The sequence below is a fragment of the Homo sapiens genome, chromosome 12 (assembly GCF_000001405.40).
Source record: "Homo sapiens chromosome 12, GRCh38.p14 Primary Assembly".
NCBI classification, from domain to species: domain Eukaryota; kingdom Metazoa; phylum Chordata; class Mammalia; order Primates; family Hominidae; genus Homo; species Homo sapiens.
Window position 1 is genome coordinate 76,222,590 of NC_000012.12, and position 525,059 is coordinate 76,747,648.

A 525,059-nucleotide genomic window follows, 5' to 3' on the forward strand; every position below is an offset into this window, starting at 1 on the left:
TATTGACCCTGACTGAAGCCTTTCTTGGATAGTGTGGACACTCTAAGGGAAAGGTGACTGGAGAAGAAGAAAATAAACCAGAGAGAAAAACATTATGTAAAAAGCAATGTTCAAGTGCTTTGACATGCCATATCTTTCATTGTTTCCTGTATTTCCTAAAAATGGTTTCAAGTGCTAATAGATTAGCCTGTTTATATATAGAAATGTTTTATTTTAGGCCATATTATCTTCTGATATTTAACTATTTATAGCTTTAAAATAAAACAAATAATTTGAAGTTGATAATCTTTAAGGATATAAGATTTTGTTTGAAAAGACCTTTTAACTTATTTTCTTATTTTCTTGCAGTCTTATAAATACTCAAAGGTGTCAACGTTTCCAATGGACTCTTGGATTCAAATAAAAATATATTGGAGGCTGGGCCCAGTGGCTCACACCTGTAATCTCAGCACTTTGGGAGGCCGAGGCAGGTGGATCACTTGAGATCAGGAGTTCGAGACCAGCCTGACCAACATGGCGAAACCCCATCTCTACTAAAAATACAAAAATTAGCTGGGTGTGGTGGCAGACACCTGTAATCTCAGCTACTCAGGAGGCTGAGGCAGGAGAATCGCTTGAACCCAGAAGGCAGAGGTTGCAGTGAGCAGGGATCGTGCCATTGCACTCCAGCCTGGGCGACAGAGCGAGATTCCATCTCAAAATAAATGAATAAATAAAAATATAGGTTGGGCACGGTGGCTCACTCCTGTAATCCCAGCACTTTGAGAGGCCAAGGCAGGTGTATCATTTGAGGTCAGAAGTTCGAGACCAGCCTGACCAACATGGTGAAACCCTGTCTCTACTAAAAATACAAAAAAAAAGTAGTTGGGCATGGTGGCTAATGCCTGTAGTCCCAGCTACTTGGGAGGCTGAGGCAAGAGAATCACTTGAACCCAGGAGGCAGAGGTTGCAGTGAGCTGAGATCATGCCCCTGTACTCCAGCCTGAGCAGCAGAGCAAAACTCCTTATTTTATATATATATATATGTGTGTGTGTGTGTGTGTGTGTGTGTATATGCGTATATATATATGTGTGTATATATATGTATGTGTATATATAGATGTGTGTATATGTGTGTGTGTGTGTGTGTGTGTGTATATACATATGACCTCCCCAAATGAATATCTAGGAATATTGATTACTAACACCCAAAGTTCATCTGTTTCATGTGTTTCCTGTGAAGAACATTCTTTTTATTTTTATTTTATTTTAGTTTTTGTTCATTTTGCTTTTTTGTTAGTCAATAATCTTAAATATGTGTAGAACACTATAATGGGCACCTGGGAAGATAAAAAATATATAGAAGACATAGTCTATAATGAGATTTTAAAAACCATTTACTTATCTGCATATCTTTTTATTCTTGAATAAACTTTTACAAGACAGATATAGCCCTATGATTATAACATTATAGTATGTTGGCACACACAAAAAATTGAGCTAACAGGAAATGATTGAGTTTTCACAAACATCAATGTTTTACTGTGCACACAAAGACACTGAGAAAGAAATATCTGGCCAAGAGAGAGGTGAGAAAAATCAGTGTTTAACATTGCAAAGGATTTGCAAATGTGCAAAAGTTTAAATTTTTGCAAATTAAAAACATGAGAACACAACCTGCTTAAAGTTTTCCTTACAAAAATTCCCTCATTTGAAATTCCCTTTCTTCATCTAAATTTTAGGCCAAAGGTAAAGTCATAATAGAAGACTATGGAAAGAAAAGCAGATACATATCATTTAGGAATAACAATATGGAGGGAAAAAAGTATAAAATGAAGCTTGAAGGTGGTTGGCATTTATTTTCCCTCATCTCTTAAAATGTTGAAGACATTGCATTCTATTTCAATATAATATATTTAGTGTATTAACATCTTCACCAATTACACTAAGCTATCTGACCTGACCTCTACTTAAGATAAATGCTTTTTTGGTGATTTCCTAATGTCATTACTATTATATACAACACAAAAAACAAATGTGGTAGTTATTCTTGATTGGATCCTAGATTTAAAAAACAGAACACAAAAAAAAAAACCTCAACAGGGCATTTTAAAGACAATGGAGAAGATTTGAACATTGGGTAGATATTAGATAATTTTATTATGTTAACGTAAAACTTCTTTGGTGTGATAATAGAATAGTGATTATAAAAAAGAATGTCCTTTCTCTTAGAAAACAATGGTGAAGTACTTGGAGATGGAGTCTCATGATGTCTGCAATACACTTTCAAGTGGCTCAGTTTTATTTATTTATTTACTTAGAGACAGGGTCTCGCTCTGTCACTCAGGCTGGAGTGCAGTGGCCCAACCATGGCTCACTGCAGCCTAGACCTCCCAAACTCAAGTGATCCTCCTGCCTCAGCCTCCTGAGTAGCTGGGACCACAGATGTGTGCCACCACACCCAGCTAATTTTTCAATTTTTTGTGGAGACAAGGTCTCACTATGTTGCCTAGGTTGGTCTCCAACTCCTAGGCTCAAGTGATCCTCCCACCTTGGGTCCCCACAGTGTTGAGATTATAGGCATGAGCCACTGCACCTGGCTAGGCTCAGCTTTAAAAAGAGGCACATTGCTGCACAGGCAGATAGGACGTAGATAGACAGATAGACAGACAGACAGAGAGAGAAAGCAAATGTGGCAAATGCTGACAATTATTGTATGCAATTAGCGTATCCAAGCCATCCTGTCCTAACTCTTGCCATGGTTGGGACACAAATGCAAATGAAGACTATTCAGCCACGTGCCTAAATACTTAAAGTTTTATAAGGCAAGTTAACAAAATAAAAAAAGATGTACTAACTGTTACTTTGACCGCATATCTTCATAATAACTTAGAAGCCAAGATCACATTTAAAATTTGCAAACTCCTATAAGATTTATGCTAGCACACAGCAATGCAAGGAGAGCCAGCCTCCAGTCATCTGGCCAGGAGCTGGGTTTCCCTTCTCCTCCTAGCCCTCGGTCCATCCTGCACATATGTGTGGACACCCCAGTTCATATGTTCAAACACCATCCATGCTACAGTTATCCACTCCCACTCCCACTCCCACAGTTGGTCCTTGGCCACCTTTTGGTCTAGGAGTGTGCATAGTGAATATGGTCTAACCTCAAGTAAGCAGACTCCAAAAAGATGAAAGTAGCAGGGATTCTGTACTCTAGGATATCTGAATCATGAAATAAAAATAATAAGGAGAGGTGGGAGATAGGCCCCAGATGGACATGCCCGTCAGCCAGAATATTCCCCAGCCCTTGGGGATGGGCAAGGCTGAGGACAAGCAAAGGAGATCTGTAAAGTGTGGGGCAGTACTGGATTTAGGTGAAGTGATATGGATTTTTGTTGAACGTATTCTTTCAATTTTTTTCCAGGTTTATTGAGGTATAATTGACAAATAAAAATTGTATATATTTAAGCATACAGTGTAATATTTTGATATATGTATATATTGTAAATGAGTACCACAATCAAGCTAATTACCTCACATTGTGTGTGTGTGTGTGTGTGTGTGTGTGTGTGTGTGTGGTGAGAACACTTAAGATCTACTCTTGAGGGCGTGGTGGCTCACGCCTGTAATTCTAGCACTTTGGGAGGCCAAGGCAGGTGGGTCCCTTGAGCCCAGGAGTTCCAAACCAGCTGGGCAACATGATGAAATCCTCTCTCTACAAAAATTAGCCACGTGGCATGTCTGTAGTCCTAGCTACTCAGGAGGCTGAGGTAGGAGGATCGCCTGAGCCGGGGTGGTCATAGCTGCAGCGAGCTGTGATGGCACCACTGCGCTATAGCCTGAGCGACAGAGCAGGACCCTGTCTAAAAAAAAAAGCATACAATGCAATATTATTTGCCATAGTCATCATGCTGTACATTAGAACTCCAGAACTTACTCATCTTAGAGCTGAAACTCTGTACTCTTTCACCAGCATCTCCCCATTTCCCCATCCCTCAGTGCCTGGCAACCACCATTCTGCTCTGCTTTTGTAAGTTTGATATTTTTAGATTCCATATATAAGTGAGATTACGCAGTATTTATTTTTCTTTCTGTGCCTGGTTTATTTCACTTAACGAAATGTCCTCCACATTCACCCATGTTGTCCTAAATGACAGGATTTCCTTCCTTTTTAAGGCTGACTCATATTTCATTGTATTATACACACACACACACACACACACACACACACACACACACACACACACATATATATATGCCACATTTTCTTCATTCATTCACAGATGGATGCTTAGCTTGATTTCAAATCTTGGTTATTGTAAATAATGCTGCAATAAACATAGAAGTGCAGATATCTCTTCAACACACTGATTTCATTTCCTTTGGATATGTACCCAGAAGTGAGATTGCTAGCTCATATGGTAATTCTATTTTAATTTTTTTGAGGAACTCCTGTACTATTTTCTATAATAGCTATACCAGTTTACATTTCCACTAACTGTATACAAGTATTCCCTTTTCTTCACATCCTTGCCAACACTTGTTATTTGATAATAGCCATTCTAACAGGTGTGAGGTAATATCTCATTGTGGTTTCGATTTGCATTCTCCTGATGATTAGTGATGATGAGCAGTTTTTCATATTCCCCTTGGCTATTTGTATGTCTTCTTTGGAGAAATCCCTATTCAGGTCTTTTGCCCATTTTTTAAACTAGTCATTTGTTTTCTTGCTTGTGGAGTTGTTTGAATGCCTTATATATTTTGGATATTAGCCCATTATCAGATATAGGGTTTGCAAATATTTTCTCCTATTTCATAGGTTATCTCTATTTTCTGTTGATTGCTTCCTTTGCTGTGCAGAAGCTTCTAAGTTTGATGCAATTTCATTTACCTAAAAATAGGTAAATTTACCTATTTTTGTTGTCTAGGATTTTGAGGTCATATCTGTATGGTTTTGTTCATATCATTGTCCAAACCAATATTCATATGCTTTTGTTCATATCATTGTCCAAACCAGTGTCAGCTTTCCACTCATGTTTTCTTCTAGTGGTTTTACCGTTTCAGGTCTTATGTTTAACTCTTTAATATATTTTGAGTTAATTTTTGCATGTGGTGTGAGATAAGTGTTCAATTTTATTTTTCTGCATGTAGATATTCAGTTTTCCCATGATCATTTATTGAAGAAGCTCTCTTTACCCCATTGTGTGTTCTTGGCACCTTCGTCAAAGATCAATTGACCACAAATATATGGATTTACTTCTGGGCTTTTTATTCTGTTTCATTGGTCTGGGTGTCTGTTTTTATTCCAGTACCATACTATTTTGATTGCTATAGCCTTGTAGTCTATTTTGAAATCAGGTGCTGTAATGTCTCTTGCTTCATTCTTCTTCCTCAAAATTCCTTTGACTATGAATTTTAGGATTGTTTTTTATATTTCTTTGGAAAATGCCATTAGAATTTTTATAGAGATTGGATTGAATCTGTATTATTTTAGGTAGAATGGATTTTTTAACAATATTAATTTTTCCAATCCATGATCATGGAATAGTCTTTCATTTATTTATGTCTTCTTCATTTTCATACATATTTTATAGTTTTCAGTGTACTGTCTTTCATTTTGGTTAAATTTATTTCTAAATGGTTTTGTTTGGTTGGTTGGATTTTGTCTTGAGACAGTCTTGTTCTGTCACCCAGGCTAGAGTGTAGTGGTGTGATCATAGCTCACTGCAGCCTTGAACTCCTAGCCTCAAGTAATCTTTTTGCCTCAGCCTTCCAATTAGCTGGGACTACAGGCAGGGTCTCTCTCTGTTGCCCAGGCTAGAGTGTAGTGGCACAAACATGGTTCGCTGCAGCCTGAACCTCCCAGGTTCAGGCAATCTTCCCTCCTCAGCTTCCTGAGTAGATGGGACTACAGGTGTGCACCACCATGCCCAGCAAATTTATTTTTATTTTTTGTAGAGATGAGGGTTTTACTATGTTGCCCAGGCTGGTCTTGAACTCCCAGACTCAAGCAATCCTCCCACTTCAGCCTTCCAAAGTGCTGGGATTATAGGCCTGGGGATTGTTTTCTTAATTTCTTTTTTGAATAGCTCTGGTTAGTGTACAGAAATGCAACTACTTTCTGTATGTTGATTTTGTATCCTGTAACTTTACTGATTTTGTTTATTCTAACAGGTTTTTTGATGGAGGAGTTTTCAGGGCTTTTTCTATATATATTATCAGGTTGTCAGCAAACAAAGACCATTTTGTTCTTTATTTCCAATTTGGATGTCTTTTTTTTTTTTTAATTGAATGGAAGTGCTGAAAGTGAACATCCTTGTCTTGTACCAGATCATAAAGAAAAGCTTCTAGATTTTTAACATTGGGTACAATATTAGTTGTGTGCTTGTCATATATGGTCTTTATTATGTTGAGGTATGTTCCTGCTACACCTAATTTGTTGATTTTTGTAATTTTTAAAAATTTTTATATAGAGACGGGGTTTCCCCATGTTGCCCAGGTTGGTCACGAACTCCCAGGCTCAAGTGATCCACCCACCTTGGCCTCCCAAAGTGCTAGGACTATAGGCGTGAGCCACCGCGCCCAGCCCCATAATTTGCTGAGATACTTTTATCACGAAAAGATGTTGAGTGCTCTCCAGTGGTTCTTCTCTATTGAGATGATAATAGGATTTTTATGCTTCATTCTGTTAACGTGGTATATCACATTTATTGATTTGTATCTTTGCATCCCAGGGATAAATCCCACTTGATTATGGTGTATGATGCTTTTTAATGTGCTGTTGAATTTGGTTTGCTAGTATTTTGTTGAGACTGTTCATCAGGGTTATTGATGTGTAATTTTCTTTTCTTGTATCTTTTTCTAGCTTTGGTATCAGGGTAATTCTGGCCTCATAACTTGACTGAAGTAATTCCTCATTTTCAATTTTTTGGAAAAGTTTGATAAAGAGTGGTGGTAACTGTTCTTTAAATGCTTGGTAGGGCCAGGCATAGTGGCTCGCACCTATAATTTCAGCTCTTTGGGAGGCCAAGGCAGGAGGATGGCTTGAGGCCAGGAGTTTCAACCCAGCCTGGGCAACATAGTAAGACCCTGTCTCTATAAAAATACATATATATATCTACTTTAAATTAATTAATTAATTAATTTTATTTATTTATTTATTTTTGAGATGGAGTCATGCTCTGTTGCCCAGGCTGGAGTGCAGTGATGGGATCTCGGCTCACTGCAAGCTCCACCTCCCTGGTTCAGGCCATTCTCCTGCCTCAGCCTCCTGAGTAGCTGGGACTACAGGTGCCCACCACCATGCCCGGCTAATTTTGTTTTATTTTTTTATTTTTAGTAGAGACGGGTTTTCACTGTGTTAGCCAGGATGGTTTCGATCTCTTGACCTCGTGATCTGCCCGCCTCGGCCTCCCAAAGTGCTGGGATTACAGGCGTGAGCCACTGTGCCCAGCCAAAAAATTAAGAAAATTGTTAAATACTTGATAGAATTAATCAGTGAAGCTATCAGGACCTGAGATTTTCTTTGTTGTGAGGGTTTTTGATTACTGATTCAATCTCGTTACTCGTTACTGGTCTGTTCAGATTTTTACTTTTTCATGATTTAGTCTTGGTAGGTTGTATGTTTCTAGGAATTTATTCAGTTCTCCTAGGTTATCCAATTTGTTCAAATATAATTGTTCAGAGTAGTTGCTTATGATCCTTTGTTTTTCAGGGGTATCAGTTGCAATGTTTTCTTTTATTTTTAATTTATTTGAGTCTTCTCTCTTTTTAATTAGTCTAGTGAAAGGTTTATTTATTTTATCTTCAAAGAAAACCAACTCTTAGTTATGTTTATCTTTTCTATTGTTTTCTAGTTTCTCATTTATTTCTGCTCTAATCTTTATTATTTCCTCCTTTCTGCTAACTTTGGTCTTAGTTTGTTCTTTTTTTAGTTTCTCTTGAGGTGTAAAGTTAGGTTGCTAATCTTAATGTAAGCATTAATTGTTATAAACTTCCTTCTTCAAAATACTTCTGTTGCATTCTTGGTATACAACTTTTGGTATGTTTTGTTTCTTTCATTTTTGTTTGCCTCAAGATTTGTTTGTTGTTGTTGTTGTTATTGTTTTGCTGTTGTTGTTGTTTGAGACAGGATCTCACTCTATCCCCCAGGCTGGAGATTAGTGCAGCCTTGACCTCCTAGGCTCAAGTGATCCTCCCACCTCAGCTTCCCTAGTAGCTGGAACTATAGGTGCACACCCCACAACACCCAGCTCATTTTTTTTCTTATTTTTTGTAGAGATGGAGTCTCAGTATGTTGCCAGGCTGGTCTGGAACTCCTGGGCTCGAGTGATCCTTCCACCTTGACCTCCCAAAGTGCTGGGATTACAGGAGTGAGCCATCGAGCCTGGCCTCAAGATAAATATTTTAATTTCTTCTTTTACTCACTGGATGTTCAAGAGTGTGTAGTTTAATTTCCATATATTTGTAAATTTTCAAATTTTCCTCCTGTTACTGATTTCTGGTTTTATACCATTGTGGTCAGAAATGATACTTAATATGATTTCAATCTTCTTAAAATTTGTTAAGATTTGTTTTGTGGCCTAACATATGATCTATCTTGGAGGATATTTCATTGTGCTTCAAAAGAATGTATATTCTGCTGCTGTTGGGTAGAACATTCTGTATATGTCTTTTAGGTCCATTTCGTCTACGTTGTTGTTCAAGTCTGCTGTTTCTTTACTGAGTTTCAGTCTGGATGATCTACCCATTGTTAAAAGTGGGGTATTAAAGTCCTCTACTATTATTGTATTTCTGTCTATTTCTCCCCTCCATTCTGTTAATATTTGCTTTCTATATTTAGGTGCTCCAATATTGAGTGTATACACCTTTATAATTATTTTATCTTCTTGATGAATTGACCACTTTATCATCGTATCATAACCGTCTTTCTCTGTTGTAATAGTTCTTGACTTAAAATCTATTTTGTTTAATATAAGCATAACAACCCTGCTATCTTTTGGTTACCATTTACATAGAATACCTTTTTCCATCCTTTCACTTTCACCCTATGTGTGTCCTTAAAGTTAAAGTGAGTCTGTTGTAGGCGTTATATCATTGAGTCTTGGTTTTTTATGTATTCATCCACCCTCTCTATCTTTTGCTTGAAGAATTTACTCCATTTACATTTAAAATAATTATTGATAGGTAAGGGCCTACTACCACTTTGTTAATTGATTTCTGCTATTTTGTTAATTGTTTTATAGTTCCTTTGCTCCTTTCTTCCTCTTGTGCTGTCTTCCTTTGTGATTTTTTTGAGTTTTTGCTGGAGTCCTTGGCTGGACTGGCCTGGTGCTTGGAGCTTGAGTCCTCTGAAGCGGGACTGGAGCTTGAATCCATGTGGTTGATCAGTGTGGAGCTTGGCACTACTGGTGCTAGTCTGGTGCCTAAGGCCTTGGGATCAGCATGGAGCCTGGGGCCATGGGGGCTGGCCTGGCACTGGGGCAGCTTGAAACCTGGGTATGCAGGGGCAGGCCTGAAGCCTGGGTTTGAGGGCCCAAGCATGGAATCTGGGGATACAGGGGCTGGGCTGGACAGTCAGGCTATGGCAGCCAGCATGGTGCATGGGGCCATGGGGACCTAGAGCCTTGGTTCAAGGACAAAGCTGGTGCTGGGACAGGCTTATACCCTGGGTCCATGTCGAGGGGGCGGTCACTTAGTGACAGGGTTCATGAGGGCAGGCCTGGTGCTGGGGTCCATGGCAAAGATGAGTGCTCACTTCACTCTCCTTCCCCCACACAGAAGGTATCTCCCTTCACTCTGTGAGCATGGGCTTAGGGAAGGGGTAATGTGAGAAACTGTCTTTCCTACTCTCTTCAGAGCATGTTTTCTTATTTCTGTGCTCTGCTCTGGTGCTGTGGTCTGTCACCTGCATTCCTTAGCTCTTGTGAAGGTGTTTCTGAGCATGAATAGTTGTTTGAATTTACCTTTCTATGAGGGTTGAGCATTGGAAACTCCTATTCCATCATCCTGCTGATGTTACTCTGGAACCTGTCTATTCTTTCCATTTTTAACCTTAACATTTTGGGATATTTTTTCTAGTCTTTTTTCTACTTTTCTAAAAACCCATTTTGGATTACTTAAAATTAAAAAAAAATTGTATTATGTTTTTTTCACTTAGTTTAACAATAATCACTTACCACATGATTGAAATCTCTTTGCAAGTGTTATTTTTCATATTCATAATATCCACTGCTGTTAGAGTACCAGTATATGTTTTTAATTTCTACCAAGATATTGTTTCTAATTTTTTGCTTCAATTATTAATGCCATAATAAATATGTTTCTATTGTTTACTTCCAAAAATCGAGCCTTTCACATGCAAGCATGTCAAGGCTCTTGACATATAATGACAAAGTGCTTTCCAGAAATCTGTTTATGATATTTACATAATGTTTAAAAGCATCTGTTTCAGAAAGTATTATGGCAATCACTGTGGATGGTCTTACTTAACAACCATCTTAACTACTCAGTGGTATGCTGGCTCCTTCTCCTCTTCCTCCCAAAATCCTTGCTTTGTAGATTTTGCCGATACCTGCAGTATAAAAGCTCCCACTATGGCTGATTTCAAACTACTAAAGTGGACACCACTAAACATGGATTTGAGGACAGAGACTAACATTTGGCTTTTGAGAGCTGATAGAAGCTGGCTGTAGCAGGCCACTGAACTTCTTTTTCTAAAAACCCACATATCATATCTCACACTCCATCGAAGCTACAGTTCCACCAATCATTTCCATGTAGATGAGACTTCAGCGGAGAACCGTTAGATGCCATCTACTTGACAGCACAGATGGTGGCAGAACAGGGTGGTTCTGCAGCCAGTGATGTCCTGATCTGGCATCTTACTATACCTGTATTGAGGACAACAGGAGTGGTAAAATTGTTTCTGCAGTCAGCAGTACCAACAGCAGCTTCCTGATTTAACATTTGTGGAGGCTGCAGCAGTGGCTTTCCCGTTCAGGCATAGGGAGCTTCTGGGGCCTGGATTTTGCTCCTGCCTGCTCAGCCTAAGGACCAGTGACTACTTTACAGGATTTCCTAGAACCCAATCCCCTATGTTAAATTCTTTCATATAGAGTGAGTTCTACTGTGTGCAATTGAATCCTGTTCAATACAAGTCCCAGTCTATGCATGTTTTACCACTTCCAGATGTCCAAAATTGTACTCGGGTTACAATAGCCTAGAAAAACTTTCTGTAGGAGAAAGCTTATAATATCTAAATAATAACTTGAATTTTTAATTTCAATTAAAAATTAATTGGTCCCAAGGCCCTAGGCACTAGACTAGCACCAGTAGTGCCAAGCTCCACACTGTCCAACTACATGGATTCAAGCTCCAGGCCTGCTTCAGAGGACTCAAGCTCCAAGCACCAGGCCAGTCCAGCCAAGGACTCCAGCAAAAACTCAAAACATCACAAAGGAAGATAGCACAAGAGGAAGAAAGGAACAAAGGAACTATAAAACAATTAACAAAATGGCAGAAATCGATTAACAAAGTGGTAGTAGGCCTTTACCTATCAATAATTATTTTATTTTTGTAGAGACAGGGTCTCTTTATTAGTCTGTTCTCATCTGAGACTGGGTAATTTATAAAGGAAAGAGATTTAATGGACTCACAGTTCCACATGGCTGGGGACGCCTCACAATCAGGGTGGAAAATGAAGAAAGAGCAAAGGGACTTCTTACATGGCAGAGGGCAAGAGAGAGCTTGTGCAGGGGACCTCCCATTTATAATACCATCAGATCTCGTGAGACTTACATTCACTACAACGAGAACAGCGCCAGAAAGACCCGCCCCTGTCATTCAATTACTTCCCACTGGGACCCTCCTATGACATGTGGGAATTATAGTAGCTACAATTCAAGATGAGATTTGGGTAGGATCACAGCCAAACCATATCGGTCTCATTGTCTTATCCAGGCTGGTCTTGAACTCCTGGCCTCAAGTTATCCTCCCACCTGGGCCTCCCAAAGTGCTGGGATCACAGGCATAAGCCACCATGCCCAGCCACAACTTGAATTTTTTTAAGTAATATTATATTGAATAATAATACTTAAGATTTTTGCCTTCTTTTTAAAGAATACCATGAAATATAGATGGTAATAAATATGAATTTTTAATGTACAAAAGTCTTCAGAGATAACAGTCCAACATATTTCAAAGTGTATTCTTTAAATTGTCTAATTTAGAATTACTGAGGCTTTTGTCCAATGAATCCAAATCTCTAGAGGTGGAGTCCAGGAATATCAATTCTTATAACACTCACAGATGTGCATCTGAAAGTTTGAGACCCATTAATCTAGTCTAATTTTTATCCTAGTCAGAAAATGTATCAGCAACATCTTCCAACAGATATCCCAAGCGAACCATCCCAACCCAGCATCCCGGAGCAAGCCAGTTTCTACTTAAACACTTCAGTAAGGCAGATCATGAGAGAATACTCATTCTATTTTCAGATGGCTCTAAATTCTGGAAAGTTCTTTCTTAATATCCTGTACCCCCAAACAGAATATTGGAGCCCTGAGTCCCTGGCCAAGTGTCATCTCTCATACTTTTTCACACAATACCCCTCCAACCTCTATCAGCGCCTTCACCATCTGAAAGACCAAGAACTACAAGCCTTGGGAACCCACCTTCCTCCTCATCAGGCCTAAGCCTGAGATGGAATGGCTGCTGGGCTCAGCTGCTGCCTCTGGTTCTGCTTTAGAGAAGCTGATATTTCTACAGCCTATGTTCAGGCTGACTTTGGAGACCAAAAATTTTATTCCAGGAGATTTTTGTTAATCCAAGCAGCTAGCAAGAACAACTCCTAGCCTGGGCAACATGGTGAAACCCCGTCTCTACAAAAAAATACAAAAATTAGCCAGGCGTGGAGATGTGTGCCTGTAGTCCCAGCTATTTGGGAGGCTGAGGCAGAAGGATTGCTTAAGCCAGGGAAGTGGAGGCTGCAGTGAACTGAAGTCACACCACTGCACTCCAGCCTGGGTGACAGCAAGAATTTATCTCAAAAAAAAAAAAAAAAAAAAGCAAGAATAACTTGTAATCCCAGCACTTTTGGAGGCTAAGGCAGGAGGATCGCTTGAGACCAAACTGGGCAACAAAGCAAAACCCTATCTCAACAAAAAATAAAAATAAAAAATTAGCAGGGCATACTGGCATGCACCTGTAGTCCCAGCTACTTGGGAGGCTGAGGCAGGAGGATTGCTCAGCCCAGGAGTTTGAGGCTGCAGTGTGCCGTGATTTCATTCCAGCCTATGTGACAGGGCAAGACCCTGTCTCAAAAGACACACAAACACACACACACACACACACACACACACACACACAGACACACACGTGCAAGTGCTCCCTTATCAAACTAGGCTAATAAACCTCTCTAGGTGAGAAGCTGAACATTTAACACAGAGGCAGAAACCACAGGCCCACTTTTTTTGAGAGCTTAAATGGGGAAGGATCTGCCATAAAATCATTTCGTTCCAGCCATATCCTCAGTTTTGGGGAAAAACAGAAGAGGGGTGTAATTCTGAGTGTTCTGAGGTAGTTCTAGATGCAGTTACTTCTGCTACTGTAATAAATAAATCCCCAAATTTCAGTGACTTAACAATAGTAACTCTCACCTTCATGCAGAGCAATGGCTGCCGGGGTGGGGCGTAGTCACTCGGGGACTCAGGCTAACAGAGGCCCCACTCTCTGAAAACACATTGCTTCCAAGGTCACCATGAATATTCGCGTTCAGCTAGCAGATAGAATGAGCCAGGGGTAGACAATTTTTAGGTTCATCCCCGAACATGCAGTATACTCATGCATCACTTAATGATGGGGATATGTTCTGAGAAATGTGTCCTTAGGTGATTTCGTCTTTGTGCTTACACAAACCTAGGTGGCATAGCCTACTACACACCTAGGCTAGATGGTATGGCCTGTTGCTCCTAGGCTACAAAACTGTACAGCATTTGACTGTACTGAATACTATAGGCATTGTAACACAGTGGTAAGCATTTGTGTATCTAAACACAGAAAAGGTACAGTAAAAATACAGTATTATCATCTGATGAAACCACTGTTGTATATGCATCCGCCCATTGACTGAAACGTCGTTATGCAGTGCGTGGTGGTACATCACTTTTGCCTCTGTACAATTCACAGAACTCAGGCATGTGGCCACACCTGGCTTCTAGAAGAGCTGGGAAATGCAGTCTGTTTGCCAAGGAGGAAAGGAAAATAATGTGACTCAACCTATCCAAGCTTCCGTCTACTATCAGACAGGCATCTGCAGGTTGTGTGAGTAATTATGGTGTCAGCCCGTCAGTAGATAAAAGCAAGAGGCCTCTAGGGTCTTTATTTCCTGGAGCGCTCTATGAAACTCTATTCTGCCAAATGTGCCCATGGATCTCTTAGAATCTTCCTTTGGTCTTCAACCTCCACAAATTCCTAAGACAAACTGAACACTTTTTTGAGGAATTGGTATTGCTACCAATTCCTTTCAAAAGTACTTCATGACATCAATTGTTATTGTTAGACCCTGTGTTTAAGCCAGTTTTATGGTGTTCGCTGTGTATGTCTCTCGGACTGTCAGATACACATTTTCCTGAATCCCAAGACACGAGGAAGGAGTCCCTTACTGTCTTCGTAAGAGAAGCCTTAGTGAAATCAGGTGTCTGATTCCCTCTGTCTAGGAAAGCCCTGGGGTAAGGTACCAGACCTTCCGCATTTCCTCAGCACTTAGCACTGTCACTTAGCAGGCACCCAATATAAGTATGTTATGTTGAATTCTATTAAACTGCTTCTAGGTTTAACAAGAGTCATTTAATTTTGTAACTCTCTCCAAGTGAGACAGGTTCTCACTCTGTCACCAAGGCTTAAGTATAGTGGTGCAATCACAGCTCACAGCAGCCTAAACCTCCCAGGCCCAAGCGATCCTCCCACCTCCACCTCCTGAGTAGCTGGGACTACAGATGTGTCACCCCACCTGACTAGTTTTAAAATTTTTTGTAGGGGCTGGGTCTTGCTATGTTTCTCAGGCTGGTTTCAAACTCCTGGCCTCAAGCAGTCGTCCCACCTTAGCCTCCCAAAGTGCTGGGATTACAGGTATGAGCCACCATGCTTAGCCTCTCTCCAATTTTTAATTGAAATTTTTATTGAGATAGTTGTAGGTTCACATGCAGAAATAATGTAGAAAATCCCCTGTGTATTTGCTTTGTTTCCTCCAATGGTAACATTTTGCAAAACTATAGTATACAGACAATCAGGATACTGACATAGACACAATCTACCAGTCTTATTCATATTCCTCTCGTTTTACCTGTACGTGTATGTGTGAAAGTGCTATGCAATTTTATCACCTGTGTAGGTTTGCACATCCATCACAACCAAGATGCAAAACAGTTTCAATGCCATAAGGATCTCTAGCGTTGTCCTTTTTTTTCTTTTTCTCTTTATTTATTTATTTTTTGAGCTGGAGTCTCGCTCTGTTGCCCAGGCTGGAGTGCAGTGGTGCGATCTCTGCTCACTACAACTTCCGTCTCCCGGGTTCAAGCAATTTTCCTGCCTCAGCCTCCTGAGTAGCTGGGACTACAGGTGTCTGCCACCAAGCTCGGCTAATTTTTTTTTTTTTTTTTGTATTTTTAGTAGAGACAGAGTTTCACCACGTTGGTCAGGCCGATCTCCAACTCCAGACCTCAAATGATCTGCCCACCTTGGCCTCCCAAAGTGCTGGGATTACAGGCATGAGCCATCTTGCCCAGCCCATTGCCGTTTTCTAACCACACTCACCTCCCTCCCACGCTTTCACCCTGAGTCCTTAACTCCTGGCAAACACTAATTCGCCCACCATCTGTAACATGTTACCTTTTAAAAATGTTGTATAAATAGAATTACACAGTATGTAACCTTTTGGAATTTTTTTTTTACTCAGTAATTCCCTGGTGAGTCAACCAAGTTGTTTTGTATACTAATAGTTGGCTCTTTTTCTTCTATTGCTGAGTATGCTATGCTATGTATGTACCACAGTTGGTTTAACCACTCACCTGTTGAAAGACATCTGGGCTGATTATAGTTTTGAACTATTACAAATAAAGCTATATATTCATGTACAGGTTTCTTCTATTTTTTATAGTTCTAGTTTTTAGGGAAATATTGTGACTGAAACTATCCATCAACCCTCATAGTCTGAAAAGTCCCGGTGCCCTCAGTAATAGCTATCTCTCCTTCCCTTTGCCACCGCCCCACCTCCTTTTTTTTGGCAGCACCCTCACTCCACCCCAGCATAGAGTTTAACCTCTCTGGCTTTATCTTCTTCATATGTCTTTTGTTGTGAAACGTTTATTTAGTAGTCCAGTTTTACTTTGTACCTAATAGACTTGGATTTGAACCTTGAATCTCCTTTCTCTTACTCACTGCTTTTTTTCTGGATCCTGAAACTTTTTTGCCCCACTCACTCTCACACTGAGCTCCCTGTGGGCCCCCGAGGTCCTCACTCTGGGCTAGGCCTCACCAAGGGAAAGAAGGTCAGATACATTCTTGCCTTTACCTCATATTTACTACGCAGAAACTCCTACTTTAGCCTGTTCATGGACACTCAGGAGATACCACTTTACATAAGCCACTAACTAGGTCAAGATTTATTCAGTTTACCAATATTATTTTGTACCTGTACTTATGGAATATCATAGTTTGCTTTGGAAGTAGAGCTGAATTCTGCATGTGCACAAAAAGACCATGATAGAGCAAATATTACCTGTCTTAGTTCACTGGGGCTACTGTGGCAAAATACCATAAACTGAATAGCTTATAAACAACTTAAATTTACTTCTCATAGTTCTGGGGTTTGGGAAGTCCAAGATTAAAGTGCCAGCAGATTTGATGTCTAGTGAGGCCTTATTTCCTGGTTCCATAGACTGTGTCTTCTTGGTGTATCTTCAAATCGTGGAAGAGCAAAGGAGCTCCCTGGGGTGTCTTTTGTCAGGGCACTCATTTCATTCATGAAGACCTTGCTCTCATGACTTAATCATCTCCCAAGAGGCCCCAGTTCCTAAAACCATTACGCTGGGGGTCGGGTTTCAACATATGAATCTGCGGGGAGGGTGGGGGTCGGGGGGGCAGGTAGGGAGGGAGACACAAACTTTCACACCATAGCAATACCCAAAGTATATAATTAATACTAATATAGACTGGGCTCAGTGGCTCACACCTGTAATCCCAGCACTTTGGGAGGCCAAGGTAGGGGACTTGCTTGAGCCCAGGAGTTTGTGACCAGCCTGGGCCACACATGGCAAAACGCTGTCTATACTAAAAATACAAAAAAATTAACCAGGTGTTAGTTGTGGCATGCACCTGTATTCCCAGCTACTTGGGAGGCTGAGGTGGGAGGATCACCTAAGTCTGTTAGTCAGAGGCTGCAGTAATCCATGATGGTACCACTGCACTCCAGCCTGAGCAACAGAGTGAGACCCTGTCTCCAAAAAAAAATTTTTTCTAGTACTAATGTAAAGGAAGGCTCTAGGGATGTTCCTTAGTCTCTATTCTTGTTTTTATACAGGATATAATTCACTTAGTTGCCTATATGAAGACCTAGAAGGTAAGGTCACTGAGGGACACCCTGATAGGACAAGATTGTTCTTAGCACCAAAATAACTCAGGGATCTGATATCCAAGCTATGGTAAGAGCCCTGCTCATGTGTCTGCCTGCCTAGTGCATACCTCCAGTCCTTATTGCTGGCCTTCATGTATATATGCTTGTTGGTAGAAGAACTAAGGCAGAACTGGCTTGTCTGTCATAATATAAAAGAGTCTTGGAAAATGTCCAGGGTCCAGGGTCTAAAACTCCTCGTGGCCTTTGGAACACCAAGCTCTGTGCCAAAGGGTGGAAGGCTGCCCTGCCGCACCACAAATCTAAGCCCAGAGCATAAAACCTCTCGTGGCTTTGATGGAATCCAGGGCTCATGACATAAAGCCCCTCGTGGCCTCTGGAATGTGCACAGACTTGCTGGTTGCTCTCCCAGGCTCATAAACATGTTCTCCATTGTTTCCAGCAGCAGAGCATATTCTATATGCGTCAAAGAAAACGCTAAACCGTCACAGCTACATTTGATGCACTACTACCTTTCTACCCCCGCATCCTCACGTCCTCACCACCTGCTTCTTTGTTTGATCACCAATAAATAGTGTGGGCTCCCAGAGCTCGAGGCCTTTGCAGCTTCCATACCAGCGTTGGCCCCCTGGACCCAACTTATGTACTCTTAACCTGTCTTTTCTCATTCCTTTGACTCCGCCAGACTTCGAAGCCCCCATGGCCTGGTGTTGGGTCTGATCACCCCAACATATGCTAGCTTTAGCTTACCTAAGAAATATTATAATTGTTCCAGATGGCCCCTGCATTACACGAGGAGGTAGGGCAAGAAAGAATACTGTGTACCTACTTTCCCTAAACTACCTCCAATGATTCACTCAACACCCAGCAGTAGAATTCTCTCCTTCAGGATAGATGTGAAGGCTGGATGCAGTAGTAATAACCCAGCTGGCTCCAGCTTCAGTTGCTTGTTCAAGGGGAAAGACCAAGGCATGAAGGTGGCCTCACAGTATCAAGCAGGACGTGCACCCCAGCAGCCCAGCCTGTGGCCAGGGCCATGTCCTGCTGATCAAGTGGAGAGATGGATATAATATTCTAAAGATCTGAAGACAGAGATAGCTGAAATTTAAGAATAAAAAATGTGAAAGTACAGAACAGGAGTCTTGTGGCTTAAGAGCAATTCACATGAAAAAGATCCACGGCTTTTTGTTAACAAAAAGTCCAACATGAACAAATAAAAATTTAAAATTATAATAGTTCCAAATAGAAATGAATTCTCTTGGTCCAGGATGGAAGGCTTCAGCTCAGTCTTGAAGGAAAAATAACATAAGACTTAAAAATCTAGACAAAAAGGAACAGAGAGAGCACTCCCAGTGGAGGGAATGACATGACTAAGCTGTGGTGGGATGCCTCTGACATAGACAGGAGAACATAAGAGACACACTTGACCAGTTAGGGAAATATCTTTTGGCTATTACCTCCCCCTGTAACAGATAAAATGAAAATAAACTATTCTCACTGCTATGGTCTGAATGTTTGAATATCCCCCTGTTCCATGCCTCCTCCCCCAAATTCATATGTTGAAACTTTATCCTCAATGGAATAATATTAAGGGTGGAGTCTTTGGGAGGTGATTAGGTCATGATGGCTCTGCCCCCATAAATGCATTTACTGCCCTTTTAAAAGGGGCACGAGGCTGGGCATGGTGGCTCACACCTGTAATCCTAGCACTATATATATATATACACATATATATATATACACACACATATATATACTATATATATATATATACACATATATATACACACATATATATACTATATATACACATATATACTATATATACACACATATACTATATATACATATATACTATATATACACATATATACTATATATATACATATATATACTATATATACACATATATATACTATATATATCCTAGCACTATATATATACACATATATATGTGTGTATATATGTATATGTATGTATATATATGTGTATATATACATATATAGTGCTAGGGTATATATTTTTTATATATATAATATATGTATATATAAAATATATATTTTTTAAACAAAACAAAAAGAGGCACAAGGGAGCTTGTTCCCTATCTTCTACTATGTAAGGACACATAGGAGGCACCATCTGTGAGGAAGGGGTCCTCACCAGACACTCAATCTTTTGGCACCTTGGTCTTGAACTTCCCAGCCTCCAGAACTGTGAGTAGTAAATTTCTATTGTTTATAAATTACCCAGTATAAGCTATTTTGTTTAAAAAAGCCCAAATAGATTGAGACATTCACTACTGAAGGGTCCCTAAACTTGTAGAAATTATTTCCCAATAGTTTTTCTGCATTTTAAAAAATAATGAAATTCTTACAAAAGAGATCCAAGTTGCTTATTTTAGTTTAAACTCACAGTGTTATTTTTATGGCTACAGCAGAGTGACTGTGTGCTTATTCATTAAAATTCCCAGAAAACCTTAAGCCTTGATAAATTTATACTTCAGGCCTTTGGACTTCTCTTTTCTTGCCTTGATTTTAGGTATTGACTGAATGTCAATATCTAAATGTCAAGTTGAATATCAGTCAGAGTTGGGGAACATTAAGTTGCTGTTATGCTAAAGGCCTTAGGCTGGGAGAGAGGGGATTAAAAGATGATTTTAGATTATAGGATAGGGGTTCATGAAAGCATCTCTGAAAAAAAGTCCAAATCACCAAAAGCTGGATTATCCGTAAGGAAATCTCATTAGAAATGATTTTAGCTGGTGAGTCTACCAGTCAGGATAGTTGCCAAGTTATTTGCTTCCATGAGCAAGGAGTCTGAAAAATTGACTTTAGATGGTTAGTCAGTCACTGATGCTCATACGGAGATCTGCCAAAGAATCTTTGAGGCACAGAGAGCCACATGGCTGCAGAAGGCCTCAATCCAAATTCTCAAAATATTAGGAAAATACATGAATAGGACTAGTAAATATACTGTTTATATTCCTTAGAGGTAACATTAACTATTTTTTTTCTGTTGCTTTAGGCAAAGATTTTTGCTTAAGGCAAAAATAAAAGAGATGCCAGAAATGTATTACTGTAAATAAACACCACTGCTATGTGTGAAAAGATCAATCATTCACTCAACAAGCATTTATTAAGCATGAGTGTTAAGTTCTGGAGACACAAAGATGAATAAACCAAAGTTTTTGCCCTCAAACAGCTCATAGCTTAGAGCAGAAGTCAATAATTGCAAAACTTTTATAGGGCAACAGCCCCCAACCTTGTTGGCACTAGGAACTGGTTTCCTGGAAGACAATTTCTACATGAAAGAATTAGAGGGGAAGGGGTTTTGGGATGAAACTGTTCCACCTTAGATCATCAGGCATTGGATTCTCATAAAGAGAATGCAACCAGCTGGGTGTGGTGGCTCATGCCTGTAATCCCAGCACTTTGGGAGGCCAAGGCAGGTGGATCGCCTGAAGTCAGGAGTTCGAGACCAGCCTGGCCAACATGGTGAAACACCGTCTCTACTAAAAATACAAAAATTAGCTGGACGTGGTGGCCTATGCCTGTAATCCCAGCTACCCAGGAGGCTGAGGCAGGAGAATCGCTGGAACCCGGGAGGCAAAGGCTGCAGTGAGCTGAGGTCTCGCCACTGCACTCCAACCTGGGCGACAGAGCAAGACTCTATCTCAAAAAAAAAAGAGAGAATGCAACCTAGATCCCTTACATGCACAGTTCACAATAGGGTTCCCACTCCTATGAGAATCTAATGCCACTGCTTATCTGACAGGAGGCAGAGCTCAGGCGGTAATGCTCACTTCTGTGACCCTCACCTCCTGCTGCACAGCCCAGCTCCTAACAGGCCATGGACCTGTGCCCAGCTGCAGCCTGGATGTTGGGCACCCCTGTAATATAGGGGCTATAATGGAGGCAAGCATAAAGCATGGAGAAGGCACAGAGAAGGAAGCAAGTTTGGAGAGGATAGTCAGGGAAGGACTGATGGAAAAGACCTTTGGACTGCATCTCAGAAGATGAAGAGGAGTCACCCCATGCAAGCACTGCATTCTGAACAGGGGAAAAGCATCCCGAAGCATCCCAGAGCATGAAGGTGTGCAACCAATTTCACATCAATTCAGTTAGTAAGCTCTTCATAGCATAACTTTAGCATAACTTCTTTTATTTAGATGTTTCCTTTTTAAATTCACTTTTTTTAATGTTTCAGAGAAAGTATGTGGGAGTAGGGTTGGGGTGTTACTCGATGGACAGCCAAAGCAATCTACCATTATGGAGTCTAAAGTACTCGCGATGAGATCTTCTGAATGTAATCTGCCAACCTTGTTTCCCTAAGGGAATCTTTGGCAGAACTATATAAATGAGATCATGACCATTAGAAAAATAGTATTTTAAACTCTGGTCTTTATCTCAAAGAAGAAAAATATTCTTTTTGAAAATCACATAGTCAGCTTTTGACTATTCAGAGAAATCAGGCTGAAAATTAGGATAATGAAACCAGGAAAAATAGGGAAAAGGAAAAAGGAAACAACAGATAACTTAAATTTAAAAAAAAAAATTAGAATAAAGTAGAAGAATTAAAATCAAGCATATTTTTTACATTAACTGTGAATGGACTGAATTTGCCAATTAAAGTCAGAACTGGGTGATTGAATTTAAGCAATTAAAACTGACCTGGCCAGGCACGGTGGCTCATACCTGTAATCCCAGCACTTTGGGAGGCCGAGGTTGGCGGATCATGAGGTCATGAGATTGAGACCATCCTGGCTAATACCGTGAAACCCCATCTCTACTAAAAAGAAAAAAAAATACAAAAAATTAGCTGGGCATGGTGGCACGCTCCTGTAGTCGCAGCTACTCAGGAGGCTAAGGCAGGAGAACCATTTGAACCCGGGAGGCGGAGGTGGAAGTGAGCAGAGATCGTGCCACTGCACTCCAGCCTGGGCAACAGAGCAAGACTCCATCTCAAAACAACAACAACAACAACAACAACAAAAACTGACCTAAATGCTATTCCTAAGAAATACTTGAAACACAAGGACACAAAGGAAGTTGGATGTTAATTGAAATGTGTAAGTTATCTCAGAATGCACATTTGCTCATAATTTTAACTTCTTTCCTCCATCAAACTTCTTGCTTAAAATGAAGTTATAAAAATCAAAGTAGCAGTTATAAGTACTACTAATACTCATCTACAACAAAATTGTCTAACAGAAATATAAAGACTATGTCTTATATTTAGGGTCTTATATAATAGGGTTTATTGAGGAATATAGAAATTACATTTGATACTTCTACAGAGAAAATTTAATACAAGAAATGGGTTACACAGGTGTTGGAGGGATGAAAGAACAATAAGAGATCAATGAAGTGACGGAGATAATAATGGCAGGAAACAGCTGCCACTGCTATGGTTGGTGAAGCAAGAGAAAAGTTGGGGATCTCAGAATCTACATGTTTGGAAAAGACGTCATGGCCTTGGGTCTTGGAAAGGGGGTGCTGCCCAGCTGGTGCTGATGTCTCAGAAGGAGTGAAAGGTAGTTGATTCTGGGCATACCAGAAAAAAGCTAGAGTCTGTAACCAGCTGTCCCTGCTGGGATTAAGGGCTGTTTCTGGAGTGATACTGATGAATAGAGCAAACCTAACAGGAAGAAAGAATTCCCTTTTCCTTGTTTTAGTTCATTTGCACTATTATAACAAAATACCCAAGGCTGGGTAATTGATAAAGCACAGAACTTTATTTTCTCGCAGTTCTGGAGGCTGGGACATCCAAGTTCAAGGCACAAGCAGGTTCAGTGTCCAGTGAGAGCCCTGTCTATGCTTCCAGAATGGTACTTTCTTGCTGCATCCTCTGGAGAGACGAATGCTGTGTCCCTACATGGCAGAAAGTGGAAGAGCAAAGCATGAAGCCTCTTTTATAAGGTCCTTAGCCCATTCACAAAGCAGGGTAGCCCTCATGACCTAATCTCCTCTTAAAGGATCCATCTCTTAATTCTATCATGTTGAACATTAAGTTTCGACACCTGTATTTGGAGGGGCACATTCAAATCATAGCACCCCTCTTTCTGCCCTTTTAATAACATCTTCTCTTGGCAGAGTCCAACAAGAAGCCAGCTGGTAAAGAAGGGTGGATTTGGAGTTGAGTTATTATAGGTAAATTACCAGTACTGTCCATCCCTATACGTGTTCACACATGAAAACAAGACACTCCTCTGTATATGTTTGAACTTCCAAATCTCGCCACTAACATCTTTATGCTTCTGCCTGACAAGATGCAAGTACCCTTAGTATAAATGAAGACACTCCAACACCCGTCTCCTCCCCAAAAAAGAAGGCACGAAGTTACAGGAGTCATGATATTCACTTATGGCAGAGGACCACAGTATTTCTGAAGGATGTTAATTCTTCTACTTCAGTCATAATCCCGCCTGTCTGTAGAGTATAATACAAAGACTGTATTATAAAGTTACCCAGTAAGAGGAAAAAAGGAGGAATAAACAAATAAATTAGCCAGGAAGAAAATGTACAGAGCTGTGACAATCTTTCACCCCTTCTGAGGCATCAGCACCAGCTGGGCAGCATCCCCTTTCCAAGACCCAAGGCCATGACCTCTTTCCCAACGTGTAGATTCTGAGAGCCCCAACTTTTCTCTTGCTTCCCCAACCACAGCAGTGGCAGCTGTTTCCTGCCATTATTATCTCCTTCACTTCATTGATCTCTTATTGTTCTTTCATCCCTCCAACACTTGTGTGACCAATTTCTTGTATTAAATTTTCTCTGTAGAAGTATCAAATGTAATTTCTATATTCCTCAATGAATATAGGAATGTGTCTTCTCCAAATTCATCGTTGATATTTTTACCTTATGAAATGGCCCACATTTACTCTCAAAGATCTGAATCCTCAATTGTCCTTTCTTTATTTGATTGCAGCTGTGTTTTTCATCAGCTTTTACTATTGGATAAGTTCTAAGGGGTGCCCCTAGAGACTCCTCTGGCTTCCAGACATAGTTGTCTCTGCCTCACTGCATGGCAGCAACCCAATTTCTCCTGCATAGTTAGGATCCATCTCCCCAGCCAGTTAGGTAACTTCTTTGCCTGTTTACCTAAGATTTTTGAACACTTAATCCGCTGCTAGTCCAGAATTAAATATGTGAAATTTTACTCTATTTATAAGCTAACAAGTTAGCTTATCACAGTTTTGTGGATACTAGCAGAATAAAAGTCTCCTGGATCAGACACAAAGGATTGTAATAAGCAAAGGATTGTTTATTACTCAGAGGAATATCAGTAGCCAGAGAATCCAGCATTTTTCACCAGTTCTCTGAGCCCTAATTCCCACAGAACAGCATGAAGAAGGCCAGATGACACACGCAAACAAAGTGGGTTTCGTTACAGGAGAGGAACCCTGCATTTAGGTAATTTGAATCTTTTCTAATAGCCAGTGAGCATACTCTTTGTTCTGAAGAAAGACACTATCTCTGCTTTCCAAAGCTGTAAAAAAACGTGATGCTTAGGCCAGGTGCAGCGGCTCACGCCTGTAATCCCAGCACATTAGGAGGCCAAGGTGGGTGGATCACCTGAGGTCAGGAGTTCGAGACCAGCCTGACCAACATGGTGAAACTCTGTCTCTACTAAAAATACAAAATTAGCCAGGCATGGTGACAGGCGCCTGTAATCCCGGGTACTCGGGAGGCTGAGGCAGCAGAATCACTTGAACCCGGGAGATGGAGGTTGCAGTGAGCTGAGACTGTACCACTGCACTCCAGTCTGGACAACAAGAGCGAAACTCCATCTCAGAAAAAAAAAAAGAAAAAAAAAGTGATTTTTCTTCAAAGGCAGAAACTATATCTTCCAACTGTTCACTATATAATCATACTTGAGAAGATGGTCTGGAGCAAAGGGCACTCAGTGCCTAACTTGCAATACCTGCAGAAACCAAGAGAACTTTGGAGAATTGTGGCTCAGTGCTGCTTACTTTATGTCACTGTTTGGCTCAGGACGAACCACCCTAGAATGTCCTCTTTGGCATATTGATTATTAGCTGTTTATTTTGAGAAACTGCAGACAGCAGAGTAACTCTGAAAAGCTGCCTTTCTGTAAAAGAAATTTACATCTATAAAGGAAATTTCTATGAGTCAAGGTATCTCTATCAGGAAGAGATTATTTAACCCAAGCTTGTCCAACCCACAGCCCAGGATGGCTTTGAATCCAGCTCAACACAAATTCATAAACTTTCTTAAAACATTATGAGATTTTTTTGCAATTTTTTTTTAGCTCATTAGCTATTTTTACTGTTAGCGTATTTTATGTGTGGCCCAAGACAATTCTTTTTCTTCCAATGTGGCCCAGGAAAGCCAAAAGATTAGACACCCCTGATGCAACCTATATCAGGTTACTCTGGAGACAACCTTTATTACCTGAGATTTTTTTCTGTATAACAAGGCAAGCCTTATTCGCCATGCATTTCTTACCCTCACTCTCCTGTAACCTATTTCCACCACCCCATAGAAATCCCAAGCTCCTGTTCCTTTCTGTAGGTCAGATTGTTTTATTATATAAGCTTCAATTATCTAATCCTTTGAGTCTCATATTTCTGTGTGATTCTCATGCATACATAATATAATTGAAATTGTTTTTCTCCTATTAATCTGTCTTATGTCAATTTAATTTGTAGCCCAAAGAACCTGGAAGGGTAGGGAGACGCCATTCTCCCAACACCAGCTACATTAGGAAACAGATACATAATAGACTTGCTCCAAGAAAATTCACTCTGTTCATTACCATAGGTTTATCCTTAACCCTAATTGTTTCCGGGTGAAGAGGATGGACCACATGGAACTACAGGGTCTTCTTTATCCTAGAGAAGGTGTCTCTAAGTCTTACAACACTAAAACTTGGCCAAGTAGCCTTCTTTGCACCATCCCTTTAGGACCACACCAAAATTGTAGGTATGGCAAATAGGATGAGGCAAAAACAAAACAAAACAAAACAAAGTCCCCCAAAAATCTAACCCAACAAAGAAAAGAAAGGAATGGAGTAGACCTGCCCAGAGCCAAATCAAAGCCACTTCTCATCACTCCTTAGAAATCAACAACCATAACCTTCTAGTTGGCCATCAGCACTATCTCCTCCCTAGAGAAGACATTTGTGGTTTCTGTGCCACTTTTCCTAAACCCCAGATATTAGAAAATAATCTCCATTTACCCAAATCAGGAAGGGGAAAACATCACCTTATAGAAGAATAAAAGCTTCTTCTATCAGTCATTTTTCACCTTGTAGTTCAAGGACCTTCACTGAAAATAGGACTTCTATCATGTTGCTGAGAGAACATCTGGAGAGATAATTTAAAACTGGGATTGTCAGGATAACACCACCCATGCGTGTACCCTTTTGGACAGGGTTTTAATTCATTGTGGTTGGTCTGAGCCCGCTGGGAGCTGAGTTCTGCACTGAAAGGCATAATAAGATTGCCTGACTTTCTATGTGCCTGTGTCATCTATCAACTCTGTGGTTGATGAAATGACATAAAATAATCAGATAAGCTTCTGATGCAAAGATCACAGTGACAAAAAGTAGTGAGATGAAACAGAGCTAGAACAAATTCATTCCTTTGTTTAAAACTTTAAGCCAGAGAGCTTGTGAACCCAGGGCATTGTCATTCAATATCAGGATTTAACATTTATAACCAAACACTGGATTATAGCCATGCTAAAAGGTAAATATTCCAAGAGTCTCACAACTTAGAGTCACCTTAAACATGATTAGTTTCAGGGGTCACAAACTGACCATGGGCCATGTAGTGTGTAGACACATTGTGGGGCCTGCAGTTTGGATTCTTTTTTCAAATGGAATTTGATAGCACGTTTAAGAATCAGAAGGTTTTAGGGGGATGGGGGAGGGATAGCATTAGGAGAAATACCTAATATAAATGATGAGTTAATGGGTGCAGCAAACCAACATGGCACATGTATACATATGTAACAAACCTGCACATTGTGCACATGTACCCTAGAACCTAAAGTATAATTAAAAAAAAGAAAAATAAATAAACTTACATACATACATACAAAAAAAATCAGAAGGTTTTACATAAAAAATGAAGATTTCTGGCTTCTCTTGAAAAATCAAAAGATTTTTCAACACAGGACTCACATTCCCGCATAAAAACTGTCTATTGGTCTGAGTAACAATGCTGCTCTTTAGAAGAAATATGCACAGACGCCCCTCCTCCCTCTTGTGTCTCCAATGCAGAGGCCGAATGCCAGCCACTATTTGTCATGATACTGTCACTATTTTCCTAGAGCTAAGGGGGAAATGAAGAGCTTCTTACACTTGGCTTCTCTCATTCATATTTTTTTGCCTTGCCTCTGTAGGCATCTGAGTGTAGGGCCTAATTTGGTTGATAGTACCCCATCTTGATGTGTGGGTCCCCATATAACATCTCCAAGTACCACATCTTGATGTGTGCATCCCCATATAACATCTCCAGTCTATGCTTAATGACAGGCACTTCGCCCTTCCTGAGGCAGCCACCTGCATCTTTAGTCAGCTGTGAACATTAGAGAGTTCTTCATATTGAACTCAAACGTGTCTTCCTTTAGTTTCCCCTGGTCCTAGTACTCTTCCTGGAGCCATACACCATAGAGAGCACTAACAAATAACAAATACTGTACTAAAGTTTGTAAAGGACCTAGCTCAGTGCCTGGCATGCCATAGGTGCTCCATGAATGTTGTTGCCTTCCCTCTTCTTTTTTTTTTTCCCCATTTCACAACTTTTCAATGAACATTTGTTGAGTGCCTATTATGTGCAAGACATTGTACTGGGAGCTACAAATAAAAAAAGATTAATAAAACACAGTCCCTGAATCCTAGACATTTATAATCTAGTAGACTGAGACTGATCAGGGTGCATTCTCCTACAATGCTGGGCAAAATAGATGCACAGGACAGGACTCCCAAACTAGGATGGGACATGCTACTCGATTTTTAGAACTTATTTAGTTACATTTATTGTGGGGAAGCAGGGGAGTCCAGGTGTGCAGTATGAATACAGTCTAGTACCTAAAGACTGGTGTGTCCTTTGGGAACAGAATCACACTGCCCATGGCTCAGTGAAGATATATAATAAATTTGGCTTTGTATTAGGGGATTAAGACCTAAAGAGACTTGGTATCAGTTGGAATACACCTTCTCTAATACTTTCATTTGGAAATCTTAGGAATGTGATACATTCTGAGATAGTAGCAAGCATAGTGAGAAAAAGGACAAAGAGAAAGGGCCCCGACCCTTTTTTAGTTTTGGTAGATTACAAATAACATGGAAGACGGTTTCGAGGGTAGAGAGGCACCAGAGGCAGAGGCCGAACTTGGGACCAGAGGTCAATGTGCCCGCTGAGTGGGGTCCACGTTGCCCCTCCCTCACCCCAGGCGACCTTGTTTCCTATTAGTTGTGGCCTGGAGGATGACCTCAGTTTGTGACCTGGGCAACTAGAGAATGTTTAAGGTAAGATAATTTACTTTAAAAGGAGGAATTCTGAGAAGTGGAGGGGATACGAGGGTTTTTGTGGGGGTGTTTACGTCTGTTTGGTCTTTTGTTTTTGTTTTATTTTGTTTTTGAAATGGAGTCTTGCTCTATCACCCAGGTTGGAGTGCAGTGGCGCGATCTTGGCTCACTGCAGCCTCTGCCTCCCGAGTTCAAGTGATTCTCCTGCCTCAGCCTCCTGAGTAGCTGGGATTACAGGCATGTCCCACCACCCCTGGCTAATTTTTGTATTTTTAGTAGAGACGGGGTTTTGCCTGACATCAGGTGATCCACCCATTTTGGCCTACCAAAGTGCTGGGATTACAGGCGTGAGCCACCATGTCTGGCTTTGTGGGTTTTTGTTTTTGCTTTTGTTTTTTAACATAAGTCTGTAGAGAGTGCTTCTGCTCCACTTTACAGGAGGAGAGGAGGAAGCCTCTTGTTTTACTCTGCCCCAATTGCCCTTGCCAAAGATTTCTGGCAAAGGACGCAAAAGAGTGCAAGAGCATAGCCAATCTGAGGAGCGGCACTAGGCAGACGAGCTTCCTGGCGTTGCAGAGGGAGAACCCAGACCAGGCCAGGCGCCACAGCCACACGCTGCCCCCAAGGCTGTTTCCCAAAGTGGCACCTGCAAGGCTACGGGTCCTGGACTGCTGGGCTGTTGAAGTACATTCGTGCACTGATAGAATGACGCCTGCAAAGGAACAGAGTCGAGGATTCAGGCAGGGGTAGATTGTGTGCGTGTGCACACTCTGTCTCCCGCACTCCACGTTTCCATCCTGGATACCTATACTGCATAAAATGGGTAAGTTTTTGAATTTAAAAGTCAAGGTCACAGACTTGCCTAGTCCTAAATATTTTATTCTGTATGTTTTCAGGGTGGATAAACTGCCCAACCTTTGTATTTGAACCATTAAGAAAAATGCATCTCAGGTCTTTTTAGAAATATATATAATTTCAAGTCAGGATTAAACTATGAAAAAGATTGATGCCCACAAAGTGAACACAAATCTTAGTCATCTCTAAATAAACTAGATTCTACGTTTGGATCTAGAACAGGGAAAGCGAGGAGTCTGGTTACCTGCATCCTCTCCAAACTCCTCCAGAAGCTTATGTTCAAGTGCTACACTTGAAGAGGCATTTTAACTATTATTATTTTTCTTATATTTCTTCCTTTTCCAAATAGGAAAATTTAAGTTACTAATCAAACTGAAACTTGTTTCAAAGCTGGTAAACAGAATAGTGAATTTGCCCAAAACATGTCATGTGGAAAAGGAATGGAAATTTGTTGGTCTTTGTCCTAGGCAGCATATCCTATAAATCTCTCTCACACAACTAAAAGCACGAGCACAAGAAGATATATGTACTAGGATATTTTCTGAAGAATTATTTTTCTCTTCTGTTAAAATTGTTAGGCCCGTTGTGGTGGCTCATGCCTGTAATCCTAGCACTTTAGGAGGCCAAGGCAGGCGGATCACCTGAGGTCAGGAGTTCAAGACCAGCCTGGCCAACATGGTGAAACTCCATCTGTACTAAAAATACAAAAATTAGCCAGGTGTGGTGGCGTGTACCTGTAATCCCAGCTACTTGGGAGGCTGAGGCAGGAGAATCACTTGAACCCAGGAGGTGGCAGTTGCAGTGAGTTGACATTGCGCCACTGCACTCCAGCCTGGGTGACAGAGCAAGACATCTCAAAAAAAAAATTATTACATATGTACATTTCCATAATCAATATATAGTATTGTTTTATATGCTTAATTTTCATATAGTATATAATTTTATTCTGTATATTTTTCACTCAAGATTTTTAATATTGAAACATGTTACATATACATCTAGCCTGTCAGTTTAATGATGGTATTCCATTATATGACATCACAGTTTACTGATTGATTCTTATAGCATGAAGCATTGTCTTTAATAGCAAAGAACTGAAAAAAGCATGTCTGCAAACAAAGATTAATGAATAAATAATGATATATCTATATCAGAATATATGCAGCTATTATAAAGAATGAGGGAAAGGCATTAACTTGGAAAGATGTCCATAATAAATTGCTAAGTATATATTTTTTTGTTAAAAAATCTAAAAAACAGAACCTATATTATATACTGTATATGCATATGAGTTCATATAAACATGGAAAAACATTCCCAATGGACAGCCAGTAAAGTGAATACTAACAGATTTACATGGCAGTGGATCTGGATGTGAGAGGAGGAGACCATACCGTGTTACTCTGTATACTTCTCTATCAGCAGTCCCCAACCTTTTTGGCACTAGGGACCAGTTTCGTGGAAGACAGTTTTTCCATGGGGAGGGGGCAGTTTGGGGATGAAACTTCCACCTCAGATCTTCAGGCATTGGTTAGATTCTCATAAGGAAAAGTACAAAAATTAGCCGGGTGTGGTGGTAGGTGCCTGTAATCCCAGCTACACAGGAGGCTGAGGCAGGAGAATCACTTAAACCCAGGTGGCAGAGGTTGCAGCGAGCCGAGATCGTGCCATTGCGTCCAGCCTGGGAGACAAGAGTGAGACTCCATCTCAAAAAACAAAAAAGGTTCTCATAAGGAGCGCAACCTAGATCACTCATATGCACAGTTCACAACAAGGCTTGTGCTCCTATGAGAATTAAATGCCACTGCTGATCTGACAGGAGGTGGAGCTCAGAAGGTAATGCTTGCTTGCCTACTGCTCACCTCTTGCTGTTCACTTCCTGCTGTGTGGCTGGTTCCTAACAGGCCATGCACTGGTACCAGTCCATAGCCTGGGGGTTGGGGACCCCGTTCTATATTGTTCAATTTAACATGTATTACTTTTATAGTTTAAAACAGCAATAATAATAAAGCATTAAATTAAAAAAATCGTGAACAATTTTTGCTTCAGATTCTTCTTTGTAGATGATTGGTCTTAACACAGCATCTCCCAAACATTCCTTCCTTCCCATGCCCACAAAAGTTCCAAGCTAATTCCCCATTCTTGTGCCAGATAATAAACTAATTTACACGAATGTGCGAATGGTTGATGTCATCTTCACTGTTACTCTTCACAGGGACATTTGAATATTTTGAACTGCTGTTGACAGGATGTAAGCTGTAACTTCCTTCATCTGAATCCTTCTCTAATTTCAGACAGAGTTGAGAGACTGTGGGAGCAGCTTTAGGGAAAGGAGTCCTTCTGGTAGCCCTCACTCTTGGACACATCACTGAACGCATACTCCAAGTACATGTGTCCAGCATCCATCAGGGGAAAGAGTCCCTGTACAGTTCCTTATGATTACAATTTCAGGGGTCCCTGTTTCTTTCCATGTTGAAAAATTAAAAGGAGTTTCTACAGGTGCATCATCCTGTTCCAATGGAATCATCCAAACAGATTCTAGGAGGACATATTTCATTTTCTGGGCAGCAAAGGCGGGAAGAGGATTTCATTTCTGTTTTCTTCCCCCTCACTACACATAAAGTTCCTGAATCTACAGAGAAATCGATGATTGCATTTTTACATTTCTCCTAGTGGACGGGCCACCCGGATTTATTCTGTGAAAATAGAACTGCTTGGACCATTCTCAACAAGCTGGGGCAAAGTGTCTATTAATAATGTTGGCAATATCTCCTAAGCTGATGTTCATGTCAGTGCTAATCCCCCTGAAAAGGCCCTGACATCCCAGGTCCTGCTTCTGATGGTAATAGTAGTTACAGGCATGCATTGAGGCAATTGCACATTCACAATGCCCAAGAACTGCTCCTGGAAATGTTTCTGTTGATAGGTTGGTGTTTTTCAGCAGACTCATTTGGGTACTTTGAGTTGTGGTGAAGATGTGTGAAAATGATTTCATCTACATTTCAGGGTTACTTTAAATTCTGGGGGGAAGTGCCGCCAGCAAGATTCTCGTCCCCACCTCACCCTACTGAGACCCTCACTTAAGGTCAAGAAGGCATCTGGTTGGCCCGAGCTGGATCCAGGGATTTGTTCTTATTTCTCTTGAGCTCAGTGCTGTCTTTGGCTCCTCACTGAATGTTGCTGCTTCGTGGATGTCCCCACAACAGAAACCCATTTAACAAAAAGAGAGAGCCAAGAATATGAGGGTCATCACAGCACTCTTCACCTATATCCTTTAGAACAGTGTTCTCATCTAGAGCCAATTTTGTCCCCCAGAGAACATTTCGCAATGTCTGGAGACATTTTTGGTCATCAGCACTGGGAGGTGGAGGAGCAGATGCTGCTGATATTTAGTAAATAGAGGTCAGGAATGCTGCTAAACATCCTACAATGTGAGGACAGCTCCCCACAACCAAGAACTATCCAGCCCCAAATATCAATGATGACAAAATCAAGACACTCTGCTTTGAATCAGTCTATTGCTGGGGTGTAAGTCAAGTCTCCAGGGGGACTAGAGATTTTCATGTACTTTACTCTCCATTCCAGAAACTAAATGGGACTGAGTGTCTCTTGAGTTCTGTGATACCAAATTAGCATTAGAATAAAATCTTTCACAAGCATTAGATACATCACCTTCAGAGAATATAAATGAGACATTTCTGAATCTGAATAAAGACATCTCTTTTGGTGTTATTGCAGCATTGGACTAAACAAGGTAGAACCGTGTCACAACTCCTCTCAAGGGTTATTACCTCCTTTCAAGGAGTAATCTGTGGGCCACTTGAATTAGAGTCGCCTGGAAAGCTTATTAAAAATGCTGACTCCTGAGCCCCATCCTCTGCCTACTATATCAGAATCTGAGAGTTCTACATTCTCTCCGCCCTCACCTCATCAGCCTCCACCACATAGGAATGACCAAATGCCTATGTGGTTCTTAGAACACTGCCTGACATCCAACAAATGTTAATGATTAATATTATTTACCATGATCATTGTTGGAGTATAACAAAAAATAAATATGTGGTCTTTATTCCTTCCTAAAACCCTTGGCATTTACTGTTGCTTGTATGCTACTTAGATGACTGTGGAGGCAACCTAGTTAGCTTCAGTATTGGGGCTGGTTGCCAGAAAAACTTTCTGATTAGAAGGTTAGAACTTTTAGCCCCATCCCCTGTCACACCTCTACACACAGGAAAGGGGTTGGAAATTGAGTGCAATTATCAACAGTCAATGATTTAATCAACTATGCCTACATGATGTGTGGTGGACATGGAAGGTATGAGCCTGCCCAGAAAAGACATGGACTCTCAGCATCCCAAGCCTCTATACCTTGCCCTAATGATCATCTCTCTCATTTGGCTTTTCCTGAATTGTACCCTTTATAAGTAAAGCATTTTCCTGAGTTCTCTGAGTCACTCTAGCGAATTATCAAACCCCAGTTGGTGGGGGGGAGTGTCATAGGAATCCCCAAACCAGTAGTCAGTTGGCCAGAAGTGTGGGTAGCCCTGGGACTTCATTTGTGGCTGACATCTAAAATGGGAGTAGGCTTGTGGTCCTGAGCCCTCAACCTATGAGGTCTGTGCTAACTCTGGGCAGTTAGTGTTAGAACTGGATTGAATTGTTGGGCACCAAGTTGGTGCTGGAGAATTGGAGAATTTGTTGTGTTGAAATGACATATTTGTTGTCATAAACACACACACACACACACACACACACATAACTATCTTAGCCTAAGTTACAAAGAAACCATGGGAAGAGAGAATGAATCAGATACCAAGATAATAATACAATAAAATATTTAATAATTTATAATATTAATAAAATCTTAATAGGATAACTTTTCAATAATATCTTCAGCAAGTTAGCATCTGTGTGGTGGCTCACATCTATAATCCCAGCACTTTGGGAGGTCAAGTTGGAAGGACTACTTGAGCCCAGGATTTCAAGACTAGCCTGAGTAGCATAGTAAGATATGCTATCGCGACAAAAAATTAAAAAATAAGCTGTGCATGGTGGTAGATGCCTGTGGACCCAGGCTGAGATCCCAGGTTGAGGATGCAGTGACACTGTCTCAGAAAAAGAAAGAAAAAGAAAGAATTTTCTTTTTTTTTTTTTTTTTTTTTTTGATGGAGTCTTGTTCTGTCATCCAGGCTGGAGTACAGTGGCGCAATCTCGGCTCACTGCAAGCTCCGCCTCCCAGGTTCATGCCATTCTCCCGCCCCGGCCTCCCGAGTAGCTGGGACTACAGGCGCCCACCACCACGCCAGCTAACTTTTTTGTATTTTTAGTAGAGACGGGGTTTCACCGTGTTAGCCAAGACTGTCTCGATCTCCTGACCTCATGATCCGCCCGCCTTGGCCTCCCAAAGTGCTAGGATTACAGGCATGAGACACCGCATCTGGCCCTTTTTTTTTTTCTTTCTAATGAGGTCTCACTATGTTGGCCAGGCTGATCTCAAACTCCTGGGCTCAAGTGATCCTCCCACCTTGGCCTCCCAAAGTGCTGAGATTACAGGTATGAGCCACCATACCCAGCTCACTTTTATTCTAATTTCTGATTCCATATTGATATTGTGCTTAGATATATCAACTGTAGAGACCCTATATTCAAAGCAAGATATTTTTAAAATGTCAGCCTCCCCCAGAATGTTCCAAGATATTAAAAGAGACATTAACTCAGAATCTTTATTTCATCAGGAAAAATTTCTTCTATAAACAGTTAGTAACTCCCAAGGGCTGTCACTGGTACAATACTAAGAATATTGCCTCTGCAGAAATAAATGAATAACACATTTTTAGATGTTGGAATGATGTTATCTGCACATTATCTGTGGGAGGACAGAAGAGTCTCCATAGTCTCTACACATCATTTGCTGCTGCTTCTTTTTTTTTTTCTTTTTTGAGATAGAGTTTCCCTCTTGTCACCCAGGCTGGAGTGCAGCGGCACGATTTCAGCTCACTGCAACCTCCGCCCCCCTGGGTTCAAGTGATTCTCCTGCCTCAGACTCCCAAGTAGCTGGGATTACAGGTTCCCACCACTATACCCAGCTAATTTTTGTATTTTTAGTAGAGATGGGGTTTCACTATGCTGGCCAGGCCGGTCTTGAACTCCTGATCCACCCGCCTCAGCCTCCCAAAGTTCTGGGATTACAGGTGTGAGCCACCGCACCTGGCCATCATTTGCTTCTCAATGGCAGAACAACAATATGTGAACAGCAAGAGAGAAAATGTAAGACTAATTGCTTCAGGAAAGATAACTTTGGTACTGCAATTTAGCCATGAGGGACAAGTCTTAGTGGACAGCTGGTTCTTCATCCATCGGAAGACTGTGGTCATCTGTTCATTCTACTCTTTCTTCTCTGTGGATGAAGTTTTCCGTCATTGTCTTCACACTACCTTGACTTTCTCTGGATTCTATTGACTTAGACAGATTACTGGCTCCTAGTGGACTACTGCATCTGAGCAAATGCTTACTCCCTATTTAATTGTACCTGTCTTTACCTATTTATTCAGAGGAGCCAGCTGCCCTGGACCCCATCCCAATCTCTGTCAAAGGTCACTCTACTTCCCAACCCAATGTATCCCACATTCCTAGAAGACAGAGGCTAGGGAGAGATTAGAAGAGAGAGGTTAGAATGCCAGGATTAAAAGGCAGCTTGTTTTCTTCTTTTTCACATGTCAAACTGTTAAATGCCATTAGGCCAACTCACTTCCCAGCATGTGACAAGGACACTGCTGGCAGGGAACATCTCCTTTCTCTGACCCTCTTTTGCTCTTCTTAATCCTCAAATATTGAAGTTTTTATCTTCAGCAAATGAAGAGGTAATTTAAACTGCTTACAGAGAGAAACCGAATGGGGGAAAGGGTATATGTTGTTAGTAACCCCCCACAGTTTAAGTGTTTTTAATTGTACATATAGGTTTTCTGTTAGAAAATGACTAGAATTTTCTAAGGCAGCACTGCCTAATAGAAATATAGTGTGAGCCACACAATATAATTTTTAAGTTTTTAGTAGTCATTAAAACAAGTAGAAAGATACCAGTGGAATTTTAATAACTGTATTTCTATACTGCTGCTCCTTCTATTGAATCTAACTTAAAATTCCATGTAACCCTCACATGTGGGTATGAAAAACATTAACAGGAAATGCTAATATAGGGAGTCAGTGAAGCTGGGGTAGGAAATTGATGATGTGATACCGGAAGTGATCTGGCAGGGCTTTAAAGTAATGCCAGAGGTCCTTCCAGGCAGTTCTCAACTTGCTCCTTGGCTGTTCTCCTGACACTTAAGTCAGAGCATTCTGTAGCTGTATTTTACAGAACTGTAATTGCACAGATTGTTCCTCTTACAAGAGAAATATCCAGAGCTCTAAGAAAACAACTGATGAAAACGGTATGTACCCATTTAAGAAAATCTGCCCTCGAGATATGATGTTATGATTTATTTGAATCTTACTGTGAATTAAAGCACTATCTCAGAAGGGTTTGCATTTAGATAATGACTGTGATTGTCATTTGGCTGGCTTGAAGAAATTCAAGAAATTTAAGCCATTTTTGAGCAGAGGAGGAATTAATATGGGGGGAAGAGTATCTTTCTGTTTCTCTGTTTGCTCTGATAGGGGCCACACAGGTCGTTGCATAAGGTAAACACTAACTGTGGGGCCCATGTGATTTGTTCAGCTTTAGAAAAATAATAAAGGGGCACAGTGAAGCAGAGGTGTGGTGCTGAGCACAGGTGATGGGGTAGAGGATGACAGAGAACAATATTTCAACAAATTGAATTTAAAGATCTCATTAGCTTTTATTAGCAATTATGAGTTGGTCAGCATCCCATTCATAAAATGGAAAGACATTCCTCCAGGGTTGGCAGAACAGTTGATTTCTGTAAGGTAGCTTAAGCAAGAAGGAAATGGTGTCATGCCAAAAGTGGGTTGGTTAACATCAGATGGCTTCAGTTAACTTTCCTTGTATGGGTTAAAGCAGAGGGCCTTTCATGTTATGTCAGCTCAGGTTGACTTGGTGGCTTTGGATTGGTTGCTGAGAATCTCCTAGATTTTTTTTTTTAACTGGCCCATTTCTAAATTCAGTTTAATTATGTGGAAGCTAGAATTTATTTCATTTTGATTTGGTCCCGGCTGATGGAGCCTAGTGCAGGAATCAGTCCAAAACAGTGGCCTCCCATATTTTTTTTTTTCCTTTTTTTTAGACTGAGTCTCACTCTGTTACCCAGGCTAGAGTGCAGTGGCATGATCTTGGCTCACTGCAATCTTCACCTCCCGGGTTCAAGCAATTCTCCTGCCTCAGCCTCCCAAGTAGCTGGGACTACAGGTTTATACCACCATGCCTGGCTAATTTTTGTATTTTTAGTAGAGATGGGGTTTCACCATGTTGGCCAGGATGGTCTTGAACTTCCCAGCCTCCAGAACTGTGAGCAACAACTTTCCATTGTTTATAAATTACCCAGTATATACTATTTTGTTATAACAGCCCAAATAGACTGAGTCATTCACTATTTTTTTTTTTTTTTGAGACGGAGTCTCGCTCTGCTGCCCAGGCTGGAGTGCAGTGGTGCAATCTTGGCTCACTGCAACTCTGCCTCCTGGGTTCAAGTGATCCTCCTGCCTCAGCCTCATGAGTAGTTGGGACTACAGGTGCCTGCCACCACGTCTGGCTAATTTTTGTATTTTTAGTAGAGATGGGGTTTCACCATGTTGGCCAGGCTGGTCTTGAACTCCTGACCTCAAATGAGCCACCCACCTCAGCCTCCCAAAGTGCTGGGATTACAGGCGTGAGCCAATGTGCTCATCCAGCTTCAATTTCCAACCCCTTTCCCTTGCATAGTGATAGGAGTGGTGGATGGGGCTGAAAGTTCTAACATTCTAATCAAAAAGTGCTGGGATTACAGGCACTTTTTGATTAGAAGTGCCCGGACCCATAAATAGTATTTAACAATGGTAACTATGGTAGGCAAACATCAAAGCACACTGTTGCATTTTTTGGAGATTCTCTAGGTAGGCATCCAACTCTGGGAAAACAGAGGAAGACCATCATCATCAGAAAATAAATGTTCTAAAAAACTGTCTCTGAAAAGTGTTGCTCTTTAGTCCCTTGCTCTCCATGCTGGAGTTAATGAGTGTGAAGTCCTTTGAGAGTTACCTGTGCAGTGGAAATGGAAGGAGGAAAGTGCTCATTTACCTTTAAGGGGACAAAAGTGGAGCTCCACAAACAGATGCAAAGCAGCTGGAAGAGGGGTAGGGAGGAGGACTTTTGTTTAGAGAGTTTCCTTTTTCCAGATCTACTTTAAGTCTTTAATCCATTTGGAGTTGATATTTGTATATGGTATGAGATAAGGATCTAATTTCATTCTTCTGCATGTGGATATGCAGTTTTTCCAGCACTATTTATTGAAGAGACTCTTCTTTCCCTATTGTGTATTCTTGGCACCATTGTTAAAGATCAGTTGACTGTAAATACATGGATTTACTTCTGGGATCTCTGTTTCACTGGTCTACATGTCTGTATTTGTGCCAATACCATGCTATTTGGATTACTATAGCTTTGTAGTGTATTTTGATATCAAATAGTATGATGCTTCCAGCTTTTTTTTTTTTTTCTCTCAATATTGCTTTGGCTACTCAGGGTCATTAAGGATCCCATATGAATTTTAGAATTATTTTTTCTATTTCTGTAAAAAACACTGGAGTTTTGATAGAGATTGCATTGAATCTGTAGATTGCTTTATGTAGATAGTATAAACATTTTAACAATTCTTCCAATCTGTAAACATAGGGTATCTTTCCATTATTGGTGTCTTCGATTTCTTTCATCAGTGTTTTATAATTTTAACTGTACAGATCTTTCATGTCAGTTAAATTTATTCCTAAGTGTTTATTTATATTTTTATTTTTATTTTTATTTTTTTGAGACAGGATCTTGCTCTGTTGCCCAGGCTGGAATGAAGTGGTGCAATCACAGCTCACTGCAGCCTCAATTTCTTGGGCTCAAGCAATCCTCCCACCTCAGCTCCCCAAGAAGCTGTATCTACAAGTGTACACCATCACACCTGGCCAAATTTTAAAATTTTTGTAGAGACAAGGTCTCACTATGTTGCCCAGGCTGGTCTCCTGGGCTCAAGCAATCCTCCTACCTCAGCCTCCCAAAGTGCTGAGATTACAGGTGTGACCCACTCCACCCAGTACTAAGTTTTTTTTTTTTTTTTTTTTTTTTTAATTAAAGCTATTGTAAACGGGATTGTTTTCTTGATTTCATTTTCAGATAGGCTGTTAGTGTATAGAAATGCAGCTAATTTCTTTATGTTGATTTTGTGTCCTGCAACTTTACTAAATTTATGTATTAGTTCTTATAGATTTTTGGTGGAGTCTTTAGGGTTTTCCATATATAAGATCATGTTATCTGCAGAGGCAATTTCACCTTAATGGAAAAGACCAAAGTAATTTTTACTCTTCCTAACCTTTCATAGTAATAAATGACATTTATCGAGAGCCCACCACACAGCAGGCACTGTTCTAAGCACTTCACAGGGATCATCACATCAAATCCCCACAATAACCCTTGCGGTTAGCACTGCCATTATTATCATTTTGGAGATGAGGATTGCCCACCACTCTACCAGCAAGTGGCAGATCTAGAGTAGATAGGAGTGCTGTATTTGGAAGAGCACGTTCCTGGGGTAAGAGTCACAGTCCTGCCTTGTTCCTGACTAGTAAATGAGACTCTGAGGACCTGGATGGCTTCACACAAAAGTACAGAGTAGGCTGAGGGCTGAAATGAAATCATGGTTGAGATATTCTAGACCCCTTTCATCAAGTTCTTAAAAGCCCGTACTCTCCTTAGAATAAAAGGAGTTTAAAGGGAGAAACAAGCAATAGAACTATTTTCTTCCATTTTTCTAAAATTTTATTATTTTCTAGATCAATAGTCTTATACTCTCAACTCTTTTAAGGAAAGAGGTTATAGGATATTTTGTATAGGTCAACAATCTCTTGTCAGAAATGGTTTTGGCTGGATAATTCATAATTTAGAATTTTAGAGATTTTTAGAAAGGTTATACATTCATATATTATATTTTACATAATACCAGCAGTGGAGTCTGCGGATGATATGGACTGAATTGTATCCCCTCAAAATTCATATGTTGAAGCCCTCAACTCCTGTAATGGTTAATTTTATGGGTCAAACTGACTAGGCTACGGGGTGCCCAGATTAAACATTACTTCTGGGTGTGTCTGTGAGAGTGTTTTCAGATGAGATTAGCATTTGAATTGGTGGACTCAGGAAAGTAGATTGCCCTTGTCAATATGGGGAGGCCTCATTCAACCCGTTGAAAGCTTGATAGAACAAAAGCAGAGGAAGGGATTTGTCCCCTTCCTGCCTGCATGCTGGAGCGGGAACGTCGGTCTTCTCCTGCCTTTGGACTGGGATTCACAGGATCATAAGAAATGATACGGATTAAAAATTATTTTTTTTATAAAATTAAATAAAAACCAAACTTTCTCCTGTCATTCGTTTTATTAACATGGATTTTTGTCTAAACAATTTCTGTTTGAGTAAATGTCAACAATCTTTCCATCATCATTGAAAGCATATTACTCCAGGCTAGCTATAAACTACCTCACATTAAGTAACATCACCAGATCATCTGTGGTGTTTTTTTCACCTATATTTATAATATCATCATCATTATCTTCTGTAATCCTCACACTTACTATATTTGCAACATTTCAGCAATCTCCCCATCACTGAAAATATACAACTGCATCACTACCAATGATCAGTATTTCTTTACTATCAGCTTCTTCTAACAACTTCAGCCAATAAAAACTTAGTGTAATAATAAAGATAGACATAATTGTTTTTTCATCAATGGCCCCACATATTTCTAAGTTTGTGTTGGTGGTTTTATTTTCCAACATTGGAGTAGCAAAATTCTGTTCCTAGCATTTGTTGATGTTGACTTAATAATATCATTCTGAGCATTGGCAGCTCTGTAAATGGTATCCTTGAGTATAACCTCTTTAAGGAAGTCTTAGATTCCTGGCTTCTGTTCACTGAAGCAAACATACAGTTTGGAAAGAAGTGCTCAGACTTGCTTTTCAGTCTCTAAAGCTCTTTGGCTCCAAGGCTACACTCCTGATGTCATGTTGCAAGGAAAAGAAAAACTGAAAACATTATGCAAGAAGTTCAAGAGGAGGGTTTGTAAAGCCATGGTCCAGAAGTAATAGAACTTTACATTTTTCTTCTACATCAGCTTGCTGGTAATAAGCCCATATTGCTGGTACAAAGTGGCCATTGAATCATCATAAAGTAGTTCTCTAATTACTCATACTTTCTTGTTTGCACAGGTAATTTGCATATACCTTTCAAATTTCTTGGATGTAGGCTTTCCTCAGGTACTGTCAATTTTATCTTGTTTTAAAAACACAGTGCTGGCCAGGCACAGTGGCTCATGCCTGTAATCCCAGCACTTTGGGAGGCCAAGGTGGGTGGATCCCAAGGTCAGGAGTTCAAGACCAGCCTGACCAACATGGTGAAACCCCATCTCAACTAAAAATACAAAAATTAGCTGGGTGTGGTGGCACGTGCCTGTAGTCCCAGCTGCTTGGGAGGCTGAGGCAGGAGAATCACTTGAACCTGGGAGGCAGGGGTTGCAGTGAGCGGAGATCATGCCACTGCACTCCAGCCTGGGTGACAGAGTGAGACTCTGTCTCAAAAAAAACAAAACACAGTGCTGCATGCCAAGCACAGTCCATCTGAGTTTAGTGTTATTAAAACCTATAGAAGCTTTCTCATGAGTCAGTACCATGGGAAAACAGTACCAATATAGAGCTTTAATATCAAATTTAATATCAAAATTATAAATAGGTTCAGGACTAAGGTTTACATCAGACAGTATTTTAACAAGTTTATCAAGATTTTGGCTGTTTCTAAGATATGTTAGTTCTGAATAAAAAAGAACTATTATTTGAATTATCAAATAATTAATAAATTATTATTAAATAATTAATATTTGAATTATTAAAATTAATCAAATTATTATTTATTAATAAATTTAATTCAATAAATTTAAGTTAGTATTTAATAATTTATTACATAAATACTAAATTTATTTAATACATTTGATAAATTTATTTATTTAAATAATTAAAATTATTTAATTTTAATAATTTAATAATTTTAAAAATATCTTTAATTTGTTTCAACATCATCAGGAGTGATTTTATTACATATTTGTAAGGCATTTTACACCATGATGCTCTTAAATTCTGTGTCTTTTTTTCTATTTTACTCTATTAGCATTAAAGCTCTTAAATTCCGTAGGCAGCTGTGATGGTTAAATTTTTGTGTGTCAGATTGGCTAGACCATGACCATGACCACGATCATTGGCATGACCATTTGTTTGGACAAATACCAGTCTAGACGTTGATGTGAAGTATTTTGTAGATGCAGTTAAGATATACCACCAGTTGACTTTAAGTAAAGGAGATTACCCTTGATATTGTTGGTGGACCTCATACAATTAGTTGAGGGCCTTAATAGCAAAAACAGATTGTTTTGGGGAAGAATTTCTACCTTAAGACTGTAACATAGAAACCCTGCCTGAATTTCCAACCTATGGAATTGCCCTACAGATTTCAGATTTACCAGCCCCCCACCACCACAGCCTTCTAAATATTCACATTATTTTCAGTGTTCAATTTTTGCAGTGTATAGTAGCTTGCTTCATAACAAACTAGTAGTATATGTTCGCTTCATTGTCAAATCCACTTAATTAACATATCATCATGATTTGCATTCTTTGCCCTTTAAAGTGTTTTCCTATTTTTCATTAGTTCTTAGTCATTGTTGCACAGGAAATCTTCTACAACTTGCCGTTCTGTTTTTTAAGTCATATATTGTTTTGATTCTGATACTGTATTTTTCAAGACAGATAGCAGGATCTATCTTCTGTAATAACTTTACTTATAATATTATTGATTTCAACAGGCACTTCCTTTTCTTCCTTTCCCTCTCTTCATTGTTACCTATAAGGGCAGCTTTAACTCTTCTCAAAGAGTGAAATTAACCCCAAATTTCAAAATAACAAAAATGTACACAGTAGACATGATAGTGCTGGGTAGGGGCTCTGAGACATAACCAATGGTCAAAAAGGTTTTTGCCACTATGTGAGGTTTTTTCCCACACTGGCAAAAGAGCTTCTGTTTTTCAGAGCCTTTTAAATTTTATAATTGTGGAGAAAGGATTATGAATCTGTACCTGTCTCCTGCTAAAATGTCACACATTTTGAAATGTACTTGTCCTTGTTTGACTAAGCATTAAGACAAAGTGTTCTCTGCAACGAGAGCTCTTCTTGCCACCCACTTGTGTTACACATAGTACATTAATGAGGTGACTGTGATCTCATCCTCCTGGCTTGCCTTCCTTGGCTCAGATTCCAGAGAAGCAGCCGTCAGGTCCTCCAGATCCTTTGGGCTGAGCTGACTGATGACCTTACCATGGGACTCACAGCTCCTTGCTGCTCCAACATTTTAAGTTCTGGATAAGCTAGTACCCAAAAGGAGTCCTTTTTACTACCAATACCAAATCCTCCAAGAGCTTCCCTCACTCTCTTAGGGCCTCTACTGCCCAAATGCTGGTCCCCAGTGAATATGCCTTCTCAGTCCCCAACTCTATGCCATCTGGTAGGAATATAGGGAGCTGGAGGGATTTATGGCTAAGGGATCCTGCACACTTGAATTCCATCTGTCCTGCAGTAAACGATATACACAGAAAAGGATGGTGGGCAAAGAGGCACGTTCTATTTAGCTGGGCTCTGGCTCAAGCCCCAGTGTAGAGTCTTGTGAACTGGAGTAGACCACATGCAACTTGGTGAACGTATTTTGCCTAGACGAGGCTGAGCTCTTAGGCTTTTGTCTCAGGCTCTGGCCCTGCAAAAGAAAAGGCATCCTGAAGCCTACAGCATGGCCACACCCTTCCCCGTTGGGAGTGAAATGAGAGGAAGTGGAGGGAGCACGAGGAGCTGCTAAAATCTAGTCAACTGCATCTCTGTTTTTTATCTTTGACCCATTGTTCAATAGGCTTAACATCCAGGCCCATCTTCTCTGATCTCTTAGGATAAAAAGTGCCCAAAGAGTCAGTGTCAGCAGAACATTTTTGCACGAACTGACTGGTTTAATGTTTTCCACTAAGACTGTAAACCCCAAGAAGGGTTCAGTGACCCTTCTTGCCCTTGATGGTGTTCTTGAGGGAAGAGCAAAGGTAGCAGGAATGTGGAACTCTGAGCTGCTTATGGCCAACCTAGGGGATGCTTTATGAAGTGATGGTTGAATAAATTAAAATGGAACAAGACTTCCTATAATCACAATCATCGTCTATCTCAGAATGTAGCACAAAAGATACCACTGAAGTTATTTGCTTCCTTGCTACCTTGGAGGAGAAACAAAAATCTCTCTAGCTTTGAGCTATGGCTAACTGAGGCAGTAAGAGGTGTAAATGCTGTCTTTGGAAACCTGGGATCCAAATAAATCCCAACTTCCTTTTCACTTGTGTTCCCTTCTCTACTTTGGGAAGCAAATCAGAGACATTGAAGATGGTGGCACTGCCAAATATATCAGACCTCAACATGTACTCTGTAGTAAAGTCTACCCTTCAACAAAAAAGAGCACTACCACAAGATATTTATTCTTATCTTACTCTCTGAATTAAAATCCTGACCTGAGGCACTTCTCTGTCTGCATTATTTTCAGAAGAGTCTAGATCTGAAATCTAATTATATTGCATATTAAAACACCAATATTGATGTTATTCCATCAAGCCCTGTCATACTTTGCAGGCTACATCCTTTTGGCCCCGATTTGTCTTCATTCATGTTACTTGAATCATCTTGATGAAATGCTCTGAATCTGTCTGGGAGAAAGTTTATTTTGATATCTGATCTGATCCAGACCTATTCTCAAGTCCCTTTGAAAACTCACTGGTAATATGCAGTCATTTGCTAATTGAAATTTGACCAATAATTAGCCAAGGATATTCTTTTGTTCAATTATCTTATGATAGCTGGCCAGATGCAATGGCTCACGCCTGTAATCCCAGCACTCTGGGAGGCCAAGGCAGGCGGATCACGTGAGCCCAGAAGTTCAAGACCAGCCTAGGCAACACGGCAAGACCCTGTCTCAAAACCCCCCAAAAAACAAAAACTTGTGATAGTAGTCTGAAAAGCCACCTCTATGTTATTAATACAAAATCTATTTTTGGTATTGGTGTAAGTAAAGGTTTAATACCTTCCGTGAATTACAAGTTCAAGCAAGAGATGCTTTAATTTCAGCTCTTTACCTGGATGCCAAGAAATTGCCAGAATTTTCTCAAGTCTAATTTGATATTATTAATCCCATTTTACAGATGAAGAAACTAAGGCACAAATAGGCACAACACAAGGCTCAAATTTATGTAAATATTAAAGCTAGTATTTGAACTTATAGAACTCACTGGTGGAAACTATGTTCTTAACCACTGTGCAAAACTGCTTCTCACTAAAACCCTACCTTGCCAAGGGCCCTGAGGCCTTCCACAATCTGACCCCTCACATTTCTCTGGTCTCATTTTCTTCTAAGCTCACTCTTTTCCAGTTGAACTGGACTCCTTGCAGTTACTTGAATATTTCCAATACACCCCCACTCCAGGCCTCTGAAACTACTGTCCTCTCCTTATCACCAGATATCCTCACGACATCTTCCTCACCTCTTCTGATGTCTAATCAAATGTCACCCCCACAAAGTGGGCTTCCCTGACCTCTCCATCCATAAACGAATCCTTTTTTCCCCTGCTTCCTCACCCGCTACTCTTTTAACCTGCATTATTTACCTTCATAGCACTTATTAAATATTACGTACTTACTGATTTATTTGTTTATTGTATAGACCAGACAATGAACCCATAGTGAAATTTGGTTTGGGTGGAGAAGTTGACTGTTGTTTTCACTGCTGTGTTACCAGCTCCTAGAACAGACCTAGCACATAGTAAGCACTCAATAAGTATTTCCTTGATGAAAGAGGGGAGGAAGAAAGGAAGGGAAGAATAGAGTGAGAGTAAGGAGAATTAATTAATTAATGAAGATTATAATATTGGTTGGGTAATCAGTAAGTATTTCCAACCCCAATCACATTAGCATGCAACTTTCATGATTTTCTTACCTGTACCTTGAAAGATTTCCTATGTCATTTCCTGAAGTGGCTATGGATTCTAGCTCTTCCAAAGTGCCTGGGGATGGGGACAATATGGATTAGTTATTTGTTGCTACACTCACAAACTTTAGTATTTATTAAGCACTTAACAGGGCCCATGCACTGGGCTAAGCACTTTTCCCGGCTTATCTCACTTTACTGCCACCTTAGGGCTTTTGAATTTTAATAGGAAAGAAGTAAGGACAGTGTCTACATATGTAAGCCCTGGGATCAGCCTGCCCAAACTTAAATCCTGGATGCACCATTGGGTAACTGTATGGCTCCTCTCTGTTTATCATCTATAAAGAAGATATATTAACTATTCATATGTAACAGAGTGGTTCCGAGATTTAAATGAGATTGTGCAGGATTGGCATAGAGTCTGGCACATGGCAAACAGTAAAACATCTCAGCTACCATTATGACCACTTTCCAGAGCAGAAACCAAGGCTGAAAGCCAGTATATGCCTTGTCCTAGGTCACAAAAAACTGAAAAATAGAACTGGGATTTAAACCTGCTGTTGTTTAATACCAAAGTTTTTTTTGTTTTGTTTTTTGACTAGACTGCTTTTCTGTCTTTTTTAGTCTAGCTCTTTGTTCAAAAGGCCTCCAGGGAAGTTAGTACAGTGTAGAAAATTATATCTCTCACCCAGGCAAACACATGAGTAATGTGAAGCAAACACAGCTCACTGGTGCAGCCTCAACCTCCCGGGCTCAAGTGATCTTTGCGCCTCAGCCTCCCGAGTAGCTAGGACTACAGATGTACCACCATGCCCGACTAATTTTTTATTTTTGTAGAGACAGGGTCTCTCCACGTTGCCTAGGCTGGTCTTGAACTCCTAGCCTCAAGCAATCCACCTGCCTCAGTCTCCCAAAGTGCTGAGGTTACAGGCATGAGCCACCATGTCTGGCCAACTTTCTTGACTAGTATTCTCTTTTAAGATATTAGAGGCAAGTGTTAAGAGGTTACACAAGGGATTGTTATAGATTTGTAAAACGAGGCTGGATGATGGTAACTTTGAGATCTGTAAATATTTACACAGCTGTCTCAAAAAAAATCACTTTTTCTCACATGATGAATTGATTATCTAAATGTGAAAGGGAAAATAATTCTAGAAGAAAATTTAGGAGAACAACTTTATGATTTGGAGCTAGGCAAAGATTTCTTAGGACACAAAGAACATAAGCCATAAATAAAATAAGTTGGACTTTATAAAATTAAGAGCTTGTTTTCACCAAAAGATATCATTAAGAGAATGAAAAGGGAAGCCACAGAATAGGAAAAGATATCTGTGGCCAGCAGCGGTGACTCATGCCTGTATTCCCAGCACTTTGGGAGGCTGAGGTGGGCAAATCACTTGAGGCCAGGAGTTCAAGACTAGCCTTGTCAACATGATGAAATCCTATCTCTACTAAAAAAAAAAAAAAAAAAAAAAAATTGGCCATGCATGGGTGGTACATGCCTGTGATCCCAGCTACACAGGAGGCTGAGGCATGAGAATTGCTTGAACCCAGGTGGCAGAGGCTGCAATGAGCCAAGATCATGCCACTGCACTCTAGCCTAGGCAACAGAGCAAGATCCTGTCTTAAAAAAAAAAAAAAAAAAAAAAAGGAAAAGATATTTGCAACACTCACAACCAACAAAGATGTCTTAGCCACAATCTCTAAAGAAAGCTACAAGTCAATAAGAAAAAGCCAGGTGACTCAATAGAAAAGTAGACAAAAGACAGACATATACTTCACAAAAGAGCTCATTAAGATGACCAATAAACACAATGGTTATTTGTTTTTATTTCCATCAAGCATGTAGAATTCTCAACTAACATCCAAGTTTCAAAAAATCCAGAAAAGTCAATACTGTGCTGATGCTGTCAGATAATCAACTGTAGACGAGACAGTATTCGTGCCTGCAAGGATCAGCCTATTGAAAGATAATGCAATAAAGTGCAAGGCATTAGCGTAAAGACAAGGTTTAAAGCACATGGTAGTAACATAGCTTAATTCAGAATAAAGGAACAAGGAGTCCGCAGAGGAGGTGACAAATGAGCTGTGCCCTGATGGATGGGCATGAGTGGGCTGACAATGTGTACCTCCCGACATGAGGGGCCTTGCAGGTGGTGGAAGTGGAAGGAGGACAATAGGAGCAAGTCTGACGATCCTCCCAAAGTGGCACCTTCTCAATGATTGGTAAGATGTGGGGCTAGAAACATCAGGGGGTCACTCTGACAGCACTCAAGGAGAAAAGAGATGGAAAGATATTTCCCCTGTCATGAACTTACTCCATCCCCCAGTGGGAACAGACCCCACCCCTGTTCTGACTCTTGCTCTCCCGTCTCTTCTCCCTCCCCTCAGTTTCCAGCTGAAATAGAGACCCCTCTCAATTGTTGTGCATTTTCTTCAGGGGTCGGGGTTGAGCTGCTATTATTAAAACTTGTATGAGTTTCCTTCTTACTTCTTCAGCGAATTCACCTCTGTAGGTCATCAGCCTTTAGCCCCTGGGAACCTCAGGACAGGTAGAATATGCACAATTTCAGCTAATTTATCCTGCCAGTGAGACACAACTGCAGCTTCATTAAAAGATCTGTGTCAGGCTTCACAGAAATAATGAAAATACTGTCAACCAGTTGGCAAGAATTTCAAAGCAGCCCTTTTATGTCTGGCGGCGAGGGCACCCGAGGTTGGCCTCCTTTGCTGTCAGCCTTTCAGTTCAAGACAAAGAGCATGACTGTTCTTCTCTAGAAATCAGCAAAACTCTCCTGGAGCCATTTAGTAACAGGATTTCTTTAAAAAACATTATGTGATTTTCCAGTAGAAATAAATATTTTCCTAGCAAGTCTTAAATGGAATTGCAGGGATACTCAACACAGAACCAAGCACAGGTATGAGACACTCACTAATGTGTCTTGTTCCAGTTCATCTTGGACTGTAAGGATTTGGGTGGGCCAATTTTTTTTCTATTATTATTTCCTTTCTTTCTTTTTCTTTCTTTATAACTTATTTTCTGAATCATTATAAATTGTAAATAACAGAAACTTCCTTTTCTAAAATTTCATTATGGTCTTACAGAGAGTAGTGGGTAACAGGGGAGAACTACAAATAATTAATAAAAATTTGTATTGGATTTTTGAGGAAAAAAACTGAAAAAGTTCAAGAAAGTGGTCTAAGTTCTTCAACAAACAACAAACTTTATTTTTTTTAGACGGAGTCTCACTCTATCACCCAGGATGGAGTGCAGTGGCCCACAACCACACCGGCTAATTTTTGTACTTTTAGTAGAATTGAGGGGTTTCACCATGTTGGCCAGGCTGGTCTCAAACTCCTGGCCTCAAGTGATCTGCCTGCCTCAGCCTCCCAAAATGCTGGGATTACAGGCATGAGCCACTGCACCTGGCCAACAAACTTTCAAAGCAGGTTACACTATACCATATGGGAAATATTAGTGGATATCTGCAATATTAATATTTGCATGAATGATAATTTAGCCTTCATTTTTGCCTCTAGCCTGTGTGCACATTCTTTAGATGCATAGCTTCAGGCTGTGTTCTATGGGTCCCTAAGGTTTTCCTGGGATTTCATGGAGACAGAGGTGTGCTGTGGTACTGAACTCAGGCCATCAGCTAGGCTCTGAACTCTTATCTTCCACTTCAACCACAACACCTGTGCTAGTATCTGCTTTAATATTGGTGTTTACAGTAAGATATATTTTTAAAATATATTTAAGTCAGAGAGAGAGAGAGGTTGGACATCTTTATTATGGATTATTTCCCTAAACATCTTCACAGAGTCTCTCAAATGAACCTGCGGCTTTTGAACTCACTGCTCCTTCAAACTGCTAGTACCACTCTTAGACTGGGGCAAGTAGGGCGCCTATCTAAGGCCTGAAGCAAAGGGAGCCTTGTGTTTCAGAGTGCTTTCCTCAACATTTTCTTTCTTTCTTTTTTTTTTGTTTTTTTTTGAGATAAGGTCTTACTCTGTCACCCAGGCTGGAGTGGAGTGGTACAATTATAGCCCACTGCAGCCACACCTCCTGGGCTCAAGTGATCCTTCTGCCCCAGCCTCTCAGGTAGCTGGGACTACAGCACGTGCCATCATGCCCCGCTAATTTTTGATTTCTTGTAGAGACAAGGTCTCACTAGGTTGCCTGGGCTGGTCTCAAACTCCTGAGCTCAAGTGACCCCCCTGCCTCAACCTCCCAAAGTGCTGGGATTACAGGCATGAGCCCCTACATTTGGCCCACTCCTCGACATTTTCTAAGTTCTCTCCAGTGTCTGGGACTGGCTGGTCTTTCAGTAGCATCCAGACAGGCCACTCCAGCCCACATGGTTCCTGGTCCTTTTTTCGCTTCTTCAGAGCGTTCCCTGAAACTCTACCTGACATATGTGGTCAACCAGTTGCCCCAAGGAACTCTGAACCATGCTTCTGTGGGGTTGTTCTGGGGTCCTGTGGCTGGGCCCCTGTTCCAGGAGGGAAGCAGATTGCTCCTACTGGCCTGTGTGACATACATGGGCCTGTGCATTGGCACTTGTTACCTTGCAATCCTATCTCTGGTCTCTAGCACCCAAGGGTAAGGAGAGTGTTAACAGAATCTTTTACTACCAGTCCCACCACACCTTTTACAGGCTAGGATAACACATGTCAGGAAGTCCTCTGGGGTGACCCCAGGTCTGTTTCTTCTGAGAGCTTCTGAGGCTGTTGCTGCACAGTGTTGCCTCTGATTGATGGATATGGTGATGCTGTGCTCTCCCAGGTTGGTCTTAAGGTCTGACAGATGATAGATATTCCTTGGATGAATGGGATTGTACTTTTCCTGCCAAGCCTAGAGGTTCCTTTCCTCTCTTCCCTACAGAAAGCAGTGTGGGAGGCAGAAGTGTGTCCAAAATTAAAAGAGATGACATTCTAGGAATGCAATGATTATGGCCTCAAGAGTTCAAAAGAAAACATGATTGGAATATGTGTTAATTTACATTTGTGGTATAAAAGTCTGAACAATAAATTTAACGTGAGCAGAAAATCAGATTATTGCTCACATTTTCCTGCACGCCCTGGGTAACAGGCGCATTTGTGGTCATCATCAAGGAAGCACCATAACAACCTCTGAGAGAGTCACTGGAAATCAGCATTCACAGTCAACATGATGGATGATGTCATGTCATGAGTAAGAATGTAACCAGCACAAAATAACTGGTACTAGGAAACTGGAAGAGGAAAAAGATCTACATTGTTTCTATACAAATAGCTTGCAAAGAACCATGCCATTGTGAGTAATAACTACAGTGCTACTTTTTTCTTTCAGTGGGAGATATAAATTAGCCAGGAACAGCATATTTAACAATAAAGAGTATGAGGAGATAGTTCCGAGACCTGAACAGGAGCTGATGGGGCCTGGACATTACGAAGAATTTTTCAATGCACTGATTGGATAGAAAATGGCTATGTGTACCCTCTACCCATTTTCTAAATCTTTATCAGTTAATCACCTTTCATAGGTTCATAAATTTTATAATACATTTCAAATCAAATTGATTATACAGACATGCCTCCCCCACCAGACTCCAAATTTGCCCATAGACTCACACACCCTAGGGGTGTGGGGCATGCTGAGCTAAGACCTTCACCATGTCTTGCTTAATGTTTGGTCCTAACTGGTCTACCTCCTTCTTAATCTCTTCACTTTCTAGTGTATTTCCCAAACTGCCAGAGTGTTCTTTCTAAAATGCAAATCTGATCAAGTTTTCCCTGTTTATAACCCTTCAATGTCTAGGAAACCAAACTGAAATTCCTTAGGTTGGAATGTAATTTTCTTCATGACCTGGCCCCTCCTTGTCTGTTTTGCCTGACCTTACACAATACCCCAGTAGTTACTCTATGTTCTAACCCTAACAGGATTAGAACTACAACAGGAAGTTTTCCACATCCTCAGTGTTCTTAAACATTCTTCCCTCTCTTAGATTCCCTTAACATTACTAGTCTTCCTAAATGATTCCTATGTGTCGGGGAATACTCAGGTTCCCAGCACCACCTCCCTGAATGCCTTCTTCCAGCCCACAAAAGGAAAGCAGAAGTCAGTATTGCCAGAGAGAGGGGAGGGAGGAAGGGAAGGTGGAGTTGAGGTCAGAGGGTGTGGGGTGCAGTTCACAGAATCCCTGAAAGGATTATATTCTGCGTGAGGTAGTAACACATTTGGTGTCTGCAATGAATTGAGCCTCCCCAAATCCACATGGTTACGTAGTCTTTTCCTAACTCCCGATCGAGGCTGGTTCTATGATCCACTTAACCAACAGAACAACACAGAATTGGCGGAGATGTGCCTGTCTGGGGCCTAAGTCATCAGAAGCCATGACAGTTTCTGCTTTTGTGCTTTGGAGATCCCTGGGTGCCGTGTAAGATGTTCAGCTACCCTGCTAGGGAGACCCTGTGAGGAGGCCATATGGAAGAGGAGAGGCCATGAGACTACATAGTGAGAGCAAGAGACTCAGTCATCAGCAGCCCAGCTGAGCACAGCTTCCAGCTCTCTTTGCCAAGGGCCAGATATAGGAATGAAGCATCTTGGATGTTCCAGACCCATCCACAGCTGCATAAGAGTCCTGTGAGACATCCATCTGAGCCCAGTCAACCCATGGAATCATGAAAAATAATAAAGTTTGTATCAAGCTACTAAGCTAACTGATGATAACAGAACCAGGACTCAACAGGTGAGACAGGGTCTTGGCATCAAGCATCTACAAGAAAATATTAGGTGGAGGATATGCAGGAACTACTATTTGCAAACTCCAGTCTGGCATCATAAAGCAGGACTCAGAAACTGGATGGACAGGCAGAGTGCACCACTACCAGGCATCCGGCATGGCATTACACACGCTTCTCTGTTGACCTAGCCAAACTCTCCCACTCCCTGATCCATTCTCACCCTTGACTGAGAGAGATGAGAAGACAGCTGAAAGATGAACACGTTCAGTGTGACATCTACCCATAGCTGGGACAGGCAGTAAGGCAAGGTGACCATCCAGCTGGCAAGAAGGCTGAGGACAGGAAGCCAATATCTGATTAGATGTTACAGCAGAAATGGCCGAAACTGATTACCAGTTAGTCCTTTGCTCTTTTGGTCAAGGGCACAGATTCCATCCCAGTTAATTTGGCTTTAGTCCATGGCCACAGACTGAACCTTTAACCCAGCCAGCTGTCCTAATTGGATGTCCTCCCTTGGATGTCTGGGAAAGATAGGACAAGACACAATGTCTTTTGTCTGGGAAAGGCTGTGTGTGAGTGGGTTTGTCTGTAACAGTGGCATCATCAAAAAATAACTGGGTTCTAAAATGCATCCACTCATCTCCTTCCTCCCCACCTCCCCACAGGCCAGTCTAAATTTGTTCATTTATTTGAATTCCCTATTTCTGTTCATAGGACCAGCAGTCTTTCCCCAGTCCCTTAGGTTTAAAACTTTGACATCACTTTTGAAGTCTCTCTTCTCTCTCCCCTACACCCAAGCTAAACTAATATGGCTCACTTCTGCAACATCTCTTAGCTCTTTCCCTCTTTTCTATTTTCACAGTTCTAGTCAAGGTATGTATGACTCTTAAATGGAGATTTTCAATGCTTCTTAACTAGTATTGCAGCTTCTACCCTTTTTTCTCCTTTCTTCAATCCAACTTTCACATCCCTGCCTAGAATACCTTCTGATAATGTCATTTTCCAACACTCAGTTCATCAGTGTTTTTCTAATACCTGCAGCAGGCTTGCAAACTGGAAGACCGTCAGGTGATTTAAATGTGAGACACGACTGAGCGTAAGACACTAGGGTGCTGCATAGCTCCTCCGGCAGGTGCAGAGTGTGAATCCTGCTGAAGGCATTTCCTGTCTTTATTTTTATAGCTAGTGTTCTGACCAGACAAACCACAAAATTCCACAAAATAAAGGCCAAATTCTTCAGTCTAACATTTAAAGCTTTCCATGATTAGATTCCAACTTACTTTTCCAGACACAGAGCTTTTAATGTCAGTATGTAGCTCAGAGATGGTATGTATAGGGTACATGTGCCACCACACTTCCATCCCTGGTCCATGGAAGATATTCCCACTAATCGTAGGACCACTAATCATGGTCCTCTTTCCTGTTGGGCTCAGATACAGCCTCCAGATCGTCCCCAAGAGAGCATCTATGAGCCAGAGGTGCTTAATGTATCCATTAAAACCTATTTGCCATTGTGTACAAGCTCACATCTGATCACTTTCAGCCCATGCCGAATCCCCTCGGTCCACTGTACTGTGCTTGTCATGCAGACCAGAGGACTTCAGCATTTTGAAATAAACACCTTGGTTAGCTGGTTCTCTCTGACCCACTCTCAGCTACCACACAGGCTGCTCCGCTGTAGGCTCAGTCCCGTTTTAGGTGAGTTGCCCCCTGGTCGCTTCAGGTCATGGCAGGAGACTGATCCTGATCCTGGTAGTTTGCTCCAGAGAGAGAGGCTTGGATGAGGGTCTTATCTTAGCTAAAGCAGATTTCATGACAAGCCTCCCATCCCTGTACCCCTCTTCCAACCCCTGTAGTGGCAAATGCTGAGGGCTGATCTCAGGGAGACCCTACCCCACTGACGCTACTGTTTTAGATGAACCAACTCACAAAACAACTGGTGCACAACATCCAGTCTGTTCATGACCATTGGTGAACGTCATCTGTTTGTGTGTTCAAGCTCCCTAAAAGCCTCATAATCTAGGTTGCTGCTTGGGCTTGGCATGGTAGTGTGTGTGGCTGTGGGAGATGTTCATGCTATACAAAATGCCCAAATGCCCATGCCACACAGAGTGGGTGGCAGGATTTCCCTTTGAGGAGCTCTATGTGCATTCCTTCAATGACTGGGGGTCTACTTCACTTTTTCATATTCCATTGGGGCCTGCACATTCCAGAGAGCCCAGTTTTCCTCTCTGTTTGGCAAGACTTATTCTTTCTCCTAAAGTAACTGACTGTCGTATTTGTTTTAAAAGAGCGAGTAAGACAGATGCTAATAATATCACATAGACTAACTCAAAAACTCAAGGGAGGGGAAGCGGGGGAAAGAACCATTTATTTTATGGTCGATGGAGTCAGTTTGTCTTATGATCTTATCAAGAGTTCTGCAGCCTGGTACCTGCCACGTTGGCTATCACACCTGCTTTGTGTGGATATCATGCCTTAAAGACAGGCTTGAATATGGCAATTTAATATGATGGAGGTCTCCTTTATGTGCCATCCTAAGTGCCACTCTGATTGCCTACATAGGTTAACATGCCTCTTGCAAAGCCTTAGAATGATTGAGTCACTGGAGCAACAATGGCTAGTCATGCAGCAGGTGTGATAGTTAATTTTTGGTGTTATCAAATGCTGCACCACAGCTGGCAGCCCTGATCTCACAGACCTCTATGGTCTTAGCCTACTGAGTATCTTTCATCTTTTCAGAATTTCTGGGGTTGATTTTTTTTTTAACTTAGGAATAAATTCTGCTATGGACTGAATGTTTTCCCCCTCCCCCGCCAAATTCATACATTGAAGCCCTAATCGCCAGTGAGATGGTATCTGGAGGTAGAGCCTTTGGAACATAATTAGATCATGAGCGTGGATCCCTCATGAATGGGATCAGTGCTCAATAAGCAACATGAGAGAAATGACCTCTGTCTCCATCATGTGAGGATACAGCAAGAAGGTGGCCATCTGCAAATCAGGAAGAGAACCCTCATCAGACCCCACATCTGCCAGAACTTTGATCTTGAACTTCCAGCTTCCAAAACTGTGAGAAATAAATTGAGTATAAGCCACCCAGTCCATAGTAATTTGTTATAGCAGGCCAAAACTGACTAGAAGTTTCACACAAGAATTAGTTACATTTGAAGAGAAGGAAAGAGATAAAACCTCTGTTAAGGACTGGTTTTCCAGGAAGAGTGATTATTTCCATCCATACAGAGGTGGAGGGAGGGCATTATATGCATGACAATTCCCCCTCAGAATGAGGTGTTACTGTTGATGTTTATCTTTAACAAAGACAAAGACATTAGTGAGATGGTGTTTACAACTGAGGTGGCTTCATGGAAAAGGCAGAACTTAGTGGGAATGAACCTCTTTTCACTACAAGCTTGTTCGTCATTGAGGATTCACCTCAACTGAAATTGTAGGGTCAATTCCAGCCTCAGGTGGCCAAGGCCTCCCATCTGATTCCTGCCCGGGCTCAGGACACATGCACTTTCCCCTGGGCTAGGGCCAGGTGGAAGGTGCTCATTTGCCTTGATGTCCCTAGAGTGCAGAGGATTGCATTTTATAAAACTAATGAAGGATTTAAACTAATATACTAATAAACTAATGGAGGATATATAACTAATGAAGGATCTGATCCCTGCCCTGGTTCAGGACACATGCACTTTCCCCTGGGCTAGGGCCAGGTGGAAGGTGCTCGTTAGCCTTGATGTCCCCAGAGTGCAAAGGATTGCATTTTATAAAACTAATAAAGGATTTAAAGGTAATTTTTCATTATTTTTCTCTATTTAATTGATATAATCACTTTTTTGTGAGGAAAATACAGTTTAACCAAGGCAGATACTATGTCACCCCTACACCTCTACAACTGTTTGATCACCCATAGGGTAACTCAATTAATGTAACACAGCAGCAGGAAGGAGTCATGCCTGAAACAGCCTCCCAGCCGAGGCTCTGTGGGCTAAAGGAGGGGGACAATGGCTGGTGAGGGGGAGACAGATTTGTGCTATTTAACAAAATGTTTGCAAAACAATGATCTAGTAAATACACTGGAAACTTACAAAATTATGTTCCTCTCCTGATCATTGTAGGGATTTTAGGGGTTTTTTTTAATAGTTAAAATTTTATTAGGAAACAGGAATATTCAGAAAAGACTGAAAAAAATCACAAGATATTATGAAGAATTAATTAGGAAAAAGCCTAGCGAGAAGGCTGTAACATAACAGACATACAGTGGACCCGGGAACAACTTGGGTTTGAATGTGTGGGACCACTTAGACGCAGATTTTCTGCCACCTCTGCCACTCCTGGAACAAGACCAACTCCTTCCTCCTCCTCCTCCTCCTCCTTAGCCTGCTCAACATGAAGACAAGGATGAAGATCTTTCTGATGATTTCTTCCATTTAATAAATAGTAAATATATTCCCTTTTTCTGATTTTTTAAATAATATTTTCTTTCTCTTGCTTATCTTATTGTAAGAATTCAGTATATACTACTTATAGCATACAAAATGTGTGTTGTTTATGTTATCAGTAAGACTTCCCGTCAACAGTAGGCTATTAGTAGTCAAGTTTTGGGGGAGTCAAGTTATCTGTGGATTTTCAAGGGCTCAGGGGGTCAGTGCCCCGAATCCCCATGTTGTTAAAGGCTCAATTATGATTTATTTCATGGCATCAGGAGTCAATCTCTTGATACTTCTAGTTTTCTCAAAGCCACCTTTTATGTTCATCATTGTTCAATTTATTTCCCAGCAAATATGTAAGTTTTTTATTGCCATATATAAAGTTACAGTGCATCTCCTGTGTTCTGTCTTATCCTTCATCCCCCTAAATGCTGCTTTAAATGGCAGGCCAGGGTGTAGGGTGTTTGATGTTCTCTGAGTTAGCATGAGTTCTGAGCTGTAAGTAAATCATACATGTACTACGTAATTCATGAATTATTTATTTTTGCTTGTGCTTTCTATAGAACACTATGTATCAAAATCAAATTCAAAGTACTTTAATCTTAGGTGATTTCAGATCATTAAAATAACTGGCTATCCAGCCTTGCAGGAAAGGTTTTTTTTTTTTTTTTAATCTATGTCTCCATAAAGGTTCTGACCAGCTAGAAGAAGTAGCAGTCTTCCCCACATTTACTTATGCCACAGAGGTGATGGATCAGCCACAGAGAACACAAGGAGCTTAAAGAAATCGAGTCCTGGTCAGGCGTAGTGGCTCACGTCTATAATCCCAGCACTTTGGGAGGCCGAGGCAGGCGGATCACCTGAGGTCAGGAGTTCAAGACCAGCCTGGACATCATGGTGAAACCTCGTCTCTACTAAAAATACAAAAATTAGCTGGGTGTGGTGGCACACACGTGTAATCCCAGCTACTTGGGAGGCTGAGGCAGGAGAATCGCTTGAACCCAGGAGTCAGAGGTTGCAGTGAGCCGAGATCACATCACTGCACTCCAGCCTGTGTGACAGAGCGAGATTCCTTCTAAAAAATAAAAATAAGGGAAAATGTTCTCCTGCTCTCTGGGTTCCATTAACACCTGACTTTTTTAAACTTTAATTTCAAAAAATTGACATAAAATGTTATGTACTTATATACAGCTTTAAATCAGTTTCTCTCTTCTCTGATACCCTAGGAAACAATAACTCCTGCTGTGGTAGCATTTTCTAATAGACCTTGCTGCGTGTCAAGAAGTGAAAGTTGACCCAGAATTAAAGACTCCTGTTTTCTTTACCACCTTCTCTTTCTCTCTTGCTTTCTAAGTTGTTTCTAAAGGTAAAGATCCTAGAGAGGCCTGATAAACAGAGAACTCCAGTAAGACCCACCTATGCTTTATAGGAACAGGTTCTCATATCCTCTCTGATGTTTGTCCCTTGGTGGGTTTGTGTTGCAATGTACCTGCTGTTCTGTAGGTGGGAGTCTGTGGGTAGGGGGTACCCTAAGGTCTGGAGGATCAGGAAAATGTGGAGGTGAGATAGGAGTTACCCCAGGCAGCCTGGATTAACGCTGCAGACACAGAGACCTCAAACTTTTCATTCATTCATTTATTCGTTCTGTTTACTGATGGACCACCTGTTACATGCTGAGAATTGTGCTCAGCTCTGAGGGGTACAAAAAAGAAAGACCTGGTCCTCTGCTTTAAGGACCAATATTGTCGGAAAATGGACATGCAAATGAACAATCACACATTAAATGCATTTTTATAAAGGAAATCTATACATGAAAGCAAGGATCTAGAAATCCTTCATTCTGTTCAGTCATTGTTTTTGTATCATGGGGAAGGGGAGGAATTGGTATGAAATTTTATTTTCAGAGGAGGCAAATTGTAGCCAGAAACACACCAGGATTCTAGTCCCAGGGCAAGATACTCTACTCTTTGCTCTCCAATTTCCTCATCCTAACATGATGGCATTGACCAACACACTTCTGGGGTCATGGTCAGGAAGGAGGGAAGTTAGCCAAACTGACTGAGTCCTTGGCCTGAGTCCTAACCCTGGCCTTTTATTGGGCCTCAGTTTGTCCATCTTTCCTGGACCACCATTCTCTGACTGTTAAATGGGAAGAATATCTACCTCTCAGGATTGATGGGGGATAAAGAAGGAATGTATGTTCTCTTTCCTCCTTCTCCTTTTCATTCTTACCTATGATTCTATGCATATGCTACTCCATCATTACGTTTCATGACTCAGAATTGTATACATTTCAGAACAGTAACGTGGTGCACATACTGCATTTAAAATAGCATACCCAACTGTGTCTACACCCCATAATCAAAACTTTTATATTTTAGTATCAAAGCATATAAATATTCAATTAGATGGGATAAGTAAATGTCTTAGGTAACCTCATATCATTTTAGGTAAGATTTTGCCACCACGTGTTTTTTTGCAAACTCATAAGAAATTTTTTTTTGACAGCTCTTTTGATTTTGATAAAGAATTATGGACTTCTAATAACAATTTGGTTCATAAAATAATTTTGCGGGAGAAATAACTCTTTCATTTATGTTTACTTCCAAATGGATGGCTTCCGGTTAATCACTCTTGGCCCTCCCTTTGTAGCCCTGCACACAGCCTGTGAGAAGGGCATGAGGAGGACGGCGATTACCCAGATTGGCAACCTTGACAAAAAATAAACCAGGCATGTTCCCCTCAGCTTCACCGACTTTACTCTTGGAAGGAAATTGGTCATTGGCTCTGCTGTGACTCTCTGCCTAATTTAGTTACAAATCCCTATTCGTGCCTCAGATTTTATTATTACTGGTAATAACAATCATTATATTTATGTCTCCTTCGGTCACCCTTTGTTTTATTTCTCAGTTAAGAACTCAGATGAGAAGAGGCCTGACTCCTCAGAAAATAATTTGGTCCTTGAGCAATTTCATTGTCCACTCAGCATTTAACTGAGCAAATAAAACAGTGGAATTTTGATTGAAAGAAATATTGTATACCTGTAGAGAGGATTTTGGTGACTTTGGGGCTCGGACTTGGGTGTGTGAGCAGGGCCTTCAATTGTGGCCCTTTGTAATGGTTTGTGTTAGGCCAGGCAAGATAGTACAGCTGTGCATTTCACCATGGCAGGCAGGACAAGGAGGGAAAGAAGGAGGGAAGGAAGGAAAAGAGGAAGGGAGGAAGAAGGGAAGGGAGGGAGGAAGGGAGGGAGAGAAGAAGGGATATAATTCATATAGTACCTAGTATTAGAATAGGAGTTTTCTCATTATCAGAAGTAAAAACTTTCAAAATAATATAAAACAACCACTACCTCATAAAGGGTAAACAAATGAACATCCTCAGCTGTCTTTAGATACAGCCAACTGATCTCAACCTGGAAGTTGTGGTGTTGATATATAGTTGGTCTACTGGCAGTCTCACCCTTAGAGCTGGACCAACAGGGCCTTGACTCAAAGGGTCCTAGAATTTGGAACTTCTTCCTTGAATTTTTAGTTTACCTCTGGTGATTGGGGCCAGCCAGAGCTGGCAGTGACATCTGGACGGGGTACAGCGAACCTGGACTAGACTCATACCTATGGGGGCATGTGGAACGCTCTTGCCTGGCCTGTATGCCAGAAGGGCAGCTTGGCCAGCAGATGTTTCTTTAACAGGATCACATGAGATTGGTCCACCAGAATGATGCTGACATGCTGATTTGGAGTGGCTCCAATTGTTAATATAGACAAGAGCTCTGCAAAAAAAAAAAATATTTCTGTAGTTCCACACACAATTACGGTCACCTGCCTACTGGTTCTGTTCTTCCATGATTCTATTATTCCCAAGAAAGAAGACACAGGAAAGTCTACACATTCAGCCAAGGAAGGAATTATTGAAATAAAGGTACCACATTTCACAGAGGACATTAAAGGACTGAAAGTATATCTCAAATTTGGAGCAAAAAGAATTCTGAAATTTCACAGGGAAAGTATTACTGGAGTTGTAGAGTACATCTGAGATCAATCTTGGCCAGACTGTGACTGATTCGGAGAGCAACTTGAGAGACAAATTGCAAAATTTCCCTAAAAATGGAAACTTAGGACTCTGGTTGACTGAATAAAACCATGGTCTCAATGAGTAGGAAGTGGGAGAAATAGAAGACAGAATAAAGAAAAAAGAGTTTAAAAATCAGTAACTAGTAGGGAACAAAAATATGTCATTGTTCTGGGAAGATGTGCTATCAGGAAGGGTAGGAAGTGGAAACTGGGGGCTTCAGTGGTTTTGTTACAAGTAGACGAACAGCCCTGGACCCAAGACCTCTCCATAGCGTCTCTGCCTGTGAGGAGAGCACAGCCTACAGGAGCTCCCAAGTTTCAGAGGCGGGCGGCTTGTTGGAAACAGAAATGCCAGGGTCCCAGTGCCTCAGTCCTGATTGATAGAATTCTCAGGGGCCCAGTAACCTGCCTTTAAACAAGCTCTCCAGCTGATTCTGATACAGATAGTCTATGGACAGCATGCAGAGAACACAGGCATAAAGTCAGGATTCTTTTGTAATGATTACAATAAACACATGTTGCAAATGCAAACACAAGCACTTTCTCTGGTCACAAGGTTAAATTCCAGGCCCCTGCAGAGTCTGCCTTTGGGCCCCACCCACCACTCTCTGCCCAGGCCTGCCACCTAAAGTCTCAACCCTCCTCTTTGATGGGTCCCCAACACCTCAAGCTGCCTGGTTGGTAACAAAGCCTGTGTTTGGGTGGAAAGGCTATTTTTTCTCATGCTTTTCTAGAACACTATGGTTTGTTTTTTTTTTTCCACCAAGGAAGCGTAGGAAATACATGAAATGTCTTGGTTCACAAAGGCAGAAAATACCAGAAAGTTGACCAGCACTTGAGTATAAGCAGCAGCTTCATTTTTGTACATACACTACAAAAGATGTTTTAAAAATACCTCCCCCAAGCAGTCAAAATGTCATTCCTTATATACCAGTGTTTGCCTATAACAAACTAAAATGATTATGAAAAGTCCTATAATAATTTTCCTATCATCCTTCCTTTCATCCCTTGTCTTGAATGTGGAGGCATCCCAGGAAAAGGGAACGGTAGTATCAACTGCTCCATGGAGATGGAAAAGCTTTGAGATGGAAGAGTCGGGGGAAATAATGGTATAGAAGCAGTTTACTGTTGTCATCCATAGAAGATGCTATAGGGATACTGGAGATGAGAAATGAAATTGGGTGAGGCTTGAACATGAGTCAAGCTTTGTATTTACCTTGGTAGTGACAGGAAAACACTGGCAGTTTTTAAGGAGTCATATGACATGATCAGGGCTGAGCTTTCAAAAAAATTAACCTGGCAAGATATGGAAATGGGATGGATAGAATGAGAGAGTGATTGAGATGGGACAGGAAAGCAAGAGGTCATCGCAGTAATCCAGGTGAGGGGCTATGAAGTCTGTGATGGAGAATTGGTGGTGGCTGTGGATGGTAGGAAAGACTGTGAAGGAAATTAGGGAGTGGCTCCTACAGGGCTTAGACCTGCAACGATGTGAGACAAGAGAGATTTCTGAGGGTCAAGCCTCGCTGACTGGGGAGATCATAATGCCATTGCAGAAATGGGAAATAGTGGAAGAGGAGCTAGTTGAAGATTGACACATTGTAAACTTGAAGTTCAACTTGATATCTGGATTTGCAACTAGATAGCCGTGTCAGGATAGAGGAAGGACCTAGAGATAAAGGGCAAAGTTGCCTATTTCCATTGCTTAGACTGTCCCTTAGTGGAGATCTCAGAAGGTTAGGGGAGGAGAGAGGGGCTGGGCTGTGCCAGTAGAGACAGAGAACTGGAGAGTAGAGGGAGGCAGATAATGTGGTTCAGGCCAGATACAAAATCTGAAAAGAACTGGGTTTGAAGAATTTTCTGGTTTACCTGGGACTTTTACCATTTTCTCTAGTACTCTCTTGAGCACTAGGCCACCATATTTTTCCCAGGACCTTTCAAGGTTCCCATCCCATGAACTTTTCTCAAAAACAGGAAGGTGTGCACCTGAGAGCCATGTAAATATCCTGAAATATTCTAGATTTGGAGAGACACTTTAGACTTGGCTGACTTGGGCAGCATTTCTTAATCCTTGATGGTCTCAGTTTTGTAGAAAGAAAGAAAGGGAAGGAAGGGAGGGAGGGAGGGATGGAGGAGGAAAGAAGAAAAAGAGGAAGAAGGAGAGAGAAAGAAAGGAAATTAAGAGCCACTTCATAGGGTTTTGTGTGGGTGTGTGTGCACACATGTGTGTGCGTGTGTGTGCAGAGGAGAAAGGAGATAATACATAATAAAGCATCCATACAGTGACTTGTAAATATTAAGCCTTCAACAATTATTAGTTTCCTTTTCCTCTGCCCTGCATGTGTCAATAGCAATTCCCAGTAGAAATGGGAAACTCTCGGTAGACCAGCACCGAGCTAGAGTGTGAGGGTCTGCTTTCCAGCCCTGTGCCAGCTATTGAGTAGGTTATGACCTTGGGCTAGTTCCTCAGCTAGGGCCTTCTGTCTCAGTTTGCACACCACTAAAATAAGAGAGCTGGCCTAGATTAGTGTTTGCTAATTTCTACCACCAAGTAATTTAAAAAAAAAAATAGTATATATTTAAGGTGTACAACATGATGTCTTGACAAACATACATAATGAAATGGTCACTACAGTCAAGAAGCAAATTAGCATATTCATCATCTCACATAGTTACTTTTTTAGTGTGGGTGGCAAAAGTACATAAGGTCTACTTTCAGTGAATTTTCAGTATAAAATACAATTCTATTAACTATAGGATAGTTATGTTATACACTAGATCTCCAGATTTCTTCATCCTACATAACTAACTTTTTACCCTTTGACTTCTGTCTCTTCATCTCCCCACCCCTGTTCTATTCTGTTTCTATGCATTTGAGCTTTGTTTTTCTTTTTAGATTGCACATAAATGAGATCATATAGTACTCTTCTTTCCATGTCTGGCTTATTTCACTTAGCATAACGTCCTCTAGGTTCAACCATGTCACAAATGGCAAGATCTCTCTTTTTTAAGGCTGAATCATATTCCATTGTAGACATGTACCATAAATTCTTTATCTATTCATTCATCAATGGACACTTAGGTTGTTTCCATATCTTGGTTATTGTTTCTAGATCTTGGATATTGTGAATTATGCTGCAATAAATTATGCTGCATAATTATAATGCATAAACATGGGGGTGGTAATTTCATTTCCTTTGGTTATGCACCCATAGATAGATTGCTGGATATATGGTATTTCTATTTTTAGCTTTGAGGAGCCTCTGTTCTGTTTTCCATATTGATTATACTAATTTACATTCCCACCAACCATGTACAAAGGTCTCCTTTTCTCCACACTCTTGCCAAAAATTGCCTCATCTTTTTGATAATAGCCATTTTAAACAGGTGTGAAATGATATTGCACTGTGGTTTTGATTTGTATATCCTTGATGATTAGTGATGTTACCACCAAGGAATGCTTTTATCCTTTCTCATACTTGCTATCTTTTGAAAGAATTTTTTTTAATCAACCAGAAGTTGTTAAGTAACTGATTCATTTCTTATGTGATCCCCAGTGTTACTAAACTGGATTAATATAACTATTGCCCAAAGAAGCTTGCACAGACTTTATATAAGAAAATATGCAACAGCTATTAGAGGCTTAAACTAAGAAAAACAGCATGCGGACACTATTATAACCATATTGGAATGTGAAATTCTAGGTTGAACACCACTAGACAAGTTAGTCTTAAGGTTCCGTCTAACCCTCTCTGAACCCATAAGGTAGTATAGAGTTTCTACTGTATACCTTTTGGAGGATTCAGTAATTTATTTTGCCTTTAAAGGTAGCAATTCAATGTAGTTAGGAAGATAAAGCTATGACAGGAAGTAATTAGAGACCTATTAAGCACTAAACTGAGCATCAGAATATTTAATACAATAAGCAATCAGAAAAGAGATTTAGTGTGGGCTGGGGTAGTCAGACTCCATCAATGTTGAGAAGAGATAGACTTTCTCTGGTTCTTTAATGATAATTACATTTTAAATAACCTGAAAGGGCAAATGAGGGCATTTAAGGATTGGCTAAGAGAAGGACTTTATCATAGGATGCAAAGAAGAGAAGCCAACAGAAGAGAATGAATGCTCTACTTTTTCCTATCTTTTTTTCCCGAGAAAAAAAAGTGTCCATTTCTTCGCCCTTACTTCTGGACTCAGGGGATAAAGCCCAAAGTGTTTTGTGATTTAAGTCATTCTTTCCTCTCTAGTTTCATTTCCAGCCACACCCTCTCCCAAACTCCATACTCCAGTCATCTCAGAAGATGGTACCTGATCCACCAAGTTTCTCAAGCCCCAAACCCTAAGCGTCTTCTTGATTCCTTCCTTCCCCTCCCTCTCCTCTCCTCACCAGCCAATCTTCCAAAGACACCTGTAGAGTACATCTCTAAATTTCCACATTGTCTTTATACAGTGCAAATCCTATTGCCACTTCTCTGCTTAAAATATTTAATGGCTCTTCATAAGCTACAGAATAAAGTCAAAACCTCTTATGGTGCCATAGCAGACTCTTGATTATCTAGTCCCTGATTACTTTTCTAATCTCATCTCCATTGGTTTCCTTCCTCCAAGGCTTGATGGAATGTGTACGAATTCAACTGCTAGAGAAATCATCGGAGGCAGCAAGACTAAGTATTAGAGGATAAGAGCTTAAATTAAGGCAATAGGAATGGGGATAGTAATAAGGATATGGATTTGAGAAATATTGAGTAGAACAGAGACAACTTAGTGACTAGTTAAATGTAAGGATAAAAAGAGGCAAAGCAGGGATGATGATGATGACAACGATGATGGCAATAAGTAAATGACACCAAACATTTTTCTGTGCAGTTACAACATATAAAGCTTTGTTTTTGAGTGTTTAGGTGTGTTAACACGTTAAAATTTCAAAACGATCCTATGGGATAGAAGCTGTATTTATCCACATTTTACATATAGGAAAACTGAGGCACATAAGTTTAATAGCTCGTCGAAATGCACACTGGGTACTTTCATACAGTCTAGCTTTAAAACCATGCATGATTAAGCACAAAACAGCCTCCTTTGCCTTGTCAAACTGATTGCCATCTCCTGAACATGCCATACTCCTTTGAAACCGTTGTCTTCCCATTCCTTCTGTGTGAAATGCCCTTATCCCTTCCTTTGAATGGAAACCTTCTTTACGACACATCAAATGTTACCTCCTCTGGGAAGTCCTCTCTGTGCCTTCCTCCAGCAGAGTTCTTTACCCCCTATTCTGTTTATATTATGCCATTTGCATGGCTCTATTGGGGAATATATTATACTATGTGCAGATTGGGGACATATAATACACTATGTGCCCATTACTTCTTAGCACATCTATTCCCACCCATGAACTAGACTATGAGCTCTAAAAAGGACAGAATCTGTGTCTCATTTATCTCTCAAGCCCCAGGATCTAGCATATTTCCTGAGCTATAGGAGGTACTCAATGCTTATTGAATGAATGAATGAGTGAATAAATGAATAAAAATATGGCCGGGCACAGTGGTTTAGACTTGTAATCCCAGCACTTTGGGAGGCCAAAGAGGGTGGATCACTTGTGGACAGGAGTTCAAGACCAGCCTGACCAACATAGTGAAACTCCATCTCTACTAAAAATACAAAAAAATTAGCCAGGCGTGGTGGTGCACACCTGTAGTCCCAGCTACTCAGGAGGCTGAGGCATGAGAATTGCTTGAACCCAGGAAGTGGAGGTTGCAGTGAGCCAAGATCGCACCACTGCACTCCAGCCTGTAGAGCAACAGAGCAAGACTGTCTCAAAAAAATGAATAAAAATATGGAGGTGGGAATTATCCACTCTGCTGTGTTACTAATGGTGATGATGTGAGCTCTTAATGCAGGATTGAGACAGATGAACATCAGTGGAGGGACCAGAAGAATCAAGTGGACAGGTTAGAGATAAACTTGAGACTGGCATGACTGAAGAGGTTAGCAAAATGACACCCAGAATAGCCAAGTAGGGGATGTCAAAAGTCTGAGGATGTAACTGTGGAAGATAGATGCAACAGGAACGTCTTAAGATCAGACCTGAAAGGAGTAACAAACAGATGTTACTCTTATTTCTGGGCACTGGTTTCAACAATTCCCCTGCCATTAAATTCCTGGAATATGGCTGCTGTTGACTTATTCCCCTTTTCCTAGAATTTCAGAAAGTATGTGAATTGCAGAATAGACACCATTACCAAAGAGTTTTCTGGAAAAGAAAACAACATTTGCAAGTAGCATGCAACAAAGATCAAGTCAATGTTTTTGTAGAAGCCAAAATTGCTTGAACCCCAAAATGTTATCTGAATACTTATCCCATTCACATGGCTGATCTTTACCCTCCATGTCTCCTCACCCACCATTTATGGAGGGACCTCCCCTGTGTGCTTGGTTGCTGGACTTATTTTGTAATCTGCTTCTTAGAGATCCCAGCCTTCTAATAAAGGGAATGGGTTGGTTTCTTTTCTCTCCATGTGTCAATATAATCTTCCTTTGTCTTTACACATTTTTACGTGCTGGCTGGAGAGCCACTTTGGTTTTTTGTTTTTTCTTTTGGTTTGTTTTTTGTTTGTTTTCTGAGACAGGGTCTAGCTCTGTCACCCAAGCTGGAATGCAGTGGTGCAATCATGGCTTACTGCGGCCTCAACCTCATGGGTGTCAGGCCTCTGAGCCCAAGCCTGCACATATACATCCAGAGGGCCTGAAGCAAGTGAAGAATCACAAAAGAAGTGAAAATGGCTGGTTCCTGCCTTAACTGATGACATTCCACCATTGTGATTTGTTCCTGCCCCACCTTAACTGAGTGATTAACCTTGTGAAATTCCTTCTCCTGGCTCAGAAGCTCCCCCACTGAGCACCTTGTGACCCCCGCCCCTGCCAATAAGAGAACAACCCCCTTTGACTGTAATTTTCCACTACCCACCCAAATCCTGTAAAACAGCCCCACCCCTATCTCCCCTCACTCTCTTTTTGGACTCAGCCCACCTGCACCCAGGTGAAATAAACAGCCTTGTTGCTCACACAAAGCCTGTTTGGTGGTCTTTTCACACAGACATGCGTGACATTTGGTGCTGAAGACCCAGGTCAGAGAGACTCCTTTGGGGGACCAGTCCGCTGTCCTTGCCCTCACTCTGTGAGGAGACCCACCTACGACCTCGGGTCCTCAGACCAACCAGCTCAAGGAACATCTCACCAATTTCAAATCGGGTAAGCGGTCTTTTCACTTTTCTCCAGCCTCTCTCACTACCCTTCAATCTTCCTCTCTTGCTACCCTTCAATCTCCCTGTCCTTCCAATTCCAGTTCTTTTTCTTCTCTAGTAGAGAAAAGGAGACACATTTTATCCGTGGACCCAAAACTCTGGCGCCAGTCATGGACTTGGGAAGACAGTCTTCCCTTGGTGTTTAATCACTGTGGGGACGCCTGCCTGATTATTCACCCACATTCCATTGGTGTCTGATCACCACAGGGACGCCTGCCTTGGTCATTCACCCACATTCCCTTGGTGGCAAGTCAATCGCGGGGACGCCTGCTTTGGCTGCTCACCCACATTGCAGCCCAGGGCTGCTCCCCACCCCCCTTCTCTGTGTCTCTACCCTTCTTTTTAAACTTGCCTTCTTCACTGTGGGCACGCTTCCACCCTCCATTCCTCTTTCTTCTCCCTTATCCTGTGTTCTCAAGAACTTAAAACCTCTTCAACTCTTGCCTGACCTAAAATCTAAGTGTCTTATTTTCTTCTGCAACACCGCTTGGCCCCAATACAAACTTGACAATGGTTCTAAATGGCCAGAAAATGACCCTTTTGATTTCTCCATCCTACGAGACCTAGATAATTTTTGCCAAAAAATGGGCAAATGGTCTGAGGTGCCTGACATCCAGGCATTCTTTTACACATTGGTCCCTCCCTAGTCTCTGCTCCCAATGCAACTCGTCCCAAATCTTTCTTCTTTCTCTCCTGTCAGTTCCTTCAGTCTCCACCCCAAGCTCTGAGTCATGTGAATCCTCGTTTTCTACAGACCCATCTGACCTTTCCCCTCCTCCCCAGGCTGCTCCTTGCCAGGCCAATCCAGGTCCCAACTCTTCTTCAGCCTCCACTCCCCCACCCTATAACCCTTCTATTACCTTCCTTCATCACGCCTGGTCTGGCTTACAGCTTCATTCGGCGACTAGCCCTCCCCCCCTGCCCAACAATTTCCTCTTAGAGAGGTGGCTGGAGCTGAAGGCATAGCCAAAGTTAATGCTCCTTTTTCTTTATCCAACCTCTCCCAAATCAGTTAGCGTTTAGGCTCTTTTTCACCAAGTATGAAAACCCAGTGCATGGCCCGTTTGGCAAGAACCCTTAGACACTTTACTGCCCTAGACCCAGAGGGGCCAGAAGGCTGTCTTATTCTCAATATGCATTTTATTACCCAATCCCCTCCTGACAGTAGAAAAAGCTCCAAAAATTAGATTCTAGCCCTCAAAACCCACAACAGGACCTAATTAACCTCGCCTTCAAGGTGTACAATAATAGAGTAGAGGCAGCCAAGTAGCAACTATTTCTGAGTTGCAATTACTTGCCTCTACTGTGAGAGAAACTCTAGCCACATCTCCATCACACAAGAACTTCAAAACGTCTGAACTGCAGTGGCCAGGTGTTCCTCCAGGACCTCCTCCCCAAGGAGCTTGCTTCAAGTGCCAGAAATCTGGCCACTGGGCCAAGGAATGCCCGCAGCCTCGGATTCCTCCTAAGCCATGTCCCATCTGTGCAGGACCCCACTGGAAAATGGACTGTCCAACTCACCCGGCAGCCACTCCCAGAGCCCCTGGAACTCTGGCCCAAGGCTCTCTGACTGACTCCTTCCCAGATCTTCTCGGCTCAGCAGCTGAAGACTGACACTGCTTGATTGCCTGGGAAGCCTATAGGACCATCACAGACACTTTGGATAACTCTTACAGTGAAGGGTAAGTCCGTCCCCTTCATAATCAATACAGAGGCTACCAACTCCACATTACCCTCTTTTCAAGGGCGTGTTTCCCCTGCCTCCATAACTGTTGTGGGTATTGATGGCCAGGCTTCTAAGTTCTCTTAAAACTCCCCAACTCTGGTGCCAACTTGGACAACATTCTTTTATGCTCTCCTTTTTAGTTATCCCCACCTGCCCAGCTCCCTTATTAGGTTGAGACATTTTAACTAAATTGTCTGCTTTCCTGACTATTCCTGGGCTACAGCCACACCTCATTGCCGCCTTTCCCCCCAATTCAAAGCCTCCTTCACATCCTGTCCTTGCATCTCCCCACCTTAATCCACAAGTATAGGACACCTCTACTCCCTCCTTGGCGATGGATGATGCACCCCTTACCATCACATTAAAACCTTATCACCCTTACCCCGCTCAACGCCAATATCCCATCCCACAGCACGCTTTAAAAGGATTAAAGCCTGTTATCACTCGCCTGTTACCACATGGACTTTTAAAGCCTATAAACTCTCCTTACAATTCTCCCATTTTACCTGTTCAAAAACCAGACAAGTCTTACAGGTTAGTTCAGGATCTGTGCCTTATCAACCAAATTGTTTTGCCTATCCACCCTGTGGTGCCCAACCTGTACACTCTTTTGTCTTCAATACCTTCCTCCACAACTCGCTATTCCATTCTTGATGTTAAAGATGCTTTTTTTCACTATTCCCCTACACCCCTTGTCCTAGCCTCTCTTTGCTTTTACCTGGACTGACTCTGACATCCATCAGTCCCAGCAGCTTACCTGGGCTATGCTGCTGCAAGCCTTCAGGGACAGCCCTCGTTACTTCAGCCAAGCTCTTTCTCATGATTTACTTTCTTTCCACCCCTCCACTTCTCACCTTATTCAATATATTGATGACCTTCTACTTTGTAGCGCCTCCTTTGAATCTTCTCAACAAGACACCCTCCTGCTCCTTCAACATTTATTCTCCAAAGGATATCAGGTATCCTCCAAAGCTCAAATCACTTCTCCATCTGTTACCTACCTCAGCATAATTCTTCATAAAAACACACGTGCTCTCCCTGCCAATCATGTCTGACTGATCTCTCAAACCCCAATCCCTTCTACAAAATAACAACTCCTTTCCTTCCTAAGCATGGTTGGATACTTTCGCCTTTGGATACCTGGTTTTGCCTCCTAATGAAACCATTATATAAACTCACAAAAGGAAACCTAGTTGACCCCATAGATCCTAAATCCTTTCCCCACTCCTCTTTCCATTCCTTGAAGACAGCTTTAGAGACTGCTCCCACACTAGCTCTCCCTGCATCCCAAACCTTTTCATTACACACAGCCAAAGTGCAGGGCTGTGCAGTCGGAATTGTTACACAAGGACCAGGACCGTGCCCTGTAGCCTTTTTGTCCAAACAACTTGACTTTACCGTTTAGGCTGGCCATCATGTCTCTGTGCAGTGGCTGCCACCACCCTAATACTTTTAGAGGCCCTAAAAATCACAAACTATGCTCAACTCACTCTCTACAGTTCTCACAACTTCCAAAATCTATTTTCTTCCTCCCACCTGATGCATATACTTTCTGCTCCCCAGCTCCTTCAGCTGTACTCACTCTTTGTTGAGTCTCCCACAATTACCATTGTTCCTGGCCGGACTTCAATCCAGCCTCCCACATTATTCCTGATACCACACCTGACCCCCATGACTGTATCTCTGATCCACCTGACATTCACTCCATTTCCCATATTTCCTCCTTTTCTGTTCCTCATCCTGATCACACTTGGTTTATTGATGGCAGTTCCAGCAGGCCTAATAGCCACTCACCAACAAACGCAGGCTATGCTATAGTGTCTTCCACATCTATCATTGAGGCTACTGCTCTGCTCCCTCCACTACTTCTCAGTAAGCTGAACTCATTGCCTTAACTCAGGCCCTCACTCTTGCAAAGGGACTACACGTCAATATTTATACTTACTCTAAATATGTCTTCCATATCCTACACCACCATGCTGTTATATGGGCTGAAAGAGGTTTCCTCACTACTCAAGGGTCCTCCATCATTAATGCCTCCTTAATAAAAACTCTTCTCAAGGCTGCTTTACTTCCAAAGGAAGCTGGATTCATTCACTGCAAAGGCCATCAAAAGGCATCAGATCCCATTGCTCAAGGTAACACTTATGCTGATAAGGTAGCTAAAGAAGCAGCTAGCATTCCAACTTCTGTCCCTCACGGCCAGTTTTTCTCCCTCTCATCAGTCACTCCCACCTACTCCCCCACTGAAACTTCCACCTATCAATCTCTTCCCACACAAGGCAAATGGTTCTTGGACTAAGAAAAATATCTCCTTCCAGCCTCACAGGCCCATTCTATTCTATCATCATTTCATAATCTCTTCCATGTAGGTTACAAGTTGCTAGCCCGCCTCTTAGAACCTCTCATTTCCTTTCCATCTTGGAAATCTGTCCTTAAGGAAATCACTTCTCAGTGTTCCATCTGCTATTCTACTACTCCTCAGGGATTGTTCAGGCCCCCTCCCTTCCCTACACATCAAGCTCAGGGATTTGCCCCGGCCCAGGACTGGCAAATTGAATTTTCTCACATGCCTCAAGTCAGGAAACTAAAATAACCTCTTGGTCTGGGTAGACACTTTCACTGGATGGGTAGAGGCCTTTCCTACAGGGTCTGAAAAGGCCACCGCGGTCATAATTTCTTGGTTTGGCCTTCCCACCTCAATACAGTCCGATAACGGACCGGCCTTTACTAGTCATATCACCCAAGCAGTTTCTCAGGCTCTTGGTATTCAGTGAAACCTTCATACCACTTACCGTCCTCAATCTTCACGAAAGGTAGAACAGGCTAATGGTCTTTTAAAAACACACCTCACCAAGCTCAGCCTCCAACTTAACAAAAAGGACTCTGTCAAGAATAGAGCCCAAAAACTCACCAACCAAACAAGTAATTACGCTGAACCCCCTTGGACACTCTCTAATTGGATGTCCTGGGTCCTCCCAATTCTTAGTCCTTTAATACCTGTTTTTCCCCTTCTCTTATTCAGACCTTGCGTCTTCTGTTCAGTTTCTCAATTCATACAAAACTGCATCCAGGCCATCACGAATCTTTGTATATGACAAATGCTCTTTTTAACAACCCCACAATATCGCCCCTTACCACAAAATCTTCCTTCAGCTTAATCTCTCCTACTGTAGGTTCCCACGCCGCACCTAATCCCACTCGAAGCAGCCCTAAGAAACATCACCCATTATCTCTCCATACCACCCCCAAAAAATTTTCACCGCCCCAACATTTCAACACTATTTTGTTTTATTTTTCTTATTAATATAAGAAGACGGGAATGTCAGGCCTCTGAGCCCAAGCCTGCACATATACATCCAGATGGCCTGAAGCAAGTGAAGAATCACAAAAGAAGTGAAAATGGCTGGTTCCTGCCTTAACTGATGACATTCCACCATTGTGATTTGTTCCTGCCCCACCTTAACTGAGTGATTAACCTTGTGAAATTCCTTTCCTGGCTCAGAAGCTCCCCCACTGAGCACCTTGTGACCCCCGCCCCTGCCCATAAGAGAGCAAACCCCTTTGACTGTAATTGTCCACTACCCACCCAAATCCTGTAAAACAGCCCCACCCCTATCTCCCTTCCCTGACTCTCTTTTTGGACTCAGCCCACCTGCAACCAGGTGAAATAAACAGCCTTGTTGCTCACACAAAGCCTGTTTGGTCGTCTCTTCACGCGGACGTGCGTGACAATGGGCTCAAGTCGTCCTCCCACCTCAGCCTCCTGAATAGCTAGGGACTACAGGCATGCACCACCATGCCTGGCTAATTTTTGTATTTTTTGTAGAGAAAGAGTTTCACCATGTTTCCCAGGCTGGTCTTGAACTCTTGAGCTCAAGCGATCTGTCTGCCTTGGTCTCCCAAAGTGCTGGGATTACAGGGATGAGCCACCATGCCCGGCCTTGAATAGCCACTTTGGATCCCCATTTGAAACTCCCTTCTGTTGGAATTCCAAAAACTTTTCTGCACAGTCCTCTACCCAAATGCCCTTGTGTAATATACACCTCTGTGTTACAGTCTTGTTGCAGACAAAGTGCAAATACTAGGGTTCAGGTGAGGCCATTCCAAATTATTTTCAAGGAATGAGGTTTGCTTCTAAAGATGCCTGTTTGAGATGTTTCAGAGCCCACCTTCCTGAAGATGTATATTGGTATCTGATACAATGAACTTTGATGTATACTCATTGATCCAGTACTTAAAGATGGACTATTATTGAATGTTCTTGACAAGAGAAATGACATTATAGAAGTCTAGAGTTCACCTAGTATGCCAACATGACTATAGCAGTTGTTAGAATTTTGACATACAGCTGACCCTTGAACAAGGCAGGGGTTAGGGGTGCTGAGCCTCATGTAGTCAAAAATATGCATGTAACTTTTGATTATCCCAAATCTTAATAGCCTGCTGTTAACCAAAAGTCTCACTGATAACACAGTAATATGTGGTAATAATAATTTTTTTTTTTTTGAGATGGAGTCTCGCTCTGTCACCCAGGCTGGTGTGCAGTGGTGCAATCTGCGCTCACTGCAACCTCCACCTCCCAGATAAAAGTGACTCTCGTCCTTCAGCCTCCCAAGTAGCTGGGATTATAGGCACTCGCCACCACGTCTAGCTAATCTTTGTATTTTTAGTAGAGATGGGGTTTCACCATGTTGGCCAGGCTGGTTTTGAACCCCTGACCTCCGGTGATCCGCCTGCCTTGGCCTTTCAAAATGTTGGGATTACAGGTGTGAGCCAACATGCCAGGCCTGTGTTAATAATAATTAAGACATTTTATATGTTATATAGATCATATACTGTATTATTACAATAAAGTAAACTAGAGAAAATAAAGTATTATTAAGAAAATTATGGGCCAGACACAGTGGCTCACATACCAGTTGTTGCCATACCAGTTGTTGGTTTTTTTGAATGTCATTCCTGTAGACGTGTGCTTTGGGAAAATTTTGCTGGCAACAGTGTCTAAGGGGTTAGAGAAGGGAAGACCCCAGAGCCAAATAATTCAGCAACAAGTCTGTTGTCTTAATCAGGAGGTCAGGTGGTAAGCGCTTGGTCTAATGTGACAGAGGAGAGAACTAATCTGAGCTGCCTGTCATCTTAAGAGGAACAAAGCCTCCTCCAGCGTGTTTAGGACTCAACCTCTGGAAAGTATGGACAGGTAGAAACCTAGTCCCACTCCCAGGGTAACAAGGCCAGAACAGGACCACCAGCAACATCAGCTTATTACTAAGTTAGAAAATTTATAAATTCAGAAAATTTGTAAATTGTCTAGTTCAGTTCAGTCTGGGATGAATTTGAGCCAACAAGTGAGCCCTTACAGGGCAAAAGGGATACGAGATCACAGAATGAAGAGGGTGCAAGGAAAGGGACCAGCAGGGGAAAGTGTGGGGGATCAAACCAGAAAAGGACAGTCATCAGGCAAATTATGATAGAATGTCATCAAGAAGAATGAAGACTGGAAATAATTATACATTTTTTGATTGGGGGTGACTAGAAGTGTCACTGTAGGGATTAAGATGGGAATGGATGAAGAAGAAAATGCATAGTATGCACTGTGGACTACTGACTCCAAATGACCAGGACTGGGAAACATTAACCCATGAGCTGGCTCAAAAACAGCAGAAACCTATGCTGTGGTTTGGTGGCCGTGGTTCTGTGCAAATGAAAACTCAAGAGAACCCACACTGGGCTGTGACCAGACCTTCTGTTTTATACCTATGTTCTTGATGGTCATCTTTTATAATTATTGACAGCTGGAGGGCAGGGAGAGCATTCTTGCTTTTGTGTCAGAAAACATTCAACATGGAATAGGAGCAGCACTTCATCTGGACGTTAAACCTCTGGTTAAGGATTCCATGCAATAACTGGGCTCAACTCTGAATATATCCTGGATATATTAAATATATGTTAAAATATATTAAAAATATATATTTAATATATATCAGGATCTCAGCCTCCTCCTGAGTGAGGCATCGGAAATGTCTGATCCAGTAAGCAGGCATTGTGTCACACCAGCTGTCACACCGGGACTTCCCCAGCAGGGACAGAATTCCTAAGGGATTATCTCAGAATCACAGAAGTTTCAATTATGTAGGACCTGAAGTTACTCTCCCTCGTTCCTGGAAAATTTTAGGTCCAGGTTTACTAGTTCTATCTCTACAGCTCTAGTCATGATTCTTGGGGGGTTTAGTGTCCATGAAGATGATTCTTCTAGTTCCCTGGCCTTTAAAATTTCCTCAACTTCTTCACCTTTAATGATTTTGTCCTCCACTTCTTAGCCACCCGCTTACTCCCTTAGTCATATACACGTCTAGACTTCATGAATGGCAAGAATTGTATCTACTCCATAGTCTTTAAAATTTTTTTAAGAGACAACAGGGTCTCGTTCTGTCATCCAGGCTGGAGTGCTGTGGTACAGTCATAGCTCATTGCAGCCTTGAACTCCTGGGCGAAAGCAATATTCCTGCCTTAGCCTCCCGAGTAGCTAGGACTACAGGCATGAGCCACTGTGTCCAGCTAATTTTTTATTTTTTATACAGATTTCATTATGTTGCTCACGTTTACTCCATAGTCTTACACTCAAACATCTAAATCTTAAACTGTCTCATATTTTTGAGTCACTTCCTCTAGTACCCCAATTTTAATAATTCTTCAACCCAATGAGGATCTCTAAACTACTGATCCTATTACCTATTTACTCCCCCAAATGCCCTATGTCCTCACTTCCATAGCCAGGACTAGAGGGAGACAAGGGAGAGCCTAGGGTGCAACATCTAAGGAAACACACACTCTCAGGGTCCTGCGAGAGCAGGTGGGCACTTGCAAATTTTGTCTCTTTAAATGGTGCACCCTAGGCACCTGGCCTGTGCCTCACACTAGCCCCAGTCTAACTTACTTCTTACCTAAGCTAGACAGCATAATCCATTATAATAAATACCCAGTGCCTCTCTCCTGTTTATCTGGCAAAACACCACTCTGGTTAAATCCATGCCAGCATCTGAGACATTGCACATGGCTGGAGAAAAACACCCACCCTTGCTCACAGTTCTCATGGACACTAACCTCACAAGGACTTCTCATGCTCCTCAGGAATCTCTCCACATTTCCTAGTCCAGCGGTTCTCGAAGTGAGGTTCCTGGCCCAGCAGCATCAATATCGCCATGTATTAGTCTATTTCCACACTGCTATAATGAATACTACCTGAGACTGGGTCATTTATAAAGAAAGGAGGTTTAGTTGACTCACAGTTTCAAATGGCTGGGAAGGCCTCAGGAAACTTACAATTATGGTGGAAGGCAAAAGAGAAGCAGGCACTTTCTTCACAAGGCAGCAGGAGGAAAGTGAGAAGAACCGAACCATATCACACCAGGAACTTGTTAGAAAAGCAAATTCTCAGGCTCCACCTCAGACCTCCTGAATTAAAAACTCAGAAGGCGGGGCCTGTCAGTCTGCTTTGTCAAGTCCTCCAGGTGATGCTGATGTGCCGTCAAGTTTGAGAGCCACTTCCCTAGTCAACTTATTCTCCCCATCTTGAGACAATTTCATACTTCTCCCCTCTCCTCCAAATTCAGATGGCCCTTCCCCTGTGACACCCACAACCTCCTATCTGAATTTTTTTTTTTTTTTTTTTTTTAGATAGGGTCTTGCTCTGTCACCCAGGCTGGAGTGCAACGGTAAAGCTCACTGCAGCCTCCACCTTCCAGGCTCAAGTGATCCTCCCACCTCAGCCTTCTGAGTAGCTGAGACTATAGACACGCACCACCACACTTGGTTAATTTTGTTTTTTTACATTTTTTGCAGACAGGGGCTTGCTATGTTGCTTAGTTTGGTCTTGAACTTCTGGCCTCAAGCGATTCTCTTGCCTTGGCCTCCCCAAAGTGCTGGGATTACAGGTGTGAGCCACTGTGCCTAACCTCAAATTCTTAATTTACTGAGAAAATCAGAAGATAACCTTCACCTGCTTCCACCACGGATTCTCCTGAGGAGGCTGTGCCTGTGCCTCACACCTGGCCTTCAACCTTCCTGCTACCATCAACCACTTGGGCTGTCCTTAAAGTCCTGTGAAGTGGGTCCCAGCCCCTCTCACCTACTCAAGCACTCAGCTCCTGCAGTTGTGCCCTCTTCCTTCCTACTGGGTAATTCCCATCAGTATTTCATATCTCTTAATCTTTTTTTAAAAAGAAAGAAAAAAAAGAGAAATATTCCCTTAAATCCACATCTTCTTCAAGCTACCACCCAATTTCCCTGATCTCCTTTAAGCCAAAATTCACAAGCCATATCTTTAGTTTCTGTCTCCAGCTCCTCTCATGGGTCATTGTCTCATGGATCTACTCCAGCCAGGCCATGATGCCCACAACTTCACTGACAATGCTATTACCATGTGCTTCCAATTGCTGAGCCCTATGGTCAATTCCCAGCACTCATCTCACCTCCTTGGGGCCCTTTCTGCAATTTCCCTTTGGGTCGTTGACATGCTTTGGCTACACTCACTTCCAAATCTCATCTCGAATTGTAATCGCCACATGTCAAGGGAGAGACCTGGTGGGAGGTGATTGGATCATAGGGGCTGTTTCCCCCATGCTATCCTCATGATAGTGAAGGAGTTCTCACGAGATGTGTTTTTTTTTTTTGTTTTTTGTTTTGTTTTGTTTTTGTTTGTTTTTTTTTAAGTGTCTGGAGTTTCCCCTATGGACGCTCTCTCCTGCCACCATGTAAGTCTTGCCTCTCTTTTCGTTTGCCTTCCACCATGATTGTAAGTTTCCTGAGGCCTCCCCAGCTATGTGGAACTGTGAGTCAATTGAACCTCTTTTGTTTATAAATGATCCAGTCTTAGGTAGTATCTTTATCACAGTGTGAAAGTGGACTGATACAGATGTCATGCCACTTTGAGTTCCCTTCTTACTTCATTGGCTGCTTCCTCTCAAACTCTTTTGGTCTGCATCTTCCTGCCATCTGAATATTGGAGCTCCCAGAGCTCCAGCCTTGGCCACTCTCCCTTTCTGGCTATACTCACTTCCTAGGGGTCTCATACAAGCCCATGGCTTTAAATGCTATTTATATACTAATGACTTAGCCCTCCCATGAGTTGTATAGTCAGTCACTCTGCAACATGGCATTGCCAATATATCTACAAATGAGCTCAATATTCCTTGCCCCACCACCTCAACCCATTCATTCTCCAGCCCTATGCAGCTCTGTCAGTGGCAATGCCAGCCTTTTAGTGGCTCAGGACAAATCTCTGAAGTCATCTTGGATTCCTCTACTTCTCTCACATCCTACATGCATTCCTTTAAGTCCTTTTGGCTCCATCGAAAAAAATGTGTCTGGAGCCTGACCACTTGTCCCCACCTCCACAACACCTCCACACCCAAGCCACCAGTGTCTCTGTCCTAGATTATTTCAGTAGCCTCCGAATGAGCCTGTCAGTCTTCACTCTTACCCCCACAGGCTATTTTTCACACAGCAGCTGAAATAATCCTTATAAAGTATAAACCAGATCATATTACTTTTCTGCTTGGAGCCCTCCAGTGACACATCATCTCAGAATCAATCCAACTGCTTGGCTATGGCTGACAATGGGCATCACTTCCTTTCACTCTCTGAGACCTCTGGCACCTTGCATTGTCTGGATGGGCTTGGTACTTGTATTACCAGAAAGAGGTCCTGATCTAGACCCCAAGAGAGGGCTGTTGGATCTCATGCAAGAAAGAATTCAGGGCAAGTCCATAAAGTGAAAGCAAGTTTATTAAGAAAGTAAAGAAATAAAAGAATGGCTATTCCATAGGCAGAGCAGTGGCCTGGACTGCTCAACTGAGCATACTTATAGTTATTTCTTGATTATATGCTACACAAGGGGTGGATTAATCATGAATTTTCTGGGAAAGGGGTGGGCAATTCCTGGAACTGAGGGTTCCTCTCCCTTTTAGACCATAGGGTTAACTTCTTGACGTTGCCATGGCATTTGTAAACTGTCGTGGTGCTGGTGAGAATATCTTTCAGCATGCTAATGCCTTATAATTAGAGTATAGTAAGCAGTGAGGATGACCAGAAGTCACTTTCATCACCATCTTGGTTATGGTGGGTTTTAGCCAGCTTCTTTACCACATCCTGTTTTATCAGCAAGGTCTTTATGACTTGCACCTTGTGGCCAACCTCCTATCTCATCCCATAACTAAGAAAGCCTGACCTCCTGAGAATGCAGCCCAGTAGGTCTCAGCCTTATTTTACCCAGCCACTTTTCAAGATGGAGTCTGTTTGGTTTAAATGCCTCTGACGCTTGTCGTTCCCTGTGCTGGAATGTTCTTACTCAGATACCCACGCAGCTGCCTTCAAGTCTCTGTTTAAATCGTATTTCATGAGAAAAGCCTTTCACTTCCTTTTAGACAAAAAAGCGCCACTGCAGGGAGGAATGCCAGGGTCCCATAGAGGGAGACCGACAGTGAAGTGGAGCCTGCCATGAATTCACCAAAGGCCATTCTCCCTTTCTTCCAGAAGAACAGCATTTAGCTGGGCCTATGGCTACCTACCTAAAGACTGCACCTCTTAGTCACCCTTGTGGCCAGGTGTGGCCACGTGACAGTGGAATGTAAGTGGAAGTGATGTATGCACTTGGGTTCATTGGTTTAAAAAAAAATATGACCGCCCTCCATTTCCACTCTTTGTCTTATCTGTGAATGGGAACATGGCTGTGTCTGCAGCCCGACTTTGTGCAGCAAAGGACAAGGCCCTAGGGGAAGGTGGAGAAACAAGATGGAACAACTTGGACCCAACAACTTGGATCCCTATGTGGCCATGTGGAGTCATCTCACCCACCTGGGCCACTCACCCCGAAGACTGTTGTGTGAGGGTGAAATAAACTTCTGTATCACTAGCCCCTGCATTTCAGAAATTCTTTGTTATGGCAGTTTTGCCTTTATCCTAACACAGACAGCAAAGTATCTTCTGTGGCCCCATGACTAATTTCGTTGTTTAAACTCATTATAAAAACTATATAAATAAAATATTAAAAATCAAATAAAATAGCAAGATAACACTGTGTAACTATCCAGTTTTAGATGTTATTACCTTTTTGGCATATTTACCTCATCTATTTTCTCCAGGGGTTTTTAAAGAAGAGTCATGCTTGTTATTTTAAATTATCTGCAGTGCTCCTTGGTCTTATAAAACTATGGGTTATTTCAAACTTCGGTAAATGTCTGATACACATGAACTTCTTGCATTGTTGAGGAAATCAGAGAAAAATGATGCTGTTTTTCCCTTGTAAGTTGACAATGGATGGAGATGAAACCACCTTTGCAAAATTATGGCAATAAGAGAAATTGGACATGGCAGACTCCATCTTGCTTTTAGCCTCACAGGTTGGCTGTCTTGGCTCATTCCTGGGCATAAGCCAAGCTAACTTTGGCAGAAATTGAGTTTATAGTGTAAACGATAATAGCCTTTCCCCAAAACTAAACTACCCTTGTAAAATTAATGAAAGGCCACCAAGTTAGGAGGATGAGAAGGGCCTGAATGCCTGAATTCAGCCATTATTCTGGAAGTCACAAGATGTGCAACCTCCCCAGTTACTCCTGTAAATAACTTCAGTATTGTAGAACCTAAGATTGGCCTTTTGACAGCCTTTTGCATTTCTGACAACTAGATGGCCCCACGCAGACCCGTGACTCAACCAGTCCTATAGCCTTCATCCAAAAATGGACTCAGTGCATGAGGACTGTTTTCCACACCCTTATGATTGCATCCCAAACCAATCAGCAGCACCCATACCCTATCCCCTGCACACCAAACTATCTTTGAGAAACTCCTAACCTCTGATTCTTTGGTGAGATTGATTTAAGTAATAACTCTGTCTCCCACATGGCGTGGCTGGCGTCGTGTCAATTAAACTCTTTCTTTACTGCAATGCCATGGTCTCTATGAATTGATTTTGTTTTGCAGTGGGCAGGAAGAACCTGTTGGACAGTAACAGAGAGAAGAGAAGAACCATAAGAAGTGGAATGTGAGGTGGATTGAGAGTTTAGTGGGACCAGGAAATCTAAGCAGGAGTGACCCCAGCAACAGAGGCACCTTAGGGTTTGCAGAAATCATGGGAAAGGCACTGAACTTTCCACAGTATGTAGGATAAGGACTTGAGTCTTTTTTTTTTTTTTTTTTTGAGACATTGAGACAAGGTCTCTTTGTCACTCAGGCTGGAGTGCAGTGGCATAATCATGGTTCACTGCAGCCTCGACTTCCTGTGCTCAAGTGATCTTCCTGCTTCAGCCTCCCAAGTAGCTGGGACGACAGGCAGGTACTACTATTCCCGGCTGGGTTTTTTTGTTTTTTGTTTTTTTTTTGTTTTTGAGACGGAGTCTTGCTCTTTTGCCCAGGCTGCAGTACAGTGGCATGATCTTGGCTCACTTCAACCTCTGCCTCTTGGGTTCAAGCGATTCTCCTGCCTCAGCCCCCCAAGTAGCTGGGATTACATGCACCTGCCACCACGCCTGGCTAAATTTTTGTATTTTTAGTAGAGAAGGTGTTTTGCCATGTTGGCCAGGCTGGTCTCAAACTCCTGACCTCAAGTGATCCACCTGCCTTAGCCTCCCAAAGTGCTGGGATTACAAGGGTGAACCACCACACCCAGCCCATGCCCAGCTAATCAAAAACAAATTTTTTTTTGGTAGAGATGGAGTCTAACTATGTTGCCAAGGCTGGTCTCAAATTCTTGGGCTCAAATGATCCTCCTGCCTCAGTCTTCCAAAGTGCTGAGATTACAAGCATGAGCCACCACACCTGGCTGCCATTTTTATTTTAACATTAAATGTATACATATACTACCCAAGGCTGGAAGACATAGGGACACCAAGATGACAGTTAGTGTGTGCTTTGTATATGTAGGTATGCCTCAGAGATATTATGGGTTTGGGTCCAGACTACTGCAATAAAGCAGATATCACAATAACGTGAGTCACAAGAATATTTTTGTTTCCTTGTGCACATAAAATTGTGTTATTCTACACTGTAGTCTATTAAGTGTGCAATAGCATTATGTCTTAAGAAAGCAATGTATATACCTTAATTTAAAAAATGGTTTATTGCTGAAAAATTTTCATGATCATCTGAGCCTTCAATGACTTCCGTAATCTTTTTGTGGGTAGAGTCTTGCCTTGATGTTGATGGTTGCTGACTAATCAGGGTGGTGGTTGCCAAAGGATGGGGTAGGTGTGGCAATTCTTAAAATAAGGCAGCAATGAAGTTCTCTGCATCAATTGACTCTCCCTTTTATGAAAGATCTCTCCATAGAATGGAATGCTGTTTGATAGCATTTTATCCACCATAGAAGTTCTTTCAAAATTGGAGACAATCCTCTCAAACCTGCTACTGCTTTCTGCTTTATCAACTAAGTTGATGTTATCTTCTAAATCTTCTGTTGTCATTTCAACATTGTACATGGCATCGTCACCAGGACTAGATACCCTCTCCAGAAAGCACTTTCTTTGCTCATCCATAAGAAGCAACTCCTTGTCCATTCAGGTTTTACCTTGAGATGGCAGCATTCAGTCACATCTTCAGACTCTACTTTTGATTCTAATTTTATTGCTATTTCCACCTCATCTGCTGTGACTTTCTCCAGTGAAGTCTTGAACCTCTGCAAGTCATCCATGAGGGTTGGAACCAACTTATTCCAAACTCCTGCTCATGTTGGTATTTTGACCTCTTCCCATGAATCACAAATATTCTTAGTGGCAACCAGAATGGTAAATTCTTTCCAGAATGTTTTCAATATACATTGCCCAGATTCATCAGAGGAATCCTTACGTGTGGCAGTTATAGCCTTAAGAAACGTTTTTCTTAAGAATAAGTCTTTAAAGTTGAAACTACTCCTTGATCCATGTGCTACAGAATGGATATTATGTTAGCAAGCATGAAACAACATTAATCTCTTAGTACATCTCCATCAGAACTCTTGGGTGATCAGAGGCATTGTTAATGAGCAGAAATATTTTGAAAGAAACCTTTTTTTCTGAGCAATAGGTCTTAAAGGGTGGGCTTGACCAGGCATGGTGGCTCATACTTGTAACCCAATTATTTCAGGAGGCTGAGGCGAGAGGATCACTTGAGCTCGGGAGTTCAAGATCAGCCTGGACAACATAGGGAGACCCCATCTCTACAAAAAACTAAAAAGTAATAAAAATTTTTTAAATTAAAAAAAGAGTGGGCTTAAAATATTCAGTAAAAGATGCTATAAACAGATGTGCTGTCACGCAGGCTCTGTTGTTTCATTTAGAGCACACAGGTAGAGTAGATTTAGCATCATTCTGAAGGACCCTAGGATTTTTTGAATGTTCAATGAGCATTGGCTTCAACTTCAAATCCCCAGCAGCATTATCCCCTAACAAGAGAGCCCATCCTTTAAAACCTGGAAACCAGGCATTAACTTCTCTCCAGCTATGGAAGTTCTAGGTGGCATGTTCTTCCAATAGAAGGCTGTTTCATCAGCATTGAAAACCTGTTGTTTAAAGCAGCCACCTTCATCAATGATCTTAGCTAGATCTTTTGGATAACTTGCTGCAGCTTCTGCTTTTGGAGAAAGTGCTTCACCTTGCACTTTGATGTTATAGAGATGGCTTCTTTCCTTAAACCTCATGAACCAACCTTTGCTGGCTTCAAACCTTTCTTCTGCAGCTTCCTCACCTCTCCCAGCCTTCATGGAATGGAAGAGAGTTAGGGCCTTGCTCTGAATTAGGCTTTGGCTTAAGGGAGTGTTGTGGCAGGTTTGAAATTTTATCCTACCACTAAAACTTTCTCCATATCAGCAAGAAGGCTGTTTTGCTTTCTTATCATTTGTGTGTTCACTGGAGTAGCACTTTTAATTTCCTTCCAGAACTTTTTCTTTGCATTCACAACTTCACCGACCCGTGCAAGAGGCCTAGCTTTTGGCCTATCTCAGCTTTAGACATGCCTTCCTCACTAAGCTTAATCATTTCCACCTTTTGTTTAAAGTGAAAGACAAGTAACTATTCCTTTCAGTTGAAAACTTGGAGGCCTTTGTAGGGTCATTAATTGACCTAACTTCAACACTGCTGTGTCTCAGAATAGGAGACCCAAGATCAGGGAGAGAGACAGGGAAACAGCCAGTCGGCAGAACAGTCAGAACACATATGACATTTATAAATTAAGTTCACTATCTTCTACGGGCATGGATCATGGCACCCCAAAACAATTACAATAGTTACATCAAAAATCATTGATCAAAGTCTGGACATAGTGGCTCATACCTGTAATCCCAGCACTTTGGGAGGCTGAGGCAAGAGGATTACCTAAGCCCAGGAGTTCAAGATCAGCCTGGGCAATAAGGTGAGACCCCATCTCTACAAAAACAGCTAAAAAATTAGCCGGGCATGTTGATGTGCACCTGTGGTCCTAGCTATTCGGGAGGCTGAGGGGAGGCTCTCCTGAGCCCAGGAAGTCAAGGCTGCAATGAGCTGTGTTCATGTCACTACACTCCAGCCTGGATGACAGAGTAAGACCTTGTCTCAAAAATAAATAAATAAATAAATACATAAATAAATAACTGATCACAGATCTCCATGTATATATAATAATAATGAAAAAGTTAAAAATACTGTGCGAATCACCAAAATGTGACACAGAGACACGAAGTGAGCACGTGCTGTTGAAAATGGAACTGGTAGGCTTGCTTAACACAGAGCTACCACAAACTTTCCTTGTTTTTGTTTTTTGTTTTTTGTTTTTTTGAGATGGAGTTTTGCTCTTGTTGCCCAGGCTGGAGTGCAATTGCACAATCTCAGCTCACCACAACCTCCACCTCCCGGGTTCAATCAGTTCTCCTACCTCACCCTCCTGAGTAGCTGAGATTACAGGTATGCACCACCAAGCCCAGCTAATTTTGTATTTTTAGTAGAGACGGAGTTTCTCCATGCTAGGCAGGCTGGTCTTGAACTCCCGACCTCAGGTGATCCACCCGCCTTGGCCTCCCAAACTGCTGGGATTACAGGCGTGAGCCACCGTGCCCAGCCAAACCTTCCATGTTTTAAAAATGCAGTATCTGAGAAGTGCAATAAAGTGAAAAACAGTAAAACAAGGTATGCCTGTGTGTGAATGAAGAAATGGATAAAAGAATGAACCTAGACTGTACTACCAGGTACAATACCAACTCTGGTATTTAAACCATAGGGGAGCATCCCAAACCATGCCAGATAAATGAGTCATGCTCTATCAACAACAGTAAGAGTCTTTAGACTTGCTCCAGAATTGTAAGTCTACAGTGGCACTCCCTCACTTGGGCCTGTGCTGATCCTTCCTTTGGCTTTGTCTTTGCAGTTACTGACTCTCAGGCTCTGTGTCCACCTCTTTCACAGCTATGAATGGGGAAACTATCCAAGGCTGATTCTCCACTTGCTTGTGAGGTGTTCAATTTGCTTTATTTGACCATTTTTTTCTCCTAGTAAGAAGCAAGAAAATCCACCATAAGCTCTGAGGAACAATCACACCAGACTGAGCATTTTTATTTCTTGAGCCTTTGCCTAAGAAAGAGTGTGGATCATACTTTCTAATACAGTCAGGATGGAATATCAAAATGTGAGTATATCATGTCCAAGCAGCAGGTGGGGGCCCCATAAGAGAGGTGCTGGTTTAAAAGTCTTTCCCTCATGATTTTCAGATTTTCCTAATTGGGGCTACAAGTTCATATTCAGATGTTGTGTTTCTTCTGATTTTGGAATCTGTAAACCTTCCCCCTCTCCCTACGGAAGCCCTAGTTTTTGCAACAGCTCTCCATCTGCACATGCATCTCATTGTGGGGTGCAAAGGGCTGGTGGCGAGATTTTCCAGTGTGCCTGGCTAACCTGTCATAACTAAAATTTATGGAGCAAAATAGAAATGTAGGTGGTTGCTGTGTTGTCACAATGACCGTGAATTGAGTTTGGGGACTGTATGAAAATAGAGGAATATTCTTGGTTTGATGGAAATGTATAGTGTATTTTCCGGCAATTTCTCAAATTCAGTTATTCAAATCTCACATCTATTTAAGCCGGTCTATGGATCCTGTGTAGGGGATCAAATTACACAGATTGAATTCTTGACAAAATTTCTGGAAACAGGACCCTTTCAGGTTTATCAAATTCTACGTGGGTCTGTGTCTTTCATTGTCCTTGACTATTTTGCAAATCTGTAGAAATTGAAGTTAAGTGGTGGAAGGTTGGTGGTGATGTACATGATTCCTGTTCTTAGAAATAAGAATGACTTTTGTCCAATGAAGGTGTATTGATTTCCACTCTATGGAAGAGGCTAGTTTTGCATCTATAGGCAAAATTAATTCAATATTTCTGATTGCCTATATATGTGTTTTGTCCTTGAATTCTCCTTTCAACCAATTTTTACTTCTTACTGGTTTCCTTATTAAATAATAAGTGAAATAGACTGGGCGCGGTGGCTCACGCCTGTAATCCCAGCACTTTGGGAGGCCGAGGCAGGCAGATCACGAGGTCAGGAGATCGAGACCATCCTGGCTAACATGGTGAAACCCCGTCTCTACTAAAAATAGAAAAAATTAGCTGGGCGTGGTGGTGGGCACCTGTAGTCCCAGCTACTTGGGAGGCTGAGGCAAGAGAATGGCGTGAACCCGGGAGGGAGAACTTGCTGTGAGCCGAGATTGTGCCACTGCACTCCAGCCTGGGCGACAGAACGAGACTCCGTCTCAAAAAAAATAAATAAGTAAAAATAAATAAATAATAAGTGAAACAAGATTTTTGGCATTGTGTAATTGCATGGGTTTTTTAAAAATTACTCTTCAACATCCTGATTCTCCAGCAACTTATTCATTCCCAGAAGTGAGGGTGGCATTGAATGAGAGAAGAATCCTGTGTTTCTGACTCATCATTTACCCAGAAGAGAGTGAGCTGACAGAGCTATGTGAAAGGACAAGATAATGTTTACCCTTATTCCTGGACACCGAGGCTCTAAATTCGAATTTCTTTCAGTATACAGTTATAACATTACGTTTGCACAGCCACATGTGAAGATGTTGTGGTGCTCCTTTTTTTAATCTTACATTTTTAACTAATTTACTTACATAACCAAAAATGAGAAGAACAGGGAAGAATCCTGGTCTTAGAGAAGCAAGATGGAAAATTAAACGCGAGGGGATCTCTCTGTCTCTCCCTCTACCACTTATTTCTTAACCTGTTTGCACGTTAATTTCCTTCTCCCAGACTGGCTTCTCCACAAGCTGTAGACCTGCTGCTAGCATCTCAACATCTCTTAACTTATATCCTCTGTGGAAAAAACCAAGAACACCATTAGCATAAGCCTTTCAGTAATGCCGGCGTGAAAAGGAGCGTTCTAACTTGGGAAGGAGGGTGGAATTTTTTATAGGGCTTCAGCAGGCAGGGTCAGCTCAAGTTCACTTTGTTTTAAGAACAAAGATGGTTCCTAGAAAAGGAAGGAATTTTCTTTAGCAATTAGCGGTCACTGTTTGGACAACTTGGATTTTACCAAGAGGAGTGGGAGGAACAGTCCGGTCATGTGTGAGCGGCGGGGGTGGGGAGGAACAGCTACAGTGGACAAGGACATGGAGGCCTACAGTGGAAAATTTTCATTTCTTCAGAGTCTCTTACATCTTACAGTCTCAGGACCTTTGAGAGCCTTCTCCCCACTTCAGTCAATCTGACTTGCTTATCCCTGGACCACTCACTGTGGTCAAGGAGGCAGAGTCAAAGAAGAGACTGTTTCTGGTCAGACCTGAAAGCTAGAACAGGGGGAGGAGCCACTCTTTAAAAAGAGGGAGCAGCGGGCTGGGCGCGGTGGCTCACGCCTGTAATCCCAGCACTTTGGGAGGCCGAGGCGGGAGGATCACAAGGTCAGGAGATCGAGACCATTCTGGCTAACACGGTGAAACCCCGTCTCTACTAAAAATACAAAAAATTCTCCGGGCGTGGTGGCAGGCCCTGTAGTCCCAGCTACTCCGGAGGCTGAGGCAGGAGAATGGTGTGAACCCGGGAGGCGGAGCTTGCAGTGAGCCGAGATCGCGCCACTGCACTCCAGCCTGGGCGACAGAGTGAGACTCAGTCTCAAAAAAAAAAAAAAAGGGAGCAGCCCAGACTTGGCTGATGAGGGCATCGCAGTAACAGGGCAGCCCTCGCCTTCCTCCCCATTTGTGTCTACGAAACCCTTCTTTTCCTCCTTCCAGGTGAAAGGCTCAGTGCTGCCTGTCGGGAGCACTGCTTCGAGGAGACCGATCCAGAGAACTTTCAGCCTAGGGAGTACGGCGCGCAAACCCAGCTGAGGTGAAAGTCTCATTGGGGAGCAGCTCCCAGCACAAACTGCTGAAAGGCTGGCCGCAGCCCTGCTGCCCAGATTTCTTCTTCAGCACTCTCTAACTCCCTAGAGCTTTTAAAATGTCCCCTGTGGTCACTCTGTATACCAGGGAAGACAAACGGGTTTGGCTTCATGCCTGCATTGGCAGTGCTGGGTGCCTCTTCATCCTTCTCTCTCTCCTCTTTTTGGCAGAAAAACCCTTTTCAAATATCCAAGCCCCTTCTTCTCTATAAAAAATAAGACAGATGTGAGCTATGAACATCGTTACTGGTGAAAAAATTAAGATTTAGGAAAGGAAATATCTGTCCTCATCATTTTGCCAGAAGAGCAGAGTAGTTACAGTCATGGACTTTAACTCAAAATCCACAGAATTTGAGTCCTGGCTTCCCACTTACTGATTCCGTGACCTTGGGCAAATACTTAACCTCAGTAAGCCCCAGCTTCTTATTTAGGAAATGGGGAATAACATGTACCTCAAAATTTAGGGGAATAATGCATGTAAAGAATATGCCATTGTGTCTGACATATATTAAAATCCAAAATTACAGTAATTTTTGTGATTATAAAAATGATGGTGATAACATGAAAGTAACTAATTAAATAAAATTATGTATATTAAAAATATAAAAATATGATTTTACCACCATCACCACTCCCAATATTAGCATTTTTAAAATAGAATTTTACAATTAAGACCTCAGATGATCTCACGTGGTGGTCAAGCTGTCACTTCTCTAAAGTGGCCTCAATTGCTCCAGGGCCAGAAAGTAGGAAAATTGGAACACAGGAGCGCTGGGCATGACGTCTCATGCCTGTGATCCCAGCAATTTGGGAGGCTGAGGTGGGCAGATCACTTGAGGTCAGGAGTTCAAGACCAGCCTGGCTAACACGGTGAAACCCTGTCTCTACTAAAAATACAAAAATTAGCCAGGGCGTGGTGGCAGGTGCCTGTAATCCCAGCTACTTGGGAGGCTGAAGAAGGAGAATTGCTTGAACCTGGGAGGCAGAGGTTGCAGTGAGCTGAGATGGCACCACTGCACTCCAGCCTGGGCAACAGAGTGAGACTCTGTCAAAAAGAAAGATGAAAGAAAGAAGAAAGAAAAGAAAAGAAAGAAAGAAAGAAGAAGGAAAGAACAGAAAGAAAGAAAGAAAAAGAAAAGAAAGAAAGAAAAAGAAAGAAAGAAAAAAGAAAGAAAGAAAGAAAGAAAGAAAGAAAGAAAGAAAGAAAGAAAGAAAGAAAGAAAGAAAGGGAGGGAGGGAGGGAGGGAGGGAGGGAGGGAAGGAGGGAGGGAGGAAGGAAGGAAGGAAGAAAGAGAGAAAAAAAGAAACACAGGAAACCTCTGCCCTGAAGAATGGGGTACGTAGACCAGGGACCAGGTCCCCTCATTTCAGTGTTACCTCCAGGCTCTGTGTGTGTGTGTGTGTGTGTGTGTGTGTGTGTGTGTGTGTGTGTGTGAAGGCAGGGGTGGGGTGAGCATGTGTGCACGTGGGGATGTGTATGTGTGTGCATCCATGTGCATCTTTGTGCCTGGATCTGTGTATGTTCATGGGATGTGATGATTAAACAGTATGTGACATCAGAAATTATCAACATTGACACTGATTACAGATGCTGGAAAATTAGCAATGTAGAAAGGGGAAATGAAATTTGGCTTAGCTGTGAAAAAGTAATACTAATTACAGTCATTTACATGAGCCCCTCACCATTTATGCTTAATTACCATGCAGCACAATCATAATCATGTGTATCATTAAATACGTGCCCAGTTAACTTTCATGTACGTTGTCTTGATTAGAATGATGGGCTCTGCTCTACTTAGACGTTCTGCTCAGACTTTATAGTACGTGGAGTGTGCAGCTTGGACACTCATTCACGGAGACATTGCTTAAAGTCCCTGCTACTTCAGGGGCTATCAAGAGGGACCTGACTCCCCAGATTCCAGAACTGCTTGCCAGGCTGTATTGACAGGTACTGTAGTTTGAGAAAGCCCTCTCAACCGCATCCCAATGCAGGGAAGAAGAAAGTATTGGACTCTCTCCCTTTTCTTCCTCTCCCATCCCCACAGGATATCAGAGGGCCCAGGGAGCTCACCTCCCACAGCTAAGGGGACATACATAGCTAAAAGGACAGGACACATCTGTACACAATCACTGTCCCCTCCCCCAACCCCCCACACACATCATAAGATAGTATCAGAGAGATACAGAGAGAAATAGAAAGACATGCAAGCCAAGAGACATGGAGAGAGCAAAAAAGAGATGTAAGAGGCACCAAGAGAGGCAGACAGAAGCAGAGACAAGTAGAGAGGCACGCGGACAGAGAGAGAGATATAAAAAGTGGGAGATATGAGAGTGATCTGGCTGTGACATCTGTCACCCCATTGACTGCCAGGGTTGAATTGGCTGATCTGGCAGTCTGGGTGGGTGTCCCCTTCCTCCCTCATGGCTCCATGTGTGTCTCTCCTGAAGCTGTGCGCTCCCTGGAAGAGGACGACCATCCCTGATAGACCGGTCTTCCGTCAAGGCCAAGAGTAACTGCGCTCCCCTGCTAGAACCTCCAAACAAGCTCCCCAAAAGTGGGATAGAGACACAGCCACAGAGGGAGCCAGTTTAGACGCCTTGACAGGCCTGGTTGTTTTTCTCTGATGCTCCATTAGATAAAATAATTCCCACAAGCCAACCCAGTGAATTGTAGGGTCCCTCCTTATCCTGAATACTGAGGAAAAAGAAAGAGGGGGATGAAAAGACAAGGGGAGGAAGGAGAAGATAAGGAGCTAGAATAACAGAAAGACAGAGACAGAGACAAAGAGAGGTCAGGAACAGAGAAGAGCGTCTTAGGCAGGTGAGTGGATCTGCAGGACCCTTGGTCAGGACCCACCTAGTTAAAGGTTGTGGAAACAGAAAAGAAATGTGGTGATATATCCATGTTCCCTCTTTGTTATGATAAAATGTCCAAGTCCTTTATGGGTTGTGTAGATATGAAACTTTATTGGGCACTTACCATGTACCTGGACCCAGGTTAAATGCTTTCACATATTTGACTCATTCAATTCTCAAAACGACCCTGTCTTGCAGGTACTATCATGATGCTCATTTTATGGGGGGGAGAAAAAAAACTAGGTGGTAACTTGCAAGTAACTTGCCCAAAGTCACCTAGGCGGTAAATGAGATCAAAATCCTGCAATCTGGCTCCAGAGCCTGTGTTCTCCACTACAACACAATACGCTATAACTGTAGCAAAGCTGGTTACGTAATAACTGATAGTTCAGGGATCCATGATTTCAAAGCATTCTTGTTTAATTATAGTGTATTTCAAATTAATGTAATATGCAATTTAATCAACATTCCCAGGATAAATAATTTTCATTTCAATCAAGACTACCTTGTCAGCTCAGCAAGGGCAGCGGGGCAGGATTCTCGTGTTGTGGTTAGCAAGAGAGAAATGGACACCCCGTGGGGTTTAGTTACTCTTTATGACTGTCACACAGTGTGGCTGGGCAGACTCCAGTCTTCCACCTCTGTGGTCCCACTTGCTGCCATGAGTTTGGGTTCTGTTACTTTTCAGCTGAAAGACCTTGAAGAGATTGGGATTTGGTTCTTCAGTAACTCCAATTTCCCCTATGGAAGCTTATGCAAAACTCTCCATCAGCTTTCTAATCTATTAATAAATAATGATAGTTTTTAAAAGAAATCACTTGGTTACCATCCTTGGAGATTAATTACGTGATTAATTTAGGTAAGTGCTTATGAAATATAAAGTGCTTCATAAGTCCTAGGGATTTATGCTCCAGCATTCTCATTAGGCCTAGAGGACAAAAATTCTCTGCTGCCTTTCCTTCTCCTCCTCCTCCTCCTATCTTTTTCTCCTTTAATAAAAATAGATTTCACAAACATTGCTCAAATTGGATCACAGACTTAAATACAAAATGCAACACTATAAAACTTCTGAAAGAAAACATAAGAGAAAATCTGTGTCCTTGGGTATGGTGATGAGTTTTTAGATACAACATCAAAAACACCATCAAGAAAAAAATAATAAATTAGAGTTTATTAATAAAAACTTTAGCTCTGCAAAAGACATTATTAAGAGAATCAAAACACAAGCTACAGATTGGGAAAAATATTTGCAAAACACATATCATATAAAATACTTTATCCAAAATATAAAAAGACCTTTTAAAACTCAAAAATCAGAAAGCAAAGAACCCAATTAAAAAAATAGAAGTAGTGCGTACACATGTTACTCAGGGCTTAACATTTCTCCAAGGTTTCTGGGCTTTCTCAGTCAACCCAATCCCTCTACTTTCTCTCCTCCAGCTCTTCCTTACATGTTTGGCCCTCTGAAGACCTTTTCCTAGTCTTCTTTTCCTAGTCTCCAATGAGTTTTCAATGCTATTTATTTATCACTTTAAAATTATTTCTGTCTTTTCAATGGGATCTTGGGAGGGAAAGCAGTTGATGTATTCCCTGTCTGACATCTTGAACATCTTCAACTTGAAACCTGTTGTATTTATGTTATATTTACAATTCAAAAGAGCTGTGAGTTTATGACTTAAGAACTATAGAAGCAACTTTACAAGAGCCTGAGAGCACCTGCCCATGTATAAACAAGGTCACAGAATATAAAATCTACAAAGAAAATTGACTACACCAGGAGGTAGTCATTCTATTGCAAGTTTTGCAGGTGCAGTTCCAGGGACTTTTATTTAACCAGTATAGTTCCTGGGCTCCTGGCTACTAAATTTTAAAGCTGCCAATTTAAGACTGGGAGAGGACATACATTTGTGGTTATACATCTGCAGATATACATTTGAGGTATACATCTGCGGTTTCTTCAACTGCAGGCTAGCTAAAACATATCTGGTGCTAACACAGGTGAAGGGAAGGGATCACTAAGATAAGAGATGACAAGATCTGGTGATGAGCCTTTGGAGGAGAAAACTCCATCCACCAGCACATTGCCTGTCCCTTGCCCATCAGAAATAATGTTCCTCTGTGCTTGTACTTCTCTGTGAGAGAAACACCCATGCACTGGCAGGACATCCCAGGAATGGAAAGTGAGATCCCATACCCTTGCAAGTGTGGTACTGACATGAAATGAGGGCTCTTATACCTATCTAAGTTGGAACTGGGCAAAATAAGCTCAGGGTCTCCTGTGGAAGAATGAGCTGTGGCTATTCCGAATGGAACATCACCACTTGTTACATGGCATTGTGCCCAGAACTCAATGTATATCACCTCCTTTCATCACCCCAAGAATGTATGAAACAACGGCAATTATTATCACCATTGTACAGGTAAGGGAGGTTAAGCAACTCTCCTAGGATCACTGAGCTGGCATTAGAGCCAGGACTGTCTGATATCAGGTCCTCTGCTTCCACCTCCTTTCTCCTGCATCATTGTTCTTTCAGCAAAATGAGAAGCTGAATATCAATGCCTCTTGTCAGTGCTGACTCTCATCATACTGCACCAACTACCCCTTAGAGAACTCACTGGGAACACAGATGATCGTCATGGACATTTTTACTCCCCAGACTGGAACTCAGGGCACTGAACTGAAAATCCAAAGGAACTGGCAAGGAAAGGAATTCAGTTCTCTGGTTACTGAGTCATAGGTCATCCATGCACCACATTAATTTTCAGTAGGGGGAGGCTTTTGGGGGCAATGAGGGTGCAAAGGGCTTCTTATGGTCCATGGAACCCTTGCCAGCCCAAGAGTCTAGTGGATATTGGTGAGACTTAAGCCTATGCTTCCTTTCTACAGCTACTGATTTTTGAACATATTTAGTAATGTTAAAAAGGGTAGATGACAGTACAAGTTAGTGATTAAGTGCATGACTTTGGAGTCCTACAGTCTGGGTTTGAATCTGGCATAGCTGTTCATACATAGCTACATGTATGACATCAGGCAAATCACTTCCTCTTGCTGAGCCTGGGTTTCCTATAAAATAATTCCACTAGTATCTCATTCATTGGGCCTATTCCTTGCTTAAATGAGATAATGTTTGATAAGTGCCTGCCACATAGATGCACAATAGATTCAATCTATGTACCTATGTATCTATCTTTCTATCTAATCTATTTATCTATCTCCCCACATCATCTCTCTCTCTTTCTCTGTGAGTGTGTGTGTGTGTGTCAGTCTTAATCTGTCATTATCATCAAGATCATTATCATCATCAACATTTTTGTTGCTGGTTAAATTTTTTTGGGGGTGGGGGAGGAGCCAAGATGGCCGAATAGGAACAGCTCCGGTCTACAGCTCCCAGCATGAGCGATGCAGAAGACGGGTGATTTCTGCATTTCCATCTGAGGTACCAGGTTCATCTCACTAGGGAGAGCCAGACAGTGGGCGCAGGTCAGTGGGTGCACGCACCGTGCGCGAGCCGAAGCAGGGCGAGGCATTGCCTCACTCGGGAAGTGCAAGGGGTCAGGGAGTTCCCTTTCCTAGTCAAAGAAAGTGGTGACAGACGGCACCTGGAAAATCGGGTCACTCCCACCCGAATACTGCGCTTTTCCGATGGGCTTAAAAAATGTCGCACCACGAGATTATATCCCGCACCTGGCTTGGAGGGTCCTACGCCCACGGAGTCTCGCTGATTGCTAGCACAGCAGTCTCAGATCAAACTGCAAGGCGGCAGCGAGGCTGGGGGAGGGGCGCCCGCCATTGCCCAGGCTCGCTTAGGTAAACAAAGCAGCCGGGAAGCTCGAACTGGGTGGAGCCCACAACAGCTCAAGGAGGCCTGCCTGCCTGCCTCTGTAGGCTCCACCTCTGGGGGCAGGGCACAGACAAACAAAAAGACAGCAGTAACCTCTGCAGACTTAAATGTCCCTGTCTGACAGCTTTGAAGAGAGCAGTGGTTCTCCCAGCACGCAGCTGGAGATCTGAGAACGGGCAGACTGCCTCCTCAAGTGGGTCCCTGACCCCTGACCCCCGAGCAGCCTAACTGGGAGGCACCCCCCAGCAGGGGCACACTGACACCTCACACGGTACTCCAACAGACCTGCAGCTGAGGGTCCTGTCTATTAGAAGGAAAACTAACAAACAGAAAGGACATCCACACCGAAAACCCATTTGGACATCACCATCATCAAAGACCAAAAGTAGATAAAACCACAAAGATGGGGAAAAAACAGAGCAGAAAAACTGGAAACTCTAAAAAGCAGAGCGCCTCTCCTCCTCCAAAGGAATGCAGCTCCTCACCAGCAACGGAACAAAGCTGGACGGAGAATGACTTTGACGAGCTGAGAGAAGAAGACTTCAGATGATCAAATTACTCCGAGCTATGGGAGGACATTCAAACCAAAGGCAAAGAAGTTGAAAACTTTGAAAAAATTTAGAAGAATGTATAACTAGAATAACCAATACAGAGAAGTGCTTAAAGGAGCTGATGGAGCTGAAAACCAAGGCACGAGAACTATGTGAAGAATGCAGAAGCCTCAGGAGCCAATGCCATCAACTGGAAGAAAGGGTATCAGCGATGGAAGATGAAATGAATGAAATGAAGCGAGAAGGGAAGTTTAGAGAAAAAAGAATAAAAAGAAACGAGCAAAGCCTCCAAGAAATATGGGACTATGTGAAAAGACCAAATCGACGTCTGATTGGTGTACCTGAAAGTGACGGGGAGAATGGAACCAAGTTGGAAAACACTCTGCAGAATATTATCCAGGAGAACTTCCCCAATCTAGCAAGGCAGGCCAACATTCAGATTCAGGAAATACAGAGAACGCCACAAAGATACTCCTTGAGAAGAGCAACACCAAGACACATAATTGTCAGATTCACCAAAGTTGAAATGAAGGAAAAAATGTTAAGGGGAGCCAGAGAGAAAAGTCAGGTTACCCTCAAAGGGAAGCCCATCAGACTAACAGCAGATCTCTCGGCAGAAACTCTACAAGCCAGAAGAGAGTGGGGGCCAATATTCAACATTCTTAAAGAAAAGAATTTTCAACCCAGAATTTCATATCCAGCCAAACTAAGCTTCATAAATAAAGGAGAAATAAAATACTTTACAGACAAGCAAATGCTGAGAGATTTTGTCACCACCAGGCCTGCCCTAAAAGAGCTCCTGAGGGAAGCGCTAAACATGAAAAGGAACAACCAGTACCAGCTGCTGCAAAGTCATGCCAAAATGTAAAGACCATCGAGACTAGGAAGAAACTGCATCAACTAACGAGCAAAATAACCAGCTAACATCATAATGACAGGATCAAATTCACACATAACAATATTAACTTTAAATGTAAATGGACTAAATGCTCCAATTAAAAGACACAGACTGGCAAATTGGATAAAGAGTCAAGACCCATCAGTGTGCTGTATTCAGGAAACACATCTCACGGGCAGAGACACACATAGGCTCAAAATAAAAGGATGGAGGAAGATCTACCAAGCAAATGGAAAACAAAAAAAAGGCAGGGGTTGCAATCCTAGTCTCTGATAAAACAGACTTTAAACCAACAAAGATCAAAAGAGACAAAGAAGGCCATTACATAATGGTAAAGGGATCAATTCAACAAGAAGAGCTAACTATCCTAAATATATATGCACCCAATACAGGAGCACCCAGATTCATAAAGCAAGTCCTGAGTGACCTACAAAGAGACTTAGACTCCCACACATTAATAATGGGAGAATTTAACACCCCACTGTCAACATTAGACAGATCAATGAGACAGAAAGTCAACAAGGATACCCAGGAATTGAACTCAGCTCTGCACCAAGCGGACCTAATAGACATCTACAGAACTCTCCACCCCAAATCAACAGAATATACATTTTTTTCAGCACCACACCACACCTATTCCAAAATTGACCACATACTTGGAAGTAAAGCTCTCCTCAGCAAATGTAAAAGAACAGAAATTATAACAAAGTATCTCTCAGACCACAGTGCAATCAAATTAGAACTCAGGATTAGGAATCTCACTCAAAACCACTCAAATTAGAACTCAGGATTAAGAATCTCACTCAAAACCGCTCAACTACATGGAAACTGAACAACCTGCTCCTGAATGACTACTGGGTACATAATGAAATGAACGCAGAAATAAAGATGTTCTTTGAAACCAACTAGAACAAAGACACAACATACCAGAATCTCTGGGACACATTCAAAGCAGTGTGTAGAGGGAAATTTATAGCACTAAATGCCCACAAGAGAAAGCAGGAAAGATCCAAAATTGACACCCTAACATCACAATTAAAAGAACTAGAAAAGCAAGAGCAAACACATTCAAAAGCTAGCAGAAGGCAAGAAATAACTAAAATCAGAGCAGAACTGAAGGAAATAGAGACACAAAAAACCCTTCAAAAAATTAACGAATCCAGGAGCTGGTTTTTTGAAAGGATCAACAAAATTGATAGACCGGTAGCAAGACTAATAAAGAAAAAAAGAGAGAAGAATCAAATAGACACAATAAAAAATGATAAAGGGAATATCACCACCGATCCCACAGATATACAAACTACCATCAGAGAATACTACAAACACCTCTACGCAAATAAACTTGAAAATCTAGAAGAAATGGATAAATTCCTCGACACATACACTCTCCCAAAAATAAACCAGGAAGAAGTTGAATCTCTGAATAGACCAATAACAGGAGCTGAAATTGTGGCAATAATCCATAGCTTACCAATGAAAAAGAGTCCAGGACCAGATGGATTCACAGCCGAATTCTACCAGAGGTACAAGGAGAAACTGGTACCATTCCTTCTGAAACTATTCTAATCAATAGAAAAAGAGGGAATCCTCCCTAACTCATTTTATGAGGCCAGTATCATCCTGATACCAAAGCCGGGCAGAGACACAACCAAAAAAGAGAATTTTAGACCAATATCCTTGATGAACATTGATGCAAAAATCCTCAATAAAATACTGGGAAACCGAATCCAGCAGCACATCAAAAAGCTTATCCACCATGATCAAGTGGGCTTCATCCCTGGGATGCAAGGCTGGTTCAATATACGCAAAGCAATAAATGTAATCCAGCATATAAACAGAACGAAAGACAAAAACCACATGATTATCTCACTAGATGCAGAAAAGGCCTTTGACAAAATTCAACAACCCTTCATGCTAAAAACTCTCAATAAATTAGGTATTGATGGGATGTATCTCAAAATAATAAGAGCTATCTATGACAAACCCACAGCCAATATCATACTGAATGGGCAAAAACTGGAAGCGTTCCCTTTGAAAACTGGCACAAGACAGGGATGCCCTCTCTCACCACTCCTATTCAACATAGTGTTGGAAGTTCTGGCCAGGGCAATTAGGCAGGAGAAGGAAATAAAGGGTATTCAATTAGGAAAAGAGGAAGTCAAATTGTCCCTGTTTGCAGATGACATGATTGTATATCTAGAAAACCCCATTGTCTCAGCCTAAAATCTCCTTAAGCTGATAAGCAACTTCAGCAAAGTCTCAGGATACAAAATCAATGGACAAAAATCACAAGCATTCTTATACACTAACAACAGACAAACAGAGAGCCAAATCATGAGTGAACTCCCATTCACAATTGCTTCAAAGAGAATAAAATACCTAGGAATCCAACTTACAAGGGATGTGAAGGACCTCTTCAAGGAGAACTACAAACCACTGCTCAAGGAAATAAAAGAGGACACAAAGAAATGGAAGAACATTCCATGCTCATGGGTAGGAAGAATCAATATTGTGAAAATGGCCATACTGCCCAAGGTAATTTACAGATTCAGTGCCATCCCCATCAAGCTACCAATGACTTTCTTCACAGAATTGGAAAAAACTACTTTAAAGTTCATGTGGAACCAAAAAAAGAGCCTGCATCGCCAAGTCAATCCTGAGCCAAAAGAACAAAGCTGGAGGCATCACACTACCTGACTTCAAACTATACTACAAGGCTACAGTAACCAAAACAGCATGGTACTGGTACCAAAACAGAGATATAGATCAATGGAACAGAACGGAGCCCTCAGAAATAACGCCACATATCTACAACTATCTGATCTTTGACAAACCTGAGAAAAACAAGCAATGGGGAAAGGATTCCCTATTTAATAAATGGTGCTGGGAAAACTGGCTAGCCATACGTAGAAAGCTGAAACTGGATCCCTTCCTTACACCTTATACAAAAATCAATTCAAGATGGATTAAAGACTTAAATGTTAGACCTAAAACCATAAAAACCCTAGAAGAAAACCTAGGCATTACCATTCAGGACATAGGCATGGGCAAGGACTTCACGTCTAAAACACCAAAAGCAATGGCAACAAAAGCCAAAATTGAGAGATGGGATCTAATTAAACTAAAGAGCTTCTGCACAGCAAAAGAAACTACCATCAGAGTGAACAGGCAACCTACAAAATGGGAGAAAATTTTCACAACCTACTCATCTGACAAAGGGCTAATATCCAGAATCTACAATGAACTCAAACAAATTTACAAGAAAAGAACAAACAACCCCATCAAAAAGTGGGCAAAGGACATGAACAGACACTTCTCAAAAGAAGACATTTATGCAGCTAAAAAAAACATGAAAAAATGCTCACCATCACTGGCCATCAGAGAAATGCAAATCAAAACCACAATGAGATACCATTTCACACCAGTAAGAATGGCAATCGTTAAAAAGTCAGGAAACAACAGGTGCTGGAGAGGATGTGGAGAAATAGGAACACTTTTACACTGTTGGTGGTACTGTAAACTAGTTCAACCATTGTGGAAGTCAGTGTGGCAATTCCTCAGGGATCTAGAACTAGAAATACCATTTGACCCAGCCATCCCATTACTGGGTATATACCCGAAGGACTATAAATCATGCTGCTATAAAGACACATGCACACGTATGTTTATTGCAGCATTATTCACAATAGCAAAGACTTGGAACCAACACAAATGTCCAACAATGATAGACTGGATTAAGAAAATGTGGCACATATACACCATGGAATACTATGCAGCCATAAAAAATGATGAGTTCATGTCCTTTGTAGGGACATGGATGAAATTGGAAATCAGCATTCTCAGTAAACTATTGCAAGAACAAAAAACCAAACACCGCATATTCTCACTCATAGGTGGGAATTGAACAATGAGAACACATGGACACAGGAAGGGGAACATCATACTCTGGGGACTGTTGTGGGGTGGGGGGAGGGGGAGGGATAGCATTGGGAGATATACCTAATGCTAGATGACGAGTTAGTGGGTGCAGCACACCAGCATGGCACATGTATACATATGTAACTAACCTGCACATTGTGCACATGTACCCTAAAACTTGAAGTATAATACTAATAAATAAATAAATAAATAAATAAATAAATAAATAAATTTTTTTTTTTTGAGACAGAGTCTCGCTCTGTTGCCCAGGCTGGAGTGCAGTGGTGTGATCTCGGCTCACTGCAACCTCCGCCTCCCGGGTTCAAGCGATTGTCCTGCCTCAGCCTCCCGAGTAGCTGGGACTACAGGCACATGCCACCAAACCTGGCTAATGTTTTGTATTTTTAGTAGAGACGGGGTTTCACTGTGTTAGCCAGGATGGTCTCGATCTCCTGACCTCGTGATCTGTCCACCTCGGCCTCCCAAAGTGCTGGGATTACAAGTGTGAGCTCAGCCTTTTGTTGCTGTTTTTAATATCAGGTATAGTTTTTGATGTCCAGTCTCCAATTTGATCACTCCTGAGAATACTTAAGTTCCATTCAACAAGTGTCAGGACCTTCAAGGTTCTTGCCCTCTCCATCTAATTGACCACCGTCAAGTCATTTAACATCGTCCACAGCCTACTCTGATCTCTTACGCCAGTGTCCAGGCCTCACCTCACAGATGCTGTCTTCAGTGTCTGCCTTGTTTCCCACCTGGTCCCTGCTGTCCGTCCAGCCTTGCCTTGTTCCTCTCCCCACCCCACTCCAACTCTGCATACTTCTGCTTGTCCAAGTCTCCTTCCACACAGACTCCTAAGAGCCTGCCTGCAAGAAGTCGCTGTGCCAAGCAGTTATTTCCAGATAGACCCAGACGCTGGGCCGTGTGTGTTCCACATCTGGCCTGTCCTTCACCTAAGCCACAAGCATTTTTTTGAGAATTTCTCATGCCCCAATTCCTGTAGAAAATCCACATTTACTCCACACTCACTCACCTCACATATTGGACAAATGCATTGAGGGGCCACCATGTCTCCAGAGGTAGGCTGCTGAATTGTGAGTGATACAGTAGAAAAATGATGGATTTTTTTTCTTCATTCAGATCTGGATCTGAATCCTGACTGTGTCACTTATTACCAGAATGATTTCAAAAATTCCTTGCCTTCTGTGAACCGGAGTTTCATCTTGTATAAAATGGAAATAAAATACTTCCTTTATAGGAATTGTGGGATTATTTTTATTTTTATTTTATTTATTTATTAAAAAACAGAGATGGGTCTCATTATGTTGCCCAGGCTGGTCTCAAACTCCTGGACTCAAGCCATCCTCCCATCTCGGCCTCCCAAAGTGTGAGAATTAACAGGCATGAGCCACCTCGCCTGGTCGTGATTATTTTTTAAAAAATTTATAAGAGGGTCAGGCGCAGTGGCTCACACCTGTAATCCTAGCACTTTGGGAGGCCAAGGTGGGCGCATCATGAGGTCAGGAGTTCGAGACCAGCCTGACCAACATGGTGAAACCCCGTCTCTACTAAAAATACAAAAATTAGCTAGGCATGGTGGTGCGTGGCTGTGTCCCAGCTACTTAGGAGGCTGGGGCAGGAGAATCGCTTAAACCCAGGAGGCGGAGGTGCAGAGAGCCGAGATCACGTCACTCCACTCCAGCCTGGGCAACAGAGCTAGACTCCGTCTCAAAAAAAAAAAAAAAAAATTATATAAGAACACCAAGCTCCAAGCTCCATAAAGAATAGTTCCTTCTTTTCTCCTTCCTGAAGTGAGACTCATCTATTTTCATAGCTTTAACTATTATCTCTATGCAGCTAACTCCTAAATTCAATGGATATTTATTGCATTAAAAATGACTATGCCAGAGAGTTTAGAGAACTTGGTGGCTGCAGTCAACTGAAGGGTGGCCCCCAAAAATATGTCCACACCCGAATCTTTAGAACCTGTGATTATTACCTTATATGGCAAAACATGTGATTAAATTAAGGATTTTTGAGAGGATGATCTTAGCCTGGATTATCCAGGTAGGCTCTAAATCCAGTGATAAGCATCCTCATAAGGGTGAGGTCAAGGGAGATTTGACAGGAGAGGAGGACGAGGCAATGTCACCATAGAGACAGAGCTGGACATGATATGACGACAAACTAAGCTGCTCCTGGAGCTCCCAGAAGCTGGGAGAGGTAAGAAACAGATTTTCCTCAAGAGCCTTCTGAGGGAGAACAGCCCTCCAATGCCTTCAGTGAGATTTCTGGCCTTCAGAACTGTGAGAGAATAAGTTTATGTTGTTTTAAGCCATCCAGTTTGTGATCATTTGCTTTTTCATTTTTTTGGCAGGTGATGGGGTCTCACTATGTTGCCCAGGGTGGTCTTGAACTCCTGGGCTCAAGCAATTCTCCTGCCTCAGCCTCCCACATAGCTGAAATTACAGGCATGTGCCATCATGCCTGGCCTGATTTGTTAAGCAGTCACAGGAAACAAATAAAGTGATAGGGAGGACCCTGAGATAACTGCTAATTTGGGGTTTGAGTGATTACAATAGGAGATGGCGCCCTTTTCCAAGTGTGGAAATAGAAGAGCAGGTTGAAGGAAGAAGCTGGTGAATTCAGTTTTGGACATGCTGAGTGTTGGAACAATCTTCCATGGGTCTCTTGTGATCCTTTACATCTGAATATGCTAAGAATGTAAGGCCTTGACAACTCTTTTGTTTCATTTTTGAGGCAGGGTCTCACTCTGCCACACAGGCTGGAGTGCAGTGGTACGATCTCAGCTCACTGCAACATCCGCCCTCTGTGTTCAAGTGATTCTTGCACCTCAGCCTCCTGAGAAGCTGGGATTACAGTTGCCCGCCCCCATGCCTGGCTAATTTTTGCATTTTTAATAGAGATGGGGTTTCACCATGTTGGCCAGTCTGGGCTCAAACTCCTGACCTCAAATGATCCGCCTGCCTTGGCCTCCCAAAGTGCTGGGATTACAGGCGTGAGCCACTGTGCCCAGCTGGCCTTGACCACTCTTTACCTGGGCCATATCTCAGCCTTCTTTTTGCAGTGAGCAACCTTGAAGGACTCCTTCCAGAACAGGCAGCAAGCTTGCTCATTGCCTGCTATAAAATAGTAGGTTCCTCAAGCTTCCTGTCCTTTCTTGTAACACAATCAACTGCATGTGCAGGCCTCCATCGGGCCCCCCAATTCATCTTCATGGGATTTGGGGTGCAAGGGTAATTGATGCCAGCATGCTAATGCTCATGCTGCTTGCTGTGCTGTGAGTAAAAAGGACCTTTGTCTCTGACTCAGTTTCTTCTGTCTGCATCCATAAAATAGTAACAGGCTAACTTATTTGCTTGAAAGTAGTATAAAATCAAAAGTCAACTGGACCCTGAGTTGAGGGGCCTTGGGGTCTTCCTGTTTCCTGGAAACACCAACTAGGGAGTTGAATAAATAGGTCTGCAGCTCACCAGAGACATTTGGGCTAGAGATAACAGATTTGGAAATTATCAGCTGAGCAGTCATAGTCAAAGCCAAGAATTTAAATCCTGCTACCCAGGAAAATTTTATTAAGTGAAAAGAGGAGAAGAAGAGAAGAAGAGAAGAGGAGAGAAGAGAAGAGAAAGCTAAAGAAACCTGAGGAACACTAACATTTGCGGGTCAAAAAGAAGAACTCAAAAATTAGACAAAAATGATTCAAATATTTTCCTACTGACTCAGCTTTTGTATCTCAGGAATCCTCCACTTACTGACTTTGACTCCTTCCCCTGCATCTAATCAGTGTCAATTCCAGCTAATCTTTGAGTCACACTTTGTCCCACGCCCATCCCTTCTTCCCATTCCTATCTGACATTCTAGTTTATACTCCACATCTATTGCATCAGTTCTTTGCCATAACCTCTTAATAGGTCTCTTTGCTTCCTGCTAATACCCACTAAAATCCATCCCACACAGTGCTGCCAGGTTAATTTTCTTAAAATATTCCTTGGGTTGACTCACTCTTCCTTGTTAGAAATGGTCAATATTTCCCTGGTATGTCATGATTCCTATTCTGTTTTTCTCTACCCATTGATCCTGATTCTTAATGAAAAACAGGAACTGGCATCATAGGGAATAAAATTTAACTGTGAGAGACAAGAAAAAGGACAGGGGAAGGATAAAAAAGAAAAGGAGAACTTAGGTTGTGAGGAGAGGTTGACTTTGCTGGGGGTATTGGAAATAAGTCTTGTTCGGGGATATGCAAACTATGGCCTGCGGGCCAAATGCAGCCTGCCACCTATTATTGCTAATAAAGTTTTATTGAAACACAGCCATATCCATCATTAACATATTGTCTATGGCTGCTTTTGTGGCTACAGCTGCAGAGTGAAATAATTACAACAGATCCTATCCGGCCCGCAAAGACTAAAATATTTACTATCTGGTTCTTTACAGAAAAAATTCGCCAACCCTTGGTCTAGTTATAGCTGCAATATGTGAGAGATATTAGACCTCAAGAAATGTAGAAAAGGATATTATAGGAAATTATGCTTGGGATTACCAATTGGATAGATCCCTGTGGACAGCCTTTGAAAGATTCCAGCAAAGATTTGAATTACTTTTAATTGCTGGACTGTTTCTTTGAATATATTTTCTCAGACTCTGCGCCATGAGGCAATCCCAATTAAATGTCCTTTGTGTATTGATCCCTTAGCATCTTTATTTACATTATTTCTCTCTCTTGAAATTTCCCCTCTAGCTTACTTTCATGTCTGGCTTATTCCTTTACATCCTTTCCTTCAAATTCCGACTCAAGTTTACTTTCCTTTGATAAGCTTTCTCTGTCCTTTATTGCCCACAGTAAGCTCTCACCTCACATGATAAAAGCTGCATTTAATCAGCACTCCCCCATTCAACCTTTACATACCGCTATGTATTTTTGGTTAATCTTTTCATGGTGTGAGGCTTTCTCCCTATGAAATCACAAGCTTATTGAAGTCAAGAACTGTGTCTTACGTATCTTTTCATCCCCCACAGCTTCTGGCAAAGGGAATTGCATAAAATTGTGCTTGATAAATTTGCTTATAATTAGTGAAAGCAGGAGAAATACAAGAAAACAGATTTTCCAACTTCCAAGCCCTATAGAAGTGCTATGCCCCAACACTGTGACATATTAATGTCTGGCTCAGTTTTTAAGCAACTGAATTTGTTAGGTAAAAGTCCCAAATCTTTTAATGAGAACATGAAGGTGATTGGGCTATGATGTCTGTCACCTTGTTGGCTGCTAGGCTTGATTTTGTGCTCCCTTGCTCCTGAACCTCTCCTGAAGCTGCCTGCCCAAAGAGAGGGGTAGGGGGTCTTCCATACAAGTGGCTAACAGGTATATCTAAAAGTGCTGCACATCACTAATCATCAAGGAAATGCAAATTAAAACTATAAGGATATATCACTTCTCACCTGTTAGAATGGCTACTATCAAAAAGACAAACGTTAACAAGCATTGACAAGAATATGGAAAAAAAGACAACTTTTGTACACAATTGGTGGGAATGTAGATTAGTACAGCCATTATGAAAAACAGTGTGGAGATGTTTCAAAAAATTAAAAATAGAACTACCATGTTTCAGTAATCCCACTACTGGGTACATATGCAAAGGAAATGAAATCAACATGTTGAGGGGATAGCAGCACTTCCATGTTTACTGCAGCACTATTCACAATCGCCGGGATTCGGAATCCACCTAAGTGTACATCAATACATGAATGAATGAAGAGAAATGTGGTATACATACACAACGGAGTACTATTCAGCCATAAAAAAGAAGAAATCCTGACATTTGTGACAACATGGATGAACCTGAAAGACATGATGTTAAATGAAATAAGCCAGCCAGAGGAAGACAAATACTGCATGGTCTCATTTAGACACAGAGTCTACTTCTATGTAATCTCATAGAAGTAGCCAGTAGAATGATGGTTACCAGGGAATAAGGTGGTTGGGAATAAGTTGAAAGCATCTACTGTACAACTGGACGACTATAGTTCATTACATATTGTATTCTTGAAAAATGCCGAGAGTGGATGTCAAGTGTTATCCCAAAAATAGCTCTGCAAGGTAATGCATACGTTAATTAGCTAAATTCAATCATTTCACAATGTATATATACTTCACATCATGTAGTACACAGTAAATACATACAATTTTATCTGTTAATTTAAAAAATTTAAAAAATAACCAAAGAGGGGCATCTGCTCAGATAGGACAGTTCTGTTGTCAAGTGTATAGTAGCCTTTTGTTAGAGCAATCGGTGATCATGAGAAGTGTAGGCTAATGTCCTAATTTTCTGTTTTACGACACGGTCTTCTGCTATTGTGCCATATATTTCTTTTTTATTTTAAAAAAACCTTTTTATTGAAGTATAGCATATATATAAATGCAAATAAGTGTATAGCTTGATGAATAACAAACTGAACACGTTTATGTAACCAGATCCCAGATAAATAGAACATTATCCATACCAAGAAATCCACAACATGCTCTCTTTCAGTCACTAGATCCCCTTGCTGCCCTGCAAGGGGACTGTTGCACTGGCCTGCAATAGCATTGACTAGCTTTTCCAGGTTTGATGCTTTACATAGGTGAAATCATACAGTATATACTTTTGTACCTGCCTTCTTTTATTTATGAGGTCAATTCACAGTATTGTGTGTAGTTGTGGGCTGTCATTCCCATTGCTTTGTAATGAATAAATCAATGGTAGCATATTTATATAGTGGAATACTATACATTTCATTTTCATTAACAACATCTTACATTGAAAACCTTGAGAGCTCAGCTGTTGAAGTCCAATGCTGCAATGATCAATGTTCTTCTCAAATCTTTAATTTCACAAAAGCTTAATGGCATCAGTGTCGTGCCTAAGGATAATATCTCAAGTACTATATCAGCTTCTGAGTTAGGAAAACCTGTTTTGCTTTATATCTGTTAAAGGTTTTGTAACAAAATAATAGTCTTTTAAATTCCATTGTTAAGCATCACTGTTATCTTAGAATCGTATTTATACAACAAACTTTTCAGAATAAAAACAGAGCAATCAAAAAAGAGCATTTATATTACATAGTCACTTGATTCATTACCTCTAAAATGTTCCTTCCCTTTGTGTTTTGCAAAGTTATGAAAATTTGTTACTTTAATACCAAAAACTCTACTAAATTTAATTTACTTTGAAATGTGTTTATCTCTCCCACCAAAACACACACACACACACACACAGCTCACTATCATTGACTGGGAGGTTTTACTTACAGATAACCACTGGACAGCTTAAGCCTCGTGATGACAGTCTTCTTTTGATGTGACAGGAATTACACCTGTTTGGATGAAATCCAAAACCCATATCATAGAAAAATTCACTATGTTATGGTACCCCTCTGTTAAAGTGCCTGCATAAAAGTGTCTTTTTTTTTTAAAAAAAAAAAGGTCCAGTTTATTGAGGCATAATTTACTTATAGTAAAATTCATCCTGTTCAGTCCACAGTTCTATAAGTTCTGATGAGCACATACAGTTTTGTAGCCATCACCACAGTCAAGATACACAACAGCCCATCATCCCCAAAAGTCCATTCATTCCCCTTCATAGTTAATCCTTACCCCAGACTCTATTCCCTGGCAACCACTGATTTCACATAAGCATATAAAATGTTTTCTTCTCTTCCTTTATTAGAGACAGATGAGTAGGGTGAGGTCTGACTCCTTGTTCCCTCTTGATAGGGTTTGACTGTGTCCTCACCCAAATCTCAACTTGAATTGTATCTCCCAGAATTCCCACTTGTTGTGGGAGGGACCCAGGGAGAGGTAATTGAATCATGGGGGCCAGTTTTTCCTGTGTTATTCTCCTGGTAGTGAATAAGCCTCATGAGATTTGATGGGTTTATCAGGGGATTTCTGCCTTTGCTTCTTCTTCATTTTTCTCTTGCTGCCACCATGTTAGAAGCTCCTTTTTCCTCCCGCCATGCTTCTGAGGCCTCCCCAGGCATATGGAACTGTAAGTCCAATTAAACCTCTTTTTCTTCCTAGTCTTGGTATATCTTTATCAGCAGCGTGAAAATGGACTAATACACCTCTCCTGCATCCAAGTGCAGCCTCCCCTGCCCCAGCCATGCTGGCCTCCTCAGTGCCTTGTCCTCTCCACACCTCCGCCCACAAGTCTCATGTCTGTTGAATACTTCACCTAGAACTCTCTTCTCTTCCTTCTGCACCTCATCAACTCTTACTCAACCCTGAGATCTCAGTGTCAACATAATTTCCTCAGAGAAACTTTCCTGATTAGATCAAATCCCTCTACTGTGCACCATGCATATATTGAGGCAGCAATTTTACATTTGTTTATGTAACATTTGATTCATGTCAATCTTCCCCATTTTTAAACTGTGAGCTTCATGAGGGCAGGAATTCTATGAGTTTTGCTCATTGTTTAATCCTGAGTGTGCAGCCCAGGAGGGTACTCAATGAAGACTCAGTAAATGCATATATGTTTCCAAGCCAGCATGGTTCTTGATGTTTACCTTTGACCCTTTAAAGTGTAAGATAAGGTCGATCTTATTGTTTCTGTTTTACTGACTTAATGATTTTAAACCACATCCATAAATTCTTTGACACTCCTCCCTCTAATAAAGAGTGGAGACTAATTCCCCTCACCTAGAGTGTGAGCTGACTCTGTGACTCACTTCTCATGAATTGAATGCAGCAGGAGTGATGTTAAAAGTCACTGTTCTTATCCGGGCTCGGTGGCTCACGCCTGCAATCCTAGCACTTTGGGAGGCCAAGGCGGGCGCATCACCTGAGGTCAGGAGTTCGAGGCCACCCTGGCCAACATGGTAAAATCCTGTCTCTAATAAAAATACAAAAATTAGCTGGGACTGGTGGCACGTGCCTGTAATCACAGCTGTTCCAGGAGGCCGAGGCGGGAGAATTGTTTGAACCCAGGAGGTGGAGGTTGCAGTGAGCCGATATTGTGCCACTGCACTCCAGCCTGGGCAATAGAACTATACTCCATCTCAAAAAATAAAAAAATAAAAAAATGCACTGTTCTCAGCCAGGCACGGTGGCTCACGCCTGTAATCCCAGCACTTTGGGAGGCTGAGGCGGGCGGATCGACTGAGGCCAGGAGTTTAAGACCACCCTGGCCAACGTGGTGAAACCTCGTCTCTACTACAAATACAAAAATTAGCTGCGCGTGGTCGCGGGTGCCTGTAATCCCAGTTACTCGGGAGGCTGAGGCAGGAGAATCGCTTGAACCTGGGAGGCGGAGGTTGCAGTGAGCCGAGATTGCCCCACTGCACTTCAGCCTAGGCGACAGTAAACTCTGTCTAAAAAGCAAAACAAAACAGGCATTGTTCTCTCTTGGGTCAGTCACTGTGGGGAAAGCCGGCTGTCATTTGAACACATCAAGCAGTCCTATGGAGACGCCCACAGAGCGAGGGACTGAAGCTTCCTGCCAGCAGCTATGTGAATGAGTGAAGTGGATCCTTCAGCCTCTCAGGTCTTCAGTATTTTGACTGCAACCTTATGAAAATCCCTGAGCCAGAACCACCCGGTGAAGTTATTTTCAGATTCCTGACCCATAGAAACTATGTGAGAGAATAAACGTTTGCTATTTCAAGCCACTAAATTTGGGGATAATTTGTTACACAATATAGAACTGAAAGAACCAATGAGGGAAGTATGGCAAATTTGAGAAACTTGTTTAAGGTCCCACAACTAGTAAATGGCAAATCTAGGATGCAAACACCAAGTCAGTGTGTCTCTAAAGCCCATGTTCTCTGTACCATGCCATACTTATGTTTTACTTAGTATGGAAGTACTAAGTATGGCATACTAAAGATGCTTAGTACGGCAAATGTAAAAGTCATTTCACTGTGCTATTATAAAATCTTTGCAGATTGGTTCATGTTACAGTGCCAGGAGGTTGCTTTCTGTATTTCCAAAGAAGCTGCTGACTGGAGGAATTTCTGAGAGAATGGTGAGTAAACCGGCAATTCTAATGAAGCATTTTAATTGTGCTTTACTATTTAAAGCATTTCCATGAAGATGTTTTGTTGGAAGAATAGATCAAATCAAGTTTGTTATGAGTTAGAAAAGAGATAACTTGAAAGTGACTTTTTTCTTCAGTTCATCATTATGGCATTGTAAGATAGTTTTCATAGTGTGAATTGATTATACTAGATTTCTCAGTTTTACATATATTTAATATTTATATGCATTAATATTATATATTATTTTAAAATATATTTAAATACTTATATTTTGCATTTATGCAGAAATTGCCAAAATTCAGTATTTTTCTTAGATTTCTTAGTTACCATTTCAAAGGCCCAAACTTTGGAGTAGTCAAAGATTTCTTAAACAAAACACAAGACACACCAAACTTAAAACTTGTATTCTCTACCACTACTCTGATCATACATGCCCTTTTTTGGACATATTCAATCATAATGGAACCTGGCAGCTTTTAACTAATGAGTGTTTTGATGTAGCTTCCAGTCATACCTAATGAGCCATTGTAAGCTATTTATATGTTTGGTGCTTAGTGGTTTTCTAATCTACCCTAATTAGACCTAATATCTTCATCCCATCACCCTGGAATAACTCATTTCCACTTTCTTCCCCTCTGTTTACCTAATCAAATTCATAAAATATTCCTTCCATCTAATCTTTCCATCTTTTTACTTTCTTTATTAAAGCATTTTCACTGGTTTCCTTTCTTACAAGTATTAGACTCTTTGAGATAACTTAAGTAGAGGAATTTCATGGCACACAAAAGTAGGAATATTGCTGGTCCTTGACAAGCTTTGGGATTGCAACCTGAAGAGATTGTCTCTGATTTCATCTTTCTATGTGTGCAGTAGGTTTAATCAAGGAGTTTTTATTCAGTGGCACAGAACATGGAACACTGGTTCTTTCAATAATTTGGCTTTTTTAGAGTCTCAACTCATCCTGGAGCTGGAAAAAAATTAATATTATGCCAAATAACAGCATTTGGGTCTCTTTGGCTAAATTAAGCCCATGCCAGTGACTGCTTTTAAAACTGGATTGTTGGCTGGGTGCAGCTCACACTTGAGGCCAGGAGTTTGAGGCCAGGATAGAAAACATGGTGAGACCCTCATCTCTACAAAGAATTAAAACATTAGCTAGGCATGGTGGTGTGCACTGAGGTGGAGGATCACTTGAGCCCAGAAGTTCAGCCTGCAGTTCAGCCGTGTTTGCGCTCCACTGCAATACAGGCTAGGTGACAGAGTCAGACCCTGTCTCAAAATTAAGGCTGGTGATATCTGTTGATTATGGGATTTTAGAGGAACCAATAAATAACTCTACTCCCATTGGGAGGCAGACAGGGGAGTCAAGCTGAGGGAGTTGGAAAAACTACAGTAACTCTGGATAATGCTTATGCTGAATAGCAGGCCTTAGAGTGCTAAATCGAACAGGCTGGTCCATGCTCCATCTCTAAGTCAGACCAAATGCAGTCATGGTCCTCAACAGCACTGACTCCTGTTCCAGGCCTATGACAGTAAAGCTGACCATGCTTCCCTTCTTTAACTAAGAGAAAGAAAGTGAATGTTGAGCCAAGCATGTGCTGTTCCTCCACCCAACCCAACAAGTAAGTCCCTTTGCCTTCCCTGGGGGGCAGCGAGTGTGACAAGAAGCAAAGAGGAATCTCAACCAAGTAGGACAAAATCAATCCAAATAAACATATATGAATATGTACGCACATGCTTGTATATGATTTTATAAGCAGCATAGTGAAATGTATAGAACAACACCAGGTAGGTATTTCACAAGATTACTTGGGTTAGGGGGTGGTGGCTGGGGCCCAACGTGAAGGGAGGAGCAGAAAAGAGTGGGGAGATAAGCAGAAAGGCAAAAGAAAACAAAGCACTGAAAAGTAGTATGTGTAGCATGATCACATAAATGTATGTATTATACACATACACATGTGTGTGCACACACACGCACACCATATTAAGGAATGATACTCCAAATCCTTAAACCAGTATGGAATGTCTAATACTTTATCAGAGTGGACACCAAAGAACTGAGGCAGAATCCCTGGAAGACCCTCTATTGAGCCAGGCATTAACCTGAATTGTGGGGTAGCCCAAAGGATATGGGGAGAGGAGCTGTAAGGCCAGGATGGCAGGAAAAGATGTGGGAAAGGATGGTGGCACTTGGGAGGCTCAAGACAGTAGCTATTTACAAAACCAATTCGGAAGTATGTCAATGTTTTCACAACATGTGCCGCTTTATCTGTGCATTCCAGCTGAATAACATACTTGCTGACTTACTCATAAGATCAAATTCTTAAAATATAACAGGAAAGTTTTCTTCTTGTACTAATATAATTATTTTAGTGTGGGACGACAGGCAGAACTCACATGAAGAAAACCTATAAATCCTGGGTGTTGGAGGAGCCACTTCAAAGACTCACTCAAATGACTAGAAAGTTGGTGCTTGGATATTGGTTGGAAATGTTGCCAGGACTGTGAATTGGGACCTTGGTTCCTCTCTACATGGGCCTCTCCTTGGGCTGCTTGAGCTTGCTTACAGCATGGTGGTTGGGTTCCAAAAGTAAGAGGTCAAGAGATGCAGGAGGTTCAATATTCCCATTCATAATCTAAATTACACAGTGTCACTTTCATTATAGTCTAATTGGGCAAGACTGTCTCAAGGGCTCGTTCAGGTTTAACAGAAGGGGACATAGACTCCACTGCTCTATGGGAGGAGTGTCTAGGTCATACTGTTAAGAAGACCGTGGTGGCAAGGGAAATATGGAGGAAAATAGTCTGCCAAAACACATTTCTGCGGCAACTGCAACATCCATAGTCCATGCTGGCATGGATCTCAAAGGTTTCTACTATTCCCATGATGCCACACTTAGGGCACAGACTAGCTAGTGTAACAAAGACTGGAGGAAGGGGGGTAAAGTTAAAAAAGTATAGTCAACCAAAGGAAGAAATAAAGCTAATATTAAGCTCTTAATAATGTGGCAGGCATTGTGCGAGGCACTTTGTATTAGAGTTCTCTAAGAGGGACAGAACTAATAGGAGATTATATATATATATATATATATATATATATATATATATATGAATAGATATAAATATAAAGGGGAGTTTTATATATATACATACACACATATATATATATAAAGGGGAATTTATTAAATATTGACTTACATGATCACAAGGTCCCACAATAGGCTGTCTGCAAGCTGAGGAGCAAGAAGAGCCAGTCTGAGTCCCAAAACTGAAGAACTTGGAGTCTGAGGCTCAAGGGTAGGAAGCATCCAGCATGTGAGAAAGATGTAGGCTGGGAGGCTGGGCCCGTCTGTCCTTTTCACATTTTTCTGCCTGCTTTACATTTGCTGGGAGCTGATTAGATTGTGTCCACCAGATTAAGAGTGGATCTGCCTTCCCCAGCCCACTGATTCAGATGTTAATCTCTTGGCAACACCCACACAGACACACCCAGGATTAATACTTTGTATCCTTCAATCCAATCAAATTGATACTCAGTATTAACCGTCATACACTTCTTACAAGATATCTTCATTAAATCTTCACCACAGGTATGTAAGGTAGGTACTATCATTGCCATTTCACAGATGAGGAAATAAAGGCAGAAGTATTTAGTAACTTGTCCAAAGCTACAAAACTGGTAACTGGTAGAGCCAGGATGGCAACACTGATCTGTTTGACTTCAAAGACTGTTTTTTTTCACTACACCGTGCTTCAAAGTGTAGAAGATAAACAGAATCTGTAAAATGTCCCTCTTTTAACTATGCACTTCATTCTATTTCGTCTGATACGTATATAAAAGATCTCTCTCTCTCTCTCTCATTTCTCAAAAGGGTTACAGTAAAATATTGCAAATAATAGAAATTTATTCCCCCAAATAACCAACAAAGTCTTCTCAAGGAGCACATTAGACAACTCCTTTCTCAATTCATGCCCAAGTTATCACTGGTTAATGCTCACATAGGAATTACTATCTGGAAGATTGGTAAGAACCTCAAAATAATTATTAAGACTAACATTGCAAATTAAATTGTAAGACGTATAATACAAATTAGAGGAATTGAGTATGGGAGTTTATTAAGTATAAAAAAGATTGGTAAATTGTGAAGAAAAAACAAGTGAACTCTCAAGAAGTTTGCATAAATATACTCTTCAGAAATGTATGATGATTAAATATACCATGGGAGTTCCCTGCTTAAAGAAAATAGACATTTCTCTTGTCGCAGCCAAGATTTCCCTATATTATAACACAGACAATGTAGTTCATAATGAGAAACCCCCATGAGTAGCTCATAGAGCACACCCAATCGGTAAGTAGGTGTATTTAGTTGAGGCACAAGAACGGTGGCTGCAGTGATCAGGGAGGTTCTCACCCAGATATCTCTTTATAATAAGATCTGCAATTGGTGATGGCAGGGATGAGGATCCCCCACCTCTTTTCCTTGTTGCTAAATACAAGCTTCCAAAAAAATGGTTGTGAATGACAGAGACTGTAAGAATTATGCCTATTTTACCATAGCATTAACCTAAGCAAAGCGTGATTCAACCACAATATGCCATCCATACATGGGACTACAGTGACGCTTTTAGCAAACATTTGGAAATAAAATTTCTTACTGAGAGATACTTTTCAAAATTAACAAATAATTGTTTAGCAACAGAGACATGCTAAGTCACCTGTAGAAGACAGAATGGTTTCAAAGCTGGTGGGACTCTGCAGTGATCTGGTATTTTAAAAAGTTGTGTCCTTCAGAATTTAAGTAGCATTGGAAGTATATATAAATGGAGTCACTGAGGCAAATGTTGGTTGGATCCATCCAATTACTGCTCAGAGAAAGGCAGCTTTAGTCAGGTTTTTCAACTGGTCTAGACCTATTAATTCCTTCATTTACTCACTGAACTTTATTGAGTCCTTACTACATCAGGCATTAGCCTACATGCTAGAGATACAGAGGCGAATAAGTCAAAATCCTCATGTTTATATTCTGGTGGGGAAGGCAGTCAATTAAAAAATAAACCATACACCAATAACATCAGGTTTGTGCTTCAAAAAATGCTTAACAAGGTAGGAAGATACAGTGAAGGAGGGAGGTCTTGGGGAGGAAATAAGGTATTATTTTAGATTGGGTGTCAAGGAAGGCACTGCTAAGAATATGATACTTAAGCAGAGATAGCTGCCTAAATTGAGGAAGAGAGCCATACGAAGATCAGAGTTAAAAAAGAGTTCTAAGCTGACAGAACAGGAAGTGGCAAGTTCAGAGGCTGGAATAAACTTGTGTGTTCAGGGAACAGAAAGGCCAGTTTGGCGTTTGTGTGTGTTGTTTGCCAAATGTTCTGGTTCTCCGTCCTTCTGGGCACAAGATAGGATTGCACCACTGGTTCTTCTGTGGATATATATAGGACAATGTGACTAGTTCTGGACAGAGTCATAAGCAAAAATAATATGTTCCATTTACAGACAGAGCCAATGTAAGACGTTCTAGAGCTCTTTTTCCCTCTCTGGTACAATCGATGATTGCTAATGCGTGATAGTAGCTGCTCCATCAGCCTAGATCTAGCAGTAAGGAAGGAAACAGAATCACCAGTTGCCTTCTAGTAGGCATGTAATTTGAGTAAGAACTATTTATATTGTGGTTGCTTTTGTTTTGTTTTGTTTGGAAATGGGCTCTCGCTTTATTGCCTAGGTTGGACTCAAAACTCCTGGGCTCAAGAGATCCTCCTGCTTCAGCCTCTTGAGTAGCTGCGACTACCGGCACACACCACCATACCTGACTGTATTGTTTTAAGCCTGTGAGATTTGGGGATATTTCAGTATGGTGTAACCTATCCAGACAGAAACAGTAAGTGTAACTGGTGGAATGTAAGATAGAGGGACTGGTAGACTATGAGATCTAAGGAATAGGTGGGGGTCAGGTCATGCTAAGCCTTGTAGACTATGACAAATTTGGATTGCATTCTGTATGAGGAAAAATCATTGGAGGACTTTGAGCAGGGGAACATGACATGATTTGCCTTTCAAAAGAATCAGTCACGTAGGGAAAACTTCTTATTCATAGGAAACACATACTGAGGTATTGAAAGATAAAGTATAATGCTTTCTACAACTTACTTTCAATTGGTTCAGTAAAATGTGTGCACAAACGGGCTAAAATCTAGATTACTTGGTGAATCTAGATGAAGGTTTCATTGTACTCTTTCACTTTTTTGTGGGTTTACATTTTTAAATAAAGTCAGGGTGAATCACTCTAGAGAACTATAAGACCATTATGAGCTAGTGCAGGTGAGATGAAGTGGTTTGGGCTGGAGTGGCAACGGTGGCAGTGGTGAGAAACGGGTGGATCTGAAACCCGTTTTGTATTTGAAGCCAGCAGGATTTGCTGATAGATTGGTTGTGGAGCATGAAGACAAGTCAATGTGTTTCTTAGGTTTTTGTCCTGAGCAGGTGGGAGGTGGGTGGTACCATTAACTGACATGGGGCGACAGTGGGAGGGCTAGGGTTAGGAAATGGGAAATAGCAATTCTATTTTGGGCACGTTAAGGGTGAGCATCCAAGTGGAGACTGGGTTGGCAGGTGGATAAATGAGTTGAGAATTCAAAGAGGTCTAGGCTGGAAATATATAATTTGGGATTATCAGCATCTATTGGCACCCAAGCCATGGATGGATAGGCTCTCCTAGGAAGCAAGTATAGGTAGAGGAGGGCCAGGACTATGCCATGGGGAACCGGAGCATGAATGGACTGGAAAGAGGACCATATATTTCATTTGATTTCTCTTGTTCTGATTCCACGCTTACTGAGCAAGCACCTGATTATTGTTTGACTTCCCATAGAGATCCACACATAAAGGAAAGATTGGCCAAATGGACTTGGAATATTCTAGTTCCTGGGAGAGTTCTCACTGTAAATAAATTTATCACATTCACAAGCTTAGCGTGAGTTAGCCCCTGAGACAAAGCCATAATCAGTGTGCTCACAAAAATCTGATGGTGAGTCTGCATAAGGGAGAGCCAGACCCTGCACTGTGGAAATTCCCCCGAGAATGAAGCACTGCTTGCTGGCACTCTTTCACAGCTCACACCTCTTTGCAGCCTGCCTAGTGAGAATGTTCTCATATTTCCAGAACTGGTGAGACAATCCTAAGCCAGGTGTAGCTAAGAGAATATTCCTTTTTTTCAGGTGTATATCTTTTATTGTCAAAGTTCTACTTATTTGTCAGGGTGTCTCACAGTTTTTCTTCCATGCTGATCTTGCATTTCCTTAGATCAGGGTCCTTATTACTTAATTACTATTTGGAGAGTATTCTCTATGTGCTTGCACTAGATCTATTTTAAAATCTTATTTCATTTTTATATAGGTAATATTCAATTGGTTCAAAAATCAAAATGACATTGAGAAATCTTCCTACCTCCTCCTGATTGATTGGTATCTCCTCCCCCACCCCTCCAAATCATTGCCTCTCTTTGTGAATCCATCTAGCTTTTAGGCTGTTAGCAATCTTTTGCTATGACAAAGTTGCAATTAATAACTATATATACATACATATACATGGTTTGTGAGCTGTAGTTTTTGTTTTCTCTGCTAAGCTGTGAAGATGAGAAAGACATATTCTACTTCTTTTGGGAGAGGAGAGGCAATTTCTGATAAAAGTTCAGGCTCAAACTGCATTCTTCTTCCCCTTCCCTTTTAGTCTGAAATGTGGATAACATGGCAATTCCTGTACAACATGATTAAATAGCATCCCTGGCTGAATCAGCTCAAGGATGTTCAAGTTTAACTATTGCTTTGAAAATAAAAATGGCTCATGCTGGCCCAATGAGAAAAAATAAGAAGGTCTATAAAGGTTATTGGAGAAAATGTGTTTGTGGGAGGTGGATCGACATGTAACTTAATAATAAAAAGAAACGCAGTTGAGAAGTTAATGCGTATTTGTCTTTTCCCTCCCATGGTGTAGCAGATTGTATTTTCCAAAGATAGCTGCCTCAATATATCCCATCCCACATGCTCTTATGATGTGACACTGACACTGTTCCCATTGAGTGGTGGGGCCTGCATTCTTCTCCTTTGAACCTCAGGTGATGCTTATGACTGCTCAAACAACAGAATGCAGTGAAAGTTGTCCAGTTAAGCCCAGTCAACCCCCAGAACCACAAGTAAATAACATAATGATTCAAAAAAACTAAGTTTTGGGATTATTCATTATGCAGCAGTAAAAAATAGAAACATGATCTTGATTTTGATTTTAACTGGCCTTTACATTTTCCTTGGTCTTGATTCTTTAATTTTCATTCAGATTTTACTGTAATTTTGTCTGTTCCTTTTCTTGGGTGGGGATGGTCTGTTCTTATTGCAGGTCACTTCACATCCTTTGTGGTAGAGGGTATAAGTATAATGTAATTACATTTTTAAAAGTGCTTTCCTATCTAACTCAGTGATGTAAACTCTCTAGTGTTATTCTGTAAATAAGGATAAATCCATGAAAGTTTTACCACCATTTTTGAGGGGTTTCTTTTAATGAAAAGGAAAAGGATTACTTTGTGTAGATCTGTTCTACACTTTCTGCTCCTCCCCAAAATAGATCCTTTGCCCATGAAAGTTTATAGAAATTATAATCTCATCTATGAGGACCAAATGACAGATTCATTCAACAAATAGGCCCTCAATAGGCATCTATTGTGTGTAAGATATTAGACCAAGTGCCAAACGTACAAAGACCCAGTCCTACCTCAACAGGGCTCCTGGACTAGTGACTATACCTATTAAATGCTTATCATATGCAAAGCACTGGGCATGTCTGGAAGTCATTAAATGCTTACAGTAATGGAGGAGTGTTTTAAACAACCACAAAAAAAGCAAAGTGACCAAATGACCTGAAAGGCAATTAAAAAAAAAATGAAAAAAATTATGCAGCAGTTTTAAAGTTCATTCATCCATGAATTCAGCAAAAGAGCTAATTTATTCTCTCCATATTCACAGAAACAAAATAATGCATCATATAGCATAAATGTTTAAAAAATCAGAATTACATTTAATATAAAAAATTTTGATATTATAGTTTTTAAAATACATTAGTCAACACTTATTCAACTATAATTAAAGTTTTTTTTCTTCAGTCAATCCCAAGTAAGAATCTGTTGAATAAGTAAACTGGAAACATGTATTTAAAGGAATGAATTAAAGATAACACTGTTTTGTTCAACAAGCACTTCTGAATACTTGGAGTAAATACAGCACTGTTTTGGGTATTACAGAGAACTGATAAAGGTAGAAAACACTGTCCTTGTCCATGATAAGATGCATCATATTATTTACATTGACAAGTTTTTAAAATATGAACATTTGTAAATGAAATAAATTAGAAATAAAAATTAAAAATAAAACAGAAATAAACATTAGAAATAAAAATTGTCAAATTATTTGTTACTGTGGAACTCTGGCTATGCACCAGATACAAGAAAAACCAGTAAATACATGACATATCCTTACAAGCTCTTGGGGTCAGGAGAAAATCAAAGTATTAATTGCATATCCTTTCTAGTATTAACCTTTTACTACAGAAATGAAAGAGTTAACAATGCACAGTTATATTTCAGGTAACATATATTCAAAGGTATATCAAAGGTGAAAATCTATCCAAGTTTTCCAAATGAAGTGGCAGTAAACCAATGACCACATAAAAGTAAAAATTAATTTTATGCTTTTTGAAAAAAAATTTGAGCCTTTTACTCACTGCTAATTTAATTTTATGCTTTTTGAAAAAAATAATTTGAGCCTTTTACTCAGCTTTACAAAGTATGAGTAGGGAAAATTAATGCAAATAATGTATTCAATATTAAAAACAATTAGAATAAGCCCACCCAAATCAGAGATTAAATGATTCTATGAACTAAACATGTAACGATGAAGGAGGGCTGGAGTGAAAAAGATACAGGAGAGTAAAAAGGAGCTATAAAGAAAAACCCTCCCCTAAACACATAGGCTAACACAGAGCTGAGACACAGAGGCATAAAATAGGGAAAAAACAGACACACTTAGCCAAATCTTGGCTTCCCCTCTAGATTTGTTCCATAAAGTAATTTAATATTTGTATCTGGTCTGGTGACCTTAGTGTGCTTCTTCTAAAGACTTTTAAAGTTACGCTATTTTCCTAAGTAGACTGAACTGACTTTAGAACCAGTGGTCACATGACTGCTTTACTTGGCTTGAGTTAGATGAAAAGTTTGGTTAATTAAAAACTTCTGATGTTATAGTTCATCTTCTGAATCTTGATTGTGAACTTTCTGAGGGTGTCTCTTAACAGTGATTACCATGTCAATGGTTAATATTTTTGTCAAACACTGAAGAACTGAAGTTAGTAGCTGGTATTTACCCATTACTGATTCCAAACCTGTCTGACTGCTTACCAAGGGTTGATTGGTTTGCAGTGCATGGACAGCTCTTATATATGTATGTGGAAAGCTGTACTTTCCTGTTTTAGATTTATAAAGGACTTTGGGAATGCCTAAAAGTGCATTAGCTATTATCATACTAACCATGGTTTCTTCTGATTGATGGCATTTTTTGGCATAATTGAGAAGATAGTAATGTAACAAGATCTCAAAATTACCACCTACTGGCAAAACACAACCAGCTGGCATAGATGAGGAAAGGTAACTCTGGGAAGTACCCATATTCGGTAACTTACAGCTCACTGGTAACATGCTTCCCTTTCTAGTAATATTTGTGACCTGTAAATTTTCGTAAGAAATTTCTATTCTATTTCCCCTTGTTGAATAAGCAGTGGAATTGTTCTTGAGTAATGGTTCATAATAATCAGTTAGCCTGTTTCTTTCCAAAGACAAACATGTCAGCGTTTCAACTGTTTGGAATGTATCTGTTGGTGTCAGTGTGGGGGTTGAATACGGAATATATGTTTCTAATTCTACATCTGGAATTACCAAATTAGAATGTACTTTTAAATATGTTTGAGTTTTTTCCAATGCATCTTTGTTCTCTGCAACTGTGTCCTGATAAGGCCTTTGTATTGAGCCATTACCAGGATCTGGTGCTTGATAACTTTCTCCACTGTTCTTATAAATAAAAAGACTTGAAGTGCCATTTTGGTCATTGGTTTGTGTCATGTAATTTAGATCAAGGTCTTTAAATAATTGCCGAAGCATTTTAAGTGCTCCATGTAAAGCATCCTCATGTTGTTCAATGAGACCATGCACTGGTCCACAAAGAACTATAGAGTGTGGTATAAATGCACATGTGCTTATCAAGCCTAGATGAACATATCTTTTGGATCTAAGGATAAGAGGTTTACAAAATTTCACCAAAGCAGTGTTAGGTATTTCACACTGCGAAAAGGCCTGTGGTGGTACAAATGGAGAAAGACCAATGATCCTCCGGATAAGAGAAACTTCTTCTGATGATAAACACTCAACCACTGATATGCCATTCACCCCTGCATAATAACTAACTAAATCTGGTTGTTTCACACTAGATATGAGCAATTTTACATTCTGACTATGTAGATGTTTCATTATTGCTTTTGTCTTTTCCATAATCCAAAATTGAGATGTCTGAAACTGTGCTTCTGAATTTAGAATAAACTCTGATCCAGAAGTGGAAAAAAGAGGCTGAATGGTTTCTGTTACTATCACCATTCGCATGTCACCATCTGCTGGGCGGTACACAGAAAAATCTTTCTGAAGCACAAGACCAGCTATGATCCTGGAATCTGAAACAGGAAGGCCAGTGACACCAACATTCAACTCTACAAAATGGTCATCCACTAACTCAAATACACCAATCCCACTTTTACAAGTCATACACTTGAAAAAGTAGTCACACATCAACTGTGAAATAAATTTATGATTATTTCTTCCCACTCTTCCACAAAAGTATGCTTCTAAGAGCAACTCTAAAGAGCTCCTACACAATGTTCTCTCTTTAGCAGACGAAAAGATAGACAAAAAGTGTCTACTTAGGTACTGGTCCATAATACCGTCTAATATTTGTGTCTGAAACGTTAGGAGAGCCTGGGAAATAAATTTCCACCGAGAACAATTTTTCCAATGCCTTCCATGGGTTTGAATGTTTTCACACATCAAAGGATCCTTTTCTCTGTCTGTGATTGCATGAAGTCCTCTAAGCAAATGGCAAAGAAAGATAATAAATGTTTTTGCACCATCTCCTGTTTTTTTGAGATGACTGGAAACACAGTCCACTATCATCCTGTACAAAAAAGAAATAAAGCAACTCATTTTCAGAAGGCTGGCTTCCCACATCTTAAAACCATGTTTACACAGCCATAAGCATAAAATGAGAATATTGTTCCTTGGATACATCCTTAGTTTTTTCCTTTCTTGGAAAAAACTCTGCTCTATTCCAAGATTCCACCGTTGGGTGGAGTGGGGAGAAGTGGTCTTGAGAATTGGTAAGATTTGGGGTGCAGGAGTGTTCCCTTGGGCAGGGCTCTAATTCCGAGCATACAGCGGTTTCACCCGAGGTCAGTCTTTCTAAGTACGCATCGCCTCAGGATGGGACAAGAGCTCCACAGAGGCTGCCTGGGGTGCCCGGCTACGGGTTAGCGTGTGGGACGCGGGTACCTGGCTATGGGATGCTCTAAGTGTAGCGCCTCCAGGAGGCGGCCTCCATTCCGGCTGAGAAGCACCTCGCCAGTGGGCTTCGTACACAAAACTTGCCGTCCCTCGGGCCCCACGCAGCAGCTCACGATGGCTTCCAGCACCTCGGCCACCTGCAACGCCGCCTTCACAGACCCTGCAGCGGCCATAGAACTTAACATATCTGGGCCGCTTCCCCTTTTTGACCAGCTTGCAGAACACCCGGGCCGACCGAAAACAGGGGTGGGAACGGCCGGAAACGGAATAGGCGGGGAGAAAACCCGGAAGCCAGGAGTCGAAGCCGGGGTAGCACGGCTTCTTGGTTGGGCGAGAGGGCTGCCCTTCTGTCCGCCTGGTGGAAAAGCCCTGCAGCTTTGCCAGGTGGGGTGAGCTGGCCCGTTGTACGCGAAGGCAGAAAAAACAGACTAGGATTTCCAGCAGCTGTGCCTGGAGCGGCAACCCTAAGCCCCTCCCCGGCTCCCTAGGTGAATTCATCTCCCTCCAGTGGCGTCCGCTGCCCCCAAATCCCTTAGTCTCCCGAGAAACTTTCTTCCTAAGTCAACACGGTAGTGGGGCCTGCGTGAAGGAGAGGGCACCCCGGTTGGAACTCTGCTGGCTTTCATCCCCTGCCAGAAGCTGCTTTTTCCGGGGCAAAACCTCTGCCTTGGATTCACGCATGTTCCTGTCCACATTCCCCACGAGTTGCTCTCCTTACCATAACGGAAATAATTTGTAGATGCAGGACAGGTGAGGAGAGCCTGGCCACAGCCATGAATTGCAGGCTTTATGTCTGCTGCAGAGGCTTTACCACATTTCCTAGACTCAGGTATCACAATAAAACTCTAGACACCACAAATATATTAAGCAGAAATGATGCGAAGTCTCTATTTTTTGAGATGGACTCCCGCTCTGTCGCCCAGGCTGGAGTGCAGTGGCGCAATCTCGGCTGACTGCAACCTCCGCCTCCCGGGCTCAAGCGATTCCCGTGCCTCAGCCTCTCAAGTAGCTGGGATTACAGGCATACGCCACTGTGCCCCGCCAATATTTGTATTTTTAGTAGAGATGGGGATGTCACCATGTTGACCAGGCTGGTCTCGAACTCATGACCTGAATGATCCACCTGCCACGGCCTTTCAGAGTGTTGGGATTACAGGCATGAGCCGCTGTGCAGATTTAAATCCATTAATCACGTCGGTGATCAACAGTATGCTTTAAAACACATGGCCAAGGATTATTGTATATAACCCAAAGACAGAAAATACTGTCTCTTATAACATTTTTTTTGTTTTTTAAGAGATGAAGTTTCACTCTGCCGCCCAGGCTGGAGTGCAGTGGCGAGATCATAGCTTACTGCAGCTCCGCATTCCTGAGCTCGTGATCCTCCTGTCTTAGCCTTCAAGTCGCTTTGTGCCTCACTACGCCTGGTTATTTTCTCTTTTAGTAGAGACAGGGTCTCCCTGTGTTGCCCAGGCTGATCTTGAATTCCTGGCCTCAAGTGATCCTCCCAACTTGGCCTTCCAAAGTTTTAGGATTACAGGCATGAGCCACCTTGCCTGGCCTAAAACACAGGCACTTGAGAGCATGGGCTTTGGATTCAGACCTGGATTTGCTCTGTCATTTCCTTACCTGTGGCATTCACCAAGTAACCTCTTTGATCTCTGCTTTTCTCATCTTTAAAAACAATGGGCCTGCCGCAGTGGCTCATGGCTGTAATTCCAGGACTTTGGGAGGCCGAGGTGGGAGATCACAGGAGGCCGAGAGTTCAAGACCAGCATGGCCAACATAGCAAAATCCCGTCTCTACTAAAAATACAAAAATTAGCTGGGCATGGTGGTGCATGCTTGTAATCCCAGCTACTCTGGAGGCTGAGGTATGAGAATAATTTGAACTCGGGAAGGGAGGTTGCAGTGAGCCAAGATTGCACCACTGCACTCCAGCCTGGGCGACAGAGCGAGACCTTGTCTCAAAACAAAACAATCCCCGCCAAAAAAACCAGTGGAGATAACATATACAAAATAAAAATCTCAAGAGGTTTTGAGTAGGTGGAGAATGTTCACTAAACACTTTGCATAGTGCCTGGCATAGTTAGCACTCAACAGATATTTATATTACACCTGTTAGAGGAAAAGGGTCCCAATCCAGACCCCAAGAGAGGGTTCTTGGATCTCATGCAAGAAAGAATTCAGGACGAGTCCATAAAGTGAAAGCAAGTTTATTAAGAAAGAGGAATAAAAGAATGGTTACTCCATAGGCAAAGCAGCCCCAAGGGCTGCTGGTTGCCGATTTTTATGGTTATTTCTTGATGATATGCTAAACAAGGAGTGGATTATTTATGCCTCCCCTCTTTAGGCCATATAGGGTAACTTCCTGACATTGCCATGGCATTTGTAAACTGTCTTTGGTGCTGGTGGGAGTATAGCAGTGAGGACAACCAGAGGTCACTCTCGTGGCCATCTTGGTTTTGGTGGGTTTTGGCTGGCTTCTTTACTGCAACCTGTTTTATCAGCAAGGTCTTTATGACCTGTATCTTGTGCCAACCTCCTATCTCATCCTGTGACTTAGAATGCCTTAATCATCTGGGAATGCAGCCTAGATCTTAGCCTCATTTTACCCAGCTCCTATTCAAGATGGAGTTGCTCTGGTTCAGATGCCTCTGACGCACCCACCAAATTACTGGAGTTGCTCTGGTTCAGATGCCTCTGACGCACCCACCAAATTACTGTGGTAGGTCACCACTCTCCTGGTTTATTATTCCCACAAGTGATATTTTGTGAGATGCAGAAGATTCAACTAGCATAATGGCACAACATACATCATCTAGAGTCGAAGCATGCCAGTATTAGCAAGAAAATGATCTTGTAGATGTTTCACGAGGTTGGACAATGAGGGGCCGTTTTCCTTAATCCTTATTGCTATGAACAAGATAGGAGGAACCGGCAGGCCCTCCCATCTTTTTCTCCCCAATTAATAAAACCAAACCAAATGACAGCCAGAAGCAACTGGACCCTGAGCAGAGAGCAAGAATGGGAAGAAAGGAGGGTGGGGGAAAACCAGAGAGGAATGATGTCTCGGAACTCATCTGATGTTGACTCAGTATGGACTAATAGGTGATCTGAGGGGGGAAAAAAAAACCCTTTCATATGGATTTCGTATATGTTTAATAGTAGGGTTTTTTTGTGGTGCTACTCATAACAAAGGGGTTACATTACTCAATATAGATTCAAGCAGTGGATTATATTCCTGACATTTAGAAGTGAAGTGCTATTAGAGTTCTATTTAAGTGTACCACGGAGATACAGATTCAAACTTGTGCTTTTACTCTTAAAGTAAGAGTCGGCTACCACTCTTACTCCGCAGCTTTTGGAGACTTTCAACCTCTCTGAGCCTCAGCATCTTCATGTATAAAATCTGGCTAACGTCCACCTAAGGTTCTCATAGAGGATTCGAGAAGAATGAATATAAGGCACCAAGCAAAGCATACTTCAGGGATTCTCACTGTTGAATCCCTTTCAAGCCCTTTGCCATCCTTTGCAGCTATCCCTATCCCCACAAAAGGGGGGATTAAAACAAATTAGCAATAATTTAGTCATCATATTGTATTAAAAGTCACTTGATCACCGTTTGCTCTTTTTAAAAATTTTATTTAGAAGCCTACTTGTAGAAGTTAGCATAATTTTACAGATTATTAGAAAAATTCTTTTCTTTCTGCAAACAGTTATAATAGGTTAGGAATAATAGATTAGAAATGTACTACATTACAAAACAGTGGCCTATAACTATCTGTACATTTACTGTGCACCTTAAGGAAAAGAATTTGACAGTGTGCTGTACTTACACTGCAGGTAACATATTTTTATTCTATCACACAAAACTGACCAGTGGTAGTGCTTGAATTTATGAATGGCCATTAAACAGAACATTTAAACTCAGATGTATATTTAGCATGCTAAAAAGTGAAAAAAATTTCAACTGAAGTTCTGTGGCTCATCAGTTCAAATGTTTCATGGCATTTTTTTTCTTTAAGTGAAAAATTTTGATACTGTAAAACAGTTTTACATAATAAATGCAAAAAGATAACATTTTCTAAATTTTTAGAAAGAATATTCACATTCATTTTGTCATGGGTTTCACGTGGCTCTTCTAAATATATTAATCATATTAATAAGACACTGGTCCTATACAATTTCAACAGTCCATCTTCAATTAAAAACTAACAAAAATAAACAGTATGTAAAGAGTAACAAAAAGTAAATTAAATATACTAAACTCACACAACAGGTAGAATAAAATGAAACCAAATTACATAATGGCAGGTTATACATTTTAAAGAATCTCTTTCCACTTAGTCAAATAAGATAGAAATTGAAATGTAAACTTACTGATTTCTGTGGGATTTTCCCCACTGGTTCAAATTGGAAAATTTGATATAAATCTAATATTTTATTTCTGTACATTTAATATGATTCAATATAATCTGCAGTCTCATGTATGGCTTATCAATAATGCCATCATCACTGTATGTCAAACAACCTCACTGCTTACTAGAAATGCTAAACACTGGAAAAAATGGAATTTTATACATTTGTTTTCTTAAATTTTGACAGATATTCTTCAGAAAGTTAAAACTGCCTTCCACAAAATTTTGTGTGTATATGGCACAAGGTGACAGCCAAAAAGTGTGATTCCATCGAAAAGGCACTGTTAACAATACTCAGAATAATCTGACAAGTCTACATCAATGTCTGAGTAAAGAATAGGTAAATAGACAAACCCCTATAAAAGATAGTATTATTGTTTAAATATACTATAGCTATATAAAAAGAAAGTAACACACAGAAATGACCCTTTTATGACAAGCCTATAAACACCTTGAATCACATTATAGTTCTGTAACACAAAAAATGACAAAAAATATTTTCTTAAAGGCACAAAAGCATGAATATTAAATGAGAGTTGTATTTTACAAGGCCAACTTTTCAATGGAATGCGGTTACCAACTGAGCTGTGACAAAGAGTACACTGTACCTTTATAAGTGATATAAAACAAAAAAGTACTAACATGAAATACAAATAAAATATCTATTGCTGTAACTTAACATTTCACATGCCCTATTTATTGTTGTTGTTTTTTTTTTTTTTTTACATGTCCTGGGCCAGCTACATTTTACTAAATGGTGGATGATGGCATAGTACATTTAACAGCTAAAAAGAAAATGCACATGTGAATAATTATTACTCAATTAAATTTTCATGTAGGAAAATAAAATCTTGGTAAATGAAAAAAACTGGTCATAAGGTCATAAATCCTAGAAACCCTCATGAGGCTCTCAGACAACTGGGAACCGTTTACGGTCCATGTGTGAAGGAAGATTAATTTCAGGTAAATAACATTCAAAGTCAATTACATATATGGCTACAAAGTTAGTAATTATGTGTTATAAAGATTCATATAACTAAGCCTAGTACAAGCACTGATCTAAAATTAAGCCACCAATTCCTGAGTTTTGTGTTCAGTTCATAGAAAGAGACTCATACAACTAAAAGCATAATAAGAGGACTATTAGATTAGATGCATGCTTTTAGTGTATAAAGAACAGTCATGAATAACTCTGCTCTTTCTTAAGAAATAGTTTTTGACTCTTTGGGTAAGAACCCATAACATTTGCTCTAAAAAGAAATTTTAAAAATAAAGAACACAACTACCTATTTAGTCTTAGAAGATACCCATACAAATAAAATATTATTTGGACCAAATGAAAACAACATACACGTGGATAAGACCAAAGTCCTAAGAGGTGGGTCACCAGTACAAAATGTTAACAAGGTTTACTGATGAAATGATTTTTGTGATAAGCCAATCAATTTGTATGTAATTAACTAATTTAAACCATAAAAAAGATCAAATTGTACAATATTTACAGAATATCATATATCAATGAATAGGCAGAGTGTAACAGAATGTGAATACAAAAATTATATTGACAAATATAAAATATAACCAAAAACCCATTTGTTCTAATATCATGAAAATACTGGGTATAGGTAGATCTTATTTAAGCTTTTATCAATTTAAAACATCATTTCACATGTACATATGGAATACAGCATTATTTTGCCAAGAAAACATGGGAAATGGTTCTTCACAGAAACCTAAGGATACTTAAGATAGCTATATTGGTTAGGGAAAAAAGCAGGCTCTTTTTATCATTTTGATTCTCATAATTTACCAATCAATGTATTTATTTACCAATCTTGTATTTATCATGGCATAAACGATTATAATTTTACTATTTCACAGCCTCCTCCTACTGAAAGGCAAATGTGGTCAGGGCAATTATTCTCTCTGACCTTCATTTTCATTAAAAAAACATTTCAAAATCTATGCTTTCAGGATTCTAAGACATATTTTAGAACAACATATTCCTAAACTGAACTACCTTGGCAAAAATTGCTTTCAAGGAATATAAATATTTACGTAAAAACACAAAATCAAAATATTAAACTGAAGAAACAAACAAAAAAATTTGCCTTAGCCTGAACAATAGGAATCTTAAAGAATTGTGGTTTTGCCACAGAAAGAAGTTACTAAGAAGAGAGGAGGATAATAAAAAAATTAAACTTCAGAACTTGATACTCTTCGTAGATACTCAACTTATTACACGTTTTACAGAAACCAATTTTAATGCACACATAAAGGCCACCACAAAGTGTCTTTTCTTATTGCCTCTTTTTGGCTTTTGAAGTAAAATACTGGTTATATTTTTTTATATTCTACTTATTCACTGAACACACTGGAGTCTAAAGCTAAAATAAGTTTTCATAATGAAAAAACATAAATTATCAGCACTTCAAATGCTCTATAAACATCTCTAGAATTTGGCCTATGTTATGAACCAGCTGACTTAAGAAAAACAAAAATAAGACAAAAGGACAGCAATCAATTTTGACCACACTTTTTTCAGCAAGTGCTTAAGGTGGTATTATAATCAATCCAATTAATTGCACACCAGTGTTTTTATACTGATATACACGTAAGTATATATATTTACCTGCATCTACAAATATTAAATTCTAGGGGTTAAAAAAAACTTATGTAAACTTTTAAAAAAGCAATTTGCCATTTATCTCTCTCGATGTATTCATTTTGACCATTCATACTTTTTCTTTCTTTCTAAGAAGATAATTGAGCTGAGTGCTTTGCAAATGATTTTAACAGTAGTGTATTGAATTAATTATGTCTATTATTCCATCATTTCTCAATCTGTAATTCCTTACTGATAAAACTTTTGTGCCTGTTTTATGAAGAAAATAGATTACATATATTTATAAGATTGATAGCATTTTTTGTTATGAACAATGTTAACATTATATCTCAGAACATACTATAGAATACAAAGACTACTGTCAGGTAGGAGTACATAAGAGACAATTGTGTATACATGTGGGTTTATTATACTCATATGTAGACACATTCTCACAAAAGCTAGAAATGTCCTGGCACTTAACACATAGCTCACTTTAATAATCAAATAGGATAGCTCTTGTTTCAGTGTGAAGATAAAAGATACGAAAAGTCAATACCTCTACATTTATCTCCTAGGTTTTTTTGTTTTCGGAATATTGTGATTTTTAATAAAGACCAAACCAACTTGAACACTGGTCCCAGGCCAAATCAGATCTTTCTAGTTCACTGATTCAATGGTAGAGAACTTCTACTTGAACATGAAGTTTATTATGACTTGAAGCAAAATCAGGAGGAAAATGATGAAGTAGTCTTTTTGTTGCAGAAAATAATCCGTGGCCGGTGTGCTTGAAACTAAATGATTTCGAAGAGCCATAATATTTCTATAAAAATAAGCAACAACAAATTTTGTAATGATTTGCCAGAAATGTTGGCATAGAGCCCACAATTTGATATTAAACAGTCACAGAGCATTTAATGTTAATAATTTTTAGTTGCTGGGTCATGGGGTGGTATGTAGGGGTGGGGGGGGGCGGGGTCTGGGACTGCAAAGAGGAATACTTAAGGGCTCAGGGAGTAAATATTTACCCAATGTTATGGATGTATTTCAATATTTCAACTGATGCATTCCAATGAAATAACAGCCATGCACAGAGGGGACTATAGAGGCCTTTGTTAACTGACTTTCTCAGAAACAATCCCACCTCCACATGCAACCCAGCTACATTCCTAGCATGCTATAGGAGTAAAATAAAGTGATTCCAATTCTACCCTTACAGAGAAAAAACAACCTCTCCTTCCTTCCCAAGTATTTTAGTGCTGGAGGAATTTCGTAAGTGTCAAACATCAGGTGATAGAGGCTAAACATTGTATTTTAGCTTAGCTAAATGTTATAAAAATATGAAGTCTGCATATGATTTCCCATATAACAGGATTCTTAACTACTCCTTGGTCTCAAATGAATAGTCAGTGTCATTATATTATTACCTTTTAATTTCTTCCTGTGTTTGTTTTATAGATTCGATGGAACTCTGAATGTCTCCCAGTTCTATTCCTTTCTTTCTTCTTGTACTTGGTTTTACTGATTGAGCTAAAAAGACATTTAGAATGAAGTTGAAACTATAAAAATAATCTACAGTTCAATTTAATGTGTCTCATGTAATAAAAATTTTCCTGGGCATTTGTTTTTGTAGCCTAGAGATTAGCATAGTAATATGAATACTCTGCACTTTTGAAGTTTCAAACACATCATTGCAATACTAGAACACTACAAATATATTTAAAGTACTACACATTAGTTGAATTTTGGATGGCACCAGTTTTTTTAACTAATTAAAACAGAAATAATTCATTAGAAATACATATTAACTTGAGGAAGGTATTACTCTCTTCTGTTCCTTGCCCATTTGCCTACCTCTGAAGTCAGCTTCTTGAGCCCTTTTTTCCAATTTTTTATTGTGAGTGTTTAGTTACCTAAACTTTAAATCCCTTTCGACACCACTTCTGCAAATTTTTACTGCCAATCAGCAAGCTGTACATGTTTTTCCAAATTCCCTACATATGCATTCCTTCCTTTCCATTTTTGTTCAGATCCTACTTAACCTCTCTGCAAGTGTCAGCTTTCTCATTTTAAAAATAGGGATAATAATACCAGACTTCACAGGGTTGTTGTAAGGTGTATTTAACATACAGTCTGGCACAAATTAATTACTCAATAAATGTCTGCTGATACATTATAGTAATATAGTAAAGTGGATGACAGGGTGAATTAAGGAGCCAAAAAATCTGCATATATAACATACATATACCTACTTATGGGGTATGTGACCTTAGGCAGGTTAACTTGTGTCTCAGTTTCTTTTCTCGTAAAATGGGAATAACAACAATACAACCAATACTCTCTTCTAACACACTGGTATGCCACATGACTCCTGCTTTTAAACCTTTATTCGGTTCATTCCTCTAACTACTCTAGTATGTTACCCCTACCCCACTCTCCAAGCCTAGATTGCTATAATCCATTAGAAATCTTAATAATTCATCAGGATTCTAAGAACTTTCCCTCAAACTGAATTGAGCTCCCTCTCCTTTAAACTCTTTATCACTTGTCATCTAATTTCTTAGTAATCTACCATTTATTCACTTCTAGTGTTATCTTTATAGGTTAAAATGAGCTCCCTAGTTCAGTGTAAACTCAGTAGAGATTATGGCTTAAAGTTTTTTTTTTTTTGTCATGTCACAAACATCACTTTAATCCTTTCATGATTATATCTCAATGTAGTTCAAGATACTTTACACATTATCTGACTCGAATAAGAATGGAGTACAATTTAAGCTAGCAGTTGCTAAGTTTTATATTTTTATTGTCTGTCACTTCCAAACACTACAGTAATTTATTCTGGAAATGAAAAACATTTTTGAAGCATGGAACTGAGTTCAAAGCTCAAAAAATGCTTCTGAATTCAATCTAGGGAACCATCAGCAATTTTTCAGAGGTTAACAAGGCATAAGAGGTAGCTACTACTAGAGTGTGGTTCTTTTTTTTTTTTTTTTTTTTTTGAGACAGGGTCTCACTTTGTCACCCAGGCTGGAGTGCAGTAGTGTGATCTCGGTTCAGTGCATCTTCCATCTCCGGGGTTCAAGCAATTCTCGTGTCTCAGCCTCCCAAGTAGCTGGGATTACAGGTGTGCACCACCGCACCTGGCTAATTTTTTCATATTTTTAGTAGAGACGGGGTTTCCCCATGTTAGCCAGGCTGGTCTTGAACTTTTGGCCTCAAGTGATCTGCCCACCTCGGCGTCCCAAAGTACTGGGATTACAGGCATGAGCCACCACACCCTGCCTAGAGTGTGGTTTTTATTTAGATGTCTCCCCTTTTTCATTTTCTGTTTCTTTACCTTGCGTCCTGGTCTCACAACTTATCTATGATCTAGAATTGCTTTTGTATCTCAACCCTGCCCCGACCAAAACTCACATAACTTGAGTTAATATGAAAAACCATATTCATATCAAATTGTGTAGTAATTAAAAAGTTAGACTCTCATTAGTCTGCAATAAATATTTTTACCTTCACTTCCAGAGGAGTCTTGAATGTCAGGTTCTGGGGAGGAATAGCCTTTTGCTACTTTCTTCTGTTGCCTGGTTGGCTTATGTTTCATTTTGGGGACGCTAACCTAAAGAAAAAAATAACTATTTTGTGAATTTGCACTGTATTTTGGACTAAAGACCAACTGTGTACAATTGTCAAAATTATCTGCACATAGGCATGATATTCAGAAATAAAGACAATGATGAAATAGTCTAATTCAAATTTAACAAATGTGATGCACTTATGCAATCAAATGATCTTATTTTAATAGGAAGTACTTTGGCACAAATGTCAAAAAGTAAAATACACAATGAAGAGTATACCCAGTCTCTCTCCCACTAAATAGGTACCCATCACTATTAGTTTATATCCAGGGATATTATTATGTATACATAAACAAATATGAATATAGATCCCCCTACCTCTGACTGCACCAGCTATTATTATTCTCTAGTAGAATGTTAAATAATAGAATGTTAAATAATAGTGTGTATAAATCATATTTATTTTGTTCCCAATGTTAGAAACATTCCCACTGAACAATGCTGGGTTTCCAGTAAAACGGTTTATTTACTTTTAATCACATCTGGGTAGTACAGAAAGTATCTTATAATAAATAAAAATGATACCATTATTTTGTAGAGCATTATTTAAACTTACTGAAAGGATTGAAGTGGATGCACAAGATTCAAAAGTATATGAAACCATCAACTATGACTAAATTTTCCTTAGAATAATAACTTTGGACTCTATCCTATTAATAGATTTGTAATTTTGGTGTTCAGTATTAAACTTAAAAACCTAAATGCAAGAGAAGAAACTAGAATCAGAAAGACAAGATGTATTAGTCAGTTTTTATGCTCCTGATAAAGACATTCCCGAGACTGGGATGAAAAGGAGGTTTAATTTGACTTATGGTTCCACATGTCTGCAGAGGTCGCAAAATCATGGCAGATGGCAAAAGGCACTTCTTACATTGTGGCAGCAAGAGAGAATGAGGAAGATGCAAAAGTGGAAACCTCTGATAAAACCATCAGATCTCGTGAGACTTATTCACTACCACGAGAACAATATGGGGGAAACTGCCCCTATGATTCAAATGATCTCCCACTAAGTCCCTCCCACAACACGTGGTAATTATGGGAGTACAATTCAAGGTGAGATCCCACCAAGTCCCTCCCACAACACGTGGGAATTATGGGAGTACAATTCAAGATGAGATTTGGGTGAGGACACAGAGCCAAATCGTATCATTCTACCCTGGCCCCTCCAAATCTCATGTCCTCACATCTCAAAACCAATCATGCCTTCCCAACAGTCCCCCAAAGTCTTAATTCATTTCAGCATTAACCCAAAAGTCCACAGTCCAAAATCTCATCTGAGACAAGGCAAGTCCCTTCTGCCTATGAGCCTGTAAAATGAAAAGCAAGCTAGTTACTTTCTAGATACAATGGGGGTACAGGCATTGGGTAAATACAACTGTTCCAAATGGGAGAAATTTGGAAACAAAGGGGTCATAGGGCCCATGCAAGTCTGAGATCCAGTGGGGCAGTCAAATTTTAAAGCTCCAAAATTTTAAAGCTCCAAAATGATCTCCTTTGACTCCACGTTTCATATCCAGATCATGCTGATGCAAGAGGTAGGTTCCCATAGTCTTGGGCAGCTCCACCCTTGTGGCTCTGCAGGGTATCCCCTCCTGGCTGCTTTCATGGGCTGGCGCTGAGTGTCTGCGGCTTTTCCAGGTGCACAGTGCAAGCTGTTGGTGGATCTACCATTCTGGGGTCTAGAGGACGGTGGCCCGCTTCTCACAGCTCCACTAGGCAGTGCCCCAGTAGGGACTCTGTGGGGGGCTCCGACCCCAGATTTCCCTTCTGCACTGTGCTAGCAGAGGTTCTTCATGAGGGCCGTGCCCCTGCAGCAATCTTTTTCCTGGGTATCCAGGCGTTTCCATACATCTTCTGAAATCGAGGTGGAGGTTCCCAAACCTCAATTCTTGACTTCTGTGCACCACAGGCTCAACACCATGTGGAAGCTGCCAAGGTTTGGGGCTTGCACCCTCTGAAACCATGGGCAGAGCTGTAACTTGGCCCCTTTTAGCAATGGCTGAAGCGGCTGGGACGTAGGGCACCAAGTCCCTAGGCTGCACACAGCATGGGAACCCTGGGCCCAGCCCATGAAACCATTTTTTCCTCCTAGGCTTCCAGGTTGGTGAAGGGTGGGGCTGCCATGAAGACCTGTGACATGCCCTGGAGACATTTTCCCCATTTTCTTGGGGATTAACATTCGGCTCCTTGTTACTAATGCAAATTTCTGCAGCCAGCTGAATTTCTCCTGAAAAAATGGGTTTTTCTTTTCTACTGCATCGTCAGGCTGCAAATTTTCCAAACTTCTATGTTCTGTTTCCCTTTTAAAACAGACTGCTTTTAACAGCACCCAAGTCACCTCTTCAATGTCTTGCTGCTTAGAAATTTCTTCTGCCAGATACCCTAAATCATCTCCTTCAGGTTCAAAGTTCCACAAATCTCTATGTCAGGGACAAAATGCCACCAGCCTCTTTGCTAAAGCATAACAAGAGTCACCTTTGCTCCAGTTCCCAACAAGTTCCTCATCTCCATCTGAGACCACCTCAGCCTGGACCTTGTTTTTCACATCACTATCAACATTTTTGTCAAAGCCAGTCAACAAGTCTCTAGGAGGTTCCAAACTTTCCCACATTTTCCTGTCTTCTTCTGAGCCCTCCAAACTGTTGCAACCTCTGCCTGATACCCAGTTCCAAAGTCGCTTCCACATTTCTGGGTATCTTTTCAGCAGCATCCCACTCTAATTTACTATATTAGTCCATATTTACGCTGCTGATAAAGACATACCCGAGATGGGAAGAAAAGGAGGCTTAAATTTGATGTTCAGTTCCACATGACTTGGGAGGTCTATAATCATGGCAGAGGGTGAAAGGCCCCCTTTCTTACATGGCAGCAGCAAAAGAGAATGAGAAAGATGCAAAAGCGGAAACCCCTGATAAAACCAGCAGATCTCATGAGACTTATTCACTACCATGAGAACAGCATGGGGGAAACCACCCCCTTGATTCAAATTATCTCCCTCCGGGTCCCTCCCACAGCATGTGGAAATTATGGGAGTACAATTCAAGATGAGATTTGGATGGGAACATAGAGCCAAACCCTATCACAAGGTAATGTTCATGCTTGGAAAAACAGAGAACCAGTGGTCAACAACTCGTTCTTTCTTGTTCAGCATTGTAACAAGAAGTATTCTCAATTACTTATTTCTTGAAATAATTTTGCAAAATCTTATTCAGGTATTTAAAATTAAAATTTCTATAATATGTAATAAGCAGGCAGGTTTGGCCCATACTCCTACTTCAAATGCTGGAGGCTTAAAATTTTGTAACATTTAAAATAGAAATCCACATTTCTAGAGTAGGTTCAAATTGGAGACTGATGAACACTAGTGAGAAGCTTATTTAAAATAACAAGGCAGAGACACAACAAAAAAAATTTCAGGCCAATATTCCTGATGAACATCGATGCAAAAATCCTCAATAAAATACCGTCAAACCGAATCCAGCACATCAAAAAGCTGATCCACCAAGATCAAGTCGGTTTCATCCTTGGGATGCAAGGCGGGTTCAACATATGCAAATCAATAAACGTAATCCATCACATAAACAGAACCAATGACAAAAACCACATGATTATCTCAACAGATGCCGAAAAGGCCTTTAATAAAATTCAACACCCTTCATGCTAAAAACTCTCAATAAAGTAGTTATCTATGGAACGTATCTCAAAATAATAAGAGCTATTTATGACAAACCCACAGCCGATATCATACTGAGTGGGCAAAAGCTGGAAGCATTCTCTTTGAAAACCAGCACAAGACAAGGATGCCCTCTCTCACCACTCCTATTCAACATAGTACTGGAAGTTCTGGCCAGGGCAATCAGGCAAGAGAAAGAAATAGAGGGTATTCAAATAGGAGAAGAGGAAGTCAAATTGTCTCTGTTTGCAGATGACATGACTGTATATTTAGAAAACCCCATCGTCTCAGCCCAAAATCTCCTTAAGCTGATAAGCAACTTCAGCAAAGTCTCAGGATACAAAAAAATCAATGTGCAAAAATCACAAGCATTCTTATACACCAATAATAGACAGAGAGCCAAATCATGAGTGAACTCCCATTCACAATTGCTACAAAGAGAATAAAATACCTGGGAATACAACTTACAAGGGATGTGAAGGACCTGTTCAAGGATAACTACAAACCACTACTCAGGGAAATAAGAGAGGACACAAACAAATGGAAAAACATTCCATCCTCATGGATAGGAAGAATCAATATCGTGAAAATGGCCATACGGCCATAAGTAATTTACAGATTCAGTGCTATACCCCTCAAGCTACCACTGACTTTCTTCACAGAATTAGAAAAAACTACTTTAAATTTCACATGGAACCAAAAAAGAGCCCATATAGCCAAGACAATCCTAAGCAAAACGAACAAAGCTGGAGGCATCATGCTACCTGATTTCAAACTATACTACAAGGCTACAGTAACCAAAACAGATATATAGACCGATGGAACAGAACAGAGGCCTCAGAAATAACGCCACACATCTACAACCATCTGATCTTGGACAAACCTGACACAAACTAACAATGGGGAAAGGATTCCCTATTTAATAAACAGGGTTGGGAAAACTGGCTAGCCATATGCAGAAAACTGAAACTGGTTTCCTTCCTTACACCTTATACAAAAATTAACTCAAGATGGATTAAAGACTTAAACATAAGACCTAAAACCATAAAAACGCAGAAGAAAACCTAGGAAATGCCATTCAGGACACAGGCATGGGCAAAGACTTCATGACTAAAACACCAAAAGCAATGGCAACAAAAGCCAAAATTGACAAATGGGATCTAATTAAACTAAAGAGCTTCTGCACAGCAAAAGAGTCTGTCATCAGAGTGAACAGGCAACCTACAGAATGGGAGAAAATGTTTGCCATCTATCCATCTGACAAAGGCTAATATCCAGAATCTACAAGGAACTTAAACAAATTTACGAGAAAAAAACAACCCCATCAAAAAGTGGGCAAAGGATATGAACAGACACTTTTCAAAAGAAGACATTTATGCAGCCAACAAACACATGAAAAAAAATAATCACTGGTCCTTAGAGCAATGCAAATCAAAACCACAATGAGATACCGTCTCATGCCAGTCAGAATGGCAATTATTAAAAAGTCAGGAAACAACAGATGCTGGAGAGGATGTGGAGAAATAGGAACACTTTTACACTGTTGGTGGGAGGGTAAATTAGTTCAACCATTGTGGAAGACAGTGTGGTGATTCCTCAAGGATCTAGAACTGGAAATAACATTTGACCCAGTGATCCCATTACTGGGTATATACCGAAGGATTATAAATCATTCTACTATAAAGACACATGCACACGTATGTTTATTTTGGCACTATTCACAATAGCAAAGACTTGGAACCAACCCAAATGCCCATCAGTGATAGATTGGATAAAGAAAATCTGGCATATATACACCATGGAATACTATGCAGCCATAAAAAAGGATGACTTAATGTCCTTTGCAGGGACATGGATGAAGCTGGAAACCATCATTCTCAGCAAACTAACACAGGAACAGAAAACCAAATACCGCATGTTCTTACTCATAAGTGGGAGCTGAACAATGACAACACATGGACACAGGCAGGGGAACATCACACACCGGGACCTGTCGGTGGGTGGGAGGCTAGGGGAGGGATAGCATTAGGAGAAATACCTAATGTAGATGACAGGTTGATGGGTGCAGCAAACCACCATGGCACGTGTCTACCTATGTAACAAACCTGCACATTCTGTGCTTGTATCCCAGAACTTAAAGTATAATTAAAATAAATAAATTAATTAATTGACCATGGATGTCTGGCTTGACATTTAGACACTCAATTCTACTCCATTGGTCAATATGCCTGTTCTTACATAAGTACCACGTTCCTTTGATTACTATAGCTTTATAGTAAGTTTTGAAATCGAAAAGTGAGAGTCCTCTTTATACTTCTTTTTCAAAATTGTTTTGACTATTTGTGGCCCCTTGCAATTCCATGTGAATTTGAAAATCTGCTTTCCCATTTTTGCAAAAAAATAGGCTTGGAATATTGACATGGATTGTGGCGAATCTGTAGGTTGCTTTTAGTAGTACAGTTACGTCCTTATTTTTTTGAGACAGGGTCTCACTCTGTCTCCCAGGCTGGAGTATAGTAGTGCTGTCACTACACTTGACCTCTCTGGGCTCACGTGATCCTCCCATCTCAGCTTCCCGAGTAGCTGAGACTACAGGCGTGTGCCACCATGCCCAGCTGATTTTTCTATTTTTTGTAGAGACAGAGTTTTGCCATGTTGTCCAGTCTGGTCTCAAGCAGTCCCTCCGCCTCGGCCTCCCAAAGTGCTGAGGTTACAGGCATGAGCCACTGCGCCTGGCCAAAATCTTAACAATATTAACCTTTTCTACCTGAGAACATGAGGTGTCTTTCCCTTTATTTAGATGTTCTTTAATTTCTTTAGCAATGTTTTATAGTTTTCACTGTAGAAGTCTTCCAGCTTCTTGGTTAAATTTGTTCTTTTAGATGCTATTATTGAATTGCTTTCTTAATTTCAAGTGTTCACTGTTAGAAACACAACTGATTTTTGTGTGTTGATCTTATACCCTGCAATTTTTCTTAAGTTCATTAGCTCCAGTAGCTTTCTATGGATTCTTTGGGATTTTCTATATATAGGATAATGTCACCTGTTAATTAGAGATAGTTTTACTTGTTTCCAATTTTGATGACTTCTCTTTTTTTTCTTGCTCTGGCTAGAACTTCCAGTACAATGGTAAGTAGGAGTGGTGAAAGTGGGAATGTTTGTCTTGTTCCTGATGTTACGGGGAAGGTTTTCAACCTGTCACCACTGAATCTACTATTTGTGGGTTTTTCATAAATGCCCTTAATGATGTTGAGGAAGTCTCTTCTCTTCCTAGATTTATGAGGTCTTTCTTTTGTTTATGAAAGGGTGATGGATTTTGTCAAATGCCTTTTCTATGCCAATTGAAATGACCATGTGATTTTCCCCCCTCTTAATGTGATATATTACATTGATTTTCTTACGTGGAACCAACCTTGCATTTCTGGAATAAATTCCACTTGGTCATGGTGTATAATCTTTCTAATATGCTACTGAATTTTGTTTGCTAGTATTTTGTTAAGGATGTATGAATCTTATTTATAAAGGTTATTGTTTGTAACTTTATTTTCTTGTGATGTCTTTATCTGGCTTTGGCATTAGGGTAATGTTAGCCTCAGAGAATAAGTTAGGAAATGTTCCCATCTCTTCTATTTTTTAGAGTTTGAGAAGGATTTGTGCTTGTTCTTTAAAGTTTTGTAGAATTCACCAGTGCAGCCACCTGAACTTGAATTTTTCTTTGGAGGTTTTTGGTTACTGATTCAATCTCTTTATTGTTACAGCTCTATTGAGATTTTCTATTTCTTTTTGAGTCAGTTTATGTAATTTGTGAGTTTCTAGGGATTTGTTGGCATACAATTATTCATAGCATTCTCTCATAATCCTATTTCTTTATGATTGGTAGTAACATCCCCACTTTAATTTCTGATTTTAGTCATTTGTGTCTTCTTTCTTGCTTCCTTAGCCTAGCTGATGGTTTATCGATTTTGTTGATTTTTATCAAAGAGCAACTTTTGGTTTGGTTTCACAAATTCTATTTTTTTCCTACTCTCTATTTTGTTTATCTGTACTCTAATCTTCATTATTTTCTTCTTCTGCTAGCTTTGGGTTTAGTTTTTTCTTCTTTTTCCAGTTTCTCACGGAATGAAGTAAGGTTATTGATTTGAGATCTCTCTTAATGTAGATGTTCACAGATATATATTTTCCTTACCTTTGCTGCATCTCGTAAGTTTTGTTATACTATATATTTGTTTTCACTTGTCTAAGTATTATCTAATTTCCCTTGTGTTTTTCTTTGACCCATTGAGTTTGTTTTGTTTTGTTTTGTTTGTTTCTGAGACAAAGTCTCACTCTGTTGCCCAGGCTGGAGTGCAATGGTGTGATCTTGGCTCACTACAACCTCCGTCTCCCAGGTTCACATGATTCTCATGCCTCAACCAACTGAGTAGCTGGGATTTACTGAGACACGTCATATGGCATAACATATGGTCTATCCTGGAGAATGTTCCACGTACACTTGAGAAGAATGTGTATTCTTCCATGGTTGGGTGGATTGTTCTATGTGTCTGCTAGGTCAAGTTGGTTTACAGTGTGGTTCAAGTTAATCCCTTTCCTCCTTATTGATCTTCTATCTAGAGGTTCTACCCATTATTAAAAGTAGTTTACTGAATTCTTCATCTATTGTTATAGAGCTGTTTCTATCTTCCAATTCTGTCAGTTTGCTTTGTATATTTTGGGGCTTTGTTGATTGGTGTGTGTGTGTGTGTGTGTGTGTGTGTATGAATTGACCCTTTTATCAATACGCCATGTTCTTTTTGTCTCTTGTAACAATTTTTGACTTAAAGTCTATTTAGTCTGACAGTATAACCACCTCAGTTTTCCTTTGGTTACTATTGGCCACCTCATTTTTCCTTTGGTTACTATTTGCACATAATATTTTTTTCCAAACTTTCATTTTTCTCTATTTCTGCCTATGGATCTAAAGTGAATCTCTTGTACACAGCAAATAGTTGGGTCATGTTTATTTTAATCAATTTTTACAATCTGTCTTTTGCTCGGAGAGTTTAATCTATTTACATTTTAAAATAACTACTGATAAGAACTTACCTCTGATTTTGCTATTTTCTATACGTCATATACGTTTTTTGTTTCTTATTTACTCCATTACTGCCTGCTTTTGTGTTTGCTTCCTGTGTAAACTGTTTCAATTCCCTTCTCATTTTCTTTTGTGTGTATTTTTTTAGATATTTCATTTGTGGTTACTATGGGGATGACATTTACACCTACCTCTACAACAATCTAGTTTGAGTTGATACCAACTTAACTTCAGTAGTACATAAAAACTTTCCTCCTATACAGCTCCATCCTCTCTGCTTTTATGTTGTAATGAACTATATCTTTACACATTGTATGTCTGATAACAAAGATATGTAATTAAATTATTTTTCATTCATTTATTTTTTAAGTCCTGCAGGAAATAAAAAGTGGACTTACAAACTAAAATTACAATAGCACTAGCTTTTATATTTGTCCAACTATTTACTAAAAATCTTTATTTCTTCATACAGCTTTGAGTTTCATTTTATTACATATTTACCTTAGCATTTTTTTGTAGGGCAGGTCTAGTGGTAATGAACTCCCTCAGCTTTTATCTGGGAATGTCTTAATTTCTCCCCCATTTTCGAATGACAGTTTTGCCAGATACAGAATTCTTGATTGACAAGTTTTTGCTTCTACCACTTTAAATATGTCATCTCATTGCCTTCTGGCCCCCATGGTTTCTATAAGATATCGGTTGTTAATCCTATGGATGATCCCCAGTGTATGTGATAAGTTGTTTCTCTCTGCTGATTTTAAGACTCTCTTTGGCTTTTGACAGTTTGTTGTGGTGTGGGTCTCTCTGAGATCATCCTACTTGGAGTTTGTTGAGCTTCTTGAATTTGTAGATTTATATCTTCCACCAAATTTGGGGATTGGGGGGTCTTCTTTCCTTAAATATTCTTCATTCATTTTTCTGTCTTCTCTTTGTGGAACTCCCATAATGCAATGATAACCCACTTGATGGTGTCCCATGGGTCCTTTAGGCTCTGTTCACCTCACTTCATTCATTTTTCTTTCTCCTCCTCAGACTGGATAATTTTTATGGTCTTATCTCTAAGTTTCCTGATCCTGTCTTATGCTTGCTTATATCTGCTTTTGAATACCTCTAGTGAATTTTCATTTTTGTTATACTTTTCAGCTCCAGAATTTGTTTGGCTCCCTTGAATAATTTGTCTTTATTGATTTTCTCAGAGATGAGTGCCTGTGTAAGTCCTTCAGGTAGTATTCTGACAGGTTAGGACAGACATACACAATTGTGTATGAGGTCCACTCTGCTCCTTCTGGAACTAGGGACTTACACTGGCAACGCAGGGGCTCTTCAAGACTGCTACTGCACTGGGATGGACCTGGGGCAAGGGCAGGTAAAATGCCACAAAGCTTTCCTCTCTTTGCACTTTCTTGACCAGTGTTCACTTGGTTGCTGAACACCTCTGACTGTTTTCCAGAGTTCTGGCAAATTGAGTTGACAGTTTTTGCTTGTTTTCTGATGTTTCTTTGGGGTAAGAAGAGTTCAGAGCTGCGTATTTTGCTCACCCAAAATTTTAAATTTTGAAACCAAATTTTAGTTGGTTGCTATAGATACTAAAGATTTAACAGATTTATATACCTAGTGTACCTAGTTTTTTATTACATACCATTGGAGTACGATGTTTCACTTTGGTCTGAATAACACCATCTTTTTCAAACTGTATCATATCATTAAGTGGGTCCCATGGTCGGGTACTACATAAATGAAAAAAAAAAAAACCATTTGCTCAATGACTAAACAAAGAACTTTAAAACTTTCTATTCTATGATCCAATTTTATTAATAATTATATACATAGTTCTAATAATGAGATTTCCCCATACCTAATCTTCAGATCCTCAACTTATTTTATAGGCTAACTTCTATCATAGAGTCAAGCTTATAATGAATGCAAAACCAAGTTTAAAAATCTCACACTAATATACATGGTTTAATTAAATAAAAACTACTCCAGCAACAAATATTCTAGAAATAAAGGCAACAAACCATGCTAATACATTGTTTGAAATAAACTATTTTAAGTTACTTACTCTGCAAACTTGTAATGCCATTCTCCTGTGAGTGGATCAAGTTCAAATAATTTGCAAGACCACTCTTCATTTTTTGTTTTCCGATCCCTGGCAGCTTGTCTTTGAGCTTCTTCCAAAACATACTTCTCTTGGGTAGCTTCAGTTTGGTCTTTGGCATTTATGGCTCGAGTTACCCGTTGCCAGAGTCTAATACATGTGCGAAAATATTAAAAGTATTAAAAATGTAACAGAAAATAAAATCTATATAGAATAGGCCTCAAATCCCTTGTAGAGAAAATAATGCTCACATGAATTTCTGGCTTTGACAACACTTATGCTCATAGGCTTAGAAATGAGTCAAGATATAAATCCAGTCCCTTGAGTAGAGAGAGACCTGTTCATAAGTGGAGACTAATTTTTTTTACTTGGCAAGAGAAACTTACTACATAGACTCTTAAACTCATGATAGTAAGTGTTGAAGTGTTGCTGGCTCAAGATGATAGGATGTAATGAAGGTAAAGCTCAGGAATCTACGCTTTTAGCAAGCTTCCTAGATGCGTCTTACACTGTTTAAGATTCACTGGCTTCATAAAGATCCATTAATGTAATGCAGTGCTTCTGAAGTTTGGATCCATGAATTATCAGAGAATTTTTATAATCAGAATCTCTGGGGTCAGGCGCAAGTATTGATATATTTTTTAAATGTTTCCCCAAAATATTTTAATGTATTGCTAGTGTTGAGAACCACTGGTTTAACAGAAAAGACTACTGAGGTAAAATGATTTCCCCTACTAGTTCTTTCTTCTGTTAAATAAAAGTATATCTATATCCTACCCATCTAGAAAGGCAGCATGTTAAAACCAGAAAAGGCTTTGGGATCAGATAGACATGAGTCAAGTCCTAGAGCTGCCACTTCTTAGCTGGTGCACTTAAAGTTATTTATCCTAAGTCTCATTTCCTCATCTTCAAATATGCTGAATTATATACTCTCACAAATTATCATATGTATGCCTTGGCAAAGCTTATCTCTGGAAAAAGAACATCAAATGGTTATGGCTGAGACAGAATTTTTAGAACTGGTACATATACATTCTTCCATCTTTGACAACCTCAAATTTGAGTGTAGAAGGGAAGGTACACAGACTTGAATTCCCATGACAGAGAATGATATGTATGTGCAAACATGTAGGGAGGACAAAGTTGCATAATAAGTACTAAGTGCCTAGCAAAATATCTCTTATACATAAGTCTCTTTCTCTTAACACAAAGATATAACAACAATAAAATAGGGAATGTGTATACAATATTTCTGATTCAAAAATATAAGCCATCTAGCAAGAAGTTCATGACTTAAGAACAGAAATGATAGCCTTAGTTATTACCCAACTAATAAATCCTATAGAAGCCAGTCCATCCAGTAACTTTACTTTTGTATCAGAGAATGGAACAGAAGTAGATTCTGCACCACTCCCTTTACCTAGAGTTCTAATGCTTAAATCAGGTTAGAAAACTGTTGCCAGGTAGAAACTAAGAGTCATTAATTAGTCCTGTAATCTTATTTAAACAAAAACGTTCTTTCTTTCTTTTTTTTTAAGGTGCTGGAACAATTGAGAAAGAAAAAAATGAGTAGTTTTGAGCTACAGAAAAGCAAGACGATTTATATTATATTTGACATTCATATACACAAAAACAGAATACTGTCACTTCCACAAATGATAAACTATTTTGCTGAATTAAGATATGACAGAAGGTGACAAAATGACCATATCATTAAGGAATTGAAAAACTACTCTCTGATCCTCATGAAGTTAGCTGTAAAACAGTATACTTACTTCTCTGATTCAAAATCTCCCTGTTCTTCAAATTTTACAGTGTGCCTTATTAATCTCCATTGCTTAATGTCAGGTGTTGGATTCCAGAAAACCTCTGAATTATCAGTCTTTTTATCAGTAATAAAAACTTCACTATCCTATATTTAAAAAAATTCAAAATTAATGTAAAGAATTATACTTAGAAGGCAATTATATAGTATAGTAATATGACGGTGATAATTTCTTCTGGTTAATCCTCCAGTTAAAAGCATTTTTAAAACAAATATAACTAGCACTTTTCCAAAAACTCCAAGTTTCTTATCATTTTTATAAAAACATTAAGATTGACTACGTAATACTAGTTAATTAAAAAGAATTTGGTTGAATATCCAGTTTGTGAAATTTCATAAGTTTTACTTAATAAATTTCAAACATTACATGCAAAGCCTCAATAACCATCTCCAAACTGTCCAAGTAGAGCATAGTATTTGTTGCAGCTACAATGAGATGCTGTTGACTATCCATGGATTCAATATACTCAAACATACACACACACACATCCCTCTGAAAGAGCCTTTACTAGCATTAAAAATTTGAGGTCTATCTCTATCGAATAATCTTTCTATCTAAGACATGGACGGTCTTGCTCTCTTGTGTAGGCTGGAGTGCAGCGGTGCTATCTACCTTATCTATCTAATCTATTTTACCTATCTAATTTATCTACCTGTTTAACCATCCTTCTCCTTCTCTCTCTCTCTGTCATCTCTCACTCTCATCTCTATCTTATCTATCTGTCTGAGACAGGGTCTTGCTTTCTCACCCAGGCTGGAGGGCAGTAGCACAATCATGGCTCACTGCAGCTTCCACCTCCCAGGCTCAAGCAATCTTCCTGCCTTAGCTTCCTGAGTAGCTGGGACAGGCATGTGCCATCATGCCCATCTAATTTTTTTATTTTTATGTTTAGTAGAGAAGAGGTCTTGTTATGTCACCCAGGCTGATCTCAAACTCCTGAGCTTCCCAAAGTGCTGGAATTATAGGTGTGAGCCACCCCACCCAGACAGAAATTTCATTTTTTAAAAATGACTGCTGCTTTATCTTTTTTCCAGAAGACTCTCAGATTTAAGGCAATTAAAAAAAATTTTCAGAGTGTATGTGGCCACTTAACAAAGTCCCTAACTTCACTTTCTCATATTTCTCAACATTTTCTGCTTACTGCATGCAGAAAGGAGCATATACTCAGTGCTCATAGTATGGTATATCCATGCAGTACCATGATTCTTTTTATTCATTTAAGCGTCTCTTAACAAAATTACATAAATATGAATTTAGGTTAGCAGAGAAGTAAATAAAAGCCATTGCTCTCACACACCACTATATCCTTTCCATGTTCCACTGAAAGGAATATAACTCTAATTGGAACTATGCCTCTTTCTTCTATGTGAGTAGAGTGCTGTGCATAAAAGCACAGTCCTGGGGCCAGGGTTCCTGGGCTTTAATTCTTGTTCCACTACCTACTTTGAGCAAATTATGTGAACTCTCTGTGCCTCAGTGTCCTCTTCTGTAAAATGGGGACAATAATAAACAATAATAAAATGGGCATGGCACCTATATACTCACCTCATAGCGTTATATGTTATAAATATTAAATCAGTTAATATGAGTAACATTCTTAAATAATGCAGTAAGTCATATATAAGTGTTAGCTATTTCTACTGATTTTAAGTTTTGGAAATAAAATATTACACAAAATTAACTACTGTTGATAACAGAACACCACCAAAATATCTGCTATTAAGATGAAGCTTATGTTAAATAGTGATGTTTTCAGCAACGGAATAAGTTTTAAATTTTAAATGTGATTTTTTTTTTCCCACAGAATAAAATTCTTTTTGTAAAGCTCATATACAAAATACTTACCCAATGACCTTCCAAAGTAGCTAGGACTTCTTTTCCCAGTTTAAGTTTCCCTGATATTTGATTAACACAGTCACTACTCCCTAGGAATGGCTTTTAAACGAGAAAATGTTAAACATTTTACTTTTCACTTATATTTACATATAATGTAAAACCAAAACAAAAAACCCAACAAAAATTGCTTGTATAGTTACAGTACTATTGAATGCACAAGCAGTAAAAAAATACTGACTCAAATTTTAGTTAGAAATGTTTAATAAGAAATCTGAATTGCTGCTATGAAAAAAATAGGATAAAACAAGCAGACTATATTAAATCAAAATAAACATATTAAGAAAGATCACCCTGATATAACTGACTCATGTTCCATGTATGCTCAAATCCTGTGTCCTCCCCTGTCAAGACTGTGCCCTATCAATGTGACGTTATCTTAAGCAATAACAACTCAATAAACCTAATGGAATTAACGATCCATTGAAATAAATAACACCCCTTCCTTAAAAAACAAACAAACAAAAGTAAAATATATAGCCAAAAAAAGCCTCCAAAAAATAAAATTAGAAGGAATACACTGAGTTACTATAATGCCTTACTAACATCTCTCCTTAGAGACAAAATTTTGATGCTCCAATGTCATACTTAAAGGCATCATATATACTTAAGAACTCATTCATCATGATCTTCAAACATTATCATCACCATACAAGGAAAATTTTGCCAAGGTGAAAGAAAAATAAAATAAAAGACATTGCATCAAATAATACTTAAGAGGTCTTTTTTATCAGAGCAAAATTGCTTATCAGCTGGATATCAACATAGCAGCAATTTAGTAATAAATATTACTAGTTTACAGAAATATTTTTATCTGAATATACTATTGTTCAAGAACAATTAATTCACATTAAGTTCTCAAATTTCCCTTTCATTTTGAGGCAGACAAAAATTTCCAAAGATGGCCTTGACAATACGTACCCTCTCCCCTTCAGCCCACATACTCTTCCTCAAGGAGACCTTGCCACTCTCCCAATGAGAAGTGGGGTCTATATTTCTTCTCCTTGAATTTGGGTGGTCTTACAATTCTCCAAATAATAGAAGATGGTGGAAGTGATATAATTTGGCTTCTCAGGCTAGGTCATGGAAAGGAAATGCAGTTTCTGTCTTGCTCACTGGGGCACTTGCACTTTGAAACCCTCAACTGCCAAGTAAGAAGTCTACTTTGAGGCTGTCATGCTGTCAGGAAATCAAGTCACATGGAAAGGCCATGTATACAGGTGCTCAGATTAGCAGTTCTAGTCCTTCGGTCACCCTAGACCAGGTATCAGATATGTAAGTGATAAGCCTTCAGGTGATTACAGTCCCTAACTATTGAGTCACCCATGGCCTACAAAGTCTTTCTGAGACCCCAGACATTATGAAGCAGAGATAAGCTATCCCCAGTATACCCTGTCCAAATTTTTGACTCACAGAACTCATGAGGAACAGCACATAGTTATTAAGTCTGTGAGTTTTAGAGTAACTTATTACACAGAAATAGTGACTAATACAACTGTGCCTTGGTTTACACAGCTAGACTGCAAGATGACACATATCTTCTGGTATTTGGTAAAAACAATCCTTTAATTTACTAAGAAATTTCTATCCAATCACTTCTTAAATCTCATCTTCTATATAATACCCACAGTTTTATTAATTAAGATGAAAAACAAAAAATGTCTTTTGTGTTAATTTGAATTTTCCAAGGCTGCTATCTTAGGCTACCCGAAGATACTCACCCAGCCTTGCCCTTATTCCTTAGATGCACTTATCCTTGACATGACATAAATTGTGTTCTTACATTTAGTCCTTAATTAGGAAATACATGGTGCCCTTTATTCAATATTTATTGTATGGCTCTCCTTTAGCTAGGTGATACCTACTGTATTGTCTACTAACCTTTAGTTTAAATTCAAGTATTGCACTGTATCCAGTTTTTTGACATGTAATATTGACTGTTCCACCAAGCTCCAGTGTCATTGTACCATAAAGAATTCCTAAAGGAAAAAGATTTGACAAAAAATTGAAAAGAGTATAGTATAGTATATGGCTCACGATAAACAGTTTAGTAATCTAATCTTTTAGGAGAAACATAATTCAAAATCACTCTGTCCCACTCAAATGAAAAACTATAATATAGACATACAGTTGGTTCTGTAGGATATAAATAGATAACACCTGATTCACATTATGTGCAGATTCCCTATCTGTAAATTCACCTACTCAGTAAAATATCAATACCCACAGTACTTCTGTAGTCATTTGGAGACATGTGCAGAGTAGCGAAAAATTTGAGTCACCCAATGCACACATTCTGAGCTGAGGCTGAGCAAGGCAAACACTCTTGGTTCAGCTCCCACATTGTTTTAAAAAAAAAAAAAAAGTGTCCTTTTTGCAGTGTATTTAGTATCATGTTTTCACATTTTGTGCTTTTCACTGGTGGTTTTGCTGTTTAAAATGGACCCACATGTAGTGTTGCAGTGCTGTCTAGTGTTCCTAAGTGCAAGAAAGCTATACTGTATTTTACAGGGAAAATGTGTGTTAAAAGCTACGTTTAGGCTTTAGTTCTGTTGGCTGTTAGTTCAATGTTAATGAATCAATAATATGTAATTAATGTTATAATTACATCAGGTTTCTTTAAATAGAAGCATATATAAAACAAGGTTATGTACTGATTAACTGGCTGATGAAAATGTTGGCACAAGAGGCTCACAGGAATCCAATCTCATACTCCCCCAGGAGCAATGGCTCAGTATTTGCTAACTCAGTGGTGACTTTATGTAACATAACTACTGCAAATAACAAGAATCAAATGCATAAGCAAAGCAAACAAAAAACTACAAAATAAGTTCTGTGGTTAAAAGCTGGGGAAACTCTGGGTTTAACAAAGCTAAACAGGTTGTGTGTGTATCTGCTGTTGGTCTAAGATGCTAAGGCAGCCTTTAACATGCAATGTACAATATTATCTTTTGAGAGGGGAACAGACTATGCAATGTTTCTCAAATTTATTTGGCTATGGAACTCTTATTTTACAAAACAATTTGTGAGACTAGTGACTTGGGGGAACACACCTTAGAAAACATACAGGGTGAAACATCTTATAAAAATCATTTCATATGCTCATTCGCAAGTGGTTATAACTTCTTTTCTTTTTCCATGCATTGCTATAAAAAATTTTCCCTATTGTAAGCTAAGTAGCGCATGGATATCTACATGGAATATAGTTTTATTTTTTCTAAATGATAGAAAATTTAAAAATATGTGTTCTTATCAATTCATAATTAAAGATATTTCACTCCATGCTTACTTCAAGAACTATACTTGAAGCTCTAAGAATAATCTAGACTAAGGCCATAAGTTAGGCTCTTTTGTACATGCTGGGTTGGCCTTCGATAAGATTCAGCCCTCCGAGATTTCTCAACTGTGTGTTCTGGGATACATGTGCAGAACGTGAAGCTTTGTTATATAGGTATACACGTGCCATGGTGGTTTGCTGCACCTATCAACCCATCATCTACATTAGGTATTTCTCCTAATGCTATCCCTCCCCTTGCCCCCCACCTCCCAATAGGTCTCAGTGTATGATGTTCCCCTCCCTGTGCCCATGTGTTCTCATTGTTCAACTCCCACTTATGAGTGAGATCATGTGGTGTTTGGTTTTCTGTTTCTGTGTTAGTTTGCTGAGAATGATGGTTTCCAGCTTCATCCATGTCCCTGCAAAGGACATAAACTCATCCTTTTTTATGGCTGCATAGTGTTCCATGGTGTGTATGTGCCACATTTTCTTTATCCAGTTTATCACTGATGGGCATTTGGGTTGGTCCCAAGTCTTTGCTATTGTGAATAGTGCTGCAATAAACATACGTGTACATGTGTCTTTATAGCAGAATAATGTATAACCCTTTGGGTATATACCCAGTAATGTGATTGCTGGGTCAAATGGTATTTCTAGTTCTAGATCCTTGAGGGATAGCCACACCGTCTTCCACAATAGCTGAACTAATTTACACTCCCACCAACAGTGTAAAATTGTTCCTATTTCTGCACATCCTCTCCAGCATCTGTTATTTCCTGACTTTTTAATGATCACCATTCTAACTGGCATGAGATGCTATCTCATTGTGGTTTGATTTGCATTTCTCTAATGATCAGTGATAATGAGCTTTTTTTCATGTTGGTCACATAAATGTCTTCTTTTGAAAAGTGTCTGTTCGTATCCTTTGCCCACTTTTCATATTGAATAATTTATATGTTTTCATGAATCAGTTCCCAAAATAGAGGATAATTACCAAAAAAGGTATTTTTAAGATTTTAAGAAACCGGTTGGAAGGGAGGATACACATCATGACCACACTAAACTGATGCAAAATAGTTGAAAGTTCAGAGTGCAGAGGTAAACCACCTGGGTTCAGATCCTGACTTGCCACATTTTAGCTGTATGATCTCAGGCATATTAACCTCTCTGTGCTTCATTTTTCCTCTTCTAAAAAAGGGAATAATAATATTTCTATTTTATAGGAGCTGCTGAAATGATTAAATAAATGCATTGAACAGTTGGGTGCCTAGCATGTTGTAATGTTATAGATGACAATTATTATGTAATACCCTTATCTGTATTTTAAATAATGGGGCAAAAAGCATAATACATTAAGAAATTGCCAAATGAGGGTGAGAAAAATCTTTAAAAAACTTGGTACATTAAAAAATAGTAAATTAAAATTTTAAAAAAGCATGGTGGTGCAAAAAGATGAAAATCATCTTTACAGATTCTGAAATAATAGACGGTTTTGTCAAATTTGAAAATTTGCACATCAGGCAAGTGCAAAGAAATTCCATTATGATAAATCAGTCTCTTCTGACTAAAGTACACATCACAAAGAGTCCATTACAGGTGAATTAATTCACCGCAGAAATATTCAGCAAATGATAGCAATAATCTTAAATATCTGTAATCCAAGGATGCTTTCAAACAAAATGTAAGTCTGACTCCATCAATCACAAAGCATAACAAATCACAGCTACATACATTTACTTAAAAGGAAAGCTTAATATCTAATTCAAGTATAGAAAATATTTACCTTTACAATGAGCGTATGGCATTGTCATTACATAATCTTCACCTCTATTCAAGAAAGTTAACCGTGCTTCTCCCTCTAATATTGCAGATAATGAGTTTCCTGAAATAAAATGTTGTTTATTAAATTTCACAAAACTTATTCAACCAATTCAAAACAAACAAAATATATTTAGAACACCTACCAGACATCTACAGTAGAAAGTCTTAAAAATGTCTCAATCTCAATGTGCCCAAACATGTATTCATTACCTTATATCCAAAACATATTTCATCCATATTCTCATTTTTACATAATGACTACTTTTAAAAGATACAGTTATGTGCTTTTTTTTTTGAGATGGAGTCTCTGTCACTCTGTTGCCCAGGCTGGAGTGCAGTGGAGTGATCTCGACTCACTGTAATCTCCACCTCCAGGGTTCAGCAATTCTCCTGTCTCAGCCTCCTGAGTGGCTGGGATTACAGGCGTGCACCACCATACCCAGCTAATTTTTATATTTGTAGTAGAGACAGGGTTTCCCCATGTTGGCCAAGCTGATTTTAACTCCTGACCTTGGGTGATCTGCCCACCTTGGGTGATCTGCCCACCTCGGCCTCCCAAAGTGCTGGGATTACAGGCATGAGCCACTGCACCCGGCCTGTTTTATGAGAGTTACAAGAAAATGAGAAAACATGTAGAATACTTAATCTTAATAAAACACTGTTTCACTGTATAGCCTAATTTTCTTTTTTGAATAAAACCATTATTTTTTAGCTGTAAGTCACATTACTTACAAATCTCAAGCTTTAAATGCTTATAATTAATCCTATAGACAATTTAGAAAAATAAAAAATATATATAAAGCACCAAAATGCAGTCAACGATAAAATACTATGGTAATTTCTTCTAAGTTTTCTCCTGTATGCATTTTCTCTCCTTCTATTCTCAGCTTTACTGAAGTATAAATTTACATACAGTAACTAACCCATTTTAAGTGTGAAATTTGAGTTTTGGAAATTGCAGAGTCATATAACCACCACCACAATCAAGATATAGAACTTCCCATTATCCCCAAAAAGTTCCTCCTTGCCCCTGAGCAGTCAATCCTTTCCCTTAGCCCCAGGACACCAATGGTGCATTTTAAATCACTGGCTTTACCTATTCTAGAATTCTGTACAGATGGCATTATAGAATATGTAGCTTGCTGTGTTTTACTTCCTTCAATTAGCACAATGTCTTTCAGGTTCATCCACATTGTTGTATAAGAATTCTATTCCTTTTTATTGCTAGTTAGCATTCTGTAGTTGTGATTATTTCCTTACTAGTTGATGGTCCTTAAGTTGTGTTTAGTCCTGGATTGTTATGAATAATGTTGTGTATACTTAAGAACATTTACGTACAAGTCTTTATGTAGACATCTATTTTCATTTTTCATGGGCAAATACCTAGGAGTGGAATTTCTGAGTTCATGGTAAATGTATGTTTAACTATGGACAATCATTTCTCCCATGTCAAAAAACATTTGACCATGTGTACAGGTCTACATCTGAACTCTATTGCATCCCATTAATTTATACATCTACCATTACGTCAATTCCACACTGTAATGATTACCTTAGCTTTATTCTAAAATCAGGCAGTGAAAGACCTTTCTTGTTCTTTTTCAAAATTGTTTGGCTGTTTTGGGTCCTTGACTTTTCAACGTAATTTGAGAGCCAACTTGCCAATATCTTCAAAAAAGCCTGCTTAGATTATGATTAGGATTGCACTGAGTCTATGGCTCAATTAAGGGAGCTCTATTATCTTAACACTATTAAATATCTCAATATATAAACATAGTCTATCTATCCATTTATTTGGATCTTCTTTAATTTTCCTCAGCAATGTTTTAGTCTTCAGTATACACGACTTACACATCTTTTATTAAATTTATTTTTAAATACATTATTTGGATGCTATTATAATTGGAGTTGTTTTTAAATTTCATTCTGAGCCAGGCATGGTGATGTGTGCCTGTAATCCCAGCTACTCAGGAGGCTGAGGTGAGAGGATCCCTTGAGCTCAGGAGTTTGAGACCAGCAACATAGTGAGACACTGTCCCAAAAAAAAAAAAAAAAAAACCCTCTGCAAGTATTCATTTCTAGTATATAGAAATACAACTGATTTTTCTTTTTTGACCATGCATCTTGAGACCTTACTAAATTCACTTATTAGTTGTATGAGCTTTTTTTGTATATTCTTGAAGATTTTCTATGTAATCTGGTATATAAATAGCTTATCTTCTTCCTTTCAATCTGTATGCTATTTTTCCCTTTAATTTGCCTACTGCATTGGCTAGGACCTCTAATACAATTTTGTATAGAAGTAATGAGAGTAAACATCCTTGCCTTGTTCTTGATCTTAGGTAGAAATTATTCAATTTTCACCTTAAAAGTATGAAGTTGGCTATATATTTTTCATAGATGCCTTTAATCTAGTCCTAGTTCCTTGAGGACTAAGAAATAAATAGGTGTTGAATTCTGTCAAATCATTTTTCCATATCTATCGAAATCACACTTTTCTTCTCTGTTATTCTATTAATATGGTAAATTACATTGTTTATCAGATGGTAAACCAACCTTGTATTCCTGAGATAAAATCCATTTCATCATATTATTCTTTTAATATACTGATCATGATACCTTTATTTATATGTCCATATATTATTCTCCCTATCTGTTGATTTGTTACTACTTAAGAATTTTTACATGTATAAGGATATTAGATCTGTAGTTTATTTTCTTGTAATCTCTGGTTTGGGGAATCAGGATAATCCTGGCCTCATAAAATGATCTGAGGAGTGTTTTTTCTTCTTCTATTTTATGCCAAAAATTGTGTAGAACTGTTATTTCTGCCTTAAATCTTTAGAAGAACTCAAGACATCTGGGCCTGGAGTATATCCTTGAAGAAATATTTTACATTACTAAATCAATTTATCTGATATAAAGCTATTACAATTTTACACCACTTCTTGGGTCAGCTGTGGTAATTTGTGTCTCTTAAGAAATTTGTCCATTTCAAATTTCTATCTCTTTTAATTCTGTCTATTTTTGCTTCATTGAAGTTCTGTGATTAGATACACAGGCATTTATGATTATTATGTTATCCTGACGTACTGAACCTTTTTATTTCATTATGAAATGTTCTTTATCTCTATTAACACTTTTTGTTTTGAAATCTATTTTATTAATATACTCACTTAACCCTACTTGTACTTAATACTTGCATAGTTTAGCTTTTAACTTTTACTTTCCATTTACTTTCTTTTTTTTTTTTTCCTTTCTTGAGACAGAGTCTTGCTCTTGTTGCCCAGGCTGGAGTGCAGTGGCATGATCTCAGCTCATTGCAACCTCTGCCTCCCGGGTTCAAGTGATTCTCCTGCCTTAGCACTCCAAGTAGCTGGGATTACAGGTGTACACCACCATGCCCAGCTAATTTTTGTATTTTTAGTAGAGACAGGGTTTCACCATTTTGGCCTGGCTAGTATTGAACTCCTGACCTCAGGTGATCCACCCACCTTGGTCTCCCAAAGTGCTGGGATTACATGCCTGAGCCACCATGCGCGGCCTACTTTCCATTTACTTTCAGCCTATTTGTGTGTCTACATTTAAGGTATGTTGGTCCTTGCTGTTTTAGCTAATCTGATAATCACTGTCTTTAAATGAGATTATTTGGGCCATTAAGACTGATACAATCATATTATTGGGTTTTAGTCTATCATTTTGCTATGTGTTTTCTATCTGTCCCCTCTGATTTTTGTTCCTTGATTGGGCTTTCCTGTTTCTTTTATACATTATTTAAATTATTGTTTAAATTTTTTAAAGAATTTCATTTTAATTTTCTTACTGATTTTTTACCTATACTTTTTGGTGGCGATTTTTCTTTGTGTGTGTGTGTGTTTGCTCTAGTGTAGGGCTTCTCAATGGTAGCACTACTGACATTTAGGGGACTGGATAATTATTTGTTGTAAGGGGTTGTTCTGTGCATTGCAGGATGTTTAGCAGCATTCCTGGCATCTACCTACTGGATCTCCCAACTGTGAGAACCCAAAATGTCTTCAGACATTGCCAAATGTCTCCTGAGGAGAACCACTGCTTTAGGGATTACAATATTAATCTTTAAAATGTCACAGTCGGCTGGGTGCAGTGGCTCACGCCTGTAACCCCAGCACTTTGGGAGGCTGAGGCGGGTGGATCACTTGAGGTCAGGAGTTCGAGACCAGCCTGACCAACATGGTGAAACCCCATCTCTACTAAAAATACAAAAATCAGCTGGGTGTGGTGGTGGGTGCCTGTAATCCCAGGTACTTGGGAGGCTGAGGCAGGAGAATAGCTTGAACCCGGGAGGCAGAGGTTGCAGTGAGCCGAGATTGTGCCATTGCACTCACAGTTAATCTTTGACCACTTTATATAGAATAGAAAATTTTGCTATCTCTAGGTCCATTCTCTTCCAGGGCTGTGTACTGTAGTTACATGTGTTAAATCTGCATATGTTATAAAACTCACAAGATAATGCTGACATTTCTGTTTTGAATGGTTACATGTATTAAAAGGAAAAAATAAGAAAAAATGTCTTTTGAATTTACCCATATGTTTACCAATTCTGACGATCTTAAATTCATTCTGGATTTAATAGATTCTTTCAAATTATAAAGGAACAGATAGCTCTGATGTATATAAATTGTACTATAACACAGAAAAAAGGCCCACTGATGAAGTAATCCCAGAAAGTGAGCTATGCACCTCGTACTCAATAAAAATTTCTATAAGGGTAGAACACACACTCAGAAAAGCCATTTATACTATAGTCAGGGTAGAAGAATGGAGGGATGAAAGGTGAAGTAGGTAAGAAATATATCAAATATGAAATATAGATAAACTTAAGGGGAAAAAAACAAGCAATCACCATCTTAAACAAAACAAGGTTAAAAAAAAAAAAACCCAAAACCAAACCAAAACGAACATCAAGGGAAATAAAAGACACCTTGAAGAAATATAACAATACACACCACGTTCCTGATCAAAAACTACTCTTAGATATCCCTGTTGCAGACTGAACTATGGCTCACCACACGCTCAGGTAACCAGACCTTGGATTTCTGTTTACATACTTTATTTTTCCTTTTTTATCATAATGATTTTTTTCACTCAGGTTTAAAATTCTTTGGTTGAAATTTAATTGTTCTTCTTCATTTAAATATTTTTTAAAACTATATAAAAGCATTTTAAGGTTAGATATGTTTTACTGGTATATAGCTTTGGCAATGATTTGTTTGAACTATCAAAGTTTTTATATTAATGTTTCCTACTATAACCATTTCTCTATTTTCCCTTGTACTTGCAAACAGTTTTTTTGGTATGTTATTTAGTCCAAAGTTAAATATATTTACTGACTGACCCTGGGCCAGGTATCGTAACCATACTTGGATTCTTCCTCTCTGTTCAAAGACTAAAATAGAAAGACTAATCCCTTAGATACACTGAAATGAAACACAAAAAACTGGCCAGACTAAAGGCAAAAGAAACACTTTATGCACTAAAGGGCTATAATGGGCAATCATTCTGTCTTTTCATAAGAAATGTTTGTGATATATTCACATATATGTGATGAATACATAAGCCACACCTTTATTTATGAGTGGGCAGAAAAAAGCCATTATTCAAGGAAAGATGATACTTAAAATGACAAACTCCTTGTTGAAAATAGCCCATGACACTGCCTAAATAAAAGCTCACCAGAAAATAATACCTCCCAGGAGAGGGTGCAAGTTGGGACGGGAAAACTCACCATAAAACTTAGACTTAGCCAGGATACTACCGCTAAGGCAAAATCCATCTTTTCGATTACTAACATAAAAGGCAGATATTGGTGGATGATGGGACACCTATTAAACATAAGAAAAACATGCATATATAAAATATAAAAACATGTTTATATAAAATATAAAAAGATAAGCATATTATTGTGCCATTATCAAAAGTTCAAGTCTTATAATGAGTAAGAAAAAACATTTAATAAGTAGTAAAAATTAAATATTGATGGTTATAGTAACCAGCCTCCTGTCTCCTAATGAGACCCACCCTCCTGGTAGTCACATAGGCCCCTCTTATATTGTACTGAAGTTGGTTTGTGTGGAAGTGACACTATGTAATTTCTGAGATTAGGTTACAAAGCACCTTCCATGCTGGGGGCTGTCTCTCTGCCTATCTCTCAATCATTAGTTCTGAAAAGCCAGCTTTGAGATTGTGAAAAACCCTACAGAGAGGGCTACGTGGTGAGGAACTGAGCTCTTCTGTCAACAGCCAGGTGATGAACCTGGACGTGAATCTTCCAGCCCAGTCAAGCCTGTAGATGACTGCAAAGCTGGCTGACAGTTTGACTGCAAGCTCATTAGAAATCCTGAGCAGGAACCACCCAACTAAGCAGCTCTCAGATTCCTGTACCTCATCATATAAGATAATAAATACTGCTTTAACTCAGTTTTGGCACTAATTTTTTAGACAGCAATGGATAACTAATACAGTGATTAGTCTTCATATGGATTACTGAATGACTATAGGAAACAAAAACAAAAAACATGTTATTTAATAATCTAATGCCTTCAACAATATATTTACTTCTAATGTTCTCTTACATGAGACAAACTAAAATCAGCATTTCAAGCTTCTTAATTTCATGAAGAATTAAATCATTGAGTTTTAAAAAATTAATATAGATAAGTGGTTTTGACTTGAGGGGGTTATCAAAACCTCTAGGAGAAGAAGGTTTTTCAAAGAACACATGGTCTTTTCATTCTCCTTACACTCAAAGTGAGAATTACCATAATAAGGAGCCACTGTTATTGAAAGAGAATGTCGTATTCCTCAAGTTTATGCAGACAGAAGACTGAAAATCATGATTATGGATGTATATGAGTTCAAATTAATGAAAGTTTAAAAATTAAAATATTTTCTGTCTGTATACAACAAAAAGAGAGGTATCATAGGGGAGAAGAGGGAATTAAAGAAGCTAACAATTCAATTAGGAAAATAAATATTCTGTAAAAAGGTAAACGATACAAATGTTAAAATAAGAGCTTAATGGATAATCACAAAAAACAATACAGAAGTTTGAGAAGGGAAAAATCACTGGGAGCTGCAGTCATGTGCATCATGAAGAATAAGCGGGTCAGGGTTTGTTTAGATAAAGAATAGCTAAGAAGAAATACTGGAGTGTGAGAATTAAATTTAAAAATGAGGAAAGAAAGTGCTAGATCAGGTTACCTAGTCATGAACTGCACAGGTTTGACTACTGTGGAGAACTAGAAAGGTATTAATTTGAGATAAATTTGGAAAAGATATAAAGGACTTTGAATGCCAGACAAATGAATGCCACACCACTGAATAATTTTGAGCATGATCAAAAGTTGTTTAGGAAATATGAGCTCAGCCAAAAAAAAAAATTAAAAAAAGGGCAGGGGGCATAGCAAAGGAAAAATAAAGATTTATTTTTGGTCAAAGGATTCCATGACTGTAATAATAGTACCTATGAATATATTTAGTAGTACTTTAGTAGTATTTAATATTAAAAGGTTAAATGTTTACCAAATGTTCAGAAATAAGAAAGGCTAAATAATATTGAGTTTACTGGGTAAATATTTTCTATAAAAATATTCCAATAACTTCCAGATCAGTTTTGTTTCCATACATGCATTTCTAATACCTGTTCAGCAATATAAAAAGTTTTGCTGTTTGTTCTGGGATGAATCCATAAACAACGGAAAGTCTCGCCAAGTATAGGATTATAAGGTTTCTTCAGTCCCTGGTAAAAAAAAAAAAAAGCAATTTCAAATTACAAATACAAAGGATTCAAAATAGTTTAAACTAGTCAAAATGGGTTTAACTCTACCATCTGGGAACCGTCCTTATAAAATTTCAAAGTAAATAAAATTTACATTAAATAAAATTAAATGACTTCAATCATAATACATGTCTAAATGATCAGGTATTTTGCAATTTTGCTACGTCAAAGAAGCCCAGTAATGTAACTGTTAACACACAATCTACAGATTACATAAAATATAAAGAATTCATAAAACACTAAAGACAATAAAATGTAAACAAACATTATTACCTTTGGCTTTTTATAGAATCCTGACAAATACCATTTCACTACTTTCTTCAAACGGAAATAAGGATTTTCTTCAAGAGCTGCCCTAAAACACAAAACGGTAAACAAAAATTTTAAAAAATGTATCACAAATTCTCTCTCACATTTATTAACCAATAACCGAGTATGAAACATGATTGGAAAACATAATTCTTATTTTAAATGGATGACAAAACAACCATGTAATCAATTTTCAACCATGTAAATCAATTTCTGTTTTTCTTAACCTGGTCACATTTTCCCCCATTTTCCTATTCTTTGATACACTGCCTGGGTCTTCGCTAAAGTAGTTTTTGGAAACTCTCCAAACCAAGGTTTCTGAATTGGTATTCTGCAGAACCTGAGATGTTGTTAGGGGCTCTGTGAAAATTGTGATTGAAAAAAATAAACATGGATTTTGGATTCAGGCACTGTGTGATTTCTAGCATTTGCAATGTTAGGCAGTGGCCAAGCAGCCTCATTAACAATTTTGTTAGAAGTCTTCAGCCTCACATGTCACTGAAGGACCAATATTTACTTGGTTGAGTCCATTCTCAGTTGTTGATGTTAGAGGAGATCAATGGTAAACTGGTGGATGCTGTAGTACATGGAGGGGAGGACATAGGTTGACGATAGCCTCTTTTGTGCAAAGTACCTATCTAAATATAGGATTTTATGGGTATGCAGTCCTTAGTACAAAACACAGAAGTTTCAAATTACAAATATGATGCAGAGCCAAAATAATTAAATCAATACGGAAGGTTTTAACCTATTTTTATTCTTCAACCTGCTCTTGTGTGCTATCAACTGATTTTCCAGAATTAATAAAAACTCAACCAGAATAATGGATAATCAAAGAGTAATTTTTATTTTAAAGAAGAAATTTGTAGGAGCCATGACTCAGCTGCCCTCCATACAATTCTGCTTTTGTTGCAATCGTTGCAAAAACCTGATTGTGTATGTCTGAAGTAAATTTTACTGAGAAGTTGATTTTGTTATTGTTGTTTTCTGTTTGTAATGTAGCTACTATGCCCTTATTTACAAAAAGGCATTTACGTTTCACAAGCATGTCTGACAGTCCAATGTGGTGATTTTTTAAGATGAGATGTGAGACAGAAGAGCACAGACCTAGGCTTATTGACAATGGTGCTAAGTTGAAAGCTTGTGCTTTTCTGGAGTAACAACCCTCTGATTGCTCTCTTTCCATCTTGGTTTAAATTCCCTTACTATGCAATTTTATTTTAAAATTAAATATATATAGTTCAAAAGTCAAAGCAATATAAAGAGGTACACATGTCTTGTTACTGCCCCGTCTCTCCACACTGTTCCTACTTACCCTCTATAGGTAACTTTTTAAAAAAGCTTCCTTTTAAGTTTTCTTTAGGCATAAACAAGCATATATAAATAAACAGTCTTGCTTTTCTTAAAAAAGGGTTGCAAACTATACATACTCTTCTGTACACCTTGCTTTTTTCACACACAATTCTGGAGGTCCCTACAGATCAGTTTATGGAATTCTTCCTTATATGGGTGGATGTATCACACACTGTTTAACCAGTACACTGTGCTGGACACTGGAGTTATATCTAATGTTTTATTATTACAAACCCTGCTGCAACAATCTTGTATATATGCCATTCTGTATATGTGGCATTATATCTGTAGGAGTTATTCCGAGAAGTGAGATTAGTGGATCAAATGATGAATGCATCTATACTTTTGGTAAATACTGCCAGATTACCTTCAGGGTGCTGTGCTAGTCTGCACTGCCCACGGTAGTGTATGATAGTCCCTGATTGCCAACAGAATCTTGGCAACAGTGTGTAATGCCAGAAAAGTACAATCTTTCTATTTGAGACAGGGGGCATCTCTCAAGAAAATCTTGTGATTCACAGGAATTTGCCTTACATTCTGAGAGAAATGAATTTCTAGACCGACAAAAGTGCAGAAGATATTAGAACGAGGATATAAAAGCTTTTTGACTTTTTGTCAATGTGGTGGATAAACAACAATAACTTACTATAATTCAAATGTACATTTTCCTTATTTTGCATGAGGTTTTTACATGTTTAAGGACTGTTCCTATTTCTTCATTTTCCAACTGCCCAGTAATTTCTTCCACTCCTTTTTCTGTAAGTTTCCTTTTCTATAGAATCATTTTCATTCAATTTTTAAGAGCTTTTTTTAGGGAGGTTAACATTTTGTCTACGATGAAATTTGCAAAAATTTCCCAGTTTACCAATTATTTTTTGACTCAGCTTATTTTTTTCAATGTTCGCTCATGCCATTTATAGACAAAAACCGAAAATAAGTCTTGATAAAGATTCTAAAAATTAGGTCGCAGGGCCAGATATCAGTGGCACAGAAAGCACAGTGCCTTGAAACACCATTATTGCTGGAATAGGGGCATCAGGTAAGAATTGGAAGCATGGACACAAAGTTGCTGTTCCTTGCAAAGTTTACTGGTTTTCCAAGAAATTGCTGGGACAGAGGTGGATAGCACCTCCTCTGCCTCCTTTAGGTGTGCCTTCTTCAAAATTACACCCAGGATCAGCTGGCGGCTTCAGAAAAGCAAAGAAAATAAGGATTTGTTCCAAAAGCTAGCAACTGGCAGGGCATTCTAGTTCTGGTAAGCCGTACATACCTCACAAGCATGCAGACAGACAAGTATGAGCAAACACAGATGCCCCAGGATGGGACTGAACAAGTGTTTTTGTAGAGGAGAACAAATGATGCCAATCACCTCTCTCTCTCTGTTAGGTTAGTGAACTGAGGTTAAGGAGCCTATAACGGCAGTGTTGTTGAGTAAAGGGTAGAATTCTTGTTTTCCTCGAGCTTATGATATCTCAATTTAACTTCATAAATGGCAACATTATAGCAAAGTATCAAACATGCTTCTTACTAAGGGTCAACCACAGAAGTGGTAGAGAACAGAGAGTGATGTCTCATTAGAGCCTGATTTTGGAAACAAACGATAATTGAAAATAGCATTCTTGAGAATTTCTAAAATCATGAAGTATTGTCTATTTTAAGAAATAAGAATCTACTTACTCAGATAGGAAATCTGCATGATAGTAGTAATCTGAAAGTTTATCCAGGAAAGAACGGGGTTCCAAAATAAATGTAGGCAGAACCACCTTGGATAGGTCCATGCCAGGACGGACTTGTTTCAATAGTGTCCAGATAAGGCTTTTGTTTTCTTCAGATACAGTTTCTGTTTGAGAAGCCTCACCTGCCTTTATCAATTAATGAAAATTACCAAAACATTATATTTATTTCAGACAGATATGTAAACAAGCCAGCTAATGTTGAAAATATGAACTCTTCTCAGGACTACTCCAAGCATTCTTTAAATGTGGAAACAAAAAATAATAATAAAATCTATAGCTATAAAACTTAGGTAAAAAAGGGTAGCTGAAAAAGACATCAAAGTGAACAATATATACAAGAGATCCACTACAAAAATATTATAGCCTATTATTTTATACTACATTTACTTCTATGATGCACTGGCAATAACAAAGTTATAAACTCACGTTTCCTTGCAACTTTGCACCTGGCAATGACATCAAGCAATATCCTACTTCAAAATCAAGCTTGAAGAAAATGTAAACTTTAAATTTAATAGAATATATTGGTATTTATGTGAGTATATGTGTTTAGTTGTTTGTAAATCCCAATATATTTCATATGTATGCAATTTTTAAAATATCACATTCTATCACAGAAAAATAGGCAATAGATCAAGCAAATAATATCTTCAATTTCATTTAAGAATTCCCAAGAATATGAAAATCCAGAACCTCTAAAAATAGCAGACTTTTACCTCTCCAAGTTCTTCATGGCTCTGTTCAGTGTAGGTAGTCTCCTTTAAAGGCTCAACAGGCTCAGGTTCGATATATGAGTCATCTTGTCTTTCTGATGTATCTGTGTCACTTTCTTCACTTTTCCCCATCACCTCATTATCAGACTCATCATGTTCTTGATCATTTTCTTTATCAGATTTATCAGAATACATATCTTGGTCCTTAAAATGTTGTCGTTCAATTTCACTATCATTTAACCTTAAGGGAAAGAATTTTTAGGAGGAAGAATCAAGGATGTTAAGAATGCTCAATTCATAAATAATAATTATATACAACATTTATTGAGAATTTACTATGTGCCAGACAGTGTTCTAAGTGTTTTACATAGTGTTAATTCACTTAATCTTCAAAATAACCCTATGAGATAGGTAGTATTATTATTCTCATTTTACAGATTAGTAAACAGAGGCATAGAAAAATTAAAAACCTAGAGAAATGCAAAAAGATGACACTCTGAGCTCTTTGCCTCTCTACCACTTGGGGCTAAAATCCTCCAAAACCAAGAGTTTAGACTTCTTGTTAGATATTTTTCTTAGTTTTTCAAACAGCATCACTTGCATCAATCTCACTGTCACTTATGGTATGAAGAAAAAATGCAGGTCCAGATAATCAGATTCTCAACTGAACTCAAATAAATTATGACTTTCCACCTGTATAAGAAGGTTTCCAAAGTCACCTCACATGAGTCCAAGAAAAATATATGAAAATGGTAAATGATAAACAATTATATTAAATTCTATTCGTCTGAAAGGTTTAATCCTGAGCCAAAATCCAGAGAGAATTAAAAATGAAAATTTCAGCTGAAAGAAATTAACCTATGGACTAAAATCAAGTAAGTTTTGCTTAATCTACCCTATTCTCACTTAAAGTGATTAGGGCAAAAAATCTGTACAAAAGGGGGAAAGTCTTGGAAAGAGGTTCCAACAAATACCCATTCCTCTATCAGTAGCCCACCCCATTCCATCCTATCTCATTCGGGCACCAGGTACTTGGGATTAAGATAAAGCTCCAGATCGTAGGTCTGCAAAGAAATAACATAAAAGGTCAGGTAATGGAGATTTTAAAGAGAGTGGGGGAAAAAAGAAAAGAAAAAAAACCTGGGCAACATAGTGAGACTATGTCTCAATAAATAAATAAATAGATAAGCCAGCCAGCCAGCCCAGTGTGGTAATACAGGCCTGTAGTTCTCACTACTGGGCAGGTTGAGACTGGAAGATGGCTTGAGCCCAGGAGTTCCAGGTTACAGTGAGCTATGATTGTGCCACTGCACTGCAGCCTGGGCAACAGAGTGAGTCCCTGGCTCTAAAAAATTTTTTAAAGTAATACAGACAGAAAAAAAAAAGAAACAAGCAAAATGATAGGGAAGAAATGTCTAAATCAGGCAATATGAAGAAGAGGAGAATAGCAGTCTAACTTTGAGAAGAGCAACCTCAATGCTGATGAAAGTGGTTACAGAGCAGAAGCCAAGGGGTGGGGACAGGGAGGAAATAGAAAAGTCTAATGTTTTTCCTGCAAAGCAACAAAAAGACCTGAATCTCAAGAAAGTCTTTGCACTACTGCCCAGTTTCCTTGGAGAAATGCTTTTTTAGTGTTAACTACAATAAATGCTTCAGGGAATAAAACCACAAATAGGATACAGTTCCATTCCAAACAGAAATATAAATGAATTTCACAAATACCAGGTAGAGTTAAGTCCAGTGCCATTACTAAAAACATGTTACTCTATAGAAAGACAGATTATGTCTCATAGTTATAAGGTTTCACACATGATGTAATATTTGAGACTGATCTTGAAGAATATATAGACAGGAGAAAAGCGTAAGGAGGAGTAGGCAGAAATCATTCTTAATAGAAGGGACATCATGCACAGACAAGGTGAATAATTAGCATGGCTATATTTGGGAAAGATAAAGTAAATCACGTTGGCTGGAATCAAGGAAATACATTTCTACACCTGATTATAGCAGCTAAACAAATTTTAAGCCGGTTCCTAGGCCATATAATGGGAAGATATGCAAATTTCAGTCCTAGATACACTACTAAAATTCTAGGCCTGCCAACTAATTTTGTGAACAGTATGGTCTCTGAAACATTACCAACTCAGCGGCAGTATCTACTTACTGGAAGTTATCACCACTGTGGAGATTGTTAGCACGTAGTAAGCCATAGAAAGTCACATGTGTGCTATCTGATGAAACGCTCAGGTCATGTTCCTTTCCTTCTCTGATCATTGTACGTTTAAGAAGACTAGAACATTTCAAAGCCAACTCCAAAGCATCCATCCAGCACCTTCCTAAAAGAACACAGATTCATAAGCACTATAATTTTTAAAACTATGAAACTAGCATGCATCTTAACTTACCCTGTTACCACTATTTCTTTGAGAAACATGCACTGGAAAAGTTAATCTGAACATAACATCTTGCTAGAATTTAATGAAATCTTTCCGTTTTTCAAATGCTTTTCACATACTAAGCACACCACTGATAAATGAATAGTATACAGCATGCATTAGAAACTATACCCAATCTAAAATAAACATACTTTATTTTTCAAATCTTAGAACATTAACATGCAGTATAATTTGAAGGTATCAAGCAAGGTACATAAAATACACTTGAGGATTTATGATTCTACTACAAACAAACTATCTGAAGTAACTGTTTTTGTTAATAGGAGGTCTATCCTCAAGATTAACAACCATTCTACTTGTATGTATGAAACTTTTTAAGTCAGGAAAATGCCTGCATAATGCTACCATTAACTGCCATATTAGTTAAGAGAAACATTAATAGTTTTATTTTTTAAGTAAAAATTTAAAAGTGAATTAGCAGAAAACTTTTCATTTATATTTGTTTAGGGCTCTTAATTTTCATATATATCACTTCAAGATTTGCTGGGAATATCAGCCAAGTAAAGCATCTTCATATTGAAAGCTCATACCTATATTTTAATTTAAAAAAATCATCGGCCAGGCGCGGTGGCTCACGCCCGTAATCCCAGCACTTTGGGAGGCCGAGGCAGGCGGATCACGAGGTCAGGAGATCGAGACCATCCTGGCTAACACAGTGAAACCCTGTCTCTACTGAAAATACACAAAAATTAGCCGGGTGTGGTGGCAGGCGCCTGTAGTCCCAGCCACTCGGGAGACTGAGGCAGGAGAATGGCGTGAACCCGGGAGACGGAGCTTGCAGTGAGCCGAGATCGCATCACTGCACTCCAGCCTGGGCGACAGAGTGAGACTCCGTTTCAAAAAAAAAAAAAAAAAAAAAAAAAATCTGAGGCCAGGTGCGATGGCTCACGCCTGTAACCCCAGCACTTTGGGAGGCCGAGGCAAGCGAATCATGAGGGCAAGAGTGTGAGACCATCCTGGCCAACATGGTGAAACCGTCTCTACTAAAAATACAAAAATTAGCTGGGCGTGGTGGCATGTGCCTGTAATCCCAGCTACCCGGGAGGCTGAGGCAGGAGAATCACTTATACCAGGGAGTCAGAGGTTGCAGTGAGCCGAGATCGTGCCACTGCACTCCAGGCTGGCAACAGAGCGAGACTCCATCTCAAAAACAAAAACAAAACAAAACAAAAAAAATCAGATAAAAGTAAACTTTGGAAGGTTAGAAGATTCCCTATACCAACCTTGTCTAAACTATGAAACATGAAAGCATGAAAGTGAGGACAAAATCCATTATTAATTATTAAGATTTTAAAGTTACCTTGATATCATTTAAGTTTTTCTCTCTCCATATTTGCTTCATGAATTAAGTGTTAAAGGAGGAATAAAAAAGGTTGTACTCGAATCTCTTACATAAAAAAAAACAAAACCAAAACAATGTATATGTCTCATAAATGGTAACATTTAGTAGTAAAATATAAAAAGTATTAAATATATCTTTAAGAGTACCATAAAGACCACTAACAAATAAAAAGGTGTTAATATGTCCATGGAGGATGAAGAAGAAAACTCTGAACTGCTAACTCTTCAGTAAATCACACAATGCTTCCTTTCTATCAGATTTTTGTCTATTAAGTTACTCATATATTTAGCATTCAAAACAATTTATGATTACCATGCTTCTGCTGCAAATGCCATACTAAAAATATATTTCCCCAGAATAATACAAAGTGGCATTAAAAAAACTCTTAAAAATGAAGACCAAAATCCAATCCATCAAAAACTATACTTACCATCTGACTCTGAAGTAGCTCGGATGATCAAATAACTGCTAGGTAAGGGTTGAGTAATGGATCCAACCGCTTCACCTTTTGGACCCTTAATAACAAAATAAACAAAATAAATGGTATAGAGTAATTATTATGAGATCTCATCTTTACACTATCCAATATTATCTGTAATAATCTAAATCAGGTATGGATTATAATCTAAAGGCAAATGAGCTTTAATTTCATCATTCTTGAGAATGCAAATGTTAAGTATTAAGAAAAATTTTCTAACAAATATATCTCCTTAGCAGAAAACTGAACAAATGAATTATCACTTAAATATTATCTCTACATACTGCTTACATACTAAAGAGAACCTAAAGTTTACCATATTAAACCAAATTTTAACAATGTCCATCCCATGGATACAACTAATGAGATAAGAAATACTAAATTTCTAGAAGGCTAAAGAAAGCATGTGGAAATAGAATTATAATTTAAAAAAAGAGAAATGAACTTTAACTGGGTCTAGGGAAAAATAAATCTCCACTTTATAACCAATGACATACACCTGTTTTTAAACACCAACTATATAAGCTGATTTTATTTTTCCAGAAACATGAAAGAAAAAGAAATTCTGTCGTTGTTGTTGGCTAGGGTTGTTTGTTTTAGAAGTATACAATACCAACACTAATTAGTATCACCAATGCTAAACTTAGGTAGACACGAATCTGGAAAGAAAACTAAGTACTGAATTTAAAGTATAATTTTGATACAAAAGCATAATTTTTAAGTTGTTTTCAAAGGGTTCTTTAAAGTTATTAGGTCAAAAAATGAAATAAATTTCCAAAAAGCATAACATTAGAAAGTAAAGATGTAGATTCAAAACGAAAACAGAAAAAAAATTTAATATGACTTTAACAAATACCGTAATAATCTGCATTTTCAAATAGCTTTACAATTTATGGGCCAGTTCCTAAAACCAGTATATAGTGGGACATGGAATCAGACTGCCTGGGTTTCAATCATGGCTCCATGCTAGAAAAACAGGGTTCAATCTCTTTATGTGTACAATGGGAAGAAACTGTATCCTCCTTATAGGTATGAGAATTAAATAAATGATTTCATGTAAAATATTCAAGTACCTGACACAAAGAACTCATAGCTGTTACTATTTCTTAATCACAAACACTGGCTTCTAAAATATTTAAACAATATCCTAAGTAGGTTTTGCTTGTGGGAAGTATTTATATAATTATACAGATTTCTCTCTTCTTCCAATATTAAGAATTAAATATTATAAATTTGACATTAAAATCATTAATGGCTTAAAAATTTATTTTAATGCTTGCAATTCCTAAGAGTAGTAGAATACTATATATATATATACATATATGTGTGTATATATAGTATTTTTGTATATGTATATATATGGTATTTATATGTATGTTTATATATATATTTTTTGTTGTTTAAAAAGGTTTTGAAAGTCGTTTTCTCCACTTGAGAATCGCTTAATATATAAATGTCAGAGGTTCGGGGGGTTAAATTCTTTCCCCTGCAGGAAGCACCTAACCTCAGAATGGAACTAACTCGGTGATCCCAAATGTATTCTCGCTGTGACTCCCGACTACTGAAATAACGATTAAAAAGTCCAAGTCTTTTCCTAGGTGTATGTGTATTACGTTATTAAGCAATACCCTCCCCGCCCAAGAAAAAAGGATTAAGCTACTTTTAGTTAACCGTAATCTCAATTAGTTGGTTTTCCCTAAAGGAGAAATTCTACCTTCTTTATTCTACGATAGCTGGCCTTCTTAGAAACTAAAGCAATGATCATTTCGTAAAAACTTAAACTAGGCTAGGCATGGTGGCTCACATCTGTAATCCCAGCACTTTGGGAGGCTGAGGCAGGAGGGCCCAGGAATTCAAGACCAGCCTGGGCAACACAGAAAGACCCCATCTCTACAAAAAATGTTTAAAAAAATTAGCTGAGCATGGTGATACGTGCCTGGGGTCCTAGCTACTTGGGGGGCTGCGGTGGGAGAACTGCTTAAGCACGGGAGGTTGAGGCTGCAGTGAGCAATGATCATGCCACTGCAGTCCAGCCTAGGTGACAGTAAAACCTTGCCTAAAAAACACACATACATACACAAAACCACTTAAACTTGATTCATTTATTCAGTTAGTATAATGCTTGTTTGTTTTTTTTGAGACAGGGTCTTGTTCTGTTGCCCAGGCTGAAGTGCAGTGGCACGCTCATGGCTCACTGAAGCCTCCTCGACCTCCCAAGCTTAAGTGATCCTCCCACCGCAGACTCCTGAATAGCTGGGACTACAGGTACATGCCACCATACTTGGCTAATTTTTGTATTTTTTGCAGAGACAGGGTTTCACTATGTTGCCCAGGCTGGTCTCGAACTCCTGAGCTCAAGCGATCCAACTGCCCTGGCCTACCAAAGTGCTGGGATTATAGGAATGAGCCACTGCACCCAGCCACAGTAATGCTTTGCAGTTATAAAAAACATTAATGCTTCATCTTTAAAGAAACCTGCCTCTTTCTCAAGAGTAAGTAATTAAAAAAAATTTTTTTTTTTAAGAGTAAGAAAGATTGCTTCTGCTTATAGGCTTTACATCACTACAGGAAAGACCATAAAAATAAATGGCAGTTTCTGTTCCAGGGAATCCTACTTACCATTTTGACAAAGAGAAAAATCACAGGGGGTGGGGAGGGGGGGTGGGGGCAGGTGGGTGGGAAAAAAAAAACCAACAACAATAAATATAATACAATGTTACAAAGCCGAGTTAGTAATTAGAAACTGAAAAAAACAGTACAAATTGAATCCCCAAGGGCAAAAGAGATAAAAAGATGCAATATAAAAAGTTAGACCTCAAAGGTAAAGCTTTTTGGTGCACATTTTGTTGTGGGTAGAGGCAGAATGGGGGAATAATGCAATGGAAAGCAGAACAGATTTATAAGTCCTGGCAGAGGACTAAACTCATTTGATTGATGTATCTCAGTTCTATTCATGGATTATCATCTTTACCTTTCACCTATGTAACAAGGGCTTACATACCTTCACTGCCCAAATAGATTGCTCCAAAGGATGGAAAAGTTTGAAACAAAAGCCATCCTTTTTTGATGGACGTTCAATGATTTCACAGGCATTCAGAAGAACTGTTCCTACCCACTGACCATTTTTTTGGGTTTTATAGATCAGTAGCACCCCAGGTTTCAACACACACCATAACTTGGTCCAGCTCTTTAGAGTACCACGAATCTACAGAAAGATAAATTTATTTTAAAAAGGAAGATCTGTTCTCCAAGGTCCAAACGAAAATACTGCAAATAAGATGTTTTAATCTAAAATTTCCATAACACGTACACTTTAAATATTTTATTTAAAAGCTACTACATGGCAAGCACAGCAAACAGACATGAAAATGACATGGCTCTTATTTCTAAGAAACTTAAATTTTAGTGGGAGACAGGCCAACAGTTTCAAAGTAGTGTACTAAGTAGGATAATTTTCCTAATCTCCCTGACCAGGTCAGGGGCCATTAAAATATGCTTTCTTAGTACTGATATTCTTCTTTTTCTAACACTGATCATGGCTGTAATCTTATTTGTGTGCATATGATGATTCTGCTTAAAACAATTTTTCCCCTTCACCACATCAACAGTGCTGAAAACACTGCTGGCACACACTAGGCATTCCCTAAGTATTTGGTGAGTGGTAGGAAGAGAAAATAACTTCCTCCTAGCCCCTAAAATTACCTTATTCAAATTACTTTGTTCCTAGTAATTACATAAAGTATGCCATTTAAATTTATTGGAGGATATTTTAAAATCAAGTTACATGAATCCCTATACTCTCATAAAATGTTCTTCATCCTAGGGTTTAATGCTATGTCAATAGTAAGTCTAAAACTACTTTTTCTATAAATTTCTATTTCCATCATCTATTAAAATGGTGTCTATGCAATTCAGTGAATTCAAAATAGTGAAAGGATGTTAATATTTAGATCAAAAATAAGAATTATACTTTTACTGTAAAACATCTGTTATTTCAATGCACCTACATGAAGTATGAAATAATACAGGATTCCTTAATCCCCCAAATAGGCGTATCACAGTAACTCTCAACAAGAAACATTTAGAAAGAAGGAGTTGGGAGCCAGGCATGAAGAAAAGAGAAAATCTAAGATACATGTATATGTAAAAGAATGGTAAGACAAGAGAGGCGAAAGGGAGATAGGTACCCTGAAATAACATTTTGGATCATGGAGATGCAACAGAACATGGAGGACAAATTATCAGAAGGAAGGTAAGGCAGAGAAAGTCAGCCAGGCCAGGCAACGTGTTGGGGACTTAACAGAGGGCAGCTTTAACTCTGAAAAACCTAAGTGAGATCTTGAGCTAATGCACTTCTAAGTAGAGTCAAAACAAGTTGGAAGGTGTTATTAGCACAAGATCGAAAACCCTAGAATTAGTTAACTGAATTGTCAGGGAAACTATCACTAGACTCTCATTTTAGTGAGGGGAGTCCTATGACAGATTTCATAAGGATTATGAGGTCAGAGGCCTTAGTAAGTCTTGGCAAAAGTGGGTTGGGGTGATTCTCAGGTACATGCCAAGTACTAAAATTTTCTGTGAGTCAGAGTCCTACGAGATCACTCTTAAACTCAGGATTCCTACAGCTGTCTTTCAGATAAGAATGAGAAAGAGGATAGAGTGACCAGGATGAAAGAAAAGGAAAGAAAAATAACCAGAGGCCAAAAGAATAGGGTCTGGAAACAGCAATGTGTGCTTGTCTGATAATTAACAATTTTCATTTTTTAACAATATATTATGTATCCAACTGATTATTTTAAAATAGCTTTTATATTAAGTTTGTCTCATCCTTTCAATAATATACCAAGTATATGGAATACTTAACAATAATTGGAATAGCAAGCAATGTATTTTTTACAGCATATTGTATTAGACAACATATCACACAAACCAAAAAGCTTTTTTAAAAGAACTATACTGTATGTAATTGATGCTATTGTTAAGAAAGACATTAAGATTCCTTCTCTTCATTAAGATGGGAACACAGAACCTCCGGGAATACAATAATAGTTTCTTTGCCAGTGAAAAACAATCATTTTAGGAGCTGTTTTTGTCTTGTAGGCGTTAGGTATACTCCAGGCTTTTCCATTCCAGTAGGTAAACATCCAGCAATCTGAATTCATGATTCAAAACACACTGACCTTTAACCAATCAGCCATAACAATAACAGAAGGATCTGTGATTGTACTGAGCAGCTCCTTTGTGGCTCTTTTCTTTTCTTCTCGGTAATTTTTCTTTTGTACCTATTTTATAGAAATAATAGAAAAGATAAAAACTCAACAGAAATGAGCAATTTATTTTAAGTTCAGGGGTACAAATGCAGGTTTGTTATATAGGTAAACCTGTGTCATGGGGTTTTGTTGTACATATTTTATCATTCAGGTATTAAGCCTAGTACCCATTAGTTACTTTTCCTGATCCTCTCCCTCCTCCCACCCTCACCCTCTGAAAGGCTCCAGTGTGTGTTGTGTCCCTCTGTGTGTCCATGTGTTCTCATCATTTTGCTTCCACTTCTAAGTGAGAACATGCAGTATTGGTTTCTGAGTTAGTCTGCTAAGGATAATGCCCTCCAGCTCCATCCATATCTTTGTAAAAGACATGATGTCATTCTTTATTATGGCCACATAGTATTCCATGGTGTACCACGTTTTCTTTATCCAGTCTCTCATTGATGGGCATTTAGGTTGATTCCATGTCTTTGCTATTGTGAACAGTGCTGCAATGAACATATACATGCATGTGTCTTTATAACAGAATGATTACATTCCCTAGGTTATATACCCAGTAATGGGATTGCTAGGTCGAATGGTAGTTCTGTCTTTAGGTCTTTGTGGAATCACCACACTGTCTTTTATCCTAATCTAGTATTCTAAAGAGGTTTAGAATTTCATACTATAATGGTGGAGTAGAAAAGTCTAAACCGCTGTAGAATTCCAGAATCTTACAATAAAAATACTGTATTTTTTTTTTTTGAGCAGGAGTTAGTCTTAGACAACCAAGGTTAGAATCTAGTTTTTCTGATCACTAGTCCAGTTCTATGTATCTTTTAAATAATTTTACCTTTTTTTTTTTTTTTTGAGACAGTCTCATTCTGTAACCCAGGCTGGAGTGCAGTGGCGGAATCTCAGCTCACTACAACCTCCGCCTCCTGGGTCAACGCAATTCTTGTGCCTCAGCCTCCCAAGCAGCTAGGATTACAGGCATATGCCACCATGCCTGGCTAAGTTTTGTATTTTTTGTAGAGATGGGGTTTCACTATGTTGGCCAGAATAGTCTTGAACTCCTGGCCTCAAGTGATCCGCCCGCCTCTCAAAGTGCTGGGATTACAGGCGTGAGCCACCACACCTGGCCAATTTTACCTCTTTTTAATTACACAATGCATAAACACAGCCTCACAATAAAAATTTCAAACATAAAGCTAGAACCCATTTTTATTATACCCCCAACCTATTCCAATCCTCTGAATTGATGACTGTTAACCTTCTGGAAAACACTGTCTTTTCAGACCTTTTCTAAGTAACAACCTATAGAAACATGTAGATGTTGTGTTCAGCATGCAAAAAGGTCCCCCAATAAACATTTTTTGAAGAGTATTCATGTCTGTATCATTCTCATTATTTTAAATGTTACATAGGATTCCAACTGCAAATTAAAATAATAAGAGAGCTAACCCTGAGGGCATTCTGTGAACCAGCCACAGTTCTAAGCACTTTACTTGTATTGTCATTACGTCATTTAATCCTCACAACAACCTTGTGAAGTAGAAGTATTATTATCCTTATTTTACAGACACGAAAACTGAGGCAGAGACAGTAACCTGCTCAGAATCACACATTTAGTAAATTGTAGGGTCAGGATTCAAACAGGGGCAAACTAGCTCCCAAAGCTATTTTTTTAACCACTGGCCTATACTGCTTCTATAATATTTATTAATATATTCTCTTACTGATAGAAACCTTCTCTGTTACCAATTTTTTCAAATAACAAAGAATGCCACAACTGTTTGCAATTGGAAGTTTTGCTCTCTTTCCCAATACTAATATGTAAGTTATAAATAATTAAGAAACCATAACTATAAAATTAATTTATCCAAAATATGAAAGTTTCACCTTCATAAGTTAATTCTGATAATTTGAGGAATTAGCAGTGAATAATGAGGTCTTATTGTTGCTTTGTTGTTATAATTTGGATGGGAAAAGAGTGATGATAACCTATTAGTGACTACATTTTTAAAAACTAACAAAATCTTCCACCAGAAAAGTTGCATTTAATGATAAACAGACTAGACATAATACAATTTTAATAATTCTATACCCTCAAAACTTTAGATTTTGGTCTTTATTAACCTATCTGATTTAATATGGGATGCAAATACAAATATATATAGGACCAGGCATGGAACACAAATGGTAAAATAGACTAGTTAGGAACCAGAGCCAGTTGGAAAGCATGTGTTTCTTAAGCTCCAGATTCTATGGCCACTCAGGAAGGTAAGCCCAGTGCTACATATTTCTCAGAGAAATTGGAAATCTGGACTTTTAATTAACTGTTGGGTCAAAATTTTAAAACATTATGCAGGTCAAGTTCAGGCCATGACCCAGGAGTTAGCAATCTCTAATTTCAATGGGTGCCAGAGTTCCCATTAGGAGTTCCACAACATAGTGATAATATACCTAGTTTGGATACAGCTGTACAGAGATAACACATCCTCAGCCTCTGCAGTTGCCATTTGAGGCCTAAAGCAGTCTGCTCTGTGACAGTCATCAATCAATCTTATCAGTTGACCACAGTGTACCATACAAATATTAACATTTTCTATGTGTGCCTGCCTGTCTGTACCACTGGATGTTTTTTCTTTCTTTAGGAACACACATATATATTTATCCTATTAGTCTACTTCCAAACACACATGCAAAGCACAATGTAAATTACCTTTCAGAAACAACTGGAAACTAACCTTAAGAGATTCTTTTTTTGTGAGTTTGCTTGAAGTTGAACTGTCCTTCTCTGAGCCATTATAAAGTTTAGATTCAGACTGAAATCATACAGAAACAAGAGAAATTAAATCCTTCAGATTTTCTACACGTCGCATAAAAATTAATGTTAAAATTATGTGACATTTTTCTCATTTATTGCTATGATTTAAGCAAATGTCAATTTTCAATAGAATTTTCCCTATATGTCTTTAAAAATGAATCCATGTTAAATCCATAAATATAAAAAAGTTAAAACTAATCAGTATACAAACCTACAATGTGAAGTTAAATAAGATCATCTGTAGATTTTACATTCTATTTTTTAAGAGTATTTCTAAGAACATATATAATTATTTAGTTATTCTTAGCACAAAAGTAGCCAAAGCAATGTTATCTTTTAATAGTTGAAATATTCTAAAAACAAACAAAGACACAAATTCTAACAAGCTGATGCACATATTGCCCTGCTTCTACTCCTCCTTCAATAGGAAGAAATACAAACACCTTTAGAAACTAGTATTAAGCCACTCTATCTAATTCGTACAGCGTGTAAACACCAATATTTCTAGGATCTACTACTTCCTACCTATCGAGTGAGTAGGATTTCCTCACTAAATTATTCATGTCTTAAATTTCTTTCCAGACTTTCAGTTTACACTTCACATTTTTATTTAATCTTCACAAGAATCTTGAAAAATAGGCACAACAGATTGTTTAATCTCCATTTTACAAATCATGAAAGGGAAGCTCAGGAAGGTTGATTTTCCAAACTAACAATCATTAACATTGCGGAGATCAGAACCCAGGTTTCCTAATGCAATGCTTGTTTAAAGAGACCACATAGGTTTACCAGAGTAGAAAAGCACAAAAGTTAAAAGCTCTATTTATTTTGGAAAAACAAAATTAAACATACTCCTTCAATGTCCATAAGTTTTATTTTTATCTATTGTTAGACATAAGAAAAGGCACTAAAGTTCTTAGCAGTACTCCTAAGCAGTGCCAAGAAAGTATACAGAACTTGATTCAAATGGTGGCTTTCAAATGTTGAGCGGCCAGATGTGCATAATACCACTAGATATCATCAAGGATACACACCTTTGTATACAACTCCCTCAATTTTTAGATTAATAAGAACAGATAACACATTTATTTGTCAATGATACCCAGTGTGTATCACCCGAAGAAAAGAATGAACTTAGTAAATATCTAACGAATTAATAAAATGAAAATAAAATAGGTACTTGCAGCTCATTTCTCTCATCTCTCCTAAAAACACTTCTGCTACTTGGTATGAAAGATGGGCTATTAAGGTGATGGTATTAACTGGCTGAACCAGAAGGGAAATGCAAACAATTCTCAATGTAGAAATCAACCTAGTTAAACTTTTGGGAAAGTTACTCCTTTAAGAATTGGAGTTGAAACATCACATTAATTACTCCAATGATGATGGCATATATTGTGATACCAAAACAATTTCATAACATTCCTCAAGCCAAACAGGTTTCTGTCTTCTCCTTGGCCCTGGGAACACAAAATGGCATGGCTATTGTCAGAAGAATATGATGGCTTAAAATTATTAGGAGATTCTACTTCCCACAACTTAATAGGACAATGTTTATAGTAGTGTACTTTTTAGAAACTATTAAATAAAAAATACTAATAGTATTAGCTTAAAAGTTAATGAACATTCATGGTTGTTTACTATTTACCAAGTACAGTTAACTCTTGAACAACATAGGTTTGAACTGCGTGGGTCCACTTATAGGCAGATTTTTTTTCTACGGAAGTTACACTGAGTGTACCTGCCTTTCTTGCTTCCCCTACCACCTTCTCCGCCTCTTCTGCCTCTGCCACCTGAGACAGCAAGACTAACTCTTCCTCGTCAGCCTACTCAATGTGAAGATAACAAAGATAGACCTTTCTGATGATCCACTTCCACTTAATAAACAGTAAATATACTTTCTCTTATGATTTTTTAAATAACATATTCTTTCCTCTAGCTTACTTTATTGTAAGAATACAGTATACAATACCTATACAAAATATGTGTTAATTGACTATGTTATCAGTAAGGCTTCTGGTCAACAGTACACAATTACAGTAGTTAAGTTTTTAGGGAGTCAAAAGTTATATGCAGATTTTTATATGCACAGGGGAGGGCAGGGTCAGTGCCCCTAACTTGCATGTTGTTCGAGGATCAACTGTATATACGAAATATTTATATACTCAAAGCAAACTTAGGAGATAGTAGTTGTATCCCTCTTTTACTAATGAGGACACTAAAACTAACAGATTAATATCTTTCCAAAGTCACAAAGCTACAAAGTGGATGAGCTGGGATTTGTACCCTACTCTAATTCCCAGCTTCATGTTCTTAGTTATCTCACTATATTAATTTCTTACCTTTTAAAACTGTTCATATGGTATCTTAAAGTTAAGATCTATCTTTATGAACAAGGAGAAATCTGTGGCCGGGCATGGTGACTCATGCTGGTAATCCCAGCACTTTGGGAGGCTAAGGCGGGAGGATTGCTTGAGCCCAGGAGTTCAAAACCGGCCTGGGCAACATGGTGAGACACCGTCTCTATGAAAAATAAAAAAATTAGCTGGGCATAGTGGTGTGTCCCTGTAGTCCCAGCTGTTTGGGAGGTTGAGACAGGAGAATCACCCGAGCCTAGGAGTTTGAGGCTGCAGTGAGCAGTGATTGCACCACTGCACTCCAGCCCAGATGATAAAGTGAGACCTTGCCTTAAAAAAAATCAAATTTGTTTCCCTAACAATTCTATATGATAAGCTCTAGCGTGGTTATTCCTAAAAGATTACTGTACATAGGGGACCAGCAGGTCAGAAGGGTGTCACATGAGCTTGGTAAACCGCCCTCAAGGAATCTTTAACTCACATATCTCAAGGAATCTCTGCCATAACGTGCAGTCTAGTTCTGTAATACAAAAAGGAATGACCAAGTTCCACAGTCTTTTCTAAATTACTACCTCGGTTTTCTGAATCAAAACACCTTTCAAATGCCAAAAATGTAAACGATTTTTTTGTTGGGGATAGTTTACTAAACTAAGTTTCCCTGCCTTCATAAACTTTATTGACCACTCTCTTAATGATGACCATCAAGATAGGCAGGTTTAATGTATACTACTGCTTCCCTCTTTGTTAAATGGCATTAGAATGTTTAGCATGTTATATATTTTTTACTTCTTTCCTTCTCTTTTTCTTCTTTATTTTCCCCTTTAACTGCTATCCCCTTACAGGCTCTGTGACTTTGAGAAGTTAATTTAACCTGTCAGTCTTAGTTTCTTCATCTGTAAAATGAAGATACTACTACTAATTTATAGGGTTGCTTTGAGGGTTAAATGATACTTAAAGTGTTTAACTTAGTACTTGGTAATATATTGTTTCAGGTTTATGACTATATTTCAGATTGCAGGTGCTATCAAAAATCTGACCTTTAGAGATTTAAATAATGGGGCATTTATTTATGAAAATACTTTGCAATTTGCTTTGAAAATTACAAAATGCTACAGATACAAGGAACAACAAGGATAATGATAAGTTACTGTGATCACATCAGACATTTTGGTTTAGAAAGGTTTGTTAACTATCCAGGTAAATGTATATTTTAAAGCAAGTAAAAGATGATTTAGCAAACCTACAAGGCAAATAGTTAAACGGTTGAAAAATCAACTTAAAGAGATGTGAGCTCAAAAACTCCTTATCCTTTTAACAGAATTCCTTTTATCCCACTAGACACATTAGTTATGTTGTAATTCCTTTGGTTGAGATGGATAATTAAAAATTCATTTTAAAATGCTACTTTGTTTGGGATAATCTGATTAACCGACTTTTCCAATTCACTCATTCATACAATGAAAAAGCCTAGGAAAAGGTGCATGAGAAAGAGGAACTGCCTTATTTTTTGAGATGGGTCTCACTCTGTCACCCAGTCTGGAGTGCAGTGGTGTGATCACAGCTCACTGCAGCCTCCAACTCCTGGGCTCAAGTGATCCTCCCACCTTAGCTTCCTGAGTAGCTGGGACCACAGGAACATGCCACCACGTGTGGCTAATTTTTTGATTTGTAGAGTCAAGGTCTCGCTAGGTTGCCCAGGCTGGTCTCGAACTCCTGGGCTCATGCAATTCTTCCACCTCAGCCTCCCAAAATGCTGGGATTACAAGCATAAGCCACTGTGCCCAGCTCCTTTATTTTTAAATAATGTCTTGGGGATGAGGCAGGTGTAATTCATTGTGTTAATCAGGCTCAATCATGAATTTTAAGAAATAACATTTAACCTAAAATCCTGTGACCAAAATGAGAGTATTCATATTTTTTGCATCAAGTTGGGAAAAGTTAAAATTGTTTGATGTCCTCAGTTACACAACTTAAATCATGAAAGGAATAATAAATCTTGTTTTCCAAAATTACTCAGATAAGAATAAAAATCTTCAGAATTCCACAAGTATGAGGTTTAATGATAAATGTATAAATTTTACAACTGTTCTGAAAAACAAGAGAGTTGGTTGCATGCTCATATATATACACAAATTTATATATTTGAGACAAGGTCTCACTTTGTCTCTCAGGCCAGAGTGCAGTGGCGCAAACATGGCTCACTTTCAGCGTCAACCTCCTGGGCTCAAGCATCTCCTGCCTTAGCCCCCCAGGTAGCTGGGATCACAGGCATGTGCCACCACACCCGGCTAATTTTTGTATTTTTTGTAGAGACAGGGTCTTGTCATGTCCAGGCTGGTCTTAAACTCCTGAGCTCAAGCAATCTTCCCATCTCAGCCTCCCCAAGTGCTGGGATTATAGGCATGAAACATTGCACCCAGCAGAATGTTAAAATATTTAAAGACAATGTAGCAACTATAGACATCTTAAGCTAACAGAATAAACTAAGATTAAATCTAAATTATGAGAAAATCAGTAAGTTTCAGCTCTTGGAAAATAATATGATGAGTATAATTTTACTTATATACCAAATAGTTATGTTAAGAATCCCATTCATTCACTCTAATGCTTTATTCATAAGAAAATAAATTCTTAACTATCTACTGTTAACCAGCTTCTTTGTCAGGTACTTTCTGCACCACAGTCTGGGAGGTAAGATCTTACCTCCCGTGAACAAAAAAGAAAACTGAAGCCACTGTGAATTCTAGTTTTAAGACTTACTATTTTGAGTCTTGGGGAATTAATTTGTCTGAGCCTCAGTTTGTTCATTCATAAAATGGGGCCAATAATACCTGTCTTCTAGTATTGTTATGAACGTTAAAATGGCCCAAGTAAACTCTCAACAAAAAGTAGTTATTAAGTTGGGCATGATGGCAATGTGCCTGCAGTCCCAGCTACTTGGGAGGCTGAGGTGAGAGGACTGATTGAGCCCAGGAGTTCGAATCCAGCTTGGGCAATATAGTGAGGCCCTCATCTCTTAAAAAAAAAAAAAAAAAAAAAAAGGTAGCTATTAATGGCCGGGCACGGTGACTCACGCCTGTAATCCCAGCATTCTGGGAGGCCGAGGCGGGCAGATTACAAGGTCAGGAGATCGAGACCATCCTGGCTAACACGGTGAAACCCTGTCTCTACTAAAAATACAAAAAAATTAGCCAGCTGTGGTGGCGGGCGCCTGTAGTCCCAGCTACTCGGGAGGCTGAGGCAGAAGAATGGCGTGAACCCAGGAGGCAGAGCTTGCAGTGAGCCGAGATCGCACCACTGTACTCCAGTCTGGGTGACAGAGCGAGACTCCTTCTCAAAAAAAAAAAAAAAAAAAAAAGTAGCTATTAATATCATTGTAACTAGCAGCTAAAAACTTATAGGTAATAGGAGAGTCAAGATTCAAATTGACTCTTCACTTTAAAGCAGTGCTGCCCAGTAGAACGTTCTAAATGACAGATGTCCTATATCTGAGCTGTCCAGTGTGGCAGCCACTAGCCATATGTGGTTACTGGGCATTTAAGGTGTGACTAGTATAACTGAGGAGCTGGATTTCTAATTTTATTTACATTTAATTAATTTAAGGATCCACATATGACTAGATGCTACTGTACCCAAAGCATAGTTCTAAAGCTTGTGGGTTCCTCCCCGCCCCCCATTAAGGCACACAGCTTCATTTAAGGTATGCAAAGTTCCTTTTCAGGCCTCCCCCTTAAAGGGTACACATAGATGGCAAATAGGTAGCTGTGGTATGTAGGTCTTTGTGTTTAGGTGTTTAGGCTTTTGAGTACGAATACCATTATACCATGTATTCACCAATTCTGGTATTAATTGCTTGAAAATAGATCTTTTTTTTAAAAAAAAAACTATAAATCTCATTGTATTTCTAGCTGTGGCAGACCTAAGATAAATTATTTCCTACTTTCTTTAATAATACAGATCATGTAAAATGATTGACAGGGCTCAAAACTCACTACCCGAAAATATAGGGGCATACTGACTCTTCTAAGCTGAAGGAAACTGAGAAAACTTGAAAAGCAGAAAGGTCACTCTCTGACCTTCTGCCTTTCTGCTCTGAAGCAGGCCACAATATAATTCTCTGACCTTGCCCTGAAGCAGGTGCTCTACCTATCCTTAGAAGAAAGAATCCAAACACACAGAGATACCAAGAAGAAGCTGAACAAACAGGCCTTGCTAAATTCCCCTCAGTGTATTAGCATCTTATAATACCCCTCAACCTTTGTCCAATCATACTTCTGTGACTGTCTGCTCTTCATCAAACCAAAGCATATAAATACACAGATTTCCCTGTTCTTTTGGGTCTTCATTTCTGAAAGCTCCTGTGTCACACAGAACTTATGTTAAATAAATGTGTATGCTTTTCTCTTGTTCATCTTTCTTTTGTTATGGGGATCTCAGCCATGAACCTTGCAATGGGGAAAGAAATATTTTCTCCCATTGGTGATCCAGGCATTTCTCATACATGTTATATAAATACAAAGTACTTTTAAACTTCTAGCCTAAGTACTTTACACTAATATGATAGATGAACTTTTGTGTAATGTATACATAAAAAGTGGGAATAATATTTATGTAAAATCATACATAAAAACATACTGTGCAAGCCTCTCAACCACTCTCAAGAACAGGAGCAAAAAATGTGGGTTGTAAGAGCAAGCCCAACTGCTGAGAATAACAGAGAATTCAGTCTTTAGAAACAGTTATCTTACAGTCATTGAAGTTTGATTCCATAAACATAAAAGCTCCCCTGCTACTATATCTTACCAGAAAGAACAGCCAAAAGTTGAATTCCTTCACAAATTATAGAAAATCTAGTGAACTAAAAACCCATAGGGAAACTGGTTACTGCATCACATGGCGTTTCTCAAATCTGAATTTTCTTCAAGAAAAAAAATGCTTAACAGGCCTAAGAATGTGTCTAAGTATCCCAGTTTCAGAAATACTGATTCATAAACTATGTCTTATTCTAAGAAAATGTCTGTCAATAGTAGGCAATTACTACTGCAAAGCTCTGGCTTTTAACTGGTAAAATATATGTATTTTGATTGTCATCTGAATGAACTCAAAACACTTAAGATTTTTTTTTTAAAGCCATAAACCCTGAGAATATATCTGAATGCAATCCTCAGACTCAAGTTTGAGAAGTGCTGCTATAGCAGAGATACCAGAAACAGTATTACTCTGGCAGGAAAACTGGTTACCAATCAGCTGTATTTCTAAGTAGCCAACAATACTTATATTAGCCCCAATGGAACTTCACTCTTTTAATACACACTACATGGTTCAGATGTATCAACATAAAAACATCACAAAAAAGCTTCATAGGATTTCAGTGTTAGTTCCCTCATCTCAAATATTAAGAATATGTCATAATCATGTATTTGCTTATATATGCTTACCTTGCTCTTTGACATAGAAAGTGAAGATTCATCTTTATTTTGAGAAATATCTTCCTTCCCTCTTTCAAAACCTTAAAAAAATAGTCAGCATATCAGTATTACTACTTTTGAACATGTATAATAAGTCATTCATTTTCAAGTATAGACTATATTTGATATAAATCAGTGCAGGAAGCCTGTACACACAGCTTTAAACTATTAAAGATCTCTAGAGGGTCATATCTAGCATAATCCTTTAGAACTAAGGCTTAGAAAAAATGAAGTATTTCCCTGAACCCACCAACATCGTGAAATATCTCTTCTTTGCTCCTGCAGAACTCTGCATAAATTCAGCGCTTATAGAGCTTTTATTCTAGTGAGCTGGTTTCCAGCAACGAATTCTAACTCACGGAACCAACTCAACATACTTTTCATACCTCTGGTCAAAATGGAAAACAATTTCAGACGAGGTGATGAAAGACTGGGGAAATAAATCTGGATTGACTTTTTAAAAATCTTATAATGTGCATATGGTGAGAATTAGATGAAGATACATACAAAGCACTTAGCATAGTGTTTTTGCACATAGCATACATTCAATTAATGTTCACCTTTATTATCATTTTCTATTCTTATTCTAAAAGGATGAATCTTAAATACAAGAGTGCAGTGAGACAAACATGCATATACTCCTGCAATCATATAACACTTTAATATAGCACTATGCATAAACCAATTAACAAATTACTATTACAAAGGTACAATTATATTGAGACTTGTGTGGCAGGTATAAAAGGAGCAGTACACATTTTAATTTTAATGAGGTTTTTCTATTTTTGAGGACAGGTACTATTAACTCTTCCCTATAATTATTTGTTCAGAGTCCAATAAAAGCCTATATTTTAAAATATGTATAATCATTCATAAAGCAGCATTTTTAAAAAAGTCAAGTAGTACCAGTGCCTAAAGTATTTTAAAAACACTTCTAGCACATCAAGGATAATACCATTGATTCTGCATTTGGTTTATTAATGTAACAGCTAAAAAAAACTGTTCCATTTTCTTAATCAGATATTTTACTGAAAATTTTATATGATATAAAAAAAGGGATCTTTTTTCCTTCTCTGGTAAGAAAAAAGATCACTCAATCTCAATACTAAAAATAAAATGTAAAAAAAATGAAACTTTCATAAATGCAACATGGAATTTTAAATGAAACTAGTTAGTGATTTGGGGTAGTGGTCTCTTCCAAGTATCCTCCCCACTCCTATAATGAGACAGAAACCTACATCCCTATTAGAATGGCTAAAATTAAAAGGACTAACACCATCCAGGTACAGGTGAAAACATAGAGCAACTGAAACTCTGTTCACTACTGGTGAGAACATAGAGTGGCATAACAACTTTGAAAAACTACTTGACTGTATCTATTAAAGTTAAATGTACATTCTACACGGAGGAATTCTAATCCTAGATATACCCAACAGAAATGAGTGTGTACATCCATCAAAAGAGAGGCACAAGAATGTTCATAGAAGCTTTATTCATAATAGCCAAAATCTGGAACCACTTCAAATGGCTATTAAGAGTAAAATTAATGAATTCATTATAGTATGGTCACACTGTGGAAAATTAGACAGCAACAAAAAAGAACAACAAATATTGAGTGAGAAGCCAACTCTCCCCATTAAAAAAAAGTACGTACCATATGATTCTATTTACAAACAATCTATGGCGTTAGAGGTTGGAACAGTAGTTTACCTTTTGGAGGAAATACTGACTCGGAGGGGTGTGAGAGAGCCTTCTGCTATGGGAAGTGATTACACGTGTCTATACGTAACTAAAAATTCAAAAGCTGCACACTTAATTACATGTAAATTATACCTCAATAAAAATAATTTTAAAACACACCCTTTCCCTACTCTTCCATTTTATTGCGTTTCTCTTGCTTTGACATCCTATGCCACCTAGTCTATATCCCTTTAACTTGTTCTGTATCTGGCTAATTCTGATTCATTTATCAGCAATAATGATATTTATACTAATTAACACAATAATATTAATAAAAGCAATAATAAAGCAACCAATACCTATTTGTGAGAACCCGAGTGTGACACACTATGCTATAGGTTTCATTTTTTTCTAATCTTTAAAACAATGCCACACACACAAAAAAATTAACCATATTTTACAGTTGAAAAAACTAAAGCTCACAGAAATTATGTTGACCAACATCAACAAGTGACTATCAGAGCTGATTTAAACTTAGGTCTACATTTAAAACTCATGCTGTTTCTACAATGCCATGGAGCCTCTCAAGACGCAAGGCCACCCCTTCAGGGAGGCCTTGTTTTGACTTTGCAGGCATAGTTAGCTGTTCCTTTCTATGACACAAACAGCACTTCACACATACTTGTACTACAGTATTTACTGCAGTATACTCCAATTATCTTTATGCTCATGTTGACCGTGAGTTCCTGAAAAGGGTCTAATCTTTGTATATTCTCTGAAACTTAAAAATTTCATAAATTAATCAAAAATTTAATAGAAAGAACTCCATTTTTACTTCCAAAGGTTTTAGAAAATGTGAAATACAGCACATCTTCAGAAAAATGCCTAAAACATAAATGTATAACAGAGAATACTTACTTAACAACCTCCCAAATCAAGAAATAGAGAATTGCTAACATTTCATAAGATTCCTCCTCAGTGCAATTCTTAATCACAATCCACCCTTTGTCTTCACAAGTAATTCGACTTGTGCAATAATTATTTACTAGCGTGTCACAGCAGGTACTTCATTCGTTTTCACTGCTGATTAGAACCCTACTGCATGACTATACCACTATTTATCCATTCCACCATTATCAGACACTTGGATTGTTCCTAATTTTCCCCTGTTGAACAATAGTGCTATGAATATTCTTGGAAATGTATCGTGGTAGACACCTCTAAGTTTCTCTAAGGTTTAAATCTAGAAGGAGGAATCCTGGGTCACAGAGCATGTGTAACTTAAACTTTATACCAAACTATGCAAAAGTTCTCTTTTCTCCATAACCGTAGTAACTTCAGTATTGAAAAACTCTTAATATTTTTGGCAGTCTGGTGGATGCACAGTAGTTTGTCAGTGAAGTTTTAGTTTGCGTGTCCCTGATTACTAATGGTGTTGAGAACTTTCTCATGTTAATTGGCTAATTTCCTCTTTGTGAAGAATGTCTTCAGACCTTTTGTACATTAAAAAAAAAATCGTCTATCTTTTCTTATTATATAAGAATTCTTGATATAGTCTAGATACTAGTCCTTTGCCAAATGTATTTGTTGTCAACATCTCCTTATTCTGTGGCTTTTTACAGGCTATGTGGTTTCTTTTGGTGAAGAGCTTTTAATTTTCATGTAGTCAAATTTAGCAATCTCTTTCTTTAAAGGTTAATGCTTTGGGGTCTTAAACTCTTCCCTAAATCTGCAGTCATAAAAATATTTTCCAATAATGTAGTTTTACTTTTTGCATCTACATCTACAATCCACCTGGAATTGACATTTGAGTACAGTGTGATATACGGGTACAATTTCACTTTCTTTGCATTTAGACACCAACTGACCTGCCACCATTTATCGAAAAGAACTTCTTTTATCCATATGTGTCAAATGTTCACAAATGTGTAGGTCTGTTTCTGCACACCCTATCTGTTCTATTCATCTAGCACTTAAAGTACAGTATTGCCTAGAAATGGTGAATGCATTCTTGTTTCTAATCTCAAAACTGTCAATATTTAACCATTAAGTACAATGTTTAATGTAGATTTTTGATATATTTTTATATGTGTATTTATATATATATTTGGATATAGATATTGATATTGGTACATATATTAATATATATATTTAAGGAACAGGGTTTATTTTTCTGGTTTTTTTTTTTTTTTTTTTTGAGACAGGGTCTTGCTCTGTTGCCTAGGCTGGAGTGCAGTGGTGTGATCTCAGCTCACTGCAGCCTCGACCTCCTGTAACAGGCAATCCTTCAACCACAGCCTCCTGAGTAGCTGAGACAAGAGACACATGTCACTAGGCCTGACTTTTTTGTTGTTGTTGTTGTTGAGATGAGGTCTCATCATGTTGCCCAGGCTGGTCTTCAAATCCTGGGCTCAAGCAATCCTCCCACCTCAACCTCCCAAAGTGCTGGAATTACAGGTATAAGCCACCATGTCCAGCTGGAACAGGTACTGATACAGATATTTAAGGAAGTTCACTCCTTCTAGTTTTCTAAGAGTTAACAAAACGAAATTTGGATTTCATCAAAACTTTTCCCACATCTATTAAGATAATCATATTATTTTTTCTGCTTTTAATCTGTTAGTGTAGTGAACCACATTTATTTCTAATGTTAAGTCAATCCTGCTTTCTTAGATTTTCATCCAACTTAGTCATAACGCATTGTCCTCTTTATAAAAAGATATTGCTACTACCATTAAGGAGTGTTGTAATCCATATTCATTACTGATTGGAAAAATTATAGGACAATCTCTTTCAGTTGAATTTCATGTCAAAGTTATACTAATACTAGTGTTCTTCTCACTCTCCACTTCCATCCTCTGAAAGCAGTTGTGCAAGACTAGAATTATTCTTTCATTTAACGGTTGGTAGAACTCGGTATCTACCTGAATCCGGAGCTTTCTAGTTTAATTTCTGTTTTTCTTTTTTTTTTCTTTCCTTTTTTTTTTTTGAGATGGAGTCTCGCTCTGTCACCCAGGCTGCTGGAGTGCAGTGGCACGATCTCGGCTCACTGCAACCTCTGCCTCCCGGGTTCAAGCGATTCTCCTGCCTCAGCCTCCTGAGTAGCTGGGATTACAGGTGCATGCCACCAGGCCCAGCTAATTTTTGTATTTTTAGTAAAGACGGGGTTTCACCATGTTGGCCAGGCCGGTCTCGAACTCCTGACCTCAAGTGATCCACCCGCCTTGGCCTCCTAAAGTCCTGAGATTACTGGCATGAGCCACCATGCCCATGCCCAGCCTCTGATTTAATTTCTTAATGGTTATTAGGACTATTCAGATATTCCGTTTCTTTTAAGAACAATTTCAGTAAACTATATTTACTAAGAATTTATTTCATTTGAACTTTTGAGTACATCAGCATACAAAAGTTCACAATATTCTCTTACATGTTTAATACATGGCTCCAACTATAGTTATATCTCTTTATTTTTGATACTGGCTAATTGTATCAGAGTTAAGGTTTTAAAAAAACACCTTTTGTCTACTGATTTGCAGTAACACTCTTTTTCATAATAAATCATACCACAGGTTTGTCTATCAGTCTTTTTCCAAGAATTTTAGGCTTTACTGAAACTCTCTAGTGTGTGTATTTTCTGTTCCATTAATTCTTAGTCTTACATTTATTATAGTCTTTTTTTCTTTTTGGAGATTTTGCTCTTATTTTTTGAACTTAAGAAAGATACTTAGCTCATTAATTTTTCTTCTCCCTTCTGTTTCTAAAATATGCACTTAAGGCTAAACATTTCCTCTTAATCACGATTTTAAAGCTATATTCCACAAATTTCGATATGTAATGCTTTCATAATTGTTCAAGTCAGTTATTTTTCCAATTCCTATTTTGATTTCTTCTTTGATCCATGAGGCATTTAGAAATATATTTTTGAATTTTAAACATAACAGAATTTTTATTGAACTTTTTGTTATAGATTTCTAACATAAAAAATAAGGTCAGATAATATGTTCTGAATAATTTTAATAATTTAAAATTTGTTGAAACTTACTTTATGGCACAGCATATGAGCAATTTTTATAAATATACCATATGTATTAGATAAGAAGGTATATTCTATAGTTGTTGGGTATAAAGTTCTATATTTGTCCATTAACACACATTTCTTAGTAGAGAAGTTCTATTTTGATATGTATTTACTGATTTTTGTCCTTTTCTCCCTCAATTACAAAGAGAAGAATATAAGTACAGATTTATCTAGTTTCCATGTTGTTCTCTATAAAATTTCCTTATATATTTTGAGGGCATATAATGTACTCATGCTTTTTGCCTCAAAATTTATTCTGTCTGGTATCAATAGATACAGGAACTTTCTTTTCAGTAGTGTTTGCATTGCTTTTTATCCCTAGTCCTTCCCTACCCCAACTTTTCTTTATTCTTTTATATGTAGATATGTCACTTGTAACAGCAGGTACTGGATTATTTTTAATACTAATCTTTAGATCATTAGTACTCAATATAATTGCTGACTTACCTAGATTTATATTTATCTTATTTTGGACTTTCTATTTGTTCCTCCCATACTCTATTGTCCTCTACTATCTTGTCTTCTATTTATTATAAACTAGTTAAGATTTAAAAACATAAATTAATCATTGTGTTTAGTGGTTACACTCAGAAATTAAAATATGTATACTTAACTTTTCAAAGTTTAAAATTAATTATTAATTTACTCTCCTTCTGGGAAATACAAAGGCCTTGGAAGAACTTATTTACCTCCCTTCCAGCTTATACACAATAACTGTCATATATTGCAAATCTCTCTCTCTTCTTAACTCCAAAAGACATTATTTGTATTGGCTTTAGAATCAGTGTGCATTAAATTTGCCCATATAGCCCTTGCTATTTGTTTATCCTTACAACTTAAGACTTTCCATCTGAAATCACTCTCCTTTTGCCTGAAGTACACCTGTAGCTTCTACTGTTTCAGTGAAGAAGTCAAACAGGTGTGAGTTTAACTGTTGTTATTCTTGTGAAGGAAATCTGGGTGTTTTCACCCTCTGTCTTTGATGGTCTGTAGTTTCACTATGATGTGTTTAGGTTTAAGTTTCTTTTTAATTTGTTTTCTTGAGAATTTGTGGTTAGTATCTTTGATCAGTTCAATTATAGCCATTATACTTAAAGACTTTTTATCCTATTTTGTCTATTTCTTTTATTTATGACCAAAAAAAGACAGCTTTTTCCCTTTTATTCTGCATGCCTCAACTTCTTTATTTTTCATCTTTTCCCTCCCTGCTGTATCCTGAATAATTCTTCTGACTTACTTTCCTCTTCACTAATTCTATCTTCATCTGTATGTCCAATGTACTACTAGTATGTACACCGAGTTTTAAATTTTGGTTATGTTTAATTTCATTTCTAAAATTTATATCCTAATATTTCACAAATCTACAGGCTATTTTAAATAATTCCATTTTGAAAGTTTGCATTTATGTTTTTAAAAACCGTAAACAGAGCTTTAAAAACATTAGTTTGTATCGGATCACTCTAATATCCAAGAAGCCTTACCAGCCTCTTTCTACTGTTTGTTGTTTCAGTTACTTCTCATTCATGTCATATTTTCTTATGTATCTGGCCATCTCTGACTTGTGTACTAATTGCTGACTTTGAAAAAATTATTTGTAATAATAATTAGAGACCTGGAATGAAAACCCTCTCTCCAGAAAATTATATGATTTTCACTACCTTTTTTTTTTTTTTTTTTTTTTGAGATGGAGTTTCATTCTTATTGCCCAGGCTGCTGTGCAATGGCACAATCTCAGCTCACCACAACCTCCGCCTCCCGGGTTCAAGCAATTAGCCTCCCGAGTAGCTGGGATTATAGGCACACACCACCACGTCCAGCTCATTTTGTATTTTTAGTAGAGATGGGGTTTCTCCATGTTGGTCAGGCTGGTCTTGAACTCTCGACTTCAGGTGATCTGCCCACCTCGGCTTCCCAATGTGCTGGGATTACAGGTGTGAGCCACTGTGCCAGGCCGATTTTCACTACTTTCTTAACAGCCTTTCTCCAAAGTATTCTGTCTCTTGTTTAACTTACATAAAGTAATAAGAGTATCTCTGGGGTACTTTATTGAAGCCAAATTCCTTCCAAATGGTCATTAAGTAGCTAAGTGAGGATTAGAAACCAGGTAGTCTTGCTCCATTTTCACTCTGCAACATACATCCAGGCTGACTTCCACATTTTCTAAGGTTATAGAACCTATAACAACAGCACATATTCAGGTCAGATGAGGTGGCTCATGCCTGTAATCTCAGCGCTTCGGGAGGCTGAAGTGGGCAGATCACTTGAAGTCAGGAGTTCGAGACCAGCCTGGCCAACATGGTGAAACCCCCATCTCTACTAAAAATACAAAAATTAGCCGGGTGTGGTAGCACATGCCTGTAATCCCAGCTACTTGGGAGGCTGAGGTGAGAGGATCACTTGAACCCCAGGAGGCGGAGGTTGCTGTGAGCCAAGATGGTGCCTCTGTGCTCCAGCCTGGGCGACAGAGTGAGACTCCATCTCAAAACAAAAACAAACAAAAAAGCAGATATTCAGAATGATTACTATTTAGATTGACAGATGGCAATCCTTTCAATCAATTAAGAAATAATAATGGATTCACCTCTTATAAATATAAATATTAGGCTGGGCATGATGGCTCATGCCTATAATCCCAGAACTTTGGGAGGCTGAGGCAGGCAGATCACTTGAGGCCAGGAATTTGAGACCAACCTGGCTAACATGGTGAAACCCTGTCTCTACTAAAAATACAAAAATTAGCTGGGCGTGGTGATACATGCCTGTAGTCTCAGCTAGTTGGGAGGTGGAAGCAGGTGAATCCCTTGAACCTAGGAGGCAGAGGCTGCAGTGCGCCGAGATCACACCACTGCACTCCAGCCTGGGAGACAGAGCGAGACTCCATCTCAAAACAAAAACAAGAACAAAAACAAAGTGCATATATATAGTATAAATATTTATAGTGTACCTACCTGTTACATAACACATTGCATTTAGGGATAAAAACATGAAAAGACATTGTTCCCTATCATTCCTTTCTTTTAAAAAGGCTACTGTCTAAAGAGAAGCCAGGTATTCAAACAAAAATTATAATACAGTAAAATAACTGCTTATAATAAAGGCAGAGGGATACCTGCGAATAAGCTATGGGGTCAGACTATCTATCAACCCTGGCGCCACCATTTACTAGCTGTATGACATTGGGCACAATACTTAACTTCCAATGGTTCAGTTTCTCCAATGGGGAAAGGCTTGAAAGTGATAAAGTACTTAAGACTGAAGCAAGACAGTGCTATAATATTCTCTTCATATAAAAAGAAAAAAACATAGTAATGAGTTTCAGAAATGTTTTTAGCCATCAAAGCAAATAAAAAAGAATTTCCTAAAGCTCAACCCCAAAACAAAAACTAATGACATTCAAACCTGGTTGAAAAAAGTCTGTCATATCTTTCTTCTAATCTTTTGGTTTTGGAAGTAGTCACAGACTCATAATAATTCCAGTGAATATAATAACTCTTCCATCAAGTAATTATATAACCATGGTAAGTTCCTTAAATTCCAGAGACTTCAGTTTCCCATCTACAGTAAATTTTACATTAGACAATCTCTAGTGTAAGTACATAGGTTTACTTTTTCCTGCTAATGCAATGGAATATTATCGCTGAATAAATTAGCATTCTGCCCTTAACCTCTAATTTGTCCACAAAATGCAAGTACTATCATCACTGATAAGGCGTTATCTTTTTGATATACCTGGTTCATTAATACTGTGATATAATAAAGCAAATTTTATGTTGCGTCAGTCTTATTAAAATGAAATTACATAAACAAATCTACAAATAAAGATTTTATAAGTATCTACAAAATAAATACAGAATTGCTACATTAACTATATTGAATACAGCCAAGAGCCAAGAAAAAAATCTGAGAAGTCAAAATATACAAAACAACTATGTACTAAAATGTACAATCTATAGATGTCTATAGATGCTTTCTTTGTTCAAAGTTTATTTACTCCAATTTGTACGTACTGTTCTAGAGATTAGTAAAACAAGCATACCTAAAAGTAACAGCTGAGATCAAGAGATAGATAATCAGATATGAACTAAATAAAACAAACACATTGCATCATGACATCACTATGGGTACAGGGGCAGGGGTGTCACATCCATGTTATAGCTAATCATAAAGAAAAAGGTTATGCTGACGTATTTATTAAGGCAGAAGTGGCTAAAAGAAAAAAATATTTTTTTCAGGAAAATTAAAATTAAAAAAGGGTTATGCTCAAAGCAGTAAGAAAAAGTTATCTTTAAATATCACTAATGAAGAACAAATCTTTCCTTCTCTAGTTTTGTCAGATAAAAGCAAATGCATCTAAAATAATTTTTTCAATACAACAATGAAGTATATCAGGAGATATTAGATGTACTTTTTACTTTTACCTTAAGTCACAACAAAAAGCCACTTCTTTGAAGTACTTAATTCCATTCTACTTCTTAGTTGATAAAAGCAGATATTTTATAGAGCTTTTTATCACAGCTGGTTGTATTAAGGAGATGATGGAATCATTCCTATGAATATGATTTTCTCTATTTCAAGAATTAGAAAACAAAGCAAACCATTTACTTTTCTATAGAAACAAATCCATCCAAGATGGCTTTTAATATTTCTTTGACAAGATAAACTGACAATTTTGCCTTTAACTGCCTAATTAAATAAGTACCAAACTTAAAAGCTAAGTTTTCTATTGTTCATCAAGGTCACATGATTATTCTGTAAAGCTAAGTGGACTTGTGGCATGAAGGTCAGCAAACAATATATACTAGCAAGCTTGTTGGCCTAAAAAATGCAAACAAAGAGACAGAAACAAATACAGAAATGAAACTCATTTTAAAATAAAAAATATCTAACATTAAAAAAATCTCAGTATTTTGTATTTGCAAAGCCACTTCTGAATGACAAACGACTAAAATTTACACCATTTAAAACATAAGAAAGACGCATGAGAGCAACCATGCTACACTAAGAAGACTTAATATGGATTGAGTGCTATTTAAAGCTTATACTACTTAGGGAGAGTTCAGGACTATGGTTTCCAATTCTTTTGTGAAACACTGTTAGAAAAGAATGAAATCAGTCAATTTATAATTTATTTAATTGCCCAGGTGAACACTTTCTATGAGGCGTTTCACTATCTCAGAAGAACACATATACCACTTATCAACATGAATATTCAGAAAGCCAAGAATAAAGGTTATTGTGAAAATAGGGAATTTAATTCAACAAAATCTAAGTGTCAGAAAAAATATATAAATACAAGTATCAGTTTCAGTCAATATTTCTTTGCCATCATTATTAAATAGTACTTTTATTTTAAAAGAAAATATAACCCTAAAAGAGTAGACATAATTATATAGTGTTTAAAAATCTGAAAGGAAAAGATTATTTAAACATATTCAAATATTTGCTACAATTTCAAACAATAAAAGATCAATTTATGTCTACATCTCATTGACCAATTGTTTAATGCCTAAATCATAGCTGTCAAATGCCTAATAAATATAACCCTAAAAATATCATAAATTTTCATGATAAAAATTAATCACACACAAATACATCTAACAACAAGAGGAAGCTAAGGTATTTCAAAAACTATACTTGAGTAGAAAGCTTCACTTTAGTCAGAATTTAAGATAAATTTAAGAATTTAAGATAAAAAGATTAAGATAATAAAGTGGTAAGATTAAAGCTTACATTAAACATCAACTTTAATATAGTTACCATTCTGCAAAAAATGAACAAATATCAATATTAATATCTGGGTTTCATTTGGTAAACCCTCAGAGCAATGTGTTTATTTATATAATTTTGTGTTTATCTCAAGTCTAGAAGGGCTTTAATTTTATCAAAGGGTCATAATATTTCTATAATTAAAGCAAAAATTTATGCCGTAAGCACTCAAGATTCCTACTTTACTGAATCATTACTTCTGAAGTTTTAACTGAAGAGGCTCTAAGAGAAAATATGGAAAAGCCAAGCTGTTTAGCAGCAGTTACTGAAACCTAAGCTTTCACTACAGAATTGTTTTATTTAAATGAAAGCGGCTTTAAAATGTTAAAATGCCTGGTTTATTTTAATTAAAAGTCTGCAAGAAATTAGGAATGCAAGATTAAACACACAAACCTGGCAATGAAGGAGAAAGTTCATTGTATCCTCCAAATGAAGCATTCCGAACAAGCTTTCGGCCATCAATCCGGGGAGGAAATAAAACAGGCAAAACCCCAGTACAGGAAGAAAATCTACGTTGTGAGCTCTCTTCTTTCATAGCTCAGAAGGTCTATTTAATGTATATGCTCACCCAAAGGCTAATTAGACCAATATGGCAAAGACAGGCTTTTCTCTCACATCCAACTGTAGCAAAACCCACCAGCACAAACAAAGAACACACACATTTAACAGCAAAGGAGAAGGACCAAAGACTGTCAAATCAGCAATAAACAGATAGAGAAAGCCTGACAGAAAAAGCATTAAACCATGCTGCTGATTTTTTAAAAAAAGGAACTGATAAACATGAAAGGCTATTCTACTAATGTTTTACCTTTTTATCAAACCACCCTGCACTGAATTGCTGCTTTAGGAAAACAAAACAAGATCAATACTTAGCAATTCAAGATGAAGCAATAAAGTCATTTTCTCTTCTCAGAAATGCAATCCTTTTATCATATCCATTATGTTTCTGTACTATCCGGCCACACTTCCCACCTCTTCCGACTCCTTCCTTCCCAGCTTTTACTTACTTCAAAGATGGATATAAACATAATGCTTTTTATCTTCCCTGAAGCTTCTAGATTTATATCTAATCTACAGCTTGCCTCAGCCATGATTAAACATTCATAAGGAAAGATACTCTTTCAAGCACAACGTTGATGGATTCCAACAGTTAAAGCAGAGAATAAACATTTAAGTTTTGCCTCCAGCAGGGATATATGAGTCATTAAGACAGTGTTAGCGCAAACCAATCAACAGAGGAGATTAAAACGACACCATAATGCTGTATGCTCTAACATGTTCCTTGAAGAAAATATGAGCTGCTACTGTTCCTCTTAATTACATTTAAACTGTTCAAAATTTAATTTGAACAGTTTCATTACATCTAAACTGTTCAGTCTATCAATGAGTCTTTCCTGCTTAAAAAAAATTTTTTTTAAAAGCAACTTTATTATCACAGTGACAAATGTACTATGTTTAAAACTAAGTGACCAGTATTGACTCCACGTCATTAAATCTAACAGGTACCATCTGTTTATACCTAATCTTTAAAATTCCAAAGAATTCTCTCCCAATTATACTAAAATCCATATACCTTACCCTACCTTAATTCAGATTTAAAAGCTCTAGTCAGATGCTCTCTATATATGCCGTAGATTGATTTTTTTGGTTATAATTCTTTCTTTCAATCTGAAAATACACCCACTCAGCTGGACAATAACCATCTAGGTTAAAATTTATTAGTGGCTCATTTTTATAGGTATCTTACCATAAGATCTCAGTATCCTTCCTTATTATGCATTCACTTCAACGCTGGTTCTCTATTCATGCACAACATCTCATATAATCTAAGACTTTGTCCTTACTAGAAAGAACACATGAAAAAGCAAAACTCAATTTCTTTTTTGTTTTTTGGGTTTTTTTTGAGATGGAGTCTCACTGTCGCCCAGGCTAGAGTGCAGTGGCAAAATCTCAGCTCGCTGCCACCTCTACCTCTCGGGTTCAAGTGATTCTCCTGCCTCAGCCTCCCAAGTAGCTGGAACTACAGGCACCTGCCACCATGCCTGGCTAATTTTTGTATTTTTAGTAGAGATGGGGTTTCGCCATGTTGGGCAGACTGGTCTCAAACTCCTGACCTCAGGTGATCCACCCACCTTGGTATCCCAAAGTGCTAGGATTGTAGGTGTGAGCCACCGCACCAGGCAAAACTCAATTTCTTGTATGTGACATATTCTTTCTTGGGCAAAGGCATTTCAAAATCAATTAATGGAGAATAAGTTTACCACTAATACCCATAACTGCAACAAGTTTGTGGGTTTTAGGGGTTGGTTTGGTTATTATTATTTTTTGCTTTTCTCCATATCATAAAATGTACATTATTATTAACTGTAGACAACAAATAATTATAATTCATGTAATGGTGCTTGCCTTTAAAGGCATAAAGAACATCACAAACAGCATTATGCTAGTATAATAGTTAAGCAGGATTTGAAATTAAACTGCATTCAAATCTCTGTTTTATCTTTCCTAGAAATACTTAAACAGTTTAATTTCTCTGAGTCTTTGTTTTCTCACGTATACAATGCTAATAGTAGTACTGATATTATAGGATTGTTATGAGGATTAAATCAGATGATACACAAAGTCTTAAAAGAGTCTAGGTTAAAATGGCAAAATGAAGATACTGAACAAATGCGTTCCCTCCTAAAACTCAAGTAAAATCAAGAAAAGGGGTATTTTAAAAAAATAAACAAATATCTATATATATCCCAAAAGTACATATCCAGGAGAGGATATATTAACAACATAAATTTGACACTGCAAAGCTCGAGATGAACAAGTAGTCATGGTCTTGCAGATCCAAGAAAGCCAAATCACAACAGCAGTAATAAAAACTGAAAGTCAACCTTATTTACACCAAATAACCCTTTTGCACATAATTCACAGCACCAAGTTCCTCTGGATCATGAATCAGATAGGCTATTTACGTCAACAACAATACTGGAAGCAGGCCAAAAAATAACCAAAATCTTCAAAATATGAAAGAAAACAAGTTTCAATTTAGAATTCCATACCCAGCCAAACTATCAATTACATATTAGAGTAAAATAAAGATATCTTTAGACATGCAAGGTCTCAAAATTTTATTTTCTATGTACCATTTAAAATAATTTACTACAGTAGCCCTTCTCAGCTGGGGTTCTGCAATAGAATTAAGCCTAATGTACTAAGGCATCCACTGTTCAAGATGAATTAAATTTATCTCCCATGCATCTATAATATTTCCAACAATGCACTATATCTTTGAGAAACAGAGAAAATATTCCTATAGGACTTACTTCTGTCATGAGACTCCAGTTAAGAAAGGCTGTACTGGAAGATAAAACTGTACCAAAATGTGATAAATCAAGAATGCATGGGGTACAGAAACAGGACATCCAATATAAAAGAGGTGTCATTACCAAAAAGTCCCCCTGCCACTGCACCATCTTTTTTGACACATGGGCAAACTGCTTGGGTGAGCTTTGCCCAAGTTCTTTGTTGACACTGGCTTGTCTGTCTGACTGTATGCTGATAAAACTTCTTCTCTGTTCCTTCAAGCTGATGTTTGGATCAGCTGAGAATACTTCCAAAACAATGAAGCATTCTACTTTTTACCTAATCCTGGTTGAACATGGTGAACTAAAAAAGCAGAATATACCTCTCCTGGTCATATTCCTGCCAGGTATCCAGTAATTAAACCACAAGCAATAATGAATCTTGTGTTTCCCAAGACCCACTAATTATCTTGCCGAATGCTTTCTTCAGTTGTTAAACTCTCAAAGAAATCATAACCAAACTCTGGCTCAGAGACTCTTGCTCAGTTTATCTTCCAGCAATGTTGCCCTTTCCTTACCCAACTAGGTTTGGGCTTGCTACTGTTAAATAAGCAGGAGGCCAATGGCCTGAGGCTGTCTCTGTATTTTTAGTTCCTAATAATGAACTGCAAGCTAACTTTGGTATGTAAATGAACAGAAATCTAACTTAGGAGTCTAATATTTGTAACAAATAGGCTGATCTCAGCCAATCACAGCAGCTGAGCTTCAGACAATCACAGGCAACAAACTAATCAGATCATGTTCAAATAAGGCAGAAGCCCAGCTGTAGCCAATCATGCTACTTCTGTATTTCTGAGTTCTGTCTATAAATATTCACTGCTTATGTTTCAGAGTGGTGCTCTCTGGACCTCTTCTGGTTTTGAGTGTTGCCCAATCCATGAATCGTTCTCACTCAAATACACTCTGTTAAATTTAATTTGTCTGAAGTTTTTCTTCAAACACACTCTCAACAGTGTTTAAAGAAATAACCATAAATTGTCTAGATATGCATACATGATGGTAACATTACCAGAAAAAAAGAAAAGGCACAAAAAAGTGAGGATTCTGGTTACCTGGAGCACGTAGAAGGCATGTAAAGGGGAAGAGATAAGGATCAGGAGATACATATAAGAACTTCTAAAGTACTAGCAATGATTTCTTCTAAACCTGGTATGCTGGGTACGTAAGTATTGGTTTTATTATTATATTAACTGTAAATGCATTTTATGTACTCTTCAGACTGCATGAAACATTTCACAGTACATATACATGTAAATGTTTTTTTCTTAAAACAAAGTTCTCAGATTGTTGCTGGATACATAGAAAACATTTCATTGTAAGCTATTATTATGTCCAGGATCTTAATTCAACAGTTCAGAAAAGGCAGATAAGAAAAACAAAATATTACTAAATACCATAATAGCAGGATTTATTTTCCCTTCCCTGTTAGCCACCTGTTACCACTTTATCCTTCCTTCTACTCTTTGAGTAATCCTAACTCAAACCAGTCATCTGCACTCCTTCTCCCACAAGATGTAATCACCGGTGTTTAATTATTTAGAAATTCAAATAAGAAGGCCATCTTTCCTACTTCATCTGAATGGTGGTAAAATAAATGTGGTTTAGCCAAAGATGTACCATAGTTACACCAACTTCATAAAGCTTCCATTAACATTCTTTACGTTAAAGGTTTTAAAATACTTGGTAAGCTCAAAATGCCTGAGAAACTACTTGGCAAACTAAAAAAGTATTATTTCAAGAGAAGCAGTGGAAACAACATTATATGATAGAATATTTCTGGATCCTAAATCTGTTCAATTATTCTCTACAACCTACCTTGCCTATACATCATAGACTTATGAGGATGAAATTATATATGTATACTCGCACATATGTGTATATGTGTATTGTTTTGATCAATTTGATCATTTATGTTACATAAATGTAAAGTAGTAATAAAATAATAACATTACATTTCACATCTATAATTAAAAGAAAACCACTATATTACAATAATCTGAAGACAAGATGTAACTGCTATAGACTAATTTCACAAGGGAAACACAAATACTCTTTTCTTCAATAATTAAAAAAAAACTACTAAAAATTTTAATGGCAACTGTTCCTTCAAAATCAAAATCTAGATTATTCTAAAAAGCTAAAGATGTATTTTTAAAACATTATATATACCTTTGTGATTTCAATTTAATTTCAGAATTACTTATAATCACTACAGATTTTTGTAATTTTAAAGTAATACTAAGGACAAAAGAGCATCAACATTGCAAGATCATCATGATAGTTTTAAGTTATGTGAGGTATTTATGTTAGAAACAGATTCTGGTCTATGGATAAACATATACTTATTTAAAAGTGTTTTTCAGGATACAAGTCACCACACATTGTTAAGTTGAAAAATCAGTTTGGTGGGTCACAAACAGTGCTTCTAAAAATTAAATAGGTCAGGATAGAAAATATCAAAGTGCATCCTACTCTGACATTAAAAGGCAAGTTGTTTCATGTTGTTTTAGGCTTTTACATAATTATTTACTATGTTTTGGGTAGTGATATAAAATGTATTTCTTACAAGAGACCATGGTCCAAATTAGAAAACACTGATGTAAATGGTATCTTTCTTCTGAAATTCCTTAACATTAAAAAATAAATAATTATAAAATGTTATTGCCACCTTGCCACTGAAGAGACCAACTACATATATCATATATGGTCTAGTGGCTCTTTCCATTTGAAAATGGTAGACAAACAGAGGCAAATACCATAAAAGGTCATAAGAGTCTCTGAAATCTGCTAAATGCCCAGAGAAAATGCCCAGCCTACATTTCTTTCTATTGAGATAAAAGATTCAGACTGGGGAAGATAGCTCATTGGAAAATTAGAATTTTAATGAGTTGTCTGGACAAATTCCAGACCATCTCTATTTAAGAAAAAAAAAATGAATGGCAAACATAGCAGATATTCTGAAATAACCTAATTAGTATTTGGAAAAACCCCTTTCAATTCTATAAAATTCTATGTGCACACTCATGATAAAAAAACATTGAATTACATTAGGATGAAAGCACTGTAAGAGTTACACATTTTATCTTGAATCTCAAGATAATAAACCTAGGCTTTAAGAGATTTTAAAATCCTTAAAGCAGCAGGATGAGTTCGAGAAAGATCAAAACATTAAGAACAAAAATCAACCAACACGAATTTAAGAAAGTACTACGTCCAGACACATAGAGAACCACTACTCTATGAAATGAGTATCTGAAGACTGTAGTATACAAATTCAGCAGTAAGTTTCCTTATAGAACATGTGAATCAAATAAGAATATAGTTGACACATTAGAGCAGCTCAGGCTTAGTAAACAAGTCTATTCATAACATTAAAATTATCTATAAATCAAGATGCAGCACATAAACCAAAATGGGAGCAGATAAATCAAGATGGGAGATAATGAACTTTGCTTTAAAATAGAAAACACAATGATAAGCCTCTCTGTCAATTTCTATCCTCTAATAGAGCAAAGTAGTTTCTTAGCTGTAGTTAGCAAAATCTTACTAATCTTACTAATAATTACATGGCTGCAAATTATACCAAGCAATCTTATTATCGTACATTTCCTCAGAAAACATTGCTGTAGATTCTCCATTATCAGCATTAAATATGTCTCAACATGAAAGCACATGTAAATACACATACAAAAATAAAAGGATAGCTTAAAACAATTTTAGATTAGACAGCATTCTTATCCATGTACATATATTCATTGCAAGAAGTATACGACCGTACTTTCCTCTGGATAAAAAGTTCTTTATAATTTCATATATATAATTAAAATCATCCAATAAAAATTTAGTGAGCACCTACTATGTGTTGGGAACTATGTTAGGCACAGCTATGTTAGGCACCTTAGTTTCCGCTCTTACTGAGCTTTCAATATGAATGAGTACATGTTCATTATATGTTGACTGAAACACAGAGACATTATTCCCACAAAGTATTAAATGTTATACGAAATGCTTAGGTTTCATATAACAACAATCTATTCACAGGTTTGTGAATAGACTATTCACAAAAATCTATTTAACTAAAAATGTACTAAACTAATAGTACTTATCCATGTAACCATCACAATACTACCTCATAATTAAATAATTTTATAATTTTCATGAGTGTTTTTGTGTATGTTCTCAATAAATTCAAACAACAATGTGACATATAAAAGGAGTATTCTTGTTTTATGTATAAGGTAATCTGGATGAGAGGCACATATTCAAGGTCACACAGCAAATGAGCGACAGAGACAAGATTAGAATTCAGCCATGGGAATAATGCTTACTGTCTCTCTCCTTTCCCTAAGTCAGCCAACACAAATGCCAGTATCAAGCATTTTTTTGTAAGGTGAGACTCACAGACAAGGGTTTTAAAAAAAAAAAAGATGGTACCAGCTGTGACCTGGCTGTAGCCTTACTGATTCATGGTCTAGAAGGAGTCGTGCCTGCTCAGAAACTCACTTGGTAGAAACCATGCCCACTAGCACCCCTGGTAACAGGCCTGCTGACTTCCAACACAACTACAGCTCCTCAAACAGCCATGACCCAGCTCCAGCCCCACTCTAGACCTCAAAGACAATCCTGTCCGCTGAGTGACCTCTCTGGGGAACACAGTGGTAATACACCCAACCACATTCTTCTTAATGGACCTACCATCTACAGAATTGACTGAGGCCCTTCTGAATGTGGCCCTATATCATGATTTCACCCCTGCTGAACTGCAGTTCAGAGATAGGCTTGCTTGACCAAGAACCAGGCAGGAACCACATCCACCAATGCCCCAGGTAACAGGCTCACCAATAGCAGATCCGACAGAACCAGCTCCACTCCCACTCAATCACAATGTCAGAGGTAGTACCATGGGTCCAGAAAAATGGCAAAAGGAGGTCTTTATCTGTTGAATTCAGTCTCTAAGGACTGGAGGAGGTATTTGCTCCTTCAAATGCAGACACTAACATCAGTCTACATGAATCACAAAGAATCAGAAAAACAGGACATCACCAAAAGAGGCAAATAAAGCTCTGTAACCAATTCTAAATAAACATCATGAACTGCTTCACAAATAATTCAAAATGATTTTCTTAAAGAAGCTGAATGAGCTACAAGAGAATACAGATAGAAAATCTAACAAAATCAGGAAAACACTGTAAGACTATCTACAACATTTTTCAATGGAAACCTTGCAGGCCAGAAGACAGTAGAATGATATATTCAATGTACTGAAAGAAAATGTTGCCAGCCAAGAACACTTTAAAACGTGAAACTGTCCTTTAAGAATGAAAGGTAAAGACTTTCCTAGACAAACAAAAAATGAGGGGAGCTCATCCCCACTAGACCTGCCTTACAATAAGTGCCAGAGTTCTTCAAGTTAGAATGAGAAGATGCTAAACAACAACATAAAAGCATATGAAAGTATAAATCTGAATGCTAAAGATAAACATAAAGACAAACACAGAACATTATAATTCTGTAATGGTAGTAAATAAATCACTTTTATTACTAGTAAATAATTTAGAAGACAGAAGTAGAATAACTATAAAGACAAACTTATTGATAGGAACACAATACAGAAAGTAAAATGTGACATCAATTACATAAGTATGAGGTGGGGGGAGGTAAAATGTGGAGTATCTAAAGATAGCTGAAGTTTGTTATTAGCTTAAAATAGACTGCTATAACTATAAAATGTTTTATGTGAATACCACAATAATCACCCACAAAAAATGCACAATAGATTAAAAAGCTAAAGAGAAAGGAAAGCACACCACTGCCAAAAAAAGAAAAAAAAACACACAAAAAACAAAAAAAACCCACAAAGAAAGAAAATGAGAGAAAGGAAGAAGAGAACTACAAAACACACAGAAATCAATGAACAATATGGCAAGAATAAGTTCTTACTTATCAATAATTATTTTAAAGTTAAATGGACTAAAATTCCTAATCAAAAGAAATAGAGTCACTGAATGAATTAAAAACAAGACTCAACTATATGCTGTTTACAAGAAAATCAATTTAGATTTTAAAATATGCCTGAGCTTTCTGAAAGGGCAGTGGTGGAGAAAGATATTCTATGCAAAGAGTAGAAGTGGCTATACATGTATCAGGAAAAATGGACTATAAGTCAAAAACTGTCACAAGAGACAAAGGCCATTACAATAAAATGGCTAATTCAATAGGAAGACAGAACAACTACACATATATATGCACCCAACTTCAATGCACCTAAATATATAAAGCAAACATGGAGAGATATGAAGAAAGAAATAGACAGCAATATGATAATAGCAATTCAATACTCCACTTTTTTTTAGTGGATAGATCAACCAAACAGAAAATGAAAAGAAATGAACAACATTACAGACCAAATGGACCCAACAGACACACAGAATTTCCCCAACAGCAGAAGAATACATGTTCTTCTCAAGTGAAAATGAAGCACTCTTCAGGATAGATCCTATGTTAGGTAACCAAAAAAGTCTTAAAAAATTTAAAAGATCAAAATAATATCAAGTATCTTTATCACAAAGGAACGAAACAGTAAGTAATCAAGTAAAAGTATCAACTACTTACTGTTAAGTAATCGATAACAGTAAGAAAACAGAAAAATCACAAATAGATAAAAACTAAACACACTTGAACAATCATTAGGTCAAAAAGGAATTAAAAGAGAAATTTTAAAAACAAGACAAACAAAAAACAGAAATTACTAAAATTTGTGGAATGTAGCAAGAGCAGTACAAAAAGAGAAGTTCATGGTGATAATGCCTACATTTAAAAAGGAATACACTGGCTGGGTACAGTGGCTTATGACTATAATCCCAGCACTTTGGGAGGCAGGAGAATTGCTTGAGCTCAGGAGTTCAAAATCAGCCAGGGCAACCCAGCGGGACCGTGTGTCTACAAAAAATTTTAAAAATTAGCCGGGTGTGGTGGCACATGCCTGTAGTCTCAGCTACCTGGGACGTTGAAACAGAAAGAGTGCTTGATCCCAGGAGTTTAAAGAAGCAGTGAGACATGATCATGCCACTGCATTCCAGCCTGGGCAACAGAATGAGACTTTGTCTTAAAAAATAAGAAAAAGAAAGAAAACTCAAATAACCTACCATTATACTTCAAGTAACTAGAAAAAGAACAACAAACTAAGCCCAAAATTAGCAGAAGGAAAGAATAAAAATTAGAGCAGAAATAAATAAAAGGGAGAATAGAAAAACAATACAAAAAGGAGTTTTTTGAAAAGATAAAATCAACAAACTCTTAGCTAGACTAAGAAAAAAGAAGATTCACATAAAATCAGAAAAAATAGATATTACAACTATGAACAACTATACACATGATGTATACTTAATAAAATATTGGCAAACAGAATTCAACAGCACACTGAAAGAATCATACACTATGGTCAAATGGCATGCAAGGATGGTTCAACATATACAAATCAATCAATGGGATGAAAGATAAAACCACATGATCACTTTAGTAAATGTGGAAAAAGCATCTGAAAAAATTCAACATCTATTCATAACAAAAACTCTCAACAAAATAGGTATAGAAGAAACTTATGTAAACACAATAAAGACCACATATGAAATGCCCACTGCTAACATAATAAGCAATAGAGAAAAGCCAAAAACACTTTCTCTAAGATCCAGAACAAGGCAAGGATGCCCACTCTCACCACTTCCATTCAACCTAGCATTGGAAGTCCTAGCCAGAAGAATTAGAAAGAAAAAGAAATAAAAGGTGTCCAACAGGAAAGGAAAAAATAAAACTCTCCCTGTTTGCAGATGACATAATCATACACGTAGAAAACCCTACAGGTTCCACAAAAAAGTTTTAAAACTAATAAACAAATTCAGTAAAGTTGCAGGATACAAAAATTAGTGGTGTTTCTATACATAATGAGCTACTCAAAAAGGAAATTATAAAAACAATCCCAGTTACAATAGCAAAAAAAAAGAATACTTAGAAATAAACAAAAAGAGGTGAAAGATTTATACACTGAAAATTAATAGTGATGAAGGAAATGAAAGAAGACACAGATAAATGGAAAGACATCCCATTTTTGTGGATCAGAAGAATTAATATTGTTAAAATGTCCATCCTATCCAAAAGATCCACAGATTCAAAGCCATCACTATCAAAATCCCAATGCCATTCCTTAAAAAATTACCAAAAAAGGCTGGGTGTGGTGGCTCACACCTGTAATCCCAGCACTTTGGGAGGCCAAGGCAGGTGGATCATGAGGTCAGGAGTTCAAGACTAGCCTGACCAACATCGTGAAATGCCATCTCTACTAAAAATACAAAAAAAATTAGCCAGGCATAGTGACATGCACCTGTAATCCAGCTACTCAGGAGGCTGACACAGGATAATTGCTTGAACCCAGGAGGCGGAGGTTGCAGTGAGCCAAGATCATGCCACTGCACTCCAGCTTGGGCAACAGAGTGAGACTCCATCTCAAAAAAAAAAAAAAAAAAAAAAATCCTAAAACTCATATGAAATCACAAAGACCCAGAATAGCTAAAGAAATCTTGATCAAGAAGAAGAAAGAACAAAGCTGGAGGTATCACATTTGCTTATTTCAAAATATATTACAAAACAACAGTAATCAAAATGGTATAGCATTGGCATACAGACAGACATATCGACCAATGGAACAGAATAGAGAGCCCAGAAATAAGCCCACACATTATGGTCAACTGATCTTCAACCAGTGTGCCAAGAACATACAATGAGGAAAAGATATTCTCTTCAATAAATGGTGGTGGACAAACTGGATACCCACATGCAGAAGAAAGAAATTTGTCCCTTATCTCACACCATATGCAGAAATCAACTCAAAATGAATTAAAGACTTAAATGTAAGAGCTCAAACCATAAAACTACCAGAAGGAAAAGGGAAAAAAAGCTTCTTGACATTGGTCAGGGCAATGACTTTTGGGATATGACACCAAAAGCCAAGGCAACAAAAGCAAAAATAGGTAAGACTATATCAATCTAGAAAGATTCTGCACAGCAAAGGAAACAATCAACATAGTGAAATGGCAACTGAAAGAATAGAAGAAAATATTTACAAACCATGTATCTAATATGGGGCTAATATACAAAATATATTAAAAACTCAACTCAATAACAAAAATTTAAAAAATGAAAACAAACAAAATAACCTAATTAAAAAGTGAGCAAGAGACCTGAACAGGCATTTCTCAAAAGAAGATATACAAATGGCCATCAGGTATATAAAAAATGTTCAACATCACTAATCATCAGGGAAACACAAGTCAAAACCTCAATGAGGTATCACTTCATACCTGCCAGAATGGCCATTATCAATAAAACGTAAGTTAACTTTTCACTAGGATGCAGGGAAAAAGGGACTCTTTGTACACAGAAAATAAATTGGTACATCTATTATGGAAAGCAGTATGAAGGTTATTCAAAAGATTCAAAATAGAATTACTGTATGATCCAACAACACCACTTCAGAGTATATATCCAAAGGAAATGAAACCTGTATCTCAAGGAGATATCTGTACTCCCATGCTCACTATAGCATTACTCACAATAGCGAAGATATGGAAACAACCTAAATGTCCACTGCAGAGAATGGATAAACTGAGGTGTTTGTGTATATATCTACGTGTGTGTGTGTGTGTGTGTGTGTGTGTGTGCATATATACATAAATAGAATATTATTCAGCTTTGAAAAAGAAGGAAATCTTGCCATTTGTGACAACACAGACAATGCTGGAGGACATTATGCTAAGTGAAATAAGCCAGACATGGAAAGACAAATACTGCATGATCTCTCTTATATGTAGAATTTAAAATAGTTGAACTCATAGATGCACAGAATTAGAATAGTGGTTGCTAGAGGTTGGGGAGTGGAGGAAATGGGGAGATATTAGTCAAAGGGTACAAGTTTCAGATATGCAGTATGAATAAGTTCTGGGGATCTAATATATGCATAGTTAATACTGTATTAAATACTTGAAATTTGCTTAGAGGGGAGATGTTAACTGATCTCACAACACATGCCAAAAAATGGTAATGGTGAGGTGATAGAAATGTTAAGTAGCTTGATTGTGGTGATAATTTCACAAAACACCAAGTTGTACAAGAAATATATATTATTGATATTTGTCAATTACATGCCAATAAAGCTAAAAAATAAAAAGATCGTTCCAGGCAACAATACGATTTGTGGTGGGAAGGGAAAAAAATGAGTGACATCACAATGATGGTAAAGAAAGGAGAGTCTATAGAACCTAAATCACCCTAGTGGGTCTTCCTTTACATATAAGGGCAGTTTGCAAATCAGGGACTCAACCCAAAACTTTCAAAACATCAATTGTTTAAAGAATTCTGCCACTAGAAATCTATGCAAATATCATATTAGAAAGGGCCTACTACTCTTTCCAGGCACTATTTCTTCTCTATAACTAAGCTCTCAAAACATAAAGAAAATCTTACTCCCCACCATACATATTCAAATGCTCCAAAGGTAACTGGAGTCTTGCAGCCATTCTCTCTAAGCATGAAAACCAAGCTATGAGAGAATATTGAGAGAATATTGCTTATTCTAGAACGGCAAGCCTGAATACTGGTGTCTCCACTCCCTTTCCTAGCTGATGTTTATATATTGGTGCCAATGCTTGCATCTTTTTACTTACCCACCAGAGACTCTATCCAACCTTATGGGCTTTGTATTTGGATTACTGGCTGCCACACTCCAAAAATTTCCTGAATGATGAGCCTAACATTGTCCTTAAGAAGCTCTTTTGGATCCATGGTTGTAACCATGTTCCAAACTAACTTCATGGTTCATTACTTCATCTAAAAATGTAAGAATTTTCACATCTTTAGCATGTACCCACAATCCTCTCATATGGTAAATAACATAAACCAGTGGTCCCTAAATTTTGAAATTTGTGGACCAGTAAAATTCCACCCCCCCGCCCAATATCTATCTGCATTTTCGTCTTAATAAGACACATTCAAAAAAAAAAGAAAACAAACCTGTAACTACTCACATTCTCCATCAATTCATAAAGGGACATTAAATACCATACATTGGAAAAACTATAATCTTATAATAAAGGACAATGTTTTGAATTGAAGGAACTTAACTTAATAAAAAACTCATGGTAGTATACTCATTTTTTTCATCTAGTTACAGAACTAGGAAAACACGACAGAAACCAGTAACAGTCCACAAACTATACCTTTGAAAAGAAAGAATAAACATTTATTTTAAATATGATATACACAAGTTTATATAACACATGTGTATTATAAATACCTCCCACTCTTCCAGCCAGAGTTCACCATTTTCCCCAATTCTGTTTACTCATTCCATTGTTTTATCACATATCTATCCCTATTGCCTATAATGCATTGGTAAGTTTTACTTGTTTTTAAACTTTACATAAATGTCTTAACTTTAATTTGTTTCGTAAATTCTTCCATATTGATTCCTGTAGCTTTAAGGCATTCATTTCATTATTGTATGGTACTCTATTGTATGAATATATTGTAATATTTATTCATTCCACTCATGACAAACATTTAGGTTTAGGTTTTTTCAGGTGTTTTTCTTCTATTACCAACAATTCTGCTGGTACATGCGTGAGAGTATTCCTAGAAGCATAAAAACAAAGGATTAGAGTTTATCTTTAACTTTGCTACATAATGTCAAACTATTTTTCAAAAATGGTTCTACCAATTATGCTTCCATCCGTTGTAAATGGGAATTCATATGGTTTCATATCCTTACTGACACCTGTAATTATCAGACTTGAAAAATTTTTTTGATGTGGTGGGTGGGTATGAAATAGCAATTCATTACTATTTGGTGATTAACTACATTTGGTGATTCTTAATGATGTTGAGCATCATTTCACATTTATTGGCCATCCGTGTTACCTCTTCTGTTAGGTATCTATTCATGTCTTTTGGACATCTTTCTGGTGAACTTTTTGGTCTTTTTGGTTAATCCATAGGAGTACTTAACTTTCTCTGGATATTAATCCTTTGTTAGTTACATGCACTGCAACGCATCTCTACTCCCACCCTTGCCTGGTTCTGCTTTTCTTCAAGAGTATCTTGACTCTTCTTTGCTCTTTGCTTTCCCTAAAGAGTTAAGAATGGTCTTATCAAGTACTTTGAAAAAAATCCTGTTGAGATATGGATTCAAAATGCATTGAACCTATAAAATCAATGAGAAGTGATGTCACACTGGAAAAATGTTGAATTTTCCTATCGTAAACATGGTCTGTTTATTTAGAATACATAATCTTAGTGTTACACTTTCCCCACATAAGATAATTTCATGTCTCTTATTAGATTTACTGTTGTGTATCTTATTTTCTGTTATTTTAAGTAGTGTACCTTGAATCACATTTTGCTAACCACTTGTTATAGGCACACAGAACTGCAGTTAACATAAATTAAGTAAAACTTCTTCTTTTTTTATTTTTTATTTTTTTTGAGACGGAGTCTTGCTCTGTCGCCCAGGCTGGAGTGCAGTGGTGCGATCTCGGCTCACTGCAAGCTCTGCCTCCTGGGTTCACGCTATTCTCCTGCCTCAGCCTCTCGGGTAGCTGGGACTACAGGCACGCACCACCACGCCCAGCTAATTTTTTGTATTTTTAGTAGAGACGGGGTTTCACCGTGTTAGCCAGGATGGTCTCGATCTCCTGACCTCATGATCCGCCCGCCTCGGCCTCCCAAAGTGCTGGGATTACAGGCATGAGCCACTGCGCCCAGCCCAGTAACTTCTTAATAACTTTTTTTTTTTTTTTTTGAGGCAGGGTCTCACTCTGTCGCTCACGCTGGAGAGCAGTGGTGCGATTACGGCTCACTGCAACATCAACCTTCCTGTACTCAAGCAATTCTCCCACCTTAGCCTCCCAAGTAGCTGAGACTACAGGTGTGTGCCACCATGCCCGGCTAACTTCTTAATAATTTTAATGATTTCTGTGTCAATTAGGGGGTCTGTATAGAACAGTTATCAGTTTGTTTCTTCCTTTACTTTTTATTCACTGGCAAAATTTGAAATATTTGAGATGAAGTGTAAATAGTCCACGTCTTTTTCTCCTTCTAGATTCTAACTTCACATGGTTAGGAAAGATCAAGTCTATTCCTAGTTTGCTAAGAGTTTTTATCGTGAGTAGATGTTAAAATTTTCAAATATGTTTTCTTTATTAGTAGGATGATAACAGTTTTCCTTCTTTGTTAAAGTGTTAAGTGGAAATCATAGATTTTCTAATATCAAACCCATCCTTGCACTCCTGGAACAACCCTGATGTGAGTACAATGTTTACCTTGCTAGATTCAGTTTGCTAATAATTTTTGAACTTCTGCGTCTAGGTTCATGAACAAGAAATGTCTTATAATTTTTTTCTCTTGCAATGTCCTTGCCTGCTTCTCATATAAAAGCCTGATTTAAGGAATGTTTCTTTTTTCATTTTATCAGTTCTAAGATTTCACCAACTACAGGCTATATTCCTGACTTCAGAGAGCTCATAAAATACAGGGGGAGGTGGAGAGATTGATGGCAATTATAAGATATAGAGCACACAGGCCGGACGCGGTGGCTCACGCCTGTAATCCTAGCACTTTGGGAGGCCGAGGTGTGCAGATCACGAGGTCAGGAGTTCGACACCAGCCTGGCCAATATGGTGAAACCCCATCTTTACTAAAAATACAAAAATTAGCTGGGCATGGTGGCGCACGCCTATAATCCCAGCTACTCAGGAGGCTGAGGCTGGAGAATCGCTTGAACCCAGGAGGCGGAGGTTGCAGTGACCCAAGATCATGCCACTGCATTCCAGCCTGGGCGACAGAGTGAGACTCCATCTCCAAAAAAAAAAAAGATATACAGCACACATTCCAAACTCAGAATGATTTAAAAAAACTGTTTAACAATGACAATGACCAAGAGAGATTGTAAAACACCATCAATTTAAGATTCAACTCAATTTCAGAGATGACAGAATATGTATGTGCTTGGGGGGAGAGTGTTTTTATAATCAATGAAATGCAGTACTAATGTGAAATTACCTTTTTTTTTCCCTAAAGGCTTGGTAGGATTTGTTTGTAAACCTGAGTTTCATGTTTTCTTTGTAAAAGTAATCTGTATTACTAATTAGGTTACTTTAAAGATTATAAAAATCACTAGTATTTTCTAATTATGGAGTCAGTTTTGGGAAATCACCTTTCCAGAAATCTGTTCATTTCATTAAGTTTTTGAAATTTATTGGCTTACAGTTGTTTATAATATCTTTTAAACATCTACTTGTATTTTTAGTTGTGTCCCCTTTCATTCCTAATGTTTCTTTTTCCCCTTAAGCTTGCCAAAGGTTTGACAATTTTATTAGCCTTTACAAACAACCATCATCTTTCCTGATCTCAACCGTGTCTTGCCTTCTATTTAATTAACTTATTATCTTTATTATTATTTCCTTCCCTGTTTACTTTGGGTTTACTCTATTATTCTTTTTCTAGTTCATTACTTCTGAGCCTTTCTTCTTGCCAAATATCAGCATTAAGGCTATTATTTTTTAGATTTCCTGCTTGGGAATTGTGGGGCCTCCTTAATCAGACAGTTGTTGTCTTTCAAGAATTCTGAAAGATCCTCAGCTTTATCTCTTTTAAAAATGACTCTCACCCATTAAATTTCATTCTGCAACTGATAGTTCCAACTGATGCAGACTTTATACAGCTGCACAGTAGGTACCTCATGTGGATTCTCTCTGAAAATGGTTCGTTATCCCACGTATTGATGATTTTTTTTTCACATCCCCGCCAGCATCTGGTGGTGACGGTATTTTAGATTTTAAGCTACTCTTTCTTACAGGTGCACAATGGCATCTCATTTTAATTTTTTATTGATTTTAAATTATGAGCTCATATACACTTCTTTGAAGTCTGTGTTTAAAATACTCTTCTCTAAAGAAGATTTGTGTCAGTTCTTCCAGGCACTTGTGTATACTAATAACCCAAACTGTTTTAAACTAAACTGAAGGGTGTTTCTGCCACAGAGATAATATGGATTTTGACCCCAAACTCATATAAATATGTGCTTGTGTTTAGAATTTCTCAAGGAAGACTCTCTCCTCCCATCATTTCACCTAGAATCAAGACCAAAACAGGCAAATATAGTCTTCCTCTGTGGGTATGTTATCCAGTTCATTAACTAAGTACGTTACCCTTCAGGACCTCTAATTTTATGAGGAGAATCTTCAATCCAAATTTCCATCATGAATGGGCCACAGTCTTTTACTCCTTTCTCTTGCTAAAACTCAAGCTTTAGACCTTCAGAAATTAGCAGATGCTGGCTCCAGAGCTCATCACCTCTAGAGTCCCACTTTCTCAATAATTCTGCCCCTCCTGTTAATTCCCTTATTTTACTGACAATTCACATTGTAAATTTCTAAGACATTTTACTTCATATTTTGATGTTCTTACTAGAAGGATTTTCTCTGAACATCTACTTTGCTACGTTACTGGAACTGAAAGTTCACTTACATTAAGCTTTCATATTTCCTTATAATGTTTCCCTACTTCTTTCCCCTATATTTCCCAATTACAAATTAAACTCATGTGGGCAGGAGCTGCGAAAATCATCTTTGCACTTGCTTTCTACTACAGGACTATTTACAAGCAGGCTAAATGAAAGTCAGCTTGAAAGAGGAGACTCGGAAAATACTGAATTCCCCAGGGGATATTGGGCCATCTGTCAAAAACAACCTTCCTTTACCTGGAAAGAGATCAACTTGCTAAGATTTCATTGTTTCATTCTTAAATAAAATTTATGTATGTTCAAAGTTACAACAACCAAAAAAAAGAAAAAATTCTATGAAGCTGTTTACTTTCTCTCAAAAATTATACAAATATTACTTAACAATTCTACTGATATTACTTGGCTACATATTTATTAAAAATACAGAAAGTCCTCTCTAGGCCTCAGGTAAGAAAAACAAAATTGTAGTAGTCAACTCTACAGATAAAACTTTTACCACTCTTGCTAAAAAGGAGATTTCAATCTGTCCGACTTGCAAAACATAGAAGGCTAAATCCCAACAGAAAAGAGCTAAGAAACGAGTACAGGTAATAGTTGATCATTTTTTAATGTTATATTAAGTTAAAAAATATATAAAAGAACATTTTTTCAAGGAAAAAATACTCCTTATTTGTGACATCTTAAAATCAAAACGATTGAACCCATGGAGATACAGAGTAGAAGGATGGTTACTGGAGGCTGGGAAGAGTAGTGAGAGGGTGGGGTGGGGAAAGCTGGGGACAATTAATAGGTACAAAAAAATAGCATGAATGAATACAGCCTAGTATTTGATAGCATAACAGGGTGACTATATTCAATAATAATTTAATTGTACATTTTAAAGTAACTAAAACAGTATAATTGATTGTCTGTAACACAAAGGATAAATGCTCGAGGAAATACATAACATATTTTCCATGATGTGATTATTAGGCATTGCATGCTCGTATAAAAACATCTAATGTACTCCATAAATATTTATACCTACTGTGTACCCACAAAAATTAAAAATTATAAAAAAAATTCTTTGGTGTTCTTAATGTTCACCTTTCTGCTTTGTTAAAGAAACAATTAATAAGGCCGGGCAAGAATAAGACAGCTGCCCCCTATCTTTGTAAAGATGCTTAAAGCTGAATTATTCATTCTTACTTTTCAATAAATGCTTTCAAAGTATTTCAGTTTCTCCTGTAGGAATATAGGGACAGTTGAACAAAGATACCATAACATTTTATAAGAGATTTAAAAAACGATTTCATTTTTATATCCTGAATTTGCCAAATATTATATTCTCTTTCATTATTCAATAGGTATTTTCATAGTTCTATGAAGCAACTACCCAAAGACAAGGAACTTCAAAACAGAAAACAACCTATTTTTAAACATAACTTGAAATCTAAATTACAGATATTTAATGCATTAAGGATTTTAAAACTCAGAAGAAAATTAGCATAATCTGTAATTATACTATTTCTAAAGAAAACAACCTCTGGCTACAAACCAAAGCACAGCATTTTGGGGAGAAATTAAAGATAATGGAGGGGTGGGTCTAACTACAAGCCCTCTTTCAGGTAAAACAATTTTCCAAAATATAACATATTCAAGAACACATTTGTTATATGTGTACAGTCCCACATATGTTCATAATTGATACTAGAAATGTCTTAACAAGACAGGAGGAACTGCTTCAATTCATGGAGGAAAATGATTTCTAGGTCTTTCTTATCTGTGAACCACTTAAATGAAGGTACTCCATGTTAGTCACCTGAGATTATACCAGTAATGTGTAACGCTGTCACCCTGGGGAATCTGGTACAGTATCTTCACATCAGTAAATTGTATGAAAGAAAATCTCCTTTGAAGTTTTCTATGAAGTAGTGGATATTGACTTATCATATTTTTAGTGCTGCTAGAGCATTTAAAGTGAAGGGACTTTGCAGGTTTAAGAGAACGTACTAAGGGATAAGAGACACAAAACTAAAAACAGATATTTTAATTTGAGCCTAGCTAAACCAAGCATAGTCTGTTAATTTTGATAAAACTGATTAAGCAGGTTAAAGTTTTTGTTTTAAAAGTTTTAAAATTTTAAACATTTAAAAACTAGTTTGAAATGGACTCATTTGTAAGTTTTAGTAAAGCAATATTATATATTCTCTCACAAAGCACTATAATTGAAAGATGGTTTTTTAAAAATAAAAACATACAAAATAGCTTTTTACAACCAAGAATGAGAGTAGCTACAAGGTAAGTTATAGTATTTCATGAAGCTTTGATAATAATCTCAAACAGGACACAGAAGAATGTGTGTCATGTTTGCCTATTTGCCCATGAGATGAGCTATAATTTAGGCTCCAGGCTCCTTTGGCATTGTCCTTAGTTAAAAGCAGAGGAGGAAAGGGTGAACGCGAGCCTAATTAATCTACATTTCTGTCTTCTTTTTCATTTTTTTGAGACAGAGTCTTGCTCTGTCTCCCAGGCTGGAGTGCAGTGGCGCGATCTTGGCTCACTGCAACCTCTGCCTTCCAAGTTCAAGTGATTCTCCTGCCTCAGTCTCCCCAGTAGCTGGGACTATGGGCATGCACCATCATGCCTGGCTAATTTTAATATTTTTAGTAGAGATGGTTTCACCATGTTGGCCAGGCTGGTCTCAAATTCCTGACCCCAGGTTATCTGCCCCCCTTGGCCTCCCAAAGTTCTGCTATTATAGGCATGAGACACTGCACCCGGCCCTTACATATCTGTCTTTCTTAATAAACAATTGAAATATGTTCGGCTCAAATAAATCAAAACAAATACCATCCTCTTTAAGAGACTATAATTTTACTTAAGGTAAAATTATTTTAAAGTAAACTGATACTAAGCCTTTGAATAAGGAACACAATCTGGAAAATACATAATTTCTTGAATAATCTAATTCACCAAAATCTAAACATATAACAAACAAAAATGTATTTTGATGTGTGTGGGGTAAGGAGAGTCAGTCTCCCCAGCTCTTAAAAAAAATCCTAAAACAATAGAACAAAACCAGAGTGCAAAAAACTTTAGAACAGCTTTTAAAGAATGATGAGCTACATTAAGTTGGTATGAGTCAATATACATAACAGAGATTCAGCCAGAAACATGAATGAGAATAGATGAAATTCTTAAATTGATGGTAAGCAATCATTCATTTATTATGAATGTAATTTAAGGCATTTAACTCTCTTTACAACACTGCTTGAAGAAATCAAACATACCTATTATAATAACAATATAAAGCAGCATATTGTGAAATCCCCAAAGCAGTGATATAAGAATTTTGAAAACTGAGATAACAGTATCACCTAAGAAAGCCTTACAAAAGAGAACAGATTTAAACTACACCTTCTAGAATGAGAAGTATTTGGATAAGCAAGTAGAAAGGAGAAGCATATTCCACTATAGAAGACCAGCACAAATAAAAGTACAGTCTCACTGGGAAACAGTGAAGAAAGCTATCTAGCTGGGTCCACGATGATGAGAAACACAAGATGAAACTGGAAGAGTACAGTAAAATCAGACATACTAAGAACCTTGACTACCAAAGATATGGAAGCCTAAATTTATGCTCTCAATTGCTGGTTTCCACTTGCTGGTCCAGAAGTTGCTACATCAGACACACTTGGAGAGCTTTATAAACACATTATGTTACTGAGCCTCACCCTTAGAGATTCTGAAAGAGTGGAGTGAAATCTATATCTAAGCAAAGCTTCCAGGTGACTCAGATATAGCCAGATGTAGGTGCTACTGCTCTAAGCAACAGTAAGCCACTGCCTTTTTGAGAATGAGAGGGACATAAATGTAGCCATCTCATTAGTTTTTTTATAGTTAAAAGCTTTAATAATAAAAAGTGGTACTTTCACTTAAAATTTTATATTTCTCTTTTATTCATATTATTTCCCTCAGAGATCTACTTCATAGGATCCATGTGTTCTCTGGTAATACACACCTATAAGAACCCTGAACCCATCATAATCTCACCAAAGTATGTAAAAAATAATTTTCTGTTTGGTTGTTTTGTTAAGAAAGATGAACTGGTATGTTGGAGGGCAAGGTTCTAATAGCAGTTAGGAGGCTGTGGTACTACTCAGTAATGCAGGCATAAAATGATAGAGATCTAACCAAGATGGTAAAAGTAAGAATAAAAATCAAGAGATAAATCAGAGCCTTGACACTTTATAACTTCTAAAAGAAAACACAGAAAGTATCCTTTGCAACTTTAGAGTAGGCAAAACTTTCTTTAATAGGAAAAAAGTTTGAATCATAGGAAAAACTGATAAATTGGGCATCAATGAAATTAAAAACATCTGCTCTTAGAAAGAAAGCATTAAGAAAATAAGAAAGCATGCCAAGACTGGAAGAAAGTACTCTCAATACACATGGCTATCAAAATGATATTAAAATGTATTAAAGAACCTTTAAAACATAATAATACAAACAAGACAATTTTCAAATGGGCAAACATATGAAATGATACTTTGCAAAAAGAAGATGTAAAAGATGGCCAATGAGCATATGAGATGCTCAAACATCATCAGTAATGAGGGAAATGTAAACTGAAACCACAATATACCACTAAACACCTACTGGAATGACTAAAATAAAAAAGATCAAGGATGTAGAGCCACTGGACAGCTCACACACTGCCTAAGAGGAATGTAAGAACGGTCCAACTACTTTGGAAAATGGCTTGGCCATTTCTTATAAAGTGAAACAAACACTCACCACATGATTCAGCAATTGCACTCCTAGGTACTACCCCCCAAAAAATATATCTCCAAAGCATTGTATACATAATGGAATTCTATCAAAATACTCGACTCAAAGTTTGAAAAATTTGAACCTCCAAAAATATGACAAAATTGACTGGAACTTAAAAAGTCTGAGTTTAAGTTCAAATTTTAGCTCTACTACATACTATGTAGACTTGTAAACCTTACCAACTGCTCAGTTTCCTCATTTGTAAAATGGGGGGAATAATGATTTATATACCATAAAGTCCTCGTAAGAATTCCATGAGCTAAGGCATATAAAAGCCCTCAGAGACATGAGGACCTTTAAATGTTATGCACTATATTATCAATAAGCTTTTGGAACTCTAATTCTTTCCATTCAGAAGCTAAAATGCTGATCATGAGTACTTGAGATAAGGCAGATACATCAGAGGTTTTCTGGACATTGGTTTATCTCCTCCAGCAGTTAATCTTCACCATGACCAAAAGCTAACAGATAATCTTATTTCAAACAAACCTCCTACACATGAAAACTGTGATATGGAATTTCAGTGGATAAACCAGAGGAAGGTATTTTGCTTTACAAAAAGCCAATGACTTTTAAAGAAGTACATCTACTATGTAATTTACTCTAAAAATATTAATTTATTCATAAACTTACCTAGGAACATTTAAGTGCAAATAAAGATATGACTAACACCGTGGCTGCTTTAAATTAGAGGGTTATATATGGGCCATCCATACTAAAAGAAGTTCTAAATGAGCCTCTAAAAGATACTGAAGTATAGCAAAGCCTAAAATGTCAGCCTTCAACCCAAATGGAATCATTTTTTATTTAAAATACTGATGACAGTAATGATAATAATATTATTATATCAGCGATCATGTGTGGTTATCATCTACCAGGTGCTAGGCTTTATATACATATTAATTCATTTTAAACCTTAATAAAATCCTATGTGCTAAATACTATTATCTTCACTTTACCAATGACTGAAACACAATGAATATATTAAAATCCATGAGTTCCTCATGATATTAAAAAAACTTAAAAGGCAAAAAGAATTTGTCACCACTGGAAGTAGACTTCACATTACGCCTTCAATCAAAAAATTAATACTTTGCAGTAAACAAATACCCACACAGCCTACCTTTTCTGTAGGAACTAACTATATTTCACATTTACCAAGTAACCCTAAGTGATGATCTTGTCTTTAAAGATTTCATTAACACATATAACAAGAATGACAGAATTATAAAATCACTATTTTTCAACTCCTAATATTGTAACTGATTCAGTTAATGATCATCAAAGGATTCAAACATCTTTCAGTAAAAAGTTGATGGGGGACACGATTTTTGCAAGGTGCCAAATATATCATCTTTATCTTCACTTTCAAGTCATAAAGAATGAAAAGACGCAACTTTCAATGAAGAGAATCAGGCTATCCTCACCTAAATCTACCAATCTTGTATCACTAGCAGCAGGACAATCAGATATTAAGTGAATTCTTATGTGATGCAGCATGAAGTACTACACACTCCCTACAAAGTATTCTTGCCAAAAATGCTCTAGCTAGATATAATCGAGCCTTTGCATTTAACTTCTAGTTTACAGAAAATATAGAAGATACAGAAACAAATTAAGTAATACCGCAAAGATGTAATCAAACAATCTAAAAAAGTCAAACACTCTACAGGACACTGGCCTAGATCCATTTTTTTTTTTCCTGAGATGGAGTTTCACTCTTATTGCCCAGGCTGGAGTGCAATGGCGCGATCTCGGCTCACTGCAACCTCTGCCTCCCAGGTTCAAGTGATTCCCCTGCCTCAGCCTCTCAAATAGCTAGGATTACAGGTGCCCGCCACCAAGCCTGGCTAATTTTTTTGTATTTTTAAGTAGAGATGGGGTTTCACCATGTTGGCCAGGCTGGTCTCGAACTCCTGACCTCAGGTAATCCACCCGCCTTGGCCTCCCAAAGTGCTGGGATTACAGGCATGAGCCACTGCACCCGGTCAGCCAAGTTTCTTAAAACCGTCAAAGACACAAAAGAAAACAAAAGTAAACAAGGAGACTCTTTAGGATTAAGGACGTAATGACATAACCAAATAAGATGTATGGACTTTATTTGGTTTCAGCAAGCCTACTGTAGAAAGATTTGGGGAAAACTAGGCAAAATTTAAATATAGACTAGGTGTTAGGTTATGTTAAGCAATTATCATCAGTTTTGTTAGATGTAATAAAGGTTTTATGGTTACATAAGAAAATGTGCTCATTTTTTAGAGACACATTAAGTATTTTGGGGTACGTCATGAAGTCTGTAATTTACTCTAAATATTCACGCTGTACCCTAAATAAATGAAACAAACAAAACAAAAGGTTAATAACTCCTTACATCTATACAATGGGTATATTAGTGTTCACTGTACTCTTTTTTTAACTTCCCTGTTTGCCTGAAAACATTCATAATAAATATAAACAAGTGTAGTTTTAATTATTAGTAACTAACCCTTTTGTTGGTTCATTAACTCCTAAGTTAAAGAATTCCTCTAAATATTCTAGTGCACAGATACATGCATCAGAGAAACCATATCTATTATAGCCAAAATTCTGATGCACAGTGCAAAAAAAAACCAGGTCAGTTGCATTGTTTCAGAATTTTATCTTAATGAAGCTTATTTATACCAGAGTGTGTATCATATATCGTTTTTCAGGTCTTCCAAAAAGCATTTTGGCAACAAAAATGCTAACTTTTCAAAAATACAATCGACAACTAAGCAATATATGTTATAGTAATTATTTTCATCTTGTTACATAAATTTTTATAGTTCCTACCATGCTATATGAAAGTGTTTCCATCTAATATATGACTAGATAAACATTTTCTATTGAAATAAAGTAGAGGATGGGTGCGGTGGCTCACGCCTGTAATCCCAGCACTTTGGGAGGCCAAGGTGGGCGGATCACAAGGTCAAGAGATCAAGACCATCCTGGCCAACACGGTGAAATCCCGTCTCTACTAAAAACACAAAAATTAGCTGGGCATGGTGGCATGCGCCTGTAATTCCAGCTACTCAGGAGGCTGAGGCAGGAGAATCGCTTGAACCCGGGAGATGGAGGTTGCAGTGAGCTGAGATCGCGCCACTGCACTCTAGCCTGGCGACAGAGCAAGACTCTGTCTCAAAAAATAAAGAAAGAAAGTAGAAAATGATCATGTAACTTACTATTTACAAGGTAGTACTCATTTGAAAAGTTACTAAAGCCAAATTTCAAAAGATAATTCATAAAGTTACAACATCAAAACTGACTAATTACAAAGTATGACAGAACTCTAAATTTAATTTTTAAAAATACTCAATAACCTAAGTATACATTAACTTTCAAAACACCAAATTTCATTTCTCAGTTTTAAAAGCAGAAGTCCTTCCACCACAGCTATGAGTAGTACCACAGGAGATTTCCGTACATTTGATTAAATAAACTTCAGCTGAGGAGCAGAATCCATTATACAAAACTTATCAATTATGAATTAGAAACTGTGATCCCTGAACTTCTGGGAGTACCCAAAGACCCTTCTAGAGGATCTGCAAGGTGAAAACTAGTTTCATAATACTTTTTCATTATGTTGCCATTTTCATTGATGGCACAAAAGCAATCTTGGGTAAAACTGCTGGCAACTTAGCATAAATCAAGGCAGAGGCACCAAACTGGAGTAGTAGGCACTGAATTCTTCAGTCATGCACTCACAGAAGAATGACAGTTTCACTTACAGATGTCCTTGATGAAGAAGTAAAAATTATTGCTCTTGAACCTTTAGTACGTAAGATTTTAATATTCTGTGCAACAGAATGAGAAGCATACATAAAGCCCTTCTCTGTACTATATTTTTTAATGTGTCAACACTTGGAAGATCTGCATAATTCAGTGAGCAAATATTTTCCAAATGACTAATGCATGATGTTACAAAATCATGCATGAGTAAAGAGCCATTCAAAATTCAAGAGTGAATTTTAACAGAGTATGAAAAGTGTACTGACAGCGTTTCAGATTCCAGATTGCAATTAACATAAAGAAAATTACTACTAGTCAAGTTTTGGCATATTATCAAAGAATATCTATAATTATGTATAAACCCCCCCCATATATATATATGCATGAGACCAGATTTTATTCATATACTTCAATCGGATCATCACATCACAACAGACTGCAGAAGCAGATACAAAAATGCAGGTGTCTTTTAAGCTAGACATTAAAGTGATTTGCAAAAACCGCCAAAAAGCAGTTCTTAATCATGGATGGTTTTGTCCCTCAAGGGATACTTGGCAACATCTGGAAACATTTCTGGTTGTCACAACTGGGGTAACTGCTATTGACATTTTCTGGGTAGAGGCCAGGGATACTGCTAAACATCATATAATGCATAGGACAGCCCTCCACAACAAAGAACTTTCCAGGCCAAAACAGTGCCAAGGTTGAGAAGTCCTGAAAATAGTTCGAAGGTTGAGAAGTCCTGGGATAAACCATTACCAACCTTCTCAATCAACTTTTTGGGGAGTAGAGGGAAAGAAAACACTGTAGTTCTTAATAAAAATGTTACTTACATTAACATGTAATGGGTTTATTACTTTAAATGAATTAAATTTTTAAATTTCTAGTTTTAATTTATAATATAATAAAATAGATATAACTCACATAAACAAAAGCACTTCACAGTCTTCAATAATTTTTAAGACTACAAAGGAACCATGAGACCACAAAGTGTGAGAATCGCCAAATTAGATGAATGATATAACTAACGAAGTATGTTGGAGAATATTAAAAAAAATTAAAAGTCTAAAGGAAAGTGTACTCATTTCAAGAGTATTATAGATGACCTAAACAAAACAAACAAAACCCCTTACAAAACCAAATAGTTAAAAAGAAAAAAAATATGATAGTCCCCAAATGTCATTCTCCCCTTCTCCCCTCCAAAAACAAAAACAAAAACAAGACAAAACATGAAAACCACAACTTCCTACCCTGGCTATGAGGACTTGCTGGACTAAGAGATGGCTGATGCAAATCTTTGGTTGGCGTTGGATAAGCTTCTTTTCCTTGGCGCTGACTCATCTTTCCTGGTGTCAGAAGCTGAGATTCGTCACTGTTTGCTACAACAGCTCAAGGAAAGAAGGGAAAAATAATTAGTACTGAAGTCACAGATTTACATAATAGTATAGTTAATAACATGGAATAAGATCAAAACTGAAATGGCCTTGGTGGTTATATTCATTTTACCAACTCAATACTTTAATAAATTCTCACAGTCATCTTGTTTTCATGTTGGTTTGTTACTGATCCAAGAAGAACTGACAGGTATGTTTGAGTCAAATATACAAATTATAGACATTATAATAATGAAAATACATATCCAACTGATAATGAAAGGCCTAAGGTTTACTGTGTGCCTTTCATTGTGCTATTTATTCTTTATATTTACCAACAAAATAAGCCAAAGCCAGTCATTTCCCAAAAAAAAAAATACAAATCGTCGATAAACATATAAAGATACTCAGCCTCATTAGTAATCAGAAAAACTACAAATTACTAGCAGTATAAAATAATATTTGACATTCGCTAGAATTTCTACTCTAATTTCTAATTTTCACGAAAAGTCGGTATGATAACTGTTTTAGAGAGGAGGAAACTTGAGGGTCAGAGATTGCCTTGCCTGAGGCTAAACAGTAATAGAGGCAAGATTCTAACTCAGAACCATTTGGTTCCAAAGTCTGTCTCTTAAAGCTTGCTGCCCCAATAAACAATTTAAGTAGTGCTTTGTAGTTGCTTCTCACCCATTTGGCCATCCTACTATCTATCGCTCAGTAATAGCGAGCCATGCCCAGTTTCAGAGAGCAGAAACAAAGTGAAAACACTCAATGAAGAAACAGGGCAAACTGCCAAGTCCAAAGTACCTGAGGATCTCCACATTCTTTCATTTTATATTCCTGTGCTTTCAGCCTATAAAAACTCGAGTTTCATCTTAAGAAAGGACGATTTACTAGCACTTTGGGAAGTCGAGGTAGGTGGATCACCTGAGGCCAGGAGTTCGAGACCATCCTGGCCAACGTGGCGAAACCCCGTCTCTACTAAAAATACAAAAATTAGGCAGACGTGTTGGCGCGCCTGTAATCCCAACTACTAGGGAGGCTGAGGCAGGAGAATCGCTTGAACCTGGGGGGCAGAGGTTGCAGTGAGCAGAGATCATGCCATTGCACTCCAGCCTGGGCAACAAGAGCGAAACTCCACCTCAAAAAAAAAAGACGGTTTAGTCTCCACCATAGGTTTTATTTTTCAATACAGACATTCAGAATTTCACATTCACCTTTTTATCATCATGTCCTTTAAATCTAATTGGTTTAAAATGTTTTCTGTTGCGATAGTTTTCAAAATTTTATTTCAGCTCCTTAGATTCCAAAGTAAAAATACAAAAACACTTGCACTTTTCATCCAAAATATAAAAAATTATTTTTCCAAGTCAATTAAAAAAATGTATAGACTGATGACTCCCAACTTCCTATCTCCCCCTAAACTCAAACTTACATACCCAACTGCCTGCCTTATAATCACCTCTTAATTATTTACAGGCATCTCAAATTTATCTAGAATGTAATTTTTGATTCTGCTCATCCTTCAAACCTGCCTCTCCCCAAACTCAGTTCATGCCATCACTACTCCCCTCCCACTACTTTCTCAGGCCAAAACCTTAGATGTGTTTTTATTTTTCTCTTTCTCTTACTGAGCAATCTTTTAAAATCATAAATTAGATTTCCAGTATGCAGAAATATCCTCACTGGCTTCCCATTACATTTACAATATAATCCATAACCTGGAAATTCAACACAGTCTGGCCTGCTACTTGTTCCAACCTCATTCTCTACTACTCTCCTGTCACTCACTTGGCTCCTGCCGTAATAGTCTTCTTGGTATTTCCTCAAGAAAGGCCATCTTTTGCCCAGTCACAGGGCTTTTATCTCTTGCTCTTTCTACCTGGAATATTCCTACCCCAGATCATCACATTATTAGCTCCTCTCCTTTGTTGTCTGGGCTCAAAGGTCATCTCTTCAGAAAAGCCCTTTGGTTTCTTCATGGTACTTTTGATACGTTCTTAATTTCAACATGGCACAATTTGGCATTTTTTTTTTTTTAGGGTTAGTACCCACCACTTCACAGTTATACTATTATCACTTTACCTTACATGATTTTCATTGTAGCTCCTATCATTATCTGAAAAATATAGTTTATTGCTTTTCTTCCTCCATTAGACATTAAATTCCATGAGAGAAGGAAGTTTTGTCTGCCTTATTTTCCCATAAATTCTCAGGTCCTGGTAAACTTCCTGCCCTATTGAAGGTGTCGCATCCTACCATACTAAAGATGTTCAATAAATTTATGTTGAATGAGTCAATAAACCAACTTTATATTTTTATAAAACATCATAAAGTATATGGTGTCTCTTTCAGTTACTAAATCCAAGATTCATTTGATTCCTAAAAATAATTTTAAATGTATGGTACTGATGCAGAGAGATAAATTGACCTAAAGAACATAGCAGATAGCTTTCAGAAACAGACACATACATACATGGAGCTCAGATATACAACAGAAATAGGGAGAATAAATTACTCAGTTAACAATATGAGGTTATCAACTGGTCATCAATATTGGAAAAGTAGAGAGAACTCTACTTCTTACCACACACAAAGAATAGTTCTATGAAGACTACAGACATAATGTAAAAAAGCAAAACTGGAAAATCTTTAGAATAAGAGAATATCTTCATAAACTTGGGACAGAGATTCCTTTAAAAAGACACAAAAAAGCACTAACCCAAAAATTAAAAAATCAGTAAGTTCAATATTAAAAGTATAAATTTATTTAAAGGTATCATAAACTGAAAAGGCACAAAATAAGATATTTGCAACACCCATAATTAACAAAAGGTTGGTACCTAGAATGTTCTTAAAAAAAAACTTCAATAAATCATTAGAAAAAGAACATCATAATAGCAAAATAGGGCAAAGACTTGAACAGTGATTCACAAAAGAAAAATGCAAATGGGCAATAAATGTATGAAAAGATGTTCATCCTTTTTTAGTAATGAGGCAAATACAAATCAAAATAATAAATATTTTATACTCAGTAAAATTAACAAAAATTAATGTCTGATAATACCAAATACTGATGAGGATGGGATCATCGAGATGTCTTAAGCACTGTTAATGGAGTATAAGTTGATACAAGCACTTTGGAAAACAATGTGAGCTTCTTATATAAAACTGAATACCCTGTGGGTCCAACAATTCCACTCTTGGATCTAGAAAAACTTTTACAGGTATATACCAAGAGACAAGAATAAGAATGTTCATAGCAACACTGTTCATAATAGCAAAAACCAAACAACATATTCATCAATTGAAAAATGAATTTTAATAAATTCTGGCATATCCATATAATGAAATAGTATATAGCACTAAAAAGGAATGATCTAGTTCTATAACAAACGACATGATTGAATATTAAAAGTAAAATGTTAATTACAGCCAGGCACAACGGCTTGCATCTATAATCCCAGCTACTCAGGAGGCTGAGGTGGGAGGATTGCTTGAGGCCAGGAGTTCAAGACCAGCCTAGACAACATAGCAAGACCTATCTCTAAAAGAAATAAAAATTAAAAAAAGTTAGCTGGGCGTGGTAGCTCACACTGTAATCCTAGCATAGCAGGCATCTGTAGTCCCAGCTACTAGGGAGGCTGAGGTGGGAGCATCACTTGAGCCCAGGTGTTCAAAGCTGCAGTAAGCTGTGATAACACCAATGCACCCTAGTGTGGGCAACAGAGCAAGACCCTGTCTCTTTAAAAAATTAAAAAAAAAAAAAAAAGGTAACTACAAACAGCAAGTCCTAGAAAATTATATAAACCATGACACCATTCTTTTAAAATTGAAAACCAAGCAAAATCTAGTGATACATACATGAGTAAAAAACAATAAAAAAAAGACTTTTTAAAAAGCAAAGAATAATAAAAAGAAAAAAATACAACCTAGTCATGCCCTCTTGGGGCAGGCTCAGGGATAAAAAAGCAGCAGAGGCCGGGCGCGGTGGCTCAAGCCTGTAATCCCAGCACTCTGGGAGGCCGAGGCTGGTGGATCACGAGGTCAGGAGATTGAGACCATCCTGGCTAACACGGTGAAACCTCGTCTCCACTAAAAAATACAAAAAAAAAAAAAATTAGCTGGGCGTGTTGGTGGGCACCTGTAGTCCCAGCTACTTCGGAGGCTGAGGCAAGAGAATGGCGTGAACCCGGGAGGCGGAGCTTGCAGTGAGCCGAGATTGCACCACTGCACTCCAGTCTGGGCGACAGAGCGAGACTCTATCTAAAAAAAAAAAAAGCAGCAGAAAGACCTAAGGTACATGGAAGATTCTAGTTCTTAAGCTGAGTGATAGCTCAATAAGGGCTCATTGTATAATTATGCTCTCATTTACATATGACACATATTCTTTTGTATGTATCAGACAGAACATTTAATGCTAATTTAAAATACTTTATAAGAACCACTAGCAGAATTAATGTAGGTTTTAGCATTCTGTCAGTAAAACATAGGTGTCCATGTCTTGAATAACTTTAAAACAGCCTGAACTGTAAAGTTAGCTCTATTCACCCTTTCTAATCCATTTTCGATGGAAGTATTACTACATGATTTTGATAGCCGTGAAGTAACAAGAATATGCAGAAACAGCAGTATACAGAGTGCACCTCTTTACCAAAAAAACCAGAAAGCCCATGTTTCTATTTATTTTCCCTCACCCCATTCACAAGCATTAACAACTATACAGACAAAAGAGGCTAGGGAATATAAAAATCATTATGATTTCCTACATCAGTTACATAATAGTAGACTATTCAAACATAAGTTTAAGAGGGACAGTGACTTTTTTTCTGTATCCCTTGGCATATAACTGATACTCACTAAATACTCTCTAAATGACTGAATAGATATTTGGCAAATGAATCACTGTGTGACTCCAGTGCAGTTTCACCGTCTCACCTACCAAAGATAACATTACAGTGCCCTCTGCTGTTTCTACTTCAAGTGGAAGTAAAGCAACCTGCTTTGCTACTCACATTACTCATCTTTAGTAGAAATCACACTGAAATAGTTAATATAATTAACATATCTGCTGCATCTAAGGAGAACATGAATCAAAAACATTTTTACCTTCTGAATTCAACTCATCAATATAAAATTTGAAGAATTTTACAAGTTTCAAAGTTTGCCTTTAATCTAAGTGGAAGCTAAAATAAGATGAAGTAATTTTTTAAAGTCATAAATAATAATCTGTATGTAAATCCTATATCTCCTTTTCTTCTAAGGTATACATTTCTTAAATACTCCAATAATTTAAATGTCAGTATAGATCACGTACTTTTTTCATTCTATAGTACATGATACTAATCAAGTACCAAGAAATTACAGCTGACGTTTAAGCAGTCAAAAATGTGTATTTAGGGACTGGGAGTGGTAGCTCACACCTGTAATCCCAGCACTTTGGGAGGCAGGCAGATTATTTGAGGTCAGGAGTTTGAGACTAGCCTGGCCAACACGGTGAAACCCCATCTCTACTAAAAATACAAAATTGGCTGGGCATGGTGGTGCACGCCTGTAATCCCAGCTACTCAGGAGGCTGAGGCAGCCCAGGTTGTGTCCTTGCACTAGGTGACAGAGCAAGACTCCGTGTCAAAAAAAAAAAGTGCATTTAACTTTTGACCCTCCAAAAACTTAAGTACTAATAGCCTACTGTTTGCTGTTGACTGGAAGCCTTATACATAATACGAAGAGTCAACACATATTGTATATGTTGTATGTATTACATATTGTATTATGTAATACAATATATACATAAGCTAAAGAAAATGTTATTAAGAAAATCATAAGAGAAAATACAATTACAGTACTATACCATATTTATTGATACCATAAGTTTATGCCATCTGTTTACAAGATGAATCATCAGTTTGAAATAGCAGCAACCACAGCTGCAGACCTCAATCTAGAGCTAAATATTAAGCAATTAAACTTTTTCTTGTAATGTCATGGCCTTTGTCTGCTTCTTGGGAGCAACCGAAGCATCAACAGTGGTACTTCACATGGGTCCCATAGCGTTATTCAAGGTTTACAATATTGCACGAAACATGATGAAAATAGGCAAGAATGATGAGAAATGACTTTTTAAAGCAATATGCAATTTACTGGAGCAAATAACTTCATACAGAGATGATTAGCATCACACAGCATTTTAAGCAGATATTCGCAACACCTGAGCTCATAGTAATAACAGGAAGTGGTTAGAAAATTATTACAGTAGTACGGTATGTACTAGTTAATGTTATGTAGTTACGATTTAATATTGTATCTTTATGTTTGTTTACATTTTTCTCAACTGGGAATGGCAACGTGTACGGTGTGTGTGAAAAGTTTTGATAAATTTTTACTTATGTAATAGATTTGTGTATATTTTAAAGTAGTAAGAAAATAAACTAGTACCTACATATATTTTATGCATTCATGATATACCTAACCTTTCCTTTATTTTTTCTATGTTTCTAAGGTACAGTTCATCTGTGAGTTTTAAATTGTCACAAACCTCAGAAAAATTTTCCAATATATTTATTTTTAAAAATACACATAGAAGTGGACTCGTGTAGTTAAAAGTTGTCTTGTTCAAGGGTCAACTGTACTTCACTTTAAAAGATATATGGTCTCTAACAAATGATTATACAGACCCAGCCTTTTAATACTTGGCAGAGTACATGATAAAGTCATCTCTAATATTATGTTGTATATTTTTATTTATATATATGCTTGAAATATATAACCTTAAGTAAATTTCTTCTATTCGAAGTAAAAAAGATCTCCATTTGTAAAAACCCAGTTCCTAAGATAAAATATTTCAGTTAATATTTAAAATGCTATTCTATTTATAAAGCTCAGCAGTGCCATTCAGTTCACCTGAGTCCATGTCTAAATATATGAGGTAATTAAAGAAACTGAAGAATCCATTGAAATTAAATGCCAAGTAAGTATCACAAGGCTGAACAACAAAACATAAAAATATTTTGAAGCTTGGTGCAGTGGCTCACACCTGCAATGTCAGCATTTTGGGAAGCCAAGGCAGGAGGATCGGATCGCTTGAGTCCAGGAGTTTAAGACCAGCCTCGGCAATGTAGGAAAACCCTGTGTCTACAAAAAATAAAAATAAAAAAAATTTAGCTGGGCACACGCTTGTAGTCCCAGCTACTCAGGAGGCTGAGGTGGGAAGATCGCTTGAGTCTAGGAGAAGTTGTGGCTGCAGTAAGCTGTGATTGTGCCACTGCACTCCAGCCTGGGTGTCAGAGTAAAACCCTGTCTCAAGAAAATCAAAAACAACATTTTGAGATTTGTGTTCTTTTTTCTATTTTTAAGATTTCTACCTCCTAATGATGATTGTATAATAAATAATATTTATAAAATATTTTGAGTTATTGCATTTAAGAATGAAAAAAGGGCTAGGCACGGTGGCTCACACCTGTAATCCCAACACTCTGGGAGGCCAAGGCAGGAGGATCACTTGAGACCAGGAGTTCAAGACCAGCCTGGGCAACATAGTGAGACCACATCTTTACAAAAAATTTCAAAAATTAATTGGGTGTGGTGGCACAAGCCTGGAGTCCTAGCTACTCAGGTGGCAGGAAGATCCCTTGAGCCCAGAAGTTCAAGGTTGCATGAGTTATGGTCGTGCTACTGTACTCCAGCCTGGGTGACAGAGTGAGTCCCCTGTCTCTAAAAAATAAGAATTAAAAAAAAAAAGGATTTAGCATATTACTTTAAATCCTCTCTTTTTAGAAAAAAAATTACATACATACTATAACCAGTTAGAGATAAACAGCAACTGATCTAGACTAAAAAAGTTTATAGTTAGAAGAAACCTTTACCATTTTCTCATTCAGTTCCTTTCCTAGGTCAATGAAATATGAGTCCCAGAACAGTAAACTGACTTGCAATAATCAGATAATTGTTTAGGAATCAATAATAAAACTTCCTAAATCAATATAATTTTCTATATTATTCATCAATGAAGTTAAAAATCTTCATCTATGATGCAGTAAAATTTTAACTGTTTAGTTACACTTGAATGCAGCAAACAGTTTCCTTCTATCTTTGAATAACAGTAGAAGGAAGACACACTGGACTAGTAACCAATTCTAACTTCTCGGATATTTGTGCTATCTTAACTTCAGGCTCTCCTCTATAAAATTAATGCTTCATTAGATAATTTCTGAAGTTCCTTTCACCTCAGCAATTCTATGATTTTTAATATAAAAATTGCCCCTCTTACTCCCTAGCTAGACTATAAAAATTTTTAGGGGCAGGAATCATGTTTTATTCATTATGTACCTCCAAAAGTTGGCAGTGGCTGCCACTCCCTGCCCCAAAAAACTCTCAGTAAAATGTGTTGAGGTGAATTGGATATAATTTTCAAGGATACATCTTCTAAATTCCTAAGGTAAAACATGTTTCACTTATAAAATACCCAAAGTATAAAACAATTTTCGTAATCAAATTATTATGTAAAAATTCTGACAAAATAAAAGTGTTTCTCCCTTTCATATGGCAGTGAAATCCTTGTGCTAGATCTATGCCATGTGATAACTGTAGAAAGAAATACTATGAAGAAGAGGTCCCAAATTATGAGTTAGATAATTAAGTAAATAATGCATCTTAGGTAAGATGTAAATATACAAACACTGCCTATGAATCTCAGATGGACAATGAGAACAGATGGGGCACTGGGTACTAAATGACCATTTATATTCTTTACTTTATATTTCAATTCCTGGAAAGAAAAGTAGAACACTTAATAATTCAAAATTGAAACACCATTTGCCTTTCATAATAATCACACATCAAAATATTATCATGTCCCCAAACATGCCGTTCAAGCTTCAGCTACTTACTTGATGGCCCAAGGACATCTTTGCTATCACCAAGAAGCTTTTAAGGCAGGGTAATTGAGCAGCAAACAAATACAGTCCAAATCAGGAAGAAGCAAAATGCATCAGGACGGAAACAGCAGTGAAACAAAAGGACAAGGAAAATAGCATTAGTTTATAAGTAGAAAGCACATGCACATCAATAGTAATAACCGTAATAATTTACAAGAAACTTCCTTTTCCACACACAAAAAAAGATATTGGATTAAGCAGTATCAAATATTTGTTTTATCTTTAGAAAATGAAGGTGGTAAGAGAAAAATGGATCACCTAAGTATTTTGTTTTGAAAATTAAGTCAAAAATTACTTTCAATTACAATTCAAGATATGTTAGTAAAGGTAAAAATTACATAGAAATTTAAGAGACAGCCAAGTTATGCATTCCTTAAATTTAAGGTGGTTTAAAACTATATAACACCCATGCACTATTAAAGATTAGTTCTGCATGCCATGAAAGCACGTAACACTACAAAGAGATTTAGTATGTTTCTTCTACAAAAGAGTAAGGAACATTTATTGAGTGCTTGTTACATGCCAAGCATTGTGTGAAGAGCATCTACAGAGGCATCAACAAAGTAGAACAAATTCTTTCTCAATTGGCAAAAAAAAAAAAAAAAAGAGAAACATTAATTAGAAAGAAGTTTTACTAAGTCAGACAAACTTTTCTTAGGGCCCACTAAAAATCAAGCATAGTATTTGGAGCTAATGGTCTTTGGGAAGTCAGAAGACCCAACCCTTGAATGAAGAACTTGCAATCAACTAAAAGAAACAGGAAAAAGTCTGCTGACCTTTTGTTTAGTAACTATTTTAACATAAATTACTCTAAATGTTGCCCATGGACAAGTGCTTTGGTTCTGGTAGAAACAGAGTTCTCAGCTCTCCTTCATTTTAAATACCAAATGCAGTAACATACCAAAACAAATGCAGTAACAGAAACAAAAAGTTCCCAATAATTACATTATTTGTTGGTCTTAAAGAGACCTGAGGATCTTAATTGGCTGTGACAAAACAAGTTAGCAGTTGTTTGCTTTGGGCTTTTGTCACCTCCTTGAATAAAATCTTGGACCTATTCCTTCCCTAAGTGATGGCTTTTTACAATACTTGAAATGATCTTCTAATGCCTTGAAGGCATTTGCTCTATTCATGTTTGTGCAGTTTCCCATTTAATCTCATTCTTCTGGTTTTACAAACAAACTAAAGTTGGCAAAGTTATATTCTCCTGGGCTGAAGCAATCCTCCAGCCTCTGCCTCCCAAAATGCTGGAATTACTGATGTAAGCCACCACACCAGGCCCTAAATCACTTCTAATGAACAGAATACAGCCAAAGTGATGGGATGTCTCTTCTGGGATTAGATTATAAAGAGACTGTGACTCCCATCTTGCATGCAGTTTCTCAATCTCTTATAGATTACCCTGGGGAAAGCCAACTGTCACTTCATATGTCAGCCTTGTAGAGAGGCCCACTAGGTGAAAGAACTACGGTGTTAGTGAGGTCGGCAAACACCACTAAGTGAACTTGGAAGCAGATCTCCCACTCCACCCTCCATCCCCAGTCTTTCGTTTTTTGTTTTTTGAGGTAGAGTCTCGCTCTGTTGCCCAGGCTGGAGTGCAGTGGTGTGATCTCGGCTCACTGCAATCTCCACCTCCCGGGTTCAAGCGATTCTTCTGCCTCAGCCTCCTGAGTAGATGGGTCTACAGGCACCCAGCTAATTTTTGTATTTTTAGTAGAGACGGGGTTTCACCATGTTAGCCAGGCCAGTCTCGAACTCCTGACCTTCTGATCCGTCCACCTCAGCCTCCCAAAGTGCTGGGATTACAGGCATGAGCCACCGTGCCCGGCATAGTAAGTCTTTCAGTTGAGACTGCAGCAATGCCCAATCCCCACTATCCTGACTGCAACCACATGAGAGACTGAGTGAGAGACTTCTAGCTAAGCTACTCTTGGATTTTGATCCACGGAAATCTGAGATAATAAATGCTTGTTGTTTTATGCCACTTAATTTTTAGATAGTTTGTTGTGTACCAATAAATAACATAACACTGGAAAACTGGAAAAAAGTTAAGCTGACAGAAACAACTGTGGCAAACTTTACAAATGCTTCATAGACATCTTCTAAGATCTTCCTGAATTGATATAAATGATTGCATCGTTTCCCTAGATTTATCAGTAACTTCCTAAAGGAAAGCAGTGGTTCTAATTGTGTGTATACATGGCTGCGAGTATTTAATTTCACAAGGCCAGTCATGTTTGAAGGTTTTACAGTTCATCTTCTATTTAAAGATTAATAAGCTCAACTTTCATTGTACAGTTCTGTTATATTCTCATATTTTGTCAATTAACAGCACTATGTCAACTGCTATACAGCTGTACTCCTTACTTTTTTACTCCCAGAAAATAATCCTTAGCATATACAACTACTAAATATTTGCTCCAAAAATGTCCAAGCATGGTTAGTCTCGACATTATCCTCAAGCATGTCTGTGTCATACAAATCTGATTCTATTGGATCAATCCTATTTTTTTCAAGTTGAGGCACTGAACAATAATCAAAACAAACATCATCTTTTCCAATCATCCATTCATCCATTTAACAAATATTTACTTAGTAACTACTGCTGACATATATCACTTAGACACCAAGGGACATAGCAGTAAGCAAAACAGACAAAAATCCTGCCCTTGGTACTCATGTCCTAGTAAGACAGATGAACATTAACATAAAAAATGTTAAGTAAAAATTCATGGTATAATATATAGCATAAAAACTAGGGGGGGAAATAAGTAACAAATGGGAACACAAAAAATATTAGGGAAAGGGAGTTAAAATTTTAGATAGGTTGGCCTAAGAAGGCTTCAATACAGAGTTGACTGAATAAGATGAAGGAACCTGGCATAACAACATACAGGGTGAAAGTATGAAAGACAGAGGGAAGAGCAAGTGTACAGGATTATGATGCAAGCAAGTCTGGAATGTTTATGGAAGAGCACGAAGGCCAATGAGGCTGGAATGCAATGCAAAAATAGGAAAGTAGTAGGAGATGAGGTCAGAGGGGTAAACAGATGTCAGGTTGTATAGGACTTTGTAGGGTCTAGTCAAAACTTTGGTTTTATTTTGAATAAGATGGGGAACCACTGGATGGTTTTGAGAAGAGAATTGACACAGTCTGATTATGTTTTAACAGAATCACTCTGATTGCTATGTTGATAACAGACTAGAGAGACAAGGGTATAATCACTTAGGAGGTTACCACTATAATCTAGGAGAGGGGGAATCGTGGACCAAAGTGTTAGCAGTGAAGGTGATGAGAAGTAGCTAAGTTCCAAATATATTTTGAAAATAGAGCAAACAAGATTTCCAAATAGACCAAATGTGAGATAAAAAAGGCAGGAACAAAATGATGTCAAGTGTTGGGGTTTGAGCACCTGGAAGGATGGGACTTTCATTATCTGAGACAGAAAAGATAGTGAGAGCAGCTAGTTTACAGGAAGAAATATAAGGAACTCAGTTTGGGTCAAATTAAGTTTGAAATGCATGTCAGACATTCATCCAAGTGGAAATGTCAAGTAAGCAGCTGGATATATAAATCTGTATAGGGAAAGGTTCAGGCTGGTAAGAAAAATATAAATTATGTATGAGAGTTATGTTATATGACCTGAATGGCTTAATCATAAGAGACTGAAAAATGCCATGGGATAAAAGAACAGGCCCTAGAAAAACATATATTATAATGGACAACACAACTAAGAATCACACTCAAGCACTGCAAATGCAAAGCTGAAACACAATGAAAAATAAGCATGGCTTCAGAAAACTTCCTCAAAAGGATATGGATACAAAAGCACTGAACTGGGAGTCAAGTGAAATCATCCTTCCAGAGTTGCTTGTAAGTGATGCCAATGGGAAACAGGATATAAGTAATTGAGGATTACATATCAAATTTACAAAGTAACGTATACCACTGAAGTCTTCTGCACATGGCTAAACTGCACACTACTAATTTCTTATTCTTACCACTTCTAGGACCTGGGTCAAATTTGTATAGTACCATGTTGTATAACACATGAATAAAAACAATGTGAAATTATTGATGTGGAACCACTCTACACAATTAACTTGTACAATATTTAAAAAGTAAAATGCTAGGCGTTCTTCTTGGTTTTTGTTAAAGAACCTAAATAGAGCTAGAATCTCAGAGAATCCAAGAACAGCTTCTCAGTTTATTCAGAAAAAGGTCATCATGGGCGCCTTGTAGCCCCAGCTACATGGGAGGCTGAGGCAGGAGGACTGCTTGAGCCCAGGAGTTCAAGGCTGCAGTGTACCACGATCCATGATCGCACCTGTGAACAGCCACTGCACTCCAGCCTGAGCAACATAGTGAGACCCTGTCTCTAAAAAGCAACAGTTTCTCTAATTGACTCCATTTGAGTATGTTATTGTTTACCATTGTCCCACAGACAATGTCCACACAGTTATCTAATTTTGTTATAAGTACATCGATAAGATATATCAGTAATAAAAGTTTCAGACATACTATCAAAGTATTTAAAAGCATGAAATATTTATAGCCATTACCCAAATATTTACTAATTTTAGTCTATAAATCTCAGAAATAGTGCACAATGCAAAAAAAAGTGATTTTATTTTATTGTATGTCTAAATATTTGCCACCTCATCTATAATTAGCATTAAACAAGCAATCTTGAGGGTATATAAACATCTTCATCCTGGGAAACTTCTCAGTCTCAAATAAACCACACTGGAAGGCCACCCTAATAATAATGAAGTAATCCCACGCAATCTATAGTTTTGATTCCATCCCTTTGGCACAGCACTTCCCTCTTAATATACATCACGGCTTGATTTAAGTCATCTGACTCATGACAAAGAGCTCATCAAGCACTGATGTAGCTGTTGGCACCTTTTCACCCAATAAAGTTGATCAAGTTGCTACAGAAGCAATCCTACTGCAGCTGGCTCCAAGAAACTACAATTCAGAAAGAGTATACAAAACATCTGAAGAGTGCTCTATTTAGCGTTATCATAGGCCCTTAGAATAACAAACTTCAGAGAGAGCTATATAGTGCAGCTGAGAACTGTCTGTTCTTCGAACAGGAGTCATCACTCTACACTTAGCTGAATTTTTAATATTCCTGTAATCATCTGCAAAATATACTTGTGCACATTTTACCCTTGAGTTTCATGGGAGAGATTTTAAAGGAGTATTTGTCTCGGAACTACAGCTTATCACTGTTGGATAAAGAATATTATCTGGCCTGCCAAGCAGATATTTAAAAATAACCTAATCGCACATTTGATCCAGCAATTCCCCTCCTAGGAATATTAATAAGGGGATCATACAAAATGTTCAAAAAGCTGTGTCTGGCCAGGTGCAGTGGCTCACGCCTGTAATCCCAGCACTTTGGGAGGCTGAGGCGGGCAGTTCACAAGGTCAGGAGATTGAGACTTTCCTGGCTAACAAGGTGAAACTCCGTCTCTACTAAAAATACAAAAAATTAGCCGGGCGTGGTGGCGGGCGCCTATAGTCCTAGCTACTCAGGAGGCTTAGGCAGGAGAATGGCATGAACCCGGGAGGCGGAGCTTACAGTGAGCCAAGATCACGCCACTGCACTCCAGCCTGGGCGACAGAGCAAGACTCCGTCTCAAAAAAATAAAATAAAATAAAATAAAAATAAAAAGATGTGTCCACGGATATTTACCACAACACCATTTACAGTAATCTAAAGAAGTAACCTGTTTCAAACAGGGTAATAAAATACCTTCACACAATGAAATAGCAAGCATGTAGTCATTAAAGTTTCTTTTTCCAGCCAGGTGCAGTGGCTCACACCTGTAATCCCAGCACTTTGGGAGGCCAAGGTGGGAGGATCACTTGAGGTCAAGAGTTTGGGACCAGCCTGGCCAACATGGTGAAACCCCGTCTCTACCAAAAATATAAAAATTAGCTGGGTGTGGTGGTACACGCCTGTAATCCCAGATACTCTGGAGGCTGAGGCAGGAGAATTTCTTGAACCCGGGAGGTGAAGGTTGCAGTAAGCCGAGATCACACCACTGCACTACTGGGCAAAAGAGCAAGACTCTGTCTCAAAAAAGAAAAAAAAAAAGTTCATTTTTCCACCTACTAAAAAAATCCATTATATATTGGCTTTTAAAAGTAGGTTATAAAGAAGCTTGTATGATATGACCCTACTTTTATAAATTTTCTTATACACATACAAACTTACGAAAGATGCCACCAAAATATCAACAGTAGTTAACTTTAGGAGGTAGGATTTTACTTATATTTTTCTGTATTTTTTAAATATGGCATACTAGTATGCATTATTTTTATAGTCAAAAAAGAACTTATTTACATTTTGAAAAAAATATAAAGTTTTTAACTGATATTTTTCAATCTACACTAGCTTATTTCTTATTATGACATAATTATCTATGATTAAGTATAGTGGGAAGTACATTTTAAGAATCCAACTTGAAATCCTAAAAAGATGCAAAAATGTTAACATGTCCCACACAGCACCACATATTACTCACTGTCTCTTGAACTTCAGCAACTTCTGAATATGGCAATATCTAAAAAGAAAACAAATTTTCTTGGGAGTGATTTAATCTCATATACTTAAATCTGAATCTAGAGAGCACCCAGAATTTATCAAATAAATTAAGCGGTGCAATAATCTTTTAAGTAATAGTTATTTTTCAAAAGGTGCAATATTACTTCTACACTGAAAATTGAACCCTTTTTTAAAAATCTTTTTCCAGGCTGGGCGCGGTGGCTCATGCCTGTAATCCCAGCACTTTAGGAGGCCGAAGCGGGTGGATCATTTGAGGTCAGGAGTTCGAGAACAGCCTGGCCAACCTGGTGAAACGTCGTATCTACTAAAAATACAAAAAATTAGCCAGGCATGCTGGCAGGTGCCTGTAATCCCAGCTACTTGGGAGGCTGAGGCAGGAGAATCGCTTGAACCCGGGGGCGGGGGCGGAGGCTGCAGTGAGCCAAGATTGCACCATTGCACTCCAGCCTGGACAAGAACGAAACTCTGTCTCAAAAAAAAAAAAAATCTTTTTTTAATCCTGAGTCATCTGGAAATTACAGTTAATTTGCCAACCTGTGGAGTCCTCTCTGGCATTGGCCTGGTAGTTTTTCACACTTTATATCCTTCCTTTATGTATTTAAAGTCTTCTTTAAATGTATGTATCAGTCTTCTTTATGTATGTATCAGTCTTCTCATGTAAGCCTCTTTTGGTTTCTAAGAATACTCCTCTGCTCTGGCTTCCCTTCTATTTTCCTGCCTCCACACATTGTCCTCCCATTCAGCAAGTGAATGGCCATTACCAGTGCTCAGCTTCAACTATTTGTTGTTCTTCCTCTACCTGCTCTTTTCCTGCAGGTTCCATTGATGCTCAAGGCTCATTTATCACCTATATTCAGATAACTTCCTAGTTTCTTCTTCATACCTAGCATATCTCCAAAACTTCAAAACATTTCTACCTATATGTTTGGACATTATTGCATATTAATTTCTAGTTCTAAAATTATGTTAACAAAGGAAGGGCTTTACATCTTTGTATCAGAGATAGTAATCAGCTTTCTCTCAGAAACCAGCTTCCACACTGATTTGCCCATCTTTCTTTCAAACACTCAGGCATAAACCCTTGATTCCTCTGAGACATTTCCCCCAACATCTGATTAAATTATTAAATTCTGATTTTTTTGCCTCTATGGTGCCTATTTCACATTCAGTCTTTTTTTTTTCACTTCCCATTAGTGCCCCCTATGTCAGACCCACATCACCTCATGTGTCAACTTCTGCATCTCCCTTTTGGTAGATGTCCCTGCATGCAGTCTCAGCCCACTCATTCATTTACTATGCTACATACCAGAATTTAAAAACATGATAAAAACATAGTCCCTACTGCCAAGATCACCATACACAGAAGACAGTATGTATTACGGTTTATTCAACACTAAGATAAGTGATCTCCAGTCTACCCAACATTACCCATTCTTCAGGCTATCCCATCATTAGCATGCCACTTAACTTCTTTCTGTGAGGTTTCTTTTTCTCCTTTGTAAATGCACTAATTATTAAACCTTCCAAATTTCTAGAATTGTTATGAGGCTTAATAATAGTTTACCTGAGTATTGTATATAAATTTGTTTTGAAAATCAGTATATAGACATAAGGCAGAATTACTTATTATTAAAACAAATGACAAAGACTAAGAAAGGACCTAGAAAAAAGTGATTAATTTACCAACTTAATTTTCTAGGCAGTCACTCTGGCCTCATTTCTCCTCCACTAAAGAACATCTGGTGGCACCCTATTCTTTTAAAAATAAACCCCAAACACTGATAGTTAAAATATTTTACAATTTGGCCCAATTATCCATCCCACAGAAATAATGATTTTCTATGAGATGGTCTCACATCTCCACTTAACTCAAACTCCACTTAGCTAAAATTCTGTCTAGTAAAACTGATTGCTTAAAGTGATCTGTAATTTTCTCCCTACTTTGTTTCTGCTTTCCTACTCAATAGCTTGAAATTTTTATATGTATTTTCTGTCTTTCTCCACTCAAATGTTAGCTCCACTGGAGTGGGAATTTTGTCTATTTTGTTCACTGCAATATCTCTTAAAACTAGAACAGAGCTTTGCGCCATAGCAGACACTCAACAAACCCCTCACCTTGAGAGCTCAAATTGCCAATTCTGCTACCTATGTTCAAGCTAAAGTTATCGTTCTCCAACTCTGACTTTCTAATGTGAATTCTTTGATAATTCATAATTATCTCACAGTATTGTCTCTCTTGCCATACAAATAAATAAATAATTCAATTGTTATTTAACTTTTCTCCACCATTATAATGGTCTAGTACAGTGCTGTCAAATAGAACTTTCTACGACGATAGAAATAGTGTGTATCTGTAATGTCCAACAGGGTAGCTACTACCTACATGTAGCTATTGAAATCTTGAAATGTGGCTAGTAAAACTAAGGAAGAACTTTTAATTTAATTAGGTTAACTTTAAATTAGTCACATGTGGGAAGTGGCTATACTATCAGACAACTCAGGTCTAGCACAATCTTACCTTTCCCTAGCTCACCTAACACTGACCACACCTCTAGCATTTGCCACTGCTGACCACTCCTTTTCTGAAAACTCTGTCCTCTCTTAGTTTCCAACCTATTTTCTCTTTCTCCTCCCTCTCTCTGCATCCTAGAATCTCTTATTTCCATTCAACATGATTTCCCCATGTGATTCCATTGACTTGATTTTTTAAAGAGCTCAGTTCACTAACTCCCCAAATCAGTTTCCTACCTTAACCACTCCTGAGCTGCAGACCCTCAAGGCCATTCCAATGATTCTCCTGGTGAATTCATTCTTCTTATATAAAGCATGACATCCTTGATAAGGGATTTCCTGACCTCCCACTGCAGGCATAACAAATAGATATTCCATCTGTCTTGTCACTGCATCTTTCTATTATCAGGTCGGATTGCAGGGGAGAGCCCACAGAGCTCCATGTGTTCCTAGCAACACTGACTCTGTACCTCCACCTTCCTGAGTAGGAGGAAAGACCCTTCACTCACCCTTTCCCACAACCCCAAACGCTTACAGACTAACCACCGTCTGCCCAACAGATATGCAAGCTTTACACTCAGTTCTTATTTTTTGCCTAGAAAACTTCCTTTAGGATTCTGCTCAAAAGCTACTTCATCACAATACTTCCATAATATTCCCAAAACAGCAATCATCCCCTATTTTGTTACTCTCTATCCTTCTTACCCTGCTTTATTTTTCGTCACAGCAATCATCTCGTAACACAGTTCATATTTATATATTTTTTCTTTCTCTACTGAAATGTTAGCTCCACTGAAGTGGGAATTTTGTCTATTTTGTTCACTGCTATATTCCTTAAAACTAGAACAGAGCCTGGCACCATTGTGGACACTCAGCAAATACTGAATGAATAAAGACAAGAAAAGAAAAAAAAAAGGCTTAGTGATTATAACCCTAATACCTAGCAAAGTCTTTGGCCATCTGATAAGCCCAAATTCCATCACTAAGAATTCCCTCATTCTTTTCCTTAAATAGTTCTGTCCTGCATAAAATAACATTGTTACAGATTCACTATCAGTTTTTGGTAATGAAACATGAATTACATTTCTTCTGGCACTGGTGGTCTCTTGCCATGATTAATCCAACCTCCTTTATCAAGGTCTTCACATACAAGAGAAGCTCAAAATTAACCAATATGATTTTCACTTGTAACTAATGGCATGCATCTGGTGAGACTGCTGGCGGACTCTGTGGTTAGGAAACCAGAAAAACTTTACTGCCCACTAAAAGAATTAAAGCTATAACCTTGAGCTTTGACTTCATTAACATTTTCCTCTAAATCTGGCCTAACGAGCCACAGTTGCCTGAAAAGGTTATGAAATAGCACAACCGAAACCATATTATCACATCATAATCATGCCAGGTGATATGAGAACTGGTTATATGAGACAGCATATACATGAACATTTCAGTGTCTGATGCTTCATCTTACGACCTGTTTCACGCATTTCAATTGTCAATCTGAAATAAAAGCATCTTACTTGAAATTTCATTTTGGCCAATTCTTTGCATGCTTATATAGAGATATGTGAGCCTACATTCTAGATTAAATCATGACTGAGATCTAAATTAAGACATAAGAGCTGCAAAAAAATACCTTCATTCCTTCTAGATTTCTATTCCATTTCTAACAAATCACTGATTAGTATATCACACTGCACAGCATCAAGCCACAGGCAAGACTGCTAATAATAACATGGAAACGTCAACCCCCATGACTCATCAATCTACCACACATAAGAATGCAGTTAGCAACTGTTCCTCATGTCTCTGCAACTACATGGTGCTCAAATGTCAAAATATTCAGCCTAGATAGAAAAGTCAAAATTATTAATAGTTACAGGAAAATAAAGCTTTGGATTAAATAAAACAGATCACGTATCACATATTTTTCAATGTATACCAAAAATTATATTAGGTAATGAATATAAAAACTAATGAATATAACAACTTTAAAAAGATGCTTAAAAGTCTAGGTGTAATATAGATGAGTTTATAACCCAAAAAAAAGCCCTCTCTTTCAATAAGAATAAGAGAATTAGAATATTTACATTTAGATCCTAGTGCTGCCCACTGTCTGGCTAACTGACTTTATGCAAATTACCCTTTCAGAGCCTCGGTTTCTTCATCTCTTAAAAACAGAGTAACATCTACCTTACAGTATTATAGAAAGGATTAAATGAGAAACTGTATGGGACACCAAGCCTCTGTACACCTCCACTTGGATACACATCTCAAACTCAGTATGTCCAAAACCGACTTCATCTTCCCTTTCTCTGCCCCTGCTCTTCTTCCTATATTTTCTCCCTTAAGGAATGGTACCTCCCACCAAATCACACAACACAGAAACCTGTAAGTCGCTCTAAATTTCTCCTTCACTTTTATTTTCCTCATCTATATTCTCCTCCACTCCTAATATTAAGTCCAGGACAAGGTCCTAAAGCTCTACGTAGTCTCTCATATTTACCCTTTATTTCTCATATCCACAGTTACTGCTACTACCTGCCACCTGAATTTCTTACACTTAAGCAATTTATCTTCCATACCGATATCATAGAGAGCCTTCTAAAGTTGTTCAACAACATGGTTGAGTCACTTCAATGATTCTGCACTCCCACAGCCTACCAAAATTGGAGAGAAAAACATTTAACCCCATCTTCAAGGCTCTTCACAATTTTGTCAATCTTATGTCATGCATTCCTCCAAACACCCATCAATCCTACACTTCACAAATGTGACAAACTGAAAATGACTTTCACTTCTTCAAACATACCATGTTGTTGAACAATTTACTTGTTACTCTCACAGCTCCTTTTGCCTACAATGCCATTCTCACCTTCACCAGGCAAATACCTAAGTTCCTTTCAACACTCAGGTTAAGCATTACCTTGTCTTAAAAAACTTTTTTGATACTGACTTTTCAACTCCACTCAAATAACTGACTCTTCTGATCCCCTCTGCATCGTATATGGTCATCTATAACAATGTTATCTCATCCAGTATGAATTAACGCTAAACACATAATGCCCTAAAACTCATAGAAAGAAAATGTAATTCGATATGCAAAGGCCTGAGTTCAAGTCCTGACTCCATCGTCTACTTGTCGTATAGCTCGGGAAAAGCTATATAATTTCTCTTTATCCCAGTTTCTGCATCTGTAAGATGAGGATACCACCATCTTAACATCATTTTTAAGATTCTACATGTTTAATATATGTAAAATTGGTCTTTAGTATCTTCCTGAAACCACACATCCAATCAATCACCAGGTCCTGCTGATTTGCATCTCTAATTCCTTCCACATATTTTCTATTCTGCTACCACTACTGTAGGGACCAGCCCCACAGGGTCGGTGGGTTTTTCTCCCTGTGTGTGGAGACAAGATATTGTAGAAATAAAGACACTAGACAAAGAGATAAGAGAAAAGACAGCTGGGCCCGGGGGACCACTACCACCAAGACGCGGAGACTGGTAGTGGCCCCGAATGCCAGGCTGTGCTGATATTTATTGGATACAAGACAAAGGGGCAGGGTAAGGAGTGTGAGCCATCTCCAATGATAGGTAAGGTCACGTGGGTCACGTGTCCACTGGACAGGGGGCCCTTCCCTGCCTGGCAGCTGAGGCAGAGAGAGACAGGGAGAGAGAGAGACAGCTTACACCATTATTTCTGTATATCAGAGACTTTTAGTATTTTCACTAATTTTGCTAATATTATCTAAAAGGCAGAGCCAGGTGTACAGGATGGAACATGAAAGTGGACTAGGAGCATGACCACTGAAGCACAGCATCACAGGGAGACGGTTAGGCCTCCAGATAACTGTGGGCAGGCCTGACTGATGTCAGGCCCTCCACAAGAGGTGGAGGAGTAGAGTCTTCTCTAAACTCCCCCGGGGAAAGGGAGACTCCCTTTCCTGGTCTGCTAAGTAGCAGGTGTTTTTCCTTGACACTGACGCTACCGCTAGACCATGGTCTGCTTGGCAACGGGCGTCTTTCCAGATGCTGGCGTTACCACTAGACCAAGGAGCCCTCTGGTGGCCCTGTCCGGGCATAACAGAAGGCTCACACTCTTGTCTTCTGGTCACTTCTCACTATGTCCCCTCAGCTCCTATCTCTCTGTGTGGCCTGGTTTTTCCTAGGTTATGATTATAGAGCGAGGATTATTATAATATTGGAATAAAGAGTAATTGCTACAAACTAATGATTAATGATATTCATATATCATTATGTCTATGATCTAGATCTAGTATAACTCTTATTGTTTTATATATTTTATTATACTGGAACAGCTTGTGCCCTCGGTCTCTTGCCTGGGCACCTAGGTGGCTTGCCACCCACACACTACCATAGAAGTTTTAATTGCCTTTTATCTAGATTTCACAACAGCATGCTAACTTGTTCCCTGAACTAACCACCTCTATTTCTATGGTTTTCAACCTTAGATGCACATTGAAATCAACTAAGGGACTTTAAAAGGTACTAATATACGCAACTCACCCTCTGAGATTCTAATTCAATTGAATAGGAATGTAGCTGTACATCAGTTTTTCAAAACATCCCAGATAACTCTAACATTCAACTGGTTGCCCCCAATACTCCACAATTTTGCCATGCTGATATTCCTAAACCACAACTCGAACAGGTTGGTTCCCTGCTCCAAAATCTTCAACAATTTCATACTGTGTTAACAACAAAGATCCCAAACAGTAAAAGTAGTATTCAAGGCCCTGTATGATCTGATTCAAAGAGACGCAATATAGGAAAGTGATTAAAGGTTCACCCCTGGAGCCAAAATGTATCCCAGCTCTGCTACTTACTAGATGTGTGTCCTTGTCTCTGTATCCTTGTAATTCTATCTATCTCATAGGGTTATTTTAAAGATTAAATGAGTTTATGGGCAAGGCATTTTGAATAGCTGGCGGCACACAGTAGAAATTTAATAAACATTAGTCATTATTCATTTCTAATAGCTTTATTTCCTACTAATTCCCCTAATGCAGCCAACAGTTTTACCCATAAGACCTAAATAAAACCTGCTCTAAACACAGTATAGGCATGAACCTAGGAAGGTACTATGTGTAGAATGTGCTTAATGAAGGTAGGTTAGTTTGCTGAACCCAATAAATGTTTAAATAAAATAAAATAAATTTAAAAAACATAAAAATTTTTTAAGTATTTTGATTTAACGTCCAACCAAATCTCCACTTGTCTGTCTAGTGACAGTAGAACAATGAAGGGATTTTTATCCATACCTCAACTTAGTAGGTTTTCATTAACTTGTGACTGCTTCAGAAGTCAACTTAAGTTTAATAGGGTGAAAACAGCAGCAATGGAGCAAGAGCAAGCTTGGGATGGGGGGATAAATTTATATATACGCACTTGTGTATGTACACACATACATATATATATATAATTTAATTTTGTGTGTATATGTATAAAAATAATATTAATCTTTTTGGGGGGAGGCAGAGTCTCACTCTGTTGCCCAAGCTGGAGTGCAGTGGCATGATCTTGGCTCACTGCAGCCTCAACCGCCAGGGCTCTAGTGATCCTCCCACCTCAGCCTCTTGAGTAGCTGGGACCACAGGCACATGCCACCATGACTGGCTAATGTTTTTTATTATTTGTAGAAACAAGGTCTCACTATGTTGCCCAGGCTAGTCTTGAACTCCCAGGCTCAAGCAATCCTCCTGCCTCAGCCTCCCAAAGTGCTGGGATTACAGGCGTGAGCCACTGCACCCAGCCCGAAATTAAATTTTATGTCTATATGTATGTGTGTACACAGACAAACACATGCATATAAATTCATCACCCAATCCCCAAGCTTGCTCTTGCTCCATTGCTGCTATTTTCACCCTATTAAACTTAAGTTGACTTCTGAACCGGTGACTTTTGAAGCAGTCACAACTTAATGAAAACCTACTAAGCTGAGGTACGGATAAAAATCTCTTTATTGTTCTACTGTCACTAGAAAGACAGGTAGAGATTTGGTTGGACTTTTAACCAAATTTTATCTTCACATATCTCCAATATGCTGAAATTTGAATCCTTCACATTTCTTTCTGAGGTTTTATGGGACTCCCATGAATTTTTTTTATTTTAATCTTAAATTTAAGATTCTTAACATACACCATTTTAATTAAGAGTTAAATGTGGAGCTGTGGGTGTCTAAGCTTTAATTATATCCTACTTATGAGAAGCTCTGGCATGTCTTAAAACTTGGGAGAAAGAGCAAATGACAATACTTTTAAAAAACCTTCATATGTTTAAAAGCTAAGTAGTTGCATTATTTATGGATACTGAAGGAAATAATAAGTATTTAAAGCCAGTTCTCCTCCCAAAGTCTAGATTAGCAAAACAAATAGCTTTGACTATTCTCCTGTTAAATAATTTCACTGTCTACACTGAGTAAATGACACAGTCTGTTTTTTCAGGTGGTCCCTTAATAGTTCTATTTTTTAATTTTTAAACTGTGTATCACATGTGACAAAGATCTTAATATGAATTAACTGTGCAACAGTTCTGTTCTTTTAAATCTCTGGTCCACTTTCAGCCTCTCTATACACAGAGAATGCAAAGCCAATAAAGAAGAAGCCAATTGCTTTTGCAAGTAAGAACTGAATTACTAGTGAGGTAACAAGTCCCCACCCGACCCTAGCCCCTGAACCCGTCCCTGGAGATGGAGAAAGTGGAGTATCACAGATAAAGGAAAGGCCAGGAGAAGGGAACAGGAGGAAGGGTTGGAAGCCAGCCATCTTTCTATGCTCTTTTCTCTCTAATCATTGAACACCCTGTTTTTACTATGAGCACAAAACATGATTTAATTCCAAACAGAGGCATTAAACACAGTCCTAAGTAAGCATTTTTGCTTTTAAACTGTGCGTGTACACACATGCAGTACTGTTGCAGTACACACATACCAAATGCAGGCAGAGAGGCCAACTACTACCGTCCACTGCGCTTTCTCTCAAATGGGCTGTTTACAACTGAGGAGACAGTTTATGGATAAGAAGTGTGCTCAGAACAGAGATAAAGAAAAGTTCCCTAAGAAACAGAATATATAAGCAACTGGGGAAATGAGGTGGAAGCTATGATTTTAATAAAAAAGATTCTCTACCCTAAGACATGTATTCTCTAGATTGACCAAAATGGTGAAAAGTTAGTCCCTGGGCTCTTACCTTTCTATGTAGGACAGTATCAGACAAGGCAGTAATATTCCCAGAAGAATATTATTAAGAGAATATAAGCTCACAAACAAAAATAATATTCTAAGGAGCCCAAGTGCTGTGAAAGACAACAAACTGAACAATCTTGGTGAAAGAAAAGAAAATCAGTGAACCAAACTAATCAAGAACTTAATAAACATGTTTAAAAAGATAAATGAGGATATTATAAAACTGAAGCATGAACAAGCAAATATTTTTAAAGCCGATAATACTGGGTATAAAAATATTATAGAGAAATAAAATATAGTAGACTTGAAAAGCAAAATGAATATGATCCAATAATAAATTAATGAGCTAGAAGAATGATCAAGTAATTCAAAAAGAAGTCATCAGGAAGAAAAAAGATGGAAAATATACATAAGTTAAGCAAGATGAAAGAATGAAACAGAAGTGCCACATTCACAAAATAAGAGATGCAAAAGGAAGGCATAAAAGATTTAAATAGTAACAGAACACTAAATTTTAAATAATTCTGAAAACCTACACAGAATGAATACCTTTCTAGAAAAGACTTCCCAAGTCTCATCGCCAGACATACATTCATAAAACCACAGACTCAACTGTATAAGGAATGGAAGAAAAAGGGAAAAAAACCTATTATTTGCAGATGATATGAATCAGACAAAATATTAAAACTAATGAAAAGTAAGCAGACATTCAACAAATATCTGTTAAATGACCAAATGAGAAAAGAAAGAAACAAAGTCAAAAAACTGCTGAAAGGTAGAGGTCCTGTCTCAACATAAAGCAGAGTTATAAAAAAGCCAGAGTTTATCTTGGTATCACTCCCTTATTCTTAAAGGCCCTGTCAATTCTTTCTTCTACTCTCCCACCCCCAAACCTCATCTTCTTGGTTCCTTTTGTCATATCAGGCAGCTGTCAATTATTCTTTCTTTAAGTGTTAGTTGCTTAAGGCTTAGATGACCAACTCAAACTTTTGGGTCTCGAGTTTCCTTTATACTCTTAGAAACTGTTGAAGACTCCAAAGAGCTATTGTATATGTGGATTATGCCTAGTAATATTTTCTGAATTAAAAACAAATTTAATGGGAAATTTACTAACCACCTCAGCCAGGTGATCACAGTCAACAGCAAAAATAAGTTATGCTGACAGAATATACCCTTGGTATGATGTGATGAAAACGGCACTTTATCTCTGTGGTCTTCCTTCTCAAAATCCATTAAACTTAGTCTAATCATGAAAAACATATCAAACAAATTCCAGTTCAGGGATACTATGTAAAATAACTAACCAGTAGCCCTCAAAACAGTCAAGGTTCATTCAAAACAAAGAAAGTCTGACACACGGTCATAATCAAGAAGAACATGAGGAAACACGAGAACTAAATGTAACGTGACGTCCTGAATTGGATCCTGGAACATAAAAAGGACATTACGTAAAAACTAAGTAAATCTGAATCAAGTATGGATTTCTGTTAATAATGTATCAACATGAGTTCATCAATTATATCACATGTACCACACTAATATAAGATGTTCCTAATAGGCGAAGGGGGGGTACAACATATATGGGAACTCTATTATCTTTACAATTTTTCTGTAAACCTAATACTGTTCTAAAACAAAGTTTATTTAAAAATATATATATCTTAGAAAAAATTAAACTAAAAAAAAAAAATTGAAAACAAAAGAATTCATGGCCGGGCATGGTGGCTCACACCTGTAATCCCAGCATTTTGGGAGGCTGAGGAGGGTGGATCACCTGAGGTCAGGAGTTTGGGATCAGCCTGGCCAACATGGTGAAACTCCATCTCTACTAAAAATACAAAACTTAGCCAGGCATGGTGGTGCGCCTGTAATCCCAGCTACTCCGAAGGCTGAGGTAGAAGAATTGCTTGAACCTGGGAGGCAGAGGCTTCAGTGAGCTGAGACTGCGCCTCTGCACTCCAGCCTAGGCAACAGAGCGAGACTCCATCTAAAAAAAAAAGAATTCACAAACACACCCTCCGGTAGCCACCAGAGCAATGACATCATGTTTTATGTGGTCTCTGGAAAGTTCTACTGTGCCCTCATGAGGATAAAAAAGACAAATAATATAAAGTACCATGGTATTATTACAAAAAAAAAATAATTTTTACCCCTCACAGATTCTCTGAAAGGGTCTTAGAGAGTCTCAGAGTCCTGGGAACCCACTTTAAGAAAATCTCCAAGAATAATAGAAACACAAAAGATGTGTGGCTGGGAATTCTGCTGTTACATTCTGTATGCCACTGGTTATTTCTCTTTCTTTTAAAAAGCTAACGCTTTCTCCAATGAGGCTCCCCAAATTTACTACAGAGTCCAATTATATACCTGAATGATTTTTACATTACTCAAGCCTCTAACAAGAATAACCATCTAATAAGGTAAGAAAAAAAAAAAGAAAAACGATATAATGAGATGCAATCTTTAGTACTCACACAATAGGTAATACTGAGCAATATATTCACACTTAGGAAGTTCAAACAATTACAAATATTTAAGTACTGCTAACAAAACTTTCAGAAGTTAAAGTAATGGAGATGTAAACAAAGTGTAACAGGCCGGGCACAGTGGCTCACACCTGTAATCCCAGCACTTTGGGAGGCCGAGGCGGGTGGATCATGACGTCAGGAGATCGAGACCATCCTGGCTAACAGGGTGAAACTCCGTCTCTACTAAAAATACAAAAAATTAGCCGGGTGTGATGGCAGGCGCCTGTAGTCCCAGCTGCTCGGGAGGCTGAGGCAGGAGAATGGCATGAACCCAGGATCATGCCACTGCACTCCAGCCTGGGCGACAGAGCGAGACTCTGTCTCAGTATAACAAAGTATACCTATCAAATTATTTTGACCTTTTCTAAATGTCTCCCTTTAATAGAAGTTTCAATAAAGCTATAAAGTGGCAAAAGACAAAATACCTAACAAAATGTAGATTGGATTGTACATTTTAAAATAACTAAATGAGTATAATTGGATTGTAACACAAAGGATAAAAGCTTAAGGGGATGGATACCCCATCATCCATGTGATCATTACGCACTACACGCCTGTATCAAAACATCCCATATATCCCATAAATATATCCACCCACTACATGCACACAAAATTTTTTTAAAAATTAAAATAGAAGATTTTTATTGCATTAAAAAAATGTATGTTGATTGGTTTGCTTGCTCAAAAGGTACAGACTAGTCATAATCATTCTTTCCAGCCTCCACTTTTCTAACCCAATTAGAATTCTAATGTATACCACTATCGAAATAACAGATCTAGGCAATGAACATCAATGGTTGCTATTACCACATAAAGAGAGAGAATCAGACATTATGTGCCTCCTGACGGTTACATACAACACCATTTATACATCATTATTGTCAAAAAAAATTTGAACCTTGATCTGTGCAAGCCTCTAATTCTAACAACCAACTTGCAGGAAATATAAGGGACTGATGAACACCTTAAACATCACCATGAGGGGAAAATTCATATTGTAGAAAACTCCACAGAATAAACCATCGTGTTTTTTCAATAAATTGAAAGGTAAAAATTAACAGATATCGGAGAGATTTAAAAGATTCAAAAAGACTTGTGACTTATCAACTAAGTCCAACACAACAACCTACTATAAAAAGAATATGAGAGGCCGGGCGCGGTGGCTCATGCCTGTAACCCCAGCACTTTGGGAAGCCGAGGCTGGCGGATCACCTGAGGTCGGGAGTTCAAGACCAGCATAACCAACACGGAGAAACTCTGTCTCTACTAAAAATACAAAAATTAGCCGGGCATGGTGGCGCATGCCTGTAATCCCAGCTACTCGGGAGGCTGAGGCAGGAGAATCGCTTGAACCCAGGAGGCAGAGGTTGCAGTGAGCCGAGATCGCACCATTGCACTCCAGCCTGGGCAACAAGAGTGAAACTCCATCTCAAAAAAAAAAAAAAAAAAAAAAAAGAATATGAGAGAACTAGGGAAGTGTAGGCACTGAATAATTATCTGACTAAAGAGTTATTAATTTTTAGGAATAATGTATTTATGATCAAAGTTTTAAAGTCTTTATATTTTGGAGATATATACGGACAGTAAATACTTATGAATACAATGATTTATCTAAGATTTGTTCAAAAACTCTGGCTTAGGAAGGTGGGAGTATAGATGAAACAATGTCAATCCAAGTTGATAATTGTTGAAGATGAGTAATGGGTATATTGGGATACGTTCTACTACTCCATTTCAGTTCAAGAATAACTTCTATTAACAATCTTGTATGTATGATTAATACAAACTGTTAGAGTTAGCAAGCAGCTGTTGGGAAGATGAAGTTATTTTAACATGAGAAAATAAGAATGTAAGTAATAAACTAGTGACTAAAATCTTCACAGTTATTTTAACTTTACATAAGGAGATCCCTGCAACTTAAGAATTTTCATTATTTAGGACTTCAATCTAGCTGGCAACTCCTCGGGTGAGATGCCTGGGCAGACCACAGACTTTGGGTTATCCAACAACAGGACCCACTTCCAATAGGTTAGGTTACTCCAGAGGTTAATACTGGCTCTGGAGGAAAGAATAATGGCCTCCCAAAGATGTCCACACCCTAATCCCTGGAAGCTGTGAATGTTACCTTCTGTAGTGAAAGGGGCTCTGCAGATGTGATTAGGTTAAGGATCTTGATATAGGGCAGTTATCTGATTTTCTGAGTGGGTTATGTAACTGAGCTCAATGTAGTCATAAGTATCCTTATAAGAGGAAGCAAGAGGGCCTAAATGAGCAGCAGGGCATGTGATAACAAAAGACAAAGGTTGAAGTGATACAAGGAAGGGGCCATGAGCCAAAAAAAATGAATGCATTCTCTAGATACTGATAAAAGCAAGAAAATGGATTCTTCCCTCAGAGTCTTCAGAAGGAAAACAACCCTGCTAACACTTTGCTTTTAGATTTCTGACTTCCAGAACTGCTAAGAGAATAAATTTGTGTTGTTTTGAGCCTCTAAATCTGTGGCAATTTGTTACAGTCGCAATAGGATAAGAGCACAATGACCAACGGTAAAATTTAAAGAAGTGCTATTGTACAACAATACTTTCAGAGGATTAGTAATTGGCATATGGATAAATTATCATTAAACTTGAATGCACAAATGCCTTAGAGGCCAATTATTGGGAAGTTGTACATAAAAAAACTATTGTTGTTACAGCCTGGGAAACATAGCAAGACCCTGCGTCTATTAAAAAAAAATTTAGAAATTAGCCAGACAGAGTGGGGCAGGCCTGTAGTCCAAGCTACTCTGGAGGCTGAGGTGGGAGGATCACTTAAGCCCAGGAATTCAAGGCTGCAGTGAGCTAGGATCACACGACTACAGTCCAGCCTGGGCAACGGAGCAAGACCCTGTCTCTGCCAAAAATTTAAAAATAAAAAAAATGTGAATACTATTGTTAGAAAGATGCTATCACTAATACCACATAATACACTAAATCAATAATCATAATAATGAAGTTAATTTAATAGTATTTATAACAGGACAAAAACAGCAATATTTAAAAACTGTGACCCACTCAAAATAATACTTGCTGTAGCAAAAAGTGGTGTAATTCCATTAATTTGCATGCACAAGCTCTAAAATGTTGCTAATTTTTATAGATAGCTGGGCTTCTTAGAATACGATTTAAGGCTTTGAATAAACTCTAATAACACAGCAATTTTACTTTATGATCACCAAATCTAAATTATGAATAACTCACCTAGTATGTAAAAATCAGTTACAGGAAGTTGGATCATCTCTAGGCTCTCCAGGAAGACACTCATTGACTATATTCTAAGAATTGCTGAACTAAATCATTTTTGCAGTTCCTTCCACTTCAGAAAGCTTTTGGATTCAAGGTACCCAACCTGAATTAGAATCTTAAAGATTTTCTCAACTGAGAGCATAAAAAAGATTCATACATATTTTTTAAATTGTTGCTTTCTTCTAAAAAATCATTTATAAAATCAATTTTTAATACAATAAAAGATTTTGCCCTCTAATAAAACTTATGAAGCAGTTTCCTTTGCTTCAAGAGATAAAAGAAATAATACTTCGGAAATACTTCAAAAGATAGGCCAGGTGCAGTGGCTCACGCCTGTAATCTCAACACTTTGGGAGGCTAAGGCGGGCGGATCACTTGAGGTCGGGAGTTCGAGACCAGCCTGACCAACATGGAGAAACCCCGTCTCTACTAAAAATACAAAATTAGCCGGGCGTGGTGGCGCATGCCTGTAATCCCAGCTACTTGGGAGGCTGGGGCAGGAGAATTGCTTGAACCCAGGAGGCAGAGGTTGCAGTGGGCCAAGATCGTGCCATTGGACTCCAGCCTGGGCAACAAGAGCGAAACTCCGTTTCAAAAAAAAAAAATCAAGATAGAGTGACTATCCTTAAGTTGAGGAACATATTCAATTTTCTCTAATCTACAAAGATATTTCACTTCTTTAGTCTACCTCAATCAGGTCATAAAACTTTGACTCTTTAAAGCATTTTGAGCAGTTAATTTCTAGAGTGAAAACTGTAAACTTTCAAAAGATAGTTTTAGACATATATTAAAAAGTATTCTCATGTTGTGTGGCATATAAGTACCACATATAGAAAGATAGATTTAATCTATACTTTTTAGTACCTGCCATCTAAGACAAACAGCACTACCAGAAAAATAGAACCATATGCAACTAGAATAACAAGTGAGCAAATGTGTTTTAAAAATATATAGTATTGGGCAGGGCACGGTGGCTCATGCCTGTAATCCCAGCACTTTAGGAGGCCGAGGCAGGCGGATCATGAGGTCAGCAGTTCAAGACCAGCCTGGCCAATATGGTGAAACCCTGTCTCTACTAAAAATACAAAAATTAGCCAGGCATGGTGGCGCTCGCCTGTAGTCCCAGCTACTCAGGAGGCTGAGACAGGAGAATGATGTGAACCCGGGAGACAGGAGGTTGCAGTGAGCCGAGATTATGCCACTGCACTCCAGCCTGGGTGACAGAGCGAGACTCTGTCTCAAAAAATAACATATAGTATTGGCTGGCTGCAGTGGCTCATGTCTGTAATCCTAGCACTTTGGGAGACTGAGGCAGATGGATAGCCTGAGGTCAGGAGTTCCAGACCATCTGGCCAACATGGTGAAACCCCGTCTCTACTAAAAATACAAAAAAATTAGCCTGGTGTGGTGGCGTGCACCTGTAATCCCAGCTACTCGGGAGGCTGAGGCAGGCAAACTGCTTGAATCAGGGAGATGGAGGTTCCAGTGAGCCGAGACCATGCCACTGCACTCCAACCTGGGCAACAGAGCGAGACTCTGTCTCAATAAAAAAAAATTTGTATTATGTTCAAGAAGGAAAGCAAATGAATAATAAAGTCAGATTTTTTTCACAACCTCACCCCAAGATCACTGTAATAGTCTTTTTTTTTTTTTTTTTTTTTTTTTTTTTTTGAGACAGCATTTCACTCTTGTCACCCAGGCTGGAGTGCAATGGCATGATCTCAGCTCACTGCAACTTCAGCCTCCCGACTTCAGACAATTCTCATGTCTCAGCCTCCCGGGTAGCTGGGATTACAGGTGCCCGCCACGCCACCTGGCTAATTTTTGTATTTTTAGTAGAGATGGGGTTTCACCATGTTGGCCAGGCTGGTTTTGAACTCCTGACCTTAGGTGATCTGTACGCCTCGGCCTCCCAAAGTGCTGAGATTACAGGCGTGAGCCACTGAGCCCGGCCTTGTAATACTCTCTTAATATTCACTCCTCCAAATCATTTTATACACTGCTTTCAGATTCATCTACATAAAAATACTAAATGACAAACCATTACTTGCAGAATCAAATCCAAAATCCCTGGTCTAGCACTCAAAGCCTTCCATAAATTTGGTCTCTATCTGGCATATCCATCATTATTCCTCTAAACATCACTCACTTCCTTCCATCCTGCCTTAATATTTTTTACTAATTATACCCTGAATAAACTGAGCAATTAATTCCATATTTAGCCTTGCCTCTTGCTATTCTCTCACCTGGCATGGTTTCCTTGCTCATTTTCAATCCTATGATCCCTACGTTCATGTGCAATTCAAAGTTTATGTTCTCTTAAGAAAGCTTCTCCAACTACTCTAGTGTGGAGCAATCACTGAATCTTCACAGGCTTCTCCTGACTTTTAATTATTTATCTTTTTGTAGAGAAGGCTTAATATTAATAGTTATAATAACAATAAAAATAGTTGCTTTTATTTAATGGATGTTTACGTATGTGTAGCCTTGTAATAGGCACTTCATAGACATATTTTCTCAATTAATATTGAAAATAACTTTGGGAGGTAGATATTACAATTATCTCTATTTATAAGGAAACTAGAAACCTGGAGAATTTACTACCCAAGTCATACAACTAAGTGACAGGGCTCAGATTTTAACATGTAGCTAAATGTCTTACAGAGCTCATGTTCTGATCCACTTCTCCCAGATCTAAACAGTAACTAGCTTAGACCAAGCAGTTCAAAGGTGATTATTTTATAGTTAACTCAAAAGTGGACCTCAACGTTAGTTTCAAATACAGAATATTTCAGTAGTTTACACTGAAATTATTGGTATTATTTTCTCTAAAATTAGCTATAATATTTCACAGAAGGAACCTAATGAACAAGAAAAGAAAAACTGTTCTCACTACTTGTATTTTTATTATTTTTTTGAGACGGAGTTTCGCTCTTGTTGCCCAGGCTAGAGTGCAGTGGCGCGATCTCAGCTCACTGCAACCTCTGCCTCCCAGGTTCAAGCAATTCTCCTGCCTCAGCCTCCTCGGTAGCTGGGATTACAGGTGCCTGCCACCACGTCCGGCTAATTTTTTTGTATTTTTAGTAGAGACAGGGTTTCATCATGCTGGCCAGGCTGGTCTCGAGCTCCTGACCTCAGGTGATCCACCCGCCTCAGCCTCCCAAAGTGCTGGGATTACAGGTGTGACGCACCGTGCCCGGCCTCTCACTACTTTTCAAACAACTTTTAACTTCTCAATATCAACAAAATTTGGAATAGTAAATGACTAAGACCGGGCGCAGTAGCTCATGCCTGTAATCCCAGCACTTTGGGAGGCTGAGGCAGGTGGATCATCTGAAGTTGGGAGTTTGAGACCATCCTGACCAACATGGAGAAACCCTGTCCCTACTACAAATACAAAAAATTAGCCAAGCATGGTGGCACATGCCTGTAATCCCAGCTACTCAGGAGGCTGAGGTAGGAGAATTGCTTGAACCAGGAGGCGGAGGTTGCGGTGAGCAGAGATCACGCCACCGCACTCCAGAAATGACTAAAACTTTATTACTTTAGCCAAAGGAGTCTGGTAATAAAATGTAATAACATTTACTTGGATACATACTTTGAAAAGTAACAACAAATTTTAAGACACTTTATTCAGAAATATAGGTATGTAGTCAACATCTTAGTAGTAAAGTATTCAGAGACAGACAGATTTCAGTTCTATCGCTTAAGCTGTGAAGTCTTAGAGAAGATAATTAACCTCTCTGAGCCTATTTCCCTACCTCTAAAAGTGAGGATAAACAAATATCTACCTTTAATAGCTGTTATGAGGACAGTCTAACAAAGCATACACTTAAAAACAGCAACTGATATTTTTAATATCACTAGAAGACCAAAAGTATTTGAGTTGAAAGAATCTAAGTCCATTAGATATAAAAAAAGGTAAAGTTTATCATAAAATAAACATTAAGTTCTACAGACAAGGCTTAATATTAACTTTTCTTCTGAAATTATAGTAAAAATAAAGTAACTTACCATCCGTTTTTCATTTAAATCAATGTGACAACAGCCTTCTTCATAAGCCAAGAATTTCCACACCCATTTTCTTCTCTACTAACAATTTATTTTAAAGTTTAACTTTTTTTGATCATTTAAGAACCCCAAACAAGACTGAACCAGGAATTCAAGAAAGGCTGGGACCAAGTTAATATTAGTCAGCAAAACTGCATTTTGCTATCAATCATTAGACTGTTCCTACACTGGAGCCTGAACAAAGGACATTCACTAAACTAAAATTTACAAACACCGCAATCTAATAGTGACTCTCAATTCCACAGCAATATAAAAGACATAAAAGTTGGGCTCTACCTTATTCCAACAATGTAAATTTGTTAAAGAATCTACCACCTAACTAATGATAAAGCTACCAGCTGACTACATTTTACTGAAGGGGGCACCTTTACTTTAGGTAACAGAAATATTTCTAAGAGTCTATACATCAATATATAATGGAGTCACTCAAAATGCAACAAGAGAATTGAAAATGAAATTATTCTGGAGTAAAATCTTTTTGTACAGTGAGAAAAAAATGACAAATCATCATTTAGTCCATCCTACTAGTGATTTTGTTTTAATGTATTAGGTAAGGTATACTTTTCCTGCTACCCACTACTTGTTTAATTTCAGAATTCAATTATGATCACAGGGTAGAAATGTTTATTAAATCTTTATATTTTTATAAAAAGAATATATGTGGCAATTGCTCTTATTTTAACTGTTTCATTCCCACTATTACTCATAGCTGCATGTGATTTGAGATTTGGAGGCATTTAATTTCCTCAAATGTTAACATTCTCTTGATTTCACTTAAGACAAAGAGGTTTTGGGAGAAAACAAATTATTCTATCAGTATGTCTTTCACTATATGGCTGGAAGGATAGATAAAATAAGAGGAGGAGGATGGAGCAGAAATATCAGAAAACTGGTGTGCTCCAACAAACTTTAAGCTATTTGCAATTTTCATTTTTTTTTTTTTTTTTTTTTTTTTAGAGACCGAGTCTGACTTTGTCGCCCAGGCTGGAGTGCAGAGGCGCTATCTTGGCTTACTGCAACCTCCACCTCCCAAGTTCAAGCAATTCTCGTGCCTCAGCCTCCCAAGTAACTGGGACTACAGGCATGTGCCACCACACCTGGCTAATTTTTGTATTTTTAATAGAGACAGGGTTTCGCCATTGTTGCCCAGGCTGGTCTTGAACTCCTGAGCTCAGGTAATCCACCCATCTCGGCCTCCCAAAGTTCTAGGATTACAGGTGTGAGCCACCATGCCTAGCTAGCTATCTGTAATTTTCATATCATTTAAAGTATCTGTAATTCTCAAGGAGTTAAAGCATTATTTTAAAAATACTTTTTAAAAGTTTGTTGTTAATATATTTTAAAAACAAAACCCTAGCTTACATCAAACACTTCACAGTTACAGATGATAGAACCTATGTCATATATGAACTACTCACCGAAGTTCGATCAGGTTCTCCATCTGCCAAACCTCCCTCCATAATGAAAGAAGATAGGTTTATGCTTCTCTTTCCATTAATGTGCAGCCATTCTGTAAATCTGCAAATCCTAAAATAAGAAAATGATATTTATTAGGACTGGTATAAAACTGTGACAAGTAGAAATAAAGCATTGAGTTTGTTAGAAGGGAAAAATCATTTTAGTCTGAGGTTATTTGGAAATTCAATAATTAAAAAAAAAATTGACATGGGCTTGAAGAATGGTAAAGGTTCAGAGAAAAATGAAAGAAGAAAAAAATATTCCAAGTGAAGAAAAATAGTAAGAGCAAGGTTAAACATGAGACTGCCTAAAATTTGAAAGGATGCATAAATCTACTTACAACTAATGAAATAAATTAGTTTTTCATTATTACATTGGTAAAAACTAAAAAGTATGCTAAAATCCATCATGGGAGAGAATGTGGGGAAACAGATATTCTCATGTACTTTTGTTATGAGAATATAAATCAGGACAATTTTTTGAAGGACAATTAAAAATATGTATGTTTTAATCCAGCAATTTCAAGACTAGAAATTTTCCCACAGATATACAAATGCCCAGAAATATATAAACAATTCCAACACAGTAATAAATCTGATGAAAAAAACTAGAAACAACTTAAATGTTGATGGCTAGAAGCTTCCTTAAATTATATTACAGACATACAATAGAATATCATGCAGCAATTTTAAAAAATGAAGTAGATCTATATATACTAAACTGGAAAGAGGATCACAACACATAAGGTGGGAAATGTGAGTGATGGAACATTTTATATATATAAGATACTCTTTGCTTCTGTATATTTCCATTTTTACCATGAATATGTATATCTACAGGCATGCCTTGTTTTATTGTGTTTCGCTTTACTGCACAAAGAGATACTGCCTTTTTTACAAAATGAAGGTTGGTGACAGCCTTGCAGCAAGTAAGTCTATCGGTACTTTTCCAACAGCATGTGCTCACTTTGTGTCTCTGTGTCATAGTTTGGTAACTCTCAAATATTTCAACCCTTTTCATTAAAGTATCTGTTCAGCAATCTGTGATCAATAATCCTTGATATTACTATTGTAATCATTTTGGGGCACCACAAACTGCAGCCATATAAAACAAGTAACTGAACTGATAAATGTAGGAGGTTTTGACTGTTCCACCCATCTGCCATTCTCCCATTTTCTCTTTCTCCCGGCTCTTCTCTATTCCATCAGTCACAATAATATTGAAATTAGTCCAATTAATAACACTACAAAGGCCTCTAAGTGTTCAAGTAAAAGGAAGACCCACATATTTCACTTTAAATCAAAAGCTAAAAATGATTAAGCTTAGTGAGGAAGGCATGTCAAAAGCCAGAAGCATGGCCTCTTACACCAAACAGCCATGTTGTGAATGCAAAGTAAAAGTTCTTGGAAGAAATTAAAAGTCCTATTCCAATGAACACACAAATAAGAAAGCAAAACAGCCTTATTGCTGATATACAGCAAGTTTGAGTGGTCTGGATAGAAGATCAGGCTAATTATATAGGCAAGGCCCTAACTCTCTTCAATTCTATACAGGCTGAGAGAGGTGAGAAAGCTGCAGAAGAGAAGTTTCAAGCCAGCAGAGGTTGGTTCATGAGGTTTAAGGAAAGAAGCCATCTCTATAACATCAAAATGCAAGGTGAAGTAGCAAGTGCTACTTGGAGAAACTGCAGTAAGTTATCCAAAAGATCTAGCTAAGATCATTGATGAACATGGCTACACTAAACAACAGGTTTTCAATATAGATGAAATAGCCTTCTATTAGAAGATGCCATTAAGGACTTTCATATCTAGAGAGGAGAAGTCAATGCCAGACTTCAAAGCTGCAAAGGACAAACTGACTCTCTTGTTAGGGGCTAATGCAGCTGGTGGTTTGAAGTTGAAGCCAATGTTCATTTACCATTCCAAAAATTCTAGGGCCCTTTCAAGAATTATGCTGTAACTACTCTGCCTGTGCACTATAAATAAAACAACAAAGCCTGTATGATAGCACATCTGTTTACAGCATGGTTTACTAAAATTTTAAGCTCACTGTTGAGACTACTGCTAAGAAACAATATTCCTTTCAAAATATTACCACTCACTGACAATGCACTTGGTCACCCAAAAGTTCTGGTGGAGATGTACAAAAAGATTAATGTTGTTTTCATCTCTAACGCAACATCTATTCTGCAGTCCATGAATCAGGGAGTAATTTTAACTTCCATGTCTTATTATTTAAGAAATACATTCAGTAAGGCCATAAGCTGCCAGAGATAGTGATTCCTCTGATGGATCTGGGCAAAGTTTGAAAACCTAATGGAAAAGATTCACCATTCTAAATGTCACTAAGTACACTTGTGAGTCACAGGAGGAGGTCAAAATACCAACATTCGCAGGAATTTGGAAGAAGTTGATTCCAACCCTTACGGATGACTTTGTGCATTTCAAGACCTCAGTGCAGGAAGTTGCTACTGATGTGGCGAAAATAGCAAGACAACTAGAATTAGAAGTGGAGTCTGAAGATGTAACTGAATAGCTGCAATCTCAAGACAAAACTTGAATGAATGAGGACTTACTTCTTATGGATGAACAAAGAAAGTGGTTTCTGAAGATAGAATCTACTCCTGGTAAAGATGCTGTGAACACTGCTGAAATTGACAGGGACAGGGGACAGAGAAATTCTAGGCAGAAAACGGCAGGTCCCTGGCAAAAGCCCCACCCTCAAGTCGAAAAGCGTGAAACGGCAGACCAAAACAAGAACTTATATCCCTGTTTTCCGGCTCGAATGTTGCCTTTTCCTAAACCACCCATGGACCTGTCCTGCCCAACCCCATCCTATGCCTATAAAGACCCCAGACTCAGCCCGAAGAGAGGAGAAGCTGCTGGACGTCGGGGACTATGGCTGGACGTTGGAGAGAAGCAGCTTGACCTCAGAAAGAGCCTGATGGCGTAACTTCAGAGAAGAATCCGGTCGGAGAAGGCTGGGCTTCAGGGAAAGATTACCTACCTGCCCCATCCCCTTTTCAGCTCCCCTTCTGGTTAAGAGCCACTTTCATGGCAATAAAATCCCCCACATTTACCATCTTTCAATTTGTTCATGTAACCTCATTTTTTTCCTGGACACTGGACAAGAGCTTGGGAGCCACAAGTGTGGATACAAAAGGCTGTCACACTGGCCCCTTGCCCTTATTGGCAGAAGGCAGCCATCTCATGCAAAAAGGCAGAGGGCCCACTGAATTGTTGTTAACACTTAAGCCACCCACAGACAGCAGAGCTAACAGAGCACTGTAATATGCCCTCTGGGGCTTCAGGAGTCACAGGCACCCCACTTGGATGCTGCAGCAGAGCCTGCACGGAGTTCGCTCCTGCCAGTGCCCAAAAGCACTCGCTCTGACTCCTGCACCTGCTCACCTACACACTCCCTCCTGCAAGGGGTGGAACACAGCAGGTCCAAGTGAGTGGAGTTTGATCCTGCTGACACTGAAATGGCCACCCAGTTCCAGTGCTCATGCACTCCATTTCCCACGTTGTTCACTCACTCACTCCCTCTCATGAGGAGTGGAGAGTAGCAGGCTGAGTAAATGAGGCACCCCTGTCAGGAGTTCCATGAAGGGGTCAGGGAAATATCCTACTTCAAAAAGAAAAAAAGATTTAGAATACTACATAAATTTAGTTGATAAAACAGCGGCAGGGTTCGAGAGGATTGACTTTTTCACTAACAAAACCTACAACCTGAACTCTCACAGTAACTATAAATATTCAGAGGTCTCGGATAACCTCTCTAACAATTATTCCTTCAAACAGATAACAAAGCCAAAACCAATAAAATCAGTAGACTTCTAATCATTTTCTTGGAGTTTCAAAAACATTTTCTTATTTCTACAAGTATAAAAGGCCTTACTGAAATATAAAGGCTGGTGAAAACATTATTTAATTGGACTTTGTAAGGTTGACATTTGGCTCCTTTGATATAATCAATAGAGTAGCCCAAGAGACTACTCTGACTTTCAATTTAGAAACATTATATAAACTTTCCTTGACTACATGTATTATAATATATGGTAATTATTTGTTCCCATGAGCCAATTCTCTTCAAGGACAGAGGCTATTTTACTGATCTGTTTTTCCAGTGCTTTGCATGGTAGACATTTCATTAACAGTTGTTGCACTTAACTAATACTGCCAACTCAATTATCTAAGTGAATAAATAAGAATCCAAAACAGCAGATGATATAAAAATTATGTCTATGGGATGCACACTGATACTTGTATTTGAATACTGCATTATTATATTCTAAAAATTTGCAATATTAACAACAAAATAACAAAATATCATAAGCAGCTTTTACTTTGAAAAATATTTTACTGATTTTTTTCATGATATCCATTCAATTTTAGGGATCCATCTATTCCTAGGTATTATACTGACCACTTTGAATACATCAATTTGCAAAGCAAACAAACCCTGCCCTCATGGAGCCTATATTCTGGAAGGGGAAGACAAACAATAAAAATAATAAATTAATAAATTATATATTAGAAGATAGTAAGTGCTATAGGAAAAAGTAAAACAGGCTAAGACTACCCAGGGATTAAAGGGTTACAATTTTAAATAGGATGGCCATAGTAGGTGTCATTGAAAAGGTGACATGTGAGCAATGATTTGAAGTAGGGAGAAAATTAGCTATGCAGATATCTGAGGGAAGAGTCTGCAGGTAAGAAGAAGCTGCCAGTGCCAAGGTCCTAAGGCAGAAGTTTGAGGAATAGGAGGAAAGCAATGTAGCTAGAACATATGTGAACGAAGGGAAAAGCAGAAAATGTTTCCCCACAGAGGTAAGGAAACAAAGTATAAGTAGATCATATTTGGTCCTGTGGGCCAGGTGTTTCCAATGCATGGGCCACAGACTGATACGGGTCTGTGGCCTGTTAGGACCTGGACCACACAGCAGGAGGTGAAAGGTGGGTGAGTGAGTGAAGCTTCATCTGTATTTACAGCAACTCCCCATAATTTGCATTACCACCTGAGCTCCGCCTGTCAGATCAGTGGCAGCATTAGATTCTCATAGGAGCATGAACACTATTGTGAACTGTGCACACGAAGAATCTAGGTTATCTGCTCCTTATGAGAATCTAATGCCTGATGGTCTGTAACTGTCTCCCGTACCCTCAAGATGGACCATCTAGCTGCAGGAAAACAAGCCCAGGGCTCCCACTGATTCTACATTATGGTGAGTTGTATAATTATTAAACAGAATACACAATAAGTGTAAATGAGCTTGAATCATCCTGAAACCATCACCGCCCTCCTGGTCTGTGCAAAACCTGTCTGCCACAAAACCAGTCCCTGATACTATAGGATATATAGATATATATAGATATATATAGATATTTTTTTTTTGCTTTCATTGTGTGCACGTACACACGTGCACATTCTGGGTCAAAATTTAAAATGCACTTCTTCCTCTAAGTTGCAGTCAAAAATAGTTGGAAACCACTGGTACAGTGCATTTGGAGTAGAATCTCCACTCTGCCACCCTATCATTTTCCACCAGCATGGCTGTGAGCAAGTCCATTGCCTTCTCTGAGTCTTTGTTTTCTCATTTGCAAATAGGGAATATTATATGCTCTACATACTTCACAGGATTGTTGAGAGGACCCCAATAACATAATGTGTGTGTAAGCTTTACACCAAAGCTCCAAACCAATCAAAATTTGCTTCACAGACCAAGAAGAGCTCTACAAGTATCCTCAATGACAGCGTTTTACTGGTGAGTTTTATAATTTACATGTTTTCATGTTACTAATTAGCACCCTTTCATTTCAGTTTGAAGAATTCTCTTTCATTTTTTTGTAAGGCAGGTTTACTGGTGGTTAACTCCCTCTGCTTTTCTTTTCTGGGAAAGTCTTCACGCCTCCCTAATTTCTGAAGAACAGTTTTGTCAGATAAAGTATTCTTGGTTTACAATTTTTTTCTTTCAGCACTTTAAATAAATATATTATTCTATTCTCTCTAGACCTGCAAAGTTTCTGCTGACAAATTCACTGATAGGCTAAAGGAGCTCCCTTGCATGTGAGGATCCTTTTTTTATCTTGCTGCTTTTAAAATTCTCTTTGACTTTTGACAATTTGATTAGATATGTCTTCTTTGGGTTGAATCTAGTTGGAGACCTTTGAGATTCCCATGCCTGGGTGTTTCTCTCTTTTCCAAGATCAGAGAAGTTTTCAGACATTAAATCTTTAAATAAGCTTTCTGTCTCTCTCTATTCTCCTTGAATTCTACAAATGTTAGCTCTTTTGATGATGTCCCTAAATCTGTAGGCTTTTCACTCCTTTTCATTCTTTTTCTTTTCTGATCAAATATTTCCAAATATCCAGTGTTTGAGTTTACCAGTTCTTTCTTATGCTTGATCAGTTCTGCTGTTAACAGTCTCTATTGCGCTGTTCTTTTTAATTATTCCAACCTCTCTGTTAAACTTCTAGTTTTGTTTGTATTGTTTTTCTGATTTCATTGAGTTGTCTGTGTTCTCCTGTAGTTCACTGAGCTTCCTTAAAATAATTATTTTGATTTTTCTTTGACAGGCAATTCATAAATCTCCATTTGGGGAGGGTTGATTATTGGAAAATTATTGCATTCCTTTGGTGGTGTTATGTTTTCTTGCTTTTTCATGTTTCTTATTGCATTATGTTAAGGTTTGTTCATTGTATGGAGTAATCATCTCTTTCAGACTTTATAGTGGTTTTGGTAGGAAAAGGCCCTACCCTATGGCTACATTCTAGGGCACTGACTGGGTGGGAGTCTTTTACTCTAAGTGATATGAGAACCCACTGGAGGGTTCTGAGCAAGGAACAACATGATCTGAGATTTTTAGTTTCTCTGTATTGACAATTATAGTGAGAGAAGGGTAGAAACTGGGAATTCAGTTAAAAGGTTACTGCATTAATCTAGAAGAGAGAATATGATACAAGAATGAAGAAGAGAGCTATAAAAATACTGAGAAGAAGCAGAATTCTACATGAATTTTGAAGGTAGAAGCAACAGGATTTCCTGAAAAACTGAATATGGCGTGAGGATGAGAAAAGATACAAGATGACCTAGATTTCTGGCTCAAATGACTAGAAGGATGGTGATCATTAAATGAGATGGGAAAGACAGCAGGAGGAGTAAGGTTATCTTCTTTGGGAAAGCAGGGCAGAGGATAACCAAAAATTAGAAGTTTAGTTTTAGGAATATTAAGTTTGATATGTCTATTTCATATTCGTGTGGGCCTGTTAAGCAGGCAGTTGGATGTAAGAGTTTGCAGCTCAAAAAAGAGATCTGAGCTGGAGATAAAATTTGGGGAGTTAACATATTGATGGCATTTAAATCCATGAGACTGAATCAGACCACCAGGGAGTAGATACCAAAGGATGGATTTCAGAACTTCTTAGGCTTATGAGTCTACTTCTTAAGCTTCGGGGCCACTAATTAAATTAAAAATAAAAAGCTCATTACCAGTGTTACCTGCCTCAACAGAGCTGCCTTCTCTCTATTCCAAACTGTTGGCTGGTAAGACATCTGCAGAGCAGATAACGAGAACGTATTTAATTTCATTTTGGGTCCACTAATTAAAATAAAAAGGTCATTACTAGTATTACCTGCCTCAATATTCTAGCTATTTCCTTGGATTTTCTATAAACCAGTTATCTTCCAGTTCCTGTAAGCTGTATGTTATATGCAAAAGACATTAACAAAATATACAAATTCAGCAACATTAGGAAGAACATGGTCAGTAAACAATATAATAGCGCAGCATCATTTGACACATTTTTACTAAATGCCTCCCAAAGGAATTCAGTCCAATAAAAGAGGTCTAGCAAATAAATTACTATACAAGAGCTATATAACACATTTGGACAATGTACTGTGGTAGTTCAGACTAGTCCAAAGTGTTTGGGGGAAACTGCATAGTACTGAAGTCTGCTGCTGCCAAATGACTGGCATTTTAAAATACAGAACTATAACCAAACAAGAATACCAAAATATTATGCAAGTCTGATACTATGTCTCTATTCTCCAGACCTTGGAAAAATCATTCATAAAAGGCAAACGACAATGACACCTACTCTACACAGTTAAACAAGAAGAAAAACCACTGAATGATTTACATATTACTCTTCCATCACCATTAAAATGTCCAATAATTTAGTTATGACATCACACAAGGATCTGTCTAGGCAAGGTTCATCTTGATTAATCCTGTTGGCTCTAAAAGAGTTCTTTTCAGTCTGAAGACCTATCCTTCTCCAGTTCAGGGAAGTTTCTTCTGCTTTTTTTGTTAACCATTTCTTCCTTTCTAGTCTCTGTTCTTTCTTGCTAAAATTTGTATTAGAAAAATGTTGGAGCTCCATGTTTCTTGATTTCAATGTGATATTTAACATTCCATTTATTTTTGTGTACTTCCTGAAGTATCTTATCAACTTTATTTCCCAGATCACCTTACTTGCACATTCTACCAATTTACCATCTTTGGCCCATTTTATTCCTTAGCCCATCCACTGACTTTTAACTTTCGTCTTTTTTTAACGACACATTCTTATTCCCCAATTACACATTAGTCTCTTCTTGTTTCATGTCTGTAGTATTTTTTTTTTTGAATCTTTCTAACTACACAGGAATTTAAGTGCTCTGCTGTTTGGTGTTCTTCCGTCCAGGGAATCCTCTCTGTTTCCTCTGAAGTCATTTGTTACTTCTTCTTGACCCTTCCCCTTCTGTGCTGTTGGTTTTCCTCAAGTATCTGGTGATCCTGAGTTGTCTAACATGTTGATGAATAAATGCTGTGTAATTTTTTTTTTTTTTTTGACAGTGTCTTGGTTATGCTGTTGCCCAGGCTAGAGTGCAGTGGCACAATCACAGCTCACTACAACCTCAACCACCTGGGTGCAAGCAATCTTCTCACCCCAGCCTCCTGAATAGCTGAGACCACAGCAGGCATGCACCACCAGACCTGGCTAATACATTTTTTTTTTTTTGAGACAGAGTTTCGCTCTTGTTGCCCAGGCTGGAGTGCAATGGCAGGATCTCAGCTCACTGCAACCTCCGCTTTCCAGGTTCAAGTGATTCTCCTGCCTCAGCCTCCCAAGTAGCTGGGATTACAGGAACCTGCCACCACGCCCAGCTAATATTTTGTATTTTTAGTAGAGATGGGGTTTCACCATGTTGGCCAGGCTGGCCTCGAACTCCTGACCTCAGGTGATCCACCCGCCTCAACCTCCCAAAGTATTAGGATTACAGGTGTGAGCCACCGTGCGTGGCCTTGGCTAATATTTTTAACTTGTGTAGAGATGTGGTGTCACTCTGTTGCTCAGGCTGGTCTTGAACTCCTGGCCTCAATCCTCTCACTTCAGCCTCCCAAAGTGCTGGGATTACAGACATGAGCCACCACGCCTGGCCCCATCCTTCATTTTTAACAGACAGTATGAATACTGAGGCTTTAATACCCTTAAGTGTTTGTACCTGATAAAAGAGACTCGGTTATGTACATTTCAGTGATGTGTTCCCACATTCCACAATACATGAACTAAGTAAGGAAATATTTTTATCAAAATTTTTTTAACTAAAGGGAGATAGATATTGCAGTGTATCTGTATAGCTTAGGAATCAGCAAATTTTTTTTTTTTTTTTGTAAAGGGCCACACAGCAAACAGATTTTACTTTCGACTTTGCAGATGATAGGATTTCTATTGCAACTACTTAGTTCTGATGTTGTAGCATGAAAGCAACCATAGAAAAATGAATAAACAAAATGAGTCTGATAAACTGTATTTACAAAAATAGGAGTAGAGCATACTTTGGTGATTCCTGGTGTAGTGTTTCAGGTTAACATCGCGTGTAAATAGCACAATTGTATGCATAATAAAGGAATCTTTCCTGGTGACCCCAAATCTTGCCCTCACAGTTTTTCTCCTTTGTTTAGCTCCACTTAGACCTACACCTAAACCCTAAAAGTAGCTTCTTTGCTCAGCATGTGTCTCACTACTAACTTTATCACTTTCTGAAGCAGTATGTTCCCTGTATGTTTTAATATTAGCTTCTTCTGAATTCTTCTCTACGTGGTTTTTATACTTCTGTCCAAACAACTTTTTTCTGAGTTTTGGTGCCCTTAAAGCCTAGGCAGCTTATGTAAGGGCTTAAGTGCATAAGGTCCTTTTTTACTGTACCTTTGTAACATGAGGCAAAAGAAGTATAGCTAAGACAGGAGTTTCTTTTGATTCTCTAATAACAGAAGAGACTCTTATATAACACTTCTCTCCATAACTTGTACAAGCAGTAGTGTGTTAGGATTGGGCATTTTTATATCAAAAATATTAACTAAGGAACACATGAATTTATATAGATTGTTTTTGTTGAACACTTTCAACACTTTTCAACACAAAGCAACTGTTTTTGTGTGAACATTTTCCTTATCATTCCATTTTAAGGATATGGATGCATTTTCAGTGACTAGCATGTGATAAATGCCCAATAAATGTTTGTTAGTCAATGAATGGCATATAGATATTTCTCAGGCAAATGATTTTTTAAAAATCAGTATTTGGGCTGGGCACAGTGGCTCACACCTGTAACCCTAGCACTTTGGGAGGCCCAGGCGGGCGGATCACCTGAGGTCATAAGTTCGAGACCAGCCTGGCCAACATGGCGAAACCCTGTCTACGTATATAAAGAAGAGGTCACACAATGTCAGGAAACTGGCTCTGATTCCTGATTCTGGTCCTTTTTCTAGCCAATATTTTAAAAAATCAAAAACTGTACATAACAGTATTAATTTAGGGTTTGTCTTGAAACTATGGATGCAACACTTAAGCAATGACTGATTAGAGCTGAGTAGCAGCCATCCACTTTACAAGGTGCAAGCACGCACCTCTCACACCATGTTTGCATCTGTACTTTCACTGTTTCACTCATTTTTGCTACCTGTCCAGGTTGTGTAAGTATTTGAGTCCTGACAACTGATTTAAAGTATCTATACAAGAATCCTTTTTAAAACAAAGAAATGTTCAAATGCTTTGAACGCAGACATTTTATAAGCTCTCATTTGAATTTCTTCTCTATCAGGTACCATCCTTTCTGTGACTAAGTTTTCTATCTATGCTTTTGAGCTAATCCCTCTGGCACTTAGTGGTAATAAAAGCCTCCCCACTTTTTTTTTTTTTTTTTTTTTTGAGACAGGGTCACCCAGAATGGAGTGCAGTGGTGCCATCACATCTCCCTGCAGCCTTGACCTCCCAGGCTCAGGTGATCATCTCACCTCAACCTCCAGACTAGCTGGGACTACAGGCACACACCACCATGCCCAGCTACGTTTATTGTTTTTTGTCTTTTATAAAGATGAAGTTTCACCATTGGGATGGTTAACACTGAGTGTCAACTTGATTGGATTGAAGGATGCAAAGTACTGATCCTGGGTGTTTCTGTGAGGGTGTTGCCAAAGGAGATTAACATTTCAGTCAGTGGACTGGGAAAGGCAGACCCACCCTTAATCTGGTGGGCATAATCTAATCATCCACCATCGAATATAAGGCAGGCAGGAAAACGTGAAAGGGGAGACTGGCCTAGCCTCCCAACCTACGTCTTTCTCCAGTGCTGGATGCTTCCTGCCCTCAAACATTGGACTCCCAAGTTCTTCAGTTTTGAGACTCAGGCTGGCTATCCTTGCTCCTCAGCCTGCAGACAGCCTGTTGTGGGACCTTGTGATCATGTAAGTTAATACTTAATAAACTCTATCTATCTATCTATCTATCTATCTATCTATCTATCTATCTATCATCTATCTATCTATCTAATCTATCTAATCTATCTATATCCTATTAGTTCTGTCCCTCTAGAGAACCCTAATACAGCCATGTTGCCCAGGCTGGTCTTGAATCCCTAGGCTCAAGCGATCAAGCGATCCTTCCACCTCGACCTCCCAAAGAGCTGGGATTACAGGCATGAACCAAAGTGCCCAGCCCAGTAAAAGCCTTTACTTCAATATCAATTTGTCAGCCAGGTACAGTAGCTCATGCCTGTAATCCCAGCACTTCAGGAGGCTGAGGTGGGCAGATCACCAGAGGTCAGGAGTTTGAGACCAGCCTGGCCAAAATGTTGAAACCTCGTCTCTACTAAAAATACAAAAATTAGCCGGGCATGGTGGCTAATCCCTGCTGTAATCCCAGCTACTCGGGAGGCTGAAGTAGGAGAATCACTTGGACCCGGGAGCGGAGGTTGCAGCAGGCAGAAATCACACCACTGCACTCCAGCCTGGGTGGCAAAGCGAGACTCCATCTCAAAAAAAAAAAAATTTGTCCTGTTAGTCCTTCCATTGCCCATAATGCTCAAGTTTCCCTTACTCTCAATAAGGCCCTTTTCTGTTCTAGTTGCCTCAAAGCTACCCTCCAATGATCCTTTACCTGCCCTGGAAGATTTCTTAAGAGTGTTCAAGCATTCATTTCCTCTATCTTTGCCCCTGCCTTCACGCCTACATATTATATCAGTTTTATACCTAGTTTTATAATCTAATGCACAGAAGTGATCATGTCGACTTAATATCAAAAACTTCAGCTGTGCTTATTAAAGATTTAAGTCCAAATCTTGCCTTGGCATTGGAGGGTAACAATTATTTTGCTTATACTTGCCTTTCTCAGTTATTGCTTGCTTTCTCTGACCCTTTGTGTCAGCCAAATTGAGTTATTTGCTATTCTGCATATACACCAGTGCCTTCATAGATCCTATTCTTATGACTTCATATTTCCATGCCTTTGCCTGCATTCTTCCTTCTAGAAAATATTTCTCTTGCAAAACCAAACCCAACCCACCCAGTGAAGTCCAAGTCATATATTACCTTCTTCACGAAGGCTTCCTTGATTTCCCCTAACTAGAAGTATTCTCTTGATTCTTGAACTTCCAAAGTTCATATATCACTTAATACTATTTAAGTTTTTAAAATTTGTTTATATAAATTTGTTAAAATTGCATATGTTCCTATCTTCCCTATAAGATTATATTTTTAACAATAATGGATTACAACATATTCATTTTATACTTTCCCCAATACTTTTATAGTTTCTTGCCCTGAATGAGTGGAGCCCATCAGTTTTAAAGTACAAATCTTCCTTCAAGGACTACATGCTGAAGAATTTAAAGATTTTCCTTCTTTTTTCTTTTTTTTCTTTTTTCTTATGACCAGGGTAAGAGAAAAAAAGAATTTCTTAAAAGTATAGATGTTAGAAACAAGCCTCTGCTTTTACAGGTGATCATAAAAACTGATTACCCAGGGGCCACATATATGTTTGGAACCATGTTTTACTCAGTCCTCACAAAGTCTGGCAAAGTCATTCTGCTAACGTTTGAATTTACTGACATATAAGCAGTTCAGTTACTACTGTGTACTTAACCACTTCAAAAATGCCCTTTTATCTGCCAGGTCCTAGTAGGCATCTGAGTTTGTGCCAGTAACTTTGGTTAATAAACTTATAAAATATTAGGTGATTTGTAATTATTTATTGAGTAATTGTATGTGTGTGTATCTTTACACACACACACACACACATAGACACATATACATAAGTGTGTGTTTTTATAATACCTTTGGGTGCTTTATTCATGTTTTCTTAGATTTAAATCCCAATTTATAATTAAAATAAATGCAGTGCCTTCCTCAACCCTCATTATCTGGAAATGTGGATTCCTTCCCAATACAATTTTCACTTAAATGAATCTTGCATTTTTTAACATGTAAGCTGGGGGTCAGCAAACTATAGCACACAATGTAAGAATGGTTTTTATGTTTTTAAAGGGCTATAAAGAAGAAGGAAAATAGAAGGGAGAGGGGAGAGAAGAAAAGGAGAATATGTAACAGAGACAATATGTAGTCCACAAAGCCTGAAATATTTACTATCTGGGCCTTTATAGTGAAGATATTTGTGTCCCATGTGAATGCTCACCAACAGGTGATCTTAGCAGAGAGGTATTTTAATGATCAAGGAAATAGGAGAGCCCATTCTGTGATACTAGTCAGCCTCTTTCTCCAGCCACTGCTGTCATTCCACAGTGGGCTCATGAACAAAGTAGCCATGGTGACAGGGATGGAGGTTATGCATGGCTCAGCAACATGGACTTCCACTCACCAAAGCTGACCTGGCTAGAGCCACCGCTGAGTGCCCAACTGACCAGCGGTAGAGATCAACACCAAGTCCTCAATACAGCATCACTGTGGAGGGTCATTAGCTAGTTGCCCAGTGGCAGGTAGATTACGTTGAGCTGCTTCCATCACGAAGGGGCAGCATTTTGTTCCTACTTGAATAAATTTCTCTTCCCTCCATGCAATGCTTCTGCCTGAACTAACATCCATAGACTTAGAGTGCCTCATCTACCATAATAGTAATACATACAGCATTGCTTTGGAAGAAGAAACTCATTTCACAGCAAATGTAGTACAGCAATGAATCCATGCTCAGGGAATCCACTGGCCTTACCATGTTCCCCAACATCATGAAGTAACTGGTTTGACAGAACAGTGGGGTGGCATTTTGAAAACTCAATTGTAGCATCAGCTATGGAGCAATTCATACATGGATCGCCAGAAGGCTGTATATGCTCTGGGTCAATATGCAACATACAGTGCATTTTCTCCTATAGCCAAGGTGCATGGCTCTGAGAATGAGAGGGAGGAATGGAAGTGACATCATCCACTATTACCCCTATTGATCCACTAATACAATTTTTGCATCCTGTCCCCATAACCCTACGCTTTGCCAGTCTGGAGGTCTTAATCCAAAGAGAGGAATGCCTTCACCAGGAGACACAGCAATGATTCCACTGAACTCGAAGTTAAGACTGCCATTTGGCCACTTGAAGGTCCCCATGCCTCTGAATCAGCAGGCAAAGAAGGGGGTTTACTAGGCTGGCTGAGGTGAGCGATCCTAATTACCATGGAGAAACTGGACTGCTACTCTACAATAGAGGTATGGGAAAGTATGTCTGAAATACAGGAGCTATTTCAGATACGATGGGATATTTCAGATACGATGGGATAATATGATGGGATATCTTTTAGTACTGCATGTTCGGTGATTAAAGTCAACAGAAAATCACAACAATCCAATCTAGACAGGACTAGTAATCGCCTAGACTCTTCAGGAATGAAACTTTGGGTCATCCTACCAGGTCAAAAGCCATGACCAGTTGAGGTACTTGCTGAGGGTAAATGAATACAGAAGGGATAGTGGAAGAAGGTAGTTATAAATACCTGCTACAATTACGTGATCAGTTACAGAGACAAAAATTGTAATTTCTGGGATTATTACTTCCTTATTGTTTTATGAATACAGTTGTGTATCAAATATCTTTGTTTTCTTTCCTCTCTTATTGCTTTATCATATAAGATATAATGACTTTATTTCATAGCATTTAAGTATTGTTAACTCTACATTACAGTATTTCAGTTACAGAATAACAAGAAAAATGAACATCACCCAAGGACTTTACATTCTCTTTGGGGAAAAAGTACATTTTACGCAAGACAGTTGTACCGTTGGGTGGAAGCATGACTTTGTTATTGTCTTTGTTTGGAGATTAACTATTGTATTAATTTTCTAGCGTTGCCATAATAAAATACGACAAACTGGGGGTAGCTTAAACAACAGAACATTATTTCCTCATAGGTCTGGAGGCTAGATGTCCAAGATCAAGGTTTCAGCAGGTTTAGTTTCTTCAGAGACCTTTCTCCTTAGCTTGAGATGGCCATTTTCTCCCAGAGATTTCACATGGTCTTCCCTCTGTACGTGTCTGTATCCAAATTTCCTCTTCTTATAAGGAGACCTGTCATACTGAATTCGGGTCCACCCTAGTGACCTCATTTTAACTTAACTATCTCATTAAAGACCCTGTCTCCAAATACTGTCACATTCTGAGGTGCTGGAAGTTCAAACTTCAATATGCATTTTAATGGGATACAATTCAGCTTATAACAAGTATGTTTTTTTTTATTTTTGAGACGGAGTCTCGCTTCTGCCACCCAGGCTGGAGTGCAGTGGCGCGATCTCGGCTCACTGCAAGCTCCGCCTCCTGGGTTCACGCCATCCTCCTGCCTCAGCCTCCCGAGTAGCTGGGACTACAGGTGCCCGCCACCATGCCCGGCTAATTTTTTTTTTTGTATTTTTAGTAGAGACTGGGTTTCACCGTGCTAGCTAGGATGGTTTCGATCTCCTGACCTCGTGATCCACCTGCCTCGGCCTCCCAAACTGCTGGGATTACAGGCATAAGCCACCGCGCCTGGCCTATAACAAGTATGTTTTTAAAGAGATATGGTGGGTGCCAATGTAACAAGGCATAGACTATAATGGTTCATTTTATGTGTCAATTTGGCTAAGCTATGAGACTCAGTTGTTTGGTTAAACATCAGTATAGATGTTGCTGTGAAGACTTTTTTTTTTAGATGTGTTTAACATTTAGATCAGTAGACTTTGAGTAAAGCAGGTTACCCTCAATATGTGGGTGGATCTCATCCAACCACTTAAAGGCCAAAAAAAAAAAAAAAACCTGAGGTCCTAAAAAGAAATTCTGCCTCCAGACTGCCTTCAGACTCAAGACTGCAACATCAGCAATTTGGTGGGTTTCCAGCCTGTTGACCTACCCTGCAAATTTCATACTTGCTAGTCCCCATTTTGTGTGTGTATGTGTGTGTGTCCCCACATACTGTTGGTACTGTTTTTCTAGAGTACCCTGACTAATCCAATATATATGTATATATTCATATCTTATCAATATAGGTATAAATAAATTTATTTTATCATTCATTCTGTGCTCTCCTCTGTATCATAGAAGCTAAAAGCACGGAAACTACATTTTGCAAATGTCTTTGCCTTGGGGATTATAGATGTGACTTACATTCAGCCAATGCAATGCATTTCCACAGTATTTGGAAGGTGGAAGAGAGACATAAACCAGACCACTCTTCTTCTGATGGTGAAACTGGCTGTGCAAAAATTTTAACAGTGAGAAAATTATGACAATGAAAGGGATTCGACCTAACCAACTCCATCTTGCCTTTAGCCTCCAAACTGCCCTTGGTCATTCCTGGGCATGGGCCAAGATAACTTTGGGAGAAATTTATAGTTTAAATTATGATAGCCCTTTCCAAAAGTAAACTGCCTTTGTAAAACTAATGAAAAGTCACAAGGTTAGGAGTATAAGTGGCTGAATTCTTATATGATGCCAGCTACTGTTCCAGAGGTCACAAGATTTGCAACTTCCTCAATTACTCCTGAAATAACATTATTATTATAGAACCTAAGATTGGCTTTTTGAGATGTCTTTTCAGGCTTCTGCATTTCTGGTGACTGGATGGCCTCACCTGGATCTCCTTCGTGGCTCTCACCCAGGCGTGGACTCAGCACATGAGGACTATTTTCCCACACCCCATGACTGCATTCCCCAACCAATCACAGCATTCCCCATTCCCTAGCATCCTGCCCACCAAACTATTCTTGAAAAACCCTAGCCTCCAATAGAGGAGGCTGATCTGAGTACTAATACAACTCCAGTCTCTCATTTAACCAGCTCTATGTATATTAAATTCTTTCTCTTTTGCAATTTCCCTGTGTTGATAAATTGGGTTCATCTGGGCAGCTGGCAAGAAGAACCCATTGGGCAATTACAATGGCAATAAGCTTTGACAGACATGAGGCTTTACAGTGATCACCAAGTACGCCGCTGCCAGCTACCCATATTAGTACCAACAGGCAGGTACAATGATCAGCAGCAATGACTAACCTGAAAGCTAGGAATAGCTATCCATATCCATGCCTCCAGTTTTACCAATAAATTTATCACCATCTAATTCCCCTTGTTAATTTTCTTTTTGCTTGAAGTACCTGTAGTAATTTATTTTCCTCGACGAACCTGACCTGATAATTTTTTAAAATTAAACAATTAAAATATATTGTGTATTATAATAGATACTAGAATAAAAAATAGGAAGGAAGGAGTTGTCTGATATGTCACAAAAAAAGGTAAAATTTTAGATAGGATTGCCTGGAAAGGCCTTTAGGCTTCATTGAAATGACTCTGAGTCAAGACCTCAGTAACATGAGGGGGTGAGCAATTCAAATGACTAGAAGACCCTTCCAAGCAGAAAAGGAATAAGCAAGCACAGAGACTCTGAAGCAGGAGCATGTGGCACATCTAAAGAATAGCAAAGAGACTACTGTGGCAAGTGGAATAGGGAACAGTAGTGAGCAAAGAGAACAGAAATGTAACTAAGCTGCAAATCACGGAGACCTCAAAGAACAGAAGGACTTTAATTTTTTTACTCTGAATGAGATGGGAAGCTACTGCTGAAAGGAAAGCTGAGAAATGATAAGTTTTTACTTAAGTAGGATCATTTGGGCTACTAATTGAGAAGAGATTACAAAGTAGAATGCTATCACTATAATGCAGGCAACAGACAATGATGGCTTGCACAGGAACCGTAGTAGGAGATGTGATGAATAATGCCAAATTCTTTCTATACTTTGAATATGCAGCCAAAAGAATTTATTGATGAATCAGATATAAGGTGTAAATTTTTTAAAAAAGAGAGGCAGGAACTTAAGCAGAGTTTGTGCCCAAAGCAATTGAGAAAATGAAGGGGCCATTAGCAGGTATGCAATATATTGTGGGAAGACTTGGGGAAGAAAGGGATGGATATCAGGAGCTCCTTTTGGACTTGTTCACTTTGGGATACCAGTTAAGACATCTGAATACAGATATCAAGGAGGCAGCTGAACATGCAGATGTGAGGCTGACGGGGAAGAGGTCAGGCCAAAAAATGTAAACTAGGAGTTAGCATACGGATGGAATTTAAAACCATAACATTGAATGAGATAATTTTGGAAATCTCTGTAGACAGAAAAGAACCCAAGATCAGAGCGCTGAGGTGCTCCAGTATTAAAGAATCAATATTTATAAAATGAATGAATTAATGAATCCTGATTTTTTGTTTTCAACTTTCAGAATTACTCTATATATCTATGTAAAAAGAGATTTACTCTATATGAAAAACAAGACATACACAAAATAAAAATTATAAAATCACTAACTAAAAAAGGAAGCAAGATGACAAAAGGTAAAATTAATGATAAATGCCCTAAATTCCACACCTTTGATAACAGTTAAGAAACACTGCTAATAACAAAAAATCCTGGAAGGGGAAAGTGGCTGGGGGCTTAAAGTATAAGTACACCAATCTCTTCATCCTTTAGAGGTCAAAGTCAAAAACATTTAAATGATAATAAATCTGAGAATAGGGAAGCATTTTTTAAAAGCTAAAACAGTAATTAAAAGCAAACTTAATGGCAGTAGGCTGTAAGGAACAGGCTTCGAGAGAAGAAAGGTAGTCTTCTCTGCTGTTTTAAGTATTTTAAACAGTGTATATTGCTTCTGTTAATTTTTTAAAAGTTAAGTAACTTTTTTGTAAAAGAGTATGGCATTTGACAACCATATTGACTCATTTCTCAAAACTGCCAAACTAAAGCCAGGCCTGCATCCTAATTTAAATATAATTACTAGTTGAATTCAAAGTATAAAGAAGACAATGTTCTCTCTATTGTTCCTTTTGTTATCAGTACTCCAGAAGCTGGGGAACTGGTAGCTCATTGTCTATACTTACCCTAACAAAGTTCCTAGAGAAAGTAATTTTTATAAAACTTATTCTCTATTTGGGATTTACAAATAGTTATTTCAGTCACAGGGAAAAGGAAGGAGCACCTACTAGGCAAGGTTAATGGCTTTAATACATATCTAATCATAATAACCTTAAAATAATGATTGAATATTGAACATTCAATTATTCAGTAATGAATAGTGGCTTTCTCTTATGGCAACAAGTTTTATATGATAAATATGTGACTTCCTATCTCCCAGGATGTCCCAGGAGCTTTTCTGTTTTATTACACTCATATGTAACAAAAAAAGGATTCTCAGAAGCAAAAATGTGCCGGGTGTGGTGGCTCACACCTGTAATCCCAGCAGTTTGGGAGGCCTAGGCAGGTGGATCACCTGAGGTCAGGAGTTTGAGACCAGCCTGGCCAACATGGTGAAACCCCATCTCTTCCAAAAATACAAAAAAACTTGGCTGGGCGTGGTGGTGCATGCCTGTAATCCCAGCTACTCAGGAGGCTGAGGCAGGAGAAATCACTTGAACCCAGGAGGCAGAGGTTGCAGTGAGCCAAGATCATGCCATTGCTCTTCAGCCTGGGCAACAGAGCAAGACTCAATCTCAAAAAAGGCAAAAATGCTGAGCCATGAATACATTACACTTTTAAAGAAGAATATTACTGGAAGATGGCTGGGCGCGGTGGCTCATGCCTGAAATCCCAGCACTTTGGGAGGCTGAGGCAGGCAGATCACCTGAGATCAGGAGTTTGAGATCAGCCTGACCAACATGGTGAAACCCTGTCTCTACTAAAAATACAAAAATTAGCTGGGCATGGTGGCAGGTGCCTGTTATCCCAGCTACTCGCAAGGCTGAGGCAGGGGAATCGCTTGAACCTGGGAGGCGGAGGTTGCAGTGAGCCGAGATTGCGCCATCGCACTCCAGCCTGGGCAACAGAGCAAGACTCCATCTCAAAAAAAAAAAAAGAAGAATATTACTGGAAGACAACACTATATTCACATCACTTACCTTAATTTCACTCTGCAATTTTGACTAAAAAAAGAAGTCAGATTGTAAATAAGAACAAACTGGTTTAGCTAGTCTGAACTAATCTACACTATAGTAGTCATCAGCCATACCATATAAGGATGTTACAGTCAAGAACAGACTGCATGTATGGCAGTGGTCTCATTAAGATTTACTATGAAGCTGAAAATTTCCCATTGCCTAGTGACATCACAGCCATGGTGACATTGTCAGTTGCGTTTGAACCAGAGGGACTCCATCTTGAATAGGGACTGGGTAAAATAAGGCTGAGGCCTACTGGGCTGCATTCCCAGGAGGTGAGGCGTTCTAAGTCACAGAATGAGATAGGAGGTCTGCACAAGATACAGGTGATAAAGACCTTGCAGATAAAACAGGTTGTGATAAAAGAAGCTGGCCAAATCCCATCAAAACCGAGATGGCAATGAAAATAACCTCTGGTCATCCTCACTGTTTATTATATGCTAATTATAGTATAATGTATTAGCATACTAAAGATACTCTCACCAGCGCCTGACAGTTTACAAATGCCACGGCAACATCAGCAAGTTACCCTATATGGTCCAAAAAGGGAGGAACTCTCAGTTCTGGGAATTACCCACCCCTTTCCCAGAAAACTCATTAATAATCCACCCCCTATTTAGCATATAATCAAGAAGTAACAATAAGTATAAGTAGATGAGCAGCCCATGCTGCTGCTCTGCCTATGGAGTAGACATTCTTTATTCCTTTACTTTCTTAATAAACTTGCTTTCACTTTACTCTATGAATTCACCTCAAATTCTTTCTTGTGTGAGATCCAAGAACCCTCTCTTGGGGTCTGGATCAGGACCCCTTTCCAAAAACAAGGTCAATAGTGCAAAGCAGTACCTTTTCTATGCTTAGTCATGTTTAGACACAGAAATACCATTGTATTACAATTACCTACAACATTCTGTATAGTAAAACATGTTGTACAGATTTGTAGCCTAGGACCAATGGGCTATAGCATATAGCCTAGGTGTGTAGTAGGCTACACCACCTAGGTTTGTGTATTAATAAGTACACTCTCTGATACTCACATGACAAAATTGCCTAACGATACATTTCTCAAAATGTATGCCTGTTGTTAAGTGACCCATCACTGTATCTACAGTAGATTAAATCCTGAAAGAAAATCTAATATAATGAGAGATTATATACATGTGACAATTTCCAAATATCAAGCTAGTACCAACATCCTATTCATACGTACTTTGAAAGAAAAAAATCTAAGTGAATTGCTTGATTAAAGCAGTCTATTCCAAATGGCTTTCGTCAAAATTATTTCAAAATGGTATAGTACATATGCTTCCTAGAGTATACTAATATTTTGGCACCTATGAATTATGTTAATATTTCTTCCATTCTAATACTACCACTATAATAGTAAGAAAAGCAGAAAAATGATGATGATAATAATGGAAGACTGGAAGGCAAACAAAAAGTTGGACACTGATGGACAAGAAGGAAGTGGATTAGAGGTGTGCCGTGCAAGCTATCCCACTGTGTACAACTTTAGGAAGATGGATGAGGAAGACATGCAACAGGGGAGCAGAAGAAACAAACTGAACTAATAATATCAACTATCAGAGAGAAGGGGAAAAAGCACAGTAAGTTACCTAAAAATATAAGGGAAAAGGAGAGCAAAAAATCTAGACAACTCCCTTGATCTTGACTACTTTGGAGCACAAAGGTAGGTAGATATTCCCAAAAACACTGCCTCTTCCCAAAAAACTTCGTAAAAAGCCACTTTTCTCATAGACATTAAATACATACTACTGTGCTTACAGGTGTCTATTTCAAATTCATCATAATTTAGTTTCCATTTATTTAATGACTGCCTAACAGCACATTAAAGCCCAATAAATCACTTAAATTCTGAACTAGAAGGGTGTCCAAATACTTTTCATATCTCCAGATCTAGCAAATCTTATGAAAAACTTAAAACAGAGGTATTGTTTTAGACAGATATATATGTATATACCAATCATCCAACCCAGTGACAAGTTACTAATAAAATGCACAAAGAAAAATGTACTAAAGGTTTTCTTGATCTATTGTTTTATAAATACCTACTACTTATGTAGAGTCCAGGCAAAACTATATCATCAGCATTTTGCCCCGAGGAAACCAGAATACTAACATAAGTTCAATAAAAAACAAGAAATCATTACTATCAAAATTCTCAAGGTACAAAAGAAATTTCATTTCCCATTATCTCTGAACCAACCATTCATAAAATTTACAGTTTATAGACCTTAATACCTATTACTGCTTCACTGTCGGTTATATGTCTTTTGCAGGGCTCAAAACACATTCATCAAATATTATTTATGACTGGGTGCAGTGGCTCACGCCTGTAATCCCAGCACTTTGGGAGGCCGAGGCAGGCAGATCACCTGAGGTTGGGAGTTCGGGACCAGCCTGACCAACATGGAGAAACCCCATCTCTACTAAAAAATACAAAAATTAGCCAGGTGTAGTGGCGCATGCCTGTAATCCCAGCTACTCGTGAGGCTGAGGCAGGAGAATCGCTTGACCCCGGGAGCTGGAGGTTGTGGTGAGCCGAGATCATGCCACTGCACTCCAGCCTGGGCAACAAGAGTGAAACCCCATCTCAAAAAAAAAAAAAAAAATATATTTACCTCTTGCCATATAAGAAGCACTGTTCTAGATTCCGGACATACAGAAAACAAACATCATTGCTGTCATCCAGGAACTTAGTGTATAGCCAAGAGAAAATGAAGTAAACTGATTAGTATAATATACAATGTAATGTCCCTTAAACAAAGGTATGTACATGATGTTACCTAAACCAGTACATAGGGATATTAAATCCAGACTTCTGAGGGTGGTAGAGTGAGAGTCAAAACATTTAGGCAGATTAGGCATTTAGGTTGATTCCGTGTCTTCGCCATTATGAACAGCACTGCAAAGAACTTTCACATGCATGTGTCTTTATGGTACAGTGATTTATATTCCTCTGGGTATATACCCAGTAACGGGACTGCTGGGTCAAATAGTAGTTCTGCTTTTAGCTCTCTGAGGACTCACCATACTGCTTTCCACATGGCTGAGCTAATTTACATTCCCACCAACAGTGTATAAGTGTTCCCTTTTCTCTGCAACCTCAGCACCTGTTATTTTTTGACTTTTTAATAACAGCCATTCTGACTGGTGTGAGATGATTTTGATTTGCATTTCTCTAATGATCAGTGATACTGAGCTTTTTTTCATATGCTTGTGGGCCACAGGTATGTCTTCTTTCGAAAAGTGTCTGTTCATGTCTTTTGCTCACTTTTTAATAGGGTTGTTTTTCTCTTGTAAATTTATTTAAGTTCCTTATAGATGCTGGATATTAGACCTCTGTGAGGTACATAGTTAGCAAATATTTTCTCCCATTCTACAGGTTGTCTGTTTACTCTGCTGACAGTTTCTTTTGCTGTGCAGAAGCTCTTAAGCTTAATTAGATCCCACTTGTCAATTTTTGCTTTTGCTGCGATTGCTTCTGATGTCTTTGTCATAAAATCTTTGCCCGTTCCTATGTCCTGGATGGTATTACCTAGGTCGTCTGCCAGGGTTTATAGTTTTCGGTTTTACATTTAAGTCTTTAATTCACCTTGAGTTCATTTTTATATATGGTGTAAGGGGTCCAGCTCCAATCTTCTGCATATGGCTAGCCAGTTATCCCAGCATCATTTAACTTGTTAAATTTATTTTTATTTTGGGTTTGCTGGTACATGTGAAGGTTTGTTACATAGATAAACACATGTCATGGGGGTTCGTTGAACATATTATTACATCACCCAGGTATTAAGCTCAGTACCCAATAGTTATCTTTTCTGCTCCTCTACCTCATATAACCCTCCCCGCTCAAGTAGACCCCAGTGTCTGTTGTTTCCTTCTTTATGTTCACAAGTTCTTATCCTTTAACTCCCACTTATAAGAGAGAACATGCAGTATCTGTTTTTCTGTTCCTGAGTTAGTTTGCTAAAGAAGAGAGCCTCCAGCTCCACCCATGTTCTCACAAAAGACATGATCTAGTTCTTTTTTATGGCTGTATAATATTCCATGGTGTATATGTACATTTTCTTTTTTCAGTCTGTCACTGATGGGCATTTAGGTTGATTCCATATCTTTGTTACTGTGAACAGCCCAGCACAATTTATTGAATATAAAGTCTTTTTCCCATTGCTTGTTTTTGTCAGCTTTGTCAAAGACCAGATGGTTGTAGGTATGCAGCCTTATTTCTGGGCTCTCTATTCTGTTCCATTTGTCTATGTGTCTGTTTTTCTACAGGTTCCATACTGTTTTTGTTACTGTAACCCTGTAGCGTAGTTTGAAGTCAGGTAACGTGATGCCTCCAGCTTTGTTCTTTTTGCTTAGGATAGCTTTGGCTGCTGGGCTCTTTTTTGGTTCCACATGAATTTTAAAATAGTTTTTTTCTAGTTCTGTGAAGAATACTGATAGTAGTTTGATAGCAACAGCAATGAATCTGTAAATTGCTTTGGGCAGTATGGCCATTTCAATGATATTGATTCTTCCTATCCATGAGCATGGGAGGTTTTTCCATTTGTCTGCATCTTTTCTGATTTCTTTGAGCAGTGTTTTATAATTCTCATTATACAGATCTTTCACCTCCCCAGTTAGCTATATTCCTAGGTATCTTTTTTCTTTTTGTGGCAATTGTGAATGACACTGATGTGGCTCTTGGCTTGGCTGTTTTTGGTGTATAGGAATGCCACTGATATTTGTATATTGGTTTTGCATCCTTAAACTTTGCTGAACTTACCCAAAAGTCATTCAGCAGCATGCTGTTTAATTTTCATGTAATTGCATGGTTTTGAGGATTTTCTTAGTCTTGACTTCTATTTATATTGCACTGTGGTCCAAGAGCATGTTTGGTATGATTTTGGTTCGTTTGCATTTGCTGAGGATTGTTTTATATCCAATTATGTGATTGCTTTCAGAATTTTGAGGATTTTCTTAGTCTTGACTTCTATTTGTATTGCACTGTGGTCCAAGAGCGTGTTTGGTATGATTTTGGTTCGTTTGCATTTGCTAAGGATTGTTTTATATCCAATTATGTGATTGCTTTCGGAGTATGTTCCATGTGGAGATAAGAAGAATGTATATTCAGTTGTTTTAAGGTGGAAAGTTCCATAGAGGCCTGTCAGATCCATTTGATCTAATGTTGAGTTCAGGTCCTGAATATCTTTAACTTTCTGCCTTGATGACTTGTCTAATACTGTCAGTGGAGTGTTGAAGTCTCCCACTATTATCGTGCGGGAGTTTACATCTTTTTGTAGATTTCTAAGAACTTGCTTGATAAATCTGGGTGCTCCTGTGTTGGGTGCATATAAATTTAGGATAGTTAGGTCTTGCTCGATTGAACCCTTTACTAGTAATGCCCTTCTTTTTTTTTTTAATCTTTGTTGGTTTGAAGTCTGTTTTGTCTGAAATTAGGATTCTAACCCCTGGGTTTTTTTTTTTTTTTTTTTCCGGTTTTCTGTTTGTTTGGTAGATTCTCCTCCATCCCTTTATTTTGAGCCTATGAGTGTCATTACATGTGAGGTGAGTCTTTTGAAGACAGCATAGCACTGGGTCTTGCTTTTTTATCCAGTTTGTTGCTCTGTGCCTTTTAAGTGGGGCACTGAAGGTTAGTATTAATATGTGTGGATTTGATCCTGTCATTGTGTTGTTGGCTGGTTATTATGTTGGCTTGTTTGTGTGGTTGTCTTATAGTGTCACTAGTCTGTGTGTTTAAGTGTGTTTTTGTATTAGCTGGTAGTGGTCTTTCCTTTCTATATTTAGTGCTCCTTTCAAGATCTCTTGTAAGGCAGGCCTGGTGGTTAACAAATACCCTCAACATTTGCTTGTCTGAAAAGGATCTTTTTTTTGAGATAGAGTCTCACTGTTTCACCCAGGCCGGGCTGCAGTGGCGCGATCTCAGCTCACTGCAACCTCCGCCTCCCGGGTTCAAGCGATTCTCCTGCCTTAGCCTCCCAAGTAGCTGGGGCTACAGCTGCCTGCCACCACGCCCAGCTAATTTTTTTTTTTTTTGTATTTTTAGTAGAGACAGGTTTCACCATATTGGCCAGGCTGGTCTTGAACTCCTGACCTTGTGATCTACCCGCTTCAGCCTCCCAAAGTGCTGGGATTACAAGCATGAGCCGGCTAGAAATGAAATTCTTTGTTGAACAATTTTTTCTTTAAGTATGTTGTAGGCCCTCCTCAATCTCTTCTGGCTTGTAGGGTTTCAGCTGAGAGATCTGCTGTTAGCCTGATGGGGTTGCCTTTGCAGATGACCTACCTTTAACATTTTTTCTTTCATTTCAATCTTGGAAAATCTGATGATTATGTGTCTTGGGGATGATCTTCTTGTATAGAGTCTTTCAGGAGTTCTCTGCATTTCCTGAATTTGACTGTTGGCCTCTCTAGCAAAGCTGGGGAAGTTTTCATGGACAATATCCTGAAATATGTTCTGTAAGTCGTATGCTTTCCCTCCCTCCCTTTCAAAGACACCAATGATTCATAGATTTAGCCTCTTTACATAATCCCATACTTCTCGAAGCTTTTGTTCATTCCTTTTAACTCTTTTTTATGTTTGTCTATCTTATTTCAGACAGCCAGTCTTCAAGATCTGAGATTCTTTCCTCAGCCTGGTTTATTCTGTTGTTAATACTTGTGATTGCACTGTGAAATTCTTATACTGTGTTATTCAGCTCTGTCAGATTAATTAGGTTCTTTTTTATACCAGCAATTTTGTCCTTCAATTCCTGTATTGTTTTATTGTGATTCTTAGTTTCCTTGGATTGGATTTTTCTGTACTCCTGAATCTCAATGATATTCATTCCTATCCACGTTCTGAATTCTACTTCTGTCATTTCAGCCAGTTCAGCCTTGGTAAGAATTCTTGTTGCAGAAGTGGTACAGTCACTCGCAGGACACTCTGGCCATTTACTGGAGTTCTTGAGTTACTGGAGTTCTTGTATTGGTTCTTTCTCATCTCTGCATATGGGTGTTCCTTTAACTGTAGTGTAGATTAAGTAGTCAATAGACTTCTCTTTCAGACATTTTCACAGGGCCAAGGCTTTGTGCAGGATCTTTATTTCATGGAAGCTGATTTCTTATCTTTGGTTTCAGAGGGGTATGTTAGAGAGGTATTTTTGGTGTTGAAGTTGTGGACTGCGATCCAGCAGGTGGCACTCAGGTGTACTGGTCAGTTGGTAGAATCTTGCTCGGATGGGTGGCTCCGCAATTTCCTCACAATTGCAGCCACGTTCCCTCTCAACACTCTGAAAGTATAGGTATAGATTCCTCTTCCCCTTGAGTGCTGGTTGTAGATTGCAGCTTTGCACTCCTGGGCTGCCCACTGCAGTTCTGGGGTAATCTCAGTGTTTATGTTCCTTCCTCAACAAATTCCCTGAGCAGGGGAGGTTCCCCTGCCTCTGTGTCGCTTCTGGGTGGGCCTTCATCCTGTCTTGCTTTTCTCCATTCTCCATGGGTAGAGTTGTTTCCTTGATTAGTCTTGATGCATGTACTTGGATGATTCAGCTATTAACTCACCCCTTCCATTCCTCCCTGTGAGAGCCACACATATTAGCTGCTTCTAGTCAGCCATCTTGGTGACCCCCCCACTCCCACAATGTGTTCTACAATTAAGAAATATACTTCTAAATAACCTATGGATTGAAGAAGTAATCACAGTGGCAATTAAAAACATCAAAATATTAGCGAAATGATAATGAAATACTATAAGAACTGAGGTATGCAAAGAAAATGCATAGCTATAAAAGACAGGAAAATCAAACGGCTAATCATCCATTTCAAAAAATCTGAAAAAGCAGTGGAGAAGTTCAGGATTGCCACCCCAAAATACACTGCTATGGAATATTGATTATTTTGAGCTAAAGGTACTCTGACCTTCCTTTTTCTTCCTGAAAGCAGGAGATGAAACTCCCATGTGAAAAGTGCCCTCCTTGTGCCAGAGGAAAGAAAGACATTTTTAACACCAGGGATGAAAAATCAAGACCAAGAGAAATCTGCACACATAAACCTTAATAAACTAACCTTACCTTCCTAGCCTCTTCTCCACAATTAACTGTTCTAGTCAAAACTCCATATTCTTGTCACATTTTCACAATCTGATGCTCTTTGTGCTTCCTCGTATTATAAGTATTCAGCTCTAACTGCTTTTTTGTGTCTTTGTTTTTCTGGCATAAGACAGACTAACCAGAGAAAAGCGTATGACCCTAGAAGGGTGGAGGAAAACTTTGCCTCCCTAAAGCAGCAAATTAAACCCCAAAAAAGTAAAAGAAAGGACACAAAGAGCAGTAATAAATGTCAAAGAACACTAAAACACAAAAGAGAAAAAGCCAAAAGTTAGTTCTTTGAAAAGAATACAATTAATGAATACCAAGTGAGATTTAAAAAAGGTAAAAACAGACAGCAGAAATAACCAATAATATGGTTGATGAAGGAAACATAACAAATCCTCTCAACATTATGCCATCAATGTCAATGTCCCATTTCTTTCCTTTTCTTTTCTTTTCTTTTTTTTTTTTTTTGAGATGGAGACTAGCTCTGTTGTTCAGGCTGGAGTGCAGTGGCGCAGTATCGGCTCACCACAACCTCCACCTCCTGGGTTCAAGTGATTCTCCTGTCTCGCCTCCTGAGTAGCTGGGATTACAGCGTTATGTCACAGTGCCCAGCTAATTTTTGTATTTTTAGTAGCGATGGGGTTTCACCATGTTAGCCAGCCTGGTCTCGAACTCCTGACCTCAAGTGATCTGCCTGCCTCAGCCTCCCAAAGTGCTGGGATTACAGGCATGAGCCATCACGCCGGCCCAATGTTCCATTTCTTGATCTCATGGGTGCTTATATAAGGGTTGGCTTTGTGATGACACACCAAACTCCATATTTATGTATTGTACACATGTTTAAATATGTTCTCTTTACAATTAAAAAATGTAATCATTCTATAGCAAAAATAAACAAGAGGTGGGGGGTGTGGAGGTAAGAGGCCTTTTAGAGGACTCAAACTCCAAAAAATTTCAGACAAGGTCCTGAAAAACTTTTTATTACCTACTGTAAAGAAATTTTTAATTATAAAGATAAACTAATAGTGTTTCATCAACTGTGGTTTCACCATCTATGACTAATATTAAACATAAATGTTTATTAATGTATTCATTAATAAGTTTATTTTAAGAATGGTAACTAATATCTCGTACATATATATAAAAAACAGGCTATAATTTGCTAAAATAGATGACAATGATAAATTTTAAATACTTGGCTTTAAGAGCCTAAAAAAATCAAAATTCCGTTATGTACTAGTCCAGTTTTGCATTGCTATGAAGAAATGAGGCTGGGTAATTTATAAAGAAAAAAGGGTTAATTGGGTTCATAGTTCTACCGGTGATACAGAAGCATGGCTCTGGCATCTGCTCAGCTTCTGATGAGGCTTCACTGAGCTTTTACTCATGGTGGAAAGCAAAGTGGGAATGGGCGCATCACATGGCAAGAGTAGGAGCAAGAGAGAGAGGTGGGGAGGTGCCATACTCTTTCAAACAACCAGGTCTCATGTGAACTCAGAGCAAGAGCTCTCATTACCTAGGAGTGATTGGCCCCCATAATCCCATACTTCCCACCAGGCCCTACTGCCAACATTGGAGATCACATTTCAACATGAGATGTGGAGGGGACAAACATCTAAACCATATCATTCTGCTGGCGCCACTAATCTCATGTTCTACTCACACTGCAAAATACAATCATCCCTTCCCAATAGTCTCCCAAAGTCTTAAGTCATGCTGGCATCAACTCAATGAAAAGTCTGAAGTCTTATCCAAGACTCAAGTCAAATTCCTTCCACCTATGAGCCTGTAAAATCAAAACAAGTAACTTGATAGATCAAAACAAGATACATTGGTGGTTCAGGTATTAATCAGCCAAAAGAAAGGGGCAACAGGCCACAAGCAAGTCCAAAACCCAGCAGGGCAGACATTAAACCTTAAAACTCCAACATAATCCTTGACTTCATGTCCAGCAACCTTGTGTGAGGGGTGGGCTCCCAAGGCCTTGGGCAGCTCTACCACTGTGGCTTTGCAGGGTACAGCTCCCATGGCTGCTCTCACAGGTTGGACTTGAGTGCCTGCAGCTTTTCCAGGCTCAGGGTACAAGCTAACAGTAGATCTACCATTCTGGGGTCTGGAGGGTGGTGGCCCACTTTCCATAGTTCCACTAGGCAGTGCCCTAGAGGGGACTCTGTGTGGGAACTCCAACCCCACATTTCCCCTCCACACTGCCCTAGTAGAGGTTCTCTGTGAGGGCTCCACCCCTGAGGCAGGCTTAGCCTGGGCACCCAGGCTTTCTCATACATCCTCTAAAATCGAGGGGGAAGCTGCCAAGCCTCCTTTATACTTGCCCTCTTAACACCACATGGAAGCCACTAAAGCTTATGGCTTGCACCCTCCAAAGAAGCAGCCCAAGCTGTACCTGGGCCCCTTTGAGCCGAGGCTGGAGCTGGAGCAGCTAGAATGTGGGGAGGAGTGTCCTGATGCTAAGCAGGACAGTGGCACCCTGGGACAGGTCCCTGAAACCATTCTTCCCTTCCAGGCCTCTGGGCCTGTGATGGGAGAGGCTGCTTCTAAGATCTCTGGAAAAGGCTTTCAAGGTCTTTTTCCCATTGTCTTGGATATTAGCACTTGGCTCCCTTTTAGTCATGCTAATCACTCTAGCAAGTGGTTGCTCCACTGCCTGCTTGGATTCTTTCTCTATCACAGGGACAAACTCTAAATTTTCCGAATTTTTATGCTCTGCTACCCTTTAAGATAAGTTCCAACTTTAAGTTATTTGTTTGTTCCTGTACCTGATCACAGGCTGCCAGAAGCAGCCAAGCCATGTCTTGAATGCTTAGAAATGTCTTCCACCAGATACCTTAAGTCATTACTCTTAAGTTCGACCTTCCACAGAACCCTAGGATTTGGACACAATGCAGCCAGGCTCTTTCTTTGCTGGGGTGCAAAAGGGTGACCTTTACTCCAGTCCCCAACAAGTTCCTCATTTCCATCTGAGACCTCATCAGGCTAGCCTTCACTGTCCATATTTCTATCAGTATTTTGGTCACAACCGTTTATCCAGTATCTAAGAAATTCCAAACTTTCCCCCGTCTTCCTGTCTTCTTCTGAGCCCACCAAACACTTCCAATCACAGCCCATTACCCAGTTCCAAAGCTACTTCCACATCTTCAGGTATCTTTACAGCAACGCCCCACTCCTCAGTACCAATTTTTTGTATTATACTGTTCTTGCAGTGCTATAAATACATACCTGAATCTGGGTAATTTATAAAGAAAATATGTTTATTTTGGCTCATGGTCCCGCAGGCTGCACAGGAAGAATGGTGACCACATCCGCTTTTGGTGAGGGCCTCAGGAAGGTTACATCATGGGGAAGGTGAAGGGGAGCAGCATATCACATGGTGAGTAAGGGAACGGGTTAGGGGGAATGTCCCAGACTCTTTTAAACAACCAAATCTGCATGAACTGAGCAAGAACTCACTCATCACCAAGGAGATGGCGCTAAACCATTCATGAGGAATCTGCCCCCGTGATCCAATCACTTTCTACCAGGCTCCACTTCCAACAGTGGGAATCACATTTCAACATGAGATTTGGAGGGTACAAACATCCAAACCATATCAGTACAGAAGGAGCTTATTTAGTAAAACCACCAGAAACAAGAACAGCAGTTTCCCCTCTCACCTACCTCCCACAAACCCTCCTATAAAATATCTCAGAGACCAGAGATTATAACAACTTTGAATAAAAGGCTACAAAACCCAAAATAATGGTAACTTAATTGTTTTGAAAAGCTTTGTTATAACTTGCACAAATATTCTAAATGCCTTTACGTGAATGAACTTAAAAATGTATATTGATATCACGCTAGTTCCTTTAAAAAACAAAAAAGAAAGAAAGAAACAAGAGAATATGGACTCCATTTCTTCTCTAGTGCAGAGTTCTTTCTTCCTTGGCATGCAAAGTACTTCCAGTACAGAACTGGTCACACTGTATTTCTAAATATTTGTTTATCTATCTGCCTCCCCCCATTAGATCCAAGGCTCCATAAGGAAAATCAGTTTACACAAATTAATGTGAGCCTGGTATGGGTCAAGCACTACACTACTTTCTGGAGAATCAAAGTGTACAACACACACATGATTTATGACCTCATGGACCTTACATGAGGTTACAGGATGCTTCTCATAGGAAGTGATGTTTAAGTTGAGACCTAAAGGTTAACTGGCAGTTAGCCAAACAAAGTATGGCAAGAAACATATTCCAAGCAGAGAATACAAGTAAGTCATAAGGTGGAAGGTCACTCCTATATTCTTTATTTCCACTAGCACTACACATTGCATAGTAAATGTGTTCCATCAGAGATAATGAGATGATGGGGAAAGAAAGGTGTGACAAGACGGAGGAATGAAAGAAAAAAAAATTAAGTCAATATAGGAGCAGGCCTATTATATCCAAGTTTGTGTGTTTTAGATTGACAATTTGCATTTAAATATGCTATTTAATTAGGCCTTTATAAAAATGAAAAATAACCACTAATCAAGGGTCCACCCAATAGTTGCTTCCCATGATGCTCTAAAGTACTGTGGAAGAGAAGCAATTTGAGCAGGTAAAATTTTGACATTCTTCTGCTCTACAAGAAAGTGCTCAAAAGAATAATGTATCAGAAAGAGCAAAGTATCTATTTCCATCACCTTACTTATCCAGCCATTTTCTTCCTAAAAGCACTTCTTATATTTTAAGAATCCAACAGCAGGGTCCAAATCTTTCTTACACCCACTAACTCACCACTCAGCATAGTGTGAATAATAATACTCTCAACTGTTCAAAACACATACCTTGGGTTTCCACAACAGTCAAAACTCAATTCCTAATTATGCAAACATATTGTGACTATAAAGGGGCGTAAATAACAAGACTAATGTTTCTCCCTACCAAAATAAGTGTATTAAAAAGTGATGTATGCTACGTGGAGAAACCGGAACTTGTGTGCCCTGCAGGTGGGAATGTAAAATGGTACAGCCACTGCGGAAAACAGTATGACGGTTCCTCAAAAGATTAAAAAACAGAATTACTATATGATCCAGCAATTCCACTTCTAGGTAAGTAAACAAAAGAAATGAAAGTAGAGTCTTGAAGAGACATTTGTACACCCATGTTCACAGCAGAATTATTCACAATAACTAAAATGTGGAAACAACCCATCAACAAATGAAGGCACAAGCAAAATGTGGTATATACATACAATGGAATATTGTTCAGCCTTTAAAAGGAAGGAGATTCTGACATATGCTACACCATGAATAGACATTGAGGACATTATGCTAAGTGAAATAAGCCAGTCACAAAATGGCAAATACTCTATGATTCCACTTTTATGATGTATCTACAATAGCCAAAATTGTAGAGACAGAAAGTGGAATGATGATCGCCAGGGGACAGGGGGAGGAGAGAATGGAGAGTTATTGTTTAATGGACATACAGTTTCAATTCTGCAAGACGAAGAGTTCTGGAAATGGATGATACTGATGTTTATACAATATAAATGTACACAATACCAATGAACTTTATACTAAAGAAGGGTTAAGATGATTTAAGATGATTTATTTTACCATAATAAAATAATTGGGGAAAAAAGTAAATTTTTTGTCTGGAAATACACAATTAGAGATCAAACTGAGGACATATTAACTTGCCTCAAACACAACAAATTGGTCTGGTGACATTTAGAATGAAATCAATTGTAATACTGTGATCCCCTTCCATGATGTGCTGATTATTCACACTGAGTCACTTAAAAATTAATGCTCTCATCTCATTTGTGAATAAATGAACCTGTCTTTCCTTCTAATAGGTTAATCTTTGAAGTAAAATAGACTACAAGGACAACTCATGAATTAACTAGTTCTAGAACTCAAAGTTTTAAAAGAGAAAAAAAGTTCTTCAATAAAATCCAAAAAATGAAAAAAAAAAAAGTGATATGATGCTATGGTTTAGATATAGTTTGCCTGTCCCTACCAAATCCCATTTTGAAATTTGATCCCTAGTGTGGTGGTGTTGAGAGGTGGTCCTGGTGGGAGGTGTTAGGATCATGGGGGCAGATTCTTCATGAATGTCTTGGTGCCATTCTCTCAGTAATGAGTTCTCACTCTGGCAAGATGGGATGAGTTCTCAAGGGAATAAGTCAGTTCCCAGTAAAGTGGGTTGCTATAAAGCCAGGACACCCTTTAGGTTTGGTATCTCTTCACATGTGCCTGCTTTCCCTTTGACCTTCTCTGTCATGTTCTGATGTGGCACCAAAGTTCTCACCAGAAGCTGAGCAGATGTCAATGCCATGCTTCCTGTGCAGCCTGAAGAATAATGAGCTAAACAAACCTCTTTTCTTTATAAATCACCCAGCCTCAAGCATTATTTTACAGAAACACAAAATGAACTAAGACATATGATAAATAGACAAGGTCCTAAGCCAATAGTGTTAAAAGTACTAAAATATAGTAAATTCCTATATTTATTTATTTAGAGGCAAGATGTCACTGTCACCCAGATTGGAGTGCAATGGTGTGATCTCAGCTCACTGTGAATGAGCTCAAGTGATCTTCCTACCTCAGCCTCCCAAGTAGCTGCGACTACAGGCGCATACCACCACGCCTGGCTAATTTTTGTATTTTTTGTAGAGACGGGGTCTTGCCCTGTTTCCCCAGCTAGTCCTGAACTCCTGGGATAAAGTGATCTGTCCGCCTCAGCTTCCCAAAGTGATAGGATTACAGGCATGAGCCACCATGCCCAGCCAGGTTCCTATCTAGAGTTTCCAGTAAGAAATTGTTATTTCTACTGTGTTAACCTGTATTATCTGCTCAAAAATTAACCATAAACTTATTTTTATATTTTTTAGAGGAAAACAAAATTTAAAGGAGAGTAGGGAAGGAAAGTTTACTGTTTTGTTCTTTCCACATTTCTAAAGTATTCTTCTTCCCTGAAACCAAGGCTAATGGAAGAATAAGGGTGGAGTTCACAGAGAATGTAGCAGCTATCCATAGAGTCAAAGGGAAAATTTAGAGCACTTAAACAACAGGTATTTTATAAAAAGTCAATTCCTCACTGCTATGAACTTGAATATTTATGTCCTCTCCAGTATTTGTATCTTCTCCAAGATTCACATGCTGAAATCCTAATCCCCAATGTGATGACATGTGGAGATAGGGCCTTGGGGAGGTAATCATGTCATGAGGGTGGAGCCCTCATGCTGGGATTAGTGCCCTTATAAGAAGAGATACAAGAGAGCTTGCTTCCCCTCTGTTTCCACCATGTGAGGACTCAGCAAGATGACACCTGTCTGCAAGCCAGGAAGACAGCCCTCACTGGAACCTGACCATGCTGGCACCCTGCTCTCAGACTTTCCAGCCCCCAGAACTGTAGAAAATAAATGTGTTGTTTAAGCCATCTAGTCTACAGTATTTTATTACAGCAGCCCAAGCAGACTTAGACATCCATGTACTCACTTCCAAGAAAAAGAAAACTTAAATAGCAATATAACTCTTCATTTAACTCAAAAAACAAAGAAATTATGAATATGACAAATCTTCTCAATGGCAAAGCATAACTTCCCTTTAAAAGACTATGATGACTATAAAACAATATGGAAAAGAGATTATGATACGTTAACTTTTTTAGAAAACAAAATACAGTATATAAGTACTATGAATTAGAATCATTTATAGTACATACATAAACAAAGAATGAAGGAAAGAGAAAAAATGGCACTAAGATGAATGAATGAATCCTTTAATGTTGTTAACAGACTGTTCTCATAATAAATAAAATTGGAGCTAAATAAGATATAGGAATAAAAATGTCCATAAGCACCAAACTATAACCCTAAATTAAAAACTGTCTATGAAAGCAATATAATAGCAGGCACAAAAATTTCATAGAAAAAACTATGTACAAATTTAAATCTTAGAAGATTATAAGTTATTTGTTAGGAGGTGATAATTTCAACTCTGCTGGCCTTTTAGCATCCTATAACTACTGACAGTACAACTAAAAATTTAACTTGGAAAACCAAATAAGAGTAGTAAGAGCAATTAAATTTTTTTTTAAATGGCAGGGCCTTTCCCAAATGTTTTCCATACACCATCACTGATCTTCACACAAATCCTGAAAAACGGGTATAATAATTGGAAAGTGTTGCTTTTGTTTTAAAAACAAAGAAAGGACAACCAGGTATTACACACTTCCTGATACAAAGTATATACCACTGTGAAGTTTTTTTTGGCAAAAAGAAAAAAGAAAAGAAAATCAAAATTAATTCATATCAAGACTAGAGATCTAATTACTTTTTTTTTTTTTTTTTGAGACGGAGTCTTGCTTTATTGCCCAGGCTGGAGTGCAGTGGCACAATCCTGGCTCACTGCAACCTCCGCCTCCCAGGTTCAAGTGATTCTCCTGCCTCAGCCTCCCAAGTAGCTGGGATTACAGGTGCACAGTACCACGCCCAGCTAATTTTTGTATTTTTAGTAGAGACGGGGTATCGTCATGTTGGCCAGGCTGGTCTCGAACTCCTGACCTTAGGTGATCCGCCCACCTCAGCCTCCCAAAGTGCTGGAATTACAGGCGTGAGCCACTGCGCCCAGCCATAATTACAATTTTAAATGACACACGGTGATCAATTTGCAAACTCCAGGCTGTGGTAAACTACAAAACAACTAGGCTTCTTTAACAAACTGCAAAGGGGGGTAAAAACAGGAGAAACCTATGGCTTAAAAGATACTTGAGAGGCATACTAACCACTGAGGTGTATAGACCTTGTTTGAATCCTGATACGAATAAATTTTTAAAAATTTCTCAGAATTATTTGAACATTTGCTGGATATTTTATGTCATTAAGAAATTTTCCTGATATTTTACAGGATAATATTTATATAAAGTTTATATATGAAAAAGAGTAAACAGAAAAATATACACATAAAGTAACACAATCTCTGAAGGTCTTTTTAAAAAAGTGAGGAAAAGGAATATGTGATATTTTTACCAAATATTTATTTGACATGACCATTACTTATGTAATAAGTCAAAGAATGTTCAAAACTAAATGTGAGGTTAATTACTGGTGTGTGACACAGAATATAAGTAATTTGAGGGAAGAGCAATATTCATTATGCATAAATGGTAACACTGTAGATACATATGCTCTTAACTGATAATTGATCTATTTGAACTTTAAAACGTCTACTCTCAAATTGGGGGGAAAAAACTTAAGACTACAACAAAATTAACTGCAGATCAAATATGACAAATATTTTAACTTTGAATTATTGGACAGAGGAACTGAAAATTGAATATTTACCTAATACATGAAGAAATAACTTATCTTTGAGGGAGTATAAAAAATAAAAGAAAAATGTCCCCAAATGTAATAACATTTTAAACATTTACAAAAATAAAAAAACAAAGGGAAAACTACAAAGGTAAAAACTGTAATGTACAAAGAACCCATTCAATTATGTAAAATATTAAGACTTCATTTATTTCACTGAACTAGTATTTTTGAATACCTACTACGTGCCAACCATTGTGCTAGGTGCTTATCCCTGAAGGGAGAGTTACTACAAGGGAGCACAGGAGAGCCTACTGGGGTGCTGGAAATAGTCTATATCTTCACTTGAATAGTGGTTACTTGGATATATACATAGGTAAGAGTTGTGGACTTCAGTGTAAGTTGTACATGAAAAGTTCATTTGTGTTGCTTTCCACTTCTGCTAACTGTTCTTATACACACTATTTCAATTTTAATTCACAGAACCTTGAAACAAATTTCTACATAGAGTATTACATGTCGTCTTATGACAGACGTTTTAAACAATCCAGGAGGAGAAAACAGATGTATACATTTAAAAAAAGTTTCCATTAATAGAAAATAATTACATCAGTGGGTTCTATTTATTGATATATATATCACAAAAGTATTAATTGAACGTTTTTCAAATGTTTATTTCTCCATCAGCCACATACTTTAATTATGCCGCCAGTTATGAATTTAATGATTTTCCCCCATATCAACATTTCTCAGTAGTCAGTGTACCAATTTCATAATTTTTGCTATGCACTACTAGTATACAGTTACTTAATTTTTTTTTACTGGCCTTTAACTTTGATTAGCCTCAACTAATAAAATCCATGAATTTACTGGCTTAAGTCAAAAGCTGCATATTTTCTAATATATAATATATAACTGTAAAAATTACACGAGGAGATACACAAATGTTATACTTGCTATCAGTAAATCTCTTTTTTTTTTTTTTTTTTTTTTTTTTTTTTTTTGAGACAGGGTCTCACTCTGTCACCTGGGCTGGAGTGCAATGGTGCGATCTCGGCTCACCACAACCTCCGCCTCCCGGGTTCCAGCAACTCTCCTGTCTCAGTCTCTCAAGTAGCTGGGATTACAGGCGTGCACCACCATGCCCAGCTAATTTTTGTATTTTTAGTAGAGACAGGGTTTCACCATGTTGGCCAGGCTGGTCTCGAACTCCTGACCTCAGGTGATCCACCGTCTCAGCCTCCCAAAATGCTGGGATTACAGGTGTGAGCCACCATGCCTGGCCAGTAAATCTCATTTTTAAGTCCAGAGCTCTATTGAGAACTAAGTGTGAACCACTTTACACCTCTGGACCTCAGTTTCCTCATAAGTAAAATTATGAGGCTAAAATGTCAATTACTGACACTCATTAAAATTCTAATATTCTACAATCTAACAGCCAGCAGTTTTACCTGCTGTCTATATATTGCTGACATAATCACTGCAATGCAAAAGAATGTAAGGTATACGGTACCACCTCAACTTTAAGGTCCATATTAGGACCTGTCTTTAGAGTAATAAATTAAGGAGGGTGGTGGGCCGGGGTGGGGGGGGATTGTGCAACATGAGGCAACTTACAATAACTACAACCAATCAATAAAGTACATTAATTACAGTTTTCTAAGGTTTTTCAACTTCAATTAAAACCCTTTGATCCTACCTAATCAGGAAAAAGTCAGCTCTTCAAAAGAAAAATCAGTTCAAGTAGGAAACCAAAACAATATGTTAAACATTTTATTACAACTGAAATATACATATATCTCCAATCTTTTGATGGAAAGCCTTATCATCGAGTATAAATCTGTCAATTAGAATTACATATCTTCCTTGTTTAAACCACAGCTATAATACATGGGTCTGAGAGCTCTACGGGTAGTTCTTTAAAGTGAAGCAAAATTTAAAACATTTGTAAAGCCATCAGTTTGGAGAATCCTACATGTTCCAATTACTTTCCTACCTTTTCTAGTTATCGAATTATCTTATCCATACCAAGACAGGCCCAGGGAAATGCCTACAAAAAACATTGAGTTGCAATACAGAAGAGTCCTGAGCTTAGGGAACCCAAATATTTTATAATGGACAGCAAGAATGCCTGCCTTTTCTTTTCCTAAGGAGGAAAATACTATCATTATCTTCCAAGGCTGCTCACTAGATAAACATTCTTGAAAAGGTAGTCTAGAGTAACAGGCAGTCAGTGCTTTACTTGCAAGATATGCAGAAATGCAAGAAATCAATAAAGAGTTGTCTTCCAACTGTCTGTTTATCCCTGTCTACTTAACTGCTACCAAATACAACCCCCTGTAGCATTTTACCTTCTAATATATAAGCATTATTGTTGGCCAGGCACGGTGGCTCACACCTGTAATCCCAGCACTTTGGGAAGCCGAGGTGGGCGGATCACGAGGTCAGGAGTTCAAGACCAGCCTGACCAACATGGTGAAACTCTGTTTCTACTAAAAATACAAAAATTAGCTGGGCATGGTGGCACATGCCTGTAATCTCAGCTACCTGGGATGCTGAGGCAGGAGAATTGCTTGAACTGGGACCTGGGAGGCGGAGGCTGCAGTGAGCCAAGATCATGCCACTGTACTCCAGGCTGGGCTACATGCAGAACGAGACTCCGTCTCAAAAAAAAAAAAAAAAAAAGTATTATTATTAATAACAGAAGATGAAATCATGATTCACGAGCCATTTCTAAGAAACTTCACTCTTGTAAATAAGAGTTAGTTTTGATTACCAGAATTTTTTCTATGTGCTTTTAGACAATTTGAACAATCCTTTTATATTTTATATATAAATCATGCCTTGTCGAGTCCAGTCTTAATAACCAAATGCCTCTGCAATGAAGTTAGTCATCACCCAAAAAGCTTCAGAAATTAAATGAATCAAGTGAGTACTATAGAAAGGGTACATCCTAAAATAAAAGATAGTTGTCACAAGCCAAAGAAGATAAGGAAGTGTAACAGAATCACACACACACACACACCCACACAACGATATAGCTATAGTATTAGCTATAGCTATAGCTACAGACAGCTACTAGGGAAGGCTGAGGTGGGACAATCACTTGAGCCCAGAAGGCAGAGGTTGCAGTGAGCTATAATGGCGCCACTACACTGCAGCCTGGACAACAGAGGGAGACCCTGTCTCAAAAAAATAAAAATAAAAATAAGTAAAGTATAGCAACTTTAAAATTTCATCAAATTTTTCACTTCTCCCAACCTCCTCTCAAGCTATAACACAATCTTATGCCAGAATTAACCAAGGATACCAAAGTCCAAAACAGGGGTAGTGTGGTCTACCTCTGAAAAAGCAGTATGAAGTTATTATGTCACTACTTCATTTCAATCTTAGTTTTGTTTTGTTTTTTTTTAACTATGACAAAGCTAAAATATCATTATGAATTTCAAATGTGAGAAACATTAAGGATTCTAAGCTGTTTCTTATACTAAGGGCTTCTGCTTAGGAACAACAATTATTTAAAGCATTATGAACTAACAATCAGAAACTGAACTAGGATATTAAGGTGCACACTATAAGGAAAATACAAGATAATGCTAAAACTTCAGAAAAATAAATTTAAGAAAACTGGAATCCTTGCTATTTTTCCCTTCTTGGGCACTTGTTACTATCCCCTTCCAAAAACAAATCAGTTGGTGAGTGGATTTGTAGAAACCTAATCAAAGCTTAGAAGGTATGTCAGATTACGAAACCCAGCTGAAACCTTTTGAGCCTCTAAACCATGAAGCAACTAACCATTTGTACTTGCCTTAGAATAGCAGTGTCATGCCAGCTCTGGATTACCTACCTGCTACTACCAAACAGAAAAAAAAAAAAAAAAATTCTTATTTAAGCCACTGTTCATTTGGCTTTCTATTAAAACAGTAGATCTGTATCTGAATACATCGTTGAAACCCTTTCTGTGAAAAACTGAAGAAGCTAGTGGGGGAAGAAGACTCGAGATAAGAATAGGCTCATTATTCAAAGGCCAGCATGGCTAAAGCATAGTAAGCAATGAGGAGAACTATCTGAGATAAGGCTCTAGAGACAGTAGAGTCTGGATTTTATTCACTGTGAAAGAGGAAACCAATGAAAAGCCTATGCAAGGCAGGAACATGATCCACTTTATACTCGAAGACACATTACTAGTTGCTTTAAATGCATTATTACATAATGTAGTCATCACATAAACCCTATAAAGCAAGTAATTTTTCACTATAGCCCCATTTTCAAAATGAAGACACTAAGGCTCAGAGTAGTGAAGTAACATGCTGATTGCTCATTCTGCACCATCCACAAAAGCCTCTATGATATGATATTCCTTTAACATGTCAAGCAGATTTCCACATTTTTTTTCTTTTCTTTTTAGACACAGGGTCTCATTCTGTTGCCCAGTCAGGAGTGTGGTGGCAAGATCATAGTTCACTATAATCTCAAACTATTGGAAACAAGGGATCCTCAGCCTTACTCAGCCTCCCAAGTAGTAAGAACTATAGGCACGTGCCACCGGGCCTGGCTTTTTTTTTTTTTTTTTTTTTGTAGAAAAGTCTCACTATGTTGCCAAGGCTGGTTTTGAACTCCTGGCCTCAAGCAATCCTCCCTCCTCAGCCATCCAAAGTCCTAGGATTACAGCTGTGAGCCACCACACCCAGCCACCACAAGGTTTTTGTATCTGCTGTTCTTTGCCTAAAACACTCTTCCTTATGGTTCACTCTCTCACTTCTTGCAGGTTTCTTTGTTTAAATGCCATTTTATCAAATAGATCTTCCCTGACCATCCTAGCTACAAATAGCAAAATAGCAACTTGCCTCCTCCCATTCTTTTATTCATCTTTTTACCAACTACTTTTTTTTCCAAGACACTTAACACCTGACACACACATTTGTTTATATCCCCACATGTAAGTATAGTATATTATATCCCCAAATAGAAGCGCTCCATAAGCAGTTTGTTTTGTTCAGTGAGGTATTCCCAACACCTAGAAGAGTGCCTATCACAGGAGGTGCCTATCACAGTAGGTGCTCCTTAGACACTTAAGAATTGTGGACTGGCAGAGATAAGGAGCTAACTTTATCATCAAGCAAACAGACTCTTTATAGTATAATAAAGCAATAAAGGCATGAAGGCTTAATTCACTTCCCTGAAGACATAACTAACAAAGGAGTATTAGACTGAAGATCTTCCACTTCCAGAAACAACATAAGTTCTCATCAATGAACTACATAAATGAACCCAACTATAGACATAATAAATTGCCATCCCTATTATTTTTATTAAATGTTATAGTACCATTGTGTTAGTCCATTCTCACACTGCTATAAACAACTGCCCGAGACTGGGTGATTTATAAAAAGAGGTTTAACTGACTCACAGTTCCACATGGCTGAGAAGGCCTCAGGAAACTTACAATCATGGCAGAAGGCAAAGGGGAAGCAGGGACCTTCTTCACATGGTGGCAGGACAGAGAAGAGTGAGCAAGAGCAGGGAAAATTGCCTTATAAAACCACCAGAAGTGCTTTTTAAAGTCATTGTATCACCTTTTATCACTCACTTAGCATCATAAAACAAGCACAAAGAAAAACAAGTTGTGTTACTTAAGTGACACCATTCTCCTTTTCTTAGTTAGCTTCCAAGCAGATCAGCAATCTAAATTTGACTTTCAGTAATTCAATGGTAATAAAGTATTCCCTCCATCATTCAAGTTAGGTCCAACTCAGGTTATAAAAACTAGTCCCTTCAGACCAATTGCTTGTACATTTCTACAGGCACCTTTTTGGCAAACCCACATGGATTTTAAGAAATGGAGAATGAGGAGACAGGAAAATATTAATAAGATGTATCAAACTGTGACAATATGTGAAGAGTACTGTGTATATACAAACAGGAAACAATTGAAAGCCTTCAACATGTGTGGGTTGGGGGAGAGATAACTGAATTAACAGGCCATGTAGTAAAACTTAAAATCAAATCCAGTAGTCTTGAAGGTATAGTAATTGTTTAGTTTTGAAGGTATAGTAATTAAGTACTGCGCACTAAAAAAAACTGACCAAAAGGCCGGGTGCGGTGGCTCACGCCTGTAATCCCAGCACTTTGGGAAGCCGAGGCAGGCAGATCACGAGGTCAGGAGATCGAGACCATCCTGGCTAACACGGTGAAACCCCATCTCTACTAAATATACAAAAAATTAGCCAGGCATGGTGGTGGGCACCTGTAGTCCCAGCTACTCAGGCGGCTGAGGCAGGAGAATGGCGTGAACCCAGGAGGCGGAGCTTGCAGTGAGCCGAGATCGCGCCACTGCACTCCAGCCTGGGCAAGAGAGCAAGACTCCTTCTCAAAAAAAAAAAAAAAAAAAAACTGACCAAAAAATACACAGAAATTGACAAATCTGTTCCTTAAAATTTTTCTTTTCTAAACAAAAATTTTTGTTGTGGACTGTATCTGAGGCACTATATTCTCTAAGAAGAGAAAAAAAAACTGTACTCCTTCAGCTGAAATAACATTCTAATTTCTCTGATATTCACCCCCAATTAAACTAGGTGGTATCAGAAAATGAAAAGCACTTAATATATTTAAGAAAATACCATAGTGAAAAAAAATCACTATAAATTATCTATTTTAAGCAAAACTATTTGATGTTGCTCAAACAACATAGCAAAACTAGATCATTTCACTTTATTATTTGTTAAAAATCATCTCCCTTCGTCACACACTGAATCTATGAAGTAATTAATAATGAATACAATGAATGCTTATATGTATTAGGATCATGGCAAATCTATAAAGGCTGAAAGGCTTGGGTTCAGCCAATGAAGTTAATATTGTATTATAAGATTTCTAAAAATGTTATATCCACCTAGAAACTACGGCAGTATTGGATTTTTGTTTTAACCTGTCCGGACCCATTTCCCCTTCCTCTGTTAACATCCACCTTGATCTTCTTTTGGGAAAGGAACATCCCTCCTCCAACATATGCAATCTTGGTACTCCACGCTCTCCTAGCAAAAGGAGTGGACAAAAAAAAAAAGAGCCAGACCAATCAGTCCATGCCTGTCTCTCTCTCTCTGATAAATGTGAATCACAAGCAGAGTGATCACGTGAATGAAAAACAATCACAAAAAAAACTATCCTAATGGGGGCTCCACAAAGATTGTTGCTTTCTGCTCTCTAGATCCCTAAAGCTGTTCAAATGTCTACTATTTCTAAAACTCCATTTTTCATCTTGGAAGAAAATGAGCTTATCATCCTAGTAAATCATTTAAGTTACCCAAACCTTTCTATTACTTGAACCGAAAAACCCTAAATTGATATAGGTACTATTTAACACATTTGTAACCAAAATAGTCTACCTTTGAATAAGGAAATAAAATAAAAATTAACTTCAAAATATTTTTAAATGAATTTACAAAAGTAAAATCAATGTCAGACATAGAACATTTTAAAACACCATATATCCTATCATAAGAAAAAAATACAATAGCATAGTATTCATTTATGTGTTTCTTGCTAGGTTTTTAAACTCCATTACATAAGACCTATCCTATAACCATATGCAAGAACCAGGTTTTTTTTAAGACCAGGTTTTGATAATAATCATAAGGAGAAAAAAATGTTTACTCAGGAATGTAATCTCTTCTTCAATTTTCATTTGGATCCTACTACTCAAGGTGCCTTCTCTGGAGCTCCTGCTTCATTTCCTCTTACCCACTATCAAATGAAGGATTTGCGGTAAACTTCATGATTAGGACTAAGAAGAAAAACATTTCTAAAAATATCTATTTGAGCAGCTGACTGATGTTTCCATTTGTCTGACTGATCTTGCAATCCACTGAAGTCTTTATGAGGCAAACACAGGAGCAGACACAAACAAGTGATGACCAGCCCTCCAAAAGCACTTAACAACGATCAGTCTATATCAACAACTTAAAGGCGAGAAACTCAAGCGCTCAGAAATGAGATTATTAACCTCATCTCCACCTCATTACCTACCGGTTTTCCAAAATTCTAAGCTGTTATCAAGTGCAAAGCTTAGAAATGTCTTTCAAAGGACAAATGTGATTTCAGTAGGAAAAAAAATACATCTATATTCCTACTATAGCCTGGGACTTACTATTCATCAAAACAAGTTAATTCAAATGCATAACCAACATCTATAGTCATTTCCAGTAGGTGAGAAATGAGGCAAAATAAACAGAAGATAAAATCTCTATCTAGGAAAGCACACGATTTAATCGGAAAGACCAAAAATACACGTGAAATAAAACATTCATATATAATCAATATTATAATTGAATATGCTACATTTTACCTTTTCTCCTAATATTTTTACTGTAAACTAAAGTGGTTTAAGAAGGGGAAAATACCTGAGTGCTATTTTGAAACCAGGAACTGTATTCATTAATGAGATTTTTTAAATGTCCATTTATATGTAGTCAGAAACAAAATTAAATGCAATTTTTATCTAACATTTTTCTTCAATTCAACATGTTCCCAATTAACACACACTATAGTTTGGCAACTGCCATTACAGTACCTCAAATGTTCCTGCAAAAGACTGCTTCAGGCAAGGATAGGAATGTTTCTGTTAAAGAATGGGCGAAGAAGGAAAAGAAACACAATTTTAAATTGAAAAGTGTTACAATTTCATTTCCTGTCAAGTATCAGACGTGGTATTTAAACACAGGGCTTCTGGTACACACTTTTGTTGCTGCAACCCCAATTTACTGACCTTGTCAAAAATCATATACTATTGGAATCTAGAGTTGCTTACTACCAATAACGGGCTAAAGAAGAATACCAATTGCTGTCTAATTCCTTCCGACTAGCTGAAAGTACTTTGCTTCTTCCTTAATATATACAATATCTGCATTGGAAAATAACAAGCAGGAAGTCCCTGGTGGTGGCAACATCTTGGAAAGCAGAAACTCACAAAAAGAAACAAATGAAAAACAAAAATCAGCAACACATACACACAAGCAATGAGGTCAAGAGAGTAAACTATGCAAAGTTTTTTTACTATTTTCGAGATGATGTTGGTTTGGAAGATTTACACTACCTTCAAAACTTACAAAAACATTCAAAATAATGTGGTACTAGCATACCGCACATATATCAATGGAATAGAATAAGGAGTCTAGAAATGGACCCATAAACAGAGTCAATTAATTTTCAACAAAACTGCCAAGGAAACCCACTGGGAAAAAGAAAATACTTTCAGTAAAAACTGGATATTCATTAAAAACAACAAGAACAACCAAAACAGCCTGGCTTTTATACTAAACAAAAATTAACTCAAAATGAATCACAAATCTAAATACAAAAGCCAACATTATAAAACTTCTAGAATAAAAATGGGAAAATAAAAATTTGTAGACAAAAAAATTCTTAAGATATGCAAAAAATATAAACCATGAAAGAAAACAGATATGCTAAATTTCAAAAAATTAAATTACTTCTCTTTAAAAAGTTTTTAAAAAAGGCAAGACATAAACTGTTAGAAAATATGCACAACACATATATTAGACAAATGACTCAGATTCTGACTATATAAAGAACCTTCAATAAGAAATCAATAAGAAAACAATTTTTTAAATGAATAAAAGATTTAAACAATTTACAAAAAAAAATACAAATGGCTAATAAATCCAAGAAAAGATGCTTACTACCACAGTCATCAGCGAAACGCAAATGAAAAACCACAATGAGATACTATTACACAACCACTAGAATGTTAATTAAATTTTTTTAACTGAAAATGTAAGTGTTGATGAGAAGGGGAGCAACTGGAACTCTCATACATTGCTGGTGAGATGCAAAATGGTACAGCTACTCTTAAGTATTTACCAAAGAAAAATGGAAACATGTCCACTCAAAAATTTGTACATGGATGTTCACAGTAGCTTCATTTACAATAACCGAAAATTACAAACAAGTCAAATGTCTATCAAAAGGTGAATGGATAAACAAATTGGATATTCATTACAATACTGTAATAGTATTCCTATACCATGGAATACTATCCCAAAATAAAAAGGAATAATCTCAAAAATATGCAGGGCAAAATAAACCAGACAAGAGTACATACTCTATGATTCCGTTCATATGAAATCTTAGAACAGACAAAAGCAATCCACAGTAACAGAACCCGAATCAGTCATTGTCTGACATAGAGTAGGAAAGGGAAAGATTAAGTTCAAAGGGCACAAGAGAATTTTGGGGACTGATGGAAAGTTCTATATCTGTATCTATTGTGGTAGCAGTAACATGGGTGTATACATCTGTCAAAATGAATCAAACTATGTACTTAAAATGGTTTCATTTTATTCAGGTGTAAATTATACCTGAATAAAGTAGTTTGGGTTTTTTTTAGTATTTTTTTTAAGTGATATTGGGGGGGTGTGAGGTGGAAAGCAGGAAAGACTACAGAAGTAGCGAAAGGCAAAATGATGCTGTTTAAGTAACAATGTTTAAAATCAGAAAAAATGTAAAAAATCTAGCACAACTAGGCCTGGTGTGGTGGCTCACACTTGTAATCCTAGCGCTTTGGGAAGGCGAGTCGGGCAGATCACCTGAGGTCAAAAGTTAGAGACCTGCCTGGCCAACATGGTGAAACTAAAAATACCAAATACTAAATACTAAAATACTAAATATTAAATACTAAAAATACCAAAAAAAAAATCAAGCCCAACTAAAACCAAGAGTGTAACTGAGATAATTAATTTTGTCTGTAAAAATGGGAATAACTCACAGGATAGCTGTAAAAAATAGATGAGATAGTTAATCTTATCACTGTACTACTTAACACTATGTATGCTGGTAAATTACAGCAACACAATTCATATTAGTTGAATTTGTATCTACCCATGGTAAGTGTTAAGGTGAAGCAAAGAAAATAAGTAAAAGTAACATGGAATAAATCCTGAAAGAATTTCTAGAGGAAATTATCTTAAGATGCCACTTTTGAAAAGAGAAAAGGAAATGGGTGGAAAGGAAGGAGAGACCTACAGGTGGAGGGAATGGTAATGTGCAGAAGAACGGAGGCGGAAAGGAGCAAGTCATATGTATGAGATGGCAAAATTAGCATGCCTGTGGCAGCAAATCCATATATAGGAGTATCAAAAAAAAAAAAAAAAAAACGAGTAATCTTCCCATCTGACGCGAACACTCATTTAAATGTTACAGTAGGACCCAGAAATGTAACTTCATCCAGTGGATGCTATGATACATGATAAATATATTCAACCATTTAAAACAGAGAAAAATAAAAAGTTCTATCTTTGTGTTTAAAAAATGAGAATGCTTACAATTACCAGCTTCAGTCTCTTGGAGGTTAGCCACAGTTCTTCCCAAAAGAAAAAAAAATTATAATTATTAAAATATAATTATAGCTAAGCAACATATGGACTTGCTGTGCAGCTGTCCCTGTGCTTCTGAAACTATGAAAGCCTTTACATTTTGCAAAGTCTGATTTCTATAAATGACTGGTATTTGGAAAATAAGATACAAGAAAATCTGCCCAAGTAACTAATCAGCTACAACAAGAATTATTTCATAGCATACTACTTAAAAGGTATCAAGACACTAAAATTGTATTTCAACAGACATAGTATGACCAAGATCAGGATTCCTGGGCATTTATAACTTTAAACTGTTTTTACATTTATACATTTAAACGTGTTTAATTAAAGAATGCAGGGTTACCACTGTTATGATGTGCAAACTAACTTAAATCTTAAGATTTTGCTTATAGAACAGTGTTTCATATACAGAAAAGTATTATTTTCAATGTCTTATCACTGAGAAGAGATAACAAAGATAATAGTTATAGTAATAACTTGAGCAAATTAAGTTCTCTGAATGAGAGAAATCTACAGAAATGTACGATGAGAGAGATTCACAATGAGAAATAAAATATTAAAGGACAACAGGCCAGGCACGGTGGCTCACACCTGTAATCCCAACACTTTGGGAGGCTGAGGCAGGTGGATAACTTAAGGTCAGGAGTTCAAGACCAGCCTGGTTAACATGGTAAAACCCCGTCTCCACTAAAGATAGAAAAATTAGCTGGGCATGGTGGTGGGTGCCTGTAATCCCAGCTACTCAGGAGGCTGAGGCATGAGAATCACTTGATCCCAGGAAGCAGAGGTTGCAGTGAGCTGAGATCGTGCCACTGCACTCCAGCCTGGGCAACAGAGCAAGACTCCATGTCTAAAAAATAAATAAATAAAATAAAATAAATAAAGACAGTAATACTGACCTTTAAACGCAGTAGCACCAATGGAGATTGCTGAGGACAACAAAGTTACAGGGTTAAATTAATTTAAGTCTCTTTATTGAGAAAGGCTGTTATATAGTGGCAGTCAGCTAACTAACAAGGTTTTATCTGCTCCATCTACATCAAGGCCATACCAATTAGAGACCTTGACTCAGAGTAGAGAATGTAGAGGTTAAAGAATAACCTTAACGACTTTTGCTTTTTGAACCCATATATTATACATCAATGTAGTCACTAAAATATTTACAAACACATAAAAATTTGATGTGTTATATTGCTCAGAATCATGAATAATTTTTCTTTTCATGATAGTATTTTACACTATTAAATACTTTTTAAACCACTAACTATATATTCACTAAAAGTATATATTTATTCCTATTTTAAGAAACACAAATTGGAAAACAATTCTTAATAATAAGATTAGCAATAAAACACTAGTCAAGACCTGTCACTAACTTTTGTTTTTTTGTTGAAAGAAGATTTTAGGAATGTGACACAGCTATAGATTATTTTTAAATGAGGATTATGAAATATTTTAAATCAAACACCTGTAAGAATGATTAAAGGGATGACAGGCAACATGAGAGCAAGCCCTTTAAGTATAGTTCAAAGGCTTTATCATTGTAAACAAACTTATTTAAAGGTAAGAAATTTGTCTATGGGACATCTATATTATTCAGAACTTTGAGACCCAGTGCAGTGGCTCACACCTGTAATCCCAGCACTTTGGGAGGCCAAGGCAGGCAGATCACTAGAGGTCAGGAGTTTGAGACCAGCCTGGCCAACACGGTGAAATCCCATCTCTACTAAAAATACAAACATTAGCCGGCTGTGGTGGCACATGTCTGTAGTCCCAGCTACTCGGGAGGCTGAGGCAGGAGGCTGAACCTGGGAGGCAGAGGCTGCAGTGAGCCAAGATCACAACACTGCACTCCAGCCTGGGTGACACACCAAGACTCCATCTCAAAAAAAAAGAAAAAAAGAAAAAAGATTAGAACTTCGAGGATGAAGTTCAAAATTGAAAGGAATAAAAAAGGAATGAGAAGTCCTAAGAGCCTGCTATTAAATAACTGGGGGGGGGGAGGGGGAGGGTAAGTATCCTGAATCTCTTACTTAGGGTAGGAAGTATATTTTGAACCACCTACCTTAAAACCATGCCACCCAACAGCCACACAGAGAAAAAAAAAAGACAGATATCAACTTTTTTAAAAGTAAATTTAAATTAAAGCTCTGCCTAGGGAAGCCATTGTTGGAGTCATTCATTTTCTCAATATTCTTCTCTATGCGTATTTATGTCTCTGTTTTAATAAAACCCTATGCAGAAAAAATAAGTAAAATTTTTAAGTGTTTAAGCAAAAAGTCAAAAAGGGCAAAGAAATTTAAACATATGTAAAGGTAACAAGAAAATATTAGAAAAATAAATGCCAAAGTTTAAGAATAAGAGTGTACAAAATGTCAATGTACTAAGAAGACTATGGACAAAGATAAAAACAGATAAAAATAAAAGGAAATACAAATGAAAAACTAAAACAAAATAACATCAGCAACTTAAGACACTGAAAGCAAGAAAACAAAAGCCATCTTTCAATCAACGTAATATTAATAATGTAGCAATGTTAATTCAAAAAATGAACACCTTTACCCAAACACTCTTCAAAGACTGCTTTTCCCTCCTAAGATTTTTCATGAAAACTTTAGTTAGCAAATAATCTCACGATAAAAAGCCGAAGAGTGAAGAGCACAGCTCCTGGTCTCATACCAATGGCTACTATCCCTAGTGCTCCGGCTTTTCTAAGACACTTATACAAGAAGATAGCACGATCCCTCAAAGAATGCTGAGCAGGCCGTAAGTGCCATTTGTCTAACTTCCCATGAGCAGTCAACGGGTACAACCAAACATAGACCCATACACATCCCACATCCCCTAAAAAAGTAGTCTGGATTTTCAGTCAGAAAACAGTCGGCTTCAAGGAAGCTTCTTTTTTTAGGTCATTGTTATCTTAAAAGCAGTAGGCATGCCTGCTGAGTATACCAGTAAATGATAAGAAATCATCTTTTTGAATCTTGTTTCTAACATCCTTCCTCCCCCGATCATTGTGTTTTTAACTTGGCAAAGCTTATCCCCTTAAGTGTTCACAGCTAGATTGAGATCATTACTTTTCATATAAAATTCTAGAAAACATCTGCACTTTGAAATCCTGGCATTCCTTAACAGCATTCTAGAGCTATCAAGACACTTCAAGTCAACCTCTCAATAACCATAAATTTTAGAGATCACAAAATGAACACAAAAGGGTTAAGTGACTACTTGCCCAAGATCCCAGGGCAAGAGACCAGAACCAAGGTCTCTTGAGTCTAAGTCTAAGGTTGTAAGAATAAAATACACGCAATCAATGGGAGGAATTATTAGGAATCTGACTTTTAGATTTAAGATGTATTGATTGGTAGAAAAACTGCAAAACAACATTACAATAGAATACGAGTTCTGTTTTTAAAAAAATTATATAGTCGTGTGTGTGTGTGTGTGTGTGTGTGTGTGTGTGTGTGTGTACAGAGAGAGAAATCTAGAAGAATAACACCAAACTGCTAACAAGGTGGGCTATTTCAGACATAAAGTGGTGGCAACAGAAGCCAACTTAATGAGTTTTTATAGCTGCTGGAATTTATATTGAGCACACATTGATATAATAATCATATTTTTTCTTTAAAAAAAAAAAAACTTCAGACAAGCAAACACATTTCAAGCAGAAAATTATCCCAAAATGGCTTAAGTCTCTCTCACACACACATACACATGCACACAACTCCAAATATATTATTTGTAATTGAGATTAACCTTGAAATTACTTTTCACATCAAATGTGGTCTTCCCTTAAGAAGAGCAAAACCTTAACATATTAGAATTATTCTAACAAGTTACAGCAATCAAGAAAAGTAAAAGTCTGAATTATAAAATGCATTTAAAAACATTTTTCCTTTAGATACATAGTAGTAACAGAAAAAGAAAACACAGCTAGCAAATAATCTCAGGGTAGACCAAAAAGAGCAGAGCTCCTGATCTTTCATACCAACGGCTACTATCCCTAGTGCCCCAGCTTCTCTAAGACACATAACGCAAGAAGATGGCACAATTCCTTACACCATAATGGTAAATCTACAGTAGCAATAGAAAGTATTTGTAATAAATAAGTATTTGCAATTTAAAAATTATTTAGATGTGGTCAGGCGCGGTGGCTCATGTCTGTAATCCCAGCACTTTAGGAGGCCGAGGCAGGTGGATCACATAAGGCCAGCAGTTTGAGACCAGCCTGGCCAATACTGTGAACCCCATCTCCACTAAAAACACAAAAATTAGTCAGGTGTGGTGGTGCACGTCTGTAATCCAGGCTACTCAAGAGGCTGAGGCACAAGAATCGCTTGAACCCAGGAGGCAGAGGTTGCGGTGAGTCGACATTGTGCCACTGCACTCCAGCCTGGGTGACACAGAGCAAGACTGTCTCAAAAAATAATAATAATAATAATTAAATAATAAAAATTATTTAGATGTAAATGCATACTGCTTCAACAGTTTTTACCACATTAAAAATAGGCCATAGGCCAGTTGAGGTGGCTCACACCTGTAATCCCAGCACTTTGGGATACCAAGGTGGGCAGATCACCTGAGGTCAGGAGTTCAAGACCAACCTGGCCAACATGGCGAAACCCTGTCTCTACTAAAAATACAAAAATTAGCCAGGCTTGGTGGTGGGTGCCTGTAATCCCAGCTATTCGAGAGGCTGAGGCAGGGAGAATTGTTTGAACCCGGGAGGTGGAGGCTGCAGTGAGCTGAGATCGTGCCACTGCACTCCAGCCTGGGCAACATGACAAGACTCTGTCTCAAAAAATAAAAATAAATAAAAATAAATAAAAGTAGGCCGGGTGCAGTGGCTCACGCCTGCAATCCCAGCACTTTGGGAGGCCAAGGCGGGAGGATCACCTGAGGTTGGGAGTTCGAGACCCACCTGGCCAACCTGGAGAAACCCTGTTTCTACTAAAAATACAAAATTAGCCAGGCGTGGTGGCACATGCCTGTAATCCCAGCTACACGGGAGGCTGAGGCAGGAGAATCGCTTGAACCCAGAAGGCAGAGGTTGTGGTGAGCCAAGATCATGCCATTGCACCCCAGCCTGGGAAACAAGAGCGAAACTCCATCTCAAAAAAATAAAAATAAACATAAAAAAATAAAGCATAATGCTTACTTCACCACTCCCTCCCTTTAAAGACTCTCCAGTACTTTTAGTTCTTCTGTCTCTTTAACCAATCCTTTGACTCTTTCACTAGCTCTCCCTCTATCTCAGGGTTTCATTCTAGTAGAGATGCTTCTCTTCATCACACTCTCCACTACCACCTTCAGTGCAGGTACTGTCCATATCACCAGTCTAGAACTTTCTCTTGCATTCAAAAACCATATATCTAATGACCTAGAGCAGAGTTTTAAAAACTTTAGGATGCATCACAATCATCTGGAGGGCTTGCTCCAAAACAGATTTCTGACACCCACCCCCAAAGTGTCTGATTCTACAGGTCTGGGGTGGAGTCCAATAATCTGCATTTCTACTAAGTTCCCAAGTGATGTACTTTTAGAACCACTGGCCTACAGGATTCTCCCCTTGGATGAACCACAGGTACTCTAAACTGTCTCCCAGCATCTACCCTCATCACCCTCCAAACCACTACTCACTTAGCATCCAGAGAGATCAATCTAAACCTGACCATTTCACTCCTTTGTTTAAAATTCCCTAATAGTTTTCAAGAGACTTGAAGACAAAAAGCAAAATCCTTAACATGGTCTCAGGCCTCACATGATCCAGTCCCTACCTCCTATACCACAATGTTATCTTTCTCATATTTTTTAAAACACTCCAGTCACAGTGAACTCTTTCAGTTCTTAGCAAAGCCCAAGTTCCTTGATCTTCCAAAATCTTTAAACAAGATGTTCTGCGAGAAATATTCTTTTCTCCTTCAGATCATCACCTTCTTTGGCTCCCCTCCCCGACTAGGTGTGCATATTCTTATATTGCCCTATATTTCTTCCTCTCAGCACTTCCCACAATGGTAATTACATAGTGAATTGTGCAATTAGGAGTTTACTGTCGATCTTCTACCACTTCCCATACAAAAGCTCGAAGAGGTCAGCAAGCACATCTGCCTAGCTCCTACTGAATTTTCAGCCGCTTACATAGTAACTTGCACTGAAATCTATTGAATTAATGGTCTTGTAACATTAAATTATTCTGGAACCTCAAAGGGGAAAGTATTATTAAAAAGGTCCTAGAGGCATTTTTCAGTATCCTTTAATTTTTACAAATGAGGACACTTCATTAAAGTCCACCATCTGGGAGTTTAAAACAAGAAAAATAATACCTTCAAAATAGAAAATGAAATCTCCCTATCACAAGCTCCTCTGCAACAAGATATATAAATATGTTATCATACATATTACATATATATTTCTTCCTCTCAGCACTTCCCACAATGGTAATTACATAGTGAATTGTGCAATTAGGAGTTTACTGTCGATTTTCTACCACTCCCCACACAAGTTTATTATCTACACCAAGTATAGCACTGATATCCAAAAGCCATTCAGTCACATATAATGCTAAGATAATTTTTGCAAAAAAATTTAACTTAGATATAAGCCTGCATCAAAGAGTGCACTCCAATGGGGTAGCTGCCTGGAATTAAACTTAGCCATGGATAACCACAAACTACATAACTATTAATACAACTAATAATTAAATAAGCTAAGATAATTATTCACAAAAAGTTTAACTTACATGTAAGTCTGCATCAAAGAGTATACTCTGACAGGGTAGCTGCCCAGAATTAAACCTAGCTAGGGATAACCACAAATTACATAATAAATATTCATATAAACCAGAATTAAATTACCATTCAAATCTATGTAAATATTGTTCTATAGATTTTGATCTTCTTTAACATACGAAGAATAATTCATTCGCCAACACTTTTCTCTACAGCACAGTGCCAAATCACAGTAGCACCAACACGTGGGAAACAGAACAGGTGTAACACTCAGGATATAACTTTAATACAGCAGAATTAACATACAAATAAAGGTCATCTCCATTCAGAGTAGTCACTTTCAGAGACTAGTTTCAAGTTGCCATCCCACAAAACAATTTTGGAACTCCTCTTTTCTAACCACTTTCTTAGCTACCTCATAAATGACAAAAGAAGAAACAGTTTCACCCCTGCGGTCACTGCTTATTTATACTAAAAATGGCCTTCTTCATTTTGATCCTTAATTTTATGTGTGAGACTTGGTTCAGAAAGACTTGCCACCTTTTCCAAATACCAAATACCAAATCCATTCTCAAAAGATATAATTTGTCACCACAGAATGTAGGTTAAAAGAATGAGGTGAAAGACAGTAAAGAAATGTCAAATGCATTATTCCAAAAGTGTTTGTTGAACAATAGTGATATTATTGAAATAAGGTAACTTTGAACACACTGACCATCTCTTAGAGAAACACATAAGTTCTAGAATAATAATTTTAAAACTGGTCATATTTCTACTTTGGCACAACTCATAGACATGCCTGATACCTGACTTCTGATTTTCCTGAATGACGCATGCTATAAAGCAAAAGCACATTTATTATAAACTTCAGATTAAGAAATGTAACAAATTTTAAGAATAAGATCCGATGGTCTAATATAAACAACATGGCTTGGGTGGCAGTATGTTATACTAAAAGAACTTAACAGCTATAGAGTGAAATAGGCGAAGGTTCAACTTCTCACTTAGCTCCTTAGCAGCAACATGACTGAACATGTTACTTAAACACTGAGTCTAAAAAAAAAAAACAGGAATAATTCCATCTGTAAAACAGTTAGAATACCATCTATTTATTTCAGAGCTATTACAAGGATTACATAATATACTACCTGATTGGAATTTTAGCCTCTCTAAAGAATCTAAAAGGCCATTGGTTCCAAACTCTCCATTTTACTAGGACCCAGAGAGAGTAAGTGGTTTGCCAAGGTCACACAGTTACTTACTAGGAAAGATAACACTTCTTGCAGGTTTATTTTCCCAGTGCATCTGTTCTCTAAATCAGTCAGCATTTGTGATACTAGGTCGCATTGTGACAAGGGTGTCTCAAAGAGTAACTCAAGGCCTCTTAAAGATAATGCTTGCAAATATGATACTGGCAACCATATATTAATAATTTAGTCCTATACACTAAATGTCTGTTTTTAAAGTTAGATATTTTAAGTTACAGCTAAAACTACCCTGATTCTATGTAAATTTTGACCATTTTCTTGAAAGGTTATTTTCTAAGAAAAATATGAACACTGTTCTAAGATACTAGGAAAAAATTAATGAATTTCTCATTTATTAAGTATGATATCTGGTTATAATAAACCAGAAAGGTTTGCCCAGTTTTCTACAAGTAAAAAATCATCCCCATACTTAAGCTGACGGTTCATTACTAAGGATCAAAGCTTGAAATGCAAGATCTACAGTTAATTCAAGACAGTCTCAAGGAATTTTATTACTGATATTCAATCCCAAAAGAAATTTATTCATATTTCAATACAGACTAAGAATGGCTATCTTGGGCATGAAACAAAAATGAGCATCTGAGTGCCTAACTCTGCCCAGGATGCTTCTGGGTTTTGAATTCTAAGTATAAATTACCACAACCAGAGGAGTCATCATCTCTAATTTACAATGTAAGTAACCAAGACACTTAATTACACTTCTCTATGCCTATTCAAACAGGAACTGTGAAAACCAACATAATTTGTGAATTAAGAATAACTACCAAAAAATGAGAAACTATGGAGCTAACTCTTATATTGAAAGCCTGTTCCTAAAGACTCTGATCAACGTGACAAGGAAAAAATTCTTAGTGATTATTTTTAAAAACATACAGAGTTGACCCTCGAATGACAAGAGTTTGAACTGCATGGGTCCACTTATACACGGATTTTTTTCAGCCAAACAAGGACTGAAAACACTGGATTCGTAAGATGTTAAAACCACACATGTCGAGGGCTGACATTTACAATACGCAGGTTCCGCAGGGCCAGCTACGGGACTTCTATGCACGGATTTTGTGTTACGTTGGGGGTCCTGGAACCAATTCCCTGCTTATAGCAAGAAACATCTATATTTTCTGCATAATCAAAATGTCAAGGAAATGCTAATTTCTACTGTTTACTATTAACCTCTATTAATGAATTATGAAGAAGCTCCTCCAAAATAACCAAATAAACAAAATCTTGCTAGTTAAAATGCATGTTAAATTTATGTTAAACAATCAACCTCTTAAATGGATCTCTGTTTTTACAGAGAAATCTTCCCTCAGTAATGACAGGGTATTTTTTTAAATTCCTACAACCTAATCATAAATTCTTGGGAAAATAATAAGAGCCATCATTTCCCAAATAATCAAATATTATAAAACATTCAAAGTATTATCTATATAATGCTGAAGATTCTATTTTCTAGCAGCATTATTAAGGTATTGCTGACATATAAAAAAATTGTACATATTTAAGGTGTACAATCTGATGTTTGAAGATTCTATTTAAAATTTCAGGGATAGCAAAAAAAAGTATCAAAATTATAAACATAATAGAAGGAATAAAGGATTCAATCGGTCAACAAGAAATTAATCATGACAACTGATATCTGAGAGGGAAAATGTTTAGAATACCTGTAAAAAATAAAGCATGAGGTATATAACCACTTGATTCTAAAAGTTTCTTGATCTAAAATCAAGAGCTAGTTTCACAGAATATAGAGAAAGGTAACAAGATCATCAGTAATCAGTCCACTACATTAGAAAATATTTAAAACTTTGACTTCCTGGACAATGAGCAAATTTAAAAAAAATGTAAAGGGGCCAATTATTTTCTAAGCTACTTTAAATTTCAAACAAGTACAGTATTTACTATGAAAGTTCTATAATACCTTATATAATCAGGCCAAATTTGGGGATTTAAGCCTTCCAAATCACAACCCCTCTGACAGGATTTTCAACTTCAAAGTAGTCAGCATTTTTTAAATCTGGCGTGTAAAAACCTCTGACTGCAGGAGAATTACGACTCCAATTACAAAAGACACACATTCCAATAGTCAAAACCATAGCTGTAGAAGAAAGAACTTCAAAATCTTATGAGAAAAGAATTGAAAACGATTAAACAAGATTAAGAGCAGAATTAAACAAGATTTGCATTCTGCCAATGCAGAAATATCACAGAAGAGAGGGAAATTAGATGAATGTATTTAAATTTATTTACCCAGGTTAATTTACAATAGTATTCTAAGCTCAATCAATATGGAGCCTGAAGATTATGAAAAGGAGTATGGGAAAAGAAGTAAAAGACAAGTTTAAAACAATGCTAGGAACAAAAAAACAAAAAATACAAAACAATAAAAAAGAATAAAACAATGCTAGCAAATTTTTATGAGTAGAAAATGAAAGGAACAAATGAAAATTAAGGCTTCCAATGAACTTGCCAGGCAATCTAAACTCAACATTTAAAGTACCAAAGATAACACAGAAGACAAGGAAAAGCAATGGAGGAAAAAATATCAACTACTGAACCAAAGTAGCTATCACACATGAGGCAGAGAAGTAAATGAAAAAGAATAACCCCTCACCCATCTAGATACACTTGAGAAACAGAACAAAAGACTTCCAAATAATTAAAATGCCACAAGGGTCATGTGTTTAAAGCTAAAATGCCATTCCCTGGAGCAAAGTCACTATTTTACACACAATTCTAAACAGTTTCATTCAGTTTCCAAGTAGCAAACAAGAAATGGCAAGATAATCATAACAACATGCAAGTTGGGGTAGGGGACAACGAAAGGGGAAACAAAAACTATGAAGCAAGCAAGAATTCAGAGTTCAAGTTTTAGGACCAAGCGGCATAAAGGCACAAACAACTATACAAATCAATAGTGAAGGGACATAAGTGTATTTTAACACTGTATCATGATCATCATAATTTCTATGAATAAATCTGCATTAACAAAAAAATAGTTCAATAGGCTCTGTTTCTTCTGTTTATGAAGCTAGAAGAAGACTTCTAATAAAAGATGGGGCGCTAAATACAAACTTTCCCTTCAGTTACTCCAGATACTCCACTGAAATAAAAACAACTCATAAAAGAAAGAAAATCGTAACAGTAAAGAAATTAAAATTGAGGCTAGAAAGAAAATCCAACAAATTTCTGGGAAATGAAAGTATATGTGAGATTGATAGAAATAACAAGCGGAAAAAGCCACAGCCTCATTATAACCTTTAAGAGTGACATGGAAAGGATGGGAACCAATACGTCTGAGAAGATCCCCAGGAAAGCATGATTATAAAGTAAATGGTACAGCAGAGGGTGGAAATAAATAGTAGGGTTAAAAATAAGAGAACTGAGTATTACTTGACTAACTATAAGGGACAGCTATATCTCCCATCCCCTATTTCCAAGCAGTTTCTAAACAACTGACATTTTACCTCCAGGCAAAAAAACAAGTCAGCTTTTCCCTAAAGAAAGTGAACCACTATCTAGGGAAAGCTAAGCGGAGGTGTGGCACAGAGTAAACACATCTCATCCAGCATTTAAAGGGCCCATACATAGCCTAGCAGCTAGCTCCTCTCTCTTTTACCCTAAAACAATCTGCCAAGAGACAGATCCTACTCTGTACTACCTTGCCCCACAAAGTGCTCTGGCCAGAATTCCTACTCAAAGAAAAAAAAATCTAATAGGGAAAACAGTCCAAGGAACAGGGGAGGGAGGGTGACCAGGAACCTAGTCTGTCTTTCTTAACCATGAATGGACAACCAAGAATTATCAGGCACATAAGGAAAACTGAGCATGAAAAAAGAATGATTACAAAAACAAACATAAAAACTGACCGGAGGAGAAAAGGAGATAAATTAGACACAAGGAGACACAAGGTATCTTTAAAAAAATCTAATTTGCACATTCTAAGACTCAAGACGACAATACAACATAGTGTAAAAATGGTGGGAAAAGAAAAAGAGAACAACAAAACTTACAGATTACCCCCAGGAAAATCAGCCAAAATACTAAAGGGGAAAAAAAACCCACAAAATATAAAAGATGAGAGAAGGAAGATCAAGACAGAAAGCAACTGCCTACTGAAAAGCAAAAAACATGATGAAGGGAGGAAATTATTAAAGACAGAGAAGAGTTTCCTGGAATTGGAAAAATAATCTGATTCAGACTGTAAGAGCAACTGAGTATCTAGACAAACAGCCAAACAAAACAAAAATGACCTATACACCTCATTATGACTTTGTAGAAGATACAAAAGAACGGATTCTAAAAGTTTTCAGACAGAATAAAGAACAAATCACCTTAAAAGGATAGTGAATCAGACTGATACATGACTCCTTCTTTTTTTCTTTTGAGACGGAGTCTCACCCAGGCTAGAGTGCAGTAGTTTGATCTCGGCTCACTGCAACGTCCACCTCCCAGGTTCAAGTGATTCTCCTGCCTCAGACTCCTAAGTAGCTGGGATTACAGGCACCTGCCACCATGCCCAGCTAATTTTTAGTAGAGACAGGGTTTCACTATGTTGGCCAGGCTGGTCTCAAACTCTTGACCTCATGATCCACCCGCCTCGGCCTCCCAAAGTGCTGGGATTACAGGCGTTGATGTATGACTTCTAATCAGCATCCCTAGATGCTAGAAGACAACAAAGCAATCCTTTCAGGGTTCTAAAGGAAAATTATTTCTAACTAACAATATTGTACCCAGCCAAATTATCAATCATTTGTGAGAATAGAATGGAGACTTTTTTACACAGAATTCGGAAAGTTTGCCTCTCATACATACTTCTTTTTCAAAGAGTTATTTGAAGATGTACTCCAATAAACAGATCAAGCAGATGCAAAAAAAAAAAAGGAAAAAAAAATATGTATAACAGAATGGATCCAATTCAAGAGTAAGGAGAAAGGAAGTTACAAGAAAAGACCTAGAAGAGTCCAAATGGAGGCAGAGTTACAGACAAATACAGATAAATAGAGAATGCAGCACAAAAGGCAGTATGCTGAAGAGTTGGGGTGTGGGGGGGCTGGGGTGTAGGGGAGGCTATAATAGAGGCATATAGTACAAGAAAAGAGGGCAATTTAAGACACTAAGAAAAACAGGAAGTCCTATTCAAAAACTTTTTTAATTCCAAAGTTAGATTTTGGTCATATCCAAATTTTTTTTTAATTTGATGGTCAGAATTGATAAAATAAATAAAGTCTACTAATTCTCTATATTATCAACATGTTTCTTCTGGCAGCCCAGGGACAGAAAAGGAATAATCATCTAAGCACATTATCTGGCTTAGCATTAAATAATACTTACACAGTCATGGTATCAACACTATTTATTGGTTTTCATAATTTAGAGACAACCTGTGGACATGACAGCTGAGATTACAGGGGAAAAAACGTGTATTTGTTTAGGCCAGGGGTGTCCAATCATTTGGCTTCCCTGGACCACACTGGAAGAGAAGAATTGTCTTGGGCCACCCATAAAATACACTAACACTAACAATAGCTGATGAGCTTTAAAAAACAAAAAAATCTCCTTATGTTTTAAGAAAGTTTATGAATTTGTGTTGGGCCGCATTCAAAACTGTCCTGGGCCGTGCGCAGCTCACCAGCCAGGGATTGGACAAGCTTAGTCTAGCCAATAAAAAGTACAGCTACTGGTTTAGAAGAAATAATCACAAGGTAATAAATGGAAAATTCAAGTAATTTCTAAAGCTGATAAAGAGAAAGGTGAATCAACATTAAGGCTGGGTACCAGGGTTCATGCCTGTAATCCCAACATTTTGGGAGGCAGGAGTTCAAATTCAGCCTATGCAAAATAGCGAAACCCTGTCTGTACAAAAAAAATAAAGTAGCCAGCCACAGTGGCACAAACCTGTAGTCCTAGCTACTGGGGAAGGTGAGGCAGGAGGATCCTTTGAGCTCAGGAATTCTGCACTCCAGCCTGGAGTGCAGGAGACAGGAGGAGACTCTGTCACTCAAAAAATAATACAAACATATATATAGTATATCAAGGAAGAGAGGAAAACACACACACACACACTAGAAACTAGGATGTTTTATAAAAACAACATAGCTTCCTTTATTGGATATACAGAAATGAACTGCTCCCCATGAACCTTACCCAACCCCTAAAAGGGGAAAAAGTTCTTTAATTAAGGATAATAGTTTCTTTCCATTTAAAATCATTTCTTTCAGATTCACTCATTCACTCAATCTTTAAAGCAGTAGTTCTCTACTGAGAGTGACCTTGTCCCCAGGGAACATCTGGCAATATCTTGAAACATTTTTCATTGTCACAATTAAGAAAGATGGTACTAGCATCTAGTGAGTAGAGGCCAGGGATGGTGCTATACATTCTACAATGCACAGGAACACACAACAAAGAATTATCCAGCCCAAAATATCAACAGAGTCAAGTTAAGAAACCCTACTTTAAGAAAACTCTTCAGACTTGTATAGATTTTCTCTGTTCCTCATTCTTATCATGGTGACTGGGCGTAAGATAAAGCTTTCATGGGCATCTGGAGTATTATGATTAGCCTGAATACAGACCCATGGATTGCCCTGGGGATCCTCACAGGCCTCTAAGGTTTGAATATTGGCCCTCACAGAGTCACAATGGCACATGCTGATGAATATGTTGGAACAGTATCCAGAGGATCTCCTAACTTGGCCCCACCCACCTCAGCTCCTGCTGGTACGGATATTATTACAGTCTCGACTACCTCGTCTATCCAGTCCCTGGCTTATACTTAAGGCAACACTAGCTGCTTAACAAATAAACCCCAGATTTTCGGTAGCTTCACACAATTAAAATTTCTCATTAATATTACAATCCATTGTGGGTATTCCTATTTGGTACACAAATTTCTTTCACATGGTAAATTTAGGGACTGTAGAACATTCCAATCTTATGGTTTTACTATCCCTTAAGAGCCTAAACCTCTGCATCTGGCCCTTGAATTAGAAAAGAGAAGGTGAAGAAAGAATACCTATTTTTTCTGCCACTTCAACCCAGAAGTGACAACAAATTGATTTCTATTCACATTCACTAGTGAAAAACTAGTGGCAGGCACAGTGGCTCACACCTGTAATGCCAGCACTTTGGGAGGCTGAGGCGGGCAGATCGCTTGAACTCAGCAGTTAGAGACCAGCCTGGGCAACATGGTGAAACCCCATCTCTACCAAAAATACAAAAAATTTGCCAGGCACGGTGGCACATCCCTGTAGTACCAGCTACTCGGAAGGCTAAGGCACAAGAATCACTTGAGCCCAGGAGGCGAAGGTTGCAGTGAGCCAAGATCCTGCCACTGCACTCTGGCCTGAGCAACAGAGCGATACCCCATGTCTCCAAAAAAAAAAAAAAAAAAAAAAAAAAAATGTTGCAAGCAAGAGGGAGCACAAATTTTTGTGGGCAATGAAATGAATCTGCCCTTCCCACAACCTCTGTCTACTACATGGTCCCTCCCTCACAATAGCAGCCTAATGACAGGCTTCCTGGCTCTCACTCTACTAACTTCTATTTCCTTCACTAGTCATATGTGAGAACATCCAGATCTCTTTCAGACCATGTAAGAACCATGGAAAACTCACAGAGTGCTATCTCTGGCCCCCTCTCTGCTTAAATATGCCATTTTCTTCCCTTTTGGCCACCCCAAGTCAGCATAGGGCCAGTGCAATAGGCTAGTAAGTGGCTGTACCAGTTCTGAACTTTGGCAGTCTGGCTCCAGGGTTCGTGCTATTCTGCCTCTCCAGATTTCTAAAATAGGTGATAAGACAGAGCACTTCCATTACTACCAATGGATATTTGTAAAGCACCTACATCTTGCAAAACAGCCTAGAACTATTACAAACTCCACACTATGATGCACAGCACTGCTTTTCTTTACTTCCAAATTGCTGATCTTACAAGTTATTATAATCATAACAATGCACAAAATTACACACTAAGCAAAGCTAGTCTCCAGAAGTCCCTCATCCTACTCTCCACTTGAACAATGTACCTGTGCCCTCACATCCAAAGCACCCCACCTCATTACTCTACCCGGTAATAATGTTACTTAGATTGAACTTCTCTCTCTCCAGATCTACCATACTTCCATCCCATCAAAATATACCAACATAGATTCCATAATTTCCACATGGGCCCCAGCCTTCCTTGTAAAAAATTATGTAATCTGACAAACTATTCCTGCTAATATGTAGGCATTTGGCAGCCAAAAAGCAAAAATTACCTTACTGGTGGTCATCTCAACAGGACAGATTTCAACTGTACAGATCTGTGTCCCTCAAATATCACTAAATAGGCCTGGCATGGCAGCTCACATCTATAATCCCAGCACTTTGGGAGACCAAGGTGGGAGAATCATTTGAGGCTAGGGGTTCAAGACCAAGCTGGGCAACATAGTGAGACTCTGTTTCTAAAAAAAAAAAAAAAAACTTAAAAATTAGCCAGGTGTGATGGTATTCGCCTGTAGTCCCAGCTACTTGGGAGGCAGAGACAGGAGGATCACTTGAGCCTGGGAGGTCGAGGCTGCAGTGAGCCATGGTAGTGAGTGCCACTGCACTCCAGCCTAGGTGACAGCTCAAGACCCTGTATCAGAAGAAAAAAAAAAAAGGCCAGAGGAGGTAGCTCACGCCTGTAATCTCAACACTTTGGGAGGACGAGGCAGGTGGATCACTTTACGTCAGGAGTTCGAGAACAGCCTGGCCAATATGGTGAAACCCCATCTCTACTAAAAATACAAAAAATTAGCTGGGCATGGTGGCATGCACCCGTAATCCCAGCTACTCAGGAGGCTCAGGCATGAGAATCACTTGAAACCGGGAGGCAGAGGTTGCAGTGAGCCAAGATCACACTACTGCACTCCAGCCTAGGTGACACAGTGAGACTCTATCTCAAAAAAAAAAAAAAAAAAACACTAAAAAAAAATGCATACCAATTCTGTGAATCAGCCTTATTCTTTAAAACTATTTTTTAATTATAACAACTTAGCTTTAAATACTGTTATCTATTATGTTCTTTAATTTCCAGTTACTCCGAAATTCTCTGAAATTCCCCAGTGAGAAAATGGCAACTGGATGAACAATAAAATAAATATTTGCTTTACTCTAAGTATTTTTAAGATTTAAAAATAGGATGTCAGTCAAATACAAGTAAAATGAGAGAAAAAAAATCAAGGCTATATTCCATCTTCTTATAAAGTAAAGTGCATTTTGTAAATGACACAACTAAAACAGACTCAGGAAGATCACAAGGTCAAGACGTATCAAGAGGAGCAACTGCAAATAAATTATACAAGGCAGTATATAATATGATGGTTAAAAGGATAGGCTCCAAAGTCAAAGGTCAGGTTAAACCTCAAGTTTAAATCCTTTTAGTAGGCTCTACCACCTACTACTTAACTTCTCTGTGCCTCAGGTTTAGTTCAAATCCTGGCTCCACCACTTATTTAATCTGTCAGTTGCTCAGGTTTAAAAAAAAGAAAATAGCCTGATTGCGGGGTGGTTGTCAGGATCAAATGTGATGACATGTCAAGTACTTCTAGAGTAGTACAGTACCTGGTATATAGCAGTTGACGCACATTAGCTATTAATATGACCTATAACAATTTCCCTCTGAATCTATCAAGTTTTCAAAAACTCTAAATCAAAAAGCTTCTCCTTTTTATTTGAAAAAAGTCAAGCTCTGAAACCATTTCCTCTTTTTTTCAGTCCTTTTTGAATATGGAAATTAGTAGGTAACTGGCTTATCATTTGATGACTCTTCTTAGTCTTTGTATAATAAAAAGGCTCAAGACTCTTCTTAGTCTTTTTATAATAAAATTCTCTTCCAAATATTATACAAAGGACAGACTGCTCCATGGATCAAAAACACTACAAAGAGTTCACAAAGTATAATGAAATTCTGAGATTCATAAATGAACAGCTACTGGCACAAAAAGCTTAGATAAGAAATAATGCAGATGTCTGTTTGTTTGCTCAAGAAATACTGAATTTTATAATAAAACACAGATGGTAGAGATCTTCATGGCTTATAGTCACATCACTAAAAACAGAAAATATTTTTGGTAAATTTTTTCTTAACAACCAGAAAACCCCTTATTTCATCACAACAATGAATAGATAAATGACATTACAGGCAAAGACAATTTCTTCAAAAACAAATTACGTAGAGAAAAAAAGCTTAAAGGCTCAGATTTTCAGCTACACATATCCCTTACTTTGAGCTTCAAAAATTTGAGGCTTCTAGCACTCCTTGTGGTCTGTAACATTAAGCAGTAATACAATTAGGCCTCATTTCTACCAGAAAACATTAAACTGACTGAAAGAAAATTATCTAGAATTTTGATTCTGATCAATTTAAACATAATGCCATGAGTCATCTAGATGAGTCAAGCAAATATTAGAGTTCATGATAAACGAATCAAAATATGTTTTAAAGATCTGCAGACAAACGTTTTAATAATTTTGTATTTGCTGAAGTCCTCCTATGTGTGACACATTGAGGTAGGCACATTCATATTGAGGTATGCACTTTCACATGCATTATATAACTTTGTTCTCCCAACGATCATGGATTATTATCCTGATTTTACAAATGAGAAAACTAAGACCAAGTGATTGGCCGATGGAAACGACGCTTGTATAAGATTCAGTCAGAACACCAATTCAAATTTTCTGACCCTTATCGTACTTCCAAAACTCAAGTACTGTCAATCTCTGCTGTTGCAAAGCAAGTTAATCTTTTTATTTAGGGAGAGGTGAAAATAGAGATGGGAGAATAAAAATTCTTCATAATGTTACAAAAAAAGACTTACTGTGCTTTATCTGACATAATTTATTCAGTCTGACTTAAATGCTTTGCTGCACGTTGTCTACCCCCTTAGACACTGCTTATCTTCAGACACACAGCCCACACCAAAACCTAACTCAAGAATCACCTCCTCCAAGAAAGTTTCCCAGATTAAATGACCTGTTCCCCTTCTCCCAAGCTAACATCCTTCCTTTATCATTTCGCTGCTTGCATTTAGTTTGGACTACATTATCAGATACTCCTTTTGTTCTCCAGTCATATATCTGGAAGTAGACTTTTTTCATTCATTAACTATTGAACATTTGGAGATTCAATGGTGAGCAAAACAGACAAGGTCCTTGCTATCATGGAGAATTTACATTATCTGGATCTTCGACAAAGGTAAAAATAACAGGGTATAAGAATATGATGCTCTAGGACTAGGATTTCTTCCCTATAAGGTCTCCGAAAATAGCTCTCTCCCTTGCAAGCTTGATAACACTTTTCAGGAAGAAAAATTCCTTCTATCACGCCTTCCACATGAGAATTTTATGACTTTGTGAGGATATGTGAGGGATGGGGACCAAGGTGGGAAGAAAGATCTAAAATCTCTCAGGGGTTTCCCACATACTGCCATGAAATATGCACACAACATGAGTCTAGACATCTCTTCCTGTGTCTCATCACAAGGAAGCTATACTTTGGCCACAACTGCTCCAGTCAAGCACTTCTACTAATCTCCTTGTACCCAGCCACCTTCACTAAAAATTGTATATTTCTCAGAGGCTTTTTGTTTTTTTGGTGTTTTTTGAGACTGAGTCTTGCTCTATCGCCCAGGCTGGAGTGCAATGGCATGATCTTGGCTCGTTGCAATCTCTGTCTCCTGGGTTCATGCGATTCTCCTGCCTCAGCCTCCCAAGTAGCTGGGATTACAGGCACACACTGCCACGCCCAGCTAATTTTTTTGTATTTTTAGTAGAGACGGGGTTTCACCATGTTGGCCAGGCGGGTCTTGAACTTCTGACCTCATGATCTGCCCACCTCAGCCTCCCAAAGTGCTAGCATTACAGGCGTGAGCCACCGGGCCTGGCCTCTCAAAGGCTTTTTTATTCAAGTTGTGTTTCTGTCTTATTTGCAGGTCATTATTTGTAAGATTAAGGCAGGACCTATGTCCTCTTTGAATTGCCTGATGCTCCAAGAACATTGCTATAAATGTTTTTAACTTTCAATATAATACAAACATTACAACATGACATTTCAGGCATTGTTATTAGGATAATATTAGGATAAAAGTTTTCCAAATTAATATTAGAAAACTAGATCTATGTACTGTATCAATTCTTTGTCTTTAATGCCTTAATTCAAGTAATCTACTTTTGAAGGATTATTTACAAACCAAAGCCAAGTTGAAATGTACTAACACTGGTTAAAATTCTGCAATTCATACTTTTAAACAAAAGATCCGCCAGACACAGTGGCTCATGACTGTAATCCCAGCACTTTGGGAGGCTGAGGCGGGCGGATCTTGAGGCCAGGAGTTGGAGACCAGCCTGGCCAACATGGTGAAACCCCATCTCTAATAAAAATACAAAAATTAGCCTGGCATGGTGGCACGCACCTGTAATCCCAGCTACTCAGGAGGCTGAAGCATAAGAATCTCTTGAACCCAGGTGGCAGAAGCTGCAGTGAGCCAAGTTGCACCACTGCACTCCAGCCTGGGATACAGAGTGAGACAGTCTTAAAAAAAAAAAAAAAAAAAATCCTTTTGTAATGCATATTTTACAAATTCATAATTTCATCATTTTTCTTAAAGCAAACTAAAACATAAATTCATTATACACAATTGTAAATTTATCCCCAAAGTGTTTTCTAAGGCTTCCAATTTTTAAATGAACCAAGGAACTGAATATTGACAAATGTATAAGTACCCTGAATGTGTTATAAAAAACATATTTGACTGTCTTTAAAATGCAGTAACATTCTAAGGAAAATACAGTAGCATCTTTCCACAGATCAGAGATTCAATAACTATTATGATTCAATCAAAGAGAAATAAACCATGGCCATTTTTAATTAAACAGGCATTTCTAAGCACCTGTGTACACGGTATTGCTGTTCAAACGGTTGACATGGAATGTGACCGCAATAACTTGATGTCCATAATTAAAGACCCAAAAGGTAGCTTAAGTTTCATCTATTTCCTTTCTCAGCCCTTTGAGCAGGTATATTATAGTCACTCCATACACGGTTAATATTAAAAAAAAATAAAAGTAACAAACATTTGAAATTAGTTGTACTTTTATAGAGAACAGTTTTAAATTGCATGGCCTTACTTTTCCTATTCCAACCTATTTTATAAAACTAGCATGATCTTAATAATTTCACTGCAAAACAGGTTCTAGCAAGCATAGAAACTGATCATAGCCTCTCAGCAAAATCAAGTTTAGATGAAACTCTAGGAAATTAGCAAAATTTAACAATCAATTCACCCACGATTCTCCACAATTCTTGCTCTCTCTAGATACGAAGGGAGGCAAAAACTGTTTTAAAGGATTATTTCAAAAGCAGCACTAATTTTGGGAAAAACTTAACTGCCATGCAGGAGACACTGTATTACTACTCAGACGTCATTTAAGTCTTCTAGCAGCAGAAAGGCAAAAACATCATTAAATTTTTTATTTAATGCATATATACTTACATTATCAGTTAAAGTTTACCCATCTGTTTACGTTGTCCAAGTTACCTATTATTTCAGAAAGCATTTAAATAAAATGAAATTAGGTTACGTTCTGCAACGCAGATGTGTCTCATAAAGAAGAGTGTTAAATGACTTTTGTGAATGGAAAATCTGCATATACTGTTGCTTCGCCTCAGCCAGTCTTGAGTGGGTGGTTCAATGAACCTAAAGCATGCTGCCTGTGAAGCTCCTTGGAACCTGATTCCACTCTTGAGAGAGGGCTTAGAAACAAACATTAAATTTAAAAGCACAGCAAAGGCTTGGCTTTCCTCCTACGTTACAAGAAGGCCGGGAGAACTGAGGCTTAGAGGAACAACACCGTGTCGCTTGGCTCTGCAAAGGCGGGTGCGGTCTGCGGTGCGCGGCACAGCCTTCTCTGGGGCTGTCACAGGAAAGAAGGAGCCTCGCCTTAACCGCACCGAGCGACAAAGCGCCAGCTCTCCTGGGCGCGGGGGCTCCCAACGAGGCCCATGCCATCAACCTATCAAACTTCAGGAGGGACAGACACCCGGGGCGGTCGAAATGCTCCAACAGCCTCCCACCCCCGTTCCCCTGCCGCGGCTTTTGTAAGGCTGCAGATGCACCTACTGTGGGCCCCTAAACACTCCACCCTGCCAGCCTTTCCAATCCCCCTACTCCAAAAGGGAACAAAGGAGCCAAAGAACTCCTCGGCGGGGGTGGCCAGGAGTCCCCGACAGCCCGAGCTCAGAACGTGGCAATAAGGGTGCGCAGTCGCCCTGAGGGGTGCGAACCCAGCACCCCAACCTCAGGAATGGAGCAACACTCACCCGTGCGGAGCTCCCAGGGAGGCGGGACGCAAGGAGCCGGTTCCTCCGAGGTCGCCGCGGCGCCGGGGTCCGAGGCCCCGTAAGCGTCTAGTCAGACCCCAACTTCTCTCGGCCGCTGTCGTCGGCGGCAGCTGGGGCGCGAGCCTGGACGAAGGGCGCTGCCCAGCGGCCGCGGAGGCACTGCCGGCTCAGCCCCCGAGCGGGGCGGGAACTTTCGGCCCCGAGGTCCACCAGCCCGGGCGGACCCCCACCTTCCCTCAGTCGGCTTGCTACCGGCAGCGGCTACTGCGGCGTCCAAAGCTAACACTACAGCCGCCGCCTGGCCAGGAGCGCGTCGCGGCCTAATGTTGTCATCCGCCGCGTCGCCGCCTTTCTGGGCACCCAGAACCGCGAAGATCCTTCACATTCTAGTGCCCTCCCCCTGCCCCGCCCGCCCCCCGGATCACGGGCTTCGGCCACGCCCTCTTCCCGTCACGTGACGGTGCGCGGAGGCGGTGGTGGAGTTGCTTCCCCTGCTAGGCGGGCTCGAACCGGGCGGGAGTCACTGTCCACCTTGCTTCGCCAGGGTGTTATCGCCAGCCAGTCCCCTTCCGCATGCCCAAGGGCAGCCTCAGGAAGCGAGCCCACCACCGTCGGCCCAGCGCCTGTTGATCGGCCAGGCCTTCTGGGCCGGTCATACTGGGCCCTTCCTAACCTGAGGAGATTGCACAGTAGGGCTCCCTGGTCTGGTCAGGGCTCAGTTAGGACCCCTCTCCAGCCTTAGGCTTGGTGAAAGCTTTAGCGAAACAGAAAAAAGAACGCATCGTGGTGTAGAGTGTATGGCCTAAGAAGCATTCGGTAACTAAACTACTTGTTCCTATTTCTAGTGGCACATTAACCGTGGCATTTAATTTACTGCTTTCCTCATTAGAGGTTTTTTTTTTTTTGAGGAAACGGTGTATTTCAATCATGCTGGGATGAAAACAGCCTAGCAAACTTATTTTTGTTCCTTGTTATGTTCAGGATCCTGCTGCCAGTTTTACAGTCATTAAGTTTTACAGTGTGTTAGGTTGGTGACAGTTTAAACGGGTACGCAGGAATTTGACAGTTTGTTCCATTTTTTAAAATAAAGCCTAATTCTTGATTTTTTTTCTAATGCCTTAATTTTTTTTTCCTAATTCCTTAACTCTAGGACTTAACCTTTTGCTTTCTTTTTTAGCCATGATCCGAAGAACCCTCTAGCCGCCTAATGAAATCCTAACTATACAGAAGTAAGGGAGGTAGAATAAAGATCATACTCAAACCCTGATCACAATGAAGGCAAATGAGAAAGCTTTCTGTAATAATTAAATTGGGGTCATAACTCATTTTCCCTTGTAGCCCAGAACTAAGGATTTTTTTCTTAAGCTATTCTCATCTCATTACATTTTCTTAACAAGAAATCAGAAGGCATTCTGATAAGCTGGATACATTGAAATGAATAAGCAATAGAGTTTGGCCTATATAATTATTATTAATATATTTCATAGCAGCTCTAAAAAAATCATAGACTTACATTGTTTTATGTTACCCAAGAAAGAAAACAAAGGCTGCCAATGAAACTATGCCATACCGCTGATATGTAAGGCACCTTTAAGCCACATCTTTTTCCTTTTTTTTTTGAGACAGGGTCTCACTCTGTCTCCCAGACTGGAGTGCAGAGGCGCAATCTCGGCCCACTGCAATTTCCGCCTCCCGGTTCAAGCGATTCTCCTCCCTTAGCCTCCCAAGGAGCTGAGATTACAGGCATGCGCCACCATGCCCAGCTAATTTTTGTATTTTTAGTAGAGAGGAGGTTTCACCATTTTGGCAAGGCTGGTGTTGAACTCGTGACCTCAAATGATTCACCCGCCTCGACCTCCCAAAATGCTGGGATTACAGGCATGAGCCACCGCGCCCGGCCTGAGACACATCTTGAATTCAGAGATGTAAACATGTCAGAAACAACGAGTCTTAGAATCTCTGAGATATTGTCATGAACTGGGAAACAACGAGTCTTAGAATCTCTGAGATATTGTCATGAACTGGGAAACAACGAGTCTTAGAATCTCTGAGATATTGTCATGAACTGGTGTTCCAAAGAGGAAAAGATTCTACCAGGTTCTGTTCTGAAGCCTGAGAGACTGTAGTACAAATAAATGTGAAGGAAGTTTATTATTCTGTGACATTATTTCAGCAAAGCTAGTAACTTTGGAGTTTGTTAACAGATTAACTTGTCTCCTGTTTTCTAGAGGCATGTTTTTCAACCTGCAACTCAAAAATCAATTTCATTTTTATATGAAATAGGCTAGGATGTAATACAATATAAAATACCAGAGTGCATAATGTCTAGTAAGGGCAAAAATTGCTTCCTGAAACTTTTTGTTTCAAATATGGTGGAAGGTGAGAGTATGTCCTATGTTGTGATTTAAACAATTTCTTACTGTGAGTTGCAATCAAATAGATTTGGAAAAGAATGTTCCTAGAGCATAGATAATATGCAAAATACACCATCTGGACCCCGTTTTTCTGGTACTTTTATTTTACTTTGGAAACTGAGACTAAAGATTAGAAAAAGGTGGCAAATTGCCTTGCCTAATTCTCTTCTGCCTCAGCCCCAATTTCATACATTGGCTTTTGAAAATTTGATCATTTGTTGGAAAAAGCAATGTACTGGAAGCAAGGAAGCCTAGGTTACAGACTTAGCTAATGAGATGTATGACTAGATAAATTACTCCCTGCATTTCAAGTTCCAATCAAGTAGGACCACATGCTGTTTGAGAAATGATACTAAACCACCTTTTTTTTTTCCCGGTGGATGGCAATCACATTGGAAACAAACAGACACGGTATACTCAGGATTATGCAAATTACTGACAGCCTACGTTTAACTTCTTTCAGCTCCACTCAAAAAAAAGAAAGTCCTAATGCAAGTAATTGAAAGTGAAGATATTGCAAAACAAATGTAAGTATATCTTTCACAATCTTCTCTACTTTGATTATCACTAGTATAATAGTTACTTGTCATGAATAACTAATGATTTTGACATACTTAACAACTGATTGCAACACAAAAATATATTAATCCACTACAGTTGAAAAATCATTTTTTCAGATCCTTTCAAATCTGATATTGTGATTCCAGGAATGATAATTCAATCTAGCATTTTCAATGTAATGACAACATAAACAGAAACTAATATGTGATCCTGCACTGTAACTGAAAAATATTCAGTAACTCCCAGAGATGCCCTGCAAGTTTGCTACTCTTACAATGATTTTAAGAATGACATTTTGAAATAAAGCTTTTTTATTATAACGATCCGATTTTAACTCCAATGAGAATTCATCTCTTTTGCCTACTGCTTTATTAATTATACATTTCTAAGAATGGGAAGTTCTTTCCAAATTAGTTTAAGCACTGACAGGCTTGACAGCCTTTCCCACAGTATATTTCAACCCTGACCTAGAATGACAGAGATGTTGCTTGAGGTTGTTTGCTTTTTTCCATTTGGCTTATCCCATTAGACAATTATGTTGCTGACAATTACTAATCAGGATTCTAGACTAAAATCCTCATTTTCTGGAAGAGAATTTAGATTAAGAGCAACCTCAGCCATAAATAAGGTATTCAACACAGCTTTGAAGACTTGTATTCTTGTTGGTCATGTGATTTGCTTTAGCCAGTGCTTTGTGAGCAGATGTTAAATGCTAAATCAAAGCAGAGGCTTTAAATTTGATTGCAAAATTCAGGTCAATCTCTTACTCTTGTGCCACCTGCCATGAGAAAGGTATGTTCCAGATAAGATCTCAGAATAAGAAAATAGATGGAGCAGACCTGAAACTCTCACCCTGTACAGAACTGAAGCAACTGACTTGCAGCTCCTGACATACGGCTACTGATGTGAAACAAGAGTAAAACAAAAATATTTGTTGTTGTGAATCACAAATATTTTTGAGATTGTTTGTTGCGTAGCATAATCTTGCAAATCATCTAAAGTGAATTTGAGCCAACAAACTCATGAGTCAAAGGCTAAATGTACTGTGGAACAATAATATTTGTCTATTTAATAAAATAAATAACAGACATCTACAAACTAGTCAACCAGCTATTTGGTAAATATCCACCTAAAATTTATGTTAAGAAGCAGTCTTTATAAAATCTGTAAATTTGCATGCAAAATGTTTGCATGTAAGATATTTACATACTGATTTTAAATATTTCTGTTTAGTATTATTTGTCTTAAATATCCCTTGAGGAAAATTTGGATAGTAAAGTATAAAGAGAATATAGGATTCTGTTTCTAGAAATATCAAGGACTAGTTCACACTTGTCACACTGAAAACAAAATCCCTGGAAAAAACATTTTTTAAATCTTATTAAATATATTGATTAACTGACAATAGGGTAAGAAATTATTAAGTTAAAAAACTAAATGAAGGCAGGAACCTAGAGTTTAGCAGAGTCAGCCAACTTTTATCTCAAGGGCATGTGCTAAACCCAGTTACTAGGAGCATTGGTTTTCGTGACCTTGTAAGAAAGACACAAAACCCATTACCTGCATTATACACACACACACACACACACACACACACACACACACACAAACAACTGCAATTCCAAGGATTATTAATTTGATGTAAGGATATACTAGAAATAAACTTGCTGCTTACTAGCATAGGCACCCATCCCCCAGAATCTACAAAGAAAATTAGCCGTCTTAAACCTTGGCACCTGGTGGACAGGGGAAAAGCAAAATCGTATCTGAGAATTTGGAACTGCAATCCAATTCTCACACAAAAACGTAGCTTGAATTCATACTAGCTGGGTGGTCCCCAAAAACTTCAGGCTAATAATTAAGATTTTTTTTTTTTTTTTTTTTTAGACAGGGATTCTCTGTCGCCCTGGCTGGAGTGCAGTGGCATGATCTCAGCTCACTGCAACCTCCGCCTCCCAGGTTCAAGCAATTCTCCTGCCTCACCCTCCCGAGTAGCTGGGACTACAGGCACGTGCCACCACGCCCAGCTAATTTTTTTATTTTTAGTAGAGACAGGGGTTTCACCATGTTGGCTAGGCTGGTCTCGAACTCCTGACCTCGGGTAATCCGCCCACCTCCGCCTCCCAAAGTGCTGGGATTATAGGCATGAGCCACTGTACCTAGGCGTAATTATGAATTTTTGACTGATAATGCTCTCAGAAACCTGGCAGAAGCAAATACCAATCCTCTCTGGAGGAACCCACCTTCATCTTAAGCCATAAAGAATGACTATAAATAAAATTTTAAGGAAAATGAGCAGCTCACATTTAAAAAAAAATAACAAGCACAGAATAAGACACCATTCGTGAGAAACAGTACAGACTTAAGACAGCACAAACAAATTTTAAAAGACTTCAGATCCTGGATTTACAAGTCACGGACTGGGCCAGGTGTGGTGGCTCATGCCTGTAATCCCAGCACTTTGGAAGGTCAAGGCAGGCAGATCACTTGAGGTCAGGTGTTTGAGCCCAGCCTAGCCAACATGGTTAAACCCCCATCTCTACTAAAAATACAAAAATTTCGCCTGTAATCCCAGCTACTGGGAAGGCTGAGGCAGGAGAATCGCTTGAACCCGGGAGGTGAAGGTTGCAGTGAGCCAAGATCGCGCCACTGCACTCCGGCCTGGGCGACAGTGAGACTCCACCTCAAAAAAAAAAAAAAAAGGGGTCACAGACTGTAAATAACAATATTAAATATGAGTAAAGGAATAAAAGACAAGTTTGAAAATATGTGCAGAGAACAAAAAACTAAAGTAGGAATGAAGATTTTGAAAAAAGCAAATAGAACTAAAAGAGTTGAAAAACATAAATGATTAGAATAAAAACTCAGTGGACAAATTTAGTAGTTCATTTGACACAGCAGAAATACAAGCCAATGAAATGGAAGATAAAGATGAAGTTAAATGCAATAAAAAAAGAAAACATAAATTAAAAATATAAAAGAGACTTTAAGTGACATGGAGGACATTGTAAACAGCTCTAAAATCTAATTATGACTTCAGATGAAAAGGAAAGAGCCAGTGGGCCAGAGGCAGTATTTGACAAGATAATGGTTGTGAACTTTCCAGAACTGATGAAAGACTCCAACTCACAGACTTAAGAAGCCTCCCAAATCCCAAGCAAGTTAAAGAATAATAAAACCACGCTGAGATATATCACAGTGAAACTGTAGAACACCAAAAACAAAAAAGAAAACCTTAAAAGCAACAAAGAAAAAATATAGTTAATCTTCAAAGTGTCAGGTAAATGACTTTTCATCAGAACCAGTGAAAAACAGAAGACAGTGGAATAATATCTTCAGTGGACTAAAAGAAAATGACTGTCAGCCTAGAATTCAGTACCCAGTGAAAAAATTATTTCAAGAATGAGGCCAAAATAAAGGAATTTTCCGGCAAGCAAAAGCAGAATTTGCCGCTAATAGAGTCTCGCTAAAGGAAAGTCTAAAGAAATTTCTTTTTTCAGACAAAAAGAAAATGATCCCAGGCCAGGCACAGTGGCTCACGCCTGTAAATCACAGCACTTTGGGAGGCTGAGGCAGGAGGATCACAGGAGTTTGAGACCAGCCTGGACAACATATTGAGATTTTATCTCTACAAAAAATTTAAAAGTTAGCTGGGCATGGTAATGTGTGCCTGTGGTCCTGACCCGGGAGGCTGAGGTAGGAGGACTGCTTGAGCCCGGGAGATCAAGGCTGCAGTGAGACATGATCACACCATTATACTCCAGCCTGGGTAATAGAGAGAGATCCTGTCTCAAAAAAAAAAAAAAGAAGAAGAAGAAGAAAATCAACTCAAATGGAAGGTCTGAGAGTTGATAATAAACGAAGAGCATTAAGAGTGGTAGATATTTGCCTAAATCTAAATACAATTGACAATGCAAACAAACAGTAAGTATTGTTAAAATTATTTTAATAAGTTTTTTTAAAGAAAAAAAAATCACATATCTAACATTAGAAATAGACCCAACCAAATTTGCATTTTATGCCTACTATTAGACCTCATTAGACAAAGTATTTTACAAACTAGTACTATTATCTCCATCTGATACATACCTTTTATTTTAAAAGCAAAAACATGATACATTTCTTCTTTTCTCATCCATAGAGGCAAATTGTATTAATATATTATTGGTATTCTCTTTTTAAATAACAGCATTTTAAGTGTTTTTCTTCACAATGACATTCTTATTTCAAATTTACATAATGTACCAGTGAAGATGATGTATTACATAATTAGACTAAGAAAGTAGCATATATTTAGGAGATCATGATTTAGAGTAATAAAAAGCAGAATTATATACTATTTTCACTTAACTATGAAGTATTAATGATTCCCTCCATAGAAGTCTATAAATGAAAGTTCATCATAACAAATTATATAATTATGTATTCACAGGTTAAAGACAATTAAGTCTTATTGAAATGCTCTGCCTACCCTTTCCACCCACGTTGCCTATTCAAAATTATGTGCATGCTATGACTTTTAACACCATCTTGGGAAATAGCTAGAAATTTGTGCGCAGGTATAAGGATTGACTACTGAGTTTTAACTCAATTCAGAGGACATCCTAAATTCAAAATAAATTCTAATAATAATAAGAACCCATTTCTGATAGCTACTTAGACTACAAATTTCCAATTGTAAATGTGTTTTTCATTTCAATTTTAGGAGAGTGTTTTTTTTTTAAGTTTATCATGACTATTTAAACATGGGAAGCTTAGAACACATAATCCCTTAGATTTCCAAATCTGTAAGTATAATGCAAATGAATTATACCTTACTTTTTTTAAACCAGAACCTTTCTCTTTTTTCCCCTCAACCACGAGATCATTCAAAGTATATTTACTTATATACTACTTTGTTTTTGTTTTAGAATCAGGGTCTCACTCTGTCACCCAGGCTGAAGTGCAGTGGCGTGCATTACAGCCTCGAACTCCTGGGTTCAAGTGATCTCCCTCCTCAGCCTCCTGAGTCACTGGGATTACAGGCATGAACCACCACACCCTAGAATATTTTCTTGATAAAACCAAATCTATAATTTTATAGAAGACTGTCCAAATGACTTTTATTTATATCTCTTAATATATGTAAAAGTGTATACATTACTAGTATTCCTATTAGCTACTAGATTGCTAGCTAATTACAAGATTATTCCAGTTAGCTTTGTCCAGCCTGTATTTATACAAGTATATGAAACTCTTGAGAAGTCACAGTAATTAAATTTTCATAAACCAGGTTGTATATTAATTCTTTCAATTTAATAAGTTATCAGTTTGTACTGGGTCCTACACTTACTTACAAAAAAAAATTATCAAGTATCTGTATGTTGTTCTACCTCTTTCCTGAAATGAGTGTAAAGCTAACAAGAGTCCTCACCCTATAAACCAGCAGTATTTCAAAACTCATTGTTACTGTTCTGGGAGTGAAGGTGCCGTATATTCTTACCGCATTATCAGGTAGCAACCATCTACTCAATCCTCCCAACCACAGGTACTACCTAGATGTCTTTTGCCAGATCTCCCAGGTATTTAGTGCCTCTTTTACCTCTACAGAACACTGGTACCCAGAAGTGATATGGTGGAAAAAGAAGGCGCCTACCCTATATTCCAATAAAGTCTGTCCACTACATTCCTGTCACGTTCATTCCTCTGTTCTAGGCCCTGTTGATATTCTCCCCTAGTTGTTTCCAGTCCATTTCTATGGGAGCCTTACTTTTGTCTGGTATTCTTACATGCACAGCTGAGACCAGACTCCCAGTCTCATTCCCTTAATTGTATCCTTTAATCCTTAATCCCTGTAATATCCTCCTGGAACTGGGATTGATATACCTCTATTGAAGACTTTATCTTTGAATGTCAGCTCACTTCCAGACATGGCCACCAACTCCACCCCATGATCGCACATTGTTATACTCCCCACTTCCTTCTGCAGTCAGCAAATAGACTTGGACCTGACATTCTTTGTGTCCTAAGCCCCCCACCCCTTCCTTAAGTTACTAAAGTAGTACACCAAAAGAATACAATTATCTGAACTGAGGGCGGGGAAAATTCCAGAGAAAAATGACCTTCGTGCAACAAACAAAGGCAAGAGAGTAAAAGGGAGGGCACTGTTAGAGATTTAAAATAGACTTACCAGATATATCAACCAAGTGCAATACGTGGATCTTTACCTTTATCAGATTCCAATTCAAACAACTTATAAAAAGATATAATGAGACAATCAGGAAAATTTTAATACCAACTACATATTACAGGATATTAAGGAATTATTGTTAATTGTCTTAGTTGTGATAATGGTACATGATTATGGTTTTTGTTTTTTTAATGTCTCATTTCCTAAAGACATTCTAAAATGTTACTGGGTCCCTGCTTTAGGAAAGAAAAAAAAAGAAGACTTTCAGAGTATGTCACTTTCTTTTTTATACCTGTCGGTCAATTCCATGGGAAAGTATTACTACTTGTTATTTTCTACCCTTAACCAAATACAGTAATCATTTTCTCCTTATCATATCTATTATTATTTTTTAGTAGAAGTGTTCAAATCAAAAGCAGCCCATGCTGCCTACCTGGTATTTGCTCCAAACATCTATTAAACCACTATGGAAGGCCTAACATCATAAGACTGGTGGTAAATAAATCTGATTGAGCATGTTAGCATGTTCAAATTTATATAAAGCATTCTGCAAATACAGATTACTCTAGAGATGCTAAGAAGCAGATGTACTGATCTCGTTGGCATTGGCATTCACATGATTCAGCTACAAATAGAATTTGAACAGATTCCAAATGCACAACTGTCAAATTCATAAAAAGTAGCAAAAAAAATGTCAAATAAAAATTTAGGCTTTGCCTAGAATAGCAGTGACTGTGTTTTAAAAAAATCGAAATATTCTGTTAATGTTTTATTTCTTCAGTGCTAATATTTGACAAGAACTAAGTACTTTGATTTCCATTGAATTCGCAGTGATAGCCCAGAAACTGTTATAAGTTAGTATTACTATTGGGTCCACAGAAAACCTCAAAATACATTTTAACCAAAATTACAAAGTTAATACAAATTTGATTCACTGAAGTAGTATAGTGCAGTGTGTTTGAGTTCTAACACCAAAATCAGACAGATCTCAGTTCTAACCCTAGCTTTGTCATTTACCACCAAGGCTGTCATCTGTAAAATCATCTGTAAAACAGGAGTTTAAAAAAAAACTCTTTTATAATATTATAAGAATTAAAGAACTCAAGAAATATAAACTATTATGGTCACTACCTTTTGGGAATATTATGTTCTATACAATATTACTAACTGTATTTTCACTACACCCAGTTGGAGAAAAATTACACACAGACCATACACTCTACCATCCTCTCATTGATAACAAGGCTTTTGTAGCAACTGGCCTGATTCTGAGGTTTATAGAAGATACATAGGCAGGCATGACTTCAGGCCATTATGCAGCTTTATGTAATAATCTACACAACCCCTAATATGTACGTATCAGGATCTTTCATGTGATGTGAAAATGAAAGCCACTTCCTTAACAACCAGGAAACACTAAATTTCAGAGTTATGTTTTCCATTCAAGTAAATCTCCAGCCAGACCTCCTCTTACAATACATGGAGTTAGCATTCCCAGCCAGTCCCCTCTTGCCACACTTATTTCTTAGTATAACAAATTACAGTAAATAAAACTTATCAGCCAGGCACTGTGTCTCCCGTCTACAATCCCAGCAATTTGAGAGCCTGAGGTGGGAGGATCACTTGAGGTCGAGAGTTCAAGATCAGTCTGGGGAACATAGCAAGACCCTGTCTCTACAAAAAATAAAACAATTAGCCATGTGTGGTGGCACATGCCTGTAATTTCACCTACTTGGGAGATTGTGGCAGGAGGATCACTTGAGCCCGGGAGTTCAAGGCTACAATGAGCTATGATTGTGCCACTGCATTCAAGCCTGGGCAACAGAGAAAGAGGGGACTGGCTCTAAAAATAAAAACAAAAACAAAACTTACATCTAAGGATGATGCAGTAATGCACACATGTCCTTATTATTATTCTTTTGCCTTCACAGTGTTGCTTAGCAACCCAGAACATCTTATCTATGATTTTGGGTGTAAAAATGGCTTTTTGAAATATTTATTTGAAATCTTTCTTTGAAACAAGTAAGATAGATATAAAGATTTCAGGCGAATTCAAGTTAAACATTTAGGGCTAGAATACTTACAGGTTATATATTTTTATATAGTATCTTTCATGCTATTTGATTAATGTACAACTATTGATATTTAGAATGACAGCTGAATTGATGATATGATGACAGGCTCATCCCTCCATTGTAAACTATGGTAAGTAATTTGTATGGCATTGCTTTGATACTACACAGATGTCCAGTTCCCCTTCAAACATAAACCTTATGCTTTAACACTTATTGAAAACCCTTACATGAGTCAGTAATTTCAATAAGAATTGCAAAACAATTATAAATATATCATTCCTTCTACATTCTGACTTTCTTTGGTAACCTAGAGCTTGCCTTTATTACCTGGAACTATTTGGTTACCCTGAAATATAACTCCTACTGGAAAGGAAAAGTAAATAATAAGTCTTTGCTTTTAATTACTAATTTTCAAAGTAAAGATATTTTGGAGACTAATGGAAAAATTTGAATTTGGGTTTTAGATAAGATAAAAATGTATTCACTTGGAAAGGTGAAGATTGTTAATTTAAAAAAGTAAATAGGTTACAAAACCACACATTGAGTATGGTATCATTTTGGTAAAAATATATTTATATATTTATGTGCATATATAGGAATAAATAATGAACTGGAAAGATATACACCGAACTGTTAATCTCTGGAAAGGGGGTTGTTTTGTTTTATTTTGCTGATATGTAGTTTTGTACTTTCTACTTGCATATGCTGGTTTTATAATAATAAAAGGTTATTTTAAAAAGAAAATCACTATTTTCCGCTGAGCCCAGATACAGCTTCTGAATCACCATCAACATGAGACTGGTACATTCCAGCATGGGAGGCTGCCAGGGCATCAGTCCAGCTGGTTACTTCTTCGAAGAAGTAACTACTGATTTCCTTTTGCCTATTGATTTCCATTGCCTATGCATCTTACCTGTGGCTCAAGATTACCTTGGCACTAAATCCAATTAGCCTTTTCACTTTGGCAGCCCTTACCAATTGGCAACTTCTTTGTCTCTTGGTTTGCTTTTGGGCAAAAATTACCTTCTTCTTTAGTTTTTGAGTCATTATATCCTCTTGGTTTTCTTCCTACCTTTCTGACTTCTCAGTCTCCTTTGAAAGTTTACAGCTTCTTTAATTTCCCCCACAATTCCATACTCAGCCTTCTCTCTTCACTCTATATCTTTTTCCCAAAAAAGGGAGGAGAAAAGAGAATACATTTTATGTTCTAATTCTTGTTAATCTATCAAATAGATATCTCTAGCCTTGTTCTCTCTCCTGAAGAACATAGTCACATATATAATCACAAATTATTATAATCTCCATTTAGACATTTCACCTGAAAAATATATAAAACTTAATTCAATCTCTATGCATTAATTTTTCAATAGTTATTAGTCATCTTCTGAGCATCGGGTTATGCTAGAAACTGAAATACATATTAGCATGAGTAAAACTGGCATAGCTGGAAATTAAGTTGAAGAAGTAAATGGAGACCAAATCCTATAGGAGATTTAATGGAATGTGTATTAGTCTGTTCTCACGCTGCTAATAAAGACATACCCAAGACAGGGTAATTTATAAAAGAAAGAGGTTTAATTGACTCACAGTTCCACATGGCTGGGAGGCCTCACAATCATGGCGGAAAGCTAATGAGGAGCAAAGTCACATCTTACATGGTGGAAGGCAAGAGAGAGAGCATGTGCAGGCGAACTCCCTTTTATAAAACCATCAGATCGACCAGGTGCAGTGTCTCACACCTGTAATCCCAACACTTTGGGATGCTGAGGTGGGCAGATCACCTGAGGTCAGGAGTTTGAGACCAGCCTGGCCAACATGGCGAAACCCTGTCTCTACTAAAAAATGCAAAAATTAGCTGGGTGTGGTGGCGCGCACCTGTAATCCCAGCTACTAGGTATGCTGAGGCAGGAGAATCGCTTGAACCCAGGAGGTGGAGATTGCAGTGAGCCAAGATCGTGCCACCGCACTCCAGCCTGGGCAACAGAGCAAGACCCTGTCTCAAAAAAAAAAAAAAAACAGCTGGGTGCAGTGGCTCACACCTGTAATCCCAGCACTTTGGGAGGCCAAGGCGGGCAGATCACGGGGTCAGGAGATCAAGACCATCCTGACCAACACAATGAAACCCTGTCTGTACTAAAAATACAAAAAAACTAGCCGCACGTGGTGGTGCGTGACTGTAGTCCCAGCTACTGAGGAGGCTGAGGCAGGAGAATCGCTTGAACCTGGGAGACAGAGGTTGCAGTGAGCTGACATGGCACCACTGCACTCCAGCCTGGGCAACAGAGCGAGACTGTCAAAAAAAAAACAACAAAAAAACCATCAGATCTCGTGAGACTTATTCATTATCACAAGAACAGCACAGGAAAGACCCACCCCCATGATTCAATTACCTCCCACCAGGTCCCTCCCAAGATGTGTGGGAATTATGGGAGGTACGATTTGAGATGAGATTTGGATGGGGATGCAGCCAAACCATATAATTCTACCCTGGCTCCTCCCAAATCTTAAGTCCTCACATTTCAAAACCAATCATGCCTTTCCAACAGTCCCCCCAGAGTCTTAACTCATTTCAGCATTAACTCAAAAGTCCACAATTCAAAGTCTTATCTGGGACAAGGCAAGTCCCTTCTACCCATGAACCTGTAAAATCAAAAGCAAGTTAGTTACTTCCTAGATACAATGGAAGTTAAGGCACTGGGTAAATATACCCATTCCAAATGGGAGGAATTGGCCAAAACTAGGGGACTACAGTCCCCATGCAAATCTGAAATCCAATAGGGCAGTCACTAAACCTTAAAGTTCCAAAATGATCTCCTTTGACTCCATGTCTCACATCCAGGGCATGCTGATGCAAAAGGTGGGCTCCCATGGCCTTGGGTAGCTCTGCCCCTGGCTTTGCAGGATGCAGTCAGTCCCCATCCTGGCTGCTTTCACAGGATGGCATTGAGTTTCTGGCTTTTCCAGGCACACAGTGCAAGCTATTGGTGGGCCTACCATTCTGGGGTCTGGAGGACAGTGGCCCTTTCTCACAGCTCCACTAGGCAGTGCCCCAGTGGGGAATCTGTGTGGGGGCTCCCACCCCACATTTCCCTTCCACACTGCCCTAGCAGAGGTTCTCCATGAGATCTCTGCCCCTGTAGCACACCTCTGCCTGGACATCTATGCATTTCCATACACCCTTTGAAATCTAGGTGGAGGTTTGCAAACCTCAATTTTTCCATGCACCCACAGGCCAAATGCCATGTGTAAGCCACCAGGGCTTCAGGCTTGCACCCTCTGAAGCAATGGCCTGAGCTGTACATTGGCCTCTTTTAGCCATGGCTGGGATGCAGGGCACCAAGTCCCAAGACTGCACAAAGCAGCAAGGCTCTGGGGCCAGCCCACAAAACCATTTTTTCCCACTAGGCCTCTGGGCCTATGAGGGGAGGGGCTGCTGCGAAGACCTCTGACATGCCCTGGAGACATTTTCCCCATTGTCATGGAAATTAACATTTGGCTCCTTGATACTTACACAAATTTCCACAGCCAGTTTGAATTTTTCCTCAGAAAATGGGTCTTTCTTTTATATTGCATCATCAGGCTGCAAATATTCCAAACTTTTATGCTCTGCTTCCCTTCTAAACAGAAGTTCCAATTCCAAACCATATCTTTGTGAATGCATAAAACTGAATGCTTTTAACAGCACCCAGATCACCTCTTGAATGCTTTGCTGCTCAGAAATGTCTTCCATCAGATACCCTAAATCATCTCTCTCGAGTTCAGTGTTCCACAGGCCTCTAGGGCAAGGGCAAAATGCCACCAGTCTCTTTGCACAGCAAGAGTGGCCTTTGCTCCAGTTCCCAAAAAATTCCTCATCTCCATCTGAGACCACCTCAGCCTGAACTTTATTGTCCATATCACTATCAGCATTTTGGTCAAAGCCATTCAACAAGTCTCTAGGAAGTTCCAAACTTTCCCATATTTCCTGTCTTCCTCTGAGCCCTCCAAACAATTCCAACCTCTGCCTATTACCCAGTTCCAAAGTCACTTCCACATTTTCAGGTATCTTTTCAGCAGCACCCCACTCTACTGGTACCAGTTTACTGTATTAGTCTGTTCTCACGCTGCTAATAAAGAAATACCTGGGACTGGGTAATTTATAAAGGAAAGAGGTTTCATTGACTCACAGCTCCACATGGCTTGGGAGGCCTTACAATCATGGCAGAAGGCAACACTGCTTCAATAGTGGAATACATCTGGACATATGTCTAAAATGTTACAATTAGGTTTTGATGTAGGAGGTAAGTGTAATAATAATTTAAATGCAAATAAATTAAACTCCACAATCAAAAGACATATAGTGGTGAGTGAATTAAAAATAAAAACCTAACTATACACTGTCCATAAGATACTCACTTTAACTTAAGGACACACATAAACTGCACTGAAAGGATGGAAAGAGATATGCCATGCTAACTGGGCACAGTGGCTCATGCTTGTAATCCTAGCACTTTGGGAGACCGAAGCAGGCAGATCAGTTGAGGCCAGGAGTTTGAGACCAGCCTGGCCAACATGGTGAAATCCTGTCTCTACTAAAAATACAAAAATTAGCTGGGCATGGTGGCAGATGCCTGTAATCTCAGCTACTCAGGAGGCTGAGGCAGGAGAATTGCTTGAACCTGGGAGGCAGAGGTTGCAGGAGCACTGCACTCTAGCCTGGGCAATAGAGTGAGACTCCATCTCAAAAAAAGAAAAAAGAGAAAAAGATATGCCATGCAAATAGTAAACAAGAGAGAGTAGGAGTGATTATATTAAACAAAACAGACTGTAAGTAAAAAACTGTCCTGTCACAGGAGACAAGGAAGAACATTTGTATTAGTCAGGGTTCTCTAGAGGAACAGAACTAATAGGATATATATATATATATATATATATATATATGTACATATATATGGACATATAATAAACTTCCATATATATTATTAAGTCACATGATCACAAGGTCCCACAATAGGGTGTCTACAAGCTGAAGAGCAAGGAAGCCAGTCAGAGTCCCAAACCTAAGAACTCGGAGTCTAATGTTCGAGAGCAAGAAGCATCCAGCATGGGAGAAAGATGTATGCTGGGAGGCTAGTCCAGTCTAACTTTTTCATGATTTCCTGCCTGCTTTATATTCACTGGCAGCTGATTAGATGGTGCCCACCAGATTAAGGATGGGTCTGCCTTCCCCAGCCCACTGACTCAAATGTTAATCTCCTTTGGCAACACCCTCACAGACACATCCAGGATCAATACTTTGCATCCTTCAATCCAATTAAGTTGACAGTCAGTAGTAACCGTCACAACATTGTATAATAATCAAAGGGTAATTCACCAGGAATATATAACAATTGTAAATATATGTGCACCCAATATCAAAGCATCTAAACACATAAAGCAAACATTGACAGAACTGAAGGGAGAAATAGGCAGCAATACAATAATAGCAGGAGATTTCAATACCCCATTTTCAATAATGGACAGAACATCTGGACAGGAGATTAATAAGGAAACAGGACTTGAACTACAATTTAGATCAAATGGCCATCACAGACATATGCAGAATAGTCCACCTAATAGCAGCAAAACACACGTTCTTCTCAGGCATATATAGGTCTTTCTTCAGGATAGATCATGTTAAGTCACTAAACTAATTTTAGCATTATTAAGAAGATTCAGGTTAGCCATGGTGTCTCACACCTGTAATCCCAACACTTTGGGAGGTCAAGGCAGGTGGGTCACTTGAGGTCAGGAGTTTGAGACCAGCCTGGCCAAGATGGTAAAACTCCATCTCTACTAATACAAAAAAATTAGCCAGGTGTGGTGGCGTGCACCTGTAATCCCAGCTATTGGGGAGGCTGAGGCACAAGAATCGCTTGAACTCAGGAGGTGGAGGTTGCAGTGAGCCAATGTCGCACCACTTGTACTTCAGTCTGGGTGACAGAGTGAGACTGTGTCAAAAAAAAAAAAAAAAGAAGAAGATTGAAATCGTATCAGGTATCTTTTCTGAATACAATGAAAACAAATAGAAATCAATAGAAGAAGGAATTTGGAAAATTCATAAACACATGGAAATTAACACACTTCTGAATAACCACTTGGTCAAAGGAGATATCAAAAGTTAAATCAGAAAATTCCTCTATAGACAGGCCGGGCGCTGTGGCTCATGCCTGTAATCCTAGCACTTTGGTAGGCCAAGGTGGGTGGATCACGAGGTCAGGAATTCAAGACCAGTCTGGCCAAGATGGTGAAACCCCGTGTCTACTAAAAATGCAATAATTAACCAGGTTTGGTGGCAGGCGCCTGTAATCCCAGCTACTCGGGAAGCTGAGGCAGGGAATTGCTTGAACCTGGGAGGCAGAGGTTGCAGTGAGCAAAATCACACCACTGCACTCTAGCCTGGACAACAGAGCAAGACTCCATCTCAAAAAAAAAAAAAATTCCTCTAGACAAACAAAAACACAACATATCAAAACTTATGGGCTGCAGCAAAAGCAGTACTAAGTTCATAGTGATAAACAGGTGCATTAAAACATAAGAAAGATTTGAAATAAACAACCCAAATTTATACCTTGAGGAAGTAGAAAAAAAAGAACAAAGTAAGCCCAAAATTAGCAAAAAGAAGGAAATAACAAACAGTAGACTAGGAGTAAATGAAATAGAAAATAGAAACATAATAGAAAAAAATCAGCACAGCTAAGAGTTGGTTTTTTGAAAAGATAACTAAAATCAAACTCTTAGCTAGACTAAGAAAAAGAAGAGTCAAATAAGTAAAATCAGAAATAAAAGAATAGACATTACAACTGATGCCACAGAAATACAAAAGGTCATAAGAGACTACTATGAAAAATTATAAGCCAACAAACTAGATAAACTGGAAAAAAATGGATAAATTGCTCATACAACCTACCAAGACTGAATCAGGAAGAAATAGAATGCCTGAACAGACCAATAGCTAGTATGGAGATTGATTCAATAATCAAAAACTTCCCCAAAAAGAAAAGTCCAGGACCAGGCTTCCATGGTGAACTCTACTTTAAAGACAAATTAATGTCAATCCTTTTTGACCTCTTCAGAAAAATTAAAAAGGAAGGAAAGGTTCTAAACTCATGAGGTCAGCTTTATGCTGATACCAAAGACAGACAAAGACACCACAAGAAAACTACAGCTCAATATTCCTAAAGAATATCGATGTAAAAATTTTCAACAAATACTAGCAAAACAAATCCAACAGCACATTAAAAAGATCATACACCATGACCAGGTGTAATTTATGCCTGAGATACAAAGATTTCAATATATGAAATCAACTAATCTGATACAGCATATTAGCAGAATAAAAAATAATCATCACATGATTCTCTCAGTTGATACATAGGCATTTCACAAAATTCAACATGATAAAAACGCTTTGTTGATGAAAATTTCCAACACATAGTAATAGAGGGAAATGATCTCAACATAATAAAGTATATATGCAAAGCCCACAGCTAACATCATACTCAACAGAAAAAAATTGAAAGTTTTTCCTCTAAGATAAATGAGACAAGGGTGCCAACTCTTGCCGCTTTTATTCAACACAGTACTGGAGATTCTAGCCAGAATAGCTAGGCAAGAAAATGAAATATAGGCTGGGTGTGGTGGCTCACACCCTATAATCCCAGCACTTTCGGAGGCCGAGGCGGGCAGATCACCTGAGGTCAGGAGTTCAAGAGCAGCAGCCTGGCCAACATGGTGAAACCCCATCTCTACTAAAAATACAAAAATTAGCTGGGCGTGGTGGCAGGCACCTGTAATCCCAGCTACTCTGGATGCTGAGGCAGGAGAATCACTTGAACTGAGGAGGCGAAGGTTGCAGTAAGCCAAGATCACACCACTGCGTTCTGGCCTGGGTGACAGAGCAATACTGTCTCAGAAAAAAAAAAAAAAAAAAGGAAAATGAAATATAAGACTTACAATTGGAAAGGAAGAAATAAAATTGTCCCTGGTTGCAGATGACATACTCATATATAGAAAACCCAAAGACTTCCTTTAAAAAAGGTTAGAACACAATTATTACCATGACTCTGATGTAGCGACAATATCAACACATTTCAAAAGAAAATACCCAGATAATTTGTCCTCTTTGAGGGCAGGGAACATGTCTTAGTCATGTTTGTTTACCCAGTACCTACAAAGAGCCTGAAACAGTAGACAGTGAAGGTAAATGCTTGCTGAGAGAAGGTTGTAGTATATTACCATATTGATAAATTGTAGTTTTTGAATATTCATGGAAATAAGTGGCATATAGGCCAAGAACTATTATTATATACTTTTATTAATGTAAGTTTAAGTAACAGAGCACAATGTTGATTTAGTTGGTGGTAAATAAAGCTGGCAACTACCTCACAACAAAAAATTTAAAAATTCAAAAATTAAAAAAGGTCAGAGCAAGTAAACAAATTCAGTAAAGTAGTAGAATACAGAATCAACAAGGATCAATTGCATTTCTGTACACTAACAATAAACTATCTGAAAAGGAAATTAGAAAAATAATCCCATTTACAGTAGCACCAAAAATAATAAAATACGTAGGAACAAACCTACTAAGGAGATGAAAGATTTCTATTCTAAAAACTACAAAACATTGATGAAAAAAGGTGCACAAGACACAGGAAAATGGAAAGTTATCCCATGTTCATGGATTGGAAGACTTAATATTATTAAAATGTTCATTCTTCCTGAAATGATCTGCAGACTCACTGAATTCCTATCAAAATCCCAGTGGCATTTTAAAATAAAAATAGAATAAATAATTCTAAAATTCATATGGAGCTATAAAAGACCACAAATAACCAAATCAATCTTGAGAAAGAACAAAACTGGAGGCACTACATTTTCTGATTTCAAAATATATTACAAAGCTACAGTAATTAATACAGTAGGTACTGGCATAAAGATAAACATAAACCAATGGGACAGGATAGAGAGCCTCAAAATAAATTCACACATACACAGTCAACACACCATTCTCCTGCCTCAGTCTCCCGAGTAGCTGAGACTACAGGTGCCTGCCAACATGCCCGGCTAATTTTTGTTTGTATTTTTAGTAGAGATGGGGTTTCACCGTGTTAGCCAGGATGGTCTCAATCTCCTGACCTCGTGATCCACCTGCCTCGGCCTCCCAAAGTGCTGGGATTACAGGTGTGAGCCACCGTGCCTGGCCATCTTTATTTATTTTTAATTAATTAATTAATTTTTTTGAGACAGAGTTTCACTCTGTCACTTAGGCTGGAGTGCAGTGGCACAATCTTGGTTCATTGCAAACTCTGCCTCCCAGGTTCAAGTGATTCTTCTGCCTCAGCCTCTCGAGTAGCTGGGATTACAAGTGCACGCCACTACGCGTAGCTAATTTTTGTATTTTTAGTAGAGATGGGATTTCGCTATGTTGGCCAGGCTGGTCTTGAACTCCTGACCTCAAGTGATCTGCCCACCTCAGCCTCCCAAAGTGCTGGGATTACAGGCATGAGCCATTGTCCCTGGTCTATTTTTAATTTTTTTTGAGAGACAGAATCTGACTCTGTTGCTCAGGCTGGAGTACAGTGGCACAATAATGGTTCACTGCAGCCTCGAACTCCTGAGTTCAAGGATCCTTCTGCCTCAGCGTCCCCAGTAACTATAATTACAGGCATGTGTCACCAGGTCCAGCTAATTTTTAAATTTTTTTGTGAAGATGGGGTCTCACTGTGTTGCTCAGACTGATTTTAAAGTCCTGGCCTCAAGTGATCCTCTCTTCTTGGCTTTCCAAAATGCTGGGATTACAGGCATCTGTACCTGGCCCAGTCAACAGGTTTTTGACAAGGGTGCCAAGATAACACAATGGGGAATAGATGTTATCCTAAACAAATGGTGCTGGGAAAACTGGATATCTATATGCAGAGAATGAAATTGGACCCTATACCTGTAATCCCAGCACTTTGGGAGGCCGAGGCAGATGGATCACAAGGTCAGGAGATTGAGATCAACCAGGCCAACATGGTGAAATCCCATCTCTACTAAAAATACAAAAATTAGCTGGGTGTGGTGGTGCATGCCTGTAGTCCCAGCTACTTGGGAAGCTGAGACAGGAGAATCGCTTGAACCCAGGAGGCAGAGGTTGCAGTGAGCTGAGATGGCGCCACTGCACTCCAGCCTGGTGACAGAGCAAGACTCCGTCTCAAAAAAAAAAAAAAGAAGAGAGAAAAGAAATTGGACCCTTATCTAACGCCATCCACAGAGTAAACTCCAAATGTGGTCTAAGTGGTGGTGCCTATAATCTCAGCTTCTTAGAAGGCTATGGCAGGCTGGGCACGGTGGCTCACGCCTGTAATCCCAGCACTTTTGGAGGCCGAGGTGGGCAGATCACCTGAGGCGGGAGTTTGAGACCAGCCTGACCAACATGGAGAAACCCCGTCTCTACTAAAAAATACAAAATTAGCTGGGTGTGGTGGCGCATGCCTGTAGTCCCAGCTGCTCGGGAGGCTGAGGCAGGAGAATCACTTGTACCCGGGAGGCAGAGGTAGCGGTGAGCCGAGATCGCGCCATTGCACTCCAGCCTGGGCGACAAGAACGAAACTCTGTCTCAAAAAAAAAAAAAAAAAAAGAAAAAGAAAAAAAAATAAGGCTATGCCAGGAAGATCAATTGAGCCCAAGAATTCAAGACCAGCCTGGGCAACATAGAAAGACCCAGTCTCTTAAAAAAATAAAAATAAAAATAGATTAGAAACATCAGACTCAAAATAGTAAAACTCCTAGAAGAAAACGTTAAAAGCTTCATGACTTTGGTCTTGGCAGTGATATTATGGATATGACACCAAATGCACAGGCAACAAAAGCAAAATAAACAATAGTCTGGATGTTCCTCAAAAAACTTAAAGTAGAACTACCATTTATCCAGCAATCTCCCTTCTAGGTCTTTGTCCAAAAGAATTGGAACCAAGATCTTAAAGAGATATTAGTACTCCTATTTTCATTGCAGCACTATTCATAATAACCAAAATGTGGAAATAAACTCAATGTTCATTGACAGATGAATGGATGAAGTGGGCAAATACATACAATAGAATACTATTCAGCCTTTAAAAAGAAGAATTTCTGCAATATGAGACAACATGGATGAACCTTGAGGACATCATGCTAAGTGAAATAAGCTAGTCACAGGAAGATAAATACTGCATGGTTCCACTTTTATGAGATATCTAAAATAATCAAATTCATAGAATCAATGAGTGAAATGGTAGTTTCCAAGGGCTGGGGGAAGGAGGAAATCGGAAGTTACTAATTAATGGGCATAAAGTTTCAGTGAAGCAAGGTAAATAAGCTCTAGAGATCTGCTGTGCAACATTGTACAATTTCAATAATGTATTATTTTCTTAAAAATTTGTTAAGAGAGTCCAGGTGTAGTGGCTCACGCCTGTAATCCCAGCACTTTGGGAGGCTGAGGCGGGCAGATCACGAGGTTAGGAGATCGAGACCATCCTGGCTAACACAGTGAAACCCCGTCTCTACTAAAAAATACAAAAAAAATGCCAGGTGCCTGTAGTCCCAGCTACTTGGGAGGCTGAGGCAGGAGAATCTCTTGAACCTGGGAGGCAGAGGTTGCAGTGAGCTGAGATTGTGCCACTGCACTCCAGCCTGGGTGACAGAGCGAGACTCCGTCTAAAAAAAAAAAAAAAAAATTTGTTAAAAGAGTAAATCTGCCAGGCGCGGTGGCTCATGCCTGTAATCCCAGCACTTTGGGAGGCCGAGGCTAGTGGATCACGAGGTCAGGAGTTCAAGACCATGCTGACCAACATGGTGAAACCCCGTCTCTACTAAAAACACAATAATTAGCTGGGCGTGGTGGCAGGCGCTTGTAGTCCCAGCTATGTGGGAGGCTGAGGCAGGAAAATTGCTTGAACCTGGGAGGCAGAGGTTGCAGTGATCCGAGATCGTGCCACTGCACTCCAGCCTGGGTGACAGAGTGAGACTCTGTCTCAAAAAAAGGAGAGTAGATCTCATGTTAAGTGTTCTTGCCACAAAACATGTTTTAAATATAAAAGGGAGGATAGTGCCTAAATCAAGAAACTTGAATTGACACAACTTATTCCAAAATCCCTGGGAGATTTCTACTTCTTTAAAAAGAAATGTGCTATCTGTAAGGTCACTCTTAGCTGCAAGAGAGACAGGATATTTTTAAGTTTACGTTGTCATCCAAACTTGAATTGGATTTCTGTTACTAAGGAAGAAGCAGAAAATGGATATTAAGCAGGTAATTTGTCATAGTCCATTCATTGGACTGTGAATGGCTTAACACACCATATTGTAAATATATTTTTTGAAATCTGTTTCTTTCCCTAGACTGTAAGATCAGGACTGATTTTTTTAAATGTCTGTATCCCCTCATTTGGCAAAGTATTTTGCACATAGTATATGCTAAGTATTTATACATGATTTGCTATTGAATGTTTCCTGTGGATTAGTTTATTATGAGTAAAAATTAGGAAAACTTTATTACCAGCAAAAAGTAGGGAGGAAGTTAGGAAAAATTATCACTAAAAATGTTAGCATATGTGACTTCTTCTTGATACTTTTAATTTTTGTACTAATTAATTGATTTTTAGTATATCATAAAAACCCTATTTCTTATATAATTATAAGGTAACTTCAGAACATAAAAACTTACAAGAATATCACAAGTATCTTAGTCCATTCATGCTGCTATAACAAAATACCATAGTGTGAGTGGCTTATAAAAAACAGAGATTTATTTTTCAAAGCTCTAGAGGCTAAGAAGTTTAAGATACGATACTGGCAGATGCAGTGTCTGGTAAGGGTCTACTTCCTCATAGACAGCTGTCTTCTCATTCTAACCTCACACGGTGGAAGGGCTGAGGGTTCTCTCTCAGGCCCATTTTATAATGGCAGTAATCTTATTAATGAGGGAAATAACCCTATAATCTAATAATATCCCAAATGCCCCGCCTCCCAATACCATCATTTTGGAGGTGAGGAGTTCAACATTTGAATTTTGGGGGAACATAAACATTCAGACCACAAGAACAATAATTTATTTGTTTATATTAAAAGGAACCATCTTCTCTGCCTCACAGTTTTCCTACCTGGCTCTTAAAATAGAAATATGTTTCTTTCAGAACTATAGAGTCAAGAGGAAATTTCATCTTTCTTTCTGCCACTTTCCCCAAGTGGAAGGAGTTTTGTATTTAATTGGTGATTTGGGGAGAAAAACATAAAACCCAAGCCATTTCTTGCCATCTTTTTCAAATCTTCCCACCCACAAGAAATTATATTCTGCTCAGTTCCTCAATATATGTCATAAACTAAAAACACACGGATTAGGGCCTATGCTTGTCTTCTAGAACAGGCCTGAGGCCTAACTCTCATTCTTTCTACTGTTGATCTCACCAAGCAGAAACAGTGATTCTACACAAGTCTATCCATCGTGCAGACTCAAATTCTCCTGTGGCGAGTCATCACCCATTTGGACTTAGGAAGTATTTGACCAGCTTGGCCAACATGGTGAAACCCCGTCTCTACCAAAAATACAAAAATTAGCTGGGCATGGTGGCAGGTGCCTGTAATCCCAGCTACTCGGGAGGCTGAGGCAGGAGAATTGCTTGAACCCAGGAGGCAGAGGTTGCAGTGAGCTGAGATCACGCCACTGCACTCCAGCCTGGGTGACAGAGTGAGACTCCGTCTAAAAAAAAAAAAAAGAAATATTGAAAAACCTGGTCATGGTTGTATATTATAATACATCCAATCAGCTTTATCTTAGGAAGCTTTTTTGAAATGAAGTCTCACTCTGTCACCCAGGCTGGAGTGCAATGGCATAATATCACTGCTCACTGCAGCCTCTACCTCCTTGGCTCAAGCGATCCTCCTACCTCAGTCTCCCAAGTAGCTGGGACTACAGACATATGCCACATGCCTGGCTAATTTTTCAAACATTTTGTAGAGATGGAGTCTCCCTATGCTAGGCTGATCTTGAACTCCTGGACTCAAGCAACTCTCCCACCTCGGCCTTCTGAAGTGCTGGGCTTATAGTCATGAGCCACCATGCCAAGCCGAGAAGTTGGTATTTTATCTTTTTGGCTTCCTATCAATTGGGTCTGAATTCAGGGAAGAGTTAAGATGTGTGAGCAGCTATCACTGCCTAAGCCCCATTAATGACAGGATAGTAATACATTTTTTAATAGGTAACTCTAACCAAAAGTAGTTGTTTTATGAGAACCTAGGTCTAGCAAAAGAAATAAACTTAAATCTTGCCAGTCTAACAATAAGGGAATAAAATATCCCAGCAGCCAAGTGTGGCAGCTTATGTCTGTAATCCCAGTATCTTGGGAGTCCGACACAGGAGGATTGCTTGAGCCCAGGAGGTCAAGGCTAAAGTGAGCCTTGGTTGTAGCACCATGTTAAAGCCTGGGTGACAGAGTGAGACCCTGTCTCAAAAAAAAAAAATTTTTTTTGTTTATTTATGAATGCCTACTGTGTGCAAGGCAGTGTTCAGAGGAGAAGTTTAAAGAGTTAGAATACTAATACTTTAAACAAAAGTTACCTGGTACTCTAATTTTATTGTTTGAGTTTTGAATTGCTATAATGATCAAGGCAAAGAAATATCATAATTATAACATTTGAGTGCTTATGGCTTGTCAAATGAGCAGTTTCCTGCGAAACAATATCTGATTGAATCCTCAAAACAACTCTGTGAGACAATACATGAGAATAGTCTAGGTTGTGCTGCAGTTGGGAGAAAAAGCAAATGTTTAACAAAAAGTTAGCTCTGGCTGCAGGCAACTCTCCAGGCAACTGTCTTCCATGCAACAACGTGATAATCCAGGCAGCTTCAACCTTGTGGTGCTGCCATCTTAAGATGAATCTTTTTCCATGGTTGCCACAGTCGGGAAAGAAAAAAATTTCATATCGACCTTTTACTGCCACATCCTGAAGGTGACACACGTAAAATCTACAGTTTTCACTGGCCAGACCAAGTCACATGGCTCCATTCAGTTGTAGGGTCGCTGAGGAATACAGTCAATCCACTGAGTGGCCAGAAAGGAAAGAGAAGTAAATATTGATTAACAAAGCAATATGTAGCATAAATAGCTATTATGACTGTTGTTTTTATATAGGTGAAGAAATGTAGGCTTAGAAAAATTAAGTTATTCATCCAAAGGTACATATAAGGTAAGTAGGGGAGCCTCAGCATATGGACCTATCTGACTCCAGAGCCTGTGCCTAACTTCTATCTTCCATTACCTCCCAGCACCGCACTGGAAGCCTGGCAGAACCTAGCCACCACTAGGGATATTTAATTCAATTCATATACATTCAGTTCAATTCAAATCAGCATATATTTGCTAAATGCTTTCTCTTTGCCAGGCATTGCAGCTGCATCTGGAGGAGGGTTGAGCTATTTCACCATATAGATCTCCTACGACTTTGAGACTGTGATGTAAAGAAATAGGCAACTGTGATGGTTATTTTATTTGACAACTTGGCTGGGCTGTGGTACCCAGATATTTGGTTAAACGTTATTCTGGATGTTTTGGTGAAGGTGTTTTTGGATGAGATTAACATTTTAACCAGTGGATTTTAAGTAAAGCAGATTACTTTCCATAATATGGACGGGCCTCATCAATCGGTTGAAGGCCTTCATAAATCAAAGACTGACCTCCCCAGAGAAGGAAGGAATTCTGCCAGCAGGTTGCCTTTGGACTCAAGCAGAAACTGAGTCCCCACAATCATGTGTGCCAATTCCTTAAAATAAACATCTATATCTATAATATCTATATGTATACACATTCTGTTGGTTTGGTTTCTCTGGACAACCCTAACTAATATAACAAGCTTAAAAATTAGTTCTATAAAACAGGGCTAAGAAATGATTCTTTATTATACTTTAAGAACAAGATCCTCTGCAATCCCTATTTACTTTTATCTTTGAATGTTAAGTAAAAATAGCAGAATTCTAAAATAACCTACAGAAATAAGTCAAGATTCATTATATTTTCTATAATACAAGAAGTTTTACAAAGCTATTCATCATAAAATACATAAATTTTTGCAAGGAACCTTGTGGACTGAAAAAACAGCCAAAACAAATCTGCCACATACAGGCCCCAGAATGTGGTTTTATAATCTGTCCACTTAGGAAACTGTTCCAATTATCTTCACAAATTCAGTATTGTGAGAATGTGTCTAGGTGTTAATTATCATTTTAGAAGGAAGTCAGCTCTCCTACACAGCTAAGAATGCTAACAGTCTCCAATTTTAACTTGTTCTCTTATACAAGATGCTGTTTTGGGAAGTATTTAGTTGCCCCCTGCTGGCCATACAATTGCAGGATTCATTTTTTAAAAAGTTCTCAGTAGATTGCAGATGATAATGATAAACTTCTGAAGAGATGCATTCAACTTTTTCATCAGATGAATTCACAATAGACTTCCAATGCTCAATTGAGATACGTAAGTTAATAAAAAAAATTTTTTTCCCCACCACCTGGTATAGGGTGAAATGTTCCAGCAGGAAGACTTTAAGCTAGATCAGTGGGAGAACAGGATGAGATGTAGGAGGAGTGACTGAGGGGCTTCACAGGCTCCCTTTCTTCTTTAACTTTTGTTTTAGGTTGAGGAGTACATGTGCACGTTTGTTATATAGGTAAACTCATGTCATGGGGGTTTGTTTTACAGATTATTTCGTTACCCTGGTACTAAGCCTAGTACCCAGAAGTTATTTTTTCTGCTCCTCTCTCTTCTCTCACCCTCCACCCTCAAGTAGGCCCCAGTGTCTGTTTTTCCCCTGTTTGTGTCCATGAGTTCTCATCATTTAGCTCTCACTTATAAGTGAGAACATGCAGTATTTGGTTTTCTGTTCCTGTGTTAGTTTGGTAAGGCTAATGGCCTCCAGCTCAATCCATGTTCCCACAAAAGACATGATCTCATTCTTTTTTATGGCTGCATAGTATTCCATGGTGTCTATGTACCACATTTTCTTTATTCAGTCTACCATTGATGGGCATTTAGACTGATTCCATGTCTTTGCTATTGTGAATAGTGCTGCCCAAAATTCCTAAACACAATTTTCTTTCTATAATACTCATGTCATATTTTATGTCTCTTCATATCCTTTTTAAAACCATATGGAAATAATTTACCAAATTGAGAGGAAAAAAACACTTGTTCAAGAAGCTTAAAAACTATATTTTTATCCTGTCTCTGCTACTAACTCTCAGGCTAATCTTGAGCAAGACTCTTTAACTTTTGGCAGTGATAAATATGTTTACAAATTTTGATTTTCATTCCCGAAAGTTTCTTCATGCTATTTTGTAATTTCTTCTTCCTGCCACTCTTGGGACTTTCCCATCCTCAAGTTACCACTGATCCACTCTCTGTCACTGCAGATTAATTTGCATTTTCTTGATAAGAAAATTATTTTATTTTATTTATTTATTTTTGTTTTGAAACAGAGTTTCGCTCTTTTTGTCCAGGCTGGAGTGCAATGGCGTGATCTCAGCTCACTGCAACCTCTGCCTCCCAGATTCAAGTGACTCTCCTGCCTCAGCCTCCCAAGTAGCTGGGATTACAGGCACGTGCCAACATGCCTGGCTAATTTTGTATTTTTAGTAGAGATGGGGTTTCATCATGTTGGCCAGGCTGGTCTCAAACTCCTGACCTCAGGTGATCTGCTAGCCTCGGCCTCCCAAAGTGCTGCGATTACAGGCATGAGCCACCATGCCTGGCCGAAGAAAATAATTTTTAAGCTTACTAGCTAAGACACTTTATAAAATGAGATATGGAAAAAATGTAAATGCTTTATAAATATTTTTAAAAATTGAGTTTCCCTATCTTGAAACCTGAGGTGCAGTGTGATGCAGTGGTTAAAAGCTTAACCTTGGGGCCAGGCACGGTGGCTCACACCTGTAATCCCAGCACTTTGGGAGACTGAGGCAGATGGATCACCTGAGTTCAGGAGTTCGAGACCAGCCTGGCCAACATGGTGAGACCCCATCTCTACTAAAAATTTAAAAATTAGCCAGGCATGGGGGTGCATGCCTGCAATCTCAACTACTTGGGAGGCTGAGGCAGAATAATTGCTTGAACCTGGGAGACAGAGGTTGCAGTAAGCTTAGATAGCACCACTGGAAAAAAAAAAAAAAAGCAAAAAGCTTAAACTTTTAAGCCAGCAAATGCGGGCCTAGGTCTTGGGTCTTGGCTCTGTTATTTACTAGCTGTATGATGTTGGGCAAGTTACTCAACACCCTGAGGTTAACAGTTTCCCCATGCTTAGAGAAACAGATAATAATAGCATCTATCCTCATAAAGATGTTGTGCAATTGCATACAAAACACTTAGCTCAGTGCTGGGCCTGTACATAAAAAACCTCAGGGTTGACTACCAATGGTAGTCATCTATCTTTAGACATTTCAAAGAGCATCACCTTAATTCTAAGAAAAGGAAATGAGAAATGAGAACCCTGGCCATGCAGCCAGTGCAATCCTAAGGCAATCATTTTAGAAATGTTTTGTGAGGATTATCATAGTTCACTGTGTCAGACATGGTATCCAGCTGACTCTGACTCAAGCCCTTTTCTTAAGCACCCCATTGGTTTTCTTTCCTCATAACTCTTTCTCCAAGTGTCATGGTATCCCTTTCTTTGTAATTCCATTCCTCCCCCTCAAACATATGACCTGACAGTCATCTCATTTCACCTTTGTGATTTGACATATAACTTGGCCAGAGCAGAGTGATAGTCATCACTTGAGATGGCAGGCATGGTGGAAATAGAGATAATTGAAGAAACAAGGCTTATTTGTGAAAAATGTTCTTTAATAGTTTTATCCCTTGTATTCAAGTACTTCTGTTGCTCTTTTTTGAGCTCTGCCAGGTTTACACTTATTAAATTTCTCTCCCTACAATGGAAACTACTTGAACCCCACTTGCCAGCCTAGCCCAATTTAGTATCTTGGGCCAATTCTAATTTTATGAAAGAGAGAGTTAAGATGCTGTATCTTGAGATTTGCATAGAGAAAGCACCTTTAGCATGCTTTCTTCCATGAACTTTTAGCACTGCCTCATTATAGTGTAGAGAAATATATGGGTAGGGGGTAATTAATTTCTGAGGAGGAGAACCTCCTGCCTACCATCCCTCCTAACTTGTAGCATACCATTTATACAAGTTTATTCTCTTCTGCTATCTTAGCCTGGCTTCTTCCCTGAAATCGGAGTCTGAGACAATAACTTCTGTGCGGATAGTTGATTTTGGGAAGAGATCCCAGTGAATAGGAGTGAGGGGCTAGGAAAATTAAGACATGAAAGGAAGGAAAGCTAACTCAAGAATACATTAATCAATCTGAACATTGTTGTAGGTAACTCAGGCTCATTTCTCTGGATCTTTGAATAGCTACCTAGAATTGTCTGCCTTCCCCCAATGTGGCAGACATATCCTAAGGTAACCCCCAATGATCTCTGCCTTCTGGTATTAATGACCTTCTTTATGCCCCTCACCGTAAGACTGGGTAGAACTTGTGAACTGCTTCCAGCCAGAAGAATAAGGCAAAGGTGATAGGATGTTACTCCCATGATGTAATGTAATACATGCATTACAATATATGACAAATGTGATGGGATATCACTCCCATGATTATGTTATATTATGTAAGAATCTGTCTTGATAGCCGACTCACTCTCTCACTTTCCTGCTGGTCTTGAAGAAACAAGTTGTCATGTTATGAACTGCCTATCGGAGAGGACCATGTGGCAAAGAACTCAGAGGTGGCTTGTAGAAGCTGAGAGCCAACAGAAACAAAACAAAACAAAATCTTGAAGCTCTCAGTCCTGTGACTGTAAGGAAATGAATTCTCCCAACAACTTGAGAGAGTTTGGAAGAAGATTCTTCTTTCTTCAGGCTTTCAGATGGGAACATGGTCCAACCAACACCTTCACTGTAGCCTGGAGAGACCCCAAAGTAGAAAACCCAACTAAGGTGTATCTGGACTCCTGACCTACAGAAAGAGAGATAGTAAATGTGTGTTATTTTAATGTGTTCAACTTGTGTTAATTTGTTACATCGAATTGGAAAACTAATAGAGATTTTGGTGCCTAGAGGTAGAATGCTACTGTAATAAATATGTAAAAATATGTCTGTGGCTTTGAAACTGATCAGTGGACAGAGACTAGAAGAATGCTTGAAAAGTATGATAGACAAATCCCAAATCACTGCGAACAAACTCTCAGTAGAAATGTGGATATTGAAGACTGCTGTTGAGGACTCAGAAGGAAGTAAGGAACATGCTATAGGAAACTGGAAGAAGGGAGATCCTTGTTATGTACTGGCGTAAAGCTTAGTGAAATTATTTCTTGCAATTACGTTGAAAGCAGAACTTGTAAATGGATGAATTTGGTTATATAGTTAAGGAGATTTCCAAGCAAAGTGTTGAAGGGGACAACTGGTTTCTTCTTGCTACTTACAGGAAAATTCAAGAAAAGAGACAAATTGAGAGAAGAACTATTAAGCAAAAAGGAATCAGGACTTGATAATTTAAAAAATCCTCATCTTCCCCAGATGGCAAAAAATATTAACAGTTGGAGATGGCTTTTGGGCACTGTCAGAAAAGCCTACTCTAGAGAAAATGCACTTGAAGTTACTCTATAATCTTTTTTAAAGCCCCCAAAAGATCAAAGGTCAGAGTACTCAGGGGTATTTCAAGATACGGCCCTTAGATTTGAAAAGATCTAAGGGTATGCCTCAGATCCTCTCAATCACACTATTGAGCCTCTAGGAAGCTTAAAGGAGATGGAATTATTTTTGAAACAATCTGTAGATGTGGCCTTTGTCTGATAAGAGTGAATGCCACTGAAATACAGAAAGAACCACAACATTCTTGAGAAAATTATTTCTGCAGAAACAGTGCCAACTTGGAATAAGACAGACAGAAAGACTAGAAAATGAAAAGAGGCTGTCAGACCTCCAAAATTTTACTGGCAGAAAGCAGGCTGATAAAACTACTCATCTGCAAACACATGCTACCTTCCATGAAAAAGGAAGAATGACTCAGATGGTGGAACCAAGAACCCAGAAAGCAGAGCCAAGAGCCATGAAGAATCATTCCCAAGCCTAGAAACTTAATTAAGGAACTTCCAATAAATCCAGTTGTATTTCAAAACTGCTATAGACTAGTGACTCCTTTTTACTACCCATTTCCCCTATTTTTAAACTGGAATGTCTATAGCTATTATCCTGTGTCTGTCCCACCATTGTATGTTGGGTGTGTTGGAGGCAGATAACTCATTTCCTTGGTTTCAGAGGTCCATAGTTAGAGAATAATTGTGTCCAGGAGCTTTACTTAACAGGTTATACGTAGGAGGCTCATCTGCACCTGGACTTGATTCACATGATGAAATTTTAGAATTTGAGCTGATGCTATAATGAATGAAACTCTTGGGAACTGATATGGTTTGTCTCTGTGTCCCCACCCAAATCTCATCTTGAATTGTACTCCCACAATTCCCATGGGTTGTGGGAGGGGCCCTGGTGGGAGATAATTTGAATTATGGGGGAGGTTCCCCCATACTGTTCTCATGGTAGCAAATAAGTCTCACGATATCTGATGGTTTTATCAGGGGTTTTATCAGGGGTTTCCACTTCTGCATCTTCTTCATTTTCTCTTGCCGCCGCCATGTAAGAAGTACCTTTCACCTCTCAGCATGATTCTGAGGCCTCCCCAGCCATGTAAGTCCAATTAAACCTCTTTTTCTTCCCAGTCTCAGGTATGTCTTTATCAGCAGTGTGAAAACGGACTAATACAGGAACCTTGGAAGGGGAGAAACCATATATTTCATATGGGAGGGCCTGAGGAAAGACTGGCAGACAGAACCTAGGCTGATTCTCCAATGACCCCCACTTTCTGATATCAATGCCCCTGTTAATTACATCCCATGAATATGGGAGGAATCTGTGAAGCATCTAACTTATAGAATATGGCAAAGGTGACAGAATGGCATTCCTATGATAACATTATGTTATGTAAGACTTCATATTGCTAGTAGACTCTTCTGCTGGCCATGAAGAAGCAAACTGCTATGTTGCTGCCTATGGAGTAGACCACATGGCAGGCAACTTGAATGGACTCTAGGAGCTAATGGCATCCTCCAGCTGACAGCCAACCAGCACACTGAAGCTTTCAGTCCTATATCCTCAATGAAATAAATTCGTTCGGCAAACCATATGAGCTTGGGAGCAGATGAGCTTCCCAATGAGAACACAGCCCACCTGATGCATTGACTCTAGCCTGGAGAGACCTGGAAGCAGAAAATCCAAATAAGCTGTGTCTGTACTCTTGACCACAGAAACTGGGATATAATACATGTTATTGTTTTAGGCTGCTAGATTTGGTAACTTGTTATCCAGCAATAGATTACAAGTGCAGTCAAAGATTGTCCCAGAGAGTGTTAACTTCTTTACTCTTCCAGGTTGTACATGCCTAAGCGCAGAGTGGGTTCTCATTGGCATCCATGCCATATCATCAGAGCAGCACAGGTTTTGAAATGATAAATATGTGGTACAGTTGCACAAAACTGGTTGCCATAGCAATAGTTGGTATAAAAGGTAGGCTGAAAGGATGTGAAAAAGATTATTCTAGTTTGTCTCATCCTGGCTACCATTTCAGGGAGTCTGTGTTGCTTGACTGGGTGGGGGCAACCAGATCATCATCTCTGAAGGGTCTGAACTCTAATTCTTGCTCTTCAGTGAGTCTTAATTATTACAATTACCCATTTATACTTATCACCAGACATGGAGCACGAAGAAATAACTCAGTGAATCCTATGTGTTCCATGCATCGGACTTCCTGTCTCCATTGGGTAGCAGCAACTCTATTTCATATGGGTAATCAAGGTCAGTTATCACCACCAAGATAGTAAGTGTTTTCATTGATGGTCCACTGACACAAGTGATCTAAAATGATCATGTGATAGTTATAGTTTCCAGTTCAATGGAGACTTCATGTGTGCCCTCATAGAAGTCCCCTTCATACCAAACAAGTGCTTCTAATCCTGAAAAGCCTAAGAATGCACAGATAGGAAGCCCAAATTCTGCAAAGGGGTCAATGGGAGTGTTGGTGAGAGCCATTCCTACAACCACCCTTTGGTTTCTGGACCTGTATATTCTGGCTATTGGAAACACACCACTAGAAATCAGCTATACTTTTTTTTTTTTTTTTTTTTTTTTTGAGATGGAGTCTCACTCTGTCACTTAGGCCGGAGTGCAGTGGTGCAATCTCAGCTCACTGCAGCCTACACCTCCCGGGTTCCAGCGATTCTCCTGCCTCAGCCTCCTGGGTAGCTGGGATTACAAGCACACGCCACCGCACCCAGCTAATTTTTGTATTTTTAGTAGAGAAAAGGTTTCACCATGTTGGCCAGGCTGGTCTCAAACTCCTGACCTCAGGTGATCTGCCCGCCTTGGCCTCCCAAAGTGCTAGAATTACAGGCGTGAGCCACTGTGCCCAGCCATCAGCTATACATTTAATGCACCTATCTTATTCTTGAGAACAATACCCTATCCTTTTGAAGTGTTAGTCCTGCATGGGTTCCTTGGCTAAGTCTTTATTAGATTATTTTATTGTTCCATTAGGATGGCCAATTTCATGTTTATGCCCCATTATTACACCTATTTTATCATAAAATGGGCTCTTTGATATAAAAAAATAGGTAGAATTCAATGCCAGTAAATCAGGCATTCAGTAAGTTCTTGTACGGTGGGTGGTGCTGACAAAGGTACCTACAACAGTGAAGAAAAATGCATACCCATAATAGGTATCAATTCTGATAAGTACAATTTGCTATCCCCTCCAGGGTTGAAAGAGTCCAATATAATCAATTTCCCACTGAATGGTTGACTAGCCTTCTTAAGGGATGGTGCCATAATGAAGACTTAGCATTTATCTTTGCTGCTAATAGACTGGACAAGCAGCAGTGGCCCAGGAGAGAGGGAGTTCATGCTATTGGATCATTCACAGCCTTTATCCCTGCCACCATGGCCATGTAATTATCATAGGCCCATTGTGTAAACACAGATATTGCTGAGAAGAGAGACTGAATGATTTCTACTAGACAAGTCCTGTCTACTTGGTTGTTTAGTGCTTTCTCTGCAGTATAGGCTCTCTGATAGGCATTGAGGTAGCACACAAATTTCTGCACACTTTGAGCCTACTCCAGTGGTCTACCCATACATTTATTCCTTGGATATTTTTATTTCCCATCTTCCAGTCTTTCTCCTCTAGGCCTGTCTGACTAACCAACCAAGCCAATTGCCATCATTCAAAGGTCCATGTACATCTATACATCAGGCCTTTTCTTCCTTTATAGAAAGTAGTTGATCAGGTACACTGCTTACAGATCTGCAGTTGAGAGAATTTCCCTTCAAGAATACCCTTAAGTAGGGTGGTTGTGTAGCAGCAGTCCATTTGGAGTTAGCACCAACAGATTGAGATGAACTTTCTGTGATTAAGATTCCATGCGCTATTTTGCAACATCATGCATTTAGTCATTTGGAAAATAGTGCTTCATTGAGTTATGCATATCTTCCAAGTGCTGACAGATTTCATGTTGAAATACCCCAAAAAAATCACATGTGTTATTGTCACCACTGATCTCATCAGAAAATTTTTGAAGAATCAAGAAGCTGCCAAATTCATAGAGGTAGATATGAGTTTTAAAAAATTCTAAATTTTGTTTGAAAGCTCAAATGTTATCATTGGCAACAAACGCTGTGAGTTGTTTTCCTTGAAGTGACGGGATCACTTATTTTTGAGAAAAGTTCTGACACATACCTAAGTCTGAATAACTATAGTTTATCTGTCTGTCATTCTTTCAAGTAAAGATAATTTTCCATGTAAAATAGTGGCTTAACTCACGACTCAAGCACAAAAATCATTTTCTTTGAGATAACCTTAGAACTTTGGTGTGCAACAGGAATACATTATGCATTTTGTCTCACAGAATTTTAAAACATACATAATCAAGGGTTGAGATTTAATAAAATTAATCATGCTATTTTATCAAGAATAATATTAAATGAAACTGTCTTGCTTTTCTGGGATATAGCAGTAAATAATTCAATGTCTACTAGTACACTTTTGGTACCACTGCCTTAATTTCTGTTAAAGCACCAACAATTTTACCCACCATTGCCTTTGTTTCATAGTGCAAATGTCAACTCACTGAGAAAGCCAAGTAATGTCTTGGTATTATTGTAAAAATAGTTTTGATCTTGTATATACTTGAAAGGATCTGGGAAATTCCCTGGGGTCTGCAGACCACATTTTATGAACCATGGTCAAGAGAAAAATCTGAGTCCTATGTGGTAGCAATCCACTTTTCACACAATTTGCCCCTCTGAGAAGAGTCTGTGCTGTTTTCACCAATCCTGGCTTTGACGCCTCTCTCATTGGCCTTTTCTGCTTGCTGATATCATGACCATCATATTCCATTCTCGGTTCTAGTTCCGTTTCCCATGTCTAACCATTTATTCTTGTCATCAAAGTAAAGATTCTTTGCCTCTTTTTGTATCTACTTGATCAAATCTCACACAAATCTTTTAATGATTCTATTTTAATTCTTGATCTTTTGTTACCAAACAGGCCCTTCAGGATAGAACTTAATTTCATTCATTATTCTTTTATTCGTACATTATTTATTTATTTTAAAAAAAACATTTTCTGCAGACCTACTATGTCATTTCCCAGAGAGATAGCATTTGCTTTTGGCCTTAAAGGGTGACATTATTTGGACAGGTTAAATGAGTTTAAGTTTTTCAAAATATAATAAATAATACCAGATTTATGGAGGTAAAAACAACAACAATAGTAGGGAGATTGCTTAGGGAAGCTCAAGGAGAATGCACACGGTGAGTAATTAAAGACAAAGCCAGAAAGGCATTGCAGCGTCATCTCATAAAGTATGTTGAATGCTTGAAGTTTATTTTGGTAAGCAATAGGGAGCTACTGGAGATATTTGAGCAGAAGCAGAAGTAATGGTGTGAAACAGGCTCAATATCAGAGTCTGCTTAAGATTTATATGGAGGAAGAATTTGGTGGGAAAAAATAAACTTGAAGCAAGAAAACCAGGTTGGAGGCCTGAACTAGGTGGGTAGGCACAGAAATGGAGATGGATGGAGTTAGATTTTGAGTGCAAGTAAGATCAGTAGGCAGTGGTGAAGAAGTTTTTGTCAAAAATAATTACAGTTTCAAGCATGAATTACTAGGAGAATGGTGAACTATTAATAGAAATCAGATAATCAGAAAAAGGAACAGTTGGTGTGAGGCAAGATGATGAGTTCAGTTCTCTACCTGTTAGGCATATAAGTGGCTATACTCAGCGGGGGCCTATTTGTAAATTTTATACCATTTACAAGAACTGGAACCTAACAGATATTAGAAGATTGTGGTTTAGTTACACTGGCTTGATATGTCTCTTTGCAATATAAATATATTAAAGTGCAGTTGTTATTTTAATTTCCTGTGGAGTTTTTCTCTGGACAAATGTAGCAGGGATATATAGCTCTTCTGTGGTTCATACATCACAAAGATTGCTCTTATAAAATGATATATACTTATTGAGTGAGTGTGTATGTCAGTTATTATGCTAAATTTTACGTATTTTACATCAACTAATCCTTACATCAGCTTTGGTATTAGTATGTGGATTTTTATAAGAGAAATCAAGATGCAAAGAGGTTAAGTAGCTTTCCCAGGGTCAAACCGGAAGCAATGTAATGACATTTGAACCCAGGTTCTGAATGGCCCTTCTCTTTTGACTCTATACTGATAAAGTACCTATTTGCCTCCTTCCCTTTTCCTTTTCATAGAATGAAAGGACATGGTGCCTGTTAGCACAGACTACTGGTCTTTACTCTATGATTGTATCCAGGGATTCATTTAGTGCCTGCTTAGGAGATCTGTCTTAGGAAGGGCTTGTGATCACTGGCTCTTCTTGGGGCAACGACTTTCCTGAGAGAGATATTAAGTAATAAAATTATTTAACTAAAAAGTCACCCCTTAAAAAGAGCAAATAAAACAGTTTTGAATTATAACTATACTAAAGTCATTAAAAAATAACAAAAAGCTACATAAGGTCCTTTGAAACCACTTTAAATTTAGACAAACAGCAGAGAATGCCCTTAATAGCAAGTCTGAAGATCAAAGTGTGGAACTCTTCCTAAAGGAAACACAGAGGATGAAGAGTCTGGAGATTAATGTTGCAGTTGGCTGATGCTCCAACACAGTGCAGTGAGCAGGGATTCACCAAGAGGAAAGATACATCTGTGCTACAGGCTTTACATTGCACTGCCTGGCACTTGGTGAATTCTTAATATATATAAGTTCCTGTCTTTCTCCCCTTTTGTATTTTACAAAATGTTTTTCCACATCTCATTGTATTTACTCTATATAGTAAAAAGAAAACCCTGATGAATAAACTGTTATCATTCCCATTACAGAGGTACATAAACCTTTACTTGTTGAAGCTGAGAATGGCTGGATAATTCTGCAGCGCAATCTCTCCAACCTGAGTGTTCTGGTTTTGCACTCTCCCTGTAGGACTTTGTCATCTGTTCCCTGACCATTGGGCTGTTAACAAAGAGTGAAGGTTTTTCCAGTAGGAGGGGTCTTTCTGGTTGGAGTCCGAACTGAACATAGATCCCACATAAGTAAAGGCCCATGACACTTTTTGTGTAACACAATTAAACTTCCTTCATGCAGTAGCTGAGGGCATTACTGTTAATCCCTTGATGCCTAGGGTTGTGTGGGTGACATCTTTTATAGCAAAGAAATACTAGTTGTTTTACTTCACAGAATTATCAGATAAAGCCTCATGGAAAGTCTCAGACATGAGATAGAGCTTTAAGGACTGGTAGGATTTATATAAACCAGAGAAGCTCTGAAGGTTTGTCAGACATGAAGAAAAGCAAAAGTGTGATGTGATCATGTTCCACAAAGGAGACCTATCTGCCAACAGCATGAAGGGAAATGAAGAGGAGATAAGATTAACTAGATCTTCAAAGTTCAAATGATGGAAGATGTTGACCATGAAAATTTTAAATTTTGGCTATAATCCAGCAATCTCTAACGTTTTTGGCACCAGGGACTAGTTTTGTGGAAGACAATTTTTCCATGGACTGGGGTTGAGGGGATGGTTTTTGGATGATTCAAGCACATTACATTTATTGTGCACTTTATTTCTATTATTATTACATTGTAATATTTAATGAAATAATTATGCAACTCACCATCATGCAGAATCAGTGGGAGCCCTGAGCTTGCTTTCCTGCAACTAGATGGTCTGATCTGGGGGCGATGGGAGACAATGACAGATCATCAGGCACTGGATTCTTATAAGGAATGTACATCCTAGATTCCTCACATGCACAGTTCACAATAGGGTTCCTGCTCCTGCGAGAATCTAATGCCACCACTGATCTGACAGGAGGTGGAACTCAGGTGATAATGCGAGTGGTTGGGGGCAGCTATCGATACAGATGAAGCTTCTCTCACTCACCCACTGCTCACTTCCTGCTATGCAGCCCAGTTCCCAACAGGCCATAGAACTGTACCAGCCTGGGGGTTGGGGACCTCTGCTGTAACCTTTTGTTTTGTTTTGTTTTGTTTTGTTTTGAGGTGCAGTTTCGCTCTTGTTGCCCAGGCTGGAGTGCAATGGTGCGATCTCGGCTAACCACAACCTCCACCTCCTGGGTTCAAGCAATTCTCCTGCCTCAGCCTCCCTAGTAGCTGGGATTGCAGGCGTGCACCACCACGCCCAGCTAATTTTTTTTTATTTTTAGTAGAGACACGGTTTCTCCATGTTGGTCAGGCTGGTCTCAAACTCCCAACCTCAGGTGATATGCCCACCTCAGCCTCCTGAAGTGCTGGGATTACAGGCGTAAGCCACCACACCCGGCCTGCTGTAACCTATTTAAGAAACATTTGGTCCCCTCCCACCAGCCAAGATGCCGAAAGGAAAGAAGACCAAGGGGAAGAAGGTGGCCCCAACCCCTGCTGTCGTGAAGAAGCAGGATGCCAAGAAAGTGGTGAATTCCCTGTTTGAGAAACGGCCTAAGAATTTTGGCACTGGAGAGGACATCCAGCCCCAAAAGGTGCCTCACCTGCTTTGTCAAATGCCCCCACTATATCAGGTTGCAGCAGCAAAGAGCTATCCTCTATAAGCAGTTGAAAGTGCCTCCTACAATTAACCAGTTCACCCAGGCCTTGGATCGCCACATAGCTACTCGGCTGCTTAAGCGGGCCCACAAGTACAGACCAGAAACAAAGCAAGAGAAGCAGAGACTGTTGGCCCAGGCTGAGAAGAAAGCTGCCAGCAAAGGGGATGTCCCCCACTAAGAGATCACCTGTCCTTCGAGCAGGAGTTAACGCCATCACCACCTTGGTGGAGTGCAAGATGGCTCAGCTGGTGGTGATGGCACACCACGTGGATCCCATTGAGCTGGTTGTCTTCCTGCCTGTCCTGTGTCATAAAATGGGGTTCCCCCACTGCATTATCAAGGGGAAGGCAAGACTGGGATGTTTAGTCCACAGGAAGACCTCCACCACTGTCGCCTTCACAGAGGTTAACTCAGAAGACAAAGGAGCTTTGGCTAAGCTGGTGGAAGCTATCAGGACCAATTCCAGCGACAGATATGATGAGATCCATTGTCACTGGGGAGGCAATGTCCTGGGTCCCAAATCTGTGGCTCACTTTGCCAAGCTGGAAAAGGCAAAGGTGAATGAACTTGCCATTAAACTGGGTTAAGTATGCACTGTTGAGCTTTCTGTACATAAAAATAATAAAAATAATACAAATTCTCCTTCAAAAAAAAACAAAGAAACATTTGGTTCTTAAGAGGGGGGAGAAATTATTTACAAGTAAAGCCACATTACCTTTCCCAAGACATGTTCTTGCATCTTTACTTCAGGCTCCTTTAATCTGCAAAAGGAGAGGTGAGGGAAGCACAATGACTGAGTAACACTAAACCACAGGCCTCAAATTTTCTAAAAGAGCGTAGCAAGCAGAGCCCCTAAAACAGTACAGGTGAATTTTTCTTCCCTCCAACAGTGTCTGACAAGAATCCTAGAAACAGGAAAATTTTCTTACTATATTGAATTCAAACCCTAACAAAATGAGAAGACTATATGCATTAGTCTGCTTAGGCTGCCATAAAAAAAAAAAATACCATAGACTGTGCGGCTTAAATAACAGAAGTTTATTTTCTCACAGTCTGGAGGCTGGAAGTCTGAGATTAGTGTGCCTGCATGATCAGTTTCCAGTGGGAGTTCTCCCCTTGGGTTGAAGAAGGCTGCCTTCTTCCTTGTATATTCGCTCACATGACCTGTTCTTTGTTCAAATATGGAGAGAGAGGGAGTAAGCTCTCTGGTATCTCTTGTTATAAAGGCACTAATTCATCATGAGGGTCTACCATGTAATCCTAATGTCCTCCTTAAGGCCCCATTTCCAAATAACATCACATTCGGTGTTAGGACTTCAACAAATGAATTTTGGGGGAAACACAGATGTTCAGTCTATAACACCATATAGCATGAAGTGATTGAATAGTGCCTCCTAATCTCTGTCATAATCACCAATAAAAAACATGATGAGGCTGGGCATGGTGGCTCATGACTATAATCCCAGTGCTTTGGGAGGCCAAGGCAAGAGGATCACTTGAGCCTAGGAGTTCAAGACCAGCCTGAGGAACATAGCAAGACCTTTTATCTATAAAAATTTAAAAAATTTGCAGGGCATGGTGGTACTTACTGGTAGTCCCAGCTACTCGGGAGGCTGAGGTGGGAGGTTTGCTTGGACCTGGGAGATGGAGGTTCCATTGATCCCTGATTGTACCTCTGCACTCTAGCCCGGGAAACAGAGTGAGACCCTGTCTCAAAAAAAAAAAAAAAAAAATTAACAAATATCTTTTGAGATTTTATGCTAGGTGTAGGAGATACAAGAATGGCTATCTCAAGGAAGTGAAAGTTCTATCTGCCTGACTGTGAAGGCATTCCATTAGTAAAACTTTTCCATTTTTCACCCTTAATGTCTAATAATGCTGTCTCCTTTGCCTTCTAATATAATCTCACCTGAATCCCCTTTCTGTTAGCATCCCCGTTTACCTCTCATTCCACTTGCACCAATTATAGAATACCATCATCTCTTACCATTGAAGGCTATCAAAGGAACCTGTGGGTTTTTCCACTGAAAGGAATTTCTCTGCCATATTGTATCTCAGCTGACATGAAACAGGCCCATTCATTTCTGCTTCAGAAAGCAGACAGCTGCATTTTCTTTGACCTGAGCCTTTATGAAATCACTTGTGAAAACTAATCCACTCCCTTAATAACCCATTAATCCATTAATCTATTAATTTGTGAATGAATTAATTCATTAATGAGGTCAGAGCCCTCATGACCCAATCACCTCCCAAAGGTCCCACCTCCTAATACTGTTGCACTGGGGACCAAGTTTCCAACACATGAACTTTGGGGAAACACATTCAAACCATAGAATACCCATAAGGCTTAAAAATCCTGTTTTAGAATATGGCATGGTAGAGAACTGAACATAAAGACCCTGATCCAATAGCTTTTGGTCTAAGACTTGTCTTTAAGTGTTAATAAGAGATTTGTGTTTAAAAAAACGAATTCAGGCTGGGCGCAGTGGCTCATGCCTGTAATCCCAGCACTTTGGGAGGCCGAGGTGGGCAGATCACCTGAGGTTGGGAATTCGAGACCAGCCTGACCAACATGGAGAAACCCCATCTCTACTAAAAATACAAAAAATTAGTAGGTGTGGTGGTACATGCCCGTAATCCCAGCTACTCGGGAGGCTGAGGCAGGAGAATTGTTTGAACCCGGGGGGCGGAGGTTGTGGTGAGCTGAGATCAGGCCATTGCACTCCAGCCTGGGCAACAAGAGTGAAACTGTGTCTCCAAAAAAAAAAAAAAAGAACAAAACCAAAAAACAAACGAATTCGGCCGGGCACAGGTGGCTCATGCTTATAACCCTAGCACTTTGGAAGGCCAAGGCAGGTGGATTGCTTGAGTCCAGGAGTTCAAGGCCAGCCTGGGCAACATGGCAAAACCTTGTCTCTATAAAAAATACAAAAATTAGCCAGGCATGGTGGTGCACATCTGTAATCCCAGCTACCTGTGGGGCTGAGGTAGGAGGATTGCTTGAACCTGGGATGTCGAGGCTGCAATGAGTCAAGATCACACCACTGCGCTCCAGTGTGGGTGAAAAGTGAGACCCTATCTCAAAAAAAATTTAATTGAAAAATTTTAAAAATTAAAAAATGAATTCCCTCACATTTATAGCTTAGGTCCCTTGAAAACAATGTAACTAGTTGTAAGGTTGAGCTGATCACACTGTCCTTAAAAAACATCAGAGGGACTATTTCTGAGTAACCAGACAAATGTGATAAGAACTTAAACTTCTTGAGTCTGCCCCTCTACAAATAGACCAGGTAGGTCTTAAAGCACATATTCCTTCATTGATGTTTATATAGAGCTTTTAGATTCCTGGTGCCAACTTTAGAGCTATATAGTCATTTATAATACCTATAAGCTGAGAGTTATCTTTACCAGAAATCTAAATGCCAGGATTGGTAATGGTTCCACTATAACCCAAATAATTTGAGATATCTTACTTTTATGTAATGGTTTTAATAATAAATAACATATACATTCAACCTGGACTCCTCCAACTAAAAAGGAAGATGTAAAACTCAAATAGCATTTCCTAAAAGGTTCAATTTTCCCCAAGTTTGGAAATGAGTACTTAAACAAAATAAATTGGGCTTTTTAGTAAGTATTCCATGAAAACTTTTCTTTTTTAATTGGAGGAATCAAGAGAGAAAAGAGATATAGGTATATATTCTGGTGAACAAAAAAGCACTTATTTGAAGTGTTTGTTGATTTCTGTAGTGTAAACACTCCCACCATAGCCGATTTCGAGCTACCGACCTGACATCATTGAATGTAGAGTTGGAAAGAGATGCATACATTTGGCTCTCATGGGCCTGTGAAAGCTGGTTCCAGCACTCACTCACTGTTACCGGGGAAAAAAAGAAATATGAACTTATTAGCTGTTAAAGATCCATAAGACTACATCTTTCCTGGATGTAGTTTTTGGATAATCCAGTATTTGGAATTAAATTTATTTTTTAAAATTATGTTTACATACTTAATAAAACTAAAGATTCCTTTGATAAAGTTTATTTTATTTTATTTTATTATTTTAAGAGACAAGATCTTGCTCTGTTGTCAAGGTTGGAGTGCAGTGATGCAATCATAGTTCACTGCAACCCCAAACTTCTGGACTAAAGCAATCCTCCTACCTCAGCCTCCCAAGTAGCTAGGACTACAGGTGCATTTTGTTATTTTTGTTAGATAATTTTTTTGTTCAACTAAATAACAAAATTAATCTAATTCTGTTATTTTTTGTAGAGACAGGGTTTCATTATGTTGCCCAGGCTGGTCTTGAATTCCTGGCCTCAAGCTATCCTCCTGCATCACCCTGATACATCTTTTAAATGTTGCACAACTTTGATGTGATTTAGGTGTAAACATGGCAACAAGTTTTCCCCAGTAAGAAATATAGATAAGGATATAAATGTTTGTTAGTAAGACAATGATACAAAAAAGACTGTGTTTCTCATCTTGGCAGTTTCTGTGCCTTCATTGTTTTCATGCCATCGAATGAGATAGACTTATAGTATTCTCCATGACCGTCAGCAAGATGGCAGACATTTCACAGTAACCTTACAAATAAGCAATATCCTCTTCATTTCTGCAAAGCTGAACAATAATATTTGAAGATGCTAAAATAAATAAAAAGTATATTTGATTAAACAACAAAAAATGCAGGAGCACATTTGCAATTTGGATTGAACTTTTTTTTTTCACCTCCAGCCCATATCTCTCTTTGGGGTTCCAACTAGTCTTTCCTGATAGTTTCATTCATGGAGACATCTGAATTTGAACATGGCTAAAACTAAACCTTTAATCTTTTCCTCCCCTTCAATTGCACTTCTCTTTCTGCCTTTCCTTCCAGCTGCTCACCCCAAAACTTGGGAATCATTCTTGATAATTTCATTTTTCTTACTTTCCATATCTAATCAATCATCAGTCCTCCTAATTCTTATCTATCATTTCTCCTGGGGTGACTGCCATAGCCTCCTAACTTGTCTCCCTTCTATGTTCCACACAACAGATACCGCATTGTTTTAAAAATGTAACTTAAAACATCTTATTTTGTGTAAATCCTTCAATGGCTTCCCTTCTATTTAGGATAAAATCTAGCATCTTTATTTGATTTTTCCATTTTGGGTTTCTTTTTTCTCTTTTAGCAGAATTGTGGCAAGAACTTCACAAACCTTAATCTTTAAAATAGCCCTGCATAATCTGACCTCTTGCTATCTGGGCAACCTCATCACCAGCCACTCTTGCCTTTGTTTGCTCACCCTAGCCTCACGGAATTATATCAATTCCTCAAAAATAGTCAATGTCTAGCATAAGGCCTTGCTTAAATTCAAGCCCCTCCCACTACTGACTGCCCTCAAAATCAATTGTAAAATGAAATCACATATGAAATACTAACATTAGAAAACTTCTAACATCTTAAAGAAACCTTTTTTAAAGTATTAATTGACTTTTTTCTTGAAAGTAATTGGCTTACTTACTGTAGCAAGGCTTGAGGGTGAAATAGCAAATGTGAACAGATAGAAGGCAAAACAATAAACTACAGTATCCCACTGGATACAGCTAAATGGCTTTGTACTATAGTGCAGATGTGTTCAACAGAATATAAGTCTTTTTTTAGTGTCCTCAGGGCAATAATATATGTATGCCATCTACCACAAGAAAATTATCACCTACTTCAGAAATGTTAAAGGCAGATATTATTATTATTATTATTATTGAGACAGAGTCTCACTATGTCACCCAGGCCAGAGTGCAGTGGCGTGATTTCAGCTCACTGCAACATCCGCCTCCCGGGTTCAAGTGATTCTCCTGACTCAGGCTCCCGAGTAGCTGGGATTACAGGCGTGCACCGCCAAGCCTGGCCAATTTTTTCTATTTTTAGTGGAGATGGGGTTTCACTGTATTGGCCAGGCTGGTCTCAAACTCTTGGACTCAAGTGATCCACCCACCTCAGCCCCCCAAAGTACTGGGATTACAGGCATGAGACACCGCACCTGGCCTTATTTGGAAGGATATAAAAGTTGTTTGGGAGAAATATTTGAAGGGAACTTTGAGATGATGGTTAGGTCTTAAGACAATTAAGTGCTTGTAACTAGAAAATGTTGAGATAAACCTGCCTCACCCTCTCAGGAGAATCCTTCAGTGTTCTGGTATCTATAGCTATATAACAAACCACCTAAACTTAGTAGCAGAGAACAACCGTCTATTTGTTATTATTTTCTCTCGTGGATCTAGGGGCCGACTGTCCTTGTGTGGTTGCAGTCAGATTATGGCTGGGGCGGGAGTCACCTTACAGGTATTTTCATCCGCATATGTGTGGGTGGATGCATGCTGTTGGCTGTGACCTCAGCTAAGGCTTTTGGCTGGAACAGGTACACATGGCCTTTGTATGTGGCTTGGGATTCCTCACAATAACTGATCTATGTGGGAGAATAAAGGTCTAGCCATCATGACCCATGTTGAGACATTTCTGAAGGGCCATTCCAGCTCTAGAGCTCTCTGTGGAGTCAGCCAAATCTGTCCTTGGGACTGGATCACAGCTTGACTTCTCCCGCTGCACAATCCTGCTTCCTTCCCTTCCCTTCCCTAGGTGCTGATACCAAGGGACTCCTCAATGAGCGTCATGCATGCTAAGTTAGTCTTAGAGTCTGCTCTTGGGGAATCTAGCCCACAACAAAATGGGAACTGTAAATTCAGTAGGAAAAGCTAGCTATGGAGACCAAAATAAGCTGGAATCACATGAGGCCAGTCAGTGTTGGTGCCAGAATTCCTACTTGGGGCATTGGGAGCAGCATTCTCCTGTGTATATGTTTGAGGATGGGAGGTGGGGGTGGAATTCACCTTGGGGATTTATTTTGAAGTGGCTTATGTACAAGTATACTATACCTTAGATTATATATTTATTTGTGGACCTGTCTGGGCAGCTTACAGAGATATGGAGATGAGAATAAAAGTTGCATTCTCCCCCACCATGCCCCAGCCATTCTGAGGATAGCCATCTATGGTTGGTGGAAATAGCTGTGGCATTCTCCAGAAAGTCTGAATAACTGAGGCACTTGGCAGAGTAATTGTTTTTTGTGGCCAAAGAGAAGCAAGAGAATAATCATGGAACAGAGCCAGAGCCTGCAGTGGAGGGCTGATGGAGGGTATAGGAACCATTGCCCTCCTTGCCCAAACTAAGATGTCCCATAGAAAGATTCACCTGAAGACTTTAAAAAGCTTGTTAGAGCCTGTCTGGAATCAACCAAAACTCAGTTTCAAAGGCCCTTATCTCTCAAATATTAGCATGGTGGACTCTCCTTTGGTTTATCGTTTTACCCATGTATCACCTTTCCAAAGAGGCTTCCTTGATTGCTCACGATGGTTAACCTAGCACCCTTTTCACTCTCTCTTTTTATACTATTTTTTATTTTCCTTTATATTGATTATCACCACATGACACAATTTCATGTATTTGTTTGTTTATTTGCCATCTCTCCTCCTAGAATGTAATCTCCAGAAATGCTGAGAGTTTGTCTATTTCACTGATCACTGTATGCCAAGCACCAGGCAATAGCATGAGATTAATACATATTTGTTGATTGAATGAATGAATGGCCATTTTCTTGGGCAATCAAAATTTCTCCCATTCTTTGTATTCTGCTAGAAATTCCAAACTCTCCAGGTATGGAAAAGCTAGGCAACAGCAACTTTTTACTGAATGTTTCCTAAATGACTTTTATTTCATATTTTTGAAATTAAGAAAATAGATTACTATAATAAGTAGAAGAAAATAGATCACTCAGGTAAAAATTAAATATACATGCTCAAACCTTGGTAAATTGAAAAATGCCTCTTCTCTCTTGATTCCCCTCCTTTCATTCCCCCAATAAAGCAAGAAAAGATCATTGCTTCTTAGTGTTTATTAGCTTGAAACACTTTTAACTTTTTTAGTGAAGAGTTCACGTGGGTCAGAATGACACATAAGCATGTGAGCCTTTCTTCCAAATCAATCAGTTGAAATGGGAACATGAATTTATTTGAGTGAGGCTATAAATACTGCCTTGAAAACGCCAACCATCACAAATAAGTACTGATAATAAACCTGAAATATACTGATACAGAGTGATGCAGGATTTTTTGCTCCCTAATTCAGCTAAAATCCAGGTTCTTGTCACATGACCACGAAAAATTAAGCATGTGGACACATTGAAAGGTGAGGAGAGTGAAATTTATTAAAAGAAAGCTCTCAGTGAAGAAAAGGGGGCCTGCCAACAGGCTCCCAACTGACAGACTGAATGCCCGGCCAGCACACACGAGGTGAAGAGGCTAGGCTCCTCTGCCGTGCTCAAGGTGCGAATTCCCGGTGGCTCCACCCCACTCTCCCAGTGCGCGGGCGGTCCCCCAGTCAGATGTGGGCATGCCCAGACAAGGCCCTGGGCAGGTTCTCTCATATGCACGAAAAGCATCTGATGTAAACACTTGTGGGGTGAGTTGGAGATTCTCTGAGTACCCTCCCTCATCTGCCTCCTGAATCTATCAAGAGTACATTATATTTCCGATGGAATAGGGTGACTTTATTCATGAAAGGCATAAATGCAGTCAACTAAGGTAGAATCATTTTTTAAAGAATCTGCTTATTAATTAGAGAGGCATCCATAGAACATCTTTTGGACCAAGTCTTCTGATTTGCTAGGAAATGTCCTCTTTCTCTGTGTTCTGGGAATTTGGAGCTCACCTCCTCAATCCATATGAAGATACAGTCTTCCTCAACTGTGACACTCTTCTCTCCTCTTAGGGATAGACATTCATTCTAGGGACATGCTGGGGACCAAACTGGGCCAATGAGACTCCTTCCTTTGAGATTTGGAATTGAGACCAAAGATTTCAACTCTTTCAAACATAGGAGATATAATCTAGTGTGGGAGTTGTTGATGGTTAATACTTTCTGCTCCATGTCCCGAAAAACAGGGAGAGACAGTGTGCAGAGACTGAAGAATGAAGGAGACTTGGAGGGGAAGCTGAGGCCTGCGAAGGAGGGCCTCTTGGTTTCCTGATGGTGTGTGGGGCCTTGCTTCCAGCTGGCCATTGAAGTCCTGCTGTATCTCTGTCCTTGGGTTCTGTGAGGCAAACTCATTACTTATTATAAATCCCCCATTCCCCACCAGTCTAGCTCATTTGGGTCTTGAAGACTAAACACTGACTTTTTTTTTCTTATATTGCCCAAATTCCTACCTAAGGGGCCTGGGGGAGACACACCCTGCAAACCATAAAGTCTCATCAGAGAGGTTTTATTTAACCCTCTATAATCTGACCTTCTTTCTCACCTGACTCTGGCATAACATCACATAACAAGGAAATAAATCAAAATATTTTAAAACCCAAGTGTATTTCCTTGTCATATTCTTGAAATGGCCCTGCAAAGTTGTCTCTTTTGGGAAAAATCCACATTCTGTAGAGAACCGCCTTTCCCTGCCCTTTTTTTTTTCTTTCCAGATCCAGGAGATAATCAACTAAGAGTCAGGCATCCTTTTAAATCCGATAAGAAAACATTGTACAGCCTCTTCTCTCTGAAGCCTGCTAGCTAAAAGCTTCCTCTACACAATAAAACTTTGGTCTCTGGCCAGACGCAGTGGCTCACGCCTGTAATCCCAACACTTTGGGAGGCCGAGGCAGGTGGATCACGAGGTCAGGAGATGGAGACCATCCTGGCTAACACGGTGAAACCCCGTCTCTACTAAAAATACAAAAAAAATTAGCCAGGCGTGGTGGCGGGCGCCTGTAGTCCCAGCTACTCAGGAGGCTGAGGCAGGAGAATGGCGTGAACCCAGGAGGTGGAGCTTGCGGTGAGCCGAGATCGCGCCACTGCACTCCAGCCTGGGCGACGGAGCAAGACTCTGTCTCAAAAAAAAAAAAAAAAACTTTGGTCTCTACACTGCCAGGTGCAGTGGCTCACACTGTAATCGCATCACTTTGGGAGGCCAAGGCGGGCAGATCACCTGAGGTCAGGTGTTTGAGACCAACCTGGAACCCCGTCTCCAATAAAAATACAAAAATTAGCTGGGCATGGTGGCTGGCGCCTATAGTTTCACCTACCCAGGCAGCTGAGGTGGGAGAATCACTTGAACCTGGGAGGTAGAGGTTGCAGTGAGCTGAGATCTTGCCACTGCACTCCAGCCTGGGCGACAGAGCGAGACCCTATCTCAAAAAACAAAAAAACAAAAAAAAACTGTGGTCTCCACAAGCCAACCCAAACATTTCCTTTCTACCGATCCCAGGTCCTTAGACAAACTCAACCAACTGTCAATCAGAAAATGTTTAAATTTACCAATAGCCTAGACGCTCCTCCCAACCCCCCGCCCCCCACCCCACAACCCTCCAAGTTGTCCCACCCTTCTGAACCAAACCAATGTACATTTTAAATGTATTTGATTGATGTCTCATGTCTCCCCAAATTGTATAAAACCAGGCTGTGCCCTAATCACTTTGGGCACATGATCTCAGGATCTTCTGAGGGCTGTGTCATAGGCCATGGTCACTCATGTTTGGCCCAGAATAAATCTCTTTAAAATATTGTACAGAGTTTGACTCCTTTTGTCAACAGTCTCTATCACTTGCCATGAAATGTTCTAACAAATATACTTTTTTAAAAGTAAGTTTTAGGCTTCTCAGGCCTGCCAATTTCTCTCCAACTACCCATGAGAAATCTCAGAAAGACAAAGAGGAGGAGGAGGAGGGGAAGTTCTTTCTTCCCTAGCAGAGAAGCAGACACTATTTAGCAGCATTAAGGTATTTCTGATAAAGGGATGAATCGAGGACGTTCACAAAAGTCCCGGTCTTAATATTCTGTTCAGTTTGGAGACACTTGTAAAAATGTATAACCCTGTTCTCCTTTCTGTTATTAAAAACTCTCTGTGAAAGATATTTGTACAAAGGAGTCTTTTCAGAGTGGCTATGTCCTCTGAAGTTTCTCTATATCCTCTGGCAGTCTGCAATTCTAATTGGTTATCTTAGAACTTGTTTCCCTAGTAATTGTATTCAAACTGACATCTCCACTATTTAAAAGGCAATTACATGTTTGCCAGATTTCTTTGTTAAGCCAGAAGAGAAGTTTAAAATGGCCTTTCCCTCTGCTTTATGGTCAAATGAAGAGCACATTCATGATTCTCTTGGTCTCCTTTTTCAAACAGGTAGGTGAGAGTTTTTGTCTCATTAACTAGAATCAGTTGGGGTTGTAACTACTTCCCATTCTTATTGCTTCCCATCCTATTGCTGTCATACAATTTATTTTCATTAACTGATCCCTAATACTGGGAAATGCATTTAAATTCCATGAGTCCTTATTTCCTATTCTTTCCCACACCATATTTAAAAGATGAGTGTTTTCATTTCTGTAACATAGGCTTGCTGTGTGTGAGGATTCTCAGGGGCTGGGCATCAGTGCTACTTGAAGAAAAACTAATTTGATTTTTATGTTCTCTTGGGGAAGTGGAAAACTCTGCAAAATTTCATTTTGTGAAGAAAGCAAACTCATTTCTGGGTGCATGTCCAAATAATATTTATTTTGTCTGATATGTTTGAGTGGTATCTTCTGGATTTTAGAGGTTTGCCTGGTTCTAGGGGTTTTTGTATGATATGTAGTCCAGGCCTGGGTAACACCAAGGTTTCTCATGCTAATGTGGGCTCACAGTGATTGAAACTGTAAGAGCAGACTGGAGCAGGGAACAGGGAGGACTAAAGCAGCTGTGGGCTGTGTAGACATTTCTCTCTCTTCACATAGCCTCTGACTTTCTCCATTTGGTCTTTCTGCATGAGTTAGTTTGGGTGTTCTCACATCATCATGGCCTTAGGGTATTTGGATTTCTCATATGGCAGTTCAGGGTTACAAAACAGAGTGTTCCAGCCAAAAAGACAGAAGCTGCGTAACGTTTAATGACTCAGCTTCAGAAGTCATATAGTGTCACTTCTGCTGCATCCTACTGGTTACAAGCAAGTCATAAGCCTGCCCAGATCTGAGATACTGATGAGGCAAAGTTCTAGGAGTATCAGACAATGTTGTATATTTTTTATTTTTGACTGTCATAGATATTTAAAATAACTGAAGAGGAGAAAGTAGACAACTAAGTAAATATAATGGACTATTTTCCCTTCTTCATTTCTGAGGTTCCAGGTTTTGCTATGGTATCATTGTACTCTCATGTGAAGAACTTCTTTTAGTATTCCTTTTAGAGCAGGTGCTCTGGCAAAGAATGCTATAAATTTTGCTTCATCTGAGAATATCTCTGTTTTATTGTCATCCCCAAGGTATATTTTCACTTGATTTAGAATTCTGAGTTGACAGTTCTCATCTTTTACCCCTTTGAAAAACGTCATTCTACTTCCTTCTAGCTTCCATGATTTCAGAGCAGGCGCTCTGGCAAAGAATGCTAGAAGTTTTGCTTCATCTGAGAATATCTCTATTTTATTGTCATCCCCAAGGTATATTTTCACTTGATTTAGAATTCTGAATTGACAGTTCTCTTCTTTAACCCCTTTGAAAAATGTCATTCTACTTCCTTCTAGCTTCCATGATTTCTGATGAGAAATATGCAATCATTAAACTTACTGATCCTCCACTTAGATGTATCCTTTTTCCTCTGGCTACTTTCAGCAGCATGATTATGATGTCTCTAGGCATGACTTTTTATCTTTTATTTATTTATTTATTTATTTATTTATTTATTTTAGTTCATCTTGTTTGAGGTTTTCTTAGATTCCTTTATCCGCACCTTTATATCTTTTACCAAATCTAGGAAGTTTTCAACTTCTATTGAAATATTTTTTTTCTGTGTCACACCCTTCCTTCTCTCCTTCTAATATTATAATGATATAAACATTATAACTTTGGTATTGTTTCACAGGTCCTTGAAGTATTGTTAATTTTTTAAAAAAACTTTTCCTCTACATTGTTCAGAGAGAGTAATTTCAATTCACCTATCTTCAAATTCACTGAGTTTTTCCTCTGTCATCTCCATTCTGCTATGGAAGCCATCTAGTGAATTTTAAATTTTATTTTGTTTTGCATATCTAAAATTTCCATTTAGTGTGTTTTTTTATGTGTTTTTATTTTTATATCTTCTATTCCTCTTTGAAGACCTTATATCTTTCCACTGGTTTAAAGGGAGGGAGTTTATGAATTTGCTAAAGAAAATGTGGTACACCATGGAATGCTACGCAGACATAAAAAATAATTAAATCGTGTTCTTTGCAGCAACATGGATACAGATAGAGGCCATTATCCTAAGCAAATTAATGCAGGAACAGAAAAGCAATTACTGCATATTCTCATTTGTAAGTGGAAGCTCAACAGTGGTACTCATGGACATAAAGATGGCAACATAGACATTGGGGACTATTAGAGGGGCAAGAGATGGAGGGGGATACGTGTTAAAAAACTATTGGGTACTATGCTTAGGACTTGGGTGACATGATCAGTTGTACCCCAAACCTCAGTATCACACAGTATATGCAGATAACAAGCCTGTATATGTACCCTCTGAATCTAAAATAAAAGTTGACATTATTTTTTTTCAAAGAGTGTTTGTCCTCATCTCTTGAAGTGTGGTTATAAAAGCTGTCTGAGAATTCTAACATCTATATAATCTTGGAGTTAACAACTATTAATTGTCTTCTCTCTTGTGAAATGTTGAGATTTGCCTGATTCTTCATGTGCTAAGTAATTTTGGATTATATATTGAACATCTTGACTATTAATTTATGTGACTCTGAATCCTGTTTAAATCATATGAAATAGATTTTTTTTATTTTTGTAGTTAATCAACCCTTTAAATCCTATGAAATGGATTTTTAAAACAATTTTTGTAGTTAATCAACCCAGTTAGGTTTAGACTACAAGTTCCTACTATCCTTCTGTGGGCTATAGTTCTAATTCAGTTCCATTTTCATATCTTTACAGTGCTATTTGGATTTGTCCCAGGTCTGGGCCACCCCATAGCCAGTCTTGGACTTGTGTAGTGGCCTACCCTATAATTCAGTTATCAAATCCTTTAGTATGCTATTTAGGGTCAGATTTATGCATGTGCACCTTGGGGGTTAGCCCAGAAGTTTGTACAATTTTATAGGATTATTTTCTTGAACTTTGTTATTTTCACAATCACCTTGATACTTTCAAGCTCCTAGCATAACCCCTTCCTGGTTCACTGGCTAGAAATCCAGGGCTTTTGATTCCTTGCCCTGCCGTGCACAGCATTTCCATTTGGGGCTAAGCAGTGAGGAAATATATAAAGAAAAATAGAGATATAGAGAAATCCAAATATATAGTCTTACATTCTTGAGACTATAGTTCCTTTGATCACACTAAATAATTCTCTTGGAGTTTTAGACACCAGCCTGGCTGCTTTTCTTGTTACAAGATTGCCAGGGGACGGTACAAGAGAGAATGAAAAATGGGGGCAAAAAAACCAGAAAATTTTCTCTACTATCTCTGACCCATAAGGACCCTCTTTTCCACTCTGTGGACCAAATTAGAGGACTCCTCTTGGAGTACTTTCTTTCTGCACCCATTGTGCGGTTCCAGATTTCAGACTGCCTTTGAGTCCAGGACAGGAGATACTGGAGGAGGGATAACAGAAAGCTTGCCACCAGTTCGGCAGTACTTCAAGTTCTGGTTTCCTTCCCTAGTCTGTCATGACCATACACTTTCCAGAGTCCTTAGATAACTGCTCTGTGCATTCTTTCCAGAGTTTTTAGCTGCATTCAGTGGGAGAGAGAGGATGAAGTACACTTACTTTACTGTGACACTCTGTTTAATAGCTAATATCTGCTTTTTCTTCTCTTAGGCTTCCTTTTCCTTTCTATTATTATTTGAGTTAGATTTTTAATCTGGCCTATCATCAAAGCTTGTGGAACCAAATGGAATGATTCCATAATTTGTTGTGTTGGTACTATGTTAACACTACACTGCCATATTGCTGCCAACAGTGCTTTTATTTTTAATTGCATTCATAAGGGTTATTTGACATAGTTTTCTCTAGTGAAACAGCAAACAACAATGAAAATAAGAACTTACCTCTTAATCTGCAAAACCAAACCAAGTAAAAATTCTCAAAAGATTCTTGGATCTGTAAACTATCAGTGTTCCTGGGTCTTATTTGGAAACATAAAATAATGAGACTGCCTAGATTAAAAAGAAAATTATATTGGATTTTTATGGTTTGAAATTTGTGTCCCCGCCCAAATCTCATGTCAAATTGTCATCCTCAGTGTTGGAGGAGGGTCTTGGTGAGAGGTGATTGGATCATGGGGTTGGATTTCCCCTTTGCTGTTCTCATGATAGTGAGTGAGTTCTCATGAGATCTGGTTGTTTAAAAGTATGTAGCCCCTCACCCTACTCTCTTGTTCTCTTTCTCCAGCTGCGTAAGATATGCCTGCTTCCTGTTTGCCTTATGCCATGATTGTAAGTTTCCTGAGGCCTCCCCAGCCATGCTTCTATACAGCCTGTGGAACCATGGGTCGATTAAACCTCTTTTCATTACAAATTACCCAGTCTCAAGTAGTTCTTTATAGCAATGCAAAAACGGACAAATACATGGATTGTTTTTGGATTCTGAAGATTCAGTGCTATGGATTTCACATGAGTTTGGCTATTTTGATTAAAATGTGGCTGTTTGTCTTTCCATCTCTGCTTTGTTTCATATTTCAGACTCTGGCTCTCACTCACTATTTATGTCTCTTTGCCCTTTGAAATCACCGTTCTTGGTCCTGCTGCTGTCCCACTACATTCTACCACTCAGTTGGTACTAGGGTGATGGTGGAATCATAGGCCTCCAATGAACCTCAAAAGCTATCTAGTCCAATCTCCTATCTGATGCAATGGCTAATTACTCTTGGAAAAGAAGTCTCTATTATTTAATTGACCTTCTCCTTAAATTTCAATTCATTTTTTTAAAAATGTGAACTCTAGGCCAGGCGCGGTGGCTCACGCCTGTAATCCTAGCACTTTGGGAGGCCAAGGCGGGCAGATTGCCTGAGTTCAGGAGTTTGAGACCAGCCTGGGCAACACGGTGAAACCCCATCTCTACTAAAATACAAAAAATTAGCTGGGCGTGGCGGCATGTGCCTGTAGTCCCAGCTACTTGGGAGGTTGAGGCAGGAGAATCACTTGAACCTGGGAGGCGGAGGTTGCAGTTAGCCGAGATCATGCCACTGCACTCCAGCCTGGGCGACAGAGCAAGACTCTGTCTCCAAATAAACTAACAAAAAAATGTGAACTCTAACAAGTTTATGCAGAATAAATACACATCACTTATTTTTAATAATCATAAATGTTTTTACTAAAACTACTATTTTGAGTTTATCCAAAAAACTCAATAATATAATAATAATTATTTTCAATGAGTTGCTGGTTTAAGTGAAACAATATAACTATACACACAGGAAAAGGACAGGCACAGGTCTATACTCTCAATAAGTGCTGAAGGAAAGGGAAGCCTCGGGAATGTTTGGTCAAAAACCTCTGCTGGGTGATGTAGTCTTTAAGCTTTCCCTTGATGAGAGTGGCTCAGCTGGAGAGATGGAATGGAGGGGGTTAGGAGAGGGCCCTTCAGGCAGAAATGGAACAACCAGATCTAGACTCACAATGGAAATAAGAAAAGCATAAATAAGAAAAGCATGAATAACAGAAAGTGAAGGAATGAGAATGAGTGGCACTGATGTATGTCCTACTCTGAAAGGTAAAAAGACACGGAGTTCCAATAGCCAAGCTCTACCTTTCCGGAAGACGGAGAAACACATTTGGAAAGAATACAAAGCATATGGGCCTGGGGTTTAGGAATGAGAAAGCATCACATTTTAGGATGGGTGATGGTTAAATGTTCAGCCTTGCCATAGGACCAACCTGGATTTAAAGTTTAGGTCTTCTTCCTGCTGGCTGTGTGACCTCTCTCAGGAAAGGTTGTGTGTTTCCTCTCTAGGAAAGTTATGCCTACCTCATCAAATAACATGTTTGTAAAATACTCAGAGTAATGGCTGGCACAAAGTAAACACTTAGTAAATGGTAGCTCTTCTTCTTACTATTATTTTTATGGAAGCTCTGAAGTGGTTGAAGATGGGCTTGCCCCCCTCATTTCTACAGCAATTCATTAAGGAAATATTTTCCAACTTGGGAACTTTTGTCTTCGTTATTATTATTTTTGTTATCATTATCTTTTGAGACAGGGTCTTGCTCTGTCACCCAGGCTGGAGTGCAGTGGCGCAACCACAGTTCACTGCAACCTTGACCTCCCAGGCTCGAGTGATCCTCCCACCTTAGCATCCTGAGTAGCTGAGATTACAGGCACTTGCCATCATACCTGGCTAATTCTCATATTTTTTGTAGAGACAGGGTTTCGGGTTTCTCCATGTTGCTCAGGGTAGTCTCAAACTGGGCTCAAGTGATCCTACTGCCTTAGCCTCCCAAAGTGCTGTGATTACAGGCTTACAGGAGTGAGCCACCATGCCTGGCCTCTTTGTTATTATTAATTAGCATTCATATAACATATGAATTAGCATTCATATAACTTAATGTTCCAAATGTTCTGACAAAAATTTGTTTGCAACTTTAATACCACTCCTGACAGAAGGTAGGTGCTACAACAAAAGAGGAGTAAGGAGAACATAATTAAAAGAGCATATTGAGATAAGTAATTTATGACCCAAAGTATGGATCTGAACACTGCACCAACCAAGACTGTGTGCTGACAATGTGTCCATTTTTCTAACCCAACTGGTTACCACTAAATCCCCTCACCTGTTGTGCATGGACTGTCCCTTCAGCAGAAGTGCCTGGAATTACTTTGTTTCTACATAAAAATTTTACAGTGTTCAACTGATACCCTGAAATCTTTGCAAGGAGTTACATGCTGTTTCAAAGATTCATAAGGAAATTGACTATTTGAATTTAGAAGTGCATTTTCCCATAAAAACTTGATTTAAACAGTTTACTTCTGAGGTGAGTCCACCAAATGAATGCATAATGCAACTGAAAAATTAAATATTTTAAAATAGAAAGGCAGTTTAAAAAAACTGGTATAATATTGGCTATTAAGCAGAATAGGAAAATAGTGTTTGTCAATGAAACAGTAGCCCCAGGTTCAGTCCTCTGCTCGGCTACTCTCTGGTTGTGTGAATCTGACCAGATCATTTTACCTCTCCATCCCACAGTTTCTTCATCTGTAAATGAAAGCGTAGGAAGACTTTTAAAAAGTCTTTCCTATTCCTATACCCACTAAAACGAACTGAAAGAAGCTAATTATAGAAGGAAACTGTCTACAGTGAAACTAAGAAAGGCTCTAACCTCATGCTACTAACTCATCAACATCATCCACAAAGATGATCATCCACAAAGAACATCACGTGAAGTGACCTAAAAGAGAAGCAGCGTTCTGATGCAGGACTCTCTTGCTCCTGGACACAATGAAAACTAGAGATAAGACTGAAGCACTTCTAATTCTATCCAGTTTAGAGGAACGAAGCCTTCAAAGAAAGGGTGGGCATCAGGAAAGACAGCAAACATTCTACTTTGAAACATTCCCCTGCTTAAATTATCTCCAAGAGGCTATATCTCCAGAAGTCCTACTTAGGTTGGATTTGAGGAGAGATATTTGTTAGAAGGGGGGCCTTAAAGCTGATTTTGCAAAGTACTTTACATCAGACTGAGTGAATGTCAAAGGTCAATATCAAAGAACTGGGGAGAGGGCACTAATAAAATTATGGAGCCAACAGTCCCCAGGTACCCCCTGGCTCCGCCATAGATGGAAATAATGGGACAGGAGGAGGAAGCCTTCAACAAAGGAGAAACTGTTTTCTTCTTTGTAGAAACCACTTGGAGGGCAGTCATTGGGAAAACTCTGAAAGGCCACTGAAGCCCCAAGCTCAAATCAGCTGACAGCTGTGCAGCCCTTTGTGTCTCAGGGTCCCTAGTGTGACAAGACGAGGGGAACTTGAGGCCACAGAAATGCAGCAGTTAACCCATCTCATAGTGGGGAGGAGTGAGACCTACCAGAGGGAATAGAAATGTGTCATGCCCAATTATTGAGGGAGCCCACATCGGCTACAAACACAGGCCTTTCTTTATAATAAGAGCAGGGGAAAATTCCCAGTAGACTGGAGAAAAATGAAGAATCAGGAAAGAGGTCAAGCCAGGTGATCAGCAAATGGCTTCCTGTGAAATAGATTTGGGGCATCAAACAGCAGAGAACTGTAAACAAAATGTTGAACTTGAACTCTAAATGATCTCTAAATCTCATTCCAACTCTAATATCTCGAGGATCGGTGCAAAAGAAATCTTTATCACAAATCTTGATACTTATAGAAACACAGATTTAAGTGGAAAAGAATGAAGGTGGTAAGTGAGGACTTCATGGTGATTCTGAGGGGGGCTTTGAGTACTTGCAAACACTTTGGATTCAAGGGTTTTGCTATCATTGATTTTACCTGCATTGTGAAGGCTCTCCTAGCAGGTTGCAGAGCTGTCCAAAGAGGAGCACAACTCACTCTCTGTGGCCTACAAAAACATTGTTGAAGGCTACAGGTCCACCTGGAGGGTCTCTTGAGCATTGAGCAGAAAAACCAACACCTCTGACAAGAAGTTGCAGCTGATCAAGAACTATTGGGAGTGAGCTTCACATCACTGAGAAAAAACAAAAAACAAACCAAAAAACAACAGAAAACTATCAGGAGAAAGTCAAGTCTGAACTGAGATCCGTATGCATTACTGTCCTGCAATTTTTGGATAACTATTTACTATCCAATGCAACTAATCTAGCGAGTACGATCTTTTATCAAAAATAAAGGGAGATTACTTCCAGTACCTTTGTTGCACGTGGTGATGGTTGAAACAAATGATAGATAATTCCCAAAGAGCTTCCTAAGAGGCATTTGATATAGTAAAGAGATGTAATCCATATACATGTCTTAACATTTCTGTACTTTACTATGAGATCCTTAATAACCCAGAGCTTGCCTGCGAACTGACTAAAACCACTTTTGATAGGCCATAGAAGAACTTGATACACTGAGTGAAGATTCAAAGACAGCACCCTTATCATGCAGTTGCTTATAGAGACAACCTAACATTATGGCCATTAGACAGTGCAAGAGAAAAATGTGATGTGGCAGCCAAGAGACAGAAAAGTAAATGCATACAAGGCGTAATCTTTCTTCCCTTCAAGAAACTTTTGTACACATCTCCATTGCCTTTTCCACTTGGATTTCCTGTAGCAAAGAAACCCATTCATGATGGCCGGGCGCGGTGGCTCATGCCTATAATCCCAGCACTTTGGGAGGCTGAGGCAGGCCGATTACGAGGTCAGGAGTTTGAGACCAGCCTGGCCAACATGGTGAAACCCCGTCTCTTCTAAAACTACAAAAATTAGCTGGGTGCGGTGGCAGGCACCTGTAATCCCAGCTGCTCGGTAGGCTGAGGCAGGAGAATCGCTTGAACCCAGGCAGCAGAGGTTACAGTGAGCTGAGATAGCGCCACTGCACTCCAGCCTGGGCGACAGAGTGAGACTCCATCTCAAAAAAAAAAAAAAAGAAATTCATTCATGCGTATGGGATCAACCCATTTACAGTCTTTTCACAATGCAGCTTTGGGAAAACTCCATTTCTTTCGTTTGTCCTGGCCCTCCTGGTGTACAGTTACTGCTATAGAAAAGTATTACTGGCTTCATTTCATATAAAATATTAGTAACTTCCACTTATATAGTGGACTAAAAATGTACTTGATATTTAAGTAATCTGAACTAATGCTGCAAGCAATTATGTTTTGTACCACCCTAAAGATCTGAAAATACAGTTAATTACAATTCGAGAGTATTCCCTATGTAACTTCTTGATTTCTTTATTCCCTCCCTTACTCTTCTTCAAGGGTTTCCTTTCGGTATGGAACTTTTCTGGCCTGGGGGGGAAATTGAAATGTCTCCTATATAATAGTTTATGGAGGTCACGTATATCCATAACAACAAGGTTTTCATTTGCTACTGTTTAAGTTGACAACTTCCCTTCCCAATAAAAATTCATGTACACCTCTTGTCTTTTACTTCCAGTATTCACCTTAACTGTTTAATAGAAGTATCATGTTGCTGCGAAGATACATGCATTGCTTTAGGTAAATTAAAGTGCATATCATTACTTAATACCCTAGAAAGCAGAAATACATTACACAAGTCCAATTCTAAAACTTTAGTACTTTTCTATGCAGATTTGTGCACATGTGAGAGGGTATCCGTTTCATTTAGTGACTGCTACTCAGAGTTGGACCAGCGTTTTTTGTTGCTAATGCACTGTGGTCCCAAAAAAGCCTTGCAAAAATGTTGTGCCCTGTGTAATAGCAGAGAAGCATAAAATAAACTTATACTTTATAAGCCGTTTACTATTGCTTTGTAACAATTGCCTACTCATATTTTAAGGAATAGGTGAGTTCACTACTTTCTGAAGTTTATCATAGTTCCCTTGTATCTTATGCAAAGTGTAGTAATGATACCCATAGTTCTGCATTGTGATACCCTTTTCTAGAGAAACCCAGAGATGTAAAAAATTGTACTACATTTCTCAGAGTGTTTTAACATAGATCAGCATCACAGGCTATCTATTCTTCAGATATAAATTATACATGTTAAGTGTTATATGGTATAAAGTGGACATTTTAAAGCTAGAAATAAAATGGAGTGTATGACAGAATCCTACTCGAAGAAATGATTATAGGGAAGGTACTAGGTCAGACAGTTCCCCATTCTGGTCAGCAGGTGGCACTAGAGTAGCTTGGATGCCAAATGGAACAAAGGGTAAAAATAGATCTGGATCAAAACAAACTTTGGGTGAAAGTGCAGGAGAGGCAGGTGACTGGTTGTTTACATTTCAATATGTCTTATCTCTCTTTCTAAATTGTTCATTGTTTGAAGTGAGGCACACTTCTAGGTACAACTAAAAGTTGTACTGAACCTTTCTGTGCCTTGGACTCTTACCTGAAAATGGATACAATAATAATGCCTACCTCATAGCATTATTGTGAGAACAATGAATTAATGCATGTCAGTGCAACAGTGCAGATTGCAGAGTAAGTGTTCAATAAATGTCAATTATTATGACTCTGCATAATGACCATGAGGCACACATAGTAGAAATTCAAAAGATATTAGTGGACGCGGAATTGCATGGGATGCTCATAAGCCTGATGTTTATAACTCAGAGACCACCTAGTATTAAAATATCTGTAAGACAGATTGGTATGGGAATAATTGGGAATAATTACTTACATTGATAATGTGACTGTTTTAAATGTAACCTCAAGAGTTCACTGAAATGCTATCTTTCTGAGTATCATTTAGTTCACTGAGTCTTTTCAGAGATGTATTGTGAGGGAAATCTAAAACAGTAATAAATATTGCAAAGCTAGGCAAACCTATTCTGGTGTGTTCCTTCAGCAAGAAGTGTCAGTCTCAAACGTGTTCAGCTCAGCCCAGACACAGGAAACAAAGAAAGACCTTCCGCTTTATGAATTCAGTTCCATCATTACCTAGAAAGCCACTCAAGATATACAAAATGTTTGAAGAAAGAGGCTCGTACTGGTCATGCTGTTCTAAGTTTAATATTCAGTGGACCGGGGGGAACTCTCGAGTACTTGCTCAGCCATCAAGCTGCACTTTCCCTTCCAAACTTCTGACTCTGCAAGTTCAGATCTTAGAGTAGGGCTTCTATCCAGCTTCCAGGTTTTCATGCCACTTTTTCCTGAGAGTATAGCTCTGCACTCACCCCCAGATAGGCCCTTGACAGCCTGCCTATCCATTTCTCACCCTCTTATCCTGTTACCTGAACTATGCTACTGTCCGCCATATACTGAATGAGATCCTGCTTCAAACCCCATGGATCCTTCTGGAAAGATTATTACTGCTTCTCTGACTATAAGTACTACTGCTACAGCTTAGATTCACCTGGTATTCCCCATGCCACTTTATTTATTTTTTTATTTATTTTCATTTTTTTTTTTGAGACAGGGTCTTGCTCTGTTGCCTAGGCTGGAGGCCAGTGGCATGATCATAGCTCACTGTAACTTTTGATTCCTGGGCTCAAGCAGTCCTCCCACCTCAGCCTCCCAAGTAGCTAGGACTACAGGCAGGCACCACCATGTCTGGCTAATTTTTAATCTTTTTGTAGAAATGGGGTCTTGCTATGTTGTCCAGGCTGTCTCAAACTCTTAGCCTCAAGTGATTATCCTGCCTCAGCCTCCCAAAGTGCTGGAATTAAAGATGTGAGCCACCCTGTACACCCAGCCTCCACTCCACTTTAGACCCTCCTGTTGGGACCACTGACCATCCCTAGCAGAGGCAGGCCCAGTTGCTGTCTTTTATAATCCTTCCCTTCCCTTGCCTGTGCCCATACTTACCTTCCTTTTTTTTTGTTTTTGTTTTTGTTTTTGTTTTTGTTTGTTTCCCTACTGGCTCAGAAAACCTCATTCATAGCTGATAGGAAGGTAAGATTGGAAGGGAATAAGAAAAAGGCAAATATTACAAGGATGAGGAGTGATAAGAATACTTTGAGCTCCAGAGATGTAAATACTGTGCATAGGAAATAGAAAATAAACAAAATGATTCTGAAATTTTCACATAAGGGAGGAAATATAATTTCATATACAGGCAATATGAAAATAAAGTTGGATTTAACTCTGACTCCTGCCTCTTCCACCTACAGGTGATATGACCTTGTGCAAGGTTAAGCCCTCTGAGTGTATTTCCTCACTTATACATGAGGTTATAAAATGGTTCATTTTGCAGGGTTACTGTGAAGACTAAATACGATGACACATATGAAAATGCTCCATTTATGCCTGGCAACTGTTCTGCCCGTGTCTTAGGTTAGAGGTTGAAAGGTGAAACTATTGGCTGAATTTGGTTCAAAGATATGTTTTATTTTGCCTTGAGTTAGGGTCCCCAAGACCAGCCCCAAGTTTGATGATTCACTAGGAGGACTTATAGGACTCACATATAGTAATACTCATGATTATGATTGGCAAAAGGATACAAAGCAAAATCAGCAAGGAAAAAGGCACATGGGTCAAAATCCAGGATATACCAGCCACAGACTTTCAAGGGTCATCTCCCATGGAGTTCACACAGGATGTGCTCAATTGCCCCAGTAATGAGTTGTGATAAAACATGTGAAATGATGCCAACCAGGAAATTCATTACAGACTCAGAGCTCAGGGATTTTATTGGGGCCTAGTCATATAGGCAGCCTCTGCTAGGCACATACTCAAATTTCAGAGTCCTAGAAGGAAAGCCAGTAGTCAGCATAAACATGTTGTCTACACAAAAAGTTTAGGCACAGCGAGTCACTCTTACCAGTTCTGGGAATGGTGGGAACCCTCCTGAAATCCAAGTTCCCAGATGCCAGCCAAGGGCCGGCTTTGTAAGCAGGCCTTTCCAAGGATAAGCAGTTAGGGCTGCTACCTCAACTTTTTGTTGCACAGACCTGCACAGGGTTTGTCTGTGCAGGTTTCTTTGTTTTGTTTTATTTGTATTTTACTTAGTTGCCATTTTTTAAATATTAAGATATTTCACTCAGGATTTCCATCTTCATGTGAAAAATCAAGTAGTTAAAAAATAGATTCATATTCCCACATGGCAACAATTGGTAGTCCCTTTTAGATAAGGCTTCATGTTCCCTCAAATTCCTCCTAGTCTCTGCCACTCCCAATAGTCTTTGCCACACTGAGCACCAACTGCCATTTACATCCTGCTTTTGCGAATCTGGCCTTGGCCGCTTGGACCAGGAGTGGCCGCTTGGACCAGGAATGGCCATTTGACCAGATGACAAGAGAAAGAAGCAGGCATGTGGAATACCACTGAGTCGTGATAATGAACAATGATGCAAACAGGTCATGGTTAATGAATTCCTCCTGTTGAGGTCACCAGAAATGCCATGAAATCAGAACTCCTCTTTGCCACCCTCTATTATAGCAGTTACTTGTGGGTATTCTTGGGTTGATATGACAACACTTTCATTGCTATATATAGTAAGTCCTCTTTATTTAAGCTAACTCCAGTCAGTCTTTGCTCCTGCCCACCTAAAGATCACTGATCGGAAAAGTGTTAATATAAATTAATTATTACATATATTTGCCCGTTAGAACTTTGTAACTTGAAGTCATTGTTATTGTCATCCCCACCAAGACTTGTGATCACAGACTAAAATATGTCAACAGAAAGGTAAATCTTGTTCAAAGGAAATCAATCCAATCAAGTAGTTGTATGTATCGATATGCCCTTTTATTTACTAACTCAACTACTGTGTGATAAAATGAAATTTCATCTTTATATTCCTAGCATCTAGAAAACTACCAGCTATGGAGTTGGATTCAATAAATGTTTCCTAACTTTATAAAGTTCATCTATAACAAGGTCTAGAAACCCAAGGATAGAAATAATGAAAATCATTATGCTCATGCTAAAAAGGGGAAAATGCAAGTGATATAATTGCAGTAGTGTGCTGCATGCCACCCAACCATACAAATGTTCTAGATGCTTCTTTTCTCATTCTAGTTACAAAACCGGCACAGATACAAGCTCCAGAGAAGGAACTGCAAAGATTCCAATGTCTGTTGATAGGTTCATTCTACTAAAAGCAAAGAATTTGAAAAGTTCTTTACTTGCTTCCTTGATAGTTTCATTTCTCAGACGACTGAGGAAGCAATTAGGGGATTTTATATTCTAGACTTGACTTTTACTAATAAGAAAAACTGAGTTTTTAAAGTTAGTAAAGTAACTAGAAACTACAAGAACACCAAGAAAAAGAGGCAGTGTCATGCAGATTGCGTATCCCTTATCCATTAAGGTGCTAACATAAGAATTAGGCGTGCTGGGGATTCATTCATTCATTCAACAAATGTTTACTGAATGCTTACTATACGCATGCCTATTTTAGGTTCTGGGTATATGACAGTGAATAACATAGACAAAAATCCATGCTCTGTTGGACCTTGCATTCTAGTTGGGGGACGGGGATAATAAACAGCTATATTAATAAAATATGTAATAGTTCAAATGGTGATATGAACTATGAAGGACAATGTCAGGGAAGAGGAATAGAAATTGCTAGGGAAGAAGGATGCTGTAATTTTATGTAAGGTTATTGGAGAAGGCCTTGAAAAAGGGACATTTGAGCCAAGGTAGATGGGGGAATGAGCTATGTAGGCAAGTGGGAAAAGAGGGAGAGAGAACAGAAGGTATATATGGGTTTGTGCCCTGCTAAGTGAGCCAAGGGAGAGTAGGAGATGAGATTAAAGATTGCAAAATGCCTTGTAGGCTATTGACTTTGGTTTTACTCTGGAATGAGAAGCCGGTAGAGAGTTTGAGCAGGGTAGTGACATAATCTAGCTGACATTTAAAAACGCAGGCGAGAGGGAGGAAGCAGGAGATTAGTGCAATAATCCAGATTAGAGATGTTGCTAGTGTAGACCAAAGTGATAACAGCTGACTTGGTAAAAATAGTCAGATTCTCGACATATTTTGAAGGCAGGGCTACCATGATTGAATTATGGGAGAGGAAAAGTGGCAGAAAGAATTGAGGATGACTCTAAGGTTTTGGCAAGAGTGACTAGAAGGATGGAGATGTGATTAACTGAAATGGAGGAAAACTGTGAAAGGAAGAGTTTTGTAAGAGAAGAGGAGTTCAATTTTTAGACATGTTAAATTTGAGATTCCTTTTACACCTCAAAGTGGAAATGTTGGTAGGCAGTTAAATATATGAGCCTGAAATTTAGGCAAGAGTTCTTGGCTGGAGAGTTATCAGTATATAGGTAATATTTAAAACCATGAGATTAGATGAGATCACTGAAGGAGAGAAAGTATTGGCCAGGTACAGTGGCTCACGCCTGTAGTCCCAGCACTTTGGGAGGCTGAGGCAGGAGCATTGCTTAAGCCTAGAAGTTTAAGACCAGACTGGGCAACACAGTAAGACCCTGCATAGCAAAACCCTGTCTCTACAATTTTTTTTTAATTAGCTGAGGATGGTGGCACACACCTGTAGTCCTAGCTACTCAGGAGGCTAAGGTGGGAGGATCGTTTGAGCCCAAGAGTTAGACGCTGCAGTGAGCTATGATCACACCATGACACTCCAGTCTGAGCAATGGAGTGAGATTCTGTCTCTAAAAAAAAAAAAGAAAAGAAGGAAGGAAGGAAGGAAAAGAAAGAAAGAAAGGAAGGAAGGAAGAGAGAGAGAGAGAGAAAGAAGCATTGAAGATAAGAATATAAGAGTTTCAAGAATGAGGTGTTTCAAAGTTTGGATGTGAGGGTGATGATAAGGAATGAGCAAAGGAGGCTGGAGGCTGAGAGAGAAGTAGCAGCTGAAGAAATAGGAGACAATCTGAGAGAATGAGATGTCCCGGCAGCAAAGGGAATAAAGTGCCTGGAGAGGAGAGAGGTCACTGTCAAGTGAAGAGAAGTCAAGATAAAATAAAGACTTACCTTTGGATTTTACCATGTGGAGGCTTTAACATGGGCAGTTTAAGTGTTGTAAAGGTGAATAAAACACTGTTGGAGTCTGGTCAAGAGAGAATCAGTAGAAAAGAATTTGGAGACTGCAAATTTCAAGCAACAACAACACGCGGTCTATTTCTACATGTTTTGCAATAAAAGGGAGCAGAGAAATGGACAGTAGGTAGAAGAAGAATGTTGGGTCAGGAGGATTTTTTTTAATTGGAGGAATTTGTATGTTGATGGAGTGATCCAATGGAGAGGGGAGGGGAAACTGAGGATGTAGGAGAGTGAAAGCAGAATTGACAGAGCAATGTTCTTGAGGAGGCATGTAAAAACAACAGATGTCTGCTCCAAAAACATATGGGAAATCTTAGAAAGCCCAGATTTTCTAAAAACCCAGAGTAAAGATAACTGCGGTCCTATGACCAACACCATTAAAAAGGGACAGCAGATGCAGAAGAATGGAAGTGTCGAAGGGGTGGAATTCTGATGGAGTGGAGGATTCTGGCTTGAACCTAAATTTGGTCACCATTGGCATTCATTCAGACACATCTGCCTGTGTAGTGACAGGGCATGAATCCTCTGTTTTCATGCATGAGTGGAAGTCTCCTGGGAAAGAATTTCTTCTAAAAGAAGAGAAAGCAGGGCCCTTAAGTTTGGACCAATAACTGGTCAGAGGGGAGGGGTGTTTAGCACACTGTGATGTCTGTCTCTCAGGTTTGGCCTCTGGTCCAGCCTTCATAAATCCATGTCAGATTACTAAGGAGAGGGACATATAAGAATGGACAACTTTATTTCACTAAACTATGTAAGATACTAGGATCATGAAATTATTTTATTTTGCTACTCTTCTGCTCATGATAACACAAAAAGGAGAAAAGCTTGATCCCACTGAGGTGCAGCATGGCCTCAGTGCGTTGAAGACTCCAAAAACCACCTTCTCCTCAACTTTAATGCTCAACGGATCTGCAGTGGAGACCACCTCTTATGTCTGTGACCACAATAGAGGCCAGCTCTCATCACACTGCAGCAGTGGAACCAGTTCCAAGAGTGAGAGAGATTTTAATAGTTTGCAGCTTCAGGACCCCTTAGCATGGACACACCACTGTAATAGTGGACACCAGCTGCAGTGGCAGTGGTCAGGCACTACCAAATGACTTAATAGCAAGCAGAGCTTTAAGCAGCAGACATCACGAGAGGGGGCCAGAATGGGGGAGAATCATGGCAGACACAGACAATAGCTGCTATAACTTGTTTACAAGCACCTGTTATATAACCTAACGGCACCTAGAGACAACTGGATGAGACTTTGAGGGTAGCTAGAACCACAACAGAGGGTTGGGGTAAAACTAATATACAAAACCCTTTATTACTATTAATATGGTTCCATTTTATCCTTAGATTAGTGTGGCTAGGGAAACAGCTTATAAGAAATTACAATCACATATGAAGCTGATAAGGAAGACAATACTAAAAGAAACACATGTGGCTGAAAAGAATGAGCCTATATTGAGAGACATGCTGATGACAGAAAGAGGCAAGAACAAATATGAAGGAAAAACCTCAGGAAAGATAAAGCACAGAACCAGCTGAGGTTAAAGATAACAAAAACAATTGCAGTTTGTTTTTTTTTTTTAAAAAAAAAAAACTATGGAGCAAGAAAATGGTGTAAGCTGACAGATGGCAGAGAAAGTATAACTACTTAACCATTACTTTATTTCTTTACTTTTTTTAAATGAAGAAAATGGCCTTCAAAGTGGGAGGTGAAAAACATAACTAAGCAGGAACTAATCTGGACAGTATAATTATGGTAGATCCTCTTTATTATTTCTTTTGTTTATTTTTTTGAATTAAAAAAAGCATCCACAGACAGTGTGTAAACAAATGGACATGGTTATGTTCTTTTTACTTTATTTTATTTTATTTTATTTTTGAGTGAGAGTCTCACTCTGTTCCCCAGGCTGGAGTGCAATGGCACAGTCTCAGCTCACTGCAACCTCCGCCTCCTATGTTCAAGTGATTCTCCTACCTTAGTCTCCTGAGTAGGAGGGACTACAGGCACGTTGCTACCATGCCTGGCTAATTTTTGTATTTTTAGTGGAGATAGGGTTTCACCATGTTGGCCATGCTGGTCTCAAACTCCTGGCCTCTTCAGCCTCCCAAAGTGCTGGGATTACAGATGTGAGCCACTGCTCTAGGCCCACTTTTCTCTATTTTCTAAAAATAGTTTTAGAATGAGTTATTATCATTTTTAGTTTAGAAAGACTCTATTTGATTGAAAAACAGGGAATTACTATTTGACATAAGTAAAAGATTTCTTAAGCGTTCAACTCAATGCCTTAGATGATGCTAAGCCCACAAACCCAGATTAATTACCTCCTAAGGTACTAAGAGAGAATAGATGTGATGGTGGGACAAGAGCTGATCATTTTAAAGGCATGATGGAGAACAAGAAAGTTGCTAGATTATATCTAATAAGTTTTACAGTTTATAAAGCAATGTTATATGACTAATATTAACTAGTATTATCTGCTATGTGCTAGGCATTGTGCTAGACCAAGAGTCTGCAAACTATGGCCCCCAGGATAAATTCAGCTTGCTGCTTGTTTTTATGTTAAAAACAGTAAATTAAGTGGTTTAAAAAAATCAAAAGAAGAAAACTTTATGACATGAAAATTAGAAAAAAAATCAAACTTCAGTGTACAGAAATAAAATTTTATTAGAACAGGCTGGGCGTGGTGGCTCATGCCTGTAATCCCAGCACTTTGGGAGGCCAAGGTGGGCAGATCACTTGAGATCAGGAGTTTGGGACCAGCCTGGCCAACATGGTGAAACCCCATCTCTACTAAAAATACAAAAATTAGCAGGGCATGGTGGCAGGCACCTGTAATCCCAGCTACCCGGGAGGCTAAGGCAAGAGAATTGCTTGAACCCAGCAGGCGGAGGTTGCAGTGAGCTGAGATCACACCACTGCACTCCAGCCTGGGCGACAGAGTGAGACTCTATCTCTAAATAAATAAATAAATAATAAAAAGAGCATAACCATGTCCATTTGTTTACATACTGTTTGTGGATGCTTTTGTGCAACTATAGCAGGGTTGGGTAGTTGTAACAGGGACTGTATGACTTACAAAGTCTAAAATACTTACTGTGTAGTTTTTTATCAAAAAAAACTTTAGCCATTCCTGGGCAAGATGCATATCTGATGTAATCTCTAATCCACAGCAACTGTGCAAGTTTATATTTTATTTCATTACTCTCTCCAGATCCAGCCCAGGAATGTGGGCTGGGAAGCCAGTATTATCCCTGTAATAAAACTGAAGCTCAGCCGGGTGCGGTGGCTCATGCCTGTAATTCCAGCACTTTGGGAGGCCGAGGTGGGCAGAACACGATGTCAGGAGATTGGGACCATCCTGGCTAACACGGTGAAACCCCGTCTCTACTAAAAACACACACACAAAAATTAGCCAGGCGTGGTGGCGGGCGCCTGTGGTCCCAGCTACTCAGGGGGCTGAGGCAGGAGAATGGCGTGAACCTGGGAGGCGGAGTTTGCAGTAAGCCAAGATAGCACGCCACTGCACTCCAGCCTGGGCGACAGAGGGAGACTCCGTCTCAAAAAAAACAAAAAACAAAACACAGAAGAGAAGCTCAGAGCATTTCAGTGACTTATTCAAGGTCGCACAGCTCACTTGGGACTCATATTGAAAGTGTTCACTAAGTGTAAGTTCCTGCTTTGTGTTTCTATACTATAAAACATTTCATATATTATAAATACATTAAGATATAACACATAAAATTATAAAGAAGGACTTTTATTTTTGTACAGTGCTTTACAGTTTATAAAAGCACATTTCACGAACTATTTTATTTGGGATCTCAGTTCTGCTAGCTTGGCAAGACAGGTATTGTTAGCCCCTTTTGCAATTGAAGCTCAGAAGGGTTAAATGGCTTGTCTAAAGTTATAGAACTAATTAGTGACAGAGCCAGGACCTGAACCCAGATCTTTTGTCTTCCAATTCAGTGCTAAGGGCATAATAAAATTGCTAATTTTTTTGCATTCTTAATATACCAGGAACTGTTCTAAATGCTTTACAGATATTAACTTATTTGAGTGTCACAATGACACTATGAAATATTTACTATTATTATTCCCATTTCACAGATGAAGAAACTGAAGCACAGAGTGGTCCAGTTACTTGCTCAAAACCACAGAGCTTGTAGTAGGTGATAGAGCCAGAATCTGAACTAGACCATCTGGCTCTAGAATCAGATGTCTTAACCTCTACAAACTCTGATTTTTCCCAGGGCATCTGACACAGCATCACTGATATTACTTTGAACCAGTTGCAAACCTGTGTGCTAAATGAAAATGCAGTTAGATGATCACGTTGTCAATTAAATAGCAATACTAAGATTTAATGTTTAAAGATCTGCAGTATCCTGAGTGGGAATCCCTCAAAGGAAAGGGATTGGTAGTAGAGTCTTCAGTAGTTTGTTAGTTTTTGCCTGCAGCATTGTGTTGCAGGTTACAAAAGCAAATATGTGGATTTACAGGTTATATTATCTGCTTTTAAGTAAGTAATCCTCTCAAAATGAGAGTATTGCCTAACGGGATCCCTGCAAAGAAACTGTGTATGGTAGGCAGTTTATATTTTCATATGCTAATAATGCAAACACAATCAACAAGATGATGGCAGAGCCACCACCTGTAAATTCAGGGGCACTCATTCATCAGCTGTGCTGAGACAAAAGTGATTGGTAATAATCTAAGGAGATATAACATATGTAGTCTCATTGCTCTCACTAGAAATATAATTAATAATATGCAAAATAATATACAATCATCAATAAAAATAATTTTGCAATCAAAACAGTTGGAGATCATGATGTACATATATAAAGTCAAGCTGAATCTATGGATGGGGAGCTGTATCATTGAGTGCAATATATACCAGGAACATTCAGGTAGTTAAAAGTTTGCGGCTTGTTCATATGACCTGTTTTGCAAATGTTACCAGAAGAATGTATAATTCAGGTATTGTAAGCAACTTCTTTGAAGTTATTTGCAATCATTCTAAAGCAGCAGTTCAGAGTGTAGTTCTAGGACCAGCAGCATTAAGCATCACCTGAGAACTAGTTTAAAATGCAAATTTTTGGACCCCACCTCAGATCTATCAAATGAGAAACTCTGGGGGTAAAGATAAACAATATATGCTTAAGCAAGCCCCCTAACTTATTTTGTTTATAGTTTAAGAATCATACATTGCCCAGGTCTAGAGCAGTTAGTACGAAATAGCTGAAAGAATAGGCAGGCATTTCTCAATACTCAACGATAATTAATATTGGATAAAGGCCATTTAAAGTGAATCTACCTAAGATCACAATTGTACAGTCTTGATACTCAAAGTCCAGAGACCAACAGCATCAGCATTCCTGGGAACTTATTAGAAATGCAGAATTAAGGATCCTTCTCCTGACCTAATTGAATAACAATCTGTTTTTTGTTTGTTTGTTTTGAGACAAGGGTCATAGCTCACTGCAGCCTTGAACTCCTGACCTCAAGCAATCCTCCCGCCTTGGCCTCCTAAAGCATTGGGATTACAGGTGTGAGCCACTGTACTGGACCAGAATCTGCATTTTTAACAGGAGTTCCAGGTGATTCTTATGCATATTAACATTTGAGATGTTCAGTTATCGAAAATAATTTTTAAAATGTTTGTTTGGAAATTAACTTTAAAATGACACTTTGGCTTTTTCTTTTGGACAAAATTGTATGATAGTGTGATACAACATTGTTTACCACTTCATGTCTGACTTTTATAGTACTGTCATAACTTTTACAACAAAAATAATTTGAGGGTTTTATTGTTTTCCAAAGGGCTTTATCTTTGATAATCAAATCATTCTCTTTTGAAGTGCCTAATCATCATCTCTGTTTATTTTATCTTAGTACATGCTCATCAGGCCTAACTTCCTCATTTGTCAATGGCTTTTATGTGATCCAGTAGTTTTCCAACATTAGTTCACTTATTTCATCAAACACATATTATTTTTCAAAGCTCACAATCCACTTAGAGTCAATTTCCATTACACTTGTGGATATTCATATGCAACATTCAGGAAAGAGCTGACTGACAAGCACATTGACAGGATGGGTGGGGAGGGAAGCCAGTGTTAAGCTGGAGGATGTTTGGGTGGGGATAAATTTGATAAGTGGCCAGGTTGTTAGTGAACATGTCTATAATAGGATGACTATTGCTGTCTTGGGTAACATGATAACTGGGCAGGCAGGCAAATAAAATCCAGATAACAATAACCTAAAAGTGAAGATGATTATCTCTGGGCAGTAAAAGTCCAGGCAATTTTTATTTCCTTCATTGTGCTTATCTGTAATTTCTAAATTTTCTAGAATGAATGCATGTTATTTTTGCAATCAGAAAAAAACTCTGTTATTTAACAATTTAAAAAATTGAGATATCATTTACATTCAGTAAAACGCAAAGAGATAAGTATTCAGTTCGAAGAATTTCAACAACTGTATGCATCCATGTAACCGCTCCAAACAAGATATAAAATATTTTCATCCCCAAAAGGTTGCTTTGTGTCCTTTTAAACCAGAAATTACCCTAATACAGCACTCCTTCTATAATTACCCATGGCCTCCAACACTTTCTCACCTCTAAAGTGGTTTCAGTGTGCTACTCTGGAATGACACATTATATCTAGATTTCAGCAAATATTCATTTTTTTTATACACAGAGGTAGTCGATGCTGCACTCTGCATTTCTTTCCATATACCCCTTTTGTGTATTTCTAACTCATACTTTGAGTAGAAAATGGGAAAAAATGTTTTCCTCCTATAATTTCCCCTCCCCCAGAACCATCCTTTTTCCTCTTTCCCTCCTGCTTTGAAACAGCTACTGAGCTGCCAGCAGAGGATTCTATTAAGATGAAAGCTTTGTCCTTGCAGAGGCAGACAAAGGGCTCTAAACAGAGCCTGCTCTCCAGTGTCTAGGAGAAGAGGTTACCATTCTGTCACAATGGTCTCTCCCATACCTTGCCCCCAACAACGCCCACATCTACCTCTCAAATATCTCGTTCTTATTGCTCCAGTTTATGGCAACGACAAAAACACTAAAAAAAATACTGATTCAAATATAATAAAGATGAAAACACACAAATAACTTTTACACATGTTGTCTCATTTTGTGAAGCTGTCTTGGAAAAACCCTCGAGTTCTGTGGGGGAAATACTAGTATTCACTCTTTCTTTTGTTCATTCATACCTGCACTTTTTTTTTTTTTAAGACAGAGTTTTGCTGTCATTGCCCAGGCTGGAGCGCAGTGGCGTGATCTCGGCTCACTGCAACTTCCGCCTCCCGGGTTTAAGCGATTCTCCTGCCTCAGCCCCCCGAGTAGCTGGGAGTACAGGTTTGTGCCACCATGCCCGGCTAATTTTGTATTTTTAGTAGAGACGGGGTTTCTCCATGTTGGTCAGGCTGGTCTCGAACTCCCGACCTCAGATGATCCACCCGCCTCGGCCTTCCAAAGTGCTGGGATTACAGGCATGAGCCACCGCGCCCGGCCCACAGCACATATTTTTATGTAGAGATACTGTGTGCCAAGCAAGATATTAGGCACTACATAACAATGGCAAAAAAGGAAGTGTTCCTCACAAAGCTTATTGTCTAGCTGGGGAGACAAATGAGTAAGTAGGCAAATATGATTTATTCAGAATGTACCAATTCGGGTATGCACTTATGGAACCCAAGGTCATTGTAATGGTATTCAAAAGTTGGAAACTATCTAACAATAATAAGTGTTAAGTTACTATTACTTTTGAAAGATATATTAGTGATATACTTTTTATTATTATTATTTTTTAGACAGAGAGTCTTACTCTACAGCCCAGGCTTTGAGTGCAGTGGCATGATCATAGCTCACAGCAGCCTCAAATTCCTGGGCTCAAGTCAACCTCTCATCTCAGCCTCCCAAGCAGCTAGGATTATAAGCACATGCCACCATGTCCAGCTAATATTTTTAAAAAATTTCTGTAGAAACGGTCTCACTCTCTTGCCCAGGCTGATCTCAAACACTTGTTCCCAAGATCTTCCTACCTTGGCCTCCCGAAGTGCTGGAATTACAGGCATAAGCCACCACACCTGGCCTTAATGACATAATTTACACTAAATGTTTTGAGAGGGAGGGAGAGAAAAGCTGAAAGCCAGAATGCTAACTGGAAGAAATATATTAAAAAGTTGAAAGGACTTATCTCTGTGAGATGGGATTTTTCTCCTTTTCATGTTTCTGTATTTTCCTAATTTCCTATGACAAGTATGTGTTACTTTTATAATTAAATTAAAAAACTGTAAGGTGAAAAATGTAAGATTGTTATAAGTATGCTGGCACCCAGTGATGGTAATATTTATCTTCAAATATACCTTAAGCTAAAATGTATCTTTCTAATGAAATTTTAGTTTTTAAATGTTCCTTTATAACTTTTCTTTCAATATTTTATCTATAATTAGCTTCCTGGTTTTAAAATTTCACATTTAAGGAACAACTTTCAAATATGTGCCTATGTATTCAGAGATATTTACAGTGCTTTTGTACATTATGTCATTTAATCCAGACAGTAATCCCATGAGGTTGGTGTTGTTATCACCTTTTTACAGAGGAAAAGCAAGGTTCAGAGATATTAAGGAACCAAAATCACAGTTAGTGGGTAGCAGAGACAGAGCTCCAATACAATTTTTTCAAAACTGGAAATTCAGAGTTTCCTGCATTTCACAATGGTGCCTGTTATGTAGCTCTGAAATGATTCCAAACACTTACATAGATTGCTACGTGTGACATATGTTTTGCTGTGATAAGAACATGGAGTGTAATCCCCCTCCACATGGGAATGTTACGTTGCGATGTTATAGGACCAACAGATTCATATGCCTGCTGTGCAGTGACAGACAGGTACAGAGATAGCAGGGTTTGCAGCAGAGAAAGAGTGTAATGATCACAGGGCACCAAGCAAGGGGATGGGAGGAGACCCTTAAATCCATCTCTCCGAGAAGTTTCTAGCTGACGTTTTTCAGGGGGTCATGGAGGGTGAGGGGCTGGGAAATTGGGGTCATTGTTTTGTCAGGTAATGGGGATGAAATCATCAGGATGTGGAAACTGCATTCTTTGGTGAGTCATCTCTTCATGGGGTCCTTCAGACCAGGTGATGTCAGTAGTTTCACTGGTATACAAAACCTGAAAGAGCAAATGAAAACCTCAAATGGAAAACTTAACATTTTATAATGTTTAAATTGTTCTCTATAGAGCAGTTAAGGGGAACTATAATCTTGTAACAGGGTCTATGTGATTCTAAGGCAAGAGGCACAAAACAACTATGAGGGAGTGGGTCAGAGAGCAGGCTGACCTAGCGATTAATGCTGCATGTGCTGCAAGCTTGGTATATTTTTGTTTCTTCCTCTCACTTCTTCCATGATTAATTTATAAAGTTTACAGGGACGGTTTCAATACCTTATCAGACTAGATATATGAGTTATTGGCCTCAACTACTGGACTCCAAAATACATATAAACCCAAGAATTTTAATTAAGAACAATTTTTTTTGACATAGGGTCTCATTCTGTTGCCCAGGCTGGAGCAGAGTGGCACGATCATGGCTCACTGCAGCCTCTACCTCTTGGGCTTACGTAATCCTCCCCCTTCAGCCTCCCAGGTAGCTTGGACTATAGGCACATGCTGCCACGCCTGGCTAAATTTTGTATTTTTTTGTAGAGACGAGGTTTCACCATGTTTGCCAGGCTGGTGTCAAACTCCTGGGCTCAAGCGACTTGCCCACCTTGGCCTCCCAAAGTGCTGGGATTGCAGGCATGAGCCACCACGCCCAGCCGAACCCAAGATTTTGACAGAAAGATTGAGAGCTTAGGTGATGGGTGCCAGAGCTACTCTCTGCCAACCTCCCCACCAACACCAGCATCACTCACTAGCAGTGAGGGGCCTTGTGTGTCACCACGGATTTCCGCCATGTTGGTCAAATCATCTCTTCTGAAAGCCTCCCCTGTAAAGGTATACCTCAAACTTCTATTAGACTTTACATCCTTTACATCCGCAGAGGCCTGCTTCCATCCTAAGTAATTATATTCCTTTTTTTTTTTTTTTTTTTTTTTTTGAGACGCAGTCCTGCTCTGTTGCCCAGGCTGGAGTGCAGTGGCATGATCTTGGCTCACTGCCACCTCCACCTCCTGGGTTCAAGCAATTTTCCTGTTTCAGCCTCCCGAGCAGCTGGGACTACAGGCACAAGCCACCAAGCCCAGCTGATTTTTTCGTATTTTTAGTAGAGGTGGGGTTTCACCATATTGGTCATGCTGGTCTCGAACTCCTGACCTCAGGTGATCCACCCGCCTTGGCCTCCCAAAATACTGGGGTTACAGGCATAAGCCACTGCACCCAGCCCCTAAGTAACTAAATTCTAATAATTGGATTCTAAAGAAAATCAGAACTCGTTCACTATGTGACTAATGTACTTCATTTATGGAGTGCATTCCTGTGAGATTTGTTGTCATTATTCTCCCCCTCTTTAAGCATTGTAAAAAAAATCTGTTTGTATGTCAATAACCCATGTGATTCATGAAATCATATTCTGATCCTCTTGTTTTAACCACACAAAGTAGTGGCTTGCTAGCATTATTTATATCCCAATGTGCCCTAGACATTTCAATCAAGCAGAGATGTTTGGATCAGCATGGTATAAGTACACGTGTTCTCAAATTTATTTTCACTGTTGCTTCCTATAATTAACTACTGACATAATTTCAAATAGCTAATAGTTGCTTAATATGTAGAAATAACTGAATACAACTCATCTCTGCTCTATTTTTTAAATGTATTTTTAGTGTGTATTTTATTTTCTTGATTATAAATGTAACAACTGTTCATGTAGAATTTTTGTTAATTAGGATTAGTTTGCCATGCTGATTTTTAAAACATTTTTTCCCACTTAATGTGGTGGGTCTGTTATAGAATTGTTTCTAATTTAATATTCAAATTTTTATGAAAATAGGCCAGGTGCAGTGGCTCACACCTGTAGTCTCAACACTTTGGAAGGCTGAGGTGGGCATATTCCTCGAGCCCAGGAGTTCAAGAACTGTCTGGGCAACATGGCAAAACTCCATCTCTACAAAAAATATATAGAAATTAGCAGGGCATGGTGATGTATGCCTGTAGTCTCAGCTACTCTGGAAACTGAGGTGGGGGAATCCAATGAGCCCAAGAGGTTGAGGATGCAGTGGGCCATGATCGCACCACCACACTCCAGCCTGGGCAACAGAGCGAGACCTTGTCTCAATAAATAAATAAATTCATTTTAATGAAAATAATACATTTATGCAGATTAAAATAGTCAAATACTATGATTAGGTTTATAGTGAAAAATAGCAGTCCTCTTTACTCTTCCTCCCATTCTAATTCCCATTCTTCCACAGATAACTGCTGTTTTAGTCTATTCAAACTGCTCTAACAAAGTACCTTCGACTGGATAATTTATAAACAACAGAAATGTATTGCACAGTTCTGGAGGCTGGAGAGTCCAAGCTCAGGGTGCTGGCAGACTCAGCATCTGGTGAGGGTCCATTTCCTCATAGATGGCACCTTCTAGCTCCGCCCTCACTTAGTGGAAGGGCAAAGAGGGAAACAAGCTCCCTCACACCACTTTTATAAGGGCACTAATTACATTCACTAGGGCTCTGCCTTCGTGACCTAACCACCTCCCAAAGATCCCACCTCTTAATATCAACACATTGGAGATTAGATTTCAACATATGAATTTTGGAGGGACACAAATATTCAGACCATAGCAACCACTTTGGAAATATCTTAGCTATTTTGGTGGTATATACCTTGGTAATCTGAAATAACACGTGAATACTGCTGTTTTCTGTTTTGTATTGTTGTTTTTAAAATTTCAGTATCTGCTTTGACATGCTGGTTTCTATGGGAGCCCTTCATTTCCCTGGTCTTATGTTTCCACTTGGGGCAATGTTAGCAAAAATAACTCTTTGGGCCTCTCTCTCCATTTCTCACTCCCTCCTCCAGGAAGAAGGGACTTACTTGGCTAGTGAGCAGGCCTGCCTCAGCCTCTTCTTTCTCTTGGATGAACCTGCCTGAGGCAAGGTGCCTTCAATTTGGCTCTCCCATTTGGTGAGCATATTGAGGCAGTGTCTGTTCTGTGCAATAGGTTAGTGATGAAGGGGCTAAGTCTGCTTAACTCATAGTTGAAATATTAGGAAGATCACACTCTGTGCTCCAACCCAGCATTTGTTTGACAGAAGCTATTAATGCTCCCCTCCCAGGCCCCCACCTACCTCTAACTGTAAGCTCACCTGCTGTGGTGTGACAGCTTCCACCCTGCTGACAGCCTCCCACCTTAAGCTCTAGCATCTCTTTACTTCACCACAGCAGGGCTTTCTTTGGCCCGACAGGAGCTCTTAGTTGTATAAGCAGAATGAGAAATGCAGAGGCGTTTGCGTACGCCATCTTCAACAAGTCGACCAGCCTCCCTGTCCTCTGGTGGGACAATGCAAAGGCGTGTTCCACCCTGTTTCTCAGAAGGTCTCCAGTGGGACTGAGCTCACTGACACATTCTTAATGGCTTTTCTCCTTTTCCAGTCTCTCTTTCCCATACCCTCACTCCACTTCCTAGAATCACTTCCCCCAAAACCTTCCCACACCCAAACCTTGAAGCTGATATTTTGATCTTTATCCATCTGACTCTTATTACCATCTCTCAATTGATTCTGAACAATCTCCTATGATGAAAGATGAGGATTTAAGTGGGGCATGGTGGCTCATACCTGTAATCCCAGCACTCTGGGAGGCCGAGGTGGGTGGATCACCTGAGGTCAGAAGTTCAAGACCAGCCTGGTCAACATGGTGAAACCCCATCTCTACTAAATATACAAAAATTAGCCGGGCATGGTGGCATGTGCCTGTAATCCCAGCTACTAAGGAGGCTGAGGCAGGACAATTGCTTGAACCCGGGAGGCAGAGGTTGCAGTGAGCCGAGATCGTGCCACTGAGCTCCAGCCTGGGCAACAAGAACAAAACTTCATCTCAAAAAAAAAGAAAGATGAGGATTTAAGTCTGTTTCTCTCCCCACACTCTCCACTTACATACATGCGTGCTTTTCCAATCTGCATGCCTCAAATATAGTTATACAATCAGTATTGAATTAAATTAGTATTAAATAATTACATGATTATGACCATAAGTACATATCTGATCCACATATATACTACCTTAAACTTCCTGCATCAACTTTTGTCTATAAAACCCCTCTGACATGGCCAAATACATCTGACCATCTATCAGTCCCATTTTTTCTTGGCGTTGTTGCTCCTGCCTCCTGCTCCAGCCTGGCCTGGTTGCTGTCCGACCTGCTACCCAGATTCTGACCTTTGCCACCATCATGGGATGTCCCCTGGCCTCCTCTGGTGCTGGATATCCATTTTCCTCTTTCTCAGTTTACTCTCTTATTTTAGTGGAGCCCAATAACTCCCAGGAGCTTTCTGAGAAGCAGATATGGAAGGTAAATTATTTGAGTCCTTGCTTGTCTGAAAAAATCTTTAGCTTTTTACTTTATGTAGAGTTTAAGCAGACAGAGAATTTTACTTAGAAATCATCTTCTTTTAGAATTTGGAAGTTTTAATCAATTATCATCTAGTTTCCAGTGGTTGCTACTAGGAATTTTGATCCCATTTTGATTCCTGATACTTTGTGACCTTGCTTTGCTTTTCTCTTTCTTTCCTTCTTTCCTTTTCTTTTCCCTCCCTCTCTCTCTTCTTTCTTTCCCTTTCTTTCTTTCTTTTCTTTCTTTCTTTCTTTCCTTTTCTTTCTTTCTCTCTGTCTTTCTTTCTTTTCTTCTTTCTCACTTTCCTTCTTTTTTTTTTTTTGACAGGGTCTCACTCTGTCCCCCAGGCTAGAGTGCAGTGTCAAGATCTCAGCTCACTGCAGCCTTGACCTCCTGGGCTCAAGCAATCCTTCCACCTCAGCCTCCCGAGTAGCTGAGACTACAGGCATGTGCCACCATTCCTAGTTAATTTTGTATTATTTGTAGAGATGGGGTCTCCCTGTGTTGCCCAGGCTGGTCTCAAACCCCTGGGCTCAAGCAATCTGCCTGCCTCAGCCTCCCAAAGTGTTGGGATTACAGGCGTGAGCCACTGTGCCCAGACTAATTTTTCCTTTCAAGGAGTTTTCATAGATATGTCTTTTAAAATCTTTTGTCTTTTGAAATTTCATGATGTTGTTCTTTGGTTTAGTTTTTTGACCGGACTGTAACTGAAATGTTTTCATCAGAAAACTCAGGTCCTTAAATTCTGGGAAATTGGTTTGTACGTCTCTAATGCTCTTCCTTACATATTGCATCTGTTTGTCTTGTTTGTGTGTGTGCGTGTTTTGTTTTCTTGTCTTGTTCGTGTGTGTGTGTGTGTGTTGTGTGTTTTGGGTTTTTTTTGTTTGTTTGTTTTTAAGACAGGGTCTCACTCTGTTGCCCAGGCTGAAGTGTAATGGTGCAATCATAGTTCACTGCAGCCTCAAACCTCTGGGCTCAAGGAATCCTCCTGCCTCAGCCTCCTGAGTAGCTGGGACTCTAGGTGTGCACCACCATGCCTGGCTTATTTTGCTATGTTGCCCAGGCTGGTCTTGAACTCCTGGCCGCAAGTGATCTGCCCCCTTGGCCTCCCAAAGTGCTGGGATGACAGGCATGAGTCACTGCATCTGGCATCTGTTTATCTTTTTGTTCTTTCTGGGAAATACACTTGACCGTATATTCAAGCTTCCTTTTGATTTTTCATTTCTACCATCTTATTTTTTAATGTTGAAGACCTTTAGACTATTCTCTAAATATTCCTTTAAAAATAGTGTTCCTGAGATCACAGCCTTTCTGATACAACCATTTGAGAGAACAAATTTCCACTTTTCTGTCAGGGGAGGGAACGGGTAGCCACGTAGAGAGGGATGAAGAGATGGGGAAGTGGGTCATCTCCCTACTCCTTTTCAAGATTTTTAACCAATCCTTCTGTTTTAGGCCCAATTGTATCCCTACCTGAGCTCTTCTGTGATTCTACAGTTTGCTTCTTATTAGTCCTTTCCATGCAGCCCTCCTTTACTCTGACCTTTTCTCCCCCAATGCAGACTTAAATTTCAATTCTCTGGTCTGCTAAATCAATTACTACTCATACATATGTTTCTAGGAGGTAGAATATTTTTACCATAGAATTGTAAGATGATTGACATATACTTCCAACTACCTCTCTAATAACGGCATGACATTTGCATAGTGTGTTGTAGTTTCTTTTTTTCTTTTTTCTTTTTTTTTTTTTTTTTTGAGACGGAGTCTCGCTCTGCTCTGTCGCCCAGGCTGGAGTGCAGTGGCACAATCTCCGCTCACTGCCAGCTCCGCCTCCCGGGTTCACGCCATTCTTCTGCTCAGCCTCCCGAGTAGCTGGGACTACAGGCGCCTGCCACCATGCCCGGCTAATTTTTTGTATTTTTGGTAGAGACAGGGTTTCACCATGTTAGCCAGGATGGTCTTGATCTCCTGACCTCGTGATCCACCCGCCTCGGCCTCCCAAAATGCTGGGACTACAGGCGTGAGCCACCGCGCCCAGCCTGTATGTTGTAGTTTCTGTAGTACTCTCACATATATGCTCCCATGTCATCCTTCCATCAGTTTGGTGAAAAAGGGTTTATTATTCCCATTATGCAGGCTCATTTAGCACTTAAAGCAAGATAGTGATTGCTGAATGCCAACCACTAATAAGCCAGCCTTACAGATGATAATTTGTTTAATCCTCAAAACAACTTTTTACGGTAGGAAGTATTACTATCGCCATCTTATAGTTGGGAAAATTGAGGCACAGAGGTATAGTAATTTACCCAAGTTCCATTAGCTAGTACATAGTGAAGCTGAGGCTTGGCAGTCTACCTCTAAAGTCCATGATCTTAAATCGTATTTTATGTTGCAAATAAAATGTTAAATAACAGACTCAAAAAAAGTAATTTTCTAGAGTCAGACAGGAGATAAAGGGTTAGAACAAGTACTTGAGCCAGTGTTTTTGACTCCCTGCCTAAAATGCTCTCCAAATTACCATTCAAGGTGGTTGTCAACATTGAAATTTATAGCAGAGCAGTGAGACACCTCAGAGACATAAGTTGCTAGGGATTCTGCTCTTCTTATAGAGCTGTGATAAATGCACTTGGTATGTAAATATTTGATTCTATCTACAACTGGTTTCTTAGAATGGATTTTTAGAAGCTGTATTACTGGATGAAAAATACATGAGGTTCTTGGCACAATGTTTCACACTTGTAATCCCAGCTACTCAGGAGGCTGAAGCAGAAGGATCATTTGAGCCCAGGAGTTCAAGGCTGCAGTAAGCTATGATTATGCCACTGCACTCCAGCCTGGGTGACAGAGTGAGAGCCTGTCTAAAATATAATTAATAGCTGGGCACGGTGGCTCATGCCTGTAATCCCAGCACTTTTGGAGGCTGAGGCAGGCAAATCACTTGAGGCCAGGAGTTAGAGACCAGCCTGGCCAACATGGTGAAACCCCATCTCTACTAAAAATACAAAAAAAATAAGCTGGGTGTGGTGGTGGGCACCTGTAATCCCAGCTAATTGGGAGGCTGAGGCAGGAGAATTGCTTGAACCTGGGAGTCAGAGGTTGCAGTGATCTGAGATGGTGCCTCTGCACTCCAGCCTGGGCAACAGAGCGAGACTCCATCTCTAAATAAATAAATAAATAAATGAATAAATAAATAAAGGAGGAAATAAAATATACCAGAACAAATACTAAAATATTTCTCTGGCTTACAGAAAAGGTTTTCTTCTTAATTCTGTTTATCTAAAGATTTGTAAGAGAAGTAAAAATGATACAGTGAACATAAAACCAACCAACCTAAGATTTCCCCTTTTTCTTCTAGCAGAATCCAGTATTCATGGTCTATATTACTTTTAAATAAGAGAGGAAATTGCTATAAAATGCTTTTTACTATAATAATTCCTACCAAGTCCTATAAAACTTCTGGACTTCTGCACCACTGACAGAGTTATTAAGTAAAGCCCAGAGTTTATTGATGAAACAATGCTTTAGCAAAACAGCCACTGGCAGCTTAAGTAAAAGGGAGTAAGCACTTGACTTACAAAATTTACCTGAATAATTTCTGGCTGTTTTATAAATAAATAAATAAATAAATGGATTTTCCTAAAAGGAGAGTTCTAAAAGGAGAGTTTCTAAGGAGAATATTGCTCACAGGTGAATTCCACTTTTCAGAAACAGTGAACAATTTGAACCTGGCTACTGAGGTCCAAATTTCCTCGCACCCCCAGTGATTTAGTCTACTGGCAGGGTGGGAGTTTCCCAGGCACAACTGCAGCTGCCCAAGCTGCAGCTGCAACCCAGGCACCCCTGTGCTCTTGAGAGCCAGGAGCAGGCAGGAGTCCTGCCCTCCCAGGTGCAGCTGCAGCTGCAGCTGCTCAAGCCCTGGCTGTGGACCCAGGCATCTCTGCACTCTCAGGGCTCCGGGAAGGTCCCCCAATCCCCTGCAGGCTTGGAAGTGCCTGCTCCCACTGCTTGTCTTCTCTCTGCTCTCAGCACCCAATCCGGTCATGGAGCAAAGTTGAGGCTGAGCCTGGGCACTGTTGCAATCTGGCCGGGTGTGCACATGCTCAGGGCAGTGCTGACATGCCAGCCCCCTGCCGCTTTGGGCCCCTCTGGACTTTGGGTGCCAGTGATCACAGGAGAGAGGCTGGGGGGGTGCTGAGGGCAGCTCTGCGCTGGCCTGCAGGTGCCCCTTTGCACAAACAGCCTGGGCATCATGAATGGCGGCAAGAGGCAGACAGGCTCCTGGGCAGAAGGGGGCGGGTCCCTGGTGAAGCCCCACCTTCAAGCTGGGGAGGGCCTGTGCCTGGGGGATGAGCTGCTGGTCCCATGGACCAGAGTGGAAACTTGTGATGCCTTTTCCGGGCCTGCCCGTGGTTGCTCATGGACCAATCAGTGTGCACTTCCTCTCTCTGAGGCCCATAAAAGCTCTGGACTGAGCCAGACTAGAGGGATGACAGGACCACCAGCTGCAGAGAGAAGCTACCCCCTCTGCTGAGAGCTGAACACTTGTCAAGATGCCCTGCCTGCAGAGAGGAGCTACCCTCTCTGCTAAGAGCTGAACACTCACTGGGACACCCTGGCTATGGAGAGGGGCTGCCCACTTTGGGTCTCCTCCGAGCTGCTCTATTGCTCAATAAAGCTCCTCTTCATCTTGCTCACCCTCCACTTGTCTGTGTACCTCATTCTTCCTGGACACAGGACAAGAACTTGGGACCCCCTGAATGGTGGGGCTAAAAGAGCTGTAACACAAACAGGGCTGAAACACACCCCTTACTCACCACATTGAGGGCAACCAGAAGAGAGGAGAGAAGAGCTGCAACCCTTCAGGGAGCCCAGACCTAGGAAATCCCCAAGCCAGGGCTATGACACCCTCTTTAGGGCTCTGCAGTTCCTGGTGTCTCCAAGCTTTTAGGCACCACCACATTCCCCAATGTGAGCTGTGGAAGCTGCTTATGGTACACCTGTTCTAGCTGCAGCCTGGCAGGGAGCCTACACCCATGCTAGCACCTGGAGCTGCTCGCCCCAACGCAGCCAGCATGACTGGTCATGTGCAGTGGTCAGACCCCACACTCGCTCACACACCCTTTGCTGCTCCATGCCTGGCTTGGCCTTGGCATGCATGGGATCCAGACCAGCAGCATGAGCCTAGTGCAGCCTGCTAGGCCAAGTGGGCAGAATGAGTCCAGTGGGCCAGAGCAAAACTCAGGCAAAGGTGCCACCAGCCATAGAGGTTTCTGGCTGGTGAAGCAACACCCCAAGGATCCCTTAACAATATGATTACTGAAAACTACCCCTTTTAAATACCAAGAGAAAGATGTGAGTGATTCAGGTGACTTCTCAAGAGAAATGTCAAAAATAAATATTTTGTTTGTATCTTTGAACTTAGCAAGTCATAAATCTCAGCTTGTGAATTGCTATCTTAGAGTATACTGTAGGACAGAGAAACTTTAGCAATACTCAAAGCAGCAGTTGAAAATGCTTCCCTGAGAGTGGGTGGTTCTGGTTGCTTCCTTGGAGTACATTGTCAGCGACCAACCATGAAAGAAAAGTCTTTAGAGATTAAACATAATAATATGAATTTTTTTTAAAAGACAGCAGAAGCAGAACAAGTTAGCTCTGAGTCAAACTGACAGGGATAGATACTGTCAAGTCTTGTTCTTTTATTTTATTATTTTACTCATCCTCATTTAACAGATGGGAAAACAGAGACACTAAGAGGTTGAATAGCTTGCCCAAGGCTACACAACTGCAAACTGGATTTGAACCCAGATGGTCTGACTCCAGAGCTCATGCTGGTAACAACTGTGTTATGCTGTGCCCAGACCTGGTACTAGCAATTTGTTTTAGTAATAAAGGCAGTTTCATTTAGTGCTAGTAATAAAGGCAGTTCCATTATTACCTCTGAGCAGTCACTGTCTTGTTAGGGAGAGAAATCTTTTACTTTTATTTTTAACTTTTTTTAAGAGATGGAGTCTCACTATGTTGCCCAGGCTGGTCTTGAACTTCTGGCCTCAAAGGATCCTCCTGCTTCAGCCTCCCAAGTAGCTGGGATTACAGATTACAGGTGCAAGCCACCATACCTGGTGGGGACAGAAATCTTGCATACACAAAGATTATTGTGTTAAGTAATAGTTAAGTAATACTATTACTTAACTCAAACGTTGTGAGGATGAAATTAGTTAATTCATGTAAAATGCTTAGAATATCACTATCCTTCATAACTTTACATATATACTTGACATATATTATCTTTTGAAGTTCTAAAAACCACTTTATAAATACTTACTTATAAGTACTTGCCTTGTAAGTACTTATAAGTAAATATTATTAACTCCATTTTACAGATGAAAATATCTAAACTTTGGGGCCTGAAACACCTTCATTTGAATTTTACCTCTTAGATGTTTTTCTTTTTCAAGTTAAAAAATAATAATAATCCTGAGCTGACATTCAGAAGAATATGCCTACCTCCTATGCTGACTGTTAGAGTTGAATGAGTCAAGGAATGTAAAGCACCTTGCTCCATGCCTGGTGAATGTTAGCAGGACTGCAGCTTTGTCCATCTCTAGAAAGCTTTGTTCACATTATAATGTATATAAATGGAGTCCCAATTTCCTTCCTGATGCAATAATCCTAATTCAATCATATTTACTTCTTTTGAATACTTTAGTAATGAAAAACTTACTTTACTAAGTGGCCTATTATTTTTGAGGATTTTTAATTGTTAGGAAGTTCTTCATTGTGGTGAACTGAAGTCTGCCCTCTTATAACATGGACCCACTGAGATGAGCTCTACTCCTTTCAAAGGCACAGAAGGAGTCTTATGCAGGGTCCTTACAGTCCTTACACAGGGCGGGTGATGGGGAGGCATAGGCCAAGAATATCTATGGATACATTTCAAGGGTCTATGAATTTAGATGGGGAAAATATACAACATCCTCATTTTCACTCATCTCTAAATTTAGATTTCCTTCAATTATTGAGTGGAGGCAACAAATCACAGTAGCATTAATAGTCTCTATGACTTTGTCAGTTACAGGAATCACAGATATTTCTGTATCATATTCCTGTTGTCCTAAAAATCTTAAAATCTCATTTATTCAGGGTAACCGCAATTTCTGAAGTTTTTAGGCCTGCCGCTACACCTTATTATTTGCATTAATAAAAAACATACATGTTGCTATAGCACAAGCTTGTTTAAAAAAAAATTTCAAGGACTGTCTTTCAACATAATTGGTTTCTTTGTAATCCTATGCATTATAGTTTCTACATTTAAAAACATTATTAGAATAATGTTTCTATGGAATATGGAAAGGGTCCATAAGCTTCTCTGGATCACCAAGGGGTCCATGGCATAAAAAACTTTTAGAAACTCTAGTCTAATTTCTTATGTATAAGTCAGGCCTTCAAATATTTGAAAACAGCTTTCTCTTTTTCAGAAAAAAAGGTCCCTGGTATCCTATTTCAGGACAATATTTTTCAGGAAGCTGCAGCCTGGGAAGGGCCAGCCCAGGAATGAGATCCTCCTGCTGGGGAGATGGAGCCGGCATCACAGGACCAGAGCCAGCTGCCCATGCGGGCAGCAATACCGTTCTGCAGCAATGCATGATGGTGGAGGGAAGGCTAACAAAAATAGGTGGTATTTCAAGAAAGTAGTCCATGTGCCTGGGTGTGCATGGTTGGGGCGGGGGCCGGTAGTGGTGAATGCGATAGTAAGAGAAATTAGCAGAGTCCCATTTAGTGGACAGAGCTCAGAAGCAGAACAGAAATCCCGGGTGTTAGGCATTATGCTAGGCAATTTATAGACATTAGTGGTTTTATCCTCAAAGTAAAGCAGTGTGGTGAATATTATTTCACCTAGTCTCTTTCTGAGCTACCCAAAGTTTAGAAAAAGTTAATTTACCCAAGTTTATCCAGATGTCTAGAAAACTAGGCAAAGAGCTGGAAAGCTTTTGAGGATATTTGGGTAACTAGTGAGCATGCTCTGGGGTGTAGTGAGAGGGTTTTTAGCTATATGGGGTTGGGGTTGGGGTTCACAAGAGCCAAGAAAGACCTTCCTCCTAAAGTGACTTGGGGAATTAACAAGATACAGAGAAGCACTCCAGTACAGAAACAAAGCAGAAACCACGTATCAGAACCGGTACCTAAAATGGCGCACGAGTCTTTAGAACAAGGGGAAGCGTACAGTCACCCTTTCACCTCTATGCCTTTGCTCATGGCATTCCTTCTGCCTTATTCATATGACTTCCTCCCCTATGACAGCCAAAGGCCACCCCTTCCTCCTTTAGACAGACCAAATGCCTGTCAATTGATCATCTGTCTCTGGGGACTTCATCTGATTTATAATACTCTTTTTTGCCTTTCAGTTAGATCATTTCCCCTCTCAACCTGGTGTTATTTAACAAAGGCATGCAGAATCAAAGTGTCAGCTTACCTACAGAAACACGATTAAATGGTTTTAGTAAGAGTGCCAATAAGTGTATCTCTAAATGGATCTTTATTCATTTCAGGAAAAATACTGGTATTTAATCTAAAATATTTAACAGAGTTTTTTAAAAAGATGAATGTTTCTTAGGAGATATACCTAATGCTAAATGACAAGTTAATGGGTGCAGCACACCAGCATGGCACATGTATACATATGTAACTAACCTGCACATTGTGCACATGTACCCTAAAACTTAAAGTATAATAATAATAAAATAAAAAATAAAATTAAATAAATAAATAACAATCTAGAACTAGAAAAAAAAAGATGAATGTTTCATCATGTACTTTCCCCTCAAGTCTTATAAAACCCATTTGTGCAAGTATTGCTTAAAAATATTGTTTATGCAAAAGATTTATTGGGTGTGCATCATCAATGAGCCTGAAATGGTATATAAAAGATAGGATGCATTTTACTATTGGTGTTTGGATGCACCATAATATTGACAGAATTGATTTCAATTCAAGAAGCACTTATTGGACAAATGCTATTAACAGAAGCTACTCTGGGAGATTAATCATTGAAGAAGATATACTCTCTGCTTTCAAAGAACATTTCATTTAATGGCAGGGACTGAAATAATACACGAATGCTTATGGAGAGTTAAACAAAATGTAGCAATAGCAATATCTTCTTTCCTGCCAGAAGTAATCCTTGGAGAACAGGATTTGTCTTTTTCTTCCTTCCCTCACTCCTCCTTCATTTTCTTAATTCTTTAAATCATTCATAACATCTAACATACATGCTTCTTATAAGAGATTTCTAATAAATTTCAGGTAAATATTTGATTTCAAGTATTCTCAAAGTAAACCAGTGTGGTGAATATTATTTTTCCTATTCTCTTTCTGAGCTACCCAACATTTCAGTTTTGTAGGCTTCTGTATTTTGGCAGTATATAATGTGGGTCTAGGTGAATGCTATGAGTAATTCTTGCAAGTCACTAATTGATTATTTGCTTTTTCCAATTAAAAGACTATCCTTTTAACAATCTCTTGCATTATTATTATTAGATCAGCTTTTACTACAGGCAATATGAGTGTTACAAGTCAGATTGATTTCTCTGAGACTTCGTTTCTCTTATTTTAACACAGAAGGAATATTTTATTGTATGCATACTCTTTTAAAAACTCACAAAAACCAAACCCACAGGTAGAAGCAAAGAAAGTCTTCCAGCATCTCTGGGATAGGGCATCATATCTTACAGAAACATAAATAATACAAGAATGAAATTTACAAATTAACATTACCCTTTGCTTCTCCAGTCAAAAAAGGCTATAGAAAAAAACACTTCAAATTGTATTCTAATATAAATTTGTTACACAATCCAACTTCAATTTACTCAAAGAGTTATTTTATTGTAAACTGCAGAAAATAGAGTAGGCATCTAATAATCTGTTCATAATTAACAGTTAAGAGTTAGACAAATAAATATAGCATGTATTACTTGTTAAACCTCATATTTATAATGAGCAAATGGTTTATCATTAATAGTAACTGGTTTCTTACATTTTAGGAGAGACCAGATCCAGTAATGGAAGTAGAAACTACTTTAATGAAAACTGATTTTAGAAAAATATTTCCATGGGTCTGAGCTACTATAGTATTTATTACATATTTGGGTCCATTTCAACAGTTTAAAAATGTAGATGCTAACAAACTGAATTTTTTAGGGAGAGAACAAAGTAATACATCCTATAGAAATATTTTTTGTTTACATCCTGTAGGAGTCTAGGTAGCAGGACAGAGCTAGGACACGGTAAATAGAGAATTACAATGTAATGAATAATTAGCTTCTACCTAAGGCTATAGAGGTATTGCTATCACTTGGACTAATAAAAGGCAATTTAAAAACTGTTTATAATGAAGAATTGTGAGCCTAAGTTTCAATGTCAATGACATTGTTGGGATAGATGATCTCCAAGGTCTCAAACAGTTCTAACATTTCTGTGCTTCCTTGACACCTATCAGAAGAGACCCCATTTTCTTTATGTAACCCATCACTTAGTTTCGTAATGGTGATTTGGTTCTATAATAGTCACAAGACCTGTGTAAGGAAGATGTCAAGATGTTTTAAGAAGAACCCTATTATAATATGGTTTAACATTAAGAAAATTCTGTGTGTGTGTGTGTGTGTGTGTGTGTGTGTGTGTGTATTATTGGTCAAATCAAAGTCTCTAAAAAATGCTTACATAAAGTAAAAGCTCTCTATAACGTTATTAGCTGATTATGCTGGTAAGCATCCTTTACATAATAATTCTCCTCCCTTGTATTGAATTAAATTAATTCTCCTGCCTATATTGGCATATAAACTTTGGGGGTTTTTCTCTTATTTAGTATAGGCTTTAGGGGCATATAAACTTTGAACCACATAAATGAAAATTACTTTAAGTATATTTGGAGATGGAAAGAGACCCTTAATATTGAAGCAGCCATGCTTTCATCTTCAGAATATTTAAATGTACATTGTTAAAATGTAAATTGTGAATAGTTTGAAAACTGAAAGTTCTTTCTTAAAAATTAATTTCTTTGATTTAAAATATTACGTGCTTTGAAATAAAATGGGATATATACTGCATACTTAAAGAGATTTCTTCTTGAGGCTCACAGCACTTCACAAGCATGAAATAATGTGCAAATGCATTAACTCTGGTTATTTATGACAAGTCTCTAAGGGGAGGTAAAAGAATGGTCTCCAAGACATTTTCTCTTTAAAAAATTAAAGTTCTTTAATTATTGATATTGAGAATTTCAGTTAAGTGCCATATGTCTGGGTTAAACTTTAACCTTTTTTGTAATGCAATTAAATCCAAGAGATAGATATAGGCAAATACAGAGCAGGCCAGCCGAGAAGTGTAATAGTGACTCGGAAGCAATGAGAGGTAAAACTAGGAAGAAAGGAAATGCCCAAGCAACCAAAGCCTTCCTCCTCCCAGCCCCAAGTTCCTCTAGTACTTAATCCTTAGGAGCCAGGACAATTCTGATTCAAGAGAACGCACCTAGGATTATCAGTTGCTTACCTGTGCTTGTTAAAGTTTGAAGCTGTAAAACATATACATGTAATGATAACAAGGAAGTGTAATTTACTGAAGTCTGACTATGCCTTAGGCATCATACAAATTTCTAAGCTATAACTCTCTAGCAGGACAATTCTTTACAACTTCCACTTTTGTACCATTTTGCTCCTTGTTGTTTTCCAACCAGGCGCCCACAAGAGAAAAGAACCAAAAAAAGTGAAGTGTTGCTTAAATAATACTAATATTCAATCATTATTAGAAAGAATAATAGCTCTAAAATATCAGTGTAATGTTAGGTATTCCAAAGGTACTTGGAAATGCAGTGTGAATATCAAACTTTCCCAAAATTTGGAGTCTTGGTAATAACTACATTTATTGTCAATTGAAATAGACAAAATTATTACCAGAATCCCCCCACCCTCCCCCCCAGCCCCATGTAGGTCAGGTCTCACTGCTGAGTGTGCTGTAATTATGTACACCAAATGAGCTACAGCTTGAGCTAATAATATCATACTGAGTACTAGGAAGCTGTAATTATATACAACAACATAATGTAAGGTTGGCAAGATTTTTAGTACTGGGGAATCTAGTGTCAAACAGCATCTAGCAGAGTTAAAAGCTGAACTTGAGGATTAGAATAATTGGTCTACACTGAACTGATACAGGTCATTGTGGCTCAAGCAGAATGAATTGTGTGTCTATTAGATAGCCAAATGCAATGATAGTAAATACACCTAGACATAGTGGAAAGTCTTAAATCACATATTGCATTACTTTACAACATAAAGCATTTTAAAGATTGAGCACTGGCTACATGTCTGTGCACCATGCTGAATGCAGGAAATTTTAAAAATCAAAACAAAACCAAGATAGGAAAAGAGAATTCCTGACTGTCAATTGCTCATAGTGGCACATATAATTATGACACAGGGTGAATTTGTGTTATAATAAAGATAAGTACAAAGTCCAATGAATTAACAATGCAGTGACAGGTCTGCTGCCTTTAATGATAACTTTACAACAAATCATACTTCTATTGCTTTGCAAAAAAAAAGTTTCCCTCACCTGGTACAGTGGCTCATACCTATAATCCCAGCACTTTGGAAGGCCGAGGTGGGTGACTCACTTGAGCCCAGGAGCTCAAAACTGACCTGGGCAACATAGTGAGACCCTGTTTCTACCAAAAAAAAAAAAAAGTTTAAAAATTAGCCAGGTGTGGTGGCACGCCTGTAGTTTCAGCTACTTGTGAGACTGAGGAAGGAGGATGGCTTGAGCCCAGGAGGTGGAAGCTGCAGTGAGCTATGACCACACCATTGCACCCCAGTCTGTGCAACAGAACAAGACCCTGTCTTGAAAAGGGAAGAAGATATTTCCCTTAAATTTCATGCATTTCTCATATTTCCTGATAGAATAATACAGGATCAGCTTCATAAAGTTGTTTCTGTTAGGAATTTCTTCCTCCTTGATAAACCATTGTATTTTATAATGTGTCCTTCCTACTCTAAAAGCAGCAAAGATTATTCCATTGTTACAAACTTGTCTTTCCATCTGCTCTCCTTAACAAGGGTTAATCTTAGTGTCACTTTTCAATGCCTTAACTCTGAATTCCATTTAGCTTACAGAAAGTTTTAGGAAAAAATCTGTTTGGTGGTGTTTAAAATACATGTGCTCTAATTTTTCCAAGTGCCACACTTTTATTCGGGAAGAAATTACTTGTTGGCTAAGTGATTTCTTAGGTTTTTAAGTAGTGAAGAAATTTTCAGTCCAATCAATTTGATCATTTTCAGGAATTTGTTTCTCTGAAGGCATCTAAATTTCTTGTGAATATTTTGGGAAATGTAGAGTATATACAAGTATATTTTTGCATGGAAACGTTGCCTGTTTATTTATTTATTTTTTGAAATGGAGTCTCGCTCTGTTGCCCACGCTGGAGTGCAGTGGCATGATCTCAGCTTACTGCAGCCTCCACCTTCTGGGTTCAAGCAATTCTCCTTTCTCCTGAGTAGCTGGGATCACAGGCACATGCCACCACACCTGGCTAAGTTTTCTATTTAGACGAGGTTTCTCCATGTTGGTCAGGCTGGTCTCAAACTCCTGACCTCAGGTGATCCGCCCACCTTGTCCTCCTAAAGTGCTGGGATTACAGGCATGAGTTATCGTGCCTGGCCATTGCCTGTTTATTCTGATGGAGCATAATTTGATTGTGCACATATTGTTCCGTTCAGGAAATGATGTGTATATTTTATGCACAATTAACCTCTTGAAGCTCTTATTAAGCAATAACAATCACTTTGACTTAGTTATTTTTGATAGATCATCATTTAGGAAATTACTCAAGAGATCAAGAGATTCTTTTTTTCCCTCTAATACATGTGCTTAAATTTTCTGTGTGTTTTGTTTGTTTGTTTGTTTGTTTGTTTGTTTTTGGCGGAGTCTTGCTCTGTCACCCAGGCTGGAGTACAGTGGCATGATCTTGGCTCACTGCAACCTCTGCCTCCCGGGTTCAAGCGAGTCTCCTGCCTCAGCCTCCCCAGTAGCTGGGATTATAGGCACGCACCACTACGCCCAGCTAATTTTTGTATTTTTAGTAGGGATGAAGTTTCACCATGTTGGCCAGGCTGGTCTCAAATTCCTGACCTCATGATCCACCCACCACGGCCTCCCAAAGTGCTGAGATTACAGGCGTGAGCCACCGCACCCAGCCTAAATTTTCTTCTTATTGTGAGTACTGGTGAGAATGTTCAGAGATTGTTAAGCATGGCTATTCAAAAAAAGCCAAAGAATATTGGTTATTGTTCTGCTTGCTGAGATAAAGTAGTAAAAGTGGTTTCACCCATTGTAACATAAAACATTCCTAAAAATTTATAATTATATAGCCAAAAAAGGACTGAGCCTATGAAAAGGAAGCAAAAGGTAATTATAGGTATTTATTTGGCAGAATTGAACAAGCCGATCACTGAAATGCAAAGCAGATACTACCTGTGCCATTAAACTAGAACAGCTGATTATTATAATGTGCTCCACAAGGGTTCAATTCACTGTTTCTCTTGCTATATGTAGATCACTAGATTACTGTTTTCTCCTCATCTGTTCCAGAGAAAGTACAGAATTTCTTTTTCTTTTTTTGGTCTTTTCTTTCTTTCCCTTTTTCTCTCCCTCTTTCTTTTTTTGCAGATAAGGTAATCCCGACTGAATCAACAGAAAGACTATAGATTTAATAAGAGAATTCAGCAAGAATGCAAGCTACAAGATCCACTCACAGAAATCAATGTTCCTCTGTATCAACAATAATCAACTAAAAATATAACAGATTCTATAATGTCATTCACAATAGCAATCAAAAGATAAACTATGAATTTAACTGAACAATTCATAAGACCTTTATGAAGAAAAAGTTTTAAATTTATTTAAGGGCTGGAAAGCCTAAATAAATGGAGTGCTATGCCTTGTTCATGGAACAGATGGCAATACTGTAAAACATGGAAGTTCTCAAAATTAATCTATAAACGCAAGTCAATGCCAATTAAAATTAGAGAAGGACTTTTAAAAAATGAATTCAACGTACTTATCCTGACATGTATAAGAAGACCAAATATTTTATGAATAATTAAGGCAACTTAGAAAAAGGTCAGAGAAAGAGGGCACCTTACTGCCAGATATCAGACAGTTACAAAACTATGGTAATCAAAAAAGTGGGACGTTGGCTTAGGAACACATATACCAGTGAAACATGCAACAGAGCTCAGTAACAGATGCATGCATATGCACAGGCAGAGAAAGGTTGATAAACTGTTTCATAGATGGTATTGGTCAAGGTTGCCAGCAGCTGTAGTAAAAAAGTAAAATTTAAAAGAAAAATTTAAAAGAAAAAAATAGTATTGGGAATATGTCACTGTATGAGAAAAATAATGCTGTATTCTTAGCTTATACCAGTGTTTCTCAACCCTTTTCCTTATTATCCTCATAAGAAATCATGTTAGACATTTTCTCCCAATTTTCCTCCTTCTCAATGAAATTTTAATATCACAGGTATACTGTATATCTCTTTATATATTATGCCACTTAGGAGAGCCATAAACCATTGTAATATCTACTTTTTTTTTCCTACCCCTAAGAACCAATTTTCACTCCCTTCAGAGTGATATCACCCCCTGCCCATTAAGAATGCGTGCTTGTACCATATGCAAGAGTGGAATCCAGTTGGATTAAAGTACTAAATGGAAAAGATAAAACTGAAAAGCTAATGGAAAAGAAAAAAGAGACATGTGAAGTATTTCTCAGGCTTTCAAGTGTAAAAGGTCTTCTTAAACCAGCTCCTTTTTTGCACAAACTCTAAGATAAAAAAGATGACATTAAAATTAATGGCTCTTTATCAAATGTTATAATAGGCAAAGTTTACATAGAGATCACAGTACGGACAAAGATATTTGACACAAGTAAAGCCAACAGGGGATAGATATCTACCTTAGAGAAGACATTCCTGTTAATTAAATGAGAAAATGATAAACCCAAAAGAAAAATGGGTAAAGGATATGAATATGGCATTCGCATAATGAGAAACTCAAATACCTAACATATAAACTTTGCAAGTAATTAGAAAATAAAATAGAGATTAAAACTACCGGTGGAAAAGAGGTCATGAAACCAAAAAGCCAGAGTACTAAAAGGATAATGAATATACTGATTTCTTCAGAAAATGAGAGGGAGTAACCTAGAGTTTCTATATAATTACAATAAGAAAGGGTTATCCAGTGATACAAGCTTTATATATAGGGTATTTAGAAAGAAAGAGAGAAAATTGTATAGGAGATTTGGGAAACAATCCTTCAGTGGTCTTTTATGTTTATGCAATTCTTATGAGAAGACTGCCTTTGTTCTGAACTACCTTTTCAAGGATGTTTGTATAGAAAACACCTTTGGAAGATGGAGATAATTAAGGGAAGGTTTATTTACTGTTCATTATAATAAAAAATATATTTCTTTAGGGCAAAGATCAGGCAGTCTTATTAACGATTTAAAGAGATTTAAGCAGGTTGCAGTGGCTCATGCTTGTAATCCCAACACTTTGGGAGGCCATGGCAAGAGGATCACCTAAGACCAGGAGTTCAAGATCAGCCTGGGCACCATAGCGAGACTCCATCTCTATAAAAAATTTAAAAATTAGTTGGGCTTAAAAGCAATCTACAAATTCAAGCAATTCCCATCAAAATACACCATCATTCTTCACAGAATTAGTAAAAACAATCCTGAAATGCATATGGAACCAAAAAGGAGCCTGCATAGCCAAAGCAAGACAAAGCAAAAAGAACAAATCAGGAGACAGCACAAAACCTGACTTCAAACTATACTATAAAGCCATAGTCACCAAAACAGCATGGTACTGGTATAAAAAACAGGCGTATATGCCGGGCACAGTGGCTCACGCCTGTAATCCCAGCACTTTGGGAGGCCGAGGTGGGCAGATCACCTGAGGTCAGGAGTTCGAGAGCAGCCTGACCAATATGGTGAAACCCTGTCTCTACTAAAAATACAAAAATTAACCGGGCATGGTGGCAGGAGCCTGTAATCTCAGCTACTCAGGAGGCTGAGGCAGGAGAATTGCTTGAACCCAGGAGGCGAGGTTGCAGTGAGCCAAGATCGCACCATTGAACTCCAGCCTGGGGGACAGAGCAAGACTCCGTCTCAAAAAAAAAAAAAAGGAATATAGACCAATGGAAAAGAACAGAGAACCCAGAAATAAAGCCAATACTTACAGCTAACTGATCTTCAACAAAGCAAACAAAAACATAAAGTGGGGAAAGGATGCCCTTTTAAACAAATGGTGCTCGGATAATTGGCAAGCCACATATAGAAGAATGAAAGAAAGAATGAAGCTAGATCCTCATTTTTTCACCTTTAAAAAAAAATCAATCCAAGATGGATCAGAGACTTAAATCTAAGACCTGAAACTATAAAAATTCTAAAAGTGAAAAACCATTCTGGACATTGGCTTAGGCAAAGACTTCATAACCAAGAACCCAAAAGCAAATGTGACAAAAACAAAGATAAATAGATGAAACTTAATTAAACTAAAAAGCTTCTGCACAGCAAAAGAAACAATCAGTAGAGTAAACAGAGAACCCACAGAGTGTGAGAATATCTTTGCAATCTGTACATCCGACAAATGACTAATATCCAGAATCTACAAGGAACTCAAACAAATCAACAAGAGAAAAACAAACCCATCAAAAAGTGGGCTAAGGACATGAATAGACAATTCTCAAAAGAAGATATACAAATGGCCAACAAACATGTAAAAAAATGCTCAACATCACTAATGATCAGGGAAATGCAAATCAAAACCACAATGCAATACCACCCCACTCCTGCAAGAATGGCCATAATCAAAAAATCAAAAAATAATAGATGTTGGCATGGATGTGGTGAAAAGGGAACACTTTTACATTGCTGGTGGGAATGTAAACTAGTACAACCACTATGGAAAACAGTGTGAGATTCCTTAAAGAACTAAAAGTAGGCCAGGCGTGGTGGCTCACACCTGTAATCCCAGCACTTTGGGAGGCTTGGGGCAGGCAGATCACAAGGTCAGGAGTTCAGGACCAGCCTGGCCAAGATGGGGAAACCCCATTTCTACTAAAAATACAAAAATTAGCCAGGCATGGTGGCACACACCTGTAATCCGAGCTACTCAGGAGGCCGAGGCAGGAGAATTGCTTGAACCCAGGAGACAGAGGTTGCAGTGAGCTGAGATCACACCACTGCACTCCAGCCTGGGGGACAGAGTGAGACTCCATCTCAGAACAAAAAAAAGAACTAAAAGTAAATCTACCACTTGATGCAGCAGTGCCACTACTGGGTCACTACCCAGAGGAAAAGAAGTTATTTTATGAAAAAGATACTTGCAGATGTATGTTTATAGCAGCACAATTCACAATTACAAAAACATGGAATCAGCCCAAATGCCCATCAGTCAATGAGTGGATAAAGAAAATATGGTATATATATATATACACCATGGAATGCTACTCAGTCATAAAAAGGAATGAAATAATGGCATTCATAGCAACCTGGATGGATTTGGAGACTGTTATACTAAGTGAAATAACTCAGGAAAGGAAAACCAAACATTGTATGTTCTCATTCATAAGCAAGAGTTAAGCTATGAGGACACAAAGGAATAAGAATGATACAATGGACTTTGGTGACTCAGGGGGAAAGGGTGGGAAGAGGGTGAGGAATAAAAAACTACACATTGGGTACAGTGAACACTGCTTGGGTGATGGATGCACCAAAATCTCAGAAATCACCACTAAAAAACTTATTTATGTAACCAAACTCCACCTCTTCCCCAAAAAACTATTGAAATAAAAAAGGAAAAGAAAAAGAAATTAGTTGGGCTTGGTGGCATGTGCCTGTAGTCCCAACTACTCAGGAAGCTGAGGTGGGACAATCACTTGAGCCCAGGAGTTCAAGGCTGCGGTGAGCTATGATTGTGCCTCTTGCTGCAGCCTGGGTGACAGAGAAAGACTTTGTCACTTAAAAAAAAAAATCGTGTCTCCTAAGTTAGGGTGCCTCTCCTATGATGCATCCCCTGTATGCAGGAGTCACCTGACCCTCTTTGTGTTGCTCTGTAGAAATTGGGTTTCAAGGAACTGGTCGAGGAAAAATGATACTCTAGCAATTGCTGTTTCTATGAGTAATAAATTGTTCTTTGTCTCTGATACAGGAGTCTCATTTCTTCTGCGAGCATCTGTGAAATTGTGTCAGGCTTTTAGCTTGTAAGAACAGTAAACCCTTTCGGCCGGAACCGCCATCTTCCAGTAATTCGCCAAAATGACGAACACAAAGGGAAAGAGGAGAGGCACCCCATATATGTTCTCTAGGCCTTTTAGAAAACATGGAGTTGTTTGTTTGGCCACATATATGCGAATCTATAAGAAAGGTGATATTGTAGACATCAAGGGAATGGGTACTGTTCAAAAAGGAATGCCCCACAAGTGTTACCATGGCAAAACTGGAAGAGTCTACAATGTTACCCAGCATACTGTTGGCATTGTTGTAAACAAACAAGTTAAGGGCAAGATTCTTGCCAAGAGAATTAATGTGCGTATTGAGCACATTAAGCACTCTAAGAGCTGAGATAGCTTCCTGAAACGCGTGAAGGAAAATGATCAGAAAAAGAAAGAAGCCAAAGAGAAAGGTACCTGGGTTCAACTAAAGCGCCAGCCTGCTCCACCCAGAGAAGCACACTTTGTGAGAACCAATGGGAAGGAGCCTGAGCTGCTGGAACCTATTCCCTGTGAATTCATGGCATAATAGGTGTTAAAAAAAAAAATAAATAAAGGACCTCTGGGCTATAAAAAAAAAAAAAAAAAAAAGAACAGTAAAATCTCAGTCCCTTCGCAGTTCTTCATATGAAGGTTCTTAGGTACCTCCAAACCCCATGTTACAAAGTATGTGGGTAAGAAAAAGCCCTACAAGATGTGTAAAATTTGCTCTGCCCAGGCAGACTGTGGTGATTGCATGTGGTGGACGAGGAGGCAGGAATGTTTCCAGAAGCCTACAGGGTTTTGGGAACTTCTTATTCCAGGAGCACAGGATGTTTTCTTCATTTTGACATATGCACCATTGACAATGAAGCTGTAGAGACCAGAGGGGTGGGGTCCTATCTAAATCACATGGAATTCTGGGTCCTCTCTGTTTAGTCCTTTCCCATAATTACTTAACATAAATTTTGAATTTACAAATTACAAATACATACACAAAATGATACCACATATTTTACAAGGATATAAACATATTCAACAATGTATATTGCTTATACACTGGAATAGGTCCTTATGATAGAGAAAAGAATAGGAGTGAAAATCAAAGATAAGGGAGCAAATTAGAACAAAACAAGAGAAGATCTTTGCAAAGACTTTGATGATGGTAGCATGCCATAAGTAACTCAGCTTTCTCCACCTTAGATCCAAAACCAAAATACAATGCAATATAGGTTACATTTTACCATATTTCAGCAAACCACCCGAAATTGGGTGACAGATGTCAACCTCAATTCCCACCAAATCCAGATACAAGGCTTACTTGAGCTTGACTAACTCCAATTTGAATTCTGGATTCTATATCCTTTTCCAAGGGGGTAGACATTTCCAAGTCTTATACATTAGGATGGACCCCTATGATGGAGAGGGGAATAAGGGTGTGGATCAAGAATGAAGAAAAAAATCAAGTGAAAGAGGGTCCTTGCTCAGACTGATGATGATAGCATGCCATTTTAGGTACAAAAAATTACACACATATATATATATATATATGTATGTACATATATATATATGTGTGTGTGTGTGTGTGTGTGTATATATATATATATATATATATATATATATATATGCATATAACATTCTGTCAAACAACCTGTAATGGTTTGAGACATGTGAATCCAAATTCCAACTCCAATTTGAATAGGTTTTATTCTTTTTCTGAATCTTGAGCTCTGTCATCTATTCACTGTGTTGCTTCTGCTCTTAGAACTAGGCATTTGACTATCAAACTTACTTTTCATCTTTACAACTTTTTTTTCTTTTCCTTTTTTCTTTTTTCTTTTTTTTTTTTTTTTTTTTTGAGAGAGTCTCATTCTATTGCCCAGGCTGGAGTGCAGTGGTGCGATCTCGGCTCACTACAACTTCTGCCTCTCGGATTCAAAGGATTCTCATGCCTCAGCCTCCTGAGTAGCTGGAATTACAGGCATGTGCTACCAAGCCCAGCTAATTTTTGTATTTTTAGTAGAGACAGGGTTTCACCATGTTGGCCAGGCTGGTCTTGAACTCCTGACCTCTAGTGATCTGCCTGCCTCAGCCTCCCAAAGTGCTAGGATTACAGGCGTGAGCCACCGTGTCTGGCCATCTTTACAAGTTTCTTATTCCCTCAGAATAGGATCACCCTGGTCCTTCAGGGTCCAACAGCTTCTGTCCCTCAGCCCACTTGGCTGGCACCATGGCCAGGTTATATTGGACCTTCTGGTGGAACCACACAGAACATAGAATGTGACTTGGTGGATGAGCAGGAGTCTCAGAATTGGTGGGGAATACGAAAGCCTCTGAGGGATATCGTGAGCAACTCTTTCTATCGTAAGACAGTGGTGGTGGGTGGGCGATGGGAAGCAGTTGTAATATGGGAGACAAAGGATGAAGAGGTTGAGGGAGAAAGATAAAATAATGAGAGAAGAGACAAGGAGGTGACCATGAAAGAAACTAAAGTTAATTTCTTATTACAATTTATCAGTGTTCAGCATAGGATCTGTGAGTTTCAGAGTAAGTGGGTTGGGGCCAGTGAGGCAGCCATACTTGAATGATCCAAGAGCATCAGATGGAAAGGAAATAGAACATACACCTTCAGCCCTCTTGGAGTTGGACCAATGGATATCTAAATAGTAGATGAGTGGGCTGTGACAGTAATGAATGTCCAAAGGGAAGTCTCTCCTTTTATTTCACAATTATGAACAAACAAAAATGCTTAACGTATTAGAAATTTGCTAGTTTATACAAGGAGCCTGCCAATTTCACATACCAGCTACTGACTTACTGTGATTATTTTTTGTTTGATATTAAACTTCTTCCCATTATCCCTTGTCCAGAGCATTTTCAAGGAATGACAATTAAGGAAAGAAGACTGGTTGTGGGTTCCATGGAATGATTTTTTTTTCTTTTTTTTGTATACCACACACAAGACTAAGTGGCCATCCTCTTATGTTCAGTGGTTTGAATGGGATAGAAGTTCATTTCTTCCTCACGTAATAGTTCGGGGGGAGCATTCCAGGGCTGTCATGATGATTCAATGGTGTCAGATCTCAGCCTCATTTTAGCTGGTTTTTCTACTATATCTAGTGTATGTCCCTTGTCCTTAAAGGTACAGATTGTTCATCCCATATCCCTGATCCAAGTAGCAAGATATAGGATTTGGAGGAAAGAAGGTAATCTCCTTCCCTTTCCTGTCACAAATGAAAAGTTGCACTCAATACTTGGCTGACATCCCAGTGGCCAACACTTCATCACAATACTATAACTAGCTGCAAAGGGGCTTGCAAAATGTGGTATTATGGGCTAAATGTTTGTGTCCTCCCTCAAATGTATGTGCTGAAATCCTTATCCTCCATGTGATGGCATTAGGAAGTATGGCCTTTGAGGGGGTGATTAGGTCATAAGGGTGGAGCCTCTATGAATGGGATTAGTGCCTCTACAGGAAGAGACATGAGAGAGCTTTCCACCCTCTTCCTGCCATGTGAGGATACAATGAGAAGTTGGGAGTCTGCAACCTGGAAGTGGGTCCTCACCCAAACTTGACCATGCTGGCACCCTGATCTCAGACTCCCAGCCTCTAGAACTGTAAGAAATACATTTCTGTTGTTTATAAGATGCCCAGTTCATGGTATTCTGTTATAGCAGCCTCAACTATGACATGTAGTACTTGCAGGGTTGCCATATGTCCACCTAAAATTTTTATTACTCATGAAAAAGGGGAATATAGGAATATTGGGCAATAACTACCAGTATTAGCCATAGTAAGATATTCACAGAAAATTTGATCTGAGATTTTTTTGGGGGTGCCAGTGATAAGAGCTTATTCTTACAATAATGGCTGGGCATGATGGCTCACACTTATAATTTTAGCACTTTGGGAGGCCAAGGGGGGGTATCGCTTGAATCTAGGAGTTCAAGACAAGCCTGCGGAATATGGTGAAACCCTCTCTCCACTAAAAATACAAAAATTAGTCAGGCGTGGTGGCATGTGCCTGTAGTCCCAGCTACTTGGGAGATTGAGGCAGGAGGATCACTTGAGTCCAGGAAGTCAAGGCTGCAGTGAGCCAAGAAAAAAAAAAGAAAGAAAGAAAGGACTTGCTTACTTTCACAGTAATGAAGACTATCAAGAGTTCAGTACAAATAATTTAAATGTCTGACATGACCTCAGGCCTTGAGGAACTTATAGCTTCACCGAGGGAGATGATAGAAATATAAACCAATTATTTCAATAGGAAATAAGATTGAAGATTAAGTATTCACAAAATGCTATGAGAAGACAAGCATGGAAAAATTGATCCATATATGAGTTCTTTAAAGACTCCTTTGCTGAACACCAAAGATGAATCAAGTCTCAAAGGAATAAAAATATATAGGATTAAACACAAAGAACTACAGAAATTAAACATTCAAACAATTTTCAACAATACCTCCTTACTAATAACTAGAGGTTAATTCCTTTGGTGAAGTTATAAAGTCATCAGTGGCCCCGGCAATATCTTCAGTGACGTTTTCAGTGGGTCTGCAGCCTCCAAAGAGCTGTAGCACATTCCAGTTTTGCTACAGCTGTTCCAAAGAATTCAGGGAACCAGCCCTTGGTGGGGCAGACCTCCTTCTGTCCTTTAAAAGAGAAACAGTTAAGAGGTCTGTTTGCTTGGTCATACCCTCCATGAGTAAAACTATACTAAGGAGAAGAATGCAAGAAATCACCTGGTTTCACTGGCTCTCACTCCCACCTACTACAGGATCTCAGGATTCTGCAAGGACCCTTCCAAACCCAGGTATTTCTAAAGGTCCGCAGGGTGTCTCTCCCATGTGTCCCCAAACAAGGCTAGTCAGTTACCTTACAGTGACAGTCATTTTGTTTCCTCTCCTCTCACCCCAACCCTTCTCCCCTTGCTGATTGGTTTTACCTGGAGAAGGAGGGGGATGTGTAAAACCAACCAGCAAGATGATCCTGCCACTTCTCCTGGCTGTGCCTGCTGGACTCTTCTAACTACTTGATGCTTCCAATACAGTAGAGCCCTGGATATGCCAATGTTGTGTGCAGATTGTCTCTTCTCCTTTTAGAAGCTTACCCATCCAGTGCTGCCGCCTTGCTGAGGTTTTGTGAAAGAACTCTTCATTTTTGAGTTTATCTCTACCTTCCATTCCATGCCCTGTGCTGAAATGCGAGTCTTCAGGGCCTGATCTAATGGCAAACCCAAGTTGAGGACATCATATAGTACTCAGAATTGCCCCTCCCCTCCTGCCACTTTGACATATATTCCCTTTTCTCTGGCAAGATTCTCTCCAGAGGGCTCCTCCTTTACTCTTGCAAATAGACTTCTTGAAGGCCTGCCCCTGCTGCTCACCGGGAAAGGCCTGACATGTCTGAATTCCACTTGAGTTCAAAGTGGGACAGATTCCAACACCAACTTGAGGAAAGAGGAGGTGTGTACTATGCTTCCTCTTTCCTGACATTGCCTCTGAGCCACATCCGCCCTCACCTTCAATCTAACCGTAGAAATCAAGTTTCATCTGAAACCCAGAAGCCCATCTCTTTGGTATTTTGGCACAGAACAGTCATCCAGAGGAGAAGCACTTTTCAGTGCAACAGAGATTTAAGAAATATCTCCTAATGCTGATGTGCTCTCCCTTTTTTTGGTAATCTGGTTGTCTTCCCTGCAGCCCCTTTGCTATTCTAACCCCAGGAAAGTGTGTGTGTGTGTGTGTGTGTGTGTGTGTGTGTGTGTGTGTGTGTGTGTTTAGTGACAGCTCCTGTCAGATAAGAAGGGGAAATAGAAAGCCTCCTCAGTATTGGGTGAGAAGAAGGAAGGAAGCAAAGGTTACGCTATGGGATGGGAGTGTCCAGGCGCAATAAGAGTTTACTTAGGTGAGCCAACAAGGGTAAGGGGAAGCATGAAAGAAGTGGATTTCAGAAGGCTTTTTTTTTTTTTTTTTTTTTTTTTGCATGCTAATGGGCCCTTTGGGTGGCTGGTGCTTACTTCGGCAGTTCTCCGCTGAGATGATTGCCTGTTGTCTTTTATTCTAGCCAAAGCTGTTGGTTGTATCTGGCTCTTGACTGCAGCCTGCTCTAATATCCCTGATGCTAATTTGAGTGAGGCGGAGGTTAGAGGAAAACCACATTAGTTTAACAACATGGATTCGTGATTTTCACCAGTGGCATAATTCATGCTGGCAAACAAAAATTACTTCACTTGCTTAGGTGATTTTAGAAGTGAGTTATTGGGAGATCGTCAACTCTAGCTCCCGAGGGTAGCCCATTAACATTGTGTGGAATGACAACAGATGCTGGCAGTAAATTGCAAACAGTGACTATGCAATCAGCTGTGGGCTTTTAGAGCTAAGCATCTGTGGGCATTTAACCACTTGCACTTCTGCCACACACTCTTTCCAAGGAGATATTCCACAGCTCATTTAGCTGATCAGCACAACAAGGACCCTTAGCTGGAAAGGAAGTAAATAATGATTTAGGTCATTTGTCTTATTCCTAGTGAAAAAGAAAAGCATTGTATTAATGAATTCAGCATTTGGACCTGAATACATAATGTCCTTTCGTGGCAACAAAGAGCAATTAGAGCAATTTTACCTGTTCTGAAAGCTTTGCATTTTTCATCCTCTGAGGATTATAGAGAACTGTATTGGATGATTTACCAGATGGGGGAATCTGAATCCTGTAAATACGGAGAAGAAATAATGGTCTCTGAATTTCATCAATGATCTATATTCCCCAAAAAGAATTAGAACTGCTTCCTATATACAAAAACATATTTACTAAGTGGAAATTTTATTACCTGGGTATTGAATTCAGTGATACCAAGGGCTTCCCTTTGTAGACAAAGGTCCATCTGCCCAGGCTGGGTTTCTATCCTTTTACTAACTAAATGCAATTAAACAATGGCTTTGAAGTAGTATTCAATTTTTGGATGGGTTTGATACTTTAGCTTTTTAAAAAATGCCAGTTGAACCATTTCTTTTGGGGTGTCGGATCTTTAATATAAACTTTCCCTTTTTACCCATTAGTGAGCAGACTTAATAAGGGTCCATCATGTAGGGAACAGGGCTTGCACAGATACTTGGGGATGGGGAGTGGTGAGCACAGTAAAGATGGCTCATCTCATGGATTTTTTTTCCCTTGACTTTGTCACTGCTTCCTCCAACATTTTTCATCACAGCCCAAAAAACAGTTACTCTGCAACCTGAAAAACTGGTGAAAGTAAATCACTTTAGGAGAATGCACTCTGGAAGCAGAAGTTCAGCACCTGCTGCTTCACTTTTCTTTCTTTCTTTTTTTTTTTTTTTTTTTTTTGAGACAGAGTCTTGCTCTGTTGCCCAGGCTGGAGTACAATGGCACGATCTCTGCTCACCACAACCTCCGCCTCCTGGGTTCAGACAATTCTCCTGCCTCAGCCTTCTGAGCAGCTGGGACTACAGGCATGTGCCACCACACCCAGCTAATTTTTGTATTTTTAATAGAGACGGGGTTTCACCATCTTGGCCAGGATGGTCTTGATCTCTTGACTTCGTGATCCACCCGCCTCGGCCTCCCAAAGTGCTAGGATTACAGGCATGAGCCACTGCGCCCAGCCTGCTACTTCACTTTCTGATGCCTCCTGCCCTCTTCCTTCCCCTCCCACCAGACAAGCAAGCCCAACTGTCAATCTTTTTTTTTTTTTTCTGACAGGGTTTCGCTCTGTGGCCCAGACTGGAGTGCAGTGGTGTGATCATGGTTAACTGCAGCCTCAATCTTCCCAGCTCATGAGATCCTCCTGCCTCAACCTCTGAAGTAGCTGGAACTACAAGTGCTTGCCACAATGCCCAGCTAATTTTTAAATTTTTTTAGAGATAGAGTCTCACTATGTTACCCAGGCTGGTCTGAAACTCCTGGGCTCAAGCGATCCTCCAGCCCGGCCTCCCAAAGTTCTTGGATCTGTCCTTTTCCTAGCATTGGTTCAAGCAACTAAATAGATGGTATGATTCACTCTGATTTTGGTTTTATTTCTATCAAATAATTTTTCCCTAAAGGTACCTATTTTGAACTACTGTGGAGTAGGGAGAAGATTACTCAACAAGAAATTAATATTTAATGTACATGCTATGGATAAAGTTATAACTGAATTCACAAAACATTTGCATTCCTGTTCAACTAATAACAGATTTCTGATATTTCTTTAACTGCCTGTGCCTTCTTTCCTTTTAGTCTTGATGGGTCATATTTGAAATCCATTTCTTTCATGCCCCTCCTTGCCTTTGTTGCTCACCTAAGTGAACTGGGTATTTTCTCTTACTGGGTCCTTATTATGTCTATTTTGGGGGTTTTCCAAAATTCCCCTCAGAGAGCTTAACATCTAGTCATTTACATCACTCCTTGACCTTTGTTGGTACTGCAAAGCTTTTTATCTTCTTTCTCTTTCTTTTCCATGTTTTTCTGTTCCTCCCCTCCCCCAACCTTTTTTTGTTTTGTTTTGTTTGTTTTTGTTTTTTGAGACAGGGTCTCACTCTGGCACCCGAGCTAAAGTGCAGCGGCACAATCATGGCTCACTGCAGCCTTGACCTCCCAGGCTCAAGCAATCCTCCCACCTCAGCCTTCCAAGTAGCAGGGACTATAGGTGCGTGCCACCATGCCCAGCTAAGTTTTGGATTTTTTTGTAGAGACAGGGTCTTGCTATGTTGCCCAAGCTGGTCTCAAACTCCTGGGCTCAAGCAGTCCTCCTTCCCCAGCCTCCCAAAGTGCTGGGACTATAATCATGAGCCACCTCACCTAGCTGCTCCCCACTTATCCATAATCTCTTCTCTCAGAATTGCAGACTGCTGCTACTTCCACTGCTTCTTGCCCCTGCATCCTCAACTCTCCTCCCAGGTGTTCTACTGATTATATGGTTTGTCTGTGTCCCCACCCAAATCTCATCTTGAATTGTAGCTCCCACAATTCCCATGTGTTGTGTGAGGAGACCTGATGGCAGGTCATTGAATCTTGGCGGTGGATCTTTCCCGTGCTGTTCTCCTGATGGTGCATAAGTCCTACGAGATCTGATGGTTTTATAAGGGACAACCCCTTTCACTTGGTTCTCATTTTTTCTCTTGCCTGCTGCCATGTAAGACATGCCTTTCAACTTGCGCCATGATTGTGAGGCCTCCCCAGCCACGTGGAACTGCAAGTTCATGAAACCTCTTTTTGTTTATAAATTACCCAGTCTCGGGTATGTCCTTATCAGCAGCATGAAAACAGACTAATACAACTGACCTAGGTAACATTCTCCCAGTTGGGTGGAGCTTCTCAGCCATTTCCGGTAGATGGCTGCATATTGCTTCAACATGAAACCCTATGATTTGGATAGAAAATGATGAGCGTCTAAGCTGTGTTTCCTCAAACCAGAACTAGCAGTCTAGGTAGAAAATGTCTTCCTTCTCTGTAGTTTGCTTGAGCAAAGTATAATTTTCAAAAATTTAAAAAGAATTCTCAGACACAGGATGGGCAAGTGTCAGTTTCTGAGCGGGCTTCAGGTAGCTCTGTCAGTGACAGCTTCTCATTGCCAAGGGCCCACACAGACTGCAGGGTACAGGAGCACAAGGGAAGCCTGTGTGTTGGCTCCTTAAAAAACAGGCTTCTGAAGGTGACAGATGGAAAGAAAGCATTATTTTTATAGGACCTACAAAATCCAAACGGTATAAAAGTTTGTTTGCCACATCTACCAGAGTCCTGGACTTAAGAATTCAACAAATACTGTTTTCCTTGAGCCAGATGCACCTCAGGGCACTTAATTGTGACTTCCAGACACAGTAAGTCATGTTTCCTTCTGGCATTAGGGGAGACTAAATGCAGACAGGAAAGGAATTCTGCTCCCTGTCCTCTGCAGTGAATTCTCCTGTGGGTGTTTGGGGTAGAGGAAGAGGGCGGGAATGATCTCCCTTCTGGGTTTGGTGTGGCAACTTATGAGCCAAAATGTGTACACAGCATAGGAGGGGTCTGGTCCCAGAATTGGAAGTACCTGTGGGTTTTCTGGTACCACAGTCTGTTTCCAAAACGGGCCTTTGCCAAGTCTGTGCCAGAAGAGGGCTGCTCTTTGTAAGGCTCTGCCGTACTCCAGGAGCTGGGATTGACCTGGCCACAAATAAAACAATAACGCAAGAAGCTGCTGTGATACTCTGGTCTTTGCAGCACAACAGAGAGGTTAAGAATATGGTCTTTGGAGTTAGACAACCCAAGTTCAAATTCCAGTGACTTTGTTAGGATCTGGAGCCAGAATGTCCAGATTAAAATCCCGGCTCTACTACTGATCAACCCTGTGATCTTGGGCAAGTTCCTTAACCTCTTTGTGCCTCTGTCCATATGTAAAATGAGGACAATCTGTGACTATCTCATTGGCCTGTTTGTGAGAATTAAATGAGTTACTTCAGTTAAGGCACTTAGATCATGCAGGGCATGAAATAAGTGCTGGATAAATGTTTGGCTTCTCCTTTCTGCCAGCTTAATTTAAACACCTTGAGTAAGTGGCAGAAACCATGCACAGCAAGCTGAAGGAAAAACAAAACAGGTGGTGGTGGTGGTGTTTTTTATAAGAATATAGGGATGACTCATGGAAATCTAAGAAGAGGAATGCAGATGGGCCTCGGATGAAGAGACAGGGACTGAGTTGCCATTAGAATGCTTTTCCCCAGATGCCTTGAATTCTCTAAAATGTTGTCTGAACCCATAAGTTTTTAATCTGTAATTGACTTATGTGTGTAATATGATCCAGTAAGATTTTTCTCCATTTAGATTGTCTGAGCATTACTTATTGGATATCTTATTCTCCCACTGAATTATAATACTACCCCTGTGTTATGTTAAAAACATATGCATGTGGGCCAGGAATGGTAGCTCACACCTGTAATTCCAGCACTTTGGGAGGCCTGAGATGGCTGGATCACCTGAGGTCAGGAGTTCAAGACCAGCCTGGCCAATGTGGCAAAACCCCATCTCTACTAAAAATACAAAACAAAACAAAACAAAACAACATATGCATGTGTACCTACACCTAGGTTTTTTATTTTATTTCATTGGTTGTCTATCCCTATCCTAATATCACATTGTCTTAATTATATGGCTTTATAATAATCTTGATATCGGGGTGGGGTCGGGGTGGGGGACAAGGTGGCTCACACCTGAAATCCCAGCACCCTGGGAGGCCAAGGTGGGAGAATTGCTTGAGGCCAGGAGTTTGAAACCAGCCTGGGCAACACAGTGAGATCCCATCTCTAAAAAATCTTTTTTTGAAAAATTAGCCAAGTGTGGTGGCACATGTCTATAGTCCTAGCTACTTGGGAGGCTGAGGTGGAAAGATCTCTTAAACCCAGGAGTTCAAGGTTGCCGTGAGCTATAATCACACTGCTGCACTCCAGCCTTGGTGACAGAGTGAGACTCTGTTTCTAATCATCATCATCATCGTCATCATCTTGATATCTGGAAGTACAGATTTCCCTAGTTGTTCTTTTTTCAGAAATATCTTAGCTATTATCGGATCCTTATTCTTTGGGATAGTTTAAAATAAGGCTGTAAACTCTGACATTTCCCATTGAGAGATAGGGTCTCTGTCCCTTCCCCTTGTTATGTAGCATTACTTCAACTGTATTGGCTGAAGTAGTCACAAGCCCATTGTTATGAACAGAATTGTTCCCCTCCGCCTTTCATATATTGAAGCCCTAGTCCTCAGTGTGACTGTATTTGGAGATACAGCCTTTAAGGAGATAATTAAGGTTAAATGAGGTCATCAGGGTGGAACCTTAATCTGATAGGACTGGTGTCCTTATAAGAGAAAGAGACATTACAGATTCTCTCTCTCTCTCCTACATGCACGGAGAGTAAAGTCCATGTGAGGACACAGCAGGAAGGTAGCTGTCTGCAAGCCAGGAGGGGAGAAGCCTCATCAGAAACCAAGTGTGCTGGAACCTTGATCTTAGACTTTCAAATTCTGGAACTATGAGAAAACAAATTTCTGTTGTTTAAACCACTCAATCCATGGTATTCTGTTATGGCAGTCCAAGCTGACTAATGTACCCACCCATGCAGTGTGTGATCCTGGACTAAAAAGAGGACATTAGTGGGACAATTGGTAAAATTGAACAAAGTCTGTACATTAATTTAATAAGACTGTATCAATATTAATTTCCTAGTTTTAATCATTGTACTATGAGTCTGTAAAATGTTGATATTTGGAGAAATATGAGAACTTTAGAACTCTGATCACCTCCCTCCTGATGTCCATTCATTTTTTTGTTCATTTTGTCTATTTTTTAAAAATTTACAAATTAATTAATAATATTTTTATAGACAATATTTGTTTAGATTTACCAGTATAAATATATGCTGGTTTATATTTACCACTATAAATATATACTGGTAAATCTAAACAGACATGGTCTATAAAATATATACCAGTATATAAATATATACTGGTAAATACTATATATTTACCAATTTGTTTGTTTCTCATTCTTTCTTACATCTCAGAATTTCTTTCTAGAATCACTTTCTTCTTTTTAAAGAACATCCTTTAAAAATTCCAGTGGTGTAGAACACTCATCCCCAGTTTTTATTATCATTGTCTTTATTTCATCCTCATTCTTGAATGATAGTTTTTCTGGGAGCACATTTCTAAATTAGTAGTTAATTTCTCTCAACATTTAAAAAAATGTTTATTATGGCTTTAGTTTTATTGTTGAGATGTCTGTTGTCAGTTTGTCATTTTTCATAGGTTATGTTTTCCCTCTGAGTGCTTTTAAGATCTTCTCTTTGTCTTTGATGTTCTGCAGTTTCATTACACACAAATTTTCAATTTATCATGTTTAGTTTACATTGTACCTTTGCAATGATATCTTTTCTTTTCTGAAAAAAAAAATGCAGCCATTATGTCTTTAAAAATTTTTTATTGGCCGGGCACGGTGGCTGACGCCTGTAATCCCAGCACTTTGGGAGGCCGAGGCAGGCAGATCACAAGGTCAGGAGGTCGGGACCATCCTGGCTAACACGGTGAAACCCTGTCTCTACTAAAAATACAAAAAATTAGCCAGGCGTGGTGGTTGGCACCTGTAGCAGCTACTCAGGAGGCTGAGGCAGGAGAATGGCGTGAACCCGGGAGGCGCAGCTTGCAGTGAGCCGAGATTGCGCCACTGCACTCCAACCTGGGCGACACAGCAAGACTCTGTCTCAAAAAAAATAAAAATTTTTTTTAAATTTTATTTCATTAGTTGTTTTCATTCTCTTTATTCTTACGGAACGTCAAGTGGATACCTCCTTTTGTTGCATATCTTTTACCATCTCTTTACTTTTTTTTCTATCTGCCATGCTGCATTTTTCAGATATGGCTTTTGTTAGTTTTCTTTTGTGCTATGTATAGCCTTCTATTTAGCCCATCTGTTGAGTTTTTTATTATACAATTTTATGTTTCATGTCTGGTTCTTTTTCAGATCACTTTTGGAGATTTAGTTCTTGCTCAATTTTGTGACCCCTTTCTAATTTTTTCAAATATTTTATATATGGCTTTTAAATTCCGTGTCTGATATTCAATATATGTAGTTCTTATGTTATTATATTATATATATTATGTTATTATATTATATATATATATTATATATATTATATTATATATATTATGTTATTATATTATATATATATATTATATATATATAATATTAATAATATTAATTATATTAATTATATTTATTATAATATATTATATATTATATTATAAAATAATAATATATTTTATATTATATTATAAAATATAATATATTATTATATTATATTATATAATATATAATATATTATATATTATATAATATATTTTATATTATATTTTAAATTATATAATATATTATATATTATATAATATATAATATATTATATAATTTATAATATATAATATATTATATCATAAAATATATAATATATTATATTATATCATAAAATATATAATATATTATATCATAAAATATATAATATATTATATTATATCAAAATATATAATATATTATATTATATCAAAATATATAATATATTATATCATAAAATATATAATATATTATATTATATTATATCATAAAATATATAATATATTATTATATTATATTATATCATAAAATATATAGTATATTATTATATTATATTATAAAATATATATTATTATATTATATTATAAAATATATATTATTATATTATATTATAAAATATATAATATATTGTTATATTATATTATAAAATAATAATATATCATTATATTATAAAATATATAATATATTATATTATATTATAAAATATATAATATAATATATTATAAAATATATAATATATTATATTATATTATAAAATATATAATATATTAAATATAATATATATTAATAATTATATTACAATAATATAATATAATATTATAATATTATATTATATATATTATCTTATATTATGTAGTTATTATATTAGGTCCAATGTATGTGTGGTTTCTGATGACTCTTACTCATGGTGTTGTGTTTATTTTGGGTTTGATGAACCTTATTGTGAGTTAATACTTGAGAGCATGCATTGAGGATCTCCCTCAGAGAGGATCTGCAATGTTCTACTTGGGATCCAGGGGAGTTACTTGACCCGATACCGTTCATGTTCCCTTTCAGGGTCTCAGTTTGGCCTGAGAGTCTCAGCTCACTGCCCCTACCTTGCTGCTATTCCACGGCTACTCCCTTGCAGTGCTGATAGTGGCAGGTGCTTTCAGGGTATCTAGCTTTCCTTCTGTAGCAGCCAATCTTATTTGGTGTCTCTCATATCTGTCATACCCTATAAACCCAAGAGGTCTATTTTTTATGCAGGATCTAATTGTTTTGTAGAGGGAAGTTCCCTTAGAAAATTGTACTTCTTCATTTTGATTCAAGGGACTTTTCACTATCCAACATTTTCTTGTATAATTAGTTGTTTATTGTTTTATAGTCAGTTTACCTTAGTGGAATGTAAACTTCCAGAGGACAGGGACTTTGGTTTGCTGGTATATCTCCAGTGACTGGAATATAATGCTTAGTACATAGTAGAGCCTGGAACTTAATAAATATTTCTTGAATATTAAAATGAATGAATCCCATCTATAAATTCATGTGTATCAGGTGTTACATCAGGTTCTCTAGATACAAAGATGAACCTGAGAAAATGTCTTTCATAGAGGTACTTACTAGAATTAGTGTTGAAAGTAATTAGATATGAAAGTAAATAAATTAAACAAAGTACTATGGTCTCAATGTCTTTGACTCCCCAAATTTACATGTTGAAACCTAGTCCCCAATTTGATAGTATTAAGAGGGGGCCCCTTTGGAGGTAATTAACACATGAGATGAGGGTGGAGCCCTCACTAATGGAATTAATGTTCCTAAAAGAGTCCCGAGGGAGCCTATTCTCCCCTTCTACCATGTGAAGACACATAGAAGGCACCATCCATGAGGAATGACCCCTCACCATACACCAGATCTGCTCTACACCTCAGTCTTGAGCATCCCAGCCTCTAGAACTGTGAGCAATAAATTTCTGTTGTGTATCAGTGCCCCATCCAATGTATTTTGTTCTAGCATCTTGAAAAGACTAAGTACTGTAGTGCACACACAAACATACACATATGAATAAATAAGATAATATCAAGGCATATACAGCTATCTATATCCAGAGCCTATATGTCATGTTCAGTAGTTCTTACCTCATTATGTAAGTTATTATAAGTCATATCTAGGGAAAGCAATATGATTGATTTTATTCTTTGGATACACTCTGGCAGAGAGTGGTGGGTGATCAGAGCAAACACGACTGAAGGCAGGGAAAGAAGATAAGAGATTACTGCAGTTCGTGCTTCATCTATTCAAAAAGGTAGGGTTTTGTTTTGTTTTGTTTTGTTTTTTGAGTGCCGGCGATAAATCAGGCACCTTTCTAGGCACTGAGGAAATACCTATGAATAAGACAATTAAGGTCCTGCTGTCACAAAACTTATATTCTGGTTGACTAAAACTAAATAAATAAGTAAATGAATTAACACATAGATAATTTCTCTCTCTCTCTCTCTCTGTCTCTCTCTCTCTCTCTGTCTCTCTCTCTCTCTCTCTCAATAGGGTCTCACTCTGTCGCCCAGGCTGGAGTGCAGTGGCATGGTCTCAGCTCAGTGCAACCTCCACCTTCTGGGTTCAAGCGATTCTCCTGCCTCAGCCTCCAGAGTAACTGGAATTATAGGCACCTGCCACCATGTCTGGCAAATTTTTGTATTTTTTGATGGAGATGGGGTTTCACTATGTTGGCCAGGCTGGTCTCACACTCCTGACTTCAAGTGATCCACCAGCTTTGGCCTCCCAAAGTGCTGGGATTACAGGTGTGAGAACACATAGATAATTTCAGACAGTAGTAGGTTTTGTAAAGGAAACAGAACCAGGGTTGTTGGAAACAGAGCTGTCAGTGGGGCAGGGTAGTAGCTACCCAAGGAAGGCCTCTTGGAAGAGGCAGCATATGAACAGAGACCTGAACGACAAGAAAGAGGCAAGAACATTTTGGGCAGAGAGAATGGCAAGTGCAACCCTATGTTTTGTGCTTTCAAGGATCAGAAAGTAGACCGGTGTACCTGGCACCAAAGTGATAGAAGAGCATTTGTGGAGTCTGGAGAAGTAGGCAGGCGTCAGACCACCTAGGTCCTTATAGGCCATGGTAATGAGTTTAGATGTTGTTCAAAGGGCAATGGGAAGCTGCCGGAGGATCTGGAGCGGGCGGGGAGGGGGGACATAATACTACTTAAATCTTTTTTTTTTTTTTTTTTTTTTTTTGAGATGGAGTCTCGCTCTGTCACCCAGGCTGGAGTGCAGTGGCGCGATCTCGGCTCACTGCAAGCTCCGCCTCCCGGGTTCACGCCATTCTCCTTCCTCAGCCTCCCAGGTATCTGGGACTACAAGCGCCCGCCACCACGCCCGGCTAATTTTTTTTTGTATTTTTAGTAGAGACGGGGTTTCACCATGTTAGCCGGGATGGTCTCGATCTCCCGACCTCATGATCCACCCGCCTCGGCCTCCCAAAGTGCTGGAATTACAGGCGGGAGCCACCACGCCCGGCCTCTACTTAAATCTTTAAAAGTTTATTCATGTGACTGCTCTTTGAAGAAAGGTCAGCAGTAGTCCAGGAAAGAAGTGTATGAACTACTAGATTGGGCAAGATATGAAGAGGCCCGGGCTCAGGCACGGAGACTATCCAGGCTGACCTCTCCCCTTCCTGGACTTAAGTTCTTCTATAGGTTATTTGCCTCTGAATCCCTAATGCAACCTAGTGCCTGGTACACAAAGGAGATGAAGAGCACTTCAAAAAGTGCTTGAGTGCACAAATGGCTACCAGAGGATTCTGTTCTTAGATGGCATCAGCTGGTAAACTCAGTTACTTAAAGGATAATGTTAAGCTGTATGCTCAGTTGCAATGTGGGTCAGTTAAATTTAGAGATGCTCCTTGGTCACAAATCATGGTTACATTGTAATCATGGCAGTTAGGGTAACATTATTATTTGTTTTTGTTTTTGTTTTTCTGAGACAGAGTCTCCCTCTGTTACCCGGACTGGAGTGCTGTGGCATGGTCTTGGCTCACTGCAACCTCCACCTCCCAGGTTCAAGCGATTCTCCTGCCTCAGCCTCCCAAGTAGCTGGGATTACAGGCACACGCCACCATGCGTGGCTAATTTTTGTGTTTTTAGTAGAGACGGGGTTTTGCCATGTTGGCTAGGCTGGTCTAGAAATCCAGACCTCAGGTTATCTGCCCACCTTGGCCTTCCAAAGTGCTGGGATTACAGCATGAGCCACCATGCCCGGCCCATTATTTGTTTTGCAAACGCCTTTTGCCACAACAAGTCTGGGTAATTCTGTGTATACAATCCAGTTCAAATCTTGTCACCACTACTAGAAATTAATTGCAAAGAAATATGTACTGTGTTTTTTTTGCCAGTAACATTATCATCACATACAAGAAGATAACGTATGTTTGAGAATTTTTATTGCTAATAAGTATCAGGCTTTAGAGATGATTTCATTTAGAATTGCCAATGGAATATTCTATTTATGTAAAGAAAACTAGTCTCATTTAAAAAAAAAAATATTTCCAGGAAACAACTACTCCTCTAGAGAAGTAGGAGTATAAAATTCTAGTCAAGAATATGGCTTTGGAGACAAACATGGCTGAGTTTGAGTACTAACACTGCCACTCTTGGGTAAGGAATTTCCTAAATTTTGATTTTTGGAAGATAATTCCTGTGTCCAGAGTTGTTGTGGAGACTGAAAAAGATAGTACCATTTCTTTAGGCTTCTCAGCATCTAAACTCTTTCTGTGTTATAGAATTCCCCATTTATGGGTAATGGATGGGACAAAGATCCTTCTACTTTGTAGATGTTGAAAGTGCTTAATACTTATTTTCTTGGGTACTTTATTTTCCTTGCAATGAGGACAGATCCATGTAACCTTGGGCTTCATCATTCAGCTGTAATAAAACCAAATTATGATGCAGGAACTAATGGCATAGGAGGGAAGGATCTGGGAGCACTCTCTAAAGGCAGCAGGGGTGGTTGCAGCAGTGGCGACCAGTTGCGTTCTTGGTACAGAAGTAACATCAGTGTGGGCAGCATTAACTGCATTAAAACTGGTTCTTGGTGCAGAAGTGGCATCAGTGCAAGGTGTACCATCTAGTGCTTGGTGACAGTGATGGTAGTTTCCTCATTGGCCCAGTTCTGTGGCATTACTCCTGGAAATTCAGCCAAAAGCCTGTTTCTCCAGGCTGCCCAAGCAAGTCTACGAGCATTGATTAAGCTCTTCTACAGTGTAGTCAGCTGGAGTTAGCTTCGGTTGCTGGAACCAAGAACTCTGGTTGATTTGGATTTTACACCTGTGCTCCCAGCACAGTGACTAACAGAGAATACTCAGTAAGTGTGGCTATTAGTAGCAGTATTTATAACAACATATTCCTAACTTCACCTGTAAAATGTCAAATTTTATAATAAATTTTAGTGAATTTGATCCAAATTTAAGAGCTATATTTAATCTTGTCTTTATTGGTTCATCTCTTTGAAATCTATTTATATTCTGAATTATACCTTAATTAATATAAGATTATTTCCTAGACTGTAACATTCTTGAAAGCAAAGATTGTCTTTTTCGCAAATGAATTATTTGCTGGCATAGAGCCTGACACAGGTGGACCCTTAGTAAATATTTGTGGAGGAAGTACATGGAGAGGTAATTGATGATATAGAAGTGCCATCTCAGGAGCATGGCTGGCAGACCTCTTAGGCAGACCTCTAAGTTGGCATTATCTCAGTGAGGTAGTTTGGTCCAGGATTGGTTTTCAGATCTATAACCCTAGAAACTTAATATTACACTTTAGCCAAAGGTGATCACATCACTCTCTTGGACATAGACTCAGACTAAGCAAACTCAGAAGAGACAGATGTATAAGATATAGTTATTTTTGCTAAGAAATATAACTTTGGGGTGTTCTGGAATGCTGCTCACTTACTCATTTAATAACTTGATTTTGATAAGTGTTTAATATGTGTCAGCTACTACTATGTAATTGTATAAACAGTGAACAAAACAGATAAGATTGCTGCTGTCATGCAATTTGCACAGCTGTGTCAACAAAGAAATATTTAATTGTAGATAATGGTAACTGTCATAAAGAAAAATATAGCAGGATAAGGTGATGAAAATTGTTGGGAAGAAGTGTGTACTATTTTAAATCGGATAACCAGGGAATATGCCCCTCAGAAGGTTACATTTAAGCTGAAACCTGAATGAAGTGGAGGAGACTGTAGCAGGTAGGGAAAATATTACATGCAAAGGCTCTAAAGCGCAGAAATAATTTGGGGGTTGGGGAGGTGTTGAAGAATAAAAAGTAGGCCAGTGGCCAGATGCGGTGGCTCACGCTTGTAATCCCAACACTTTGAGAAGCCAAGGTGGGCGATCACTTGTGGCCAGGAGTTCGAGACCAGCCTGGCCAACATGATGAAATCCTGTCGCTACGAAAAATACAAAAATTAGCCAGGCATGGTGGCACATGCCTGTAATCCCAGCTACTGGGGAGGCTGAGGCACGAGAATCACTTGAACCCAGGAAGCAGAAGTTGCAGTGAGCCGAGATCGCGCCACTGCACTCCAGCCTGGGTGACAGAGCAAGACTCCATCTAAAAAAAAAAAAAAAAAAAAAAAGTAGACCAGTGTGGTAGGCAGCCTCTAAAATGACTCCCAATGAACTCTGGGAGAGTGAAACTCCCTCCCCTAGGGTGTGGACTGGATTTAGTCACTAGCCTCCAATGAATAGAATGCTGTAGAGGTGATGAAATGTCACTGCCAATGTTAGGTTAAAAATGTTGGCTTCTGTCTTGAGCATTTTTTTTTCTCTCTTGTTCTCTTGCTGTGCAGAAAAAGATTAACATAGCAGAACCGAGACTGCTATCCTTAGAAATGCCAGCTTGTAAGGTTGGCCATTGGCTGGCATCTGGGAACTTGACAGGTAAATAGGTCCCTATGCTAATATAACTCTCCCTAAATGATGAGGGAGGCTCACTATGCCTAGACTGTTTGTGCAAACAATATGGCTTATGCTGAATACCCGCTTTCTTCCCAGAAATCTGGAATTTTGGCATGAGTGAGGCACAGGGTGCTTGTGTGACTAGCCTATGACAAGACCTTTGGTTGCTGAGTTTTAATAGGCTTCTTTGGACAGAAGCATCACACAAACATTTCTGCATTTTTGTTGCTGGGAGAAGAATGTGATCTGTGTGAGCTCTTGTGGAATGTGAGAGCATAAGGGAGCCTGCAAATGGATCCGTGCAGACTCTGCTGGGGCCTGCTTCCTTTGTAATCTGGCTGTTTATCTTTACTATACTGCTTTAATAAATCCTAGTGTGAGTGCAACTTATGAGGAGTCCTATGAGTCCTTCTAGCTCATTTCTTAATGTGGGGGTGGTCCTGGGGACCCCAGACACACTTACTCTGATGAAGCAAGCTGCCACAAGCCATCCTGTGGAGTGGTCCACACGGCAAGGAACTGAGGGAGGCCTCTGGCCTACAGCCAGCAAGAGGGAGCTGAGGCGTTCAGTCCAACGGCCATATGGAAAAAAGGTCCACTTAAGTGAGCTTGGAAGTGAGTCCTCCCCCTGTTGGGCCTTCAGATGAGACTGCAGTCATGGTCAACTCCTGGTCTGCAGCCTTGTGAGAGACTTCGAGCCAGAGGCACTGCCTAAACTGGGCCTAGATTCCTGGCCTATAGAAACTGTGAGAGAATAAGTGTTTGTTGCTTTTAGCCTGTAAGTTGAGGAGTAATTTCTTATGCAGCAATAGGTAACTAATACAACCAACAGGGCTAGAATATAGGGGGTAACGGGAATGTGATAGGTGGTGGCCACAGAGTGGTAGACAGGGCGCAGATCGTATACGACCTTGAAGCTTATGGTAAGGATTTGGATTTTCTTCCATTGAAGGATTTGGAATAGGGAAATCTGGTTAGCACATTGTCTTCTTTAGACCACAGGTTTTCAACCCTGGCTGCATTTTAGAACCACTCAGGGAGCTTTTTAAAAATACCTATGCCACACCCCACCCTCAGAGATTCTGGCTCCGTTGGCCCTGGGAGAGGCTCCAGTGTTATTATTTTTTAAAAGCTCCCCAGGTAATTCTGATGGACAGCTCCAGCTGAGAATGAGATGTGCTTTAGGGTAGCAAACCTATGTGGAAAACCAGAGAGGATTGCTCAGAACAAAGGGAGAGAGTCACATATTTTCAATACTGAATTATTACATTAAATTAAGCAGGCCTGATATATCTAGGATGGCGTGCTCTTCTGTGTTCAGTGCTGGAGAAATAGTCACAATTGCTAACCCCTGGATTTTCCCTTTCTGCGATAACTGTCATCCATCTGTTCTTTTCACACAAGGTACAAGACTGTGGATTCAGCTTTAATTTTAAAGACACCAACACAGTCATACAAATATAAATCTTTGGCCTTCAACTCTTTCGATAAATTCCAACCAGTGGCGACTGAAAGAGTCTTTTGTCCTACATTTCCCCAAAAAAGGGGAACAAAATTAATTTTTTTTTTTGAGACAGTGTCTTACTGTGTTGCCCTAGCTGGAGTGCAGTGGTGTGACCTAGGCTCACTGCAACCTCCACCTACTGGGCTCAAGCGATCCTCCTGCCTCAGCCTCCCAAGTAGCTGGGACCACAGACGCACACCACTATGCCTGGCTAATTTTTTTGTGTTTTTGGTAGAAACGGGGTTTTACCATGTTGTTCAAGGTAGTCTTGAACTCCTGAGCTCAAGCAATTCGCCTGCCTCAGCCTCCCAAAGTGCTGGGATTACAGGTGTGAGCCACTACACATGGCCATTTCTTTAGCCTACTTAGCTCTCTTCTAAAATGACCAGATCTAATAATCTATATTATGTGAATCTATAATCAATATATGCATACAAGAACAAATTAAAAGACATGCAAATGCTTCAAAGAATCTCAGTTTCTTGAAACTTCAAACCCCATAGTGAGAAATGTAAGTATTAACATACCAAAACAGAACAAAACAAACATTTTCGTGAAACTACAATTTTGGACTATTATGTGTATTATATTTGTAATCAGTTATCTTTTATATTTTTGGCTAAAGAAATGTGTCTAGGCCAGACATGGTGGCTTATACCTGTAATCCCAGCACTTTGGGAGGTAGAGGCAAGAGAATCGCTTGAGCTCAGGAGGTTGAGGCTGCAGTGAGGTGTGTTCATGCCACTGCACTCCAGCCTAGGTGATAGAGTGAGCAAGACCTTGTCTCAAAATAAAAAAAAAAAAAAGAAATTCATCTGAATCTTAGATTTTGATCAACACACTAACATTCTTGACTGAAATATAATTTAAAATGTTAATGACGTTTAATTCAGTTGCAATGTAAACGTAAACATCTTGATTCGTAAGGTTTAATATTAAAAACTTCGTAGCTTTTTGAGGTGGAGAAGAAGATAATTATGTTTGCTTCTCCTTCCCTGTCAGTTTGGGGCCTGACTGGAAAGGAGATTCACTTGGGGAAAGTGCTGATCATGGTCTTGGGACTGGAGGAGTGAGGGAGTACCCTTACACTCATATTGAAAAGAAACAAAAATGGCATGTTCAAAAGCATGAAAGCCCAATCACTCATTCACTCAACAAACATATTGAGTGCATTGTATGCCAGGTGCCCTTCTATATGCTAGGGATATCGCAGCGAGCAATTCATACAAGCTCCCTATTTATGAAATTTCTTTATAGTGGGAGGTCGTGAACTGTCAGATAATAAACAAATGTCAGGTAGTAATAGGTGCTATTATTATAATAAAACATGATGTAATTGGAAAATGGGACAGGATAGAGGATGTCACTTCTGTTCATTTGAACGGTCTGTTAGATATCAAATTTACTTTAGAAGAAAACTATTTGACCCACAGTGTTCCAAGTATTTTTTAATTGCCTATTTTTATTATTTGGGAGATTTCACATAACAATCTGGATTTTTGTCTTCTCTTGAAAAATCAGATGATTATGCCGAACAGGTATTTCTGCATGACAACAGTGTTCTTTCAATAGGACATGTCATCTCCTCTTCTTCATAATCCCTCCTTTCCTAACAGAACAGCTTCCCTCATTTACAAGATCTGCCTGGCTTCTGAATTCTGAAGAATTATCAACTTCTGGGCTAGTAAAAGAATAAGGGCCAAGATAGAGTGTGCAATAGGATTCAAGGCAGGCAGAAAGCCATGAGCCGAGGAGCCGAGGGGAGCAGGCATAGATACCTGTGTAGACGTCCAAGATCACGTTTTGCTTGGTACCAATATGGCAATATGGGCTTGTAATGGCATACAGAGTCCTTTTTATTTTGAGACAAGGTCTTGCTTTGTCACCCAGACTGGAGCGCATTGGCCAGAACACAGCTCACTGCAGCCACCACTTCTCGGGCTCCAGTGATTCTCCCGCCTGAGCCCCTCAGGTAACTGAGACTACGGGCACACACCATCATGCCTGGCTAATTTTTGTATTTTTTGTAGTGACAGGATTTTGCCATGCTGCCCAGGCTGATCTCCAACCCCTGAGCTCAAGCAATCCACCCACTTGGCCTCCCAAAGTGTTGGATTACAGGCATAAGCCACCATGTCCAGCCCAGAGTCTATTTTTTGAAAGTGTCCAGAGTGGACTAGAAACTTTAGTATGATGGAATAAAGCAATGAACCAGTGGTCAGGGTCTGAGGTAAATAGCTATATAGTTTTACATGGTCACATGTTTTTACATGACTATATGTTTTTCTAAAATTTGCAAAAGTAGGATAATTTCAGATTTCTCATCTATTAGACATTCCCCAATGTCAGATGGCATTGAAATGGCAGTGGGCATTTTAAGAATCCAGCTAAAGAAAGTTGAGTTGGGAATATGCCACATTTACTGCAATTTGGAAAACCATTTTGGAATGTTCCAGTACAACTAGCTAGAAATTATCGACTGCTAGTTTGGAAACACGTGAAGGGTGCTTTCTTTTATTAACTTTAAATTTAGTTACTAAAGAATTGAGAAAAAATTCTGATTAAAAACAGTAATGGAATATGAAACAAAAGACATACAGGAGAACAGTACAGTCAATGGAGATTATTCTGACATTGAGAGGCAAATGGCAGCAATTTTTTTTTCAGAGCATAACAAAAGCAGTAACTCAAAAAAAAGGAAGAGACAGGGTTATTGAATTGTTGGATACTCCAACCTGTGAAGAAGAGTTGATCACATGGAAAACAATGTAAATTTCTCACTGATTTGACATATGTGTGGTTACTATGTATTGCCTTTTTGACTGCTTTTTGAAAAATGGATGAAGGCCCTTTAAATAATTTTTGCTTGCCAGCTGGCTCTGAAGCTTTGAGAATAGAAGGCGCTGGAGAGACATTGCAGGAGGAAACGGGTTTGCTTCCTGGTTGCGATGGGCTTGGATAGGTTCCTGCAGCACACAAGATTTCAGCTTATGCCTTCTCCAGCATCAGACTCCTGCAGTGTATAAGGTTTCTCCAGCACGGGCTCCTGCAGTGCTTGCAGCTTCTCCAGGGCCCAGCCTCTGCAGCACGCAGCAGCCTGCAGCTTCCCCTGGCAGCCTCTTAGGCAGTTGTGTGAGAGACCTCTCCATCATCAGCTTTCACCAGCACTCCACAGGGCAGTTTCCTGGCAAGTTCCACTGCTGAGCACCACACCAGCCTCTCTGCATATCTGCAAGTCAATGTCTGTTCTCAGTCCTGGTTGTGGAGGAGGAGGTCTTGGTGGCTCTATCTTAGCCTTGGGGATAGTAGCTGCTCCTATTATCTGTGATTTCTGTATTTTCTTGGTTTGTTCTCTTTACTTCTTTTTATTAAACTTTATCTATTATCTATCAAATTACTGTGTGATTTTTCTCTCCCATTTGCACGCAGACTGATACAGCATGAAATTCCAATATCTATGAATATAACACAAATTTACTACATATAAATACGAGAATATTGATGACAAACTGGTTAATGGCTGTCATTAACTTAAAGAGTATTTAAAATTAGCCAAAAAACATACAAATGCCTCAAGAAGTTTACAGCTCGTACATGAAAGAAACTTGATAGAGGTTTTTCCAAATTTGACCATTTTTAGGATTTGACAATCCTAAAAATTTATAAAGCCTTACAAATAAGAATTATAAAACTAAAATAAATTTTTCTAAACTATAATAAAAAACAAACTTTGATCCACTATGCTGGAGGAAAGACCAAATTGCCTTTCAATTCTCTTCAATTAGGAAATATTATGAAATTATCACATGAAGATGTGATTGAAGAGTATGCAGTCAAAAAAGGCAGGAAAGAATAATAGAGGTGTGTCAAGCAATAGATTAATAATAGTGTTATGATATTTTCTAGACTTTGTAATGTTTATGGTGTTTGTCAGCTTTTTAAAATGTGTAATGTGGCTAGGTGTGTTACAGGAAAGCAGTCCCGATCCAGACCCCAAGAGAAGGTTCTTGGATCTCACACAAGAAAGGATTCAGGGCAAGTCCACAGTGCAAAGCAAAAACAAGTTTATTGAGAGAGTAAAGTGGTCAAAGTACAGCTACTCCATAGACAGAGTAGGGCCTTCCCGAAAGTAAGAGGAGGAACGCATCCACCCTTTGTACAATACTTGTTTATATATGGGATAAAAAAAGGTCATGGGGAGATGTGCTGTGCTACAAGGGTTTATGATAAAGGGTTAATTTTCTTAATTACTGTATTTTGCAAGAATCTATATCATTATCTTTAAATCAAAATTAGGAATGCATCTCTTCTCAAGCTATCAGGATATCTATCGGGTCCCTCCCAAGTCTGTTTAGTAAACATTATCAAGCTGTTCCTTAATTTAACATCTAGAGGCCAGGAATACCCAACTTTCTGGGAATGCAGTCCTAGCTTCATTTTCCTAGCCCTCACTCAAGATGGAGTCGCTCTGGTTTGAACACCTCTGACAGGTGTGGTGGCTCACATCTGTAATCCCAGTACTTTGGGAGGCTGAGGTGGGAAGATCACTTGAATCTAGGCTGGGCAACATAGCAAGACCCCAGTCTCTACAAAAGAAAAATTAAAAAAATTAATTTGGCGTGATGACACGCACCTGTAGTATCAGCTACTCAGGAGGCTGAGGTGGTAGAATCACTTGAGCCTGGGAATTTGAGACTGCTACAGTGAGCCAGGATTATGCCACTGCACTCCAGCCTAGGTTACAGAGCAAGCCGTATCTCAAAAATAAATAAGTAAATAAATAATAAGATTTGCAATGTGTGGTGATTTCTTTTCTCCTTATAGACACTTCTTTGCATATCTAATATTTTATTAATAATTGTGTACTATTTTTCTTAAAGAAGATCTGCCAGTTGTATAAGTTTGCCCTCAAATCTGGTTTGGGCCCGGATTTGGATGGTGACCAGCTAGCTCTCTGGTCCCCATCTTGTACTGAGAGGGTTTGTCTGGATCAGAGAGTCTCCACCAGGCAACTCCCTCCCCGGAGAGGTGCTACTGATAAGGCAGTCTGTGCCTGTGGATGGCATGGAACAGGAGCAAAATGTCAACTCCTGGTTTGGATGAATTCAATTCCCAAATTCTAAGATCCCAATGACATAGTCTCTGCAGAAATGTCCTCACCCAATATGCAGGAGGAAGAAAAAAGTAACCCCCACCCCCATATGTTGGGGCAATTCAGCTTCTGCTGGTGTTAAACATAAAGAGCAGGGCTCTGCTGGCTCTGTGTGCCCGCTGATACCATGTTGGGATGACCGACATTCCCCCACCCAGAGGTCCAAACAACATTTTAAAAGTCTCATCCTACACGCTGTTCTGATGCCTGGAATTCAAGACATCAGAAGATGTCATCATCAAAGAGACAAAGCCTTTATTTCTGCAATAAAAAACAAAGCTGAAGATATAGATAGCCTCAGGAAATGTAATCCTGAAGTTCACTCCAAAATGACTGCAATTCTTTCCTTTTCTTCACAGTTTTGTGTGAGGAAAGGAAAAGGGGGAATGATTGGAGAGCAATTTCAGAGAGAAGAGAGTTCCTTTTCCATGTCAAAAGGAGCAGTACGGAGACAAACGATTTCCACATTCAAGTTCTGCCTGAAGCCTGGTTGGAAAAGCTGGCTAAAAAACAGGGGAACATTTTTAATAAGAAAAATATACATGAATGTATTCATAGTGGATAGAAATAGCCTTAAATATGTAAAGGAAGAAGGAAAACCATCAGGAAATACTTACTGCCAGCCCTCCAAGAAATATGAGATGGAAAATTACAATGAGCTTACCACAAAGCTGCTCTGACTGGAGGGCGTGACTTTTCATATTTAACAGCATGTCTGGTAATGTTTCAGGGAATCTCATTACTCTTTATTCCTTATTTCTCCTCATGGGGAGATAAATTTGGCTGCATTTTCTTTTTTGGAAAGGCACTGTTTTAGTTTTGCTTTTGTCATTTTTGAGAAAATACATATATTGTAACATTTGCCCCCTTTATATTTGACAAACATTTTTACATGGATGATAGATCTCTATGAGAAAATGTCTAATGCTGGGATATCCATTAAATATCTTTCATTTCTATAATTATAGGAAGAGTCCAAGTTATGATATGTGTCTCTCCTGTTGCAACTGTCCTTTTTGGGAGGAAGTTGCACGTACGTAATAAAGACAGAGGGTCAATACTTTTATAACAAAGTTTTGTCTGTGAGCATCATTTTACAACTAGAAAGCACTGCGGTGATCATCTACTTTAAGCTTAAGGAAATAGAGGCCCACAAAAGTTAAAATATTTAATATTTGACCATTGGTACGAAAGCTGAAACTAGAATTTAAATTATTTTTTCTTCATACTGGAGAGTCTCATAGCATGAGTACTCCAACAGGGGGCCCTCTCAAGTAAAGTGGCCTATAGATATTGGCTGATTGCAGGAAGATCAGAAGGCTGAGTTTTTTGTCTTAGGTCACTGCAACATAGTCCAAAAAATAATACTGACTATCTGGTGTCACATGTTCTTTTTTCTTTCTTTCTTTCTTTATTTCTGTTGTTGTTGTAGCTGAGACAGGGTCTTGCTCTGTCACCTAGGCTGGAGTGTAGTGGCGCGATCATGGTGCAGTGCAGCCTCAACCACCTGGACTCAGGTGACCCTCCTACCTTAGCCTCCCAGGTAGCTGGGACTAGAGGCATGCACTGCCATGCCTGGCTAATTTTTAGTATTTTTTGTAGAGACATGGTTTTGTCATGTTGCGCAGGCTAGTCTCAGGCTCTTGGGCTCAAGCAATTCACCTGCCTCATCCTCCCAAAGTGCTGGGATAACAGGCATGACCTACTACCTCTGGCCTTTTCTTCTTTTTAAAAACAATGTTTTTAACTTTTATTTTGATACAAGGGTTACATGTGCAGGTTTGTTATATGGGTATATTGCATGATGGTGAGGTTTGGAGTATGGATCCCTTTACCCAGACAGACAGCATAGTACCCAATAAGTAGTTTTTTCCACCCCTTCCCTTCCTTCCTCTGTCCCCACCTACTAGTTTGCAGTGTCTATTATTCCTTTCCTTGTGTGCACATGTGCTCAGTGTTTAGCTCCCACTTATTAGTGAGAGCATGTGGTATTTGGTTTTGTTTTTGTATTCATCCACTAAGACTTATGGCCTCCAGTGGCATACATGAAAAGAATGAAATTGTGTCCAGCTGCAAAGGACACAATTCCATTCTTTTTTTGGGTATGTAGTGTTCCACGGTGTATATGTACCACAGTTTCTTTATCTGATCCACTGTTGACAGGTACTTAAGTTGATTTCATGGCTTTGCTACTGTGAATAGTGCTACAATGAACATACAAGTGCACATGTCTTTTTGGTGAAACAATTTGTTTTCTTTTGGGTATATACTCATTAATGGGATTACTGGGTTGAATGGTAGCTGTGTTTTTAAGTCTTTTGTGAAATCTCCAAACTGCTTTCCTGATGTCACATTTTCTTCTTTTACTAAGCCACATAACGTGCCCAATTATTTTTGAGGTCTTCATTTTATCTTCAGTGAACTCTCGAATGTTTTTTTTTTAAGTTCTATACCCTAGAATCTAGAAAGTGGGATTAGCATGGAAAACCAAATTACAGGAACAGTAGAAATTGTGGGCTGAAAACATACTTATTTCAGAATGTCTCTGGATCATAGTTTCTGTCTGTATTACATCAGCAATGACAATGTTTTGATTAACTTAGGAAAGGTTGAGTTTTTCTTTTTTTTTTGGCTCACTGCAAGCTCCGCCTCCCCGGTTCACACCATTCTCCTGCCTCAGCCTCCCGAGTAGCTGGGACTACAGGCGCCTGCCACCACACCCGGCTAATTTTTTGTATTTTTAGTAGAGACGGGGTTTCACCATGTTAGCCAGGATGGTCTCAATCTCCTGACCTTGCGATCTGCCTGCCTTGGCCTCCCAAAGTGCTGGGATTACAGGCGTGAGCCACCGTGCCTGGTCAAGGTTGAGTTTTTCAAAGTTCTTTCTCAGGAGCATGATTTGATTGGCTACAGTAAGTAGTTGTGGGTGATACTCAAAGGCCTTCTTCATATACTCTCTAGGCCCACGTGGGTAGGTGTACAGGTTGTGGCCTGCACAAGGGCACCAGGCCTGGCAGGATGGAAGTGGAGGCTGAGGTAGAGCCCATGCTCTGGTCATCAAGCTCTATACCCTGAAAGGGGTTGCAACAGCTAAAAGAAAGGGATGCCGAAGCCTCTCCATAGTCCTGCATTTGACTTCACTTTAGTACCAGCATGATTTGTGTAGACTCTCGTGTAAGATTAACTAGTTTAAGAAGCAGACCACCACAGTGAAGAAAAAGACATCAAAGGAACTAAGAAACATATTGAATCACAATATGTATGCCCTGGCAAACATAACTCCCTCCAAATGCCTCTTTGTATATTTATTCTTTATTGGTTCAAATCAGACATCAAGGAGTTCATTTAGGGCAGTGACCACATTCATATAATGAGAGTGGAAAAATATTTCAATCAAAAATCAGGTCTTGATTATGGAAATCATACAGGAGTGAAATATTATGAATGTAATGAATATTGGACGACTTTCAATTCTAGGTTTACATGACACCAGAGAATTCATGCTGGAAAGAAGAGAGAAGGAATTCTCTAGATGTGGTAAGCCCTTCGGCTGCTGGTCAAATACCTTTCATCACCAGAGAGCACATACCCAGTTAAATATGTGGTGCAATCAATGTAGAAATATGAGGATTTTATAGAATGGAAGATCCCCATTTGATTCAAGATCATTAGTAGATTTTTAGCTTATTAAGAACAAATTCCATGTTTTTCTAATTCCATTTTGATTTTACTTGACAAAATATCACTCAACAAGGGTTATTAGTTGAAGCGTTGAAGACATATGAGAAGCCTCCTGCCGCTCAGAGATTTTTGTTTTTCCTAAATGTCTGTTGCCCAAGGCACAATCCCTTGCCTTTTCTTATGTTGTTTTCTATGCCAAGAAATCTTTCTCCATCTCTTCAACTTAACACTCTAAAATGTCACTTTGTCCAGCTGTCTTTGACTTTTCTAAGATGAGTTAGTCACTGTCTCCAGCCCTACCTTCATACTTTATTCATAAACGTACTACAATTCCTGGCATTATTATGGTTTGTTTATGGCTTGCTATGCCAGTGGATTGTGAATTTTCATTGTTGTTTTAGTTGTTGGATGAATGGATATCTTCGCAGTGCTAAGAGAAAATGCTTTTATGTAGTTTGATGTTCTCAGAAACATCTGTAGCCAGAATTAAAAAAGAGAAAAGAGTTTAAATCAGTATTTTTTTAAATTGTGCTCATACTATAATAAAAAGCACTACTGAGAAAGAATGAGACACAGTCCTTTTCCCTAAAAGTAGTAAAAACATGCTGGGTGTGGTGGTTCACACCTGTAATCCCAGTGACACAAGAGGCTGAGGTGAGAGGATCACTTGAGCCCAGGAGTTGGAAGCTGCAGGGAACCAGGACTGCATCACTGCTCTCCAGCCTAGGTAACACAGCAAAACCCCCAATCTAAAAAAATAAAAGTAGTAACAACAGTCTAGTGGGGGAGATAAGGCATGTAAATAAACGACCACTGGGTGAGGCAGAAAAAGTGTACTGAGTGTGTAACGCCAAAGGTTCTTTTGTTTGTTTGTTTTTTGTTTTTTGTTTTTGAGACGGAGTCTCGCTCTGTCGCCCAGGCTGGAGTGCAGTGGTGCGATCTCAGCTCACTGCAAGCTCCACCTCCTGGGTTCACACCATTCTCCTGCCTCAGCCTCCCGAGTAGCTGGGACTGCAGGCGCCCGCTACCACGCCCGGCTAATTTTTTTTTGTATTTTTTAGTAGAGACGGGGTTTCACCGTGTTAGCCAGGATGGTCTCGATTTCCTGACCTCGTGATCCGCCTGCCTCGGCCTCCCAAAGTGCTGGGATTACAGGCGTGAGCCACCGCGCCCGGCAACGCCAAAGGTTCTTGCTTTAGCCACACCAAAGAATTGGTGCGGCGGCTGCCTGTGGTGAATGATGGAGACACTGACCAAGAGAAAAAAAGCTGCAGGCTTTATTGAGCAGAGTGACAGTACAAAGCTTCCACAGCATGGAAGGGGTCCCCAGCGGGTAGCCAGAGTTAGATTATGCAGTTGCCTTTTAAACTCTTTAAGGCAGGAAATACGTGCAGAGGGAAGATGTTACCAGAGCAAGAAACAAAGGCAGTAAATTATTTTGTGACATGTCTTAGATTTTGAGGAATATCGGAATTGTAACTTAGGTTTTATCTACTTTATGACCTTGCAGTGGCATGACAAAGGAGACGGGAATTTACAGGACTTTACAAAGTATGTTTACAAGGAATTGGAATTGGGAGCATAGATGAGGTCCACTGGTCACAGAGAAATGGTCAGTTAACATTCCTTTTAGTTTCAGGGGAGAGGGAAGGGAGACAGGGAGAGAGGACACAGGGAAGCTTATAGCAAAATTTTCACTGTTTATAGCTTTCTTGGGGGAAGAAAACACATGTACAAATCCTGGTGTTAGGAATATTTTAAGCATATGTTTTCAATATTATTCATCCAGGACAGAAGGAAGTCCTGATGCAGGAAATGAATGAGTTTCACAACTTTCTGAGCCCCTGCAGGACCCAGGAAGCCCGGCTGGTCCCTCCTCTCAGTCCTCGCTCTAGACAGGACACCCCAACTGCTGTTGGGAACTGGGCAGCGGTCATTCTGGCTACTTTTTGCTGATTAGGGGCAAAGAAGGGGCCCTGCAGTTGTGGTGTCCTCCAGAGGGGAATTTTTTGGCTAGTCGAGGGACCAGCAGGTTGATCCAGGAGTCCTCGATAGAAGCCGTGAGTTGAGCTCACTTGAGGTTCCATTTGTAAGACCATTTGTAGCTTGATGGCCTGGAACCTGGAGGAAACAAATTTGACAAGGAGGTTAAAAATGCAAGGCCCAAAGGCGAGTAATAGTAGGATGGCTGTCACAGGGCCTAGAAAGGGGAGGAGCCAAGGTATCCATTGGTTAAACATATTCCAGGGTCCTGAGTGTTCAAGCTCTTTTTTCTTACTTTTTATCCGTTCTTTTATTCTTTTTGACCTTTTTAGTAATGATTTCTGACAGGTTAACGAAATAGCAACATTCTTTTCCTAAGAAGAAGCAGGTTCCTCCTCTTTCAGCTATTAATAGGTTTAGGGCTCTTCGGTTTTGAAGGACTACCGCAGCTAGAGAATTAAGCTGGCTTTGTAGGGTCACTAGGGAGTCAAAATGCCACGGAATGCAGAAGAAGGCATCTTTGAAGTCTAGAACAGAACCATTCTGCTTTCTCTGGTATTTGAGAGAGCAGTGTATAGGGGTTGGGTACAGCAGGATATAAAGGAATTACTGCCTTATTGACGATTCTGAGGTCTTGCACTAGTCACTGATCATTTGGTTTTTGTATTCCTAGGATTGGGGTGTTGCAAAGACTGCTATATTTTCTTACTAAGCCTTGAGCTTTTAAATGTCTAACAGTATCCTGTAATCCTTTGTGAGCTTTAGGCCTTAAGGGATGTTGCCTTTGATAAGGAGAAGTGGTGGGGTCTTTTAGCCTGATTTGAACTGGATGGGCATTCTTTGCCTTTCCAAATTGTCCTTCCAAGGGCTAGACTTTAGAGTTGATTCCTTTTTCAAGTAGGGAACAACAAATGGGTAAGTTGTTCCCCATATTCACGTAGATAATAGCCCCAGCGTTGGCTAATATGTCCCTCCCTAATAAGGGTGTGGGACTTTTGGGCACAACAAGAAAGGCATGTGAAAAGACCAAAGTCTCCCAATTGCAGTGGAGGAGGTGAGAGAAATACCTGGTTACAGGCTTTCCTAAGATTCCTCAGGTAGTGACGAACTTTGAGGGCAGTTGTTCGAGGCAGGAGATTAAAACTGAGAAGGCCGTGCCAGTGTCCAGGAGGAAGTCCACTCCCTGGCCCTCAATGGTCAGACTTACCCAGGGATCTGTGAGGGTGATGGCATGAGTTGGCGCTTGCCCCGGGCACCCTCGGTCCTGTTGCTGAATCATCTGGTTGGGCACTTCTGGCCCAGAGGGCCTTTGTTCTCTGGGGCAGTGTGCCTTCCAGTGATTGCCTTGGCATATTGGACATGGGCGAGCGGGCGGTTTGTTTCTGGTTGGGCAATTTTTCTTAAAGTGTCCTTGCAAACTGCACTGATAACAAGCCCTACTAGGCAATTGGCCTGCTCCTCTCTTGGTTCCCTCTTAGCCACCAAGGTTTGCCTGTATGAGGGCCATGACTAAGGCTGCAGCCCTTTTTTTTAACCTCGCTTTTCCCTTTTGGCCAGTTCTTCTTGGTCCCTGTTACAGAACACCGAGGTTGCCAAATTTAATAATGTTTCCAAATTTTGTTCTGGGCCTAACAAACTCCAGACTTCTGGAGTTTTCTCCTAATGTCAGCCACTGATTGGGTGACAAATTTATCCTTTAAAATGAGTTGGCCTTCTACAGAATCTGGAGTTAGGGAGGTGTGCTTTCTTAGGGGCTCCCTTAGCCTTTCTATAAAAGCAGAGGGGTTTTCCTCTTTTCCCTGTGTAATTGTGGATAGTATTGAGTAGCTCGTAGGCTTTTTCCTAGTCTTCCTCAACTCATCTAAAAGACAAGTTAGCAAATGCCTGCGGCTCCAATCTCCATGATCTGAGTCAGTATCTTAATGAGGGTCTACAGTGGGGACTGCCTGTTGCCCTGTGGGGAATTTTCCCCTCTCCTCCAGGGCCATTCGATCGTTTACCTGGCTAAGGTACCACAGATCCCCAAATTGCCGGGCTGCTGCTAAAGCTACTTCTTTTTCAGTGGGACTTAAGGTCTGATCAAGAAGTAACATGATATCTCTCTGTGTTAGATTAAGGGACTGCCCCGATGCCTGCAGGACATCTATATAGTTATCAGGATCATCTGAGAATTTCCCTAAATCTGCCTTTATTTGTTTTAAATCTGAGAGTGAGAAGGGGGCATGCACATGAATGGGCCCAAATTCTCCTTCTACTGCTTGTAAGGGACATAGTTTGGGTGCCTGGCTCGTGGAGTTTATGTTCTCTTTCCGGTGTGCCTTTAACACTTCAGTGGGGCCAGATGGAGGAGAGTCAGTTGGGGAGGAGAGTGGGGCAGAGGGAAGAGGCCCTGAGGATGGAAGCAACTGTGGGCCTCTGTCATTTGGGCAAAGCTTGCAGGCTTGGCACAGGGCAGTATTGTCATGAAGGGCAAAGAAAGCCTGTGCATAAAGGACTTTACTCCATTTACCTTTCCGTTTACAGAAAAGATCTAGTTGTAGAAGGGTGTTATAATTAATACTTTCCTCAGAGGGCCAAGTTTCTCCATTTTGTAAGGAATACTGTGGCCAGGCAGTGGTACAGAAGAAAATCAGCTGCTTTTTTTTAAGGTTTCAGGGTCGAATTTGTCCCAGTTATTCAGGATACATCTTAAGAGAGTGTCTGGTTTTGAAGGTGTGGTGCCCGTCTGGAATTTTAAACACAGGGATGCCTCCACCCCTGGTTAGTCCTGGGACCTGTCTTCCCTTAGGGCATCCCCCAAGGGTCAGGTCCAACTGTTGCTCATAGCTCATGGCTGCTTTTCCTGAGCCCTCCATCTACCAGATTTAACCATGCTTACCGGTGGGATGGAAACTTCCCTTGCACCTGCCATGTGCCCATTGACCACTAAATGGGGCACAAGGACCGTTGGATTTATTGTGGTCCTTTTGCCAACGTGTTCTACCTGTTCCAGGGTGGCAAGGCCTGGGTCAGGGGCACCACTGATGCTTGCATGCTAAGGCCCAATTTACATGGGCCTGGCCATAAAACAGTCCTTTAAGGAGAAATCTCTGAATTAGCGACAGGAGGCTTAGTAAGCTTAAAGGGGGTGGTGCATGTCCTCTAGGCCAGGGCCGAGAGAACAGCTGCTGTACTCTAGCCTTCTGTTCCCACTTGCCATCAAAGGAGTAAGCTCCTCTCTCAAGGCAGTACCAGTATCCTGTGACCCAACTGACTATATTTTCTTTCATTCAGTACCAATTATTGAATGGTTGAAATAACAATTCAACGGCTCTAAGAGCTGTACCCATGCACCACAGACTGTACTTGAGAGGCCCCAAGGAAGGGGAAGGTCTATTTGGGGAGTAATGGAGGAAATGCCCTAAGGCTTCTATTATCCACACGAAAATTACAGACCTGTCTTTAAATTGTCCTGATTGGGGGTCCCATACACTATGGTGGGGAACTGGCCCTTTAAAATAGCCATCAAATGGTGACACTTGCCTAAACCCTGACGGGCACCATGAACGGGGATCTTCTGGGCACCACCCCAAGAATTTAAGACTTTTAAATAGGGAATTTTGATCCTGTCTAGTGGGAATAACCTTGCTTGCAAGATGAGGAAAGAAGTCTAGTGGGCAGACATTAGGACCCAGGAGGCAGGGGTCAGAAGATGTGGCTGTCTCACACTCAGTAACCCATGCAGGGGGAGCCTCTGGCAGGGCCATGGTCTCAACCAGGAAATCTGGGAAACTAGAACGTTTGCTGAGCACTCCTGGGTGTACTTTGGGACCACCATGGAAAGTGAAAGAGTTAGAACTGGGTCTAGGCTAACCAACGCTCCCAACCCTGAAGGGTTGGGGTTTGTTAGAGAGACCTTTTCCAGACAGCCTGACACCTGTGTCTTTAGTCTGGTGGCCACACTAATCGCCTTTAAGTGGCCGACAGGTGCCCAGTTTTTAGCCTCATAATTCTAAGGAAGGACAGGACAGAAAAGCAAGCGAAAGAGGTCCAATAGTACTCACCGCGTGACAATCTACATGCCTTTCCTGGATCTCCTGGCTGGCTTGCCAAAATGTAACATCAAAGGTTCTTGCCTTAGCCACGCCAAAGAATTGGTGTGGCAGCTGCCCCCAGCGAGAGATGGAAACACGGACCAAGAGAAAAAAAGCTGTAAGCTTTATTGAGCAGAGTGACAGTACAAAGCTTCCACAGCATGGAAGGGGTCCCGAGCAGGTAGCCAGAGTTAGATTATGCAGTTGCCTTTTAAACTCTTTAAGGCAGGAAATATGTGCAGAGGGAAGATGTTACCAGAGCAAGAAACAAAGGCAGTAAATTATTTTGTGACATGTCTTAGATTTTGCGGAAAATCGGAATTGTAACTTAGGTTTTATCTACCTTATGACCTTGCAGTGGCATGGCAAAGGAGACAGGAATTTACAGGACTTTACAAAGTATGTTTACAAGGAATTGGAATTGGGAGCATAGATGAGGTCCACTGGTCACAGAAAAACGGGCAGTTAACATTCCTTTTAGTTTTAGGGGAGGGGGAAGGGAGACAGGGAGAGAGGACACAGGGAAGCTTATAGCAAAATTTTCACTGTTTATAGCTTTCTTGGGGAAGAAAACACATGCACAAATCCTGGTGTTAGGAATATTTTAAGCATATATTTTCAATATTGTTCATCCAGGACCAAAGGAAGTCCTGATGCAGGAAATGAGTGAGTTTCACAACTTTCTGAGCCCCTACTGGACACAGGAAGCCCAGCTGGCGCCTCCTCTCAAGTGTGTCAAGGGAAATACAAGTGAAGTGCTATGGAAGAGCAGAAGGGAAGACCTTACATCCTGCTTTGAGTTGGGAGTAGGGGTGTCGAAGAGAAGATATTGGCCTTTTGTCAATATTTGGCAGCATGGTTGGATGGTGGTGTTCTGGGTCTCATTCCTGGAGGCCCAGCTTACAGCTTGCTCTTGCAACCCTTTCGATAAATTTATAAGCACTCAGATTCTCTGAATAAGGTCTCTTTTAAATTAAATAATGAGAGTATTTTATGGCTCCTGTGACTGACCCTTACCTGATACACTTCCAGTCACAGTCAGAATCAATCTAAAGTCCTTACCAAGGCCTACCAGCCCGGAACCATCCAGCCTTAGCCACTTTCTTACTGTCTCTTTCACTGACTCTGCTTAAGCTACATGTCACTTTTGCATTTTTGTTCTTCCCTGAACACACTAAGCTTGCCTTACTTAGGGCTCTGGGACCTGCTGTTCTTATCCTTGTGGATGCATGGCATGACTCATTCACTTGTTTTTCATGTCTCTGCTCAAATATCACTTCTTCATGGAGATCTTCTCTGACTACCTATCTAGAATATCACTCCCTGTCAGCTTGTCCCTTTACCTTCCTTTATTTTTCTTCATTATACCTATTATCTATCATAATTTATATGTGGTTAAAGCCTGTCTGCCCCCGTTGAACAATAAGCTTTTTGCTAATTGCTCTATTCTCAGAGGGTCAAACAATTCTTGGCATACAATAGGTGTTTCATAAATATTCTTTGAATGAATTCCCATTTTACAGAAGAGGAGACCTGAGGCAAAGAATGATTAAGTGACTTATCCAGGTTTACACAGTGAGTGGCAGAGCTGGAGTCTGAATTCAGGTGGTCTGACATGGGAGCGTTTGTTCTTCTGCAGGACACTGCACTGCTTCCCCAGCATAGCCAGCCTTTCTTCAAGCCTGTGTGTACCCCATCTGAAGAAAAACTGGTACTGCTGTTAGAAAAAGAAAAGAAAGAAACATGCTTAAGCATTTGCCTGTCCAAGAGAGGGATGTCCTGACCCACAAACACAACTGCCTGCCCGTGGGGCAGCAGACCCCTGTGGTGGAGACAGGTGGCAGAACAACAACAACAAAAAAAGACGTGGCTCAGCACCCTGCCTGTGAGATCCTGCAAGTAACTCCACCCACTCAGCCTGATTCTAAAACCATTCGTCCCGCTGCTTCCCAACCTGCAAATATACGCAATGCTCTCAAAATTACCCCCTCTCTACTCTACACCTGGATATTATCGAGACAGTCGTGGGATTTTTAAGTACCACAGGGGCTAGTTTTTACTCTTGTTCCATTTTCCTCATCCTTTTTTTCCTTTTTCTCCCTTCTTTCTGTTTCTTTTTTTTCTTTTCTCTTCTCTCCTTACAGTTTAACAAACAAATCCATTCAATGATAATTTTACACATTTAAACATATTAAATACAGAAATAACAGAAAGTGTTAACTTGTTAATAGTTCCGCTTTAGGCCACCAGAGAGGGAGGTTGATGGCTTTGTGTCACGGGGCCCTTTTGCCACCAGCCTAGGGTTAGGGTCTCTGTCATTTTCTCTCATGCTGTGCTGTGTTGTAGCTCCCTGTGAGTCTCCATGGTGTAGTGAAATGAGCAAGGCTCTGCTGTAAGACAAGTCTGGGCTCAAGTGCTGGCCTACCTCTTATTGGGGTGTCCTTTACCAGCTTTCTTACCTTTCTCAGCCTCTGATCAAAGCTCACTGCAGCCTCAACCTTCTGGGGACAAGCGAGCCTCCCGCCTCAGCCTCCCAAAGTGCTAGGACTACAGGCATAAGTGACTATGCCTGGCCCAAGCCTGTTTTCTTATCTGTAAAATTGGAACAACAACAAAAAAGTATTCTTTGTAGAGTTGTGTGAGAATTAGAGATAATGTATGTAAAAAATCTGGCACCAGTAATGAAACACAGTAAAACTACAAAAGGAAAGCAAGTTTTTCCTCTGTTTTCCCTACATTAAAACATAATAACATTAAATGATTATTCTGACTGTATGTGGAATCAATTTGCACAATTCATTTTCTGTACATATATCTTACCTATTAGAGATTGAACTGCTTTTTTTTTTTTTGTCCTAGACAGAGTCTCGTTCTGTCGCCCAGGCTAGAGTGCAGTGGTGCGATCTCAGCTCACTGCGACCTCCGCTGTCCAGGTTCAAGAGATTCTGCTGCCTCAGCCTCTGGAGTAGCTGGGATTACAGGCACGCGCCACCGCACCCAGCTAATTTTTGTATTTTCAGTAGAGACAGGGTTTCACCATGTTGGTCATGCTGGTCTCAAAACTCCTGACCTCCTGATCCACCTGCCTCGGCCTCCCAAAGGGCTGGGATTACGGGCATGAGCCACCGCACCTGGCCTGAACTACTTTAAAAAATCTTTGTTCAAGTACCTGTTGCAAGATATTTTCATTCAAATGTGATATAAATTAACACTCTATTTTGTTCTATATCTAAAAGTTTTCTAAAAGCTAAGACTTTTATAAAGATAAAATAGATCTTTTGTCTGAATTTAAATTTAATCACATAATACTGTGCTATTATAGTCCATTTATATTTAGACTGATATGTCTTCTCCAATATGGAAGGCAAATTGTATGAGGAGCTATCCTATTCTAATTATATGACTTCAGTGTCTTCTATAACAATTTTTAGTTGTTAACACTCAGAACTTACTAGGGTGCAGGGAAATGGGTGCTCTTAAACATTCTAATGGAAGTTAAATTGAAGCAGTCTTCTTGAGAGCTACTTGGCTTACAGAGTTCTTTAAAAGTTCACACCCTTGATTCCAATAATTCCACTTATACGAATCTGTTCTAAGAAAATAAGGTGTACGTAAGCTATTATTGAATAAGGATGTTTACTAAAACATCACTTTAAAATAGACAAAAATAGTAAACCTCCTGAATGCTCAACAATAGAAGAATGATTAAGATAAATTATTAGCTCCTGAAAAGTCATTTTGGGCTTAATGGCACTGGAATATTTTGGGATATAATTATAATTTTAAAAAGCAGAAAAATGTATAATAATATAATATATAACAAAATATAAAACAATATATAACAATATAAGCATATAATACATATAAAGTAGTATAAAAATAATTAATATGCTGCAATCCCAGTTTTGTGAAGGAAACCCTTTATTTATAGATGCATAGAAAAAAGAATGAAAGGTCGGGCATGGTGGCTCACACCTGTAATCTCAGCACTTTGGGAGGTGGAGGCGGGCAAATTGCCTGAGCCCAGGATACATGGCAAAACCCTGTCTCTACAAAAAATACTAAAGTTAACCAGGAGTGGTGGCACATGCCTATAGCCCCAGCTACTCGAGAGGCTGAGGTGGGTGGATCACCAGGAAATCAAGGCTGCAGTAAGCCAAGATTTCTTCACTGCACTGCAGCCAGGGCATCAGGTGAGACCCTATCTCAAAAAAAAAAAAAAAAAAGACAACATATATAGGAAAATGTTAATGTTGAGGGCAGTAGGAATTTTATTTTCTTCTCTGCAATTTTCTGTATTTTGTACTATGATGAAAATATGTTATTTTGATAACCAAGAAAATCATTATAAAACAAGGAAAATAAATTTAAGGGATTTAATTTCACCCTTAACTGTAGACTTCAAAGCACCAATCAGCAGGTTGGAGCACCCCACAAGCAAATGGTAAGCTATATGTAAGTCCCACACTCACTGTAGGTGCTTCCAGTCACATCTTTCTGGTGCCTAACCCTAACCAGTTCCTGCTGTTACCAAGTGTGAGGCAAGAAGAGAAAGGCAGGAGTGCCCATGGAGTGAGTGCCAGCCTCTTCCAGGCTCAGTGCCCAAGAACTATCCCTCACCATGCACACTCCACTGAATGGTCTGCTTTCAAATTTTCACTCACTCTTTCCTTACACTTTCCACTTCCCTGGGAGGCACTAGTGTCAGGCAACTGTACTAGGCACTGGAAATATGCAGATATATGTTTTGCCTTCCTGGACTTCTGGCGGGAAAAAGAGAAGGAACAATAAACCAACATGCCAGCTGCCACAAAGAGCTGCAAGGGCACAGACACCTTAGCCCAGACTGATTACCAGGACAGGCTTCTTGGATGAGTTGATGTGTATTCCATAATTATTCCAAATACACACGTATCTGTGGCCCCTGTGGTGCCACAACTTAGCTTCAAAATTCTTTTACTTGTTCTTAGTCAATTCCATCTCCCATTCTGCTCAGGGAGTTCCAAACCTCCCCCACTTTCCTCACCTAGCTCACAACCTCCTCCCCTCAGCAGCCAAGCTCACCCTTCCAGAAAAACTCGCAGTCTTCTTTTTTGTGTGCCAATCAGAATGACATAATTGCCATTTTTCCATTTTTCCCTTCACTACCAGGAAACTCAGTGTCAAAATTAGAGCTCAATTGCTATTTTATCCCAGATTCTCTGGAATAAAATCTCTCCTAAAAGATTTGCAATTTTTAACAAAGATAACACAATTTCATTATCAAGACTAGGGCCATCATATATCAACTACTTCAACTCTTTCCTAACCCTACTTTTCTATTTCTGTACCTTCTTTCCTTCCTTCCTACCCTCCGGTCTCAGAGGAATTAACTCACTTATTTATTTATTTATTTTTGATATGGAGTCTTGCTCTGTCGCCCAGGATGGAGGGCAGTGGTGCGATCTCAGCTCACTGCAATCTCCGATTCCTGGGTTCAAGGGATTCTCCTGGCTCAGCCTCCTGAGTAACTGGGAATACAGTGCCTGCCACTATGCCTGGCTAATTTTTATATATTTTTTTTTTAGCAGAGACGGGGTTTCACCATGTTGGCCAGGCTGGTCTCGAACTCCTGACCTCAAGTGATCCGCTTGCCTCAGCCTCCCAAAGTGATGGGATTACAGGCATGAGTCACCACGCCTGGCCGGAATTAACTCAAATTTGTAAGTACCGCAGGTGACCTCCAATGGAGTTTCTTGGCTTGACTTCCTTGCCTATCTATAACCTTGCTATTTGCATAATTATTGTCTATAAACATGTGAATAACTCTGTCTAGTGGGCAGACAACCATTCTCTTCCCCACCCTAACCATTCCCATGGAAAAAGCCAGTTTTGCAGTTGTTTATTAAATTCCTTTCAACATTCCTTTACAATATATAAATTTATGGTTCTCTGATTTCAAATCCGTTGCACCATCTTTGCAATTCCCTCACTAAATAATATACAATAATAATCTTTAACATGTCTTCTCTTTATTTCTATGAGAGTTATGATTTTCCTTTTTAAAAAATTGTTCTTGGCAGTGTGCAGTGGCTCATGCCTCTAATCCCAGCACTTTGGGAGGCCGAGGCAGGCAGATCACCTGAGGTCAGGAGTTCGAGACCAGCCTGGCCAACATGGTGAAACCCCGTCTCTACTAAAGAATACAAAAGTTAGCCGGGTGTGGTGGTGGGTGCCTGTAATTCCAGCTACTCGGGAGGCTGAGGCAGGAGAATCATTTGAACCCGGGAGGCGGATGTTGCAGTGAGCCAAAATCGTGCCACTGGAATCCAGCCTGGGTGACAGAGCAAGACTTTGTCTCAAAAAATAAATAAATAAATACACACAAAATAAAAAATTATTCTGACACTTAGATAAGCTTTTGGAAGATGAAGTCTATATTTTCTAGTTCCACTTTCTCACTTTCTATTTCAATTTTTAGTTACCCACTGAAATCTATCTGTGCAGCTCATTCCCTGCAAACAAACCTCAATAGTGTACTGAAACCATTCTGGAAAGGGTCAAAAATAGCAAATACTTCTCTGTTTTATCTTTCTGTCATTTGCTGCATTTGGTACTATAAAATCTGAGTAATATACCAGCAGGAGAGACAAAGACTATCTCTCATGGCCTCATTTGTGCAACCAAAATTATTCCAGCCACAGATGTTTCTGACCTGTTCCTGTTTCAGTGTTTTACGTGAATTCTTTCTTTTTGCTTTTTTTCTAAATCCTGGGGGAGGAAGCTGAAATTAAACAGTGCAGATGTCTGTGTAATCACAGCCGTCTCTCTCTTTCTAAAGTTATAAAAGTGCCTCATCCTGATAGGGAGAACTTCCCAGTTATGCAGCTGAACAACTTGAAGCTTTATATTTTCTAAAAATAATACGGTCTTTTCCCATAAAATCTTCCAACATTGTCCTTTATTAAAAACAAACAGACAAAATACTTCCTTTAGGTTTTTTTTTTTTTTCTTTTTGGACGGAGTCTTGCTCTGTCACCCAGGCTGGAGTGCAATGGTGTGATCTTGGCTCACTGCAACCTCCGTCTCCCGCGTTTGAATGATTCTTCTGCCTCAGCCTCCTGAGTGGCTGGGATTACAGGCGTGCACCACCATGCCTGGCTAATTTTTGTACCTTTAGTAGAGACGGGGTTTTACCACATTGGCCAGGCTGGTCTCGAACTCTTGACCTCAGGTGATCTGACTGCCTCATCCTCCCAAGGTCTCAAATCTCTTCCCTATCTGTACACACTCTTAGAGGATTTTATCTCATCTCAAGGCTTTAAATCTGGGCCCTATACTGAAGACTCCTAAATGCATATTCCAGCTCAGACCACTCTTGGAACTCCAGATTTGCGTGACTGATTACTACTTAATATCTCCTTGGACATCTAAAACCACCTCAAACTCAAGATGTCTAAAATTGAGCTCCTGATCTTCTCCCACCACCTCCTAAACTTCATTCCTTCCGCAGATTTACCCATCTTAGCAAAAGGCAGCTTCCTTCATCTTTCTGTTTGCTCAGGTCAAAAGCTCTAGTCATCCTTCCTCCCCACCCCACCCCCTTCTCTTACTCATTATGTCCCATCCCTCAGCAAATTCTGTTGGCACTACTTCAAAATGTGTCCAGACTCCACTATTCTCACCACTGCCACTACCACCACTCTGTTTCAAGCTGCCATTGTCTCTTGCTTGGATTGTGGCATCTTACGTGATTTCTTTACTTTTTACCCTTAACTTGAACTATGTATTCTTAACATAGCAGCCAGAACAATTTTTATAGAACACAAGTCAGGTTGTGTCCCTCTTTTGCTCAAAACCCTCCAATGACTACCCACCTCTTGCACAGTTAAAGCCGGAGTCCCCAGAATGGCTTTAAGACGCTACAGAATCTGCCTCTATTTTCTGGCAGGGATCTGGACCTTATCTCCTACTTCTACTTCTTTACCATTCCAGATCAGGGACTCAATTTTGGTCATGTTGAGTTTGATGTGCCTTTCAGATTTCCAAGGGCCTCCTTGCTCTTCCTTTAATACACTGAGCATGCTCTCACCTGGAGGTTTTTGTACTCCTGATCTCTCTACATGAAAGGTCATTTGCCTGGGTATCTGCAGGGCTTGCTTTCTTCCCTTCTTTCAGGCTTTTGTTCAAATATCACTTTCTCAGTGAAACCTGCCCTCACTACCTTGTATAAAATCACAACTGCCCCCAAGCCCTACACTCTGGCCCTCACTATCCGATTCTCTGCTGCTCATTTCTCCATAGCACTTGTCATTGCCTAACATTCTATGCATTTTACTTTTGTTTATTGCCTTTCCCCACAGAGAAGGCTATCTAAGCTGCAGAGTTGACCATATTCCTCCTCATTGAAAGGCAGCACAATGTCATGTTCATGATCCCAGGTTATGGAGTCTGACGGCCTGGGTCTGAGCCCTGGTTCCATCACTTAACCTTTCCCTGCCTTTTAAAGTATAAATATAAAATAAGAATAAGTAAAATGAAGATAATAAAAGAATCTTTCTCATAGCCTTGAAGTAAGGACTAAATATCACAGTGCATTTGAAGTGCTTAGAACAGTGCCTGACACATAGAAAGTGCTCAGTAACTGTTACCTATTGTTGTATGTACTGGGTACTGGGGTCTCTGTTCAAGACTCCCTCATCAAGCTTATTCCCCTATCCCAACTGCTGAGAATCTTAGCATTCCACCCTGGGAACTGCCCTTAGCATCAAATAACCACTTCAGAGAACAACTTTGCTTAAGCTCCAGTCCCTCTCAGGTAATGGCCAATAGTAAATGACTGGCTCATGCAAAGATACTAATACAAAGGTCCTGCCCCATTGCCTCAATCTGGGACAACTCTAAGGGTCATCTCACATCTCCTTTTAGAATGAGCTGAGGCTTCAGAGACAACTGCATTACAAGTCAGCTCCTCCTTCTGCCCAGTCCTGCCTTCCTTACAGATGTATCTCACAAGAACACTCCCCAGTAAGCTTGCTGCACACCACTTCCTGTCTCAGAGTCTGTTTCCAGGGAACCCAATCTAAGGCACTGTATGAATCTCTCAATGATCCTTGCAGGATAATCATCTCAATCTTTAGGATAGTATATGAGGTTTTCATGAGCTGATCCCATTCTCTCCCTCTTTACCTTTAACTCTCACAATTCCCCATTTTGTACTTTTTCTGTAAGGCCCCCTCCATGGTGTTCACTGCCTTGATCAAGCATGTTATACACTTTACTTATAATGTTATAATGTACTTATAATTTCTTCCTGGCCAGTTCTTCCTCATTCTTGCAGACTCAGCCCCTGTCTTCCAGAAAACCTAAATCCAGGCTTAATCCAGTCTGAAAGTCCCTCCTGTATACTCTTATAGCACTTTGTTTATATTTTTTAATCAAACCACTTACTATATTAAACTAAAATTATACAGAATATTATTAATATAGCAACAGTTTGATAGTTATTATAAGGAGGTCTACTAATTCAGCATATGAAGAATTACTTATAGTTTTACTGTAGTTTTGGGGAGAGGAAGGAAGAAGGATAAGGATCAAATTTGTTTATCAGCTACAAGTCTAATTTTTTTTTTTATTAAAATGAAGTCTTGTACTGGTCTTAACCACAGGAATGTTTTGGCTTTTAGTATTACCAAACACTTTTCCCAAAGCAAAATAAAGTAGTTTCTAATGAGTGGATCTTGGAAATAAATACATCTTTGCCTGGTGTTGGTGGGGCCAGGGGGGTGTCAGATGATGAGATTCAGACCCCTGCTTTTGTGACAAGAATAAGGTGAGGACAATGTATGAGGATGCAGTCTTGATCACTGGTTTGGGCAAAAATGGGATGAATACTTACTGCTGACGTGCTATCTTCTTTCTCTTCTGATAATGCTCTAAAATAAAAAAAAACTCTGTGTCCTGTTCAGAAGATATGGTGAAGATCAAAGAAAAGGAGGCTAAGATTGTATCTTTTGCCAGCCCATCCAACCTAACAAAGAATGTACAAATGGTACTTTATTGCCTTGGTTTCAGGGGATGGGAGATAGGGCAAGAATTTGGTAGTGCTTCCTTCTCTTTTCCTTTTTTATTCTCTTTTATTTTTCATTCTTTCTACATGTCTGGTATTAATTTGGTAATTTGGGTACATAAGGAGGGATCGGCTTGAAGAGCTTCCCCCACCCTAATGCTCTGGCTCAAGGGCACTGCGGAACATTCAAGCAAAAATGTAGCCTACTCTGCTTTTTGCTCCAAATGACAAAATGCAGCTAACAGTAAGTTCCGATTTTATACATTTATAATCCAGGCACTGAGAAGTTGACTTAAATCTCATGGTCCCTAGTCCACTGGCCCATGGGCCAGGTGCCCACCTCTGGTCCAGTCAACTATGGCTAGGGCATTGAGTCATGGAGTATTTATGGGGCAGCTCCCACTGTCATAACATGGAAGTCAGAAGAAACAATTCCTGAAATAAAGGGACAAGGATCAGAGAATGTATTGTTAGAATTGTTCTTGCAGAAAATGTTTGAGATTTTTCCACAATGTTTACCAGATACGAGTTAAAATGGGAAGATTTACACATATCAGCCCTGTGTATTTCTGCTTTCTCAAAGAGACTCCATATTTTGAATATTCAAAGAGACTGTTACTTCTTGCATATTTTATTTACATGGCAAGTCTTGCCCTCTGAGAAGGAATACGTGACTTGGTGAGTTAGTGGGATAGGGGGTTGTTTTTGTTTCATCACTCTATGTTTAGATTAGGAGAAAGCTTCACCTACATCAGGAACGCGTGCTTTGGCAGTTGACATTTCTGTGTCTTTCTGCTGATTAATGAACTTTCATTATCTGAATTTTTGGTAAATGTAAATTATAATTTACTAATGTCTTTATGAATACACCCAATTAATGCCTAAGCCAGCCTGGCAAGTAGTACAGAAGCATCACAACCATAAGTAAAACCAAAAGTTAAAACAGCCAGGTTGCTGCTCTCCTGCCAGGAAGTTCATAGAAAATAAAATAGAATGATTTATTTCATCTTGCTCAACGTGAGCTTGTGTATTCTTCCCTAAAGAGTGCCAGACTGGGAGTTGTAATTGTTTATAATCTAAGTAGCTGCTAACTAGCTGTGACACTAGACCAGTCACACCAGTCACAATTGCTCTGGCTTCAGTTTTCCCATCTGTGAAATAAACTGATTAGAACAGATGTTTAAGGGTCCGCCCAGCTTCAGAAATCTCATTCCACTAATTGTGAGTTTCAGAGAGGCTCTTTGCCAGAGAATAGTTATTTGCAGGATGAACATCTATTATAAAAGCAGAAGAAAAAGTAGTAAAGAATATTTAACTCTCCAAAATACAACCAGGCAAACTTAACAAGGCAAAACTCAGTTTATCAGAAGTCACTGCAGTCAGGGAGTAGAGCATCTTGACAGAATCAAGGAAGAGGAATCAGAGAATTGTATAGGATTTAGTTTAGGGGATCTGGGCTTAAGGGTCTTATGGGAGATATTTCAAAATGGGGAATACACATGCCTATAATCCCACCACTTTGGAAGGCCCAGGTGGGAGGAGCTCTTGAAGCCAGGAGTTCAAGACCAGCCTGGGCAAAAAAATGAGACCCTGTATCTAATTCTCCCCACAAAAATTATTAATTAGCTGGGTGCACTGGCCTGTGCCTATAAACCCAGCTACTTAGGAGGCTGAGATGGGAGGATTGCTTGAGCCCAGGAGTTTGAGGCTGCAGTGAGTTGTGATTGCATCACTGCATTCCAGCCTGGGTGACAGAGTGAGACCTCGTCTCTAAAAACATAAAAATAAAGTAACAATAATAATAATAAACACCAAACTGGGGAACAGATCAGGATTGGGCAAGTTTATGAAATAATAGTTTAGGGTTGGTAGGCATAGTGAGATGAAACTTTTGAAGTGACTCTTGATATATAAACCATGGTTTGATAAGGGAACTTTATCCAGGTAAGCAGGCTTCTCTCAGATGATCTGATTTGCAGGGATTTCCTGAAGCAAACAGTGAAGTTATTTATTGGTTTATGGTCTTATCTTCTCTGGACAAATTTTCCTGGAACAAATAACTAAGTTATGTTGACAGAGGTGGTCTCGGTTCTTAGGCCTTATAGTTATATCATATTGATGCGGGTGGCTGCAGTTCTCATGAATTTTGAGTTAATATATAGAAGATAATAGCCTGTAGCTATTATAGAAATAGAAGAAAATAGCCTGTAGCAGAAAAGTGTTTGATGAAAGTGACACTTCTGGCCTATTTTGAGTTCCATACTCAAATATTCTACTTTCTGCTCGATATCTTTTCTTGGATGTATTATATATTTATCAGATTACAAATGGAACAAATAACAAATTCTAAAGAGAACTCCCTCGATATTCTCCATCTCAGTAAACAGTACCACCATCCACCCAGCTATTTAAATCAAAAACCTAGGAGCGGCTCTTTCCTCATACCCCCACATGCCATAACAAGTCTTATTGGTTGGACCTCCAAAATATATATCCAACTCAACCACTTAACATCTTCAACGTTAAAACCCTAGTTCAAGCCATCATTATCTCTTGTCCAGGCACAGAGTCATTATATTATGATATTCCACACTGCTCTTTATTTTTCTAGAATATGCATCTTTATTTCCATATCAAGGCTCTTGTGTTTGTCTACCCTGTCTAGGTCACTGTTCCTCTAGATCTTCCTGTGGCTCCTCCTCATTGTTAAAAATGCATCATTGAAATCCTTTATTGAATCACCCTAACTAAAGTTGACATCTCTCCCCTGTCACTTTATCCCATTGCCACATTTTAGATATTTTAGAGTAGCTAGCAATTTCTGAAGCTATATTATTCTTAACTTTGCCTCCTTGTTTCATGTTTGTCTCTGCTCAGCAAATATAAACTCCATGAGGGGACAGAGCTCACCTGCCATATAAGAGATGCTGTATCCCCACTGCCTTGAACAGAAGCTGGCACATAGTAGATTCTCAGGAAATAATTGAATGAATAGATGGATGAAAGTATGGGTGAGCATATGAATTATTTAAAAAGTAATAGCCAAAGATGCTAAGTATATAATCTCTCCAATCTCGTTAATGGCTTAACTTGCTTATCTCATCATTTAAATTATATTAAATGCCACCTCTCATCCAGTGAATCCCAATGTTAAGTAATGAGATTCTTTTCATGATGAAATTGAGTGCTATCAAATTCATAATATGTATTTTTATGGAACTACTCAAAGAGGCAGGAAAAGGAGAATGGTTAGTTATGAGAGATTCTGGGAACATCTGAATGTTTAACTGTAATGAGTGGTTTAGAGCTAAGACCAAAATCACTAGGATAGCTTGCCTTAAAATTTAAGAACCTCTCTGACTTAATAGTATTTATTTGTTTATTTACACAGACACTAAATGTTAAAATAACTTTCTGGGGGTTCACATGTACATTTAAAATACCATTTTAAAATCTCAGAATGTAAATTGAATTTTAGTAGTTAAAATAAAATATGCAAAGTTTTATATGCACTCTACTCGTGCAACTTAAAGAGAGTTGGTTTTCACCTGCTGAGGGGCTCCCCCAGACAGTACTCTGGGATGTAGCCCTTGGCTGTGGTCTAACGTCATAGAGTTTCATAAATCAAGAAAGCATAGTGCCACAGTGCCAGAAAGTGAATACTAGTGAAGGTAAATCTCAGAGAGCTGATGGAGAATTTGGGAAGCCTGTCAATTTCATATAAGTTTCAATAGATTGAGAGTATATTTTTCACACTATAGAACTAGGCCAGAAAATTCTTAATAAATATTTATTGAGCACCTAGTACCTTCCAGACACTGAACTGGCAATGAGAACATTAGTATTTTTTTTTAAGTCATAGTCCTTGCCCTTTGGGTTTGCATTGTTAAGTGATCATACATTTGGGGACCTAAACAGGGTCTAAATCACCTAGGGCTTCATGTCTTAACATTTGAAGTTTGAAATTGATTCTGAGAGCAATAAGAAGCTGTTGAAGGATTTAAGCAGCAGAGTAGCAGAGTGACATGATTTGATTTTCATTTTACAAAGCATAGTCGCTCTGTTGGAATTTTAGAGTGTGAGATTCCACCAACGTGGGAGGTTGGTAGTGGAGGTCAGAGGCAAATAAACTGTAAACCATTTAGAAGACTATTGTCATAAACCAAGTCAAGAGATGATGGTGTCCGGAATTAAGAGAGTTACAATAGAGTGATACAACCATGGAAATACTAAGATTGAGAATTTATAGAACCCAGTGAATACTTTCATTTTGTTATATTATTTTTTTAGAGACAGAATTTCACTCTGTTGCCCAAACTGGCCTTGAACTCCTGGGTACAGGTGATCCTCCTGCCTCAGCCTCCCAGGTAGCTAGGACTGCATCCTGACTTCCAGTGAATTATTTGATAAAAGGGGGTACATAGCCAGGGAGAAGGAGTCAAGATTGAAGGCTGGTTTGGCAGAGAAAAGAAGAAGTTCATAAAAAGGATTTTGCCTTTTGTTTATTATTTTTGAAGCTTTACATACTATAGTTTTTGGAGGTAACTTTTTTTTTTTTTTAGATGGAGTTTTGCTGTTGTCACCCAGGCTAGAGTGAAGTGGCATGATCTCGGCTCACTGCAACCTCTGCCTCCCAGGTTCAAGCGATTCTCCTGCCTCAGCGTCCTCAATAGCTAAGATTACAGGGGTGCACCACCACGCCTGACGAATTTTGTATTTTTAATAGAGACGGGGTTTCACCATGTTGGCCAGGCTGGTCTTGAACTCCTGATCTCAGGTGATCCGCCCACCTCAGCCTCCCAAAGTGCTGAGATTACAGGTGTGAGCCACTGCACCCCACCTGAAGTTAATAGTTATTACAAACAAGCATTTAAAAGAAATTGTTACTGTATTAATTTCTTCCAAAAAAATTTAGTGCTGTAAATTATGCTTGTGGTTAGAAATCAGCAAATAGCAAGAAGGGAACTACTGTTTATTACAAATTTCCTTATGGTTCCACTTTTTAACATTTTAAGTGAGTTAATTAATATATTTAACAACAAGACTGGTAAAAATACCCATACTTCACATGTGTACACTGAGCAAACTCTGTGTGGTTGGCAAATGTATAGTTCCCAAGTTTTAAAAGGATGCTCTGCATGTGAACTCAGTGGTAGCAGTGATAAGACCACCCACATTGGTTTTATACAGACAAACTAAATTATCCATATTAGAAATGTTCTAACCATAAACTTTTCTAATTGTTATGTTCTAAAAAAGCACCCTTCAATTAGACAAATAATTGCATTCAGTCAATTCTTTCAAATGTCATCTATACAGCAATTTAAATAGTCTCTGAAATTAAAAAAAATTATGACTCTTCTTTTATAAAAAGCAAATAAGGGAAACAGACCTTTCTATTTTATCCATAGGTATAAAAGAGTGATCATTATTACTGTGTTAAATATTTCTCAGTGGACCTTCTACACCAAGACATGATTACTCAAAATAAACCCATGGTTGCGTGTACTTACATTTTGAGCAGAGTTTTTACAGTTTCTGAATTATTTCAATTGGTATTTTATAATGCAATTACTTTATAAGCCTTTGCTCATTAAAAAGATTTTCTAAGTAAATATTCAGATATTTATGTAATTTGTGTATAGGCAATACATTAGGGTAGTCATGAAGTGAAGCTCATAAACTTAGAAATATGATTGTCAGATAGGTATAAATGTATGAACTGTATAAGAAATGGGTGCACTTATACATATGCAAAATAAGCTTTAAAAGACTGTCTCATTGCCTGAGGAAGCCATGGCTATGGTCTAATTGATTACGTTAATATTTTCAAAAGATAAGAATTAATAAACATACAAAAACATGATAATAAAGGTGAGCCTTATCCCTAATATTTAGTTTGTCTCAGTCCATGGACAGTGGGAGCCTGACAAAGACTGTCCTGTTGGGCAGCTCCGGAATTTCCTGTGGGAGGGACTTATGGGGAGACAATCTCCGCACCAGGAGGAGCTAGAAGCCTGTCTTGAAACTGCATTTGCAAATAGGCACACTGTTTTTATTTCAATCTCGCTGTTATTTGGGTTACTTTAGGGGTGTTGAAGGAGATTTGGAAGAGGCCAAAGTGCTATCAGGCCATCTTTTGGTGCTACCATTGGCTAACCCTCTATTGTATTACAGAGCTGCAGCTCTTAGGTCTTAGGATATACTGGGAGCACTGGGATTTAGAAGAATGTGTCTCTCCAAGATCTTTTTGGATAATTTTTAAAAAGGAAAAAAAGAATTTTCCTTGGTTTACCATACCTGCTATAACATTTATTGGCATGGCACTTTCATAATATTATCCTACCTATCTGTATTTTAGTTTGCTCCTCTGCAAATGAGTATAATCATAACTTGATGAAAGGTTTAGTTTTGAGGATCCAGACTGAATGTCTAAAATGTCTAGTACATAGCAAGCAATACAAAAAGATAGCTATTATTAAAATACCTCAATAGATTAAACACTTAAGTCGTTTTGTCAGTCAATAAATATTTCTTGAATACTTTATTAGTTTTCTATTATTGCTTTAAAAAATCACCAAAAAACTTACTACTTTAAAACAGCATAAATTTCTTATAGTTCTGGAAGTCAGAAATCCAAAGTGAGTCTTGCTGGGAAAAAATTAAGATGTCAACAGGGCTGCATTCCTTCTGGAAGTTCTATCTGGTTCCTTGCTTTTCCAGCTTCTAAATACTATACTTGATTTGTAATCCCCAGCCAGCAATCACATATTTGGACCTCTGCTTCTGCCATCAATCTTCTTCTCTGACTCTGACACTTCTGCTTCCATCTTATCTTTGTGATTACATTGAGCCTACTGGATAATCCCAGATGATCTCCCTATCTCAAGATCCTTAACTTAATCATGCCTGCAAACTCCCTTTTGCTATGTGAGATAATATACTTATAGATGCTCATGGTTCTTCAGAGAAACAGAACCAATAGGATATATATGGGGGTATGGGGGTGTTAGAGGGGGAGAAGAGAGAAGAAAGAGAAACTATAAGGAACTTCCTGACATGATTATGGAGGCTGGCAAGTCCAAAATCTGCAGTGTGTGAGCAAGCAGGCTCTAGATCCAGGAGAGCCAGTGGTGTAGTTTCAGTCCAAAGGCCAGCAGGCAGAGAATCAGGAAAGCCAGTGGTACCAATGACATCCAAAGCAGTCTGCTGAAAAATTCCCTCTTGGTTAGAGAAGCCAGTCTTTTTGTTTTATTCAAGCCTTCAACTGATTGGATGAGGCCCACTCACATTATGGAGAGGAGCCTGCCTTACTGCATGTTCAATGATTTAAATGTTAATCTCATCCAAAAACACCCTCCAATTTGACACGTATAACTAACCATCACAACAGGTTTCAAGGATTAAGATGTAGACATCTTTAGGAGGGGCTCATTATTCTTTCTACCACAAATATCTGTCCTTTGAGATCTATATATTGAGTCCTGTGCTCACCACTAAGACTACAAATACAAGGTTGCTCAGTTTCTGCTTCTAAAGAACTCAAATTTAGTGAAGAGGACTTATAAATGATAACTCCAATATGATAGAGTAGGTGTAATGATAGTTATGCACAGTATGCCATGGTAATATAGAAGAGAGGCAAGTAACTCAGCTAAGTCTGGGAGGTGCAGGTGTGGATGGAGGGAGTAATAAAGAAAGCTTTCTAGAGGGGGACGATGCGTAAGCTGAATTTTCAAGGACATGTGGGAGTTAAAAAAGGGAAAAGCACTGAAGGCAGAGGAGACAAGGAGCACAGAGGAATAACTACTTCTCTAGGTCTGATTCCTCACACAACTCGCAGCTTTCTTATTATAATTTAACTTCCTGTCTTAGTCTGTTTTGTGTTGCTAAAACAGAAGACCATAGACAGGGTAACTTGTGAAGGAAAGAAATTTATTTCTTACAGTTCTGGAAGCTGGGAAGTCCAGTATTAAGGTGCCAGGATCTGGCAAAGGCCTTTGCATCGCCCCACGATGGAAGGCGAGAGGGTGAGAGAGGGAAAGAGCAAGGCAGAGAGAAACAGAGGGAGAGAGGGAGGGAGAGAGAGAGAGAGATAGCAAGAGAAAGCAAGAGCTTGAACTTGCAGCCTCTAAGCCCTTTCATAATTGACATTAATCCATTCATAAGGGTGGAGTCCTCATGACCTAAACTCTTCCCATTAGGCCCCACCTACCAATACTGTTGCATTGGAGATTAAGTTTCCAACACAGGCTTTTTGGAGGAGCACATTCAAATCATAGCACTTCCCTTGAAAATTTTTAATGAGAAAAGAGTATGTTGGCCAAAGAACTCAAGTGCCCAACTTGTTTGGCAATATTTCTCAGTGTAAATGAATAAATTGACATTCAGATGTATATACTGGTCTGTGTGGTGTGGTAGGCATTATTGGTTTCAGACCAAACATCATCTTACCCTTATTCCTTGCTAACAGAATCCAAGTTCATTCAAAGTTTGGTAACAATGTACTCAGCGAAAGCTGACCCCTCTTTTAGCCTCATGGGACAAATTGTGCATGTTCTAATTCAATGGATATATTCATTTCTTTTGTTGTGATTGGGTTGGGGAGGTGGGTAAAAATAGTTGTAGTCACTGAGACAAAAGAGAAAACGGAAGTCAGCTGGGGAGCTTCTGGAAAATATTTTCCTCCTGATAAAAAGGGAGATACATGAGGAGAAGCTCTCAGACCTTCTTTCTTGCTTGCTTTTTGACTTTGTTGTTTGAGGATGTGATGTCTGGAGCTGAGGCAGCTATTTTATTAGCATGAAGGGAAACATGCCATTCATGAGAGCAGAAAAATGAAAAGAGGCTGGGGCCTGAGCGACATCTTTGAGCAGGACCAAAGGTGCCAGAGAAAACTCAATGTGGAGTGCCCTCAGAGATTATCTGCAAAATAATCAAGACTTTCCATTATATTGATTAACCCCCTTTACATTATTTATGTGAAGACAGCCTCTGTCTGTTGATCTTGTCACAGTATAGTATGCCAGGATCCAGAAGGATGACAGGAGAAGAAAGTCTATTCTGAGAAAACATGGACTTATTTTAAACAATTTCTAAACTTTATCTACAAGCTAGTAAACTTTGGACTTATCAATTGAGGAAAATAACCTCCTCTAACACGCTGTACACATCGTCCTTCAAAGTTTTGGAAGTTTCTTGCTCTAATTAAGTTCTAAGAAAAGTTACGGCCAGGAGTAATGGCTCATGACTGTAATCCCAGGACTTTGGGAGGCCAAGGCAGCCGGATCACCTGAGGTCAGGAGTTCGAGACCATCCTGGACAGCATGGTGAAACCCCATCTCTACTAAAAATACAAAAATTAGCCAGGCATGGTGACGCACACCTATAGTCCCAGATACTCAGGAGGCTGAGGCAGGAGAATTGCTTGAACCTGGGAGACAGAGGTTGCAGTGAGCCGAAATCGCACCACTGCACTCCAGACTGGGTGACAGAGTGAGACTCCATCTCAAAAAAACAAAAAATAAACAAACAAAAGTTTTACTTGCAGTATTTTAGCATCATGCTCCCATTATACCTGAGAGTTCAGCTGTGCACAAAATTGTTTTTAAAGACATGCAAAGGTTTTTAAATTTAGATACAATAGACTTTAGTTTTCCTTTAAATTTTGGTTCGTACTTATAAGTATGAAATTATATCTTCCCTGAGATTATCTAAAAGTAAGTTTCAGGTTTATACACACATACTAAAATCATGGATTTTACTGTTTAGAGTATCACATTAACAAATAGTTAAGAACTAGTTAGCAAATAAAGAACTAGAGAATATATCTAAAATGGATACTCCTTTTTTCTTTTTGTTCTGGCCCTTTTCTGTGAGAATAAAATGAGCATTCCATTTAGCATCCTCCCCTCTTTTAAAACTACTTTTTATTACTATTAAAGTATGGTAAATGTTCTGCACCATTATTGTGTATCCTTGCATTATATATTGATTTATGGCATATTTAAGTAGCAATTATTCTCACTGTTGTGAAGTGCTTGTGCTCTGCTCATTCAACATGCAAAAATTTTAAATTACAGTACATTAAGATGTCAATGATAAAAGGGAACATTCTAAAAATAAAGTGATTTTTAAGCATATTATAAAATGACTAACTCTTTACCAGCAAGCACATACTCTACATTCCCTTAAATGCTTCTTAGAATCCCTTATGAAACAAAGAGGACAAAGAGGCATACTAACTATTTTATGTTGGTGGGATCGAGAAATTGCATCTCCTGATTCTTTAGCACTGGTTATCATAGGATTAGACTTACTTTTCAGGCAAGGGTGAGCCTTGTTATAGCCAAAGATAATCTAATGTACATTTTGTTGATCTTCCTGATGACCTTTCCTTTCTATTTTTAGCTAAAGCAGCACATTGATTCAATATCTTTAGGCAAGACTCATGGTGATTCTCTGTTCTCATGAATGAAGGAAATGTTAAAAAAAAAAATACTACTTCTATGTGTCAATAAAATTAATTTGCCTCTTATTTGCTTCCATTGTAGCCTTGAAAAATTTCTTTGAAGTGCCTGTGTATGAACCAGGAATTTCACTATCATTTTTAGAGTCTTCTGAAGGCTAATGGATTTGGTAACACACTCCCTTTTCTGTACGGCTTCTGAAAATATTGTTCAGCTGTATGTGGTGTCTCACATCTGTAATCCCAGCAATTTGGCAGGCCAAGGCAAGAGGACTGCTTGAAGCCAAGAGCTCAAGACCAGCCTGGGCAACATAGTGAGACCCTGCCTCTACAAAAATAAATAAATAAAATTTTTTGAAAAATGAAAATATGGCTTAAAGCAAGTCTGAACCCTGCAGAGCCCAGCTTTCTGAATTGCTTTACTCAGAGATTTGTTAATTTATTATTTTAGCAAATATTTACTGAGTAATTGTGACGAGATGAATGTTAGAGATACATCAGTGATCAAGAGAAAACTGATTCCCTATTCTTCTGAGTTTCAGCCTGGAGGAAAGAGGATGAGGATGAGGCAGGGTGTAAGGGAAAGAAAATAGCATTAACTGAATGGCCACTCTGTGCTAGCTACTGCATTGTCTGGGTATGATCCCATTTAAACCTCACAGAAACCCTATGGGGGAGATTTTTTATAATTATCCACATTTTACAGATAAGAAACTGGGATTTAGAGAAACATGCGACTTGTTCAAGACTGCAGAGCTTCAAAGTGGCAGAGCCAGAAATTCAACTCCAGTTTGTCTGAATCCAAACTATATCCGTTTAAACACTACACCAAAATGTCTCTCTATTCTCTCATGGTGAAAACAACGGATAAAAGAAATAAGACTTTATTTTGCTTACTTGAAAATAACATGTTTTCCTTATAGTTGAGTTTAAGCACCTTTTCTACACTCGTGGCAATACAATTGAATGTCTTTGGACGTAAATGCTACCCTTTCTCATGCATAGCAGGTGAATTGTCATCTTCAACTAAGCCAACCAGAGAGGCCTCTTGGAGCAAGATGGCCAAATACAATCCTCCAGCATTTCTCGCCCCCTACCCCAACAGGAAAACCAAATTGAACAACTATCCACACAAGAAACCACCATCATAAGTACCAAAAATCAAACGCATGATTGCAGTACCTGGTTTCAATATCTTATCAAGGAAGGAGGCACTGAAGAGGGTAGGAAAGACAGTCTTGAATTGCCAACACCACTACTCCCTCATCCCTCGGGAGTGCCACTCGGCAAAGAGAGACAGTTCATGTGCCTAGGGGAGGGAGAGGAGAGTGAGTGTGGTACTTTGCATTGGAACTCAGTGCTGCCTGTCACAGCAGAAAGCAACACAGGGCAGAATTCAGCTGGTGCTCTGGAGGGAGCATTTAGAGCAGCCCTAGCCAGAGGAAATCATCTATCCCAGCAGTCAGAACTTGCTAGCGCCACCATTGCCTGGCAAAGTGCTCTAGCATCCTCAATAATCTTGAAAGGCAGTCTAAGCCATCAGGACTGCAATAATTGAGCAAGTCCTGGTGCTGTGCTGGGCTTGGAGCCAGCGGACTTGGGGTGCATGCCACTTAGTGAGACATGAGCTGGGGCAGCCAAGGGAGTGCTTGCATCAATCCCCATCCCCCAATTTCAGGGAGCACATCTCTCAGCTCTGGCAGACACTCCTTCTGCTTGAGGAAAAGAGAGAAGAGAGTAAAGAGGACTTTGTCTTGCAACTTGGATACCAGCTCAGCCACAGTAAAATAAAGCACCAAGAAGAGTCCCAAGGCCCTCATTCCAGGCCTTAGCTCCTGGACAACATATTCAGACCCACCCTGGGCCAGAAGGGAACCTGCTGCTCTGAAAGGAAAGATCCAGTCCTGGCGGGGTTCATCACCTGCTGAATAAAGAGCCCTTGGGCCTGAAATAAACAGCAGTAGCCAGGCAATGGTTGCCACAGGCCTCAGCCAAGACCCAGTATCATGCTGGCTTCTGGTATGACCAAGCGCAGTCCCAGTGGTGGTGCCACAGTGCTTGTGTCACTTCACCCCTAACTCCAGGTAGCTCAACACACACAGAGAGATTCCATTTGTTTGGGGAAAGGTAAAAGAGAACAAAAGACTCTGACTGGTAATCCAGGGAATTTTCCCAGATATTACCCAGGACCAACAAAGCAGTAGCCCTACGAGTCTGTAAGAATCACAGTGTTACTGGATTTCATTGCCCCCTAATGCACACATGGCTGCAGTGGGCAAAGACTTAGATCACAGCACTCAATTCCCTTTGAATACTTGGAAAGCTTTCTCAAGAAGGATGGGTGCAAACAAGCCCAGACTGTGAAGATTAGAATAAATACCTGGCTCTTCAATGCCCAGACGGTGATGAACATCCACAAGCATCAAGACTGTCCAAGAAAACATGATCTCACCACACAAACTAAATAAGGCATCAGTGACTGATCCTGGAATGACAGAGGTATGTGACCTTTCAGACAAAGAATTCAAAATAGCTGTTTTGAGTAAGTGCAATGAAATTCAAGATAACACAGAAGGAATTCAGAATCCTATCAGGTAAATATAACAAAAGATTGAAACAATTTTTAAAAATCAAGCGAAATTTTGGAGCTGAAAAATTGAATTAACAAACTGAAGACTGCATCAGTCTCTGAACAGCAGAATGGATCAAGCAGAAGAAAGAATTAGTAAGCTCGAAGACAGGCTATTTGAAAATACACAGGGAGAGGAGAAAAAAATAAAAAGGAATTAATTTGCCCTCAACAGGGCAAATCTAAGAGTTATTGGCCTTAAAGAGGAGGTAGAGAAAGAGACTGGGGTAGAAAATTTATTCAAAGAGATAACAGAGAACTTTCCAAACCTAGAGAAAGATATCAATATTCAGTACAAGAAGGTTGTAGAACACCAAACAGATTTAACCCAAATAAGACTAACTGAAGACATTTAACAATCAAACTCTCAAAGGTCAAGGAGAAAGAAAGGATCCTAAAAGCATCTCAAAAGAGAAAACAAACAAATAACATATGAAGGAGCTTCAATGTATCTGGCAGCAGACTTCTCAGTGGAAATCTTGCAGGCCAGAAGAGAGTGGCATGACACATTTAAAGTGATGAAGAAAAAAAAATGTTATCCTAGAATAGGATATCTAGCGAACATATCCTTCAAACACGAAGGAGAACTAGACTTTCCCAGACAAACAAAAGCTGAGGAATTTCATCAACACCAGACCTGACCTACAAGAAATGTTAAAGGGAGTTCTTTAATCTGAAAGAAAAAGATGTTAATGAGGAATAATAAATCATGAAGGAACAAAATTCACTGGTAATAGTAAGTACACAAAATAACACAGAATATTATAACACTGTAATTGTGGTGTATAAACTACTCATATCTTGAGTAGAAAGACTACGGGATGAACCTATAAAAATAATAACTACAACTTTTTAAGACATAGACAATATAATAAGATATAAATAGAAACAACAAAAAGTTAAAAAGCAGGGAAGGATGAAGTTAAAGTGTAGAGCTTTTATTAGTTTTCTCTTTGCTTGTTAGTTTGTTTTTGCAATCACAGTTAACTTGTCACCAGTGTAAAATAATGGGTTATAAGATGTTATTTGCAAGCCTCATGGTAACCTCAAATAAGAAAACCTACCAGTTTTCCTGCTGGAACCATGGAGGATATCAAAGAGAAGAAGAAGTTTCCTGCTGTGTTAGAATCCCCTCAAAAAAAAGTGAAGGAATTTTGCAGAGCTGAAGATAAAGCACCTGAGAAAGAAGTTTGCCCAAAAGATGCACTGAAAGGCAAGGAGGAAGCTCATCTATGAAAAAGCTAAGTACTATCACAAGGAATATAGGCAAATGTACAGAACTGAGATTTGAATGGCTAGGATGACAAGAAAAGCTAGCAACTTCTATGTTCCTGCAAAGCCCAAATTGGCATTTGTCAGCAGGATTAGAGGTATCAATGGTGTGAGCCCAAAGGTCTGAAAAGCATTGCAGCTTCTTCACCTTCTTCATATTTTCAATGGAAGCGTTGCTAAGCTTAACAAGGTTTCAATTAATATGCTGAGGATGGTAGGACCATATATTACCCAAACCTGAAGTCAGTAAGTGAACAGTAAGGAAGTCAGTAGATGTCAGCAATCTACAAGTGTGGTCATGGCACATTCAATAAGTGGGCTGTCTTGACAGATAACACTTTGATTGCTTGATATTTTGGTAAATATGGCATCATCTGCATGGAGGATCTGATTCATGAGATCGATGCTATTGGAAAATGCTTCCAAGAAGCAAATAACTTTCTGTGGCCTTTCAAATTATACTCTCCATGAGCTGGAATGACGAAAAAGACCACCCATTTCATAGAAGGTGGAGATACTGGCCACAGAGAAGACCAGACCAACAAGTTTATTATAAAGATGAATTAAGGTGACTATCATGCTTATGTTTGTAATCTGATTAGTTAATAAATAATGACTACTTTCAAATTGAAAAAAATACTACAATAAGTACACAAAAAAATAAAAAACAAGAAATTAAAACATGCCACCAGAGAAAACTGCTTTCACAGAAAGGAAGAAGAAAAGAAGGAAGGAAGGGAGGGAGGGAGGGAGGGAGGGAGGGAGGGAAAGAAAACCAGAAAGCAAATAACAAAATGGCAGGAGTAAGTCTTATCAATAATAACTTTGACTATAAATGGACTAAATTCTCTAATCAAAAGACATACAGTGGATAAATGGTTAAAAAAAAACCAACAAGACCCAATGATCTGTTGCCTATAAGAAACACACTTCACCTATTAAGACACACATAGACTGAAAATAAAGGAACAGAAAAAGATATCCCATGTCAGTGGAAACCAAGAAAAGAGCAGGAGTAACTATACTTATATCAGACAAAATAGATTTCAAGACAAAAACTGTAAGAAGAGACAAAGAGATCACTATATAATGATAAAGGAGTCAATTCAGCAAGAGCATATAACAATTGTAAATATATATATATGTGTATATATATGTGTGTGTATATATATGTGTGTATATATATGTGTGTGTGTATATATGTGTGTGTATATATATATGTATATATATGTGTGTGTGTATATATATATATGTGTGTATATATATATGTGTGTGTGTGTATATATATATATATATATATATATATATATATATATATATATATATATATACATACACTCAACACTGGAGCATCCAGATATATAAAGGAAATATTATGAGCACTAAAGAGAGAGATACATTCCAATACAATAATAGTTGGAGATTTGAACACCTTACTTTCAGCATTGGGTAGATCATCCAGACAGAAAATCAACAAATAAACATAGGACTTAATCAGCCCTATAGAACAAATGAACCTAAAATATATTTACAGAACATTTCATCCAATGGATACAGAATACAAATTCTTCTCCTCAGTACATGGACCATTTTCTTTTATTTTGACACAGGGTCTTGCTCTGTTGCCCAAGCTGGAGTGCAACAGCACAATCATAGCTCACTGCAGCCTCTATCTCCCAGACTCAAGCCATCTTCCCACCTCAGCCTCCCAAGCAGCTGAGACTACAGGTACATGCCACCATGTCCATTATTTTATTTTTGTAGACATAGCATCTCACTTTGTTGCCTGGGCTGGTCTCAAACTCCTGGGCTCAAGTGATCTCCTGCCTCAGCCTCCCAAAGTGCTAGAATTGTAGATGTGAGCCAGCATGCCTGACTTGGATCATTCTTAAGGACAGATCATATGTTAGGCCATAAAACAAGTCTTGAAAAATTCAAAAAAACAAGAACAAAAAATCCCAGAGAGGCCTCTGATACACAGATTAGATACTTACATGCATACCAGATATAAGATACAAGATGTGTGTGTGTGTGTGTTTGTATAATTATCTATAAAATGAAAAAAATTGACAATATGTGAACTGGAGATTTCAGCAGATAAATGAAAACTAAAAAAAAAATCAAATGAAATGCTAGAAATAAAAAATACGATATCAAAGAATTCATTCCATGGGCTTAACAGCAGTCTTGACACAATAATATCAAGGATTGTTAATAGGCCAAAGAAAGGATCACTGAACTTGAAGCCATTTGGGTCAATAGATAATAGACATTACCAAATTAAAACACAAAAAGGAAAAAAGATTAAAATAAAGACTATAATATCCAAGACTTTTGGAACAATATCGATGCTCTAAAACATGTAATTGGAGCCCAAGAAGGATAGATGAAGGAGTGTAAGAATTTCCAATGACTTCTCAAAAATTTTGAAAGATATCATCTTATATCAAGAAGCTTAACCAACCACAGGCAAGACAAACACAAAGAAAACACACATATGTATATTATAGTCAAACTATAATATCTTTAAAGTGTAGAAAGAGGCTGGGCGTGGCAGCTTACACCTGTAACCCCAGCACTTTGGGAGGCCAAGGCGGATCACCTGAGTTCAGGAGTTCGAGACCAGCCTGCCCAACATGGTGAAACCTCATCTCTACTACAAATACAAAAAATTAGCCTGGAGTGGTGGCACAGGCCTGTAGTCCCAGCTGCTTGGGAGGCTGAGGCAGGAGAAATGCTTGAACCTGGTAAGTGGAGGTTGCAGTGAGCCAAGATCTTGGCACTGCACTCCAGCCTGGGTGACAGAGTGAGACTCTGTCTCAAAAATAAATAAATAAATAAATAAATACATAAAATGCAGAAAGAAAAAAAGTCAACCGAGAATACACCAAAATATCTCTAAAAAGTAAAACAAGGTCGGGCATGGTGGCTCACACCTGTAATCCCAGCATTTTGGGAGGCTGAGGAGGGTAGATCACTTGATGCCAGGAGTTGGAGACCAGCCTGGCCAACATGGTGAAACCCCATCTATACTAAAATACAATAATTAGTCAGGCGTGGTGGTGCACATCTGTGATCCCAGTTACTCGGAAGGCTGAGGCAGGAGAATCGCTTAAACTCGGGAGGCAGTGGTTGCAGTGAGCCAAGATTGCACCACTGCACTCAAGCCTGGGCAACAGAGTGAGATCCTACCTCAAAAAATAAAATAAAATAAAATAAAATAATAATATAAAACAAAACAAAATAAAGACATTTTCAAATAAAAAGAGAGAATTTGTTGGCAGTTGACTTAAACTACAAGCAATGCTAAAAGAAATTATTTGGTCTAGAGGGGAATCATATCAGATAAAAGCCAGACCATCTATTTATATTTCATATATGCTTATATGTTCATGTAATATACATAGATAGATAGATAGATAGATAGATAGATAGATAGATGATAGATAGATAGATAGATAGATAGATGATAGATAGATAGATAGATAGAGAGAGAGAGAGAGCGCAAGAGAATGAAAGAGAGAGACATAGACTGACAGATAGACTTCTGGAATCTGCAAGAACTGGCAGAAAAATATTATAGAAAATAAGGTCCCATTTATAAGGGCAAGAAAAAAAACACAAAGTAATTTACAGAATCCTCCCAAGAGTGGTATAAAGTCATTATAAATTCAATTTAGGTATCAGCAGGGGTCCCCCTACCCTGGAATACTGAGTTTCAGATATGATTGGCTCAAATTCTCATTCGCAGGCCCTGAATTTTTGTTCTATTCTCTGCATGATTTTGTGTATTCCTTTATCTCAGCTTGGCACAAGCTGGGTTATAACCCATGCTTTCTGTTCCCTTCTCCCTTCCGAAATTAATCTTGAATAAAAAACTGTACCAAGTAGCAGAAATTTTACTGATGATTTCAAATAACTGAAAATGAATTGTAGAACATTCTTGTTATAAAAAGTCTCTTGTTCATTCCACCAAAGTTTTATCACTGTCCACTTCACCCATGTGCCACTCATCCTTCCACCATCACACAAGCTTCTCTTTTGGCTTTACCATCTTTCTGATTATTTTTTCTCTTCTGTTCTCATTTAAGAAATAAAGCAAACTTTTCTGATGTTCTCATACAGAGCAACTTAGCCTCCCTTCTCATTGCTTTGGTTCCTGGGAACAGTTTCATCTTCCTCCCAGAGTGGCTTCAGTGCATAACTCCAGAGGACTTGTTTACGTTGTAGCCCATGTAAATGGTGCACCAAGCGTTGTGCAGTGCACAGACTGAACAACACTGTGTAGAGGCCCTACCTCTACCTTATTGAGGTATTTTTCTAATCAAAGACTGTTTTGGTCCTAGTTATTATGCGAATAATCTCTCACTTATATTACATAGAAGATCTACAAAAACTTTTTGGGATATTGAAAAAGACCGAATGAGTGAAAAGCTATAAAGCTATGCTGTACATTTGGACAGGAAGTCTAATATTATGAAAATGTCTGTTCTTTCCTAATTACTCCTGGATGTCATAAATTCTAATTAAGATGTAAACAGGTTTTTCTATTTCTTTGGTTTATGACAACAACTTTATAATATATTTGAAAAAATGAATAGGAGAGATAGCAAAAATAAATCTTAAAAAAAGAATATTAAACCCTATAATGAGCACTAACACATCTCTTTGTCAGCTATATAGTTATCTTATTAACCTGCTTCCTCTGTCTATCATCTATATATCTACCTACCTGCCTATCTATCTCTTTTTTGTCTATTTTTATGGACATCTGAAGCATTTTTTTTCTTTCCCTTCCTTCAGGAGAAGGGCATCATCGCCCCCAACACGCATCCCACGTGGTTTTCGTGGAGCTGCCAATCATAAGACTTCACTCCCTGGCCTAAGAGTGGACTTGCTATATAGGCTGCCCACTCCAAAGTAAACCATACTTTTGATCATAATGATTGGTCCAGGGATAAGTACATAACAAGTCACTCAGAAAATTTTCCCTGGAAATCTTCAAAATGAAGCTGAGAATATATACTCTTTTTTGGAAAAAATGACTGGGATGATATAAGCCCAAGCTGCTGGCAGGTAGGTTTTCTATCAGTGGAAAAAGCCCATCTGTTATAGGAGAGAATGAAGTCAAGCAGAAGTAAGCAAACATGAGAGGGTGAGAGAGAAAATCCTAGAGATATTGAATCCCAGCTTGAATTTCTGAAGCCCTACAATCTCTTGGGTCTTCTTTAAAGTTCTTTTCCCAATTCTTGAAACTTCCCTAATATACTTTTAGTAATATAAACATAGATCTATAGATATGGATATAACTAAAGGGAAAATTCTGTCTCTCTTCTGCTCTCCTCCTCCTATTTAATACCCAAAGCAAGAAAGGAAGAGATACCATTCTGATTGGCCAAGATCCCAGACAAGTTTTAGGATTCTCATTTACTGTTGGATGGTTTCACTCTCATCTAATGGTAGTGGTTATGGTGTTCATGATAATAGAGGTGATAAGAGTATTGGTATTTGTTATAGTGGCAACAGCAGCAACTCTGCTCCTGAGTGTGCCAGAAGGTGCTTAGATATACTGAAGTTTCTTTAGGTATTAAAGTCTTCTGGGCTTGAAGTGGGGCTCATGGCTCAGGAAAGAAGATGGTATAGAATTGGTAGGGAATAATATATTCTGAGCAGGCAAATGACATGAGTTATTTTATGCAAACTCTCCAAAGTCCTCCTCAACCAGGAATAATAGAATTCCCTCTCTTTGGAGGAAATCTAGAGGCACCCCATCTTGGCTTTGAGTTATGTGAATTCTACAGTTACGTATTTCTCTAGGTTATCCTATGTTAGCCAAGTATATAAGGCCCCGCTCAGTGTACCATACATTGAGACAGCTCAAGATTCCCATTCTTATTCTCCCCAGCATGGTTTTCTGCTATTCCCTCTGATTCATGTCACCTGAATATTTTATCCTCTCCCTTCATTTAGGGAGTTTGTACAAGTCTCTAAGGAGTCTTTCTTCTGTCACTCATCTATTGATCCATCCATTTAACCAAATCTGTATTTAATAAGAACCTACTATGTGGCAATCACTGCAATAATTGTATCCCAGGAGCTTTTAGCTTGGTAGGAAGACAGACATGGAAACCAACAACTGCTATACCCAGTTATTTGCAGGGCCTTGATATGGTTGGTCCAGAGATCCTTCCTCAGTTATCTCAGCATTTCCAGCATCTTCTTTCCTGTGTTCTGTATCCAATACCCTTTTAGGGATATAGCAGAGGACACTTAGTTTATTCTTCTAGTCATAGGCAAAATCTAGCAAGGAAAAGAAATAAAAATATTTTACCTCAGAATACATTTCTCGACTGGGCATGGTGGCTCACACCTGTAATCCCAGCACTTTGGGAGGCTGAGGCGGGTGGATCACTTGATATCAGAAGTTCGAGACCAGCCTGGCCAACATGGGGAAACCAAGTCTGGAAGAAATATTTTTGTAAAAATACAAAAATTAGCTGGTGTAGTGGCGCACACCTGTAATTCCAGCTACTCTGGAGGCTAAGGCAGGAAAATCACTTGAACCCGGGATGTTACAGGTGCAGTGAGCTGAGATCACACCACTGCACTCCAAACTGGGTGTCAGAGTGAGACTCCGTCTCAAAAACATATATATCTATATCTATATGTATATCTATATATACTTATATATTATATATACTTACATATATTATAAATATACTTATATATAATATGTATACACTTATATATTATATATGTCTATATATATTATACATATATAATATTCTGTATGTTATGGCTTCTATACCATCTTCTTTCCTGAGTCATTAGCCCCGCTTCAACCTCAGAAGACTTTAATACCTAAAGAAACTTCAGGATGTCTAAGCATCTTCTGGCACATATATATATATATTTCTTTGACATATTTTGAGATGGCTGTTCAGAGGGCCAACAAACAGAAGTAGTTAAGCTGTCTTCTGCAGGGCAGATTTGCATCTGTAGAGAATCTGCATTGATGTAGCCGGGCCTTCCCTTGTTCAGATCTAGGAAGGATTAATGGAGAGTCTGACACCTTTAAAAGTCTGGAAGAAATATTTAGCATCATTTACCCTCTCTGAGGGCTGTTACCTGTGAGGTTTCATCTACGTAGCAAGACCACCTTTGCTGGCCAAGCCTCCTCTTCTTTCCCTCCCATAACCTGTCTAGCCACCATAACCTGGTTTGCCATCACAGCCTGTTTTTGATCATGCTCTGAGCCCTCATTCTTTCTGTAACCTCAAGATGGTATATAAGCTTCTGCACCCCATTGAGGATTGGGAATAATCACTCTGTGTTTCTCCACCCTGTGTATGTTAATAAATTTGTATGCCTTTTCTCCAACTAATCTGCCTTTTGTGAGTTAAGTTTTAGTGAAATTTCAGGAGGGTAAAGGGGAAGCTTTTCCTTGGCCCCTATACAACTTATACTCCCCTTATTTCCCTGCTTCCAATGCAGGAGAAGTACAACTGCCCCCACTATAACACGTAATGTTTTCCTCTGTACACACAGCATACATAGTACCAAGACCCCTGTCCATTACTCCAAATGACCCAGCTTTCTGTAGGGCAGAGACAGGAAGTGGGGAAAATTCCATAGCCCTGGCCCTGCAAAATAGCTTCTACTGTCCTTTCAAAGATGGCAATAGAAGAACAATAGGAGAATATATGGAATTGGAGACAAGGTATAGAAGTAGCTTCACTGTTGGCTTTTAAAAATAAATTTCAGGCTGGGCTCGGTAGCTCACGCCTGTAATCCCAGTACTGTGAGAGGCCAAGGCAGGTTTATCGCCTCAACTCAGGAGTTCGAGACCAGCTTGGACAACATGGCAAAACTCCGTCTCTACTAAAAATACAAAAAAAGAAAAAGAAAAAATGGCTGGGCATGGTGCCGCATGCCTGTAGTCCCAGCTACTGGGGAGGCTGAGGTGGGAGGATTGCTTCAGCCCAGTAGGAGAGAGAGGTTTCAGTTAGCCGAGATTGTGCTACTAGCCTGGGTGACAGAGTGAGATCCTGTCTCAAGAAAAAAAAAAATAGATATACGTACACACACACACACACACACACACACATATATAATCACATACGGTAAACCTTATCTCATAATATAAAACTGAGTTTAGTAGTTCATTTACATTACTACTTGTATTATCTATATAGATAAAAAGTGACCAAGCTTTACATTTCACTTTTTTTTTGAGACAGGGTCTCGTTCTGTCACCCAGGTGGAGTGCAACAGTACGATCTCGGCTCACTACATCCTCAACCTCCTGGGCTGAAGCAATCCTTCCACCTCAACCTCCCGAGTAGCTGGGACTACAGGTATGCACCTCCACACCCAACTAATTTTTAAAAATTTTTGTGGAGACGGGCTCTCCCTATGTAGCCGAGCTACCCTTGAACTCCTGGGCTCAAGCTAACCTCCCACCTCAGCCTCCTAAAGTTCTGGGATTATAGGTATAAGCCACCATGCCCGGCCTAAATTTCACTTTTCTAGACTTTTATCTGTGCTACTTTTGTACCTCAATTCATTGTCATCTTAAAATACCACCCACAGTGACATGTAAGCTTTAATTACCAGTTAATTTTACAGTAGAGTTTAATTGTATTTTAGATTGTTTTACAGATTGTGTAGTAATGCAAAATTGTGACTGAATTAAAAATATTTTATTATAAAAGTAGTGTATGTTTGTATAAATAGAAATAGTTGAGAATAAAAAGAAATTGTCCTGTTTTTTTTCTTCTCATTTAAATTCCACTCCCAGGAGTCACAACAATTTCATATGTATCATTACAGATGTTTAGGCATGTACAATATTTCCCCACAAATTGACTTATGGTACACACACACACACACACACACACACAAAATCTTGTAACTAGCATTCTCTACTTAACAATCTGTTGATGCCAAGTAGATATTTCACAGTATGAAACACTGTAATATATTTCATTGTCTCTGGACTACAATTAAAATGATTTTAGATTTTCACTATTACAAATACTGCTATAATAAATAACTTTGTAATATATGTTCTTGCATGCTTATGTGATATATCTGTACGGTAAATTTATAGAAATGGAATTGCTGGGTCAAAGAGCAGGTGTATTTGAAATTTGGATAAATACTATGAGAATGCCATCCAAAATGCTTGTGCCAACCTGTGCTCTTACCAGCAGCATGTGTCGGAGAGTGTTTTTAATCTTTGCCAATCTGGCAGTAAAACATGACATAACATTGTTATTTTAATATGTTTTTATTTAATCAAAAATGTGATCTAGCACTTTATCAGATATTTATTAACCATTCATTTTTTTTCTGAACTGTATTTTTTTTCTGGCTGGATTTTTTTGTATTGCAGATAATTTCCAAGAAAGAATATATATAATTTTGAATTTGACATTACAATGCCTGTATTTTTTTTTCAAGATGGAGTCTCGCTCTGTCGCCAGGCTGTAGTGCAGTGGCACGATCTAAGCTCACTGCAACCTCTGCCTCCCAGGTTCAAGTGATTCTCCTGCCTCAGCCTCCTGAGTAGCTGGGATTACAGGCACATGCCACCACACCCGGCTAATTTTTTGATTTTTAGTAGAGACGGGGGTTTCACCATGTTGGTCAGGCTGGTCTTGAACTCCTGACCTCGTGATCTGCCTGCCTCAACCTCCCAAAGTGCTGGGATTACAGGCGTGAGCCAACGCACCCGGCCTTTTTTTTTTTTTTTTTTTTTTTTTTTTTTTTGAGACAGAGTCTCACTGTGTTGCCCAGGCTGGAGTGCAGTGGTGCGATCTCGGCTCACTGCAACCTCCGCCTCCTGGGTTCAAGCGATTGTCCTGCCTCAGCCTCCCAAGTAGCTGGGATTACAGGCGCCTGCCACCATGCCCGGCTAATTTTGGTAATTTTAATAGAGATGGGGTTTCACCACGTTGGCCAGGATGGTCTCAAACTCCTGAACTCAAGTGATCCACCTGCCCCAGCCTCCCAAAGTGCTGGGATTACAGGTGTGAGCCACCGCACCCAGCTAATGCCTGAAATTTTTAAAGACAGCAATTAAGTTTAGAACTAGATTGTTGCCAAGTTCAAATATAATGAAAAAGTGATTTTTGATATGAGAAAAGATATTCAGTTCATCTGGGTCCCCATGGAGCCTCCCCTTTTCCACAATGCAAAGTGGCAGTCTACTTGCATCTGCATTGTCATTCTTAAAACCCAGAACTAGAGTCTCAGAGATTGGCATCCTCTTTAAACTCACATTATCTTTCTTTTGTTATATTTATTTTATTTTATTTTTCCATTAAGTTATTAGGGTACAGGTGGTATTTGGTTACATGAGTAAGTTCTTTAGTGGTGATTTGTGAGATTATGGGGTACCCATCACCCAAGCAGTATACACTGCACCATATTTGAGTCTTTTATCCCTAGCCTCCCACCCACTCTTCCCCCCTAGCCCCCAAAGTCCATTGTATCATTCTTATGCCTTTGCATCCTCATAACTTATATCCCCCACATATCAGTGAGAACATAGAGTGTTTGGTTTTCCAATCCTGAGTTACATCACTTAGAATAATAGTCTTTAATCTCATCCAGGTCACTGCAAATGCTGTTAATTCATTCCTTTTTATGGCTGCGTAGTATTCCATTGCATATATATACCACAGTTTCTTTTTTTTTTTTTTTTGAGACTGAGTCTTGCACTGTCACCCAGTCTGGAGTGCAGTGGTGTGATCTTGGCTCACTGCAACCTCTGCCTCCCAGGTTCAAGCAATTCTCCTGCCTCAGCCTCCCGAGTGGCTGGGATTACAGGCGCCCACCACCATGCCAGCTAATTTTTTTTTCTTTTTTTTTGTATTTTTAGTAGAGACAGGATTTCACTATGTTGACCAGGCTGGTCTCGAACTCCTGACCTCGTGATCTGCTCGCCTCGGCCTCCCAAAGTGCTGGGATTATAGGTGTGAGCCACCACACCAGGCCATACCACAGCTTCTTTATCCACTCATTGATTATTGGGCATTTGGGTTGGTGCCATGATTTCACAATTGTGAATTGTGCTACTATAAACATGCATGTGCAAGTATCTTTTTCGAATAATGACTTCTTTTCCTCTGGGTGGATTCCCAGTAGTGGGATTGCTGGATCAAATGGTAATTCTACTTTTAGTTCTTTAAGGAATGTCCACACTGTTTTCCACAGTGGTTGTACTAGTTTACATTCCCCGCAGCAGTGTAGAAGTGTTCCCTCTTCACTGCATCCATGCCAACACTACTGTGTTTTTTATTATGGCCATTCTTGCAGGAGTGAGGTGGTATCTCATTGTGGTTTTGATTTGCATTTTCCTGATCATTAGTGATGTTGAGCATTTTTTCATGTTTGTTGGCCATTTGTATATCTTTTGAGAATTGTCTATTCATGTCCTTAGCCCACTTTTCAATGGGATTTTTTTTTTCTTACTGATTTGTTTGAGTTCATTGTAGATTCTGGATATTAGTCCTTTGTCAGATGTATAGATTCTGAAAATTTTCTCCCACTCTGTGAGTTGTATGTTTACCCTGCTGACTTCCTTTTGCTGTGTAAAAGCTCTTTAGTTTAATTAGGTCCCAGCTATTTATCTTTGTTTTTATTGCATTCGCTTTTGGGTTCTTGGTCATGAAATCCTTGCCTAAGTCAATGTCTAGAAGGGTTTTTCCAATGTTATGTTCCAGAATTTTTATAGTTTCATGTCTTAGGTTTAAGTCCTTAATTCATCTTGAGTTGATTTCTGTATAAGGTGAGAGATGAGGATCTTTACATTATTGTTTGGTTTATCGAAGATCAGTTGGCTGTAAATATTTGGGTTTATTTCTGTGTTCTCTATTCTGTTCCATTGGTCTATGTGCCTACTTTTATACCGGTACCACACTGTTTTGGTGACTATGGCCTTATAGTATAGTTTGAAATCAGGTAGTGTGATGCCTCCAGATTTGTTCTTTTTGCTTAGTCTCAGTTTGGCTATGCAGGCTCTTTTTTGGTGCCATATGAATTTTAGAATTGTTTTTTGTAATTCTGTGAAGAATGATGGTGGTATTCTGATGGGGATGGTGTTGAATTTGTAGATTGCTTTTGGCAGGATGATCATTTTCACAATATTGATTCTACCCATCCATGAGCACGGGATGTGTTTCCATTTGTTTGTGTCATCTAGGATTTCTTTCAGAAGTGTTTTGTAGTTTTCCTTGCAGAGGTCTTTCGACTCCTTTGTTAGGTATATTCCTAAGTATTTTATTTTATTTTTGCAGCTATTGTAAAAGGGGTTGCGTTCTTGATTTGATTCTCTGCTTGGTTGCTGTTGGTGTATAGAAGAGCTACTGATTTGTGTACATTAATCTTGTATCCACAAACTTTGATGAGTTCTTTTATCAGTTCTAGAAGCTTTCTAGAGGAGTCCTTCGCGTTTTCAAGGTAAACGATCATATTGTCAACAAACAGTGACAGTTTGACTTCCTCTTTACTAATTTGGAGGTCCTTTATTTCTTTCTCTTGTCTGATTGCTCTGGCTAGGACTTCCAGTACTATGTTGAAGAAGAGTGGTGAGAGTGGGTATCCTTGTCCTGTTCCAGTTCTCAGCAGGAATATTTTCATCTTTTCCCTATTCAGTATTATGTTGGCTGTGAGTTTGTCATAGATGGCTTTTATTACATTAAGGTATGTCCCTGGTTTGCTGATTTTGCTGAGGGTTTTAATCATAAAGAGATGCTGGATTTTGCCAAATGCTTTTTCTGCATCTACTGAGATGATCATGTGACTTTTATTTTTAATTCTGTTTGCGTGATGTATCACATTTATTGACTTGCATGTGTTAAACCATCCCTGCCTCCCTGGTATGAAACCCACTTGATCATGGTGAATTATCTTTTTGATATGTTGTTGGATTTGGTTAGCTAGCATTTTGTTAAGGATTTTAGCATCTATGTTCATCAAGGATATTGGTCTGTAGTTTTCTTTTTTGATTATGTCCTTTCCTGGTTTTAGTATTAGGGTTGTGCTGACTTTATAGGATGAATTAGGGAGGGTTCCTTCTTTCTCTATCTTGTAGAATAGTATCAAAAGGATTGGTACCAATTCTTTGAACGTCTGGTAGAATTCTGCTGTGAATCCAACCGGGCCTGGACTTTTTTTTTGTTGGTAATTTTTTAATTACCATTTCAATCTCACTGCTTGTTATTGGTCTGTTCAGGGTATTTAATTCTTCCTGGTTTAAGCTAGGAGGGTTGTATTTTTCCAGGAATTTATCCATCTCTTCTAGGTTTTCTAGTTTATGTGCGTAAAGATGTTCATAGTAGCCTTGAATGATCTTTTGTATTTCAGTATTGTCAGTTGTAATATCTCCTGTTTCATTTCTTAGTGAGGTTATTTGGATTTTTGTTGTGGGAAGTCAGGGACCCCGAACAGAGGGACTGGCTGAAGCCATGGCAGAAGAATGTGGATTGTGAAGATTTCATGGACATTTATTAGTTCCCCAAATTAATACTTTTATAATTTCTTACACCTGTCTTTACTACAGTCTCTGAACATAAATTGTGAAGATTTCATGGACACTTATCACTTCCCCAGTCAATACCCTTGTGATTTCCTATGCCTGTCTTTACTTTAATCTCTTAATCCCATCATCTTCATAAGATAAGGAGGATGTATGTTGCCTCAGGACCCTGTGATGATTGCGTTAACTGCACAAATTGTTTGTAGAGCATGTGTGTTTGAACAATATGAAACCTGGGCACCTTGAAAAAAGAACAGGATAACAGCAATGTTCAGGGAACAAGAGAGATAACCTTAAACTCTGACCGCCAGTGAGCCAGGCGGAACAGAGCCATATTTCTCTTCTTTCAAAAGCAAATGGGAGAAATATCTCAGAATTCTTCTTCTCAGCAAGGAACATCCCTGAGAAAGAGAATGCGTCCCTGAGGGTAGGCCTCTAAAATGGCCGCTTTGGGGGGCGGCATCTTTTATGGTCGAAGCTGTAGGGATGAAATAAGCCCCAGTCTCCTGTAGCGCTCCCAGGCTTATTAGGACGAGGAAATTCACGCCTAATAAATTTTGGTCAGACTGGTTGTCTGCTCTCAAACCCTGTCTCCTGATAAGATGTTATCAATGACAATGCATGCCCAAAACTTCATTAGCAATTTTAATTTCGCCCTGGTCCTGTGGCCCTGTGATCTCGCCCTCCTCCATTTGCCTTGTGATATTCTATTACCTTGTGAAGCACATGATGTCTGTGACCCACACCCTATTTGTACACTCCCTCCCCTTTTGAAAATCACTAATAAAAACTTGCTGGTTTTGCAGCTTGTGGGGCATCACAGAACCTGCCAACATGTGATGTCTCCCCTGGACACCCAGCTTTAAAATTTCTCTCTTTTATACTCTTTCCCTTTATTTCTCAGACTGGCCGACACTTAGGGAAAATAGAAAAGAAACTACATGAAATATCGGGGGTGAATTTCGCCGTATATCTGGCTGAATTTCCCCTGATAGATTTTTCTCTCTTCTTTTCTTGATTAATCTTGCTAGTGGTCTAACAATTTCATTTATCTTTCCAAAGAACCAATTTTTTGTTTCATTTACCTTTGTATTTTTTTTTTGTTTCAATTTCATTTAGTTCTGCTCCAATCTTGGTTATTTCCTTTCTTCTGCTGGGTTTGGTTTGCTCTTGTTTCTGTAGTTCCTTGACATGTGACCCTAGATTGTCTGTTTGTGCTCTTTCAGGCTTTTTGATGTAGGCATTTAGGCCCAAAAACTTTCCTCTTAGCACCACCTTTGCTGTATCCTAGAGGCTTTGATAAGCTGTGTCATTATTGTCATTCAGTTTGAATAATTTTTAAATTTCCATCTTAATTTCATTTTTGACCCAATGCTCATTCAGGAGCACGTTATTTAATTTCCATGTATTTGCATGGTTTTTTTTTTTTTTGAAGTTGCTTTCCAGTTTTATTCCACTGTTGTCTGAGAGAGTGCTTGATATAATTTCAATTTTCTTAAATTTATTGAGGCTCGTTTTATGGCTTATCGTATGGTTTATCTTGGAGAAAGTTCCATGCACTGTTGAATAGAATGTGTATCCTACTTAGGATTGTAATATTTTTCTGTTGGACAAGGCCTTTTACCATTATATACTGTACCTCTTTGTCTCCTTTAACTGCTGTTGCTTTTAAGTTTGTTTTGTCTGATATGAGAATAGCTACCTCTGCTTGCTTTTTGATGTCCATTTGCATGAAATGTCTTTTTCCACCCCTTTACTTTAAGTTTATGTGAGTTTTTATGTGTTAGGTGAGTCTCCTGAAGGCAGCAGATGGTTGGTTGGTGAATTCTTATCCATTCTGTGGTTCTGTGTCTTTTAAGTGGAGCACTTAGGCCATTTACATTCAATATTAGTATTGAAATGTGAGGTACCATTGCTTTCACTGTACTCTTTGTTGCCTATGTACTTTGGTTTTGTTTTTTGTTTTTGCTTTTTAACTTGTATTTTTGTTTTATAGGTCCTGTATGATTTATGCTTTAAAGAAGTTCTGTTTTGATGTGTTTCCAGGATTTGTTTCAAGATTTAGAGCTACTTTTGGCAGTTGTTGTAGTGGTGATTTGGTAATGGCGAATTCTCTCAACATTTGTTTGTGTGAAAATGACTGTATCTTGGCCGGGCACGGTGGCTCACACCTGTAGTCCCAACACTTTGGGAGGCCAAGGTGGGTGGATCATGAGGTCAGGAGATCGAGACCACCCTGGCTAACACGGTGAAACCCCGTCTCTACTAAAAATACAAAAAATTAGCCAGGCGTGGTGGCAGGCGCCTGTAGTCCCAGCTAGTCGGGAGGCTGAGGCAGGAGAATGGTGTGAACCTGGGAGGCAGAGCTTGCAGTGAGCCAAGACCGTGCCACTGTGCTCCAGCCTGGGCGACAGAGCGAGACTCCGTCTCAAAAAAAAAAAAAAGAAAAAGAAAATGACTGTATCTTTCCTTCATGTATGATGCTTAGTTTCACTGGATACAAAATTCTTGGTTGATAATTGTTTTGTTTGAGGAGGCTGAAGATAGATCCCCAATCCCTTCCAGCTTGTAGGGTTTCTGCTGAGAAATCTGCTGTTAATCTTATAGGTTTTCCTTCATAAGTTACCTGGTGCTTCTGTCTCACAGCTCTTAAGATTCTTTCCTTCTTCTTAATTTTGGATAACCTGATGACAATGTGCCTAGGTGAAGATCTTTTTGTGATGAATTTCCCGGGTGTTTTTTGTGCTTCTTGTATTTGGTTGTTTAGGTTTCTTGCAAGGCCAGGGAAGTTTTCCTTGATTATTTTCCCAAATATGTTTTTCAGGCTTTTAGAATTCTCTTCTTCCTCAGGTTCACTGATTATTCTTAGGTTTGGTCGTTTAACATAATCCCAGACTTCTGGAAGGCTTTGTTTATATTTTCTTATTAGTTTTTCTTTGTCTTTGTTGGATTGGGTTAATTTGAAGACCTTGTCTTTGAGCTCTGAATTTTCTTCTTCTACTTATTCAATTCTATTGCTGAGACTTTCCAGGGAATTTTGCATTTTTAAAAGTGTGTCCAAGGTTTCCTGAATTTTTTATTGTTTTTCCTTTAAGCTATGTATTTCCATGAATATTTCTCCCTTCCCTTCTTGTATCATGTTTTGGATTTCCTTGCATTGGGCTTTGCCTTTCTGTGGTCCCTCCCTGATTAGCTTAATAACTAATCTCCTGAATTCTTTTTCAGGTAAATCAGGGATTTCTTCTTGGTTTGGATCCATTGCTGGTGAACTAGTGTAATTTTTGGGGGGTGTTGAAGAGCCTCGTTTTGTCATATTATGAGGGTTGTTTTTCTGGTTCCTTCTCATTTGGGTAGGCTCTGTCAGAGAGAAGATCTAGGGCTGAAGACTGTTGTTCAGATTCTTTTGTCCCACGGTGTGTTCCCTTGTTGTAGTACTTTCCCCCTGTTCTTGTGGATGTGGCTTCCTGTGAGCCAAACTGCAGTGATTGTTGTCTCTCTTCTAGGTCTAGTCACCCAGTAAGTCTATCCAGCCACAGGCTGGTACTGGGGTTGTCTGCACAGAGTCCTGTGATGTGAACTGTCTATGGGTCTCTCAGCCATAGATACAGTGCCTGTTCCAGTGGAGGTGGCGGAGGGTGCAATGGACTCCATGAGAGTCCTTAGCTTTGGTGGCTTAATGCTCTATTTTTGTGCTGATTGGCCTCCTGCCAGTAGGTGGTGTTTTCCAGAAACCGTCAGCTGCAGTAGTGTGGAGAGGGACCGACGGTGGGCAGGGCCCTAGAACTCCCAAGATTATATGCCCTTTGTCTTCCACTACCAGGGTGGATAGGGAAGGACCATCAGGGTGGGGTTAGGTGTGTCTGAGTGCAGACTCTCCTTGGGCAGGTCTTGCTGTGGCTGATGTGGGGGATGGGGGCAAGATTCCCAGGTCACTGGAGTTGTGTACCTAGGAGGATTATGGCTGCCTCTGCTGAGTCATGCAGTTTGTCAGGAAAATGGGGGAAAGCCGGCAGTCATACGCCTCACCCAGCTCTCACACAAACTGAAGGGCTGGTCTCACTCCCACTGTGCCCACCTCAACAACTCCGAGTCTGTTTCCAGGCAGAGGGCAAGACGGGCTTGAAAATTTGCCTGAGGCTATTTGCCTCCCAGCTGTGAAACAAAAGGGCTCTAGTTCTTCCTCTGCCTGTGAAGTCTGCACACCGGATTCTCACCCTCCCCTGGTTCTGGCCAGGAGGCTTCTCACCCCCGTTCAAATTGTTGCAAAGTTCAGCTAGAGATTTCCTTCTCCCTGTGGAGTTTTACCCCCTGCTCCTCTGGCCGCCCTCCTGTTGGATCCCTGTGGTGCCAGGCAGGAATGGGCTGCTTGGGGACCCAGCAAGCTCCCAGGGCCTTTCTGCTGCTTCCTCTATGCCTGTATTTTGCTAGCCTCTCTAACTTGACTCAGCTCCAGGTAAAGTCAGAGACCTCTCAGAAATAGACCTTTAGCTTCTCCAGTGAGGGTGTGTGTTCAGGAGAGGAGGGTCTCCCTTTCCCACTTCTGCAGTTGGGGCACTCACAGTATTTAGGGTGTCTCCCGGGTCCTACAGGAGTAGTCCGCTTCCTTCAGAAGGTCTGTGGGTCCTTTCAGGATTGCTGGTTTGTTCTTACAGTTGATCTGCAGCTAAAATTCACAATGCAAGCCTCCGCGTACTATCTAGTCCTGCCTCCCATCCACCATGATGCCCTGAATCCCCTCACATCATTTTTCAAAAGCGGTACAATAATATGATTTTTTGTAGCTTTAAATCTCAAAAATATAAAAAAGAGAGGATGGTTTGGCTCAATGCCAACAATACGGAAAGCATCTTTTCAGAGGTTATGTAAGAACATAAGAGGTAAGAAACAAAATGATTATGCCATGTGTAAAACTAGAAAGCTGGGAGTGGCCCAGATCTCAGGGGCAGTTGTGAAAAAAACAAAAGATGGTAGTCACATGCAAAGAGAAAATCACTAGTTCTGGGGAGAGTTTAAGTACAGGAATACCACACAAAAATTAAGCGAAAGACCTATTTACCTTTGCTAAAATTCAAAGTAAATTAATCTCCAACATAGAGAAGATCCTTAGTATAACAAACCAACTGTTTTAGTTTTTGTATGCTTGTGGTGGTGGTGGTGGTTTTGGTTGCAAGTGTGGGGGTCAAAGGAGCACTCACCTTGACCCTCTGAAGTTTTATTGAAAAACCAAGTCTCAAAAGACAGATTAATGGAAGAAAAGGCATACAAATTTATTTAGCATGTATACACGGGAGCCTTCGGACCCAAAGGCACAGGTAAATTGTTCATTTTTATGCTTAAGTTCACCGGACTATGGACAGCCACACAGAAATACAAGTGGATAGGAAAGGTACGATCCAACGCTAACACCGAGTTGGGAAACCCAGCAAGGCCTGTCTGTCTAGATTCTTCTTGGCCTCTCTGTGCGGCACTCCTTCCCTCCGGGTATGGGGCAGGACCCTCTCTGGAATGGGGGTCTTATAACCTACAGTTAAACAAGCAGGTCAGAGAATTTCTCTATGGCCAGTTTTTACTCAGAAAAGGAGAGGGGTAAGTTAGAATAATATTTTTAGGTTTTATGGCTAGCTTTAGGGGAACAGGGTTCTGGTTGCTATGACGGCCTTGGGGAAGAGGGATTCTAACTTTTATGGTGAGCCTCAGGGAAGAATGAGATTGAGAGACCAGAGGGCAGAAAAGATCAGAGAAAAAACTTTGACTTCTGAAGTCTTCATTTGGGGATGTTGTTTTTTTGAGCCCCAATATAAGCTCACGGTCTTACTTCAACTAGTTCAGGCTAAAAAAGAATTCACCAGTTTATATAAAGGGAAGCTGAGGGATTAACAATCCTCAAGTATCAATGAGACCAAGGCTGACTCTTCAGGGCTCTGTCTTACCTTCCAGCTCTCGCATGCTTTTCTGAGTGTGGGCTTCCTTCTCAGGAAAGCTCTCCCTACCTGGTAGAAGAGAGGGCCGTTGGCAATATGTACACGAATAAGACATAATCTGCGTTCTTGTCTTCATCTAATAAAAATTAAGTCCATTTCCAGAGAATTCTATCTCTATTCCATTTACTTAAGCAACTATTCCTAATTTTTTTTTTTTTGGCCTATTTTCATTCTCTTTCCACATGTGACCATCGTAGTAAATTCCAGACTATACACAATTTTTTACCTTTTCACTTTATGTGATTTTATTTGCACCTGCCCAATAATATAATCTTTGTATTTTCATATAGCTGCCCATTGATTCAACCTACATTTTTAAAGCACAGTTTTCATTTGGAAATTCTGTGTTAGCTTATGGTGAAAGAGCTCATATCCTAAACAGGGTATCCTGAATTATCATCACAGGAAAAGGAAGTGCTAGGTCATCTAGAAACCTGCCCTTGGTTTGCTTCAGAGCACTTCTCTGTTGACTTCCAGAACATTTACTGATAACCTACTGTATGACAGTAGGCATTGTGCTAGGTGCTTGATAGATACGTGGATAGATAGATTCATATATATGTATACACTCATATATAAAAAAAAATACATATCCATTTCTTTTGCCTAAAATTTAAAATTTACATCTTGACATAATTTCAGATATGTCAACCAAAAGCCCACCATGGTGGCTAAACTGTAGAAAGAAGAGCTTTATTAGTGATACCAGTTTGAAAACTGAGAAAGGACAGTCTTTGGTGTATACTGAAGGTGCTCTCTTCAAAGAGGGAAAAGTCAGGTTGGTTTTATGCCTCACAGGGTCTGTATTACACAATAGAGTCACACATGTTCAGCAGGTTTAGGGGAATAGCTATATATATTTATGAGGGGAGTTGAGCACACATACAATGGGCAAACATGTATGTAACATATATCTCATGTTCATTTTGGGGAGGGGTTTTAGCATTAGAATTAGGTGGAATTGGCTCTTTACATCAAAAGGTAAACTATATAACACAAAGACAGTTTGTACGCAGTCTCTATAAACTAGTTGAAGCTGGCTTAAAGTCTGCAGTTGCTTATTAGGAAAGAATGTTTGTAACGCAGATTCTCTGTCCAATCAGCATTGCAGTGGTCTGGGTGGCAAATCAGAGTTAGGAGGGGTCTGATAATTTGCCTGGTAGCTCCTATTATTAGGGAGTTTAGCAAGAGTATAGAATTTTTTTTTTTTTTTTTTTTTGTAGCCATAGGGATTTAGGAAGTTGCCATGCCAGCCAAGCTCTGAACCCTCAACTTGTAGGTAACTTTTGCTTCCTTAACCTTAGGGTCTATCTTGGTTGATAAAGGGGCATCTATTTTGGTCGGTCAGATCACAGATCTTTGTTGCTATAACCATACAAAAAATTGCCACAAGTCCTTTACATTCTCAGATTCCTCAAACATTAACATTTTATTATCATTTTCTCTTTGAGCGTTTCAGACATGATACTCCATTATTTTTAAACACTTCATCATATATTTCCTGAAAACAAAGACATTCTTTTACATAACCATTGAATAATTATCAAAATCAGATAATTAACATTAATGCAAAAGTATTGTCTAATCTATAGATTATATACACATCCTTTCGTCCCAAAATAATGTCTATTATAACAAAACAAAGTCTGGATTAGATGTTGTATTCAATTTTTATTTCACTTGAACAATTGCCCAGTTTATCCTTCATGATATTGACATCTTTTAAGAGTGCAGACTATAAATTTTGTGCAATGTGCCTCAATGTGGGTTTATCAGATGTCTCCTCATGATTATGTTCAAGATATGCCTTTCGCTAGGAATACCAAAGAAGTGACGTTGTCTTCTTCTCAATGCATCATTTCAGGAGGCACATAATGCCAATTTATTCCGTGTCCCTTTTTAAAAAGTGCTCAGCATCTAGGATTGGTGACAGTCTCACAGAGCAATACCTGTGATGTAGTCCGATTAGTACAATAAGAGAGGTGTACAAGTTTGTCCAGCATCTCTTACTCCTTCCTCATATTCTCTTGGCTCACCTTTTTGCTCCACACATTGCTGCTGCTGCCAACTATGCTCTGACATCGCCTTGCCTCAAGTGCACGGAGCATCTCTTGCTTTTCTTGCTTTTTGTGGTGAGGCTTCTCTGCCACCACCACGTGGAATGCCTGCAGAAGCCCATCCAGCTATTTTGGCACATGCGCAGACTGGAAGAGTGAAGGAGTGGACATTTCCTAGGGCAATCTTCTACCACTGAAGGGTAGAACTCGTGAATCAATAATCTCTTCTGTGTCAGACAATTCTGACAATTCTGAGGCCCACTCTATGCAGTTTTTCAAAGGGCCCCCAGCATGACCACGCTCCAGTTTCCCATAGTGGTGACCAGCTCAATAACACACCGTTTGGATTTGCTTTCTTCCTTTCCGTTTACCATTTTCCCCCAGGTCCCTTCTCCTGTCTCCTGGAATCTCTTTCCAAGGTAAGCCCATTATATGCAAGCACTTGTCTCAGACTCTGCCTTTTGCGGGAACCTAAGACATTTGATATAAGGAGTAGACCTAGAAAGCAGACCTCTTGCCCCCAGGAAGGAATTCTGGAACTGAATTACTCACCAATCAGACTCCTCCACTTCTGGTGGAAAGAGTGTGCAGTGTCAACCCCTTGCCTGAATCAGCATCTCCAAGACTTTCACTGGTGGATGATAGGGATGAGGTATAGGTGGAAAGTCAAGCATTTGCTTATGGAATAGGGATGGCCTTTGAATGGTTTGAAGGCAATGGTAATCATAAGATACGTGGATTGGCTCACTTTTGTTAAGGGCTCCTTAAGACCGCCGCCGCTGTCCCCCACCCCCCAACCTTTTGTAAGTGACAGGTACAAGTTACCAACTTCCAAGGCAGGCCATGAAAAATGGAAAGTCTCTAAGGTAGTATTTAAAGAGATGCTTGTCTTCTGTATCCCTAGAGCAAACTGTGTTGATGATGAGACCCAGGATTGACCTTTAAGGTAACATAGCTACAAAGGAAATGCACTCCCTTGACAAGTCTTCTATGCCAAAGACAAGGCCCTGGTAGGGAAAGAATGGAATCCTGAGACCTGTAGTGTTAGGATTTAGGTGGACAAGGCTGAGAAATTTCCACTCCAAGATTCTTCTGAACTCTGTGTTGGAACAAGTAGCTCCCTCTGTTTTGCCGGAGCAGAACAGCCTCCCCTTGTGTGGAGACCCTGCAAATCCTTCAGATGAGGAATAGCGTATACTTAAACAAGGAATGGGAAAACTGGCTAATATTTACCTGCAGGAAAAGGGGATACAGGCATGGGAGTAGGTCTTAAAAGTGTTAGGCCAGGGAGGGGAGAATATAAAGGTGGACAGGAGAGAACATATTGACTCTGGAAAACACTTGGACTTTCATGATATGGCAAGGACACATGGAGCTGGACCTAATGTACTGCTGGGATGGTTCCCTGGAGCCTGGACAGGATGAGGGTCTATAGCAAATGAGGGAGAGATTCTAGAAGTACCTTGACTGCCTTGAGAAAGGTATCAGAAGGCTCTAGGAAGTTAGAATGTTAGAGTAAATTTGTAATATATGACCTGAGAGCCCATCATGTGACCAAATATTCCTTCTAAGTGTTCAGAGGACATACCCATCTCCAGGGAAGTAAGAAATACACTGGTGAGGGTGCCATTGGCATCTGTGGGAAGTTCCGTGGTGGCTATCCACTGTAGTTCACAATAAGAGATGCTGCTACTATGGAACTGGACTCCCTAATATCAACTGGGTTGACAAGAATCGAAAATAGCAAAGGCCAGATGGTAGTGCTTGACTGACAGAAGGAAAGAGTACATAATTACAATAATGGGCTGCAAGGCCAGAGTGGCAACCAGAATGCCTTCACCCACAGGGCTCTGTGATAGTGACTAATAAGACCATAGCATTTCTTGGGGCAAGTTAAATGAGCATCCACTATGGTATTACTTGATCTATACGCATAAAAAGAAAACACTGATAGCTGGTGAGCAGAAGGCTGATGTCAGCTGTCTCATTGGAAAATTGCAACCCCTCAGCCAGTTTACAGACCTAAGAGACTTCTCAGAACCAGAGCTCATCACCTGAAGGGAAAGCTGAGTAAATGCCCTGCAATAATAGCACAAGTATATTCACTACATATTTCCCCATTCATTCCACAAAAGGACACACATCTATGCTATCATTTGCATATTTGTCCCCTCCAAACCTCTTGTTGAAATTTGATCACCAGTGTTGGAGATAGGGCCTATTTGGGAGGTGTTTTGGTCATGGGCGTGGATCCTTCATGAATATATTAATGCCCTCCCTCAGGGATGAGTGAGTTCCCACTCCATTAATTCTTGCCAGAGCTGGTTGTTAAAAAGACCTGGCACCTCTTCCCTCTTCCTTGCTTTCTCTCTCTCCATGTGATCTCTGAACATACAGGCTTCGCTTCCCTTCCCTTCCCACCATGAGTGAAAGCAACCTGAGGCCCTCAGCATATGCAGATGCTGGTACCATGTTTCTTGTACAGTCTGTAGAACTGTGAGCCAAATAAATCTCTTTTCTTCATAAATTACCCAGGCCTCAGGTATTACTTTACAGCAACACAGACTAAGACAACCCATTTATGGAGAAACTGTATGTATTAGTCTGTTGTCACACTGCTATAAAGAAATGCCTGAGACTGGGTAATTTATAAATGAAAGAGGTTTAATTGACTTGCACTCCCTCATGGCTGGGGAGGCCTCAGGAAACTTACCATCATGGTGGAAGGTGAAGGGGAAGCAGGCACGTTCTTCACAAGGCAGCAGGAGGGAGAGAGAGAATGCAGGAAAAACTGCCATTTAAAAACCATCTGATCTCATGAGAATTCACTCACTATTATGAGAACAGCATGGGGAAAACCACCCCCATGAGCCAGTCACCTCCCACATGATCCCTCCCTCGACACCTGGGGATTACAATTTGGATTACAATTCAAGATGAGATTTGGGTGGGGACACAGAGCCAAACCATATCACTGTACATTGAAAAAAAAAAAAAGGAGGCTGGGCATGGTGGCTCACGCTTATAATCCCACCAGTTTAGGAGACTGAGGCAGGAGGATTGCTTAAACCCAGGAGTTTGAGACCAGCCTGGACAACATGGCAAAAACACATCTTTACAAAAAACACAAAAATTAGTTGGGTGTGGTGGCGCATGCCTGTGGTCCCAGCTACTTGGGAGGCTAGTGGGGAGGATTGATTGAGCTGGATAGGTAGAGGTTGTGGTGGGTAAGCTGTGATAATGCCACTGCACTCCAGCCTGGGAGACAGCAAGACTCTGTCTCAAAAAAAAGAAAAAAAAAAGACAAAGAAAAAAGAAAAAAAAAAAGGAAAGAAAAGAAAAGAAAAATAAAGGGAACCATTCAGACATTTCAAAGCTGGTTGCATAATAGGTTCTGAGCTAATGTTAATACCAGGAAGTTAGAAACATGGCTCCAAGTTGAGTGGGCACAGAGAACAGATGGCCCAGGTTCATCTCACCATGGTCTAACAGAGTCACAGACTCACCCTCTGCTTATATCCCTAGTTTCCCAAGTGAACAATTGGAATGGTTATATTAACAACTGGAAGAACCCTCACCTTGGTTTCCTGACGTGTAGTGAGAGTTATTATGATAGGAACAACCAGGGGAAGTCCCTGAAACTGCACACTCTCACTGGCTAAGACAGTGAATTAGAAGGAATACAACTTCCTGAGAGGAAATGCAAAGATTAATGTCACCTTCAAAGACTCAATGGATGTGGACATGTTGGGTCAATTTGCCTATTTAGTCTGTTTGGCCAGTGCAAAAACCAGATCCATCACAGGAAATAATGGTGGACTATTGCAAGCTTTACCTAAAAATAGCCCCAAATCATACGTGCTATGTGAGGGTTTGTATATTTACTAGAATATAACAACAGTCTTTGGTGCCTGATATGTGGATATTGCTCTAGTGAATAGGTTTCTCTCCATCCCTATGAATAAAAAGCAGCAAAAGAAGTTACCTTTTATGAGGGAAGAAGAGCAGCACACACTAGCACACACTCACTGCTTACTGCAGGACTATGTTAACTTTCTTGCTCTGCATCACAATATACATTGTCCATAGGTCACTGATCAGCTTGGCATTCTGCAGAATATTGTGCTATACCGATGACGTCATGCCAATGGACATGCTAGTCAGTGAGTAGCAAGGTGTTTTCACACCCAGTGGTAATCATAAATGAGAAAATGTAATAGCTCTTATCCAATAAAGCCAAAGCAACTAAGGGACCAGTCCCTCCAGGATGAAGAGCTGGACAATCCACTAGGCAAACAACCTAGGTCAAGTAGTGGTGGAAGTGAGAGAGGGTGAACATCAA

The 525,059-nt window shown here is 39.0% G+C and overlaps 2 protein-coding genes, 3 long non-coding RNA genes and 5 pseudogenes across 25 annotated transcripts, besides 19 other annotated features; 7 read left to right on the forward strand and 3 right to left on the reverse strand.

The window, feature by feature from the left end:
• The first annotated feature begins 37,293 nt into the window (after nt 1–37,293).
• LNCOG (lncRNA osteogenesis associated) lies at nt 37,294–83,380 on the forward strand. The gene is made up of 4 exons (NR_146531.1): nt 37,294–37,392; nt 69,527–69,681; nt 71,224–71,416; nt 81,885–83,380. It is a non-coding gene; the product is annotated as a lncRNA osteogenesis associated (long non-coding RNA).
• RN7SKP172 (RN7SK pseudogene 172) lies at nt 93,162–93,459 on the forward strand (annotated as a pseudogene).
• Nucleotides 97,344–97,936: an enhancer, noted in NCBI's record as "H3K27ac-H3K4me1 hESC enhancer chr12:76713713-76714305 (GRCh37/hg19 assembly coordinates)". NCBI's record gives its function as "activates a minimal SCP1, AML or CMV promoter by ChIP-STARR-seq in primed H9 embryonic stem cells {active_cell/tissue: H9 hESC(primed)}" and the evidence as "EXISTENCE:reporter gene assay evidence [ECO:0000049][PMID:30033119]".
• Nucleotides 121,885–125,826, reverse strand: BBS10 (Bardet-Biedl syndrome 10). Its single transcript, NM_024685.4, has 2 exons — nt 125,573–125,826; nt 121,885–125,198 (listed from the first exon to the last, which is right to left on the reverse strand). Exons 1-2 carry the CDS (start codon nt 125,767–125,769, stop codon nt 123,224–123,226), a joined length of 2,172 nt encoding a protein of 723 aa, NP_078961.3. The 5' UTR covers nt 125,770–125,826; the 3' UTR covers nt 121,885–123,223.
• Nucleotides 125,132–126,081: an enhancer, noted in NCBI's record as "H3K27ac-H3K4me1 hESC enhancer chr12:76741501-76742450 (GRCh37/hg19 assembly coordinates)". NCBI's record gives its function as "activates a minimal SCP1, AML or CMV promoter by ChIP-STARR-seq in primed H9 embryonic stem cells {active_cell/tissue: H9 hESC(primed)}" and the evidence as "EXISTENCE:reporter gene assay evidence [ECO:0000049][PMID:30033119]".
• Nucleotides 126,082–127,031: an enhancer, noted in NCBI's record as "H3K27ac-H3K4me1 hESC enhancer chr12:76742451-76743400 (GRCh37/hg19 assembly coordinates)". NCBI's record gives its function as "activates a minimal SCP1, AML or CMV promoter by ChIP-STARR-seq in primed H9 embryonic stem cells {active_cell/tissue: H9 hESC(primed)}" and the evidence as "EXISTENCE:reporter gene assay evidence [ECO:0000049][PMID:30033119]".
• Nucleotides 126,178–126,227: an enhancer, noted in NCBI's record as "active region_6675". NCBI's record gives its function as "activates an Ori minimal core promoter by ATAC-STARR-seq in GM12878 lymphoblastoid cells {active_cell/tissue: GM12878}" and the evidence as "EXISTENCE:reporter gene assay evidence [ECO:0000049][PMID:35858748]".
• On the reverse strand, nt 129,208–337,182 carry OSBPL8 (oxysterol binding protein like 8). 20 transcript variants are annotated; one of them, XM_047428248.1, is made up of 28 exons: nt 335,981–336,419; nt 315,368–315,397; nt 314,415–314,452; nt 311,645–311,692; nt 264,921–265,029; nt 243,861–243,899; nt 237,270–237,306; nt 228,262–228,399; nt 187,975–188,045; nt 180,100–180,177; nt 177,284–177,385; nt 175,105–175,308; nt 172,056–172,140; nt 169,992–170,163; nt 167,831–168,068; nt 167,056–167,240; nt 163,990–164,071; nt 163,579–163,677; nt 161,665–161,761; nt 155,863–155,961; nt 152,684–152,781; nt 150,755–150,844; nt 148,859–148,995; nt 147,048–147,233; nt 146,625–146,712; nt 136,117–136,222; nt 134,037–134,139; nt 129,208–133,432 (listed from the first exon to the last, which is right to left on the reverse strand). In XM_047428248.1, exons 5-28 carry the CDS (start codon nt 264,960–264,962, stop codon nt 133,300–133,302), a joined length of 2,709 nt encoding a protein of 902 aa, XP_047284204.1. In that variant the 5' UTR covers nt 264,963–265,029; nt 311,645–311,692; nt 314,415–314,452; nt 315,368–315,397; nt 335,981–336,419; the 3' UTR covers nt 129,208–133,299. The 20 variants fall into 20 exon arrangements, with proteins under 20 accessions (XP_047284204.1, XP_011536159.1, XP_005268678.1 ...); XM_011537857.4 differs by lacking the exons at nt 311,645–311,692; nt 335,981–336,419 and adding an exon at nt 336,808–337,182; XM_005268621.6 differs by lacking the exons at nt 243,861–243,899; nt 335,981–336,419 and adding an exon at nt 336,808–337,182.
• Nucleotides 249,060–249,139: an enhancer, noted in NCBI's record as "active region_6676". NCBI's record gives its function as "activates an Ori minimal core promoter by ATAC-STARR-seq in GM12878 lymphoblastoid cells {active_cell/tissue: GM12878}" and the evidence as "EXISTENCE:reporter gene assay evidence [ECO:0000049][PMID:35858748]".
• Nucleotides 267,832–268,333: an enhancer, noted in NCBI's record as "H3K27ac hESC enhancer chr12:76884201-76884702 (GRCh37/hg19 assembly coordinates)". NCBI's record gives its function as "activates a minimal SCP1, AML or CMV promoter by ChIP-STARR-seq in primed H9 embryonic stem cells {active_cell/tissue: H9 hESC(primed)}" and the evidence as "EXISTENCE:reporter gene assay evidence [ECO:0000049][PMID:30033119]".
• Nucleotides 297,024–297,173: an enhancer, noted in NCBI's record as "active region_6677". NCBI's record gives its function as "activates an Ori minimal core promoter by ATAC-STARR-seq in GM12878 lymphoblastoid cells {active_cell/tissue: GM12878}" and the evidence as "EXISTENCE:reporter gene assay evidence [ECO:0000049][PMID:35858748]".
• Nucleotides 308,407–309,135: an enhancer, noted in NCBI's record as "NANOG-H3K4me1 hESC enhancer chr12:76924776-76925504 (GRCh37/hg19 assembly coordinates)". NCBI's record gives its function as "activates a minimal SCP1, AML or CMV promoter by ChIP-STARR-seq in primed H9 embryonic stem cells {active_cell/tissue: H9 hESC(primed)}" and the evidence as "EXISTENCE:reporter gene assay evidence [ECO:0000049][PMID:30033119]".
• Nucleotides 336,103–336,412: an enhancer, noted in NCBI's record as "active region_6678". NCBI's record gives its function as "activates an Ori minimal core promoter by ATAC-STARR-seq in GM12878 lymphoblastoid cells {active_cell/tissue: GM12878}" and the evidence as "EXISTENCE:reporter gene assay evidence [ECO:0000049][PMID:35858748]".
• Nucleotides 336,823–337,012: a silencer, noted in NCBI's record as "silent region_4671". NCBI's record gives its function as "represses an Ori minimal core promoter by ATAC-STARR-seq in GM12878 lymphoblastoid cells {active_cell/tissue: GM12878}" and the evidence as "EXISTENCE:reporter gene assay evidence [ECO:0000049][PMID:35858748]".
• Nucleotides 337,183–337,312: 130 nt separating the features above from the next.
• LOC105369850 (uncharacterized) lies at nt 337,313–392,842 on the forward strand. 2 transcript variants are annotated; one of them, NR_188081.1, is made up of 4 exons: nt 337,313–337,644; nt 339,706–339,769; nt 348,122–348,177; nt 392,714–392,842. It is a non-coding gene; the product is annotated as an uncharacterized LOC105369850 (long non-coding RNA). The 2 variants fall into 2 exon arrangements; NR_188080.1 differs by lacking the exon at nt 392,714–392,842 and adding an exon at nt 367,792–369,243.
• Nucleotides 361,416–361,616: a silencer, noted in NCBI's record as "peak1843 fragment used in MPRA reporter construct". NCBI's record gives its function as "represses an SCP1 promoter by STARR-seq MPRAs in K562 erythroleukemia cells {active_cell/tissue: K562}" and the evidence as "EXISTENCE:reporter gene assay evidence [ECO:0000049][PMID:32103011]".
• Nucleotides 366,566–366,766: a silencer, noted in NCBI's record as "peak1844 fragment used in MPRA reporter construct". NCBI's record gives its function as "represses an SCP1 promoter by STARR-seq MPRAs in K562 erythroleukemia cells {active_cell/tissue: K562}" and the evidence as "EXISTENCE:reporter gene assay evidence [ECO:0000049][PMID:32103011]".
• RPL7AP9 (ribosomal protein L7a pseudogene 9) lies at nt 377,063–377,941 on the forward strand (annotated as a pseudogene).
• Nucleotides 385,289–386,488: an enhancer, noted in NCBI's record as "MED14-independent group 3 enhancer chr12:77001658-77002857 (GRCh37/hg19 assembly coordinates)". NCBI's record gives its function as "activates an origin of replication core promoter dependent on BRD2, BRD4, P300/CBP and CDK7 cofactors, and independent of MED14, by STARR-seq in HCT116 cells {active_cell/tissue: HCT116}" and the evidence as "EXISTENCE:reporter gene assay evidence [ECO:0000049][PMID:35650434]".
• On the forward strand, nt 396,791–397,456 carry YWHAQP7 (YWHAQ pseudogene 7; annotated as a pseudogene).
• Nucleotides 401,400–401,694: a silencer, noted in NCBI's record as "tiled region #7057; HepG2 Repressive non-DNase unmatched - State 23:Low, and K562 Repressive non-DNase unmatched - State 23:Low". NCBI's record gives its function as "represses a minimal TATA promoter and a strong SV40 promoter by Sharpr-MPRA in HepG2 and K562 cells {active_cell/tissue: HepG2 | K562}" and the evidence as "EXISTENCE:reporter gene assay evidence [ECO:0000049][PMID:27701403]".
• Nucleotides 411,483–412,136: an enhancer, noted in NCBI's record as "NANOG-H3K27ac-H3K4me1 hESC enhancer chr12:77027852-77028505 (GRCh37/hg19 assembly coordinates)". NCBI's record gives its function as "activates a minimal SCP1, AML or CMV promoter by ChIP-STARR-seq in naive H9 embryonic stem cells {active_cell/tissue: H9 hESC(naive)}" and the evidence as "EXISTENCE:reporter gene assay evidence [ECO:0000049][PMID:30033119]".
• Nucleotides 412,137–412,789: an enhancer, noted in NCBI's record as "H3K27ac-H3K4me1 hESC enhancer chr12:77028506-77029158 (GRCh37/hg19 assembly coordinates)". NCBI's record gives its function as "activates a minimal SCP1, AML or CMV promoter by ChIP-STARR-seq in naive H9 embryonic stem cells {active_cell/tissue: H9 hESC(naive)}" and the evidence as "EXISTENCE:reporter gene assay evidence [ECO:0000049][PMID:30033119]".
• On the reverse strand, nt 413,530–442,379 carry LOC105369851 (uncharacterized). Its single transcript, XR_945115.3, has 2 exons — nt 442,209–442,379; nt 413,530–414,060 (listed from the first exon to the last, which is right to left on the reverse strand). It is a non-coding gene; the product is annotated as an uncharacterized LOC105369851 (long non-coding RNA).
• Nucleotides 413,578–414,777: an enhancer, noted in NCBI's record as "P300/CBP strongly-dependent group 1 enhancer chr12:77029947-77031146 (GRCh37/hg19 assembly coordinates)". NCBI's record gives its function as "activates an origin of replication core promoter dependent on BRD2, BRD4, P300/CBP, MED14 and CDK7 cofactors, with strong dependence on P300/CBP, by STARR-seq in HCT116 cells {active_cell/tissue: HCT116}" and the evidence as "EXISTENCE:reporter gene assay evidence [ECO:0000049][PMID:35650434]".
• RPL21P98 (ribosomal protein L21 pseudogene 98) lies at nt 437,776–438,339 on the forward strand (annotated as a pseudogene).
• Nucleotides 453,860–454,360: an enhancer, noted in NCBI's record as "H3K4me1 hESC enhancer chr12:77070229-77070729 (GRCh37/hg19 assembly coordinates)". NCBI's record gives its function as "activates a minimal SCP1, AML or CMV promoter by ChIP-STARR-seq in naive H9 embryonic stem cells {active_cell/tissue: H9 hESC(naive)}" and the evidence as "EXISTENCE:reporter gene assay evidence [ECO:0000049][PMID:30033119]".
• Nucleotides 498,929–499,771, forward strand: RPL7P43 (ribosomal protein L7 pseudogene 43; annotated as a pseudogene).
• Nucleotides 516,338–516,839: an enhancer, noted in NCBI's record as "H3K27ac hESC enhancer chr12:77132707-77133208 (GRCh37/hg19 assembly coordinates)". NCBI's record gives its function as "activates a minimal SCP1, AML or CMV promoter by ChIP-STARR-seq in primed H9 embryonic stem cells {active_cell/tissue: H9 hESC(primed)}" and the evidence as "EXISTENCE:reporter gene assay evidence [ECO:0000049][PMID:30033119]".

What these genes read in the sequence shown, in the direction of transcription:
- OSBPL8 (XM_047428246.1), bottom strand. An exon ending in TTGCTGAAGTTCAAGAGACA is followed by an intron (nt 237,307 to 243,860) that starts GTGAGTAATATG and finishes CTGCCTTAAAAG; the next exon opens with CTTCTTGGTGATAGCAAAGA. An exon ending in CTACTTTGGAAGGTCATTGG is followed by an intron (nt 148,996 to 150,754) that starts GTAAGTATTTTG and finishes TTTTAAATATAG; the next exon opens with GATAGTGAAGTTTTTATTAC.
- BBS10 (NM_024685.4), bottom strand. Translation starts at nt 125,769, where the DNA reads ATGTTAAGTTCTATGGCCGCTGCAGGGTCTGTGAAGGCGGCGTTGCAG. An exon ending in TTAGAGCATCCCATAGCCAG is followed by an intron (nt 125,199 to 125,572) that starts GTACCCGCGTCC and finishes TTTTTTGTACAG; the next exon opens with GATGATAGTGGACTGTGTTT.